At 46.5% G+C, this 501,924-nt stretch overlaps 12 protein-coding genes, 1 non-coding gene and 1 pseudogene across 18 annotated transcripts; 7 read left to right on the forward strand and 7 right to left on the reverse strand.

The window, feature by feature from the left end:
• Window positions 1-24,493: 24,493 nt before the first annotated feature.
• COL5A3 (collagen type V alpha 3 chain) lies at window positions 24,494-142,447 on the reverse strand. 2 transcript variants are annotated; one of them, XM_035101564.2, is made up of 67 exons: window positions 142,298-142,447; window positions 114,417-114,584; window positions 113,931-114,144; window positions 112,202-112,364; window positions 106,079-106,201; window positions 103,832-103,963; window positions 99,956-100,075; window positions 97,904-98,095; window positions 95,310-95,357; window positions 93,645-93,686; window positions 91,361-91,423; window positions 91,042-91,116; window positions 90,270-90,353; window positions 88,815-88,871; window positions 85,157-85,210; window positions 83,515-83,568; window positions 83,359-83,412; window positions 82,098-82,151; window positions 81,957-82,010; window positions 80,585-80,629; window positions 78,347-78,400; window positions 75,856-75,900; window positions 73,761-73,814; window positions 72,995-73,039; window positions 72,614-72,667; window positions 70,326-70,370; window positions 69,713-69,766; window positions 67,032-67,076; window positions 66,112-66,165; window positions 65,782-65,889; window positions 64,891-64,944; window positions 64,748-64,801; window positions 63,332-63,376; window positions 61,130-61,183; window positions 59,612-59,656; window positions 59,245-59,298; window positions 57,626-57,679; window positions 55,953-56,006; window positions 54,639-54,746; window positions 52,626-52,715; window positions 51,588-51,641; window positions 51,178-51,285; window positions 46,083-46,190; window positions 45,775-45,828; window positions 45,529-45,582; window positions 45,070-45,177; window positions 44,066-44,119; window positions 43,917-43,970; window positions 41,995-42,048; window positions 40,805-40,858; window positions 40,442-40,549; window positions 39,553-39,606; window positions 38,730-38,783; window positions 37,456-37,509; window positions 34,903-34,956; window positions 34,232-34,339; window positions 32,740-32,793; window positions 31,769-31,822; window positions 31,574-31,681; window positions 31,402-31,455; window positions 30,999-31,034; window positions 30,314-30,367; window positions 29,939-30,197; window positions 28,614-28,726; window positions 28,313-28,381; window positions 27,846-28,082; window positions 24,494-26,032 (listed from the first exon to the last, which is right to left on the reverse strand). In XM_035101564.2, exons 1-67 carry the CDS (start codon window positions 142,368-142,370, stop codon window positions 25,886-25,888), a joined length of 5,358 nt encoding a protein of 1,785 aa, XP_034957455.2. In that variant the 5' UTR covers window positions 142,371-142,447; the 3' UTR covers window positions 24,494-25,885. The 2 variants fall into 2 exon arrangements, with proteins under 2 accessions (XP_034957455.2, XP_034957474.2); XM_035101583.2 differs by lacking the exons at window positions 113,931-114,144; window positions 114,417-114,584; window positions 142,298-142,447 and having other exon boundaries at window positions 103,832-103,949; window positions 112,202-112,340.
• A 7,877-nt stretch (window positions 142,448-150,324) lies between these two features.
• RDH8 (retinol dehydrogenase 8) lies at window positions 150,325-164,348 on the forward strand. 2 transcript variants are annotated; one of them, XM_035101601.2, is made up of 6 exons: window positions 150,325-150,499; window positions 153,935-154,096; window positions 156,343-156,522; window positions 157,623-157,716; window positions 158,516-158,699; window positions 161,149-164,348. In XM_035101601.2, exons 1-6 carry the CDS (start codon window positions 150,394-150,396, stop codon window positions 161,167-161,169), a joined length of 747 nt encoding a protein of 248 aa, XP_034957492.1. In that variant the 5' UTR covers window positions 150,325-150,393; the 3' UTR covers window positions 161,170-164,348. The 2 variants fall into 2 exon arrangements, with proteins under 2 accessions (XP_034957492.1, XP_034957485.1); XM_035101594.2 differs by having other exon boundaries at window positions 161,001-164,344.
• A 3,064-nt stretch (window positions 164,349-167,412) lies between these two features.
• LOC118077822 (histone H4) lies at window positions 167,413-167,855 on the reverse strand. The gene has a single exon (XM_035101555.2). It carries the CDS (start codon window positions 167,785-167,787, stop codon window positions 167,476-167,478), a length of 312 nt encoding a protein of 103 aa, XP_034957446.1. The 5' UTR covers window positions 167,788-167,855; the 3' UTR covers window positions 167,413-167,475.
• Window positions 167,856-168,982: 1,127 nt separating this feature from the next.
• LOC118077816 (histone H2B 5) lies at window positions 168,983-170,643 on the reverse strand. The gene has a single exon (XM_035101544.2). The coding sequence runs from the start codon at window positions 170,531-170,533 to the stop codon at window positions 170,153-170,155; it is 381 nt and encodes a 126-aa protein (XP_034957435.1). The 5' UTR covers window positions 170,534-170,643; the 3' UTR covers window positions 168,983-170,152.
• A 285-nt stretch (window positions 170,644-170,928) lies between these two features.
• LOC118077794 (histone H2A type 2-C-like) lies at window positions 170,929-171,464 on the forward strand. The gene has a single exon (XM_035101522.2). The coding sequence runs from the start codon at window positions 170,992-170,994 to the stop codon at window positions 171,379-171,381; it is 390 nt and encodes a 129-aa protein (XP_034957413.1). The 5' UTR covers window positions 170,929-170,991; the 3' UTR covers window positions 171,382-171,464.
• Window positions 171,465-172,533: 1,069 nt separating this feature from the next.
• On the forward strand, window positions 172,534-181,541 carry LOC118077782 (uncharacterized). The gene is made up of 3 exons (XM_035101512.2): window positions 172,534-173,106; window positions 179,149-179,319; window positions 181,221-181,541. Exons 1-3 carry the CDS (start codon window positions 172,702-172,704, stop codon window positions 181,539-181,541), a joined length of 897 nt encoding a protein of 298 aa, XP_034957403.2. The 5' UTR covers window positions 172,534-172,701.
• LOC118077804 (histone H2A type 2-C-like) lies at window positions 179,025-179,537 on the reverse strand. The gene has a single exon (XM_035101533.2). The coding sequence runs from the start codon at window positions 179,491-179,493 to the stop codon at window positions 179,104-179,106; it is 390 nt and encodes a 129-aa protein (XP_034957424.1). The 5' UTR covers window positions 179,494-179,537; the 3' UTR covers window positions 179,025-179,103.
• On the reverse strand, window positions 181,422-182,342 carry LOC118077767 (histone H2A type 2-B). Its single transcript, XM_035101489.2, has one exon. The coding sequence runs from the start codon at window positions 182,270-182,272 to the stop codon at window positions 181,883-181,885; it is 390 nt and encodes a 129-aa protein (XP_034957380.1). The 5' UTR covers window positions 182,273-182,342; the 3' UTR covers window positions 181,422-181,882.
• Window positions 182,343-182,628: 286 nt separating this feature from the next.
• LOC118081443 (histone H2B 5-like) lies at window positions 182,629-183,197 on the forward strand. Its single transcript, XM_035107930.2, has one exon. It carries the CDS (start codon window positions 182,694-182,696, stop codon window positions 183,072-183,074), a length of 381 nt encoding a protein of 126 aa, XP_034963821.1. The 5' UTR covers window positions 182,629-182,693; the 3' UTR covers window positions 183,075-183,197.
• A 28,309-nt stretch (window positions 183,198-211,506) lies between these two features.
• HDAC7 (histone deacetylase 7) lies at window positions 211,507-405,543 on the forward strand. 4 transcript variants are annotated; one of them, XM_060272132.1, is made up of 27 exons: window positions 211,508-211,761; window positions 224,591-224,663; window positions 289,615-289,689; window positions 347,090-347,298; window positions 348,747-348,837; window positions 360,501-360,603; window positions 363,190-363,305; window positions 364,435-364,557; window positions 366,054-366,163; window positions 367,708-367,830; window positions 368,709-368,892; window positions 370,053-370,264; window positions 371,412-371,609; window positions 373,326-373,554; window positions 374,417-374,550; window positions 379,376-379,496; window positions 379,674-379,723; window positions 382,857-382,964; window positions 386,360-386,415; window positions 387,396-387,483; window positions 387,900-388,019; window positions 392,347-392,444; window positions 397,300-397,418; window positions 398,585-398,718; window positions 402,533-402,617; window positions 403,078-403,210; window positions 404,026-405,543. In XM_060272132.1, the coding sequence occupies exons 1-27, from the start codon at window positions 211,747-211,749 to the stop codon at window positions 404,066-404,068; spliced, it is 3,150 nt and encodes a 1,049-aa protein (XP_060128115.1). In that variant the 5' UTR covers window positions 211,508-211,746; the 3' UTR covers window positions 404,069-405,543. The 4 variants fall into 4 exon arrangements, with proteins under 4 accessions (XP_060128113.1, XP_060128114.1, XP_060128115.1 ...); XM_060272130.1 differs by lacking the exon at window positions 224,591-224,663 and having other exon boundaries at window positions 211,507-211,761; window positions 379,376-379,723; XM_060272131.1 differs by lacking the exons at window positions 224,591-224,663; window positions 289,615-289,689 and having other exon boundaries at window positions 211,507-211,761; window positions 379,376-379,723.
• LOC118081627 (U6 spliceosomal RNA) lies at window positions 346,273-346,341 on the forward strand (annotated as a pseudogene).
• A 5,579-nt stretch (window positions 405,544-411,122) lies between the features above and the next one.
• On the reverse strand, window positions 411,123-437,218 carry LOC118077718 (twist-related protein 2). The gene is made up of 2 exons (XM_035101435.2): window positions 436,498-437,218; window positions 411,123-414,029 (listed from the first exon to the last, which is right to left on the reverse strand). The coding sequence occupies exon 1, from the start codon at window positions 437,009-437,011 to the stop codon at window positions 436,511-436,513; it is 501 nt and encodes a 166-aa protein (XP_034957326.2). The 5' UTR covers window positions 437,012-437,218; the 3' UTR covers window positions 411,123-414,029; window positions 436,498-436,510.
• TRNAQ-CUG (transfer RNA glutamine (anticodon CUG)) lies at window positions 415,212-415,289 on the forward strand. Its single transcript has one exon. It is a non-coding gene; the product is annotated as a tRNA-Gln (tRNA).
• Window positions 437,219-460,694: 23,476 nt separating the features above from the next.
• Window positions 460,695-479,874, reverse strand: SLC48A1 (solute carrier family 48 member 1). The gene is made up of 3 exons (XM_035101425.2): window positions 479,612-479,874; window positions 465,698-465,865; window positions 460,695-464,413 (listed from the first exon to the last, which is right to left on the reverse strand). The coding sequence occupies exons 1-3, from the start codon at window positions 479,748-479,750 to the stop codon at window positions 464,277-464,279; spliced, it is 444 nt and encodes a 147-aa protein (XP_034957316.1). The 5' UTR covers window positions 479,751-479,874; the 3' UTR covers window positions 460,695-464,276.
• Window positions 479,875-501,924: the final 22,050 nt, after the last annotated feature.

Consider the following 501,924-nt stretch of genomic DNA (forward strand, 5'->3'; position numbering starts at 1 on the left):
TCTGGGCTGTGTTTCCCCTGCTGAATCATCTGCTCCATATTCTTCAGGTCGGGCGTTGTTTTCTTTCTTGGAGAAGACTGAGGCAAAGAAGGCATTGAGGAGTTCTGCCCTTTCTCTGTCCCCTGTTTGCATTTCACCATGTTCTCCTCTGAGTGACCCCACTGTTTCCTTGTTTTTCCTTTTGCTACGGACATACCCATAAAAGCCCTTTTTGTTGCTTTTAACCTCTCTGGCGAGCCTGAGTTCATTCTGTGCTTTAGCTTTTCTGACTTTGTTTCTACACGTGCTGGCTATATGTTTGAATTCCTCTCTGGAGATTTCCCCCCTTTTCCATTTTTTGTACATATCCCTTTTAAATCTTAACTCAGTCAAGAGTTCTTTAGATAGCCAGCCTGGCTTCTTTAGGCACCTTCCATGTTTCCGTCTCATTGGTATTGCCTGAAGTTGTGCTTTTAATATCTCCCTTTTAACAAACTCCCAACCATCATGAACTCCCTTCCCTTTTAGTATTACTGTCCATGGGATTTCACCCAGCGTTTCCCTAAGTTTTCTGAAGTCGGCTTTCTTAAAGTCTAGAATTTGGACCTTAGTATGCTTGGTTGCTCCTTTCCGCTGGATAATAAACTCCAGAAGAGCATGGTCACTCCCACCTAATGATCCTGCCACTTCTACCCCACCAACCAAGTCATCACTATTGGTTAGGACCAGATCTAAAATGGCTGATCCTCTTGTTGCTTCTCCCACTTTCTGGACAATGAAGTTGTCTGCAAGGCCAGTGAGGAATCTGTTCGACCTTATGCTCTTGGCTGAGTTTGACATCCAACAAATATCAGGATAGTTGAAATCCCCCATTACTACTATCTCACTTCCTTTGGAATGCTTGGCCATCTGTTCCAGGAAGGCATCATCTGTGTCCTCAGTTTGGCTTGGGGATCTATAGTAAACTCCCACAATGAGATCACTGTTGTTTTTCTCTCCCTTAATTTTGACCCAGATACTCTCAATTTGGCTTTGAAGTTTTAAATCCTGGATCTCTTCACAGGTATACATATCCCTAACATATAAAGCTACTCCTCCTCCTTTCCTGTTTGGTCTATTTCTCTTAAATAGATTGTATCCCTCTATTACTACATTCCAGTCATGAGACTCATCCCACCAGGTTTCAGTGATGCCTATTATGTCATATTTAGTTTGCTGTACCAAGAGCTCAAGTTCATCTTGTTTATTTCCCATGCTCTGTGCATTAGTATACAGACATTGAAGACCGTTGATCATTCCCCCATGTCTCTTATTTAAGGATATTTTCGTCCCACCACTAGGTCTGCATGCTGCTTGCTCCATTTGGTCCTTGACATTTGGATGATCATCTTCAGCATTTGATAGACTCCTACCTTCAGGACCACTGTCTCCCTCCCCCACATAAGTCAGTTTAAAGCCCTCCTGATGAGGTTTTTGAGTTTTGTGGCAAAAACATTCCTCCCAACTTTTGTGAGGTGCAGTCCATCACTTGCCAGAAGTCCATCTTCAAGAAACTGCAGACCGTGATCTAGGAATCCAAACCGTTCCTGTTTGCACCATTTGCGAAGCCAGTTGTTCACTTCCCCTATTTTTCTCTCTCTCCCTGGGCCATGTCGTTCAACTGGGAGGACAGAAGAGATGACAATTTGTGCATCTAATTGCTTCAACTTCCTGCCCAGAGCCTCATAATCATTTTTGATCTTCTGTAAGCTATGGCTTGCAGTGTCATTGGTTCCCACATGCACCAAAAGGAAGGGGTATTTGTCGGTGGGTTTTATGATTCCTTGCAGCCGTTCTGTTACATCTTTGATCTTGGCCCCAGGTAGACAGCACACCTCTCGAGACATCTTGTCAGGCCCACAGATCACTGCTTCTGTACCCCTCAGTAGGGAATCCCCAATCACCACTACACGCCTCTTCATGGGCTTGGTTGGGATTCTTCTATGTGCTGTCCCTTCCAAGGTTACCTGCATATTTCCAGAGGACTGACTTGGTTGCTCGTCTTCATATTCCTCATCAACTGTGATGAGGGAGAGATCCTCAGGTGGAGTCTGTTCCTCGTCTTCCATGAGCACTTCAAAACGGTTGTGTAATTCTAAGCACTCAGAGCGATCCCTGGGCCTTCTACTTCTATGAGTCACGTTCCTCCATACATCTGGCTGCTGTGTTGGGGAACTGTCCTCCTCCTCAGGGAGATCCCCTGTCTCCTCCTTGGTGCAGACAGTGTGCTCTGCTGCATCCAAGAAAAGCTCCAGCTCTTTAATTCTCTGGAGCGTAGATACACGCCCCTGAAGCTGCTGCACCTTCTCTTCCAGAAGGGCAACCTTGTTTTCTAGTAGGGCAACCAACTTGCAATTGTTGCAGGTGTAGCTACCCACATCCTTTGGCAAGAAAACAAACATTGCACAGGAATTGCAGGTGACAATGGTTGTTCCCTCCACCTCCATCTTGAAAACCTTGAGGTCAAGGGGGAAAGAGGAAGAGGCCTAGGTCCCCCCTAACAAACGTATGAGACTTGCTGCCCTAGGTCAAAAAGATGGGTCAAACTGCGCGCGCCGCTAGGCGCGCGCCGCTGCACTCCAAGCTCTGACTAGCTCCGCCCACAGCTAATCACCTGAACTTCCTGACTCACACTTCTAGGTGAAAGGTCACAGCCAGAAACAAACACCCACACAAGCCTGGACAGTCACCCAAATCCAAGAGGCAGCAGCCCTAGAAAACCAGCACAAGCACACAAACAAGTAAGAAAACAAATAAGCACACAAACTTACTCACACACAGCCCCAAAAGACAAAACCACAAAACCTACAGAGTGTCTCCCAAGCTCAGCTCACCTTCTGCTCCTTCCTCAGTCGCTGCACTCCAAGCTCTGACTAGCTCCGCCCACAGCTAATCACCTGAACTTCCTGACTCACACTTCTAGGTGAAAGGTCACAGCCAGAAACAAACACCCACACAAGCCTGGACAGTCACCCAAATCCAAGAGGCAGCAGCCCTAGAAAACCAGCACAAGCACACAAACAAGTAAGAAAACAAATAAGCACACAAACTTACTCACACACAGCCCCAAAAGACAAAACCACAAAACCTACAGAGTGTCTCCCAAGCTCAGCTCACCTTCTGCTCCTTCCTCAGTCGCTGCACTCCAAGCTCTGACTAGCTCCGCCCACAGCTAATCACCTGAACTTCCTGACTCACACTTCTAGGTGAAAGGTCACAGCCAGAAACAAACACCCACACAAGCCTGGACAGTCACCCAAATCCAAGAGGCAGCAGCCCTAGAAAACCAGCACAAGCACACAAACAAGTAAGAAAACAAATAAGCACACAAACTTACTCACACACAGCCCCAAAAGACAAAACCACAAAACCTACAGAGTGTCTCCCAAGCTCAGCTCACCTTCTGCTCCTTCCTCAGTCGCTGCACTCCAAGCTCTGCAGCTGGGCAGAACCGGATCGGCAGCTGGGCAGAACCGCTGCGGCCATTTTGGAACTGGGCAGAGCGACACCGGAAGTTGCTTCTACGCATGCTCTGCCCATTTCCAAAATGGCTGCAGTGCCAGAAATCGCTTCTGCACACGCCCAGAAACTCCAGACATGCGCAGAAGGAGCCTCCCCGGGCTGGGCCGGGGGATTTACGGGGTTTTTAAAAATCCGGGCTGCCAGCGGGAAACGGTTGGGAAAACGTGGGTTTCCCGGGGAATACGGGAGACTTGGCAGCTATGTTACAGATACATCTTCATATGCAAGTTTGTGCCAATAGACCCTGAGTCATTTTGGTACCCACCAACACTCATGCCATGAGGGCACAGGAGCAAGAACACAGACTGCACTAGCCTTAGAAGAGCAGGATCTTCTATGCCATCTCAAGCCACAAAACTGCACTCAAAGTCCCTTCTTCAGCCAACAGGCTCCTGCATCCCTATGATGGAATGCAACTTGCGCCCCATATCTTTGGAATAACCAGCTGCCAATTAATGACCTTTTTTGCCCCATCAACAAGAAGATTGGCTGTCCCAAACCTAGAGAGGGTCATCCATATCCATTTTGCACAAAGGAAGAGTGCCAGAGGCCACTTGGGTGAGAAAAAACATGGAGGATAACTAAATCCTGTATCTCACTTTGTCTTTACAGAATAGGATTAGTGCAGTCTCATAAGGATTTTAGCAGAAGCTGTAAGATCATCCCCCTTTAGCAGGAGATATCAGTGTGGAAGCATTAATATTTTGTTTTACACAAATCTAGAGGTGGCTGCGGAGTCTGGCTCACATTAACCATTTGCTAGCAAGCCTGTTCCCTGGCAGTCTAGGGGAGGGGTGGCAAACCTTGTGGTCTCCAGATGCAGAAGGGCTTCAGCTCTCATCATCCTGACCACTGTCCATGCTGCCAAAGATGGAGTTCAACAACATCTCGAGGACCACAGGTGCCCCATCCCTGGTCTGGAAGAACAGCTCATGATTAACACCCCCTTGTTCCAGACGCTTCCAAAAGAAGTTTACACAGGATAGAGGGAAGAGCTCCATATTACAGCAAATTTCTCAAATTGGATGAATGTCAACCTTAACCCATTTTTGGACATTCATGGTTACATATATATAGTTGGATTTTTAAGGGGAAACAGGACCCCCCCCCCAAAAAAAATCACCCCAGAAAACTCCCTGAAAATCTTCCAGATTTGCATTCACTGAAACCAAATGCCCCTCGATGAGATGAAAAACAGCACCTTAAAGGCTAACAGATTTATGATAGCATAAACTTTCATGGACTAGAATCCATCAGATTGAGTGGGCTCCAGTCCACAAAAAGCATATGCTATAATAAATCTGTCCATTCTGCTGTGACAGACTAAGGCTGCACTCCTAACCCCACACAGCTGAGAGTAAGCCCCACTGAATTCAATAAAACTAATTTCAGAGTAGACATGGTTACCGTAGGACTTCAGCCTAAGGCAGCTACTCCTCCAGAGGGTGTATTTTAAATTTATTACCAAATGTATCCACCCAGTTCCTGAGCGAGGAGGGTTTGCACCCAGATTTATTTTATTTGATATAGGGCTGGGGAAAGTCCACATTCTATTGTGGGCAAACTCTGGGGAGATTGGGAACAGGCAAGTGGCATGTGGGGCCAGAGCCAAAAGTGGGGAGAGCACAGATGTGTCTCTTGCCTTCATACAGGAAGCTACATTCTAGCTATGCAAAAGGCAGAGGCACACACAGAGAGGCAGTGGTTTGGGTATGTGCGTGAATGTCTTTCGTGTGTGTGTGTGCGCACACACACACAGAGTTTCCTTCCCTTTTTGTTTAATTCTGCAAAGAATCACACCATGGCCTTTTCCTTTTAGATTTTAATTGCCCAATGATTTCTCTATGTTCTTCCTACCGTAGGCTAGGACCAAGAACAGAGAGATTTGTTTTCTGGGCCCATAACCAGTGGGGCTGAATCTCCAGGACTCCAGCAGGGATAAAGACACCCCAAAGGACTATTATGATCATTCTGACTGAATAAAATACAGTATAACCTTGCACAGTTCAGATTTCATCCCAGGTGGATTTCATCCCAGTTGGAGTAGAACACGTCACTTGGGTACTTGATCTAAAATTAGACTCTGAGCAACAGGGAATCCTCATCTACCTTGTGAAGGACAGACATTGTTTAATGTTTCTTCCTGCTAGGAACTTGCTCATCTTCTCTTTGTGTTTTGGGTCTCTAATGTGAAAGGAGTCTCTGGGTCCCATGATGGATGTATTCAAGAAGGTCTGGTATTTTTGCTTTCCTTGTTCAAGGCTTTAATATCCCCAGACAAAAAGCTAGTGCCTGTTCCTTCCATGGACCACAGGAAGCTTAGAAGAGGAAGGGGCCCTTCTGCATGTTCATCAGGTCCCCAACAGTGGGTATGGGTCAGGGCTTGTTGGTCATCGTCATCAGATTTCCTCCTCTGCACCAGGCTTCAAAATTCAATTTCTGGGAACAAATCTCGTCTTTCAGATTTGGGCTAAGGTGGGTGGAACAAATTTTAGGCACTTGATTTATAAGAAAACACACATACGGAAAATGACCACCTGCAAGCCTTAGTGCAGGTTAGTCACGAGGCACACCTGTCTACCTTGATAGTGTCTTGTAGTCTTAGCTGAGCAAATTCTAGGCATTGTGCATGTGTGAGAGAGGGAGGGACGGAGAGGAGGGAACAATAATGCGTTTAGTTTTCACAAAATGCTTTTGGGATCCACTATGTACATAAAGGAATAGGTGCAGAACACCTGGACCCCTGATGGCCACAGCAGGGGAAGGAGAAGATCGCTCTGGAGAAACCTCCTCCTTTTTTTACTACTTCAATAGAAGTTTTATAGGGCACTTTTCAAAATCTGCACAAGCTAATTTATAAGTACCAATGCAAGTTTAGAACTGAAATGTCCCAGAAAGCAAGCTAACAAATTTCCCACCCAGATCAGCCCAGATAAATGCTTCCATTAGTTTGAATCGCACCGTAAGTCGCCCTGTGCCAACACTTTCTCTTCATTTTCCAATAGATCCTTTTTCAGATTACGTAATTGAAGTCTCTTTCAGTGATGACCATTCAACTACCCACTATACAACTCTAGATAAAAGTAATCTTAAATTAATTTATTTTCCCCAAATTAATACTCTTCCCAGTAACCCAGATCACCCACAAATTTAGTTTCTCCTTGAATTGATCAACCACCCAGCATTTCAGTTATTTCAAAAAGAATAACAATTGGGGACTAGACCACACAAGCCCATCCTTAGCCCATTCTTGTACTCCACATCCCACCCAATTCCTTGTACACTTTCAAGCATATCTTTATCGCCACAATAAGATCTGGTTTGGTCTACTTTTTGTTGCTTGTATTCTCCTGGGTCTATCTGCAACAGAGCAAAAGCATTCAGTCCAGAGGCCCAACGGCAGAGCAAGCGAGTGGGGTGGGGCAAACCGGGGCAAGACATTCCACGGGGCCTCTGAGGAGTCTGCCTGCCTCCTCCTACAGCTGGGGGAGAGGCAGCGGGCAGACCATTTGGGCAGCACAGAGCCTGTGGGCACCCAAGCCACCATGTGTGGTTCAGATGCTCTGCAGGCCCCGCAATGAGTGCCGCCCAACATTTTGTCACCCCTCAGTGGTGACACTCGGGGCGGCCTGCCCCCACCACACACACCCTCCTTAGCCCCTACAGGGGCCTATGCAGCATCTTCACTTGTTGAAAAAAAAGACTCTCTCTAATACTGCTCTTTATGGCCACAATTGGCCTGTCTTTAATTATGTCAAGAAAAGAGGCAATCCGGGCTCGAGAACCATAAAACAAGCCACTCTGAAAGTCTGAAACAATCAGATGCTGCAGGGTTGGTAGAGAAGGAGAATGAATTTGGGCTTGCTCTGGACTGATCCGGGTAAAATGTTTTCCTCTAAGCATGCTGCTAAACAATCCAGAAAGTTGCATCCATAAAACAAGAGTGCAAGGTGAATATTAAGTGAAATATTTTATTACTACAGGGGAGGAGAAAGAAAATGTAGTGTAACACTTAATAAAAAAGGGAGGGTAGTTTCAGCAGATTCATTTAATCACAGCTTGGTTTATGTAGAATTACCAAAGCAGGCCAACAAATGTATTGTTCCATGAGAACCTTTGTGCAAAGAGTTCCAGAGGGCACTGACTGCATATGATCAAGGCTTCCCAAGTCTTGGGCAGCCTGAGAAGCCCATGTGTTCCCCGTGTAAAGAATACCGGTAGTCTAATTCAGAGAGAGAGAGAGAGAGAGAAGGGTATAGCCAACAAAAGGTAAAGGTAAAGGGACCCCTGACCATTAGGTCCAGTCGTGACCGACTCTGGGGTTGCGCGCTCATCTCACATTATTGGCCGAGGGAGCCGGTGTATAGCTTCCAGGTCATGTGGCCAGCATGACAAAGCTGCTTCTGGCAAACCAGAGCAGCACATGGAAACGCCGTTTGCGGTTCGAGGACCCGCCCCCCGCAAGAAATAAAGACACAGTGACACGTGGTATTAAGGTTAATGGGTAGAATAAGGCCACAACTTTATTGGTTAAAGCAAGTGAGAGGTATTGGCTTAGGCATTGGACTCCCTAGCAAGCGTGACTCCACCCCGCTCAGCGGGGGGTCATATCAGGTTAACAACCCAAGGGCGGAGCCTGTTGATGCAAATACAACTGAAAGCTCCCCCTGGTGCCACCGGGGTCGTGCCATGGCCCTAGCCACCCGCAGGGCGTAGGACGGGATCCACGACCGCCGGATCCCTTAAGGGGATACCCCTATACGAGGAGGGTTGGATGATGGCCACAACCAGTCCTCGAACACACCAGACAACTCCATATTCCAATGCCTACCGCCACCCGAGCCCAAAAGGGGCTTGCCGCCAATACCCTCACCGCTGTAACCAAGCCCTAATGCTTTGTGTGATATCAGCAAGCCAGATGTCGTTTCCTTGATTTGAAAGATGCACACCATCATCACGGTAGAGAGCCGCCTCACTGAACTTGATTTCAGGGTGCTCCACAACATTGCCCTCCATGCTACGCAGTTTGCGTGCCAAAACACGATTTAGCAGTTTCCTGGATTTTTCCAAGGCCCGTGGGTTATGACTGTCGCGCCACACTCTCCTCTTGAGCAGTGTGGACCAAAACAAGGTAGTAGCCGGGAACAAGGCAGCAAGTCCATCAAAGTCCTTCTTTATATGAAGCAATAAGTCCACGCTCTTTCTGTATGCAAGGTCATTTTCCCCCAGCTGGATAATGAGGACATCAGGGGGACCGTAAGCAGCAGCTTGAGCCGTCACAGCAGGCATCAGCTCTTCCCAACGCATCCCACGCCTTGAGATCCAGGAAACGCACACGTCAGCTGGCAAACCCAGGTTGTTGCCAAGGCCCCGATCGCACACCCGCACTCGTGCCCAGTGCACGATGCTGTGCCCACAAATCCAGACTCGTACTGAAGGTGAAGCTGTGGAATGAAGGGAGGAGAGGGAGAGGTAAGTGGCTGCCAGCTAAAGATCCTTACGAATGTACCCCTTATAGGCGTTCGACTTCCAACGGCCCAATTCCTTGATCCTGTCTGTAGGGAGGCCTAAATGTGCTGCAGAGGTAGCAGCCCCTATCCTAAAAGAATGTGCGGCATATTCTTTTGCTGGAAAGCCGCATGCGTCGATTGCCATACGCAAGACCCGCGTGAATTGGTGCCTCATCAGCCGGGAACCGTCCTCATGAATAAATAGTGGGCCAGTGCCAGCAGGTCTCAGGCACAAATAACGCCTAGTGTCCTTCACAGGACATGGACCTTGATGTTCAGAAGCTGCTAACTTTAACCAGGCACCCTTGCCACGCTGATCAGTTTTCGAACTCCGGATATGTACTAACAGTTCTGTGCTGGATAACTGAATGTCATTCAAAAGAAAGCCACGATAGACATTGTCTGAGTGCTTTTCCACTACTATCTCTCCGACCCTGAGGGCCCCAAAGAAGGAGATGGCATAAGCTGCAGAGAATAAACGTGCCTCGTATCTAGACCAACAAATCGACCTTAGTTTTTGGCGAACCAAGCAGAGCAATTCGTAAGTTATTGGCCTACGCCCTTCGGGTTTTTGGGGCTGAAGCCTGCCCCAACCATCAATTGCCCTGTGGACGATGAAGTGCACAAGGGTCCAAGGAGAACAGAGATTTACTGAAGAAAGTAATTGCAGCTGTATGTATTTTTAAAGTTTTAGCTGCCCGCCCCAAAGTGTACTGATGCTCCAAATATTGTAAAACGTGATCTGTAGTCGGTGGGATATTGTGTGCAAGGGCTAGAACTTTGCACCGGTGATCCATAAAGTTACCCCAGATTTGATTGTAAGAACGGAGGGTAGAAGGGGCCATGGAGGCCAATACTCCCTTAATCATGTTGCGTTTCCAAGGCTCCAGAGGTGGTCCGGGAAGGGTTCTGGCCACTGCTGAGCCAGAGGTGCCAGTGACCGGAAGCGGTCCATCTGAAATCGAGATAAAGCATCCGCTATGTCATTCTTTATCCTTGGCACAAACTTGGCTGAAAACAGTATGTTACACTCTAGGCAGAGCATCACAAATGAGCGGAGTAAACTGGAAACCCTATCGGAACGTGAGGACTGCTTGGCCAATACGTTTACCACAGCTTGATTGTCGGTCCTGAAGCAAACCCGGCGGTTCCGGAATTCGGCCGTCCACAGGTGCACTGCAACCACTATTGGAAAAAACTCAAGAAAAGTGAGATCCCTAGTGATGGCTTTGCCTTGCCAGCTCTTGGGCCAACGCTGAGCGCACCAGCGCCCTCGGAAGTAGACACCGAACCCAAGGGACCCCGCCACATCAGATTGGACCTGAAAGTCTGCATATAACGTCAAGGTGTCCTGCCACAATGAGATACCATTATAATGCTCCAAGAATTTTAACCACATTTCCAAATCTGCTTTGACGGACTTTGGGAGGCAGACCCTGTGATGAGGCGACTTGAGGCCGGCGGACAATCTAGACAGCCGCGAGCAAAAAGGGCGGCCAGGGGTGACTACCCTACACGCGAAATTAAGATGGCCAAGGAGGGATTGGATCTGCCTAAGGGTAAGCTTTTTAAGTGGAAGGACCTCACGTATGGTATCGCTAAGGGCGCAAATTTTATCTCGGGGTAGGCGGGAAGACTGAGAAATGGTATCTAGCTCAATGCCAAGAGAGGTGAGGGAGTGCACTGGACCCTCCGTTTTATCGGCAGCCAGGGGAACGCCAAATTCACGAGCTAGGGACGCAAATGCATTTAAAAGAAAAGCACATTCAGCTGTGTCTGGTTTTCCCACGAGTAAAAAATCATCCAGATAATGACACACCCCTGACAGGCCGGTCTTAAAACGCAGGGCCCATTCCAGGAAGGTGCTGAAGGTCTCAACTGCAGCACAGGAAACCAAACAACCCATCGGCATGGCCTTGCCATAGTAAAAATTTCCTTGGAACTTGAAACCTAATAAATGAAAATCCCTAGGATGAACTCGCAAGAGCCGGAAGGCGGACTCAATGTCACACTTTGCCAGGAGGGCACCCGGCCCATGTCCCCTAACTAGCTTTACTGCCTGATCAAATGAGGCATATTTGACTGAACATAACTCTGGTGGTATCGCATCGTTAACAGAGCCCCCTTTTGGATAGGAAAGGTTGTGAATTAACCGATATTCTCCTGGGGACTTCTTGGGGACAATGCCTAATGGGGAGATGTGTAGGTTTTGAAGTGGGGGGGTCAGGGAAGGGGCCTGCCACCCTACCCGCTGCAATCTCTTTTCCATTTTTTCTGATGGCGACCTCGGGTATTTCCCTGACGGATTTCTGATTTGGGGAATCCTTGGCTGTAAGTGAACCCGCTACAGGAATCCTGAAACCCTGCGAAAAACCTAGCCAGAGATAATTAGCGGCTTTCCTGTTAGGATAAATATCTAGGAGGAGACGCAATGGGGCAAGCTTAATGGGGGAACACGCCAGCCCCGGTTCCCTGTTGGTTTCCTGCGGTCGCATGTCAATTGCGGTTCCCTGCTGCTGTATTGGTGGGGCCGGGGGCACCTCTAGGCCCTTGTTGGTAGTGTCCCCGGCCCCCACGAAAGGGCTGCCTACCCTTGTGGCATGACGTTGCTGGGTGAGATCCTGCGCACTTTTCGCATTCATGCGAGTACCTGCAGACAGATCTGTTACAAACTCCTTTATTGTACTCCCAACACAGCAGTTTTCGCCTTACCTCCTTCCTGGCATCCGAACGGCCCGAGCGGTAGGCCTCCTGCGGTTTCTTTTCCACATACGGGCCAACCACAACGTTCCAGATGCCACTCTCAATTTTGTCCCAGCGTGCATTAGGAATGCGAGAAGCCTTCCTGCGGAACTTCTCATCATATCTAATAGCAGCCGTTTCACCGGCTAGGGAAAAGGCTGTCCTAATATTGGTCAGATAGGCCACCAGATGCAGGGCCCGCCTGGGGTATGCGGCCACTACGGCCCCCATGAATGCCTGGTAGCCGTCCAGCCAATTCTCGAAGGTCCTAGGTACCCTCGGCTTTCCTCTACGCCTTGAGTAAGAAGGCTTTTTCTCTCCCTTACCCAGCTCCTCAGCAGGTGGGACCAAATCGAACATATCTACGTACTCCCCATTCAATACTTTCCCCCTCAGTTTAGGGGAAAGGTGGTCACCGGGAACTGTGTCCGATTCAGTGTGCGTGGAAGAAGTAACATCCGCTACTAGGGCCCCATCCTTCCATTCCAACGCACCCCCAAATTTTTTACGGTGGGAATTAGCCCTCCTACGCCAGGCCCAGTCCGGAAGGCCGGAAATCCCCTCAGCCTTCCCCCAGTAAGACTCCAGAGATGCATCGCTATCATAATCGGATGACGTACCTGATTCCGAACTGCGAGAACGCGACTTCCTGCAGGCATGTTTCTTCTTATGATGTCTCTTCCATGTTGGCTTGTCCTTGTGGTCCTCATCATCTCCAGAAGAGGCGTAGGAGTCCTGTACGTGCTTACCCCCGGAACTGCCTGTTCGCCTCGACTGGTGTTTTTTCCGGACCTGATGCTGCTCATCCTCCCCATCAGAAGAGGTGTGGGACTCCTGGATGTGTTTCGTCTTGGCACGCCGCTTCCCACCCGGCTGCTGGCTCCTCGGGGCATGAGGCTGTGCTTCCTCGCCTCCGGAAGAGAAATCGGCCTCAGGATGCTGGACGCTATGCCGCTGACCCTGTGGAATGCTGAGGGAAGACTGGGGCAAAGATGAGTCATGGAGGGGAGCCTGTACCGTTTGGCCCCTAGCCACAGATGCTGCAGATATTAAGGCAGTGACCGGGGACCTGTCAGGCACACCTGACCATGGACCATGAAACAAGGATGCGGACGTGCCCGGCCGATCCTCTCGCTGCGTATCAGGAATGACCTCAGGCGAAGGAGACCTAGAGGCCCTAGAGGAAGTGTCATCATAACTCAACACCAGAGATTTAAGTTCACTAAAGAATTTTGCCATTGACTTAGGAGTAGGACCCTTCTTACGTGGACCCCGCGGTTTGTGGGGTGCCTGTCCTTTTGCGTTAGAGGCAGTTTCACCTTGGGCGGGCATTTTCCCCGGCTCCACCTCCTTTGCAGGCTGCGCGTCCACGGCGACTTTGTTCCCTGCTTCCATGTGGAAACCAACCAACAAGGGTCAATAACAATAGTATGTGCTCAAAGTAGTTTTTTTTTATTAAAAATTTTTTATTTATTTATTTATTATTTATTTATGTGTTGATTAATTTTATTTTATTTTATTAATATTATTTATTTATGTATTCATTTATATTATTTATTTATTTATTTATAAATCTTTGTATTATTATTACTACTATATAATTACTATGATTATTTCGCGCTAAACTTCAATAATATATGTGAGCGCGCGTGCAACTGCACTAACAGGCCAGATAAATCTGTTTTAGAGCTTTTTAAAAGCAGACACCATCAAAGGCAAGCTAACACGTCACCCTGAATCAACAGGTAATGTAGAGAAGGGCCAGGTAAACCACACAAAGGAAACAATTACTTGTGCCAGAGAGCAATCAGGTTGCCTGGGGCACAGCTGCTAGAGCCAAGAGGGAACAATGACTTATACCGGAGTGCAATGCAATTAAGTGTCTATTGCTGTCAATGCAGCCCCCAAGGAAAGGCAAAGAAATGCCCAACTTAGTAAAAGATAAGGAAAAGCAAGGATTCCTGAATTAGTTCTTATATAAAGTTGCCTAGGCAACGCACTGCTGTATTATTTATTTATTTATTTGTTTATGTATTTCAGAGAAAGGAAAAACAAAACAAAAGACCAAGAGACACACTCAAAATGGCTGCCCGGGGCTGCACACGTGGGGACACTCAAAATGGCGCCGGGCGGGTTTGCAAAACAAAACACCAAGAGACACATTCAAAATGGCTGCCAGGGGCTGCACACGTGGCGACTCTCAAGATGGCGCCGGAGTAAAGGAGCCACTGATTCACAATAACCACACACAAGCTGGCGTCCACAACACACTCAAAATGGCTGCCAGGTGCTGCGCACGTGGACCTACTCAAGATGGCGCCGTACTTAAAGGGGCCACTGATTTAGAGCAAGGCCGCACAGGCTGGACAAAGCAACCACACACAAGATGGCGACCAAAACAAGTTCGGAAGGGCAAAACTGCGTTACAGGGATCCCCGGGAGTTCACAACCGCCACACTCAAGATGGCGCCTCGCACGTGTTCAGGTTAAAATGGCGTCCCCACGTAGCCTAGGTAACCAGAAGGGGACGACACGTGGTTCAAGCTAAGGAGTAGGAAGCATGCAAATCCCAGTACAGTAAATAATAAACGCTCACGATGGCACGGCACTTGGGGATGCCTCCAGGGATTGAACCAGGGACCCTCTGCACACCTGGCAGTAGCCCTGCCACTAGCCTATGGCCCTTGGCCTGAGGAACAGCTGTAGTGGAGGCCTAGTGGGGAGTTCAGAAGCCGGGGGGGGCAGGAGCTAGTGGCAGCAGTGGAGGCGTATTAAAGCGCCAAAAATTCCTTGGCAGCTGCAGGGAGCAGTAAGCAGGGGAAGCCAAACGGGATGCGCTGATCGCGGGTACTCACTGCGAGGTCCCAAGCACACAGGGCGCAACCACGGCACAGCGGGGAGAGGCGGGGTGAGCCACGCGGTCACTCCAAAGATCCGATCCAGTGACAAATAACTAGATGGCCCACAGCGTCCAGTAAGCGCTGCAATGAGCAGGGCAGAAGCACTACAGGGGAGGCAAGCCGCAGATCCTCAGCCGAGACAGCAAAGGCTGCTGTGTATCAGAAGCTGTCTGCTTTCCCGCTGATCAGCTGAGAGGTGGGAGCGTGGGGGCAGGCAGTACACGGAGGAGCGCGATCAGCAGCGCTCGAAGCAGCCACCCGGCCAGCTGGTCCGCTTGCGGTAGAGGGCTGAGCGCAGCACGTGGTCGCTCTGACGAAGATCCAACGACGATCCAACGACGATCCCACGACGATCCAGCGAAGATCCAGATCCGATGAGGTGCAGGGGCGAGAAGGGGCGATCTGGAGCCTGCCGCGCTATTTTAAAGACCTCTTAGCCCCGCCCCCCAGCTGGCCCTATTGGCCAGCCCTGAGCGCGGCAGGTAAAGGTGGAGCAGGGGGCGGACCCGCCCCCTGCTTGCTGCGTAGAGCGGGTCCCGCCCGCAAATTCCCCCCTCTCTGAAGAGGAGGGGTCTTACCTTCCCGCTGTAGCGGTTCCTATTTATCTACTTGCATTTTGACGTGCTTTCGAACTGCTAGGTTGGCAGGAGCTGGGACCAAGCAACGGGAGCTCACCCCGTCACGGGGATTCGAACCGCCGACCTTGTGGTCAGCAAGCCCTAGGCTCAGTGGTTTAACCACAGCGCCACCTGGGTCCCATATAGCCAACAAAGCTCTACTCAAAGAAGACCTGATGAAACAAATAGCAGTTCACAAATGACAGGGAGCACAAACCACAGGAGCCTTCTGGTCTTCTGCTGCTTAAGCCCCATTGGAAGTCATGGGAGCCCTGTGGTTTGTGCTCCCTGTCGTTTGTGAACTGCTTTTCATTTTCAAATCTTAACAGAGTTCCCAAGAAGCTATTATTATTGGTGTTTGGGTGCTGGGAAGTTGTGTGCTGCTGGCGATGCAGTACTAAGTTCCCACATGGACAGAAGGCTCAGAAATCATCAGCATGCAAGAATGTTACCTGCTGCCTCCATCCTGCTCAGGAATACAAATTTCACTCGGCCCTTGGCTTTGGTTTGCACATTAATAGCCATCCCCCCCCACACACACGCTTGCAGCTAGCAGAAGTTTTTGAATATTCAGTGCCTGCCAGGCTTTCCACTGCAAATGTTTGGGGAAGGTGATCGGCCTGTGAACTTGCACAGGTTTGGGAAAATGTGTTGAGCAAGCAACTTCTATTTTGGATGTGGGGGGAAAACCACCATGAAGAGTGCAGCTGAAAGATTTATGAAGGTCAGTCTTGATCTTTTCTTCCCCTGTAATACAGGAACCATTCTCTGCCAGGACTGAGAATGGGACACAGGTGTCCGGGTGGCTTCTCTGCTTGCTAGCCCAGGGAGAGTTTCAAAGTGATGTCAGAATTCAGCATCAACCAATCTGAGGGGGTGGGGAGGACTGTAGCATAGTGGCAGAGCACCTCTTTTGCATTCAATAGGTCCTGGTTTCAGTGCCTGTCTGCTTAGAAAAAACACACACATCCCAGCTGAATAAAGCTCTGGTAGCAAGTTCGAAAGCACATCAAAGTGCAAGTAGATAAACAGAGGGAAGGTAAACGGCGTTTCCATGCACTGCTCTGGTTCGCAAGAAGCGGCTTTGTCATGATGGCCACATGACCTGGAAGCTGTATGCCAGCTCCCTCAGCCAATAACGCGAGATGAGCTCTATAACCCCAGAGTCGTCTGCGACTGGACCTAATGGTCAGGGTTCCCTTTACCTTTACCTAGCAAGTGATGTAATAGAAGACCTTTCTGCACCTTAAGAGTGCCTGCAAGTTCCAGAAGGCAATACTGGGGACACATTCACACCATACACTTAAAGCATTATGATATTATTTTAAACAGTCATGGCTTCCTCCAAAGAATTCTAGGAACTGTAGTTTATTAAGGATGCTGAGAGTTGTTAGGAGATGCCTATTCCCCTCACTCAGCCCCAGTTCCCAGTGTGGCTGAACAATCAACAATCCCTCTTCCAAGGAGCTCTGGAAATTGTAGCTCTGTGAGCAGAATAGGGGCCTCCAAACATCCCTCAGCACCCATAACAAATTACAGCTCCCAGAATTACTTTTAAAAGAGGACTCAGTATTCTACTTATTATATTTGTATTTGTTGTAGCCACTATTTTATTGTATTAAGAAAAACTTAAATAAAATCTCATGGTAAATCCAGAATTCTTTGGGGAAACCATGGCTGTGTAAAGTAGTATCATAGAGCTCTAAATGAACGTGTGAATGAGGCCTGGGATAAAGAACTTGACCTGGTATAAGGCAACTTCTGTTGCTCACAGCATCATTTGTGGAAGTGTTAGAAGTGTCTCTGTGTAAATGCACAGAATTCCCATTGCCAAATATGGGTTCATTGGGTGGCATGTAACAGCATATCTATAACCTAACATTTAAAGCACTATTGCACCACTTTTGCAATCATGGCTTCCAAAAAGCACACCAACATAAGAACTGCAGTTTATTGTGGTTGCTGGGAATTGTAGCTCTGTGAGAGGGTGAGGGCAGTCTTAAGCGCCCCTGGCGCCGTGGAGCGACGGATCCCTCCGGCGCCCCCCCACCCCGTTTCCCAGTGCGGTGGGCGGGCGGGCGCAGCGCGGCTGCCACAGGCGCAGCTGCGCGTCGAACCGGCGGACTGGCCGGCCAGCGGGCGGGCGCAGCTCGTGGCGCCCTCCTGGCGGGCCGGCGCCGTGATGCCCTGCACCACTGGGGGTCTACCTAGAGCCAGCCCTGGAGAGGGTCTCCTAACAACTCTCAGCACCCTTAACTCAAGTTCCCAGGATTTTTTGTGGGAAACTGTTAAGTGGTATAAGAGTGCTTTAAATGCAGCTAGCTAACTCAAAAAGTACATGCATTGTTTGTGGCTGTGTGAGCTAACCATAGCCTCGGGGCACATCTATACATATGGTTAAGAATCATCTAAGGTTGCACCTTTGTAAAGCATCAGGGGTTCAAACTTGAATAAAATAGGGGTGGGGCAGCCCAGGTAATCACAAGACACATTGCACACACACCATTTGAATGCCAATGCCTGTCAACTGGTGGGGGGGCCCTCAAAAATTTTTATTGGGGGATGAAAGTACCTTGGCCCCTAGGAGTTGACTCCTATGTAAGGCTTTCACTCAATCCAACGAGGCTGGCTGGCTTCATCTGTATCCAGCCTCCGAATATATAAGTAAAGAGGCCTGAGGAAGCCACTTCTTTGTCAGTTCTCCCTCCCTCCCTCCCTATTTGGCTGGTGTGTGTTGCCATGATAAGACCTTGCTATGGACTCTGTCAGTCACCATATTAAGGATCAGGACTGACTTGGAATTTCCCCACTTGACAAATTGGCTTCAGCCCTGTGGCTTTTGCCATCATAGCAATCATCACAACTTTGGCTATTTAGGTACTGGATAGGCATACGGTAGTCTTGGATGGAGGGGAGGTTGCAGTCTCTGCCTGCTTCTCTGAAAAATGGGGTTTCCCATTAAAGGGATCAAGGGTTATGCTGCTGTCCAGATGTCCAGCCGGGGGCAAGAGCGACAGCACACCCCAGTTGCAATCCGGCAAGGGAGCCACTTCTCGATGTAGGTCAAGAACTCCCTCACTTCCGGTCATAGCTGCCAAGTTCTCCCTTTTTTTAAGGGAAATTCCCTTATGCTGAATAGGCTTCCTCGCGAGAAAAGGGAAAACTTGGCAGCTATGCTTCCGGTTGATCCCAAATAAATGTCCTTCCAGCAGGTCGGTCAGAAATGGTTGGTTCTACCCAGTGCCTGTAGCCAATAAAGTTGTGGTCTTATTTGACCCAAATACTAGTGACCCGGAAGCTGTACGGCGGCTCCCTTGGCCAGTAAAGCAAGATGAGTGCTGCAACCCAAGAGTCGTCCTCTACTGGACCTAATGGTCAGGGGTCCCTTTACCTTTTACTATGATGTCATGTTTCATTATTCGATGGTTTACAGGTGGTCTGTAGGACGGGGGGGGGCGGTGCCTGGGCATGCAAGGTGTCCCCCTAGAGAAGGAATGCTGCAAAACAGTAGCACTTGTTGCAGAAGCATAGGAGGTGTGGTCCTCTGGGGACAGGCTGTCATTGTACGCTCTAAAATCAAATCCAGTGAAGCACGTCTCATTTCAATACAGAAAAAAACCCCAACCATTGTGTCTCTGAACTAGCAGGAATTTGGGAAATGCTGCTTTAATTACTCTGTTGTACCCATAGCCAAGGGATGGCTCATGTAGGAATTCACTGAATTTTGGTATTTGGGTCAAAAGTAGCACTGCAGGGTAGAAATATTCCCCACCCCAACCTTCTTAATTTTTAAAGCATATTCACATTTTTCTGATTCTGATTGCTGCTCTCACATCTGTTATCTGGTCTGCCTTGGCACCATTCTCCTCCCACCCCACCCCTGCTTTCTCTTTACTGCTTCTTTATTCTTCTTGCATGAGTCCTGATCCCATCATGTGAATGGGAACATGTAGCAACAGACACATCTCATCAGATCTAGTTAGGAGACGACTTCACTGAGGTCAAATGAAGTCAGTTGAAGAGCTAGTAAGGACAATCTAGGTAAAGGTAAAGGGACCCCTGACCATTAGGTCCAGTCGTGACCGACTCTGGGGTTGCGCGCTCATCTCGCATTATTGGCCGAGGGAGGCGGCGTATAGCTTCCAGGTCATGTGGCCAGCATGACAAAGCCGCTTCTGGCAAACCAGAGCAGCACATGGAAATGCCGTTTACCTTCCCGCTGTAGCGGTTCCTATTTATCTACTTGCATTTTGAGGTGCTTTCGAACTGCTAGGTTGGCAGGAGCTGGGACCGAGCAACGGGAGCTCACCCCGTCACAGGGATTCGAATCGCCGACCTTCTGATCAGCAAGCCCTAGGCTCAGTGGTTTAACCACAGCGCCACCTGGGTCCCTAAGGACAATCTAAATGAAGGCAAATATTTTCTCCTGGGTGTGGGGGAGCAGTATCTGCTGCTGCTGGAAGTGTTAATGAAATGGAGCAAGCACTTCCAATTCAGATCTAGGAAGAATCCCATAGGTGAATTAGCTGCTTCAGTAGCTCCTTCAAACATTCCTGGTTATTGATAGCTGATAAAATTGTGACTCCTTCCCCTTCCGTTTCTGTGAATGCCCATGTGGAATCAATGTAGTACAGTGGATAGAGTGTTGCATTTGGGAGTGTTCAAATCCACTCCCAATCCTGATGCTCAACCTGTGTGAGCCTGAGTGAGTCATCTCTCAGATTAGCCTACTTTATATGATTGTTGCAGAGATGAATAGGGTGACCTCCACGTACACTTCTCCTGTGACAGAAGATAATAATGGGGGTAATTATGGAAAATAATTCATATTAATGAGTGTAGGGATAGAGCAGGCATCCCCAGACTTCGGCCCTCCAGATGTTTTGGACTACAATTCCCATCTTCCCCGACCACTGGTCCTGTTAGCTAGGGATCATGGGTGTTGTAGGCCAAAACATCTGGAGGGCCGCAGTTTGGGGATGCCTGGGCTAGAGCAACCTTCCCCCAAAGTAGTGCCCTCCAGAGGTTGATGGACTACAACACCCATCAATGCCAGCCAGCATAGCCAGCAGCCAGGGATGATGGGAACTGCAGTCCAACAATGCCTGAAAAGCCACAGGTTCTTTATCCCTGCACTAAGCCTTTGTAACTAAGATGAAAGCTCATACCAATGACAAACTTAGGTGCTACTGGAAGAATTTTTTTATTTTGTTTTGACTACGTCAGACCAACACGGCTACCTACCTGTAACTAGTACTATGGAAGGCACCACATTGAGCCGCGTGAAATGGAAGTCCAGGTATCTGAAGAAGTGTGCATGCACACGAAAGCTCATACCAATGACAAACTGAGTTGGTCTCTAAGGTGCTACTGGAAGGATTTTTTTATTTTGTTTTAACTAAGAGGAGTCCTTGTGTGAGTGGATCTGGAAGTCAGGTCATGTTGCAGTCAATATTTATTTAAAATTTGAAGGGGGAAAGTGTCATATTAGTTTCACAATGACAGTCCTCCGCTTTGGAAAGACTGATTTAAAACATCCTTGTTCTATGCATGACTGGAGTGATCAGACACACAATTTAAAATGCCCCTGGTGTGCTTTGGGTCAGGTGTCATTTTTTCAAGGGAAGCATGTCATTATAGGTCCGAATTTGAGAGCATAGAAAGAGTCTGGTTTTTAAAGGCTTTGCTTGAAAGGGAATCTCTCTCAGATATCCTTTGTCATACATGGCCAGGGTCACTTTAGATTGTGAATGACTGGAGTAATCAGGTATTCTGAATGAAAACACTGGATGTTTTACCAGTTTTTTTACCACTGATTTTCCCCTCCTCCCACCTGCATGTAAAGTTAAAGCTTAGAGTAAAATGAGGCTTTTTCTTAACTAGATGCTGTTATGGGTTATGTATTGATTGACTGGACTTATAACCCACACCATCTCCAAGCAGGTAAGTAGGCAGTGACCATTTTAGACTTACCCAATTGACATCTGATCACCTCTGCAGGGGTCCTTTTGGACCCAAAAGAGGGCGTAATGAGGCATAATGGGACACTCTTATGCACACTTTGCTGACATCCATGGGGACCAGGAACAGAAACCCTGTGTGAAATGGTCGCTGGCTGTAACAATGTGTGTGTGTGTGTGTGTGTGTGTGTGTGTGTGTGTGTATTGAATTCTATGCAATCCTTGGCCACTAAAACAAGTTAGGAAGAGCTTACAGTTTACAAAATGAGCAAATGGCCATTTCATCCACCTTATGTAACAAATAGCAATTTGAGGTTGTTCAACTGGCAAGAGGAACCTGGGAAGGTAGAAACTGGAAAGAGGAACGTTGAGATGTAGCTTGGAGGAAAAGATTGAACCCCCCTCCTGCAGACCTGATCCAAATTGGGTCACCCACGGATGCATCTGCCATTAACAAACACAAACGTGAGTCAAGAGTGTGATGCAGCAGCAAAAAAAGCTAATGCTATTCTAGGCTGCATCAACAGCAGTCTAGTGTCCAGATCAAGGGAAGTCATAGTCCCACTCTCTTCTGCCTTAGTCAGACCACATTTGGAATACTGTGTCCAATTCTGGGCACCACAATTTAAGATGGATGTTGACAAGCTGGAATATGTGCAGAATAGGAGCACTTGAAGGAGCTGGGTATGTTTAGCCTGGATAAGAGGGCTGTCACATGGAAGAGGGAGCAAGCTTGTTTTCTCCTGCTCTGGAGGGTAGGACTCGAACCAATGGCTTCAAGTTACAAGATAGGAAATTCTGACTAAACGTCAGGAAGAACTTTCTGACAGTAAGAGCTGTTTGACAGTGGAATGGCATCCCAGGAGGTTGTGGACTCTCCTTCTTTGGAGATTTTAAGCAGAGGTTGGATGGCCATCTGTCATGAATGCTTTAGTAAATTTTCCTGCATTGCAGGTGGTCGGACTAGATGACCCTTGGGGTACCTTCCAACTCTACCATTCTATGATTCTATGCCCATAAGCCTCACTCACAATTCCCCCACACACATTATCCACATACACACATTGTTCTGGTCAATCCCTGTGTTGAAAAGGGAAGATCTGCAAGTCCCTTCAACCCATGTTGCTTATATGCCAGAAGAACATTATGTTCAGTGAAGAATCCTGATTTTGTAAGTGTCCCAGATCACATGGAGATTTCTACCTGTGTTCAAGGAAATGCAAATACAGGGATGTTTGGGGATGCACAAGGGCACTGGAGGTGGGTGCACACCTCATCCGCAAATACAATGTTCATGTGCTCAGGCAGATGACTGAACCCAACTGCCTCTACCTCTGATTGGAAGCACTGCCATCTTCTCTCTCTTTTTAAAAAATTACACTTTGTAAGGTCATGTCCTGGTGTTAAAAAGAAAAATGAGCTCTTCTAAATCCTGATTGCAATTAAGCCCCAAGAACTGCCAAAAATGAATAAAATGAGCAAGTCCAGGAAAGTGTAGGAAGTGACAGAAAAGAAATATTAGAATTTAGGCCTCTATCTACTGAAATATTCATGGCATAGTTAACTGCTAAAACTAACATAGACAGCCAAGCTTTGAGAGATGGGTTTGTCCTACGCCTCATCTTGGTAAGACAGGCATTTTGCAGTGAATTTTGCCATGGGGTGGGTGGGAATGGGAGAGAATCCTAAGATTTAGCATGTTTGTTCATGCCTGCTCATAGCCACTGTTCCCCATATGCTGCTTCCTCCCACTGCTTTCGCTGCCAATAATAGGGATCATGCCACGAATATGACATTGACCTCACAGCGCTATTTAGCCAATCAGATCTGGCCATGGACTGAAACCACGGAGGGCATATAAAGACCTCCAATTTACCTCCCGCTGAATAGGAGAAGGAAAGACAGAATGTAACTCTATTCCCAGCAGTGCTCCCTGCTGTGACATTTGTCTACTGGCATTTCACTTCTGGCCAAATCCCTCTCTGGTTGTGCATAGTTACCCATGATGGGGGGGGGGGACTGAGAAGAGGAGCAGGTGCATTGTTTGTGTAAATAACTCTGGGGCAGACTTTGGTAATCTTTGGTAATATGGCACCCTGAGGGAGGCCAAAATTTGTACCCCCAAATGGATCTTTTCAATTGTGGATCTTCTCAATTTTGCACCCACCTGAGCTTAGTGCCCTGGGGAGTGGGAATGACCCACACCACCCTAAATCTTGCACTGCCCTGTTCTATTTTAGTTCCACACTTGTGCTCATCACCCAAGGAAGCTATTTTTGCCATGGGACTTAAACTTATCTGTCAAGTCCTGCCAAGTGGTGCTGGTGCAGCAAGTAGAGCCACCCGCTGAACTCTGGGAGGGAAAGGCACAGGGCTACGGGATCTTCGGTCCTCCAGGTAGGGTTGGACTTCACTCCCATCAGCCCTAGTCACTGTGGCCAATGAGCAAGGAGGATCAGAGTTGGAGTCTAGCAACATCTGGAGGAAAAAAGGTTCCCCATCCCTGACTCTTACCTTCCAAGTCCCGGACTGCAGAATCCGGGACCAGCAGCTGTGTGACACCGGAAGTTGCATCGACGTAACCTCTGGTGTCGCTTTGCCCTTCTATGGGCACCAAAAATGGCCAGCGCTGGCTTCAAAAGTAGCTTCTATGCATGACCGGAAGTGCGTCGACGCAACTTCCGGTGTCGCCCCGCCCATCTATGGGCACCAAAAATTCTGGCCACCGCCGCCACCGGAAGTCGCGTCTACACACTTCCGGTCATGCATAGAAGCTACTTTTGAAGCCAGCGGTGGCCATTTTTTGTGCCCATAGAAGGGCAAATCAGAAAGAAAAAAAATGGGCGCCGGCAGGAGAAAATAACGGAGAAAAACGGGAGACGAAGTGATACAGGGGACCATCAGGAAAAGGTAAGTAAAAACGGGGGTTTCCCGGGGAAAACGGGGTACTTGGCAGCTATGCCTGACTTGGAAAATAGCCCCTCCTCTTAAGGAAGGAAAACACACCTGCTTTAAATCAAACAGAATCCTTATTACCAAGCAAAAGAACAGGGAAGCCAAAAGGTCATCTGCGATGTTTTTGTCAATCCAGAAAGCCAACAGGCAAGGAAACCATCCCAGAAGCCTTTCTATCTAGCTTTGAGTTCTGTTTTCGCACCTAGGCAGTCTGGGCTTGGCTGGTCTCTCTCGAACAGCCAGCTGGCACAAAAACAGTGGGACAGTCACACGCTCTGAGGATTTTTAATACAGATTGTTAGATGATACAGTAACACACGCACACACACGCTCACAGATAAACAAACATACCCACTTGGCGCCACAGCCTGAGATACAAAGAAAAAGCATACAAATAAAGGCTTTTAGCACCAGAGTTTGAAGGGAGGTCAGTGCCAAGGGATGAGTGTGGGACAGCACAGAAAACAAACATTTCAGACTTTTGTCCTGCGTCCACTCTCAGGGGCTTTGGTCAACAGGAAGCTGGCAGACACTCAGGTCCTTTGATAGTTGGGAACTAACTAGCACCATATCATCACCCTTCCACAGAGGGACAGGAATGTCAGAATCGCTAGCCATATCTTAAGGCATCTGTCAAAAATGGGGAGAGGGCCTAGAGAACAGAGCCCAGAATTCTCCACTCTCTGCCCAGCATGGACGGAATGATAGACAAGGGTGATAAGGGGATGGAGAGCTTCCTTTTATTTCCTATTCCCAGCATGAAAGTTCACAGCTGGGATTATTAGAAGGACTAAAAGGGGGGAGGGAAGCATACTCAGCCCCCTCTCAGCTCTCAGGACTTTGTGTTGTGTGCTACATGGGTACTACCTGGCGCCAGAGCAGAAATAGACAAGAGTGAATAATGGTCAAAATGGGGCACAGACTCCAAGCATCTAGGCATTTCTTGGTTTTGGGGGGGGGCTCCCTGTCCCACTAGTCCCTAGAAGATCTTAAGAGGTTCTGTTGGGCCCAAATTATCCGATCTAAGTTGGATACCATTGCCATGCCCGGACACACATCTTTCAGTTAAACTGAGCTCAAAAGGGCGAGCATAGAAGCTCTGGATCACCCATGACCAGTCCTTAAGTCTTGGGTAAGATTTGAACCTGAATCCTGTTCAAGGAAGTCTTCCTTTCCCCCTATTCAGTCCGCACTGTGCCCATGTCCATTCACGGGAAGCTGTACAGATAAAATGGTCCTGAAGTCCCAGGTTACAAGATACTTTGGGCAAGGTCTTAATGTCCCTGGGAACTTTATTTGTGGGGGGGGGCAGGAGGTCAGCAGTGTGGGATGTGGTCTCCATTGCCCCCATCCCTGAAGTTGGCCAGTGCTGAGCAGTCAGTCCAGTGCTTCACTAAGGCGGCATAATAGCACCATTTGTTGGGGCTGCAGAAAGGGAGGGCCCTGGCTCAGTCTGGGCCCTGCTTTGCTCCCCAAGAGTCACAGCCCCAAGGGGACCTTGGCCGCATAAATAGGAGGCTGTCATCTGGTTAAATACAACGGCAGGTCTTTCCAGGGCTGGCTCATCTCCCACGCCCAGCTTCAGGGAGAATGGAGCATTTTAGCTCTCTCTTTCCCCAAGGGTGGTTCCACAGTCTAGAGGGAGCTGTCCATCTTCAGGCTCAGCCGCTGAAGCAGACAGGGCCAAGCTCAAAGCCAAACTTCTGGTTGGTGTCCCCAAAATCCTGAACAGCCACATCGGCCAATGGAAGCTGCTCCACACGTTGTGTCACAACCTGCAGAACTGTCCGCTCCTGGCCTTTGCGTACCTGGAGGAGTAGAGAAGAGAACGTCAGGAGCCAAATCTTGGGGGAGCCAGGGGGTGAGAAGCCTGTGTAGAAGCCCTGAGACAGGAGTAAGGAAATCACATGACAATGCTGGAAGAGCACATCAGTGGGAAAAGTAGCCACATTGTGGGCGCTTGCTGTAGGGAAGTTGATTGTGGGACAGACGACGTGGTTTCACTGGAGAAAGGCAAAATAATTCTCTTAGTCTTGGCCTTGAACCCACAAAGACAAGGAAGAAAGCTATCTAACTATGGAAATAACCTGTGCTAACACACTTCCTGTGCCAGGGTATGTATCTCTCACTGAGAAGGATCAATTGTAGAATTGTCGAGGGGGGATATGTGAGCCTTTTCCTGGGAGACAGAGCAGGCACATCCCATGAGGAACAACACTAACAAGCAACCTTTCCATACAAAGCGAAGGACAGTTATGTGACATCACCAGGGAGTCCACCAATCACCTCCTTCTGCTATATTTGCAGGCCCAGGAATTCCAGGCAACAACTGCCAGCTGGCAGAGGCTTCAGAATACAAAACAGCTCTGTTAAATCTCAGGCTGTCAGGAAGATTTAAAAAAAACACAGGACGCCTGCTAGATGAGGAGTTGACAAGCCTCTAGACAAAGCAGCAGCCAAGAGAAAAGAAAGGTGGGGCCTTTGCCTCGATTTTATCCCAGGTGAGATAAATCAACCTGCAGAGAAATTGAGGCTAGTTACAAAGGTGGTAACTGAACCCTGTGTCTTGACTGTACTGCTTCAGACTGCAAGAGAGGGTCATGTCTTCCTCTCTCTTTCCATCTATTTATCTTGCAGGGTTTCTCCAGAGGGGAGCTCTCTGACAAATGCTTTGAGTCTGCCACCAAGCAGAGCACAATAGAAGTCGCAGGCAGTTAGGTGGGTGGGTGGGCCACTTCCTGCTTACCTCAAGCAGCAAAGGTTGTTTGGCCAGACTGTAGTCTCACTTTGCCAGGGCCTTGAAACAATCCTTCGTTGTTCAAGGTGGGTGTGCAATTAAGAAAGAGACTGACTAGAGGCCTATTTATATGAATCCCAGGGTATTTCCAGCCACCACACTCTGCTAATTACCATGGGCCATTCACAGATCACTTTGTTGCTCTAGAGCAGGCATCCCCAAACTGCGGCCCTCCAGATGTTTTGGCCTACAACTCCCACGATCCCTAGCTAACAGGACCAGTAGTCAGGGAAGATGGGAATTGTAGTCCAAAACATCTGGAGGGCCGAAGTTTGGGGATGCCTGCTCTAGAGAACTGTGCACTTCACCCCCATCACCTAATGATGCTTAATGAGATGTTCTTCTAAGCCAGGATTGGTAACCTGTGGCTCTGCAGCTCTCATCAGCACCAACCAGCAGAGCCAATCTATCATACTGAAATACATTAATTTTCATGCAGATATTTATTATTACTGGGGAAGTGAGATGGAAGAGATCTAACGTAAACACATGAAAAGTGAGATAGGCCAGACAGTGAGCTGCCCATCCCTAACAGTGACCCACACTTTGCAAGTCATGGAGCTCCTCCCAAATCCTGGGGTGAACATCAGGATGCCCCGAGACCAGGCATCCCCAAACTGCGGCCCTCCAGATGTTTTGGCCTACAACTCCCATGATCCCTAGCTAACAGGACCAGTGGTCAGGGATGAAGGGAATTGTAGTCCAAAACATCTGGAGGGCCGAAGTCTGGGGATGCCTGCCCGAGACAATCTCCAGAGATATATAGGGAAAGGCAAGCCTGAAGTAAAGGCATGGTCACAATGGAGCAGAACCCAACAACTTACCTGGCAGCCATCATATGAGGCCCGTACAAGGGCTTCTGTGCTGTTGTGCATCAGCTCCACACCATTGTAGGCAAGAAAATGCAAAGCCCGAGTGTGGCTGTTGGTGTTGGCCTCATACCAGGCAGCCACATTTTGGCAGAGGAGGGTGAAGTTTTGGTGTGCAATGGCACTAAGCAGGCGCAGAAATGTGAGCTGGGTAACCTGCATGGGGTTGCCGTCTGCATCCACATAGGAGAACTGGTAACAGAAAGAAGGAGATATAGGGGTGGCCTGAGTAGGCCGAATGGTGGAAAGCCACTGTACACTCTTCCTGCCATGATTATGCCCCGCCCCCGCCCCCCCAAGCACACCTGGTGAGGATCCACTTGGGGATCGATCATGGGAAATCATGGGGAGAAGCACTGCATGCCCTTCTCAGACTGCTTCCGGGAGTCATCGGGGTGGCAAAATGGAAGAAAAAGCCCTACCTTCTTGCCCCTCTTGAATGTGCTGAACCAGCTTCCTGGTTGCTCCTTGCTCCAGGCAGCGAGTCGCACCTAGGGGCACAGATGGCATACTGGTTTCTCAATTTAGGACTTTGAATTCAGGTTCCTGAGCCGTGCAGGTATATAAAACCAATCCTTTGCATAGACCTTTCAATGAACAAAGTACTTTACAATCCTTATTATTATATTCATCTACTCCTCATTCTACTTGTTCACAACACACTACGAAAGCCTCTGTCTTTTCCCTCGGCCATCCCTATTGATACTGAGCACAACTACTTACTGCCTCAACTTTCTTGTCAGGAAACAAGCAAGTTTCCCCCCCAGCTGTGAAGTTGCAGAAAACTCTGAAGGCATCTCGGCTGCAGCCTTGGTTTGGGTCAATCCAATATTCACCTGAAGAACAACAAATGGACAGGTGTCAGTGCAGGAGAGGCCAGGGAACCCTTAGGGGATGATGATGGTCCCACTGCAACTAGAAGTCAGAGGCCTAAATGAATGCTAGGGGAGTATTTTAATCCCGGTGTTTGTTAAAAGAATCCATGACAGGTAGGTAAAAAGTTAATATCTGCTTTATCTCCTAGATGACAGTCTTCTAATTTTAAGGCTACAAGTGTGGACTACCACAAAATGCTGCGGTGCAGAGTGCTTCTCTCCCAGCCACTCAGTCATACCCTTTTCCAGAACACTCCATTCCATTTCCGTTACCCAGAGACCCCTTTTAAATAAATTTTCCAGTGCTGACTCACGGGAGGCAGTGGTGGGCTACCTCTTTCCTCCACCTCTAACCCCCCAGCACTCTGGTAAGTTGCCATGGCTCAAACTCTAGTGAGAGCTATAGCTGCCATATTTCTGCTCTCTGAGCCTTGCTGGGAGTGGGTAAACAGGGAGGCCAGCACAGCTTTTGCTTCAAGCCACCATAAGCTTGAATTTAAAATACTGGAGGGAATGCAAGGGCGGAAGATTGCTAAACCTCTTCCCTTGTAGGTAGCTGGATTTAAACAGTTTTTTTAAAAAAAAGTTTAAGGACATGCGACTACTGCTAAGGCAAGCACCATGCTCCCAAACCTGCTTGGAGTGGGGTGGGGATTGCACCCACTTGGAGAAATAAACCTTGAAGCTGGGCCAATGTTTCCTTGCCCAGATACCTTCCATAGCTCTGAGGCACCTCATTTTGCTGGCCGTCTAGCAATTTCTTGAAAATATCCAATAGACGTCAGTTGTTTAATATGTGAGCCTTTGGCAGGAGAAACCACCCACAGAGTTTTCAGAATCAGCCTTCTCTCTGATATGTTAGTTATGTAGGTGTAGGGATTTTTCTCCTGCCCCGCTCTCCCATGGGGATATTTTTCAATCAGGCAATTCCCCCCTGAGTCTGAAATGGGATTACTTATATAGCACAATCAAAGTGCACACTTTGCAGACTAATGAGAAGATGCTCCCTGCCCCCACGGCACTTGTAATCTAACATTCACCACGGGGGAGGCAAGATAAGAAGGCAAGAACAATTTCCTACTGCTTCCTGCCAGGCTGGAACTGCAACAGGTACAGACCCACTCCCTGCTCCCTGTTTAGCCCTGTTATGCCCCTGACGATTCTTCATCTCACCATCTGTGAGGTGGGGGTGGCAAAACTGAAGCTCCTTGCAAACCCGGGCTGGGCTCTCCTGAGTGCCTAGTGGACACCGCATTTGCTCCACTTCGTCACGCAAGGAGCTCAGGGCTGCTAGGACCTCTGCCATCCCATCAGCATCGGGGTCGCCATCCATCTCCCCGGGTGCATCTCCCTGATCCCCGAGCTCCCAGTCGCGGCGGCTCTTGCGGCCACTCTCCAAAGGCAGGGGCTCCCGCAGCTCAGCAGGTCGGCCCTAGGAGTGGGGGAGCAAGAAGCAAGGAAAGTGTGACATAAGGGACTGCAGGAGGGGAGGAAGCGGGTGGTGGTCCCAGGATAATCCCTTCCTCCTGATTCTCTACCGTCACTCACTGGTGGCCCTGGGGGTCCTGCAGATCCTGGATCACCTTTTGGTCCAATAGGCCCCTGCAGGACAACAGAACAGAGCCTGAGCACAAATTCAGAACCCCTTCATCTCAGTACACATAGGTAATGCCTAATGGAAATCATAGGGGGAGGACCACTAAGGCCCTGTTCCTGAACACTAAAAACCCCACTTGGCTCCCAAACTTTGGATTCTGTGCCTTTATGCTCATAAGGTGACAGACCTGCATCTGGGTTGTACTCATATGGCAATTCTAGCTATTCCCAGGACTGAATGCTCTTGCATACAATAGTATTATTTCCACAGAGAAACTGGAATCCTTCCACCCAATATCTAGTTTTCCTGGTGAAAGGTCTCAATTTATTTGCAATCATGGCAGCTTCAACCAGCAGTGATTAGTGAAAACTTGCCTTTAGAAGGGGGGGGGGACTAAGCAGCATTCCCATTAGTAAGGATTTCAGTGTCCCCACCCACTGTTCAGATTTTTAGTCCCTTCCTATGGCTAGTTGAAGCATAATAAATTATATACCAGCCAACACATGCAATGAGGGTACATTTATTACCATTATGTAGGCTGAAGAAGCCAGCTCTTTCTACTACTACATGCAGCCCTGGGCCAAGTTCCCACCTTCCTCTGGCCCCACAACACCTGTTGGGCCTGGAGCTACTCACCGGTGAGCCTTTGTTGCCTTTTTGTCCCAGAGGTCCCTGGGGAGATAGAAAAGGGGTGGATGAGTGAAAGGGAGCTTGCAGGCCACCTGTGTCTGGTGAGATGGCCCCAGAAGAGGGGTCAGAGGAAGGAAGCATGTTGGAATGTGGCGGCGGAGCAGAAATGTTGCAAGGGAAATGCCTCTGTATGAATGGAGAGGGACATTGGAACAAAAGAGAGGCTCCTGGGAACCCATAAGAATGTAAAGGCTGGCAGACTGGGGAAGAGGATCTGGGTACCAAACAGAGCCTCATTTTAGGCATCACTCTGGTGAGGTTCTCTTGAGAAACGTGCACAGAGATCTGAATTGTCACGCATTGGAAACTGACAAGAATCCAGGATGAAGTGGTTGGTGGTGGTACTTACTGAGAGGCCAGGAGATCCAGGTGGGCCTGGGGGCCCAAAGGGTCCAATGATTCCCTATTGAGGAGGAGACAGCATCAGCACCGAGTGTTGGGAGGGCTCTTCCCAGCCAGAGTCCCTTTTCCCAGCCTTGCTCCCAACCCCCTCCATCTGAACACAGCTCCCATCTACTCACGGGGTCGCCCTTGGGGCCTGGTGTTCCCTGGTTCCCTGGCAGCCCCTGGTCACCTTTCTCACCCATCTCACCTGGGGGGCCAATCAACCCAATGAGTCCTGCATGGCCCTAGAAGGAAAGAGGAGAGATTTAGGAAGTTAAGGGGAGGAGCCAGTTGCTTGTTCCCACCAGGAAGCAGGTGCTGCTCACACTCACCTTCTCTCCTTTGTAGCCGGGATCACCTTTAAGGCCTGGGAGCCCCATGGGACCCTGTGAACAGAAGAAGAGCTCCATCAAGAACTCATCTGAGCTTCCGGACTCAGTGCAGGCCACAATCCAGTCAGGAATCAGGAGTAGGGTTTCAGATAATTTTGCCTTTTTATCAAATTGATGTGACTGAAATTTGACTCACTTGCTTGACACGAATTTTCATCCATGATGGCTGCTTCACATGCACAAGTCATCAGCTCACAGCTGCCCATGGCTAGGGGAATTCAGCCCAACTCGGTCCTGTGGTGTAGCTTTAGTAACTGCTCAATCTGAATGAGCGGCTGCTTTCCTCCCTTGCTTTTTTTTCACCACAGATGCCCAATGCTCATAATATGCAAAGCAAACTTGGGAAACTTATTCCACTGCCAAACTGCTCTTTTTTTGTAGTTCCAGGAATATGCTTCTAGCACTGCTCTCTCTCTCCCCCCCCCCCAATAAATACCCGTGTAAGACCCTTTCTATGGTGGATGGGGCCTAGTAAAGGAGTAAAGGTAAAGGGACCCCTGACTGTCAGGTCCAGCCATGGACAACTCTGGGGTTGCGGTGCTTATCTCGCTTTACTAGCCGAGGGAGCCGGAGTTCAGCTTCCGGGTCATGTGGCCAGCATGACTAAGCCACTTTTGGAGAACCAGAGCAGCACACAGAAATGCTGTTTACCTTTCTGCCGGAGTGGTACCTATTTATCTACTTGCATTTGACATGCCTTTGAACTGCTAGGTTGGCAGGAGCAGGGACCAAGCAACGGGAGCTCACCCCATCTCAGGGATTCGAACTGCTGACCTTCTGATCGGCAAGCCCTAGGCTCTGTGGTTTAGACCACAGTGCCACAATCAATAGCTTCAATTTTAAGAGTTCCAGAAGAAGGGAAGCTGTTGTCTGATTGTCCTGCCTTGGACCCTCCATTTCCTGCCACTCACCACAGGCCCCGGTGGCCCTGCCTGGCCAGGCGCTCCCAGGAGACCTTGTTCACCCTAGGAGAGAAAGAAGTGCAAAGTGAGAGGAAGCTGAAGGTGGGGAGGGAGAGACTACAAAAAGAACGCGTATGAAGTCAAAGCAGATATAGTGGGGTTGACATGGGGATGGATGAATGGATGGAGGAGACTATTTCTAGTCTGTGCTATTTCTGCACATTAGTCTGCAATTCTTAAAAAAACCCCACCTCTATATACATTAAAATATGTATTTAAACACATAGTGTTAAACTCCCCCCCCTCAAAATATACATTTTGAACTGCATTTTTATATGTTTTAGAGCCAAGAACCAAGCTGGAACATTCAGGAAGTGTGAAAGCAGATGACTGCATTCTGATCCACATATTAGTCTGGCAGATGCAGATCAGGTCAATTTGTATCGGGATTTGCAAAGATTGTCAATTAAGGAAGCTTGAAGAATTGAAACACACACACGAAATATATCTCTAAATAGGTTGAAATCTAAAGAAGGTGTGTGTGTGTGTGTGTGTGTGTGTAAAGCAACTACATGCACAGCTGGAGCTTCCTTTGCCATTTTTTCACTGCTTCAGTTCCATCAAGCTGACAAAACGAACTGCTTTAAAAAGATAACACGGCTTCCTTATTCATGCATCAACATCTCTGTTGAAACAATGCCAGGCAGCTGAAAGGGATCTAACAGGTACCTACAGAACCGCCTCTCCTGGTATGCCCTGCAGCGGACCTTAAGGTCCACAAACAACAATATTCTGGAGATCCCGAGCCATAAGGTGGCTAGATTGGCCTCAACTAGGGCCAGGGCCTTTTCAGTATTGGCCCCAACTTGGTGGAACGCTCTCTCACAGGAGACCAGGGCCCTGCGGGATTTGTCATCTTTCCGCAGGGCCTGCAAGACAGAGCTGTTCCACCTGGCCTTTGGGTTGGATTCAGTCTGACCCCTGTGTTTTTCTTCCTCATGGTTTGGATTTATGGACTACTTAAAATGAGGCTGCATTTAAATTTTTAAAATTTAATATTTTATTTTAATCTGTATTTTAATTAATTGTTTTCTTTTCTTTTATGTCTTATTGTAATTTTATTGGTGTTAGCCGCCCTGAGCCCGGTTTTGACCGGGGAGGGCGGGGCATAAATAATTTATTATTATTATTATTAACAAACTACCTAGTCTGTTCTCTCCTGAAGACTGGGATTGTCCCAAAGTGAGGATTCTTTCTTCGACCCTCCCCCGGCATCTTGCTCATTGCCAAAGATCTCTTGGCATTAGAGAAATGCTGCTTTTTATTTTTTAAAAAAAAGAAGGTAACTTAACTTCACCTGCTGCCTGGATTTTAAATATAAATGCTTCTGTTGAAGAATAGTTGTCCATTCTCTTTGTTGAAAAAATGATTGGGGTCTGGTTTTCTAACTACCTTCATCCTTTACCCAGACATTTGTTATCAAGTGAAGGAAAATACTCACAGCAGGACCCGGAATTCCACGTAGACCTTCTGAGCCAGGTCGGCCTGGGGGTCCCTGCGGACCCACAGGCCCCATCCTCCCCAAGGGTCCATCTGTGCCAGGCTCCCCCTGTAGATGGACAGAAAGGGAAATATATCAGCACTGTTCTTCGTTCCGCCTGGTGCTGGATGCATGCAGGCAGCACTGTTTTCATTCCCCTGCAGTTTCTCTTCTGCCCAAAGCTGTTACTTGCCTCACTGTCTGTTGTGGCAAAGTTACATAACTGATGTAAATTAAATAATTGTTCCACTCCTTTCATGTCAGTGCAAATGGAGAAAAAATGAAAACGATTACATGTCACTTGCAGACTAAAGGCAACAACAGTGAATATCAATTGTATTCACTGGATTGATTTCCATTCCATGCAGTAAGCGGTCACCAGCAATTCCTACTCCCATTTCCAATTCTCCAACACCCCTAATAAAAACTTAGAGGAGGGTTGCTTAATTAATCCAAGGCTGATTCAGGTTTCCAGCAGATGCAAGATGCACCATACAGCAGCGGCTGGCTTTGCACTATTATTTGAATACTATAGTTATGCATCTTGAGTTGAGGGACTGAATTCCACAAAGGGAAACAGGGGAAGGAAAAAGCCCAGTGGGAAATAAACCCAGGACAGTGTTCTCTCTTACCTTGGCTCCTTTCTCACCCTGTCGACCTTCACGGCCAGCTGGCCCAAAAGGTCCCTGGAACAGAGAAAGAGAATCACTGCATAATATGGTTTGATGAGCAACTTTCCTCCCCTCCTTCTAGAGAAAGATTCAAGCCCTATTCATTCTCAAAGTCCTATTCAATCCAATTATGTTCTGAACATATGCTTTTTCAAAAATTAAAACATATTGCCAATTAGAAACCAACCAGCAGGTCAAATGGGGCGCCATCTAAACCTTAGTGGAAACACATAGCCCAGGGAATAGATACAGGAATACAAATAAGAAAAAACAATGATGGAATTATAATGATAGAAATATAATTAGTGATGGAATTATAGTGGACTGTCCGCACATCTATTTCTCTTGAATACATTTCCCAACTGAATTCCTGGGGTGTATGGGTTTCTAGAACCACTCGAGTGATACTAGTTCCCACCCTGCCCTTAGATCATTTGGGTTATGTTACTAGGTTCTTGAAGGGACCCAGGTGGCGCTATAGTTAAACCACTGAGCCTAGGGCTTGCTGATCAGAAGGTCGGCGGTTCGAATCCCTGTGACAGGGTGAGCTCCCGTTGCTCGGTCCCAGCTCCTGCCAACCTAGCAGTTCGAAAGCATGTCAAAATGCAAGTAGATAAATAGGAATCGCTACAGCGGGAAGGTAAACGGTGTTTCCATGTGCTGCTCTGGTTTGCCAGAAGCGGCTTTGTCATGCTGGCCACATGACCTGGAAGTTGTACGCCGGCTCCCTTGGCCAATAATGTGAGATGAGCGCGCAACCCCAGAGTCGGTCACGACTGGACCTAATGGTCAGGGGTCCCTTTACCTTTACCTTACTAGGTTCTAGTGCATGGGAAATCAGGATGGGTGATGAGCTAAAGTTGCCAAGCAGCAAGGGTGCCAACTTGAATAAAAAATATATTTTTTGGGGGGGGGCAGGTAAGCCTTGCCCCACACAATCAATCACATGACATGGTGCATGCACACCATTTGAATGGCAATGCCTATCAACTGGTCGGGGGCTGGCCCCCTCAAATATTTTATTGGCCGGCCAAAGGGATCTCAGCCCATAGGAGTTGGCTCCTATGCCAAGCAGGCACCTTTGAATTTGTCTGGCAGTCCCCCTACTCCTGGATAGATAACCAGAAATTTATGAGAGTCTTGCAAGCCCTGAATTAGGTGACAAAGAAGTAAGTAATGTCAAGCAGAGTGCAACACAATGGCAACCCCATTGCCAATTCAAGAAGGTTGGCACTATTTGGATTAGGAATCCTTAAATGCAGGTTGACCCTGAGGAGAAAGGTCAGCCTCAGTTATTCACATAAGGGCCAGTTAGCACCAGAGACAAGAAGGCTCCCAAGCAGTCTGGAAGATGCAAACAGCTGCATAAAAAGGTAAGTGATCTTTAACTGGACAAATGTAGCATTGAGGGCTTGGGACTTTAATCTTGACTACCCAGACCATCGAGCTCTAACAGCTGCTCTGGGCCAGCACCTCCTCCTTGCCTTTGCTGGATAACTAAGCATGGTCCTGAACCTACCAACTTCTAAATCAACACCACAGTCCTTGTCCAGGGTCCCTTGACCTGAGGTTTTACATCTATTCTGGAACCTACTGGTCTCAGTCTTACTTGGAGCATCAACTCCTCTCAGATGTATGAAATGCAAGGGATCAGGGCACAGATTGTGTGGAAGTATATGCCACAGGCTCCCCCTTTGTGGATGTGGCAGGAGAGGAAGAATGAGCACACAACGTCAGAGGCATGGCCAATAGCCCTGCTCCCTCTTCCCTGCATTAGTGGGCACTATGCATGGCAGGGAATAACTGAAGAGGGCTCTTGTTTTGAATATATGTAAGTATTAGTTAATCTACTCTCAAATTCTGCTTTAGCTGCCTTACAACAGACACCCAAAAGTAATTAAATGAAAATGCAAACCAATGTATCATCTGAACAGTCTTTTGGTAACAAACTTTAGAAAAAGACCAAATGTACAGAGACCTTAGCAAGGAACAAGGGCTCATTCCAAGGCTGGATCCATGACCTGTTTCAACAAGAAGCTCTGGAGCTCTGCACTAAACCTTTTGAGTTCTTGGACTTGAACACCTTTTTTTTTTGCAAAGTTTGTTCAATAACATGTATTTATTAGGCCAGGATTCTATTTTATGTTTAGTTTTTTTTTGTTATGGACAGGTCAAATTCCTTATGTGGGCATGCACCTGATGTGCAACAAAGTCACACATCTACACAAGACGAAATTGTCCATCATTGTGCAGGATTCCTCTAAAACCATGAGATGTAGGAGCATGCTGTTAAACCAAACAGAAAACTGACAACCCAAATCTCACGAGTGATTCCTTCAAAATCATGCTCCTGAGTTAAATAGAGCAGCCTCCCAAGTATTTATATGTGTAATTTCAACCAAAAATTTAAATCCTTTGGCATTTATTTAGAAGGCATAATCTATGTAAACAATGTAAATGAGAACGTGCAACTTCTTAGACTTCCCTCTCACTGGAAAGGCAGCCCGAACGTACCCTCTTTCCTGGTGATCCAGGAGGACCTGGCTCCCCAGAAGCTCCAGGGGGTCCCTGAAAATAAAACAGAGCAGATTATTCTTTCAACCACCACACCATTCAGGTGAGGGATTACTGGTGGGAGAGACAGAAAATCTCTTGTAAAATCAGCACAATCCTCTACATGTCGAGTCAGAAGTAAACTCTATTGACCTCAATGAGACTTACTCTCCAGCAAGTCCCATTGCCAGTGTCTACGGGAGTGCCACTGTGTGTAAGGATACCAGAATGTTGAACTCGGGCTTGGCAGAGCAGGGTTCAAATCTCCCCTCAGCCATGAAGCTCACAGGGTGACCTTGGGTCAGTCACCATCTCTTAGCTTAATCCTTTTTATACCTACTGCCCACTAATGCATCTTTCTTGATGGTAAAATTTCCCTACCACCCACCAGTGCTCAATCAAAGGAGGATTCAGCTTGTGCCGTAGAACCCCCTACCGTCCACCTAGAATCCTGAAATGCCCACTAGTGGGCGGTAGAGACCAGGTTGTCAACCCCTGGCTTAATCTACCTCACATGGGTGTCATGAAGATGAAATGAGGAGGAGGAGAACCATATACACCACCTTGAGATCCTTGGACAATTGAGGTGGTACATAAATGTAATAATAAAAAAATTAAAAAGATGACAGTCAGTTACCACATGAAATTATATTACTTGCCTTTATATTTGCACCAGCCCTAGGTAACAGTATCAAGCAGGTGTGGGAAAACTTTGGACCTCTAGATGTTGGGGAACTACAGTTCCCATCATCTCTAGCAAGCATAGCCAATGACCAGGGATGATGGGTATTGTAGTTCATCCACACCTGGAGAGCCAAAGTATCCCCACACCTGGTATAAAGTGAGAATAATTGCAAAGAGTGAAAGCTTCCTACATCACAGATGTTTAAACCAAGCATCCCCAAACTGCGGCCCTCCAGATGTTTTGGCCTACAACTCCCATGATCCCTAGCTAACAAGACCAGTGGTCGGGGAAGATGGGAATTGTAGTCCAAAACATCTGGAGGGCTGAAGTTTGGGGATGCCTGGTTTAAACTCTTTGATGAATGTCAACTTACCATGTTTCTTTGGGTAGAGTAACTACAAGGCAAAGCAGTTTAACTATGCATTGAAGCAATACCCAATGTATGCCACAAACTACAGACAGGTGCTGTTTGGCTACTGACCCCAGATATTTTTTAAGAAGCCGAACAACATAACCAATGCAATGATAAACTTATGCCTGCCATACTCACTGGAAGTCCAGGATCCCCTATATCACCTTTCTCACCAGAAACTCCATCCAGACCCTTGAGCAGAAGAAGACAGAAGCAAATCAGAACCTATCAATTCTCATCTGGGAACAAGTTGCTTTAAATACAGAGAACTGCAACAAAATGTTGCAGCATTGAGTGCTCTAGTTCAGGGTTCCAGCCAGAAGTTCAGCTAATCATGCCTTCTGTCAGAACGCGCCATTCCCTTATCCCTCAGTTTTCTATTTTTTTTTGTTTTTATAAGATATTTATTGATTTTATAGCAAACAAAAACATACAGAATATAAAATACAAAAACACACAAAAAAATTCCAACTTTCTATATCTTAATTCAAATCTAACACTGTTGACTTCCTTATTCCTCCTCCAACTGTGTTACATTGTAAATCATCTTTAGTAATTTCTACATCTTGTCCTTAAACTTATTTTCCATTTTAACTAAGCCTTTTTTCTATTATATTATTGTATCTTAACATATATTTCAAATCCTTTTCCAAACTTATAACTACATCTAAATATATTTACTCCTCTACATTTTATATTTCTACAGCCTCTTCCCTCAGTTTTCCATTTTTGGTTCCAACTAGTCAGCATTTTGTAGTCACCAAGCATGCTCAGGTCTCACTGGGCTGTTCTCCCCAAATGCCTCCCCCCCCAAATGATTTTGATATTTAAGTTTTCATCCGATGCTGGAAACTGAGAAGTAATGTCTTCAAGACTTTTCTCATACTCCAATAAACTGGTATCCATCATCCGAAGCCAGATATCAAACATGCAGAGGCTCCTTTCAAAATCAGATACTCACTGGAGGACCAGGATCTCCGGAAGGGCCTGGGTCACCTGGGAATCCTATCGGACCCTGCAATGAAGGGACAGGAGTGGTGAGCACCAGACTACAAAAAGCACAATTTCTCTAGAGAGGAAACCTAGAGAAGTCCGGGTGGCACACAGGGGTGAATCTACTATGAAACTAATGGAGCTTAAGCTTTAGGGCCCCTAATCTTGGAGGGCCCCCAGAAACAACTATAGTCTACATTGCTTAAAAAGTGTATCATGGATGTATATTATTCTGTGAACCACCCTGAGATCTTGTGATGAAGGGTGGTATATAAGTTTAGTAGGTAAATAAAAATAAAATACATAACATTTCCCCAATTTTCATCCCCTCCATAACTCAAAATTTATAACGCATAGAGATTTTTTATCCACATCAGTGACTTTGACATGTGAGGTAATCCAGTTCAGCAATTTTAATCAAAATCTGAAGCGTAATCGTTAATTTAAAAAAACACCCAAAATTTGTGGTGATCTGTTGTTGAACAACCTTGTTATTGGTTTCAAAGGAGCCCCCATAACAGTTCAAGTTTCAGGGCCCCCGAAATGTAGGTCCATTACTGATTGCACAGTTCACTTTGTGATGGATTCCTGCCTTGAGCCAGAGGTAGGAACAAACGGGGTTTTTTGTCTCTTCTAGTACTATTCCATGGCTCTTCTCTGAGTGTCTCTTTGAAGCTACAGTATAACTCTGCTCAATGGGACTCTGTGGTGCCAGTTTCATTGGAATCTGTTATGAACATAGGACTGGGTGATCAGTAGGGCCACAGAATTTCTTTGCAGCTCTTTGGCAGCTAAAGTGACACATCACTGAAGACAGTAGCCCTTGCCATTTTTTAATTCCAAAGCCAACGACTCACCAGGTTCCCCTTGGCTCCATCCTCTCCTGGGGGGCCCTTCTTGCCAGGGGGCCCTGCAGCTCCTGATTGGCCGGAATCTCCTTTTTCACCCGCATCACCCTTCACCCCCTGCAAATTCACACAGAGAGATGCCAATCAGATGGGGGTGGGATTTGGGATGGAAACAGACTTTGCAAAAGTAGCTTCTCATGCTGCTCTTTTAAACTTAGTAAAGAGGGTCGCGTCTCTGCTAAGTGACTCAGCTCCAGCGATTTATCCAGCCTTAACAGAAGTTGGGTTGGAACAGGCATACTCCAGGAGAGGTACGGGGTGGGGTGGGGTATTGCATTCCCCCCAGTTTCTCTCCCAAACTCAGCAACTCACTTGCCGGCCTGGCTCCCCTGGAGGTCCAGGGTCTCCTGCTTCCCCGTCTTCACCCTAGAAGAGGCGAAAGAAATGGAAATCTCAGTCCAGTCATGCTGCTCCCCAGTTCCAACCTGGAATGTCTTTTCAGAAAATGTGCACTGACATATTAAAATACCTCCATCAACACAATTTTTTAAAATGAAAAGACCCAAGGGCCTACTGACACCTTTTCTGGATGCTTCTTTTCCTATCTGATAGGGTTGTAAAGAAATATGGTCACAGAGCCAGCTATTCTATGAGCTGGTCTCTGCTAAGAGAAGGACGCATCTCTCAGGGCTCACCCATGGCTTATCTTGTCCTGCTAAAGCTGCTCCTTAGCACTCAATTGGAGCAAGCAGCAATTCGGATTTTCCCTGGATTGCCATTTGTTCTGATATTTCGCTAAAGAGCAGGTTTTTCCTTGGAAAGGAGCAGGGCAAGGGGGGAAACCATAGACCCATGCCTAGAAAGCGCGGGTCAAGCGGGAAACTGCTCAGTTCCCATTTGTAGCAAGAATGACATGGAGGGAGATGTGATTTCTCTGATCTGTTTCAGATGCATGGTCATTCTGGAAATGTTAATCAGGAGATTGCACTTGCATTCATGCAAAGTGTGCTTCTTGTGTGACTCTGCAAACACAGCCTTCTGTCTCCTGAGGCAAGTTTCAGCCCAAGCACCTCTCACTTTGTAAACTGAGCATGGCTCTTCTGAGGACGCTTTCCCTGTCTCCCAGTTTAATTGTGCACCTCATGACCCCCAATTTGCTCTATGATTTTCTCTCCACATGCCAGCATCTAATGCACACACATAAACAACACTTACAGCCCCTTTAACACCTCCAGCTTTCAAACAGCTCCCATTTTGTGCTTCCTAAAACATACTGCATTTTCTCTGTCCTACTTAACCCACAGTTCCCTGCACCTGGCAAAATACTCTGCTGCTGGAGAGAAGATCATGCTGCTGGTAAAGAATCCAGACATCTCCTTACATTACATATTGAAGGATGGGCTGTATATATAGTTGATGTTTTTCTTGTAGCCCACTATGCAAGCACCCTAGAGAAAAATCCCATGGCTCTTTCAATGCTCTGCATCCTGCTTCCAATCCCTGAACTCACCACGAAGTGCACAGAGCAGCTCTCATCCCCTAATATCTTGGCTTCGACTTACCTTTTCACCAACAGCACCTGGCTGTCCCAGCCCACCAGGTTGCCCCTGTGGGCCCTGGAACGAAAAGAGACACCTTAAGACAAAAGCATGCCCTAGACGACCACAGTGTCATCCCTTGTCAAATCTTACCACTTGTTTGAACAGTTCAGAACTTTTTCCACCCACCAATACTTAACCAAAAATCTTCTATCCTCCAACTTAACTCATTCACTGTTAGCTTCCCCCTCGGACTCAGAGAAAATAACCGACACTTATTATCTTTAGCCCTGTTTCAATGTGATGTTCAATATATGCAAAAGATTTCCTAACCCTGATACTCCTCCCTATGCATACAGGTTGTGGTATAGAAGCTGGAATCATTTCAATCTTTGCAGACACTTCTGAATCTGGGCACTTGCCTAAATGCTCTTGGAGGTCCTCATGAGGTTACTTTACATCAGGCATTCCCAAACTGCGGCCCTACAGATGTTTTGGCCTACAACTCCCATGATCCCTAGCTAACAGGACCAGTGGTCGGGGAAGATGGGAATTGTAGTCCAAAACATCTGGAGGGCCGAAGTTTGGGGATGCCTGCTTTACATGCTATTTTATCCTAAACAGCTGCTCCTCAATAGTTGCAGCTAATGAGATCTACTGGGTATACTCTTCTGGTGGTATCATCTGTCCATCAAATGAGTACAACACAGGCATGTGAAAAGACATTCTTGGTGGATTTTTATTTTTATTGATTAAATTTGCTTAGCAGTGCCATTGATCAAGGGGAAGGCTGATTTTTAAAATCATTAATTATTAATATTAATTCTTAATAATTATAACTATTACCTTGGCTATCATTTTAGTTATATGCTGGGTTTATTGGCAAACTTCACTAATCTGATTAAATTATTTATTTTCTACCTTTAGATCTAGAGAACCTCCAAGAACCCATGTTTTATGGTTCTGTTTATATTGCAGCTAGAGCTATTAGAACGATGGCATAAAAACCCAATCAATAAATACCATGATAACCACCCACCACTTGATAATGGTTTGAAGTTGTCATTATAACTTCATTTAATGGTCAATTACCACGCATCATTACCGTGTAGAGGATTACTCATGCTGTGATAAGTACATCATAACTATCATGTAAGCAGAACATGTGACCTCACCACAGGGAATCAATGCACTCAGAGCATAGGATCATAGAATTGTAGAGTTGGAAGGGGCCATTAGAGTCATCTAGTCCAACCCTTTGCAATGTAGGAATCTTTTGCCCAACGTAGGGCTCAATCCCACAACCCTGAGATTCAGAGACTCATGATCTCCCAACTGAGCTATCCACATCTCTGGCATGTGACACAACAGGGGTAGATTGAGGTGGATACACACTATGTTTTGGTTTGTTATCTGTCCTGCCATTTTATGCAATCTATGGGTGTGTGTTTTTAAAATAAAATCATACAATCAATTCATAGTATTCCAACCACAGTGGCATCAGAAATCCTCACATCCTTCGCATCAGCCTCTGGGCTCAGACTCTATATAAAATCAGAAACAACAGAGTTCCATCCATCCAGCAAATTCTGGTCCATATGCTGGTGCTCCTACCATTCCCCAGAGGAGGAACGAGTCCAGGAAGTGTCTATCCAGGGTGTTTTGACTGACGAAGAGGCCCTTTTCCATTCCAGCTGTCATTAAGAACTACAGTGTAACTTTAAGAATGCATGCCCGAGTTTCCTTGTTTTCCTCTGCTCTCTTCCTCTCCTTTTCCTTTTATGTTGGGTCTTTTAGATTGCAAGCCTGGGGAGCTAAGACTGTTATATTTTTAACTACTCTTATGCAAGCTGCTGTAGGAGTCTTATTGGCTAAAGAGTGGTGTCATAATGAATAAATAAATTCTGCCCCATCTTGCTTTATATAGTTGAAAAAATGTTACTCACATCGCCCCCACTGGGACCCTGGGGGCCTCGGGGCCCTGGAGCTCCTGGTGGGCCCTAAAGAGAGGCCAGAGAGAGGGGGGGATGAGATTCACAACAAGGCACAGGCAGATGACTCCAGAGCAGGTTTAGGTGAAGCAAAGGAATCTTACCATTGGGCCAACATCGCCACTCTCGCCCTTCTCCCCTGGGGGGCCTGGCATCCCCTGTGAAGAAAGCACACACACACACCAAACAAAGTAAGCAAGTGTAAAGCATTTCCACCATTCTGCTGATATTCCTCTAGTCTGGCTAGCACTGATGAGAGTTCAAAAGACATAATCTAAATATTCAGAATTCAAATGTGAATGCTTAGTCTTAAATTTCAGAATTTATATCAGGGTTCTTCAATCCGGGGAGAAATTTCAAATTTGGTGGAGAGATGTGTGTGCCTGTGAGTAGTTAAGGTCCCTGTGGTAAGATTCAACTGAGTGAAACACTTTTTTAAAATTTAGAAATTCAAATAAGAAATTTTGAATTTTTACTATTGCAAATATAATTTTTTCAGCAATCCACAGTTGTGAGACCATTTATTTAACCCTCAACACTTAGAAAAAAACAAAATATTTTGAATTTCATGGAATTTACAGAATTAAAAATTTCATACAGAAATTTGCCTTAGCTTTAGTCACAGTCCCAAGTTCCCTACAAACCATTTCTAGATAGCCTGAAACCTATTGAACAGTATGAGATACAGGACTCCTCTTGCAGAAATATGATTTATTAAATGTGCCAATACAAATGGAAGTCAAAAACTCTGTAGCTGCTTATAAATTAAGACTTCGGAAGCAGGATGAAATAAAATCCTCTCACCTTGAAATCTAGCACGCGGGAAGTCATACAAAATGTATAATTGGCTTTATAATTGCTATATATTTGAATCTGAATTGTAATTTGAGATTGATAAAATGTTGTTTATATTGGATTTTAGTAATAAAAAATTAATAAAAATTATTTACAAAAAGAGAGAAATAAATCTACTGAACAAAGCTGGGGAAATCACTGAATATTACTTTCATTCTCACTGCAAGAGCTCACTTAAGAAGAAGTCTAGTCATTCCAAGGTACCGCCAATGAAATAGTTTCATGTTGTCTAACCCCTGGCTCCGGCACTCACTTGTAAACCAGATGGGCCACTAACACCTGGGAATCCACGGGCTCCTTCATCTCCTTTCTGGCCAAACATGCCCTGCTGCCCTCGGCGCCCAGACTCTCCATCCGCTCCCTGTTAGCAAGACACCATGTCAAGATTCCCATGTCAATCAACATCCTCCATCTCTTTTTAGTAGAGCCAAAAAGTTGGGATTACAGAAGTGGAAGGCATCACACTCAGCCTAGTCTCTAGTATTTAAGCATATTGTGATGTCCACTAACATCAATCAGTGCTGCTTAGAGGTCCTCTGTTGAGTAAGAAGTATTTTCATTTTGTTAAAAAACAAAAACAGATGAAAGAAAATGGTGATATGGGAGGGTAGTTGAGCTGTGCCCAGAGGACTAAGAGAGGGGACAATTCTTTCTATAAAAGCTTTCTGAGTATATAGGCCAGTACAGATTTTGGCATGGAGTCAATACTTACTGCAGGGCCTGGATGTCCAATAGGACCCTGGATCCCAGTAGGTCCTGGGGGACCCTAAAAGAAGAGAAAGAACATGATACAGCAATGCTCTCCCTAGTTATTCTCTCTCCTTTCTTCTAGTTTCTTTCAAAAGATCTCCTTCGTCCAGTTAATAAAGAATCTATAAGCAATCATGGCAACACAGTTTAAGGGGTAGCAATGCCAGACAATACCCTGAAGTCTGCCAGCCACCTGCCTCAAACTCACCGCTTCTCCTTTGTCGCCCTTGCTTCCCTTTTGTCCTGGGCCACCCATCTCTCCCTGCAGAAAGAGGGAGAGCAGAATGAGAACATAGAGCATCACCATGGGAACCATTGCTGCAGAAACCATTGTCAAGCAAAACACCGAGTCCCACTGAGTCAAGTCTTGGCTGGAGAAACCAAGGCTGTGGAAATCATTGCTAGGGATAGCCAAGAATCTGTTCTCGGGAAACAAAAACTGGTCTTTGTAGCTGTATGAACCCTGAGCAAGTTTCCCCTCCTCCTCCAAATTCAGGCGGAGTGCAGGCTGCCTACCTTATCGCCATCTTCTCCAGCAAGTCCTGGTGGTCCAGCTGGGCCCGGAAGACCCAATGGGCCTGGGATTCCATCATGGCCAGATGGGCCCATTGGGCCTCGCTCACCCTGGGAAAGTGGAGATACGAATGAGGGCCGGGGGGGGGGGTAGGACAGAGAATGGCATCGGGGTAAGTACATGAACAGTCTTCTTCTTTTCTTCTTTGGTGATCACTCGTGGCCAAGTAAGATTGTCTTCCATGAACAATCTTAACAGTGAGTCTGTAAGTGACTGTGGAAGCCAATTCTGGATCCACACGTCCCTCCACCATGGGGACATAGGTTTCCGGGCAGGAGTTGATCACAATGAGGGTTTGCCTTTACCTTTATGAACAGTACCAGGAATATCACACAGAGGGCATGGAGACTAGTAGTTTGCAGGGACCTTAAAATGTCTTGGGCTATGTCTGCTTCATCTGACTTTTTCATTACTTGCTCTAGTGAGTGTAAGTATTTATGGCCTTAACGACCCATAAATGTAGGATCTCCCTCCTCCCAGCGTACAGATGTCACAGCAGAACTGTTTAACCCTTTAGCAGCTCTGATACTCCTCACAGTGAGTTCTATAGGTAGCTCATGTAATTCACAGGGAATTGTGTGTCCTGTCCTGATGAGCATTCCACTTTGACTTCTTTTTAAAAGTGCTGATGTTAGCAACCTATACAAGCAAATATTAACCTAAATGCACCTGTTTACCAATATACAGTGGTACCTCAGTTTACAAACACAATTGGTTCCGGAAGTCTGTACTTAACCTGAAGCGAACTTTCCCATTGAAAGTAATGGAAAGTGGATTAATCCATTCCAGACGGGTCCGCGGAGTACTCAACCTGAAGCGTACTTAACTCGAGGTATGAGTGTAATTGGTTCTGGAAGTCCGTACTTAACCTGAAGCGAACTTTCCCATTGAAAGTAATGGAAAGTGGATTAATCTGTTCCAGACGGGTCCGCGGAGTACTTAAACTGAAAATACTCAAACCGAGGCGTACTTAAACTGAGGTATGACTGTAATTGGCCATTTGGACAACTGTTTTACAACACCCTTCCCACTCACTGACTTTGGCACCCACCTTTGCCTATAACTCCTTTTCCTTTCTTATTAACATTTTCCATTGGTAGCAGTGTGACACATCAAATCTCCATCACTGAACCTTGTTTCCTGTTCTCTTCCCCTCTGACACAACACTCAGATACACACTGAAACATCTTAATGTTCTCTTGAACTTATTTCTTCCTTTCTCCTTTTTTCTGTTTTACACAGCTCAGTCAGATTTGGAGTGGCTATCAAAGAAGTTTGTGTGCACATCTGCTTTGCCTAAGAAACCCTAAAAGGGACGTGGGTGGTGCTGTGGGTTAAACCACAGAGCCTAGGGATTGCCGATCAGAGGGCTTCCGGTTGACCGCGCCATCTTGACCAGTCGGGGGTCCGTTCAGCGGAGCGGACCTCGGCGCTTCAGAGGTGGAGGGGATCGTTCCAGCGAAACGAACCCTCCTAAAAAGCCCCAAATCGAGCTTTTGGGGGACAGATTTTGCCTGGCGGCGCCATTTGCGGGGTCTCTCCTCCCTGGATCGGCTTTGTTTAAGCCCCCGAGAGCGAGGAGGTGATCCGCGGCGGACAGGCTAAGATTGCTACTCTGAGAGCGCGAAGCTGCGAGACTGGAAAGTGGAGGCGGCCAATTCTTCCAAGAAAATTCAGCAAAGTTTGGACCATGAGTAATTTGGTTCTTTTTTGGAATTTAAATTAGGAAAATTTGCTTAAAGAAGAGAGGTAAAAAAAAACACGGAAGTCGACCTCCTTCTAATGATGGCGGAAAGAAGCAGTTAAGAAAGAAAATACCCGATGCCAAGATAATTTTGGACTTGTTTTGTTTATGTATCTTCAAGAGCTAAATTGGAATCCCCTTCTGCGGCAGGGTTAAGGGGAGAACGTGTGAATTTTAAAAAAAGTAAAGTCTCTTATCTCCGCTGGGATCAGCAGCCCTGACGGACTCAGCAAGATCTGTGAGAGGAGGGAGAATTGAAATAATGTCGATACAATGAACTGTAAGAACTACCTTTGAAATTTCCCTCTGGACAGTTACAATTTGGAAAAAAGTAATAGATTCTTAATTTGTGGATATATGGTAACCAGTTGGGAAAAATGGCGATCGCATGAAGAAAAGTAACCACTTCCCGTGCACTGGAATGATACTGTGTCCTTGAGAGGAACACAAAAATGTCAACACACGACTATTCAGCCGGATTCAAAGAAAGAACTCTGAGACTCCTATGGGAACTTACAATTGGAACATATAAATATAATGTGCAATTAAGAGAAATGAACCAACTTCTTCAAGGGGACAAGGGACAAAAAATGTTGGATGAAGGGATCAAAGAAGAAATAGATGGATCTCAAGAATTATCTCAATTTTCGGATCAGGAGGAAGTTTGTAACGAGAAGAAAGAAGAAAAAGTTTTTGAGCATGCGAGCCGGAGAAAGGATGCCCCCCTGGAAGGGGGAACACAAACTATGTTTGGACTTCAGAACTCCCATGGGAAACAAAGACAGTTGAAGTGGATTAATTACATTGAGTGGAACATAAAAATAAGAAAAGGGCAACAGGGAGGGAATGGAAAATCTGGATATGTAAAATATTGCAGGAAGGGAGTGGGGTGAATGGAAAAAGGTTTTATGTTTTAAGGCTGGCTAAAATGGTTTTGAAACTGGTTTTTGGTATATGGATTGTGGAATTTGCTGAATCAAGAAGGGATGTGCCGTGAACAGGGGGGGAAGAGGCTAAGTTAGAAAGCAAGGATATAAAATGGAATAAGAAAATAAGATATAGAATTTATAAATTCATGAGAGCTCTTGCAGAAAATTTGGGCAAGGGAGGGAAAATAGATTAGTGAAGTGGTTTTTTTTTTCTTTTTAGATTAGAAATGAGATTATTAGTATAGCTGTAAAAAATGCATTGGAAGAAATAGCTGGGTGTTCCAAACTACCCCTGCGGGTCGTCTTTGTTCTGGGGTCCCTTGGTGGCAGGGGGGGACTACCGGAGTGGAGGGGGACAAGGGGAGGGGGAGATCCAGCTGAAAAAGAACCATTCCTCGCTCCTCTCTTGCACCCCGGAAGACCTCGGTGGCAGGGAGAGCTCTGGGGTGCGGGAGGAAGGGGGGAATGGAAGGAGATATATAATTAAAATAAAATTATAGATAATTGGAGTGAATGGCTAAATAGATAAGGATAAATTAAATAGGATTAAAAGGGTTGGTGAAAAATGAGAACTGTAAAAGTAGATATGGCAAATGAAAATCATTAAAGGGGGGGTTTGGGGGAAGCCCAAGAGACAATGTTTAAGAAGGAAGATAAGGTTTAAATTCGCTTTTTGCTTTTTTTTTCCTTTGCTTTTTGATGTTAATGTCTTGTTTTTTATTTTCTCTTTCTTGTTGTGTGTCCTTTTTTTCTTCTTTTTTGGATCTGTAAGTTTGGAAAGACAGTTGGGTGGATAACCGCCTACTCACCTTCTTGTCATCCTGGGGCCTCTTGGTGGCAGGGGGAGGCTCTGGGGGGGAGGGAGGGAGGGGGAAGGAGAAACCCAACTATAAAATGAACCACCTTCGATTGTCCACTTTCCGGGGGATTCTCTTGTGGGAGGAGGGGGCTCTTGGAGGGTGGGTAGGAGAAGGTGGAAAATATGTTATGTATGTTTATGTTTTTTTTATATGCAAAATCAATAAAAATCTATTTTTTAAAAAAAGGGATTGCCGATCAGAAGGTCGGCAGTTCGAATCCCCGTGATGGGGTGAGCTCCCATTGCTCGGTCCCAGCTCCTGCCAACCTAGCAGTTTGAAAGCACGTCAAAGTGCAAGTAGATAAATAGGTACCGCTCCAGCGGGAAGGTAAATGGCGTTTCCGTGCGCTGCTCTGGTTCGCCAGAAGCAGCTTTGTCATGCTGGCCACATGATCTGGAAGCTGTACGCCGGCTCCCTCGGCCAATAAGAGATGAGCACCGCAACCCCAGAGTTGGTCACGACTGGACCTAATGGTCAGGGGTCCCTTTACCTTTACCTTTTTAAGGAACCGTAAACTCCCCATCCAAAAATTCAAACAATAGCCTAGTCAGTGTGAGAGGAAGGAATGCTTTTATATTCAATCTTAGTCTTACTCAGACTGACTGAAACAACTTGAGTCCATTAATTTCAATGGCTCTATTCTGAGTAGGACTTAACTGGATATTAATTGATCACATGAAATGCTGCATATGACAAAAAGACGGGGGGATCTTTTTGAGAACTACCACAGGTGGCACTGGCTAGGAACGTTAAATATTTCAGATGGAAGAAGACCATGGTAGGGAAAAGGATTAGAGGAGGATGATCTGGCTGAAAGATTCATTTATGGTGCAAATAAAAAGCAGAGCTTAAGGTTCATCCCTGGAACCTGTGAAGCAGTAAGAAAGACATGTGTCTATACAGAATGGCTTTTCTCTACCAATGCATGACCAAAGACAACCTGAGATTGGGGGTGAGGGGTGACTAGGCTACTATATCATGGGGTCAGGTAGAGGTGGCAAGTTCCACCCAACATGGGGAGGGACTGTTGACATTGTGACATTGTGTGTTGTGACACACACAAGGCCTGGCGAGGCTTGTCGCTATTGCCACAAGGCCCAAGCCCTCAATATTGGGGAGGGCTCAGCCCCATCCCAACAGACTTTGGGGGCTGAATACACCTCAGACCTATCGAGTTGGCAGGGTCAGGGGTGTGGCCTCCTGAATGGGTTGAGGCATGGGCATAGCCAAGGGGGAGCAGGGAGGGGGAGCTACCCCCCTAAATCAATAAAAATATATACCTAACTGAGGTTCGCCCCCCCCCCCTCCAAAAAAAACCTGACTATGCCCAACTATGCCCATGGGTTGAGTCATGAACTTTTCTTTTTGAAAAAGTGTGCATGCACACGAAAGCTCATACCAATGACAAACTTAGTTGGTCTCTAAGTTGCTACTGGAAGGAATTTTTAAATTTTCTTTTTCAGTGACTGATCACTGATGGCATGGGAGTGCGACTGATACATACCGGTGCCCCTTTCTCCCCTGCTGGGCCAGGAGGTCCTTGGTTGCCCCCTCGCCCGGGCAGCCCAATACCCCCAGCTGCTCCCGAGGGGCCACGCTCACCAGGGGAACCCTGTTGGAAGAGAACAAATATATATACCCATCTCCTTCTTTGGAGTCCTCACTACTCTAGGTCTCTTTTTGGAGGCAACCATCATCATTACCAAACCAACGCAGGCTGCAATGTCACTTCCAAGCATTCCAGGTGTGCTGCAACAAATGTTTCCCTATCACAGCCCTCCCCAGCCTAGATGGCACTGTGTCAGGAAGGCTGCTCTACCTCACCAACCATTGACACTACTGTGCCCCACAGACCACATATTTGAGGACTCCTGTCTTCCTTGTAAGCCCCAAAGGAAATGCCAGCCTACTTACTGTGGGACCTTGAGGACCAGGAGGCCCTTCAGCCCCCTTCAACCCAGTTGGTCCCTGTGGAGAAAACAAAACAATCGATTAGGGAGGGTTCAGAATTGTCCATCTTTTTGAGACCTGAAGTGAATGGATGCAGCTTCAGTGGCAGAGCACATCCTTTGTACACAGAACGTCCCAGATTCCATCCCCGGCCATCTCCATTTAGGGCTGGGAACAATCAATATAAACAATACTTAGATGGGTCAATGACCTGAATCAGTCTAAAGTAGCTTCCTTTGTTTGGTTTCTTGCAAAAAGTGATTTAGGCTGAAAAGTCAGATTGGTTGCGGGAAATCTTGGGCAAGGGAGTTCCTCCTCTGGGGTCAGAAGGAAAGAATAGCTAACAGACCCAAGCCAAGGTTTAGCTAACTTCACCCTAATTGTGAGAGCAGGAATGTGCCTCTATCAGAGTAAAAACAAAAACAAGGCATTTGTATTTGTGCTTCTGCTTCATTTCTAGGTTCATACACTATGGCAGGTTTTCTCCAGATGTTGTTGAGACTCCAGCTTCCATCAGTTCCAGTCAGCATGGCCAAAGGTGAAGGGGGATGGGAGCTGTAGTCCAGCAACATCTGGAGGGCATTACAGTGGCTATTTCTGCACTACAGGGAGAGTCTCTCACCAGAGGGTGCAGTATGCCAAAAAGGGAGACTGAAGGGTGATGTGAAAATAGCTCTAAGATATAAAGGAAGTACATGGTGGGCTAAGTGCCACATCTTCCTCAAATGTGGGCATGATCTCTATGTGTGCAGATTGCTTGAGCTTGATTTAGGGAGAGGTGTGTAGGCAGCATTTAGAAGGGGAGAGGGCTGCATTGAAAACTTCATAATTTGAGGTTCTTGGTTTAAGGAGGAAGGTGATAAGGGAGACACACACATACTGGCTGTTTATAAACTTTTTGCAGGATATGCCAAAGCTGCAGCTTCTGCTCCATATCCAATGGAGTAACACCCCCACACACCCCCACACCAGTCCCTTCTCACCAGTGTGACAAACACTTACAGTCTCCCCAGCAGGACCTCGAGCCCCAGTGAAGCCTTTCATTCCAGGAGGGCCATTTTTGCCTGGGATGCCACTATGTCCAGGATCACCCTAGAGAAAATAAAACCTGGTTACTATGCAGGGAGAAGGAAAGAGGTACAAAATATTGGGAGAAAAATTATGCCCTCTTTGTCCATCGGCATGGGGAATACTTCTGTCCATATTAATATGGGCTGGTTTAATTTTCCCTCCTGTATAGACCATAAAGGATATCAGATGTCTTCATGCATGTGTACTTTGCACACAGTCTCATTGCACTGGATTTTGAGGATTTCAGGCTGCAGAAATAAATTGTTAGTTCCCATGTAGGCTATTACCGAAATGCTAAAACTATATATATATAAAAGCAGATGCAGCACTTTTGCAATATACATAAAATAGATCCATTGACATTAACATGGATGTCCATGTTGGGACTACAGTGGTACCTCGGTTTACAACCACAATTGGTTCCGGAAGTCTGTACTTAAACTGAAGCGTATTTAACCTGAAGCGAACTTTCCCATTGAAAGTAATGGAAAGTGGATTAATCTGTTCCAGATGGTCCGCGGAGTACGTAAACTGAAGCGTACTTAACCTGAAGTGAACTTTCCCATTGAAAGTAATGGAAAGTGGATTAATCCATTCCAGATGGGTCCACGGTGTTTGTAAACCAAGGCGGTTGTAAACCAAGGCGGTTGTAAACCGAGGTATGACTGTACATGCTTAAGAGATTTACAAAAATATAACAGTGGTGTGACACCTAAGGCTGCATTTGAATGACCTCTGTATAAAATAATAACAAAGAAATAAGGAAAATTGGTACGATACGTTGTAAGAATGTATTAGAAAAGATGAAAAGATGAAGGTAATAATCATATGTACATTGGATATTAGAAAATTTAAATCCCCAGGAGTTGATGGGAAGTCTATTACACATTAGTAAGAACATTTAACAAAAGAGACTGTTTAAGATTGAATCAATTTTTATTTGTATATTTACATAAGATTACTTACACAAGATCATTTTATGTTTATATAAGTTTGTTTTTGTTATGTATGGAACTTAATAAAGCATGGAAAACTTTTAAAAAAATAGGAAGAACTTTCCAACAGTTAGAGCTGTTCAACAGTGAAACAGTCTCCCTCAGAAGGTGGTAGACTCTCCTTCTTTGGAGGTTTTTAAGCGGAGGTTGGATGGCCATCTTCTACAGATGCTTTAGTCAAGAATCCTGCATTGCAGGGGGCTGGACTGGGTGACCCTTGGGGCCCCTTCCAACTCTACAATTTTATGATTCAATGAAATCTCAGCCTTCATAAATTAATTTAAATTAGCACTAGGCATTAAAAGATCAGTCTATTTCTTGTTTGTCAGCAATATCAAAAGCAACACAATGGCCAGAAACAATTACAATGTGAAAAACTATATGGAATGATTCAAAACATCAAAACTAACAAACTGAAGTCTCTCAAAGCCTCTGAAAGGCCTTAAATGAATCACGGTGCCAGACCTTACCAAGCGGAGAACAAGCTGTGAAGCTTCGTATAATCAGCAAATGTCCAATTCTGGTGTCCAACTCTGAACTCTGCTGAACAGTGTTTCCAGATAACAACTGTTTCATTGAATTCTTCATCAGCCAATTAGTTCAAAACTCATAAGTAGAAATATATGTAATTTCCTCATTAACCAATCTTTTTTCGAATAGATATAATATACATGTGAATGAAAAATACTCTGGAACAGTGCTCACGCAATTATGTAGTCACTGTATTTTTCATTCGAATTAGTGTTGAACTGTTTTGAATCATTCCATAAAGTTTTTCACATTGTAATTGTTTCTGGCCATCATGTTGCTTTTGATATTGCTGACTCATATTGTGCAGCACAGGGGTTTGTTTGCTTGCTGTTTCTGGTTTGTGTCAGATCTGATGTGTTAATTCACAAGTTTCTTACAGTTTGTTATTATGACACACATTTCCCAGGTGAGCACTCACCTTGGCACCTTCCCTTCCAGCAGCACCTGGCAAACCTTGTTCTCCAGGGGGACCGGGGGAGCCTGGGTGGCCTCTCTCCCCCACGGGACCAGTTTCTCCAGAGTTTCCCTGTGGTACAGAGAAGGTACACCACTTGAGAGCAGTTTGGGAGCAAAAACCAGCAGAGGCTGCCTGGAGGCACTGGGACAACTGGCGACGGATTTTGCTGGTTCCTAGTTTCTGGTAGGCCTCATCAGACACCACAGTGAGACTGTATGCAATGCAACAACAAACAGGGCTTGATAAAAGATTGCCCCCTCCCACCCACCCACCCACCTCTTTCCTGCACCCGTGATTATGACAGCTGTGCTTGGAGGGTTTTGCTGCTGCTGCTATTGTTAAAAATTATAATGGTTGGCAGCCTTTGATAATTCAGTTCCTACATGAATTCTCTTACCTGTCTCCCAGCCCAAGTCATGTACATTAGTTAACTATGAGCTGCCTGAATAAGTATTTCTGTTTCTTTATTCTAAACCTATTTCCAATCAATGACTATGAGTATTGATAGAGCAAGGGAGTATGCAATTTCTCTCTAATCACTATAAATCTTGATTGGGTCATTCCCATGTCTTTCTTCTGAACTAAAAAGGCATGACCCCTTAAAAGGAAAACAGGGAACAGATATTTCTACCACACTCTGTTTGCAAACCTCTTGTGGGGTATCTAACTATCCCCTGGTGGAGATTGATTGCTGAACTGGATAGATCTGCAGCCCACTTTATTCCAATCAAGCAAGAGCATTATATGCTCTTACAGTTGTGAGAATCTATAAGGCACTGGTGTGTATGTGTGTGTGAAACCAGAGTCTCCAACACCAGCCAGATTCCAGTTCCTCAGAAGACCAGGCCTTATGAATAAAGTTAGCTGACTTCGCAGCTTGAATATCATCAGGTGATCTAACAAGACTATTGGGACACACCGACTCCTGCAGCTAAACCAGTTGCTGAGTTTGAGCAACTTGTCCCTGAAGAGCCAGCAGACTCCTAGCCTCCTTAAACTGACAGCTGATATCTGATCCTTCCTGTAATGGATCAGCTTTCTAACATTCAGCCCTTTTTATCCTTATCTGTCTGTGCCTAAACTGGACCCAGCTGCAGCCTGACTCAGAGCAAGGCCAAGGCCTGACAGAATCCGCCCTGTGCACAGGATCACACAAAGGAGGTTCTAGACCCCACGGTGAAGTTCTGAACCCCTCATCTCCAGTCAAGCACCACCATCTATTTATCTTTTATTATTTTGACTGTGGTAATAAGAACTAAAGCTTTTCTTCCTTACCTGTGGTCCCACAACTCCAGTAGGTCCTGGTGGGCCAGTTTTGCCATGAAATCCCTAAAAATAAATAAATAAATAAATTTATATCCCACCCATCTGACTGTGTTTTCCCAGCCACTCTGGGCGGCTCCCAACAGAATATTAAAAACACAATAAAACATCAAACATACAAAACTTCCCTAAACAGGGCTGCCTTCAGATGTCTTCTAAAAGTCGGATAGTTGTTTATTTCCTTGACATCCAATGGTAGGGCGTTCCACAGGGTGGGTGCCACTACCAAGAAGGCCCTCTGCCTTGTTCCCTGTAACCTCACTTCTTGTAGTGAGGGAACCGCAAGAAGGCCCTCAGAGCTGGACCTCCATATGCGGGCTGAATGACGCTCCTTCAGGTATACTGGGCCAAGGCCATTTAGGGCTTTAAAGGTCAGCACCAACATGTTGAATTGTGCTCGGAAATGTACTGGGAGCCAATGTAGGTCTTTCAGGACCAGTGTGATATGGCCTTGGTGGCCACTCCCAGTCGCCAGTCAAACTGTCACATTCAAGATTAGTTGTAGTTTCTGGGTCACCTTCAAAGGTAGCCCCACATAGAGTGAATTGCAGTAGCCCTAGTGGAAGCGTATACCACTCTGACGAGACAGTCTGTGGGCAGGTACCCACAGCCTGCGTACCAGATGGAGGTGGTAGACAGCTGCCCTGGACACATGCCTCCATGGATAGCTGCGAGTCCAAAATGACTCCCAGGCTGCGTACCTGGTCCTCCATACCTGCCCGCCTCCTGTCCCCCCAAAACAGTACTTCTGTCTTGTCAGGATTCAACCTCAATCTGTTAGTTGCCATCCATCCTCCAACCATAGCTGCCAAGTTTTCCCTTTTCTCGCGAGGAAGCCTATTCAGCATAATGGAAAATCCCTTTAAAAAAGGGATAACTTGGCAGCTATGCCTCCAACTGTCTCCAGACACTCACATAGGACCTTCACTGCCTTCACTGGTTCTGATTTGAAAGAGAGGTAGAGCTGGGTATCATTCGCACACTGATGAACACCCAGCCCAAACCCCCTGATGATCTCTCCCAGCAGCTTCATATAGATGTTAAAAGAGCCCATCACCCAGACCTTCCTGGCTCACTTTTATGAGCCAGGGTGGGCAAGGATCAAGGAGACAGGTGGTCGGTTTCACTAGTCCAAGCAGCCTATCCACATCCTCGGAGGCGTTTTGGGGTACCCCAACTACTTTGCTGGTGTAAGAACAGATGTACGCCATTACTAGATTCTGATTCGGAATGAGAGGTCATGTTTTAAGCTGTCTCTGCACTGTAAATATCTTGCACAATAACAGTCTTTAAAGACCAATTGGACTCAAGCAGAGTTACTCTAGAGTAGCCACGATGACCCTCTGACAAGAGGTTTAGCTGTTGCCCGATCAGCCAGTTCTGTTCACTTGGAAACTGTATCTTGTTTTCCTTTGCTCTAGCAACAAAGTGGAAGGCACTGTGGAGAGCCAGCAGTGGCATGCAAAGCCCATTAAGAGAAAAGGGTGGAGGCTCCCGGGCTGGCATAGACAGGCCAAGAAGAGCATTTGAGGTTACAGGGAAGGAACACTTGGAAAGTCTGGCCTTTGCCTAGAGCCCCCAAATGACTAGAACCAACTTTGCACTGTGCTCAAAATGATACTCACCGGCTCACCACGCTGACCTGGATGTCCCGGTAAACCATCCTTCCCAGCAGGGCCCTACAAGTTAAAAGAAAACTTTCAGATGGCCAGGAGGGATCCTTTGCCCAAGAATCCCTCCTTAGACAGCTGCAGGCACACTCCAAACACACATCAGAGAGTTTGAATAAGTGTGCAAAAGGTTTGTGTCATAGGGCCTCAGTCTGGTCTACAACTGCCCTTCATGGTACTGTCTACAATATTTTTTGTCTTTTTGGTATGAGATCGTTGGCAGCCTGTACTGAGGCAGATTAATAAAACTAATGCAATAAAGTGATAAACACCTGTGAGAAAGATTAGCAGTTGGGAAACATTTCAAGTCTATGAAAACCAGCAGACAAAGATTGTGCTCTTTCGAGTGCTCTGATCAAGAACATGGGAGGAGAGGGGAAGGCAGTGAAATATGAAGACAACTCTGCTGGACAGCTCCCCAGTCTAAATGCCAGAGAGCAAAGATGGGAATAAGACAGCTCTGAGATCTAATATGATCAGCCACCTGGTACCCTCCAGGGATTTTCAAAATGAACATGTCAAGCTATTGCAATTTTGTGATAGAAACATGCCTCACAATTTATGCTGGTTCCCCCCCTTCCCCCATCTCTTTCATACAGTTGGAAGTTGCAGGTAAAATTCATTTTGCCAGAATGTATCGCCTGTGGCGACAACAAATGAGGGGGTGGTGAATTTCAATTTGAACAAATTTCTTTAGTTCACAACTGTTGAACAAAAATTCCCCTTCAAACAAATACTGACCAGAAATGAGAAGCTTAGATATCAAAAGGTAGCACTGCTGTGACCATGAACAGGCCAGATTTTATTTGGGGATGGAACATGAAGCAGCCCTATAATTTGAAAATAACAATATGGCTGCCAAGTCATTTATACTGTTTGTTGCCTCCAAACCACGCTCCCCTTGTACATTCCCTGCAAAAGAGTTGATGGATTGGACCTCCTCTCCATGCTGAACAAAAAGTCAAAATGGTGACGTATCCAGCCTTTAAAGTCTTGTACCCAGAGACTTTTATACTTTCCCTCACACACTGGTACAAATGCACTCACATTGGCAGCACATCCACCTATTCAGCATTTATGTCAGTTTAACCACATTTATGTTAGAAGCTTCTTTGGGATGCAGAAAATGCAATCAAATGCAGTAAGCATAGGGATTAATCTAGCCTCCATCATACCAGTGGCTTTAAAAGCATTTTTCCTATAGGAGAAGTGAGGCAGGGACTGGCTTCTTAAGACTCTTGAGGAGTGCCTCCAAGAAAGCATTAGTTCCCCCCTCCCAATACTACAGCCAAAACCTCAAAGGCAAAAGGGAGTCATTCTGCACGCCCCCTTGCCCTCACATACTTGGGTCCTATCATGTAAAGGACACAATATTATCTCAGGCTGTTTCCATAGCAGATGCTTAAACTGGGTTTTGCTTTCTTTGCAAGTGTTGGCCTAAAACAGCTAGACTGTACATTTTTCTTCCACAAGGCACTCTTGGGTTTGAATGCCTCATGGGACGACCGTCCCCTACCAACACCATGCTTCTAGACAAGTAGGAACTTGGGCCTGGGGGCCCGTGGGATACTTACAGGTGGGCCCTTGGGACCTGGGAATCCATTAGGGCCCTGTGGACCGGAGGGACCCTTAGGAAAGAGAAGGGGAAATGAGATTGTGAGAGGCTTTCTCCATCTTCCTTGCCTTGCCTTTGACCTCCTCCTGCCCATCTCAGTCACTTAACCTCTTAGACCTCATTGGTGGCACTTGTCTTCTTCAATTCAGCTTTTGTTCTTCCCACCCACTGCAGCATGGGTCTGTTACCTAGAGTAAAACCTCACCCTCCACAACTCTGGTGCCATTTAAGACATCATAGCTTCTTCGGTCAAAGCAGAAACTGGACTGCTGATATCACCCTCTCCAGGGTTCCTTCCCTTGCACTGACCTGATTCCTCAGCTTACCTTTTCCCCAACAATTCCTGGGGCTCCATCGTGGCCTGAATCACCCTGTGGGAAGAAAGCATTGTTGAAGGCTGGCAGAAAAAGATCCCAGCTTTTGATTGCAATAAATGTTGGGGACCATAGCTGTCAAGTTTTCCCTTTTCTCGCCTATAAGCCTATTCAGCATACGGGAATTTCCCTTAAAAAGGGGGAGAACTTGACAGCTATGTTGGGGACTAGCATGTAAAGCGGTCTTAGAGGAATAAGGTTGAAGACCCAGCAATAAGAAGCACTCATTCAGTAAGGTCCAGTTGTGACCGACTCTGGGGTTGCGGTGCTCATCTCGCTTTATTGGCCGAGGGAGCCGGCATACAGCTTCCGGGTCATGTGGCCAGTATGACTAAGCCGCTTCTGGCGAAACCAGAGCAGCACACGGAAACACTGTTTACCTTCCCACCAGAGCGGTACCTATTTATCTACTTGCACTTTGAGGTGCTTTTGAACTGCTAGGTTGGCAGGAGCAGAGACCAAGCAACGGGAGCTCACCCCGTCGCAGGGATTCGAACCGCCGACCTTCTGATCGGCAAGCCCTAGGCTCTGTGGTTTAACCCATAGCACCACCCGCATCCCTACTCATTCAGTAGGGGAGCTAGAAATAAGGACTAGAAATAAGGTAGAAATAAGCTAGAAATAAGGACTAGAAATTCATGTGAGTCAAATAATTCATTCAGATGGCTGACTTGGTGCAGAGTTCCTGCGACTATTCGATTTTGAATAGCATGATTGAATGCTCTTCCATAGCAAAATCTTACTCCCTGTGGGAAAAGCAGCATGTTGGGGAGAGGGTTGTGGTAACTGAGTGTATGGTCTAATATTCTTGTTTTCTTTGTTCATAAATAACCTATAGAATCCTAGAATTGTAGAGTTGGAAGGGGCCCCCAGGGTCATCTAGTCCAGCCCCCTGCAATGCAGGAATCTCAGCTAAAGCATCCAGGACAGATGGGCATCCAATCTCTGCTTTAAAAACCTCCAACGAAGGAGAGTCCACCACCCTCCATCCCATGGTCAAACAGCTCTTACTGTCAGAAAGTTCTTCATTTAAAGAAACATCATTTAAAAGGAAACTGCACTGTAAGCAAAAAAAACTGACACAGCAAAAAGAAGCAGGAATCATGGCTAAACCACCCAAAGGATGCACAAGTGATTTCAACAATAGCCTTGAGGGAAACAGTAGTCTCTAGTGAACAGCACTGCCTCTTAGTAGTAGTGAAATTACATAATTTAGAGATTGGCTGGGGGGGGGGGGGTCGGGGTGGAGGGGACAACAAAAGGTTTGAAGACAGGTTGGCCTCAGGGCTGTTCCTTAGAAAATATGCTACGCAGAGTCTAAAAAGGTCCTGCTATGAGATCAGTGGAAGCCAACCCATAAATTATGTAGATGAGAACAGGGTTGTGCTCCAATGGAGAGCACTGAGGGGAACAAACATCCTGCAGAGGTCACAGAGAAACGTACAAGACCACATGCACAGGCAGACATACCTTTGGTCCTGGTTTTCCTGTGGGTCCTGGCAAACCACGTTCACCTGGAAGACCCTAGAAAGGGAGAAAGGACACTAAATTTCATAGCCTGGTAAATGCCACATGGGGGCTGCGCCAGACTTTGGAGGTCCCACGTGATTTAGAGTGATGAAATTGAGCAACCAGACTGGGTAATTCCAGAAGACAATATCTCATTTCAGCACTTGCATGCTAAACTAAGAATGCAGGAGGGTAACTGAGTGAATTGCAACTTTTCGGGGGGGGGGAGGGTATGGCATGTCACATGATCATGACTTCATGCACTAGCCCCTGGAAGCTGTACGCCGGCTCCCTCAGCCAGTAAAGCGAGATGAGCGCCACAACCCCAGAGTCGTCTGCGACTGGACCTAACGGTCAGGGGGTCCCTTTACCCTTTACCTTTATGATATATGAAGGGTGGAAAGGGTGCTGAAGGCCTCAGAACTTGAAAGAGGCAGTGGGGCAGCTACTCCTAAAACAACCTCTGGATTCAGAGGTTTATTCCAGGCATCCCCAAACTGCGGCCCTCCAGATGTTTTGGCCTACAACTCCTATGATCCCTAGTTAACAGGCCAGTGGTCAGGGAAGATGGGAATTGTAGTCCAAATCATCTGGAGGGCCGAAGTTTGGGGATGCCTGGTTTATTCCATGTCCTGCCTGGTTGGCCACACTCCTTTTAGGGGCAAGGTGCTTGAGAAAAGTGCAGGCAGTCCAGCTGTAGGCCTTTTTTCAAGGAAACTGATGATCAGAACTCATTTCAATCTGGATTCAGGTCTGTTTTTCACCCTGATGGATGACCTCCAGGAAAGATGGCAGGGGCGTCCCTGCCAAACCTCCTAATCTCACAGCTGCTTTTGATACTGTTGGTAAGGTATTCTCCTGGATTGTATCCATGGGCTGTGATGGGGAAGCACTGTCTCCCATTGGCTTGACACTTGCTTGCCAGAGAAGCCAGGCAGTTCCAGAGTCACGTTCAGCGATGGTGCCTCAGTCCCTTGGAGGCTGAACTGCAAGGCGCTGTAAGGCACTATCTTATCCCGAAGGCTAAAACAGCTATATGGCCACTTGAGAAGATCACCCTGTTATCCTGTTCAGTTGCCTGCACTGTTTTAAATGAGGGGTTTTAATTGTATTTTTCTTACTCTATCTTTATTTGTAGCAGTACATTTATTGCATTTTGATTCTGTAATTTCTGTAATTTGCTGTGGGTTACACACGATATCCATTTTTTCTGAATAAATATCACAGACGATGGCAGTAACCATATCTGGCTCTGGTCCTTGCCATTACCCATCACATTTTTTAAAGTTCATTTTATTTTAATGATTTCTAGGCCACCCTCCTAGCAAAAGTCCTCTCATGGCAGCTTACATTAGTAGAATAAAACAAAAGATCAGTGCTATAGTATTAAAGTTAAAACATTTCATAAGACAGCTTTTATAAAATTAATTGAAAAAGGTAATAAGAACAATGTGAAACCAACAGTTTAAAACCAGCAGCAATATAAAACACTAATAAACACTAATTAAAAGCAGCTCAGAAGAAATGGCTTTTCAAGACCAATTTAAAAGCCAGCACTGAAGGGGCCCAACATATTTCTGTCCCACTTTTCTTAGCAGTATTTTCACATCATTGTAATTGGTTTTTTTCCGAGTAAGTAATTGTACCGTATGTTCAAGTGGCAGGTGCTTAAATACAGGAATACAGGTGCTTAAATACAGGAAATTGGCCAACTTGGATCCGTATCAGTGGATTGATAGATCAATAAATAGAGATAGAGATAGAGATAGGAAGCGCTCCAGTGGAGTAAAATGACAGGCCTTTGGAATGGTGTCCCTCCCTCGCACCCATTTGTGGAATGCTATCCCGGGGGAAACTTGCCTGGCACCACAAAATGTTTTTAGGCATTAGTCCAATACATTTTTATTTCCTCAGGCATTCAGTAGCTTAGTTGGGCTCTGCTGTGGTGCTCATCTTTTAGTGAGGTGGGGTAGGTCTTGTTCAATGCATTGTGTTATTGGATGAACATATTAGGATTTTTGAATTCCCTGGTTTAAAATCTATTTTTCTGTTTGTTTGTATTTTATCTTGTTATGCTGCTTTGAGACCTTTTTGTACAAAGCGACTAAAAGAGGTTAATAACAATAAAAATAAGCTGTGCTGTCACATTGGGTAAAAGCTCACCGGGGGACCCCGTTGTCCCGTCTGCCCAGCCTGGCCAGCTTTGCCCTGTGAAACATAAAGAGAAACGGAAGATGAGACAGAAAAGTAGGGCACCCATACATGCTCTCATTATGAGATGGCACCGTGCCTCAGCACTTTGGTCATCCAGAGGCCTCTGTCGCTCTAGGACGCTCTACTCACCAGAATTAATAAGGCAAAGAAGTCCTGTCTTGCCCAGAGATGCTGTCTTCCTTTCAGATCCAATTCATCTCTTGACTATGCAAACTAGAGATGGGGAACCTATTGCCTTGCAGATGTTGTCAGCCTACAACTCGCACCATCCCTCACCAATGTGAGGGATGATGGGAGGCCAAGTTTGGAAGGGGTGAGTTAGCTCAGATGCAGGCTTGCACCTGAAAATCATGCCTTCTGCCCCGGCAAGCCTTATCTTCAATCCTAGATGTGTAAGGACTGAGGGAAAGCACTCTGCACATGCTCAGATACACTTTTATCTTGGTTTCATAAATTTCAGAACTAAGCCCTTCACTTTGAAAACAGGTTTCAGGGTTGAACCCCAAATCAGATTAAGCCCTAGTACATTGCAAGGCATGGGGCAGAAAACCCTATTACAAAGTCTGAAGGCCTTGTTCTCTGACACCCATATTGCCACCAAGGATGGAGAGAGGCAAGAAAGTGCTCAAGGGGAGAAGGGCCCCCTGGTGTGAACCTCCTGTTTAGGGAAGTTTTTAATGTTTGATGTTGTTGCTTTTTTATTATTCTGTTGGGAGCCACCCATAGTGGCTGGGGAACCCAGCCAGATGAGTGGGGCATAAATAAAAAATTATGATGATGATGATGATGATGATGAACATGGGTTGGTGCCAATTACTTAAGGTTATGAAGGGAGACATAGCAATTCTAAAATATTAAAATTATAATTCCATAGCTTATACAGTGGTACCTCATGTTACAAACACTTTGGGTTACAGACTCCACTAACCTGGAAGTGGTACCTCGGGTTAAGAACTTTACCTCAGGATGAGAACAGAAATCATGCACCGGTAGCGTGGCGGCAGTGGGAGGCCCCATTAGCTAAAGTGGTACCTCAGGTTAAGAACGGTTTCAGGTTAAGAACAGACCTCCGGAATGAATTAAGTTTGTAACCTGAGGTACCACTGTACTGGCCTTTCCTCCAGCTGGCTGGCTCTGCCCTGCCACTCTCACAATCTCATTGGCTTCTGTCCTCTTTGCTATCTTTCAACTATCTCACAACTTCTCATGAGGCAAGTCAATCGAAAAATCAAGTTCCCCTTAAAAAAGCTCAGCAACTTACTTTTTGAAATATGGCAACCCTACCATACCTACAACCCCTGGATGTGCCTTCCATTCACATGGTGCTCTCCAGATGTGGCCCCTGTTTCCCATGGCTCCACTCACCCGTTTGCCTTTTTCTCCAATGAGGCCCAGAGGCCCTGGAAATCCAGTTGAGCCCTGCAGAAAAACCACACCGTCACGGTAAAGCAGATGATGACCGGGGACATGTCATCCTTCCTTTACCTCACAAATCTCCTCATACTCACCTTAGGTCCCTGGCGCCCAGGGTATCCTGGTAGGCCTGGCACCCCCAATTTGCCCTGCAAAAATAGAAGATCAAAGTCTTAAAGTGCCCCCAAAACAGTGGTGTAGCATGTGGGGGGGCACAGGGATGGTGACCTCCAGGCGCAAAATGAGAGGCTCCCTGCTGAACTCCTGCTGCCTTCTGGAGCCACACGGAAGCAAGCCATGCCTTCATCCTTTGGGGCTGGGGCAGTGCCTCCTTCTTGGACGCCTGTGTGTGCCCTGTCCCTGAACTGGCCAGAGGCGCTGACTCTCCTGGCCTGTGAGGTGGTGAGGCCCAGGGAATGCTGGGTGCCAGTGAGAGCAGTGGCCCAGGCCCAGGGTAGGGAGGAGGAGGCTGTGGTGGGGGATGAGCCACGGTAGCTGCGGAAGAAGGAGTGGCAGCTCCACTTGGCACTCCTGGCACTGGCCTCCCCAGCAGTGAGGGGTCATGGCCAGCAGGCAACAGTGGGGCATGCAAGGGCAGCCCAGAGCTCTCACAGCATGGATGCCCACCAATGTGCCCCCCAGCCCACCCCATGACTTGCCACTGCCACCCACATGCCACCCAACTGGCTCAAGGGGGGAGGGGGCCGTGGCCGACCACCCAGGAGGGAGGGAGGCAGGAAAGGGCCCAAGGGGCGAAGGGCCCCCTGGTGCGCACCTCCATCCCAGCTCCTCACCAGGAGGCTCAACACTTTCCCCGCCCCAGGCATCAGCAACCCATGCTACACCACTGCAAAAAAGGACTAGACAACTCCTTGAAAGTGGGTAGAGATGAGAACTGTGTGTAAAGTAGTGTGAACCTAGTGTAAAGTAGCTAGCTACCTGTTCCTAAAAATAGGCACAGGGAGGGTGATGGGTCAATGACTCACCTTCTCACCAGCTGGCCCAGAAGAACCAGCTTCCCCCACAGGTCCTGCCTGCCCTTTCAGCCCCTCAGGGCCATCCTCACCACGTACACCCAATGGGCCAGCATCACCCTGTCAGAAATAAAAACAAAAGGGTGGTTGTAGCAGAATCCGGGGGTAAAAATATTGGGAGGTCAGGGATTTACAGATTCCCCAGTACAAGAACTGGAGTCATTTAGGAAAATGACATGGGTAAGCATACATTAGTTTGCTTTATATTAAATTGTGTGATTAGCACACTCAAAGTTCTTAAATGTACAGAACCATTGGCATATGGGAAGGGGTATCGCTCACCCGGTCACCTTTTGGCCCCATGTCACCCTTGAAACCAGGAAATCCATCTTCTCCCTATAAAGAGACAACAGGTAGCCAGAGCAGTAGAAGTGCCTAGGTCTCTAAATTTGACACTGATGTGTGGCATCAAGAAGCATACATATCCACACTGCCGATGTCCCCAACTTCTCTGCTATACTAGCTGCCCAATTTGGGTGATGTTCAGAGGGCCTTCCCTTTCTCCTTTTACCAAAACCTCCCCTTACAATCCTTGCCAACACCACAAACCCTCCAAAGGACCCAAATGGAACTCCTTCAAGAGCAGAAGTGGAGGGCTGAGCCACACAACTGCTCCTGGAGGATGACTGGGAAGTGTTGGAATATTTCAGTTTTCTGAGAGGGTAAGGGGTCTCTCTCGGGATCTGAGTGGCCAGAGACTGGTACAAATTGCCCGTATTAGGACAATTAGCTAGCAAACCTGCTAGCAGAACTACTAACTCAAATTTACTTGCAAAATTTCGAATCTTCAGTTTTCCCAGTTACAAATAGTTGGCAATTATAATAATTTTATAAAACAAAGAAGATGTTAAATTTGGCAGGTAGATACTTAACACCATTTATAATTTATCAGGAAGAAATAAAAAATCTCAGCTTGTTTTAAAAAAAAATACTCCAGTGAGCAACCTGGCTGCTGAATTCTGCACTAACTGAAGTTTCCAAACCGTCTTCAGAGGCAGCCCTGCATAGAATACATTGCAGTAATGTAACCTTGAGGTTACCAGAGCATAGACAACCCAGATTATTCCCCAGATTAAATTTCCATAATTTGTTACATGGTGTACAACAAGTAGAGAAAGCAGGAACAGACAAGTCGTATCCGGAGATTAGAATAAATCCATGAGATCTGTTGTCTGAAATAGACCCCTGACCTGAAAACTCACCTTCTCACCTTTGCTACCTTTGAGGCCCCTCATGCCAAATGCTCCCTGCGGAAACATGGAAAGGTACAGCAGTGTTAGCCAAAAGAATTTAAAAAATAGCATCAAGCCTTTAAAAAACTCCCACTTTTATTATTTATTTATTTGACAATAGATGCATATTGTTAAAGAAAAAAACATTTGAATGATTCAACTCATTTGATTAAAAAATAGAAATAGAATAGAAATTCACTATCCTTAGTCCAAAAATCCACTAACCTTAGTCCAAAGATAAAGTATTCCTGACAAAACATGTAAATTAGATTTTCCATATATCTTACTACACCAGTACATGCTTTAACAACAAAAAATCCTTCAGCTAAAGAGTCATCAATCTGTCAACCCGCTCTGATCTGAAACAAAACAGTTAATTTAACCATACATACTGTGCTCCAGCCTTAGTGAACCAGTCCTGCACATTGGCGGGGCCGGGGAGGGGGGGGGATTCTATTCCAGTTGTAAGCAATAGTTATACAGGCTGCACTTACTAAACTGAGCACCATCTCTCTGACATCTGTAGGTATTGCATCCTTACAAGGTAAAAAAGGATGGTTAAGCCCAGTCAAAGGCGACTATGGGGTTGCGGCACTCATCTTGCTTTCAGGCCGAGGGAGCCAGCATTTGTCTTCAGACAGCTTTCCGGGTCATGTGGCCAGCATGACTAAACCGCTTCTGGTGCAACGGAATACCGTGACAGAAACCAGAGTGCACAGAAACTCCATTTACCTTCCTGCCACAGCAGTACCTATTTATCTACTCGCGCTGGTGTGCTTTCGAACTGCTAGGTTGGCAAAAGCTGGGACAGAGCAATGGGAGCTCACTGATTGGCAAGCCAAAGAGGATCAGTGGTTTAGACCACAGCACTACCCGTGTCCCTGCATCCTTATTACAACCAAGTAAGACCAGTGGGTCTATTGGCGGAATATATCCCATAATTGTTTCAATTTCTTTAACAATATCAATCCAGAAATTTGTTTTATTTTAAGACAGTGCCAGAAAATATTTAAGATATGTGTGTTAGGCATCTTAAATCTCCAACACGAGCTACTGACCATTTTATACATATGGTAAAGATGTTTTGATGTTAAATAACATCTAAAAATCATTTTATAGAATCTTCCTTCAAGATCCGTTCTGCCATACCCATCTCCACGTATTTGTCTTCCTAAAGAACCGAGTCTTCCTAGACAACCATACTCGGTAATTAAGGTGTGAATACGGTTTCTAAATTGCAAATATTGGGTTAGCAGTTTTTACAGCTTCAGAGATGCTAGAGATATTAAAACAGCCAATCAATTCTTAACAAAAAAAACACTATCATCTTATACAAATGTTTATTAGCAGCAAACCAGTTTGATACACAGCTATTAAAGGAGGAGTGGAATAAAGATTTGAGATTTTGGTCTCGACCAAGCAATGGGGAAATGTGTTAAGTTCTATAACAAGGGTGTCTCTGGACTTTAAACTAAGAGTCAAACAACAAACAATATTATTCAGAACTTACTGGACTCCATTATGTCTGGCAGAGGTAATAAAGAGATGATCAACAGAATAATCTTAAATTTGCAGAGGAAAATATCCTTTTGCGTTATATACCCAATTATTTACCCAGTACATGGAAGCAACAAAGGGGCAACTCTACATTCAATAGAGATTTTTGAGCTACTCTGGGTCTTTCACCAAAAACATCTACAAAAACCTTTTGTCAATTGTGGATGATTTAAGTGAATCCCCAAAGGTAAATTCGAAAATAAAAATTAATATTTTTGGCAACATCATCATTTTCAGACTGCTGTTTCCCCAACAATTTCCCCAACTATGAAGTAATTAATTGTGACCAATATGCAATTTCCCCCTTAAACCATTTGCTTATGTTCAAGGCTAGCTTTTCAGATTTTGTATGGTTGCTCTATTTGTTTACAAATAGTGTGACATCATCTGCATATAAGCTAATTTTAAATTCTTCTGACCAATTTTAGCTACATTATTTGTAGCATTTGATCTAATAATTTCCACTAAAGGTTCAATAAATAATGCAAATTAATAGTGGGGATTGTGGCTTGCATTAAACATGCAGTACCAATGGATGGCCTTGTACCTCTTTAAAAATAAAATAAGTCAAATGAGAGAGAGAGAGAGAGAGAGAGAGAGAGAGAGAGAGAGAGAGAGAGAGAGAGAGAGAGAGAGAGAGAAAGCGCTATGCTAGATCTGGGATAACATGAGCAGGTACTGAGTCTGGAAAAACAAGGCCAAGAAGTCAGGTATGAAGAAGTACCAAAGGCTTGAATATCTTGCACAGAAGAACCTTACATAACCTGAGTATGGTTGGATAGCACACTTGGTTAGAGCACTGTGCTGATAATGCTAAGGCTGCAGGTTCGATCCCCATATGGGCAGTTGCATATTCCTGCATTGCAGTGAGTTGGACTAGATGATCCACAGGGTCCCTTCCAACTCTCCAATTCTATGATTCTATGATGATTTAGTAGTTCTTGCTTGTAATGGCATTGGTTTTCATTAGGTTTACTTTCAAGACTACAGCTGTAAATTGAGGATCCAGTAGCACGTGACAGTGTGGTGGTGGGGGGGAGAAAACCCAGCCGTGATTCTCATTCTGGGTTAAAAAACTTGGTAAAAGGACCTACCTTGACACCACGGGGACCTGGGTAGCCTATTGGACCTGCTGCACCAGACAGACCCTGCAGGAAAAAAGTTGTTCTTTTTTTTCAATCAGTCTCTTTTATTGGCTTACAGAGGATACAAAAATTTATAAGTCAAAGTATTAAACTGAAGTCTATTCATAAAATAAGACATGCAATGGTTTTGACTTGTGTTGTACCACAAGGACAAGGACTTTCTGAATATGGAATTTTCGAGAATCTTCTCTGCAGGATTGCAGTTGGCATGACTTTACATGTTGCAAGGGAGAAAGCTCTATGTCGGTGGGGATCATACAGGTGATGTAAATATGGAGTGGCCTCAACAGAGAGCAAGATTTTTTGGCTGTACTACTGATATTTTGGAATTCAGTCTCTAGAAATCTGTGCTTAATTGTTTGAAATGCTTCTAACAGCGGGAGCATAAGCAATGAGATATATTTTTAAAAAGATGCATCCCCAAACATTTCTTGAAGACACGAATATTAACATGTCCTGGTTTATACTATGCCTGAGTTTTTAGCATGGTGGAAGAGGCCAAGGGACAATCTTCAGGTCCCTCCTTAGCATGTACACATGCCTGGGAGACTCAGGCTTTTACCTGTGCTCCTTTCTCCCCAGCTGGCCCTTCTCTTCCAGGATGACCCTGAAAAGCAACGTAGAAGACACCAATGAAAGATGCGGCTGCTTGAAGAGGTGATGCCTGATTAAAGATATTGCAGCCCTCAACAAAGAGCCATCGAACATGGAATATGCTTCACACACACACCCCCACAAAAATAGCTCTCCCTCCTGGCTGCTCCTGCTTTTGCTTATGAACACATGTGAGCATGGGGCAGGTGGGGTGGGGGTCAGCAATCATCTACTTTTAGTTGGCTAGTTTTTCCTCCATGGCCTGTTAAAGAAATACAGTGGACACTCGGGTTGCGAACGTGATCCGTGTGGGAGGCACGTTCGCAACCCATAGTGCTGCGTCTGCACATGCGTGGGTTGTGATTTGGCACTTCTGCGCATGTGCAAAGTGCAATTTAGCACTTCTACTACTCATGCGGAAGTGCCAAAATCCGGGAGTAACCTGTTCGGGTACTTCCGGGTTCGGCGCGGGACGCAACCTGAAAATACGCAACCTGAAGTGTCTATAACCGAAGGTATGACTGTACTGGGAAATGTGGAGAAAGAAATGGAATCTATTAATACTTAAGAAAATGTATAATACTTAAGAAAAACTACTTCTCTAAGGATGTGTGGGTGTGGTAAGAGCTTGAACCAGGTTCAATAAAAGGTAAAAAGGTAAAGGACCCCTGGATGGTTTAGCCAAAGGCGACTATGGAGTGCAGCGCTCATCTCGCTTTTGAGGCCGAGGGAGCTGGCGTTTGTCCACAGACAGTTTTCTGGGTCATGTGGCCAGCATGACTAATCCACTTCTGGTGCAACGAAACACCGTGATGGAAGCAAGAGCATATGAAAAATTTGTTTACCTTACTGCTGCAGTGGTACCTATTTATCTACTTACACTGGTATGCTTTCAAACTGCTAGGCTGGCAGAAGATGGTACAGAGCAACGGGAACTCACCCCATCGCTCAGATTCGAACCGCCGTCCTTCCGATTGGCAAGTCCAAGAGGCTGGGTGCAGTAATCCAATCAGGGGGAAAGGGGAAGCAAACTATGCTTAGGGCACCTTTTCTAGCCCCTCCCCCTTTTGGGGGTGAGCAGAGTGGATCCTAAGTAGGGTTGCTCAGTCATGGATACAGCTGCCAAGCTGCTCAACTGCCTCATTCCTTGAGTCAGAGCGAATGAATCTGTATCCACCGCCCAGGTGCCGGTTCATGACTAGGGGCTTCTAGATTTCACGGTCCTGCCCCTGTTAGCATTTGCCAATCACCATGGGCCTTTTTTGGGTTTGGGTTTGGGATGGGTTTTTAGAAGACACGTGTGTGTAAATTTGTTTTACATGTGTAGATCAGTGCACGCTGACCAACACAGTTTTGCAGTAAGGCTCTATTCCGATGACATGAGGATCACGACAACCAGTAGATTTTTATCTGCTGCAGCCTTCATCCACCTTCACAGCTGTTGTAACACACCACTTGTCATCATCTGTCTGTTCTGCTGTTGAGGACTTTTTGGATCATTCTTTGCCTAGCTCCTCCCTTTGACCTTACTGCCTTGGGTGACCCTGCTGAGAGTACGAGATTCCTGACGGCTTTGCTCACAAGGGTCATAGGAATGTGCAAGCCCACTCACCACGACAAGGTGATGATCCCGTGAGTGAGAATGCAGGTTGGTACATTAGGGTGAACTACCCTACCAAACTCAGCCTGCCCCCGCCTAGCCCCCACCTGCTTGCCTTCCTGTTTACAACTGGTCCAGAGTTTGACACTGCCTGCCAGCTCCTTAGTCTAAAGGCTCATCCACACTTCTGCTTGTTCCAAGCCTAGAAAGCACAAATCCAAGAGGTTTTCAGCCATCCTATGTTTTCTAGGCAGAAGTCCAAATGGTTTTCCATTTGCCCACCACTTTCCCCAGGAGGAAAACCTATTCTTTGCCACTGAATCAGAGCAAAGGTCAATCTGCAGAAAACCCGACTGACATTTGATCCGATTCAGTGGTAAAGAGAGGGTTTTCTTGGAGGAAAGCGGCATGGCGAACTGAAGTGTGGATGAGCCCAAGTGTTGCCCTTACAGAACTCAGCAGCAAGGAAGATGGGAGGGGGGCCACTATAATTAGTTGGCTCTGTCTGTCATGGGCTCTGGCTCAACCTCTGTTTGTGTCCCTAATGTCTACCCTGCCAGTCTCAATGGGCACCAGCCACCACTGATCCAGATGTTGCAGCAACTCAGAAGGAAACACCCATTGTCATGTACGGTTTGTGGATCCTTGGCACTTACTGGAGGTCCATCCACCCCAGGCATTCCTGGTATCCCTGGTTTTCCTTGTGGGCCCTGCAGGGAAGAAAAAGGATGGTCAGCAAGGCACTATTTGAATCCCGTCTTGCTCAAGGCAGAGCAGGAAAATAGGGACTGTGATGTAAATGTGTTCTTTTAAATGTGAATGGCAAAGGAGGTGTGAATCCTGACTGTAGCAAGAAATGCTTTGTGAACAGGGATTTTCTAGTACAGCTCAGAGATCTCCCAGACCGAAAAGCATGTATCTGGACACACTGCAACAGGCCAACCAGTACATTCCAAAGCAGGCCTCTAAAACATACCCACCCACCCCATAAGCAATATTTTCATGCCTTGGCTCAAAACATCCATGCTCCAACTCACCTTTTCACCTGGAAGCCCCACAGGACCCTGGGGACCAGGCAGACCCTATGAGAAAGAGTCAAATTAGAGGAGATGAGGCAAATATTAATTAAAAGAGAAGGCGGGGAACAGTCCTACATTCCTGATGCTTCTACAGGTGAAGACAGATTTCAGAGCACTTAGGCTGCTCTGTTCAATTCTAAACATACATTCTCCCCTCCAAAGTTAAGCTTGGGGCAGGGGCGTAGGTTTCAAGTAGATCAACTATGCACAGCACTGATTTGAAGACCCCTAAGATATCAGAAAGGTGTTCCCCCATGATGAGAATATTCAGGTAGTACTTTTAAAAATAAATAGTGCATCTGAAATGTGGGGTGGGGAGACTGATGGATGAACCAGCATTCAATTTTCTGGCATGCCTGCCTGTCTTTTCACCTGTATAGGAGGGAACAAACCAGGCTCTTATCACATCTTAAGAGTTCTTTAAGTTTCCATATGCTTTATGTTTCCCAGTCTTCACCCAATGAAGCCCAACCCTAATACCCACCCCTTGGTTATCACTCTCAGGACTGAAGTAGATACTAAGGGGACCTTCACTCCTGGGGCTAACAGCAGCTATGTGCAGAGACCATTTTTGGCCAGACCATAGTTGGGAGTAAAGGGTTAGCTGCCACAGTCCCTTCAAAATTACCCCCCCCCCAGTATCAATGGCTTGTTGTTGTTTTAAGAAAGGTTCAGTTTGTTTCTATCACATCTAATTTGCCCTCCCCACATCACATACACACACCTGAGATCCAGGGTTGCCCTGCTGTCCAGGGGGGCCTGGTTCACCTTGAATGCCCTGGGGACATAAAATCCTGCAGTCAATCAGTATTCTGTGCATATACAGCTACATAGGTAGCATAGAGCAAAAGAGACAACACACAAAGTGGTGCAAAATTGTGGCTAAATTTGCTGGAGGGATTTGAAAACTGAAAAGCCTGAAAACAGGAAGGTTTGCGTCTTTGACCATCTGGGATACTGGCATTATGATGCTGGGCTGCATTTAATTTACCACTTTTAAACCTTCCTCAGCAGTTATCTGATTGAGCTGGGGGCCAAATTCGTATAAAGGTAAGTAGAAGCACCTCAGTGTAGTTACAAAAATCTGCATAGCGATTAGGAACTGTCTCATCTAACCTCTCTGAGCTAACCTGAGCTAACCTATTTATTGCTCCAGTCCAAATAATTAAACTTCAAGATAGCCAAAGAACACGAGTGCTTATGTTCTATCAGATGGAAACAAATCAACAAAAGCACTGCTTTGTACAGTAATTACTATATGTTGCTTCTAGCCTATTCTGGACATTTAGGCCACAATCCAGCAATGGATTTAAATATGCTGGAGGAGCACACCTAATTCTGTGGTAAGATTGTAGCCTTCATCTTCAGAATGAGTGATCTTGTTTACAATGTCCTTCCAAGTGCACAGAAAGCAAAGCAAGACATCCATTATTTCACAATCGACTCTCTTGTCTCTAAGGAGACATAATTCTGCAGTGCAAAAGGATGTGGGCCACATGACTAAAGATTTTGGATTATGCTCCTCGGTAGCATAAAGGCTGCATTTAGTTGCAAATCAGCATGTGTTAATTGTTACAGCAGCAAGTTAGCATGTACTTTGTTCAGGAAATATATGAATTGCGAAATTGAGAGCTTGATTGAAAACTATGGGTTGGATCCAACAAAATTGTCCCAGTTATGCTAGGACTTTTTGTGCAACAGAACCTCTTCTTCCTCTTCTCCCTATGCGTTCTGGGGATTCCCCCAATGCACTGGAGCAGATTAGGGGGCAGGAAGAAGAGAGGGAGGGGAGGTTCTGATGCACAAGTGGAAGTCCTTACACAAATGGAATTACTTCATTGGATACTTCCTCTTTGTGTGATTTTAGTTACTGATTTAAATTGCCTTGTAATAAAAAAATAAAAAATACCACCCTGCAGAAATCTCACATTCATATGTGAATTTGCACTATAAATGCAGCAACCTCCCCATGACTTCACACATAATGAAAGCACATAAATACACTATTTCAGCTGGATCTTATGTTTTTCTGGATATGCATCCTTCAATTAAGCAACTAATTCAGAGGCTTAAAATCCCAATATGACAAGACTATAGCATTGCATTTATGTTCATTTTGTAGGTTGCATTACATGGAAGAAAGGATGTACCTCACCAGATTGTGAAGGGGTTTACAACCTTAGAAATACTTGTGGTATTCCTGGTAACAATCTTATGTTGGTATGTATTTATAATATTGAATAGATCATTTTGTTATATGAATGTATAAGAAGAGATTTTCATTTGCATCTTTTTATATCACTTAGGCCTCAAGCGGCTGAAGAAGGCAAAAGGTTGTTTTTATTCCAGAAAACCTTGTTCTGCTTGCATCTACTTATGGACTTCGCACTTCATGGGATCCACATATATTGGGTCCTTTTTGAACATTTGTTGTAATACGTTATTTGGATTTACATGACAGAGCGGTCGAGTGCCACTGCTATTTACTACATTGTTTACCCCTATGTGGAGATAAATTAGACACTGTATGTAATTTTCTCAGCAGGTTGCGTTTTTTGGGGGTTTATTATGGAAAAGAAGATGCAGCAAATTGAGGCCTGTCAATCCACATTTGGAGCTACTGGGCACAAGACAAGAAATTTCTTGATAGAACAGGGTGGACTGTCCTGGAACAGCAACACAGGCAGGGTCCGCCTAGGGAGGAGGAAGATTACCCATTGCAGAAGATGAACCCTTGGTTGGAGGAATGTGACACACAAAAGCAGGACTTTCCCTTTACCATAAACCAGGGAAATTCACAACTGCCTGTGCTCTCTTACCAAGTTGCCTTTGTGTCCAGGGGCTCCATCAATACCGCTAACACCCTATGGGATGGGAACACAGAACAGAGAACAAACTCAAAAGACGTGCCAAGAATGAAACTGCATCAGAATCTAGGGTTGCCATATGTCCAGAATTTCCTGGACATATCCGGAATACTGAAGTCAGAAGTAGTGTCCGGGTAGAAATTGCTAAACTTTGCCCCACCCCCAAAAGCTCAACAACTTCTCTGTCCGGATTTTCACTGTTTGAAATATGGCAACCCTATCAGAGTCTTATGAACCACTTATTGTTTTTCAGTTTCAAAACAAGTAGCTCCAAATTCTAACTTCAAGATTCTCAGATTTGGTCTCCATTTGGGCTTTTTGTTTCGTTTCGGGCTGCTGCTCTGAGAAGTCATTGGCATTTTGCCACTGAAATGTGAGTTCTGCCTTTCAGACCCAGTGCAGATGTAATATTCCCAATCTCCCGGTCACAGTTATAAAATTATGAGTTTGCTAGTCACTCACATGATTCTTCGCTCCTCCAATCTCCCATGTGAATGTCCCTCTTCCTTCCATTATCTAATTTAATTACAGAGTATTGCTGTGTCTGCCGTGAGGCTCATGCTCAAATTCTCTCTAAACCCGTTTTTCAAACCAGCTATTAGCACAATCCTGGCTCATGCTAACTATAGGCAATTCTGCACAGCAGTTTATTGTGGACTTTGTGCAGCTCATGCCTGGAAGCTTTTCACATCATCCACATGACGTTCTCCTCCTCAGAATGCCAGCCTGTACTTTTTCCTCCTTCAATCTGGAATTTCCTTACTGTAGAAAATCCAGTAATAACAAATATCCCATAATGCTCCTTGGTGCAGTGTGTGTGTGTGTGTGTGTGTGTGTGTGTGTGTGTGTGTTTGTGTCTCACGTCTCACCTTCATTGAGTGGTGTCTATTGCCATACCCTTACTTCTGTTTGCTCCTTGCATGAGCAGACTTGCACAAGTTCTCTAAGAATAAATGCTTCGGTCCAGTTAGTCCTCTGAATAGAGAGGGACAGCAAGCGTATGCCAGTCATTTTGAAAACTACGGTAATTCTTCTTTCCCAGCCATCTCCAACTGACCTTCACCTTAAAGCACCTTGGGAATAGTGTTGCTGAGAGGGGGGTGGAAGCCTCTTGCTGTTTTCTAAGAGCCTTTGTGGCTGTAGGAATAAGTTCTAGGGCAATGGATCCCAACTGGTGGTCCCACTCAGGGGGTCTGCGGCACCATTCACATAACAAAAACTACCACAGAGATTCCATACCCCTCAATTGTCCTGAAATCGGGACATCCCATTTTGGGGTGCCATACTCTGATGGCACCCCAAAACATGCATCCTGGTTTTTTACTGGGACATGTTGGAGGGTATGTAGAGATATGAAAATTTTCAAAAGTATGGGGGTTAAGGCTAAGCTTTTGAAAAACAGGGAGTCTGCAGTACTTAGCTAGTACTTAGCTAATTAGGAACATAGAACTGCCAGAGTTTGTTTTTTTAAGGAAACAGCTGGAAACGGCAAACATGAATGCCCCCAAACGTCTGTAATGCTGCAGGAGACTTTTGGAGAGGTTTGAGAAAACAGTGCAACTGATTCATCTCTCTCCCAGCAACATGATCAGATCTGGGGTGCTTTAAGTTGAAGTTGGAAGACAGTTGTAGAAGCCTGGGAGAGGAATTTTCTAAATTTACAGGAAGCTTGGCACATGCACACACCCACTCTAAGCACTAAAGCACTCCCTGTTTGTTTTTAATTATTACAGATCTTGCACAATCCTATTACATCAGAAGTGTACAAAAATACTTTCCTTAAAAAAAAGAAGTTCTGTAAACTAACTGGGGGAAGGGTGACTGAGGAGAGAGGCAAAACAACAACATACTCAGGATATTTTCTGCCAAGCTCCACAGAGCTGGGCTGGGGGGTGGCAAGCAGAGGAACAGCAATTAATATGAGTGGGGGAAAACATGGAAAATGACCCATTTACAAGATAATGCACCCATCTGGACACAGCCTATGACCAGCACTTGTGGAGAGTGATGCTAAACTGTGGTTAAAACAAACCATGAAAGGGTAGACAATGCTCATTTGGAAGAGGGAAGGGAGAAAGCATATCTACAGCACATGCCTAATCTCCTAAATGAGGACTGGGAGGTCAGAGACATTATATCTGCACTGGGCCTTAAATACATACATAAATACCACAACATCAAAAGCAAATCTCAAAACCGAACTCAAAATTCGAAAGTTAAACAGTGCCCCAAATTCAAATGGTAAATTCAAGTTTAGAGTTGCAAATAGCGGAGCAGGAATTCAGATGCGTTAAACGTTGCCTCTTAATGCAGTTCTTCCGATTCACTGAACCATGGAATAATTACAGAGTTGGAAGGACGAGGAAGCCTAGTCCAAGCCTCCCCTTGAACTCATTTCTGTTCTCTCCAAGCGCAGGAAGGGGAGAGGAAAAAGGATTCATACCATCTGGCCTGGGGGACCAGGAGCACCTCGTGAGCCAGCCAAACCACGGGTACCCTAGGAAAAAAGAGGGACATGTTAGTGAGGCCTAAATAATGTGCACTGCACATTCTTCTGAAGGCCTTTCTGCGTTCTCTGACAAGTGTGCCCCAACCGTTATTTGATTTTCAGTGGATCCTCCTTTTGTAAACCTTTATCCATCCCAGAAGTGCATGCTACAACACTTGCAGAAAGTTTAAATATTCATGTTTGTTTGTGTTTTAACTGGATGAGCACTTAGAACAGGCACCCCCAAACTGCGGCCCTCCAGATGTTTTGGCCTACAACTCCCATGATCCCTAGCTAACAGGACCAGTGGTCGGGGAAGATGGGAATTGTAGTCCAAAACATCTGGAGGGCTGAAGTTTGGGGATGCCTGACTTAGAACATGGGGGCTTCAAAAGGCCATGGATAAATCCATCTCTCTCTCTCTCTCTCTCTCACACACACACACACACACACACACACACACTAACCACCAGGTATGCATGACAGTCTAACAGCCACATTGAACATGTCAATTGCAACAGCAAAGACTATACTTGCAAGAAATGCACAGAATGAAATTTGTGGGAACTTGTGGTGTTCCTATAATAGAATGCAACGCCAAAGAGGTAGACATTACATTAAAGGTCCTCCCTTCTCTCCACTTCTGCAATGTCTGTCCTGCCTCACTTTGCATTATGTTGTCACAATGTTCTGTTCCCTGCCCTCTGCCAGCAGTTGCCAATAAGAAGTTACCACCACCTGAGCAGGTGCTTCATCCCACCTTAGTGTAAATTGCCTTAAAAATGCATCAGACAGATTCAGGAAGAATGCCTTTAGGGTAGCCAGGGCCGGATTTAGGTTTGATGAGGTCCTAACCTAAGCTATTAAAGGTAATGGGTCCATCATAGGAGCCAACACAACACAAAACACTTGCTGTATGTAGGTTTTATTTTATGGGGTTTTATCTTATATTTTGGAAAGGAATATCCAGTTGTTTTTTCCTTTATTTTGGGGGGCCCCCAAAAGAGTGGGGCCCTAAGCTACAGCTTGTTTAGCTTATACGTAAATCCAGCACTGAGGGCAGCCCAATATAATATCTCCATTTTGGGCAGAGCGGGGAGGAAAATCTTCTCCTGGACTGTACCACAATAGGCAGTAGGTGGCAATGTTGCACATTTGAATGCTTCCCCACCAAAATATTCCCTGCACATAAAAAAATGAACATGTTAAGGAGAAGGCTTCTTCTCAGGAAAAAACATACTGCAGCTTTTTCTTTTTTATGTGGGAGCAGTTGAACATCCAACTTCACTACGGCAGCCTAAAGTTCTTCAGTCCAGAAACAGTTTTACCACTCAGTTCTGCCAGTCATCCACACTTCCCTTTGTGCAGAGATTTCTTTTATATTGACCTGCCAGTTTCCCTGAGAAAACCCACAGTTTACTGTTGAGTTTGTTCTGATTGAGCAGTAAACCCCAGGTTTTCCCAGGGAAATTGGTGGGACAACAGAAAAACCTCTCAAACCCGTGCCTGGAAATCTCAGGACAAACTGAAGTGTGGATGAGTGCAGAGACAGAGTGCAGGATTAAGAGGGACATTTGATCTGGCCTGGCTTAGACATTCTTTTTATTTTAAAATGTAGTTTTAGATATAATATTTTTGCAACATTAACATGGAGATTAGAAAGCACCATTGCACTGATTCAATAAATTATAAAATTATTTTCCCCACAGCCATGGTATTTCAAAAAAGACAGAAAACAACGCATTAAAGCCTTGCATTATCTGGCTTCCCTATATCTTTCATTTTCCCAAATGAGACTTACAATGGTTATTACTTGAGCATAACAGCTAGTCATTACTTTAAGGTGATAAGGCATTAATAACAATATCTCGTTCGTTTTTCAGAAACAAATGCTTTAGAAAGACAGGAAAATTGTTGAAAGCATGCAGTTTGTGCCATCTCCTTGAAATACATTTTATTTTTAAAAAGAAAACGGAAAAAAATCAGGCAGCTTGGCAGTTGTTAGGCTGTTTATGATACCCCCACTTGTACCTGTCATTTCACATTCCAGGCTACAGCAAGACTGCATGTTTTCCTGAAGGTTTCTGGTTTCCATTGCTGCTCCACCCACCCCACGGAAGTGGCATAGGCCAACTTCATCCCAGAGCACCTAGGCATCCTGAACAGTCCTGCATCTGAGGGGCAGATACTCACAGCTTCCCCAGGCTGTCCTCTAGGGCCTTGCACACCCTCAGAGCCCTGTGAAAAGAAGGAGGTGGAATGAGAGCTCCACCCGGGTATTGAGTTGTGTCCACCCCAGCTGCTGGTTCCCCCAGCAGGAAACACACAATAACCACTTAATGCACACTCACCACCCCTACCCTCAATTTCTCCATATTTCTGACGGTGTGTTTTGCTCCTAAGGGCTCCTATGTATTAAGCAGCTCCCCCCCCCCCCCGCCAAATAGACCCCTTTCTATCTTCAGAGAATACTTTTGAAACTGACCTGTCTGCTGAGGATCGCCAGTCTCCTGTGGCATCCCACTGTGTGCAGGGGATTCTGGGACATGTTGTTCCAAGGCGCACCCAGTTCATGATGGGCACTAAACAGACTCTAATCAACCCCCCATAAGAGTCTAATAACCTCCCTACATTTGTACATTGCAAGAGAAGGCTGGCAGTGGTGGGAAAGCCATCTTTCATAAAAGCTGGTCTCATTGCAGAATCCCTGAGAAGCAATACCATGGAACACCCACAGAGAATGGGCAGTGTTATGGGGTGGCACTGGGAGCTAGAGCTCCAAATCTTTGCAGCAAGCCCAAGATTTCCTGCACCTACCCTTTCTTTGCATTTTATTTCATGCTATCATTTCACTCACACAGCAGCTAGGTGCACTGCAAAAAGCACAGTGCTAGTGACATCCATCGTACTAATTTCTCATAGAGTTCTATACATATAAATTAGCCAATTGGGTGCAAATTTGTATCACAGACCCGAACCCCGGTTGCATCGCAGTGGCTCTGCCACAAATAAAAATTGTGATAGTGTCTGCTTCAAGCGCACCAACTCCTAGGGGCCAAGGCAGTTTCAGGCCAACTGAAGAATTTTTGGAGGAGGCCAAGCCCCCTCAATATTCAGGGGGCGTTCAGCTCTGCCCCTGGCATTGCACATACAATGTCAGGGCATTGTGTGGCATCATGCAACGTTGCACACATGATGTCACGGCATCGCATGCACAGGCCCCGTTAATCTTCTCAAGAAAATGGCGCCTCTGGTCTGCTTTGAAACTGATCAAGTACCTCCTCTTTCCATAGATCTATGAGATGACCCCACATATTGATCCAATCCTTTCCCACCTTTTCCCTTGAGCTTTAATGCACTGGGCCACCCTAGTGGTGCTACAGCAGCCTTGATCTTGTAACCACACATTTCTCTGCTCATTGTCACAATAATTTGGGTCAATGCAATTCAATTTAGAGCAGTTGCAGTATTTTTCTAAAGAACAACACTCCTTGCATCTTCTAAAAGAAAACAGCACTTTCCAGCTATCAGTTTTCATCCCCATATGCCTTGGATCAATGCTTACCTTAGGACCATTCTCACCAGGAGCTCCAGGGGGACCTGGCTTGCCTACATCTCCCTGTAAAAAGTAAAGCAAGAATTAGAGATGATAAGATGATACCAAAGATAGGCAGCCCTGGTATCACAAATATTTGGAGATACTTACTTGGTTTCCCTTTTCTCCAGGAAGTCCTGGGAGCCCATCAAAGCCCCTGTCACCCTATAAGAAAGAAGCATTAGCACCACAAGGAGAGCCCAATATTTGGGCCAGTGAGCATGTCTGCCTATATTGAAAATGCTTCCTTTTTAAAAATTCCCCAAGATCTTTGTTTCTCATTCCTACAATCCTTTTAATTGTGAAAAAAGCTTTGTTGTAATGATCAAATCCATCCTGACAACCCAGGAAGGTCTGTGGGGGATATTCCATATATGTACAGTGGTACCTCTGGATACGAACAGGATCCATTCCAGAGCCCCATACACATCCAGAGCAGTACTTACTCTGAAGCGCCAAATTTGCGCATGCTCCCCACACGATTCAGTATTTCTGCGCACACGTGTGATGTCATTCGGTGTGCATGTGCGAATCGCTGAACTCAGAAGTAACCCGTTCCGTTACTTCCGGGTTCGGTGCGTATGTATCCTGTGTCGTACGTGACCCGAAGCATACGTAACTAGAGGTATGACTGTATTCCCAGTAGAGTGAAGTGTATGTATAATATCTATATCTGTCTGTCTGTCTGTCTGTCTAAACTGGTGTTTGGTTGGTTTTTTAAAATCTTTTTTGGCAGATGAATTCTGCAATATGCAATTACTGCAATAATGGTTCATTGGGGTGCATTTATACTAGCGTGCTGACACATCTTTCTGCTTTAGCGGGTGTTTTGCAATGCTTCCCCAATATTACCATGTGGCTGCTCTCTGGATGAGCACTCTTGCACTATAGTGCCCATCCCATTAACTCCTGCTAAAAAAATTAAACTTTCTAGGGTTTTGTTTTGGGGTTTTTTGTAGTCAGATGCTAAGGACAGGCAATGGGCTGTTTGTGGGCTGAGTGGAAGCTTCTGTCCAGCCAGTATTGGAAGCAGAAGGATAGGCCCTGGATCTGTTCCATCAGGAGGGCTCTTCTCATGTCCCTACACAACTTTTGTTTTGTTTCCAGTACTTGGACAAAATACAGAGGAAGCAGTTTTGATTTGAAGAAAGAAAGAAAGAAAGAAAGAAAGAAAGAAAGAAAGAAAGAAAGAAAGAAAGAAAGAAAGAGAATGATCCCATGTCAACATACCAATTGAAAACATGTCTTAGCTCTACTTACACCCTACTAGTTGTGCCAACTGCAGAAAATGCCAACCCACAGTGGGACTGGGCACCTCAGAATTCACTCCATCCCCTCCACCAATTTCACCCCTCAAGAAAGATCTAGAGACCTTAGGTCCAGTTTCTCCTGGAAGTCCTCTGGCACCATCTGCTCCTGAGCGACCCTTTATTTGAGAAAGGAAAGGAAAGGGTGAGAGAAAGGGGTGGCAGGATTATTACGCAATGTCACTCAGCCATGGATGGGATCCTGGGGCAAAGGTGCTTACCCGCTTGCCAATTTTCCCTGGGGGCCCTATTGATCCCTGTATCCCAGGTGAGCCCTGTAACAAGAAGGGAAACAGTTCAGATCAAGAGTGGCTTCACATGTCACCTCTCCTAACACCTCAAGATTTTCCTCCATGTTTGAAGAAGAATGGAGCCCTTTGTAATGATTGACAGGTGGAAGCTTTTGCTATCAATGGAAACTTATGATTTGACTAAGTTGCATTTCCCCAGATCTTGCAGGGGGTCCAGAATGCAATGGCAAGATTGCTTACTTGTGCCAGCTGTAGTGAACACATTGCATTGGCCAACAGAGAGATTATACAGGCCCAATTCAAAGTAGTGGTTTTAAACATTAAAACCCTTAACAGCCTTGGATATTTAGAGGAATACCTCTTCCCATATATTTCCAGATTCATAGGAGAGGATCTGCTTTGGGATCCCCTACCAGATTGAAGGCCTCCTCTAGTGCAGTCCCTGATTTTGGGATACCTTGCTGAGAGAAGCTAGGCTGGCAAATTCCCAACCTGCAATGAGAAGGGTCATAAGACGTTTCTTACTTAGGAAACAATCTTATTGTCTTCCTGGAGCTTTGCTTGTTTTATGTATTACTGCTTCAATGGTTTGAATGAATTCCATAATTGCTTTTACCATAAGCTGCTGTGAATGCTTTTATTTATTTATAATTTTTTGGCCTGGAAGCAGGATATAAATATAAGTAACTATTTTTTTTAAAAAGGGAAAAAAGGAAAAGGAAATTGTCAGTATGGGATGAGATTAGGCAAAGCACAAGGGAAAAAGCCAAAAGGGGAGAGATGTACATGATCCTGAGGGGGTGGGATCTTTTCACCCCTGCCTACTTGGGGGAAAGGAGAAGGAGAACAGACTGGAAAAAAAATGGGCTTCATAACTCATTTGCAAGTAATTCCAGAGCCCTGCAGTGTAAGGGCTGCCCCACCACAGCAGGAAATGCCTGCAAGTTTAAAACGCTCAGTCAGGGATGGGGACCTGTGGTCCTCTGGCTGTTGCTGGATTTCCACTCCCACCAGCCCCAGACAGCATGGTCAATAGCCAAGGATGCAGGGGAGCTGTAAGCAACCAACATCTGGAGGGCCTCCAGTCCCCCCTCCCTCGGCTATGGGAATCCCCCAAATCCAAGCACAAGGCCAGCAAGCAGGACACCCAGGGCCGTCTTAAGTGCCCCTGGTGCCGTGGAGCGATGGATCCCTCCGGCGCCCACCCGTCCCGTTCCCCCTCCAGCGCCCCCGCCCCATCTCCCCTCTGGCGCCCCCCGCCCCGTTTCCCAGCGTGGTGGGCGGGCGGGCGTGGCACGCAGCGCGGCTGCCACATGCGTGACTGCCACAGGCGCTGCTGCGTGGTGGGCGGACAGGCACAGCGCGGTTGCCGTGGGCGTAGCTGCGTGGCGGACCGGGCGGCCAGCGGGCGGGCGCAACTCGCGGCGCCCTCCTGGCGGGCCGGCGCCGTGGTGCCCTGCGCCACCCGGCCTGGCCGTAGGGCTGGCCCTGAGGACACCCTTGGAGAAGGTGCTGGGGAAAGAGCTTTCCTGTCTATTCAGCCTGGGTGGCATTTCTCTACTCCATCCAATAGCAATTAAAGACCCCTGCCTACTCATCTCCAGCAACCTACCTGTGGACCAGGATCACCTGTGTCTCCTTTCAGACCAGAATTCCCTGGAAGACCCTACCAAAACAAAAAATGTTATAAGCAGGTTTTGGGGTTTGGGGAAAATCATTTTTGTCACATTACAACTGGAATTAAAACCCTGGTAATGTTTCCATCTGCTTACAGTGGTCTCCTAAATAACTAAATAATTTCCCCCATTCTTTTATAAAGTTTTTGTCCTCTTGATTCATGAGTTTTCCAGTCAGTTTTGCCACCTCAGCATAGTCCATCAGCTTGGTTTGCCATTCTTCTCTGGTAAGGACTTTGCTTTTTTCAATCTCTGGGCTAGTAACATCCGAGCGGCGGTTGTCCCATAGGCCTACATAAAAAGTCTGCTCCTTTGGGATGTCGGTACCTATAATTCCTAATAAGAAAGCTTCTGGGTTTTTTAAAAAAAACAAAGTTATTTTAAACATTTTTTTATTGAAAAAAATTCATTATATATCATCTCCCAGAAAGCTTTTATTACCTTACAAGTCCACCACATATGATAAAAGGTACCTTCTTTTTCTTTACATTTCCAGCAGGTTTTTGTACTTGCCCTATACATTTTGCTAACTTACTAGGAGTCAGATACCACCGGTACATAATTTTCAAGTAATTTTCTTTCAGCGTACAACATGCCGTGAATTTCAAATCTGTTTTCCATAACCTTTCCCAATCTTCCATCTGAATATTGTGTCCCAAATCTTTTGCCCAGTGTATCATTACTGACTTGACCTGTTCATCTTTTGTATGCCATTCTAAGAGCAAACTGTACATTTTCGACAATAATTTGGTATTATTTTCAAATAGATCTTTTGAAACCTTTCTTTTTATCTGTCTTAAAAACTTCATTTAGTTGGTGAAACGGTAACCAATCTGTTAATAAATCCCTTATCTCCTCATAGTCTTTTAGTTTCACCTGGTGTTCTACGTTATACGTTGGTCAATTACTTCTCATATTCAGTTATTTCAGAGATATTGCTCCTCTGAAAGCCACCAAGGTGTTTTTTTTCTCTAATAAGTTTTTATATTTCCCCATACCATAAAAATGATTTTCTTATTAAATGATTCTAAAAACCTTTGTGTACCTTTGCTTTTTCATACCACAAATATGCATGCCATCCAAAACTATTATCATGCCCTTCTAAATCTAAAATATCTGAATTTTTCAATGTTATCCATTCCAGGATCCAGCATATGCAGGGCACCTCATAATATAATTTTAAATCTGGCAAGGCAAAGCCTCCTCTTTCTTTAGCATCCGTTAGCAATTTATATTTTATCCTTGGTATCTTCCCCTGCCAGATAAATCTAGACATATCTTTTTGCCATTCCTTGAAGTGTACTGCACTGAAATAAAAATTACATTATTGGCAATATGACAATACATTCATTTTTCTCACTGATACTCTTCCCCAAAAGTATAAATTCACCCTACCCCAAATCTCTAAATTTCTCTATTTCTTTCCAAGTATTTATGTAATTATCTTTAAATACAGTGGTACCTCGGTTTATGAACACAATTGGTTCCGGAAGTCTGTTCATAAACTGAAGCGTTCATAAACTGAAGTGAACTTTCCCATTGAAAGTAATGGAAAATGAATTAATCCATTCCAGATGGGTCCGCAGTGTTCATAAACTGAAGCGTTCATAAACTGAAGCGAACTTTCCCATTGAAAGTAATGGAAAGTGGATTAATCCGTTCCAGATGGGTCCGCGGAGTACTTAAACTGAAGCGTTCATAAACTGAAGCATGGGTGTAATTGGTTCCGGAAGTCTGTTCATAAACTGAAGCGTTCATAAACTGAAGCGAACTTTCCCATTGAAAGTAATGGAAAATGAATTAATCCGTTCCAGATGGGTCCGCGGTGTTCATAAACTGAAAATTCATAAACCGAGGTGTTCAGAAACCGAGGTTCCACTGTACATTTATATTCTTAGCTGTCAGCCATACCCCCGGGTATTTAACTTTTTTATGTATGCATAAATCTGTAACTTGTTGTAAGTCCTTTTTATAGTGCTCTGTCATGTTTTTCACCAAGATCTTATTTTTATTTTATTTAAAACCTGCTACCTGTCCAGATTCCTGGATCCTCTCTAAAACCTTTTGTAAACTACCGTATTCTTGGGATCTTCTACAGTAATCACAAGCAAAATAAAAAAAAATCCTTCAGTAGCACCTTAAAGACAAACTAAGTTTTTATTTTGGTATGAGCTTTCGTGTGCATGCACACTTCTTCAGATACACTTGAAACAGAAGTGTATCTGAAGAAGTGTGCATGCACACGAAAGCTCATACCAAAATAAAAACTTAGTTGGTCTTTAAGGTGCTACTGAAGGAATTTTTTTATTTTGCTTCGACTCAGACCAACACGGCTACCTACCTGTAACTAGTAATCACAAGGTCATCTGCAAAAGCTTTTAATTTATATGCTTTTCTTCCTACCGTTATTCCTATAATTGTCTCATCCACTTGTATCTTTCTTATCAGGGTCTCTAACACTAAAATAAATTATAATGGTGACAGGTGACTACCCCTACCTCGTCCCCATAATTATTTTACATTTTTCCGTAATCACATTGTTCACAATAGCCTGTTGGTCCAAGTATATTGCCTCAATACCTCTACTGAAAGCCTCCCCAAAACTCGTCAATTCTATTGTGCTCTTCATGAAGGCCCATGAAATATTATTGAAGGCCTTTTTCTGAATATATAAACATTAAAGCTGCTTGTTTCTCATCCCTGACCTCCAGATATTCTATAACATCAATTATATTTCTTATATTATCCTTCATCTGGTGGCCTGGTAAGAAAAAATGTTATAAGCAGTTTTGATCCCTTGATGTCTCTCCAAATACCAATGTAAGCCTGGGTGTAGCCAGGATTTTTGTTGGGAGGGGGCAGAACCTCAAATTTTTATTCATTTGTATTTATTTTTATTGATTTGCGGGAGAAAGCTGTCCCCACCCCACCCCTTGGCTATGGCCATGAATGCAAGTAGAGCTGGCAGCCCCATAAACAGGGGGGTGGAATCTCTTCTCCCTTATATCCTTTCTAAAAGCACCCCAAAGCAAAGCAGATGAAGCAGTAATAGATGCCCACCTGCCTCTGAAAACAGCAACCACATGGGTATCACCTGTCCCTTTGTAATTCTAGGAGAACTTTGCTTGTTTGACTAGGCAGCATATTGACCCACATACATTGCATGTTGCCAACAGCAGGAGGTGGAGGAGAGTGGAGCAATTGTGATGTCATGATATCAGTATTGTGGGGGGGGGCCAATGGCCCCAGGTGCAGGATCTTGAAGAGGCATGAACCAGGCACCTCCCGCATGCACCCGGCGCACGAGGCCCAGCCATCAGCTGACGGGCGCTGGGTGAGCATGTTCTTCACCTCCATGCCCCAATATTCTAATAGAGGTAGAAACACCTGGGTGCCTTGTTCCACCTTACTCCAGTGAAGCATTTTCCATGCAGAAATGCAAACTTCAAAATTTGGCCCCACCACCTCCTCTCACTCCAGCCCAGATGCACTTCTCAGCCAAGCCTCTTGCATGGTGTGAAGGAAAGGGCAAATGTCCAAACCTTCCCTCCACAAAAAAGACATTCCCTAAACTATACAATGTCAGCTACTCACCAGTGGGCCTGGCCGCCCTGTTAGTCCCATGGGGCCAGGGGGACCTTTCATGGATAGCTGGGGAGGAGATAAATACAACAATGAATCTCAGGGAGGCAATTTAAAACAGAACACAAGACAAACTGAGGCAAGGAGGTTTGTGGGAAGAAGCTGGACAGCAGAGCAGAACTGAAGTAGGGAAGAAAGAAGGGAATAAACATATTTCTGTAATTGTTGCTGCATTTTACCACAATTGTGGGTATGAGTGACCAAACTGGGATTGGGAGCTTGTGGGGGGGGGGGGTTGGGGGGGATAGGCTAATTTGTTTTAACCTCTAGTTTTATTGGTAATTTCTCTATATATATTGCCCATCTGACCAGGTTCCGGCAGCCACTCTGGGCAGATCCCAACAAATTAAAGCACTGTAAGACATCAAACAGGAAAGCAATACTGTTGCCAACCGAAAGTTTCAGAGGCTTGGATGATTAGGCAGTATATACAATCCTATTAAATCAAGAGGCTGGCATGGCAGGGTGCTATTAGGAGTGCCCCAGACTCTGAATCTCTTACACCTTCACCCTTTTAAACCTTTCTTAAAACTTTGCTTATGGTTCCTATTTCCACTTGGAATGTTGGCCCGAATTTGCAGCTACAGTATATATCAAAATTAGCAGGTGCAAACGGCATCTGTCTCCTGTGCACCGAATCTTTTAAGGAACTAGCAGCACCCCAGAGATTAGTCTTAACTAAGGAAATTCCCTCATCTGTTAAAAACAGGGATGATTCTAATCTACCTGATGAAATGGAAATTGCCTCCTCACTTAGACTTAAGGCAGCAGTAGTCAACCTTGTGCCCACCACCCACAATCCCTCTCCATTAGCTGCGCTACCCTTGACTTAGGAAACACCTGCAGCGTAAGCATCAAGCAAACCTTTGTATGGTGGACTCTTCTTCAGATGATCTCTTAGCCTAGTCATCAACCTTCTCTGTGATCAGTAAGAAACATTTTGCCCCAGATCAAGCTGGCTAGCAACCCTGTAGGGTGTGGGTCTTCTTCCTGGTTTCCTATATCATGTTGTCCCACTTGCCTGAGTGACTTGAACTTTTTTACAAACCTATTCCTTGAGCAAGGCTGCAACTTCCTGCCTGGGGCGCCTTTTCTCTTACTGTGGGAATCAGAACGGTGTGGGTTAATAAGAGCCATACCATGGCTTGAGAGGGACGTTCTTTCGCAATGTGCAGATGCAGTTTGATTATGTGGCAAATATTTTGTGATGAGCCACACTTGGAAGCTTGCAGTTTATTATCTGAACGAAGATGAAGGGGTGGGGAAGAGAATGTGTAACATGCCAAGTACCTAGACACATAGAAAAGAGCAAGGAAGCTATATTGACCGCATGACAAAAAGAAAAGGAGCCATTCAAAGAGTTTAAGCCCCACGACAAGAAGAGGACCAGGGGATACCCACACATACCTTGGCTTGCTGCAAAATAGCCTGCGCCTGGGCCTCTTGGAAGGACACAGAAGGACCTTTAGCTGAGTCACCACCAAACTGGAACTAGAAATGGGTCAATGAGACAAAGTCAGGGAAGGAAGTGATGGGATTGTGAGGTCATGGCTAGATTAACCAGAGCACATGTTAGAGTCACCAGGGAGATGCTGCCAAAAATGGCCTCTGTGGCAGGCAAGCCACCACCCTGCCCACTTTGGGCAGCATCCTCCTTGATGAAAGCACCATGTGACCAGGCTTCAAGCTGACTTTCTATTTTGGTTGCTGGAGCCCTATTTTATTGCCTGTCAAATTGGCAGGATGGGGGAATGAGACATGTAAATTGCAGAAAGGCTAATAGGTTTTCTTTAATCCATTTATTTGGTTGTTGCAAGGCTTTTTAATCCCAGTGTTCAGCAAGGCTACCACAGCAGTTTACAGATTGATAAAAAATAATGCAGCCCTTGCCCTCAGACATAGTCTGGGTATACAACTCCCGTTACTCTGCATCCAGTGGCCTCCTAATGCTGGTTTGGGAAGAGCTGTAGACTCAGTGTTAGTCACCTGTCACCTAAGGCTCCCATGCTCTAGAGTAGAGCTCAGATTTTGCATTAAATCCCAGCCTGCCAAAAAGATGGTGTTCCTCTGGAATCTGCTTCCCAAAGGGACTGGCTGTTAAAGCTTCCTCCTCCTAAAGATCTCCCCTGATCTCAGCTCCTCAAACCCACTTCGCCCATCCTCCTGCATCATCACCTACCGGTAACATAATCATTGTCCCAGGAGGCCCACGAATGCCATCAGCTCCTGGAAGGCCTGGGAGTCCTAGGGGTCCCTGTGCAGGAAAAAAAGCAAGAAAACACCCATCAATCATCCCCAGGAAGTGTTGAGCTAGAAGAAATCTGCATCAAGCTAGGACCTGTCTCCAAGCACTGAGGTACACTGAAAGGGGCGCATGCCGGCGATTCCTCAACTTCTCTTCCCCACCCCCACCAGCTTCTGAGAAGATTAAGAACCCCCAGGCTGGAGAAGGGGGAGGCTACCCTTCTGCCTCTTGAACTGCACGGAGGTTTCCTTACCCGCTCACCGGGATCTCCTGGAAATCCTGGTGGCCCTCCCTGTCCCATTGGACCCGTCTCACCCTGGGAAGAGACAAACAGAAAAGGAAGATAAGCATTTCACTGACCCAAATCCAACACCCAGTTCCCCTTTCAGACAAAAGCCCTGTGGCACCAGAAAACCCCGACAGCATTGCAACCACTGTGCCTTCAGTGCCAACATTGTACCTGACCCTGGTTCTAGTAGATTCTAGTACCAAAGATTTTAAGTACAGTGGTATCTTGGTTTGCAACTGCTTTGGATTACTACCACATAAAACCTGGAAATGCATGTCCCTTTTCTTGGATTACAACCCTTTTTCTTTTTAATTACAACCCTTTTTTTCTTTTTTCTTTGGATTACAACCAGTTTTTTTGGGGAGGCCAAACTGGCGAAAGCGCCTTTGGTTACAACCTGTTTTGGTTTACAACCGGACCTCTGGAACAGATTATGGTTGTAAACCAAGGAACTACTGTACTCAGGGTGTGAAGCATCAATGCTCTACAGAGCTCCTCATTCCTCCCCACAACTAGCCAGAACAGAAAATACTACTACTAGATACAAATATCCATCATTATTGGCTTATCCACACTTATCCTTTCTTCTGCTCTTTCCAGGTATGGTGTGCACTTTAAAGCTCCACGTCTAAGAACCTTTTTTATTTCCTTTTTCCTCTGAAGCTTTCCTCATGAAAACTCACCCTTTAATGCTCAGCCAGAGAAAATGACAATTTTCAGAAATCCCAAATTGACGTTCAGTCCAACTGAGTGCTAAAAAGTGGGTTTTCATGAAGAAATACAAATGCTTGGACACTGAGCTGTTAAGCATGACTTATTCAGCTTCTGCCGATGTGTTTAATTTATACAGGTTTCAGGATCTTTGGGGAAATTCTTTTGGCTAAAAATGGGAATAAGTTTTCCCATTGTTTCCCTCCCCTAGAAGTGCAAATTAGGTGCTACCAGGCAAGTGCTCATTGTGGGATCAGTGTTCCTCGTGCAAGCAAGTTTTTCACAGAACCCACATGACATCGTCGACAGCAAAATGCCAACCAATACCATTTCCCCTGTTGGATCTGGATGTACCCTTTGGGGGGAAATCGAATAAGAAAACAACAACACTGCTGCCAATGATGTGTTTGTAGTATCTCTACAACACATTTGCAAATTCTGGAAATACCCACAGTCCATGATATACCGGTACTTTTGTGTGTCACTTTTTGAGTGACAGAGGCTAACATAAATTTGTGGAGGGCAGAGGGAGAATGGAATTTGAACTCTGGTTCCCCACACCTAAGTTCAACTCTTTTGAAACTGGCACTCAGTTATAAGATGTCCATTGTTCTCACTTGGAGACAGGCTGGGGGCCTGCTATGGGAGAGGCAACTGGGGAGAAATGACTTACAACATCCTTGAAAGCCCCAGTGCACCTAAGCCAATTCCATGCTGAATCCCATCTCTCCAAAGAGAAGGCCATAAAAATCTCACAAACCATGCAGGTGGAACAATCACTCAGAAACCCATGCAATATTTTATTAGCAAGACTGACTAGCAGGATCTGAAACCAGGGAGAGTCAAGGTTCCAAAAGGACTGGAGTAAATTTGTGGACTATATGGAGAAGAACTGTAGAAGTTTAAAGACACTTGCAGGACTGAAATAAATTCTACGAATTGACTTTAAGTAGAAGGAATAAAGAAACTGCGAGATAGGAGTGGACAAGAAAACCGAATGGGGGGAAGGAGGGAAGTCAAAGCTCGGCAGAGCAAAGAAAATTGTAATAATTGACAAGATGTTAGAAGAAGAAAAATTGTGTTTATTATGTTTATTATGTGTTGTGTCTGTGGTTGTATTGTGGTTTGTTTGTGTTTAAATGTGCTTAATTGGAAAATTTAATAAATTGCTTTAAAAGAAGAAGAAGAAAGAAACCCATGCAATATTTTATGGGTACTGTTCAAAACATCAGTACAGAACATGCCAAACAAATACAGTCAGGGCACAAATACAGTCAGGGCACAAATACAGTCAGTTCCACAGAGGAACAAGTGAATTATGGGACCAGGTGACACAACCACTTTGGAATCCTCTGGTGCAGTCATAGGCAACCTTGGCTCTCCAGATGTTTTGGAGCTTCAACTCCCATGATCCCTAGCTAACAGGGCCAGTGGTCAGGGATCATGGGAGTTGTAGTTCCAAAACATCTGGAGAGCCAAGGTTGCCTATGCCTGCTTTGGTGTGTCAGACTAACACCCGCTCTCCTCCTTTCCTTACCTGTGGACCTGGGTAACCAGCTGGCCCCTCAAAACGCCTGCCCTGCAATTAAAAGAAAAAAGATTTAATACAGCTGTTAACACAGATGGCATGGACAAGGAATCAAATGTACTCAAAGTTACATTATAGTAGATTAGTTCACTCTTAAACACACTTAAAACCTCATTTTGGTACCCGTAAGGATACCAGAAATACCAGTGATTTTGCAGTTTCAAAGAAATAAACATATATGCACTTACTTTATTTATAAAAGTATTTATGGACTGCTTTTTCATTTAAAAAACATCAAAGAGGTTAACAACAAAAATGCACAAAACCATACAGTAAAAACGTTTAAAAATTAAAAATGGATATCAATTAACCATTGTGGAAAAATGTACAGTATTACTAGTTGCCTGCATAGGCCTGGCAGAATAGAAACGTCTTCTGCAGACATTTAAAAGGTAAAACAGAAAATGCCTGCTGAATCTTTATTGGCAAAGTATTCCACAATACCAGATCACTAATACCAGGACTGTACCAGGTGGCATTGTGGGTTAAACCACAGAGCCTAGGGCTTCCCGATCAGAAGGTCGGCGGTTTGAATCCCTGTGACAGGGTGAGCTCCTGTTGCTCAGTCCCAGCTCCTGCCAACCTAGCAGTTTGAAAGCACGCCAAAAAGTGCAAGTAGATAAATAGGTACCGGTACAGCGGGAAGGTAAACACCGTTTCCGTGTGCTGCTCTGGTTCGCCAGAAGCGGCTTTGTCATGCTGGCCACATGACCTAGAAGCTGTACGCCGTCTCCCTTGGCCAATAAAGCGAGATGAGCGCCACAACCCCAGAGTCGTCCATGACTGGACCTAATGGTCAGAGATCCCTTTACCTTTAAAGACTCTATGTTTTATTGTTATGAAGTTATGGATAGGTGTCTTGTGCAGACAATAAACTTGTGAATATTACTATTCAGTTGAAGAAGAGGGTTAATTGTCCCAGCTGTTGAACACTGAGGCCAACTGCATGTTTGATATGCAACAATGATACAAATCTACTAGGTGATGTCTACTAGGGCCTGTGCTTTTGAATGGCATCAACAATTGTGCATATGATGCAGACTTGTACAGCTGCAAGCACTTTTATTTGTAAAACATGATGCACAACTGTAGCATACACAAAATACACAACTGTGCTTCACATCTACACTGTGCAAAAAATAATATGCACACAATGCACAATGTTGCTTCAGATCTGTTCTGTGAAAAAGGCCTATCTACTTTTATTATGCTAGTGTGCAAGAAGATGGCAAAAAAATCCAAGAAAATAAAGGAAAAGGTTTTGCACGGCCACATTAGCAAGCAAACATTTTGCCAAAGGGAATTGCCAGCAAAATTGGGTCCTTGTTCAGGGCCTAACAACAGGGTTCAACTTCTGCCACATAGATTGCATCACTTCTACACTGTCTCCCATATTTAATACTGCACTGACAGCCTGCCACACACTCAAAAACCTTCCTATAATTTATTTCCAAACAGAATGTTTGGAAATCTCTAGGTTTGGAAATGTGCTTCCTTCCAATATTAAAATTGGGGTGACCAGAAGCCACCCTCCACCCCCTTCCACCCCTTTCAGCCCCTAGTCACACTGATGGAGGAGCACCAGTGCCACTACAGAACATGTACCATACTCACTGGCTCTATGATGGCCGGCTCCCCTTTCTCTCCCTTCAGATTCTTTTCCTAGTAAAGACACAAAGGAAACATATAATAACAGCAATGGCCAACCTGTATGGGTCACTCATACCATGGAGAAGCTGCCTTTCCCCTAAAGGTGGGTGGGGTGGGATCTCTCCCGGATGAACAGAAAGGAGTCAGGTAAAGGAGTCATGGAATCATGTATGGGCAAGGACCCTTTTATAGCCTGCTGTTCAGTTACATGGAATAGAAACAAACCATAGCAGCTTAAAAGGGGGTGGAGGCAGGGAGGTTCTCCAGCCGGAACCCACAGGAACTCCATTCCAGCACCTCTCAGGTGGGCACCATTGCCATTATAGGAGAACAAGGGGGGCATCCACTGTGAGTTCCGGCACCTCTTTTTCTAGAAAAATACCGTAGCACTGGGTGGAGGTCTATTAACATAAGAACATTCAAAGAACCTGATAGACCAGGCCAAAGGCCCTTCTAGCCCAGCATCCTGTTCTCACAGCGGCCAACTGGATGCTCCAATGGGGAAAACATCAAGCAGGATTCAAGTGCAAGAGCACTCTGCCCACCTGCAATTCCCAGCAACTGATCTACTGCCTCTGAGAGTGGAGGTGCAACATCGCCATCATGGCTAGTAATTGCTGATAGTCCTTTCCCCCGTGGATTTGTTTATTCCTCTTTCAAAGCCATCCAATTTGGTGTCATCACTGCCTCCTGTAGGAGTTGAGTTCTATAGTCTAACTACGGTATGAACTGCAAGAAGAACTACTTTCTTTTGTCTGCCCTTAATCTTCCAACATTCAGATCTACTGAATGCACATGAATTTTAGTGTTAGGACAATGAGAAAAACTTTTCTCTATCCACTTTCTCCATGGCATCCTAATTTTATAAACTTAGCTACCATGTCACCTCTTACCTCTCTAAACCTAAAACTATCAAATGCTGCAATCTTTCCTCGTAGGGGGATCCTTTGATTTGCCCTTTTTTGAACCTTTTCCAATGCTGCAATATCCTTTTTGAGGCAAGGCGATCAGAACTGTACACACTATTCCAAATGCAGCCATACCATAGATTTGTATGATGTCATTACAATATCAGAAGTTTTATTTTCAGTTCATTTCCTAATGGAAACACCCCTGAACTGTCACCACCAGTTTAGACCCCATGATCATATATTTTAAATTAAGATATATATATTTTGCCCTGACATGTATCCACACTCACTTATATTGACCTGCATTTGCCATTTTACAACCCATTCACTTGGTATGGAGGGGTCCTGGTTGGAGCTCACCTTCATCCTGAGCTCCTGAGCATGGCCTAATCAGGTACATGTTGCAGTTCTTCAAAAAGCTGCTTAAGCTTAGGTTTGGGCAGGTCCAGAGAATGCCAGTTTTAATGTCCTCTGTGTCAGAATCTAGACAGTTCTGCAAGTGACACAACTCCCGTAGCTTGGAACATTTGCTGCTGCTCCCTGATGTGCTGGTTTAAATGCCAACATTCCAGCACAGGCCTGTGGCCCTGGCCAGTTGACTAACTAATTGGTGAGGTGGGCGAGAGGGAGAGGGAAGAGCAACAAGCTGTTCTGCAGAAAAATATTTTAAGTAGACACCTGTCATTAACATTATAGCTGTCTACTTGCTCCTCAACTCTTCACCCTTCCCTCATAAAAAGAGGGGATTCTTGGCGATTCTCAGGGTGACGACAGATGCAATGGTCTAAGAAACAGCAGAGGTCGCTTCATAGCGCCTCTGCTCCACTGCAAACAGACATAACTCTTTCTTTCTGGAGGGAAGCTGTGGAGTTCAAAACAGCTGTTTTCAGAAGGGTTCCACTTGAGCAAGGAGGCGGAAGATAGTTACAGAGGTGGCTCTTGGCTAAAGCCCATGCCATCACCAGCACACATCCCTTTGCAGTTCCCAAAGGACTCAAACACATCTTTAAAGCACATTGCAATTTTTGTTTCCAATAAGGGAAGGGGCAGAACTAATGGGAGGGCCTCTTCTTTGCACAGAGAAGGTCCCAGGTTCAGTCCCTGACAACTTTAGGTAGGGTTGGGACTTGGGAGAGAGACCCGGGCCTGAAATCCTTGAGAGTCATTACTAGACAGTGTAAACAAAACAAGGGAGGGGCGGGAGGCAGGCCGCCCCCTAGCTCCAGTCTGGCGGGGGCAGCGCGGGGGCAATGCATGAGGGCAGTGCCGCCAAGCCCGCCACTGCGGATGGACTGTGCATGTGCGGACATATGCAGTCCATCCTGGTGTGTGCGTCGTGATGTCATGACGCATGCGTCAGGCCGCGTTGTGATGTCATGATGCACACGCCAGAGCAGACTGCGTATGTGCCACCCCGGGCAGCCAAGCAGCACCATTTGCCACTGTGTCATTGGACTACAACTCCCATCAGCACCAGCCGGTCTAGTCAGTGATCAGAGATGAAGAAAATTGTGGTCCAACATAAACAGATTCCCCAACTCTGCCATAATGAAGCACATGGCAGGTGGCCAAATGCTATGGTATGTTGGGGCTAAACCAGGGATGGGGAATTAGTAGACCTCAGAAGTGTGTCTCTGTGGTCATTACCGGGGGGAGCTGGAGAGTGTCTTCACTGCGCTCAGCCGGATCATACCGCTCTTCCTCATTCGCATCCCTTCGGTCATAGTAGTCCTCATATTCCCTGTCTCTGTAGTCAAGTCTCTCCTCGTATGCTCTGTAAGTGCCATTGACATCCAGGTCTGAGTCCTCACCAACCTCGTACTGTTCTCCAAAAAGGTCCTATCAGGATAGGATAAATTAAGCACAGCAGAGACTGCCTGTTTCCTGCAGCCACTTTGCTTCCTTTGCTAGACTACCTCCCCACCACCAAATGATTACATTCTATTGCCCTTTCAAAGAAAGTAAAGAGCATTTGTTCATCCATTCCGGGGAGGGCCAGCACAGACACTGTAAAGTTCTACATGATTCTACACATGAGTATCAGTCTCAATACTTCCTTTAAAAAGTTATTAAGGTATTTATATACCACCTATTACTCTACCAAATAACCTTGCTGCAGCATTCTGCATCAGCTCTGAACCAACCTCAAGGGAAGCCCCAGAAGAGCACATTACAGTGATCCAATCGAGAGCATCCAGTCACAGTGGCCTTTGGGGCTCCCCTCCTTTGTTTGGAATATTTAGCATGACCAAGGACTACAAGTATACATTTGCATGTGTACAGTCCCTAGTTCCATGGCTGTTGTGTGTGGGGTAGCACTTGAGCACAAGGCTTGCTCAAGCATTTTGGGTAGAATGACAGTGCCATGTGTGAAATAGCCTGGGGAACAAGAGAAGAGACCATGGCTTTTAATTACAGGAATGTAAATTGAGGTTAAATGTTAAGAGGGAAATGTCATGTTTTCAAACAGCAGGAGTTTACTCCCACATTAATTTCTACAGTAAGCAGTGGTTTACACTGCCAGTCTGCAAGGATTAAACTCCTGCTGTCCCTCTTTGTTTTACCCACATGCTGAGAAAGAAAATTAACAGCTCTCCTTTCCTTCTATTGAATAATGCTGCCCTTGAAAAGGACACAATATCCCATTATTTCTTCCCCAGACAGCAATAGTTATACCGTACTCTCTACCCTAGAACTGTCCACATCCTCTCTTTCAATTATCCCTGGGGAAACTGCAGTAAACTACAGCTGCATTTTCCCAGTAGATTTAATCACTCAACTATGACTGGCCATGTGCAAACCCTACTGTGATGGAGACACATCCAACTCAAGTTCCAGCAGTGGATTGGAACTCTAATCACCTGTCAGTGAAAGAACATTCCATAAGGCTCATTCAGGAATAGGATACGGATTGTTGTGGAATCTCCTTCTGAGGTTTCTCAAGGAAAGTTTAGGTATCTGCCATGGATGTTATTTATAGTATGAATGGAAAGCAGCAGGCTGCAGGGACTGCTGAGGTGGAGAAACTATGTTCAATTACTGCTCAGCATCATGGGGACTGTAGACAGCCTTTTTGACCTCTGTGATTCACAGAAGCTGATCTACATGTTAGGCAAAATCAAGGGGGACAGTGTCTGTGAAACTAGAGGACTTCATAACATAGGTAGGCAATTAAACATCTGAAAGTTCCACTAACATCAAAATATATTGGCATGTCAAAAACTAGACTGTCAAAAAGAATAGACCAAAAGATTCCTTCTCTCTAACATGTTATTCTCCATGTGCCTAGAGGTGTGGGTTAAAATAGTAATAGTAATAGTAATAGTAGTAGTAGTAGTAGTAGTAATAATAATAATAATAATAATAATAATAATAATAATAATACAACAATACAAAACAAAGGCAAGCCTTCAAATGTGTGGTGATCCATTTGTAATTTAACATGGTAAAGTCCCAGAGAGGCCGAACCACATGCTTTTTTTTTCTAAATGCATATATTAGACCAAAGTACTCCCTTTCTAAAATACTCATGAAAATTGGCTCTGACCTAGACTTGCTGTCTTTCTCTGTGCTTAAACCACAGCACCACATTCGCTTCCTATCTTTTGGGAATTCCAGGTCTCAGACTTTCTATGGCCACTGGGAAAGAGAGAACACTTCTCCCAAGATTGGCATAGTCCTTTCCCCAAGCCCTCTTACCTCATAGTTGTCTGTGAGGTTAAAGCCAACTGTGACAGTGGTTGCAGTAATAACTCCAGGACTCTCTTCCCAGGACTCAGTAGCTGCCTTTGTAGGTGTAGCTCGAGTTGGAATCTCATACTTGAGGGTGGCAGAAGGTAAATAAGATGTTAAATTCAGAATTTTTTGGGTGTTCTGTTATATATTTGTTACTCTATATCTAGCAGTGTGCGCATGGCAGTGTACAATTTGTCCAGGAGTTAGAAATATGCCATCAGCCAAAAGCCAACCAGGGCAGTCATGGTGAAAGGAAAACACCAGGGCTAATGGAGCCCAGCACGTTAAAGGTTACAGCAACTAGAGCCAGCCATGCTTCTGAGCCAATAGGGTTTGGTTGGGACGAAAATGTAAAATAATAAGCTACCATTCCCTAAAGCCTCCTATCATTAAGGTTTCCTGGGGGCTCAAGCACTGGCATTCCAGAGGGTGGAGCCTGAGAGCTAAAGGCTACTTGCTAGCAGATAAGGGAATAAAGTTTGGTAGGGCAGTTGCAGGTGCTACTAGCACCAGGTAACAGCAAGAACATGGCTTTGCATTATGTCTGCAGGGAAGAGCCCAGTGGGGTATGAACAGCACAAGCTCTCAAGCCAAGCACAAAATAGTCTGTCACTTTCAACACTGAGATTTGAAACCTCCCCTGGAGGCTGGTGAAATTCAAAGCCAAACCTCAAGACACAGCGGCCCTAACTGTTCTTGAGCTCAGGCATGTTCCATTATCAGCAAAACCTACATATCTGGAAATCTAAGCACAGCTGCGACATGAGGGGGAGGCAGAATCGCTTCTGTGCATCTGTTTCACATGCCAGCTATGGCTGCCCAACCTATGGATCACTGGTCACCCATAGTGTGATTTTTGCACGGGACTTAAGTGCATCAGCGAATGCTGGTTCACACCCAGCTGGCATTGCTCAATCAAATGAAGAAACATGGTCAATCCATTCTTACTCTTGCTGAGGCCCACTGCTATCAAGGAGTAAAAGAGGCTGCAGCAGAATGGAATAGCACATGCGATTTGTGGCGAATCTATCAGGCTAGGCTGAAGCAACGGAAGAGAAAGAAGCCAAGGCCATTCCATCAGCTCTGCTGAGAAATCCACTCATTTTGGTCCCTCTTCTCCTTAAACTGTTTCCATTCCAACTGGCCATTGTAATAACTACTTTGTAACTTTGAAAATTCTGGCCCAAATTTGCTTTCCTTGCTGTTTCCTCCCCATCCTTTTGTGTTGCACCTTTCAGGTTGTAAGTCTGCAAGCAGAGATTGTCTTGTTCACGATTGATTATATGTAAGCTGCTCTTGGAATCTTTTCAGCTGGGGAGCTGGATAAAAATGGTTTAATTAATTAATTCACCACCGTGTTTGGCCTGAGAAAGCAGGAGGAAAAGAAAGGAGACAGAACCCAAGAGCCCTACTTACAAAGTAGTGCATGGAGTCATGTATTTCATCTCCCATGTGTTTATTCCCCGGGAGTGTTTATATTTTGGGTCATTATGAGGCATAAGTAAATAATCGCAACAAATTCTTTTAAAATGCACTGCTGTTTTGCAGTTTAATCTCAGACAGATCCCAAATTTGGCCGGGGGAGGGAAGAGGGTAGAATTTCCCCTCCCAGCATCCTACATGCATTAGCTCCCCCCACAACACCTGATATTCAGACCTCCAAAACAGTACTGCCACCTCTCCAACTCCAAGTCACAGTATGTCTTTATAGGTTAACATGAGCAGTTTTTAATTTGAATGAGTTGATTTTGGAATGGCAAACAAGACTTGCAAGCCCTCTGGCAGGCTCAATGAACTTTGCCAAGATGTCTCAAGATGAAGCAGGGTGTTCCACAGCCTTTGTAAGACTAGGTGATCATGCCTAAATCCAAAGGATCCATTTTTGTTGACCACGCTAAAGGGGGGGGCAAAAGGTTGTGTAAAAGTATCCAATGCCTATTTGTGATAAACTGCCCAGCAGTCCTGGACTTTGCTCATAGACAAGCGTTTGGGGAATGGTTAAAGGGAGGGATAAGCCCACGTCAAGGCAAAAAGCAAGGGCAGGTGGGTGGCAGCTCTTTCCTGGGAAGAAGTTGGGAAAGGGAAGAGAGGGAAAGATGCTTTTTCTTTGCCAGTACTGAGCAGTCCAGCAGCTGGAGTTCTGATCCCAGAGGGAGGAACTCCGCCAACTGCTCCATTTGGCAGGAAAATGGTTCTTCCTCGCCAAGCCAACAGTGACTCACTGGCAGGATGAGCTCAGCAGCCCCCTGACCCATATTTCACAAGTTTCTGGATACTGCCCTGACATAAAAGGGCCAGTAATGGAAGGAAGGAAGGAGGGCAGCAAAATGCAGGAAGAGAATACAATGGGCACAGGAAGACATACCTATGTCATAAGGATTGGATAGAGGGGAGACATGATGCTCATTTCTCTCCCCTAAGCATGGGGGGGAATCAAAGCTTTGGGGGTCTAACTGACCTGAAACACTTCTGTAGGCTGTTTTACACATGACAGAGTTGCAAACTCAGGTTTTCCTCAGAAAACCTAGGAAGGAAACTGGAACTGCAGTGAATTCCATGAGGAGTGTCCTTGTTGTTGGACTCCAAAACTCCCATCAGCCCCAGCCAACATGACCAATGACTAAGGCTGGTGGGAGTTACATCTGCAACAACATCTGCAGGGCCACAGGATCCCCACCCCAAATATTGCAAATGAAAAGCTGGTCTAAGTTCAAGGGCGGACCAATAATTGATGGTGTCATTCTTTGATTGGTATTCATTAAAACATCACCAGTATCTCTTCTGACATTGTTATATTATGCAGCCTTGATTTTTTTAAAAAAATATATACATTTCTGAACATTTTTATTTTTGCGATGAAGTACAAAGGATATGGAGGAAGCACTATAAAGAAAGGGACACAAAGAATATCAACACCATGTTCTGAATTAAGCTGATGTTCTATACCAGGCATCCCCAAACTTCGGCCCTCCAGATGTTTTGGACTACAAGTCCCATCATCCCTGACCACTGATCATGGGAGTTATAGGCCAAAACATCTGGAGGGCCGCAGTTTGGGGATGCCTATTACTGTATGTCCCTTTCCTTTCTGCACTTTTTTCTATATTGTGTTGTATAAGTAAACCTTTAGGAAATATACTTTAAAAAAAATCTAGGCTGCCTTACAGGACAGTGTCTTAAGAGATACTGATTACCGATTCAAAATATCAAGGTCCAAAGCAATCCATTTTCTTGAGTCTACATTTCTTTATTTACATTTCAACATGCCTGCCTTCTTAAAGGCCAGTATCATCAGACCATGATGAAGCCAGCCATATATCTATGTGAACACTCTCTCTGATTTACCAAGAGGCTACTGCAGCTTCCCATCCACGCAAATGAATGAAAATGACTGATGGTTGAACATCAGGAGAAGACCCATAGGAGACATGACCTGGCACACAGGTGAGGAGAACGTGTCCTCGGGCATGTAAACTCACCTGCATGTCTGTAGAAAAAGGAGCTTTGTGGCCAACTGGCACCAGTGGAATCAGAAGCATGGAGGTGAGCCCAGAACTCCCAGCTCTCCTAGAATTCATGACCCCCGAGGCCAGCGGCTGCTAAACATGGTTTTCATGGTTGCCCCTGGAGGGGCAGCAACAGCAAACTGGCAGCCATGTGGACAGGGGAGGCAAGCACTGAGCAGGCAGTTCTGCCTCAAGAACCGCATGGGACAAAGCAGGAGAGAAGCTGCGAGTTAGGCAGGTTAGGCAGGACAGCTCAGTTAGGTGGGCAGAGGGTTAGGCCAGGAGAGGCTGTTTGTTATTAGGCCAGCAGAGGGCAGTTAGTTGCACTCTCTACCTGGCCAGGGGCCGGAGTGAGCGAGGACGTCTCCGGCGACTCCTTGTTCCTCTTCTTCTTGCCTCTCCCTTTCCTCTTGCCCTTGCCCTTTCTCTTGCCCTTGCCCTTCTTGCCCTTCCTGCGGGGAATGTTCTGCACAGGATTGGGGGGAGGGAGAAGACAGAAGAAGGGGAGGAAACAATGAAGGATGGGGGGAGGGAAAGAGAGAGAAAGCAGACACTTGAGAAAGAAGAGAGGCACTCCACTATTCCCACGGAACACCAAGAGATGCCACCCTCCCACCCCCAGGAACCCATTCCCAAGAGACAGGTAGGCAGAGGGGAACATGGCACCAGCCCCCTATGGGAAATGCGCACAGAAGAGAGACCCTTCACCCAGCAGTCTAACCCTTTCTTGCTTTGGGGCCAAGATGCCTTTGGGGGGAAGACTGGCTCGATCCAGTAACCAGTGCCCCTTCTGCCCACATACTCACGTTCCGCCTCCATTCCATCATGCCCAGGACTCTGCTGTATGCCTTTGGGGTCAACCCCATTTTGCCCACTGCATCCCACAGGCTGCAGAAGCAATCTCCATCAACTCTCAAGTGAACGATCCAGGCTCATGGCTGGCCCTATTAGCTGTGGGCTTACCAAATGGAACTAAAAGCAGTTTCTGCAAGGGGTGTGTGTGTTCCACACAGAGTTCTTTTCCAACACAGGATCCAGGCAGAGCAGGGCACTGATTCCACAGGCAGCTCCAGAGTGACGGATGCCATTCTGATCATGATGGGAAGGGTGTAGCCTGGTTCTGGAGATCCACTTTCCCCAGACGACAGATTAATAACTCAGAATAGCTCAGCTGGTTTGAGCATGAGACTCTTAATCTTGTGGGTTTGGGCCTCGCTTTGGACAAAAGATTCATGCATTGCAGGGGTTGTACTAGATGACCCTCGGGTGTCCCTTCCAACTCTACAGGTCTATGAGTCTATTATCTCTCCCACATCCCTGAAGTCAGCAGGCTCTGCTCCATGTTTTGACTGACATTTCTAAGCATGCTGCCATAACTCCCTCCAATCAATTCCCCCCGCCCTGCCCCCATGAGCCCTCTTGAAAGGTCAGGCTGCATGAATCCTTCAGTCCATTTACAGATGCTTATATATGCTCATGCTTTGAAGCTGAGAGCCTGGGGATTTCCTTAGTTGATCACACAAAAATATGTGGCTGTATATTTCCTGACCAAGCCCCCATCACATACTGCTTCCACCCCACCCCCCACAACCCTTGCCAGTGTGTGATAAATGCAAAAGACAAGCAATATCTGGGGAACACATCAGTGGCCAGGTCCAGGTTTCAGCAAGGCATGATGATGTACCCCCCCCCCCAAAAAAAAGCCAGTCTCCACATCTCTACCACAGGCTGAATATGCCTTTGCTGTAGCATTCCCAAGTCCTGGCCACGGGCTTCTCCTAGCAGGACTCATTGGATGAATCCAGCTCTGTATGTGTATGAAGGCTTTCTGAATCAGCCTAGCATCTCTGGAATTCTGCCACCTCAAGTACCAATATTGCCCCTATGGAACCAGCAGTGCTGGCCCTACCATTTGCCAGAGTGGGGCAACTGCCTCAGAAAGCAGGTGCTGATGGAGGAGAGGAGTCAGTTAGACAGTAACTTAAGGGTTGGGAGAAAATCCTGGCTTTTAAGAATGGGGGAGGGGAAACTTCCATGGTACTAAGCAAGCCTAATAAGTCACATAGTAATTCCATGGTCAGAGAAGCCTTTATTCACTGTCTAGGCCAGGGAGCATCGGCAGATGGGTGAAAGGGCCGATTTAAATTTCTCCCTGTTTCTTGCTTTTCAGATCTTAAGTTCAGTTCTCCACATTTCCATATCAGTTTGAGAATTATTCTCAAAAAAAGTTCATGGAAATTTAGCAGCATTTAAGTGCAGATTTTTCCTACTACACACACTTTTGCATACAATTTCCCCTAACATAAAGCATTTTGCATGCTACATTCATCAATATAGTCTATATGCACACTTTACCTTAGTATATGCATTTCTGTACATTGCAAAATTCAGAGGCGGAGGCTGTTTTTCAGTCCATGTATTGTTCTAGAAAGTGTTAATTAAGTACTGTAGGCTTGCCTTTAAATGCTGACTTAATCAAACATCTCCCCCAGCCCTAGTTCCTATATAGGCCTCCAAATTTGGCTCAGCTCTGGGGGTAATAGTCACGAAAACAGGAAACCCCTGTACTTTGCTCTCCTACCTCTTCAGGATCCTGGGCATGCAACACGTAGGTGAGCTCTCTGTCGCAATCAGGCATGTAATGCTGACAATAGTGGGCTGCAGCTGCTGGATCCGGCACAATCAGCAGCTGCTGGAGATCACCCTGAAAGGAAGACAGGAGTGGGAGAAGGGAACACAGCATGTCAGAATCTTGTTGCAAACATGTGCCCATGTGTACAAACACACACACACACACACACACACTGAAAGGACAGGCAGTCATTGTCAAGGTGTATACATTTGCATGTACCATCTGCCACATTTCTGCATGTTTCTACCGCAGTGAGAAGAGAATGTGGTAAGACCGTGGAGACAATTAAATGAGGCAAATGTGTATATTCTCTTGGACTGTCTCCTCTTACAACAACTAGTAACTGTGTTATATTATATAACTTGCCCTAAATGCTCAAAGGCATTCAGTAATCTTTACAACAACCTTCAAGATCAGAATAACAATCCCTCTGTTACAAAATTGGGAGAGGGGAGCCTGAAGCCTTATTATTTACAAAAGTATCTGAAGAAGTGTGCATGCACACGAAAGCTCATACCAAGGACTTAGTTGGTCTCTAAGGTGCTACTGGAAGGATTTTTATTATTTTGTTTCGATTACGTCAGACCAACACGGCTACCTAACTGGAACTATTTACAAAAGGTCACCCTGTGAGTTGGAACTTGGTGAGGTGTGAGAACCATTCATGCTCTTAACCACAATACCACATCATCTCTTAGGAGGAGGTTGCACTCTCTCTGCCATGCAAGGATAAGAACTCATAACATTTCTCCAAAGAACTACGCTGTTTTAGGTACCGCACCTCACAGAACTCTAACCCAGATCCTCCCATTCCAGAAGCCACAGCCTCAGCCAGTTAGCCAGCCTAAAGGATTGTCAAACGTTGACCTTCTCTATTGTTTGCTGCCCATGCAGGCACTCCCAGGCCCTGTCTGGTCCTCAGCCCAACCTTCAAATTGGCTAGAAGCCCTGTCCTGTCTCCATCTGTCCACATCAATTCAACCTTGGTCTTGGATATTTTCTTAGCAGGCCTCCTTGCCAGTGTTCATACAGAATTGGCTTCATGAATATCAGACTCTTCTGATCAGCCCAACTAATCTCCTGTCCACTCTTGGATTCACTATCTTTGGACCATGCTCCAGGCAGCAAACATTTAGGCAACACAGAACTTTGCACCCAGCCAATGATGGAGCCTGGCAAAGAGCTCTGTATAGCCTGAAAGTCTGCATATATGCCAATGGAACTTAAGGTAAAGGGACCCCTGACCATTAGGTTCAGTCATGACCGACTCTGGGGTTGCGATGCTCATCTCGCTTTATTGGCCGAGGGAGCCGGCGTACAGCTTCCAGGTCATGCGGCCAGCATGACTAAGCCGCTTCTGGCGAACCAGAGCAGCACATGGAAACACTCTTATTATTAATGTATTAATGGAATTTAGAGTGCACTAAAAGAAGTTAAATCGTCCTTTTTTCCTTCTTTCTTTTTCTCTCTCTTGCCTGGGACTGCAATGCCAACAGCAGAGTATGCCAAATTGTTATGACTGTGCATGTACACAAACATGCTTTGTGTTGCAGCTGGACATGCCCCCCTCTCCCTCCGCTGGGCCTGTGTGATCCCAGCCAGCCCTGGTGCATAAGCAACATATGCTCCCAATAAATCATCTCATAAAGTATGTCCATTGGGCCTGTTTCCAGCACAGCCCCCAGAACCGCCTGCTCCCACCTGCTCAGCTGGGACCCACAATTACTGTGCTCCCAACATTCATTTGGAGGAAAGGAAGAGAAATCGAGCAGCAAGATGGAGAGCACAGGGGAAGGGAGTGAGTCATGGCCCAAGGGTCAGGTAGGGACAGAGAGGGCTAGATCAAGCAAAGGAAGCCCCTCGGTCAAAAAGTCACAGGGAGGGAGGAGCTGCCAGGACTGGGAAAGTGTCCAGATTCCCAGACACATAAACAAATAGAATCACATATGCACACATACACACACAGAGAGAACATCTGCCTACCCAGCTCTGTGAAAATATACACTGAAGACCCTGTGAATGGACAATTACTAAGGCATACTTCTAAAATACCTCCTAGCATTCTGTTCCCATTCACTGATGTCACGGCTCATTCAGTCTACTTGCAGCCAAACTGCAGAGTATCCTTTCACATTTTCATATGCTACTGTCTAGCGAAAAGCATGCTGTGAACCCTCTGTGCATAACCCCCTCCCAGATTTATTCTGTGGGGAGAATAGCCAATTAGGGTGGCCTTGGGGATAGGGAGGGTTACAGAGATAGCCAAGAATTTTAATCACCAAAATTGCATCACCAAAAGTCGAACAAGGAGACCCTACTCTCTCACACATTCAGGCTGGCTGCTTACAGAAAGGTGGTTAATATTGCAAATGGGTCATTCAGATATTACAAGCAGGTCTTTAGCAACAGAGGCTTTTAAAAAAACCATTTTTTCCTTAGAAAGTATAAATTCTGATTAAGCATTCCGAAACAGGCAGTGAACACATGCTGAGGAGCCTCGATTGGCCAAGGATCTCTGGCCCTCATCCACCACACATCCAGGAATGTGTACCTGCCCTTCATACTTTCTGTTTACTATGGAAAAATGCCATTTTTTTAAAAAAAAATATTTTATTAATTTTCCAATTAAAGCCAATTATATCACATTCATTATTTATATCAATCAAACCGAATGTTATGCCAAATCGTCTAAAGAATTTTTTATTTGGGTTCCCATGCTTCAAGAAATTGGGGATTCCTCGCAACCGTCCACTGCCGTCTTTTTTCTAAAGTTCAAATCGTCCTCCAAGTTCATAATAATCCAGATCTTCCCCTTACAGTCACATAGATGTTTTCCACTTTCAACCGATTGTTTCCCAGCTGCTGAGATAAATATCAAACAAGGTTTCACAAATGTTCTTTCTCCTGTGTGGGTTAATCAGTCCAGCCTCCCCATAAATCTTCTTAGTCTGGAGCTCCCTGTTGCGTCGAAGCAGCGCCATCTTAAAAAGCTCAAATCACTTTCGTTTTCTCTCATAGCCATGAAGATTAACGATCTTTATAAAATTTACAGCTTTTCCAGGCAGAAGACCCAAACATCAAACCATAAACTCTTGGTAAATTAATGGATCTCCTTGCCCTATAGCTGAACTTAGCTTCAGGTCGCTGCTCCAATTCAAAGTGCGTCACAGCTCATAAATCCTCCGAACGCGTCCAGGACTCCTTCCGTCCGACTAGGGGGGGGGCTTTTCTCATCGGCAACTCCACATCTTTAAAAAATATGCTCAGTAACAACAGTTTATAAAGTTCAACTCACACAGTCTTTTGCTTCTCTTTCACTCCAAACAAGCCAGGACATCGCGTCTGGGAAGGTACGAAGTAACTCATATGAAGAAAAATAAAACTCCATTCCCTTATCGCTCCGTCCCCATCAATCCTTCTTCCAGATGATATACAGCCTTTAACTCCTCTCCCTCAGCAGCATAGATTTCTCAGCAGTAAACAGCGCTTCTTCCCCTCCTTCTGAAGTATGTCCATAGATTTAAGCCTAATTATCTTCTTTAACCATGGAAATCCCCGCCATGCAGATTAGCGTCCGGGAGTCCTGGCCCTCGTAAGTGCTTTTCAGCCCAAGCTCCCCCCACTCCATAAACAGTCGGAGTGGGTCTGGGGGCATCGCGGGCCAGCGGCCCCTCTCCGTAACCCCCGGAGAGGGTAGGGGGTTGCCATTTACTCCCCTAGCAACCGCCAAATTCCTTACGAAGGTCAGAGGGATGGAAAACAGGTCCGCCATTCCTGCCGGCGGAAACCGGAACCCTACTATGGAAAAATGCCATTGTTGCAGCCATGAGCATGATTGCTGTGTGGAGTGGTTTTAACTGCAGGGCTGGAGCAAGGAACGAGAGCCCCAGAGTGCCCTTTCACTTAACTAGAATGGAATTTGACAGGAGGCAGAATAGTGACTGCTCGTGAAACTATAGTCCCTGCGCTTCTTGCCCTGCTGTTCGTCTCAAGCCCACCCTTCGCTTCAGTGCTTTTGCCTGGAGCACTCTGATCTGCTTCAGGAAGATTAGCTGCATTCCTTGCTGGAGGTAGGAGAGAGGATTATGTGAGAAGTGTGACAGAACATGCATACAATGTAGCTTTGGAACATTCCTCCTGGTTCCTTACACACACACACACACACACACACACACACACACAGAGAGAGAGAGAGAGAGAGAGAGAGAGAGAGAGTTTCAGTGAGCCCTCCCACCACATCGCTACCCAACAGACAGTTCCCCACAGTCCAAAATGGCCACATCAAAACCTTCCAGGCACTCCATCGCTGCCACCCAACTCCCCAGAGGCTAATGGCTCTAGGCCAAGGTTTCCTGAGAGCCACTACAAGAAGTGCTTGTTCTTGGCCACCCCCAGGACCCGGCCCAGATGCCTTCAAAGACCTTCTGCCCTCTGACATTTTGTGCCTGGGGGAAGAATGTAGGAGGCGGCTGGGGTTTTTCTCTGCTTCTGGAGACCATTAGAAAAGGGCCAGCGTTGTCCCGTCCAGATTCGGGAATCCCTAGGGCGAGGTTGGGGATGTTCTCTTCAGATGAAAAACATCTGGAGCACTTGAATAATAATAATTATTATTATTATTCCCCACCCATCTGGCTGGGTTTCCCCCGTCAGTCTGGGCAGCTTACAGCATATCTAAAAACATAATTTTTAAAAAATCAAACATTAAAAACTTCCCAATACCGGGCTGCCTTCACATGTATTCTAAATGTTGTGTAATTCTTTATGTCCTTGACATCTGACAGGAGGGCATTCCACAAGGAGGGCATCGCTAACAAGAAGGCCCTCTGCCTTTGTGGTTTTCCTTTTAAAACTTTATTTCCACTTCTTTTTTTTGGAAAAGGTAAAATACATGGGCATGCATTCCACAAAAGTGCAGAATCTCCTCTCAGCCGATAGATACCGCCTCCTCTTCTCTGCCTTCTCCTCATGCCTTCTTCCCCTACCCTTTTTAGGTTCCTGCTTCTGCCTATCCATAGTGGCTCACTTTGTTGAATGGAAGCACATTAATGGCCTCCCAGCAGAAGTGTTGCTGCTATTTACTGGGAGGAGGACGGGTGAAGCAACAGCCAGGTTGGGAATATGCAGTCACATCAGTAGAGTCAACCCAGCGCTCCCACCTGTTTGCCCACACAGCCCTGATCTTGTTGCTGCCTTACTCCTCCTCCCAGTAAGCAGCCATGACATGCCCAGAGGCTTTTGCTGCAGTTCTGCCCTAACAGACAAGCCATTTTTGCTGCCTATTGTGCACCCTTCCATCACTTACATTGTCTTTGGGCTCCCTGTCCGTTAGCTTCACTACCTCTTGGGACCTCTTTCCAGTCATAAGGCCTACGTGAGGTTTTAATCCCAGCCAGACTGACAACTGTCCCCTTTCTTCATTTGATCCTGACAGCAAACATTCCTGAGTAGCTGAAATGTTTGCAGACAATATTCTGTGTCATCTCATGAGCTCAGGCAATCCATACCAGAAGTTTCCCTGCCACAGTCGCAATAGGACCATGGTACGATGATCTAACTTTCTCATTGTGACCCCAATAAAGTGAAGCTCCATAAGAAAGATTGTAACATAAATCCGGCAGCCAGTACAGGCATACAAAGGCAGGCTCTGCTGAACTCCCTCAACCATACAGTCATTGCTTTTCCATGCTCCAACATCAATTTACATTTCAGAGGGTGCCAAGGTGGCTGTTAGGGCAGAAAATGTCATCTGGATTCTATAAGATTTGTGGCACTATAAATATCTGGCCCTGTGATTTTCCAAGCCCAAAGTCCAGCCAGCCTCCTGCCAGACCCACGGAAGAAGGTGGCATGACTAGAATTGGGTCCAGAGAGTTCTGGATTCAGTAACTCCCATAAGAAACAAAGCTGGCACATACATAAGGCCAGATGTTTGGTGGGTCATGCATCCTGACTAGAGTTTTGTTTGCGAAGACATCTGTAGGCAAATAGCCTATCTAACTGACTGATATACTCTTGAGAGGTGCATGAAATGATCAAAGAAAGCACTTGAGACTTCTGAATGATCTTTCCTACCTCAAAAACATCTTCATCCGGCCGGCGAGCCGCAAGCAAAGTGGCACCATCAACACTGACAATTGGCTGCATGCCTCGCTTTAGGGGAAGTATTGCAGGGTCTTCACAGTCAATACTCAAAGATACATTCCCACCTTCCACACTCAGAGCAATGCGATGCCACCTGCCAAGGAATGGTACAGGTCAGAAAGGTGGGTATTAAGTGGGATAAATAAGGTGCCTGGAAACAGGGCACTAGGGACCTAGATCATACTCTCATCTGACAGTAGAGTGGACTGACTTTCACCTGACTGGAAGGTGCGGGGCTGACATCACCATGTATAGTTCAAGTGGATGTGAAACAGACCCAGAGGCGCCAAGAGAATGAGACTGGAAACAGTGTTATTTGCTGTTGGCATAAAAGAAGCTGTGGGAATATGATCCAGGAGGAGAAAAGAGGCATCATTGAATTTTCACATTAATAAGGGTTGTTTCTCACATCTTAAAATTCATTTTATTTGTATCCCACCCTCTTCCCAAGGAACTCAGGAAAGCACATGTGCGGTTATCCATTTTATCCTATAAAGTAGACTAGGGTGAGAGATAGTGACTTGCCCAAGACCACACGGCGAGTTTATTTTTTAATGTACAAGTGGGAATTTGAACCCAGCTCTTCACAGTCCAAAATCTATCCAATACACCACCCCTTTGATATATGGATTTGAACTAGTCGGCTAAATCTTGGACTGAAGATCTCCACTGATAATCGCTTCCATGTCATTTAAAAGTTCACATCTCATTTATCTCCACAACATCCCCAAGAGGTAGGCTGGGTGGACAGAGTATGTGATAAAGAACTGGCTAAGACTATCCAGTAAAATTAATGGCCCTGGAATAAGGTGAACAAATGTCTGGAATGACCAAACCCAATACTTTATGCACTACTTCACACATACCAAAAGGAATGGTGTAATTGGAGAAGAAGACCACAGGAACAGATATGGGATACGAGAATCATGGGATGGAGATGAGCAGAAATGTCTCACCAATGGCATTTAACAAGGAATTATCAAAGCAAAGAGTTAAAGAGGATGTGGGGAACTTGTGAACCTCCAGATGTTGCTGGATGACAACTCCCATCAGCTGTGACCATCAGCCATACTGACTCCAGCTGATGGAAGCTGAAGACCAGCAACAGCTAGAGGACCACAGGTTCCCCATCCTTAGAAAGTGGTATATTAAGGGCTTAGGGAAAATCTGTGTATGTGTGTGCCTGGGGTGTGTCCACAGAGGTGGGGTGTGTCCACTCATTCTTCTTATCTCTGTTCAAGGATTTTTAAAATGTTTTGATAAGTGGCAAAACCTGTTTGACCCGAGAGGCCAATGGGAATGTGTGCACAAGGGAATATGATAGAAGCATACAAAGCTGCCTTTACTGAGTCAGACCACTAGTCCATCTAGCTCAGTATTGTCTGCATGGACTGGTAGTGGCTCTCCATGTTTCAAACTGGAGATATTCCTAGCCCTGGAGATGCTGGAGGTTGAAGCAAGAGCTTTCTTTGTGCAAGGCAGATGCTCTACCCACTGAGCTGTGGCCCTTCCCCATGAGACTTTCATTGTACAACCATCAGCTCTTGGGAAATATATAAGACACTGTAGACCTAAACTGGTCTTTCAGTTGTGTGCAGGTGAGCCCAAATCAGATAACCACTTTCAGTGGTTTCTTCCCACCCCACTGATCCCAACTCACTTGCCATCAGCCAAGTTGACTCGGCGAAAGTGAGGATAGTCCTCAGGCACTGGGTGGCCAAGCTGGTCTTCATAGAGGAAGACCGGAGACCGTCCAATCTCGACACCAAGTTGCTGTACTCCCCGCTCATCATATACAGAGAGCAAGAACGACTGGCTTCCTTTGACAGCTCTCAGAGTAGCCAGTATTGAGAAGTCCACTGGGAAAGAGCCATCTGCAAGGGAGGAAAGCAATGCATCATGAAAGTGAGAAGGTGGGAAGGAATTAGAGAAAGCAGTATTGAAGTGATGGTATAAGAAATAGAAGGTATTGCGCAGCAGATGGGGAGAAAATGGGGTGGGAAGAGGGAAAAATACAAATTCATGTACTGAAATATATGTTAAACTTTTGAAAATTTAATTAATTTTTTTACAAAAAAGGCTCAGAGCCTGCCCATCAGCTTTGATGCAATACACAATCCAATGAGTTTTCGTGCACCACCATTACCAGGAAAGAGCTGCTTGGTTGGGGCGCTGAAATATGTCTGGTTCTCTAGGCGGAAGGCAAGGTCACTTTCATCAGAGCCATTTCTCTGGGTGCAGATACCAGCAGCGATAGAGACCCCATTTTTGCCCTCTCGCACACCAAATGCCTGGAGCACATCCACAAGGCCATCTGGAAGGGAAGAACAGGACACAGTTACCACTTGCCCACAATACAAAGTCATATCTGGGGGGAAAGTAAGGGCAGTCACCAGCTTTGTGCCCAGACAGGTCACCTTTCTTCTATGTAACAAGAGAGCCTTGCCACACACCATAAAGATGATGTGTTTGTTGAAAACAATAGCACCTGGTTAGCGAGAGGTAGGTGTGGGATAAAAAAAAAGTGTTTGGACACCATGGGAACTGAAACTCTTTTCATACCTCTCTTACATTTTATACTTCTCCCATCATCCTTGACCACTGACCATGCTGTCCGGAGCTAAAGGGAGCTAAACTCCAAAAACTTCTGAGTGCACCGGAAACATTTTGGGCTTTTGATTTGGTGCTGGAAAAACAGGAGATTCCTCCCCACCACCTTTAGAGTCCTCTGTATGGGGAGCACCCATACTAACTTTGTAAAAACACATATTGTCTTCCTAATAATTTGCATTTATTTACTATTACACATAGCCATTTAGAGATACAGAAGCAAACACACAAGCAGACAGTATTTGTCCCAAAGCAGCACCAGCATTTTAGGTATCTCTTGAAGTTTCATCCAAAGTCATGATGGCCACCAAGCTGAGTGGCTTTAAAAAAGAATTAGACAAAATCATGAAAGATCAGTGGCAGAAGATCTTCTTGGTGGCTGCTCCCAGATTTTGGAATTTCCTTCCTAGAGAAGTTACACTGGTTCCCTCTTTGCTGTCCTTCCGCCAGTGGGTAAAAACCTTTCTATTCCAACAGGCCTTTGGGAACGGACTATTTTTGAGGAAAGGGCTGGTGCGGTGATGTGTGTGTTTTATTATTGTTATTGTCTGTGGATTTTAATGGCACTTTTTATAATATTTTGTCCAATCCCAAAGAAGGGCAGTGCCAAAGATTGCTCCAATTGCGCTCATTTCACATGCTAGCAACGTTATGATTAAAATTCTACAAGGCAGGCTTAAGCAGTATGTGGACTGAGAACTCCCAGAAGTGCAAGCTGGATTTCAAAGGGGCAGAGGAACCAGAGACCAAATTGCAAACATGCGCTGGATTATGGAAAAAGCAAGAGAGTTCCAGAAAAACATATATTTCTGCTTCATTGGCTACGCAAAAGCATTTGACTGTGTCAACCACAGCAAACTATGGCAAGTTCTTAAAGAAATGGGAGTGCCTGATCATCTCACTTGTCTCCTGAGAAATCTCTATGTGGGACAAGAAGCTACAGTTAGAACTGGATATGGAATAACAAATTGGTTCAAAATTGGGAAAGGAGTACAACAAGGCTGTATATTGTCTCCCTGCTTATTTAACTTATATGCAGAATTCATCATGCGAAAGGCTGGAATGGATGAATCCCAAATTGGAAATAAGATTGCCGGAAGAAATATCAACAACCTCAGATATGCTGATGACACAACCTTGATGGCAGAAAGTGAGGAGGAATTAAAGAACCTTTTAATGAGGGTGAAAAGAGGAGAGCGCAAAATATGGTCTGAAGCTCAACATCAAAAAACCTAAGATCATGGCCACTGGTCCCATCACCTCCTGGCAAATAGAAGGGGAAGAAATGGAGGCAGTGAGAGATTTTACTTTCTTGGGTTCCATGATCACCGCAGATGGTGACAGCAGTCACGAAATTAAAAGACACCTGCTTCTTGGGAGAAAAGCAATGACAAACCTAGACAGCATCTTTAAAAAAAAAAGCAGAGACATCACCTTGCCAGAAAGGTCCATATAGTTAAAGCTATGGTTTTCCCAGTAGTGATGTATGGAAGTGAGAGCTGGACCATAAAGAAGGCTGATCATCGAAGAATTGATGCTTTTGAATTATGGTGCTGGGGGAGACTCTTGGGAGTCCCATGGACTGCAAGAAGATCAAACCTATCCATTCTGAAGGAAATCAGCCCTGAGTGCTCACTGGAAAGACAGATCGTGAAGCTGAGGCCACCTCATGAGAAGAGAAGACTCCCTGGAAAAGACCGATGTTGGGAAAGATTGAGGGCACAAGGAGAAGGGGACGACAGAGGACAGTGTTCTCGAAGCCACCAACATGAGTCTGACCAAACTGTGGGAGGCAGTGGAAGACAGGAGTGCCTGGTGTTCTCTGGTCCATGGGGTCATGAAGAGTCGGACACAACTAAACAACAAACAACATAGTATTTTAATTCTATTAGCATTTAATTACATTTTTATGATGGTCTTTTCTGTCTTTTTATCTTGTTCTATTTTATCTGTGTAAGCTTCCTTAAGTTTCAGACTGGGGAAGGGGCGGGATATAAATTAATATCATCATCATCATCATCATCATCATCTACCTCCCCTGTCAAAAGCAGTATGCCTCTGAAGACACTGGGAATCATGAACCAGGAGAGTGCTGTTGCACAGAGGTCCTGCATCTCAGCTTCCGAAAAACCTCTGATGGGTCATTGAGAAGAAATGGATGGTGAACTAGATTGGCCTTTGCCCTGATCCAGGAGGGCTCTTCTTTTGTTCTTAAGATGACCTTATTCCACATTAGAGACCATCATTCCCCAACAACAACAAAGCCATGCCAAGTCTAGCAGAACAGCATGGCTCAGAGCACCATCGCCTTGCCATGCCAGCTCTTCCATCATCTCCGTCTGCTGTGCAGATGGGCTGATGGCTTGCATGCACTCAGCTCATGGCAGATGTGACTTGCGGGGGCTGGGTGAATGGGGAGAAATGCATCTTATTCCTAAAATATGCCATGTGGCAACATGCCTTCAAATTCCAATAAACTGAGGAATCTAAACAGAATGTCATACTTTTAATATGGATAACTTGCAGACCATGTCAGCCCAGCAACGGTAGTGTTGATGGCCTATTAGCTGCCACATTGAAGGCTTGCATGTCCATTATCTGTTATTCTCAACAGCAGTGGCAGTAGCAGAGCTTCTGCAAATGGCAGCACCGACTGTGTGGGCAGCATTTTGCATTCACCACAATGTCCCAGACCTACTATCACTCTGGGGCATGGCTTGGAGGCTGGCAGCCAGTACAGTGGTGCCTCGCTTAACGAATGCCCTGCTTAACAAAATTTCCGCTTAACGAAAGGATTTTTCGAGCGGAGGTTGCCTCGCTAGACGAATTCGTTTTATGAAAAATTTGTCTAGCGAATCGTGGTTTCCCATAGGAATGCATTGAAATTCAATTAATGCATTCCTATGGGTAAAAAAAAATCCAAAAAAATTCAATGCATTCCTATGGGATTCGCTAGACGAATTTTTCGTTATAAGAAAAGACCCGTGGAACGAATTAAATTTGTCTAGCGAGGCACCACTGTACAGTACAGTACAGTGGAACCTCGGTTTATGAACACCTCGGTTTACGAATTTTCGGTTTACGAACGCCGCGGACCCATCTGGAACGCATTAATTCACTTTCCATTACTTTCAATGGGAAAGTTTGCTTCAGTTTATGAACGCTTCAGTTTATGAACAGACTTCGGGAACCAATTACACCCATGCTTCAGGTTAAGTACGCTTCAGGTTGAGTACTCCACGGACCCATCTGGAACGGATTAATCCACTTTCCATTACTTTCAATAGGAAAGTTCGCTTCAGTTTAAGTACTCCGCGGACCGTCTGGAACAGATTAATCCACTTTCCATTACTTTCAATGGGAAAGTTTGCTTCAGTTTATGAACGCTTCAGTTTATGAACAGGCTTCCAGAACCAATTGTGTTCATAAACCGAGGTACCACTGTATAGGGAAGGTTTTTAATGTTTGATGTTTTAGTATGTTTTTATATGTGTTGGAAGCCGCCCAGAGCAGCTGGGGTATAAATAATAAAATTATAATCTTTGAATGGGATGTCCCTATTTTCATCGGAGAAATGTTGGAGGGTATGGAAGTGAAGGATTTGAGAGCTCATAGTTCATGCTCTTAACCACTACCCTCCTCTGGGGGCCTGTATAGAGAAGGATGAGTGTTATATTGCCCACACAACCAAAGGAAAGCAGAGCACAAGTGCATCAGGTCCATCTAAGTCTGGGAAAGCAGGAAGGTGCCCTGTGAGGAGGCCTGGGCATTTATTACAGAAGCAAATTCTGCATGTGTTTCACGCATGCATACTTCTAGGCTAGCCTATGTGCGTACATTGGTCCAGGGGCAAAAGAGAGCAAGGCTGTCTCCCAGGGTTACAGAGCCATTTTTAAAAGAGGAAGAGGGGGAGGCAAAGGAGGGGTCGTGTCCATTCTCTTCCCCTCCTTTGCAAAGAAGCCAGGACTGAGCCAGGAAAAAGCCAAGCTACATTAAAGGAAGGAATGCATTTGAGCATATGCGGAGTGCACTGGCAATCTATGCACAGCTTCCATCCATCAGTAAAGGGCCTGGCAGAGAACCACATCCTAGCTGGCAGACTTCAGCTCGGGCACCTCTCATGGCTCTGGAACTGAATACCACAAAGAGCCTTGTGGCTCCTTAAAAGCTAATAAATTGGTTATGGAAATTAAACACCTCCCCTCAATCACTCAGTGTGGTAATAAAAAGCCGTCTGGGGCAGTTTGTCAAGGAGGGAAGGTCCTACCATTTCTTTCCCCCCCCCCCCCCCTTCAAAATTAAGTCTGGTACAATTGTGTGCTTTGCATACTGACAAGAAGGTCTGTTTCACTTGAAGAATCTCATGCAAGCATTTTTTAATGTTTGTCTTTTTTAAGGGACCTTGTAGCAAGTGAACTGGAGGTTTCGCATGCACCACCCCCACTTCTGAGAATACCTTCCACAATGTTTGGGATGGGTGAGGAGGCTGCAGAAAGATTTCCTTGGAGGTTGAAAAATGGTTTCTCTCCCTGAACAAATTTTCTAACCTTTGCTGGGAACTGTGTGGGGAATTCTAGTACGCCATAGTTTGTCCATTCCGTCCTTTTCCACCAAATTCTTTTTGCCTCCTGCATTGGGATGGGAACACATGGAATCTCTGACCCTAGAGAAGCCACAACTCTGTCCCATCTCCCATGCTCCTTTGACCTAGTTCTAAGATCCCGCTTCCGGCTGACAATGCTCCCAATGGACTTATTGTCTCCGCTCTGCTGTTCTCTTCCCACCCCCCACCCCGTTCCCATTCCCTGTCCAAGCAAAGCATTCAATGGGATTTCCACATTACCTTCCCACATTAGCAGCCACATGCTGGGATGGCAACTGGGCATGATGGGGAGGTGCGGGGGAGGCTTGTTTTCCTGCCATCCCATTTGCACACAGAAATTCAGTGATGGAAAATGTGACCTTGGGAGCCGAGCATCTGTAAGCAATCTCTTGTCCCTCTCTAAATGTCACCAGCAACCCACTGCCAACAAAGACTAGTTTCAGGGAGCACCAAGACAGAATGTAGGAGTTTGGGAATCCTCACACAGCATGCCTACATTGCAGTTAGATGTGCAAAATCAAAGTAGAATCCCACCTATAGAGTGAAATTCTATTGACACATGCAACAGAATGAGGCCTGCATGTACAGTTCCATTTTATATGAAACAGATTTCAAATGAGTTAGAATTGTAGAGTTGGAAGGGACCCCGAGGGTCATCTACTATTTTCAATGCCCCTCCCTGTTTCTTTTTAAATTCCTTACACAGAGAAAGGTAGCCTAGACTGCTGCTGAGCAAATTTTCTACTTGCGGGGATGTTCTTTTTTTTAAAGCCACACAAAACAGCATAGGAAACATTCAAAAATGTTATTTCCTCACCACCAGTCTGAAGTTGTACAACTGAGTACAACACAGGCTACTCCCTGTTTTGGATGCAGGCTTAGCCTGAACCCAGTGGGAGCTGATTGGCCAGAGTGGAACTAAGACCACAGCCAGCCAGCACAAGTACTTCAACAGCAACTTAATGCATCTGTAGTTCTGTAGTTATGTTGGGATGAGGACAAGAAGGAAACTGGGGGAAGATGAAGACCTTTCCCTGCTCCTGCAGTATAACACACTCCTTTCCTAGGGATCTGCTGCCTACCATAGAAAGAACAGCTTCATAGCTAGCATGCAGAACAAGAAACAACTCTGCAGTGCCCACCAACAGTCTACTTTGAGGTGGAAAAAAGTAAGGAATGGATTTCTGCACAAAACCAATAACTTTGTACAGGCATCTACTCCAGAATAATTGATTTGCTGCTCTTCTCCTCCATCCTTTAACAACCACCATGCATTAACTGGCAGCTGCAGCTGTTACATCTCCTGACTTCTTCCATGAATGAAGCTCATTCTTTTCCCCATCTCTTGTGACCAGCAGGACTTTTAAGTTTGTCCCACAGTTGGCAGTGGAGGAAGGTAATCCAGCAGAGGAACAGGGACAAAACAGGGGTGGAATTTGCCTACCAGGTTATTTTAAAGAGTGGGGCCAGCCTACCTAGCAATTTTTATTTGGGGGTCTCAGAGAGGACTTCAACATCACGCTAAACCTATTGCTCCATCAGTGCAAGGATTTCTGCTTGCCTGATGGAACAATCTGCCCTGTTGTTTCATGTGTGCTATTCCAGGGGTTACCCTGAACCTCTGCAGAGCCAATTTGGGAGGGCACAGGGCAAGGAGAGGAGGAAGTCTTGTTGCACTAACAGAAGTCTTTGCATAGGCTTCTGCTGGCAGAGCTCGTGAGTTGAATCCCACCCATATTTTCCACTCCTGGAGCAGAAAGAGTTCTGGCTGGCGCCTCATCACATACAATGGCAGGTATAGGAACTGCCCGTTAATGAGAGGCTGCCCCACCCCGGCCTTGAGACTACAAAACCCATGATTCAGTGCAACTGTGTGTGATGCACATGTGCACAAAAACAATGAGGGTGTTTCAACAGAAACAAGTAATTGATAATATTGAAAGAATGACAGAGTGCTTACACGGCTAACTAAAATTTGAACAAGCAGATAGATTTCCCATGGAAATCCGTTTCTTAGAACCAGCAAAGGGGGATTGAAAATGGAATTCTGCCCATAAAGTTTCACACATGCCTTCCAAATTAATCTCTTAATGTGGTTTGCCTTTGTTCATGTTAAAGTAAGCTGAGATGGATACATACTGTGTGCCAGTGTTCCAAACACAAAGAGATGTGAACACGATTTTTTGTTTCCATCTAATAAACAAGAGTTGTACAAAATCTCACATCAGAAGCCAAAGGGGAGAAAAAAACTGAGGGCTAGTTCAGCAGCTCAGGAGTGCGTGCTCATGTGAGCAAGCATGCAATATAAGCCAAGAGTTCATGGATCTTGGCTGCAAGAGAACATCTGCAATCTGGAAAGCACATTTTTCAAAAGTTCTCAGATTGGAGAAGTTGCCATGGTTAAGATGTATGAGCTCCTGACTCACATGACACAGTTTCTCATGCAAGTACACACCCAGAGACAGTGAGAAGGGCTCACACAAGTGTGCAGGAAAAATATCACCCAACCCGACTATGTGTCTGAGGCCACAAGAGAAATGGCATTGTGGTTCAGAGCAACCTGCCATTTAGATCAGTAATATTCTACGAAGATTGGTGAGAAATCAAAACCAGAGATACCAGCCAGGCTCCATTCTGAGTTGGCAGCAAATGTCATTGACTGTCTCTGCTGAGAGCATCTGAAATATTGAACTAAAAAGGGCTCCAATTTTTAAATAAACCAAACCTGTAATGAAATATATTTTTAAAATCTGAAATAAAACATTTTGTTGCAGATCTCACTGCTATAGCCCAAATAAACAGCCCAAACCTGAGCCTCCATGTCTATGCTACTCCTCTGACTACCAGGTGCTGAGTTTCATGCTGTTAGCTTCTAGCTAACAGATGCCGATATGCTTACGGGTAGCATAACTTTGAATGGCATCTGCACTTTCCAAATGGAGTTCCAGCAAACACAGGTGCTCCACGGAAGCTGATCGGGGGTCCCATAGCAAGATGATCTTTAAAAGAGGTCCAACCTTCTCCTGAAATTCAGTGGCAGGGAAACACAGAGTATGCTTGCACAGGGTCACTAGCCACTTAGTCTTCAACTACTTCCACCCAAATCTCCTGCAATTGCATGTGCAAAGAGTCCTTGGCTGGCAAATCGAGGAAATGTTTCCCAGTGGGTAGGGAGCTAAGTGGACCCAGCATTGCTTATTCTATGTCTTTATCATCCCCCCACAATGTTTTTGGATAACATCAGGCAGCAAAAAGCTCTGAATTGGATTTGAATGCAAAAGTACATGTGACATGGGAGATCCATAACTGGATTTCCAGACATCTTTTTAAGCTGAAAAGAAGGCACAGGAGAATGCAAAAACCAGATCTGGACCATCACACTGAGGAAAGGTGGCTTAACCCTTCCTCCAGTGCCACTTCCCTGATCAAAATTGTCCCCCAAACTTACTTCTAGTCCCAGTAGGAACACAAGTACCTACACTGTGCCCATTGCTTTCCCCTCCTGGGGCTAACAGCAGTTCAGGAAGGGGAATTTCAATCAGGAAAATGGCAAGGGGGGCAGGATTTAATTCCCTCTCCTCGTGGCTGCGTTTTTACCTTTTAAAAAAAGATGTTGGGAGGCCAAATAAGGGATCTCCCTCTTCATCTGCAATTTGGCCTGGTGTGCATCAAAAATGTGGAGAAGGGACAGGGGCTAGGGTCAGGATGGAATGAAGGATATTAGGAAAGCTTGGGTGGGGAGGAGGAGGGTTATTCACAGAGCTGCAGCCTGGGAGCTGAGGAGGAAATGATGAACCGCAAGTGGCTTGGAAAAAATGCACTGTGGGTGGTCTCTGGCTACTTGTAGGCTCCAGCCCTGACCTGTTCTGCCCCAAACTTAGCTGATCCCAAGCCCCGCCTCATGTAGTCAGGATCTGATCCCAAGGAACATAATGTGCTGGTACCAAAGAGAGAAAACCCCACCAGGCTCCAAGTCTGAGGCCTAGCTCTCAGGGAGATAATAAACTTGTGTCATCTGGGTTGGGCTGCTTCACAGTGCAGATATGGGAGGAGACTAATATATTTCTCCTCCATACAGAAGCAGGGAACATGGGAGAGAAAAGTTATTGCTTAGTTTTCTCACCAATGGTTTGGGGTTCTTGCTCTTCTGCAGGGAATTTTTGCTAGTACGGAAGACCAGATAATCAATGAGGTTCCCCCCTCACCTGCAGGTTGAAGGGGCTCAGAGCAAACTAGGCTTGAATGGAAGTGACGGGTGATAAATTTATATTCCCAGTAGACTAACTGTGAAGAAGGGGTGTGTGCTAAGCATGCAAATAAGTCAGTACTGACCACAGGAGAAAATACCATCACTATGCTGAAGAAAGATCAGTTTTAGGTGGGAAAAGCCACACCTCCCCACAACTCTATCTGAACAAGATAGCTATAACACATTGTTTGTCTCTTAGCCCTGCTATTTGAACAACCATCACAATAGGCCAAAGCAGGGCAGTGGAACAGTATCTTCTAAACTTTCTCCCATTCAGAGTATCTGGCTTCTCCATGGACAATACAAAATGGCTGGCTGACCAGTGGAAATGGGTTTTCCTCTGCTAAGCTGCATGTAGCCCTAACTTGCTTCTCCTCATTACCCTAGGAATTTCAGCACCACTATTTCCACCCCCCATCACCTCTTGTACCCAAGATCCATTTGAAGCTACGGAGCAGAGTATGCAGAGACGTGGGTCCAATTCAGGTATCACTAGTAGTTAGCCCTTCCCTATAGCTATATCCTATAATGTGCTGATAGAATCACTCGGGATATAGGTGTAGAGAGTAGGAGGAAGAAGCTGTTAGATCAGCTGGTTGCTCAGAAGAAAGCTGTTCAGCCAGGTAAGGAAGGGCAGGGCTGGAGAGATGCTACAAGGTTCCAGACCCTCCTAGTGGCTTATAAGCCTCAGAGGGAGCCACATGAAAGGAGAGAGGGAAAAGCTCCCCTGTGTGTCTGGCTACTTTCATTACTGAGTAAAGGAGCAGGATTGCCTGTTGATGGGCCCTGTAGAAGTCAGGAGCTATAGATTCCTGTGACCACAGAAATTGTGCTACTGCAGACCCCCTTAGGTAGAGGAGTGCCAATGAGGATGATTCTATTATCCAAGCATTCCTAGTGTGTTGAAAAATCCAGCGACAGGAAAGATGCAAATACATAAACATCTTTGGGGGAGGCATGCAACAGACATAAAATGGTGCTAATTTTCAGCACACAGAAGCTTTTCAGCACTGATTCAATGAAAGAGGCGTAGGGACCATCCCTGCCCCCAGGTAATGACTGTCCCTGGCTCAACTTCAGGGACTGCTAGATACACTGACAAGTTACCAGCCTTTCCAGGCAGCAACAGCTCCGCTGGAGGAAAAAATATGGGAAAGGAAACAGGCCAGCCAAGTCTTCCTCCGCTGGATACATGGGCCATGGGGCTCCAGCCAGAGCCTTTGCCTGCCAGATGTTCACAGCTGGGCGTATGTCCCCCTTGGCTCATCTACACAACCTGCCAAAATCTGGATTTTCCATTCCCAGCAGTAAAAGAAGATAAATTCCAGGGCAACCCCCGAGCCAATGATGTCAAACCTGGAAGCACCACCTACTGCTGCTGCATGTTATTGAATCTTCTTCCCTGAGAACAGGTGGCCTCCCTGGTGACCTGTCCATGGTGCTGAACAATAAGTGGCACAGCCCATGGGAACCGTCCTAATATTAGAAGCAGGTGGAAAGCTGACTCAAAACCAGCAAGAAGCCAATTTGTCTGCAGTGGCTGCCTGGAACAACTGCACAAACAGGCACCCCAATGCAGAGAGATGTGCAAAACACAACACAGAGTCTCACCAAACACAGAATCATTCACCTCATTCCAGAGCTAGGAAATATTCCAGTTTCCTCAGAAGCCAAATACAAAAAAAACATGAACTTATCCATACTGTCTAAACAGATCAAACACTCCAGTATTAAGCAATGTTAATAAACTGTTCTGGGAGAATATGAAGGGAAAAGCTGGTGACATTTCGATTAGAGAATCAACCACCACTGGAGAGAAAATGAACATTGTCATGGTGAGTACAAAGGTATGAGTGGAAAGTCAAGGTCCAAGTCAGCAGTAGGAGGTCCATCTTGCCATCTGTTCTAAGCAGTAGCAAGTGCCATCATCAGGAACCTGAACAGGTATTTTCCCACCATGTTATTATCTATATATATATAAATGTAAACTGGCCATGTCTGTTAGTATCCATATTTCACCAAAACCGCTTGACCGATTGCGTTCAAATTTTGACACAATGACGCATGTGAATATGAGAGCAAGCCCATACTGTTTTAAAAGACAGGTGCCATGTAAAACCCCTAAAACCCCGTGTTTCAAAACACACCATTCAGACGAAAATGCATTCTGGGAAAAGAACCAGGTTGCAAGCCAGCGCCCTCTAGCTGCGGCTACACTGGTACTACACCTATAAAAACCTTCCCTCTCAACAGCACCTTGGCTCCCGTTTACATACTAGGCCGAAGCCTTTACAAACTAGGCCGAATGGAGGTACTGACTTGCCTGGGTGGGGGTGGGGGGTGGAGGGGATGGAATGGGTCAGGACACAGTGGGACCAGTCACAGGGATGAGCTGGGGGTGGGGGGAGAAGGGGACATGATACTGTGGCGATCACACGGGGTCCCCGGACCTTTCACGGTCTATTGATCCCTGTGCCACCACTTTATTTCCCGCTGCCACCAACTAGGCTCTACCTGGTAAAATACTGAGTCCAGTCAGGGTTAAATTGGAACACAAAACTTCTGTTTATTTATTGCAGTTTAACAAGCATGTGGTTTTATAAACGGTCTTCAGTCAATTATAAACACTTGGTGCCTATACCGGCCTATACCTTCCTATACCTGCTCACACTCCCTAAACCAACCTCCTTCCTGCATCCAGTTTCACCCTTGAGTTATCTACTGAACTTCCTAGCAACTACTGTAACTGTTAAGGACTCAGCTTATTTTCTGCTACACTAACTCAACCTATCCACAGACTCCCCCGCAATTCAACTCCCACTCCAATCCCAACTGAACTACGAACTCAATTGAACTAACTCAACTCCCCTTCAGGGCTGGTTTTATAGTCCCTCTGACTCCACCCCCCTTGGGTTCTTATTGGTTAACCTGTTTAACTATTTCACCTCCAGCACTATCATAGGTCAATGTCACAGATACGTCATGGGTCGGGACAGAGAGGGGGGTATCACAAGGATAAGCTAAGGGTGGGGGGGAGGAGGGGACGGGATACGTCATGGATCGGCACAGGGTGGGGCAGTCACAGGAATTAGCCACAGCAACGTGTGGCAGGGCCAGCTAGTTAATAATAAAAATGGAATGGATTGGGCAGGAAGCCATGTGCAAGGACTTCTTCTTATGCAATGGGGCTTTCCCCACTCTCCTTCCCCCATGAGCCCCAATGCCCCATGAAATTGGCTCAGTGGGGCATAGAAGAACCCCCAGAGCAGGAGGGGTAGCATTTTATCTGACAAGCAGAAATGCTTGCACTAACAGAATGTTTGATATACCACAACACTGAACATTTCCCAGAATTAAATGCATTTCAGCAAGTAGTATAAGCTAGTCTTGGTTATTATTTTACCATTCTGCTAAATTTTATTTTGTTTCTCTTGCTGCTTCTGCTATTTCATTTCCATGGTGCTCTGTATGTCTACTGGTTTTTATTATATGTTGCCCTGAGGGTTTTTACTGAAGGGCAGCACAGACATTTTCAAAATAAAGAAACTGCATGGTGGTGATGATAGTTAATAACAACAGCAGCAGCAGCAGCAAATTATATCCATCATGAACTTCCAATATACATAACAACTGAGGGTTTCAGAAGCTAAAACAGATAGGCCTCCATCCCCAAGGAGCTTACAATCTACATTTCAATAGTGAGGAAGCATCAGTAGGGGAGAAGAAGAGACAAAAGCCACAAGGAAACACATACCTCTTGATATTTTACAACTTGCCTTTTGAAACATGCCTTTTCAGTCATAGCGCTGCAATGGAAAGCTATAGGCACACTTCACCCCAGCCACATGAGCATATTGATGCACTGAGTTGCACTTAGAAAAGGCAAATGAAGCAGTGAAGTTTTTGTTTGGAAGCCTCTCAAGCTTATCCCCCATGTGTTTGTTATATAGCCAGAAAATGCAACACTTTGCCCAGTGCAAGAAAAGCAGAATATTCAGGTGACAACAGTTTAAGAAGCACTGTTCCATATAAACACATGTCTAGCCATGCCTTTCTCTCCCCCACACAATAGAGGTTAGAAGAGCCCTGTGAGGCCAGCTAGCTAATAATTTTCTAGATCGCATTTCTATCCTTTCATCCATCTCTGTGATCCTTTGGCCCTGTGACTGCCAAGAAGGCTACTCCTAATGCAGTCTTACTTATTTATATGGCAAATCTGCTCCACCACCCGGTGGGGAGGAGTTGTGGTGGACCACGTGACACCCACTCTCCTCTTGGGGGGGGGTGTTGTTCCACGCCACCCGGGAGATCCTGGCCATGTCATCCATCGGCCAGCCAATCAGCTGGCTGGGGGGCGTGGCCAGGACCAGTCTAAACAGCAGCGCAAGCCGAGAGACTTCCTCTTGGCTCGCGTTCTCGATCTCTCACTCTCCCTCCCTATTGGGAGGTTTAGTCTTTAATGGCCTTGCTATGGACCTCGGTTGGTCGCCGTTAAGGGGCCTGGTGGGAATTTTTCCACTTGGCAAATTGGCTCAGGCCATTTGGTTTTTGCCTACCTTGTAGCAATTGTCACAACTTTGTAAGGTTTTGCGGTTAGGCATTGGGTGACCTTCTGATGGGGGAGGGGAGTCCTGGCCATCGCCTGCCCCTCCATGCATAGTTGTATTCCGTTAAAGGAATCCGGGGGTGTGGATCTTGTCCAAAGCCCGGGGCAGGGCTAGGGCCATGCCATGACCCTTCCGGGAACCCAGGGGGGAGCTCAAGTTGGTTTGCATCGACGGGGCTCCCCCTACCGGTGGTTTACCCTACCAGACTTCCTGCGCAGTGGGCAGGAGTCAGATATAGCCTGGTCTACTGAATGCCTAAGCCAATACCGCTCACATTCTGTCACCAATAAAGTTGTGGCCTAAATTTGCCCAATAACATTAACCTTATATCCTGTGTCCTTTTATTCCTCCTTGAGGGGGTGGTTACGGGGTCTCAACATGCAATTGAAATCCACTGCCAAGAGTGGCTACCAACAATTAACGTTTATCTGGTGTTTGGCGCGCTTGGTTGCCTTTCTAGTTGCCAGTGCCAGAAATACATAGAGATACTGGGGTACGGAGCAAGACCGCTGCCTTAGTTCTTGACATTCCTCTTAGTGCTGACTTCAGTTTCATATTGCAAGCCCAGGCTGCATGTCATTCTCTTAGTTCTATGATTATGATTGTGGGGGATTCATAGAGCTATGGGGCTGGGGGTGGAGCACCTGCTTTGCATGCAGAAGGTCCCAGATTGAAACATCACCAGGTATGGGGCTGGGAAAGACTCCCGACTGAAAACTCAGGAGAGAAACTACTAGACAGCCTAGACAATTTTGAACAAGATGGGCCAGCAGTTTGACTAAGGTAGAAGATAGCTTCCTACATTCAGCTGAGATGGCCTAGTTTTGGCAGACCTTAGTACTGGCATTTGCAGCCACCAATGTCACCTTAAGTCTTGCCATACTGGGACATATCTGGCAGGCAGCAGTACTTGCAGTACTGTGTGGCATGGAAGTGCAGGCTACATTATATGACCTGATGTCCTGTTGACCCCCTTTCAGAGAAAGTTGTGGTTGAAACTGCATACTTCTGAGTATTAGCTGTCCAGGAATGAGGCCAAAGAACAGAATGTAAGCAGCTGTGTACATTCTTGATGCCAAGGTATTTGCCCCAGCCCTTGTTCTCAACCATAACTTTGTATACAATGAATCAAAACAAACAAAGATTTAAAAAAACAAAAAAAACAAAATGAAATTCTGCAACAAGACCTATGCTGGGTGATTTGAAATAAATTATGCAGCGTGCTTCCGGATAGATAGATAAGACTGTAGTCATTACTAATCCTACTCAGAGTAAACTCACTGAAATTAATTAACATGACTAATTTAGGCCCATTAATTTCAGTGAGGACTCTGAGTAGGACTAGCATTGGATACAGCCTATAGAGGTATATGTATGTGGGTGTGTCTCTGTGTACACACAGAGAGGGGGGGAGGGAGAGAGAGGGGGGGAGAGAGAGAGAGAGAGGGAGAGAGAGAAAGAGAGTTATATGCTTTGGGATAGCAATACAGAAATCATTTAGGCTTCCTTTGCATTTCAAAAACTGTAGAATTTGTGGAAAGAAATGAGGCAAATGTAGAGTGGAGAGTTATGAAAATGGGGAGAGGTGAACTCTAGGACCACTAAAACACCACCACCAAGGAAGAACCAAGAGATGTTTGATAATAATAATAATATTGTGATGTGGGGTTCGTGACTTCAGTAAGTCTTAGAGCTCTCTGACAGCATGCTGGAGACAGTTTCTCTAGTGACTCTTCCTTAATAAGGCAAAGAAGACTGAAACCTGAGGAGAGGGAAGCTACATTTATAGGGACGGGAAACTTGCTTAAAAGGGATACATTTTGGAGGGAACAATCTCAAGCAATCACAGTGCTGCCTTTTGGTGGAAACCAGTAAGACTATGTGGACCAAGAACTCCCAGAAGTCCAAGCTGGATTTCGAAGGGGCAGAGGAACTAGAGACCAAATTGCAAACATGCGCTGGATTATGGAGAAAGCTAGAGAGTTCCAGAAAAACATCTACTTCTGCTTCATTGACTACGCATGTCAACCACAGCAAACTATGGCAAGTTCTTAAAGAAATGGGTGTGCCTGATCATCTCACCTGTCTCCTGAGAAATCTCTATGTAGAACAAGAAGCTACAGTTAGAACTGGATATGGAACAACTGATTGGTTCATAATTGGAAAAGGAGTATGACAAGGCTGTATATTGTCTCCCTGCTTATTTAACATATGCAGAATTCATCATGCAAAAGGCTGGACTGGATGAATCCCAAGCCAGAATTAAGATTGCCAGAAGAAATATCAACAACCTCAGATATGCAGATGAGACAACCTTGATGGCAGAAAGTGAGGAGGAATTAAAGAACCTTTTAATGAGGGTGAAAGAGGAGAATGCAAAATATGGTCTGAAGCTCAACATCAAAAAAACCAAGATCATGGCCACTGGTCCCATCACCTCCTGGCAAATAGAAGGGGAAGAAATGGAGGCAGTGAGAGATTTTACTTTCTTGGGTTCCATGATCACTGCAGATGGTGACAGCAGTCACGAAATTAAAAGACGTCTGCTTCTTGGGAGAAAAGCAATGACAAACCTAGACAGCATCTTAAAAAGCAGAGACATCACCTTGCCAACAAAGGTCCGTATAGTTAAAGCTATGGTTTTCCCAGTAATGATGTATGGAAGTGAGAGCTGGACCATAAAGAAGGCTGATTGCTGAAGAATTGATGCTTTTGAATTATGGTGCTGGAGGAGACTCTTGAGAGTCCCATGGACTGCTAGAAGATCAAACCTATCCATTCTGAAGGAAATCAGCCCTGAGTGCTCACTGGAAGGACAGATCGTGAAGCTGGGGCTCCAATACCTTGGCCACCTCATGAGAAGAGAAGACTCCCTGGAAAAGACCCTGAGGTTGGGAAAGATGGAGGGCACAAGGAGAAGGGGGGTGACAGAGGACGAGATGGTTGGACAGTGTTCTTGAAGCTACCAACATGAGTATGACCAAACTGCGGGAGGCAGTGCAAGACAGGAGTGCCTGGCGTGCTCTGGTCCATGGGGTCACAGGAGTCGGACATGACTAAACGAGTAAACAACAACAACAACAAGTAAGACTGAGGATCCAAATACAGCAGCTTAAATGAACCAACAGTAGCTGTTCCTTCTGGAACCGAAAGGCAGTTACTTTACCCTAATGCTAATACAGACAATAGTAATATAATATCCTTCGAATCAATACACAAATAATAATAATAATAATAATAATAATAATTTATTTGTACCCCACCCATCCGGCTGGGTTTCCCCAGCCACTCTGGGCGGCTTCCAACAAAGATTAAAATACATTAAAATGTCACACATTTAAAACTTCCCCAAAAAGGGCTGCCTTCCGATGTTTTCTAATGTCAGGTAGTTATTCATCTCTTTGTCATATGATGGGAGGGCATTCCACAGGGCAGGTGCCAATACCGAGAAGGCCCTCTGCCTGGTTCCTTGTAGCTTTGCTTCTCGCAGTGAGGGAACCACCAGAAGGCCCTCAGAGCTGGACCTCAGTGTCCGGGCAGAAGGATGAGGGTGGAGACGCTCCTTCAGGTATACTGGGCTGAGGCCATTTAGGGCTTTAAAGGTCAGCACCAACACTTTGAATTGTGCTCAGAAATGTACTGGGAGCCAATGTAGGTCTTTCAGGACCGGTGTTATGTGGTCTCAGCAGCCGCTCCCAGTCACCAGTCTAGCTGTCGCATTCTGGATTAGTTGTAGTTTCCAGGTCACCTTCAAAGGTAGCCCCACGTAGAGCGCATTGCAGTAGTCCAAGTGAGAGATAACCAGAGCATGCACCACTCTGGCAAGACAGTCCACAGGCAGGTAGGGTCTCAGCCTGCGTACCAGCTGGAGCTGGTAAACAGCGGCCCTGGATACAGAACTGACCTGTGCCTCCATGGACAGCTGTGAGTCCAAAATGACTCCCAAAATGACTCCCAACCAAACAAGTCCATGGCAGACAAAAAATGTGAACAGGGTCTTCCTGTTTTACAGCTCAGTCTTTTAGCCATTATGCGCCACTTTCTCTCACTAAAAGCCCTTCCCGGTTTCCTCCACCTGCACTTCTTGACTGCCTATTTATTTTCATGTTCTTCTCTGTAATCACAAGAGCTAGAAACTTATGCTTTCTAAAACTCAAAACCAAACATTCCCAGGATGCTGTATCCTACGTCAATTTCCATTTCTAATCATAGAATCATAGAGTTGGAAGAGACCACAAGGGTCATCCAGTCCAACCCCCTGCCAAGCAGGTAACACCATCAAAGCATTCTTGACATATGCCTGTCAAGCCTCTGCTTAAAGACCTCCAAAGAAGGAGACTCCACCACACTCCTTGGTAGCAAGGATTCATTAGAGGGCTTCCATATGATTTATTCCCATGAGTCACTATGGCATGAGTGCTGAAGTGAAACAAACATTGCTTTTCCAGTTCCAATTTGTGTGTGCAGATCTTTGCTTTTTACCTTTGCTTTTTAAATAAAAGTGCTCAACAAACACACAAGACGTAACCGGCTGAGCTCTTACATAAATAAAATATATTATTCACTATGTCATATCAAATAACTTACAGAGTTCAATGGAAATAACTCATAGTTCAACGGAGAAAGCAGAAGACCCAGTAGATCAGTTCAGTCACAGATCAGTTCATTCACGAGGTCCATACATGTACTAGTGTCTATTCCACCTGTGTCTTTTCATAAAGTCCAAACAATCCACATGGGAGCTTGTTACAGTTCCACAGAATCCTTTCACGGAGTCTAGACAAGGATTTCCAGAATATTGGCCTTGTTTCGCCGTCTTGGGCTTCATCAGTTGTACAAGTTCATATGTGATGTAATAAGATTGTGGATCTTGTCTAGACTCTGTGAAAGGATTCTGTGGAACTGTAACAAGCTCCCATGTGGATTGTTTGGACTTCATGAAGTTACCACTATGGAGAATCAGCAGCAAAATGCATCTTCAAAACACATCTTCTCCCAAACTCTTAGCTAATAGTCATTCAGGAAATCTGCACATAACCTACTTGCCCAGGTTACAGTCTGGAAAGGAGACCCTAGGCTGGGGAACATGTTGCTCATCCTATTCTTCGAAACAAAAGAGAAAGGCTAATTGATCACTTCCCTACATTGTAACATTACCCCATCAAACGGACACTGTGGCGGTGTGGGGGGGGGTCAGCATTTTGCTATTGCACCAAAGCAACTGGGATGGTGACAGAGGTTGTGGGGGATGTGAACTATATATGGAGAGCAAGTCACCTGTGTGGAGCAAGGGACGGTTGTGCATGGGGAACATCGGTTGTTGGGGGGGGCAGCAACACACAGACACGAGGAGGGAAAACTGGACTGAAGGGTTTCAGCTGCTCCCAGCCTTTGGTGATAGGAGCAATGATAGTGGGAAACAAAATGCATTGCCATAGAAGTGCTCCCTGTTATTGGGGCTACTATTTTGAACTATGATAGACTTTTAGGTGATAGCCCTCCCTTTCTCCCACCCTCACATACTTGCACTGCTGCCCCGCAGAACAAGGATAACCCCCCTCCCCTGCCTGAACACGTGGTTTGTGAGTGACACGTGCACAATGAGCAAGAGGTTGGGTGAGAAAAGACAGGGAAGGGGAGCCTGTGGGCCTTCCAGATGTTGCTGGACTACAACTCACATCCCTCTGACCATTGCAGGTTGGAGTGGATGGGAGTTGCAATCCAGCAACATCTGGAAGGCACCACACAGTGTACCCTGAACAAGATGATCTCAAGGTCCCTTCCTGCTGTATCATTCTTTGATTGAAAGTCCTGGCAGCACGGCCAGTGCTCTGCAAAATGTTCCTATATATAGCATTTGAGACAGTGGAAGTAAGGAGGAGGTGGAATAAGCAGCATCAGTCCTCAATGATTATATGTTTGGTGGAAATCAAATGGTGATTGACAAAAAGAGAGACATTCATCCAAATTGCACAGAGACCAGGCACATGTGACTATCTATCTCTGCTCTTGACCACTATTTGATGCCCTCAAGCTTGTTGCTACATGCATGCAGACAAAGCACATCTCCTGGCAACTGTCATCTAGAGCCGTCCCACAATCCCTGTGGCATTTCAGGTGCAGACGCTGAGCTCATCTGCCTGAAAGGCCTCTCATTTTTTTTCTCCATCATGTCCAAACAAGTCTCTGGCAAGCTTGGAATGAAGCTGTAGATGTTTCTTGGGATCAAATGTCTTGGGCCTTTCTGCTGTTGATGCCCTCATTCAGCTCTGGTTAAAGAACAGAGCTGTTTTGTCCAGCTCTGGGTCCAGCTGCCAAGCCATTATAAAACATCAAGATCTCATACTATCAGTCTTCTCTCCCCCTGCTGTAGTTGTCCTAGACCCATGTCAGAACTTGCTCGAGGGGCCAGGAGTATCTTGCATTCCCCTAGCAAATGTTTGACATGATGATGTTAACACTACCGAGCATCAACGATGGCCATGAGGGGGATCAAACGCATTTCCCGGCTCATTGCTGCATTTCCAGACAACTGTGACATGAATGAGAGACTGTCTTTGATTAATACTCGCTGCACAGACAGACATCTGATGTCACATACATCAGTGCCTAAGTGGCGGGGGATGCAAGTCAATATGTGCATGCTCTGAACAGTGGCGCGGGTAGCGCTGTGGTCTAAACCACTGAGCCTCTTGGGCTTGCCGATTGGAAGGTTGGCAGTTCAAATCCCCACAATGGGGTGAGCTCCCGTTGCTCTGTCCCAGCTCCTGCCAACCTAGCAGTTTGAAAGCATGCTAGTGCAAGTAGACAAATAGGTACCGCTGCGGCGGAAAGGTAAATGGCATTTCTGTGCACTCTGGCACTCGGCACTGTCCTCTGTGTGCCAGTAGCGGTTTAGTCCTGCTGGCCTCATGACCCACAAAACTGTCTGTTCTGTGGACAAACACCAACTCCCTCGGCCTGAAAACGAGATGAGCGCTGCAACTCCATAGTTGCCTTTGACTGGACTTAACCATCCAGAGGTCCTTTACCCTTACTTTTTTTATATGTATATGCACTCCCTTGTTGGAGAGAGAGAGAGAGAGAGAGAGAGAGAGAGAGAGAGAGAGAGAGAGAGAGTTATTGGGTCACAGTGAAGTGATTTGGGGGGGGGGGCACTGAAACAGTTCCTTGCCAAGGCCACAAAAGGACTCTAGTTACACCTCTGTGTAAGCATCAATTTCTCTATAGCACCACAAACTATTATCTTGGCAGTTTGCATGGACAGGGCAGAAACTTGTGCCATGTGCTGCACCCCACATGGAGTGATTATTATGCTTAGAATTTTACTGCTGGTGCAGTAAAAATCCAGCCCCATCCTAAAAGCAGTAAAAGATCATCATTTGGTGGATCCCTACTATGCTGCCTTCTCTGAGCATGCTCAGTTACGCTCACCAGACACAGGTAGGTAGCCATGTTGGTCTGAGTCGAAGCAAAATAAAAAAATTCCTTCAGTAGCACCTTAAAGACCAACTAAGTTTTTATTTTGGTATGATACACTTGAAACAGAAGCACCCAGACCCGTATATATATTCAGAGGGTGGGGGGGGGTGATGGGAATGGGTGATGGGCTGTAAGAGTGGTAAACCTGTTGATGGCTGTTAACGACTGCTGATTATTTGTTTTCACCACTCACTATCAAGGAAGGCAAGTGTAGAACCAACAAGGTCTTTTCTTCAGGCAGATCAAGATAACCAGGTGACAGCAAAAACTGCAAAATTTTTAGCAGGGGCAATTAGAATATGATATATTACTATTATTGATGAAAACCTCTAAAACAGGCATCCCCAAACTGCGGCCCTCCAGATGTTTTGGCCTACAACTCCCATGATCCCTAGCTAACAGGACCAGTGGTCAGGGAAGATGGGAATTGTAGTCCAAAACATCTGGAGGGCCGAAGTTTGGGGATGCCTGCTCTAGAATGTTCAGTGGTACCTTAGTTTGCGAACACAATCCGTTCTGTGGAGGCGTTCGCTCGCCGAGGCATTCGCTCACCGAAGGAGCACTTCTGCGCACGCATGAACTGCGCAGATCGCATCTGCACATCCAACGCTGCGGAACCCGGATGTAAACACTTCCGGGTCCGCGGCGTTTGTAAACGGAGGTTTTCGTAAACGGAGGTAGTCGTAAACCAAGGTTCCACTGTATTTTGTATAGCTAAGCATTTATCTGTATCTTCGGTACACTGTATTTTATTTTATTGCTATGGCTAGTGGCTGATGCAAATAAAGATTCTTCCGATCTGATCTGAACCGACAGGGACTCAGTGTGTGTGAAACACACCATCCCTTCCAGAACAAGCCACACAGAAGTGGCCTGAAACATGTTCCTGCATCCATGTGTGGGTAAAAAGAACTTTTTTTGTATTTGCCACGCACTTTGGCGCAAGGGTAGAATAAGCTTCTGAGCTGCACAAGCCACCTTTACTCATTCAAGATCTTGCTCAAAAGCTTGCATGCACTTCCAGTCACAGAAGGCTGTTATGTAAAAAAAAAACCATCACCTTGCCCTTGCCCAAGATTTCCTTCTTTTTTCTATTGCATTGCTTAGTGTTTGTATACCTGGAGGTATCTTGCAATTTACAAGATTGCACAGATCCCCATGCTGATCCCTGCAGGTGTCATATCAAGCCTTGTGCAAAATCAGCAGCAAACCTGCTTTATAGATGGTACTACTGCTATTTGTTTCAAGTCAGGAATTAGCATTTGTACAAAGCCTCTGCTTTCAAAGTGTTTTACATTTACTACCTGAATGAATATTACAAAAGTTCAGAATACAGATCCTAGACTGCTTACAGGGAAAGGGGCATGACAAGCACATTGTGGGGGTGCTTTTTCAGTTGCACTAGCTTCTGCTGCATTTCTGAGCCCAGTTTAAAGGGCTGCTCCTAACTTTCAAAGCTCTTTAAGGGGTCACAGTATGTGAAAGTGGCCAAACTCCACCAGTGTCTGTCCATATTGAGGTAGTGGGTGGCTACCAGGAAAAGGGCCTTTTCAGTGGTGACAATACCCCCCCCCCCCCAGTTTTGGAATGTTCTCCACAGCAAGGCTGCCAGGGAACAATATTCTTCACCCCAAACAGGTTTTTAAAGTTTTGTTTATCTGTTTTATATGGATACTGTCTTTATAGGATAGCTAGGTTACTTTCTGGGCTGACCCTGCGGCCAGGCCGGGTGGCACCAGGGTGCCGGGCCGCCAGGGGGGCACCACACAGCTGCACCCGCCTGCCGCCCGCCGTGCTGGGAAACGGGGCAGGGGGGCACCGGAGGGATCCGTCGCACCAGGGCACCAGGGCGCCAGATACACTTAAGACGGCCCTGGTTACTTTATACTTAAGGCATAATCACAATGGTGTATCTAAAGGGCAGAGTATAAATTTAAACAAGAGGTAGAGAACCTCCAGTCCATGGGACAATTTGGGACACCAGAGGGTCCAAGTTGGTCCACAAGGCCATTTCCCCCAAACCACAGGGTGCAATCAGCTGATGGGTGAGGGACAGGGTTCAATCCTGTTGGGTGCCACTTTGCCAGAGTGTTCCCTGTGGGGAACACACTGGTGAAGTAGATCCCTCCCCCCACAAGTTAACTTTGACAGATGAGTTGGCCCACAAGAGTTGGTGGGGAGATAAAGATCAGGCCAACAAGGTACTCTACCCCTGATCTAAACAAACTAACAAGCACAGTTTGTAAGGTACCGTAGGCCTCGCTAGATAGCTACTTACACTGGAGTAAGCAGAGGCCAGAAAACTCCTTTTCTAGGAGAAACTGGTGCAAAAACAATGTGATCGTAGCATTGCTTGTCACTCTGAGGTTTCGTTGGGTTGTTTTAAGGAGAAAAGTAGTTGCTCTAAATAAGCAATGAAAATAAGTAAGTCAATAAATATCAAGAAAAGTGCACTTGAATATTTGTGTGTGCATGTGTGAGAGAGAGATACAGAGAGAACATTATTCAAATGTGTTCATTTCCTATCTGTATTTGCCCATCTCTTTGTGTCTGAGGGTTGCCTTCTACGCAGGTTAGATACAAGAGTGTGTACTTTGCTGCACAGTGTTTATCTAAGCCCCTCGCTGTGGGTGCCTGTCTGCATTATTCATCTTCATGGGTGGCTGTGAGAAAGGCAAACTGCACAGCTTGCCCCCCCCACACACACACACATCCAATCTCCCTTGCAGGCCTTCTTCCACCAGCCCATCTATAAGTAAGATCTTAGGAACTCTGGTGGTTCTGTGGTTCATAGATTCCTGCTTATTAATTTATTTCATTTCATTAAAAACACTTCTCACCCCTCGCCTTTTCAACACAGCAATCATCATGGCAGCTGACATAATAATTAAGAAATGCAATTTGAAAAACAGATATAAAACATTTTTATAAACATACTGTCAGGGGACCTCCATACAGGGAGCCTCCCCCCATCTTGCTGACCAGCACTTTGCCCAGTGAGAGCAGCAGCAGCAGCGGGTCAGAGGGGAGGAGTGAGGAAGTTAGTGGGATGGAGGAGTCAGGGCTCGGCAATGTTAGAGAGCCCTTGCAACGCCCTGACCAACAGGTGTGGGGGAACAGGCAGCCCCTTCCGGCGTCCGAATTAACGTAAGGTCGGGAGGAGGCATTTCGGGGTGCCCAAACTCTTATGCTGGACACGCAATGGGAAACGTCCACTCCTGGATTCTACGACTGAGAGGTCATGTTTTCTGCTATCTCTGCACTGTAAATACTATGCACAATAAAATTGTTAAAGACAGAGCGGAATTGGGCATCTTTACTCAAGAGTAGCCAAAACAGTACCATTACACATACACATTTTGTTGTTTAGTCGTTTAGTCGTGTCAGACTCTTCGTGACCCCATAGACCAGAGCACGCCAGGCACTCCTGCCTCCCGCAGTTTGGTCAAACTCATGTTGGTCGCTTCGAGAACACTTTTTTCTTATAGCAAAATTCCAGCTTAAACTGAAGAAAGTAGGAAAAACCACTGGGCCAGTAAGATACAATCTAAATCAAATCCCTTATGAATACACAGTGGAAGTGAGGAACATACACATAAGGCTGGCCTTAAATAACAACTATATATATACACTGATAAAGTGGGAGCAGAACTATGCAGCAGATAGAAATAATAGGGCAGGGACACAATTTCTATGCAATCAATCACCCACCAAACACTCATGCAATCAAAATATATTTTAAGTTGGTGCTAAAAGAAAGAGGAGTAAGCAACCAGCCTAATACTTCCAAGGAAGGCATTCCACAAGAGAAAATATCCTGCAGTTGGTAACCACCTGCCTCACTCCCCAAGGCAGGGGTACGCAGGGAGCAGGGTCTCAGATGGTGAACAGAGCAAACAGGCTGGTTCATACAGGAGAACAACCTCAGTCCTTGGATGTGTGGGTCTTTACAGATCAACACCAGTAATTTACATGGAACCAACCAACAAACTGGAGGCAATTGAAGATCAGGGCAGGACTTGGTTGGGGGCAGAAGTCCAGGGCCCAACTCAGCAAAATGAGCAGGAGGGCCTCACCCCACCCCCAAACACAGCAGGGCTGACTTACTGCATCATCTAAAATGGAATCCCACCCACTCACCCACCCCACACACATAGCCCACAGAAAACCATTAAGTCCAGAATCTAAAACTACCAAACTTACATGAGTGGTGAAGATATTTTTAAGATATTTAACATGATATTTTAAGATATTTAACAAGTCTCGTTTTATAACCTGCCCACTGCATTCTGAGCAACTTTAAATTTATGGAGCTTGCTATATCCAATACAATCCTGCAGCCATTTGCATGATGGCTGCAAAAGTTCCCCATGGCATGCATGTGTACCAACATATATTTTAAAGTATGACTTCTAGGTGCTACAAGTCATATTTTAAGCATGAATTGCATATGCTTAAATGTAGCCTAACACAATGTAGCCTTACACAATGAAGCTTAAGGTGTGGCCTTGGGAAAGTGATCCGATTTATATGGAAATGGCTGGAATGGTGACCACGAGCACTCCACAACTGCAACAGTTTGTTGCAGGCACCATTTGTATGTACTAATAACAATGTGTTCACAATGTGCTGGTCCTTCTGTAGCCACACCAGTGGCATCCATGCACAAGCAGAAAATATTTTGAGGGATGCTGTTCTTTGGGGCGGAGGATGGAGCATGCTTAGGGTTGCCAGACTCAATAGTGGACAGGACTTCTGTGCCTTTAATTGCCCTGCTCACTTTTGAGTCTGGAAACCTTAAAGAGAAACCAGCAGACCCTTTGCTTGGAAATTAAACAAAGGGTCTGCTGGTTTCTCTTTAAGGTTTCCAGACTCAAGAGAGCAGGGCAATTAAAGGCACAGAAGTCCTGTCCACTATTGAGTCTGGCAACCCTAAACATGCTCTATAGGCTCAGAATGCTAAATGAATGTTTGGGATCAAGGTATTTTAAGCATGTGTTACCACCGAGAAGGTCTGGAGGTCCACATTGATGGGATAACATTAGCACTGCAACTCTATTAAATACATTTTAATCCATCAATAGTATGCATTATGTTAAATTAAGGTCGATTAATCCATCAATTATATTTGTATGTATTAACATGTGGATAGTTTCTGAAGCAAGAACCACACTTTCTTTGTATTTAGACACAAATGCATATGCCAGCATCAGGCAGCATCTTAGAAGAGGCATTATCGTCTATGAAGGGGAGGGCATTCATAAGCACTTGTACTAAAAATGATAATGTGTTCATTAAAAACCCACTGTCCCTATTAATTGTGGCACCTTTAAAGTCAAATTGTATTTTATTTTTTAAGCAACTAAATGTTCTCGCTGAATACTTTGAACACTAAAAATTGATATATAAATATTTACCATCATCATACTGTGGGGAAGCACCCTGGGTAAAGGGGTTTATTTACATTGACCCTTGGAAAGGGACACACACACTGAGGTAGGAATTGGATCCATACTGACAGGTGTGGTGCCTCCCTCTTTTGCACCAGCCAAAACAGGACGGAGTTAAACATCCCTCAATGAGGACCCCCCCCCTAATGCATATTGGATGTGCGCGGGATAAATGGCCCTCCTTGCAGTCCCTCCATCATCTCGGTGGGGCTTGGGAGGGGGTGCTTCTGCTTTACTCTCCGAGACCGTTCCCCCCCCCATGGATTTTCGGAGAGAGGTGTCCTGGGTCTCCTCACACCATAGCTGCCAAGTTTTCGCTTTTCTCGCGAGGAAGCCTATTCAGCATAAGGGGAAATCCCTGTAAAAAAGGGATAACTTGACAGCTATGCCTCACACGCCTGTGGGAACCCCTCAAACGGTGCAGGGCTCTCCGCTCCCTCACCTGTGGAACAGGTGGCTGGTGATGGGGTGGAAGGAGGAGCCATGGAATATGGAGATAAAGAATCATAGGATCGTGGACTTGGAAGGGAGGGACCACGAGGGTTATCTAGTCCACCCCTTGCAATGCAGGAATGCAATGTGGGGCTCGAACCAAGGCCCTGAATGAAGTGTCTCCTGCTCTCAGCTTGAGTTATCAGACTCAGTGTGACAAACGCACTGGCACAGGTAGCCCTCAAAAACCTGGGGTGCCCCAAGGTGTTGCTAGAAGTCATTCTTTTAAATGGCATCTCCACTCTTCAAACTGAAGGAAGGGGCTCCGTGGATGAGCGCCTGTTTTCCACGCAGGACGTGCCGCGTTCAATGCCCGGCTTCTCCGCATCGGGCTGGGAACGTCCCTTGCCTGAAACCCCGGAGAGAGCTGCTGGCTGCCTGTGTGGACAATACGGAGCCGGAGGGGACACTTCCGTCCGGCTCGTTTACATCGCGTTGTCCGACGCGCGCTCGGCGCTGCACGTAAGAGGCGCCCGGACCGCAACCCAGACGGCCTCCCGCGAAGCCTCCCGCTAAGTGCCCGGCGCCCCTTACCTGCCCCCGTCCGGGGAAGTCCGCGCCACAGGAGGGCCAGCAAGCAGATCAGGCGCCTCGCCGGCTGTGCCATCTTCGCTCAGCGCCGGGATCGCACAGGGCGCTTCCCTGCTCCGCTCGCAGACTCCGCGGGGAGGCGCGCAGGCAGCGCTGCGTCCAGAGAGGGGAGGGAGAGACGCGCCGGCCCCGCCCCGCGCCGGCCCCGGATCGCGCCCGCTAGGCGCCCAGGCAGTCCCGGCGGGAGGAGACGCGAAGGGGCTTCCCAGAGCCGGACGCAGCGCGCTCCGCTGGGGGCTAAGAGGAGAGGAGCAGCTGCCCCAGAGTGGGGAAGGGAGCGTGCCCTGACTTTCCTCAGGATACTCAACAGGAACAGCACGTTAACTCTCTCTCTCTCTCTCTCTCTCTCTCTCTCTCTCTCTCTCTCTCTCTCTCTCTCTCTCTCTCTCTCTCTCTCTCTCTCTCTCTCTCACACACACACACACACACACAAATGCCCCTTCACTCAGCAAACACACCTGAGAATTCTCACTTTATTATTAGTATCATTTATTGGATTTATATACTGCAGCTGGGTGGTGTTCAGATTGAGGCAAGCTATGTATTTATTGATAGAGGTCAGGCTGGCTCTAGACCAGGCATGTCCAACAGGTAGATCATGATCTACCAGTAGATCACTGGATGTCTGCAGTAGATCACTGGTAGATCACTGTCTTCCCCCAAAGAAGCTGAACAACTGTGGCGCCCGTAAAAAAAGCTCAACATTTTACCTCCTCCCTGAAAAAACTCAACAAGTTTGACCCGAACCCCCTCAAAATGGGCCTTCCACCTTCCTTAAAAAACTCAACAACTTCGACCTGAACTCCAAAAAAGGGGGTGGATCACTGCCAGTTTTTTAACTCAGTGAGTAGATCGCAGTCTCTTGGGAGTTGGCCACCCCTGCTCTAGACTAAAGGGTGTCAGGTTGGGCATTTGCTAGGACTGGAGGCTAGCAAAGGGCACGCCACTCCCCGAGCAGTGCTTGCATTCCCACTTAATAGCTGTCAACTTTCGGATATGAAAATAAGAGATCAGCAGCCTCACCTGTCCCGGGGACAGTCTACGTATATCTAACAATCCAGGATAGCAGCGGGAAACGGCGCTGGAATAAAGGAATTTCCAGCACAAAAAAGGGGGAAGGTTGACAGCTGTGGCTTGGAATAAGAGAGTTTCCCACAAAAAAGGGAGGGTTGACAGAAACAGGAACATTCGCTGTGTGTGTGCGCGCGCGTGCGCGCCTGCTTCTTCCAGGTCAGGGTGGTGGTGGTGGTGGTGGTAAAGTTGAATGCCTTTATTGGGGGTGGGATACTGCAGATGGAGAAGGCTAGAAAAGCTCCTGGGAGCCCAGACATGTTAGGACGCAGGGCTAGGAAAGCTGGGGAATGAGAGCTATGCAATGCAGCCCTCTCCTCCTTATTCTGTTCCCTCAGGATGGGGCACCCAAAGGGAGATGCCAGCAAGAGGATTTGCAGCGTCAGGCAGTTTTCTAGTCAGGAAGCCTGTGCTGAGTTATGGGGCCTGAGCTCAGAAGCCATAGGGACCTCCTCTCCCTCCACCTACCCCACCTCTCAATCAACAACTCACAATGCTTCTTGGCTCCCTTCTATCCATCACAACTCCTAATATCGCGGTGTTGATGAATATGTTATCAAGTGATTTCATGCCATATCATTTCAGCTGCAGTAGCTCAGGGCAGTTGCAGCTCAGCCCTGCTCATATATCTTCGGCTCTGCTCATAATTCCTTTAAGGCAAACAAACATGGCACATAATCACACACAATCACTCTTGCATTGGCCTTAGTCCCAGCAGCGTCAGGGCAGAAGAAGAGTCCTGCTGGATCAGACCAACATTCAGTGCAGCATGCTCTTCAGGTGGCTTTAGAGAAACTCACAAGCAGGACGTGAGTGCACAAGGCATTGCATCACTGCTGCATTTGCCACAGGGTGAATGCGTCACCAATGCCCAATAAAACAGGGGCCCCTGTGGGAATAAGATTGTGAGATTAGAAGACCCCAGTAGGATTCCCACCACAGGCAGACCCTGCTCCTGTGTTTTTAAGCAGCAGTCTCCTAAAATAGAAATTTTGTACAGAAAGCTTTTCCCGCCAATTATTCCAGTTTCAGGTTTGCTTGATATCTACCGATCAGGCTACTCTTCGAGGCACAGGATCAGAGGGACATAGTGTCCCTTGAAGCCAAAGGGCTATCCTGCCCAATGTCCCTGTTGCCATACGGCCCAATCACAAATTGCCTCTCTTCTGACCAGCGAGGGAGAGCATGTGCCCTAGATGGAGGGTTGCAACCAATCCCAGTTACTTCTGCTCTGATTTCCTGAGTGCATTTTCAGAATCCAGCAATGCGAGCAGCCCTGCAGGAGTCACTAAATATTTATTATTTAATTTTTATACCACTTAATATATTAAAAAGATATCTAAGGGGTGTACAGAAAACAGAAGCAACAACAGACAACTTAAGCAATATATTACAAAAAATACATTGTTACATATAAAAATGTTACATTAATACAAAGTTACTAATTCATATAAATCAGGGGTGGCCAACTTCCAAGAGACTGCAATCTACTCACAGAGTTTAAAAAGTTAAAAAACCCTTTTTGGGGTTCAGGTCAAAGTTGTGGAGTTTTTTTAGGAAGGAAAGCCCTGTTTGGGGGGGGGGTTCACATAAAATTTGTAAAAGAGCTTATCTAGGGAAGAAAGCGACGCTGAGCTTTTTTTAAGGAAGGAAAGCCCTGTTTTTTGTGGTTCAGGTCATTTTAGGGGTGCAGGGCAAAGATGTTGAGCTTTTTTAGGGCAGCCACAGTTGTTCAGCTTCTTTGGGGGGAGCAAGTGATCTACCAGTGATCTACTGCAGATGTCCAGGGATCTACTGGTAGATCACGATCTACCTGTTGGACATGCCTGATATAAATCAATAACAATTCATTTTCCTTCTGACATACTCTCCCCTCAGCCTCTGGGTTCTCACCCAGAGTCCAGTCCAAACCAACTCGGCTCACCCACAGAAAGCTCACAATGAGAAGAGTTCCTAGACACAGTGGACATCACCCAAGTCTCTCACTCTAGACTTTTATGGGCAGGCCCAAGGTGGGTGGCCCTTCCTCAGGCTGCCCACAGCTGCATTATCCACACACAGGTCTAGGTACAGCAGTTTGTTTTCAAGAGGGTTCAAAGGATGGGGAAAGGGCTGCCCTTCACTCACAGCTCTCTCTTCACCCTCTGTCCTCTCTTCCTCCTCCTCCTTCTCCAGCTCCAAAGATAGCCCAGGTAGTCTTTGCTGCTGCCGCTGCCAATTCTGCCAATGGTAGTTCATGTCAGGCAGCAGCTGTGGAAGCTGAGGCTCCGTTACTTGGGTCTCACCAAGGGGAAAGGCCTGCAAGGCAGGAAGCGGGTCTTCCAGGATTCACAGCCAAGATGGTATCTGCCATTGACAATAGAAATGCTGTGTTAAGTTCCCTGGCACGCTCTCTTAGTCTTTAGTCCAGTTTACCCTGTTGTCATTACATGTCGTGTTTTCCCAGCAGCAGGTGTACTGGGAGTAAGCAGGTACATGCTCCCTCGCCTTTCTCAGCCTGGGCAAAAAATGTCATATGGCTCCTTTATTTTTTTATTTTGTGCCGCCTACCCTGATCAATACATCACAGCTGCCTGTTCGCTGCTTTCAGTCCTGTGATGAAACATGGACACACAAGCTTGACAAAGCTGCTTTCCTTCCCAGACAGAGGCCCCACTAAGCTCTTGCATGCAGAGGCAGCCATAAAGGCAGGGCCAGCAGGAAGACTGGGCTGGTTCCAACCTGGGGGCTGTGGGATGTTACTCCAGATACAGCTGTAAATATTTGCTGGGAACTTAACAATCTGGGTCAACAATTTCAGAGCTGAGCCAGTGATTTCATACCATGAGGCAACAGGATGACTCAGTCTCATTCTCCCACCCCCAAGGACTTGGGGGGGGGGGTTTGAGAAGGAAGGATGTATGCAAAGGAACAGCCACAACAAACCCTAGAGATAGGGCAAATCCACTTGCCCCCTCATCCCCTTCCCTCACGGTAAACTTATAGTCAAGTAGTCCCTTCTCAAAAATATGTGGGACTCTACATCTCTGTAGGATGCATAGCTGCCAAGTTTTCCCTTTTCTCGCGAGGAAGCCTATTCAGCATAAGGGAAAATCCCTTTAAAAAAGGGATAACTTGGCAGCTATGGTAGGATGGGAGGAAGGTCATCAATGGAAAACAGGTTGCCTGGTGAAAGTGCTGGGGAAAATGTGGAGAGGCAACCCTAACATGGAAAGATGAGGTGGCCAGCTCAGACAGTGGATTTTGAGCAGCAGGCTATGCAGACTGAGAGGTCTGGCTGACTGGACACAGTCTGGGGTAGGATGAGACCTCCTGGTGTAGGGCAGTATATAAATTCAAAGGATGACGATGGTGGTGATGATGTTTCCCCGCCAAAATGAGTGGAAAAGATGCAAAAGCAATGGGAAGAATTTCCCATGGGATTGTATACTATGCTGATTAGTGGGAGATTGATGCCATACGGATTTTCTGCCCCAAACCCCAAAATATCTTCATTTGCAATCCCATTTTTCATAGTGAAAGACTATACCACCCATGATAATGAAAGTTGGCAGTCTAATTATTAATTATTGAAGACTGTTTAGGGAAGTTTTTAATGTTTGATGCTGTACTGTTTTTAATATTCAGTTGGAAGCCGCCCAGAGTGGCTGGGGAAACCCAGACAGATGGACGGGGTATAAATAAATAAATTATTATTATTATTATTATTATTATTATTATTATTATTATTTCTCAACGGAACAAATGTTACAAGTGGATTTGTGCAACCAACAGAAGGTACATAGTGGCCCTGGAAACATCAGCCCTTGGCACACAGCTAGGACCTGCTTCTTTAATGAGATACAGTCAAAATGTGCCTTCATTTGGTTGGCCAAGGCCAAAGGAAGATACGGTAGCACCACCCACCTACAGAACACACTCCCCAGGGACTTTGTCATCCTTTTGGCACCAGGCAAAGACATTTCTGAATTCCTGGGAGTCTGAGCAGCACCAATGCTAGATGCTTTCATATTGATTATGTTTTTATTATGTTTATGAATCTTCTATTGTACCACTGTGTTTTTTTCTGCTCTGGAGTGTCTGTTTGGGGAAGCAACACATAAATTCAAGAAACCAAACTCACTAGCCCTGCTGCATACAAATGCCAGGCAGTCTGGCAATTAGATCTTCCAGGTGATTGGACACCATCGCACATGGCTAGCTGAAGCGCAAACCATGTGAGAAGTCGCTTGGAGATCTGTAAAGTTATGTCCCAACATTGATGGTTATTATTAACTTTAAAGGAGGCTTAAGTTCATTTAAAGAGAAGGAAGAAGAGAAAGAGAGGAAAAAGGAAATGAATGGGTGGGTGGGTGTGAAGGGGGGCTGGGAGTGGGCATCATACTACAGGCTGGTAGTGAGTTAAAGTAGGGGTGGCGGCGGCAGCAAAAGGTCCTGTAACACCTTAGAAATTAACCCATTTACCATAGCATGTGCATCATAGCTGTCAAGTTCTCCCTTTTTTAAAGGGAAATTCCCTTATGCTGAATAGGCTTCCTTGCGAGAAAAGGGAAAACTCGACAGCTACGGTATGATGAGCATATCTTTAACATGGCCTTTGGTACCTGAGATTTGTATTTTAGGACACATCCTATTTTTGTGATTGTAATTTGTTTTAAACAGTTCTTCATGTTGTGTTTTAAATCATTGTGCCCTGGTAAACTAGACTGGTTTTTCAAACAGTTTGTGCCGTGATTAATTTATTCATCTTTTCAGATGCCACAAGATTCACTGTTGTTTTCTGGCAGGTGGGTAATCCTTCCTAAGAAGCAGCAGTCAGTGTTCTCATGATTTCTTTTTCGGCTTTCTTTGTCAGCCTGGAGTGGATGGAATGAACTGCAGTGGCACTTGGGGACTGCAGCAATCCTGTACTCATTTACGCAGGAGCGAATCTCACTGAACTCCATGGGAATGGCTTCTGAGTATATATGCAAGATTGCACAGTAAGGTGAATCTAATTAGGTCAGACATATCAAATACTGCAGAAGCAGTAAAAGTAATCAGAAGGTTCCCCCCTTAAAAAACCCAGTATTTGTATTGTTAATCGGGGGGGGGGGGAGAGAGAGAGAGAGAGAGAGTAAGTTTGCATTTGGATTATGAAATAAAGGGCAGATTTAAACTGTTAGGGAATTTTCTGTTTTATTTTTTAAAACCACATCCTTTCAATTCCCTAATTGATTCAGCTGGGCCTGTTTGGTCCCAGCACAGCCTAGAGAGGGGTGAGGCAACCTCTGGCCAACGCCTGAGCCATTATTGGGGTATATCGCCATCTAGTGACAGAGATCAGAAACACAAAACTGCAGAAACACAACACTGCAAATGTGAGGCCGAAAGGATCTTGTTGTTTAGTCATTGAGTGTCCCCATGGACCAGAGCACACCAGGCACTCTTGTCTTCCATTGCCTCCCGCAGTTTGGTCAGACTCATGTTCGTAGCTTCGAGGACACTGTCCAACCATCTCGTACTCTGTCGTCCCCTTCTTGTGCCATCCATCTTTCCCAACATCAGGGTCTTTTCCAGGGAGTCTTCTCTTCTCATGAGGTGGCCAAAGTATTGGAGCCTCAGCTTCAGGATCTGTCCTTCTAGTGAGTACTCAGGGCTGATTTCCTTCAGAATGGATAGGTTTGATCTTCTTGCAGTCCATGGGACTCTCAAGAGTCTCCTCCAGCACCATAATTCAAAAGCATCGATTCTTCAGCAATCAGCCTTCTTTATGGTCCAGCTCTCACTTCCATACATCACTACTGAGAAAACCATAGCTTGAACTATACGGACCTTTGTCGGCAAGGTGATGTATCTGCTTTTTAAGATGCTGTCTAGGTTTGTCAATGCTTTTCTCCCAAGAAGCAGGCATCTTTTAATTTCGTGACTGCTGTTACCATCTGCGGTTATCATGAAACCCAAGAAAGTAAAATCTCTCACTGCCTCCATTTCTTCCCCTTCTATTTGCCAGGAGGTGATGTGACCAGTGGTCATGACCTCCTGGCAAATAGAAGGGGAAGAAATGGATCTAGACCCCTATATTATACAAGCATGTGACATAAAGCATCACTTCACATTCCTGTCCCTCACTTGGATCCCGATTCTCCCAGACTTGCATTACGTATTGTCACACCCTTGTTTTCTGCATTAATTCACCTGCTTTAATTAATACCATTCCCCTGGTTTTGGTTTAAAATTGGTAACGTTACTGAATTCCCCCATGTCATTTGCAGCATGCACTGGAAAACTGGAGGAAACTGGAGAAAGGCATCTCTTTAAAAACAACAACTATATACAGTAGATGCAAATCATAACTGTTGTCTTCTGAGTGTTCTAAAGGCTTTACATGCATTATCTCGTCAATGACTCCGTAAGGCAAATCTTAATTATTACCCACCATATTGCAGTTGGAGGGCAAAAGACTGAGCTTGCCCAAGGCTACTCAATCAAAAACTAAACTAGGGACTTCCTGGCTAATAGAGCACTCTTTTAGCTGTATGTTAACAATATCAGTCGTCATTCTGATTATTGTTTAATTTTAACTACCCAATTATAAATACACATTCATGTTGGGTGTGCACTAACATGCCTGCCTGCATATATATAGGGTTTCTAGTTTTTATGTTTTCCTAAGGTGCCTAGGATCTGACAACTATTCATCCACCAGACCAGCCTGTGTTTGTCATGACCCACCAGAGTACATAACAGGGCAAAATGCTGGGCATGTCTGTGAAAACTCCATAGACACAGCTGATGAAGCCCTGGGAAATGCAGTTACAGGTTTCTGAGGGGTGGCCATCTGCCCTGAAGGAGCTAGGAGCTTCCCCCGCCCAGCCCAGCCCTGTCACCAGCTCAAGCCTCCAGCTGATCACTGGGTCACATGCTAGAGGAGCTCTGTCATTCTCTCAACCCTGATCCCTTCGGGCACCACTCACTGCAGCTCAGCCATGGCCAAGGCACCTCCGCGCACTGTGCTTATCACCGGCTGCTCCTCAGGCATCGGGCTGCGCATGGCTGTGCAACTGGCGCAGGACCCAAGCAAGCGATTTCACGGTGAGACTGGGGTATCCGCTAAGGGAACTTGCTTGGGGGAGGACTGTGTGCTCTTTTTGGAATTCTGAAACTCTGGTGTGGGACCTCTTGCAGAGGAGCAAACCCACATGGAGGAAATGGGTACCCACAAAGTTCTGCACTGTTCAGCCCTGCAACTTGCAGGAAGGGACTGTGGAACCAGGGAGGGTGATAACCAGAGAATTAAAAGAATGCAGCATGCTCTGGTTTTCTCTCTTGAACCAGCCATTATTCTCAGGGCTGTGTTATGGTCTGGCAGCTAGAGCATGCTGTCACACCCACCCTGGCATCTTTATGCCCAGGGAATGTGCCTGCCTGTTCTGCCCACCCAATCTGGCACCCCCTCGGTATTGCAGGAACTTTGCTATATTCTCTGTCTGTTTCCCAGGATCCCCTCAGCCCCTGGGCAAGCTACACTTCCAGCCACCAACTCCTTTGCCCACTTCTCACCTCCAGCTCCAGATCTTGAAATCTCCCCAACCCACTGCTGCCCCATTTTCCACAGGCTAAGCAGAAACAAGCCATTCCTCTTTGCCCAGCAGTTTGGCTGGACCCAGACACTGTCCAAAGGCCACTTGCATAACCAACTACACATGGCATGGGGGTAAGAATGTTTCCAAAGCCCAGCTCTTCTCTGCCCCCCACCCCTCTCCATTCCAGTCCCACCTACTTTGCTCTTTGCTTGCCATGGGAGGCAGAATCCTAATGAGAAGCCTCGTGCTGCTCAGACAGTCCAGAGTTAAGTAACTAGAGCAGGAAGGTGCTAAGTCCAAAGGGCATTAGGTAGAGAGTGATCTGTTAGGTAAGGCACCGTGGACTGACATACATTTGTATGTGCACAAACACCAGGTATGTCCAGCAATGAAACACTTGTGTGTTCAACAGCAGAAACTAACATTGTTTGCCCAGTATCCACACACAGCTTTCCAAAACCACACGGCTCTCTCTCTCTCTCTCTCTCTCTCTCTCTCTCTCTCTCTCACACACACACACACACACACACACACACACACTGCATGCACCACATTTGTGCATCTACAACATGTCCCACTGGCAAAAATGTAACAAGGGAGACTAGATCAGGCTAAAACATTAATCTACTCCAGCATACTGTTTATAGAAGCAGCCAGTCTGGTGTTTCAATAAAAGGGGCAGGGCAGAGATGATCATCCTTTTCTTGTCTGTACTGTATTTTAAAGTCCACTGTTCCTATACATGTAGGTTCCATTTTGATATCATGGGCAATAGACATTAACAGATCTATTCCCACCTCCCCGTGAGTTTGAACAAGCCTTTATTAAGGCCATCTAAACTGATGACAGTCACCTCATACAATCATGCACAACAAGAAAAGTATCACATGTGGTCGCAGTGAGTCAACACAGCCTGCAATCACACTGCACATACCAATATATAAACACACTGTGGCGCTTGCTCCCCAGACTGAAAAACTTTATGAAACACTCACACTTCCGACTGCAAATACAGTCACAAATACCATTACCAAAAGAGTCTAGAGTTCTGTGCTAATTCCCTTTCACACCTTACATTCTGTGACAACAACAGAAAAATGCACTATTGTATTAAATTACATGTGTGGAGGATATTAGCTCCCCTCAGCCCGGTCTCTCTTAGCTATTGGAATACAGGAGGGAGAAGAGTGGGATTTTAAAGGATATTAGTAGGAGACAGGTTGGGGCAGGGGATTGGAGTCTTTGAAAAGGGAAGAGGGAGGTGGGCAAGGTAGATTAAGAAAGCTTCATCTGGATAGCCTGATTACAACATTTAAAGCTGTTTGTCTACAATTGTGGGGTATAGAAACCTGATTTAAATAAATAAATAAAACCAATCCACCTGAATTGAGCCCTGTAGGGCTCTGCTATGCAGGATGCTGCTTGAAACCAAACAAGAAGCTTTAGCTTTTTGCAATTTGAGGCCAGACTGAGAGAGAGCACAAAGAATCCTCGCCTGCCAGCATAAAGCAAAGCTATGAATCAGGATGCCAGCTTTGCAGCTAGCTTCCACATGAACTTAAGCAAACAACCCTCTCCCTTGACCTCACTTGCCTTACAATGTGGAACAGGATCAACCCTCACGCCAGGTCAGGCTATTTCTTCATCTAACACAGTATTCTCTCTGCTCTTACTGGCAGCAGGTTTCCAGAGTCACATGGAGACATTTTGCATCCTTCACATCTGTTTACCTGGTCCTTTAAAAACAAAACAAAAACTAGAGATGCCAGGGACTGAAATGGAGAACTTCTGAGTCCAAAGCATTGCTCTGTCCCAGGGCTATCAGCCCTCCCCAAAGGGGTATTAGCCAAGGGCAAGGCCCAGTATGTCCTTGACCACCAAGCTGCCAAACCTTGGGTGGTGGGTAATAACACTAACCTGCCTTGCAAGTTTGACGTCAGGATTACTGTAACTGGGCTGATGCCTGCAAGTGTTTTGAACCCCCTGGGTGTGTTATCTAAATGCTAAGTATACAGTTGTGTGCTGCAGCATATTTAGACCAGGGTTTGGGGGCCTGTGGGCTCTCAAGGAGTTATTCGACACCCAAGAGCATTGGGGCAGATGGGAGTTGGAGTCCCACACATCTGGAGGGTTCTCTGCCCCTTTATATATGCTAAGAGCTCTTGTTACGTAACTCCCCATCCATAGTGTGTCTGTGTGTTTTGTGGTTGATATTCATTATGCTCATCATTATTTCTCAAAGAGAGGCACACGCAAAACCACATATATAAAATCCAAGCATGTGCTACACATAGAAAAGCCTAAGTGCACACACATACTTGGCAACAAAGTATTACTTCTCCCCCCCCCCACCTTCCCTTCACAGACTTCACAGAGGGGATTACCTACAGAGGGATTTGGCATCATGACCCCAAAGCGGCTTACAATGCGTGAATCCTCAATTGCCCTCCTGACCCCTAGCAAAAAAGCTCACATTCCCTACCTCTGAGCCAGGCAATCGGCTCCCTGGGCCACACGGGTGTCAGGCTATGTAACAGCAATCTGACTTGGGGGGGGGGAGCCTGTCTATGAGCTACTGGAACCCCCCCTTTCCCCCTCCAGGGTTCTCAAGATGTTCAGCTTTCATTAAAATGCATTCAAGTCTCTAGTCCTTGTAGGGATCTAATTAAATGCATACAGGTTTTTTTCCACAGTAAAAAGCAAACATGCTGCTGATTTTCAGTGCTCTGTCCAATGAGTGCAAAGCTCTTGGATACACACACACACACACACACACACACACACACACACACGAAAATACTAATTTAAACCTGTGGGGTTAGATGTATATTACTATGCACACTTTGGCAGTTTTTCATGGACATGATGCCCCTCCAATCCACTCTTAATGCGTCTCAGCACCACAGAACATTGGCTATGCTCCTGTGCACTGTCTCCCTTCCAGTCATTGCCACCATGCGCGACCTGCGCAAGAAGGACAAGCTGGAGGCAGCTGCTGGGGACACACTCAACAAGACCCTCAGCATCCAGCGCCTTGATGTCTGCAGTGATGAGTCTGTGGCTGAGTGCATCAACAGCCTTCCTGAGAAACGACTGGATGTGCTGGGTAAGGGGCAGCCAGGAGGAACTCCTTTATCCTATGGCGTCATGCTACAGCTGTGGTGAGGAAAGGGAGGTGCTAAAGGGAATTCAGCAGAGGGGGGTTTCTACTCTATTAAGTGCAGCAGCATGGCCCACTACATCTTCTCTCTTGAAGCTTAATTACTCATGCAGGTTTAATAAGCAGGCTTTATTCAGCTCTTGAGAGGGCAGGCATTTTCTCTGCCCAAGAGAAAGGCAGGAAAAGCCTGCATGGTAGGCAGGAATTGCCTTCTTCGCAGCCTTTATCCTCAAGTGCACTGCTGCTCATGGGGGCGATTGTCTTCCATACACTTATAAAGAAGAAAGCAAAGGGGCATGCTGTGGGGAGGAGGCTAAATATGTCCCCTGCCCTTGGTGCCCCCCCCTCCTACCAACTACCGAGAATCCAGCCTGCTCCTTTCTGCACATGCCCCCTCCCTCTTGGTCACTCTAGAGCAGGCATGGCCAACAGGTAGATCGGGATCTACCGGTAGATCCCCAGGATGTTTCTGGTAGATCCCGGGTAGATTGTGGGTTCCTTAGTGATTGCCAGCCTAAAAGAAAAGAAAGAGCTCTCCCCCGTAAGAAAAGTATTTGGGCAGTGCTCCCCCCAAAAAGGTTACCAAATCTGGTCACCCCCCCTTTCCTTCTCCCTAAAAAAAGCTCAACAACTTTGAGCCGAACCCCAAAAAATGGGGGTAGATCACCGCCAGATTTTAATTCTGAAAGTAGATCACAGTATCTTGGGAGTTGGCCACCCCTGCTCTAGAGCAGGGGCTGGGGGAGCTTTTTCAGCCTGAGGGCCACATTCCCTTGGAGAGAACCTTCTGAGGGGCATATGAATGTGGTCGGTGGAGCCAGAGGCAAAAAATGGGCAGAGCAAGGAACATGATCCTTATCTTTGTACCTTAGGCTACATTCAAGACACATGAAAACCCAAGCCACATGCACACACAGCTCCATCCTTCTCCCAGGGAGCAATAGCAAACTATATTATCACAGCTCAGGGACGCATTCCAACTAAGCAATAAAAGCATAAATTAACTGCAGTTGATCCAGTTTGTAGATCAGGGTGCTCAATCCACTATCCTACTAAAATAGCTTATTGTTTTTTGTCTCTGTTTCCCATTTTTACATGTTGGTTTGTCTTTTCAGTTCAGTGTGGTCAGGACCTTTCTCAGATCCTTAAATGTGTATGTTTCACAAGCATGAGTAGATAAGGGTGCACATAGCCTTGCTCCTAAGGAGAGTCCAAAATCCAGGGAGCTGTGCTATTCATTAGATAAACAGGCAGGCATGCGCGGGCACATGCACATGGCATAATATGGCACCCAGTTTATGAGAATGTACTAAAATAAGCTGACAGCCATAGTGTAGGACTTCCTCTGTGCGAATCTGTCACAAACCATGGTAAAACCTGAGAGCCCTGTTATCACTGCGTTCAACTACCAGAATAAGAAGGGTCTATCTATTATCCTGGTGCTGTGGTAAATGGTGTCATTGCCCTCAATGACATCCCCCTCTCTTACACTATAGGCAGAAAAGCTGCAAAGGAAGTTTGAGAGGTTCCTACCGGGATGTGATATATCAGCAGCAAATTCACATACACTGTCCAAAATGTGCCCTCTGTCATCAGTCATGGCCTAGTCCCTTTTGTCATGTCTGAGAAGAGTGGGGTGCATTGTATTTGGAGTTGCTAGGCACAGCTATGATGAGGAGATGCTCTGGTTGCCTAGCAACCACAATGTTTCCCATGGGGAGAGGCCATTTTGTATACCAACTGCATGCTTGGTATACTAATTGTCCCAGGCTCTAAGCCCTGTCCTCAGGCCTAACAAAGTGTCCACAACACACACACTCACACATCTACCTCTAACATCCCTTCCCCAACCTGATGCCCTCCACATATTGTTAAATGGCACTTGTCATTATCTCTGACTGCTGGCCATGCTGGCAGGGACTCATGGAAGTTGTAGTCCAAAACAGTTCGAGGACATAATGTTGGGCTAATCTGCAGGAAGAAATGACAGCCATTGATTGAGCATTCCAGGGAGGTAGAAGAAGAGCTCCTTTTAGGAGGAGAATATGGAGAGGCATGATGAAACCAGGGGTGGAAATAAAACGGGGACTTCCATTCCTGTCCAGACAACACTCTGGCAGTATGGGAAGCTATGCTGGCCGGAGATTAATGGAACATAGATATTTCTTAATGTCATAATTTATGTTCCCCAGTGAACAATGCCGGTGTGGGGCTCGTTGGGCCTGTAGAGTCCATTTCTATCGATGACATGAAGCGCGTCTTTGAGACCAACTTCTTTGGTGCCATCCGCATGATCAAAGCTGTTCTCCCTGAAATGAAGCGAAGACAGAGAGGACACATTGTAGTTATCAGCAGCGTCATGGGATTGCAAGGTATGGACGGAATAGGGAGGGCAGGAGGAAGCAGAGCAGAGATATCCAAACTGAAACGACCTCAAAGCCTTCGCTCTGTAACTCTATAACCAAAGAGACCTCAGGGCCCCACAGATCAGTTCTCTGCCAGCAGTAGTGAAACTCCCACAAATGATAGGGAGCATGCAGGATCTTTCATCTGAGATAGGAATGAGTTGGAGTGAGTTTTGGAACATCAAGTTCTACCTCAAAAATTTAGAAAAGAAATCTGGACTTTTTTTCAGATAAAACACTGGGTCTCATTTTCCTGGATCTATGACTATCTTGTGACAAACTTTCAGCATTAAGGATCTGACTTTTTTTTTTTAAGTAAGTCACAAAACTCTAATCTTCAATTCTGGAAATTGCATTATTCTGGCAAATGTGGATTCTAGGGTACACACATTTTCCAAGATAATATGCAATCCTGCTTTGATTGTTAGTCTGTATTTATCCCTTGGTGCAACACATCCAAGTGCCACAACCATCAATATGCCCCCTCTCTTTTCCTCAGGCCCTTAAGTACCATCCCAGTTAAGCTGATCCTCTGTGTTACTTAAGCCTGGATTGAATGCAGGAGTGGGTGGGGGATAGGAGGAGCACATCCCTCAGGTAACAGGTGGAAGGGGTGCCAAACAGCACCCTTTTGTGGAAGAGCAAGGAGAGAGGAGGTGTGCCATGGCTGTGCACACACTTAGTGAATCCTTACATTCCGACCAGGGTCCACTTATTGGAAGAGGTGGGTAGACGTAGAAAAGTCTTCCTCCTTGCAATCTCCAGGAAGAGGAAGGCAAGAAGCTGCAGTGGCTGTAAGAGGATGACAACCATAACAACGAGAAAGAGTTTCTCCCCATAGTCCCCAATCCCTCCTCCACCACTGCCAGCCATCTCCACCACAGCTGCTCATCTTCCCCTTCCTGGGGTGAGCAAGTAGGTGGGCTGGTCAAGTTGAAGGCTAGGGCAAAATTTGTATAGCTGGCACTGGCCTTACCATTTCTGTTTTCTCAAGAATGTAAACAACCTGTGGAGCAGTGTGCGTTGATGGGTATGCTCACTTCAAATCCCTTCTGCTTTCCAACCAGGTGTCCCCTTCAATGACGTGTATGCTGCCTCCAAGTTTGCCATGGAAGGTTTCTGTGAAAGCCTAGCTGTGCAACTCCTCAAATTCAACATTTTGTGAGTTGAGTGAGCGACATGGGGGCAGATCTCAAAGAGCTTAAATTCTTCTACCCAGTTTAGTGAAACTGGAAGGGATTTGCACAAGCAACGTCCTTCCCCGAAACATCAGGGAAAGGTACACTCAGATAGAAACAGAGATGGGCCCAGTTCACACACCATATTAAATCACAGTTTAAAACAAAGATGGTACCTCCTGGATCAGGCCGATAGCCCATCTAGTCCAGCATCCTGTTGAGTGTTACACTGAGGTCTGTCTGTTTTTGCTATTTTGTGCTTTTCTTTTTGCGGCTCTTTTTGTGTGTGACTATGTGGAACCCAGTTCAGCTACTGATTGATTGTGTGACTGCAGTACATTGTTTATTGCTTTCATTTTATGGATCAATGGTATTGTTAGATAGTAAAATTGCTGTTTTAGGGACTGTTTTTAAAAGTCTGGAATGGATTGATCCATTTTGCATTACTTTCTATGGGAAAGCGCACCTTGGTTTTGGAATGCTTTGGTTTTGGAACGGACTTCCAGAACAGATTAATTTTGAGAACCAAAGTACCACTGTATATATAAATAATAGATCTCATGTTGATCGCAATGGCAGAGCTAAGTCCCATTTGCGGAGGCCTTTATATATAATCTAAAATGAACATTAATTCAAATAAGCTTCCCTGGGGCAATTAAGCAGGGAAGGGCACAGAGGCCCTGGCCGTTTCCTTCCAACTTTAGGCATCTGATGTGATGATCCCAGGCCCAAATGCTGCCTCATTTTCTCTCTCTCTCTCTTTCACTCTCCCTCCTACACAGCATCTCTCTGGTAGAGCCCGGTCCAGTCAACACAGAATTTGAGATGAAGCTGATGGAGGAAGTGGCCCGCTCCGAGTTCCCGGGAGCCGATGCTGCCACTGTGCGATACTTCAAGGAGATCTATCTTCCGGCCTCCCATGAGATATTCACCACCATGGGCCAGACCCCTGAGTATGTGGCTAAGGTAGGGGTCACCCTCATGAGTGACACAGGAAAGCAGGGGCGTACCCAGGATCAAAACTGGGGACGACGACAAGCCATGGTCGTTCAGGGGTGGGGCCAAGGCATGGGAGGGGAGGGGACACAAAGTGGGAAACGTGGACGGGGCTACGGAGCCCAGGTGAAACTGACTCCGGGAAGAAGTTTCATCCTGGGCGCCGCGCTGGGGGAGAGCGCGCGCGTGTGCAGCCAGGGGCATCGCAATAGGGGGCGGGGGGGGCCCTGGGCTGCACTTTGTGGGGGGCAGCGCGGCGCCCCCTCGCCACCTCCACCAGGAGGAGGAGAGGGAGGGAGGGCTGGCCGAACAGCTGCACACTCGAGTTGCCTCCGATCCCACAGACCCGGCAGGGGCACAAGCTGAGGTCCGCTCTCCTTTCCCTCCCCGGGGGCAAGGCCTGGCTCTGCGGCTTAGAGCCCCTCCACCTTCTCCGCCTCTTGCTGCAAAGCCCCCTCCCCTTTCCGCAGCTCCTGCTGCCGCTGCAGCTCAAACAGAAGCGGTGGCGGCGTCCGCTGCGCGCTCCGAGGGCGCGCCGACCCGGGAGCTGCTGAGGCACTGTGCCTCCGTGGGCTATTGTTGCAGCTGCCAGGAGCGGCCCATGTGCAGCCCCCGGAGTCGGGGCCAGCGGGGTTGGGCACACTGTCGGGCCGCGGCCGGCAGGATCAGTAAGTGGCGGTGGCGCTGCCGCCGGGGCTGGGCTGGGCTGGTTATGTACGCAGCTCCCGCACTGCCCTCATGCTGGAGCTCGAGGAGGGGAGGGAGAAACGGAGAGGAGGAGGAAGCCGCTTCCCTGTCCATTGCTCCTCCTTTCCCTTTGCGCGGGTCCCTTCCTCCCAGTGGCGTTACTAGCCTTTATGCGCGACTGACGCCACACACCCTGGGCAGCTAGAAGGCTAGCAACGCCGCTGCACCTTGCTGAGCCACTTCAGGCTCTTCTTGCGGGACCGCGACGCATCTCCAGCTCAGCTGCAGCCACCGTGAAGCAGGACGATTTTTATTTTTTTTTGCTTCAGGGGGGCAGCTGCCCCCCCCCCGCCCCATGCTGGATATGCCCTTGCAGTAAAGCTTTAAAGCCAGTAGTTCTTCTACAGCCTCACTGACAATTTTCACCTTGCCGGACTGGACTGAGTTGTTTGCATAAGACAAAGCAGGAACTGGCCTCTTCCATTGTTCCACACTGGCATCCATTGCTCCCTCCTTCTCTAGCCTGCTGTCCTGTAATGCATACGCAGACCCAGGGCCTGCTCTACCATTTGACAGAGTGAGGCAGCTGCCTCAGGTGGCAAATGCTGAATGGTGGGAGGTGATGGCAAGGTGTTGGGAAGACAGAGCTGTGCACATGGCCTTCCCTGTCCCACTCAGTTCCCCTGTTCCCGTCAGGTGCAGTTGCCCACCAGTCCACCTGTCTTCTGTACATGGAACTGGGAGAAGCATCTTCTTCTTCTTCTTCACCTCAGATAGCAAAATGCCTTGATCCAGCTCAGGCTACTATTTGTTTCTTTTAAGCTTTATTTCTCACATTTCACCATGTAGGTCTCAAAGTGACATACTACAATAAAATACACAGCATACAGGATTTAAAACATGAATTAAGCTTCCAAAAATTTAAACCTCATAATTTAAAATATTTTTAATAAGTTTTGTGGTTTTTTTAAAATCATCCAAGAAGCATTCAAAGTGCAAAGGCATCCTGAAATAAACTGGTTTTGACCAAGCATCTGAAACTCAGTAGGGACGGTGCCTGTTTAACTTCTTGTGGGAGAAAGTTGCAATCAAACAGGTCAGCTTGGGACATCAAGGCCTCCATGACAACCCTGGGGCAGCCTCAGTATATCAGCCACACCCTGGACCTCATCTTTGCCACAGAGCAGACCTTGATGGCTGGGGCAGGGTGGGAAGCTGCTTGCTTTGAATCAGTTGTCATGGCCACACAATTCCTGGTAAGGTTTGGGCTGCATGCTCCCCTGTTCAAGGGTGATGGAACCACTAAGATGGTCCACCCTGAGACTGATGGAACCTGATGGATCCTTGCATGCCCTGGCTGACATGGCCAGTGCTCCTGTTCATGCTCTTGCCTCACTGTGGAACACTGATGTGTCAAAGGCAGTATCCTTCTGACTACCACCTGCTAGGGATCAGGGGAGGGGGTATTGCGCTCATGCACTGCTTGTGAGCTAGCCACCATGAGAGCAAAATGCTGGACTCAATATGCCAAGATGTGAAGGAGTTGTATCAAAATACCAACCTCTTTCCACCTCCCACCTTCAGGCTGTTGTGAACGTCATCACCAAGGAGCGTCCTCCTTTCCGGACACAGACAAACGCCCTATACACACCACTGGTGGCCCTGAAGTACGCGGATACCTCAGGGGATCTGTCCGTTGGCACCTACTACAACCTGCTTTTTCGCTTCACAGGCATCTTCCACCTCAGCATGAGCTTCCTCAAATGCATCACATGCAGCTGTTTCCGGCGCCGGGTCACACCTGCTTGAGGTCAGGGTGGGCGAGGCACTGATGGTAGCAGAGCCTCACCTCTTCCCACTGCCCTACTAAGGCTATGTCGGATGACCAGATTGAACTAGAGAAGTACATGAGACATTCTGCAACAGATAGTCCACTCCCATGTTTTAAAGCTACCAGATTCTGGTGAATTTACAGATAAGGAATGTGTATTGGGGAGGAATTAAAGTCAACAGGTCCTTTGGGATGTGAGTAGGAATGTCAGGTCTTTCCAACAGAAAAAGGAGCAGGACTTGCCAATGTTTGTTTACTTGTCCCATGTTTGAACAGAAATCAACCCAGCGAATGCCATCGGGATTTGCTGTTGTTATTGCTTTCAGTCCGCAAATGATACATAATTGATTACATTCCCCTCTATTTGCATTGAAATGAACAGGGTGGAATAATGTAACAGCAACATAAAAGGTAAAGGTACCCTTGACCATTAGGTCCAGTCGCGGACGACTCTGGGGTTGCGTGTTCATCTTGCTCTATAGGCCAAGGGAGCCAGCGTTCGTCCGCAGACAGTTTTTCTGGATCATGTGGCCAGCATGACTAAGCCGCTTCTGGCAAAACCAGAGCATCGCACAGAAATGTTGTTTACCTTCCCACTGTACCTATTTATCTACTTGCAGTACCTATTTATCTACTTGCACTTTGACGTTGCAAGCAACGTCACTTGCACAGCAACATACTTTATGTAATTATGTGCATAAATTATGTGAGTCGCATAATTTCACCACAGCAGACAGCAAGACCAATAGCACAGTTTGCGGCAGAAGGTAAGCTGCAACAGAATGCAACCATGCTGCATGCGACAAACACAGGGTGGAATGTTGCCTCCGGTGAAGTTTGAAATAAATCCAGGGACAAAAACTAGGCAGAAGTGTGAGGGGAAATTGAAAGGATATTGGTATATTTCAGTGAACTTTCTCAGACTCTAAATAACCTCAACAGAACTGTGCAATTCTGTATAAAGCAGCCCCATGGGACCTGGCAAAAAACTCCTATAAGGTCTTAAGGTCCTGCTCATACAGCGTTCTTGTTCCCATAAAGCTGAATAGTGGAGCATTCAGGACAGACCAAAAGAAGCACTTCTTCACACAGTGCATATTTATAGCTATGGGCTTTGCTGCCAGAAGATGTAATGATGGCTACTAGCTTAGATAGCTTTCAAAGAGGGTTTAGACAAATTCATGGAGGGTAAGGCTACCAATGGCTCTCAGCCATGATGGCACTACCCACCTGAGTGAGAAGCTGAGACCAGCTGCTGAGGAGCATCAGTGGAGAGAAGGTGCTGTTGCCCTCAGGTCCAGCTTGTGGGTTTCCCCTAGGCATCTGCTTGGCCAATTTGAAGGAGATGCACCTGATCCAGCAGGGCTCTTTCATTATGTCATTAATATGGTCATCAGTAAGAATTTATATGGCATTTGTATATCCACAGAGAATTGTTTGCGAATTCTAATCTCCCAAAAGGAGTGCCAGTGCTGAGTAGTGGTTGGTGAGCTTCATCCTCACCAAGTAGGGTAGAGGCTTGCCATGTAACCTATAAGGAAAATCATTATTATGCCTATAAGGAAAATCATGAATGATGTTCTTGAGGTGGGCCTGGGAAAGTCAGCCTGTGAATGAGACTGTTTTTTCCTGGAAATGAATGGTTTGTCAAGGAGGATACAATGAGCAGTGCATGTGCCATGCAACTAGTGACATTGCCCATTAAGGCCAAATGGGCAGTTCGCCATTCCAAGCTTTTGTATAGATAATGTGCAGGAGAGATATTTCAGTAGCAGAATAGTTAGAGTAAGATTGCACATTTGATCAATCACTTTGATTAACCAGTTTACATAAAACATTTGGTCAATTAAAAGGCCACCTTCACGTAATTGGGCACCGTATTTTCTTTAGTGTGTTATTTTAAATATATGTTTGCAAAGCACCGATAGAAGGTGCTTCAAAGTGGCACTTCCCCTCCCCCCCCCCCCTGGAAGGAATGCTAAGACACACCAACTGCACCACATATGGGCTTCATTTCAGGGCTGGCTCCAGGTTTTTGGGCTGTGGGCAAGAGACCTAAAGCTTGTGTTCTGCATGGCAGCCCCGTTGTGCACACTCACCCATGCATATAGATACTTGTTTTGGGGCAGCGAAGGGGAGAACTCCAGAAGTCAGTGCTGTAGCTCCCTTGCTCTGGGCCACCAGAGAGCAGTTCCCTCCTCACCACTGCCAGTGCAGCAGTGAGTCCAGACAGAGAGGGTTCTGCAACTACCTGGTTGCTGTTCCTCACATTGCCATCACTGGTGAGAAGCTGCCAAAGCTCTCTGCCTTCAGGGGATGCTATTCTTGCTCCTCCTCGTTGTCGCTGAGAGAGGGGGGCGTTCTGGTGGGCTTCTCTTCCTCTGCTGCCAGAGGAGGAACCTAGGTGGCCTCCTACACATGGTGGAGCATATGCACACAAGGCTAAACAAAATGGTGTCATCCAGTCACAGCTCCAGACAATGTAGATAGCAGTGAACCTCCTCAAGGTGCCTGGCAATGCTGACTTCTGGCCCAACATTAAAACATACAACCTTTTTCTTCAGAATGTTTTTATTCTTTTGCACAGAACAATCCTATGCCTGTTTACTCAGAAGTTAGTACTATTAAGTTCCATTTTGCTTGAGTCAAACCTCATGGAAGGACAAGGTTCAGGGTCCTTCCACACTAGGCGTGCAGTGTAGTTATAGAGAAGCTATTCTGAATGGATAAAGATGTTTCAAATGTTTGCTGGAAGTCCCAAGAACATGAAGGGACTTTTAATCATTTAAAAAGGCTTAAAAATGGATACAATTACTGTGCATACGATACAGCAGATTTTAAAGGTTGAATATTAATAATCTGAATATTAACCTTGGGGGCTAATGGACACATAATTAGAAAAGGACTATGGAAGATTATTCCAATATATGACTACAGTTTATTTTGTTTTTAGATATGCTGTAACCTACCCAGAGTGGCTGGGGAAACCCAGCCAGATGGGTGGGATATAAATAATAAAATTGTTGTTGTTGTTGTTGTTGTTGTTGTTCATTCACTTTGTAAGGGGCTTCCACCTGACACAATTGTTTGTGAAAGACAAAGTGTAGCACTATAGCACCTGAAAGCTATCGTGATGTTTGTAATGAAATGAAAACCCTTGCAAGTTGTCATCATCACCACCATTAACCATGTTGCTTAAAAGGTGGGGGCTAGAAAAGGGGTGGCTTTTGTAAAGCATTATTTTAAGAATAATCTTATACAGCACTAGCTGGCCCTGCCACACGTTGCTGTGGGTTATTTGTGTGATTTCCCTTACCCTGTGCCGATCCATGACATATCCCTGTGATTCCACCATTTCTCCCCTCACCCCCCCAGCTGATCCCTGTGATTCCCCCTCACCCCCTCCCTCATCCCTGTGAATCCCCCAACTCTGTCCTGATCCATGACCTATTATGCCCCCTCTTCCCCCACCCCCAGCTTATCCTTGTGATTTTCCTCCTCTCCTCCCCCTAACCCCCCACCTACCCCTGTGACCCGTTCATTTTGCACACAATCATTCCACCAATGCACATGTTCTGTAAAATTTTGCCCTGTCCCAACCCTGACTCCCCTACCCACGTGTGTTATGTGAAATAACATTTATTCTACCCAAAGGCACGGTCCTGGAAAAGGCCCATATTCAGTTGATTCTATGCTGCGGCCTATTCAGCCCCCCCATTCCCCACCCCCCACCCAGGCAGGCCCCTAAATCCACTCAGCCTAGTCTGCTAAGCCGAGGTGAGATACTGTGGAGAGGGCAGGTTTCATCCCTGTGTCTCCCCCTACCCTGTTCTGATCCATTACCTATCCCTGCCCCTATTCAGTCCCCCATCCCCCCCAGGCAGGCCCCTACCTCCACTTAGCAATGTTGGGCCTTGTTGCTGCAAAAGGCCTGTTTTCAGTTGGTTGCTGTGGAATTCTGTGGTGCCATCTGGTGGCGCGGCTTTCGAGGCAGCAGTGGGCGATCTACCTTTCTATTGGATGCTGCTGGAGTCTTCAGAGCTTCTGCTGGTGATGTCTAATTTGGGCACCACTTTTTTGTGTTTAATCATTATTTTAAGTATGAAAGGTTTGCTTTTTTGGGAAAAAAATTATGCCAGATCCCTCACTGATGGGCATGGAACATTGTGGCCAAATTTGTTACATTACGGTTCAGCGGTTACAGAGAAAGGCTGTTACATCTGTGCGCTCAATGCCTACATTTTTATATACAGTGGGACCTCGACTTACGAATTCAATCCGTTCCGAATGCACACTCGTAGGTCGAAAACTTCGTAAGTCGAGTTTCCCATAGGAAAAGCGGTTTCCCATAGGAATGCATTGGAAACGGGAAAATTCATAAGTCGAGGAAACCGCATCTAAAAACTCGTAAGTCAAAGAAACTGCACCTAGCCGCAAACGGGTTTTCCATTCGGATGTCGGGGAAATCGTAAGCGCGCGGCCACTTTTTCCGCTCATAAGTCGAAAACGTCAGATGTTGAGCTCGTAAGTTCCAGACGGGTCCGTGGAGTACTCAACCTGAAGCGTACTTAACCTGAGGTATGAGTGTAATTGGTTCCGGAAGTCCGTACTTAACCTGAAGCGTACTTAACCTGAAGCGAACTTTCCCATTGAAAGTAATGGAAAGTGGATCAATCCATTCCAGACAGGTCCGAGGAGTACTTAAACTGAAAATACTCAAACCAAGGCGTACTTAAACAGAGGTATGACTGTACAGCCATTAGAATTAATGAACCTAAGTAGGTGTACTGGAAGTAAAAGTTAGTTGAATAGAACCCATTATTTAATTGCTGGTAAGATATTGCTGGTTATGGGGGAGGGAGCAGGGAGAGAAATTTACTTCAAGCTCTCCTCCCCTCTTGTTTCTCACTGGCCCTGCCTTGGCTGTGATCCTGTTTGCACTCACCAGCACTACACTTAGAAGGGAGGCATTTCAACTGACAAATCTCAAGATAATTACTAACATGGTCAGCTAGTACCTCCTGCCTAGAAGGCTCCACAGCACAAGCACAGATAGCTTACTTTGTCTTGCAGCCAAGGCATGCAGAGAGGGGCAGCGAGGGCTGCCGCAAAGCCAGAATATTATCCTCCTGGCCAAAGACCAGAGCTAGAGAATGCAAATCAAGAAAAAAGAAATGCAGCCAGGACAGCCATTCTGTCAGCACATGCCAGAGCTGGCTTAGCGCTTAGTGCCCAATAGCCTGACAAGAGCGCAGCCCCTCAGATTTCTATTTATTTTGATTGATTGGGGGGGACAACCCCCCCCTTGGCTGCGCCCGTGCGAGGCGGAAGGAAGCACAGCATTTCTGACAACTTTGGACAAGCCAGTGGGAAAAATCCGAAATAAGAAACGCGGGCAGAAAAATCGTATGTCTGAGAGAAAGGAATCCAGCTCCTGTCATAGTCCCTTTTTTCACAGCGAGGGAGAAGGCGCAGCCCGGATCTGAATCCTGACACACCACCACGCTTTCCCACTCTGCCGCGAGCGGGCGCCTACGGACCGCCTCGGAACTACTTATCCCAGAGTGCTTGGCGACGGCATGACGCAACAGGTTCTCATTGGCCAGACAGCACAAGGTCACAAGGAGTCGAACAAAGAAATTGGCACAAAGGCTGCTGGGAAATGAGGCATCGCGGTCTCCTGCACGGAGACCCAGGCTTTTGTTCGCCTGCCTGCCCGTCCACCTTCCCCCACCCACGCTTATCACCGAGGCCCAAAGCAAAAGCCCATGTTTGAATGCGTCGGGAATCCTCCTGCGGCTACTAACCCAGTTTGGGAGCCTTACTCCCTAGTGGGGTGACAATGAAGGAGGAGCAGAGTTATGCGCAAAAAGCCCCTTAGAGCCGTAATGAAAGGCTGCCTTCCCTAGAAATTTCACTGAAGAACCAGTAAGGTGTTTTTAACTCAAAAAAACTGTCAGAAGCGGGAGACACACACACACAAATTCAAGACTATTTCTAATACTATTTAAAAAGAGAACATAACTGTCAAAGGCCACCGCACATACCAAATTTGATTTACGAACGTAACATGTCGGACCAATTGTAAAGCAAGCAACCACTGCTTTTTCACAAGCTTCTATCCCTACCTTGTTAACGTTAGTAAATGTGGGAAATTCAGCTTTTTATGAATGAGTAGGTGGCCCTTAAAAGGGCCTTTGGGTATTTTGTCGTTCGCTGCAGGAATATTTAGCCGCCGAATCCGTACAGCGTGCGGCCCTGGCGCTTCAAGGCATAGACCACATCCATCGCCGTCACAGTCTTCCTCTTAGCGTGCTCCGTGTAAGTCACGGCATCGCGGATGACATTCTCCAGGAAAACCTTCAGCACGCCCCGGGTCTCCTCATAGATCAGCCCAGAGATGCGCTTGACTCCTCCACGACGAGCCAAGCGGCGAATAGCAGGCTTCGTGATGCCCTGGATGTTATCGCGCAGCACCTTGCGGTGGCGCTTGGCGCCCCCTTTCCCAAGACCCTTCCCGCCTTTGCCGCGACCCGACATCCTAGAGCTTCAAATACCTTGTAAACAAACGCACAAGGAAGGAGAGAATCGGCTAATGCAAGAGCAAGAAGAACTCGGGTGCATTATATACTCTGTAAGCCGACCAGAATGAAGTCTGGCAGTCCCAGGGAGGCGGTGCTACCTAACTGCGCCTCTCTCGCTATAGGACACTGCTCATCAAATGAGCAGCGGGAGATTTTCAAAATGCCCAATCTCAAATTGCCGCTTCAAACTGAATAATTTGGCGCCGTTCCTTTGCTTTTGAGTCTGCGGAGAAGATAACGCTCTCAGGTTGCCCCAAAGGAGGCAAGAGAGCAGACTGAAACAAGCAAAAAATGGATACAAAACTGCCCAACGGAACTCATTGGTCCCTCCCCTGCTTATTTGCGCTACTTTGTTAACAGAGAGCAAATTGTGAAACTGTTGCAAGATAATAACGATTGATAATACCTTCGATGAAAAAGTCGGTCCTCTTTCTTTGACGCTGTAAATGAAGTTTAGGAATGAGAGCAGCCTGCGACCATGTGCATTTGTGATAAATTATTTTAACACTTGCATACAATTAATAAACTACGGAGACGCCAAAGACACCTTAATGTAAGCCGTGCTATCACCTATTGAGGGGGGGGGGATGTGTTTTCTTGCAGGAGTCCTGTGGAGAACACCATGTTTTCAGTGGAAACTGGTGCATATGTAATTTGTGTTAAAAACTGTCTCTGCTTTGATTGCAATGAGATTAAATTCAAACGTGTTTTGGAACATGGATGGAGGGGATAAGCCCAATACAAAAAAAAAATCTGGTCCTAATTCCTACTTGGTGTGCTTAAGTATTTGATTTCTTCTCTCTCTCTCTCTCTCTCTCTCTCTCTCTACACACACACACACACACACACACACAGGACTTTGGAGAGACAAGTGTAGTGTAATAAAATATGAATTATGGCACCAGGAGTTGCCTATTCAGATCCCTGATCAAACTTGAAACTAACTGGACTACCTTGGCAAGATTTTCTTTTCAGTAGTAGTTTACCACCTACACCAAATCTACCTTCTTGGACTGTTATAATAAAGTGCTTCCCTGTGAGCCTCAGAGAAGCAGGATAAAGTTGTGGTAAATGCAAAAAAGTGCCCCCCCTTACATGCCATCACTAGGGGTGATGTATAAGAACAATGAAGATTAACTTAATTTGGACAATTCAATTCCAGAACATGAAAGTTCTGCTGCATCCTCGTTTTTAATACAGACATATCATTAGCAAAACCCATAGGCTACATCCAAATCAGGGCTTCTATATTAAATACCCTGTAATTTAAAACTTGCGAACCTTATTCATAATTTAGTATCAACTCCTTCAGTAGCTCCTCATTGTGACCTTAGGGAGGAAGAATGTCTGTCATAGGTTGCAAAACAAATGTCAGATATACCTTTATTTGCCTCCCAATTAAGGATTGCACTTCATGTATGATCTAGTTCAGGCATCCCCAAACTGCGGCCCTCCATGTTTTGGCCTACAACTCCCATGATCCCTAGCTAACAGGACCAGTGGTCGGGGAAGATGGGAATTGTAGTCCAAAACATCTGGAGGGCCGAAGTTTGGGGATGCCTGATCTAGTTGAGATTCTTGAATCACAGAGGGTTGGACTAGATGACCATCAACAACCAGACCCACTTTACAATTCTGTGTGTGTATCTTGAAGAATGTGGAGTGTGATACACAAAAACCTAACACCATAATAGGCCTGAGGCTCTAAGATACCAGGGGACATTGTTGCTAAAAACTACCCTTTGGGAAATTTGTTACAGACGAACAGTAATTAAAAATGTCACATTTAGCTACTCACAAAAATTATGTAGAAGCTTGCCCAAAAATTAGTAGTCTCTATTGTAAGTGCCAGGCCTAGCTATCCTGTAGCAAAGTTTATGATTCCATCATCCAAAGCACATTCTTAGCATATTCTTGATTCACCAAACTCAACCAAGTTGATGGTATGAAGCTTTTTAGTTTTTGAAAATACTATGCATAGCTTTGTGAAGCACACCTGCTCAAGGCGTATTTGAGCTATGCTACCACTCTAACCTGCAAGTGGTTTTTTTCCATAAACTGCCCCACCTAACTTGGTTTCATGCAATATGGGAAACAATCACAGAAATCAAATTATAACATAATGAAATGCCTTATATGGAGAGTGTCTTTAGAGCACCATCACAAATGTTTTCACTTAATAGTTAATAAAAATTGATGTGCATTGTCAGCATTTATTGGAACTCCGGATGAAAAATGACTCAAGCTCTTTTGTGAGAAAGTGGGTGGCTCTTAAAAGAGCCTTTGGGTTATTGAGTTCTTTGCTAAGCAGCACAATCTGCTTACTTGGAGCTGGTGTACTTGGTGACAGCCTTGGTGCCCTCCGAAACCGCGTGCTTTGCCAACTCCCCAGGCAGCAAGAGGCGCACGGCCGTCTGGATCTCCCGAGAGGTGATGGTGGAGCGCTTGTTGTAATGAGCCAAGCGAGAAGCCTCTCCGGCAATGCGCTCAAAGATGTCGTTCACAAAGGAATTCATGATGCCCATCGCCTTGGAGGAGATGCCGGTGTCGGGGTGAACCTGCTTGAGCACCTTGTAGACGTAGATGGAGTAGCTCTCCTTGCGGCTCTTGCGACGCTTCTTGTCGCCCTTCTTCTGCGTCTTGGTCACCGCCTTCTTAGAGCCCTTCTTGGGAGCGGGAGCTGACTTGGCTGGTTCAGGCATTCTAGCAAAAAAAAGTCTTCGCTCTGTAGAAAATAAAAAGCACTCGAAAACCACCTTCCTCTAGTCACAGCGGACTGCAAACAGAAATGCGGCGCTGCCAATGTCAGACCGTCCTCTATTTAAAGGCCCTTTATGCAAATGAAGGTTGCTGGGCTAACATATTTCTATTGGCTGCCGCGCCTCCTGATATCATCTGCGCTGCGCGCGCACATGCAAATTATAGGACTGTGATATTCCCGTTCCTATTGGAAGAGTACCGTTTCCACTTCTGTGGTTGGTCAGGTCGAGAAATGTGCTTCCTCATTGGCTTGTGGCTGCAGGACGCCCGATGAACCAATAAGAAATGGTACCTGCAAGCACTAGGAAGGCATAAAAGGCCCCCTCCTCGGTTCTCACTCGTTAGTGCTGCTTTTTGTACTGTGTGTGCTGTGTGTGTTGCCCAAGTCAGTGACGACAGCATGTCTGGCCGTGGCAAGCAGGGAGGCAAGGCAAGGGCCAAGGCGAAGTCGCGCTCGTCGCGGGCCGGCCTGCAGTTCCCCGTGGGCCGCGTGCACCGTCTGCTGCGCAAGGGCAACTACGCCGAGCGGGTGGGCGCCGGCGCGCCCGTCTACTTGGCGGCCGTGCTCGAGTACCTGACGGCCGAAATCCTCGAGCTGGCCGGCAACGCTGCTCGCGACAACAAGAAGACCCGGATCATTCCCCGACACCTGCAGCTGGCCATCCGCAACGACGAAGAGCTCAACAAGCTGCTGGGCAAAGTCACCATCGCCCAGGGCGGCGTCCTGCCCAATATCCAAGCCGTCCTCTTGCCCAAGAAGACCGAGAGCCACAAGGCCAAAGGGAAGTAAACCTTGACTACCCCCCAGAAGGGGGGAAAAAACCCTCGCTGAACGCCGAACCCAAAGGCTCTTTTCAGAGCCACCCACATTTTCCAGAAAAGAGCCGAGTCCAAGCTGTTGGTGACTTTGGAAAACAAGTTGTGTTCTTGTATTTAGAACGGGATTCAAAATATTCCTAGCTCTTAAGGTTAAATTGTATTAACCCGCGAGCAACAATTGACATTCCACCAAGTTAGGTGAAGCTGAGCCCTTGTTTTCGTTGTACTTTCCGTGGTTGAGAAAAGTATTGGCTGTTCGGGGTATCAATACCCTTTGTTAAGGGATGATGTCCGACGTGGATCATGCAGTCGTTACCCGTCCCCATTTTATATCTAAAATACACCTTGGTACTCCAACAAATAAATATTAGAAAACGAATTGGCATGCCAAGGTAATACCTCGCTCCGAGGCAATCTGGCTTTGATGCAGCCTGAGAAAGAATTGTGTGTAACGAAAGAATACTGACACATAGTATTAAAAATACTCTTTGACCCTGGTATTTTTACTGACTCCCCGTAAAATAAAAGGATTTGTCGGTAGCGGGTACGATTCTGAACCAATCATTGCGTAGCGCGGTTGTTTTTTTTTTTTAGCCCTATAACTCCGCCTCTGCCTGTTAAGTTCAAAGAAGCCTATTCAGCTGCACATCACAAAAGATGCTGTTGCTCTTTGACCCAAAAACGGTTGTCACACTATAGGAAAGGTGGGGGTTTGAATGCCCTGTGGTCGCAGGAATCTGGCTCGTCAGCCTTTTCAGCTTTTTAACGGCAGCATCTTTCAGATACGCGCTATTTATCGCGCCTGCGAGGTTTGACTACAAATACATAAGTGTTTTTTAAAGAATGAGTCTTTGTTACGAGTCCAACGTTAAGCGTTTCCCTCTCCTGACTGAAACCAAGAACATCTCCCATATATTTCTGGGTCGCTAAACACTGTTTCACTCCACACGCATGTTATGTGTTGTTGTTTTTTTACTTTCACAACAACCCTGTGAGGTAGGATAGGCCGGGAATCTACCCCCCCCCCAACCAAAAGATAATTTATAGGTCACGTGCTTAGGATCCATGATATAACTGGAGCACCTTCCAGGCAGAAGGTCTCGGAGGAGACGGAGATCGCCAAGGTGGCCTACAAGCCCGGGAAATTCAAACCCCTGAGCCGATACGCTCGCGTTCTCGGCCAATCAGGGAAGGAGGGTTTCCCTATAAATTCTCGGCTCCCAGGTTTTCTCCCCCGATTTGCATCCGTCCTCTCGGAGAGTGCTGCTGTCTGGCTGCTTGAGGAAGAGCGATGGCGCGGACCAAGCAGACTGCCCGCAAGTCCACCGGAGGAAAAGCCCCCCGCAAGCAGCTGGCCACTAAGGCTGCTCGGAAAAGCGCCCCGGCCACGGGTGGGGTGAAGAAGCCCCATCGCTATCGCCCGGGCACCGTAGCCCTGCGGGAGATCCGCCGCTATCAGAAATCGACAGAGCTCCTGATCCGCAAACTGCCTTTTCAGCGCCTGGTAAGAGAAATCGCCCAGGACTTCAAGACGGACCTGCGCTTCCAGAGCTCTGCCGTCATGGCCTTGCAGGAGGCTAGCGAAGCTTACCTGGTGGGTCTCTTCGAAGATACCAACCTGTGTGCCATCCACGCCAAGAGGGTCACCATTATGCCGAAAGATATTCAGCTGGCACGCCGTATCCGTGGGGAGAGGGCTTGAGCTGCTTCCCGGTCGCTACAGCACAGCTGGAAATAACCCAAAGGCTCTTTTAAGGGCCACCCACATAACACAAAAGGGAGCTGTCTTTATTTCCTACCCAGTACGTTTGCATTGCGCAATCCAGGTGCACGGAGGCTCTTCGCGTCAGGTCGGCAAGCGTTTGGGCACCGGGCATATATGACATTCAGTCTGATCGTGTGCATGTTCACACGGAAGTCTTACTGAGACTTCTGGGTAAGTGGCTATAGGCTTTCCAGCCTTAGTGGAAATTTTGAGCTGGAAATCCCCTCCTTTCAATAGGAATGGGTGTGCATTGGTTGCCACCGGTCAGGATTTCTAGAGAAATAAAATTGATTGACTTCATTTTAAGATCCTGATTTAATTCAGTGACATATTTTCTATCCGTTAAAAGCACACAGAAGCTGGCATTTCAAAGCCAAGCAAAGAGAGGAGTCTTTTTGTCTGCCTCTGTAGGTCTCTTGCACTGTTTGAGCCCAACGCCGCGCATCCATTGATTTCAATGGGCTTCAGCATTTTTTTATTGGCCTGATCCATTCCAGGTCAGGAAATCCAGGTGCAGATTGGCACTTGCTACACTGTTCAAGGAGGGGGAGGGAAATGTATATAACACATTTGCTCCACTCTAGGAACATGGGCACCATTGTCTGTTTTGTTTTAAATATTTTGCATGCCTCAAATGCTTCAGTTAGGGACATAAATACTCTTAATTTCTTACAAAGAGCATGTTGATGTTTATAAAAATTGTAGATGGCAAGCACACTGTTCCTCAGAGGAGCAATGCCTCATTGAGATGTGACCTGGTATGGTCCATGGGTAAAGGTAAAGGGACCCCTGACAGTTAGGTCCAGTCGCAGACGACTCGGGTTGTGGCGCTCATCTCGCGTTATTGGCCGAGGGAGCCGGCGTACAGCTTCCGGGTCATGTCAGCATGACTAAGCTGCTTCTGGCAAACCAGTGCAGTGCACGGAAACGCCGTTTACCTTCCTGCTGGAGCGGTACGTATTTATCTACTTGCACTTTGACGTGCTTTCGAACTGCTAGGTTGGCAGGAGCTGGGACTGAGCAATGGGAGCTCACCTCGTCGCAGGGATTCGAACTGCTGACCTTCCAATCGGCAAGCGCCACCCTGTCCACTCCTAAATGTAGTGCTTCTTTCTTATTGTTTCATTATAACTATGAGTAGGCTGAGGGAGACATGTACCTATAATTCTGATACTGTATTTCATTACCTGCTGAAAATGTTCATTTCACCAGGTGCTTTCAGAAAACACATTTGTTTGCAGAGCATGGGATTGTAGAGTTGGAGGGAAGGAACCCTGAGGGTCATCTAGTCCAACCCCCGGCAATGCAGGAATCTCAACACACATGCCCGAGATGCTTACTGTATTCTCAGGGTCATGGGTTCAAGACCCACATTGAGGGAAAGTGTCCAGCATTGCACTGGTTGGACTAGATGACCCTTGTGGTGCCAACTCTACAATTCTATGTTTCTGTGGTAATCATTTTTTTCTATATTTTATAGTTTTATGATCCTTCAATGCTTTCATTGTACCCCACCGTCACATTTTTTAATGAGCTGGCAGTTTAGAAATATTCTTATAAATAGATGAGAAAAGAAATTCCATTTGAAGATATATTTTTTTAGTCGTTTAGTCGTGTCCGACTCTTCGTGACCCCATGGACCAGAGCACGCCAGGCACTCCTGTCTTCCACTGCCTCCCGCAGTTTGGTCAAACGCATGTTCGTAGCTTCGAGAACACTGTCCAACCATCTTGTCCTCTGTCGTCCCCTTCTCCTTGTGCCCTCCATCTTCCCCAACATCAGGGTCTTTTCCAAGGATTCTTCTCTTCTCATGAGGTGGCCAAAGTATTGGAGCCTCAGCTTCAGGATCTGTCCTTCCAGTGAGCACTCAGGGCTGATTTCCTTAAGAATGGATAGGTTTGATCTTCTTGCAGTCCATGGGACTCTCAAGAGTCTCCTCCAGCACCATAATTCAAAAGCATCAATTCTTCGACGATCAGCCTTCTTTATGGTCCAGCTCTCACTTCCATACATCACTACTGGGAAAACCATAGCTTTAACTATACGGATTACAGGGGAGAATAAAAAATGGATGAAATTTTAAAGGGTGGGGTGCAGAGCTTGCTACATGCCTACCTTGTTACTTCTGAAATGACCAAGTCATGCTTTGGGTGTCTTGATGAGCCAGCCAGCTCATTAGCAGTCTGCCCTTTGCAGCATTCCCAATGCCCACATTGCCATTAAAACTCAAGGAAGGCAGCATCGGGGTAGCTCCTCTGATAGGGATTTTTTTTCAGATCTGGAGCTTGCAGCAATGTTTGATGGAAAGAAAAGCACAGACACCACCCTTGACTGAAGCAGCAAAATGGAAGCCTCTTTGGCAAGTGAAGAAAACTTGTGAAATGGGGGAAGAGATTGTGGCAGAACAATACGTCAAGGCTAAAAGGTAGTGGGAGACAAATCTTTAAAAGGTAGAAATAAAAGAATAGCCCAAGGGTCTAGTGACACTGGTCTATATAGTGCGGCCCTCCAGATGTTTTGGCCTGCAACTCCCATGATCCCTAGCTAACAGGACCAGTGGTCAGGGAAGATGGGAACTGTAGTCCAAAACATCTGGAGGGAGGGCTGAAGTTTGGGGATGTCTGGTCTATATACTAAGATGCCTTTGAAGTGGCTCATCCACTTCTTGGTCAGGGCTGTACTTTTCTACATATTTAGTAACTTTCTGCTGCTGGTGCTGCCTTGAGAATAGAATAGCAAGCCCTTTTGCTTCTTGAAGACAAACCACTGCTTCAGTGTGTGATGTGGGCAACCAAGGCCTTGGAAATCTGGAGGCTGCTCTGGCAACTAGAAGACCCAGAGGGCCACTTCAGTCTACTTTTTTGTTCACTAAATTTCCACTTAGGCCAAGGCTTGCTTGCTTGGTAGCTTGAGAAAGGAACTGCTCTTTAATCCAGAGAATTTGCAACAGCATCTTTCCTTGCTCTTTGCCACTCTTGTGAGCTTTGCATTTCTTGTGTTTGAAGAACCAGAAAACAAGATCAAAAACATCCCATTAGAGACATCCTGTGTTAAATGGAGAAGCACATGGGACTGAATAATTGTCGGCTAGGATATAATTACTGTTTTGAAACCAAATAAGATGGTGGAAGCTGGCTGAATACATGTCATTGCATAAACACCCTAAGATATCAATTCAGTACTTTCCTAACTACTCTCATTTCCTATCTCACTCTATCTGGATAAATATAAAAAAATTGTGCAGTAGCACCTTAGAGAGATTGCTTTTGCTGTTAATGTTGTGCAAATGCAGTACAGAGCTTCATGTTTCAGCCTCCTGTTCCAGGTCTCTTTGGATTCTTAGGCCAGTAGTACACAACTAGGAGCTCACTTTAAGACTGATCTTGCATTGTTAACTGGGCCTCTACCTTCTGATGCACACCTGAAATAAACTCTCCAGAGGGTGCAGTAGATCATGTTCAAATATGTGATGAGACAAATTATAAAACATCATTTAAAAAAACCAAACCATTTAGTTCAATTTACAAAAGTTAGTTTCTCCATGTCAGTACAATGGTTTTGTCACTGCTTGAGTTCACCTTATGTGCAGACCAGACAGCTGCAGGTAACAGGAGCTGCCATCCAGAATGTCCAGAGGGCATGAGGTTGGGGAAAGCTAGATTAGTTATTGAAACAAAATTTACATACCACTTATTTGAACAAAATACATTTGAAATTCTTCATTAAAATATTGTTAAAATCATTAGAAACAAGTTACATTAAAAATTAAAACCAGTAACTGCACAACTCTTATACTTTAAACTAGATCACATGCTAAAATTACATGGCTAGGTAGTCGCAGAAACTGAAAGGTTCTTAGCAGGCGCTGAAAACAATACAAAGGCAGCATCTGCCTAATATCAATGGGCAGTGAGTTCCAGAGTATAGGAGCTGCCACACTAAGTAACTGGTTTCCTGCAAGTGCAGAGGAAACGCTTTACAAGTGCCAGTTTTGCAAATCTAAATGGTATGTATTCTCTACTGATGGCAGGGTGTACTTTGGCTGAATTGGCAAATTGGTAAAACTCTACAGATACATGGGGGGGGGGGGTTTCTCCATTCATTCACTTTCCATTAGTGCCTCTGTTCATCTGCAGATGCTATATATCTGGGGTCTAGTGCGAGGGCTTAAAGGCATCCATGGCAGCAGAGAAGCAGAGTGTGGTGACCAAAGTTGATGGACAAAATAGTTGTCAAGGAGAGGGGCAGTTTTTTAATAGTGCAGCTTCTTCCACCCCTGCACCTCTTCTACCATACCCATTTGGACAGGGCAAGAGCCTTTGGCTTCCTCTTGCATCTGTTACCCATACCACTAAAAGTAAAACAACAACAAGAAGAAGCATTATTTGCACAATTGCTGACTTTATGCTGTGTGTGTGTTTTCTCAATTTTCCATCCTGTGTTTTGAAAAGCAGCTCTGATTTTTAAAATGGATTCTTTTGCTTGACAAATTATTGTTTGTGCTTCTTTTCCCACAATTCCCATCTTGCCAGTCCCCACAACAAAGCAGTAAACTAAGTCTGGTAGAAGTTTGATATGTCCGAAAGGCTCAAACAGGTCACCTGGTGGAATACCATTACTGCACTTCCTCCCAAATCTATTGGCCATATCCACAGCTGAATTTTAGACTCAACTTAGATACAGTATGTTGTAAACAGCACCTTCCCTTCCCTGACACAAGGTGAAATAGTACAGTACTGTATTCTGCTTTTTCGTGCTATACTCATTTCCCCAAGGCCCTCTGCCATGTATTTGGTTATTGGGGGGGGGTCCTCTAAATTATTTGCCTTTCCAGCTTATTAAAATTCATGACTCAAAGCCGAAGCATAGGATATAATTGGTGTAAATACATCATCCATGTGATGATCTTGCAGCAGTATAATTTGTATGTTAAGAGAAGAGCACTCAAAGGGTGCACTCAAACTAGATCCTTCAAAGGAATGGGGATCTGCCAAAATATGCATATATTCAACAAAGTGCTTCAACAGCTACCGGTAGTTGAAAACATTATATGGAGGCAGGAACCAGACCATGCTCCAGGACATTGGGGGAGGGGGGCGCAGACACACAGGATTCCTGCCAACACACCAGGTGGCTGCAGCCCAAACATGCTTTTTCATCTTCCATTTCACTTTCCCCAAATCATTCTCCAGCTAGAAAATGGGCAAAAGGTCCCCTAATGACAGGAAAGTAAAAACACCTGTGCTAGGGGAAGGATTGCTCACCAAATCTTTATACTGTAGTGCTTTAGAGACCAACTACCGGTAAGTTTGTTCTGGGTATAAGCTTCCATGTGTATGCACACAAAAACTTATACCCGGAACAAACTTACCGTAGTTGGTCTCCAAGTTGCTACTGGACCATTTTTTTATTTTATTTTTGTACTGCAGTAAGACCAACACAGCTACCTACCTGAATCTAGATTTATAGTGCTTATTATCATTCTTTTTACACTTTGAGACAGGTTGGCAGCCAAGTGTTTGGGTGCTTCATGTGCTGAAGTTGACAACAAGTAATGTCCAAACTGACAACCTATCACATTCCCAGCACCACATATGTTTTGTTAGGCTCAGGAGCTTATCCAGAGGACCATGACAATACAGCTGCAATTAAAACTTAAGAGTGCAGTAGATCAAAGACATCACTTTATAGAAAGTTGTCATCTTTGATAACCATGAATATCAGCAGCAAAAACAAATGAAAAATGATTTGAAAGCACACATGCCATATGACCTCAATTTCTACAAACTGTAGGAAAGGGGAAAGCAAGGATTGTTGAGGCAACAGCAATCAGCCGATTGCCAGCTCTTTTCTGGAAGGTGTGGGTGGCTCTGAAAAGAGCCTTTGGTTCAGTTTCAACGAGAACTGCGTGGCCCAGAAAGAGCAGCTTCACTTGCCTTTGGCCTTGTGGCTCTCGGTCTTCTTGGGCAAGAGGACGGCTTGGATATTGGGCAGGACGCCGCCCTGGGCGATGGTGACTTTGCCCAGCAGCTTGTTGAGCTCTTCGTCGTTGCGGATGGCCAGCTGCAGGTGTCGGGGAATGATCCGGGTCTTCTTGTTGTCGCGAGCAGCGTTGCCGGCCAGCTCGAGGATTTCGGCCGTCAGGTACTCGAGCACGGCCGCCAAGTAGACGGGCGCGCCGGCGCCCACCCGCTCGGCGTAGTTGCCCTTGCGCAGCAGACGGTGCACGCGGCCCACGGGGAACTGCAGGCCGGCCCGCGACGAGCGCGACTTCGCCTTGGCCCTCGCCTTGCCTCCCTGCTTACCACGGCCAGACATGCTGTCGTCGCTAAATCCGCACAATTTTTCTCTCTCAAGCAATCGAGCCAGCTACGGAAAGCAAAGCCGGAGAGGGGCTTTTATACCTTCCGAGAGGCTCGAAAATGACGCTTCTGATTGGCTGGATCTAGAGTAAAATATAAATAAACCAATTGGGAAAAAGATTTCTAAGTCAGCACCAACCTGAGGGGGTGGGACGACGCGTTCATTCAATTGGAAGTGGGAAATCGCAGGCTACTCATTTGCATGTGCGCGCACAAGTGGGGATGAGCTTAATAGCCCTCTCAGCCAATAGAAAAGTTGGGGCGTAACAGCTCCCTGCTCCGATCTTCCGCGGCTTGTGCTTCAGTCGTCTGACAGAAGGGGTGGGAGTGTTTCTAATGCGTGAGGTGTGCTTTGATGAATAAAATACAGTACAGTAGTTTAAGTTATGCCGCGAATACTTGTTTCTGTCGTGTGCGCGCTAAATTTCGCCCTAGAGTTAATGTGTCAGCTTTGGTCTCGTGAGCAGCTGGTCAATTATAGATGTATCCTTTTAATTATTATCATAATCATTGTTAATTTTATTACTCGCCCTTAACACGCAGGTCCCAGAGATGTGCGTAATAGAGGTGCGTAATGAAGCTCCGCTCCACGCTGGTGGAGCTTAGTTTAGAGGGGACAAAGGTCTGCCTTGTGTCCAAGCAGATCCACCTTGTAGAACCTGATTGAGAGTGTATGTGTCCTGGGAAATAGGGGGTCACATTCAAACAAGATCGCCAACCATGATTCTAGATTCAGGTAGGTAGCCGTGCTGGTCTGACGCAGTCGAAATAAATAAAATAGGTGCTACTGGACAATTTTTTAATTATTTATTTAGATCGCCAACATTACTCTGTATGAGGAGACAGAACTCAGTCCATGTTGACGATTAAGTTCCATCAGTAGAAGTTGAATTTTACTAGATTCTAGAACTTGGGTGGAAGAGCATGCTTTACCTTGGCTTTAACGGAACTACTGAATTGGGGGGGGGGATGTTTATTGCAGGAAATACACGTTATACTGGAAATGTCCTAGTTCTAACTACTAGGACTACTAGTTCTAACTACTAGTACCTCAGTTCGGGAATGCAGCAAGCCATACTTGCTGTCACATCTCTGCAGGAAAAACACAAAAATTTCCTCCTACTACTAACGTGAGGATGAAGAAGAAAGGAATTAGGTAATGAGGGAACCAACTCTAAGAGTATCCCTCAAACCTGAAGAAAGGCTGTTAAAGGAGGGACTAGACTAGAGCTGCCCTCTCATGTAGGTACATCAACCTTCAGCGTAAGCTGGGTTGTATTCCGACACTTGATGGGATGACATTACAAAGCAGCTTTCATATGCTTAGATTGTACCATTATCCTAGTAGTGGTCAGAGTTTTCAGGGACCCTACAAAGAAATGAAGGGGGAGAAAGTGAATTGCACGTCATAAAAATACCTTTCTACGCCTGCTCAAAAGCAGAGAAGGCGCCAAGTACGCCTCAGTTAAATTGTTGCAGCTAATTTATTACTGGCTGTTTTGAAATACTGTTGCGTTTTATTGGAGAAGCTTCCTTAGCATTGCCCTATAGCGTTGTTGTAACTGTATACGCTCATGTGTTCACTCCCCGCTCGTCCCTCCCCTCACAGTTTTCCTTCAGGTCGGCTTACAGACTATATAAACTGAAACTGCTCTCTGTCGCTTTCATTTATAAGGTGTTTGAAACTTTAGGATGTCGGGACGCGGCAAAGGCGGGAAGGGTCTTGGGAAAGGGGGTGCCAAGCGCCACCGCAAGGTGTTGCGCGATAACATCCAGGGCATTACGAAGCCTGCTATTCGCCGCTTGGCTCGTCGTGGAGGAGTCAAGCGCATCTCTGGTCTGATCTATGAGGAGACCCGGGGCGTGCTGAAGGTTTTCCTGGAGAATGTCATCCGCGATGCCGTGACTTACACGGAGCACGCTAAGAGGAAGACCGTGACGGCGATGGATGTGGTCTATGCCTTGAAGCGCCAGGGCCGCACGCTGTACGGATTCGGCGGCTAAAATTAGGCAATGCCGTAGTAGCATTAGCAGTTACCCCCCACAAAAAACAAAAGGCCCTTTTAAGGGCCATCCACGTTTTCATCAAAAGAGTTGTGCTGCCGCTTATGTTTATACTACCATTTCTAAATCCTATTGCAGATCATGTGCAGCGAAGCAAAAATGTTACTCCCCTTGAAATAAGTCAAAAGCTCCTTGCGCGGGGTGGGGGTAAAGGTACTTAATTACGAACGCATTTCACTACGGTAGTGATTTTTTCCAGCCTTTTACGGTATTTGTGGGTGGCTCTTAAAAGAGCCTTTTTTATGCAGATGTACGTTTTGTTGGGTGAAGAGCCCGCTTCCTCATTTGCCTTTGGGCTTGTGGCTCTCTGTCTTCTTGGGAAGCAGAACAGCCTGGATATTGGGCAAGACTCCACCCTGGGCAATAGTGACTCCTCCCAGCAGCTTGTTCAATTCTTCGTCGTTGCGAACCGCCAGCTGCAGATGACGGGGAATGATCCTAGTTTTCTTGTTGTCCCTGGCAGCGTTGCCAGCCAGCTCCAGTATTTCAGCTGTGAGATACTCCAGCACTGCGGCCAGGTAAACGGGGGCTCCCGCGCCGACCCGCTCCGCATAGTTCCCTTTCCGGAGCAGGCGGTGTACGCGGCCGACGGGGAACTGGAGGCCAGCGCGGGAGGATCGCGATTTCGCCTTGGCTCTCGCCTTCCCACCTTGCTTGCCGCGGCCAGACATGGCGACACCGACTCAGGTCTGCTCAGAGGCGAAGCAAAAAATAAAACTGCAATTAGGAAGAAAAGAACCCCCGGCGCCTTTTATGCCCTCCTCGCATAGGGAAGCGCAATTACGGATTGGTCAGATCTGTCACCAGCATTGCAGAGCCAATAAGAAGACAATTTCTAAAGGCGGCCAATCGAGAGCGGAGAGGCAGCTGCCGCCCAATGAAAACCCGGCGCTTGCAGTACACTAATTTGCATGTGCGTGCTCAGTGGCGGCGCTACAAAATGCTGTCCTCAGCCAATGGAAACGTTCGGCGTTGGAAGCCTTCATTTGCATAGGGAGACTATAAATACATGGGTGGGATGATTTCGCCTTTTTCACACTTCGCTTTCCCCCCCTTTTTGGTGGTAAGTAAAGTAGGGGGCCTTCCATCACAATGCCCGAGCCAGCTAAGTCTGCTCCCGCTCCCAAGAAGGGCTCCAAGAAGGCGGTGACTAAGACGCAGAAAAAGGGCGACAAGAAGCGTCGCAAGAGCCGCAAGGAGAGCTACTCCATCTATGTCTACAAGGTGCTCAAGCAGGTTCACCCCGACACCGGCATCTCCTCCAAGGCGATGAGCATCATGAATTCCTTTGTGAACGACATCTTTGAGCGCATTGCCGGAGAGGCTTCTCGCTTGGCTCATTACAACAAGCGCTCCACCATCACCTCTCGGGAGATACAGACGGCCGTGCGCCTCTTGCTGCCTGGGGAGTTGGCCAAGCACGCGGTTTCGGAGGGCACCAAGGCTGTCACCAAGTACACCAGCTCCAAGTAAGCAGATTGTGCTGCTGAGTAAGGCCACCCAGAACCCAAAGGCTCTTTTAAGAGCCACCCACTTTTCTTATAAGAGAGCGAGTCGCTTGTCTCCAAACTGCAGTATGTTTACCTGGCACGTTGGCGTCCTTTCCCCCCTCCCTTCTTGCAATAAAAGGCAATGACTTACATTTCCCCAGAAATACTTACTGCGGCAACCTATCAAACAAGTGCAACGTTTCCCTCTTTCCGCCCATCCTCCGTTACATCATTTCGTAGATTGTTTTGCAGCCACACTGTTCTGGATTTTGCTTTTGGCACAGGAATTTCAGATTAGTACTGCCTTAATATCTTTTTTAAAATGCTACAATTTTGAAAAAAAAAGCCCTAATCTCCATAAACTGAATCTAGGTATATAGCTTGCAGTAGGTTACGTTCTGCGAAGATTGTCCCGCTAGTTAGAACACCTTAGCACCTCGTCCGTTTTAGGGGCAGAGAAACTGACTTGAATGCTCCGTCCTTCGACCTGTATGCAATTCATCAATACCTGGGCAAGTAGGATCGATCTAGTCATGGGGAGGGTCCTGTTCGCTCGCTGCTCCCGATTCACTCCCCCAAAGAATCGGCTCAGCGGGAGCCTTTATTTAAGTCTTGAGACAACAGTCACTTTGCATATGGATTGTTGGTGTCCTGCTGGGCACTTTTCTAAGCTTCAGAGATCCTGGTTGCGTGGGGCGCGGGTGGGGACACTGGAGGCATAGCATCCTCAACAGGCTTCCTAGGAAAATGATATGGCGCGGAGCGGGGGGAGCCCTATGTAACAAGTGCAAGCGGCTTCCGTATTAGGAAGAATATGATCGCTACAGAATAAACAGTGCGATCCCTGTTCCCTTGGTGTTTTTACAGCCCTCTTCTATGACGTTCTCTATACTGCCACCTAATGGGCATATGCAGAGTTGATCGAAATATGGTCTGCAGAGGGGCCAGCTGGATTCTACCTCAATGTTGTTGTTGTTTAGTCGTTTAGTCGTGTCAGACTCTTTGTGACCCCATGGACCAGAGCACGCCGGGGACTCCTGTCTTCCACTGCCTCCCGCAGTTTGGTCAGACTCATGTTCCTGGCTTCGAGAACACTGTCCAATCATCTCATCCTCTGTCATCCCCTTCTCCTTGTGCCCTCCATCTTTCCCAACATCAGGGTCTTTTCCAGGGAGTCTTCTCTTCTCATGAGGTGGCCAAAGTATTGGAGCCTCAGCTTCACAATCTGTCCTTCTAGTGAGCACTCAGGGCTGATTTCCTTCAGAATGGATAGGTTTGATCTTCTTGCAGTCCATGGGACTCTCAAGAGTCTCCTCCAGCACCATAATTCAAAAGCATCAATTCTTCGGTGATCAGCCTTCTTTATGGTCCAGCTCTCACTTCCATACATCGCTACTGGGAAAACCATAGCTTTAACTATACAGACCTTTGTCGGCAAGGTGATGTCTCTGCTTTTTAAGATGCTGTCTAGGTTTGTCATTCCTTTTCTCCCAAAAAACAGGCGTCTTTTAATTTCATGACTGCTGTCACCATCTGCAGTGATCATGGAACCCAAGAAAGTAAAATCTCTCACTGCCTCCATTTCTTCCCCTTCTATTTCCCAGGAGGTGATGGGACCAGTGGCCATGATCCATATCCAGTTCTAACTGTAGCTTCTTGTCCCACATAGAGATTTCTCAGGAGACAGATGAGGTGATCAGGCACTCCCATTTCTTTAAGAACTTGACATAGTTTACTGTGGTCTACACAGTCAAATGCTTTTGCGTAGTCAATGAAGGAGAAGTAGATGTTTTTCTGGAACTCTCTAGCTTTCTCCATAATCCAGCGCATGTTTGCAATTGGGTCTCTGGTTCCTCTGCCCCTTTGAAATCCACCTTGTACTTCTGGGAGTTCTCTGCTTAAGCCTGCCTTGTAGAATTTTAAGCATAACCTTGCTAGCGTGTGTATTCTTGCCACCTCTTCTTGATGTCTTCTGCTTCTGTTAGGTCCTTACCACTTTTGTCCTTTATTATGGTAATATTTGTACGAAATGTTCCTTTCATATCTCCAATTTTCTTGAACAGATCTCTGGTTTTTCCCATTCTGTGGTTACCCTCTATTTCTTTGCATTGCTCATTTAAGAAGGGCCTCTTGTCTCTCCTTGCTATTTTTTGGAAGTCTGCATCCAATTTCCTGTATCTTTCACAATCTCCCTCACATTTTGCTTGCCTCCCCCCCCCCCACCGCTATTTGTAAGGCCTCATTGGACAGCCACTTTGCTTTCTTGCATTTCCTTTTCCTTGGGATGGTTTTCTTGCTGCCTCCTGTATAATGTTACGAGCCTCTATCCATAGCTCTTCAGGCACTCTGTCCACCAAATCTAAATCCTTAAACCTGTTCCTCACTTCCACTGTGTAATCATAAGGGATTTGATTTAGATTGTGTTTTACTGGCCCAGTGGTTTTTCCTACTTTCTTCAGTTTAAGCTGGAATTTTGCTATAAGAAGCTGATGATCTGAGCCACAATCTGCTCCAGGTCTTGTTTTTGCTGACTGTACAGTATAGAGCTTCTCCATCTTTGGCTGCAGAGAATATAATCAATCTGATTTTGATGTTGCCCATCTGGTGATGTCCATGTGTAGAGTCGTCTCTTGTGTTGTTGGAAAAGAGTGTTTGTGATGACCAGCTTTTTCTCTTGACAGAACTCTATTAGCCTTTGTCCTGCTTCATTTTGAACTCCAAGGCCAAACTTGCCGGTTGTTCCTTTTATCTCTTGATCCCCTACTTTAGCATTCCAATCCCCTATAATGAGAAGAACACCCTTCTTTGGTGTCATTTCTAGAAGGTGTTGGAAGTCTTCATAGAACTGGTCAATTTCACTTTTTGCAGCACTGGTAGTTGGTGCATAAACTTGGATTACTGTGATGTTAAAAGGTCTGCCTTGGATTTGTATCGAGATCATTCTATCATTTTTGATATTGCATCGCAGTACAGCTTTCACCACTCTTTTGTTGACTATGAGGGCAACTCCATTTCTTCTACGGGATTCTTGCCCACAGTAGTAGATATGATGGTCATCCGAACTGAATTCGCCCATTCCCTTTCGGCTTTGGCCCAGCTGCTTCATCAGCTCTGAATCTACTTGTACTTGTCCTCCGCTCTTCCTCAGTAGCATGTTGGACGCCTTCCGACCTGAGGGGCTCATCTTCCAGCGTCATAACTTTTATATGCCTGTTGTCTTTGTCCATGGAGTTTCCTTGGCAGGGATACTGGAGTGGCTTGCCAGTTCATTCTCCAGGTGGATCACATTTAGTCAAAACTCTCCACTATGACCTGTCCATCTTGGGTGGCCCTGCATGGCATAGCTCATAGCTTCTCTGAGTTGTTCAAGCCCCTTCGCCATGACAAGGCAGTGATCCTTTACCTTTACCTGCTATTTAGTGCTGAGTGCATTGGAGTAGGACCTCGGAGACTGGGGTTCAAATCTGATATCACACGAAGCATTAGGGCTTGGTTACAGCGGTGAGGGTATTGGCGGCGAGCCCTTTTGGCTCGGGTGGCGGTAGGCATTGGAATATGGTGTTGTCTGGCGTGTTCGAGGACTGGTTGTGGCCATCATCCAACCCTCCTCTTATAGGGGTATCCCCTTAAGGGATCCGGCGGTCGTGGATCCCGTCCGACGCCCTGCTGGTGGCTAGGGCCATGGCACGACCCCGGTGGCACCAGGGTGAGCTTTCAGTTGTATTTGCATCAACAGGCTCCTCCCTTGGGGTGTTAACCTGATATGACCCCCCCGCCAAGCGGGGTGGAGTCACGCTTGCTAGCGAGTCCAATGCCTAAGCCAATACCTCTCACTTGCTTTAACCAATAAAGTGGTGGCCTTATTCTACCCATTAACCCCAATACCATGTGTCACTGTGTCTTTATTTATTGCGGGGGGCGGGTCCTCGAACCGCAAGATCCCTCCTCTTCAGAGAGGGGGGAATTTGCGGGCGGGACCCGCTCTACGCAGTGAGCAGGGGGCGGGTCCCGCCCCCCTGCTCCACCTTTACCTGCCGCGCTCAGGGCTGGCCAATAGGGCCAGCTGGGGGGCGGGGCTAACAGGTCTTTAAAATAGCGCGGCAGGCTCCAGATCGCCCCTTCTCGCCCCTGCACCCCATCGGATCTCATCGGATATATACCACCTACCTACTCTAACGATTCACAAAAGTGCTAGCCATTCCCACATTTGAGGAGATGTACAAAATTCAGATGAGTCGAAGGCTGCTGCCCTAAGGACAAAACACAAAACAGATACATCAATCATTTCCACCCAGAAAATATTTCTGCTACACTAATCTAGACTCTGGCAGCCAATGACAGGGATTCCTATGCCATGGATAAAGTCATTCAAATTAAGCAGATGAGCATATTTTATTGTTATCATTTTATATAGTCCTCATTCTGTTTCACTGTTTCTTGCAGCTTCTTCTGGTTTCTGTTAAGACATAAGCAATGTGCTTGCTCCTTGCTACCAAGGAGTGTGGTGGCGTCTCCTTCTTTGGAGGTCTTTAAGCAGAGGCTTGACAGGCATATGTCAAGAATGCTTTGATGGTGTTTCCTGCTTGGCAGGGGGTTGGACTGGATGGCCCTTGTGGTCTCTTCCAACTCTATGATTCTATGTGCAGTGAGTGCTGAGGCCAACCCCATAATAGCAACTGGAAAACTTAGCAATCATTGTGACTTTTAAGACTAGAGTAGATATTGCCCACACAGGGGCCTCATCTCTTTCTCCTAAGGCCACCCTGGCCCTTTCCTCCTGGGAGGACTAAGCACCCCCGTTGCCTCATGTGTTGTAGAGGACACTCTCCCAAACTGTCACCAGTGTGGAACTAACATTCAGGTGCCAGTCCATTCGGCTTCTGTAGATGGAATGGGAGGGGGCACATCTTGTCCTTTGCCTCCCAGGAAGGAAAACGTCTGGCCAGAGAGAGAGAGAGAGAGCTACATGTTCTTGTTTTGTTCAATTCAGCTGTCTGGCCACTGGAGGGCAGTGTACCACTTCCAAAACCATCAAAACTCTAATTGAGGAGTGAATTTTCTTATCCTCCAAGGCAAAAAGCTCAACGAACTCCAGTGGCCCATCATGTTTCAGTAAATGCTGCTCAAGCTAATCCTCCCCAAGGATGGGTACAGGCAGAGCTGTACATGCATTTAAAACACGTCACCCAAAGCCACTCAAATGACATGCCCAGAAGGATGCGACCTGCACAAGTCATGCAAATTTGCACCATTTGTTCTGGGTTTTTTTCAGATATAGCGAGAAGACAACTTCTATACAGAGCACTTAAGCCTTCCTACTTCTCTTCTCCCTATGAAATTTTACATGCAGCCATGAGGTCTAGAAACTTGTTTTTTTTTTTACAAACAACAACACAACCTTAGCATGCCCTCCAAGTGTCCTGATTTTCCAGGGACAGTCTCAAAATTACAGAAGATGTCCCAGTTTCTGATTTGATCCCAGAATGTCCCGGTTTTCTTTTTTCCTCCCCTCCGCATCTCAGAGAACAATTAAAAGTGGGGTGGGTGGGTGGGTGGGTGTGCCGGTGCAAAAACAGAGTCCTGATTATCCTGAAAATAAAATCCCTGCACCCAGTGAAGGAAATGGTAAAGCTGGCATATGAAGCCCTTCTTATAATTTTGAAGGAAAAGGTCACCAATACACTTTAAATCCAATATAAAAAAAAATTCCTTCAGTAGCACCTTAAAGACCAACTAAGTTTTTATTTTGGCATGAGCTTTCGTGTGCATGCACACTTCATCAGATACACTGAAACAGAAGTAACCAGACCCTTATGTATATTCAGAGGGTGGGGGTGGGGGTGATGGGAATGGGTGATGGGCTGATAGGAGTGGTAAACCTGTTGATGACTGTTAACGACTGTTAATGACTGCAATTGGTCTTGCAGGGGGGAGCAAGGGCTGAGGTGCTAAAGAAAGCTTGATCATGTATAATGAGATAAGAATCCTATGTCTCTGTTCATTCCAGGTGGCTCCATGGTTTTAAGCTTGCTAATGAGTTGCAACTGGCTCAAGATCTCCTGCCCCTTTCTCTCCCATTTTAATTTCTCTCGCTCTCTTTAAATTTGCTTACAGGAGAGCTGGGCACTGGGCACATCTCTGTTGCCTCTTGATCCCTCATGATGCAAAGTAGCGAGCAGGCAGTGCTGGGAGTCCTCAGCCACCTGCCCTCTATTTTTGCCCAGAGACATCCTTAAATTAGCATATGCAAAATGGATGTAAATTTGTGCCACAGGGCTGCACCCCTGGGTCCTTTTTTTAGTACCTAGCAACGCCCCTGGTTTTCTGATGAGTCTTTAATTAGAAAATGGGAAGTGGAAGCCACTGATATCGTAACAACAGCTCTGTGTGGCGCTGCCTCTTTCCCAAGCGTTGGCAGTGGAAGGGGGAGAGGCCTTCTCAGGGTTCGTTTCCTTCTGAAGTCTGGAGTCTCATGGCAGTTTTGTTTTACGGTACTTTACCATTATTATTTTATTTGGGCTTCAGTAAAGATCTCTTTTCCCCTCCCTTATTTCTTATGGGGGCAGTGTTACTGTTGGTGGAACAATTCACAGCCAAGACAGAGGAAAGGAAGAGACTGAAGATTTAATGTAGACGGTCTGCAAAGTGTCTGACTCAGTGCATCCTTTGTAACCTTTGAACAACAAACCTGAAAAATCCTTCCACTCCAGGTCAGATTTATTCCCCGTTTAAGAATATGTGCAGTCCTTAGATTATTGGGGGGGGGGATTATTAACTGAATCCCGCACCTCTCAACTCCCTCTATTTTTGCCAAAACAACTCCCCTCATAGCTTTGTAAAAAACAGCAGCTTTCTAAACTTGCCAGCCCACTCTGCCCCTCCTTAAAATTTGAGGGCTGAATACGTAAAACAATTAAAACCACAGGGCTGAGTTTGTGTCACAATTCTGTGCAAGCGGAGAAAAGGTGCAGCAACAGAATCCAGCCTCCTGGCGCATCACCTTTCATGCACAGGTGTGGGTGGATTTTTTAAAAAAAAATGGGGAAAGTTTCTAGTCCTTATGATTTCACTGATATGCTTGAGAGCACATGATAGGCTTTTGAATCCTATTTGCTGTTCAGAAAAAGGAGTGCCACAGAAACTATTGGTGTCCATGGATGACATGCTATAGAGGAAGTGCAAGGGGGTTCCTTCCCTCACTTTTCAATGTGATTGTCCTGCTGTCATCTTCTTCCACAGCCACTATTGAGCTAGATCAGGATCCCCAAACTACGGCCTGCAGGCCAGATGAAGCCCAATTGGCCTCCCAATCTGGCCCGCGACGACCCCCACCGCCCACTGCCGCCACCCGCTCTTATGGCGCACAGCGCGGCTGCGCACTTCCAGATCAGAAAAAAGCACCGAAAATCGTTTGTGCACATGCGTATGGGCCTCTCCCGACCCAGAAGATGTCATTTCTGGTGCTCTTCCGGGTCGGGGGGAGGCCCATACGCATGCGCACAAACGATTTTCGGTGATTTTTCTGACCTGGAAGCGCGCCACAGCGCCAGTAGGTGTGTGTGTGCATGCGCACGGGCACATACTCCCCTGCCCTCCGGCCCACCGCGCGATCGGCGCGGCGGGCACCGGCCCAAAGCCGGGTAAGTCTGGGGACCTCTGAGCTAGATGGACCAATGGTCTGATGTGGGAGAAGATAGCTCCCATGAACAGAGAGGTAGTTGGGGAGACAGAGAGCTGGGAAAGGAGCTGAGGGCATTGAAGCTGACCAGGTCAGATGAGAGAGGCTGTCCAAGAACTTTCTGTGCATTGCCTGCAAGTTCACTGTTACTGGTGGGAGTGGAGCAGGGGCACCTTCATGAAACCAATGGTGCATAAGAAGACAAGAAAACCCCTGCTGGATTAGTCCAGCATGTTTCTGAATGTGGCCAGCCAGATCCCTACAGGAAGCCTCAAAGCAGGACCTGAAAGCAACGGCCACTCTCCCCTCCTGCAGTTTCCAGCAACTGCCCTTCAGAAGCACACAGCAGAGCCATCAAGATTCAGGTGGTCTTTCCCTCCTTATCCTCCATGATGGGATAGGAAGGGTGGGGTTAGGGACACGCCTTTATAGTGCCATGGCCATTGCATTGGCTTGCCAACGTTCTGCCCCAGGCCTGTTCAGGTGAGCAGCTCCTCTACTCCCCCCCTGCTAGTTAGAGCCAAGCCGCACCATGTTTGAGGGGGACAGGGAAGGATGCAAAGGTCTGGAGCCTGAATCTCAGTCTCTTCAACAAAATGGTTCAACCGGCACCATCAACAGAGGTCTGCGGTCCCAGAACAAGCAGGAGGGGCCTCAAATGCAGCAAAACTGACTTCCCACATATTGGAGGAAGTGAAGTAATACACATTACCACCTATAGAGCACCCACCCACCAGGGTAAGCCCATTCTGCCCAGTCTAAAATTATTGAACTATGCCACTGTGAAGACTCCTTACAAGTGGTCAACCTGAAGATGGGTTTGCACACTTCTTTCCTCTCTCCCTCCCTTTCCACCTCTTCTCCCAGCTGCTTCTTGGAGGGCTCATCACCCACACTGCTGCTTATCCAGTGCAAAGAAAGCGCAGGTCCCAGTCAGAAGTGGCATGGAGCTTCTGCCCTTGGAAAACCCATGTTTTACTACTGAATCGGAGCAAACGGTAATATGCGAAAAACCAGATTCAGCAGTAAAATGTGGGGTTTCTTGGAGAAAGCGCTAGAATACCCACACCCACACACCGAGACAGACAGACAGACAGACAGACAGACAGACAGACAGACTGACTGACTGCCAGCACATGGAGCTTTAAAAGCTGGACTTGCACCTAGAAATGTGGCACAAAAAGGAAGTCTAGATGAGTCCTTAGTCCCGTTTCTGGCTTGAGACAGATTAACCTCCTCGATCTTCCTAGGGCACTGACGTTGATGAGTTATAGTCCGCTTGGGAAAGGGATCTTAGCACTGTGGGTGATCACAAGCTCTCCAGTCCTTGCCGAAGAGCCCGGCTTCAGTCCCTGCTATTCCGAGGTGTGTGTTTCCAAAAGGGTCTCAGGTAGATGGTGATGTGAACAACCTCTGCTTAAGACCCTCGTGGAGAGCCTCTGCAAGACAGAATAGACAAGATGGGTTGAATGGACTAATAGTCTGATAAAGTATAAATTGTTAGGGCCCTGTGCCAGAGGACTCTGGAACATATTTTACTCCAGTACAGCAGGTGCGGGGAACTTGTGGCCCTCTAGATGTGGCTAAGCTAAAACTCCCAGCACCCATTGGGCCATGCTGGCTGGGGCTGATGGGAGTTGGAGTACACCATCTGGGAGACCCACAGGTCATGTGTGTCGTCTCCCCCGATCCTTGCTTCAGGTCACAGCTTCTCAAATGCTGTGGTACTGAGCCTTCCAAAACCTTAGGGAATTGACTTTTGACCCTCAGCTTCCTTACGTGCACTAGCTACAGTACAGAGGTGTCCGTGAGGGCTTAGCACACATTCCCAGGTAGCTATTTTGAGATGTTCTTTCTTCAGCCAAGGCTTGCCTGTGGTGTATCTCTACTTTAACCACAAAGAGCTCTTCTCCACCAAGCTCGTAAGGTAAACATGAGGAGGAATCAGCTGATAAGACTACCCCCACCCCCGCTAAAAAAATGGAACAAATACAGAAACAAAGATAACGGCTGAGAGACTCAGTAAATTGACCTCAAAAACACAGCTCCTGGATATCTGCTTGTGTCCGCCGTCTGCCAGGCGCACAGCCTCCCCCATCTTGCATGTCCACATGCAGATTTTGAAGAGATCCCAAAGGGTCCTGGCTCCTTATCTGCAGAAGCAAAGCTTTCCTCACCCTCTGTAATTAAGGAGACATTCAACTGTCTTCCAACCGCTGTGATAAAAAGAAGGTGGAGTGTTGGTGGGTGGGGTGAAGCAAGCAGGCAGAGAGCATGGCTTGGCAGAAATAAATCCCCCCTTGCCTTTTTAGATATGATGGATCAGCAAGGATGGGCGAAGTGTTCCCATCAGAGGGTGAGTTTGCATGTTGCCTGCTTTCATCCCTCAATGACCATGAGAGTTTTGTCAATTAAAAAGCCTTCAATTGATTCATCAATCAGTTGACTCTTGCTGATTTGAAAGAGTAGGTCTGCAAAAGAGGGATCCATTCCTGGCACACCGGGAAGGAGGCTCCACAGCTGTGGCAGCAGATCTGATAGGTCATGTGTCTCTTGTGTCTGCCTGGCGTTGTATGTCACTTTCCATAACACGTTGTTCACTGGGCATAAAACAGAAGAGGTATCTGCACCCTACTAGATGCTGCTCAACTACGACTCCCATCATGATCTGTAGACCTGCTGGTCAGGGACTGATGGGAGCTGAGGCTGCCATAGTTATATTTATGAAGTGCTTCACAGCCTGAAGCCATTAAAGCAGGGACCAACACGATAAAAATGAAATACAGCCGTACCTCGGTTGTCAAATGCATTGGTGCTCAGACAATTTGGCTCCCGAATGCTGCAAACCCAGAAGTGAGTGTTTCGGTTTGCAAACTTTTTTGGAAGCCAAACGTCTGATGTGGCTTCCATGGCTTCCGATTGAATGCAGGAAGCTCCTGCAGCCAATCGGAAGACACACCTTGGTTTTCGAACCATTCCGGGAGTCGAATAGACTGACAGAACAGTTTAAGTTTGACAACCAAGGTACAACTGTACATAAACTACAAGTCCTTAAAAAAAATCCCAACAAACTCTAAACACAATAAAGCCATCCATATGAAGTCTAAAAACAAGGAAACTATTTCTATAGGTGTAAAATCAATATCCCATAAATAAATGGGCCACATGTCATGAAAAGATTTCTAAAAAAAGGTCTTCAAGGAAATGCCTAAACATCCTGATGCAAGGCGCCTGTCTAATTGCAGCTGTTAATTGTTTCCGGACTTGGAGACCAGCAACATCTGGAGGGCCACAGGTCCTCCCCTCCTGGCATAAAGACTTCCACAACTATTACAGTTTAGCTCTCAAGTGCTACATGCCTGTCACTCATCCCAGGGCCTTTTCACTCAGTAGCCAGAGCCCTGGAGTCCTGGAAGGCGGGAGTAAGTTTCCTTCTTAATGGACAAGAGGGTCAAATGGAGCTTGCAGAGTCAGTCTCACCAGGCAGCTGCCACAGTCCATCGCTTTGGAAGGGGCACCTGCTGCTGACTGCTTGGATCCTGTAACTCCTGTCCTTGCTCCTCCTGCCACTTGCTCACCCGCTCTGAGCGCCAGAAAGCCATGGGCATGACCAGAAGGATCAGCAGCTGCTCCTGCAAGCTTGCTCATCTGCCTTTTCCCTAGGGGCGGTTGGTGGCAGACTTTGGGCTCTCAGATTTCCGTGGCACCTTGTGCGATGCTAAAATTCGGAGCCCTCCTCCACTCACACTCCATTCTACAGCACTGCAGCCAGAGCAGCCACAGTGGTTGTGCTACCCTAAAACTGCCTCTGGGCTCATTGGTGGGGCTTAGGACCAGAGGGAGATTGCAATAAGCCTGAGGGAGCCAGCCTTCCCTCTGGGCTTGGTTACATGCAAAAATGGTTCTTACTGACGATCTGGTTTATAACAACAGAGGCCAGGGAGGAGCTGCAGCTTACTGGTGGAGTATGTGCGTTCCCCGGTCAGAGCCGAGCTGAGCAGTTCTAGCTGAAGTAATGGCACCCAATCCTCATGCATTCAAAAAGATGACTTTCTCAGATGTGTGCATTGGGATGTCCCACCGTTTCACCCTGAGGTTCCCAGTGGCATAGCTGCCAAGTTATCCCTTTTTTAAAGGGATTTTCCCTTATGCTGAATAGGCTTCCTCGCGAGAAAAGGGACAGGACTTTGGAGCAGAGATCTGGGGGACCCCTGAATAGAATGAGCAATAGGACCCTGGAAAACACCATTTAACATGCCCCCTTCATAAGGCCAGGAAGTCCAGAGACTAAAATCATGTACATACCCCATTCCTAAGGCGGGACCTGGAAACTAGCTTATTCCAAATCAGACAGTTGGTCCACCTAGCTCAGTATTGTCTACACTGACTGGCAGCTGCTCTCCAGAGTTTCAGGCAGGAAGACTCTCACAGCCCTACCTGGAGATGCCGGGGATTGAACCTGGGACATTCAGCACGCAAAGCTGATGCTCTACCACTGAGCTACTGCCCTTGCCCAAGGAACCTCTGCTTCATGTCAGGCTTCATTTGCAGCTCGGGCTGGTTTATGGTGCATTCCCCCCACCCCCTCCACCTTTACTTCTGGAAAGAAGAGGGAGTGATGCTGCAGATTATGAAGCAGAGCTGGGATGAGCCCCAAGATCTGACCGTGGGAAAGTGCACGGGGATTTGCAATGTTTGCGATTAACTAATCCAACTCAGAGCATGACTAGAAACCAGATCCTCTGGGCCTTGTGGGCAATTGGGTATCATCCCGGCCTTGCAAAGTGAGCTGCAGACCACAGACGGCTGTAAGCCATTAACACACCCAGACAGCTATGCAGGACAGCATGAGCCAAGATAGAAATATGTGCGCACACAAACACACGCATTTCAAGAGGACTGTGTCAGTGAACACACAAACTTGAGCGTGTGATATGACCACACACACAATGCACTTCCACTTACTTTATGTATTTATTGTACTTACATCTTGCCTTTCCTCTAAGGGAGAGGAATGTTGATGGATTACAACTTCCACCATCCAACAACATCTGGGGGGCATCAAGCTTCCTCATCCTGGCATACATGACTCTCCTCCCCTATTTTATCATCACAGCAGCAGCCCTGTGAGATAGGTTAGACTAACCCAAGGCCCAAGGTCACCCAATGAGCTTCATGATGGAGTGAGGATTTGAATCTGGGTCTCCTCATCTTCAGAGGATCGCACGTAGCTGTGCTGGCAAAGGTTGGTAATCCAGGACAGATTAGTGGGGGGGGGGGTTAGACTTTGATCTGGGAGACTGTGGTTCAAGCCTCCCCACTCACACATGAATTTCACTGGGTCAGTGGTTGTTAGGAGGAGCTTCTGGGAGGCTATCACATGGGATACCGGTGAAATAATAAAAAGATCAGACTGGCAAACCCCTTTCACTGGTGTTGCCCAAAGTCTTTTAATCAGGCTCACTTTGGAGTAAGGGAGCAGAGACAGCTGCCCCCTGATTTCCACCCCCACCAATTCCCAGGTTCTGAATGTGTCTTTTTCCTTTTGTCTGCAGAAGGATCAGAACAGCTCTAATGATATATATAAAAAGATGCCTTCTCCAGCGGAAATTAGCATGTAGTTTGGAAAAGACTTGCCATGCTTTGAGGAAGCCTTTCCTTTCCTTTTCACCATGTACAAACATTTATTTTGTTCCACAGGCTTTAGAGCAGCCCAGGAGACAGAGTCTGTGACCCTGAAGGTGTTCTTGGGCTCCGACTCCCATCAGCCCCAGCCAGCCTGGCCAATGGTCAGGAATATGGGAGCTTTAGTCCAACAAACGCCAGCGGTCCCACATCCCAGCCAGTAGGGCCAGAGGTGAGCCTCAGATGAGCGTAAGCCAGACTTCTTTCAAACTGCCTTCATTCCTTTCAGTTGTTCAGTCGGAACAACTATGGGCAAAGAAGACATTGCAGAGAGAGAGAGGGAGGGAGGGAGCTCACAGTGGCTCTTTCAGTGGAGTGACCTTTAGCTTTGGCAATTGAAATGTTTGTTGTTTTAAGAAAGAAAGGTAGGATAAAACTGATCAGGCTCTACCTAGAGTCCAGCCCTGGGAAACCCTAGCTCAGATTACATCCCTGTTGGAAATTTAAGAAGCTGCTTTATGCCATCTGTCTGTCTAGCCCTGTGTTGTCCTACTCTGACTGGCAGCTGCTCTCCAGGGTATTGTGCTGACAGGGAGGTTTCCCTCATCACCCGCTACCTGATCCTTCTTGCTGGAGATGCCAGGGGCTGAGTCTGGGACCTACTCCATGATAATTCAGCTATGGCCCCTGACCCAAATGGCAAACCATCAGAACATCTCTGAGCAGCTGAACAGATGAACAGGGCAAAGGATTCTGTGTAGAGATAATTCTCTCCAAATCAGACTTCCCAGTTTGTCTGTGATCAGCATCTACACTTGGTCACGACAAAAGCCTTTGAGCGAGACTTCCTGCTGGGGGGAAAGAGTTTTTTGTTTTGTTTGGCCAAAGTCCTATCCAGAAAAGGGAAATGCTCTCTGTGTCAATGGTTTATCTGAGATTCCTGTCTTTGTGGCCCAAGATCTCAACAATCACTGGCTTTGCTAAGTCCCATTTCTTTTTCTGGATTCACTTATACTGTACACACAAACGGAATAATCATCATCATCATCCTCATCATACCACAAAGCAACTATGCAAAGCCTGAGGAAGGGCTGCTGCAATCCTCCTGTGTCCTTGTGCCAAATCCCCAAACCCAGGAATGGAAATTCACTTAAGGCTCCAGCATTCCCCGCGAAACGAGCCTGCCAAATAAATTGTGATCCTCCTTGCCAGCTCATACGTTCCCCTATAATCCCACATACATTAGCTGCTACTTTTATCATCACAAACCACACCACAGTTATTTGCTCTGATCAGGCCTCTAAATCAGAGAGTCTGAGTTCAACCGAAAGAGCTTCCCAGAGTCGAGAGAACTGTTCTGCTGAAGCTGCCCAAGGCCTGGGGCATCCGAGGCAGAAAACCTCACAGGCAACTGTCCCAGGGAGTAAAAGGAGTAAAAGGGAGTAAATTAAATAAATAATGAACTACAGTGGTATCTTGGTTTATGAACACAATTGGTTCCGGAAGTCTGTTCATAAACTGAAGCGTTCATAAACTGAAGCGAACTTTCCCATTGAAAGTAATGGAAAGTGGATTAATCTGTTCCAGACGGTCCACAAAGTACTTAAACTGAAGCGTTCATAAACTGAAGCAAACTTTCCCATTGAAAGTAATGGAAAATGGATTAATCCGTTCCAGACAGGTCCACGGAGTACTCAACCTGAAGCATACTTAACCCGAAGCATGGGTGTAATTGGTTCTGGAAGTCTGTTCATTAACTGAAGCGTTCATAAACTGAAGTGAACTTTCCCATTGAAAGTAATGGAAAGTGAATTAATCCGTTCCAGATGGGTCCGCGGTGTTTGTAAACCGAAAATTCGTAAACCGAGGTGTTCATAAACCAAGGTTCCACTGTATTTGCTACCATTTCTCCATACTCAAAATCACAAGGAATGACAGAGGGATTTGTGGAGCATAGGAATTCATTCATTCCCCCCCCCCAATATAGTCCAGCCCACCACATGGTCTGAGGGACGGTGGACCAGCCCACGGCTGAAAAATGTTGCTGACCCACCCCCCTGTGATAGACCATCTGCTCAGCCCCGTCCTGGAGAGCATTGCAAGCTAACCAGGAAAACAAAACCATTCTGGCTAGGTTCTCTGCCCCCACCCCCACCCTGCTGCCTCCACTTTGGGGGGGGGGTCAGTTTCCCCTTACACTTTTGAATAGGCAGCTTGTGAACTAGGTTCCTCCCTCAAGCTCACCCCCAATCATCTCCCACAAGGAGTTCAAGGCAGTATACTTAGCTCCCTCCTCCCCCATTTTATTGCTGCAACAGCAACCCTGTGAGGTAGGTTGGTCTCAGAAGGAGCAAGCGGCTCAGTGAGCTTCATAGCTAAGTGGGAATTTGAGCCCTGTCCAATGCTCTGGCCACTCTGCCCCAGACTTGCAAAAAAAACACACCGAACACATGATTAGGGCTCTTTGGCCTTTGCCCACAGACCCTCCCAGCAGCCACAAGTCCCTCTCCTTAGCTATTTTTTATTTATTTTAAGAGTTAGCAACCCCAATTCTAGAGCTCGGCTCACTGGCATAGCCATTGGGGATGGGGATTCTGTGGCTCTCTAGATGTCTTTGGATTACTAGTTCGATCATTCATACCACTGGCAGCCTGGCTGTGGCCAAGGTCTCACCCTGGCTTCTGACACGAGAGAGAGAGAGAGAGAGAGAGAGAGAGAGAGAGAGAGAGAGAGAGAGAGAGAGAGAGAGAGAGAGAGAGAGAGAGAGAGAGAGAGGAGGGAGGGAGGGAGGGAGGGAGGGAGATTTTAGGATGCTTTCTATGACTGTAAGTTGTTTTCAACTGTTCTCATCATTGTGCTTTAAAACATCTGTAGGGCCACCCTCTGATTCAAGGCATTTCTTACTTGAAATTAAAGAGCTCAACGTTTGTTTGCTTCCCTCTCCCTCCTCCTCCCTCCCCAACCCCACCGCCGCTGCCACCTTCAACCTGGCCCTTTCTTCTCTGGTTGCCTCCAAAACGAGATGTTAAACGGACAAGCAGGAGCGGACTTCAGGTGTCAAAAGCCTAGAGAGAAAGAAGGCGCCAGCAGGCAGGCGCTGCACCTGCGAGTGACATGGGAAACGTGGTTTGCCTTTTGATCTGATAAGCACCCGCACTGCAGGTGCAGAGTGGGAAAAGTGAGAGGCAGGCTTGGGGTTTTTGCATCTTCTCCTCCATTTAACTACTTCCTGCGTCAGTGCTTTCCTTTAACCCTCACAGCACCAAGCAGGTAAGGGATGTAGGCTGTACACTGCAGGGACTACAGGTCGGGGTAAAAAAAATGCAAGAACAAAGCTGTTGGATCAGTTGTAGGGCCATCTAGTCCAGAAGCCTCTTCCCAATCTTGGCTGACCAGATAAAGCCCACAGACAGGGCACAAAGGCAAACAGCCCTTCCCTATGCTTTGTCCTCAGCATTCGGTATCAGGTACAGGGGTCCCTTCACCTTTTTATACTACCTTTGAGCAAGGAAGATCCATTTGGAATAGAATTATCGTCCAGCATTTTGTCCAATTTTTGTTTTATTTTGTTAAAGCCGTCTGGGCTAGAGGTGATCAAGAAATCTTGTGGCAGAAAATTCCACTAGCTAATTATTTATTTAGTTATTTTATTTCTTAAATTTGTATCCCGCCTTTCATCCAATGATCTCAGGTCAGGGCAGTTCACAGCATAAAAACACAAGATAAAATGCAAAGTGCAAATAAGTACTTGTTTGTTTCTTCTTCTGAATCAGCTGCATCTTTTGCCAACCTGGTGCCCTCTAGATCTTCTGGACTACAACTCTCATCAACTCCAGCCAGCACAGCTGGGGCTGTTTTGCAGGGGGTTGGAAGATGACCCTCTGGGTCCCTTCCGGCTCCACAGTTTCATGACTGGTGAAGCCTGATCTCCTGCCTATGAAGTCCTGCTGTCAGTGCCAGCACTGGGGGGTTGGGGGTTGGAGGCTTTAGGCAAGACACTCTCAACAGGTCCCGTCCATCAGCCTATTCCCTTCTTGGCATTGTGGCTAGCTGTTGCTGCTCCTCTCCCCCACCAGTTCTTGCCAGGTGCAGCCACTGAGCAAGCAGGTCCAGTGGTTAGCTCCTCCCCCAAGCTGTTGTTTGTTTGCAAGAGTGAGAGACAAGTGAACAAGAGGTTGCAATGGAGAAGGCAAAGCCCAGTGGGCTGAGTCTTCTCAATGGTGCCACCTTGGCAGGTGCCCAACCAGACCAACCTTTGATGTTGGCCCTGCCTGTTGTTTGCAATGAGAAACATTCCTCTCTGTTGACTTTCTCTCCACCATTCATGATTTTGGAGATCTGTATCACCTCTACCCACTGGCCGCCTTCTTCTTTTCTTCCCAGATTGGGAGATTTGCCAGGGGTGCTGTGAGGCAGAAGGGCCTGGCAACGCAATCCTAGGCATGTTTGCTTAGAAGTATGTCCCATTAACGTCAGGGAAATTTGCCCCTCAGCAGGTGGGTTCAGGATTGCAGCCTTCCTATGTCTAGGACCACTGTTTGAGCTTCCGGAATTGGTCAAGTGGTCATCCTAGCCGGAAGCCTTCAGATTCTTTCACCTCTTTTTGTGTGGGTGAGCAAGAATTGCCACTATTTTCCTGGTCCTGTTCCAAAACTTTTAATGGCAGCTGAGACATAGAAATGTAGGAAGTGTGAGAAGCATTTTCCACAACATAATGGGGTGGCCAGGTTGGTTTCTAGGGCCCACTTTGTGTATTGTTTCACCGGCCTTAGCCACAACCTGGTGTCATCTGCACCAGCTTCTAATCTAACTCATTTCCAAACACAGTTCAAAGTGCTGGTTCTGACCTTAAAAGCACCAAATGATTTCAGAGACGAGGATGTTTGAAGGAGTCCCTCTTCCCATTGAATCCTGTCCACCCATTGTACTCAACATCAGAGGCTCTGCTATGCATCCCACCACCTTCAGAGGTATGATGGGCTGGCACCCGAGATAGATTTTTTATTTTGTGGAACCAAGATTACAGAACTTCCTCCACACAGAGGCTTGGTTGGCTTCCTCTTAAGCTGTAGGTGAGTTGTGAAGGCTGAACAACTTCTAGTGGTTTCGTGTAGATGTTAAACAATATGAAGATTGGGGAAGAGCCCAGAATTTGTGGCCCTCCAGATATATATATATATTTTTGGGGGGGCTCCAACTCATGTCAGCCCCACCCAGCATGGCTAATGGTCAGGGAAGATTGGAGTTGTAGTCCAACAACATCTGGAGGCCTCCAGATTCCCCATCCCAGCCATTGGACAGTGGGGGGGGGTGTCGTCTCCTGGTGCCTGTGGCTCTGCAGTAACCACCCAACTAATTCCCCAGGTTTCCCTCTCCATCTGCACACAGACGCGGTCACCTTGCACAGGTCAGTGCACAACTCAGAAGATTTTGTGGGTTCTTTTATTTGTTGGTGGGAGGGCAGTCAAAAAGGCAGCAGCACAGGGAAGGCAGAAGCTGAATAAGAGAGAAAGGAACGTCATTTAGAAGAAACACACTCAAAATACGCTGGGTACTTTTGAAATGGTGGGGTAGAAAAGATACAGATGAGAAGCACTGGGCAAAATAGAGGTGCCAACTAATTGGTGGCGGCGGTGGGGAGGCACTGAACCAACCCGGCTTGTTCCTGTACCTTTAAACAGCCACCTAAAATGGGATTGCACATTTCCCCCTGCTGATATCTGCTTGCTTAGCTGTGGCTAAATGCCCAGCTGCAGCAACAGGTAGAAAAGTTGGCAACCCTAACCCGAAACTAATGCTTCACAATATGCCATGGGTAATACTAGCTGTGTGGTACTATTCACCAGTAGAAATCCAATGAGGGAGATCTAGTGCTCTGCCCTGGCCCATTTCCTAAGGCATACTTAAAAGAAAAAGAAAATTTCTAGAACTCTGTTATGGCCTTTATGAAACACACCCAAGCTCACACTGGGAAACCATTTTTTCCTTTGGGGGCTGTGGGGTGGGGGTGAGTATGGTTGTAATGCAGGGGTGGGGAGAATGGAGCCATCAGATCGAAGCTGCCTCTCCCTGCTGAGTCTCTGTTTAGTTTGCAAAAGTCCGTCCATTTCCAGCTTAGTGTGATTTCAAGGAATGACAGAACTGTAGTGTTGGAAGCCCCCCTTTTAGCACCAGGGTGTGGAGGCTCTGGCTAGCTCTCCCCTAAATCCCTAGGTGGAATCCTAATAAAGTCTTTTTTAAAAATTTATTTTTAAGCATCTGTGGACCGTTGTCTATTTCCTGAAGTCGGCTGGGCTTTCCCTATAGGGTGCATTTCTTTCCTCCCCTTTAGCAGCTGTTCCTCATTCAACCCCCCCTTCCTGTTTTGTTGGAATATTTGAATCTCCCCTCCAGGGGCTGCGACAGGAAAGGGGAGCAAACAGCTGCACATGTTCTTCGCAGCCTCCTTCTCATGCCCCTCTTTTTTTTTCCTATTTGGAGCAGCTATAAATAGCTCCAGGCAGACTGAAAGAATCATGGATTGTAACTGGGGTTACTAGTCATAAAATGGAGATCAGCTGTCGCTGCCACACATTACAGCTGCTTCTGAGCCAAGCTGTGCTTTGGCAGAGGGTGGCGAGAGGTGCCAGGCAAATGCATTCTGTGTGCCCCATCTCCATAGAGCACATCGTTACAGGAAATAGGAGGGAGGAAAGTGACCAGGGGCAATAACATCAGCTGCAAACTTCTCAGATATTAAACAAGGCAGTTTACTTCGGTGTAAGCCACCCACACTGAAATCAGCAGGCTATGTTTTATTTATTTGATTTCTGTACCACTGCTTATCATCTGTGATCCCAGGGTGGTTTACAAATACAGTTGCTTATTTAATTAACAGATTAAAGCCAAACAACAGAGGAGCATTCATCAATTGCAACTGGCCAGAGCAAATCAGCCACACCAAAAACAGGCACACAGTAACAGGCTGTGCCACTGCAGGCGGGGGGGGGGGAGGCAGATGGGATTGTGGCCCCGGGTGCAAAATTCTGAAGGGGTACAACCAGGTGCACCCACAAAGGCATTGGCTTCCACGGGAATCCACGTCCTTCCCCAGGGAAGGTGGCAGAGCAGCCCGTTGGGTAGCTGTCACTGCTGCCCAAGCATGTCCTGGCAGGCCTTGTCCCTGGTTCCCTGTTTTCCACTGTCTGCTGCCTGCCTGCTATCTGGGGTTCCAGGTCAGTGTTTGCTCACGCCGTGCTTGGCACACCATGCTCTCCGGATGGCAGCAGGAGCAGCCCAGGCCCACAGTGAGCAGGCACAGATGGAGGGAGGCGGGCAAGGGGTGACCCCAGTCCTCTCCACAGATGTCAGGGGGTTCATTCGCCAAGGGCTGCATAGGCTGGCTGGGCTCCCCACGGTGCGGGTGGGCAGGCGGCACAGCATGTCCCTCCTTGGCTCTGGGCGGAGGGTGGTCCAGTGGCAGCAGCTTGCCTGCCCCAGGTGCCTGCAACCCATGCCATGCCACTGTGCCAGTCAGGGGTGTCGCAACGGGGTGGGGGACAGGCCGCCCCTAGCTCCACTCTGTGGGGGGCAGCGAACTCTGTGGGGGACAGCACCCCCACCGCACCTCCACCGACGCGACCACAGCCATCGAGGAGAGGCCCTGATGTTGCTGGCTGCCACTCTGTTGAGTGGCATGCGAGCAGCCAACGAGCCCCTCGCCTCGCCCCTCCCAGGATCGCTCCTCCCAGGATCTGCTGTGGGGGCATCCACAGCACGCATAGAAAGAAAGCGGCAGGGAGGAGGGAGGCACACAGCAGCCTCATGCATCCCTTCTCCCTGCACAGAAATGTTTGTCACAGGGGTGTCCGTAGCGCATGTGAGTTACAGACGCCCCACCCCCCAGCGGGCTGCCTTCGGGTTTGCCGCCTCGGGTGGCCAGGAGGCTAGCTACGCCGCTGGTGCCAGTGTCATAGCAGGAAGAAAAGTGCATCTCATGAAGTGGACTCGAGTCCATGAGAGCTTATGCTGCAATAACATGTTCTATTCTTTAAGTTGATGTTCATGCATGCAAGTTTTTTTTGCAACATCCACAAAATGCCAACTGACAATTCCTCATTTAACCCTGAAAATCCTAATCACCATCATTATCATTTGTATTTATGTAATACAATGTAATTGTATTTGTATTTGAACTTCACACAGGCTTCGCGCTGCCCAAATGGTCCACCCGCTGTTTCCCTGCTGTAGGGCGGTGGAGTGGGAGGAGGCAGGCAGACTCTGGAGGCCCCACAGTGTGCCCCGCCCCTATGGGCGGCTCTCCCCACCCTCAAGGGTGGCTCGCACCGCCCCTGGGCACGCCGCCCCAGGCGCCCAAGCAGCTTCCTCCGCCATTGTATGGCAGTCAGCAGGTGGGATTTCAGATCTTGGCAAACCCTTTTAGTCTTTCCCTTGTCTAGCATTGGTTTCTCTGGCTCCACTGACCCCTAGCATGTGGCCCACAGAAGGCTGCCCAGAAGGGAAAGTGGCCCTCAGTCTGAAAAATGCTCCCCCCCCCACCGTCCTTGATGAATTAGCGAGTCCTGATTTTGACCAGAGAGGGGCAAGGAGTTTAAATGGCACAAATGCTTATTTCTGAAGCCATTTTGCTTCTGGTGAGTTACTGTAGAAGGAAATGAAAAAAAGAAGATATTAAAGATGGTCCTTTCTGCCAATGGCAGCTAGTTTTGCTTTATGGTGGTTTCTTTTGTTGTCTGTTACACATCCCTTACCTTTTGCCCAGGATAGTACTCAAAGTACCATACAGAGAATTCCTGACCCATCCTCACTGACCAGATGCAGCCCTGCTAAGCTTCAGCAAAGGGGCTGCTTAATATATCTTCATACCAGCCCCTGGGACCTATTAGAACTTAACCTGTTGTGTCACAATGCTCTAGTTCTGCATCAACCACCACGTCCACCGCTTCACCTTGGCTGCTTCTTTCAGTTACCATAGTGTGTCCAGATGATGTCGCTGCCAAGCCATTGTATTCCAGTGTTTTCCCCATTACCCTTCCAGCTTTATTTATTTAAAGGCCTAGTTTGTGGTGATTGTTCTAGCTTCGAGTGCACTTGCAATGCCAGCCTTCCACATGTGAGCTGGTAAAGAGCGATTGCCCTTAGCTGATCACTGCGAGAACAAAGTGTGAATTTGTAGTTACAGGTAGGTAGCCGTGTTGGTCTGACGTAGTCAAAACAAAATAAAAAAATTCCTTCCAGCAGCACCTTAAAGACCAACTAAGTTTTTATTTTGGTATGAGCTTTCGTGTGCATGCGTCTGAAGAAGTGTGCATGCACACAAAAGTTCATACCAAAATAAAAACTTAGTTAGTCTTTAAGGTGCTGCTGGAAGGAATTTTTTTATTTTGTGAATTTGTAGACAGGACAAGGCCTTTTGGGGTGTAGACTGGTGGCTCCTGTTGCAGCTGAGAACATGACCGGTGATATTTGCTCTGCACCTATAGATCTATCTCCTTATGAATCTGCCTATTTTTTTTTCTCTTAAGTCATCTAGGCTAGTGACCTTTCTCACATCTTTTGGTAGAAGAATGATAACGTACTGCTTATTGGGGTGCAGGGAGGGAAAGTGCATCCTATTGTCTGTCCTGAACCAAACAAAACGTAGTGGCTCTTGATAAGGGAATCTCCCTGGGGTGGAAAGCGATATGCAGCTTCTTCCATGCTGTATTCATGGGGGATGCTCAAAGCTTCATTCATCAGCACAAAGTAGTCTGTGCTGGGGGACGGAGTGGAAAGGCGGAGGTGGGGAGGGGATTGTAGGCTCCATATTTAGCACTGCAGCTTCTGTTCTGTGCCTGATTGAATAGGCTTTTCTCCAATGCCCTTTTCCCATGAGAAGATCCAATGACCTGTCTGGGGTGGGGGAAGGGAATGCCCAAGACCTTGTGCTCTGTGCTACCAGGCCTCTTCACAAGAGTGGCACCAGGAGTCACAATGGCTTCTACAGCCAATAGAGACGACTGATAAAAGCAACTCTGTTTGCTCAGAGGTGGGATGCCACTTACCTGCCAAACCAGGCATAAGCGAGGACCTTGGCCTTCAAACTGTGCTTGTGGCCGCCTTGGATGCATCAGGGACACCTTCAGGTTTGAGGAAGCCCTTGGCAACACACCATCATGTGGACCCTCCCTGACATTAGCGGCAGTACCTGGCAGTGGCAAGATTGGACCTAGTTTTAGCTGGCTCCCTTGAACAGATGTCAGGACCTCAACACCATGTAGGGCCCATTAGCACCTCCCCTGTGCCTGGTGATGGCAAAAGCAAGTGGCCATTTTAACTTCCCAGAATTCCTTGGAGCACCTGATTTAGTGTAGCTCTGGGGAAGTTTGGGGGGACCTAAAATGGCGATCTGAATAGTCTGGGTTGGTGTCAACATCTGTGACATCCCAGGACAGCTGCCAGTGCTTCAGAAGAGCCTGCTAACGCGGACACCAGCCATGCCCCCCCCTTGCCATTCAATGCACCACAGCGAGCTGCCATTTTACATTTCCCACCATGTTCCAGAGTGCCTGGCACAGCATCCCTTTGGGGCATCATAGGGAATTTAAAATGGTGTTTGTCTGGACACTGCATGGAGGGCACAGCACCCACCTGATGGGTAGCAGTCCCTTATGGTTAAGTCTACTGCAAGAGGGACCCACAGGAAGGGGCTTCCACGGAGGAAGCTATGGGCAAAGGCCTTTTGGGTGGTGATTCCCCATTGGTGGAACTCTCTTCCTAAAGAGGCTTGCCTGGTGCTTAGCCTCCTGTCTCCTCAGCAACAGGTACGGTAAATATGTTTTTATTTGCCCTGCCCTTTTAACATTTTAATTTCAAATCTGATATTGGATTCTACTGACTCCTTTCATACCAATTGCCAAGAGTAGAGTTTTAGCTATCTTTGTAATCTGTCCTGGCAGTAGGGTAGGTGGCCAGAGTGGGCGGGCAGGGGGACAGTCTGTTGGGCGCCACAGGAGTCTGTAGGGTGGCACGGTAGTCCCTAATGCGGCAACTTTGATTTCCTAAAAGAAAAAGCTCAAAAACTTTTATTTCCTAAGAAAAGCTCAACAACTTTGGTCCCTGCCCCTCTGCAGCTATGCTGCTGTGTCCTGGGAGATTTATTGTAAATTAGAAGGCAGTATACTAAATATTTCTCACTCACAAATGATAGATTAACAAATTACAGTGGTGCCTCGCAAGACAAATTTAATTTGTTCCACGAGTCAATTCGTTTCGTGAAAAATTCGTCTTGCGAATTGCGGTTTCCCATAGGAATGCATTGAAATTTTTTTTTTGCCCATAAAGGTAAAGGTAAAGGGACCCCTGACCATTAGGTCCAGTCGTGACTGACTCTGGGGTTGCGCGCTCATCTCGCATTATTGGCCGAGGGAGCCGACGTATAGCTTCCAGGTCATGTGGCCAGCATGACAAAGCCGCTTCTGGCAAACCAGAGCAGCACAAGGAAATGCCGTTTACCTTCCCGCTGTAGCTTCCTATTTATCTATTTGCATTTTGACGTGCTTTCGAACTGCTAGGTTGGCAGGAGCTGGGACCAAGCAACAGGAGCTCACCCCGTCACAGGGATTTGAACCGCCGACCTTCTAATCAGCAAGCCCTAGGCTCAGTGGTTTAACCACAGCACCACCTGGGTCCCTTTTTTGCCCATAGGAACGCATTAATTTAATTTCGATGCATTCCTATGGGAAACCGTGATTCACAAGACGAATTTTTCACAAAATGAATTCGTCTTGCGAGTCACCATCAGATCACCATCAGATCGCAAAACGCATTCGTCTTGCGAAAAATTAGTCTTGCAGGGCATTCGTCTCGCGAGGTACCACTGTCACTAATTGCAATACTCGTTCTAGTTTCATTTCCTGTATGATGTGATATAATGCTGGGTCCTGCAAATGCTTTAAAGCCAGATTGGGGAACCTCCAGACATTTAGATGTTGCTTGATGCTCACCTTTGTTGCCATCCATTTGTCTCAGGAGACTATGGAGGAGTGTGCCATTGGGGGTGAAGCCAAGCTGTTGAGACCAATACAGGAGAAGCATATTTTAGTGCAGCTGATGTGGATGAAGGCATCCAGTTTTGCTGCTGCAGATGCACCATGGCCTTTCTTCTCTGTACTCATCCTCTGGTCACTGCTATGGATGCACAACCTGACTGCCTGTCTCCAGGCACTGTGGCCCTCTGCAATATATTTGTATCATTATTTGTTATAAAATTCAATAAATATTCAAAAAAGAAAAAAGGGGGTGGGAGAACATGTCCTTTGGGGTCCTGTCATCTTCCATCCTGTGGACATGACCAAGCCAGTGTAGACGTCGCAGAGTCTGAACATGCTGGGATCACCTGCTGACCATTAGCCATGCTGGCTTGGGCTGGTGGGAGTTGGAATCCAACAACATCTGGGAGACCCAGTTTCTCCATCCTTACTTTAAAACCTTTATCTCCCTCTCCCTCCCTCTCACACACATACACATCATATACTTTTTCTGATTATTTGTAGCTGGTGCTGATTTCAGTAAGTATAATCCTAGAGACAAGGCAGCCATCTGGTCTAGATAGTTCCACTAACAGATGTCATATAAGTGAATATAATGCCAGCTATATTCTGGCTTAAACTGGAATTTATTTTTGTTATTCAGAAGGCAGTAACATCATGTTTTCCTCATCAATTAAATCCAGTAATACACGTATTCTAGCTCAAATATTCGGAAACAAATGTGCAAAAGGACCAAATGTTTGCATTGCATGATGAGATCTGCCAATCTTGTCTGGCTGCAGAGATTGTACATGGTAAACTGTCGTCGTTGCTGTGTTTCCAGATACCACTGCTGACAATTCCATTAAACTATTTGTGTATGACATTTCTAACTGAATCCATCCTAGAGCCCCAAATTATGTCGTTCTAACAGAGAAAAACTGTAGATCTTTAAAAACACTTGCAGGATTGAAATAAATCCTACGAATTAACTAAAAAAGTCAAAAAGGAACTGCAAAAACCGGAGTTAACAAGATACCCGCATGAAGGGAGGGGGGGGAAGTCACAGCTCGGCAGAGCAAGATATAAGAGGAAAACATAAGATGTTTTGTATAAAAGAATGTTTTTTTTATTTTAATTTGTTAAATTGGAAAATTGAATAAAATTTATATGAAAAAAAAATTATGTTGTTCTAACAGAGGCTTCCCCAACCTGGTGCCTCCAGATCTAGTTGGGATACAACTCATACCTTCCCTGGCCACTGGCCATATTTGCCAAGGCTGATGGGAGCTGAGGTCCAGCCATTGCTGCAGGGCTCCAGGCTGGAGATGGCTTCTTCAATGGTCACATCTGCACCATACATATGACACACTCAGTGCGCATTTAAAGCACGTGAATCCCAGAAACTATAACTTGCCCCTCACAGAGATACAAATGCCACCAGCCTTAACAAACTATAGTTCCCAGGATTATTTGGGGGAAGCCACCGTGTGCTTTCAATGGGCATTGAATGTGCTTTAAGTGGCTGTGTACTAGGCTCAGTGATAAGAAATACCAACCCATAGACACATAAATTAGGAAGCCCTTTGGGGTTGGTCGCTGTAGCAGAGAGAGTAGTATCAGATCTTCTTCAGTCACTTCCTAGACATGTCCTCAAATCTCTTTACAAAAATCCTGGGGAATTGTATTTTCGCGAGGGTGGGTGCTGAAAATTCTCTGTTATTGATGTCTCACAAAACAGCGGCTCCCAGAATTATCTGGGAAATGAGATTGGCTGAAGCAGTTCAAGTCTGTTATGTGTAGAGAAGCCAAAGAACACAACAGTAGTTTGTTTTTGTAGAGGCAAAAAGAATTCCATAATATCACCTCTGTGCATAGCTGCCAAGTTATCCCTTTTTTAAAGGGATTTTCCCTTATGCTGAATAGGCTTCCTCGCGAGAAAAGGGAAAACTTGGCAGCTCTGCCTCTGTGTTTTTACTAAACTTTATTCTGTAAGAATGTAGGATGTGAAGAGTGTTGTCCTCTACCAATCTTAAAAGATGTGTGTGAACAACACAGTTGTGAAAATGCCACTTCACAGCCAGGCTTAGTTAAGATATTATTATTTCAACTGGAAGTCACAGGAACTCTGTTCTGGCCCCTCTCAGGTGGACGCCATTGCCATTATAAGAGAGCAAGGGTTCATGCTGAGTTCTGACACCATTTCCCCCCTAGAAAAATAGCACTGATTATTGTTATTATTATTTATTATTATTATTACTAATAATAACTTGGCACTTGTTATCCAAAGATCTCCAAGTGAAAGCACATTTAAAACAAAACATACATTATGCCACTAGAAAGAATACAAAACACCCCACAAATACACAGACACACAAAATAATCATTTATACTCTGCACCTAAATTCAGAAGAGTCACCCAGGGACAGAGAAGCTGTTGACAAAATCGCTTTGAGATACATTCTGAAGTACATTTTGGTGGCGGGGACCTGCCTGGACCACAAACTTGTCATTTGCACAAGTTCTTTACTTTGGACTGGGGAGGGGTATGTCTTGATGGGTTGTGCCACTTGGGGATCCTTTTTTCTCTCTCCTTCAACATATGTGTATGTGTTTTATTATTAACTATAAACTCTCTCGGATTCTACGTACCACATTGGTAACATTACGGTAACTCATTGCTAACATTTGACTCACAAAATCTTGGAAGGATGGAATGGAGATGAGGAGAGAGAGAGAGAGAGGAGGAGGGTGTGTCTGAAAAATGCCGTTCAGATTCTAATGCTCTCTTTCTCATTCCCCACGTCATGGTTTTTAAAGAAACTATACCTTATTTTATTATTGTCACATTAATTTTTTTAGAAAGTGGAGTGGATTGTTGCAGATGTTCTCTGCCTTGTGTGTGACATGGTGCTTTTGAAAGGACATCTGCTGCCAAGGGAGGGGACCAAAGCAGCAGATTGGCTAACTTTTTTCTCTTCTGCAGGATCTCTCTCTCTCTCTCTCTCTCTCTCTCTCTCTCTCTCTCTCTCTCTCTCTCTCCGCCCCTTGTTCCCAGGGTAGAGTTGGCTGGCTGGTCTTTCTAAGTCTGATAAAGCATTTCCTTCCATTGTCATTCTATACGGCCGCTGGGCCTTTCTTTTCCCCAGCCCCTCCCCTTCTGCCTGCCTGCCCCTCTCTCTGCCTCTTTCTCTCTCATTCTCTGTGAACCTCGGTAAATCTTGTGGTTTAAGAAAACTGCCTCCTTCTTAAAAAGGAAGAGAGAGAGAGAAAGAAAGGGGGGCAGAGAAGTTCGAATGATGAGACGTTGCCTTCGAGGATTTTACTGAAAGCTCCCTGGATGCATGGACTTCACAGGGGTGAGTCGTTGTCGCTCACACAGGTTGCTTTATTTGCCTAAGAGAAGAAAATGGGAACAGGCAGCCTTGGGGGTAGCTGGCTGCTCTTGATGTTTACTGTGCGTCTTGTCTTGTGACTTCCTACTTTCTCACATTCGGGCAGACAGATGCACTCGAAGGGTTGGTGGTGGAAACTACTAGCTGGTAAGCATGGCCTGACAACACTATGCTGCCCCTTGAACGTGGTGGGAGAGAAAGAACTCTGTGGCCTGGCTCCTGTGACAGGCCTGGTGATGCCATAGCTGCCTTCTGAAGCATGCCTCTGCAGCCAAACTCTGGATTATGTACATTCTTAAAACAAGTCAGCAGCAATTTCAGCCCCCAGAATGGATAAAATGGGCAAGGCACAGAACTATCTAAGCTGTATTAGCTGTTTGTTCAGCTGGCTTTTCTAGTCAGCATTGTCTGTTGTGGTGAATTGGCAGAGTTCTGAGTTACACAGAATGCTACTTACCTGTATTGGGAAGCATGGAAATAGAGCTAAATGATCGGTTTTGTAACCATTCCTTGAAGCACTGAATGCATTGCCCATTCTACCTGACTGAAAAGAAAGAGTTGCATGTGAAAGGGTCCACTCCTTTAGGGTGAGTCTGGCAAACCTGTGGCCCTCCAGATGTTGCTGGACTACAACTCCCATAATCATTGCCCATTGCCCCGCTGGCTGGGACTGATGGGAGTTGAAATCCAACAACAGCTGGAGGACCATATGCTCTCCACCTCTGCTTTAGTGAGCCAGTGTCTTTTGTGATTTAACCCTCTTTCAGCGGTACCCCAGCCTGCACAGGCAATGTGTTGTTGTTTTCCTCCTGGCCTTCTCTTCCTGCCCATCCTGAGTATGAGCTGGAACGCTGTTGCAATGAGGATATCCTTCTGGAGACAAGGTGCAATCCTATCTAGAATTTTAAAGGGGATGATAACAGAGAAGGGAACTTTCAGAAGAGAGCTTCAGGCAGGTGGATGGAGGCAGCGGGTGAGGAACCTGTTGGAGGCAGGCTCCGTTTACCCTCCGCATGGGCTCCACACCTGCCCCTGGCACACGTTCCCATCCCAGCTGCCTAGTATTGGGGGGCCGCAATACTTGCCCCACCCCAGGCACTAGCAACCTATGCTACGCCACTGGCAGTAAGTCCAGCTAGGGTTGCAATCTGTCCATTGAGTTCAAGGAGGCTTACTCACAAGAAACTGGGTGTACAACTGCCCCCTCATAGATCCAGAGCAGATCACTTTTTCCTCAGTGATGTGCTGTTTGCTCACTTTTGTTACCAGCTTCCTTCAAGAGCTTCTCATAGTTATTTGTTGCAATTGGCATGCATTGGGTTCAGGGTGTGATGTTTGGTTCAAGGGTTTCAGACTGAGGCAAAAGCAGCAAAGTAGGGAGACTGAGGAAGCACAATGAGTTTCATGAGTGGAATGAATTCTTAGGTTGCTTAGAAGCATGACTGTGTAAAAAAAAAGAGAGGAAAGCCACACATATTTACATTTATGAGAGCGAGAGAGGAAGCATGGTTTGATGAGAACAATAAAGTTGGATCTGCACTGGCCAATTTAGCCAGTTCTGCTCTGGACTTGGCATTTTGTGAGTTGTATGAGAATAGACACACAGGTTAGGCCCCCGCAGAATGAAGGCGGGCAAATGTTGTCCCCATCTTCAAAAAGTCGGGGGGAGAAGACCCAGGGAACTACTGACCGGTGAGCTTAACATCAATAACAGGGAAGAACAGAGGGGGCTCTGAATTTGAATTCCATTTTTGAACATTTGAAAATGTTGTTTAAAAATGGGTTTTTAATTTTTTTATAAATCAAATATTGTTGGTTAATAAAAAATTCAACAACACTTTAGAAATCCAGTACTTTATATCTTTTACTTTTGAAAGTGTACACTTTTTGTGTTTTTTTAAAAAAACATTTGAGTATTTTACATATATTTTTAAAAAATAAAATATTGTTGATTAACATAGAAAATCTATTATATATTCAATTGAAAAACTCTCAATGATCACAGCAGCATGAATGTTCAAAAGTACTAGGATGGAAATGAGAATTAGGTGAACATAAATTGTTGTTTAAAGTAAAGGTAAAGGGACCCCTGACCATTAGGCCCAGTCGTGACCGACTCTGGGGTTGCGCGCTCATCTCGCATTATTGGCCGAGGGAGCTGGCGTATAGCTTCCAGGTCATGTGGCCAGCATGACAAAGCCGCTTCTGGCAACCCAGAGCAGCACATGGAAACGCCGTTTACCTTCCCGCTGTAGCGGTTCCTATTTATCTACTTGCACTTTGACGTGCTTTCGAACTGCTAGGTTGGCAGGAGCTGGGACCAAGCAACGGGAGCTCACCCCGTCACAGGGATTCGAACCGCCGACCTTCTGATCAGCAAGCCCTAGGCTCAGTGGTTTAACCACAGCGCCACCTTGTTTATTTGTTCCTAAAACTGACTGAAGTGTTGCTTGAGAATCCCCCCCCCCCCGATTTATTCCAGTCCTCCTAAATGTGCAAGCCCAGCACTGGGTGAATGCAGCAGAGTTTGTAGCAAGTTGCAATTTACTGCTGCGTGCATGCAGCCACTCAGGGCCTCTCCCTTTTTGATGCAGTCATTATGATTTGGGCTCACAATAATACCAGGGCAGTTATTCATGATCCCACTTTCAATACTGTTTGTGCACATGTTCCATAGCTTCCTGCTGAAATCCTGCCTCTCTTTTATATCTCAAATGTTCCAAGTTTATTTTTCTGCCCCACTTTTGTTGTGCTATAGCACAAGAGTGTCCCTCTAGGTGACAATAATGCCGCAACATTGGGAAAGCATCGCTGAGCAACTAATAAAGCAGAACAGTGTGTCCAATACGGATCCTCTGCCAATGCAGTGTGATTGCATCAGTGGCGTGTTGTAGCAAAAACACCAGTCTGGAGAGGCACGCCTGCTCGGAGTGGGCAGAGCAGCAATGGTAAATGTTACCTTTTTGTCGTTCCTACACACATTCACACATCCCTTTCTGACGTGTCCAGGCAAGCAGGATATTATTATTGGAGATCAATGACACATTCCAACCAGGCAAAAACATTCTACGATGGTGCGAGGCAGGGCTAGGAGCAGTTGGAGCTGGAAAGACGGTGTGGTCTTGAGAGAGTCCTGAGGGCCAGATAGAGGGACTTGGAGGGGTGCATTATCCCTGTCCTACTGCATGGAATATGTTTTCTTGCAGCTTGACTTTTTTTAGAAATGTTATTTGATGCTCAGTCCTATTTATATGTTCTCAGAAGCCGCACTCTGCAGTGCAGTCCTGCACAACTCACTCAGAAGCGGATCCCATTGCATTCAATAGGACTTGCTTCCAAGTAAACCTTAAGTTGCAGGGGACCTTTGACTAGAATCACACTGCTAACCTCATCAAACTGTACATGGGACTGTGACCTAAATCACAGCTCACTCTTCAGCTCACTCTGACCGAACCCAAAGGGTGCTCATCAATGGCTCCTCCTCATCCTAGAGAGTAGTGACTAGTGGGGTGCCACAGGGTTCTGTCTTGGGCCCAGTCTTATTCAACATCTTTATCAATGACTTGGATGATGGGCTTGAGGGCATCCTGAGCAAGTTTGCAGACGACACCAAATTGGGAGGGGTGGCTAATACCCCAGAGGACAGGATCACACTTCAAAATGACCTTAACAGAATAGACAACTGGGCCAAAGCAAACAAGATGAATTTTAACAAGGAGAAATGTAAAGTACTACACTTGGGCAAAAAAAAATGAAAGGCACAAATACAGGATGGGTGACACCTGGCTTGAGAGCAGTACATGTGAAAAGGATCTAGGAGTCTTGGTAGACCACAAAAATGATATGAGTCAACAGTGTGATGCAGCAGCTAAAAAAGCCAATGCAATTCTGGGCTGCATCAATAGGAGTATAGCATCCAGATCAAGGGAAGTAATAGTACCACTGTATTCTGCTCTGGTCAGACCTCACCTGGAATACTGTGTCCAGTTCTGGGCACCACAGTTCAAGAAGGATACTGACAAGCTGGAACGTGTCCAGAGGAGGGCAACCAAAATGGTCAAAGGCCTGGAAACGATGCCTTATGAGGAACGGCTTAGGGAGCTGGGTATGTTTAGCCTGGAGAAGGTTAAGGGGTGATATGAAAGCCATGTTCAAATATATAAAAGGATGTCATATGGAGGAGGGAGAAAAATTGTTTTCTGCTCCTCCAGAGAAGCGGACACAGAGTAATGGATTCAAACTACAAGAAAGAAGATTCCACCTAAACATTAGGAAGAACTTCCTGACAGTAAGAGCTGTTCAGCAGTGGAATTTGCTACCAAGGAGTGTGGTGGAGTCTCCTTCTTTGGAGGTCTTTAAGCAGAGGCTTGACAGGCATATGTCAAGAATGCTTTGATGGTGTTTCCTGCTTGGCAGGGGGTTGGACTGGATGGCCCTTGTGGTCTCTTCCAACTCTATGATTCTATGATTCATATTGCTTCATTGTGGCAACCAATCACTTTCCCTGTTAATGGAAAGGCCAGAGCTCAGTGGTAGAGCAAGCTCATTTTCTCCTGCTCTGGAGGGTAGGACTCAAACCAATGGCTTCAAGTAACAAGAAAGGAGATTCCAACTAACCACCAGGAATAACTTTCTGACAGTAAGAGCTGTTTGACAGTGGAATGGACTCCCTCAAGAGGTGGTGTACTCTCTTTCCTTGGAGATTCTTAAGCAGATGTTGGATGGCCATCTGTAATGGATGATGTAGTTGAGATTGCTGCTTGCAGGGGGTTGGACTAGATGACCCTGCCAGCTCCACAGTCCCATGATTCTATGATTCTCTCTGCTTTGCATGCAGGAACAGCCAAGTTCAGTCTCTGGCATCTCCAGGTAGGGCTGGGATTGCCCCTTGTCTGAAACCCTGGAGAGCCTCTGCCACTTGGTGAAGACACTATAATGGCAGCTTCCTGTGTCCCGTAGGCGTCAACTGTAGCCTGGGTGTTTTTGTTTTTGCTGGGCCAAGAACCTGAGCAGCTTTTCCTGCAGTCCTGGCAAATTCTTTGGCGATTGACATCTTAGAAAGGAAACTGGACAAAGGGAGGAGGATGTTTACTTCTTTCTTTGTGGCGTGTTTCCTGGTGGGCTCCCTGGCTTGATCTTGTTTTGTCCTTGAAGGAGGAGATCTGAGGCCCAGTTAAGAGGAAAGCAGCCCTTAGCAGGAGAAAGAAAGCCACAGACAGAAGGCTACACATGAGACAGCGGAGGGGGGGGCAGGGGGAGTCCATTCATATATAACCTGTCGTAGTAGTGAATGGCTAGCTGAGAGGCAAATGCTGAGCTCATTGTTCAGGTCTGTATGCTCATAACAAAGGAATAGATCAGGGTTGGGGAACCTACAAGTGTCCCTCTGGAGCTCTTTATCTGGCCCTGGGCACTCTCCTTAGGCTACACACCCTCCTCAGCCACTTACCCTCACCAGCCTTTCTTCACACCCTCATTGAGTGCTGCTGCCTGCCTGGATTGTGTCCTTGTACTCCATACCTGTCAAGTGTCCCTATTTTCCCCGAGACATTCATGGGATTACAGAAGCCATCCTAGCTTCTGATTTCATCCGGGAATGTCATGTTTTACCCGCTTCAGCACTGCTGCTGCAAAGCATAGGAGGAGGAGGAGGAGCCGGCTTAGCAGAGGAGCCTTTGTAAAGGAGAACCCTTGTGTGTAGGGTGAGATGGGGCATCTTCCCACCACAGCGGACGTGTGTGACACTCATGCCGGCCCCTCTCTGCCATTGCCAAAGCCACTGCTGCTGCCGTGGTGGTTTGAGGTGCCGTGCAAGCGGAGGAAGCAAGCAAGAAGGGAAGAGAATGAGAAGCTGTCAGGTAGGGGCTGCAGCAGGGTAGGCAGCCAGCTGACCCGGGCGTCTTTGGGTGTCGTGCTCCTGCCCAAGCCAGCCAGCCCACCAGCTGACACTCGTCCCATTTTCTGCTGGAAAACGTTGGGGGGTATGGGACTCTGATAATGTCTCTTGCTTGCCTGTCTGGGGGATAAAGAGGGGTGTGTGAGTTTGTGTGGCTCTACTGCAGATACTACGGGACACAGGTGGTGCTGTGGGTTAGACCACAGAGCCTAGGGCTTGCTGATCAGAAGTTCAGCGGTTTGAATCCCTGCGACAGGGTGAGCTCCCGTTGCTCGGTCCCAGCTCCTGCCAACCTAGCAGTTTGAAAGCACGTCAAAGTGCAAGTAGATAAATAGGTACCGCTACAGCGGGAAGATAAACAGCGTTTCCGTGTGCTGCTCTGGTTCGCCAGAAGTGGCTTTGTCATGCTGGCCACATGACCTGGAAACTATACGCCGGCTCCCTCGGCCAGTAACGCGAGATGAGCGCCACAACCCCAGAGTTGGTCACGACTGGACCTAATGGTCAGGGGTCCATTTACCTTTACCTTACTGTAGATACTGCAGGCTATGGGCAGGTCTGCATCATACATGTAAAGTGCATGACTTTACCCCAAGGAATCTTGGGAAGTGTAGTTCCCGCCTCAGAGCTGCAATTTCCAGCACCCTTGGCGAAGTACAGCTCCCATAATCCTCTGGGGAAAACCATGCACTTTAAATTTGTGTGGAATGTGCTTTCGATATATGTGTTGTTAATGTGCTTTCGATATATGTGTTGTTCTGTCCTCCAACTCCTATCATCCCTGACCTGGCTGGAGGCTGATGGAAATTGGAGTCCCTCAACATCTGGAGGGCTACAGCTGCAGGGCCACAGCCCCCCCTTAAAGCCTTTCCATGATTGCACTGAGAAGAACGATGGCAACATGAGATGCCACTGTGTTGATGCATTGCTTTATTTTATTTTATTAAGAAGATTTATAAACATCTTGCTCAGAAATATCTTCAAGTGGCCGACAGATTTAATTATATATAAAGCAGGAGTAAAATAGACACAAACCAATTAAAAACAAATGTACATAAAATCATAAGTTAAAGAAAAAGGTGAAGTCAATAAATACAGTATCTAAAACAGATGTCTCAGGTGGATAGCTTTCAGCTATATCTTGATCACCCTACTGTTTTCTGTATACTGTACTTCCTGTGTTTTGCTGACTAGGAAAACCTGTGGGTTCTCCAGATATTGTTGGAATACAATTCCCACCATGCCTGACCATTGGTCATGCTGTAAAACATCCGGAGGGCATCAGGTTGGTGAAGGCTGTGTTAATTTTTTGAGGTTTTCTTTTCAGTTTAGTAGGGCTGCCATACATCCAGATTTTCCTGGACATTACCAGGATTTCAAATGATGCCTGGGGGTGGGGGTGGGGGTGGGAATTTCTGAAATGTGACACTTTATCCTGGATCTTAGGCAAGTCAATCGGATAATCATGTTGGTGTTTTGGCATTTTTGTAAAGAAAAGCTCAACAACTTCAGGGTGTCCTGGTTTTTTTAGACATGTTTTTAACCAACTACAAATTCTGACTTTCAAACAAATTTGGCAGTTAGGCCATAGGCACAAGGACTCAGCTGAGTTGGGTTTGTTTTCTGGTCAGGTGATGATCCTAGCTGAGAAGCGGACTGCAAACATGCAAAATAAATTAGATTAAAAAGGGAGAAGAGGAGGAGGAGGAGTTGTTGTTAAACTGAATTTACAGTAAAAAAATTCCTTCAGTAGCACCTTAAAGACCAACTAAGTTTTTATTTTGGTATGAGCTTTCGTGTGCATGCACACTTCTTCAGATACAGTGAAATAGGAATCCCCAGGCGCTTATGTGGAGAAGGGATGGGGAGGGGGTATCACTCAGAAGGGTGGTGGAAGTGGGTGATTGACTGACTGATAGCTGTTGGTGACTGAAAACGACTGCAATTGGTCTTGCAGGGGGGAGCAAGGGTTGAGATGGCTGAAGATCGCTTTATCATGTATAATGAGATAAGAATCCTATGTCTCTGTTCAAACCAGGTCCCTCCATGGTTTTGAGCTTGATGATAAGTTGTAATTCAGCAACTTCTCTTTCCAGTCTATTTCTGAAATTCTTTTGTAGTAATACAGCTACTTTGAGATCTTGTATAGAATGTCCTGGGAGATTGAAGTGTTCTCCTACTGGTTTCTCTGTCTTCTGGTTGACCCTTCTGAGTGATACCCCCTCCCCTCCCCACCCCTTCTCCACATAAGCGCCTGGGGACTCCTATTTCACTGTATCTGAAGAAGTGTGCATGCACACGAAAGCTCATACCAAAATAAAAACTTAGTTGGTCTTTAAGGTGCTACTGAAGGAATTTTTTAATTTTACTTCGACCCAGACCAACACGGCTATCTACCTGTAACCTGAATTTACAGTTTTCACAATCATGGCCCCAAACTTGTGTGAAGAAATGTGTCGCATGTCCAAGGGATCGCACAGAATTTCCCAAGACTTCTAGGTAAAAACTCACTCATTCTCACTCGTGGTTCTTTGGAGCACCCCCTTGAAGCAAAAACAAGGAAGAGTCATGACACCTTCCAGACTGCCAGATTTATCATGGTGTAGTAAACTTCCCTGGACTTAATGCACCAGTGGAGTCCAGTCCACAAAAACAATTTATGCCACAATAAATCTGTCTTAAAGTCTTAAAGGTGCCACAAGACTCCTGGTCACTTTTACAGCAACAGGATAACAAGGCTGCCCCTCTGGAAGTGGTTACCCCTTGGAAGTATCCTGCTCTTTAATCTTCTCTCCTATCTCAGCTCCTGCAGCTGCTTGATTGTTTCTGTTTCTCCTCTCTGAACTTCTGCCAGTTTATTTGCCTCTTGATAAAACTGCCCAGAGCCAAATATTTATTGCAACCATGCTCTGTGCTTAGGACAGAAGCCTGTCCTGCAGGAAACACTGACATAGAGCAATTCCCCCCCCTCCTCTCTGATTACTTGGAATAAAAATGGAGTCCTTTGAGAACCTTGTGAAGTGGGGAGCATCACAATACAGTATCTGACGTTTAAAATGGAAGCAGAGACATAACTCCCTCTGATTTCAGCAAGAGTGATTCTTCATTGAAAAGTAAGTGTAGAAAAACAGTAATTGGGTTCTGCAGAACCTGGGGGTCACATCTGGCAGCACAACTTGAGCAAGAGCCATCTTGAACCGGAGTGTGTGTGGTAGGGATGGTCTGAGCTTCTTTAGGTAAGAATTGTTACGAATTTAATCCGTTCCGAAGGCACCTTCGTAAGTCGAAAAATTCGTAAGTTGAAAAACGCCATTGGAAACGCGATTTCCCATAGGAATACACTGAAAACGGAAAAATTCTAAATTATAGCCAAGGAGAGCAAAGCTCTTAAATGGGCTAATGAATATCTGTGGATTGTTTTCTGTTACTCTAAAACTGTTGTAACCTTAGATCATGTGATGAAGGTATTAAGTTGCAAGTCTCTATTTTGAAGGGAATTGCCTTTGAGTCTTTATCTCCCAAACTCCATGGAGTGAGGATGTAAATGAAGGGAGAGGAAATAGTCTAAGGCAATGAAAGCTGGAATGCAGATTGTGGAGAGAGGGGGACCTTTGTATATAGGGCTGTTTGGATTATTTCATATATTCTAAGATACTGAGTCTGTGCACAAGATAATGTATGGATAATTTTGGATGTATCATTTGATGTTCCTGTTTAATTTTGAAGAGTTCTGCTAGTAAAATTTGAGTAATATTTTCATGGGTCTCTAGACAATGCTTGTCAGTTGTTGTTGTTTTTTAAAAATATATTTTTCCAAAGTTTTACTACATACAAATTTTAATTACCTTCATCTACCGGTATCTGGTGCATCTGTACTCCACCCCCCATCTACTCCTTGTTCTGGACAATTCCTCCTTGTCCTGCTGAATATCATTCTTTGCCACCCTCTTTCACTCAGCTTAGTACTGTATCCTAATTGTTTATTACTGCTGCTAACAGTTCAGGTCCTACTGGTAAATTTATCTGACTTACACTTCTTCGAATACTCTACAAAGGGTTTCCATTCCTCCCTTAACAGTGCCTCCTCTTGGTCCCTGCTTGTAATTCATGCACTAGTAACAGGGTCTTCTTATTTTAAAGTCAACAAATGAAAAGTAGTCTCACGTGAACCTGAGTATTTTGTTATCCCTGGCCATAACCTGCCTCCTTGCCTCAGGTCCCTCTCTATTGCCTGCTACAGAAAGAGTTGTGACAATGTGCAGTGGCAGCAAGGCATTTGGGAAGACCATACCCCACTCCCTTTTCAGAGTGGCCCTCAGGCAAAACTAGTTGCTGACCAAGGTGCTGGTTATTTGCATAGCTCAAAGAGAAAATTATTTTGTGATGTGGGTGTAAACCTATATACACACTTACCTGGGGCTTACTTCTGAGTTGGCGTGTATGTTGATCTCTTAGTGTGTTGTTTGCTTAGCAGTGCAACTTTGCTATGTTAACAAAGAAGGGTAATGTCCAGATCTGGAAACATAATCATGGGATTGGAAGGCACCCCAAGGGTCATCTAGTCCAACCCCCTGCAATGCAAGAATCACAGCTAAAGAACCCCTTGGCTGATTAGCATTCTATGTCCTTTTAAATGTGTTTGGGGAGGGGGGGTTATGGGTCTGTTTTGTTTTTTCTTGTTTTTATTATACATTTTGTGTTTTTACTTTGTATTTTGATTCTGTGAATCACCCTGAGATTTTCAGATGAAGGGCAGTAGACAAATTTAATTAAAAAATAAAATAAAATAAATTGATCGATGGCCACCCAACCTTTGTTTGAAAACCACCAATGAATCATAGAATTATATAATGTTTTAGTTTCTTTTAAAGCTCAGAAAATAACTCTGAATTCCAGATAGTTCCCTCTTTCCCCCAGGCTGGCTGGTTGGACTACATCTTCAGCCACTGACTGTAGTATGTACCATGGATCACAACAATGGTGTTCAGTTTTTGCATGGGCAAATTTGGAAGCCCACTTGACCCAATTTGTGGACATTTTGAGTGAGTTCATGCAGAGGGCAGAGAGTCCAAGGGTTGCTTCGTAGATGTTTAGCTATTAGTTGCCACAGTTTCCCAAGTATGAAGTAACTATACATCTAGTGGAAAGAGCTGAGAAAGATCAGATTCACTAATGACTTTGTAAAGTGTTTCCAAAGCAGTTTTGAAAATACCAGCAAAGAAAACACAATATTGCCTAGCAATTAGAACCTTGGTTTAGCGTCATGATAAGATGTTTCAGTGATATGTTTTCAGAAAATCAAGTTAATACAGACAGGTAGATCTTCAGTGGATGACAGATATTAGCATTTCCGTCCCTCTTATTTTTTGCATGCATGATCTCCAGTTTAACCTAAGAATGGGAATCTCTTGTTTCATACAATCATAATAGGATTGTGTAGCTAATATGATATGTATTGATTGATAAAACTGCATTGACATAAAAGTGTTAAAGCCTTTGGCCTCATCTTTGCATATAGCAGAATGAGATGGAAGAATCTTGAGGGGGCCAAGTGGACTGTACCACTTCAGACTTCAGGAGAGGGATTACCATTTTGGAATGCTCCTTCACATTAATAAGAAAATATCCCTGCATGTTTTTTAAAAACAAAAAACCAAGAACTATAACTTTGGAGAGAGGTGCTCTAGCTGAGCTTGCTACGTTAGTTTTCTACTTGCAGGGAGACCGCGCCCCCCCTCCTAATTTGAAAGCAGTAGTCTGAAAGTATTACATTCCGTCATCCACCTCACTCATCTGCCTTGTTATTAGCACTTTTTCTGCTCCAAATATAGCTTAAAGGTACAGGTACCCCTGATCATTAGGTCTAGTCGCGGAGAACTCTGGGGTTGCGGCGCTCATCTTGCTTTACTGGCCGAGGGAGCTGGCGTACAGCTTCTGGGTCATGTGGCCAGCATGACTAAGCTGCTTCTGGCGAACCAGAGCAGTGCATGGAAACACCGTTTACCTTCCCGCTGGAGCAGTACCTATTTATCTACTTGCACTTGATGTGCTTTCAAACTGCTAGGTTGGCAGGAGCTGGGACCAAGCAACAGGAGCTCACCCTGTCGCGGGGATTGAAACTGCCAACCTTCTGATCGGCAAGTTCAAGGCTCTGTGGTTTAGACCACAGCGCCACCTGCGTCCCCTTAAATATAGCTTAGACCAGTGCTTTTTTCTGGGGGGACACAGGGGGACGCATACCCCTAAACATTTTGTGAATCTAAGTTTGGCCTCATTGAGAGGCAGTATTTCAATATGGGTAGGAAAATGAGAGTACCCCTAAACATTTTTTAAAGAAAAAAGCACTGGCTTAGACTAATTCGTTTTTCCCATCTGGAAAACAGCAAGTAGTTTCTCTGGGACAGCAGGGTTTGGGGCGGTTTTTGGTTCAAATGAATAGGGTTTGGCTGACCTATTGACTGGCACAAGGAATTAATGCTGTCCCCTTCTAGGATATAGCAGCCTCCCCCTCCCTTTCGATCCTTTGAACTAGGAATTCTGCTGCAGGCCTGGGTTAGGAGATCTGCCAGTAGGTTGTAAAGAGCCTTGCAAACAAACCAGTTGTGTCACCTAAAACTTGTGTGGAGCTTGAATTCAGAACGTAAGCTTCATCAGATGACACAACAGAATGCATGAACCAACCATAGGCTTAGCTAATTCCATGGACCATTCTTGGGAAGACCCTTGCCAAGCTTTATAAGAGCTTTGGGGGAGTGAAAGCAAACACCTCAATAGTTTTTCTGAATGTCACGAATCTTCTGCCAGTAAGAAAACAGCTATGTTGACGTTCCTGGTACAGCACTTGACTTTTTTTTTTGTTAATTACAATGAAGTCCTTCTGTATTCTATATTCAAAAGACAAGCAGCTGCATCTGTAACCACAAGAAGGCCAGGAGGTTAAGTGTCCAAATTCAGCTTCTCTATACGGAAGGTATGTGTCTCAACTCATTTTTTGCTTTCCAAAAATATTAAGTTGATAGCTCAACTTTGGTGTTGCGCAATGAGCTATTTATAAATGTATACATTTCTTGTGTACATGCAGAATTGGTACTGTGTTGGAGGCAGCTGAGGCTGACTGGTGTGGCAGTGAGAGCTGTGCCTGAAGTGGTGTACAGTAGTGGTAAAAACTGTGCTGAAGACTCCAGCCTGAGGTTGACCATAGGAAGCCCTAGAGCAGGCATAGGCAAACTCGGCCCTCCAGATGTTTTGGGGCTACAACTCCCACCATCCCCAGCTAGCACAGCCAATGATCAGGAATAATGGGAGTTGTAGTTCAACAACATTGTTGGCTATCCCTCTCCCAGAGAGACTCAGAAGTGGTTTTTTTAAAACTAGAAGTGCCAAGGATTGGTCTTTGGACCTTCTCCTGGCAAAGCATGTGCCCTGCCACTGAGCCCTCTCACTTCTCAAGTCTTTCTTTAAGAGCTACTTCTGCATAAGTAGAACCAGGTTATGGTGGGAAACCATATGAAGCCACCACCTTGCTGAAGCTAAGCAGATCTGGGTCTGGTCAGTGACTGAATGGGTGGCCTCCTGGGAACCGCAGGTTGGCTGATGGAAGAAAGGTGTGCAAATAAACATGTGCAAATAACTAACTGATCAACCCTGCACTGGCTTTGGTCTACTAGGTTGACACCTTCCTAGTCAATAGACTTTCCTCCCCCCATTCATTTCGTAATCTTGTCCACTCCTCACAACCCCATCTTGCTTGTCTAGCATGTGTAATAGCATTTTTCTGAGAAAAGCCCATAACTTAAGAGTCTTCTGTACAACAACTGCTCAAAGCCAGCATTAAAAATACAGTAAATGCAAGCTAATAATAGCATTGACAATTTATGCAAATGATCGCTTGCAAACGAGGAGGTGGCTGCAGTTTGCTGGCACAATCTTAAAATATACGCACTCACATTGTTCTAAGCTCTGTACAAAAAAAGCAGGGGGAAGTGCCATTAATAAAAGTATTGAATGAGAGTACCAGGAGGGCTGTTGTACCCCACCCTGTCTTAGCAGCAAAAATCAAACAAACAAAAACTCTACACATTACAGTCAAAAGAGGAAAAAAACAAGTCATCCCAGGATTCCAGTAGGCTTGAAGCATGCAGAATGTTGTGTCCATGCAAGATCTCTAGTAGTGGAGCAAATGCCTTGCATGCAGAATGTAGCCTTGTACTGAATTGGGCTGCTGGTCCATCTAGCTCAGAATTGACTACATTGACTGGCATGTACTGCTAGTAAGCCAGGTATCCCCATCTTACATTTGTGCTGCTTCTTCTCCTTGCTGCTCCTTCTTGTCCCTGTTGAAATTAATTTTGTTTGCACCCATTTTTCCAATCTGCTATATTCATATTGAATCTGGATTCTGTCATCGGTAGTGTTAGCTATCCCTCCCAGTTTGGTACCATCAGGGGGTTGGACTAGAGAATCCTCAGGGTCCCTTCCAACTCTACAATTCTATGACTCCATAATTCTGTATTCTGCACATTTGATGAGTATCCCTTCAATTCCTTCATCCAAGTCACATAGAATAGAATAGAATAGAATAGAATAGAATAGAATAGAATAGTTTATTGGCCGAGTATCAACCATACTTGGAATTTTGCTTTGACTACATTGCAATGCAAAGAAAAACTATTCACCTCACAATACAACAGCACAGCGGGGGGAAACCTCATACCACCAGCTGACCTCCCTTTCACCCACAACTACAGATTCAGCAATTTGATGGCACAAGGAAAAAAGCTATTCCTCTGCCTAGACGTTTTTGTATACAGAGTCCTGTACTGACGTGCAGGTGGGAGTAAATCAAACAGGTGATGACCAGGATGCGGTCTACAGCAATTCTCTCTGCTCTCTTCCTGACTCGAGCGGCATAAAGTATCTCTATTTATAAAGATGATGAACAACAACGGGCCCAGGACAGAACACTGCGGCATCCCACTTGTCACTTTTTTCCAGGATGACGAGGAACCATTAATGAGTACTCTTTGGGTTCGGTCAGTAAAGCAGTTACAAATCCACCTAACAGTTACCTTGTTCAACCCACATTTTACTAGTTTGTCTACAAGAATATCATGGGGGATTTTGTCAAAAGCCTCTCTGAAAGCAAGATACACAAGCATCCCCCTGATCCACCAAGCTTGTACAGTAACTCTATAAAAAGGAAAAGAAATGAGATTTGTCCGGCATGACATGTTGTTAAGAAATGTATGCTGGGTTTTAGTAATCACATCATCCTTTTCTAATTGCTCACAGACAAACCAGCTATCTGTTCTAGTGACTTTCCCTGGTATCAGTATCAAGCTTACCAGTTGGTAGGTTACTTGGGTCTTCTTTTTTCTCTTTTTTGAAGTTGGAGTCAACATTTGCCTGCTTTCAGTCTGCAGGGACCTCACTTATTCTCCAGGAATTCTCAAAGATCATAGACAAAGACTTTGAGATTACACCTGCAAAATCTTTTAGTCCCCTTGGGTGCAGCTCATAAAGCCCTGGGAATTTGAATCTTCCGTAGAAAGGGTCCCAAGTCAGCACATTTTTTTGGGGGGGGGAATGTAACTTAGCAATAGAGCATGGAACCAGGAAAAAAAGTTGTGTGTGTGCTTTAAATTGCATCAATAGTTGTTGTTGGTTTTTTAAATGGAACCTTTGACCCTCCAGGTGTTACTGAACTACAGCTCCCATTAGCCTTAGCAAGTGTGGCCAGGGTTGATGGGAGTTGAACCGTTGAATGTGTGTGTGTGTGTGTGTGTGTGTGCGTGGAGAGAAAGAGAAACTTTAAGAAGCTAGAAAAGAAAAGCAAGGAGGAAGCGATCAGGAGGGAAGGAACTCTGATAGGATGGGAAGCATGGCAGAGCTTCAGGGGGGGGTATTGAATGATAGTACCCACTTGATCTTCACATGCTGATCTGGGGTTGAGCGCCTGTATGACCACCAAGGCTGCCCTGGTGGTTTTGGTGCTGCGAGTCACCCTTTGCCAACCTTGCACCCTTAGATATTTTGCTGGTGGGAGTTGTAATCCCAAACATCTGGAGGGGGCTGGGTTGGCGAAGGGTGCTGTAGGATGAAGCAGCAGCAAAGAAAACAAACATGAAGGACTGTTCTCCTAACAGCACTACAAGCCTCCCTCCCTCCCTCCCTCCCTCATTTCCCCAACAGTTGTGTTGACCTGGGCAGCAAGTGAGTGCTGGAGAGACTTTTGTGGCCCTTTTTGTTTGTTTAATCAAAGCTATGCTTGTTTTATGATTGGAGGCGTCAGATAGGGCTCTGCTTTCTACAAGCAGGAAACAGGGACTTCCTGTTCACTCTCCTCATCGCAGGAAGTAGGGGCTGTGCTGCGTGTTCATTTTTCAAACAAGCCCTCCCTTCCCTCTCCCCATTATTGTTATTATTTGGAGGGAAAGTTTTCTATGTTTATGTGAGCGTGTGTTGTTTTTATTTTCTCTTTCATCCACCGTGAACACGGTTTTGCATTATCAGGCTCCCCAAGGGAATGATAACTGATGACGACAACCAAATAAGCATTTGCGAGTCTTGGAGGGGTCATAGCAACTATCCCCAAATATTTACCGTCCCTCTGGAAACCTCTGGTTGAGATTTATGCCTCCAGTAGACAAGAAAGGCAAGAGGTCTGGAGTTTGCAGAGGTCTCTCTCTCTCTCCATCACCTCCAGGCTTCTGCATATGCCGAAGAAAAAGACAAACACACACTGGAAGTAAGCAACAGTATCTTTAATTTGACCCACTAAGAGGAAGTTGTCAAGATTCTCCAGGGATTCTTATCACCTCCAACAGGGTTGGGGAACCTGTGACCCTCCAGATGTTCCTGGTGGACTGCAGCTCTCATCATCCTTGACCGTTGGCCAAATTGGCTGGTGAGCGCTGATGGGAGTTGGGAGCCCAGGAGCACCTGCAGGGCCACGGGATCCCCCTCCCTGACCTACAAAGTGCAGTCAAAACCGCAAATGAGGCTTGTGGTACCTTAATGACTAAGAAACATATTATGGCATGAGCTTTCGTGGATCACAGTCCACTTCATCAGGTGCAGGAAGAAGTGGACTCTGTTCCATGAAAGCTTACCAGTATATGCCACAATCGATGTGTTAATCTTTAATGGTCTCTTTGCTGAAGCAGACTAGCATCTTCCCTCTGGGGAAAAAAACTTTCAGTTAAGGGGATGTGTAGATGCTGAATGTAGAATTCAGCTTTATGTACAGTGGTGCCTCGCTAGACTAATTTAATTATTTCCACAGGTCTTTTCTTATAACAAAAAATTAATCTAGCGAATCCCATAGGAATGCATTCAATTGTTTTTGATTTTTTTTTGCCCATAGGAACGCATTTCAATGCATTCCTATGGGAAACTGCGATTCGCTAGACAAATTTTTCATAAAACGAATTTGTCTAGCGAGGCAACCTCCGCTCGAGAAATCCTTTTGTTAAGCAGAAATTTCGTTAAGCAGGGCATTCGTTAAGCGAGGCAACACTGTAAATCTCAGGTTACAGACTCCGCTAACCCAGAAATAGCACCTCAGGTTAAGAACTTTGCTTCAGGATGAGAACAGAAATTGTGCTCTGGTGGTGCGGCAGCAGCAGGAGGCCCCATTAGCGAAAGTGGTGCTTCAGGTTAAAAAATAGTTTCAGGTTAAGAACAGACATCCAGAACGAATTAAGTTCTTAGCCAGAGGTACCACTGTAGAACCTCCATGTTTAGGGGTGTACCTAGGGTAAGGTTACCAGATTTTTTTCAATGAATCCGGGGACACTTTTCAACTTCAGTGGATTTTGTATGGGGACTGATTTGTAAATCTGTGGACTGTCCCAGTCAAATGGGGACATCTGGTAACCTTAACCTAGGGGTTGCCTGGGTTGGCCCCTGTCAAAGGCACAAGCCCAGGGGGGGTGGAAAAATCTTGCCTCTGACTGGGAGTGGCTGGGAGCCCACAAAGGCCACAAAAAGCAAACTTTTTGAGTTTCTTGTCCATGGTCCCTCCTGGCTTTGGAGGCACCGATACAGCTCCTTGCCAAGGGTGCAAGGGAGCCTAGGTATGATTTTTTGGGGGGTGGGGCTGTGTTCTTCAAAATATCACATGGACAGAGAAAACAGGAGAGGATTGTTGTTGCTTTCAAGTAAGCTTTTCAGAAGCATCTGGCATACCCTCCAACGTGCCCCAGAAGAAAATCAGGACACTCATTCTCGGGGCTGTGCTCCCATATCAGTCATGTGACTCTTGCGAGAGCATGCCCCCCAATGGGATGTCCTGCTTAAATCAGGACAGTTGAGGTTGGTCAGTACTGGGAACAGAATGCTGGGCTAGATGGCTCTTAGTTCTGATCCAGCAATCCTTGGACCAGGGGTAAGGAGTCAGTTTGGGTCAATAATGTTTCCTAGTGAGTGGAGCCAGGGTTTGATTGCCCTCCACAGATTCTTGCCCATCCCCACATGCAATAAAACCAGGACAAATTGTGCAAAACTGTAATGGTGCTGGTTGCTTCCTCACGAATAAGCAGCTCCAAACCCCATGCTTGGTTTTTGCAGGGTTTTAGGTGGCGCTGTGGGTTAAACTACAGAGTCTAGGGCTTGCTGATCAGAAGGTCGGCGGTTCGAATCCCTGCAACGGGGTGAGCTCCCATTGTTCGATCCCAGCTCCTGCCAACCTAGCAGTTCGAAAGCACATCAAAGTGCAAGTAGATAAATAGGGACCGCTCCGGCGGGAAGGTAAACGGCGTTTCCATGCGCTGCTCTGGTTCTCCAGAAGCAGCTTTGTCATGCTGGCCACATGACCCAGAAGCTGTACGCCGGCTCCCTTGGCCTATAGAGCGAGATGAGCGTCGCAACCCCAGAGTCGGACACGACTGGACCTGATGGTCAGGGGCCCCTTTACCTTTATTATATACATATGTACCGTACAAGACAGAGCATCAAAAAGCATGACTGTACTATTCTGATTCAGAATCCGGAAGCACCTCCCGTTGTGACTTCCGCCAACACAGCCCCCTGGGCACCCTAAACCTCCTCTGTTGCTCCCTCCTCTTCCCCCCCCTTCTCTGTTGGGGTGAGGGCACTGGTGGAGCGCCCTCTCCGCTACAGCTGCGGGACCAGTGCTGTATCTTCTGGAGCCTCCCCCTCGAGAGTGCCTTGGTCCACCCCCTGCAGCCCTCTCTCTGGAAACCTAGCCCTCTCAGCATCCCCAAGGGTCTTCACCTCCTGCTGCGCCCCAGTACCACCTTCCAGAGGAAGTTGCCAGATGCTAGACTCTGGGGCTCTGGCTTCATCTGAGATCTCCTGGGCTCTCCGCTGACCCCTGGTGGTCCCCCTGACAAAAACACAAAATATTGCACAATAAATCACACAAAATGAATGAAATTGTGCAAGTCTGCTTGCTTTGCTTGGTTTGTGCAGGCCACAAAATTCAGATTTTCTTGCCTTTGGTGCCCTGGGTGCACAGTTGTTGTTGTTATCACTGCAGATTTCACAAAGATTTCAGAATATAGTGTAAAATAGAGTCAATATGCAACTGTAGCAATCAGTGCCAGGGAGAGTCAAGTCCAGGAGATATGAGAGAGTATTTCTAAGCATGTACAGAGTGCTTCCACTGAGTCACTAATTAATTGTAATTTAATTGTGGATATTGTGAGACTTTTGTATAACAATTGACATTTGCCTCTCGCATTGCCCAAATGTAGGGATGGTCACACTGGCGGAGGAAGAGAAGTGCGGGGGGAGCGCACCGCCCCCGGCAGCATGATGCTGGCATGATGCCATCACGGCTGCCCCCCCCCCGGCTGCGCTGGGTGCCCCGCCCCTGCAGGCAGCACGCCTTGCCCCCAGGGTGCGCACCAGCCCCGCCCCTGCCTGCTCTCCGCCCCCCCCCCCCCCCGTGCCGGAGCATGAAGCTCTGCCATTGGATGGTCATACTGTGTTTGAGCTCACTCAGAAACCTCCATCTGTGCTGTGCTGCGATGACTTCTTTGATCCTGCAAGTCATTACTTAGTGTTGCAGTCATCATGTGTGAATGGCACTTGTCCTTCAGAGGTATCACCAGCAAATTTATGGTGGAAAGGTACCATGGGTTCTGTTTGCATAAAAATGAAACCATACATTTGTGGTACCTGTACATCAAAGTACAACTGCTTAATACCGTCCACAACAATGCTCGCCCACAAAAAAATGTTTGCGGGTCTGGCTGCCCCTTGAATCCCCACATGAGTCATTTGTGATCTAAAAAAGTGGCGGTGGAGGGAGGGGGACACACACATCCATTTTTAATATGTTTCCTTTCTGGTCGCTTCTAGGTAAATTTTACTCACTACAGGCAATGAGGTGAATGGTTACTTAAAAGTCTAAGCTGCCATATGTTTCTTCTTAAACCAGCAAGCAGGACTATCAGTTGTAGTTCAGTAAGGCTTCACACACCTGGTTTAACACTTCCAAGGGGCACTCTTCTGCTTTCCAACCTTTGGTGGTGGTCAGCCCAGCAGTGGAGCTTGAAGCTGGTGGCGTATTTACTCTCATATCTGTGCTGTCCAAATGGGGAGGGCTTTCTCCCCCCCCCCTTCTGTGTGGGCAGAGTTGGGACTAGGGAATTCCCTGCCAAACTACTGGGGATTGAAGCCCCGAGATCCAACCCAAGATCTTTTTGTTTCCCCCCTTCGGCCTGAAGAGGGTGACCCTGGGGAAAGATGCACCAGAGCCAAACTTGGGTTTCTAAAGCAGATTCCGCTGACTCGCTGTAATCACCATGAGTCATGAAACTTGAGACCCTTTTGCGTCACCCCTGCTCTGAATTGTTTAAACCTGCCGGAGTGATGGTTTTTTGCCTGAGCAGGTTACGCAGCTGGGGCTCCCTCGCCTCCAGGCTGTCCAAAGAAAATATCTACTGGGTTGCGTTTAGGCTGACCACATTCTTGCCTCCACCTCTCTCGCTTCTGAAGTGACTCCCACTCCTAGGCACCAGTTCTCTCTGGTGGCTGCCTTTTGGCAACATCACTAATGGTTGCTATGGGGAGCCATGACGGTTCAGAAACATGACCCGACCTATGGTTTCATTCCACAAACGTGCATAAAGGTGGGGGTAGGGGATGGTTTTCATAGTACATTTTGTGATGGAGCAGCATAGCTAAGCTGGGGCACACTGGGGTTTAGCCCAGGAATGCAGTTAAAGAACCAGGACTCACCCATGGACTCTGTGAAGCAATTATTCCCAGAAATCCTCTGAGCATGCAAAGTGTGCTTTCCTCTTAGTGCTGAGTACATACAACAAGAGAGGGGTGGACTTCCTTTTGCTTAATTTGAATTCAACTAAGAATACTAAAGTATTCCCCCTTTTTTTAAAAAAGGAAAACAACTTCTCCGTCCACCCCTGTCACCCCCACTGCCTGAACCCATTCTTAAAATATACGGTATTGGAAAATGTATCGTAGGTACAAGAGAGGTTTGAGTGGGTAGGAGTTTAGGAAACGTTGTTCTAAATCTGCCATGAAGATGTTGGCATACTGTGGGGCCATGCGGGTGCCCATGGCTGTGCAGAGAAACCAGTAGGAGAACACTTCAATCTCCCAGGACATTCTATACAAGATCTCAAAGCAGCTGTTTTATTACAGAAAAATTTCAGAAACAGACTGGAAAGAGAAGTTGCTGAATTGCAACTCATTAGCAAGCTTAAAACCATGGAGCCACCTGGAATGAACAAAGACATAGGATTCTTATCTCATTATACATGATCAAGCTTTCCTTAGCACCTCAGCCCTTGCTTCCCCCCCCCAGGACCAATTGCAGTCATTAACAGTCGTTAACAGCCATCAACAGGTTTACCACTCCTATCAGCCCATCACCCATTCCCATCACCCCCACCCTCTGAATATACATAAGGGTCTGGTGGCTTCTGTCTCAGCGTATCTGATGGAAGTGTGCATGCACACGAAAGCTCATACCAAAATAAAAACTTAGTTGGTCTTTAAGGTGCTACTGAAGGAATTTTTTTTATTTTGTTAAAATATACGGTAGATGCTATTGTACTTGGTGATACAAACGAGAGCACAAGAAGGCTTGAATGACTCCTGCTGCCCACATTTGATGCCCACCAGTGTTATAGGCACAATGAACTTGGGTCATGGAGTTTCCAGGGGAAGGACAATGATGTTAAGAACTCAGGTGCCCTGGGAAATGTCAGGTGCCCTGGGAAATGCTGTGGGGCCCTGGTGTCGCAGCATTCAGCCACATGGAAGGAGGTGCTCAGTTTAAATCCTGGGTTGGGTAAGAGAGGATTAATGAGAAATGGTGCTTGTGCTGACAGCAATTGATTTGAACATCTGGAATTTGGGAATGGGTTTCCAGGCCGGAGTGTGTCTGATAGTTACATGCAAGGAGTGTTGTGCCTTTAGAGTGCTTGCCATTGCTTGCATCTGTGTACGTCTTTATTTTCCTGATTTCATTTGTACCCTGCCTTTCCCTGAGATACACAACACTGCTTAGCCTTTCGGCACCCCTCTGAAAGATATGATAGGTTTTTTAATTTCTGTAGTGTTATTTCTGTAATGACCCGTTTATACATGCAAGTCTTCCCTTAATGTTAGAGGGATGAGCGTGCTTGTGTGAACAGGACCTAAGTATTCATTTGCCCAGAGACTAGCCAGAGAGAAGGGGAGAGGGAGCGTGAAGAGCTGACCCAATATGTTTTGCTGCTTGAAGCAAAGGAGATGATGCTGTCTCCTGTTCCCCATTCCCATAACATCTGGAGGGCCACAGCTTCCCCACCACTGGCATGTAGCACCTAAGCTAGTGCATCTTGCAGGGCATCTGCATGACTTTGCAAACTCCCAAAGTGCTCCAGGGGAGTGGGTTGTTCAGGGCTGGTGGTATGTTAGCAGGGGGCTCTTATTGCAAAACCAACTTGTAGATTGAAGGTCATGGTAACAGCCCAGCTGCTCAGAATGGGCTTTGGCTGTCGAATGCCTCCCTCATGGGATGGGTGGAAACTTTCTTTCTCAGCTTGTTTGGGCCTAGGTTGGACAGAGTTTAGGAAACAAGCAGTCAGGAACAACCCTCTTCTTCTTCTCCTTCTGCTTAGAGGCTCGTGAAAGTGCTCCCCTCTTGCACAACAAATCTGAAAAGCTGCTAACTTGTGTGGCCTGTCCCATCTGGAAACTGGGCTGCTATCTCTCTTTCAGACCTTGTATCAAGAGTGGGAACAGTTTTTTCCCAAAAGGTGGCAAGCTGATCTCAAAAGGTCCAGTCAAATAACAATAAACTGGAAGAAGTGGACTCTCCCTCCTTGGAGGTTTTAAAGCAGAGGCTGAATGGCCATCTGTCCTGGATGCTTCAGCTGAGATTCCTGCATTGCAGGGGGTTGGACTAAATGACCCTTTGATCCCTTCCAACTCTATGGTTCTACAAAACAGCCAATGCACACAATAGTGGCCCAACCCCTCTCACTTCGTTGTGCTTCCTGCATTCATGTGCAAGATCAGTGCAAACCACAGTCCAGTGCAGGCTTGCTTGAGAGTAAGTCTCACTGAAAGCAGTGGCACATCTGGGTAAACGTACAGGGGACCCCCTTGCAAGTTACCTGCATTAGGATCCAGAATACAGTCGTTTTGACGCATTTCAGTGGCCATTTGGAAAGAGATGTGCCTTTGGTACAAAAAAGGCGGGACAGGGCACAGAATCACAACCCATTTCTAATGCATGCTGTCAGGGGACCTTCCTACAGGGAACCTCCCCCCCCCTCTTGCTGACCAGCACTTCGCCCAGTGAGAGCAGCAGCTGTGGGTCAGGTGAGGGGAATCAGGAAGTTAGCTGGACGGAGATGTCAGGGCTCAGTGATGTTGGAGAGCCCTTGCACGGCCTTGACCAAGAGGTGGAGGGGAACAGGCAGGGCCGGTGCGTCCATTTAGGCGGACCATGCCATTGCCTAGGGCGCGAAAATGGAGGGGGCGCTGCCGAGCCTGCCCCACAATACCCCCGCGCCGCCACCACTCGCCAAGGAGCCCCCAGCGTCCCCTCCACAGGCAGGAGGAGCATTAGCCAAAAGGAGAGCTCAGTACCCTCCCGCCCATGGAGGGGACGCTGTGAGCTCCCCAGCGGCTGCAGCAAGCAAGCGGCGGCAGCGCCCGCAGCTGAAGCCTTCAGCTATGGGCGCTGCTGCTGCCGCCGCCCACTCACTGCAGCCGCCGCCACTGAGGAGCTCAAAGCCGATCTCCCCCCTTGGCCCGCACTCCTCCCGCCAATGGAGGGGACACAGGACCCGAGGGGGCGCCAGGTGGTGTTTTTGTCTAGGGCGCAAAAAGCCCTAGCACCGCTCCTGGGAACAGGCAGCCCCTTCCGGCGCCCGAATTAAGGCACGCCACTAAACATAAGGTTGGGAGGAGGCGTTTCAGGGTGCCCAAACTCTTATGCTGGTCACGCAACAGGAAACGTCCACTCCCAGATTCTGTGAGTGACTGAGAGGTAATGTTTTCTGCTATCTCTGCACTGTAAATACTATGCACAATAAAACTCTCAAAGACAGAGCAGACTTGGGCGTCTTTACTCAAGAGTAGCCGCAACAGCAGCATTACACATGCCAATGGTTATTTGGAAATACACAGCATTCTTAACGTTGTTTCGGAAGGACTTGATGCATTCCTATGGCTGTTCTCTGTCATGTGTTTTAGATGCATTCCTCCCCCCCCCCTTCCCAGCATAAGATGCTAAATTGAAGGTTTATTTCAGCGACAAGCTCATAATTGAATGAGCTGCATATGACCTACAGATTGCAACATCATAAAACAAATAATAACTGGCTTATTTTATAGCATGTTTTCATTCATTCTCAGGTTAAAATAAGCCAGGGTTTTAAAAATAAATTACGCAGCATTCTTGAAAGTTTATTGCAAACACACACAAACACAAACCACCATCCCACATGCTCAGTTCCTTAGCATCCCTTCCCTCCCCACTCCCAACCTACCTTAAGCCGAATATCTCTGGTTGTAGGATACTAGCTTAAAGAAAGATTAAAAAGGGTAGAATAAAGAGTTGATAACTGACAAGGATGCCATGATAGGGAGGGTGGGTGACTTCTTGCAGTTCTTATCATGTCTCCGCTACATTTTGTGCCTGTAGAGCAAATGTGGAGAACCTCAGAGCCCAAATGTGGCCTCCCAGTAGCTGGAAATAGCAGGCAAGCTGTTTGGGGTTAAACGTTAGGAGAATGGTAAGAGTTGCTTGATGGTGAAACAATCTTGAGATGTGGTGGAATCCCCATTGCCATTTAAGCAACAGGTTGTACTAGATGCCCCCCTTCCCCAAGTCTCTTCCAGCTCTATTCTGTAATTCTCTTTTTAAAAAACCAATCTAAAGAAGAGGGTGCCTATTGGCTCTCTGCATGAGTTACTGTACTGTGTGGATCTCCTTTCAATCTGGCAGTATAGCCGGAACAGTGACTCATGCAGAAAGTGGGTTCCTGTGAGGGCAGGTAAAGACTATAAAGGAAATCCTTTCCAGTGGAATTTATAAATCCTTTTTTTTAAAAAAGAGGGATGTATTTTGGGTATCAAAAGTCTGAGAAGTGCTGAGATATGGCACATGCAATATATCATCAACAACAACAACTGCCCTTCACCAGCAGGTCCCAGGGGTGGGTTGCAACAATTTGTATGGATATGCCAAGTGCATAGATTTTGGAGGCAGCAGCCACCCCACCACTACTCCCCATCTGATCTACTGCAGTGCTGCTCTACTTGTTATTTGCCCTTGTAAGCAGAAACCGTTGCCAGCCATAGCTGAGAAACTGGCAAACTCCCAACAGAGAAGAGAGAAGAGCAGTCTGCTTGTACTCTCTAGCACAAGGCGCACCATGGCGTGGGCGTTCGAGGGTTAAAAATAGACACCAGATTTTTTTTCAGTTAGCAAATGTGGAGGAGGGAAAACAGAGTGCTCTTTATCAGACCCAGTGCTTCCCCTGAGAGATTCCTAATTAGTCAGATCAGAGGAGTGCTGGACAAAAATTTCAGGGGCAGGCAGCAGAACTTCACTGGGGTGGTGAGTGGAAATAAGTTCACCCCATTTCAAAATCCAGCACATCTTATAAAACATTCTCCACCCCTATTCTTACCATCCACATTCAGAGAAAGAATACAGTGCGAAGTGTTTCAATGGCTAAAGGCAACTCATGCTGTTTGTGTACAATCCTAACATTAGCAGAAGGGTGCCAGGGAGATGTGGCTTTTTAATGTAGGAATGTGGATGGGTCAAGGCAGGATGTTGCAGAAGAAGAAAGTTGATGCGGCTTATGAACTTCTCGGAGATATCCAGCAATGGACGGAGCCATCTCTTTCTCGCACATGTCAGTTTTGTATCTGCCCATCCCATCCCAGTTCCACATTAACCTATTAAAAGCAGTAAGAACATCTGTGTTTTCTCTCAAAATGCCAATTAAATAGATATATTATCTCAATGTATGCACTTTTTATTCTAATTTGCTTTTTCAAAAAATATTTTTTTAAAGCTGAAAACCATATCACAAAATCTGGGGAATTGCATCTGAAGGATGCTGAATATCATACCAGCTGCCAGTGCTTTAAACTAGAATGGACCCTTGGTCTGAACTACCATAGGCAGGTGTTGTTGTTGTTCTGTTTAATTATGAATCACCTTTCATACAAATGTCAAAGTCATGGAAGTCATAGAATTGTGGAGCTGGAAGACACACAATTCCCCATCCAATTGGGAAAGTGATTTACAACCACCAAATAAAAACAACTACCGTAATAACTAGTTTCAAAACAATTTTTAAAAATTAGGTTCAGGACATTACAAATAAACTCCAAGGCAGATATCTATAAATGGAACAGGGGTGGGTGGGAAAACATGGTCTTAAGAATGCATAGCTGTGGTACCCTCATGGGAGCTATAATCGTGTTTCCATATGTGAAGCCAAAATGGTTTTTAAATAAATGGTCAGATCAGTATATCCAGATTGGTGCTGAAGCATTTAGCTCCAAATTCCAGATGTATCTGCTGGCAAACCATCTGACAGTATTCACCCTCCGGCCTGTCAAAAACCCTGAGCTGCAACCGTTGCCTGGACTTGCTCTTTGCTTACTCTTACTCTCTCTCTCTCTCTGCTGCTGCTGCAAGAGGCTTCCTGATTGACTCAACATGCCCCACCGAAACGACTCAGCTCTGTGTTTGTTCGCAACAACTGAATGGGGCTGTTAGTAATTAAAGCATATGGGCTTCCCAGAAAGTGGCTTAGACCGGATATCCTTCATCAAAATACCCTAGGCATCACTACCTAAAAATAACTCCAGCAGAACAGAAACTAAATAAACAAGAATGAGAAGAGAAGAGGCCGGGAGCCAAGCAGCAAGAACTGGCTTCCTGGGACAGGGTGCGGCTCACAGGGTGCCGCTGCTGACCTGAAGAGAAGAGGGTTAAAATGGGGAGCAGAAAGGCTTTGAAATGTTGGTTCTAGGATGGCAGCATCATCTCTTGGGCAGGCGCTGTTTTGAGGAAGTCTTGCAGTGTTTCCAAGGACCCCCCAAGGTTCCCTTAAACTGGGGTGGGGAACCTGGTGCCCTCCAGATGTTGTTGGACTCCAGTTCCCATCAGCCCCCTAGACAAAATGGCCAGTGTTCTGGGATGATGGGAGCTGGAGTCATAGAATCATAGAGTTGGACAAGGCCATGAGGCTCATCTAGTCCAACCCCCTGCAATGCAGGAATCTTTGGCGAGTATGATTCCTCCCCCACCCCCAGTATTTATAAAACTTTATAAAAATTGTTTTGAAAACCAGTATAATGAAATGTAATGCTGCTCTTTGAAGTGAGGGTGGGGAGCTTGTGGTCCTCCAGTGGGGAGCTTTGCTGGACTCCAGCTCCCATCAGGCCCAACCAACACGGGAAATGGCCAGGCACTATGGGCGTTGCAGTCCAGCAACCTCTGGAGGGCCAAGGTTCCCTATCCTTGCAGCACATGGAAAACTTTTGATGGCTCGGCTTACACCTTCAGGAGTGAGGTGAGCAGCACAACTTCTTGCTTCCATACAAGTAGAGCTATGGAAGGTCCAGGTGATGTCCTCAAGCTTGGCCATCTCAGATACCTTTTGGTCATTTTGTTAATTTGGCTTATGCCTCTGTGTGCTTCAATAGTTTACCAGTTTAGGTTGCAGCACATGACTACAGGAAAGCTGTTGTTCTATTTTATTTACTCCACTTGGTGCAGAATGTCTGAGCATGTGCAGGACACCTGATAGTACTGAGACACCCAAGCCTTCCGTGGTGCCATCAGCTTAATTAACCTACGAGCAGGCAAGATAGAGACTGGCCTGAGCATGCTTTGTGGACCCGTCTTAAGAGATCAGTCATGGATGCTACAATAGGTAAGAGACCTGTAGGGAAAGAGAGAGGTTGAAATGGAAGGGGCCAGTGCTTTCCCCCCCTATAAATATGTTTAGAGGTACTCTCATTTTCCTACTCATATTGAAATACTGCCCCTCAATGAGGCCAAACTTAGATTCACAAAATGTTTAGATGTATGTGCCCCCCAGAAAATAAAGCTCTGGAGGGGGCCATGAGATTAACAGGCTGGAGGAGATTTGGGGAAAGAATGCACAGTCCTCAGGTTATTTTCCCCTTCTTTCTGCAGAACATAGGAATATAGTCAGGAGTGATTCATACTTTTGTTTTTTGCTCCCTGTCCTTTACTTGGGCTATGGTGTATGTGAGAGAAGGGTGAGTGAAAGGACCCCTCTGCTTGAGCTTTAGAAGACTGCGGTGTTCTAGGCGGAATTATTATTTTAGGCAATAAAAATAAAAATAATCAGCCATACTGAAATGTTGTAAATCTTCCATATTAAAGTATGGAAGATAAATGTGTTGGCAGCTCTCTCTCTCTCTCTTAATTGTCTTTGCCTTGATATTTCCCTTTGTGCACATTACATTTGTGAGGTGTATACATAAAGCTTTTAAAAATAACGCTAGCAGACCACTTAAGATGTAAGGCGTAGGAGAATAAGCAGTGCAGGTTCATCCATCAGAGAAGGGAGTAGCCGTGGCTCCCCAGTGAGTACAGTCAGGGCAAACCAGTGTGTCTGGTGTGCTGTCATGTGGAAACAGCCTGTGCCATGCAGCAGTTTAGCCAGCAACATTATCCAGATTTTGCCGAGTTTGGGGAAGCCTGGAGTAAACTCCCCTTTGAGGAAAAGCTACATTTGCGGGTTTTTTAGTTTATAGAAAAGGAGAGAGAGGCGACATGGTAGAAATGTCGGAAGAGCATAAAATTATGTGTATAATGGAGAAAGTAGGTAGAGATAAAGTCCCCCTAAAACTCATGCTCATCCACTAAAACTAAATGTTGGAAGATGCAGGAAGACAAAAAATATAATAATTATTCACACTGAACATAGTTAAATTGTGGAATTTGCTCCCACAAGAGGCAGAGATGGCCACCAGCTTGGATGGTTTTAAAAGAAGATTAGACAAATTCCCGGAGGATAAGGCTATTGAGGGTTACTCTACTGCTGGAGCCCGTCGTTTGTTGACATCTGCTTATCTTGGAAACGCATGGAGGAGTGCACCTTTAGGGTTGATGTCAAACTCAAACTGTTGGAAGGCTGCAGAGACCGATATGGGAGAGACATGTTTTGTTGCAGCTGAGGCAGATGAAGGCGTCTGGCTATGCTGCTGCAGATGCACCATGGTGTTTCTTCTCCCAGCGGTCATTCCTCCTGTGGTCACTGCTGCGGATGTACAACCTGACTGTCTGTCTCCAGGCACTGTGTGGATTCCTGCACGCAGGGTTGATGTTGCCAGTCTTCATGCCACATTTTCAGACACCTTTGTAACACAGAGTTGGTCTGCCAACAAGCCTGATGCCTAAAGCCGACACCCTTGAGGATCTAGCCACCTTCCATTCTGTGGACATAGCCACATAGATGTTGCTGACACAGGAGTGCAAATGCCTCTGAATAACAGTTGTTGGAAACTGTAGTTGGGGGAGTGCTGTTGTGGTCAGGTCCTGTTTGTGGTCTTCCCATAATGGGCATGGTTGGCCATGGTGAGAGCAGGATGCTGGACTAAGTTCTTCTTATGTTCTGTTGTCCTTATGTGCAGAGCCACTGACAGGTAGAATGGGGACAGATTTTTTGTGGTGGGCAGACAAATTCCAAGTTCCTACACACTCTAGTTCAAAAGCTATAAGGCAAAAGGTGCCCCCACCAAATTTCTATGCAATAAACTAGGCTGACTGCTGGTCCTTGCCTTGCAAGGTTTTAGTGGCCTGTCAGAGGAGCTGTGATTGGAAAGTGAAGGACACAAGCTTTAAACAAACAGACAAACAGGCTATTGACAGGTAATCCAGAGGAAAAACAAGGAGGCTGTCAGCAGTAGGGCTGGGTGCTGCTGTCATTCTGAAACCAGCCTTGGAAATTATAGTGGCTCTCATACAATGCAGAATGCAGACCACATGAGAGAACGAGATGAGATATAGACAGGGAGGGAAGCCCCCCCCCCTGGATGGAGAGATATACAGAATGCAGAGCAGACATTTGAAACATCCTATGCTGCTGACACGCACATGGGCACCAGCCACAGAAATAGCACTAGGTTTCTGTTTCTTGGTTCTCCTGAATTGCTCCTTAACCAGTGCTGTCAGGCTTGACATTTTGGCTGGAGAGTTATCAACCAGTTTTCCTGTTACTATCCTATGCTCCAGTGTCTACCAAGAACACTCAACATTTCAAGCATTTGTCCCCTGGTCCCTGCTTCTTGTGAGAAAAGCAATGATAAACCTAGACAGCATCTCAAAAAGCAGATACAGTATATTACCTTGTCAACAAAGATCTGTATAGATAAAGCTATGGTTTTCCCATTATTGATGTATGGACCACAAAGAAGGCTGATCGCCGAAGAATTGATGCTTTTGAATTAAGGTGCTGGAGGAGACTCTTGAGAGTCCCATGGACTGCAAAAAGATCAAATCTATCCATTCTGAAGGAAAGCAACCCTGAGTGCTCAATGGAAGGACAGATCCTGAAGCTGAGGCTCCAATACTTTGGCCACCTCATGAGAAGAGAAGAATCCTTGGAAAAGACCCTGATGTTGGGAAAGATTGAGGGCACTAGGAGAAGGGGACAACAGAGGACGAGATGGTTGGACAGTGTTCTCGAAGCTACGAACATGAGTTTGACCAAACTGCGGGAGGCAGTGCAAGACAGGAGTGGTGTCCATGGGGTCACGAAGAGTCGGGCATGACTAAACGACTAAACAACAACAACAACATAATATAAATAATTCATTATTTATACTCTTCCCATCTGGCTGGGTTTCCCAGATAGATGCTCTGAATGTCTTGTTGAGGCATATGATGTGGGCTTGTTCAGTGATACTTTCCTTATGTCCTGAAGTTGTAACTCACGTCAGTTTTCTACTGATGAAGTTAGGTTCCAAGGCCAGGGCATATGCGTGACTTCATGATGCCACACACACTGGGCACCCATAAACTGGGGCCCAAGTCAGCACCCCTGCCTCCCACCCTGCTGCTTCAGCTTCAGCTTCTGCCTCTGATTCTGGACTTCTCTCTGCCACAGATTCTCCTAGCTCATGAAGCCCTGTTAACTCCTTGGCATCTGACACTCCCTTTTCCCAGTCTTCACCCTCTGACCACTCATTGTTATCCCACCACCACTTCCCGGCTTCTGAGCCTTCTACCCTTGGGGGTTCCCCAGATGGTTCCTTCCACAATTCCTCTGTGTCCAACTAGTCCATGACCTAGTTTCTACACCCAATAAATCACACCTCTCTATCTTCTATTCAGATAAGCAAAAGTCATTATCAAAATTCAGGGACACATTCTGGCCAGGCAGAAACATCCAGGGAGGGTGTGAAGCAAGTCTCATCTGGGATGTGGCTTTGGAAGAGGTTGTGTGGCTGTGGAGGGTATATAGCATGGGGAGAGCACCCAGGGCCACATTTGGCCCCTAAGCCTGAGGTTCCCCACCCCTGGAATACAGGATGGAGAAGGCCAAGTCAGGTCTTGTTTATGGCAGTCCTAAGCTAGGCACATGCAGCCCATGTGCAACGCAGTTTAGCCGAACGTGGCAGTGAGCAAGACTGGAACAAACCTGAGCTGCTGCCGCTGCCACTGCTTGCTGGAATTTTTGCTACCTCTCCTTTTTTGTTATTTTATCGCCTGTCAATCTGGTTGCCAGACAAAACTGGCCTCTCAACATGTTTGGCAGCTACATGCCTCACAACCAATGAAATAATCCGCATCTCTCAGAAAGTGGACTTGTGTCAGTCCCACCCTCTGCCTGAGACAGCTGCCTGTACCGCTCTGATAGCGTTTCATTCGGCAGGGTTTTGATTGATCTGCTTTTCCTTGTCAGAAAGGTGGGAGGATGGAATGGGGCTGTTGAGACAGGCTGGAAATGTGGACAGGTGTCTGCCTTTCCAAAAGCTGAACCAGGGGGGCCTCAGGATCAGCTTGCATGAGCTACAAGAGACATTTCCATCTGTGGTGTCTTGAGTACAAAATAGTACTCTGGAAACACTGGAGGACAAGATGGGTGGTAGACACAGACCTGGGAATCCAAGTCTCGGCTGATCAACAGTAAAACAGTGAAGGGAGAGGGTGGTGTGACTTGCAGTGGGGGTGGGTGGGGGGTCCCAATTTTTCCTGCTTGTACATTGAAGCCCTCACCATCCCTTGCTACCTTCCCCTTGAAAGTGACAACCATTCCAAGAGAGAAGTGGCTGGGAGGGAGGGCTTGATGGGAGGAGGTGGGAATGTATGTAGGGGGAGGATTAAGTGCAAACACACACCCTGCCAGGAACTTCTCACTCCCCTCACTGCTTTGCACCCATTTGTCCTGAGCCAAGTGTACTGTATTTCCACTTCCATCAGGAGGTGCTCTCCCTCCATAATTGGCACCACACAAAGCCAGCATGGTGGGAATTGTTTTATAGAATTGTAGAGTTGGAAGGGGTCCCAAGGGCCATCTAGTCCAACCCCTGTGATGCAGGCATCTCAACACATGGTTCCCCATCCAATTTGAAACCATACCTAGCCCTACTTGTTGTTGTTGTTTAGTCGTTTAGTCGTGTCCGACTCTTCGTGACCCCATGGACCAGAGCACGCCAGGCACTCCTGTCTTGCACTGCCTCCCGCAGTTTGGTCAAACTCATGTTCGTAGCTTCGAGAACACTGTCCAACCATCTCGTCCTCTGTCGTCCCCTTCTCCTAGTGCCCTCAATCTTTCCCAACATCAGGGTCTTTTCCAAGGATTCTTCTCTTCTCATGAGGTGGCCAAAGTATTGGAGCCTCAGCTTCACGATATGTCCTTCCAGTGAGCACTCAGGGCTGATTTCCTTCAGAATGGGTAGGTTTGATCTTCTTGCAGTCCATGGAACTCTCAAGAGTCTCCTCCAGCATCATAATTCAAAAGCATCAATTCTTTGGCGATCAGCCTTCTTTATGGTCCAGCTCTCACTTCCATACATCACTACCGGGAAAACCATAGCTTTAACTATACGGACCTTTGTTGGCAAGGTGATGTCTCTGCTTTTTAAGATGCTGTCTAGGTTTGTCATTGCTTTTCTCCCAAGAAGCAGGTGTCTTTTAATTTCGTGACTGCTGTCCCCATCTGCAGTGATCAAGGAGCCCAAGAAAGTAAAATCTCTCACTGCCTCCATTTCTTCCCCTTCTATTTGCCAGGAGGTGATGGGACCAGTGGCCATGATCTTGGTTTTTTTGATGTTGAGCTTCACTTTGCAAATTTGCTAGCAGTTTTCTTGCTATGCCACTGATGAGACTGTTGTCTAAAATTGGTGGCTGGTGGGGGGGGGGGGTGGAGGCTGCCATGAATGCATTTTACGCTGAGATCTCATAAAGAATCTCAACAGTGCCTGTCTTATCCATGGTGAAACAGCTTGAACTCAGCACTTCAGATTCCAAAAGTGGATAGTGCTTTCTTATTGCCAATACCTCTTGTGTCATTTCTAAAGAAAGGTGCTTTAATCTGGAGCAAGAGGGTGGGGTGGGGGAGCATCTTTTTAACTTTGGGCTACTGTGCTGTCCCAGACTCTCAAGCTCCGATCTCAGTTCTTGAAGGCATTTCTCCATCTCCTCTATGCCATCTCAGCCACAGGGAAGTTCAGTATCAGAAGATTGGACGTGAAATGGTGCTCACTCCCCCATCTGCAAAGGGAGATAGACACCATGCAGCTGGCAGGGGTGGGAATTGTTGTAAGCAACACAAGAGGCAATAATGTGTGTGTGTGTGTGTGTGTGTGTGTGTGTGTGTGTGAACTTGAAGCGGGGGCATGTCTAGCAACTGCAATATGCTACTTCTATTTATGAGATGCTTCGTAAAAAATAAATCCCCTGGGCAGTGTACAAATAAAAAGAGAACAAACATGGAACCATAATGCAGTGAAACCACAGTAAGGCTAAGAGACAACCAGCATAAAAACCCAAGCACCATAAAACACTATATACAGCCCAGAACTAAACCGGGAGTAGGTGGTGGACCAGCTATGTCAGCCGCAACAGCTGCTTGGCTCAGCGGGGAGATCATCTGCTTTGCATGCAGAAGGTCCCAGGTTCAATCCCCAGCATCTTCAGGTTGGGCTGGGAATGCCCTCATTCTGAAACCCTGGAAAGCCGCTGCCAGTCAGTGTAGACAATACTGAGCTAGAGGGTCCTACTTGGCACAAGGATCTGGGAACTCCACCTGACCTGATGTGGACGGGTCTTGAGTCAAATCAAGTAATTAATTAAGACGAAGGGCTTGTGGCATTCCCAAGGATTCTTCGCTGCCTATGGCCTGTTGCAGATGTTGAGCTAGTGGCTTGCTCAGCACCCGAGTCCCCTTTTATGGGCATATTTACCCTTTTAAAGCCTACCAGTTTTATATTGGTGTCACTGTCATGGCTTCCCACTACAGAATCCTGGGAAGTGCAGTTTTCTGGGGGCGGGCAGGTCGTAGCTCAGTGGTAGAGCAGCTGCCTTGCATGCAGATGGTCCCATGTTCTATGCCTGCCGTCTCAAGGTGGGACTGGGAGAGAAACCGGCCTGAATTTCCAGAGAGCCTTGGCTAGTCCATGTAGATAGTAGATGGGTTGGTGGCCTTCCTATATTCCGAAATCCACTCAAATCACACCATGCAGAAGCTGTGGAAGCTCAGGATCAATGACCTGGGTCTGCACTAAGAAACAGCCAAGATGGTCTCTGGCCTCTGCAGCAGCCTCAGCCTTTGTAGCTGGAGTCAGTCAGAGCCCCTCCCTCCCAGGGAAAGGCTCATTGGGGGTCAGGAGAACCCCTATGGAGGGAGGGAGGGGATCATTCATGCACCATAGTGTGATGTTGAATTCCACTCACTGAATCTTTTCCCCACACCTGCTACACGATCTTTTTATCCAAAGACTAGGTGGCCCGGCCACGTGTTGCTGTGGCTCATCCCTGTGACTGCCCCCACCCTGTTCCGACCCATGACCTATTCTGTGCCCTCCTCCCCCCACCACCCGTCTCATCCCTGTGACTCTCCCCACCCTGTCCCCACCCATGCCCCATGACCTATTTTGTTCCATCCTCCCCTCCCCCGGCACATCCCTGTGATTCCCCCCCCCCCACACACTCTGTCCTGACCTATGATTTATCCCGCCCCCTCGGCCCAGTCTGTGGAGAGGAAAGCTTTCCTAGGTGCAGTACCAGTGTAGCCATCGATAGAGGGCGCTGTTTTGCAACCTCTCCCCTGCTCCCAGCATCCCCGGCTGTCTGAGTTTTGTGTTTGGGAACAGTAGGTTTTACCTGCTTTACCTGCCATAGGTGTGACATCTATCTATGCAAATGGTATGCAAACCCTCACATATCCGCATGTGACGTTGTGTCCAAATTTGAACACAATCGGTCAAACAGTTTCAGTTAAAAGTGGAGACCAACAAACATGTCCCTTTTACAGAGAGAGAGAGAGAATGAGAGATGTCAAGGATTGTACTTGAGAGCTCTGGTCTCTTCAACTTTGCGTACAAGCCAAGTGTTGAATAAATGCTATAACATCTTTTAATCTTTCATAACTTAGCCGTCCAAGTGGGTGGATTTATTGATTTATTTTCTTGCGGCCCATGGAATAAGCCTTGACTTTTCACATTGTACCCAGTCGATCACTGCTTCGTGGCAAAGATTGTGCAATTCCACATAGTCCTTTAAATTCCTTTCTGTGATATTTCCAATGTTACCTCAGTGAAACATTATGTGAAAGTGCAAGATCAGTTTATATAAAGCGAGCACAAACATTGGCGAGAAGTGACTACTCAGGAGCTGGTGCTCCTCGTCAGTTCTTGGAAGAAATCTTTTGGAGGAGACTGAAGTGTTGGTAGTTGCTTTGGCTCCTCCAAATGAAAGATACAGACCAGATTAAATATCCACATATTTATTGGATGAAGTGTTTGCTTCCAAGGGCAATGGACATGTTGAGCTGTTCTTCTGCAGTTCTTGAGCTGTTTAACTCACTTTGTACAGCTGAATAATAATAATAATAATAATAATAATAATAATAATAATAATAATAATAATAATTTATTATTTATACCCCGCCCATCTGGCTGGGTTTCCCCAGCCACTCTGGGCGGCTTCCAACAGAAAAATAAAACACAGTAATCTATTAAACATTAAAAGCCTCCCTTCAGATGTCTTCTAAAAGTCTGGTAGTTGTTTTCCTCTTTGACATCTGTTGGGGGGGCGTTCCACAGGGCAGGCGCCACCACCGAGAAGGCCCTCTGCCTAGTTCCCTGCAACTTGGCTTCTCGCAACGAGGGAACCGCCAGAAGGCCCTCGGTGCTGGACCTCAGTGTCCGGGCACTCATACAGAGCTGTGGGAGATAGAAAGGATGGAAGAGCTCTGGTGGGCTTATAGGTTGGGATGCAGCCAACCTGTCAGGGTTTGTCTCAGGGCCAGCCCTACTATTAGACAGAGTGAGATGACTGCAACAGACAGCTGATTTTGGGTGCCAAGAAAGGGCAGCAAGCTGTTATTTGTTTATCATCACCTTCACCTTCACCTTCACCTTCATCATCCCAATATTATTTTTTCCAATGTGTGAGATGGATGTTGTTGTTTAACACAACTTGGGCATGACAGTGCTGGTTTACACCTGTTGTGTGTCCTCAGTATCTGGTAGTCGGGTATACAAACTTTGGATGTGGAAATTCCACTTGGCTCTCATAGCTGATAGTTATTGATAGACCTCCCCTCCTCCACAGATTTGTGAAATAAAACTTTTTAAAGATAACTATGCCATTTCTCAAAAGTGAGTGGAATGGGTCTTACTCTTAGGTAATTCTGTGGGATTACAACCTTATCCAGTGGTTATCTCCAGATCTTGTGGCAGTGAGTTCCATATGTTAAGTATGTGTTTGTATGTGTGTGCTTGTGAAAAAATACTTCCTCCTGTCAAATTTCATTGGATGGGCCTAAAGAGAACCAGCATGCTATACTGCTAAGAGTGTCATTTTGCCTGGGGAGATCCAGGTTCAAATCCCTGTTCAGCGGTGAAGGTCGGTCAACATCACTAAGTCAGCCATAGCATTGCTGTGCAGAGGAAATGGGAGAGAAGGACTGCCTTGAGCTCCTCAGAGGAAAAGACACAGGTGCAATGAAATGAAATTAATATACTGGGGTGGGTGTGCCTGCCTCTCCTTATACCATTCATAATTTTATAAATCCCTATCACGTACTGCCCTTAGGCTTCAATTCTGTGCACACTAACCTGAGAAAAGTCCCATTGAACTCAATGGGTCTTACCTCTGAGTAGAACGACCACCTATCAGGGATGTGGTAGCAGCAGATTCCCTGTATTGACTGAATGTTGGACTGAATGAACTTTCAGATCTTCTCTAACTCAGTGATTGTATTATTTCTCCCTTAAACAAAGGAACCCCACATGCCTTCGCTTTTCTTTATTTGACAGCTAGTCCAAGACCTTGAAGCCAGGGGTATCCCTTCTATAGCAGGGGCCCCCAAACTAAGGCCCGGGGGCCGGATACAGCCCAATCACCTTCTAAATCCGGCCCGCGGATGGTCCGGGAATCAGCATGTTTTTACATGAGTAGAATGTGTCCTTTTTATTTAAAATGCATCTCTGGGTTATTTGTGGGGCATAGGAATTTGTTCATCCCCCCCCCAAATATATATATAGTCTGGCCCCCCACAAGGTCTGATGGACAGTGGTCCGGCCCCCTGCTGAAAAAGTTTGCTGACCCCTGTCCTATAGCATCTGATTAAAGTTTCAGGCTCGTTCACATATAGAGCCGCCATGTGAAAGGGTGACTTTCAAGTGTGAATGAGCCATTGCAGGTGGAAAACCACAGAGGCATCGTTGGCATTACCCTATGTCAACCTCAAACAAACCCTTTTTCAGCTCAATGGCTTTACACCTTCAGCTGTCAGTCATAATCAAGGATTGAGTAATCAGGCGACTGTGAAGCAGCTCCCTGTTTCATTTCTCGCTCTCCCTGCTGCCCCCAGAAGGTGGATAACCCCCTAATAGGGTTTAGTTTCCTTATGCACAAATAGTGCTGAAAACATACTGAAATTATTTGTCATATCTGTTCATTTACTTTTTACTTTTTTATTTACTTAGAAATATTCAAGCAGAGAAGCAGGCAGCAGGCAGGCACTGTCAATCTTTGATGTATTTATGCAATTATTTATTTCATAAAACATATATACCACTTGATCATAGAAGACCTCAAAGCAGTTTACAAACAGAATAAAGCAGCAAGATTATTAGCAAAAAATAAATAAAAATAAACTTTTGGGGGGGGGGGGGTAGGGGGTGGAATGAGGATCCAACAATAAACAAAAACCACATCAGCATTCTAAATATCTGGGTAGGCTTGGTGAAACAAAAATGCTTTTAGTAAAGGCTGCAAAGAGTACAGTGTGCAAAGAGTCCACCTGATGTCAATACTGCCAGTTCCCCTTGAAACCCTCTTCCTCTGGTCTCCTTTCTTGCCAGCCAGGCACACATCTCTGTCTCTTAAAAACTGTCCCCTGTCCCCTTCAGCTCAGCCCCCAAGCAGTTGTGTGTGTGTGTGTGTGGAGCAGTCTCCAGCAGCCACCAGGGCCCAGGCATCAATGGTAACTGACAAAGCACATGTGGGACCTGCAACAAAATGTTGCAGCATGGGGTGCTTCTATTCATTGTTCCAGCCAGCCAGCCAACTCCATTCCTCCCCCCACCCTATTCTTTATTTCCACACATGCAAACCCCAATATCACCCAGCACTGCCTGACCTCACTGGGCTGTTGGGGATGTGTGTGTTCCTCTCTGCAGTTCTATCCCTCAAAATATATATTTTTTTCTACTTAGGACTCCTGCAAACTTGGGCGTAGCCAGGAATTTTGTTAGGGAGGCAGAACCTCAGCTAGCTATGTCTTTTTACTGATTTTGGGGTGGGGACTACATCCATGCCGGCAAGTCTGCTGATGCTTGGGGGGGGTGCCTGAGCAAGCGGCAGCTTTCAGCATACCCTTCTCTACCCTTTTATAGATGAATTTGCTTGAAATGTGGAGGGATAGAGGAGCCCTGTGGGGGATAATATAAGTCCCCCCCTTCCCCACAACTACTTATTTTTAGACACCCAGATTTATGGATAACCATTTCAGACCAACTATATTATTGATTTTGAAACAACAACAATAATATGGTTCTCTCTCTCTCTCTCCAGTCGTGACCAACTTTGGGGTTGCGGCGCTCATCTCGCATTATTGGCCGAGGGAGCCGGCGTACGGCTTCCGGGTCATGTGGCCAGCATGACTAAGTCGATTCTGGCGAACCAGAGCAGCACACAGAAACACCGTTTACCTTCCCGCTGGAGCAGTACCTATTTATCTACTTGCACTTTGACATGCTTTCAAACTGCTAAGTTGGCAGGAGCTGGGACCGAGCAACAGGAGCTCACCCTGTCGCGGGGATTCGAACCGCCGACCTTCTGATCGGCAAGCCCTAGGCTCTGTGGTGTAACCCACAGCACCACCCTATATATGGTTGCATCCTGCCTTGTTATTTTCAAAGGAAATACATAATTTCCAGTTGACACCTGCAAACTCATCTGATTCAGCACAGAGCCTTCTGCTGAGTCACTGGGCATTCTGCAAAGGAAGCAGCGCCCAGTGGGTCAATGGCAGAAACATGGCAGAAACATGACCGAGGGGGCACAAAGCAAGTCGGTTTTCTCCCCTTACGTAGAGGAAACAAGAATGCTTTCTGTCTCAGAAACCATTGAAGAAAACCACTGAATATTTTTTTATAACTACAAGCTTGAATCTGTGGTTAATAGAATTCATTTTTATTCATAAGTTATTAGGTTGTCTTTTCCTACTTTGAAATGTATTTTGAAGTCTTCTGCACCATTCAGAAGATGCCATTGACGTAGTATTACTATTCCCATTCTCTTTTTTTCATTATTACTTTAAATAGCAGTAAATGTGCTAGAGCTCCACCCTTTATGTATCTCATTTCAGTAGTAAATAAATAGTTTCATGTGAACTACATTGTAGAGAAACCATTGGAAATCCAGCTAGCCAACCTTTATCTCAAGGTTTTTATTCTGCAAGGTTTGAAATTGTCAAGTGTTATCTTGCAGTGCTATGTTTCGGGGATGAGGGGCCTGTGACCTTCTAGATTTTTCTGGACTAGAACTCGTGCCATGCTGGGTGATGATGGTCAGGGCAGACAGGAATCCAATGACTGGACGGCCACAGAAGAGGGCAACGGAAATGGTCAAAGGCCTGGAAATGATGCCTTAGGGGGAACGGCTTAGGGAGCTGGGTATGTTTAGCCTGGAGAAGAGAAGGTTAAGGGGTGATATGATAGCCATGTTCAAATATATAAAAGGATGTCATATAGAGGAGGGAGAAAGGTTGTTTTCTGCTGCTCCAGAGATGCGGACACAGAGCAATGGATTCAAACTACAAGAAAGAAGATTCCACCTAAACATTAGGAAGAACTTCCTGACAGTGAGAGCTGTTCGGCAGTGGAATTTGCTACCAAGGAGTGTGGTGGAGTCTCCTTCTTTGGAGGTCTTTAAGCAGAGCTTGACAGGCATATGTCAAGAATGCTTTGATGGTGTTTCCTGCTCGGCAGGGGGTTGGACTGGATGGCCCTTGTGGTCTCTTCCAACTCTACGACTCTATGATTCTATGATTCTCTCCCTGCTCTTTTGGAACAGAGTTAGCATTACTGTAAAGTGGTGCTTCCATGCTGCCCTTATCATTCAAACAGGAGAAAGGGTTCTCTCTCAGGCAATATTTGCTGTTTGTTGATGATAGCAAATGGAAACCATTGTCCAGTAAGGTCCAGTGCTTTATTTTTCTTCAGAAAATAATAATAATCTGTTTTGTAAGTTCATTACCGTAGTAGCACTGAATCAATGCCAACTGCAAATGTAACCAGGCAAGCTTGATGCCACTGGCGGTTGTTAGGCAAGTTTTTGGCTTTGCTTTCTACATGTGAGTAAAATAGTCAGCTAAAGCAGATCACTCTCTAAGGCAGGTATCCAGAACCTGAAGCCTGTTTGGGTCTACAACATCCCATCCTGACCATTGGCCAGGGCTGACAGGAGTTGGAGCACAGCAACCTTTATTTATAAATTCAATAAATAATAATACTATGCACTTTTATAAAAAAATTTGGGGGGGGGCTATTGGGTTGTTGTTTTTATTTGTATTCTGTATTTTGTGGTTTTATATCTTGATTTTATTCTGTTAACCGCCCTGAGACCACTGGGTATAGGGCGGGATATAAATTCAATAAATAATAAAACATAATAATAACCTCTGGAGCCAGAGGCTCCCCATCCTTGCAGTAGGGCACCATGAAATTTTCCAGAGCAAATTACCTTATCTCTAATTTGCACAGGAAACTTTTCTCCAATTCAGAATTTTCAGTGTCAGTGGTTTGTCTTGCCTAAAACTATATTGGAAGGCACTTTGATTCAAAGTCTAGTTTTATCAGTCTGTCAAAGTTGCTGAAAGATTCCTGGTGAGAGAGGACTATCTTTTTCTTTTGCATTGTGGGTGAAAGAGGTTGCTTTAGAGCAGGGGTAGGCAACCTAATGCCCAGGGGCCAGATCCGGCCCAATTGCCTTCTAAATCCGGCCCGCACATGGTCCGGGAATCAGCGTGTTTTTACATGAGTAGAATGTGTGCTTTTATTTAAAATGCATCTCTGGGTTGTTTGTGGGGCATAGGAATTCGTTAACCCCCCCCCCCAAATAGTCTGGCCCACCACATGGACTGTGAGGCCCACGGCTGAAAAGCTTGTTGTCCCCTGCTTTAGGGCTAGACTTTCCTGCCACTGTGTGCTTGCCTCCATTCCCCTGCAGTCCTTTCTCAGGATGTTATTGTTGTTGGCATACATTTGTATTGAGAGACAATGGAGTGCGTCTCCAGAGGCGAAGTGAAACCTCTGTGTTAGCAGCACCTACATAAGTGACCTCCTTGGGGGCACAAGCTCAGGCAGTGCGTATGGAGGTCCTGAGCTGCTCAGATGACAAGACCCCCCTCTCGGCCTTGTTGATGTGGTCCAAAGGAAAGCAGAGCAATACGTTTGGCACCAGCTTGGCTACAGGAGTTGCCAGGAGGAGGTATACAAGGCACCATCAAACCACCTTAGGAACGCCACTCCAGATTTGTGAAGGGTTTACTCCTTAGCCTTTTCTTTTCCCAAATAGGGTTGGGTGACATCTGGTTTTCAACATTGCAATATATCACCAGCTAAACACCACAATACAGGTGCCTCGCTAGACGAATTCAATTCGTTCCACGGTTCTTTTCTTATAACGAAAAATTCGTCTAGCGAATCCCATAGGAATGCATTGAATTTTATTTATTTATTTATTGCCCATAGGAACGCATTAATTGAATTTCAATGCATTCCTATGGGAAACCACGATTCGCTAGACGAATTTTTCATAAAACGAATTCGTCTAGCGAGGCAACCTCCGCTCGAAAAAATCTTTCGTTAAGCGGAAATTTCGTTAAGCAGGGCATTCGTTAAGCGAGGCACCACTGTATACTGATATATCACAATGTCTGAAATAAGGATGGAGCTATGTAGAGGGATTGGCTGGCTTCATGGTTCCCCCCCCCCCCATATTGTGATTTTTGCATTGCATATCTGTGGCGCACGCGCGCGCGCACACACACACACACACACACACACACAATTCATGATATATTGCCAGGCCAAAAATTATGAACCTGATATTACCATAGCTGCCAAGTTTTCCCTTTTCTCGCGAGGAAGCCTATTCAGCATAAGGGAATTTCCGTTTAAAAAAAGGGAGAACTTGGCAGCTATGGATATTACGATATGGACTTCAAACCAATTTAGGATGATATATCAATATATCACCCAGCCCTACTGCCAAAGATATTCTGCAAGGAAGCTTAGGAGGTTTAGGTTCAGAGTTTTCCTTCTCTTAGATCAGGCATCCCCAAACTTCAGCCCTCCAGATGTTTTGGACTACAATTCCCATCTTCCCCAACCACTGGTCCTGTTAGCTAGGGATCATGGGAGTTGTAGGCCAAAACATCTGGAGGGCCGCATTTTGGGGATGCCTTTCTTAGATGGACAAGCCCCACCTGCCCCTCACTTCCCTCTTCAGCACTTGCAAACTGCCTTCTTGACCATTAGACCCACTCTTGGTTCTGTCCACTCAATTCTTCACATGAGGGGAAGCCCCTAATGCACCAAGGGTTTGAAATCCATCAGCTACCCTAACCTGATTTAGCTGGCCAGTTGAAGGCTCTAACTGGGGTGTGGCCTGGCAGCTTCTAGGAGTCAAACAGGTGAGAGCTGAGTGCAGGGTGGGGACCAAAGGTGGACAAACTACCTCAGAAGAGCACATAGAGGCTAGTGGCACGGAGAACCATGGCGCTGGAGGGCGCTGGAAGGGCGCCAAGTGAGCGCAGGGTTCCGGCGATCTGGCCAGGACTGTGCTTCACTAGCTGAGAGGCTGCGCCACGTCTCTCTCCTTCTCCGAGGACTCCACGCTGCGCCTCCTCGTTTCCCCAGTGCTGGGTTCTGCTCAGTCGAGCTTTGCCACCAGCGCGCGCACAGCGCCCAAGCAGCTCTTGCTGGTCCCGCGGTGCGCGCGCTGGTGGCGAAGCTTGACTGAGCGGAACCCAGCACTGGGGAAACGAGAAGGAGGCGCAGCGCGGAGTCCTCCGAGGTGGCCTCCCGCTGCTGCCGCGGTCCACTTGGCACTCCTGGGCCATTGGAGAGGCTCTGGAGGGACCTAGCACCAGGGTGCTGGATGGGCTTAAGACGGCCCTGGTCCCCTACCAGAAGTACTATCCCCTCAGCACCTCATGTACTTTTATAAATAAATCAGAGGTTGCAAAATGCAGCCTCTTCCAAAATATCCCCTATAAATGACCTTCCCTTTGCTGGAAGAAGAATGAACATTAAAGAGGACATAATGGTTACCTCTGATCCTAGAGTGAGCGAGTGAGCGAGCGAGCAACTATTTAATAGGTACGGTATCTATTTTCTCACTGTATGTCTGAAGAGCAGTTTTCTATTCTTCTCAATTTGGCACGCCAGGATGAGCATGGAAAGCATCTTTAAATATGCAAGGTGTCTTTTTCAGTGTTGGCACATGCAGCTTAAATTTGCCCACAGAGATTGGGCGTCTGGGATTGCCTTGCAGCCTGGCCCCAAGTGGTGCAAAAAGTTTTCTGTGTCGGATCCACTTCCCTCCTGAAAGAGTTGCATGGATTCTCATTGGAAGTTCCATTTACTGGCTTCTGACTAATCAAGATCCATTTTGAGATTATCTGCCAGCCTGGCTCTCTGAGTGACTCCCATGACTTTACTAATCCTTTATCTTCATGCACTCATAACTTTACTGTGTTTTGAAATTCTGGAAAACTTGAGCCTTTTGAGGGAGGAATGGTATGGTGTAACATTCAGGATGCACATATCTGAGAATCTAGAGAGGGGAGGAGAATTGGCTTCCTGAGCTGCTATGGAGTGCCTGGAAGTAGTTCTCACAGTTGGATTGCTATCGTACAATGAAACCTTTCCCCACTTCTCATAGAAGTAGCGCAGTTGGTGTAGCAGAGTGGCTAAGAGACCGAGTTACAAAGTCGGATTTCCCCAGGCTGAATCTCCCAACTCACAAGGTGGACCTGGGCAAGTTCCTCTCTCTCTCTCTCTCTCTCTCTCTCTCTCTCTCTCTCTCTCTCTCTCTCTCTCTCTCTCTCTCTCTCTCTCTCTCCTCACCCCATATTCACAATGTGAGGACTTTTCATCCTTGCAAGACTATTGTAAGGACTACAGCAAGACAATGGGCGTGAAGCATCACTTTCAGGGCTGACACAAAATGTTGACAATTGAGACAATGGCACCACCAACAGCCCCACTCTTTCATGTTCCAAAGCCAACTGAACCAGCAGTTGCCTCTGACCTGAACACTGCTTGTGCCCTCCATTGTGCTGCTGAAGGTAGTGGGCAAATTTACGGGTGGATGGCAAGCTGTGGGACACTCCTCACCTTCCAGCATCTCCCAACTGAGGAAGCTGCCTCCATTTGCCTAACAGTAAGGCTGACCATTACCACTTTGGCTCAAATGCTCATTCAGGGCTAAGCATTATTATTTGGCTTCCTCTGTTGAAAAGCAGAGGGATATTTAGCTGATCTTTCATGATGGTCAGGAGCAACTGGTGTGGTGAGGCAGTGCCATGGCGTTTACCAGGATGGTGGGGTGAGGGGCAAGGCTGTTGATCAGCAGAGCCAACCTGATGCTACGCAGTCCTGACCTTGCCACTGTCCTGCTATGTCCCCACCCTTTTCTGGTAAGTGTTAACAACACCAATGCTGGAAGGGCGGCTCTGTGGCACCGCCTCACTGAATCTCTGAATCGGCCTCTTCTGTCATGGGTGTAGCCAGGGGGGCAGGGGGCAGTTGCCCCCCATCAAGTAAAACAATAGAAATACAATCACATCGGTTCTGCCTCCCCCACAACAAAAGTCCTGGTTACACCCATGCTCTCCTGCACAGATTTCAGTGTTTGCTTCATACTTGTATAATTTTTGTTCTGTTCTGAACCAAAATATTATCACTAAGGTGCACAATGACCTATGGCCAACTCCCAAGAAACTGTGATCTACTCACAGAGTTAAAAACTGGCAGTGATCTACCCCCCTTTTGGGGGTTCAGGTCAAAGTTGTTGAGTTTTTTTTCAGGGAGGTGGTAAAATGTTGAGTTTTTCTTAGGGGAGCCACAGTTGTTCAGCTTCTTGGGGGGGGGGAGCCAATGATCTATCAGTGATCTACTGCAGACATCCAGTGATCTACCTGTTGGACATGCCTGACCTATGGGATATGTGAAGTTGAACAGAGGTCCATGGTGTTCAGATGACTGGGATCTGCTCTTGCACAGAGCAACTCAGTTGGGAGATGGTGTGACTATCACACTCAGCTCTAGATAGGAAAGCTCATACAGCAAGCTGAAAAATCTTATTTTATTTTTCTAATATCATTATTTTGTTTCATTTTGTTAAACTCATTTTGGGGAAAAAGTAAGCAAAGCTCAACAAAACAAAACATTAAAAAAGTTTTCCAACCCTTACTTTTGTGAGCTCACCTACCTAGAACCAAGTTTATTAATCCCATCAGTATTTACCTATTTTTATTCTGCTCTGTATTCAAAAAAGGCTTTCAGTACAGCTTACAAGTGTCGCTAGGAAGAGAGTCCCTGCCCTCAAGCCTACAATCTAAAATATATGATACAGAAGGAAAAGGGATAAGGAGGGAGGAGAAAACTCCCAGCACTCTTTCTGAGGACACGTTCAGACTTCCTTTTGTGCCACATTTCTAGACACAGGGCCGGGTTTTAAAGCTTTGTGTCCAGGACATGTTTTTGTTTTTGTTCTGTCCTGCTGCTTTCCCTAGGAAAACCCACGTTTTACTGTAGATTTGGAACAAACGGCAAGCTCCAATTCAGCAAGAAAACACAGGTCTTTTGAGGGACTCAAAAAAGGAGCTTTAAAGCATGGACATGTGCCTGGAAAGCATGAAACAAAAGGAAGTCTGGATGATACCTTAGTTATCAAATTCTCATAATGACTATCTTGAGTGGAAAAAAATCACAGAGAAGAGAAGCTCCATTCACCCTCCGCATCCCCCCCCCCCGGCGCTCTGCACCTAGGGAGTGCACCTGTCTCAGGCGCCAGCCACACATGCTATGCCGCTGCCCGGCTGAAAGTTTGCCCTTCAGTTTCCATCCCACCAATTAATTAGAGTGGGGATCGTAAGGGCTAGTGAATTAATCTACAAATGAACGTTATTGTGTTGCCTTCTTGAAAACACAGAATTGAAGAGTTGGAAGGGACCATGAGGGTTGTCTCGTCCAACCCCCTGCAAGGCAGGGATCTCAGCTAGATCATAGGTAAAGGTAAAGGGACACCTGACCATCAGGTCCAGTCGTGTCCGACTCTGGGGTTGTGCGCTCATCTCGCATTATTGGCCGAGGGAGCCGGCGTATAGCTTTCAGGTCATGTGGCCAGCACGACAAAGCCACTTCTGGCAAACCAGAGCAGCACATGGAAACACCGTTTACCTTCCCGTTGTAGCGGTTCCTATTTATCTACTTGCACTTTGAGGTGCTTTCGAACTGCTAGGTTGGCAGGAGCTGGGACCAAGCAACGGGAGCTCACCCCGTCACAGGGATTCGAACCGCCGACCTTCTGATCAGCAAGCCCTAGGCTCAGTGGTTTAACCACAGCGCCACCTGGGTCCCATTACAGAATCATACATAGATACATAGATACATAGATACATACATAGATACAGCTAGATCATACGTTACCTTAAATTCAAAGCATGGTTGATACCAACCCACATCTCTTGTTTGTATATTGTGGCAGTGTCCAGTTCAGGGGTAGGGAGCCTGTGTCCCTCCAAATGCCATTGTCATTGGAGGGAGGAGGAGCATGCATTTTTTGGGGGGATTGCTCAGAGTTGTTGAGCATTTTTGGGGGGACGATTGCACAGAGTTTTTTAGCTCCCCCCGGTAACTTTTTGTACACAATAAGGATCTTGCAATCTACCAGGATCAGCCAGGGATCTACTGGTAGTACGCAGTACGCAGAATTCACTTGGCTTTTCCCCTCTCTGTGCCCGAAAATGGCAGCCCGTGAAGCAGGAGAGGACTGCAATGACACCACATTGCACAGCTGCTGCACTGACGTGTTTTTGGGGGCAACAGAGTTTGCTTGTGCTGTGTCAGAGTCATGACAAAGGCAGCACATAGTTTGGCCTTTAGTTTTGGCAAGTAAAGCTAAGAAATGGTTAAAGGGGTAGAAAATGTTTAGATATTGAGCAGAGCTTACAAGAATGCAAATAACAGCTTAAAGGATTTTGTATGAATGTTTTTGATAGCTACATTTTTACAGCTTGTGTATTTTCATTTATCTGTTTTGGTTATTTTTAAGTATCTGGCAAGAGGAAGAGGGAGCCCATAAAGTGTAGCGAATAATCCGTTGCTGGACCGGTGCCAAGGAAGCTGGTGAGCCTCGCAGACTCAAAACTCACAGCTTAATTGGCAGGCAAATTTTAAGCTGCAATTAAAGCTTTAGCTGATTCATCTACCAATTAAACGGATCCAAAGTTTGTAACACTAGAAAAACAGATGGATGTTTAGCCAAAGATTACATGCTTAAAGTAGGGCAATAGGGATCATAGCCAAGTCTTGGCTTTCCCCCCAGATTACAAATATTATAAATTCATAAACGAGGCTCATAAATTGGAATGTTTTCTCCATGACCATCTAACACATCATCCTGAAATTTCAGAAAATGTTGTCTCAATATCTAACTTGCTATTCGTTGTTCTAAGGTGCCAACAAGCCAGTGCTGATGGGCTCCTGGATTCCAGGCTTCAGAATGTTTCTGTCATTTTTACTTTATTGTTACATTGCTCTGTTTATTCAGTTCCTGGGAGACAGGCGCTGTCAAGCCCTCTTGGCAGAGGCTGGAGAAACAAATGATTTGAGAGATGTAAAATGCCACTTGCACAGCTGTGATAAATATGCTACCTATAGGGCAGGGGTTGCCAATGTGGTTTCTCTCCAGGTGTTGGTGGAGTCCAACTCTCCTTACCCCTCACCGTTGGCCATGCTGGTTGAGGCTGATGGGAGGGGTAGCCTGGCAGCATCTGGAGACCCACGGTTGGAAAAGGCAGCTATAGAGTATACGGTATCACCATGCCAAAATAGAATGCTAGGGTTTCCTGCTTTTGCAGATTTAAGCTGTGTATCTATTATTATTATTATTATTATTATTATTATTATTATTATTATTATTGGAATGGCTAGTGGTCAAACAATATAATTATCATTAGAATCTAGTGGGGCAGTGAGGAAGTTGCATAGCAGCCTCCTTCAGAGACATTCCTGCATCTGCCTTGAAAGAGGCTGGTAAATGGATGCATTCTTCACAATGCCAGTCATAGGTAGGACCATGTCAAGAGCAAGCCAGCAGTAAATCACACCCTGCAAGTTAGAGTTAACTCCTTAATAGAAAAAACACGATCAAGAGAGGAGTGCCACAGGCCTAATGAGCACAGCAACTCATCTCCGGTAGGTCTTGCCCCCATGAGGCAGTTGCAGAGACTCCCCTCAGCTGTCTTCATCAGCCAGAATCACCTCTGCCTCTTGTCCTCCCTCCTCTCCTCCTCCAGCTTCTGCCTCTGATTCTGGGCTTCTCTCTGCCACAGACTCTCTCAGCTCACTAAGCCCTGTTACCTCTTCAGCTTCTGGCACCTCCTCACTGGTCTCTGAGTCTTTTTCCCTTGGTTGTTCCCCAGCTGCTTCCTCCCACCATTTCTCTGCATCCAACCAGTCCTTACATCCTATCCATTTGAAGAGATTCCCCCAGATCATGGCAGAAGCAATTTGTATCCTTAAGCCTGCTCTGAAAGTTAAGCCCTTGGGGGGGGGGCAGTGAGAAAAGTACCATAGCTGTAACCATATCTATATCTTCACCAACAATGCCAAGTGGCCTTTTTCTCCAAGCGTATTTGCTGCTGTTTGTTTCCCCTCTTTTCCGTGGCCGCAGCATCTTTGTTGCTGTTTTTCTTGTAAGGGCTTGTTCCTACTTTGCATAAAGAACCTATCATAAGAAAATACAAATAGATACACTGCACAGCAAAGGCAGAAAGGGGACTGATCCTGGCCACAGAAGATCATGTAAGCAACCGCTGCATCACATAGCAACCATTATGATGTCACAGCCACCTGCTCTTAAGGCATCTAGCATACAACTGAGGAGCCCAATTTAAAGCAAACAGCCCATATATTTCCTGGTAAGTTGCTGTTTTTTGTGTAACCAATCAGATTTGGTTTGTCAGGGATGGGGGACCTTATTCAGTCTGGGGGCCGCATTGCCTTGTGGACAACCTTGCATGGGCTGCATGTCAGTGAAAGACGAAGCTAGAGGCAAAAATGGGTGGAGCAACAGGTGTGACTCCAAACTTTGCACCATAAGCTACATTCCACCCACGCAAAAGCTGGATGTTTCTATGCACAACTCTTTCCATCCAGGCAAGCAAGAGGCATCAAGAGGATTGCCTCCTGCACTCGTCACCTCACTGTGTGGGGCAGATACTTTCATCCTCTTTTGATGCAGCAGCTAAATCAAAGAAACAATCCAAAATCACCAATGGGAGGGTGCAAGAGGGTGCTTTTCAGTGCTGCTGAAAATGGTCAATGAAGCATGCACACCGTGCGCCCATCTGGGCTTTGGTCTCATCTGACCCCAGAGACAGGGCTGGCTGAGGAGGTTTTTCAGCTTCAGGCAAAACTGAAAATGCCTCCTCCCCAAGAGCCCGCTGTTGCCACCTTCTCCTCCACAGCCCTCCTCTGCCGCTGCTGCTGCCTGACACAACTGAAGGTGGCCAGGGAATAAACAGAGGCCAGAGAAGAGAGGATGGTGTTGTGTGGCAGGCAGCGGCAGCAGCAGAGAAGGAGGCCAACAAGCATTGGGGGGAGGGAGCGGGACGGATCTGCCACCCCTCCCAGCTGTCCAGACTTTGCCGTCTGAGGCAACCGCCTCACCATGCTTCATGGTTGGGCCATCCCTGCCCAGAGTTAACCTACTAATGAAACAATCGTTGGCATTTTCATGGGTGTGGCCACCACAGGTTTTGTTGGCTCTGGTTCAGCTCGCTGGCCCTGACAGGGAGTGTGGCTGAAATAGAGGTGAGTGTCCCAGTCCAAGGGCCTGGGAGCTCCTGGGGTGGGAATGCATTGAAGGCACCGAGAGTTCGGATGAGAGAGATGGGGTTAGGTTGCTCCGCATCTCTTCCAGTTATTGGGAGTGTTTTTCACTTAATTTGGCGGCTCCACCTGCAGCTCTCCTTGGCTCTGAACCTTATACTACAATGGTACCTCGGTTTATGAACACCTCGGTTTATGAATTTTCGGTTTATGAATGCCGCGGACCCATCTGGAACGGATTAATTCACTTTCCATTACTTTCAATGGGAAAGTTCGCTTCAGTTTATGAACGCTTCAGTTTATGAACAGACTTCCGGAACCAATTACACCCATGCTTCGGGTTAAGTACGCTTCAGGTTGAGTACTCCGCGGACCCGTCTGGTACGGATTAATCCACTTTCCATTACTTTCAATGGGAAAGTTCGCTTCAGTTTATGAATGCTTCAGTTTAAGTACTCCGCGGACCGTCTGGAACAGATTAATCCACTTTCTATTACTTTCAATGGGAAAGTTCGCTTCAGTTTATGAACGCTTCAGTGTATGAACAGACTTCCGGAACCAATTGTGTTCATAAACTGAGGTACCACTGTATACAGCATGTGTGTGTTTTCTACTGGGAGAGGTCCACAGCCATACAGCCCATCACAATCCCTGAGAAGCAGAGGATGTGTTGGAGATCCAGCATTTGCTTTGCATGCCTTTCCACCAACATTTCACACCATACATGTCACGACTCGTCAAGGTGCTCCTGGATGAACCTCTATTTAAATTTCCCATGACCAGGAAGTGGGACAAATGCATCTGAGAAAGCAGAGGAGGCATTGGAAAGCCAATCCACCTCTCCTCTCCTCACCCTTTCTTACCACCCTTCCTTTTGGCTCTGCCAGTTTATGCCTGAGAAATTATTTATCACATTCCCCGCCCCCGATTTTCCTCCAAGGAGTTTCAGGGATGGAATAAAATTTTAAGCTGTTTTATTCTCACAAAAACCCTATGAGACAAGAGGCTGAGGGCCCATCCAGTCACTCATGCGTTACCTCAAAGTCCCCCTTACCCCAAGTTCCTGTACAAGTTTTGAGGGGGAAGAAGAAGAAGAGGAGGAGGAGGAAACCAATTGCAGAATTTTATCTGCAAATGTGGGTAGTCTGTGCTTTAATTTGCGCCTCCATTATGCCTCTACAGTCTTGTTGTTGTTGTTTAGTCGTTTAGTCGTGTCCGACTCTCCGTGACCCCATGGACCATAGCACACCAGGCACTCCTGTCTTGCACTGCCTCCCACAGTTTGGTCAAACTCATGTTCGTAGCTTCGAGAACACTGTCCAACCATCTCGTCCTCTGTCACCCCCTTCTCCTAGTGCCCTCAATCTTTCCCAACATCAGGGTCTTTTCCAGGGAGTCTTCTCTTCTCATGAGGTGGCCAAAGTATTGGAGCCTCAGCTTCAGGATCTGTCCTTCAATGCCTTGTCGTGGCGAAGGGGCTTGAATAACTCAGAGAAGCTGTGAGCTATGCCATGCAGGGCCACCCAAGATGGACAGGTCATAGTGGAGAGTTTTGACTAAACGTGATCCACCTGGAGAAGGAACTGGCAAGCCACTCCAGTATTCCTGCAAAGAAAACTCCATGGACAAAGACAACAGGTCTCTACAGTCTACAGCATGCTAAATAACCCAACAGTACATGGTTTGGCCTTCACTATGAGTATGGGTTAATTTTAGATTTCAGGACATGAAGGGTCTGTGATTACTCTTATTTTTGTCATTTTCTAGATTCGCTCGTCAAGTTAAGCACGGTTAGCAGCACTTGGAAGAAGGCTGTTATGTTGCCTAGGTCCATGCTTCAGTAAACCAGTTAGCCTAGAAGGACTCAGGAAGCTGGTCAATGGTCAAGGCAGTTGCGGACCCCTCAGCAGCAGCCAGTTTGTTTCACTTGTATGCTACCATTTCCCATCTGGCTCACGGTGGCAGTCCAATTGCTCATTCTCAGACTGGTTTAGACGCAAGTGATTTTTCTCATCCTGCTTCTGCTCTGTTGCTGTTTGCCAGGATTTGTGGTTTTATAATCACATTTTCCTATTTTCAGGGGGGGAAGCGGGGGGAAAGAGAACCTTTTTAAACTGCTTCCTGTTGCTGTGGGAAGGAGCTGCTTGAGTACCAGGGGAAAAGGTGACAGCAACAGACGTGTCTGGATGCTGGTGCCAAAAGCATTAGCGCCAAAGGCCAAAAAATAAACCTGATGTCCTTTCCTTGCCTTCTCTCTTTGGCATGGGCACAAAGTGCCCACTTGGAACAACAGCTTTTAAAGCAAGCATTTACACTGGCCTTCTCCAGTCTGGTGCCATGCAGATGTCGCTGGACTACAACTCCCATCATCCCTAACTGGCTGGAACTGGTGGGAGTTGTAGTGCAACATCCAGAGCAGGAGGAGCTGATGTGGGGCTCATCTCTGCAGAGATGTCAGCTCCAGCCAGCATGGCCAGTGGCAAGAGATGGTGTCATCCAGCAAAATCTGGGGGTTGATTTATAGAGGGATGGAGACAGCCAGACCCTCCCCCTTTCTATACCCCCTGCCCTACTCTCTCCATAATGGGATTGGAGTACAGCCTGTCTGGTTGCGACCCATGGCCAAGGGCCATGAGGGAACTGGGCGGGCAGCACCAGGCATTGTATCTCCAGTTCCATCATGCTTCAGCTCAGCTGTGACAGGAAAGGCTTGTTAGCCTTCTAACAAGCAATCTTCATTGTGTCTTGCCTCACAGCAAATCCTGTGAGGTAGAACACTATTTTTCCTTTAAAAAATAATGGCATAATGAATAAGACACAATGGCTTACTCAAGTAAATCTGCCGGCGGTAGATTTGTGATCTTGGACCTCCCGTATCATTGCCGTATCATTGCCCAGTGCTCTGTTGAATGCATTCACACTGCCCCCAACTACACTGGATAAATGCATCTCCTTTGCCACCAATGTGCTGAGATATAAGCCGGTTTTTATCATTAGAGCTACATTGAATTTTTGTGAGGTTTGATTTTCCCTTTGGGAAATGATGCTTTGGAACACGGGGAGTTTTGTTCTAAACACCAGGACCCACCAGCAGCAGGGAGTGGAATCTCCTTTTCCTGTGAAATGGTGATTCCTCCCTTGCCAAGAAAGTGGGAGAATTGGGCTGCACATAGCACTAGTGACGGCCTCCTTTAAAGCATCTTCTGTTGCTTTCTAGAAGTCCAATCTACAGCAATACTAGAGCGTGGCAGGATCAGCTACACATACTGCTGCTGCAGTCTCCTTTAAATGAGACACACCCCTTGTTCTTGTGCTCATCTGAAAGGTGACAAATATGGGGAGGGGGTCCCCTGCCTGGATGCAAACTGGAGACCTCCTTACACAAACACATTTCAGATCAGTGGTGCTTATGGAGTGGGAACAAATATTCCATTCCACTCACAGAAGGAGAATTCCACTCTCAGAATTCCATTGACAAAAGGAGAATTCTGCTCGCAGGAGAATTCCACTCCTCCTGTTCACAGATTGGATGGAACCTTTGGATCCCAACTGGCTGCTGAAACCTCCATTTGCCTCCTGATCTAGTCCGTACCTTACTGATGTCAGCAAAATATTTCTGGGAATCTGGCTGAGTCTTCATGCTACACATCCAGAACAAAGTCTGTTCACAGATGGGTTTTGTGTTGCAAATCAAGTGCGCTGAAAAGTCCCAGGCTCCGTGTGCGTGTGAACCCTGTGGCTGCCAAACACACCCAGCCCTGCCCTGCCCTGCGTCCCTGCTCAGCAGAAGCGTGGCTTTCCCAGCTTCGCTGGTGCAGTCTTGTGCAAGGCAGGGCATGAAACCACTGGTCTGATTCCTCTCCCGAACCATGCATCAGCAGATAATAATAATTAAGAAGAGAGAGGAAGATAGAGAACACCAGCTGTCCCTAACCATCCCAGCACTCGAGTCAGCTCACCTTCTTTTCCTGAGCCGGGTGAGGAAAACAACCCCATGCTGGGGAATGGTGAAAATCTGTGCTGGAATAATAGAACAGGTGGAGAAACTGCTGGCAAGGAGTGTTGAACAAATATGCTTATGGTAATTCCTCACCTCTTTGCAGGAATGCCCCTGATTCCTAGCTTTTCAAAGTCCTTGAGCCATGAAGCTCACTCGCCAGTTGCAAGCTCCATAGCCTACCTTGCAGGTTTGTTGTGAAGATACCATGGAAACACCCTTGTGGGCACTGCCCTTAGTTCAGGCATCCCCAAACTTCAGCCCTCCAGATTTTTGGACTACAATTCCCATCTTCCCCAACCACTGGTCCTGTTAGCTAGGGATCATGGGAGTTGTAGGCCAAAACGTCTGGAGGGCCGCAGTTTGGGGATGCCTGCCTTAGTTCCTTGGAGGAAGGGCAAGATGCAAGTGTGATTAATAAGTAAGGGGGGGGAACACATGCAATTTCATAAATAAATGTGCTGTTGAAGATGGTTCGGAAGAGGACTTGAAGATGACTTGGAATCGCTCAGTTGGTAGAGCATGAGACTCTTAATCTCAGGGCTGTGGGTTTGAGTCCTACATGAGGCAAAAGATTCCTTCATTGCAGGGAGTGGGACTAGATGACAGTTGTGGTGGCCTCTTCCAACTCTACAGTTCTGTGATTCTATGATTCTGGTGTGAAGTGAGACTTGCCTGTCTCCTGGTGCCTGGGAAATGAATATGCACAGCCTACATTGTTATATTGATTGCTGTAGTTGCCAGTATGCTTCCGGGCCCACATCTGTTGTTACTAAAAGTTCTTCATACCACAGATCCTGCATATTTCACACTGTAATCTTATGAATGTCTATTCAAAAGTAATGTATACCCGGAGTGTGTGTATACAATTGCAGCCTTAGATGCTACTTCTCCCACTAGCAATTATGGCCGGTCATTTATTCAGGCCCTGCTTCAAGGCCCAGCTTCAAGGCCCAGCAAACTATCGTGGCCACAAGAAGGCTTTTTACACCTGTGCTGTATAGTGATTAAGGGACGCGGGTGGAGCTGTGGGTTAAACCACAGAGCCTAGGGCTTGCCTATCAGAAGGTTGGCGGTTCGAATCCCCACGATGGGGTGAGCTCCCATTGCTCGGTCCCTGCTCCTGCCAACCTATCAGTTCAAAAGCACCTCAAAGTGCAAGTAGATAAATAGGTACCGCTCTGGCGGGAAGGTAAACGGCATTTCCGTGTGCTGCTCTGGTTCACCAGAAGCGGCTTAGTCATGTTGGCCACATGACCCGGAAGCTGTACGCCGGCTCCCTCAGCCGGTAAAGCGAGATGAGCGCCTCAACCCCAGAGTTGTGCACGACTGGACCTAATGGTCAAGGGTCCTGTGTAGTGGTTAGAGGGCTGGACTAGGGTTGGAGAATCCTGGGTTCAAATCCTCACTCAGTCATGAAGCTTACTCTCAGCCTAACATACCCTCACAGGGTTGTTGTGAAGATAAAATGGTGCCTGTGCGGAACCGTGTCTGAATATTTGGAAGATAAGTGAAGGGTGTGGATTTAATAAGGAAGAAATAAATACGTCGGTTGCCCCCCAGGATATGGAATGTCTGTGCCCCAGAAGTTAAAGTTCCTCCTGCTTCTTTGGCTTGTAAGCAGAGTTTGTAAGGCACATCTTTTCCATCCTGCCTTCAGTCCTGCTGGCTGCTCTTTGAAGATTTTTCAGAGTTATTTCTCTTGGATTTTATCGTTTGTTTAAATGTGCCTTAACATTTATTTCTTGTAAGCTGCCTTGAGCCTTGGAAAGGTGGCATAGAAATATTGTAAATATATATACATATAAATATTATTTTTTCCCTGGGTTACTCTTGGAAAGTCCCTGGTTCTCAACACATGCTGGGGCTGTGTCTAATGATAAACTTCTGGAGACTTTTGTGGTGTCTGCAGGGCACTGATCCAGCAGCAGCATCCTGGGATTCTGGTTCAGCCCCCTCACAAAAACTGGATTTCTGAAGGCTCCTTGCAGGAAAGCTTTGTTTGTTAACTTAAAACCAGTTCAAACTTTGAAACTCTACACACTACCGTAAGCACACCCCCCCCCCAGGAATTCTGGGGACTGTAGTTGGTTGGGTGCTGTGAATTGTAGCTCTGTGAGGAGGTAAACTACAGTTCCCATAATTCCTTGGGGGGGGGTGGCGGCAGGGCTGTGATTTAAAGTTATGCTATGTACACAAATGAAATAATCAGTCCTGTAACCTTGCTTCTTCCAAGATTGTAGCAAGCAGTACGTGGGGAATGTGGTTGGTCAATGCATGAGAATGGGTCACTGCCCGAGATTAGGGACAGCCAACATGGTCTCCTCCTCTGGATCTCGTTGGCCTGCCTAAGGATGCCAGCTGCATGGATGAGGGAAAGTCGTGGGAGGCATCTCTTACTATGACGATTTTTGCTGACCTATATCTTTCTCTAGCTACCCCCACAAACTCTTTTATCTGGCAATCTTCCCAATGCTTTAATCACATCAACCACGAACTGTATTCCTTCATAAGTGGAGGTGCAAAATGGCAGAGCTGAGGGGTGTATCTTCACAGGTTTACTAGCCCTGCAAAGATGGCTCAGATCAGCCAAGCTGAGTACTATTTATAGCCTGACTAATACCCTGGTAAATACTCCAAAGTAAATTTGTACTTGTGTGTGAAGATCATCCTGTGGCTTCAGTGATGGATCTGGTGATTGGCTCTGCTCCCTGACCCACCATCTTTTTTGCATCTGGCTGCTTCCACAAGCCATTATTTTGAACTGTGGTTTTCCTCTAGCTCAGTGGTTCTTAACCTTTTTGAGGGTCACACAGACCCCTTTCAGAATCTGATTAGGGGTATGCACCCCTCCACAGAAAAATGCCCATAAACACATTTTAGCATCCATCTGTCTTGACAATGGAAGGCTGTGCCATTGGGGGTAAAGTAATTGTAATTGTTGGAGAGTTAAAAGAGACTGATAGAGGAGAAACATGTTTTATTGCAGCTGGAGCAGATGAAGGCATCCGGTTTCAGATGCACCATGGTGTTTCTTCTCTCTGTGCTCCTCCTAGTGGTCTTTTGTCTTCTGGTCACTGCTGTGAATGTAGGACCTGTCTGTCTTCAGGCACTGTGGTCATCTGCAAGGGATTCCCACATGGTGGGGTTGATGTTGCCAGCCTTTGTGTCACATTTTCAGACATCCTTGTAACACAGAGTTGGTCTGCCAATGGGCCTGGTGCCTGAGGCCAGGTCCCCATCAAGCATATCCTTGGAGATCCTGCCATCTTCCATTCTGTATACATGACCAAGACAGTGTAGATGTTGCAGAGACAGAAGTGCAAACATGTGGGCTTGGGAGAGCACATCTTTGTTTGAGACTCTATCCTGCAATGTGATGCCCTAAATCTCCCTGACACAGTGCATATGAAAGGCATTGAGACATTGCTCCTGAGGAGGTGTAAACAAATACACAAACGCTTTTGTATGAGGTTTTTTGTTTTTGTTTCCTCCTGAAGCAAACCATGGACCCCTGCATCTAGTCGGTGGACCTTTGAATCCTAGTAAAATCAATGAATCAATCAAAGTAGATCCTGCAAGCCTGAAATCTGTCCACAGCTGCCTTACTACCATACCTCATTAGGTCCAGTTCTTCAAGGCTTTGCTGACTGAAGAGCCAATCTGTGGATCCATTCTACTTCACCATTGACTGACACCATAGCCTGGTTGCAGCAGCACCTACAGTATTATTTATTATTATTATTATTATTAAAAATTATATGCCACCCTATACCTGGGGTGCTACACTCAGTCTGGAAAACTCAGCAGTGGGCAGGGGATTGGAGGAGATCAGTCTACATCCCAATCCCAAGGAAGGGCAGTGCCAAAGAATGCTCCAACTACTGCACAATTGCACTCATTTCACACGCTAACAAGGTTATGCTTAAAATTCTACACGGCAGGCTTAAGCAGTATGTGGACCGAGAACTCCCAGAAGTGCAAGCTGGATTTCAAAGAGGCAGAGGAACCAGAGACCCAATTGCAAACATGTGCTAGATTATGGAGAAAGCTAGAGAGTTCCAGAAAAACATCTACTTCTGCTTCATTGACTACGCAAAAGCATTTGACTGTGTAGACCATAGCAAACTATGGCAAGTTCTTAAAGAAATGGGAGTGCCTGATCATCTCATCTGTCTCCTGAGAAATTTCTATGTGGGACAAGAAGCTATAGTTAGAACTGGACATGGAATGATTGATTGGTTCAAAATTGGGAAAGGGGCACGACAAGGCTGTATATTGTCTCCCTGCTTATTTAACTTATATGCAGAATTCATCATGTGAAAGGCTGGACTGGATGAATCCCAAATTGGAATTAAGATTGCCAGAAGAAATATCAACAACCTCAGATATGCTGATGACACAACCTTGATGGCAGAAAGTGAGGAGGAATTAAAGAACCTTTTAATGAGGGTGAAAAGAGGAGAGCGCAAAATATGGTCTGAAGCTCAACATAAAAAAAACTAAGATCATGGCCACTGGTCCCATCACCTCCTGGCAAATAGAAGGGGAAGAAATGGAGGCAGTGAGAGATTTTACTTTCTTGGGTTCCATGATCATTGCAGATGGTGACAGCAGTCACGAAATTAAAAGACGCCTGCTTCTTGGGAGAAAAGCAATGATAAACCTAGATAGCATCTTAAAAAGCAGAGACATCACCTCGACAAAGGTCCGTATAGTTAAAGCTATGGTTTTCCCAGTAGTGATGTATGGAAGAGAGAGCTGGACTATAAAAAAGGCTGTTTGCCGAAGAATTGATGCTTTTGAATTATGGTGCTGGAGGAGACTCTTGAGAGTCCCATGGACTGCAAGAAGATCAAACCTATCCATTCTGAAGGAAATCAGCCCTGAGTGCTCACTGGAAGGACAGATTCTGAAGCTGAGGCTCCAATACTTTGGCCACTTCATGAGACGAGAAGACTCCCTGGAAAAGACCCTGATGTTGGGAAAGATGGAGGGCACAAGGAGAAGGGGACAACAGAGGACGAGATGGTTGGACAGTGTTCTCGAAGCCAACAACATGAGTCTGACCAAACTGTGGGAGGCAGTGGAAGACAGGAGTGCCTGGCGTGCACTGGTCCATGGGGTCACGAAGAGTTGGACACGACTGAGCGACTAAACAACAACATCAATACCTGAGATATCAGGGCAGTTCACAGAATAGAAACACTCATTGCCCATTCATCCTCTTCCTGACTGAAGGAGGGCACGCTCCCCAGGCCTGCCCCCTACTTTGGTCTTAATCCAAGGGCAGAACCTGGTGCCAGCAAGCACAGATTTCCCAACTGGACCGCGTCTTCTTTTCTCTTCATTTGCATCCCTCCTGTGAGTTGCAGCCTGGAGATTGCGCAATGCACTGGAGTGAATCACATTCTATTTTCCGGAAGCTTTCTTTTGCAATCGCACTGTGAGCAAGGAAGGACTCGGATGTCAGCTCTTCCCCCAGCAGCGTCTTCCTTCCCCAGCTGGTTTTCTAAAAATGGCTTCCCCAAGCAGCCTTCCTTTGAGGTGTGGCGAGAAACCCACTTCTCGTGCCTTTCGAGGAGAGAAGAGGAACTCCATGCTTTGGAAACCTCTCACCAGAATAAACTGGTTTGGGATCCAAATATAGCTTGTGGTGGTGCCCTGACAATGCATAGGGTGGAGAGTGGTTTTGTGGAGCAACGTCCTTCCTTCTTCACGAAGGGTTTAGATGCCAAAGTCACAGCAGTGAGCAATTGTGCTGCTCATGGGCTCAAGAATGCTATTTTGTTTGTTCGTAATTTATATACTGCCCTTCATTCGCAAATCACAACATATGGTTCACAACATAAAAAACACAAAATATGTAATAAAACAAAACAAAGCAATAACCCCAAATCCCTCAGACACATTGAGAATGTTAATCAGTCAAACACCTGGTTGAAGAGAAATGTTTTTGCCTGATGCCCAAAGATTTATAATGAAGGCACCCAATGAGCCTCCCTGGGGAAGAACATTCCACAAATGGGAAGCTACCACAGAAAAGGCCTGTTCTTGTGTTTCTGCCCTCTGGACCTCTCATGGAGGAGGCACATGAAGAAAGGCCTCAGTGAATGATCATGGCATCTGGGTAGGTGCATAAGGGGATAGGTTTGAGGTATTGTGGTCCTGAACCATTTAAGGCCTTGTAGGTCAAAACCAGCACTTTGTATTGGGTCCAGAAACTAATTGGCTGGCAGTGCAGTTGGGCCACAATCTGTTATATGCTTAAACTGTCTTGAGCATATAGCTGAAGTTTCCAAACCCTCTTCAGAAGCAGCTGTCTGTTTAATGTGTTACAGGAATCTAAACTAAAGGTTGCCAGAGCACAGAAGCTGTAAGTTAGGCCACCCCTGTCCAGATAGGGGTGCAGCTGAGTCCTGCCAAGGATTACTGGTACATGTTCTGCGACCTCATTTCCTGGGAATATTCCTGTGCCAGAAACCACAGGGAGGCACTTAACCAGCCAGGTTTTCCCTTGCATTAAGTTACAGCAAGCCCAAGTTAGTTATTTTGTTAACTGTCTATCCTGCCCATCCAAGAGTTCAGCACAATGGTGGCTGGTGCCCATTGACACAGCTTTGGTGGAAGTTATTGAGCCAGCAGGAGGCCAGAGCCAGTGACAGGAAAAGAGCCACCTAAGGCTCCATTTACACTATACATTTACACCACTGCAAACAATCATGGCTTCTCCCAAAGAATCCTGGCAACTGTGATCTGTTTAGGGTGCTGAGAGTTGTTAAGAGAGCCCTTTTCCTCTCACAGAGCTGCAGTTCCCAGAGTTTGCTGGGAAGAGGGAACGACCATGCTGGGAATTGTAGCTTTGTGGGGGAAATAAGGGTCTGGGGCAGGGGGAAAGCCATGACTGTTACAGTGGTACAGTACTGCTTTAAAAGTGTGGTACAGATGTGGCCTAGTTTTGTCCCCATCCTCTTCATGCTGAGTTCTACAAGGGGCAATGGCAAGTCTGAGGCTGCAGCAGAGGAAACTTGACAGGCTGTGCCATTCCCAGAACTGGTCGTAAGAGAGGAGACAGACAGATGGGTGGTGGTGGTGGTGGCTGAGGGCATGTTGAGGTTGGTGGGGCAGTGTCCTACTTGTTCTGATGGACCAGCCTCAGGGGTGGATTAGGGGAGTACAACTGGTTGGCCCACTCTGAGCACTGAGCTGAGAGTGTACAGCAGTTGGTGCAGCAACAGTGACTTAGAATGGAGTGCGAGAGGCGTGGGGAGCATAGCTGCCAAGTACCCCGTTTTCCCCGGGAAACCCCCGTTTTTACTTACCTTTTCCCGGTGGTCCCCCATATCACTTCGTCTCCCGTTTTTCTCTGTTATTTTCTCCTGCCGGCGGCCATTTTTTTCCTTTCTGATTTGCCCTTCTATGGGCACCAAAAATGGCCACCGCCGGCTTCAAAAGTCGCATCTACGCATGTCCGGAAGTGCATAGACGCGACTTCCGGTGTTGGCGGCGGCCATTTTTGGTGCCCATAGAAGGGCAAAACGACACCGGAAGTTACGTCAACACAACATTCGGTGTCACACGGCTGCCGGTCCCGGATTCTGCAGTCCGGGACTTGGAATGTAAGGGCACACCTGAAATTTGAAAGCCCAAAGTACGTCACTAGCAGCTCCCCAGGCTCAGTGTGAAGAACATGGTCCATCACTCCCACCACCACTGCTTTCCACTTTACCCTCTTCATTGGCTCTGCTGCCACACGCTGTGCCAGCCAAGCCCCAAAGGCCTTCCAAAGGTCTCATGCCAGGGGCGAGTAGTGCCAGGGTCACAGGAGCATGCAAGTGGGCACAGTTCAAAGATGGATTTAACTGCAAAAACACAACCTCCACAGACTTGGTTGAGTGTCAGGCCTAATGAGCAGAGCACCTCATTCCCAGTGGTCTTCCGCCATTAAAATCAGTTGCCAAGACTGAAAATCCCTGCCTCCTCACAACAGTCTATGTCTTCTCCTCTCCAGGGCTTTCCCCAAGCAATTGGAGATTGTGCCTGCCTGCAACCAACGTCTCCTCCGCCCTTTTCACACCGCTTCTGGTTCTGGGAGACAAGCGGAGAGGGGAGGTTGTTGCAGCAGGAGGGGGAAACACCTGTGACTCTTCACCAGCCTGACTCCTCTGCCTCTTGGCCTCCCTCATCCCATTCTCCTGCTTGAGCTTCTGCCTCTAATTCTGGACTTCTGTCTGCCACAGACTCTCCCAGCTCACTAAGTCCCATTACCTCTTCAGCTTCTGCTGCCGCCTCCTTCCAGTCTTCTCCCTCTTCTGCCTCTGACCACTCATTTTCATCCGACCATCACTCCCCAGCCTCTGAGCCTTCTTCCCTTGGGGGTTCCCCAGCTGGTTCCTCCTACTATTCCTCTACGTCCAACCAGTCCATGACGTCCAGAGACAAAGATAGGTGGAGCAGCTAATGCAAATTTTACTTGTGTACAGTAAGCCAGTTCCTACACATGCTCACACCCTCTTTATCTTCCGCCAAGGCAAGCAAGAGGCACTATCAGGATTCAGGAACACATTCCAGCTGCAAAAACTTGGAGAGGTGAAGCAAGGGGAGGGAAGGGGAGAGTTCTAAGAGCCAGCTACAGAGGCCAGGGGGAGGGGTCTGCATTCAGACCTTGGGCCTGAGGTTCCCCACCCCTACAACATGCAGGCTTTCACCACACGTGATCTGAAGTCACAAGATGATGCAGCAACTGTGATGAAGCTCAACTGGTCCAGATCTGGCCCATATGGGGATGGGAGATTGCATGGGAACCCCCTGTCCATTGCCCTGCCTGGAGTTCCACAGAGGAAAGATGAGATAGAGAGATGTACTCAATAAATAATTATGGGGAAGCTTCTCCTGTTAAGTTTTTGTATGTCACACCACTGTGCAATCCTGTTAGGAGGAGGATAAAAAGTTGACAGTCCTGGTCAAGGGACCCTGGGCAGAGATGAGAAACAAACATATAACAAGGAAACGGGAGCAACAGGGGCTTCAGTGTGTAGGCACAGCTGCAACCAGAGCTTCGGTCTTGGTGCAAAAATAGTTTTTTTGAGGTGCAAACTCAGGGGCTGGAGCCATTTACCAGCGAAGACCCATCAGGCATAGGCTGGGATGAGCTGCCTGTGCATTTTGTGCAAGTACAAGTCACATCCACACCATACATTCAAAACACATTTAAAGTGCATTTGGCCTTCCAGAATCCTGAGAACTTTAGTTTGCTCAGGGTGTTGGGAATTGAAGGAGTAAACTATAGTTCCCAGAATTCCTTAGGAGAAGCCATGTGCTGTCAATGCATGGGGTAGGTGTGGCAGTAACTACTGGTCAGGGATTCTAAATTTTAAGGGAAGAAATCTAGGGTACAAATGGAATGATAAATACAATTCAGATGCTTAAAGTGCTTTACAGGCATTACCTAATTGGAGTATTTGCTCAGTTAGGAAACCAGTGTGGTGGTATTGTTAAAGAGTGTCCGATGAAGACTTGGGAGGCCAGGATTCAAATCCTCCCACTGGGCCACGAAACTCACCTGGTGACCTTGGGTGAGGTCACTCCCTCTTGGCCTAACCTACTTCACAGGTACAGGTAGGTAGCCGTGTTGGTCTGAGTCGAAGCAAAATAAAAAAATTCCTTCAGTAGCACTTAGTTGCTCTTTAAGGTGCTACTGAAGGAATTTTTTTATTTTGCTACTTCACAGGGTTGTTGTGAGGATAAAATGGGGAGGAAGACAACTACAACATACACCTTGGAGCAGGGGTCAGCAAACTTTTTCAGCAGGGGGCTGGTCCACTGTCCCTCAGACCTTGTGGGGGGCTGGACTATATTGGGGGGGGGAATGAACGAATCCCTGTGCCCCACAAATAACCCAGAGATGCATTTTAAATAAAAAGACACATTCTACTCATGTAAAAACATGCTGATTCCGGGACTGTCCGCAGGCCAGATTTACAAGCCGATTGGGCCGCATCCGGCCCCTGGGCCTTAGTTTGGGGAACCTGCCTTGGAGGAACGGAAAGAAGAAGAATGATCCCCCATACTGCAGGTGGAGGGGCGGGGGGGAGGTAAGTGAGTGAGAGCGATAGACTTCACAAAGGCCATCTAGTGAGTTCCTAGCACTTTTGAACTGGGGACGCCCTGATCTGCAGCTCCATCTCTTAGGCATTATGCTCCGCACAGCTCTGTGATGTTTGTGGCAAAACTATAATTGGCACTGGGAGTGTCTTGCTGCTGAAAGCAAGGGTGAGGCTAGCCATGTTTAAATGCTAATTGTGGCGGTTAAGGTCATTTGTTAATGGTACACAAATGTCGCTTGAAGGAGGAAGGGCCGAGTGGGACTTGTGCCTCTCCCTCTCCCTCTCTCTGTGTTGACTTTTCTGAGAAAGATCCATTGGCCATAAAATAAAAAAGTTGCCATGCCATGGTTTATATTGTTTGGGGCATGGGGAGTATGTTAACATTTCCGTCAGTAAATGATGTAGAAAGTAGGTCAGAGAGGCCCCTAACTATAACCAGACTCTGTCAGAGGAACTGCACTGCTGCTGCACCCAGCTGGTTCTTTCACTTTAATTTCCAACATAGCATTTCTGTCTCTCCTGTTGGAGGAAGGAGACAATCCTTTTTAGAAAGAAAAGAAAAAGAGTCAAAGGCAGCATGGTGGAAAATGGTGCTTCCCATGGTGCTCGTTTCTTTACTGCCATCTTTAGCTGAAACAGTTTTGCAGGGGGGGTTGCTTTTTTTTAAAGCACTGTGAAAATCTGAGAACAGAGACAGACAACTGTTTTTAAGAATGCAGAGAAAGTGGTTGGCAGAAGGCTCCGCTTCCGTATTTTTGTTTGCCTCCTGGTCAGACAGGTTCTGTAGGTTTTGAAACAACAAAAACCTGCAAAGCCTGTTTTCCAGAGATAAAACTGTAAGGGTACTATGTACATTAGGAGCACTGACCCCTTCTTCCAAGCTACCTTCAAACCTCGTGGGGAGAAAAAACACCCTGCCATCTGTTTCCAAACATAGTGGGAAACTGGTTTTGATGGACTACAAATAGGTTTCTGGGTTGAGGAAAGGGAGTCTTTTAGGAGTCTCCTGAAGAGGGAAACTTTACCTGGTGTATCCCTTAGAAAGGCAGACCCTGTATTTGCAGCCAGCATTCTCTTTTATGGACCCAGTTGCTTCTCATCTGCTGCCTTGAGCCAGGACGATCTCTTCCAGTCAATGGGGATGTTGAAGGAGACATTGATGAGAAAAGCCCATGCACATCCTTGCAGAGGGAGTCAATGAGTTTCTTTCTGTGCTGTTCCTTCTTTGGAAAAGGCATCAAGGAGTCTGTCATATCACCTTCACCCCTATGAAAAAGCACCCAGCCCTTCACTTCTTCAGAGTTCCCAGAATTATAGTAAATACTAGTCCTCTGTGATGTGACCATGTCTCCAGGCTGTCCATTTGTACTGGACTTTTCAAGTGTGTTTAAATCAGGCACGTCCAACAGGTAGATCGTGATCTACCAGTAGATCACTGGACTTCTGTGGTAGATCACTGGCTCCCCCCAAAGAAGCTCAACAAGTTTGGCTCCCCTAAAAGAAGCTCATCATTTTTGCCCTGCACCCCTAAAAACTGTGGCTTTCCCCCTCCCTAAAAAGTTCAACAACTTTGACCTGAACCCCTTAAAAGGGGGTAGATCACTGCCAGTTTTTAGCTCTGTGAGTATATCGCAGTCTCTTTGGAGTTGGTCACCCCTGGTTTAAATCAATGTAAAGTCATTTAAAGCAAACTTCTCTCTTGTACCACTAGGAGACAGAGCCATAGGATTGGGGCTGGGAAGGGGTCTCTCCATTCCCCTTAAACAGAAGATGACCCAAACTGTAACTCTCCTGAAAGAAGTAGAAAGAGGTGCATTTTGATCCGTTTCAGCAGAGCAGTTGCTCACAGTCTTGTTTATTTGGAATCAAATGTAGGACACACATGCACTGCAGGCAACCTTTGCTTCTTTCTGGTTTTGATTTAGTTTGGGCGGATCCAGTTGCTTAGGTGCTGCTTTCACTGCAGAGCTGCCTTCCTGAAAGAGGAACCCTGTGTTTCCCCAGCATTTCTTTTATAGTTACCCCAGAACTTTCAAGCATTTAACCTGGGCACATTCAGCTTTATGTGTGCGGCAACAAAACAAAACAGGGGAGGGGTTCCAGGGGAAATTACAGTTGGCAGTCCCACCTGCCACTGAACCCATACACACAATTTTGGCTTTAGGCACGATCTGTGGAACATGACCCCCACCCAAATTTCTGGCTTACAGAGCCATCCCTCTGTGGTTCTGCATGAGTCACCAGTCACTTCCAGGCAACCTGTTTACTGAGCATTCATTCTGCTTACATTTACACATAACATAGCTTGTGGGGAGGTTTGACGCTATCAGCCATTTATTGTGCATTTATTCTCATTTGTTTGCAGGGAGGTTAAACAATGTTGACTCAAGTACCCCACATTTTCAGGTGCATTCACTGTCACTTTCTTTAGCCAAAAAAAAAGTCCAATGGGGTTGGAGCAGGTTTGTTTTGTCCCACTGAGAGCTGTGTGTGCAAAGCAACAGGCAGGGCAGGAATGACATTGGGGAAGCAGTGTCTCTGTTGCATCCCACTTTGATGTGTGACTTCAGTCTCCAGGACAGATTGTGATGGATACTTCCTGCCCATTTGGGGTGACAATGCTGCCTCCCTTACCTGCCTCCTGGTGTACATGCCGTAGGTTCTGTATGTGGCCAAGAGAAGGGAGGGGAACATACTAAGGGCAAACCTTTATTGCACCTCTAAGGAAACAGGTGCTTTTCTTCTTGAACTTCCATGCAGATTCTTGAACATCCTCAAGGACCACATACAGTCCCTAAGCCACAGTTTGGTTCTTCCATTAGACCAGCCTTGTTGCCCTTCAGATGTTGCTGGGCTGCAGCTCATTTCATCCCTGAGCATTGGCCATGCTGACCAGGGCAGATGGGAGCTGTACTCCAAAACATCTGGGAGGTACCATGTTGGGGAAGGCTGAAGTAGACTATGCAGGCAGAGGCCTACAAATAGGTTTCTGGGTTGAGGAAAGGGAGTCTTTTAGGAGTCTGCTGAAGAGGGAAACATTACCTGGTGTATCCCTTAGAAAGGCAGACCCTGTATTTGCAGCCAGCATTCTCTTTTATGGACCCAGTTGCTTCTCGTCTGCTGGCTTGAGCCAGGACGATCTCTTCCAGTCAATGGGGATGTTGAAGGAGACATCGAAGAGAAAAGCCCATGCACATCCTTGCAGAGGGAGTCAATGAGTTTCTTTCTGTGCTGTTCCTTGTTTGGAAAAGGGAAGTGCAATTCAGTGGCCAGGGAAACCTCATGCAATTCTGTTTGTTAGAAATGCAGTTCCTGGTCTTTCAGATGAAGCTGAGTTGAAGCTGGTCTGTGTGTCACATCCCTCCTGAGCAAGAAGTTGGGAATTGCCTTTGCCTGATGGCTTCTCCACTTTGTCACCATAAAGGCTTGGTGGATCATCACATGGTTCTTTGGTGTCTCAAGTATGGGAAACCCCCACATCAGGCCGTAGAGCCGCAAGAAAGACCACAATTCAGTGGTAGAGCTTATGAGGGCGAATGAGTGTCCATATTTTAGCAAGCGCTACTCTGGAACTGACTGGGACACGGGTGGCGCTGTGGGTTAAACCACAGAGTCTAGGGCTTGCCGATCAGAAGGTCAGTGGTTCGAGACTCCCGGTGTGCTGCCATCGCTGGTGAGAGAATCCCGGGCTCTGGGATTCCCTAGCGTTGCGAGGGAGGGGGGAGCTGTGAGAGTGACGCGGACCCCCCAAAAGCCCCAGATCGAGCGTTCTGGGGACGTGGGGACTCAGCTGCACCATTTTTTTGTTTCCTCCGCCCCCCGGTAGCCCTAATAATGGTGCTGAGAGCGAGCAGAGTGGAGACAGGGTGCTTGAGTTAAACTGCTACCCTTGCAACGCAAAGCTCCGTGCCAGCAGCCTGGAGCAGTGGATCCTTCCAAATTAGTTGGATTTGAAAACATTGGACACCGTAAGTAAAGAAAAAGACTTTGAAATAATTTTTCATTGGATATGGGAGGAGATTTAAACAGGAAGTCGATCCCTCCCATTGAGTGAATAGAGACACAGTTAATTTACCCGAAGCCAGAAAGACTGACAGGAATCACTCGATTATCAAAAATTGGAGCTAAAACCTTCCACCTAAGGTAGGGTAAAGGGGAGAAGGATTCAACTTAGCAAAACCCCTTTAAAGATATTTATTCTGGACCAGGGAAAGTCCCCCTGAAAGCTGGAGTCGGGTCCTTGGAGGGATCAGCGAGCCGCCATTGTGACATCAGAATAGAAAGGAATTTGCTTGCCTCTTTGAGGCTGGAAACTGTCAGCAGTGAAGAGAGCACAAAACATAAGGCTGTGTAGATGAAGTTGGACAATGCTCTTTTCATAAATGGACACAAGATTTTTAAGATATGAAGAAGAATTAAAAATAAGAGTTTGTAACCAGATCGGACATAACTTTTGTTTCTGAACTTTGGAAATAAGAACTACGCAATTTCCTGTCTAGTAATCTCTGCTTTCCCAGGAAATTTGAGACGAGCAGGATGTCAGTAGACACAACATCATCTGACTTGGACCTTCAAAAACAACTTCTGGAACTTATTGAAGATTTAAGATGTGACGTGTATCAGAACACAATACAGATTGCAAAAATGAAAAATAATAATTCAAAACTGTGTGGAAAATGAAGGATTATTCCCAACTGAGAATTTAGACAAGAAAGACGACAATGCAGAATTAAAAGAAGAAAAGGAAGTCGAAGGGAACATTGTTTCCCCAGTGGGGGGGGGGGACAAGATTCCTGTTTGACTCCAAGAGTTTTGAAAGAAGAACCAGTATGGAATAATGCCCTCCCAGTGAGAGAGGGAGGGCGGAATCCATACTGGGGCCAGAGTTTAAGGGAAAGAAAAATTGTGAAAGGGCTAAAAAGTGGGAAAGCAGTTGGATAGTGTTTTGTAACATTTAAAGAATTGGGGAGGCAGCAGAGGATGACCAAGGAAGAAGGGTGGATAGGAAGGGACAGGGTGGGAGTGGGGTGAGGAGCAATAAGGGATGTTATTTTTTGATTGCTTTAGATGTCTGAAACTGGAATGACCTATGGAACTCGCTGAATCATCTGGGAGACCTTGAATCCAGGGGAAGGGGGGCTGATTTAGTTTTAAGTGATTAAATGATATTATGTTAGAAAAAATAATATTTGAATTCATGAAAAGTTTTTGGTAATAAATTTTAGGCTAAGGGGAGAAATAAAAGATAGAGGACAGGAAAATAATTTTTGATTTGGATTAATTGATTAATTATTGGTGGAGGATAATGGATGTTTTTCAGAATAGAATAGTTGAGAGATAATGATAAAATGTGTTAGAATGATTTAAGATACAAAATGAAAATTGCTTAATTGAGATTTTAAAATGGACCCAGTGGGGGGGGGGGGTGGAATTGAGGAAGTCAACAATGTTAAGTCTTCTATACCATGTTCACTCTGAGTGACCTTGCTGCACTTGCTAGGACCTTAGCATCTCCAGACTTCTTTTTTAGTTTCACATGAATGAATTCTCTTGATTTGTATAACACATTTCCCCCACTTCCATGATAGTCATGCTCCCTGGTATATATTTTCCTGTAATGATAATCCAATTAAGCTCCTTTTTGTGCCTTGTTTTTGTCTTGTGGGTATAAATAGCTGCATGAGAGCGGCTTGTGCTAATTTTATGCCTTCCCCCTTGCTGACATAGTTTTTGGTTTTGGTTTTGATGAGCTGGGTCATATCAAATGTCAGAGAGGTGGCCACTTGAAAGGAAGTGTAGCTCGTAACTGAGTCCCCTGGAGACCACGCACAGGAAATGACAGCAGTGAAATGAAACACCTCCAGCCTCACTCTCATCTGGATATATGACAGCCTTGTAAATAAGCCCAACAAAGGTACCAGCCAGCCTACAAACAAACAAACAAACAAACAAATGGGGAACTGCGGGGGGGGGGGCTGGCAGAGAAATATGTTGTTCCTGCAGGCAGTTCACTGCATTTCTATGCTGGATATAGAAGAGGGGGTTGACCTCTTCCAGCATCCTGATTAGTTTCTGTGTGGAGTGCAGGGGAGGTAAGGAGTCATCTGTTTCTGCTCCTCCAGTCCTCCCACTAACCTGCATGGAATTTCTGCTTGCTTACCACTTCCAGGCTAGGGCTTAAATGCAAGGTTGGCAGTGATCCAGCAGGACTCTTCTCACGTACTTAGATTTTGAAAGTTTCCTCTGACTACAATAGTTTCCTTTTGCTGATGTTTGCTCTCTAGCAACCAGAGTCTGGGGAACAGGAGATAAAATCTGGCTATACCTGACCCTGAAGAGAAACTCTTCGCCTAAAAATCTTACCTAAAAATGAAACATTTTAACTGGGGTAATAACCATTAAATTGCCAGTACAATGGTACCTCTGGTTAAGAACTTAATTCATTCTGGAGGTCCGTTCTTAACCTGAAACTGTTCTTAGCCTGAAGCACCACTTTAGCTAATGGGGCCTCCTGCTGCTGCTGTGCTGCCGAAGCACAATTTCTGTTCTCATCCTGAAGCAAAGTTCTTAACCTGAGGTACTATTTATGGGTTAGCGGAGTCTGTAACCTGAAGCGTTTGTAACCCAAGGTACCACTGTAGGGTGGGCAGATGCAGATGGGGATTTAATAGCTGACAAACTACATCTGCTAAAAATCCCTTCTCTTATGCCACTCTTACAAGCACGTGAGTCCTCTCCTCTTTTGTATCTTTGCACCCAGATTTGGCCATTGAGGTTCATTATTTTGAGTAGGTAGGGTTGCCAGAGAAACTACACTGGGGTCTTTTCCATGATTCTGTGATATACTAAATGTGGACACTAATTCCCATCATGGTCTGGGATAATGGGACTTGTAAGACCAGCAACATCTGGAGGACACCACATGAACTTTCGCTGGCATATACCTTTGAAAGAGCAGATGAAATGGAAGATAACACACCCAGTTTCTTCATCCACCCCCTGTCCTGCCCCATCCTCTGTACATTTATTTTGCCAATAGGGAAGGAGCAATACAAAAGCTCTAGTAGAGGAACACGGCTGGAGAAGCTATTGCTTCAACATGTCTCACTTCCAGAAGAATTTTGCAAAACTGTTTTGCAAGGTGTCTGTGTTGAGCTGGCAGTTCTATGAGTGCTGAGATGTTCATATTTGAACAATGATCCAGCTCTATTGATAACCCTTTTCGGTAAGGGAGTTGACCTTTCACCTGCTAAGATGGGGATCTAGCCCTCAAGGGGCTCTTTATGTATCTCTTGCCTAGACATAACCTTCTGCATCACCCTGATGCTGGGTTTGATTCAAATACCTGGAATAACACACATGCATAGACATACACACAGCCTCTGTGTTTGAATAGCAGTCCCAGATCTAGCTGAACTAAAACAATTTTGTCTGCCAATGAATTGGCAAACTCATCACATAAGGCAGGCAGTGACTCAACCACTGGGTAAAGGCTGGCCGGTTCCTTTCTTGAGATGCCAGGTGATGACTCAGCTGCTGGGTAAATTCACTTCTTGGGACTGCTTTACTTTATCACACTTTGTAAATGCAGTGGCATTAAAGAGAACCCATAAGAAAATGCAATTAATGGAGAGTGTGCTGAAAGAATAGTCCCTTTCACTTTATCTAGAGAGCACCAAAGTTTTGTAACAGAATGCACATACTTTCCCTAGGGCTCCATGAAGTGGAACTGGTGCCTTTTCTCATTTTTTTACAGCAGAAGTGAGCAACCTGTGCCCCACCCCCAGCCACTGCTGCAGAACTCCAATTCCCATCATTAAGCATCGCCAATAGTTAAGGGCAACGGGAGTTGTTGTTGTAGTCAGCATTGTTTTGGTAAAGGAGGGTTGTTGTTCCTAAGAAAAACAGATATGCATCATATACACACCTACCTGAGAGTCAGCCTCACTCAACATGATGAGCTTCTGAGCAGATGTGTATCAGACTGCCATCTTGGAGGCTTGCATTGGGCAGGCAGAGTGGTTCTGCAGCAGTCTCTTATTAGCCCTCTGCCTGCATCCTAAAACAGCAAAGGCCTGTTCCTTGCTGTTTGGTGAGGAAGGAGAAGATTGATGATCACCTGACAGCCACCAGCTTTATTTACCCGGTATTTATTTTCCACAACATTTCCTCAATAGAGGCAGTTCCTGGAGCAGGAAGAACTTGGGATTTCAGAAGTGCACCTTTAAAAGTTCATAGCCAGACTTAAAGGGCCCTCCACTGCTGGTCCCTTGGTTGTGGGTGGACATATTTTGGGATGCTTGGACAGGTGTAAAAAAATGCTAGTTATGGCACTGGTAGTAACAGAGAGAAGTTGAGGTCAAGGGTGTGGCTTGCAGCATGCAAAATATTGGGCAGGGTAGGAGATGGAGAAGAGGGACTGCCTAGCTAAACACCTTCTTCCAGTGATACCAAACGTGTGAAACTTTCAAGTTTTCACTCTGCCAACCATGAGGGCTGTAAACTTGCTGAAAGAAGGAAAGAGATTTTATCAAGAATCTGGGACCCGTAAAAATGTATATACATTGTTACCTTGTGGCAACCAAAGTCAACATTTCTGGCTCACCAGCCCACAGTTCCCCTCACCCTGTTTAAGAATGGGAGTGAGTAAAGTCACAGCTGTAGTTCCTCCATTCTCCAATAAACAGGATTTTTTATATATATAAAAAAATGGTGTAGGGGCATTATGGAATAGAGAATAACATTTATTGTGTTCGTCCATCAACTATAGTAGAAGTTTGCTCAGGGAGCTCCTGATGAATTGCTACCATTCCACCCATAAAACTGTCCATTCCACCACAGTCTCTGTGTCACAAGGCACCACAAATTGATTTCTTTCTCTCTCTCTCTCTCTCTCTAATCTATTTATTTGAGTTATATACTGCCCTTTGCAAAAGATCTTAGGGCAGTTCACAAAATAAAAACATGAGATAAAAGCACAAATATTTAAAACAGAAACAACAAAAGAATACCCCTAAACTTATTAAAATACTGTAGAATATTAATCAGCCAAAGTACTCTTTCCCCTTCCTGGGTACATAACACGGTAATCTCTTTTTCTTAATGCTCAAAATCATACTTTGATTAAGCATAGATTGATCTCTCACAAAGATAAAGGTAAAGGGACCCCTGACCATTAGGTCCAGTCGTGACCGACTCTGGGGTTGCGCGCTCATCTCGCATTATTGGCCGAGGGAGCCGGCGTATAGCTTCCAGGTCATGTGGCCAGCATGACAAAGCCGCTTCTGGTAAACCAGAGCAGCACATGGAAACGCCGTTTACCTTCCCGCTGTAGCGGTTCCTATTTATCTACTTGCATTTTGACGCGCTTTCGAACTGCTAGGTTGGCAGGAGCTGGGACCAAGCAACGGGAGCTCACCCCATCACAGGGATTCGAACCGCCGACTCAGTGGTTTAACCACAGCGCCACCTATCTTGAGCCAATTAGGTGTTGAAGTTTTTTTTTAAAAAAAGAACAACAACTTGGGATATTATCCTTTTGGTAATAAAGGAATGAGAAATGTGCATTAACAATAGGATACTAAGGAAACAGCCCTTCTTCCCCCCCCCCCAAACGCTGTGCTAGTGCTCATCTCTTCAAGGCTGCCTTCCTAAGCATAAAGTGGAAGTAAATGCCATTAAAAACAAGTTTAGATTCAGTTTACGCAGTTTACGCATAGTTACCTGTTACTAAGCCCCATGGAATTTAGCAGGACTTACTTCTGAATAAGTATACACAAGTGTGCTATCAGTCACATTTAATTTACATTGAAAACAATGGGATTTAAATCATTATTGTCAGTGGATAGTTGCGGCTACTCCCGAGTAAACACGCCCAAGTCCATTCTGTCTTTAACGGTTTTATTGTGCATAGTATTTACAGTGCAGAGATAGCGGAAAACATGACCTCCTAGTCACTCACAGAATCCGGCAATGGCGCCCTTCTGCTCCGGGGCCAGCAAAATAGCTTGGGGACCCCGAAACGCCACCCTCTAACCTTGCGTGCGCCTCAATGCGGGTGCTGGAAGTGGCTGTGCTCCCTCTCCTACTTGTTGGCTGGAGTTTTGCTGGAGTTTTGCTGAGCCATGCCTCCTCCACTCCGCTCCCATCCTCATTTCCTCCCCCTGACCCGCTGCTGCTGCTCTCACTGGGCAAAGTGCTGGTCAGGATGGTGGGGGGAGGCTCCCTGTAGGGAGGTCCCCTGACAATTATTAACCATGTGACTGGGACCCATGTCTGCCGCTCGAGTTAAGTGGGGCACCTCATTGGGTCTCCCCCTCCCCAGGTAAGCAGAGTGTGGCTCAGACTTGCATGTTTCCTTTCCTTGGAATGTGTGGGGAAAGGTAAATGACTTCTACCAGTCTTGACCCTCCAGATGTTTCAACTGTAACTCACATTAACCCCAGCCAGCAGTCCAAAACATCTGGAGAGCACCAGTTTGGGGAAGGTTGCCTCACCTGTATACTCTGTTAAAGCAATGCCCGTTTTGTGTTTGTTTGTTTTTTAATTTATTTATTTTAAACAAGAGAATAGAAACCACACAGGTATTGTAAAAAGTTTATGACATTTTTTGGGGGGGGGGGAGCCTAAATGCAGACTTACATAAACAAAGAAATAACTTTAATTTTACTTGAGGGAGAAAGATGGGGGGGGGTTAACAAGGTATTAACATGCCACACACAAAATGAAGGCTAAAGCAAGTCTGTGAGGGCACCGAGTTGGGAGTTTGTTGTTGTTGTTGTTGTTGTTGTTGTTGTTGTTGTTGTTGTTGTTGTTGTTCTGCCCTATACTCGCAGGTCTCAGGGAGATTCACAGAATAAAATCAGAATATAAAACCACAAAATACATGATCAAAATAAAAACAACCCAACTATAACCCAATATTCTCCACCCACCCCTCATTCCCTGGCAGGGAGGGGCATTATTTTGTCATTCACATCAGGTAACCAAATGTCTTGGGCTGGCTTGGGTTGCCATGTGTTCTCTTTTTCCAAGACATCTCCATTTCGTGGATAGAGTTGTCATAGGAGTTGTCGTAGTTAAAGGTAGAAGTCAGCAAATGTGCCCTCTTTTTTGCCCTTCAAAATATGGCAACCCTAAATTAAACAAAATTAAATTCAGTTTGAGGCGGGTGTGGGAATCAGTGTGCACTTTGGGTAGTATGGTATCGAGTCATATCATATAGTATCAAAATAAATTTTGGGATATACAACCAGATACAATCCATGCCTCTCATTTGAAGCATCGGCTAGTCTTCTACAGTTCTCCTTGATGTAATGTTGTGAACAGGGAACAAATATGAAAGTTCAGAGAGGCTTCTTTATGTTGATGAGTGTTTGTCTCAAATGAAACCTAATATACATGAAACAAAAACAAAAAATTAAAAAAATCCTTCCAGTAGCACCTTAGAGACCAACTAAGTTTGTCATTGGTATGAGCTTGCATGCACGAAAGCTCATACCAATGACAAACTTAGTTGGTCTCTAAGGTGCTACTGGAAGGAATTTTTATATTTTGTTTCGACTACGCCAGACCAACACGGTTATCTACCTGTAACTAATATACATGAGATTACCCTGATGAAGGCAAGTTCACAGCTCTCATTGGGATTGTACATACTTATGGTGCACATGTAAGAGACTCATATATAATAATATTTTGGGAATGATTCGTGTCCTTATGTAGCTGCTTTGTTTCATACTTTCTGGATGTCCCATGATCGTATTATAAAGTAGTTGGGTTATCAAGGAATCAAGTTGCTTCCCCCCCCCCCTGTATTTCTTATCAATAAATAATTCGGTGTGGCTCCAGCAAATTTTCATTCTGAAAGTCCGGCCCAGGACAAAAAAAAAAAAAGCTTTAGAGCCCCGCGCCAGAGATCCCGGCACCAGATGGAGCGCTTGAACAGTAAACTTTCCGTGAGCCCGCCTATTGGCTGCGGTTGCGCCAATCGCGAGCGCCCGTGGCGAACAATGCCGCTCTCCCCCGCCCCCTCCCGTGTGGGTTTATTTCTTTCTGTTGCCCCCCCCCCGCTTCCCTCCTGCTGTTGTTCCTCGTTTGCCGGCTCCTCCCCCGCCGCCTTCGCTGCGCTCGCCTGCCATCGAGGGGGTGTGAAGAGAGCCCGAGCAGGCGAGCGGGCGGGGAGAATCGGGGCCGGGCGCAGGTGGATCCGCCCGCGGCTGCCGAGGGATGGAGCGGGCCGGTATCGCCGAGCCCCGCCGCTGATCTCGACTTTCTTTCCTCCGCGAAGGACAAAAGCGTCGCGGGCTTGGTGGCCACGGGAGCAACCGGATCGCTGGTCCGCGCGGAGCCGTGGATGTGAGCTCCGCAGGCGGGCTCGACGGGTCTCCCGGTGCGCTCCCTGCCCGAGGGAGGCAGCCGGCGGAAGGAGAGCCCACCCATGCCCGGACTGCACCCTGCGCTGGGCAGCAGCAGCAGCGCCACTCACGACGCCGATTCTCTTTTCTCCTCCGCAGATGGAATTAAAGGGCGAGCGGCAGACAACGAGAAGGGCGTGAGCGCCGACGGCGACCGCGGCGCCTCCAGCCAAGGTAAGAAGTGAGCAGCGGCGCGCCGAGGGCGACTCTCCGGCCAGGGCAGATCGGCCGGTTGCGCACTGCAGGGCGCAGGGGTGGCGGCTGCCCGCGCGGCCGAGCTTACGAAGGGCGCAAAGGGAGACGGCGGTTTGCCGGGGATGCGCAGCAGAAAGGGAATCGAAGGAGAAGGCGAGGCCCGCAGAAGCTATTTTTTGCATCTCTCTACTTGCGTGACTCAGCCTGTGTGTGTGTGTGTGTGTGTGTGAGAGAGAGAGAGAGAGAGAGAGAGAGAGAGAGAGAGAGAGAGAGAGAGAGAGAGAGACAAGGCGAGGGACTTGGCCGGACCGCCCGCGAGAAAGAGAAAGGGGAGGCGGAGGCTTGGCTTTCCTTTCTCTTTTTCCGCAAACGGGAGGCGGAGAGGCCGCGAGCTGCTCTGAGGGCAAGGATCGAGGGACCGGGATTGAGATCTGGCGGCGCCTGGCGCTGGGGGCGGTTGAGGAAGCTTTGTTGAGAGCCTGGGGCTGCAGTCCCAATGACCCGTGAACTTCGAAGGAAGTCTCTCACAAGTTACTGGGGCTTCCAATGAACGCCAGGTCAGACTGCCCGTGTTCTCGTGGCTTCCTGGTGGTTCACCTCTTCCCCCATCCTCCGCCCCCCCTTTAAGGCGCGCGATATTGCCTGGAGTGTCATTGTGCCCCAACTGCATGTTCTTTGGGTGCATGGCTTTGACGTTGTTCATGCTGGCTTGGCTCACTGGCGTGAGTCCTCTAGATCCCTTTGCTTCCCCCCAATCCTCATTCCCCAGTAATTTGGTATATAGAATCACAGAGCTGTAGAGTTGGAAAGGACCACGAGGGTTTATCTAGTCCAACCTCCTGCGATGCAGGAATCTTTGGTTCATTGTGGGGCTGGAGCCCTTGACCCTGAGATTAAGCGTCTCATACGGCCGATGGTATTTTTAAAAGTGTGTGTAGTGTTTTCAAAACGCTTTATATATATTACTTGATTGCAAATCTCTCTCCCCGCCCCACTGCAATCATCTACCTGTGGACACAGACTAGTTTTGCTTAAGTTGTTCTCAGCATCCTGCTTTTCAATTTATATGAAATCTGCAGCTTAAACTGGGATATGGTGCAGCCTTTACACCCAGGAAAGGGTTGTATAGCTCAGTGGTGGAGTATCTGCTTTGTGTGCAGGCTCAGTCCTTGGGGTCTCCAGGTAGGGCTAGGAATGTCCCCTGCCTGAAACCCTGCAGAGCTGCTGTTGTTCAGCATGGACAATATTAGTTAGATGGACCAATGATCTGACTTGGTATGAGGCAGTTTCCTAGGTTCTTGGGGCCTTGGGGGCTTTTAAAGGGCCAGGCCCCAGGTCTGCATGAAGACCTGGTGATCTATTCCTGGTTTCCACGAGGGAGCAGTGCTGCTTTGGCTGAAGCAATCGGTGGCACTAGTTGGCCTTTGGATCAGTTCCAGCTTGCTAGACACATTTAATAAAGTGTAGCTTTAAAGCCTTCTGCACACCCACACATAGCCCAAGTTAGAAATGTCTGTGAGAAGCTCTGGATGTAAAGAGATGGTTCGTGATCCTCATTCACCATCCTTTGGAGGTAAGAATCACTTGGGGACTTTCCATTGTGCTCACAACAAGTCAAAGCAGCACAACTTAGCTGTCTTTGTAGTCTTGAGGTGTCTGTCTGTCTGATTGTGTCTCAGGCCTTATCCACAGTTAACCTTTGCCACACACTTTCTGGGCACAGGTCCGTGGTTTCCCAGTCCATACTGGAGCACTCTTTTTTTCACCCCAGAGCTTTTGCCATGATTACTCACTCTTTAAAGCTGAAGGGCAACAAACAGCAATTCGGATTTTCTGTGGATTGCTATTTGGTGCGATTCAGTGGTGAAGAGTGGATCTTTGCGGGGGAAGCTTCTGAGCCAAAATAGAGCACTCGGACCCAGAACTTGAAAGTGCAGGCTGTGTCTGGAAAGCGCAGAGGCAAAATATAAGTGTTGATAAGCTCACGGTTTTGTCCCTATACTTGATATTATGACTTGGTGCAGAAGAAAAGTCAACATACTTCAGGCTTTGGTAGTTAGTATGCACCCACCTCTGAATGTGATGCTTTGTTAGGTTGTTGTCATGAGCACTTGAGTGCAATCTATTTGAAGTTTGTGAAATGGTCAGGAACAAGAGTCCTCAAATTGTGAGGAGGACCTCTCTTTCGGGATGTTAACAATTTGAGGGAGTGTGGTTGAGCAATGGACCTGGCCATGTTCAATGGGCATGAGAACCTTTTTCTCATGTTATTTGCATTGAAGGGCAGGAATGAAGGAAACTTTGACCCTCCAGATTCTAGTAGATTCCAGCTCCCATCATCCACAATCATTGGCTGCGGCTGAGAGGTATTGGGGATCCAGCAACACCTGGAGGCCTGCAGGTTCTCCCTCTGTGCTGTGGGGTTGAGTGTAACTGCACAATTGGTCCTGTCTCTTGACATTTATACATTCAATATGGACAAAAGAGGTGGACAGTTGTGAGCAGTGGCTCATAGGAAACTACTATATCATGAGGCATCTAGCAACTGTATTGTCTACCTTCCCTGATGGGCAGGTACTTGGAGATGCCAGAGTCTGAACCTGGGCTTTTCTGCATGCAAAGCAGATGCTCCACCGTAGAGCTGTGGTTCCATGTTAAGAACATGGCTACCTTTGTGTAGGTGGTCCATGCAATCGTGACCTCGGAATGAGAGGGGTCTCCAGTTATTTGCAGCATCCGTAGATGAGCAGCTGCTCATGCATAGCCATCCTTTTGCTGAATGTGCAGCCCTCATAGGAACATAAGAAAAGCGCTGCTCCGTCAAGCCAATGGTCCATCTAGTCCAGCATCCTCTTCTCACAGCGGCCAACCAGATGCCATTAGGAAACTCGTAAGCAGCACCGAGTGCAAGAGCAACTCTCCCCTCCGGAGGTTTCCAGCAACTGGTATTGAGAAGCATTGCTGCCTCCTATGTGCACAGTCCCATTCCACTTTCTGCATGTGATCAAGGGCTTAAGGGACTTTGCTTTCTCTCCTTCCAGAGTCAGGATACACACCATGCATTTAAAGCTGGTGGTCTCCAAAGGGGCACCCATGGGCACACAAGCTCCCACAGAGGTCTTCCTTGATGCCCGCAGGATTCACTCCCCTGCATCTCCCCCCTCCTCTTGAAAGCAGCTTGAAAGAAGACATTGTGTGGGAACCAGTAGAGTAAGTTGTGGTGTGCACTTGGTTGCAGGGTGTGTGCAGTGCACATGGGTTCAGGGGCCCAAAAGGTTGGCAGCCCTGGTTCTAAGCTATCTACTCTGGAAACGGGGTAGAAGATTTCAAGCACTTTCTGGCTGAGGTTGTACCATTCTGGTACTTTTAGTGTTTCCATATGACATGTAGAAGAAAAAACCCAGAAAACGAGAGAGGTTGGAAACCCGCTATTTTCCTCTTACATTATCAGACATATTTAGGATTTTAGTCCCACCAGACAGGTTTATCCCGGGTATAAGTGTTGCTGACCTCTGTATTGCTCTGACTTGTATCTCTTAAGACAGGCACCCCCCAAACTTCAGGCCTCCAGATGTTTTGGACTACAATTCCCATCTTCCCCGATCACTGGTCCTGTTAACTAGGGATCATGGGAGTTGTAGGCCAAAAATCTGGAGAGCCACAGTTTGGGAATGCCTGTTTTAAAAACTCAAGGCTGTAATTTTATACTGAACACTTAACCTGGGAGTAAGCCCCACTGAACATGTTAAGATTTTGCCTTTAATTTTGGAACGGAGTCAAATTCTAGAGTATGCACTTGTGATTTTCGGAGAAGAAAGAATTCCACCAGGTGAGTTTCTTCCATCTCAGCAGCAATTGGGTGGGACAAGCCCCACCTAGTGATATTCTCATCTCTCCCCCCCCCAGCCTTGATATGCGATTCCTAAAGGTGCAGGATGAGCCCTCTTCCATCTTTCTCACCAAATAAGATTTATGGCTCCTCTCGTTTGAGGCCTTGCTCATCTTTGCCTGTTATCTCATCCTGATCTATACCATCCATATTTTGATTCAGGTTACTGGATCCATGTTTTCTAGAGTCAAATGAGGGTCCAGGGACAGACCCATACAGCAGCCTCCTGATGCATGCCACCCAGGAGGGTGAAGAAAGACTAAGGAAGGGAAATTGTAGTCCAGCAGAACTTGGAGGGCCATAAGGCCCCATGCCTGCTCTAACAGGTGTGGGTATCTTAACAGGCTTTTGACGAGCAGCATTGGACGAATCCATCTTTCCCCCAGAGCTTTTTAAACCCTCCTCATGAGTGGTGGTTGAGCTGGCTAGATGCGAAAAGGGGAAAGGAGGCTCCTGTATTTTTAATAGTTATTTAGTAGAGGGGATTTTGGCATGCAACAGTTAAAGGTGCTCCCTGTCCTCTCTTTGAACCATGGCAGGTTTTTTTTCTTCTTCAAAGGTCTAGGATGTGGAGGGGGGAAATGGCTGTGCAATTAAAGTCTTAAGCACCCCAGTTCTTTCTCAGCCCTGATTTGCATAGGTGAAGCAGCCTTTAGGTTGAGTTCCAACCTGTAGCTCCGTCCCAAGTGTTCAAAGGGTTTTGTGGGTTTTGTTGTTGTTGTTGTACAAATCTGTTTGTCAACACATACCTTAGTCCTGATCAGCTCATGCAGAGGAGAGGGCAGCCGGGTACACTTGGGCCTCGGTGTGCCATGCTGACCAGGCAGTCCAACCAGGAGCTGGCTGCTTTTTTGTTTGAGTTTATAACTTTATTCTAGCAAAAGAATCCTTGCTAGACAAGATCTGTGTGCACTTGGTCCTCAGTGTATGGTGGTCCCAACCTCATTTCAGACTTGGGGTGTGTACGTGAGTGGTGCAGAAGCTCAGAAATCGCTGCTGTTTAATTTAATGTGTCAAAGCGATGGTTGGAGGGCACATGATGTAGCAGTCTTACTGAAGCTAGCCAGATCTGTGTCTGGTCTGTTGGCCATCCTAGCTGGGACTGATTAGAGTTGGAGTCCAACATTTGGAGGACCTGGTCTAATTTGCTACGGAAACTACTGACTTTGGGGGTGAGGCTGGTACTTGTTAAGGTCCCTTGTGGAAAAAGGCAACTAGATTTGGGCCTAGGAGCCCTGCCCCATGCATTGTACTATTCCATGTGCTACTGCGGGTGGTGTTTTAGTGTCAGAGTTCCAATGGGGAATTCCATTGCCATGGTGATTCCGTAAGGGAAATGCGTCAGAAGTGTTGTGTCTGGTGTCTGCCTTGTGGGAGATGCACTACAAGAAGCTCTGAGTCCTGCCTTTGCACATCATTGAGCACATCATTGGTTCGGAAAGGACCTCCAGCATGTACACAAGTGACGGGACGATGGCAACCTAAATCTGCTGAATTCTGCAAAAGAGGTGCCGAAAATGGATGAAATGGTGGAAAACACTGCTCAACTTTCCTCTCTGTCATCATTTTATTTTGTGCTTGTATTAATAGCCAGACATGTGAAATTCATGTACTGTTTGGGTGGGTGGGGCAGGGGGGAACTTTGCTTCTGAGCAGCCTCTGCTTTCATCATGGGTACGTTTACGTTCTTTGGAAAATGTTCAAGCGGCGTTTGCTGAAGTCTCAAGTGAGAGGAGGGTCAAAGTTTCTGGCATTCAGAGATTAGTCTCCTCTTTTCACACTGGGGAGATAACTTACTATTTATCTGCTTGTATGCCAGAGGAGATCTGCCTTGTTTCACAGGGAACTGCAGCTAATCCGTGCTTCTTGCTCTGGGTCTACCACCCATCCACACGCCTTCCTCTTCAAATGTACAAATGTGCAGCTCAGGTGGTACAGCTGCTCCTGGATTGTACCATTTCAAACTGCTTGTTACCTTTCGGTGGGGTGGGAGAGACTATTAAATTCTTCCCTGTATTCAAAAAGCAAACATCAAAAACTAGATGGCCTTGATATACTCATTTGCTTTCCTTACATAGGTTTCCCTTTCCTCTCCACTGCCCCATGGCAAAGTGTTCAAGTATGTGATTTCCCCACCTGCAGTCAAAAGTGGTTCACTTCCTTCTTCTGCCTCAGTCAGTGTTAGAAGCTCAGATATACAAGCCAGGTACCCTGTGGCTCCTTAAACCAAGGTTACACTTGCCAAAACAGAATGCCTAGTTGCCATTTTGGGGCAAGATGGCTCTAAAGTTTTATTTTTCAAATGATGGACTGACTGTGATAGATTCTCAGTGAAACATCTGCCTAGTTCAGATGACAACCTTGAGCCAGGTTAAAAACTTTGAGAACTTAAGAAGAAAAGTCACTGATCCAGGGATGGTCCACATATCCTTTTCTTACTGGTGTCTGCTCCTGTTCTGGCTGCACAGAACAAGCATTTTGGTTCCTGAAAGTCATTCCAATTGTGCAGATAAAATATAACTGATGGAATTCTACATGATGGGGTATTAGTGTTTAAAAACAGTCAAGATCCAATGATCCCCCAGGTATGCACTTTCAGATGGTGGAGATGTCGGGCACCATCCTGGTGCCCAGGCATCTTCACTAAGTCACAAGTGGTTGGTAAAGGTAAAGGGACCCCTGACCATTAGGTCCAGTTGCGGACGACTCTAGGGTTGCAGCGCTCATCTTGCTTTACTGACCGAGGGAGCCGGCGTACAGCTTCTGGGTCATGTGGCCAGCATGACTAAGCCGCTTCTGGTGAACCAGAGCAGCACACGGAAACGCCGTTTACCTTCCCGCCGGAGTGGTACGTATTTATCTACTTGCACTTTGAGGTGCTTTTGAACTGCTAGGTTGGCAGGAGCAGGAACCGAGCAATGGGAGCTCACCCCATCGCGGGTATTTGAACCGCCAACCTTTTGATAGGCAAGCCCTAGGCTCTGTGGTTTAGACCACAGCACCACCCGCTAAGTGGTCGATAGGCAGGTGCAAAATATTCCTGGCTAATTTCGAACACTGACCTCAGTTGCAGTTTGTATCAATTTCACCCTATATTTCCTGTTTCTTCTTTCTTGTTCTCATAATTTGTGAACCTTTGAGCAACCTCAAACAACAGCCCTTTAAAGTAAGTCAGAATTATTATCCCTGTCCTGCCTTTTCCAGATGTAGGGCTGAGACTTAAGAAAGAATGGCTGACCTAAAGCCACCCAGTGTTTTCATGGCAAGAGGCGAGATTTAAACTAGGTACTATCCTGATCTGTAGCTCAGGCTGTGTATACACTATACATTTAAAGCATGAGGCTTTCCTGTAGTTTATTCCACCCTCACCAACAGAGCTACAATTCCCAGCATCCATAACAAACTCCAATTCCCAGAATTCTTAGGGGGAACTCATGTTCTTTAAATATGTGCTACACCAGCACTGATTCTTTCCTTTAAGCTGTACACTCAGTTCACTTGGGCCAGTGAGGAGATCCAGCTGTCTTGGCCAGTGCTTTGAGTGAAACCAAGTATGTGCCCTAAAATGTGGTCCCAACATCCTGTGCAATGTCTTCAGCAGGCAGCCTATGTTTAAAGTGTTCCTTGTTTGTAGAATATTTGGAAAAACATTGCTGACTATAACCCCTGGCCTTTTCATTCCCTTAATCCTTGAACGTGCCATGCTCTGTCAGGCATGAGATCTCCCAACATTGGCAGTCTTTGCCCCAAAGAGTCTACAGTGCATACAAAACAGAGGGAAAGGATGTACAATTCACCCTCTTCTCTCCCCTGCCCCCTGCAAAAACATGATCTGGTTTCAGAACTGGGGTTCAGTTGAAAAGGCTGTTCGCTAGTTGAAATAATATTTAAAACAAAAACAACAACAAACAAACACTGTAGCCCCAGTGTAGAATCAGAGCTGAAATCATTGCTAGCTGTTTTCTTGTACTTTCACCATTCTTGTCTCTGCTTCACTGCCAAACTGTTCAGTGGCAAAGATTATTTCCTAGCGACCTATTTCCAAAAGTTTTCTGCTTTCAAGCCTTGGTCTGCTAAGGGTTAAGGTGCTATTGGTCTGCTCCCACCCCTTTAAGGTGTGCTTGAGAATTTTCCAAGAACCATTAGAAGTCGGGCATCTGGGTTCCAGCAGCTATTTATAGCCTGGATAATAGATCAGAAAGCCACCTGAGCCTGCCAGCTGCCTTTTTGCTGGGTTTTATTTGAATGCTCTTCAGAGGCAACAGAGTGCATAACAAACAGTCACTCCAAAAAAACTCCTGTAGGCAGTTCCTGGTAGACCAAGTGACCAGGCCTGGCAAATGGACACTGTAAACTGGGGAAGTAGCTTTGAGAGGCAGCTGGAGATCTACTTTCACAGGGCATCTAAAGGTAAAGGTAAAGGGACCCCTGAACATTAGGTCCAGTCGTGACCGACTCTGGGGTTGCGCGCTCATCTCGCATTATTGGCCGAGGGAGCCGGCGTATAGCTTCCAGGTCATGTGGCCAGCATGACAAAGCCACTTCTGGCGAACCAGAGCAGCACACGGAAACGCCGTTTACCTTCCCGCTGTAGCGGTTCCTATTTATCTACTTGCATTTTGACGTGCTTTTGAACTGCTAGGTTGGCAGGAGCTGGGACCGAGCAACGGGAGTTCACCCCGTCACAGGGATTAGAACCACTGACCTTCTGATCAGCAAGCCCTAGGCTCAGTGGTTTAACCCATACATAATTCCAGATATGGATATTTGGGGGACGGCGAAGGGGACACACATACATCCAAATATTGGGCATAAATTGAAATATTTGCAGCTTGACACTATAGGCCAGGCTTCTGGGCAAAGAGTCAAAGCTGCCTTTTCACGTACCCAAATGTTGTGCTTCATCAGCCTTTTGATTCCAAACAGGGAAAAAATGTGCATTTCTGGAAATTATAGACGCATGGTGATGTTTTAAAACTGGGCTGCTGTCTTAGTCGCAACCCTCCACTGTGTAGACCACCCTGACCGGCCCCCATTCTCCAGGTGGAGTCCCAGCCTCACCAGGGCTGAAAGCTGGAGGACATGCAGATACCCCTTAAACCAGGGGTCAGCAACCTTTTTCAGCCGTGGGCCGGTCCACCGTCCCTCAGACCAGGTGGTGGGCCGGACTATATTTTTTTTGGGGGGGGAATGAACAAATTCCTATGCCCCACAAATAACCCAGAGATGCATTTTAAATAAAAGCACACATTCTACTTATGTAAAAACACCAGGCAGGCCCCACAAATAATCCAGAGATGCATTTTAAATAAAAGGACACATTCTACTCATGTAAAAACATGCTGATTCCCGGACCGTCCACGGGCCAGATTGAGAAGGCAACTGGGCCGCATCTGGGGCCTTAGGTTGCCTACCCCTGCTTTAAACCTTCTGTGGCAAGGGGTAAAGTCTGCCTGGAGGCTCCTGCCTACACCCTCTCACCCCCCCCCCCTCTTCCTTGTGGGCCGTAAGTCAGGCTTGAGGAACCTTAGGCCTGGGAGCTGAATGTGGCCCTACAGGCCTCTCTGTCCGGATCTTATAACTCTTCCCAGGTCACACCCTCACAGAGAAGCTAGCCAATTATACAATGGTAAAAATTCATGTTAGTGGCTTAGCCTACATCTGCCCCCTGCCCACCCCCTAGTGTGTGACTCTTGGGAGGAGTTGGGCTTAGAAAGGTTGGCCATCTCATTTGGAGCAGCTAGAAAACACAGAGGAAAACATCCGTCCCTTTATTGGACTGCTAGTGGGAGGCAACTGATTGCTTCTAGTAGTTGGGCCATGCGGCTTCTGGTCCGAGGTTTCTGCGTGTCCCGTGTGCTGGTTCACTGTGCCCCTTCTGATCATGCAGGTCCATCCACTTCAAGCTGATGGGCTTGTGAAATCAGGCCCCAGTCATTGGTGGTGGTTTTCACCTTTTAGGATTCCTGAAGTCTTGCTGCATGAGATGTGGGATTTGAAATGGTGCATTGAATACTATATCCTGAGCATTCCAGCTTTCAAAGAAGAGCAGTTTTCTCTCTCTTTCTTAGCTGAAGAATTGCAAATTGTTGTACTTTCCACACATACAATCTTCACAGACTGTGTGTGCCTCAAAGAGTGTCTATTCTGTGAAGGCCCTTCTTGAGCCTCTGAGATGCATGTTGCACATGGCCTCCGCCCCACATCCTGTTTCGGCATTCCTCTTTGACGCTCCAAGCATGCCAGTCCTGGATACATGAAATTTCATGGATGGCATCTATTCTTAGCCCACCAGCTAGTTGAGCAAGTCACGTTGTTGCCCAGCAGCAGTCATGAGTTCAAGACTTTTGAGGGCGGGGAAGGGAAGGGAGATAAGAATAACAGCTGTAAACATAGAGAAGGGGGAGAGGAACATGACTGATTCCAGCCCAGATGTTTTAAATTCATGATCATCTAGCTCATTTGATGGGAGAGCCATAAATTACGGGGTGGTGTCTGTATTAATGGAGTCTGTTTGAGAGAGGAATTCTGTAGAGTTTTCTATCTTCTATAGCTGCAACAAGAGATACTTTAATGCTGGATGCTCTCCCCTCCAGACTCCAAGCAAAGCCTGTTCCCACTTCTGCTCTGGCCTTTATTTCTGGCCATTCTGACAGCGTTAAGCAACAAAGAGCATGTCTTTTGTAATAGCCATTGTGACCTAGTGGTTCAATAGGGATGGGGAAACCTGTGTCGTCGTCCCCCTGATATTGTTGAGACTGTTGACACAGACCAGCATGGACAGTGGTCAAAGATGATGGGAGGTGCAGTCCAGAACAATCAGGGTTAGTGTCATGTGGAGGCCTGGGTTCAACTTCCTTCCTTGGTGGCCTTGGGCCACTCATGTGCTCTCAGCCTAACCAACCTCTTAGGGTTGTTGTGAGGATCAGAAGAGAGCCTTGTATGCTACTCTGAACAACTTGCAGGAAGGCTGGGATAGAAATGCAGCCTGTGTACCCAGATCAATATAGGTGAATGCATGGACCATGCTTGCTTACCCCTTACTGCCATCATCTATACTGTGCCCTAAAAGGTGGGCTGAGCTGCCCCTCTGTTTTCTGCCCCCTTAAACACACAACATACATAATTCTAGACAGAGCCTCTGTTGCAATCTGAACCTAGAGCTGCTGCTGGGAAACTGTTCCCCTCCTCCTCCGCTGCCCCCCTTCTTCTGCCCAAAGGCACAAGCTGCTGATTGCCCCTACCAGCTCCTCGTGACTCTAAATGGGAGGAAAGTGCCTATTACTCTGCAAATGTCTCATCTGTGATTTGGAAAGAGAGGGATGGAAAAGTGCCAGACCTGCAGTTTAAAGTAGTGAAGCTTTACTGAGGACTTGGAGCAAAAGCCCTAGCTCTGTGCAGTGACGAAGCTGCATGGTCCGGCACTGGGGGCGGAGAGAAGGCGGAGGCGTGGCTGGCACACATCCCGGGGCATGGCACCTCGCCCGCAGGGGCGTGGTGGGCACCCTGGGGCATGCCGCGCCGCCTGCAGGGGTGTGGCATGGGTCCTGGGGGTGTGGCGTGCCACCCGGCACGATGGGGGGTGCATGGCGTGTGTCCGGGGGGTGGCCATGATGGTACCCCCTCCCTGATGGTGCCGGGGGCGATGGGCTCCCCCGCCCCCCCATTCCTCCACCAGTGGCTCTGTGGGGATGGTGTGAGCCAGACTGTCTTTCACCCTCAATTCCTCAGTGTGCAAAATTGGCACATGGCAGAGTGCTTTCTCCAGATATCATGGACTCCTGTCAACCCAACGTAGTCAGAGAGCAGGTGATGGGAGCTGTAGTCCCAGGTTAGGGAACAATGTTGGATGTGGAGCCAGGCAGTGCAGGCTCAAGTCCTCTTTCCAGCATGGAATGATGTGGAAGCCTTGTTAACCATTGTTGATCTTCCAAACCTCCTAATAATCCTCCAAACAACTCCTGGGCTGCATGTGGCAGAGTTTGCTGTGTGATTTTTTTTATTAGCTGACCCAGAATGTGAAGCTGGTTGATTTTGTTTTTTTGTTTTTTGCTGTGTGGTTTCTCTAAGGTGAAACTGGTCCTCAGTAACGGTCCTTGAGACAGTTAGGGCTTGCATAACGAGTGCACACCTCTTAGCTTGCTCCCAGTGTCAGCACACCTGATGTACTGTATATGCAAAGGTGAGCATGAGTGACAGGGCTCCAGCCCAGCCTTTGTGCCTTTCTGTAGAGCGAGTGGCTTCTGTCCCAACTGTGTGGGTGATGCAAATCTCTCCTTTGCTGCAATCAGATGAGGCGAGTGATAATGGCTTGGTGTGTGGAATAAGGAGGGCAGGTTCCGGGGTGGAACCTGGGGTGGAACCTGGGGGATGCTATCTCCCTGCCCACGTCAAGACATTTGCCACCTGTGCTGATCTCCTCCCATAGCTGTGACTGGTCCACGGTCTGTGGGAACTTCTTTTTTAAGGTCTTTTGCTATTTGCCTGTTGTTTTGCCGCCTGCCAGGGCAACCTTCCCCACCCCCACCTTCTCCTTATGCACCCAAAGAGTGCCTGAGAGCAAAGCAAGGCTAGAGGGAAGAGGACAAATTCTGTGCATAGTTGCCAGGAGTGTGTTGCAATCTCAGGTCACATATGTATAAATGTCAGGGACTCTTACTACCTTCTTATTTCTGATTGGATATAAGGCCCTAGCACTGGGCACGATCCAGACAAAAGTTAAGAACTGAAGTCCACTTGCAGATGAGTCTGCGTTATACTTGCCTACTGTTATCACTGATTAGCAACAGCTCTCTGGGATTTTAGAGAAGAGGTCTTTCTTTCCCATCATTTTTTTTTACCAGATCTTTCCAACTAGAGAGGCTCAGGATTCAACCTGCTTTGCTGCTCTGCTTTTGTCCCTGATATTCAGCAAGTGCTTCCCTATGGAAATCAATAGCACTTTTTAAAAGGGGCCATGTTTGGGCTAGACTGCTGCCACTGTTAGCAATTCCTGTTTTCTCCTTGTGTTACAGTGTTGTTGTTGTTTTAATCTCAGGTGTAGGAGGCTTGTGAGGGAAGCAAATAACCAGGCAATAGGTTTTTTTCTTCTGTTGATCACACTCTGCCCAGCTGTAGCAATGCCAGCTCCTGAATGAGATTGTGAGAGGCTCATTTCCTGGTGGGAACTCCATGCGTGTGATTTTACAGTTCTGCAACCACCACATCACAGTCTTTTTCTGAATGCCAACTCCCATGCCACAGGTTCTATCTTTTGTGCCTTCTAGCTGTGCTGGCACATGTGTAGAGAGCAAGAGAGCCTTTGGTTATCTCCAGGGATAGGATGCCTAAAGATTTCTTTCTTGTATCTAGCACAGAGCTTTCCAAACTGTGTGTCGCGACACGTTCGTGTGTCGGCTGCAGTGTGTAGGTGTGTTGCACAAACGCTCCCCACGCTCCTCCCAGGGCTGGAAAGGGGTTACTTTAGCCTCCAGTTTGCTTGTAAAACTGAATTACTGTGTTGCGAAATGATGCATGTCTCAAAAGTGTGTCACCAACATGAAAAGTTTGGAAAGCTCTGATCTAGCGGTTACATTTGGGGTCCCTGCTGGTTGACTCACTGTGTATAGTCGTGGACTTCAACATTTTCAGACCTGGGACCCACCTTTTAACCCCAATGTACATTTGGGGACCCATTTATTTTTACCATATAGTGGTTACTTTTTGTTGTGACCCACCTTAGATCAGGCTGGGAACCATCAGTGTAGGGATGAGGAAATGGTGGCTCTTCGGGTGTTGATGGGGCTACAAGTCCCATCATTCCTGGCCATTGGTCATGCTAGCTAGGGCTGATGGGAGCTGTAGTCCAATAGCACCTGGAGAGCCACAGGTTCTGCCCATCCCTTTAGTAGTGGGCTCTGACCCATCAGTTGAAGACCAGTGCTGCCTAAGTATCACAGGTGGGGTGTCAGCTGCAGTTTCTGCAAGTGCAGGATTTGGTTCTGGATGCAGGAGAGGGCAGGAAGATGGTGAGTGGTTTGGAGAAGAAGTTCTGTGATGAATAGTTGAAGAAGGGGAGACTTGTGATGTGATAGCATTTTTCAGATAAAGGAGTTGTTTTCTGCTTCCTTGGAGGCAGAAGTAGATTTGTTATTTTATCATTGCCTATTACAGTGGTACCTCCATTTTCGAACGGCTTAGTTCCCAAACAACAACGCTGCAAACCCAGAAGTAGGTGTTCAAACTTTGCCTCGGAAGCCAAATGTGCTCCTGGGCTTCCATTTTCACTGTTGCACAGCTCATTTCAGTCCCGTTTTACCCTTGCATGGCAAATTTAAGTCCTCCCCCCCAATTGTAATAAAGGTTTTTTTCATCTCATTTTACCCTTGCACAGCTAATCCATCGTAATTGAAGCCTTCTGTTTCTGATTGGAGGGTTCTGAGGTGATATTCGGTGCTTTTGGTTTTGCTATTTTTTGTGGTTGTGTGTGGCTTTTTCATTTTTTGTGACCATGGCTTGTTTTTCGTTTTATGATTGATTGATTGATTGATTGTGTGACTGTGGAAATAGATAAAAGCCCCCTATCCAAACAATAACTATCATCAGTGCAGGTAAGAAAATAATAATAATTTTAATTTTTATAACCTACAATACTGTCTTATTTATTTTATAGCACAGAACATTGATTATTGCTTTCATTTTATGGATCAATGATCTTGTTAGATAGTAAAATTCATGTGAAATTGCTGTTTTAGGGTTTGTTTTTAAAAGTCACCTTTGCATCACTTTCTATGGGAAAGTGCGCTTTGGTTTTGGAACAGACTTCCAGAACCGATTAAGTTTGAGAACCAAGGTACCACTGTATTACATTCCTACCACATCTTTTCCTCCAAGGACCTGAAGGTGGCAGACATAGTCTCTCCTCTCACTCCATTTTATCTGTACAACAACCCTGTGAGATAAGATTACGTGGGACTGCCTCTGAAAATGATTTGGAAATTTCAGCTGGTGGAGAATTTGGTGGGTAGGTTGCTCACTGTGGCAAGATGGTTTGAGCATACTACACCAATCCTGACCCAACTGCACTGGCTTCTAGTTACAGTGGTACATCGCAAGACGAAATTAATTCGTTCCACGAGTCGTTTCGTGTTGCGATAATTTCGTCTTGCGGAGCGCGGTTTCCCATAGGAATGCACTGAAATTTAATTCATGCGTTCCTATGGGGAAAAAAGAAGCGCAAAAAAGGGTGCCAACTCACCTGCCACGGCCAGAAGTCTTCAAGGCTCTGGGGAGGGGGAAGCAGGAGTAGGGCCAGGGGTCTCCTCCCGCTGCAGCCTCTGCTCCTTCAGGCGCCGCTGCTGTTCCTGCCAAGGGCCGCCTGGCGAGCCCCGCTGCTGCTCCTGCCGGATCCCACCAGCCCCCTGGGGAGGAGCCGCGGAGGCTGCCATGAGTGCCGCGCCGCCGCAGGAGGCAGAAGCGGCAGCCGTGGACGTCACCGGCGGAGTCCTAAAGGTAAGTGGCGGCGGCTTCCCTTCCCATCGCGAGGCTGCTTTGTCTTGCGAAGCACGGCCATAGACGGCTTCGTTTTGCGAGTCATCCAAAAAATCACAAAACTCTTTTGTTTTGCGAATTTTTTTTGTTGCACGAGGCGTTCGTCTTGCAGGGTACCATTGTAGTTCATGGGCTCAATTCAAAGTGCTGGTATTGACCTATAAAGCCTTAAATTGCTCAGGACTGCAGTACCTCAAGGACTGCCTTTCCCTGTATGAACCGACGCAGACCCTGTGATCATCCTATGAGGCCCAGGAGGTCGGGGGGGGGGGGGCAACAATATAATGGGTGTTTCTGCAGTGGATCCCCACCTGTGAATTGCTGTCCCCAGGGAGGTTCAGCTAGTGCCTTTGTTACATGTCTTTAGGCGCCAGGCAAAACCATTCTTCTCCCAGGCCTTAGGCTAATTAAACAATATATGGCCTTTAAAACTGTGTTGGGGTTATTGTTTTTGTTTGTTATTATAGTATTATTTTTGTGCTTTTATATTGTAAGCTGCCCTGTGATCCTTGGATGGAAGACAGTAAAATAAATAAATAAGATTGATACACAGTGACTAGCCCAAGGTCACCCGGTGAGCTTCATGTGCTGGTTGGGTGGGGTGAGGAATTGAATTGTGGTCTTCCAGCTCCTAGGCCCCACCTTCACTATGCAATTACAATGGTTTTATACCACTTTAAACAGTCATGGTTTCCCCAAAGGACCCTCCTTGTGATTAGCTGTGCTAGAATAAGTTCTGTAAAACAATTTCATTAAAAAATGGAATGAATTCATTGTGCTGCATTAGAGAAAAACAAAGTTTTGCATAATTTCTGCTTGTCTAGAATCCAGCTTTTCCTTGGCACAGAATAGTTAGTTGATTGATTTTAGAACAAAGTTTTCATGGTCCAGGCAAGGAGGGTGGCTGTAATCAGTTTGTAGTTTCAGTCTTCAACCTTCAGAAGATTGATTGGGTGTAACCAATAAACCAAAGCTTTGATTAAAGTTTAAAATTTGATCTTGATTGATTGGCATTTATAGTGCAAGAGAGAACTGTGAAATTTATTATTCCTGAAGGACTTTTTTCTGCCTTGCAGAGCACACCTTGAGCCAGATTTTATGAAAAGGAATCATTTAGATTGCTTTTCTTTCTGCTTTGGTCCAAAACCAGCAGGTGTGTATGCCTTTTGCTGATAGTACTTTGAATTATCATCATCATCATCATCACCTTCTGCACAATGTATTATAAAGATATCAGAGAACAATAGAAATATTTAAAACAGAAAACATGCAAAATAGACACAGGGCTGGGGAGCCTTTAGCCTTCAAAATGTTGTTAGACTGCAGCTTCCATTGGCGCCAGCCAACATGGTCAGTAGCCTGGAATGGTGTAGTTCAGCTGCATCTGGAGGGCCACAGATTCTTCATTTCTACAATACACAGTGTTAGAAACTCATACATAAGCTAAGTGCCAAATGGCTCCTAAACCAAGGTTACAGTCACCGGAACAGAATGTCTAGTTGCCATTTTTGAGCACGACAGCTCTAAAAACTTGTGTGTCCCCCCCCCCCCAAGGATTGACTGACTGTGATTGATTCTCAGTTAAGCATCTGGCTAGTTCAGAGGACAATCTTGAGCCAGGATAAGAGCCCTGAGAACTTAAAGAAGAAAAGTCACTTGATCCAGGGGCCATCCACATACATATATTATTCTCTTCCTTCCTCTTTTTCTTAATGTTGACACAGACCATTTATAACATAGGAATATTATTCACAACTGTGAACAGGGCAGTAAATAAGTAAAGACAAGCTCCAACAATTAACTATAGTGTTCACTGCTCCTGCTTGAATCATGTCCTTCTAGCTCCAAGGGGGTACTTTTTGCTGAACATGAGAAGAACTCTCTTGTTGATAAGGGCAATTCAGCAATGGAATCAGGGATAGGGAACCTTTGACCCTCAGGTGCTTATGCACTCCAACTCCCATCATCCTGGATCTGGGGCTGATAGGAGCTGGAGTGCAACACTAATGGGGGGGCAGTGCTGCAGGCCTTTTAAACAAAGGTTGGACACCCCTCTAGAGGAGATGCTCCCAGTCTCTGGATTTCTTGCATCCAATGGAAGTGAGTTTGATGGTATACAAGCCGCCCCCCCCCCAAAAAAAGTGATTTGATGCCTCTTCCCCCGGGATTAATTGCTTTGATGCTGGATCAGTAATTGATCAAAATGCAAAGATTTCACCTGTGAACTGCCCTAACCACTAGTCAGGAGTGCTGGGAGCAGCGGGGAGAACACCAGCTTTTGTAGACGTGAAAAATGAGCTGCTAGTTAGGTATAATGATATGAACTGATCCAACATCTGCATAGCATGTACCTGACCTCATGCAAAGTGTTTTGCCTAATAAGAAGAGGGGTGATGTTATCGCTGTGTGCAGCATTGGTAAATCATGGTTGGAATACTTTTGTTGAGTAAAATTATGATGTTGACAAGTTGAAAAGGATTACGAGGAAAGCTATGAGGAAGATCAAGTATCCTGAAGAGGAAAAGCCAAAAGCAGCGGATATGCTTGTTCTGGAGAGATAAGATTAAGGAGAGAGATGTTGAATTGCTGTTGTTTAAAAAAAACAAAAAACAAAACTCAAGTATTTAAAGAAGAATGTCAGAAAGGGGGAAAATAGGAGAATAGGAAGATAAAGGGTTTAGATTATTGGATGGGTGAAAGCAGATTTAGAGTAAACATAAAGAGATTTGGGCAGGTGGGCGGGGAAGAGGAGGAGAGAGAAATCATGACTATATAAGAGCAATTCAATGAGTTGTGGAATCTCCTTCCTTGCAAATGTTCAAAGAGAAGTTAAGACAGATGTCTATTAAGGATGTGTTGTAGGTGTAGGCCGGCCTGTCTTTCTGGCATAGCTTTAACCAGAACGGGTTGTGATAGCCCAGCGGGTGATGCTTCAAGCATAGAATGACAGGCGGTCTCAAGTAAAAGGTCTGGGGCAGACTTGGTATCTATGTTTGAGGACATTGCTGCTTTGGGGACTAGATGGGTCATTGATTTAACTAGATGGACCCCTCATCTTGCCCAGTGGAAGGCAATGCCTTGATATGTGTCCTTTGCCCAGACAAGCTGTTCGCCAAATCCTCCACTGCTTATTTCAAGCTGCAGTAGAGGGCCCAGCGAGCAGCCCTTATTATTCAATGTAGCATCAAGCAGTTCTGGGTTTTGCTTTTGTTTTTTGGCTTGCTTGAGGTCAGGACCCCTTTGTCCTTGGCAGCTCCTCTCGTCATTATCTCAGTTCTGGTCCTGAAAGAAGCAGCATTAACTTCCCTCTCCCTATTCCCCGGCCAGTGGACAGGGGCCCCAGTGCTGGCAGGACAGTGGGTTCGTTCCGAAGTGGGAGATGTCCAAGAACATATCTGCATGCTTGGCTCCTGCCAGGGCATCTGCAAGGGGACCCCAGGCATCGATTTGCCGCCTTGTCTGCTGTGTCCTTTTGTGATCTCCATGTGGCATGAGAGGTGAAGCCTTCTTTGCAACCCAGTACTGGTTTCCTATCCTGTCCCTTCTTCCAAGTCACATCATGGCAGAGGTTTCAGGAAAGGCCCTGAAGTGCATTTGAAGCATTTCCGTGTGTGTGTGTGTGTGTGTGTGTGTGTGTGTGTGTGTTCACATCAGTATTTCCCAGCCATGTTTGGAATGGAACCTGGGATCTTTTGTCTGCAAAGTGTGTTCTGCTGCTGAGCTACGGTGGTTTCCCTTTCCCTGGCAATCAGGATCACAAGAGGTACGGCATCCATACAGGAGCCTGCATGATCAGCAGCAAAGCTCTTCTTCACCATGGAGCTTCAGTTCAACACTTGCTAAACTGGTGCACTTAAGCAGTAGGCGCAGTTTAAACAGCTAGACAGTGAATATGATGATACTCCTATATTTATTTATTTAAAGCTTTTATAGCTCGTGTTTTAGCTAAAAAGGCTCTCAGAGCAGCTTACAAAAGTCAGTGCTAAGACAGTGCCTGCCTTCATGCTCATGATTTAAAAAGACATGGCAGTTAAGGAAAAAGGGCTAGGAGGGAGGAGGGAAAAGTAAACTCGAGCACATGCTCTTAAAGTTGCAGTGTATAAATCTTTGAAAAAAGAGACATGTGCATCACAGTTGGGAGAGCTGACATGTTTTGGGGGCATATGCCATAAGAATAATCTCCAAATTTCTCTTTTAAAGGCTTTTATTTGTTTATATTTTTTAATAATGTGTTTCTGCCAAAATCTCAGAAACCATCTTGAGGTAGCCTAGACCCAAGTTCACCACACTTCCCAGGTCAGTGTCCGCACTAGCTATCCTAACTTAGAACTCTTAAACTATATATTTTTTTAATCAATGGAGTCTTTCAAACATTGTCGGAATCCACTTCCAACTTAGTTTACCCCCCACTAGCTCCTCAGCTTGTGTTTGCTGTGTTAGTGGAATGAAATTGATACCCATTGTAATATTTCAACAGTGTTGCACAAATGAATTCCTCTTGTGTTTGTTTGTTTGTTTGTTTGTTTGTTTGGTTGGTTTTAAAGAGTATCTAACTCTCTGTAACTCCTAAATTGTGTGCTCCTTAATGAAAAATGAAATATCCATAGGTCCCTGTGACTCTGAAATACCCACACAGAGAGGAGGTTGCCCAATGCATCTCTGCAAAAGATTTGGTCTCTCCTCGTCCCAATCAGCCTTGGGCTAGAATAAATCATCTATTTCTGCCACATCTATTCTTATATTGTAGCATTCAGTTTCTCTTGAGACAAAAACAGCAGAATCATTGGCTCTCTGAAGACGCTGCTTGTGTCCTTGCCATGCGTTGAGGCATTGGGTTTCCCCTCTTCCGGTCAGGAAGGGCACTGTGGGGTCCTCTGAGGTGGGGTGCAGAGGTGGTGCTAATTCTCACCCTTACACTCTTGCAAGGCAGAGAAAACTGGCCCTCCGGTCTTGCTGGATTTCAGCTCCCATCAGCACCAGCCTGCATGGCCAATGGTCAGGGTTGGTGGGAGTTGTAGTCCAACAACCTCTGGAGGGCACCAGGTTAGAAAGGCCAACCTGCTGCAATCTTGAGTGGGAGGGGGCCGAGAAGGGTTTTCCATGATGGGAGGATAGGTGCCATTGTTTTGCATGTCTCTATGAGTAAGAGAAGCGGAATGAAAGATGCAAAGTGGCAAGTATATGGAAATTGGCGTGGGTTATGCAATGTAGAACAATTGCAGAGTTGTAACTTTCCTGGCAACAGATTAGGATGGCCTCTGTGACCTCAGATGATTCTTCTTCTTTGCCTTAAAATTCAAGGTTTATATGTGAGTTTTCAGTATTCCCACATACAAATCCTATTCTAAGAGGCAAACCTCAGGTAATAAACTTATGGCATGAAGGACATAGTTGGATCAGGCCCAAGGCCCATCCAGTCCAGTGTCCTGTTCTTACAATGGCCAACTGGGTGCCTAAGGAAGCCTTCAAGCAGGACCAGCACTCTTTGGAGGTGGGCTGCCTGTGACAGTGGAGGGAGAACACCATGGCTTGTAGCCATTGATAGCCTTATCCTCTTTCAGCCTATGATGCTCTAGAGCTTGTTGGACTCCAACTCCCATGGCCAATTGTAGTCCAGCAACATCTGGAGGGCCACAGGTTCCCCATCCTGATCTGTATATGGAGACTTGTATCCAAACTCTTTCTCTTGGATTGCTGAGGCTCAAGATCCAGCTTCTTTCACCTTCAGTGTAGTCTCCGTGTTAACTCAAAAGCAAGAATGTAGGCCAGGTGAGGATGGTACCTGGAGGAAGCAGGCTTCATTTCTCCTGTGCCAACCCATCATCTGCACTGGGCCATTGGCTGAGCCTGCAGCAAGCCACTAATTTATGTGGTGTGGACATGGAAGTGTGGCTGGACTGAGGAAGAACTGGGATAGTCCTGGTGGCTTTGGGTGTTCAGAAATCTAACTCTGTTGCATAGGATTATGGGGTTTCAGGGCTTGTTTGTTTTTTGGAAGGCTTAATATAGTTAATATGTATTTCATAATTTCATAGACCACGAATATATATATATATATACAAGTTGTGTAGAGCATATTTAAAAACAGTACCAAGTATGGAATAACTAAGATAAAAGCCACCAATTTGAAGGACCTATAATGAAAGACAGCATTGCTATAAAATAAAAGGGATCAGAACCAGCAAGTAGTTATTGTTGTTGATGATAATAACAAGTCAGCAAATCTGGAAGAGTAAATCACAAAATGACACACATCATTGAAGCAGGGGTGGGGGGGTGCTCTCCAGATGTTGTAGGACCACAACTCCCTCATTTTTTGGTCTTGATGTTTTATCATTGTGAACCACCCTGGTTGGTACAGAAATGTTTGAAAACAAAATAAAAATCGTAGAGAGGGAGCACAAGTTTCTTGAAATGTGCTGCTTTTTTGCAGCTGAACATTGAATGTATCCAAAGCCAGCTTTGCAACTTGTTGAGACTGTCCCACTTCCCACTTCTGCTGGAATTTCTTTCCCCCTTCCTTTCTTATATAAAGGAGAGGAAGAGGAGACTATATATTGCAAGCTGTGTAAGAGTACTTAGGCAGTCATTGGCAATTGTTATAAATAGACCAAATGGATTTTTGTCAATGGTGGGTTTAATTCACCCTGAGTGGCTGAGCGGATCGGCTCTTGGAGGCTCCTCCAGGATTGCAGTGTTCTTCCAGTTGTGCATCCTCAGAAGGGGCTGCTGCTTCCTCTGCCCACAATAGCTGGAAGTGAGAGGATCCTGGGTAAACTGGGGGGGGGGGGAGAGAGAAGCACCCAAACCACTTCCTGCCAGACTCCCCAAAGAGACATTCATTTCCCTGCTTAGTTTAGACAAGTTCAGAAACAAATGTGTGTTGGCGGGGGGGGGGGGAGCTGCTTGGGGTGAGAGAAGGAATGATTTTGCCAGATGGGCTGAGGACAGCAGCCTTGCCGGGAGCTGGTGGTCTGAGCATCTGAGCCTCGTTGGCTGCTTTGCCTAGGCAGTAGAGCTTCGGGAGCCAGCTTAGGCTTTGGAGGTATGCAGATTTTTGCCAGCTGCAGACTATGGGAGACGGCGTAGCAGCAGCATGTGCTGGGAATTTGGTGCAATACCAATTTTGGCTCATGGCATGGGGGCTGAGAATCTGGAGATGGGAGTGTGAAATGCGGCATTTAGCACACCAGCCCATTGTTTGAGTGGTGCTCCTTTACCCACCTGCCTGCCCCCATAATTTAGCATAGTGTTTCTAGTCCTCGTATCTTTTTAAATAATTATGATTAGTATTAATTGCCAACAGAAGGTGTAGGGGAAGGCTGCAGTAATCTGCAAGTGGGATTTGGTAACAGCCTAGATCTGATTTCTTCCAAATACACGCTGTTCTTTTTCCTTATTCACAGCTGCCCATTCCAACCCAAAGCTTCCAGCTGTGCTTAAAAGGGGAGGGAATCCTGGCTGCTTAGATTTGGATTGCAGTCTCAAACAAACTGGACTGGGGAAGCCAGTCCCTGCCCCACCAACACAATGCAGCAACTGCTTGCAGATTCTTTACTTGGCCTGCTTACTTGGAAATAAGTTCCACTTTGTTCAGTGGGGTTCAGGGCTGTCTTAAGCATATGTGGCGCTGGGGTGCAAAGATCCGCCCGGTGCCCCCCCCCCCCCCGGTTGCCCAGTCCCAGGCATGCAGGAGGGTGAAGCTGGCCGGCCGCCTCAGTGCCTCGCTGGCTTGGTCGCCCTCCAACTCGCGGTGCAGAGCCGCCCGCAGCAGAAGAGCCTGCCATGGCTCTCCAACCAACGGGTAGGCTCTTCCCCGGACTCAACTCTCGGGGCCTGGACTCTCAGCCTGGCGCCCCTGAGAGCCCAGCACCCAGGTGCCCCGCACCCCTAGCACCTATGAGTAAGACGGCCCTGGTGGGGTTTCTTCCCAACTAAATGTGCATAGGATTACTGTTCTAGATAGGCCCAGCTCATGCTAAGCGCCTTTCAGTTAAGTTATATACAAGCATTCTACCCATAGCATTACGCTTGGACTAGTGCTCTTCCGGGTCATGGGATGGGAAGATTAAACTCTGCTTTTGTTTGCAGTGGGAGACACACTGATTAGGGCAGGATGAATGAGGTTTGTGCAGGGGATGGAGCACATAGCCAGTAAGATCTCTCTCACACACACTCCATTTAAATCAAGACATTTCTTAAAATGGGGACTGTTTAGGTCAGCACCAGGGGAGGAGGCTGGATTAGATCAGCCTTGGCTAACCTGGCATGCTCCAGATATCTCTTGACTACAGCTCCTATCATCCCTGACTGCTTCCTGTTTTGGCTGGGCTTGGTGGGATTTGGAGTCCAAACCCAAAACCCTGGAAAGCAGTAGTTTGGAGGAAAGCAGGGTTAGATGGTGGCTGGTGTGAAAAGTGTGAGGGGTGAATTTTGGATGGTTGCAAGTTATGCTCCTGCAATTATGGAGATTAATATGTGTAATGGGAGAGAAAATAATCACAGAGGTGCGTGTTTTAATGACACAAGCATGGTGGGTGGGTGGGAAGCTGCCACTATTTGTTTATTTGCATCCACATATGCCTAATCACTTGCTCAACCACATTCCATTCAGGACTTCCAACAAACAAGGGCCCCGCTAGCTGAGAGAAGAATTGCATTTTCCCAGTGACAAAATACCAGGATCTGAATGCTGGAGAAAGGGTCCCCCGCCCCAAATGGGGACTGTGGATTCTTTTGGTATTGCTTGTTGCACAAAAACACCATGGAGATGCCCCTGAACCCCATTCAGTCTCATTCCATGCAGGAATTGCAGTAGCTTTGAACAGCCAGCCAGTAGTTGCATTTTCCCAGATACAGAATACGGCACTTCTGAGGAGCTAGCAAATGTGGTGGTTTGAATCGGTTGTCTTTGGATCTCATTGAAACCAGTGTGAAAAGTTAGCTAGTTAGGTTGGTATCCAATTCTGAATCCCTGCACAGGGAAGAATAGTCTCATGAGATTGTGGAATTGGCACTATTACAGGTGCCACAGAATATCCGTTCTGCCTTTGTAAGAGGCAGTAAACAACTCAATTGTTTAATGTGCAGGACTTGCACTTTGAAACTCCCTGCCTATTGAGATCAAGCAGGCGCCTTCTCTGTATTCTTTTCAGCAGCTAGTAAAAACGTTCTAGTTCAGACAAGCCTGCCTGCCCAGATGTTTAGGAGTTGATGTGAGTTTTAATTTGTTTTTGTCTGTTTTTTTGTATGCTCTAATCATCGCTGTAATTTTTTTAAGTGAAAAATTTGTTTTATCTTTTTGTAAACAACTTTGAGGTTTTTTCTCAATTAAGCAGTTGATAAATTTTATGAAATAAATTCTTGGGAAGCTGGGATGACTGTGCAACTTTGAAGCACAGAAGTCTGTTGGTCCATAAGCTGATCATCCTCAGTGGTTCTTACTCCTAGGTAGTGGTACATGTGGTTATAGCCAGTGTGTTTTTTCTTTAAAAAAATGTTTAGGGGCACTTTCATTTTCCTACTCATATTTAAATAGTGCCCCTAAATGAAGCTAAACTTAGAGTCACAAAATGTTTAGGGGTATGCGTGCCCCTGCATACACCCCAGAAAAAAGGACTGGTTATAGCAGGGGAGGGGAACTTCTGGCCCTCCAGATGTTGTTGAGCTACAGCTGACCATTGGCCGTGTTGCTTGAAGCTCATGGGGCTGGATTCCCCATCCCTGGATTGCAGCCTTAGTACTCAGCCAGGCTGCAGAGAGATTGCCTTTATTTTTTCCTTTAGCTTGGTGCACTTTGAATAAGGTTGCCTATGAGTAAGTTCCCAATATGATGTTGGGAGGTGGTGGAAGGGGGCTTGCACCAAAATGGCCATTGTCAGCCGCATCTCTCCCTTGCATTTCCCAGAAAAGCACCTAGAGTTAATCATTCAGATCCTCAGGGGATTGAGGGGAGGAGGCAGGAAAGATATGCAACGAACAAGCAGCAGACACAGTAAAAAAAAATTAGCGTGGGTTGCTGGGAAGGGAGTATGTACACACAGCCGCAAAAGCAGTGGTGGTGGAGAGGAGGAGGAGGACACAGCGAACGTGGTCCTCCACTGAAGAATGGGGCAAGCATTCAGGCGGCCAAGTGTTCTGCTTTGCAATGAACAGTCCTCTGTTTGAAGGTGTTGGACAGTGCCTTTGATGGGCAGCTTCTGGTCCACATCTGGTTTGAGGATCGATCAGGAGCCATAAAAAGGCCCAGCAGGAGCCTTGAAGTTGCCCATCGCCCCTTGGCAATGCATTGCATTTCTGCTTAATTTACAGTGATGATTTCCAAATGCGCACCAAACCATATAAATTCGGCTGTGCAAAGCAATGCAAATGGGTGTCTTCTTTTATCCTGTGTGTGTATGTGAGGCATTTCCTTGTGTAAGTTGGCCACCTTTGCAGACATGCTTCCTGCAGGTAAAGATTTGGAGAGTTCCTTTGTCAAACTCAGTTTTCCTGGTCTTTCCTCACCTGCCCACCCCACATCCTGTATAGGCCCCCTCCTCTCTCTGTCTGCCTTCTTGGCCTACTTTCCCCATTGGATTTTCAAACTCCTGAGCTCCTGCCCTGTGGGGACTCTTGCTTTTCAGTCAGCCATGTTGGTCTCCCATTTAGAACGAATCAAATAGGTTTGGCATTGGGACCAGCTTTGGATTTCGCTAACATTGGGGCCTCCTTTGGGGCCCAGGAGTTTCTCTGTCAGGAGAAAGTTTCCAGGGAATCTCACCTCCCTTCCTTTAAAAAGCAACAAGTTTTTATCCCTGACAGTTGTGAAGATGTGCTTGAAAAAGACTCTGGGTTATGCCCAATGATTTTTTTTTTAAACTGACCATGTTGTCATCAGCATGAGTTATACAGGTCATAAATTTAGTTGTTATAAGATTTGAGCATCTGTGGAATTCACTATTTCTTTTTAAACACTGCACTCCCTCTCTCCAGATCACGCTGTGATACCATTTCCCACAATTCTCTATGCGCATGAAGAATGTTTGACAGACCTACAGATATGTAGGGGGTGGGGTGAGATTTGGGTTAGAGAGACATTGCCCAGAGGTGGTGGCGGTGGTGGGAAATTACTGTTATAAACACGGCAGGTTATATCTTGGAATCCTACCACTTAAGACCAGCTCCTGTTGCAAAATTCATACAAGGAAGGTTGCAGTCCCTGTGTAGGTCATGAGATGCTCAGACACACACAGGTACTGGCACACACACACACCCCATTTTGCACATGGGTTATGTCCTGGGTCATTGTCCACATGGGCGGAGTGGTCCAAAGATGGCCCTTCTGTGTATGTTCACACATTCTTTGAACACATGCAAAACGGGAGTGGACACCACTGATCTACATGGATTAGTTGCCCACCTGCCCATCTATCCCAGTGTAAGGCATTGTGCACACCACACATATATAGCACATGGCTTTCCCCAAAGAATCCTGGGGACTCTAGGTTACCCCCTTGCAGAGTTGCAATTCCCAGCACTCTGAACAAACTATAGTTCCCAAGAGTGTTTGCGGGAAGCCATCTGCTTTAAATGTGTCGTGTGGATGCAGCCCAGGACGCTGATGGCCTTATTCTCTCTTGAAAAGGTGGGCAAGGGTAGAGAAGCAGCTCTCATGTACCGGTAATTTGCCAATTCTTCTCTAGCTGTTCACCTTAGTGGCAATGGTTACTCACCACAGAAGAGTAGGCGAGTAGCTATTTACAAGCTTGCCTGAATGGGGAGTCTGACATTGCTCTCAAGAACTGAAGAGAACTGAAACTTTCCAATGAGTTTAAAGCCAGAAGTGGAAATTCCATGATGTTAGCTGAGCCTAGAGGTGTTCTTTTGATGAAAATCTCAATAGTCAAATGGTAAAGGGAAGCTGGTTAGTGCTGAGGTCACTGCACTTGAGAAAGTTACGGCCCTAGGCAGGGCTCTTAGCCTACTTTTTCACCTCAGTTCATTGTACAGCATTTACACCAGCCACGTGCCTCAAAATCTTAATTTGAACAATTCATTCCCATCTCCTTGGATTGGAATAGTTGCACAAATATATGTTTGTTTGTTTTTAAAATTAGTTCCTGGACCATAAACACATGGCAGGTGGTTAATGGCAGAACTGGAACTTGCCTGAACTTGGGAGATGACTGAGATCATTCATAGCTTGGAAGAAAGGCAATTTCTGTGGAATAGTCATCTGGATAGCAGCCACACACGAGGGGAGGATGCTAACTGTGCTGTCGATTAAGGCTGTGTCTATTTCCTGCATCAGGGACGGGAAAAGTAAGACCCTCCAGCTTCCATCCACCCCAGTCAGCATGCCAGGTGATCAAGGATGGCAGGTGTGCTGTCCAGCAGCATCTGAACACTTCCCCTGTACTGAGACCGAGAGCCTGGTTCAATTTAAGGGAGCTTTCTGTGTTCCCAAGAGGCACTGCTGGACATCACAGGAATGTAAGAAGCTGCCTTGCATCAAATCAGCCAGTTGAGCTCACTGTTGTATGTGCTCCCCAGCAGCACTTCTCCATGGTTTAAGACAGGAGTCATTTCCCTGAAGACACTGGGACCTTCTGCATGCAAAGTCAGTGCTCCTCTATTGAGCCATGGCCTTTCTTCCCTGTACCTCACAATGCTTGTGTATATAACAGCGGCATCAAGAGTTTTTGCAGGCGACGTGTTGGCAGTTCCCAGAGCAGCCTACAAGTCTAATAATAATAATAATAATAATAATAATAATAATAATTTTTTAATTAATTCACTGCCCATCTGGCTAGGTTTCCCCAGCCACTCTGGGCAGCTTCCAACAAAATATTAAAAATACAATAAAGCATCAGACGTTAAAAAACTTCCCTAAACAGGGCTGCCTTCAAATGTCTTCTAAAAGTCAGATACTGTAGTTGTTTATTCCCTTGACATCTGATGGGAGGGTGTTCCACAGGGCGGGTGCCACTACCAAGAAGGCCCTCTGCCTGGTTCCCTGTAACCTCACTTCTCACGATGAGGGAACCGCCAGAAGGCCCTCGGAGCTGCACCTCAGGGTCCGGGCTGAACGATGGGGGTGAAGATGCTACTTCAGGTATACTGGGCCAAGGCCGTTTAGGGCTTTAAAGGTCAGCACCAATTGTGCTCTGAAATGTACTGGGAGCCAATGTAGGTCTTTCAAGACCAGTGTTATGTAGCCTTGCCGGCCGCTCCCAGTCACCAGTCTAGCTGCCACATTCTGGATTAGTTGTAGTTTCCGGGTCACCTTCAAAGGTAGCCCCATGTAGAGCGCATTGCAGTAGTCCAAGCAGGAGACCAGAGCATGCACCACTCTTGCGAGATAGTCTGCGGGCAGGTACCCACACAGTCTGTGTACCAGATGGAGCTCGTAGACACAGAATTGACCTGTGCCTCCATGGACAGCTGTGAGTCCAGAATGACTCCCAGGCTGCACACCTGGTCCTTCAGGGGCACAGTTGCCCCATTCAGGACCAGAGCCCTCCACCCCCACCCACCCCCTGTCCCCCCAAAACAGTACTTCTGTCTTGTCAGGATTCAACCTCAATCTGTTAGCTGCCATCCATCCTCCAACCGCCTCCAGACACTCACACAGGACCTTCACCATCTTCACTGATTCCGGTTTAAAAGAGAGGTAGATGTACATACTGATGAACACCCAGCCCAAACCCCCTGATGATCTCTCCCAGCGGCTTCATATAGATGTTAAAAAGCATGAGGGAGAGGACAGAACGCTGAGGCACCCCACAAGAGAGAGCCCAGGGGTCTGAACACTCATCCCCCACCACCACTTTCTGGACACCGCCCAGGAGGAAGGAGTGGAACCATTGTATCCCGGGGAGGCGGGATACACTCTCTCTCTCTCTCTCTCTCTCTCTCTCTCTCTCTCTCTATATATATATATATATATATATAGTTTATTTATTATAACAGTGCCCCCAGCTCCTCTAGATGACATCGTTCCCTAGAAGGATGTTATGGCCGATGGTATCAAAGGCCACTAAGAGATCCAGCAGAACTAGGAAACAGCTTTCACCTTTGTCCCTAGCCCACCAGAGATCACTGACCAGTGCGACCAAAGCAGTTTCAGTCCCATGGTGAGGCCTGAATCCCGACTGGAAGGGATCGAAATGGTCTGCATCTTCCAAGTGTGCCTGGAGTTGTTCAGCAACCACCTGCTCAATCACCTTGCCCAAGAATGGAAGATTTGATACTGGTCGATAGTTGGCCATATTGGCCAGGTCCAAAGATGATTTTTTAAAAGAAGTGGTTTAATAACCACCTCTTTCAGCAGGTCTGGGAAGGCTCCCTCACAGAGGAAAGCATTCACCACCCCACAGAGCCCATTGCCCAGCCCTGCCCTGCCCACTTTTTTAAGCCAGGATGGGCAAGGATTCAGGAGACAGGTGGTCAGTTTCACTTGTCCAAGCAGCCTGTCCACATCCTCTGAGGTAACAGATAGGAATTGATTCCATGCAACTCGAATAGACAAGACTCTAGCACTCTCCCGCCGCGGCCCTGCTCCCCTAGCATCCCTAGGATTGCTTGATTTAAAATGTCTTTAAAAATGTTGAAGCTTGAAAAGGAGCCCCTCATGTTCCAAGGAGCTGCTGTTTATGGGGTAGAACCCAATGGATACTTAGAGTAGTGCCAATGAAGTCAATGGACACCAGGCTCGACTCTGCATATGACTAATGCTGGATGTTGCCCATTGTTATTATTTTATTTTGTTCTTCCTTATTGACTTTGTAAATGCGATGTTGACCTTCGTGCTCAAATTAAGTCATGGCAAAATCTCTTTCCCGGCTCTTCTAACCAGCCGCTGGCTGTGAAAGGAGGGATCTCTGAAGCAGCCACTACCACCTCTGTGTGGCCTTCTCTCTGACGCAAGCAGCAGGTCTGCTGGGCGCAGCTGCAGTGTCCGGAGCCTGGGCTGCGAGGTCCCTGTGGTGCTGTTTGCTGCCTTCACGTTGGGAGGGAGGATGAGCTAATTCAGCAAAAATGTGCCCCCTTCCATTTGGGGAACTGCTTCCAGCACAAAGAATGAATACATTTGTTCCTGAAAGCAGAGTCATCCATGTGCGATTGCGACACCCTGTGTTCCCAATTAATGCACTCGATCTGTCCTGGGTGCTTCTAAAAGAGGGGGATGAGGTGGGGGGGGGTTAGGCCTTGTAGCACGGAGATAATGCTGGCAAAGGATCCACTTTGGAAAGCACACAGGGCTGGCAGGAGTGGGATGGAGCAGCCTCAACATGTTGGATCCACACAGCCTTGTAACGTTTTGTGCGGGATGTGCGTCACTGCAGTGCCCTTTGGCGAGGGGCATGGCAGGGTGGGCGGTGCACATGCTGCGTGTGCCAACAGTGGGCCTGGCACTATCCTGCCTGCCTGCCATGGGAAATGTTGGGACCCTGGGCTTTTTATTTCACCATGCTCCTTGGGGTGGGGAAAATGTGAGCAAGTTTTATTTTTTCCCTCTTTTTTTCTTTCCCCCCTTGGAAATAATATGCAGTTGCTGAATTTGGCCAAACTTCCTTAGAGCTGCAATGTGGCTTTCCTCCCCATCATACTCTTCAGTGTTGGCAGGGGTCCAAAGACCTGTGTCTTAATATCTGGATGTTCCAAAAACGGCAGACTCGTTTTGAGGAAGCCTTCCTAACTCGTGTGTGTGTGTGTGTGTGTGTGTGTGTGTGTGTGTGTGTGTAAACATCCTGATGTCATTATCCTGTTACATCACCCCCTTCCAGTACCAGCAGCATCCGATTGCATGGAAGAAGGGTGGAGAAGCACTTGGTGGCGTCAAGGACACTGTGAAAGTAAGGGCCTGGGGCTTCCTGGAATTTCTGTAGTTGCACTCATTGACCTAATATCCCCCCCCCCTCATCCAAAGTCCGCAGAACGATTCACAAAATAAAAATACAAAATCATTCAATTATAGAGCCATCATCTACTCGGTCGGTTTATATGGAGAGAGGCGATCCTTGAGGTACTGCAGTCCTGAGCCGTTTAAGACTTTATAGGCCAAAACCTGCACTTTCATTGGGGCCTGGAGTGCCCACCCACCAAAGTTTTAGGTTTCCCCTACCGCTGACCCCCTATTTTCTTCCATCCCCAGTTTATTTTGCTAGTGCAGTGGTAGCAAAGCTCTGGAAAAGCTCTTCTTTCTGTGCAATGGAAGCTCTGCATGAGGACTAGGGCATTGTGGCCTGGACACCAACTCCCATCAGCCTCATGGGAGGCAATGGCCAGGGATGATGGAAGTTGTGGTCCAGAAGCATCTGGAGAACTGCAGCTTCACCACTCCCCTTCTCTCCCCCCCCCATTTTGGGCTAAGGATTGACAGTATACAAAGAATGTACTAAATGCTTTGGTACAGAAGTTCCTCCTGGCTGGCTGGCTGTGCGCATGAGCCAGGGACCTGGTCAGCAGGGCGAGGCTGTGTGTGACTGAGCCAAATAAACAAAAGCCTCTGCTGTGCATGTGTGTGTGTTTGTGTGTCTCTGTGTGTACGGACACACATACCCCACTCTGCATTGCAGCTGGTCTGACTCTTGCAGGTCCATCTGCCAAGAAACAGCCGCCGCCGCTGCCAATTATGATTTTGCCTTTTGTGGAAAGCGAGGGTGGGGCTTTCCTTACCCCGTTTGGTGAATAAATATCCAACGTATAGCAAAGTTTTTAAGAGCTAAGTGGAAGGGCAGGTCAGGCTGAATCCCCATGAGCCAAGCACATTCTCTCGCTGAATGGCTGTGGAAGTCCCTCCCCCTTGGGGTTGGAGATTGTGCAAGGCAGCTCCTCGGCTTAAATTTGGACATTCCTTTTGTGTCCTGTGTTGTTTTCTGTGCAAGCAAACATTGAAATTGGATCCGGAATGGAGCTGGGGAGCGTCCCTGCTGGGTGGAGAGAGTTTGCCGCAGCGCCAGAGCCAATTCAAACGTTCTCATGGAAAGTGATGTCAGCAGCTGTCACTACTCCTGTGCAAAGTCCAGACCTCACCCTTGTCCCAAATCTTTTTTAGGGGTTGGGGGAGATGAAGGGGGTGCTGGCTGGGTTAGGAGTGCTGCAGAAGGTTAGAACAGCTCCAGAAGGCATGTCAGCCAAGCTACCTTCTTCCAATTTGATAAAATCCAAGGTGGCCTCCGGTGAAATATCTCCATTTCACCTCTGCCAGGAAGAAGAACCCCCAAATCTGAAAAGCTGTCACCTGCAAGGCAGCTCACATGTGCCGTGGGGTTCAGTGTGGAGAGTCCCTGGAGGAAATAGGATTGAGTGGGCCACAGCCTTCTGCAGGGGGGGGGGTGTATATTGAAATGCATGTCTGCGTGGTGCTATGTTTCTCTGAGCAGAATGCTGATGGGCTCACCCCAGCCCCCATCACAAAGGTGCCCCCCAGCCCAAATTTCAGAGCGCAAGTGTAAAATGAAAGCAGGGGAAATGCTGAACAAATATTTGAGCATATAAACATGTACTCCTTCCTAAGCATGGGAGTCGGCAGAAGATCGTAAGGCTGTACGCAGTGCTTTTTTCCCCAGCCAGAGCGCAGTTCTGGCACCTCTCAGGTGGGAGCCATTGTGGGCTGGCACTCCCCCCGCCCGCTTCTTGCCTTTACATACTTCTGAGAAGCCAAAAACAAACACTTCAAGTCAAAAGGGAAGCTGGCCAGTGTGTGCGAGTCTACCCTTTTTTTAGATCTATGTTTTTTGTTGGGCAGTTATGACCCTCATCCCCCAGCAACTGTTAAATTTTTAACTCAAGCAGTAATCAAGCTTTTGGCTTTTCAACCAGTGGAGAATAGACACTTGGAGAGTAAATGACTACAAGAACGGTGGGGAAGAGTCTTCAGGAATGTGCAACAGTGATTGAATCTGAATTTGGAGTAATTAATTTTTGTCGTCTCCCCCCCCCCCTTTTGAGCCAAGAACTTTGTAAAAGTTTCCAGAACTCACCTTGAAGTTGTTACAGTAAGTCGCTAGGGCAGTATATGCTCCGTTTCACTACAAAAAAAAAAGGAGACTGGATGAGATCTTCAAGCGTCCATAGACTGGGGTTCAAAAAGCAATTCTTGGTTATGAGAATGTAGTGTTCCTATAAGCATCTTTCTGTTTGGCAGAGAGTTAAAGTAGCAGCATTAAAAGAACCCTCACGTTGGATGGTTGGTTGATTGGTTGATTTCATCAATGTACAGTGGAACCTCGGTTTATGAACACCTCGGTTTACGAATTTTCAGTTTACGAACGCCGCGGACCCATCTAGAACGGATTAATTCACTTTCCATTACTTTCAATAGGAAAGTTCGCTTCAGTTTATGAACGCTTCAGTTTATGAACAGACTTCCGGAACCAATTACACCCATGCTTTGGGTTAAGTACGCTTCAGGTTGAGTACTCCACGGACCCGTCTGGAACGGATTAATCCACTTTCCATTACTTTCAATGGGAAAGTTCGCTTCAGTTTATGAACGCTTCAGTTTATGAACAGACTTCCGGAACCAATTGTGTTCATAAACCGAGGTACCACTGTATAGGCTGCTCAACATGCTGGTTTCCAAACAGTGTACAATGAAGGTTTAGAAGAGAAACAATAGAGAAAATCAGTTAAAATAAACCATAGAATGAGAAACTGTAAGCACACTGGACCTAAGAGTTTTTAATGTTGTTCTTCATGCTACAACCCACCCTGGGACCTTATAGTGAAGGGTGGGTGATAAATAAATAAAAATAAAAATCGATAATTAATAAAAAGGGTCAAGTTAGCATTGAAGTACACAATCATAGAGTCGAGGGGAACCTCCAAAGTACATCTAGACCAGCCCCCTACTGATTCATGAATTCCATCCTTGATTCAGCATCCTTGACAGTTGAATGAAAGCTATTAGAGGACTTTTTTGTACATATTTGATCCTGGACAAGTAACTTCACAACACCATTTGTAGCTGGGTAGCTTTTTGTATCCCTGGGTCTCGCTGTATCTGGATCCCTCTTCCCTCTTAAGACAGACACCAAGCTTTCAGGGTCTACCTTGGAGGTCCAGCCAACAAAGGAGAGCTGAGTTGCAAAACACTGCCTGGGGGGGGGCACAGAGCCCATGGTTGATTGCACCCCATCACGAGCCACCCAGTGGGATGACCTATATGCACAAGTCCCAATCTGCTGATCAGAGATTACAACACAGCCTTGTTTGAGTGTGGATGCAACCCCTGTGACTGAGAAGCAATTGGCAATTGCCCGAACTATTGCAAACCACACTGCTATCCCAACAGATCCTGATCTGCCTCCTGTCTTGAGAGTTTTCAGTTATTATTATTTTTCTAATTTTCATTGCCGCCTGGTTCATTTCATCTAATCCTGCCTGTCTTTATTCCTGGTGCATCTGGTGTCATTCCACAGGGCTCTCCCTCTCTCCTAAGAATGAGCAGGCAAGGCACATCACGAGACAAAAGCATTTCTCTTCCCTCTCCCTCCCTGCTCCTGCATTGACGTTGGTGAAAACTGCCTCTGCCGTCACTAGCTCTGTCCTGGAATGGCATCTCCACTTCCCTCCCCCCCCCAGGAGGCCTCCTGCCAAGGATTTCGAGAAAGCAGAGAAAGCCATTAAGGAAGCCCCCTGGAGCTTCGAAAGAGGAAATGGTAGAAGCAGAGGGTGGGGGAATGAATCTGGAGGGGCTGCCTTTTCTGATCTGCCCAGAGATCAGTGTTCATTAACACATCTGTGCATTTGCCTAAACAACTCTTATGGTAGCAAAGGGAAGTGGCTATTAATACTTTCAAGACTGCAGGGCCTTCAACTCTGCTTCTCTTACACTTTTGCAAGTCTGGCTGTTTTCTAACTGGGGTTCCTAAAAAAACACGTTTCTAACCCAGATGCCTTAAAAACAAGGCCCGACTATTCTTATTGTTACTTATTAAATTTGTATACCACCCTTCATCTGTAGATCTCAGTGTGATTTGCAACATTTAATTACAATATAAAAACAACAAACTACCTAATAAAAATAAGAACTACAACGAAGTAACAAACAACTGGATGAGATGAGAGCCAACAAACGGAAGCTCTATCTGATGAGATTGAGGCCTTGTGACTGGGCTGTTCCCTAGACCAGCTAGATGGGAGGCTGCCTGCTCTTGATGGGGTTCCAGTCCCTCTGAAGAAGCTGGTACACAGCTTGGGGGTCCTTCTGGATCCGTTACTGTTGCTTGAGGCTCGGGTGACCTCAAAGGCATGGAGTGCCTTCTATCGGCTTGGTGGCCCAGCTGTGCCCTTATCTGCACAGATTATTTCAGATCATCTGTTGCAGGGGTGTTACACACATACACACACAGTTATAGGCCAAAAGAACAACCGATAAAGTCTTGCTTGTTTGCTGTTCTTTAGATTCCTGATTTATATAATGAGCCAGCAAAAGACAGCTTACGCTCTGGCACATGCTGTCTTGCCGGCAGAGTTTGCTAGATCTCAGTTCTGCTGCTTTACTCTTGAAAGAATCACTCAATGTGCCTCACTGGAATCTGCCATGTACTGCTCCAGGCCAACAACCCATCTAGTTCATTGTAATGACTGACAGTGGCTCTGCAGGGTTTCACGAAGGAGTCTTTCCCTAGAATCATGGAATCATAGAGTTGGAAGAGACCACAAGGGCCATCCAGTCCAACCCCCTGCCAAGCAGGAAACTCCATCAAAGCATTCCTGACATATGGCCATCAAGCCTCCACTTAAAGACCTCCAAAGAAGGAGACTCCACCACACTCCTTGGCAGCAAATTCCACTGCCAAACAGCTCTTACTGTCAGGAAGTTCTTCCTAATGTTGGTGGAATCTTCTTTCTTGTAGTTTGAATCCATTGCTCCGTGTGCGCTTCTCTGGAGCAGCAGAAAACAACCTTTCACCCTCCTCTATATGACATCCTTTTATATATTTGAACATGGCTATCATATCACCCCTTAACCTTCTCTTCTCCAGGCTAAACATACCCAGCTCCATGTCAGGGACGGAACCTGGGACTTGGTGCAGGCAAAGCAGATGTTCTGCCACTGAGCTACAGCCCTTAAAGAAATGGCCAGGCAGAAGGAAATGGCCACTGTGCAGGGGAGAGAAGCTTTTTGCCTACAGAGCTGCAAAAGAGGCTCTCAGTTCTCTTCCAAGGAGTAGCCAGCTCTGCTCCACTGAAGTTCCTCCTCAAGCTGGGAACTCCCTAAGGGCCTCCTTCCTTCCACACGCAATAAATCAGGAATCTGTGGAGTTGCCAAGCACTGGCATTTCATGCTGTTTTCTGCTCTAGGTTTCTACTATCTGTTAGCCCTGGGCTAAGTGGACCAGAAGATAGTCCTAGTGTGGGACTGACAAAGATGTGAGGTGGGCTGTAGGATGCCGTAGCTCAGTATGGAGGGCAAGCGAGCCACTACCAGCCAGTGTAGAGCAGCAGTGGGGAGGGAACCTGAGGCTCTCGGACTCCCATCTTCCTCAGCCATTGGCCATGTTGGCTTGGGCTGGTGGGAGTTGGAGTCCAACAACACTTGGGGAACTAATGAAGGCTGCCCAGGTCTAGGCAGGAGTCTCTCAGCCCTTCCTGGAGATGCCAAGGATCAAAAACCCAGGACCTTTGGCATGCAAAGATTGTGCACTGCCACTGGCCTATGGTGTCATGTAGTCCATCTCAAAAGTTCATGCCATGGTTGTGTCATCACACAAGGATGATTTGCTAGTCTCTCCTGAGCAGACAGGACAGAGGGATTTGCAGACCTGTGTCACACACTGTTCTGCTGCCATAGGTGGAAATGATTTTTTGTGTGCTTCCAATAGCCCCAGAACTAGTAGTTGTTGCATTTCATCTTTAAAAGTTTTGATTATTTTGATTTACAAGGCAAAATCCAGCTTTTCCATCTGAAGACACACAAGGCTGGCTTATAGAAGTGGAAGTACAATAAAACCACTAGAGCAGCTGAACTCAGTTGCCGTGCGGTAACATCCTATGTTAGCCATGCTTAGCAGACCCATTGAAATACAGTGGGTTTATTATTATATTTTGCATTTACTGTATATGGCACCTTTTCTCTGTAAGGAGCTCAAGGTGGGGTGCACGTTCTCCCCCCCCCCCCATTTCATCCCCACAACAACCCTGTGAGGTAGGTTAAGGTGAGGGGCAGTGACTGGCCCAAGGTCACCCAGGAAGCTTCATTACCAGGTGGGGATTCAAACCCTGGTCCCCCAGGTCCCAATCTGACACTCCACCCACTGTGCCACGCTAGCTGCTGACTTGCATTACTCAAGTCCATTGACTTGAATAGGTTTGTTCTGATTGTGACTTACTATAGCTGCATATCATCACCCATAACAAGCAAACCATTAAAAAATAGCAGTGGCTAAAACCAGAATCTTAAACAGCAGGTTAAAAGGCAATCACAGCACAGCATAATGTCTCAGGGAATGGGGGAACCCTCACAGATTAAAGGTACACCAAGGTAAATTGGCCAATTTCAGCAGTTGGGCTCCACAGTAGGAGGAGTTATGTGGATTGCAACCTCAGCAATCCACATTGCTCAGCAAAATAGGGGTGTGTGTGCCTTTTAATTATTTACTTTGATGATTTGGAGCGATGAGAGTTAATAATACAATTCTCACAGCTTGGAAATCAAGAGCACCCCAGGCAGAAGCCACAGCAGTTGTTGGAGATGTCGCAATAGTAGTTTGGGGCAAAAGTTGCAGCACATTCACCCAAACTTCACTTTTTTGCAAGGTGCAGAAAAAGTGGCCATTCACATGGATGCTCAGATGGGTACCCAAGGCCAGCTGGCAGACCCCATCTGGAACTTTGAGTGGGGGATTTATTTATTTCGATTTTATAAAAGAAATATACAGAAAGATGTGGCACCCAAGTGATTTAACAAGAGTTGTTTCCTAGGTGTTTGAAGGTAAGCCGTGCACCAGTGGCATACACTGGTTGATGCATGCAACCCCCTGCAATGGGAAGGATGCCTTTACTGGTACCCTAGTCCTGCACTCTAACCACTGCACCATGCTTTGGGTGGTGCCCTTTGTCCTGAGGTCACACAGCGAGGTATTCTTTGGGATTGTTCCCTTCCTTTGCAACTCCCTAGCAAAGCTTGGAGCTTCATAATTTCATAACAATGTGAGATCCTTTATTTTATAGGTTTGTGTGTGTGTTTTGTGGTTGCAGACTACAGTATTAGAATGTTATTTTGCTAGTATGGTTGTTGGTCGAAGCTGTGTTTTGACTACTCATTAAATTAAATGGTGGCTTTGGTGGAGTTTCCTGCTTGGCAGGGGGTTGGACTGGATGGCCCTTGTGATCTCTTCCAACTCTATGAAATGTTGGGTCTCTCATTTAGCAGGGTGGGCCAAATGCTAAAATAAAAATGTAAGTATCCTTGCACCGTTGGAAGAGGTTGCCTTTTTCTCTTCGGCATTTCTTATTCTCTGCAGCTGATCATGTCAGCAGCTGTCTATGCAAATAGTTCCCAAGCAGGGCTGTAACTGGTACCGTACCTCTAAGGGAAGCTCATGCTATGTTTTTGAGAAATGCTGGTACATGCATTATAGCTGCCCTGTCCAGGCCCTTTTATGAAAGCAAGGGGATATAGTCAAAGTCTAAAAAACCAAATGCTCAGAAGCGGGGAGAAGAAACATCACCCTGTGAGGCCACAGGGAAGGACCTTCAGAAAGCAAAGCAAAACAAAACAAAGCAAATATTTTGTAAAAATAAAGTGCTTTAACACAGTCTTTCCCCAACCTGTGGCCTTCCAGGTGTTACTGGGCTCCAAGTCCCATCAGGCCAGCCAGCATGGCCTGATGTTGTAGTCCCCCACATGGAGGATGCTGGGGCTGCTTCCAGACCACCTGTTTATTGAGCATATACAGTGGCAACTCTACTTATGAATTTAATGCGTTCCAAATGCACATTTGTAAGTAGAAAAAATTTGTAAGTCGAATCCCATAGGAATGCATTGGGAGAAAACATTCGTAAGTAGAAAAAATCCTATCTAAAAATTCGTTAAGTAGAAAAAATCCTATCTAAACCACATCCAAGATGGCGGACAGAGCTCCATTCGTAAGTAGAAACATTCGTAAGTAGAGTTTTTCGTAAGTAGAGGTACCACTGTATCCTGATACGTCTGCAGAGGGATTGGAGGTTGGCAGTTGGCTATTTAGTGAGCATTCATTTCAGTTTGTTTTTAGGTAGGTTAGATGACGTTGTGTGAAAGCAAGTGCATCACTTTCTTGATCACAAAAAGCCTGGCTGATTGGTTATGGTGCACCTGATTTAGTTGCACAAGAGCTCCAAATGAACCCTAAGTGAATGGGCCAGTATGTGACTGAATCCCATGCAAACACAGTGGCAGTCCAGAAGTGCCCTCAGCTATTGGATGGACAGCCTGTGACACATTAGGACAAGAGCAGTGTGGATGTTACAGCGCCTCCTACTGGCCCACCTGGTGCTGCAGTGTTGCCTGCCACTGGTTCAGCAGGCTGTAGTCAAAGCACTAAGACACAAAGGGGAAGGGGAAGGTGGTGCATATGTATCGCAGCACACTCTATTTAAGTCTTTTAAACATTTATTTCTTTTAAATATTTCACATTCCCCCATATGATCCAGTGGCTAGGATTCTTGGTTTTCACCCAGGCAGCCTGAGCCCGATTCCCAGTACAATTGTACCTAGGAAGTCGAACGGAATCCATTCTGGAAGTCCGTTCGACTTCCAAAACATTCGGTTTGGTTCAGAAACCAAAGCGCGGCTTCTGATTTTAGGAAGCTCCTGCAGCCAATCGGAAGCCACAGAAGCCCCATTGGACGTTCAGCTTCCAAAAATAGTTCACAAACCAGAACAGTCACTTCCGGGTTTGCGACGTTCGGAAGCCAAGACGTTTGAGAACCAAGCTGTTTGAAAACCAAGGTACAACTGTATAGGAAAAGTTGAATTTTGGAGGGAGTCACAGCCCAGTGGTAGAATATCGTCTTCTAGTTCGGCCCTCAGCATCTCCAGGTAGGGCTGGGAATGACACCCTAGAGAGTGGCTGCCTTTCCATGTTGACCAGCCTTTCTTAATCTTGGGTCCCCAGATGTTGCTGGACTACAACTCCCATCATCCCTAGCTAGCAGGAACTGAGATTAGAAGTTCAGCAACATCTCAGGACCCAAGGTTGAGAAAGGCTGGTCTAGACAAAACTGAACTAAATGGACAAAAGGCCTGTTTATCCATTATTCTATTACTATTTTTGAAAAGTTGTATTCTGATACATGCCATGGAAGTGCTCTCAGGGCAGGTAAATACCATGTTTTAAAAAACAGTTTTACACAGAACCTCCCCACCCCAATTAAAACATAATTGTGTTTGTGTTCTGTTTAATCTTACAATTTTACAAACCTCTGCAACCTCCCTGCACAAATGCAAATGTTAGCCAGAATAAAACAGGGAGTGAGCTATCCAATCAGGCATCTTAAGGGAGGGGAGATTTCATAAGGTCCATGTTGAGAATAGGCAGGCTGGAAGAATCCCATTTTTGCATATTTCTATATGAAATAACCTTATCTGCAGCTTTAAACTTAAGTCATCCAGCAGATTTCATACTTCTGCAAATGTTTTGATGCGGCTCTTGGCAGTTTAAATGTGCTGAAGCAAGGATTTAAATAGTTATTGTGTCAGAAGAAATGTGGAAAGGACAGGAAGTCATAGGTTGATGAAGAAAATTTAATGTCAGACAGTTTGTAGCTTTTTTTTGTTGGTGTTGTGATGTTTGACAATTTTGATTTATGGATAATAATTGTCAGAGGTTGTTATGGCTACTCTTGAGTAACGCCTTTCCACATACTTGTCTTTAAAAGAGTCTTTATTGGTGCACGTTATTTACAGTGTGGTGAGCTGTCGGTTTCATGTCCGCTTACTCCGTCTCAGAATCCGGCACTGCCCCTTTTCGCGACTTGGACCAACCAAGCAGTCTCGGGACAGCAAATCTCCTCCCCTTTCTCCTTCTCCTTAATTCCGGTGCCGGGGGAAAGGGTCTGCGCTCCGTCTTTTCCCTCCCCCCCCTTTCCGTCTCTCTCCTTTCCCGCCTGTGGAGCAGGGGCTCTCCCATGCTGCCAGAGACCAGGCTCTCTCTCTCCGCTTCCTGACTAGCCCCTTCAGACCCCACGCTTTCATGGCTGCTTGGGGACGAACTGCTTCTGATGAGAGGGGGAGGTACTCTGTAATCTCTCCCCCTTACAATAATGAATGAATGTTTATGTTTTACAGATGTGTTGACAAACAATAAAGTAGAAAAGAAACAGCACAAAAAGAAAAAAAAAATTTACATACTATTAATGTGCAAATAGAACAGAACTGAATCACGAGTAAAAACATGCAGAAGTGATGTAGAACACAAATAGACAGATTTATCTATCACTGCTTGTGACAGCTTCGCTCGCTGCTTCTGCCAATGTAACTTCAGTCCAGGTTGGGACTCAGAGCAAAACCTCCTTCAAAGAACCGAAAGCACCACATGAGCTGGTTTCTGATGGGAGGAGGAGTGCCCTGACTTACACTGGATGAAGCCTTTTTAGGGGTTTAGAATTCAAACCAGGAGTACCTCACCCCCGGGACAGTCCCATGTGACAGCACCAGTTTCCCCAGTACCGCTTCTGTAGTCAGGCTTGACAGACAGGAGTCAAAGGCACTGCAGAAGGTCCCATTATCTCCAGGTGAGGTAGGGACTTTCCCATCTGAAACCCCAGAGAGCTGTTGCCAGTCAGTGTAAACAAGGCATGGGGAACCTTTGGCCTTCCAGATGTTGCTGAACTACAGCTCCCATAATCCTTAGTCTTGCTGATTGGGGCTGATGGGAGTTGTCATTCAACAACATCTGGAGGACCAAAGGTTCCCCACACCTGGCATGGGCAGTCCTAAACTAGGTGGCCTAATGGTACAGTAAGGGAGCTTTTTACTTTCCTGGGTAATGGCACCCCCAACACCCAATCTAACCAGAGATCCTAGAGGGAGACTGCATTCAGTGGCATCAAAAGCAGCCCAGAGGACCTGGAAAGATCAACAGGGCAATGTTCTCCCTATCTGTCTTTCATCCGCCAGGGTAGCCAAGGCAGCTTCAGTACCAAAACTGGGCCTGAAGCCAAACTGATAACAATCTGAACAACTCGTTTCATTCAGACATGTCTGGAGCTGTACTTGCCACCACATAATCGAATCACCTGCCCAGAATTGTTACATTAGAGATTGCTCAGTAATTGTTCAGATCCAGGGAGCCCAATAATTGCTTTGGATGGATGGATGAATGAATGACTACTGAAGATCTCACAAATTTCTCCTTCAAATGGGAAGGAATTAGCTGCTGCTGCCTGCCCTTGCCCCTGCTCCCCAAATGAAGCAAGGCATGGATCATCCTGGATCACCCCAGCCAACCAATTCTAACTAGCAAAGACCAGCAGCCAGGAGGAACCTGGGTCAGGTTCTTGAGGGGTTGGCTGAAACATTCCAGGGGCCCTGCTCACATCCCTGCTCACTTGAAAGTGCCCACATGCCTTTGCAGTTCCTATGCATGCTCTGAAAAAAAAAACACCCCCAAAGATATTATTATTGGGCCACGCAGTGGGTGGCTATTGGCTGATTTTGACTTGGTGGATCCACAAGCTGTACAAGCCCAGATTACCGTAATCTAAAACTATTGTAAAGATTGCCAGCCGTCCTGGCCTCTTCCTGTGTCTTTAGAAACAGCACCTTGATGTTCAGAATTTGGCTAGCGAAGCTTTTCATCACATGGGATGGAAGGGTGGAGGAATGTGTGTCTGGTGAGCAGTTCTTTCCTCCTGTAGTTTTCAGGCCAGCCTGTGGTTAAAGACACAGGAGCAGAGTACAGTACAGGAGCTGACAACCATAAACTCATTGGGCCCTGCAGAGATCTCCAGTTGGGCAGGATTCACCGCCCACCCACTTACCCTGCCTTACTCCGGTCATAAATTCCTGCCCACCTGTTCTGCCCAAGCAGATCACCTTACGCTTCTGGCCTCAGGATGCTGGCAGTTTCCCCTCAACTTTGCCAGTTAGACTGGAAAGGTTGGAATAGGCTGAAAAGTGGGAGCACTTTGCTGGGTGCGATTAAAATCAGCTGGCTGCCTTGCCAGCCCTCAGGTAGGCAGGCTATAAGGAAGCTGAAGCAGGGAACTTGGCTGGCATCCTTTCCCTTTTCATAAAGGATAATGCCTTTGATCCTTTACCATTAAAACTTAGCCAACCAGTTTTGTTGCTTCTGTCTTTGTTCCTTGCAAGTTCTGCTGCCAACTGGCCGGGGCAGGGGGGTGGGGCGAGGCTTGGCTTGTTCCTGTATCTTTTGCAGGAGCTCAACATAGAGATAATAGCAGGAGGATATTTTCACATAATAGAGATAAACATGATCACCTTCTAACATTTGCTTGTTGAGCTTTTGTTAAAGGCTCAGGAATATGTGCCAGTAAAATAGGGGGAGGGGGAGCTGGCAACCTTACATACAAGGAATTGTCAATTTGCCTAGAGCAGCCACCACCAACCTGGTGCCCTCCAGATGTTTTAGACCGCAACTGGCATCAGCCCCAGCCAGCATGGTCATTTTGTGGGTGACCAGGACTTGGCTGCAGCATGAAGCAGAGATGTTGCAGGAAGGTAGCGAAAGGGACAGCACACATCCGGACTGTGGCTGATTTTTTATTTGGAGCTGCTGCACAGCAAACCCACCCACCACCCCTGAACGTTTTGCAGTAGGCAGGAAAAATGCACTGGAAAGTGTGAGATAATGTTTGCTAGATGCAACATCATCTAACCGCCCTGCAAGCATATAAGAGTGAATGCTCAGCAAATAGCTGATAATCATCTAATCAGGTTGGGAGCTCAAAGTCAGGGTGGATAAAAACCGATGATTGATCTTTTTTATAAAAATAATAATCGGATTTTTAATATTTAAATTGGATTTAGTTGATTTAAATTGGATTTTTTAAAAATAAAATGCTTTTGGAGGAAAAATCTTTCTAAAGACAGTTTTCTATTTTTACATTATAGTGCAAAGGCTATTCATCAGGAAATAAGGATTTTTTAAAAAATTATGTAGCATGAGGCTTTATATGCAATGTTTTGTTTTTGGTTTTTTGGTAAATGAATTTCATTAATCCATTCACAATGTCATGCTCTTCCAGAGGTTTCTGTAAGATTATTTGGGCAGTTTTTGTAATGAGAAGATATTATCACAGGTGCTTGTTTTTTGCAGTTCTCAAAAGTGTAAATTTGTGTCTGCAGAGATAACATACGGTACCTTTTCTTCACAGCGGGAAAAATGTTATAAAGTAAGCATACAGAGTTGAGGAAAAAACCTTACTCCCATTGTCCCTTTGCAAATTTACATACATAGAATCAACCCCTTAAATGCTAAGTTCCAAGAGGTGCAATGAATAGATTGTTTGGAGTGGAATAGATCTGCACAAGTAGCTAAGTGTGAGGCAGTTAAAATGAAAGTGCAAACCTTGTGAGCAGAATACTCCACAGGTCTTAGGATCTTTGTGGAACGATTGTGCAAGTCAGTTGCATGTCTGTGCAACTCGGACTTGAGGCAAGTGCTGAAGGCACTTCAGGGCTGGCAACCTCTTCCCAATCCCACTGGGTCCCAACAACTGCACTCACACTTACCTGTACAGAACAGGCACCTGAATGTAGAAGCAAAACTACTCTGAAAATTTATTATTCCTAAAATGAAACCTTTATCTGGTTGTAAATATTAAAATTATACTCGCAACAATTTGTGTAAAAAAAAAATTAAATCAAGTCTTACTGACTAGTGATTTAAATCGTGATTTAAATCAAATCTACTCTGCTCAAAGCACAGGTTGTCTCGCAGTGACCATGGAGAGTGAAAGGCACGCAGAGCTGTCAAATGCTACAGCCAGGTATCTCCACTATCCTTGGTGGAGGGTGTTTCACCTGGGTTTAGCTCACATGCATTTGTGTACATACAGAGAGAGAGAGAGAGAGAGAGAGAGAGGGAGGCTGGGAGCCTCAATGGCACCCCTCTGGAGGCTTCCCCCAGGGCAAAAAACCCAGCTCTCGCTCTCTCTCTCTCTCCCCCCCCCCCCCCAGCTACAGCTCTGCTTTATGCCTGCAATATTTTGGAGGGGTTTTTTTTTTTGAAAGACTGCCTACAACCTTATGAGCCTACTAGGCCTTGAGCTCATCTTCAGAGTCCATCTTCTCAAGCCTGCCATCCAGAACAGTTGGGGTTCAGAAGCAGCAGGGATAGGACTTTCTTGATGGTGACCCCTCATCTCCCTGGTTCCTTCTCTCAAGAAACCCCAGCACTTCAGAGTCTTTGGTCACGCGACAAAATCGCAAAAAGAGTCCGGCACAGCAGAACATAAGACACAGAATCAGAGAACTGTAGGTTCTCTGAAGATGATCTAGTTATGATGCCCTGCAAGAATATGCAGCTGTGCCACACCAGGATCAACCCTGCAACCTTGGCATTATCAGCACCATGCTCTACGCAAGGAAGCTACCTCTGGTTGGCTCTTGTGAGAGCACGTTGCTGGGCTAGAAGGGCTATTGGCCTGACCCAACAGAGCTCTTCTTGCATCCTTGCAAGCTGGATTTCTGTGTGGTTCTGTTCCTAGGTTTTATTTGTTTTGTGTGCTGGTGTGCATTTTAATTGTATTTAATGACTATATTCCCCAGAAAGAGAGCTTCCCCAGAAAGGCAGTTGTTGTATAAGTAAATAAATGCTGGGGTGGGGTTATGGCACACACACTGCCCTGGTCCAAACCATTCCATATCTTTTCTGTTAACTTATGGATTTAGAAGCTGCTCTCAATTAAATAAATACAAAGGCAGTGTGCAACAAGCAATAAAAATCAGCCGAAACCTTTATAAACGTTAAGATGACAAAGCAGAAAAGGGTGACAATAAACAAAAAGCAATTAAAAGTATAGTAAGATTGTTTGAGTTTAGCCAGGCCATTTTGCTTAAACTCTTAAAGAGAGCCCGTAGAACATGAATATAGAAGCTCTAACCCTTAAAGGCTCTGAAAAGACTTGGTAGCACAACAAATGACTGACACAGCCCTCTCCCCCACAGTGATGGCTTAGCATTGGGTGCCATAAGTCTCTGATGTGAGCATATGATGGCACATTGATGGTGCACATGTGTGTAGCCTTTGCCCCTCCAGGTATTGCTGAACTCACATCAGCCCCTGCAGAAGCCAGGGGTGGTGGGAGTTGTAGTTTGGCCAGAGGTTCCCCACACCTGGTGCAGAGCAAGGGGCACATTCTCTCTCTCTCACACACACAGATGTGTTCTTGCAATGGGGCTGGTGCGCCTTTTGAACAAGCTGCCTCGCTGCATCCAGCCCGGAGTGAACTTCCAGCCCAACCTGTTGGGAGATCCACCCCTGCTTATGCAAATGGCCGTTAATAGGACAGAGGCACCTGTTTTGCGTTTGATCTTTGTTCTGCTTCCCTTGGCACTGCTGCAGCATCCTCCCTGTGCTGATGTAATCAGCCTGCAGTCAGAACCCATTGCATCCTCCAGGGGGAAGCGCCGTCTCCCTTTCCCTTTCCCAAGGTGCTTGGCTCTTCTCTCCCCGACTAGGCAAGCTAGCGCTCTAGGCAGAAGCCTCCCTTGCCAAGGCTTTGGGCTTGGCCCTTTTTGACAGTATCTGCCCTGCTGCCAAAGCCACAGCCCCACAACTTGGGGGCCAGGCCTTTTTCCGTGTGCAGGGAAACACATGCTGCTTTCTCCAATGGCCGCTGGGAGCTGTGCGAAAGGAAACCACCTTCCCCAACGCACCTACCCAGCCATGGCAGCAGCCTTGCCATGACAGTAGTGGAATGCCTGCTCCCCTGGCAGGTGTGTTCATGATGCATGTGGGGTATGTGCGCATAGAACGGCTCTCCCCAACCTGGCACCTCCAGGATGACAGCCCCCACCTGCTGTGCTGACTGGGGCAGGTGGGAGTTGTGCTTCAAAACATCGGGAAGACACTGGCTGCCAAAAGGCTGGGAGAATAGGATCTGAATATTGGGGGTTGCGGAAGGGAGGGTGCTTCTTCTTGGCGATCGCTGCAGCCCTAGGAGAGTTAGTGGAGAGATCTCACATCTGAGTTAGCCAAGCAGAGCAAAACCCACTTGGCATATGGAAGAGTGTGCCTGTCGCCATCCGTTGGGTGGGGAGCAAAACCAGCTCCTGCTCCTGATGATCCCAAAGCCTGAAGGGAAGGTCAGAGTTATGGCTGTTTTGCACTTACCCCACAAAACAGATAGCGGTCCTTTGGAAAACAGAGCCACCCTGGATTGCTTGGGAACCCTTTGTGGTTGAGCTCCACTATCCCTCAAGTAATCTGCCAGGGTGTATTGGTGAACAGGGATGGACTTTTGGATTTCAGGTTTCAGCGGCGCCCTTTGAGAGGGCAAAAATCTGGCCAACCCCCCCCCCCCCCCGGCCTCTTGCCTTCCATTCTGCTCAGTTCACTGCATCATAGTTGTGGCACCCTGTGACACCCCCTCGGCCCAAGCTCCAGTACAGGGGAACTGGTCATGCAGCCCTATATCTGGTTCTATTTGAATCCCAGTGGGTGGAGCCCGTGGTGGACAGGGGCTAGAGATAGGTGGGTCCAGGGTCAAAAGGGGGAGGGACCAGAGGGGGGAAAGGTGGAGCTTCACCATCTTCTCTCTCTCTGTGTGTGCCACCCCTTTGCTGTTGCATCACCCGTGCACCCCAATCCGCATGAAATCAGCCAAGGTTGCCCATGCCCAAGCACTGGATTTTATCATAACGGCCCACTCCAGAAATGAGAGCTACCTGGATGGTGGAAGCAGAACCAAGCGGAACTCTTGGGTAGCCACATATTTCATTTGAGATGACCTGTGACTGTCCAGGTGTTATTGGACTCCCAACTTGCACCATCCCCAGCAGCCAGCATGGCCAATCACCAGGGATGATGGGAACTGTAGTCTTTCAGCATCCAGAGGACATCAGCTCTGGATTAGAAAAATTCATGCTAAAGCAGAACATCCGTGTTTGGGGGTAGTATACCTCTGAATTCCAGGTGTCAGGAGAAAATGCATAAGGCAGTTCTTCTGTTCCACAGAAGTAAGGCACACCTTCCTGAAAAACTCCTACAGAAGGACCATTCATAGCCAGGGAAACAGGTGTGGAGATGAATTTGGGTCACCAAAGCCCCCCACACCTGCAGGCAGCCTGGTGTGCTTTATGAGTCTTTTCCCAGGCACTGCAGACATTTTCTCATACTCTTTCCTAGGGCCTTAGGGCCTTAGAAACTTAGTTTTTTAGAAAGGAAGAAAGAAAGAAAGATCACACAGAATACACATGCAGGGGAAGTGGGAACAGGAGAACTAGCTCCATCTTTGCTGCTGCTGCCGCCGCCGCCACATGTCATCATGCCCCGAGAAAAGATGGTAGGGAAGTAAAACGGACTTCCAGAAATCTGACTTGCTTCCAGAGATTATGTATACTCGGCTGCCCGGCCCTGGCCTTGGGGCAGCAGCTGTTGTTGGGAGAATCTGTGGGAGGGCATTAATGCCTCATTAAACCACCCACGGCAGCATCCATCTCAGCAAAATAGAAGCACATACCTGACGAAAGAAGTCATCTGCATAGCAGTTGTTGGGAAAGATTGGGAGATGAAAGAGGTAGACATTTGTGTTCCTGTGCTTCTCTTAGTTCCCAAAAAAATGACGGTGGCTTTTTTGCCCATGGGGTGAGCCCAGGACAAATGTTTAACAAATGGCAAAGCCTTTCCTGTACAGTGCTATTTCAGGCAAACGTGTGCCTTTATGGAAAAGGGATGTTCTCACATAGAAAACTTGTCAGGGAGAACTAGCAGAAGAACTCTTCTTGTTGACTTGCTAGTTTCTCTGGCTGGTGAGAAGGATGCTAGCACCTGAACCCAAACCCTGTTGCTATGCCAGATCACCGGCAGGGCAACCATATGCCTTGTCTTCTCAGAAGTTGGTCCCGCTGGAAAAAAAGGGGTGGGTGGGAAGTACGGTAGATCCCATTGACTTCAGTGGCACTTGCAACTAAGAAAGTGTGCCTAGGACTGCTTCCTTGTCGACTTGTCTGTGCTCTTGAAGACCCTGTGAGGTTTTGATCCTGTGGCATTATGATGTGCTGGCAATGATTTAAAGGCAGCAACTCTCCTGAGGCACAAACGTTTGGCCGCGTTTTTTATCAGTGCTTAGAAAACATCCGTCCGCAGGCTCAATGGGCATCGGGGTGGCAATGGAAGCTGCTAATAGCAGCTGGCAGAGGGCACCATTAATTTGAGAATGTCACAGCACTCTCAGCAGGGTCTGGTTAATGAGATCCTGGCAGAGCATTAAAAGTAAATAAACTAGCAAGCAAGAAGTGGTTTGGGCCAAGCCGAATTCAGGGCTGAAATAATAAGCAAATGTGACCTTCCCCAGGGACTTGACCTCCGGAGGCTGCCTAGATTGGCCTTTGGAAGAAGAGGCCACAGTTGCAGCCCATCTGGAGGCAGTATCTCTTGCTTCCCGCTACCAGGATCCTGACCCAGTGTTCTCCTCTGCTGCTTTGTGGATGCGTATGAAGCTGCCTGTTGGACTTACTTAAGTGAGCCTATTCTTCCATCTGCAAACTAAGGCCCAGGGGCCAGATCCGGCCCAATTGCCTTCTTAATCCGGCCCGCAGACGGTCCGGGAATCAGTGTGTTTTTACATGAGTAGAATGTGTGCTTTTATTTAAAATGCATCTCTGGGTTATTTGTGGGGCATAGGAATTCATACTCCCCCCCCTTCAAAATATAGTCCAGCCCCCCACAAGGTCTGAGGGACAGTGGACCAGCCCCCTGCTGCTGAAAAAGTTTGCTGACCCCTGCCTCATCTGGCCCCAGAACTCCTGCTATCTGAGATGGTTTTAGAAACTCTACAGATTCTGCTACTGATCTCCACAAAGGAAGATCTGTGGCTCAAGAGCAGAGTGTGTGCATTGCATGCAGAAGGTCCCAGATTCCATCCCCAGTTAAGGCCAGGAGAGAGGGCCTGCCTGGAGGCCTGGAGCACCTGGGTCAGGCTGTGTGGACAACACTGAGGGCAAGATGAGCCAGTGGTGTGATTTGGCAGAAGGCAGCGAGGCAGAGGATGAATGGCAGAGGAGCGAAGGCAAAGGCATATTTCTCTACAGATTAACCACGGTGTGGAACCATCAGAAAACAGGCAAGCAAAGTAGATGGCCATCCGCACTGCAGAGGGTAGGACTAGATGACCCTCAGGGTCCCTTCAACTCTACAATTCTATGATATGTGAGCTAGTGTTTTGTTTTCCCTCATACAAATTCAGGGGAGAAAATCAAACTCTGGGATACTGATTTTGGGGTGGGGAACTAAGCCTGTCCTCTGCCCTAGAACAAGATTCAAGAAGGATACTGACAAGCTGGAATGTGTCCAGAGGAGGGCAACCAAAATGGTCAAAGGCCTAAAAACGATGCCTTATGAGGAACGGATTAGGGAGCCAGGTATGTTTAGCCTGGAGAAGAGAAGGTTGAGGGGTGATATGATAGCCATGTTCAAATATATCAAAGGATGTCATATAGAGGAGGGAGAAAGGTTGTTTTGTGCTGCTCCAGAGAAGCGGACACGGAGCAATGGATTCAAATTACAAGAAAGAAGATTCCACCTAAACATTAGGAAGAACTTCCTGACAGTAAGAGCTGTTCAGCAGTGGAATTTGCTGCCAAGGAGTGTGGTGGAGTCTCCTTCTTTGGAGGTCTTTAAGCGGAGGCTTGATGGCCGTATGTTGGGGGTTGGACTGGATGGCCCTTGTGGTCTCTTCCAACTCTATGATTCTATGAGATGTAGGATTTGTCTCCTGCCCAGTTGCTTCTCAGAGTTGCAGCTTGTTGTGTTTCTTCATGAGTCACGGTTGGGAACCTTCCTCCTCTGGATTGGAAATACCATAGGCTGTGCTGGATCAGTGAGTCGTGCAGAGATGCAGCAGGCAACCCACTTTGTGGATGGCTGGTTTCATGGAAGCCTTTCCTTAATTCATTTCCCGTGTTCCACTTTTCTAAACCTATTTATCCTGTTGGCCTGACACGCGGAAGGAAGTTTGGAATAAGTTAACAAAGACAACAGCCTCCAGCCAGCCTTGCTTCTTGGGCAGGGCAGGGCTGGGGTTGTTCCCGCTTCCCTTCCTGCAAGTGCCCTATTGCTTGCTTCTCCTATTCTGATCCAACTGGTGTGTGTGTGTGTGTGTGTGTGTGTGTGTGTGTGTGTGTGTGTGTTCGTGTTCATATTGGCTCTCCTCCCAAGGATCAGTTTAACACCAAAAAATGTCAGATCATGTTAGATGCTGCAAAAGCAAGCCATTCGCTAGCTGTCAGGGTGGTTTTGGTGGGCTTGTTCGTAAGTGTCTGGAGGGAGAGGATGCGATTAGTGGTTTTGTTTTTCTGGGGTGGAATCTTAAGCTGGCTTCCTTTTGAGGCTGCTTGATAGCTAGTTGGGAGTTTCTATAAGGAAGCGCAGCATAACCAGGGCTAAGTGCACTCTGCCATCTCTTCACTGCCACCCACAATCCACAGTCTGTGCCAAACCAACCCAGATTCTGCCCCCGGAAAATGCCTGTTCATGCCAAAAGGAAACTAATATGCAGATAACCTGGGAGGGGACAGGGAATGATATATTTCACTCACTCCCGTCCAGCTAGCTGCTGAATTGGAAGTTAGCACCCGTCAAGGTGTGCAGCAGTTCCTGAACGATCTCCAAACCTGTGAAGGCTAGATTTTAAAATGAAAGCAGAGGCTTCCAGGATGCTGTCTTCTGCGCCAAATATTGAATATTCTGTGGCATGGTACATTCAATCGTGCACAGAACGCACTTGACTCTAAATGCAGCCAACTGCCCTAGTGTTTTTTGTTTTGTTTTTTTAAAAGGAGGTTTAAAATGAATGAGACAAGTTTCTTGGCCAAACCAAGACTCTTGCTCATTTCATTGGGATTTGAGCACATCTGGTTTTCCTTGGATCAGCACCACTAGAATGGCTTTGGGATCTTGATAACATTGAATTTTGCAGGGAAACGGAATTGCAGCATGGATTATTCTGTTACTTGGAGTTAACTGAAGCAGAAACTATGCGCAATGATTCTAGTCCTCAGTGCGGCTGCTTTGACTGACTGGCTAGCTGTCAGATAGATTCCGAAGTCTCCTTTCAGCTGGTGCTTCCAAGCTGGCCAGAGGCAGTTTTGTTTGGGAAAGGCAGCGTCTGCCACGGGGTCTGGTCTTTCTGGCACCAGATATTCTTCTGTGGCCAGGAGGGCTCTTTGCTCTCCCTTGCAGGCTCCTGGTCATGCTTCCCTACCCACCTGCATCTCCTCTCTGCCAGTTACGCATCTCTTTGCCTCTTTGCATCTCATGTCTCTTCCACAGCATGAACAAACCTGCCCCTTCATTGTGGACATCAGATGAGGCCCTGCTCTGGGTGCCGCCACCTTTGGAAGTTAGGTGGGAGCTACTGAAGAAATGGCCTCCTGTGGCAGTGACCTGATTATGGAATAGAGCAGGGGTCCACAGACTTACCCAGCTTTGGGCCGGTGCCTGCCGTGCCGATCACATGGCGGGCTGGAGGGTAGGGGAGTGCGCGCGCAGCGGGCCGGAGGGCAGGGGAGTGTGCGCCCGTGCGCATGCGCACACACACTTACTGGCGCGGTGGCGCGCTTCCAAGTCGGAAAAATCGCCGAAAAATGTTTGTGCGCATGCGTATGGGCCTCCCCTGACCTGGAAGTGCACCGGAAATGACCTCTTCTGGGTTGGGAGAGGCCCATACGCATGCACACAAATGATTTTCGGCGCTTTTTTCTGATCTGGAAGTGCGCCGGCGCGCAGCGCGCCGTAAGAGCGGGCAGTGTGCGGCGGGGGTCATCACGGGCCGGATTGGGAGGCCAATTGGGCCGCATCTGGCCCACGGGCCGTAGTTTGGGGACCCCTGAAATAGAGTACTGTCTCCAGAGATATTCATTTGGCAACTACATTACTATCCTTTAGACACCCAGTGAATACCATTTTGTTCCCAGGGGCTTTTGGAGAATAATAATGCCATCTCTCTGGCATTACAGTTTTGCTGGTGGTGGGTCTATTGCTGGAGGGATTTATGTGGAGACTGGACATCCATCTGTTAGAGATGGTCCAGCTCTCAATTTCCTTCATCAAGGAGGGGGCAGGACTAGTTTAGGGGAAGGGAACCCTTCTGGAGGGAGCGCTGAGGGCCACATTCCCCCAGTGGAAAGCTGGCATTAGTGGGGGGGGGACCAGCAATGTGGGGGGGGGACTAGACACACCCAGACACTCAGTCAAACATGAAAAGCTATTTTTCATGGAAACAGAGACATATATTTAATTCTTGGGAACTCTGCTCAGGTTTTACCTTTCATTTTCTCCATATGCTTAAAAAAATGGGGGGGGGGGTAAGTTAAAGCTCATGAGCACCATTTTCTGGTTCAAAAAGCAGAAACACTGGACAAATGCAAATAACATCAAGGCCTTATAGCTATTCAAACTTTGAAACGCAATTGCAACCATTGTACTTTCATGTTTGTACATGGACAGTTTTTGCATGTTGGCAAACCTAGCTCTCTGTTAAGACATTTCCACCTCTGCTTTGATCACCTTCTGGCAGATCTTCTTGCAAACGAAGGAGCTGCCACTGGGCACTTTGCACGTTCTCCAAGTCCCTTAATGCCCTAGCTCAGGAGTGGGGAGCCTGTGGCCCTCCAGATGAAGCTGCTCTACAACTCTTATCAGCCCTAGCAAACATGGCCAGTGGCCCAGGGTGATGGGAGTTGTAGCTCAGCAGCATCTGAAGGGCCAAATGCTCTCTGGTGAACTGTTGATAAGAGAGATGCTCCGCCCATCGACTAGATGGCCTGCCAGATGTGTTAATGCAGACATGTCCAACCGGTGGATCGCAGGTGCGATCCTGGTCAATCATGGGATTAGATAAAGTGGGCAAGGAATATTGCCGCCCCCCAGCGCTGGGTTCCTCCATTGCTGCAGCAGGGAAGGCCAGGGTGGGCGGCAAGCACAAGGAATGTCACCCAGCCCAGTCTTCACTGGGGTGCTGGGTCCCTTTGACAATGGGAGGGAAAAGAGGGAGGGGCAGGTGCAATCGGGATCCGCATCAGCTGCACAGCTCCCTTTGTTTTGTTTTTTTTTAAATATATTTATTAGAGATTTTTTACAGGAATACAAGACACACAAAAAAACAACAAAAAAATAATACAAAAATACACAAAAATACACAAAAAGCAAGGAAAAAAAAAACTTCCCGACTTCCCCGCCCTCCCCTTCCCGAATCTACTCTACACCCCATTCAGACAGCTTTCATAATATGCAAAAAAACAAAACAAAATCTTACATATCCATATCTTAAGTTCCATAATACTTATTACTAGAGAAATAAAAATCATACATACACATATCTGTCTCTAATTAAACCCCTTTTAGCCTCTAAATTCCCCCCATAAGTACCCCACAATTTCCGATTCTAATACTCTAGAAAAAAAAAGTTAAAATAAACCAAATCCCATCTAGACCCCCCCTCCCTTCCCCGGAAAACATTTCCCTAGGAGTCCCGACCAGTCCCTTACACCAATCCAGATCAGACCTTTTTAATCCGTCCATCAATTAGAATCCCTAAGTCTTTCAACCTACACCAACTCTTGTCCACTCCATTCCCTGCTGTTCTCCCACCCTCCCATTCTGTTTCTGCTGCACACAGTCTTTTACACTTTCCCCATGCCAATTTTCATTTTTTACATTTTCAAATCCCACCATTTGCCCACTGTATGGATGGTGCTCCCCTTCTCTCACTAGGGAAGCACTTCTCCATACCCCTTCCCGGTCTTTAGCCCAAGCAACATAGTCTCTGTTTGGGGCAGGTTCTCCTTCTCTCACTAGGAGGACCTGTTCCCAAATCTCCTCTTCCAGAGCTTGTTGTTTGAAGTCTGTGTCCTGTGTTCCCTCTCTCACCGGTTGCCACAGGTCCCGATTCTTTCGCTCCTCCTGAATTTGTCCCGTGTCTTTTGCTTGTGGCTTTGAAGTTTCCTCTAGTGGTGGGGCATCTTTCTCTAAGTCCGGTTCTTTATCCTTGCGAAGGTCACGTAGTATTTCTTGAGCCAATTCCAGCAGCTGCTGTATGTAGTTCTTTTCCATTATCTGTCTCTATATTTTGTCTGGCTGAGTCCTTTGCCGTGTCGTATTACAAGCCCGGCATGGGATCTTTTTCTCAAGATGGTGTTGTTTCCTGTTTTCATTTCTATGCAAAGTCTAACATAAAGTCTGCGCTGTTCTTTGTCATTGTTTTAAAGATTAATCCAATTGTTCATATTGATTCCTCCAGATCTTTCCAAATTTTCAATTAATCCACGTTCAGATCGAGGGTATAGAAAGTTCAAATAAACAAGAGTATTCTTCCTGCTGCCACTTTGTTACAACGTAATGGCGGCTGGTCGCGGCTTCCTGAGAGCCATTCCCGGGATACCGGGAGGTTTTTCCTTCTCTTTTCGTTATTTGCAGAATCACAGTATCTATTCAGATCTCTTTCCCTTGGTTCTGCTGCCAAGGGTAGAGGTTTAAGGTCCACTTAAAGGAGATTTCGTTGTTTTACAATGGCTTTGCGCTAAAGGCAATGTAGCTGTTTCCCAGTTCTTTCGTTACAGGGGGGGAGCGACCTCCGTTCCCAATTTTTAACTCCCCTTTCCTGGCCAAATCAATCTTTGCCAAAATCCAGAATTTTACTCACGGCCAATTCAGAAGATTTCTTTTTCTTTTTTTCTTTTGGAGGTATCCACCGCTCTCCGCTCGCGGCTCAGGGCTTCACTCAGAGAGGGTAAAAATGGCGCTCGATGGCCCGCGATCCCCACTCACTCCGGAGCTCCCGACAGGGCTCCCGGGGAGTAAAGGGGTCGCTTTTTGGGCTCTGCCGAGTAGCTTCGTCTTCAGACAGCCCAGTCTGAAGCTCTTTTGGGGGGTCGCAGTGCCCTCGCGACTCTCCCCTCCCCCTCTCTGAGCCGTTCCCTCGGAGCTCGAGGAGAACGTGCCGCACAGCGCTGGTGGTGGACCGGAAGTGTCGGCAGCACAGTGCTCGCTTCGGCAGCACATATACTAAAATTGGAACGATACAGAGAAGATTAGCATGGCCCCTGCACAGCTCCCTTGGGGGGGGGGCGGAGAGAGAGAGAAAGACCTGGCTTGGGGGAAAGAGTAGATTGCAGTCTCCTGGAAGTTGGACATGTCTGTGTTAGTGTATTTGATAGTACACTATCAAATTGTATCTGGCAATTGCTTTATTTTGCATTGTTATTCACCTTGAATACCTTGCAGTGGAAAGATGGGGAATAAAAGTGTTCAGTACATATAAGTCCCCTGGCACGCCGGAAGGTGTTGAACTGCAACTCCCATCATTCCTGACTATTTGCCGCCCTGGGTGGGGCTGATGGGACTTGTAATCTGAAAACATCTGGAGGATGCCAGGTTGGAGAAGTCTGCTCCAGAATGCTAACCGCTATTTTGTGGTGGGCATTGAAAGTGATTACTGGTAGATGTGAGCCAGCTGTTTTTTGGAGAAGCCTGTTCAACATTCCTGAACTTTTCACTGAGGAAGCTTTGCTAGGCTTCCTAGAAATGCCACCATTCCTTGGAACTCCGATTGCAAGCCACTGCTTTGAAACAGCGTACTTCAACCTTGGGGCTGGAGGTGGTGTTGGACTGCAACTTCCTGGCTGGGGATGATGGGAGTTGTAGTCCAACCACATCTGAATGGCACCAGGCTGGGGAAAAGTTTATCTAAGGCACTTTGCTTAGTTGAGTAAAAGCTCAAAGTGGCACAAAGGGCAAAACCTAATAGAATCTGTGATGGGCACCTTCTGATCCGTGCATTTTCCTGTCATTTCCACAGCCGCCGTGAAGCTCTGCGTCTCCTTGCGGGTCCCCCAGACCATCCCCATGGACCTGCGGATTGGACAGCGTCTCGCCAAACCTGGCCCTGACACTGCCTTGCTGGCCTTGAAGCAGACGCAGCAGCTCCAACACCAGCTCTTCCTGGCTAGTTTGCACCCCCGACTGGAGTACCAGCAAGTGGAGCAACTCACCCACCAGCACCTGCGGGTCAGTATCCTGCACTTTCTCAGGGTTGGGCGAGGGAAGCAGGTGATGCATATATATACTTCCCCAAAGAGCAGTTAGTCTCCAGTCAGCTTTGCCTCGATTGCCTTCCTGATGCTTCTCATGGGGCTTCTTTGGCAGAAGTACTCCTTTTGCGCTTCTATAGCATCATTAGGAAACATTGTTTCATGCGTATGGACTTCTCCCCTGCAGCAGTGTTATTGAGCCATGCCTCCTACATGACGGGGTTGGACTGGATGACCCTTGAGGGTCCCTTCCAGCTCTACAATTCTATGATTCTATGAAAGAACTGTGGTGCTATAGGGGACTCTCCATAAGCCCCAGGAGGTGCTGCTGCTGCTGCTGCTGCTCTGCAGTCTGATCAAGGGGCCACCAAGTTCTTTAGCCTGCCTCATCTGCTCACTTGGTTCCACAGACAGGACATGCAGTTTCCTCAGGTTATATATGCCCAAAGCAAATGTTGTACCATCGTACGTTGGCAACTGAAGCCCTGTCATATGATGGCTGCCTGTGATCTTCCTTCCCCAAATGATGCACAGTGTTCTTGGGCATTTTTGCCATGGATGGAGAAGGTGCCAGCAGTAGCATGTTGGCAAAGCTCCGCTTCTGTGAGGAATGTCAGGTGGGAGACAGTCACCCCAGACAGGGTGTGAGGATAGGAAGAGAAGGGGTTAACAAGGCAATGACAGGTGAGTGGGATGACCTAATTGCATATCGGAACTGGATGGGAGGGGAGCAATGAAAGGGGGTAGTAGATTGAGAGACCTGAGGAACCTGAAGGGAGTATGGGTCCAGTCACCAGGGGCAGAGTGCATGCTTCAACTGCAAAACCAGGATCAGTCCCTGGTATTCCAGTTAAAGAAACAGTTAAAGAAACAAGTAGAAGGAGATCCTGAAGAGCAGGTGCCATTTAGGGTAGAAAGATCCAGACTCAATGGACACATAGACCTGTAGGTTGGGTCTGCCTTGGACGCAGCTCCCGAAAGTGAGCCGGGTTGGTAGAGGGAAGGAGTTTGGACGCTTCATGCTCCTTTGGAGCCCTGGAGTGTTTTGAGTCACAACTAATGCCAGAAATCATGCTCACAGCGGGGGACCATCTTGCCTCCTCAGCAATCTCCTGCCGTGGGTGTGCCATGGATCCCTGGTGCTGGGAACCGAGGTATCTCAGACTCAGGTCTCAGACTCCAGGTGGGTCATTTCATACAAAGCTTTATTAATTCATACGAGCATAGGAGGCTGCCTTCTGCCGAGCCAGGAAATTGGTCCATTGGGCTCAGGGTTGCCTCCACTGGCTAGCAGTGCCTCTCTACCTGGTGATGCTGACGATTGAACCAGGGACCTTCTGCATGCAAAGCACATGCTCTTCCTCTGGTCCCCTTGGACTCCATCCTTGATATGCTCATCAAACCTCGTCTTCTCTGCATTTGCAGGTGTCGATGGAGTCACCGCCTCAAGATCCCGTGCCTGGGAAGCAGGAACAGGAGCTGCGGCTGCTCTTGAATAAAGACAAAAGCAAACGCAGTAAGAGCCACTCACCTTCTCCTTCCCCCATGTCCCCCTGACTGACTGGTTCCTTCCTTCCTTGCTGTTCCATAATCTTGTGTCACCTACTATTTTCTACCTGCTATGTGACATGATGTATCTAGCAATGGCAACTGGCACCCATTGGACTGGTCGGGCGAGAGGCCAGTAGCCAGGGACAGGGTGGATCCAGAGCCAGTGACAAGCAGAGCCAGAGCCAATCACAGGCAGAGCCGACTGATTCTAGGTTTGTCCTCCCGGCTCAGTTCCACAAGGGGCAAATCAGAGACCAAGGAGGAAGCTGGCTGAGGGCAAAATGAGGCTTTTTGCTGCTGTTACATTTTTTAACCTGCTCTTCACCAGCTGGTCCCAGGGTAGGTTGCAACAGTTGAGAAAGTTTAAATGGTTTACAGTCACAGGAACAGGGTGAGCCCTGAAGACACACATCTCAGGTCTCGAAAGGGTGGGGTGAAGAGGTCTGCAGCATTCACTGAATAAGCCAGACGTACCTGTGTGGGGAGGGAATTCCACAGCTTAGGGGCTACCACAAAAACATGCCCTCTCCCAAACTTCTTTGCGAGGTGCAGCTACCAAGCGGGTCTTCTCTGGTGAACTTAACCCCCGGAGGGCCTGTAGGAAAGGAGGCAGCCATTCAGATATTTGGGGCTGAAGTCACTTTGGACTTTAAACACCATTGTGAGCACCTTGAATTGGGTATGGAAACAAACTGTCAGCCCGTACATTTTTTTAAAGAATGGGTTATATGAATTCTGAAGGCAATCCCAGCCAAGAAACTGGCCATTGGTGGCGCAGTGCCCCGTTTGGCCTAATTGACTATCCTCCTTTGGTACCCAAGGTGGGAATCTGGTCCCACATTTACAGTGCAATCCTGTACATGTCTACTGTAAAATAAACTATACTAAGGGCTCGTCCACACCTCTGTTTGCCGTGCTGCTTTCCCGCAGAAAAAAACACTCTTTACTGCTGAATTGGAACAAATGGCAATTTTCTGCAGATTGCCGTTTGTTCCACTTCAGCAGTAAAGAGCATGTTTTTCAGGGGAATGCTGTGGGGCAAATGCAAAACCACTTGGACCCATGCTTAGAAACTGGGACACTCAGAAAACCACTGGGACCCATTGCTTTCAAGGCAAGGAGCAAGCGGAAGTGTGGAGGAGCCCTGAGTTCAGTAAGACTTAATTCCCTAGTAAGGGTGTATAGGAGTGTCGGTTTAGAGATATAAACATTCTGGATTTATTGCAGACACAAAGGGGAAAGGGTTTAACTTTGTAAACAAAAATTCATGTCTTGAGAATTGTTTGCAGTATTTGACTCTTAAGTAACCTTGGGAATAATATATAGAGATGCTTTCAATAGCTTTCATTTATTAAATTATTATTTCTGCTGTGAAAAGTTCATATTCCCTGATGTGTATAACTGTAGATATGGCAGTATGTTTAGAAATAATATTATTGAATGTCTGTGTGAAGAAATGGATGCATCAGACAGGGAACAGTTAAGTCATTTGCAAATAATAATGCACAATGCATGCATAACCCTGATTGATTTCTTCATAGAGAGACGTCTGATATGCTTTTGAATGAAAACTTAACACACTGTTAATTCAGTAGCAGGTACAATTATAAACACAGGATGCATAACAATAGCATGGATCCAGTTTGCCCATCCTCTGCAAAAAATAAACAAATCAAATCAAATCAAATCAACATTCTCTTTTGCAGATAAATGTCCCAAACAAAAAATACCAGTAAGTAGTAAGGTGTAAATACCCACAGAAGTAAAAGGAGAGCTTTCACAAATCCTTAACCATATGTGAAAGATGTTATTGTGCTGACAACAAAATATAAATTCAGTATCTACTGAAACTATAAAGACTCAACAGATTTAAAGCATGTGTATTACGTTTGCTCTCAGTTGTATCTCATGCCTATGAGGTAAAAAATGGTAAAGGACCCCTGGAGGGTTAAGTCCAGTCAAACTTGACTATGGGGTTGCGGTACTCATCCCGCTTTCAGGCTGAGGGAGCTGGCGTTTGTCTGCAGACATCTTTTCAGGTCATGTGGCCAGCATGACTAAACCGCTTCTGGATACCGTGACGGAAACCAGAGCACATGGAAATGCCATTTACCTTCCTGCCACAGCGGTACCTATTTATCTACTTGCACTGGCATGCTTTTGAACTGCTGGATTGGCAGAAACTGGGACAGAGCAACAGGAGCTCACTCCGTCTTGGGGATTCGAACCGCTGACCTTCTGATTGGCAAGCCCAAGCGGCTCAGTGGTTTAAACCACAGCGCCACCTGCGTCCCTATGAAAACTAATGGTGCAATCAGGGTTGGATCCTGATGGTGTTAGTTGCGCTTTCCATTGAAACCAATGATCATTCAGACATGACCAACTTTTCACATTGACCTCAGTGAGACCCGAATGTAACTAACTTTGTTTGGATGCAGCTACTGTTTCTTTAATTTACCACAATACTCCTTGTTGTTTTCATTGCAACATACCATAAATTGTCAAAAAGAATCACAAGGCAATTTGGAAGGCAACATAAAAAATAATTGACCAGCTAACACCTCCTGCTTTAACATAATGCTATGTGAGAAGGGGGGGGGACGGGTCATTGAGACCCTCAGCACAATGGATGTTGGTTTCCACCCCCCTCCTCATTTACTTGTGTTGGGATCTAACTGACCCCATTTCCCTTTTCATTAACCCCTTAAATGTAAGCATACATGATACACATCCAAAGCAGGGAGAAGTAAAACACCTCAATAATTAACCCCCTTAAAAATAGAGAGAACTAATGAAATATTAAGTTCCTACAGGTGGGTGGGAATTTTAGATCTTTTGTACTGTATAATCCTTGGGGTTAAGCTGCAACTACAAATGCAGAGGAAGGTTAAACCAGGAAACGGGGAAATGAAAAATAAGCAAACCGCCCTCCTTTTCCTCCAGTGTTGTTTTTCTCAGACCCTCCTATCACTAATTCCATCTCTTCCTGTCTGCCTGGCATGCAGGAGTCATGATAAGGCTGCCTGAACATTGCGCTAGATGTCTGCTGCTTCCCCCCACCTTTTTTTTAACGTATGGATATTGTAACAGAGCAAAAATCCCACAAGTGTTGAGAAACTTGCCTGCTTTGGCAATAGTCGTTTGCTGCCTGCAGTGATGATGTGAGGCAGATATAGCTCCCATCTGTGCTGTGTTACTCCAGCATCGCAGAGCTTGCCTAGGAACAGGTGTGGGTGTGTCAGTGCAGTACGAAATTGGAAGAGGCTTCGCAGCATGCAAAAATGTTTGGTGGCTGAGTGCCCCCCCCCACCCCTTTGGCCACTAATGGATGCAGGTTTGTAAGATGCAGGACATTTCCATGTAACCAGCATGTTCCATTGGACGCATTCATCAGGGATGCAGATGGATCAGTCAAACCTAAGCTTCTTCAGCAAGGTGATAAGGGAGCTGAAAGGGTGAACTTGCTTCCCCGAAATCATCAGTCAGAAAACACCAGATCTCATTGTGTTTCGAACCAAGTTGCTTCTCGACAGCGGGTACAGTGGTACCTCAGGTTAAGAACTTAATTCGTTCCGGAGGTCCGTTCTTAACCTGAAACTGTTCTTAACCTGAGGTACCACTTTAGCTAATGGGGCCTCCCGCTGCCGCCACGCGGCCATGTTATTTCTGTTCTCATCCTGAAGCAAAGTTCTTAACCCAAGGTATTATTTCTGGGTTAGCAGAGTCTGTAACCTGAAGCGTCTGTAACCTGAAGCGTCTGTAACCTGAAGCGTCTGTAACCCGAAGCGTCTGTAACCCGAGGTACCACTGTATTAAAAATAGTGGTAGTGGTAAGAGTGGTCTCTTCAGCAGTCCCCCTTAAGCAACCATTAAGCACAGAATTCAGAGGCTCCATAGATCCCAGAACACATGAATTCTCATGCTCCTGGGAAGGGCCATAGCTTAGTGGCAGACTCCATGCTTTGTGTGCAGAAGATCCCAGATTCAACCCCAAACACCTCCAGGTGGGGGGGTGGGGGTGGGGGAGACAGGCAGTATACTGACTTTGTGAGACCTTTGCTGAGCTCCTGGAGGATTATTCTAAGGGCATTAAATGTGTCACTGGCAGTCAGGACAGTGCTATTTGTTTGTTTCTTTTTAAAAAAGATATATCTTATTGTTTAAAAACTTATAAAATGAAATACATACATATATAATTCACACCTACAAACATAAACTTCACATCACTATACCGCATAACAAAAGACGAACATAAAGAGAAGTTTTCTGTAATTTTCACACTTGTACTCTATTTATCAGATCTTAAGAATGACGTCCAATTAAACTTGCTGTATTTTAATTATTAACTTAATATTTTCGCACAGTTTGTATATACATTCCATATTTCCATCACTTAATCATCTATTTAACAATTTGTTTAACAAGGTTCAGTCTAGTTCTTTTATGTTATTATTTTTCAGATATTCTTTGAAAGCTCCCCAATCCTTATTGACTACTTATTTCATATGTCCTCTTATTCTACCTGTTGTTTTGCCAATTGCATATATTCTACCATTAAAGACTGCCAGTCTATTATATTGGGTACTGTTTTGTTTTTTCCAATTTCTCGCTATGACTGGCAGTCAGGGCAGTGCTATTTGTTTATTTCATAGCAAGAACAGGAGTAGTGATTTTCTCAGGGACCATGGCATGGGGAAAGGGGAGATTTAACCCTTTCCTCCACAACTTCAATCGCAATGGCAACCCCCCTGTGTACTGCAATTAGTGATAGGGGGAAAGCTTCCATTGGTCCTAAAGGGACCTCTTCCCATCACTACTTGCAGTGCATGGAGGGAGAGTGTGTCATTGGGACCATGGCTGTGGAGGAAAGGGTTAAACCTCCCCCTCCCCCGTGCTGTGGTCCTGATGGGGAAACAGCAACAATCAAAGAACTGAAGTTTGGGAAGGGACCACAAGGATCATCTAGTCCAACTCCCTACAATGCTGGGATTTGCAGCTGGCCCCTACAGAGATCGAACCCACAATCTTAGTGTTATCAGCACCATGCTGTTGCCAACTGAGCTAACTTGGTTGGAAGCATGTGCAGTTAGGAACTCTGTGTACATGGCACTGCAAACTAAAAAAAAACTTTCCAATACCCACTTACTGAGTTTTTTTGTCACCTCCGGGAACCCAGATTAAGCACCAAGAAAAGCTGAATTGAATGACTCGTATAAATTTGCATTAATTTAGCAGATCTTGGCCCGACTGCACTGGCTGCCAATTAGTTTCTGGGTCCCATTCAAAGTGTTGCTTTTGACCTATAAAGCCTTAAGTGGCACAGGATTGCAGTACCTGAAGGACTGCCTCTCCCCGTATAAACTGTCCTGGACTCTGCTTTCATCGTCTGAGGCCTTCTCTGTGTGCCTCCTCCAAGACAGGTCCAGAGGGTGGCAACACGAGAACGGGGCCTTCTTTAAAGTGGCTCCCAGCTTGTGGAATGCTCTCCCCAGGGAGGTTTGCCTGGCGCCTTCATTATATATATAATAAGTGCCAGGCAAAAACGTTGCTCTTCAACCAGGCCTTTGGCTGATTGATGTTCTATAGCCTTATAAATGTGTCTGTGGGAAGGCGGGGGGTTGTTTCGCTGTTTACTTATTTTCATGGTTTTTAATCCTGTATTTTACTGTGAACCACCCCAAGATCTTATGATGGAGGGTGGTATATAAATCTAATACATTGTTGTTGTTGTTTAGTCGTGTCCGACTCTTTGTGACCCCATGGACCATAGCACGCCAGGCACTCCTGTCTTGATCTAATACATAAATAAAAATAAAATAAAATTTGCAAATATCAGCTGATTTGGCATACAGTACTTCTGTTTCTGCCAAAGAAAACAGCAGAACCGTTCAGGTCACAAATACAAACAGCTAGATTTATTTAAATTTAAATTTCGGTGCTTTTAAGTACAGCTCACATTCTCATGATGCTGAATGCTGACCCCATTTGGTGATTTCTGCCTTCACAGTGTGATTAAATGAAACCTAAGGGTCTCAGCACACATTGCATTTTTTAGGCACACACCTACCTATTTGATATACACTTAAAAAGGCATAAAGGTAAAGGGACCCCTGGCCATTAGGTCCAGTCGTGACCGACTCTGGAGTTGCGGCTCTCATCTTCTCAGTTTACAGCCACAGTCTTGATACAAGAGCACAGTGCACATGAAGGTGCCCAGCCTTCCCCATCCTGGTCCCCGCCAGCTCTGTCAGACTACATCATCCCTGATCATTGACCATGCTGGCTACTGCTGATGGGTGTCATAATCCAAAACATCCGAAGAGCACCAGGCTGCGGAGACCTGGCATAGCCTATGACAAACGTTAAATTCGGGAGCACAGGAGAAATGTGAGAAACCAGAGCTCAGCATCCTGCTAGGCACCTGCTGTTCTTAGCTCAGCCAGAGCCTTCCTGGAGCACTTTGTGTTCATGCCTGCACTTCCCTCTTGGCATATAGTGGTCCAGGAGATACAAGCAATCATGTGGCAGGCTGATGCTCGGTGAAATAGGGTGTGTCAGGGTGTGTACTTGAGCAGTGTTGCAGCCCTCCATGAAGCATAGCAGTGCAAGGGAATAAATAAGCTGTGTAACTCGCCCTTGTTGCCCCGAGACAGGATATCCTGTGTCTCAAGCATTCCTGGCAGATGCCTACCCAACTGTGCCATGAAACTGCCCAGCAAAGAGATTCTGTATAGCTTCCCCTATTTGGTGACTTACTCCATTGCTGGACTACTTTAGCCCACAGCTGGTGTGTTCCTGGAATGCCACGATGGCCACTTCCCATGGCTTCCTCCTGTGATGTTCCAGTGAAGAAGGAATCCTGGAATCATGGGATGAGGTAGATTGTGGCTCTCGGGTTTGGGGGTTGGGAGCTGCTGCCATTTTTAGTACCCATGTGCTGCACCCATCCCACATGATCCCCAGCTACCCAAACTTTGTAGACTTAAGACCCAAGAAGAAGCAACCACAGCACTCCAGAAATGTGTGGACCAGGCTGAAGAGCAGCCTAGTAGCAGATAAAACTGCATGGGTTCTGGAATCTCCTTGCTAGGCAAGTTTGGGAGCCTGCCTGCGGGAATGCTTTCGCAGAGAACATGTGGCACTCCAAATGCTGCTGGACTAGAACTCCCATCGTCCTTGACCATGCTTGCTGGGGCTGATGGGAAATGGAGTTGAACAAAATCTGGAGGGCCATGGATCTACAGTCCCTGCTTTTGATACAGAAGATCAGAGTTAACTGGGACAAACCATTTGATGAGGTGCCACAGTTGTGCTGCTGGCAAGGTAGGGAGTTAGTGGCATTTCTTAATCTTTAGCCTGCTTTATCTTCCTGTAAGACTGACTCCAGCTTCTTTACATCCCCAGTGGGTGGATGAACAATTCGTCCCATGCGCTTTCTGGGTTTCTTCAAAGGATTGGCCCGTGATTCTCTTTTGAGGGCTGCATTCTCCAGGGGTCAGGGCTGATCTGTCAGGGGCTGCATGCTGGCACTTTCTGCCACCCCTCCACTGCTCCTTGCCATTCACATGAAATTTCATCCAACGGCCACATGAAGCCCACCCCCTGCTGTAATTCAGTGAAGTTAGTGCAACACCTGGATGCAGTGCGTTGGCCAGTAGTGCGGAAAAGGCCATGAGGGCAGCACTCCAGTATTTATTCTGTATTTTATTCCGTGAACCGCCTGGAGATCTTATGATGAAGGGTGGTATATAAATCAAATAAATCAATAAAAAATAAGCTGAAGTGAGTGTATGGATGGGGCCCGTGAGTTGACCAGCAGGACTATTCAGAAGCTGATGGATGAGTTTGGTGGTTGATCAGGAAAGGAAACTGGTGGATGGCCCTGCCTCAGTAGCCAGCTAATTTAGGTCTCTTGCATTTCTACGATATTTAGGTGGTTCATGTCAGTATCAACCAGGGGCACCCAATTTCTCATACTGCTGATGGCATCGGTCCTCATATGTTAACCCTTCCTGCCATCTAGCGTCCAGCTCTAGAGCTGCACCTTCCCTCTTTCACTGGCTTCTGTTTTCCCTTCCTTCAAATCACCTGTTGTCTGAAGCTTCTTCTCCCTCAGCCTCAGCCCATGTGATGAACTGCTTAATGGTCCAAGTGAGCTGCATTGCTCTTGCACTGTAAGTGTGTTCAACCCCACAGATTCTAAAATGGAGAGTAGCTGCATCTCCCACCATTTCCCAGAATACGTCTTCATACACATTGTGGTAGCCAAGTATTACCAGGAGAGAAAGCTTGTGAGGTCTGGAGCCTGCACCACTTGAACATTATAATCTCAAATGTTTTTCAGACCAAGGAATCACTTACAAAGTTACACACAACTGTTTTTGTTTTCAGATAATAACACTCAAAGCAGCCCTGCAGATCATAGGATCTGCATAAGATCCTGAGATTTTCAAAATTAGAACAATGGGCTGGCTTGCGCCCGTCTCTTCCTGGATAGATACAATTCTCCTATTTTATTTAAATTTTATTTATTGAATTGATATACCTGGGGGTCTGGTGTTTGTGTGTGTGCATCATACCATCATGTCATATAAGTTTGACCCTAAGAAGCAACACAGCATAAGTTACAGAAAAGAAAGAAAAATGCAGATTGTAGAGTCCAATCCGATATGTTGCTGCTCAGAAAGAAGTCCCATTGAGTGCAAGTTGGCATAGGGCTGCAGCCAGGATGACTCTTCCTGAGCTTTAGAAATCAGAAAGTCTATGTCTCCCTCTACAAACAGTTGCAGAAGGTTTGGGAAACTGTAGCATTGGCAAAAGAAAAAACAACTATCCATATTGTATCAAACCAAGTGAAGGGATATTTTAAGAAGAGGTTCTTTGTTCCTGGTTGAATGCCTTTTATTTATCACCAGATATTTGGTGCAAATTAAAGTTTTAACAGTCTTGTTGTAAGTCATAACAGTTTTTTGTTGAGAAACTAAACATTGTTGTATTAAAATTTTTCTTTGTCATGTGTACATCTCTTTGTTTTAATAAAAAGCATTTGGTAGTGACAGTATAGGATACATGAAAGGATACGTATTAATCTGAAATCCCTCTCTTTAGCTGAGGATGGCAGACTCTAGGGCTGTAATGTTCTTGCATTGATTATTTTTTAAAAAATCAAAAATGTAACTGTCAGAGGGTCGTCATGGGTACTCTAGGGTAACTCCGCCTGAGTCCAGTTTTTCTTCAAAGAAGTTTATTGTGCTATTTATTTACAGTGTAGAGACAGCTTAAAACATGACCTCTCATCCCGAATCAGAATCCGGCAATGGCGTACGTCTGTTCCTATGCCAGCAAAGTAGTCTGGGCACCCCAAAACACTGCCCCCTTGACCTGCGTTGTGGCGCTCTCCTTACTTCTGGCGCCGGAAGGAGTGATGCTCTTTCAGCTTCCTCCCTCAGCAGTCGGTACCCTGGCTCTGCAGCATCCCTAAGCGTATGCCTGCATCCCTCCGCCACCCCCTGAGCTTTCCCATTGTTCCTCCCTCTGATTTCTCTCCGCCTCCGAGTCTCCCCCTCCCCCTCTGGCTGCTTCAGAACCACTGGTGCTCTCTGTACTTGACGAGGTGGACGTCAGGATGATGGGGGCTGGCTCCCTGTAGGGAGTCACCCTTACAGTAACTTTAACAAATCCATACATGCCACTCATTTCACAACCACCATTGTGAGCTGGGCCAGTAATGCACCTGTTTTACACATAGGGAACTGAGGCTGAGACGGTGACCTAGGCTAGGAGGAATGTGACCTTCAGCCCCTTGGCCCAAGGCCCATGCAGTCATCCATAGCACTCTGCTGGGATGGTTTTATAGTGATTGGAAGCAGCCTACTTTCTGGCTTGCACTCACACCTCTTTGGGCACTAGAAAAGGATATTTCAAAGATCTGCTGAGAGACACCCCTGGGAATTCCTCCCAGTCACTTCCCATGCTGTGACATCAGCACCTTGAAGGTGGTGTTGTGCTAGCAGAATGGCACAGCACAGTTCCGATAGTGGAAACAGCAAGCTGGTTCTTGGGAAGGCACAGGAAGGGTGACCTCATCCAAGTTCTGAGCCTGTTTTCCCTTAAAGCAGTGTTTCTCAAACTTAGGTCCCCAGCTGTTGTTGGACCACAATTCCCATCATCTCTGACCACTGGTCCTGCTAGCCAGTGCTCCCCCCGAGTACTCAAGGGTACGCTGTGCCGGCACCTCATTTTTGTTGTGTGTGTGTTTTTGTGGCACTTACTGTAACATCTTCATGATGAGTACCAGCACCTATTTTTCTAGGGGGGGGGGGAGCACTAGGGATGATGGGAGGTGTAGTCAGCTGGGACCCAAGTTTGGGAAACATTGCCTTAAGATTCTAAGAACATAAAGAAAAGTCCGACCCTTCTAGTCCAACATTTCATTCTCACAGTAGCCAACCAGATGCCTGTAGGAAACCTGCAAGCAATACTACATAACATAAAAGTGCTCTAAGGTGTATGTAAGAGTGTGTGCTTTCATCCTGCTCCCTGATCTCTCATAGGTGTTCATAGAGAATCAGCACAGCCCTTGCTGTGCCTCCCACAAATTTGCCCTTCTTTGAACAGCGATGATCAAAGCAGGGTAGCTCCTGCACACAGCTGGCAACTCTTCTCTCTGATCATTATGATGTGCGAAGTAGGCATCTCTGCAGCTCTAGGTCAGAGTGCCCCCCCTTCTGCCCCCAATGCCACACCACCTGGAGCCATGTCATGAACAGTTGAGGGCTGTGGGGAGCTTGACCCTTATTCTGCTGGGCCCCACAGCCAATCGGGGAGCAGGATGGCTTTGCATTTGAGAAAAGGCCAAAGCATTTGGAGCTTCTTACTTTGGGGGGGGGGTGTTTTCATGGGAGACACGGTGAAAAGTTTTGTGAATGGTGAGGATACGGGGGGTGGGATTGTGGTACAAGTTGGACAAAGCTGCTGCTGAGTGGTATAGCCATGCTGTGCAAGCAGAAGGTCTCATGTTCAGTCAATGGCATCTCCAGGTAGAACCAGAGCAGGGTGGTTCACCTTTGGCTGCCCAGATGTGGCTGGACTACAAACTCTCCCTGACCATTGGCCATGCTGACTGGGGCTGATGGGAGTTGGAGTCTAACAACATCCAGAGGTTCACAGGTTCCCCATCCTTGGTATATATACAATACAGTGGTAGGTGGGCCCATTGGTCTGAGTTGAATTAAGATGAATTCCTATGCCAAAGAGAGAAAAACTTTGTGTGTTGCTAACTTTTGCAACTTACTATCACCACATTATGAGGATTAAAGGGGGGGACATTTGCCTTCATGTCCTACCAAATGTCTCCTTTGACAAGTGAGAATGGCAAACTACTTCTTTTAAAGCACACGCTCTTCTTAAGTGAATCCATTCTTTAATTACTTATTGAAAAGCCGTAGCGTGCATTTTGAGTTTAATTGAATTCCCAATGATTTGCTGACAGCAGGTTGATACAGCCTCAGGGGTTGTGGCTTTTGCTGAAAGGAGCTGAAGTCTAATTCCAATGGGTGGCAGGTGCTAAAGATGGCGCTGAGCTGTGTCTTGGTGGCATCATCTCATGATGGTTTTTTTGCTCAACAGGTGCTGTAGCGAGTATGGTTGTGAAGCAGAAGCTGGCAGAGGTCATCCTGAAGAAACAGCAGGCCGCTCTGGAAAGGACCAATGCACCAGTCATTACATACAGGTGATCTGGTTATAGATGCATATGGGTTAATACATACATGTCTGCTGGCTGTGTCCTATGCCAGGTCTCAGTTCTTGTTAAAGCCCAAACCCCAAAGAATGTAAAACTTGGCTATTGATCTCTAGCTGGTTGAGTTGATTTTATTCCCTGGGTTTCACCCTGATTCATCCAGATGTGAGAGCCCTTGATTTACACCATTTTCACCCACAGCGTATTCTCATATCATTTTCTTCACCCATACTATGGACATTAAACCTCCATTGGCTAAAATGGACGTTCTGGATGAAGAAGAGAACCCTGCATGCTCCTGGTCCTTGGGCAAGGCCCACTGCACAAAAACCGCATTCAGGCTCTGTTCTGTGTTTAAGCAACTTGTGGACAGTGTGTGTTCCACTCCCTTCTTTAGCTGCTCCACCCTGACCTTCCCACAGTTGGGAACCCTGAATTATCAGAGTTCCCAATCGTGAGGAATAATCTAAAAAAAACCTTTCAGAGCTCCGTGCCCAAGCAGGAAAGTCAGAGGGTAGAAGGTGGGGCTGGTGCACATGCCATATGTTGCCCCCCAGCACAAGTTGCTTAAATATAGTGGTTGTAATGCCTGAATAGGGCTGTATTTCCAGGTAAACATGCATAGGATCATGCTTCATATCTTGGTTCCATGTTATTTTCTATGCACTTTGTTTTACATCTCTATAATCCTCCACCTGCTTTCTGTAGGTGTTTGGCGTGCTGGCAAAACTGAGCCAGTTCACACACCCCTGGGATCATGATTAGCCTGTCTGGCATTATACCTCCCACCTCCTGTGCTCTGGCTCTTGGCACACCATTGCCTTGCCTGGGCACATCTCCAGTGACCTGCTTTCACTTCTATTCTTACACCCTGTAATAGAGTACAGTAGTTGGCCCATTTATATTACCAGCATTCAGGGTGATGTCACAAAAGAAGCACCAGCCATATACATACCCTGTGAGTGCCTGTCATTTCTCATGGTCCTGGTTAGGAAGGTTCACGTGGAAAAAGGACTTCTGCTCCTTCTGATCTGATCTTGCCCATGGACACCATCAGAAACCTCCATCCTATTCCACTCATCCCAAATATTTCCTTTTAAAAATGTTTTATAGGTGTAGTAGCCCGTCAACCTGATGTCCTCCAGATGTTTTGGATTACAACACCATCAATTCCAGCCAGCATCACCAGTGGTCACAGATGATGGGAGTTGTAGTCCAGCAACGCCTAGAAGCCACCAGGTTGCAGAAGGCTGCTCTGCCAGTGGGTGGGTGGCAGGACTCAGGGGGCAGGCGTACTTAAGTTTTATGCATGCTAGTGCAGGAGTAATCCTCTTGAACTCAGTGGGCTTTGATCCTGAGTCCAGCTGCAGAGGTCCCTGTAGTGCTTTTTCTAAGTGCATAAACTCAGCCTTAGCAACAGTTCTGTAAGGCAGACCAGTATTCTCATCTCCTTGTTGAAAGTGGTGTGACAGAGGTACCGTTGCTGATGTCGTCCACACAAATCTCTTTTGCCCACTTCCTTCTCCAGTCAAACATGTTTGACAGGTTTTCAGAATGCACTGCCCAAGCCTACAAGACCTGTTTACCCTCCAAACCGATAAAGTCATGTCAGCCCAGTTTTTCACAAGCGCATGATGTCATAACCAGAAAGAATGCTGAAAAATTCTGCATCATTTAATTTGGTCTTCCATCCTTTTAAGTCAGAGAGAATGTGTTGAATGTTTTGGTTTGGGATGACAGAAGTATGAGAATTGAGTCAAAGGTTGTTGACCTATATCCCAAGTAGGTCTAATAAATCTGAGGCACTGATCACATGGAGAGCCCTAAAGCACCCAGCTTTCACATCTCAAATAGAATGTCAATAGTCACCCCATTATGATGTCCGAATGGGAGAATTTATGGGAAGTAAATATGAATTTCACCGTGAATTACAACATTAAGGAAAATCTGATGAAATTACAACATCAATGGTATTTAGCCCCCACCAGATTGTCAAAGATCTATAAAAATTTATCGAATGTATGTTGGAGGTGTGGGGGGGAGTAACGCTGATTTATATCATATGTGGTGGACTTTCGGGAAGATTAAAGCATTTTGGGGCCTAATATATGATGAATTGAAGAAAATGTTGGGTATCACATTTCTTAAAAGACCAGAGGCTTTCTTGTTAAGTATGGTAGGAAAGGACATTCCAAGCTCAGCGAAGGAAATTTTTCTTTATGCAACAGCGGCGGCCAGATCATTGGTGGCTAAGAGATGGAAGGAACAGGAGGTTCCCACAGTAATCGACTGGCAGGGTAAAATGCAGGAATTAGTAGAAATGGCATACTTAACAAATTGCTTGAGAGGCAAGTCTACGGAGAAATTTACGAAAAAATGGGATAGGTGCAAATCATACGTACAAAGGTATAGCAAAGGTTCATTGTCTATTGAAGCTTTTGATTGACCTTGGAGAATGGACGAGCTGAGGTGAGATTTGAAGTGCAAACTTCCTTCCTGGCTCCTCATTCCCTTAACCACAATGTGGCTCAGGTCAAGCCGAGTCAGCAGCAAAGCTCTCGCTTCTCCTCCATGCAGATCTTTGGAACCGATGGAACATGAAGGCCCATCCAACCCTGCCCTCCCCAGTTTCTTTCCTCCTGTCTCCAACAGCTCCGGAGACTCCCCAGAGCACTTTCCACTGAGGAAAACAGGTGAGGGCGGAGAGCAGTGTCAGAGAGCATTTTTGTGGGGTTTGCCAGGTGAACCAGGGAAGGGCAAGGAGGGCAGGCCTGCCAACCTTGGTCTGATCTGCAGAAACCTGGTTTTCCTGGCCTGGAAAGGAATGTGATCAACTGCTTATCTGTGAGACACATAGCTGCTGGGTTAATCATTCACTCATTCATATTTTTGTCTGCTGCTTTTCCACACACAGAGATTATGCTCAAAGTGGCTTACAAAGAAGAAAACGGGGCTGTACAAAAACAATGTCATAATTAGGGAGACTCAAGGGTAACAGGCAGGAAGCATTAGAGAAATTCCAGCTGCACTGGAAGTTTAGAACAATCGGGTGAAAGCCTGGAAGTCTCTTAAGGCAGTGTTTCTCAACCAGTGTGCCTCCAGATGTTTTGGGACTACAACTCCCATCATCCCTAGCTAGCACGACCAGTGGTCAGGAATGATGGGAGTTGTAGTCTCAAAACATCTGGAGGCACACTGGTTGAGAAACACTGTCTTAAGGTGTGTGCACCAGCAAATTTTCATGCAGTCTCATGCAGGCTAGCTTCAGAGGGGGAGATGAGAAGCAGGGTCTCCCCACCACCTCTGCTGAGAGGGTAGATCCTTTGGCCTCCTCACCCCTTCAGCCTAGTAATAATGATAAGGGTGATGACAGTAAGAATCACAGAGTCAAATAATTGTAGAGTTAGAAGGGACCCCAAGAGTCACCTAGTTCAGCCCCTGCAATGCAGGAATCTTAGCTAAAGCATCCATGACAGATGACCATTCAATGTGAAAAGAGATGAGATGATATGAGAAATGGGATTGTGCTGTTGTGCTGTGTGCAGATGTTGCCTATCATCATTCATTCATTCATTCATTCATTCCACCTTATGGCATACATTTGGACGCTCTGCCTCAGAGACTAGCAGAGGTCCTGAGATTTGGGCTGACCTTGGTTCCCCCAGCCCTGCATCTTCACCATTGTGGAGTTGGGGAGGTTCTCATCCCCAACCCTTGTGCTGAGCCTGCCTTGCCAGAGCAAAGGCTCACTGGCCAGTGCACTTCCTGACCTCCAGCTGCCAAACATGGTGGTTCTCACCTTCTTTCCTGAATTTGCTTCAGCATCTGAACCCAACCTGAAGTTGCGCTACAAGACCAAGAAGGCTGGCGAGCGGCGCAAAAACCCACTGATGCGCAAGGAGAGTGCACCCCCTTCCTTGAAGAGGCGCCCGGCAGAAGCCATTGGTAAGATGGGAACCTGGAAAGGGTTTGATGGGTGTGATCTTGCTTTGGAGCATCCATTGCCATGAGGATGCTCCGGTGTTCCACGGATTTCCTGGTTCAGAGGATTAACTGCCATTGTTGGGAATGCAGCGGGACCATAGTTTGTGACGCAGCTGAGCGAAGAACGAGCTTATTTGTGAGGAAGCCCACATTCAGTCAGCTGAGATGAGCCCATTTGAAACAGAGGTCTGGGGAGCTTGCTCACCCCAAGCTTAGCTTCCCCCTTCATTTCAGTGCCAGTGAATATGGGAGCTCCTGATACTTTGTGTAGCTGACAGGTCACAAGCTGTGCAGGCTTGCCTTACAACAGTCCAGTGTGGTTGTGGTCAGAGTTAACCAGGATGCACAAATAATGAGTGTGGATCCTGGTGTCGCCCATAAGGGAGAAGTATCAAATTTATTATTATTATTTATTAAATTTAATTATTATTTATTTGAGTTATTCAATGCCCCTTTCGTCCAAGGATCACAGGGTGGTTTATGATAGGACAACACAAAAGTATACAACATAGTTACAAGCAAAAACAATAACCCGCACAACACAGTTATTTTTATTTATTAAATGAAAAGCTCAGCGGAATCCAAAATATTCCAATCAGAAAAGAATCCTGTAAGGCGAGAGGGAACCTTAAAAGAAAGAAACACCCCAAGGAGGACTGAGCTATGGAATACTGTTGGGATTTGGCTGCAAACTTGGGAATCTGGGACAGAATGAAGTATTCTGGGGAAAGAAATGGCTTATAAGATGGAAAGGTTGTATACTCCATGCAGCTGGCTATAGGTATCACATATCATGTGCATCTGTTTGCACAGGGGAATGACACTTTCTGAATGTGTTCTGTCCTGGTTGAAACCATTTTACTTGTTTGATCATTGTAACTCTTCCACGTTTTTATAATTGCATACCATATTGTCATAACCCACCCTGGGACAGTATGATAAAAGGTGAGTAAGAAATCTGAAAAATAAACAAAATAGAACCTGCTTAAGATCATGGTGAACCTGCATGATTGGTTCACCATACCTGTGTGGCATGAACCAAGGATGAGAAATCTGTCCCCCTCTAAGTACCACTCCCATCATCGGTGACCATTGGGCATGCTGGCTGGGGCTGATGGGAGCTGAGAGTCATGCAACGACTGGTGGACCACAGGTTCCCCATACCTGATCATGACCGCATCCAAGACTTACGGCAGGCATCCCCAAACTGTGGCCCTCCAGATGTTTTGGACTACAATTCCCATCTTCCCCCACCACTGGTCCTGTTAGCTAGGGATCATGGGAGTCGTAGGCCAAAACATCTGGAGGCCCGCCGTTTGGGGGTGCCTGACTTACGGCATTCCTCCAGTAATCTGCAAGTCTCCCATGACTGTGTACCTGAGCATTCTCTTTCCCCTTCCTTTGCTTGTCCTGGTCTTGTTGTAGCCAAAGCTGTGCATGTTCTTTCTCACCTGCAGATTCATCTCCCAGCAGCAGCAGCACCCCAGTGTCTGGGTGCAGTTCACCCAATGACAGCCTGGTGCCAGAGCACGGAGCCCTGCCAGCCGCGCCAGGGGCTGCACAAGAGGTATGGACCCTGTAGGACTGGAGACTTGAGTCTGTGATTGGTCCTGTGGGATCAGTAAGCCAAGAAAACCGGCAGGAAGAGCAGGTTTCTTAGGCCCTGCTCTGCACCCACCTATCCAACCAGGATCACACAAAAAGGCAGTTGTGTCTTGTAACACACAAACACCTTTCCAGCTGCCTTTTGATCATTTTAATTCTAGTAAGAATGGCTCCATTTCACTCCCTCTTCAGCCCCTTCTCCCCACACAAAAGCTTCCAATCTTCTCTAAGCTTTACAACATTCACCCTATAATTGAGGGTTATTTGCACTACGATTTGGCAAATTTTGAGTCCATTGCAAAAAATGTCCTTTTCACCACTGTGCCGCTTCCAGCAGGCCCATTTGCTAAGCTGTTTTTTCTGTTTGGTTTTATCTACTGCTTTTTTTCTTTCTTTTTAAAGGAATCATTATTTATTTATTTATTTATTTATTTATTTACTTATTTTTGAAGAAGGGCCATAACACAGTTGCTGAGCATATACAGTGGTGCCTCGCTAGACGAATTTATAACGAAAAATTTGTCTAGTGAATCCCATAGGAATGCATTGGTGTTTTTTTTAATTCTTTTTGCCCATAGGAACGCATTAATTGAATTTCAATGCATTCCTATGGGAAACCGCAATTCACTAGACGAATTTTTCATAAAACGAATTTGTCTAGCGAGGCAACCTCCGCTCGAAAAATCATTTCGTTAAGCGGAAATTTCGTTAAGCAGGGCATTTGTTAAGTGAGGCACCACTGTATTTAAAAGCAGACGGTCTCAGATTCAGTCCCCTGTATCTTCAGATCGGGTGGGGCAAAGTGTCCCTGCCTGGAACCAGCAAAGCCCCTGCCTTTCAACTGTAGAATTGTAGACAATACTGAGTTACATAGACCAACCTGTGGTGCGACTCCACTTAAGGCAGTTTCCTATGTTAATAAGTTATTGCCAGTGGCTTTTTTTGTGGTTGTAGAGCCCCTTTATTAGAAAATTGGGGCAGAAAGGCATAAATAAGGCAACTTTCTTCTGCTTTTGCGACACCAAAGTGGTTGAAAAATGGAGCGTTGGAAAGTGCGTAAATGTGTTGCTCTTCTACATACGGTTGGATGCACATTCCCATACGGAAACATGTCATTGTGCAGATCCATTTTCTTTTGCTGGTCCTACTTTGTAATATGTGGCAGAATCAGGGTGGACGGGCATCAATGGGTGGAACCTGAGATTCAAACAAGATCAAAGCCAGGTTCCACCAGCAATGTCTGCTGAGGATCTCCTGCAGACGGAGGATTCTGGGAAGTGTTCTCACAAGCACACATGATTCATGCAGATGGGAAGGACCAGCCTGTCTGTCAGAGGGCCTACATAACCTGAGCAGATCTCCCAGAATCCTCTCCGCCATGCAGTGGTTCTATGGCAGAAGAGCAACAATGGAGTTGCTTGGCGACAGCTCATGCGTCCCCTTGAGCCCAGAAGCTTGAAAGCCGCTGGAGTGGATTGATTTTCCCACCCACTGTCTTTAATGCAGACACCCCTTGCTCAGCGCCTGAGAATGCAGGAGAGCTCATTGGCTCAGTTTGGTCTTCAGACCACTGGCTCCCTCCCAGCGCTCACCCTTGGACTTCCGACCACTTCTGCAGCGTCTGCCAGGGTATGTCTAGAGGGGCTGTGGCGAGGGGACAAGCATGATAGAAGCTTCTGGAGTCACCTGGGTTGGTTGCGGTGGGAAACAGAAAGCTGAGCTAGATGGTCTGTAGTTCAGCGGTAGAGCATCTGCTTTGCATGCAGAAGGTTCAGTCCCTGGCATCTCCAGGCTGGGGGAGGGGGGAACCCTTCCTCAATTTGTGGTGAGCTGCTGCTGGTCAGTGTAGACAAGGCTGAGCTACATGGACCAATGGTTAAAGCAGCTTCCTGTTTTCCTCTAGGCCAGGCTTCCTCAAACTCGGCCCTCCAGATGTTTTGAGACTACAATTCCCATAATCCCTGACCACTGGTCCTGCTAGCTAGGGATCATGGGAGTTGTAGGCTAAAAACAGCTGGAGGGCCGAGTTTGAGGAAGCCTGCTCTAGGCCTTGGCCTGATCCAGCAGAGCTTTTCTTCTGTGTACCTGGGACCGTTTCTACAGTACCAGGCACTTTCAAGGAGCAAGTGATCTGGGGGTGGTATTCTGCAGTGGTTTACTCAGAGTAGACTCACTGAATGAGTAAGTTAGGCATGAGTAAGTTAGGCCCATTGATTTCAGCTGAGGGCTGGTCAGAATGTCCCTCGGGCTCCCTTCCAACTCTACAGTTCACTGAGTAGCAAACTCAGATTCTCTCCTGAAGAAAAGCTTCAGTGACAGTATTTTTATGGGGCAGAATCTCCTTGCTTCCCTCTGCAATCTCCTTTCTGCCCACCCCCTGATCTGATCTAATCCCTCGTACCTCACCTGTTTTGCACCCACCTCATCGCTTTGAGAACTTTGTGGCCAGGTAGTTCAGGGCTCAGGGAAGTGCTCTTGATCCACCGTCTCCAATTCTCTCTCTGTAGGGCGATGGAGATCACCGGACACACCCAGGCCTTGCACACAAGGTGCCTGTCCTGACTAGCACTCATGCTCCCGTTTTCCTGCCAACCAGCTTGGAACAACATGAGCCTGGGAACCCACTGTCCACTCGGCTGCAGCCTGTTATAATCTTGGAGCCCTCTCTCCCCCATTCTCCTCTTGTGACAGGTGCGTACCAGCCCCTCACATTGGGGCAATAGGGCAGGGAAAGGTCTTGCTTAATAAGATGCTGGTGTGTGTTTGCATAGACAAAAGAGTGTTCAGTATTCCTCAAAGGGTAATTGAAGATGAGAAAGATGCGAGGGACGGGGAAAAAGAACACAGCATGATGGGTTTTGTAGTGTTTATAGCAGATTCTGTAGCAGCAGAGGGGCTCTAGGCTACTCTGATAGCGTTCACACTGAACAAGCAGGTTATATAGATGTTTTTGCCCTTGTCAGTTCCTCATTTTGCTGCTTTGATCATCACCACAAATACCACAATAACCATCATGCTATGTCCTTCATTGTCCCCCTTACATCTTGGCCTCCGGAAAAGATTGCACCACAAAACCCTACGTAATTAAATGCCATGCAGAGAGGCAGCTCACTCTGCATTACTGCAAGAACATTTGTTTTGATTGCCCCACACGACATCGTAGGGGAAGGAGGAAGAAGAAGAAGAACTGTGGTTCCCCCTTAAGTGTTCTCTCATGCAGCTCCTTCCCTCTGCCCCAGACATAGAATGGGGGGGGGAAACATCATGGACAAGTTTTCCAGACTAACTTTGCAGCAACTGAATTCTGCCTCCCCAGCTAGCCACCTGTGCTACTGCCAGCTATGAATGTGCCTCACCAATCACTGCTCCTCTAGATTTTTAAAGAAGATAGAAGCAGATTTCTGGCATTAAAGAAAAACACCTAAAGATTTTGCTGCTTCCCAGTTTGGTGTAGGTTATCAGAACAGAATTCAGGAATTTGTTCTTGTTTTTTCTTCCATTCTTTTTATTTTTTTATTGCAGCCTGTGATGAGTGAGGCAGACAAAAGCCCCTTCCAGGTCACTTTGACATTTCTAAGGATTCAGCAGAAACTGTTTGCCTGTTTTCTTGCTGTTGTTGTTTTAATCTTGTGGGATGGAAACGTGAAAATGGAGGAACTATCACAAAGTGACGCTTAACTCGCTTTGCTGAATTTCCTTCCCACTTGTGCTGTGAACGCAGAGCCTGCTTTAGCTGGAAATGTACACTGGGTTTTTAACATTGCTCTCTCCCACTTTCCCACCTATTGGAACAATACTGAAAAGCAATGCATTCCAGATTATATTCTTAGCTTCTCTTCTTTCCTTTGCAGTTCCAGGACTGGGGACGGTCCCTTTCCACTTCAGCCGCTCCCAGCTGCTTCCTCCAGAGCGATTGTCGATGGCTGCACCCCACAAGCCCTTGGGAAGGACACGCTCGGAACCTCTGCCGTCCAGCCCCAGAGCTGTCCAGCAACAGCTGGCCTACCAGCAGCACCACGCGTTCTTCCTGGAGAGGCTGAAGCAGCAGACCCAGCTGGGCAAGGCAGGCTCTTCTCTGGTCTCCTCCAGATGGGGAAGGGCCAGGTTCAGTCGTGAAGTAGGGCTGAGAATGTGCCCTGCCAGAAACCTGGGAGAATCGCTGCCGGTCATGCATATAGACATGCACGGATTTGTATGCTGCCTTTCCACAGTTACAACCATGCTCAAGGTGCCTAGCATAATTACAAATGTAACAGAAGTACCATCCTAACCAATAAAAGACATCAAAAAGTACACAATTTCCACATAAATCATAACATCTAAAATAAAGTTACAAACAAAATTAATGCCAATAACCCCCTAAACAATCCTCCAGCCCAAGACCTGTTCAGCAGGCTCAGCTTCTGCAGCTGGAGTCAGTCCGGGTCCTACCCTCCCATGCCAGGTGGGAAAAGGCCTGCAAGCAGATCTTCCAGGACTCACAGCCAAGATCAGTGTGGACAATGCTGAGCTAGGTGGAGTGCTGGTCCCACTTCGTATAAAGCAGCTCTCTGTGTCCCTGTGTCCCTGGCATAAACAACCTCTAGGCAGCATTCCTTGTGTGTTGATGTGGTAATGCAATGCAGGGGGCATGCTGTAACCCCAACGTTGAAGGTTCTCTTTTCATCTTGGCTGGGAGTCCTGGAGGACCTGCTTCCTGCCTTGTAGGCTTTCCCCCATCTGACCTGGGAGGAAATGGCCCTGACTGACTCCAGCTACAAAAGCTAAGACTGTGGAACAAACTCTTGGGATGGGGGGTTGCTTAGGGCGTTTATTGTGGGGAGGGGGTGGTTGCTGTTGATTTTTGTATCTTTACTTTGGATTTTTATGATGTATGTGGAAATTGTTCTGTTTGGTTGTGTGCCTGTTGACGTTTTGTTTATGAGTACTTTTGCTATGTAATTTTTATAAATATTATAAGCCACCTTGAGCATTGTTTTAACTTTGGAAAGGCAGCATACAAATAAAATGATTACTTCACTCATCTAACACGCTATTGAGGAATGGTGCCTGGCCATTAATCGGTATGCAATGCATTTCAGATACAGGATGCAGAATAGGAAAACATAGCCAAATTGCCTATGTTTGCAGAACCAGTGAAGTTTGTGGGGTTGGTTATTTTGAGCCTGCGCAGCCCAGATTTACTCGGTCTTCTCTCCCTCCCACCCCAGCGCATGGCCAAGTCCAGCGAGAAACCTCGGCTGCAGCAGATCCCCTCTTCAGAAGACATGGAGGCAGAGGCAGGAGAAGATCTGAGTGACCCACCCCAGGCCCAGACGGAGCCTTTGCCAGCAGGGGGAAGCAGCAACAAAGAGACAGAAAATCGCTCCCGGTTGGGTCAGCCTCAGGAGGAGCATGTCCTTCAGCAGGTATTGGAAGAGAGCAAAAGGGACACACGGATAGGGACACACACACACGTGTGCGCGCGCACACACACACACACAATGCTTTCTGCATTTCAAAATGCCATGTCAGCAAAGATAATCCTCAGGTTTGGGACGATCCATAGCTCCTTGGTTGAGCATCAGGTTTGCAAGCAGAAGGTCCCCCCAGCTCCTCAATCCCCAACACCTCCAGGCAAGGCTGGGAGAGAACCCTGTCTGAAAGAGATGATGTTGAGCCACTGCCAACCCATGTAAATGGTACTGAGCTGGATGGACCAATGGTCCGACTCAGCATAAGTCAGCTCCCAGCACCCTACAGTTTAGTTGAGATTGCTGCATTGCAGGGAGTTGGACTAGATGACCCTCAGAGTCCCTTCCAGCTCTACAATTCTGCGATTCTATAACACTGGTCCTTTTTAAATGTTCCTGATTTCGCTATGCAAGTCCACACATACAGGAAACAGCAGTGATCTTTGGCTAATAGTAAAATATTTAGTGACCTCTCTTTAAGCTTCCTGACTCCAAGGGGTCAGAAATTACCCCTTTTTCCCCAGGGGTAATTTTCTGCTTACACCTTTTTCCTTCCAAATGTTTTCTCAAAGCGCCTAAGGCCTGTCTCAAAACCCAGATTCTTTAGCCCAGTTTGCCAAATGAGATACACCAAAATGGGATAGTATGCAACTGCAAAGTAAAAACTCCTAATTAAAAATGTGAACACGCACATGCTATCTATGCATATGTATATTGAAAAACACTCTCCAGGGAGGCTCGCCTGGTGCCGTCATTATATATCTTGCGGCTCCAGGCAAAAGCTTTCTTCTAAAACCAGGCCCCTGGCCTTAAACTATCTGTGGACTTTTAGAGGTGTGTGGGGTGTTTTTAATGTATTTCTTTTTCCTCTTGGTTTAAATGTATCTCTGTAGGGTTTTTCATTTGTGTGGTTGGTTAACTCGTTGTAAACTGGGTTTCCTTGGGCAAGTTAAAGTGACTAACAAATAAATTATATATAATTTCCCAAGGGGAAAAATTACCACTTGAATAAAGAAAACATTGCCATACCCTGAACAAGGGCAAATGCAACAAGTCGTTGGAGACCTCCACAAATCCACATTCCCAAGAGGAAAAAATAGAAAACAAATTTCTAAAAGCACACTATGGTTCTTTAAAAATAAGAGAGAAAACACTTCCGCAACACTCACAAACCAGCAAAATAGGGTGATGTCGTTTCTGTGCTCCATCAGCATAACTAGACCCCACCACCCCAGAAACACTTTCCTTGGTCAGCCTTGGTCAGAAGATTCCACCTAAGCATTAGAAAGAACTTCCTGACAGTAAGATCTGTTCGGCAGTGGAATTTGCTACCAAGGAGTGTGGTGGAGTCTCCTTCTTTGGAGGTCTTTAAGCAGAGGCTTGACAGGCATATGCCAAGAATGCTTTGATGGTGTTTCCTGCTCGGCAGGGTGTTGGACTGGATGGCCCTTGTGGTCTCTTCCAATTCTATGATTCTATGATTCTGCTTTTGGTGAACCAAAGGGATTCTGCCTATGCAGGGCAAAGGCACTAGAGGGCAGCAGCTACCCAGGTGCGAACTCCACTTCGCTCTGATGGCAGGCATCCCCACAGCTGGGCTACAAGAGGAGTAGCAGGGGACACGAGGGGGTTCCCCGTTTGACATGGTGCCTCTCTTAATTTGGTCAACAGGCCCAGTACGTCTGGGAGCAGCAACAGCGCATGCAGCAGCAGCAGCAGCTCCTGCGGAGGCAGCCGGACTCACTGCTTGTCTCGGCTAGCCGCGGCTCCCACCGGCCACTCTCCAGAGCTCATTCGTCACCTGCCCCTGCCACTGTGTCCCACCTGAGCCAGGACACATCTGCCAAGGCAATGCCCTTGCCGGTGCAAGAGCAGTCGGCCAAGTCACGCTTCACCACAGGTAACGCAACCGCTTTCACACACAAGCCAAGGACTCCCTACAACAGGAGTGGGAACCTATGGTCCTCCACATGCTTCTGGACTCCAGCTCCCATCAGCCCCAGCCCCAGCCAATGGTCAGGGGAGAGGGGATGTTTAGTCCAGCAACATCCCAAGGGCTCCATGTTGCCCTATTCCTGCACCAGCTTCTTGCTCTCTGCTTGATGTTCCTGATCTGCATTAGTCTTATTCCCCTGAATACTACTCATTCAGTAGTAATAATATTGTTGTTGCTGGCATCTGTCTGTCTCAAGAGACAATGGTGTGTGGCTCAGGGAGTGAAGCCAAACCGCTGGAGAATCGCAGTGCCTGCTGTGGCTGCAGAGACTGGTAACTTGTAACCACTGCTTCTGGGTTGTTGTTTTTCTGCATTAGCAGCACAGAAGTGACCTCTCTGGGGCGCAAGCCTGGGTGGTGTATATGGCAGACCTGTGCTGCCCAGGTGACAAGACCACAGGGGAAGTCCCCAACTCACTGAGGGCTTGAGACCCATTGGCTCCCCTCACCTGGTTTACCTGGCCAGTTGAAGCCATTCCCGGGATTGTTACCACTGCCTCGTGCTGACAGCTTCTAGGAGCCACAGGTGGGAGCTGAGTGCAGGGTGGGAAGCAAAGGTGGACAGAAGAAGCAGGACATGTTCCCCACCAGAGAGTTTATTTACATGAGTAAATATTGTAGTTCCTAATTCCATACCTGCAGTCCATACTGCATTCTGGAAGGGCTGTACCACATGGTTTCTTTATGCTCGGATTGGTTTTACAGTGCTCACCAAGTCCAGAAAGAGTTGCAGGTCTGTGAGTGACCTGGGTGCTGGTTCATTGCAGGCATCGTGTATGACTCAGTCATGTTGAAACATCAGTGCTCGTGTGGGGACAACAGCAACCACCCTGAACATGCTGGCCGCATCCAGAGCATCTGGTCTCGCCTGCAAGAACGTGGCCTACGCAGTCAGTGTGAGGTAGGAAGCAGTGCAGGTCCAGGGTAATGTTGGGAGGGTTTTCTTCAGAGACTGTTTTGATGCAGCTTCGGAAGCCTGAGATGGGAAATTTGCATGAAATCTGTACACATGCACACCCTCCGATTTCTATGTTCTGAACACTTTTTTTTCAAACAAAGCATCCAGAGATATACCGTATTTGTTGCTCCATAAGATGCACTTTTTTCCTCCTAAAAAGTAAGAGGAAATGTCTGTGCGTCTTATGGAGTGAATGTGTGGTCCCTGGAGCCCAATTGCCCAGGGGTGAAAAGCAGATCGTGCTTTTTTTTTTTTTTAAGAAAGAGCTAAAGGCTAACAAGAGGGAAAGAGGGTGATGAAAGGAAGCCGCTCAGCAGCTGATTGCAAGAGATCAGGGAGGGAGATAAGGGACGCTAGCTCCCTTCCCGGCCCCTTGCCCAGGCCTCCATCGTTGAATGTTCTGCAGACGGAGGCTGTTTGTTTCCCCAGTGACATATGACTGGCTGATTAGATTATCTGTCTGGAAACTGTAGAAATGGCTCCCTTTCCTTTCCTAAAGAAGCTGCAGAACTGTGAGTTGAACCCCATAAAAACAGAATTTTTTCCCTTTGCAAAGTAAGCTCAACAACTTTGAGCTGATCCTCAAAAATGGAGCTTTCCCCCTTTGCAAAAGAAGCTGCACAACTGAGCTGATCCCAAAAAGCGGGGCTTTTCCCATTTGCAAAAAAGCTGCACAACTTTGAGCTGATCCTCAAAAAAAATGGAGCTTTCCTCCTTTGCAAAAGAAGCTGCACAACTGTGAGCTGATCCCCCAAAAAATATGGCTTTCCCCCTTTCCTCCTCTAAAAATTAGGTGTATCTTATGGTCAGGTGCATCTTATGGCACGGAAAATACGGTATTTCATAATATACTAGCTGGCCCTGCCACGCGTTGCCATGGCTAATCCCTGTGACTGCCACCACCTTGTGTCGATCCATGATGTATCCCGCCCCCTCCTCCCCCCCAGCTTATCTCTGTGATTCCCCCTCCTTCCCCCTCCCCCAGCTTATCCTTGTGATTCCCCCCTCCCTGTCCCGACCCATGACGTATCACGTCCCCTTCTCCCACCCACCCCAGCACAACCCTGTGACTGGTCCCACTGTGTCCTGACCTATCACGTCCCCTCCTCCCCCCAACCCCCACCCAGGCGAGTCAGTACCTCCATTCAGCCTAGTATGTAAACGGCAGCTGAGGTGCTGTTGAGAGGTAAGGTTCTATAGGTGTAATATGAGTGTAGCGGCCGCTAGAGGGCGCTGGTTTGCAACCTGGTTCTTTTCCCAGCATGCACTTTTGGCTGAGTGGTGTGTTCTGGACAGCCCCGTCTTTCCTATTGGGGCTACTGGCACATTGCGCCAGGGTGCTTTGCCAGTGGCCTCCCCATTCCCTGCACACCGGCTCACGAACTGGTGGTGACGGTAGAGCTGCCCTGCCTCAGCCTGAGGTCCACAGGCAGGAGCTGCACCGGCGCCCCGCCACCTGCAGCCTGTGCCTGCCGCTGCCCTATGGTGTGGAGGAGGCTGCCACCTTCACAAAAGCCAAAAGGCACCCGGAGAGGCTGCCCCGTGCCCGCCAGGGTGTTGCCGCCTGCCTGCCTGCCTCCCTGGCTGCCTGTGAGTTCGATGGGCAGCGCCTGGTGCCTCCGTCTGCAGCGCCCACGTCACGACTGCTCTATGGCACTCCAGGCGTGCAGGAGGACCTCGCTGGACCTCGCCGCCTCCGCTGAACCGGCTGCTCTCCAGAGCCAAGGAGCTTCCTCCGCCTGCCCACTTCCCCGAGCCAAGCGAGCAAGCGCCGCCGCCAGTCCCCCAGAGCCAAAGTGCAGCAGGTGCTGCTTGCAAATGCGGAGGAAGGGAGCGCACGGCCATGCACACCACCTAGCCAGTGGGGGGCCAGGCCAGGTGGCAGGGAGGGGACGTAAAGTTTGCCCTCCAGCCCCGCTGGCAGCGCAGCCCTTACCCGCCTCCACCATGCCGCACCGTGCAGTGCCCGGAGCCTCTGTCCTGCCCGCCCTCCAGCTGCTGCCTGCCCAGAGGGAAACATGGGGTGGGGGGCACCGGAGGGATCTGTGCACCACAGCGCCAGATAAGCTTAAGACGCCCCTGGTTCTGGAACATGTTGTTTTCGGGGTTTTACATGGCGTAGGTGTGGCATCTGTCTTAGGTAACTTTCTAAGGTCCTTCGGACATTTGCTTTGGACGTTGTGTTCAAATTTGAACGCAATCAGTGAAGCAGTTTCGGAGAAAAGTGGATAATAACCCACATGCCCAGTTTACATTTAGATAGATAGATAGATAGATAGATAGATAGATAGATAGATAGATAGAGATAGATTCTGCTTCCTTTTCATACCTTATCTATGCAAGGAAGGAGGTGGCAGAGAGGAGTAGAAGGGAATTTTCTGCAACCACAAGTACTAGAGTTGAAGCATATAATTTGTCACAGTGCCTATTCACTCCTCTTATGACCAGTATTTTTACTTTTGGTACATCTGGGAGCAGGGCTTTTCTCTTCTCTTTGGATGAAGGAGAGGCCCTTGTGTTCCAAGCAGTTAGAAAATTTAGAGTAACTTTTTCTTGAAACTATAGCCAGGAAACACCACTGCTGCACTTTCAGATGCTCATAGACGATCACGGTGAAAGTAATAAGAGGAAGATAATGAAGAGCGATGTGTGTGTGTGTGTGTGTGTGCGCGCGCGCTTTCAAGTTTCTATTGTATGCTGAAGAAGTAACCCACTTTCCAGTTTAAATTGAAAGAGAGAAAGAGACTTCCACCTTCGCCCATGCATGTGGCTGCAGTAGAAACCTGAAAGAAACGCTGGGCGTGTGCTCAGCTCTCCCCACTAATGTGGCTTTATTAGCTCATGGTCCCAACGAAGAAATGCACCTGTTGAGTTTAATTTGGGAGCTGCTTGATCATGCTTTCGTATGGTGGCTGAGAAGTCTGAAAATACTGGTAGGACAGAGCACAGAGAACCAGCAAATCCAAATTGCGATTGTCGTCTCAACAAGGTGCATTTCTAAACTATAAACATATATGCATTTTATATCAATTCAGCAAGGATTGCCATTTTTTTGCCAGCTTTCGTAGCTCTCCATTTAACAGCCGCTTAATCAGCATACCTTTACAGGGAATCTCTCCACACTGTGAAAAGCTTCTTCACCTTCTGCTTTCTGCATATCTAGCCACTGTGAAAGACACAGGAGAAGGCTCAGCCACTTCTTTTCCTGATCATTTGCCTACCCTCCAGTTTTTAACTATAATGTCCCCCCCCCCCAAAAAAAATAACCTCAGGAATTGTAGTTTGGTGAGAGTGGTGAGAATTCTCCAGTAGAGATCAGTGGCCTCCCATACAGAACTACATTTCCCAATGTGGTGTAGTGCTTAGAGTGTCGGACTACCTAGGACCTGGCAGACCAGGGTTCAAATCTCCACTCAGTCATGCAGCTCACTGGGTGACCTTGGGCTAACCACCGTCTCTTAGCCTAACCTACCCCAAAGGGTCGTTGTGAGGATAAAATGGAGAGGGGGGGGCTATGTATGTCACCACCTTGAGCTCCTTGGAGAAAGGGGGGGGCAACTACTAAATAAAATCTATAGCGACCTGGCATGATTAGTGTTTTTTAAAGTGAGCTTTTACTGGTATGAGTTTAAACTTTTATAGAATGGGCCAAAAAAACAAGCTGCAAAATAAAAAAGTATGTCTTTTCCTGAATCTACCCTATTCCTCACCAACTCCCCAACAAGCCTGTGTTGGGGTGTGTGTGTGAGTGAGTGTGTGTGTGAGAGAGAGAGGGGGGGGAGAAAGAGAGAGAGAGAACTATAAGAGGAGAGGAGGAAAGTTTTTGAGGCCATCAACCCAAAATGAAAGGCAGAAAAACCTGCTCTTCACAGAAAGACAATCATAGGACAACAAGGACCCTGGATCCCTAGAGCTGCCCTTGTTCCCTTCCTCCCCCACCCCTGCTAGCTGACAGCCCTTATTCTAACCAGTGACTAAGATGCCCTTCAGAAAAGAAAGCAGTAAAACAATGCATATTTCACAGTTAAATGTTTGTTCCCCAACGTGCACGTAAAATAATTATGAGTGTTGCAGGATGGCCTTGTTAATTCAAAAGTTGTTGACTTACTGAGCGGCAAAGCATTCTCAGGCTCTGTAAATCCTATCCTGCAAGTGCCATATTTTCTGAGGACGCCCACTTTGCAGATGCTGGGCAGATGTGTGTTTCACCAAAGCGTTCACACATTTTTGGGAAATTTATGAGCAGCCATTTTTCTTTTAGAAGAATTGGATTCCCTGTGTAGATCCTTTTCCTTTGCTCCCCTCTTTACCTGGCAGCTGCAAGGTAGGCTTTAGAATGGTCCAGGTGCCAAACATACCTCCCACTTAAGAATCAAACATGGCTGGCTCAGTCACTCTGAGGTTGCTAGGCGATGGCAGTTTACCTTTTCCATGCCAATGAACCAGGGGGGGAACATCCAGCCGAGGTGGCATATTGGCAGGTGAAGTGGCAGCAGAAGAGGAGGACTTAAGAACTCATTGAGTATGGGGAGGCAGCCGGGGGGAGCCTGAGATGAAGAGCAAGGCCAGCCAAGACATTTTTTGGCACACTGCTCATTTGAACAGCGCTTCAGTGTGGAAAAATTCCCCTCCATAGATTGCGCCCCTTGCATCAGAAGTACCTAGACTTCTGCTCTGATCGGCACTCCAGATCTTCTGCCTTGGGGGACCTCTTTGCCTGCCGCTGGCCCTTGAACTCTCTTGACTTAATCCCTTGTTTCTCTGCCAGTGTCTGCGGGGGCGCAAGGCCACCCTGGAGGAGCTTCAGTCTGTCCACACGGAGCGCCATGTGCTGCTGTATGGCACCAACCCCCTCAGCCGCCTGAAGCTGGACAACGGGAAGCTAGCTGGTAGGAGCCAAGGCATGCCACCCCTCGCCCCCAACCCAAGGCTGAGAGGAAACAAAGAGGCCTGTAGTCAGAAGTTGTGCTCTAAATCGATGTTTGACGATGCAAAAAAAATGCACATAAAATGCCGATCTACACCCTCAGTCACTTTCTTCTTCTCCTCCTCTCTTTCTCTCACAGGAATCCTTTCCCAGCGGATGTTTGTCATGCTGCCCTGCGGTGGGGTTGGGGTAAGCTTCTTCCCTGTCAAACTAGATTCTTCTCACCAAACATGCCCTCCCAAACCTTGCCTCCCCCAGTGAGGGGCTCTCCCTTCTGAAGTCCGCTTGTGTGCTAGGCTGGCACAAAATGGAGGAGGAATTCAACTGGGATACATGGGTGTGTGTGTGTGTCGGGGGACAGCTTGAAAGTTTAAGCCACAGTGGCCTGCAGCCTAGCTACCCCTCCCTGGGATAAGCAGTGATGTAAGCAAGAGTGGCCAGCGGGGAATGGAAGGGGGGTGACAGCGGGGGGGGGGACCCATGTTGCACTAATGCACTGGGCTCCTCATTGCAGCCACATGGCTCCATCCTCCCCGCCAGCTGTTCCTTGATGCAACATCGGCACAGGCAAGCGGAGGAAATGACTAAGGGGGTGATGCAAGCCTTGGGCTCCGTCAAAGGAATGGGGGATATATATTCCTGTCCTGTTCTTTCTCATTCTGCCTGTCCCTGTCTCTGACCTCAAAGGCTCAAGAGTCCTTCCCCAGCCCTTGTTATGTGGCTGCCCACCACACCCAGCCGCCCTTGCTCACCAGCAAGCCTTTCCTTCACCAAAAAGCTCTTGAGGAGGCCTCTCTCTGGCTCGAGGGAACAGGCCAGTGGAGAGAGCCCCCTTCCCTTGGGCTTCTCTTTGTGCCCAGCCACTTACCTCCTTCTTCCTGCACCTGCTGTGGACCTCTTTCCAACATGCTGGCTGGGGTGGGAGGTGGGGGCTTTAGTAAAGTGGAGGTGCCCCATAAACCATCCCACAGAGAGTCAAATGGCCTCCACCCCAACCGGAATCTCCCCTGGTGTGTTCTGGCTCCAGCACTGTGCCTTGGCAGCATCTTGCCATCAGATAATGTAGGTTCCAGTAAAGCCTGCTGGCTGTGCTGGACTTTGCTACACACAGACAGGCTTCTCCAGAACATTGTGAGGTCACAATGACCTTGTTGGCGACACCAGATCCCACAAGAGCTGCCTCTGGACATTTGCAACGGGGCCTGGTAATCACCCCGTAATCCATTTGCAGAGCCTGAAGATATCCAGAACATCAACCAGAACTTTTGGTGGGATCTGGGTGGATGTCCTTTAAAATCTGATTCAGCCAAAACATTTCTGAAGCCCATCCTAGACAAATGCTCCCTTCTTCCCTATGCTCTCCCCATCGCCACCTCGCTGCCGCCACCGGTAGGGTGACTGAGTGCAGAAAAGGACAGGCTCCCCAGACCTTTGTGCAGAAGAGGGCATTTCTCCGGATATCATTTGCCTGACATGCTACTCCTGGTGAAGCTCTGGCTTCTACACAGCAATTGTCCAATTTTTCAGCTGGCCACCCTACTCCAAAGGCCTGCTTCTCACTGAAGTCTTAAGCTGGTGCTGCCCCACTTCAGACTGCAGATGTGGTGGGAAGGGGGGGGGAAGCTCACATAGCAGGATGCTCCTCCATACGTTTGTCGGCATAGAAAACTAGATGCCAAGACGAGGCTGTTCCATGACATCTAGTGTACTACATAGGACAGGTTTGCATTATTTTTATTTGATTTTTTTTTTGTATGGGGGGGATTTTTACCAGGTAAGCCTCCTCTGAAATGGTACAGCCTGTGCATGTGCTTACCATCTCTGTTAGAACTAGGCCTTACGCTTGCAACTTCCAGAAATCAATAACTATAAGGGGGTGCTTTATGTGATCATCTACACATCGCCTACATCTTCAAATGCACATATATTTCCATTGTGGCTGCCTCTTCAGCGTTGGAGCTCAGACACAGCTCCCCCCACCCACAGAAATTGCTGAGGGTTTTGACAGACTTAATGGTCCTGTTGTGCCTGCTTTAGCAATGTGCTAGATACTGTATGATTTTTATTTCCTTTCCATTGCTTCTTTTATTCCTTACATTGTTTTTACTGCATTACAAAATGAGTCCCTTGAAATACAATATGAGAAATAAAAGAAGCGATGAAAAGACAATTAAAAAATTAACATGAGTATTAAATGTGGACACACTGTGGGCCGCCTGAGTGAAGCTCGCAGACTGCGGATGGCCCCCTGGTCAGAGTTTGGGAGCCCCCACATTGCCTCTGGGGTGGGAATAGGGTTAGTTTGGGGGGGATCTTCCCCATCCCTCCTTCTATCTGTCTCTTGTGTCCCCCCTCCCTCTGGGCGCTCTGCCACGCTCACTTTTGTTCATGGCCTTCTTTGCGTGCCTCTTCTGTTTTCTGTTTTTGTTTTTTTCTTGCTCTCTTTTCCAGGATGCTGCCTCCCAGCCCAGCCCTGTTCTCCTTCTCTTTAACCTCTTGCGTGCTCTTTCTCTTGGGCCTCTCTGTACCTTCATCCCTCTTCCTTCCCCTTGTCCTTACGGATGGGCCTTGGCTCCTCTCCCCCCCCCCCCCCGCACCCGGAGAGAAAGAGAGGGAGAGCGAGAGAAGCGCGCCCGGAGCAGTCAGGCAGAAGGGGGGTTCTGCTCACACATGGAGTTGATCAGAAGAGAATCTCTGAGGTTTTCCGGCTCTTACTTTGCCGATGACGTGATCCTGATCAAACCAAGATGTTTGTTTTTGAAAAAAAAAATCAAATAGAATCAAGAAGGTAAAAAGAATGGATTCTTCCTGCCCCTACTTTGTTGCCTAGAGGGGGTTGTACTGGGCAAGTCGAGCCCCACTGGAATGCAGCCTTGGGGGGAGGATGGTATTAAGTCTGTGGGAGCCCCACAAAAACTTTGATTTGTTGGGGGCCACATTTCCATGGTTAATCATGAATGAGCACTTGTTGCATGCAGAGTGCGGAGTGATTCTTATTTGCCCTCACAACAGCCCTGTGAGGCAGATTCCTTGAGAATGCCTATTTTAGAGGCAGGGAACTGAGTTTGAAAGGTGGCTTATCCTAGGCCGTCCAGTGAGCTCTGAGCTGAGTTGGTGTTTGTATTCAGACCTCCTTGGTCCAAAGTTAAAGGTCTGCTATGGGGGTCTTTCTAGTGCTTTTATAGCCCTCTGCCCCAGCTACTGGGCTGTAAGTGTGCTCCTATCCTGCCATTGTGTGTATTCTAAGATTAGATGGGCATAGATGGGGGCCCTTCGCCGAGGCACTGTGGGCTAACCTCTCTTCATTTCCTGCTGTGTCCAGGTGGACAGCGACACCATCTGGAACGAGCTGCACTCCAGCAATGCAGCACGCTGGGCAGCTGGCAGTGTCACCGAACTGGCCTTCAAAGTGGCCAGCAGGCAGCTCAAGGTAAGAGGGTGGCAGGGAAGCAGGGCAGCTCTCCTTCCAGGAAAGAGCACGTGTCTGTGCAGATTCTGCGGGCAGAATCTCTCAGCAGAATTGCACAGAATTTCAACAAACCTCTCCACCTCACCACAGCGCCGTGTCTGCTTTTATCCTTTTCTTTCTTTTTGCTGCCACCACCTAAATTTTTGGGGTGTTAAGAGGGGGAGAAAAATTTGCTTGCATGTGCTGGATGAGGCCCCCCCCCAAACCAGCCACCACCCCTGGTGTATAGGGCTGCGGTCTCTACAGTTTGTAGGCTCTGAGTTCATAGCAGAGAAATACACTTCTGGACTTGGCTTCGAAAAGACAAAGGCATGGAGATGATTCCTGCAAATGCATAGGCAGGCTATTTATATTATTTGTCCTCAGCATCTCATATTTCTTTGGGTGATATCAACCATTAGTCATATGCAGAGCAGACCCATTGGAACCTGTTGACTTTAGGTCCACTGATTAGAGTGGATCGACTCTGGTTATGACCCATGTTGGCTTATAACCTTTTCTTTCTTTCTTTCTTTCTTTCTTTCTTTCTTTCTTTCTTTCTGTCGTCATTGTTGCATGAGGTGGAGCGTGGATCGAGGAATGCCTTTCTATATCTAGTCCTTCGTCCATTCTGTCTCCAGTTTCACTGTCAGATATTCCAAGCCATTTAATAAACCGGGAATCTGAAAAGCTGATGCAAAACTCGGCAGATGTGTGGAAATAGATGTGATTTGCGATCTGATGAGGCTGATTAGAGTTTCTCAAAAGTTTTGATTTGTTATGGTGCAGAATACACACGCGCATCTGAAGAGAGGGGAGGCTGTTCCAGTAGACTTACTGTGAGAAATTGCTGCTATTAGGAACTTACAGTAAGGTCTTGCTCAAAAATCACATGCTGCAGTGAAGTCACAATGGCAGCTGGGAGGAGGAGAGCCTTTTCTGTAGTGGCCCCAAGGCTTTGGCATAAACTTCAGAGGAGATGTAGCAATGTTTCCTTTTGCTGGGTTTTCAGTGTGTGTGTGCCCATTTCTATTCACAGGCATTTGGCAATTGAACCACGGACGTTTCAATTAAGGCTAATCTGAATGTTTACCTATTTCCATTTTCAGGCTAAATTTCTCTCTCTCTTGATGAGGGAAAATACTCCCCCCCCCCCAAAAAAAAACAACCACAAAATACCCCACCCCTTAATGGTCATCTTTTTGAAGCCTATTCACTGCTGCTCATTCCCTTCTCATTGCATACTTTTGGCACACACACACACACACACACACCAGTAGAGTGAACCCAGTCACTCAGGGCATACATAATGGGTGTGGTGGTGTCACATTTAAGTATTGATGACATCACCAAGGCCAAACAAAATCAGCTGAGAGTGAGGGCAAACGTTTAAATGTTTAGCTTTAATCCTCAATGTGGTACAGTATATTCCTCTCAGTATCAAATTGTGTTTACATGAGTTTGCTGTTATTTTCTTTAGAAGTATAGTTTGATGGAGTGAGCAGTGTTGCAATTGATTTTATAAAGCCACCCCAAACTGCAAGAGAGGCAAATAAATCAGAAACAGCATTTGTTTTAAATGAATTATGCCCAACAGGTTTTATAATATATTATCAAACCAGAGCTACACATTTCTTAGATAACATTATTTCTGTTCTAAGGGTGTTTAAGAGATCACGTTATACAAAACACCTTTCTCAAAATGCCATTTCTCAAAAATGCCTTCTCAAAATTTTCATCGGCACATTTTGTTTAATAGGTTGGATCCAGAGCAAGCAAAGTGCACTTGTGTCCCATTGGAAATCAGTGGGACTCATCTTAGTCACGACTCAGTTTTCACATGGATTTAAATGGGAACTGAGTTAAGTGCTTCTGTGTCTAACCATTTCAGTGGAATAGTTAAGCACATGTTTAAGTCTTTCCCACCAAATCAGCCAGATCGTACCCAAAGGAACAGCCTTCTTAGTATGTTGCTTCAGAAAACCAATGAAGAGTGATATGGCATCTTTAAGGCCAACTCATTTATTAGTGGGGGGGGGGGGGTTCTAACAGACAAACAAACACACCGACCCTCATTTATTGTGTTTGGGGGCCAAAGCCCATCTTGTCAGATGCTAGAAATAGTCACCTAAGTCTGACTATAGAGAGAAGAAGTGCTTCGCTTTGGTTGTGATGTGCCTATGAAATCCAATGAATACAATAAGTGCAGTAACAATATCTAAAGCAGGGGTAGGCAACCTAAGGCCCATGGGCCACAAGTGGCCCACGGGGGCCGTTTAACCGGCCCACAAGCTGCCCCCAAACCGACCCGACCATTTGGCGAGTCCCTGTGCGTTTTGCTAAACCAGCGCAGCGTGGCGCAGGGACTTGCTTCCACGGTGCCAAAAATCGTGTCTGCACAGATGTAGACACCGAAAATCACGTCTGTGCAGGCGCAGATGCTGGAAATCGTGTCTGCACAGACGCCGGAAATCGCAGGCACACACGCTCACGTGTGTGTGCAATCCAGCCCACAGAGGAATCTCTCCTGGAGTGAACTGGCCCAGGCGAGGTAAACCTTGCCAACCCCTGATCTAAAGAATAATAAGACCAAGGCAAAAGAAAAAGAAAGAAAACAGAAGAGTGTCCAGGTTACAGGTAGGTAGCCGTGTTGGTCTGGATCGAAGTAAAATAAAAAAATTCCTTCAGTAGCACCTTAAAGACCAACTAAGTTTTTATTTTGGTATGAGCTTTCGTGTGCATGCACACTTCTTCAGATACCAAGAGTGTCCAGTTATTTAACTTACAGCCACATATATTCAGACATGATTTAAAACAAGTAGAAGTCAAAAACCACTTCACTTATGATTAAAGGTAAAGGGAACCCTGACCATTAGGTCCAGTCATGTCCGACTCTGGGGTTGCAGCGCTCATCTCGCATTATTGGCTGAGGGAGCTGGTGTACAGCTTCCAGGTCATGTGGCCAGCATGACAAAGCTGCTTCTGGCGAACCAGAGCAGCACATGGAAACCCCATTTACCTTCCCGCTGTAACGGTACCTATTTATCTACTTGCACTTTGATGTGCTTTCGAACTGCTAGGTTGGCAGGAGCTGGGACCGAGCAACACCCCGTCACAGGGATTCGAACCGCCGACCTTCTGATCAGCAAGCCCTAGGCTCAGTGGTTTAACCCACAGCGCCATCTGGGTCACTTATGAATACTCATCCAATAACTAAGATTTGATACTGGGACCTTTAAAATATCCTTGAAGCACTTGTTTTATTTTAAGCAATGTAGATATTAGTAATGACAGCAACAGTAATAGCAATGATGTCACAATGCTGTTTATCAAACTAGTCACCCAGTTTTTGTTTTATATAATTTTTTTTTTTGCAGAATGGCTTTGCTGTTGTACGACCTCCTGGACACCATGCAGACCCCTCGACTGCAATGTAAGGATTGCACCTCTCTTGGGGAGGAATTCACTGTTGTGCTGCTATGATAGTTCCATCTGCGCAAGCATTTCTGCTTGCCAGACAGAACAACCACCACTCTCCTCCCCCACATGCTCTTCAAGGGTTTCTCCCGACCATCCAGAACCACATTGTGCCAACTGGAGGTTTTGTGCAGCTTGCATAGCTTGCCCTTTGTCCAGTCTGGCCCTTTGTCCTCTCCTTCCTGCATCACAGCTTTTCATCCTAATGGGATGAAATGAGCCCATCATCCCAGTGCTCCAGACTTTGCACCATTTCCCAGTGGCAATTCTGGCACCATTTGAGATGCTAGTCTTAACCTATAGAAAGTGCTAAAAGTCTTGGCCTGTACAAGAAACAATGGCACTTGAAGGATTCACCCTGGTGCAGACATGTGAGTTGCATCACTTCAGTGCACAGCACCAGTTGGCTCTCAGCTTAGCGCATGAAATGATTCCAGTAAAAAGCATAGTGTCTGGAGCAATGTGAAAGGTTTGCATGTGGTGTCTGACCCCTGGTTGCTCATTCACACATGCATGTCACCACCTGATGCTGCAGCTGTGAAGCAATGAGCATGATGTCGGAGCCAGAAGAATTTTGAGGTCAGGCTTTGGCAAGTCTCCAGGAGAAGACAGTATTCCTTAGGCAGGGGTGGGTGGGTCAAAAATGTGTCCTTGTGATGCACTTTTGTGGAGTCCAAAAGCAGTGCATGAATGGAATAGTGCAACAAATTTCATTACATTTGCTGCCTGTGATCTGGTCCTCTTGAGGAATGTCAAAATTCGGTCCATATTATATAAGACTTGCCTTTGACAGGGGCCAGGGAGTAGTCCATTCCATGGAGGCAACCATGCACAAGGGAGGGACTTGGGTGCCCCAAGTGTGGGGGGTGGGGGGAGTACCCCAGGGCACTGCCTGTCTTGGATGCTGACCTTCTTGCTTTCCTCCTTCCTTGCCAGGGGCTTCTGCTTCTTCAATTCAGTGGCGATTGCAGCCAGGCAGCTTCAGCAGAAAGGGAAAATCAGCAAGATTCTTATCGTAGACTGGGTGAGTCTCCATCCACCAAGCTGGTCTTTCTCCCTCTTCTCAGACTGCAGATTGGTTTCCCAAGCTTAGGGTTCAGCAAGCAGGCAAGGCAGTGAGAGTAGATGGCCAGCGGCTTCCCGCTCCCACCCCTACAGAACGAGGTACACCCAGCACCCTCTTTCTGTACTTTCCGTTGGATGCTGAAGATGCATCTCTTTACACACCTGGCCTTTAACCCCTGAGATATTTATTTTAGGGCACCACCCTGGTCCCTGGATTGTAATCTGTTTAAACTGTTTTTAATATTGCATTTTTAAATTGTTGTAACCCATCCCGGGACTTTTTAGTGGAGAGCGGATCAGAAATCTAATCAGTAATAAGAATAATGACAACAGCATTCTCTCACGTTGTCTTGCCCTCTTCCTGCTCCTCCTCAGGATGTTCACCATGGCAATGGGACTCAGCAAGTGTTCTACAGGGACCCAAATGTCCTCTACATGTCTTTGCATCGCCATGATGATGGCAACTTCTTCCCCGGAAGCGGAGCAGCCGAGGAGGTGAGCTAGGGGAAAGTGGGTAGGTGATAGGACAGGTTGGGGGGACCTGTGGCCCTCCAGATGTTGTTGGATTGCAGCTCCTATCATCCCTGACTATTCACCATGTGAGCCGGGGCTGATGAGTGTTGGGAGTCCAGCAAGATCTGCAGGGACACAAGTTCTGCATCCCTGAGGCAGGAGGCGCCTCAGAATTGAGGGATGCAAGCAACATTGTTTTATAGCCAATAGTGATTTTTTGCTTCTGGAGACCTGACTTCAAATCCTGACTTAGCAGCTTTGGGTAGAATCCAGTGTAAGGCTAAAGTGAATGCCCTGTGGGACATATTTGGGAGAAGAAAAGGCTAAAGAGTAAACCCTACACAAGTCCAGAGTGGAGTTCCTAAGATGGTTGGATGGTGCCTTGTACGCCTCCTTCCTGTAACTCCTGCAGCCAAAGTGGTGACAAACGTCTTGCTCTGCTTTGCTGTGGACCACATCACTGAGGCTTAGAGGGGGGGCTTGTCACCCGGGCAGCCCAGGACCTCTAGACATACTGCCCAGGCTTGCATCCCAGAGAGGTCACTTTGGTGCTGCTAATGCAGTGAAAACAATGCAGGAAGTAGCAGTTATGAGTTGCTAGTCTCAGCAGCCACAGCAGGAGCTGTGATTCTCTAGTGGACTTCACCCCTGGAGGCACACACCATTGTCTCTTGAGACAGACGGATGCCAACAGCAAAGCTTAAGCAAACATTTCATTGGTGCAAGGATTTCTACTTGTGCAAAGGAATGTTCTCCTTCTCTCCTCCCGCTGCCCACATGCCCTCTAAAAATCTGTTCAAGTAAGCAGATTTGGGGAGAGAGTGGGCTATGGAGAGGAGAGAGGCGAAGCCCCATTTCACAAGTGTTGACAGGTCTCATCAGTAGAACAGTGCCACATGCACTCACCATGTGACCTTGAAGGGATTGCTGCATCACAAGGCCCAGGAATGATAGGTGTTTGGGTGCCTCCACCAAGAAAAAGAAAGAAAAGAGTATGGGTGATGCAAATGTATCTTTTTGTTTGTCCACAAAAGACAGCAAGTTTGCATCATCCACCAGATCCCTGAAATAAAACTAGCCCAAGAATTGACTGATCCATTCAAACTGATAAACAGAATCCAACACTCTCTCTCACTGCTTCTTTACGATTGCCCAGTCACAATATTGCAGAAATGTTCCCTTCCGCTGGAGTCAAACAACATTTGGAGGCCCTCCAGTCCCCATCCCTCTCATAAAAGCACAGGACCCTCCCAGAGGCAAGGCCTACCAACCTCATGCTCTCTTATCTCCATGGCCCACAGCCCTCAAGTCTCTATTCTACCTGCCCTTTCTTCAAGTTTCTCTATTTCTCCCCTTTTCTTTCAGCCACCCTTCCTCTGAGCACTCTGACCTATAATTTCTCTACCTTCTAAGGTCTCTTCCCAACCAGCTTCTTACTCAGGTAGTTCAGCTTTCCCAGAGTTTTCATCCTGGCCGACCACTGTCTGTTTCCAAAGAAGCTGGACTGCGAACATGTGCCAGCAACTTTGTTCCCTGAGCAACTGGAGCATTGGTGGACACATCAGCTCCAAGCAGTCAGGAGGTTACACTGTCTGAAGTGCAATGCAGTATGAAAAAGCCCTTGGAAACCTACCAGGATTTAAGCAGTGGCTGCTTCCAGTATTTACATACCACATTCGCCCATATTGACAAGGTTTTAAAGGACAAAAATTCCCAGTTAGGAGCAGAAGAACCCTCTCTGAAGGGCTGGGGGAAGCATTCTCAGGGGAGAACTCCTTATGGCAACACTGGAGAGCTCTAGCAGGAGATGGTGGGGATTCCTGCAAGGCAAGGGTTGGGGAGAGTAGGCCCAGCTCCCTTTGTCATTTCAAATCCATCATGTTTTACAACCTGCTTTCAAAGGAGCTTAGCGCGGAGAGTGGCCAGAACTATAGTTGGCTCCCATCTGGTTCTCATCTTTCCCTGTGAGCAGGAGATATCAAAGGGGCTGAGGGATTGTTTACGATGCTGTGCGAATCCCTGTGAGACTGTGGCATATCACCCGAGGCTCCCCTCCCTGCGCTTTATGAGCTGTTTCCCCTTCCTTCATCTGCCCCACTGTCTATTTTGATGTTGCTGCTATGGAGCAGAATTCTCAGGGCCTCTGGTATGGGTCCCTCCCTCCCTCCCAACTAGCATACAAGTTAAGATATAGATGTGCAGAACTACAGTACAGGCAACAACCGTTTTGTGTGTGTGGTGGGGTGTTTCTGACCCTAATGTGCGTCAATGCCCCCACCCCTGTTATGCCCCTTTTTTCTGGCCACTTCTGGGTTGTGGTGATGCACAGTGTTAATTGGACATGCATAAATTTGTCGTTGCCTGTACACCAAATATTATCTCCTCCCTCCCTCCCACCCACCCACTGCCCCAATCACCCATTCCCGTTTGATTTTGTTTGATTACCCTTGCTACCATGGAAAAAGGCCGCTGCTCTGGCCCCTCCTGCAAAATTCCTGTCCTCTCCTGTCACCTGGGCTTTTGCTCACAGAGCCAGCCAAGTCCTGGATGCATCCCAAAGATGAAAGCTATGGAGCAAGGGTCTGTTCACTTGCTCCAACAGCTGGCGTGCAACTCAAAGTTCTACAAAGACCACTGAATTACATGTAATAAAAATTAGTATATGCCAGTCCTGTTGTAGGCTATGTTTGCTCTCTGTTTACAGCAATAAAAAGCCATATTGGGGACCTAAGTTACCTCCAGAGTCAGCAGGCGTCTGCCCCTGAATACCAGTTGCTAGGGATCACAAGCAGGAGAATGGTGTTGCCTTCATGTCCTGCTTGTGGTCTTCCCATGGGGACATCTGGTTGGCCAGGGTGGAAAACAGAGTCCTGCATGAGCCTTTGGTTGGATCCAGCAGGGGCTGCTCTTACATTCTTTTGACATGCTTTGGACTTGCATTTTCATTTGGCATTATGGTGTGTGATGCAAGCACATGCACACAGACAAGCCCCCAACTCTCTGTGGTATCACCAACGCCAGATCAGCTGCAGCTTGGAAGAAGGAGCTAATCCTCTGCTCACATTCTTAATGTATCACATCACGTGAGCATATTTCAGAAAGGAACAGCAGCCCATGCTATGCGTCAAAAACTTCTGTTGCTTTTCTGAAACACTTTTGTGCGTGAATTTGGAATCACAGCCATGAGCTGTTCCCCTTACAAATCTTTTCAGGCTCCAAAATTCTTTGGGAGACGCCTTACTCTGGGTCTCATGTGCAGTGCCGAAAGGGCAGGGTCTTCTTAGAGGTGACACTGCAGTCCTCGACAAAGATCCATCAAGCCACATTGTAATTACTGCTTTAGCAGCAATGTGGAAACCTTTCATTGTTGTGATAGGCTCCTGGATCCCCTGCCATTACTTACAAGTACTCAATTGTTTAAGTTTTGATTTCTTACAATCTGGGGGTTTTTTATTTTAAAAAACTTCTTTTGTGCATTGCATTCAGTACATGTTTAGAAAGACACATTAATACATTTAAGAAATGGGCATATATTGTCATCAACATGAGGCTGTTTTCTCTAGTGAGTCTTAAAATACCTTTGTGTCCCCATTCATCAAGCAGCACAGAAAAGAGCCAATTTTAATTTGAAGTAGGAAAATGCTACAAAAACATCTTGCTTATCCGCAATATTTTTCCTCTAGACATTGCTGGACTACAGTTCCCATCACCCCTGACCATTGACTGTGCTAGCTGGGGGCTGATGGGAGTTGGAAGTCCAACAACTTATAAAGACACCCTCGCCCCAGATTGGAGAAGCTGTCTGTGGTTCGTCATCAGTCCCTTTCCTTCCCAAAGGAAAACACAGCACCTGGGTTCTCCTGTCCTGAGAAGTTGTGGATTTGCTTTGTACTTTAATGAACATTTTTAAAAGTTTACATTTGGACCTCCATCTTGCAAGCCACTGTGATATGATCACACAGAAGCAAAGTATATTTAAAAACTGATTTAAGGACACATCTCCAAGTTACATCGTTTGTGCTGCTGTTTTTCCTGCTATTGTAAGCATTCCATAGATACCCAGTGTTGATGAGAGTGTATCTTCTGGGCATGTTATCTAGTACATCAAGAAACCCAGTGTGGCCACCATGGAGCATTCAATTTCTCATGCTTCTCTCATCACAGCTGAATGCAGGGGGGTCGGAGGGGGGGGAGGTTGAAGTCTGACTCCTCCCTGATTCTATTTTATATAAAAGCTCCCTTTGTATGGCTGAGGGTGGGCCAGAAGAACACACTGCCTAAGGAGCCTCTGTGTTGTTTTCTCTTTTAGGTGGGCTCTGGTCCTGGAGAGGGCTTCACCGTCAACGTTGCCTGGACAGGTGGCCTCGACCCACCCATGGGGGACCCCGAGTACTTAGCTGCTTTCCGGTAGGCCTCCCCTTCATGCCACACTTCCTGTTTAGCTTGTGGGCCCCCACAGCTTTAATGCCAGTAGAGTCTTCTTGTATTAACCTTCCAGTTGCATTCAGAACAAGTGGAGGATTCAGGGTCCCTCCAGACATCCTTTTTTATTGTGCATATATGATGATTTGTGTTCATGATATTATCAGGGTGGTTATATGTGATCACACTTCAATAACGCTTGTGCCTACAAAAGCTTTGGGGTGGACATACTGTTTCATTTCCTATCTGTGCATGCCCGTTAGCTTTCTGCTGAAATCCTGTAACTTTTTATACCATTTATGTTTGAGTTTACAGTATTTGTTTATTCACTACTGGTGGCTTAATGAAACATTGTTCTTCATTTATTTAAAATATTTGTTCCCCACCCTTCATCACAAAGAGAGATATTAACCAATGCACACATACGAGTGTTGCTGTACAACATAGCTGCCAAGTCTCCTGCTGAAAAATGCGGGATCAGCAGCGGCGCAGCACCGGAAGTCACTTCTACACATGTCTGGACATGTGTAGAAGCAACTTCTGGTGCCGGCGCCGCCCGATTTCCGGTGCCCATACATGGGTAGCACGGCACCGGAAGTCACTTCTACACATGTCCAGACATACGTAGAAGCAACTTCCAGTGCCACTCTACCCGATTTCCGGTGCCCAGGCATGGGCGGAGCAGCACCGGAAGTCGCTTCTACGCATGTCCGGACATGCGTAGAAGCGACTTCCGGTGCCGCGCTACCCATGTATGGGCACCGGAAATCAGGCGGCGCCAGGACCCAAAATGGAGCCTCCCTGGCAAGTAGGAAATCTGGGGAATTTACGGGATTTTTTCCAATCTGGGCTGCCAGTGGGAAACCGTTTAAAATACGGGGGTTTCCCGCAAAAAACGGGAGACTTGGCAGCTATGCTCTACAACTAGGATACTAAAGCATAATGACAACAGATTCAGGCCACTTCTAGGTTGTCACTATTTTGCAAGTGGGATTCAGTTGCGTACTGGCAAATTCAGGCTGCACATTTGAAGTGGATTTGGCAATCAAACCCACTACCAACCCCCAAATGGACCTTTTTTGGTAAGGAATGTGATTGCGGGGGAAACACTGGAAAGTGCAGGATAACTATTGTTCGACAAAGCACCATATAACCTCCCTGCAAACAAGTCAGGATGAATGCTCTACAGATAGGTTGTCTGGAAGTGACCTCAGGCATTAGTACCCATTAAATGCCTGATCGGAAACATATGTCTTTACCTGGCATCCAAAACTGATCAGGGTTGCCAGAGGCCCTATTTCAGAAGGTTGGGAATTCCATATTTGAGGTGCCACTGCCAAGAAGACCCTCCTTTGGATTGCCACATGGTGAGTCTCCGAAGGTAGACTTCTGTTCCGAGCTTACAATCTAAGTGGGGTGGGAGAAACAGAAGAATGAGGGAACAGGCACAAGAGAGTAGCACATTCTAAATTACTGGGTAAAAGCACTCTGCAGAGCCTGAGCTGATCCTTGCAAAACCTCAGCTCAGCTGTTAAAAATCTTCAGTTTAAGATTCTGCACAGTCTCAGCTTCTTCGCTACCTAGCTAAGAAAGAGATACCTCAATCTTACCTGAGAAACTTAGTAGAATGAAAGCTTCAGTCTGCCCTTTTGACTTTACAACATGGCAAGATGAACTGTTTGAATATGGTTACTGGTTTTATATTATCTGAAGGAATGCAGAGTTGCCTGGTTTTATTTTTATTTTCATCATGAGGGGTGGGAGTTGGGGTTGGTGGGCGGGGAGAACTTCAGAGTCAGGAAAGGAAGCCTTAAGGCTGCAGTATTTGAGTGTACATACTTGGAAGCGACTCTCATGGAATCCAGTGGGACTTACTTCCAAGCAAACATGATTAAACCTAGGACCAGGCTGTAAATTTCTCGTTCCTGGATTGTCAAAAGTTGCACGCACACCTCTGCCGACAGCTCCAGCACTTCCCCCAACACACACTCCTCAGGCCCTGGCCCCCATCCTTGGCTGCCCCCTAGCAAACCATCTGGAATCCTTAAGCCAAGACCCAAAGTTATCACATTTGCTCTGTGGCATTTGCTTTGCTGCAGCTGATGCTAGCCTGTGGCTCTCCAGATGTTGCTGGACTACAACTCCCATCATCCCATGTCAAAAACATTCACCCAATTGTGTGATTAATGTCACGTGTGGTTTTGCCTTTAGCTGCTACTCTCCACTAGCTGTCAGTTAGGACCCAGGTGGCACTGTGGGTTAAACCACAGAATCTAGGGCTTGCTGATCAGAAGGTCGGCGGTTCGAATCCCTGCAACAGGGTGAGCTCCCGTTGCTCGGTTCCAGCTCCTGCCCACCTAGCAGTTCAAAAGCACATCAAAAGTGCAAGTAGATAAATAGGGACCACTCCGGCGGGAAGGTAAACGGCGTTTCCGTGAGCTGCTCTGGTTCGCCAGAAGCAGCTTTGTCATGCTGGCCACATGACCCGGAAGCTGTCTGCAGACAAACAGCGGCTCCCTCGGCCTATAGAGCGAGATGAGCGCCGCAACCCCAGAGTCGGACACGACTGGACCTGATGGTCAGGGGCCCCTTTACCTTTACCTTCTCAGGGTGAGAAGGAGTTGCTCCCCAGTGGCTACACACAGAGAGAGGGACAAGGGGTCCTCAAGCCTCTTCTTATCCACATGGACAGAGCCTGCACTCCCAGGACTCCGTCCCCATGAATGAGGCTGAAATTGCTTGGCACAACCCCAGTTTGGAATCACAAACCCAATACGTGCCAAGCTTGGGCTTTGGAAAAAGGCCGCCCTCCCACAGCTGCCCAGCATATGTGCTTTGATTGCACTTAAAAGGGCTCTATAAATAGTTTCCCCCCACCCTCCCTGTATACAGAAATGCAGCTCCCAGGCCCTATGGATATCGTGCCTCTTTTGAGTTGCTTGGCAAGCATGACCCAGCTGATGGATGGGCCTTTGGAGAAGGCTGGGATTTCATCCCAGTGGGCAAGATTGCAGGCCTGCTGAACTTTCTGTATGAGAGCTGGGAAAAGCTTGCACCACAGAGCATCTAAAAAGGAACTCAAGCCTGAGCCAACTTACCCTTGGCGTTGCTGGGAACGGGTCCAAGCCCATGAGCTCTCGTCTTTTCACAGGCAGCACTACAGAACAGCCTCCTGATGCAAACAAGGGCTCTGGGTTGCTTTCATCCCGAGGCAACTGGCAAGGGTTTAGAAGTGGTCCCAGAAAACAAGTCTGGCAACACAGGGCTGAGAAACAGCTCGCCTCTAGCAGAGTGTCAAGGCGAAGGGTGGGAGGCTGAGCTCAAAACATTTGAGAAGCACTGAAAGAGAAGAGGAGCAGGGAGAAAGAAGCCATAGGCCACCAGGACCATGTCATACCACAGAAACTCACAAAAGGTAGCAAAAAGTAGGAGACAGAACTGGGCACAGCTGGAGAAAGAGAAGTTCTAGCCCTTAAGTTGCTAAAGTGAGCTTTGGAAAATGCACAAACAATGGCTGCCAATGCCTCTGATGCAAGAGAGGGTGCTGAACATTGGCCAAGCCATCCATGTTGCTGAACCACATTCAGAAAATAAAAATCCTCAAGAGTCCTGTTCATTTATTCAGTTTTGGTGGGTGTTCTGGTTTGGGGTGAGTGCTTTGGACTGCTTGCTTGTTTAGGAGATGCAGCTACAGTCTCCTTTGAAAGACCTATGCTAGGTCAGAGAGTGTATCTCAACCTCTCCCCTCCAGACATTTTTCTGCCTAAATGTTCCTGCCCTCTCCTGCTTTAAGGAAAGAAAGAGGGGGGGAAAGGTTGATTAGCCATGGAAGAAATGCTTCAGGAAAAGATTTAGGACAGAAATGCACATTTATTTGTGTCAGATTTTCAAGGGCCTTCCTGGAGGTGCTCTGTCAATATTTGGTCAGCTTTTTCTTGTCCATCATAGTCAGCAGTGCAGTATACTGTATTACGTTTAACGGTTATATGGTGAAAACACCTCAATACATGTCCCCTTTTCCTGTTTCAACTTTCCCTTTTATTTTTGGTTTGTCTGGTACTTCAACTGTATTGCTCAAATTCTGAAAGAAAAACAAAACCCTCCTGTTTCATTTTGTCTAAAAAGAAGCAGGCATTCTGTTACTGAGCTATGACCCTTCCACATAGCTGCCAAGTTATCCCTTTTTTTAAGGGATTTTCCCTTATGCTGAATAGGCTTCCTCGCAAGAAAAGGGAAAACTTGGCAGCTATGGACCCTTCCATAATTACTTTATAAAGCAGCACCTTGGGGTAAAAATTCTATATGGCCCATTGTCTTCTGTTGATTGGTCTTAAGATTTCATAGAAGGTTGTGTGTCTGTGCCTTGTGTTCTATGGTTTGCTGTATTTATAGTCCACTTTCCATCCATAATAGGATTGAGGATTGCATTCATGGGGTTCCCAGGTGATTCCCCACTTAGTCAGGGCCCAGACCCAGACCCTCTTAACTTCAGCAAGGTGGCTGAATGATCAGGTGCCTTCAGGCCATGCCATGTGTAGGTTCTTATTCTTCCACGTGACTTGCAAAAATCAGAATGAATTATTGCAGAGAGAAAGAAAGAAAGAAAGCAATATGGATTGTCTGGAAGCAGAAGTATAGTGCATCTTAAAAGTGCACACAGTTCTGTGCCTTACACACTGAAAGCAGGCCATGAATTTCCATTGCAGAATTTTTGGTAGGGGTTTGATGCAGAATTCTGCATCATCCTTACAGCTAGAGTGTGCTGGGAGCATTGAGTGTGCTAGCCCAGTGACAGTGATGCTAGCCAACCTAGACTGTTGTTGTTTTCCCTCCTCTGCAGGACCGTTGTGATGCCGATAGCCCATGAGTTCTCTCCGGATGTGGTGCTGGTGTCTGCAGGCTTTGATGCAGCTGACGGCCATCCGCCCCCACTGGGAGGCTACAAGGTCTCAGCCAAATGTAAGGCATGCTGACAGACTGAAAAACTCAGCCTTCTTTCCAGATAATTAGAAATCTGCCTCCATCACCTAAGTCTGATTGGGGGTCCAGGTTTGGTCACAAATGATGGCATCCTCACCTAGCCCATGGTAATGATGTCACAATCAAAGACCAGGGCCTCAAAGCCCACTATGGCCTTCACACCATGAACAGGGTGTTGTCCTCACCAGCCCTTGGTAGCTAAGCAGGGTAGCTAAGCAGGAAAAGCACTATTTACAGGATCAGGACCTCAGGGTCTGTAATGGAATCTGGGTTCCCAACCAGTTTGTCCTGAATATGGCCAGAAAATGAATCCATTGATTCAGTTATATCCAGTGTTTAGAGGTGGGGGCATCAATGTCTGGTTAGCACTCCACTCAAAAACTTCAATAAGATTACTTGCTGGCAGGGTGCCACATACAGATTTAGTACGTCTTCCAAAGCAACTACTCAATTCCGAACTTAAAAATGGAAAACGTAATGCTGGTGGTCAACAAAAGAGGTTTAAAGACTGTCTCAAGGCAAATCTAAAAAAATGTAGTATAAACACTGACAACTGGGAAACACTGGCCTGCGAGCGCTCCAGTTGGAGAACAGCCTTTACCAAAGGTATCATGGGCTTTGAAGACACTTGAACTCAGGACACAAGGGAGAAACGTGCTAGGAGGAAGGCACACTTAGAAAATCCACACCGTGATCAACTCCCGCCCAGAAACCAATGTCCCCACTGGGGAAGGACAGGTGGATCCAGAATTGGCCTCCACAGTCAATTACGGACCCATTGTTAAAACCGTGTTTATGGAAGACAATCTTACTCAGCTACGAGTGATTGCCAAAGAAGACAGATTTAGTGCACTCAGGTGACCCATTGATCATTATGCCCACGTCAGCCTGGTCTGACTACAGATGTCACTCCTGCTTAGGGAAGGAGGCATTGCAGAGCTTGCCTTATGAATCAGCCACATCCACTTTATAACTGGGAAGGAAGTTCTGAGAAAGTGGGGTGCCGGAGGGGGGGCAGAAAGGGAGAGAGAGGTGTGGAATGTCTGGGTGTGTTCAAGAGGACAGCGTGGGATATATTCCATGCACAGGGAGGGTGCTCTGTCTGCGAGGGCCATAAAGTCTTATTTCCTTTGGCTTCCCTCCAGGTTTTGGCTACATGACCCGGCAGCTGATGAGTGTGGCTGGAGGTGCTCTTGTTCTGGCCCTGGAAGGGGGCCATGATCTGACTGCCATCTGCGATGCCTCAGAGGCCTGTGTGTCTGTCCTGCTGGGCAATGAGGTGAGTGGAGCCTACCCTTAGCAGAATCAAGGACAGCTTCCGGGGATTAGAATGATATATTTAGGTAACTGTCGGTGCTTACTGGGGATACTCAAAGGTATGCAAGACCAGCACCATTTTTCCCCCAAATGCTAAAAGTGTGGCACTTATTATAACATCTTCATGGTGAGTACCAGCACCTCCCCCCCCCCACACACACAGCACTGGTAACTGCCATCTATGTACAGGCTACAACTGATTATTGCCATGATGTGTGCGTACACAGCACCAAACCCAGAATAGACCCAAATTGTCACTCAACACCTCATGAAATGGGCAGTACAGGGGTGAAGCAGGACATGCACAGGGGCCAGGAATGAACCCCCATGCAAAATTGCCGTTGACTGTGCATAAAAGGTAAAGGGACCCCTGACCGTTAAGTCCAGTCATGGACGACTCTGGGGTTGCGGTGCTCATCTCGCTTTACTGGCCAAGGGAGCCAGCATACAGCTTCCGGGTCATGTGGCCAGCATGACTAAGCCACTTCTTATGAACCAGAGCAACGCACGAAAATGCAATTCACTTTCCCGCCAGAGCGGTACCTATTTATCTACTTGCACTTTGATGTGCTTTCAAACTGCTAGGTTGGCAGGAGCAGGGACGGAGCAACGGGAGCTCACCCCATCGCAGGGATTCGAACAGCCGACCTTCTGATCGGCAAGCCCTAGGCTCTGTGGTTTAACCCACAGCTCCACCCACATCCACGACTGTATTGCACTTTACAAAAAAACCCAGGTGTAATAGAATGCAATCTCACGAGGCTCACAATCTAAAATAGATACATCAAAACTGGCAGTGCCAGGGATCAAACCTGAGACCTTCTGTAAGCCAAACAGGTGATATCACCACTCAGATGTGGTCACTCCACAAATTTATTTCTTCCAGCCAGGGCCGGCCCAAGACATTTTGGCACCTGAGGCAAACCACAGAATGTTGCAGGACCAAATCAAATTTTATTAAACGGTCACAGACCAAATCGACTCATACAACTATTCAACAAAGGATAACACAGAAATAAACAGAGGACAATTTCAATACAAATTAGGCCTTAACAACAGTTTAAAGTTAAAGGACATAAATAAAATTAAATATTCACATTCGCCAGCGTATTGACATTGGAAAGCTCTTGTTTCCTGCGTCTAATACACAGAATTTGGCAACATTGATCGTAATTTCAGGGACCTTGTCTTCTACCATGGCTCTCAGACGTTGGGATTCTGGTTCATTTTTAAGCTTTTGTAAGGCTGGGGTGATAAAGGTCAGGCGTAGATCCTCGTAGAAACTGCAGTGCAGCAATACATGCAAATTTGTTTCCACTTCCGATGAGCCACATGGGCAAACACGTGACTCATATGGTTTACCCTCATCCCTGCCTAGCAACAGGGTGGAGGGCAACACATTAAATCTGGCCAAGGTAAAGGAATGTCTATACTTGGGTATTTGCAGTTTTGCCAGGTAATTTGTGGGTGAGAACCCTCTCCCCAAATCTCTTATTGTGGCATGTTTGTCCATTTTGCCCATATGACACTGCAGCTCCACGTCCCTAATACGTTGGAGCATTTGACTTCTGGCTCTCTCATATCCTGCCGCTATCAAGATCTGCGGAGAAAATCCTAAGCTTCTTATCTTTTTGAACAGGGAAACTTTCCAGTTAGAATGATAGGTGTCTAACAATGTTAAAGGTGCCAACCCAGCCGGGAAAAAGATAAGTTTTAACCAGTAGTGTATCTTTAAAATCCACAGCCGCGCGTTAACGGGTAGTTGTCCAACTTCTAAGCGGACGGCTATATTAGATATACAGGGGGGGGGATCCCCAATAGACAGCGGTAGAATTTGGTTTGAAATGCCTCCACCGGCGCGAAATTTTTAAAACGGCAGACCTGGGATCCATAAGTGAGTTGCGGGAGTATTTTTGTAGCAGAAACTTGGGAGGCTGCTGGAACATATTGACCCCCTTTCCCATAAAAAAATCTTGTAAGGGCTTTAGTAGTCCTTCCTGCGTTGGCAATGGCGTTTTTCATCTGATGATGCCATGAGCCCCTTTCCTGAAAAAATATTCCCAGATATTTAAAGGTTGCTACCTGATCAATAGGTTGACTATCAATTCTTCATTTGTGTTTTCTTTTCTTTTTTTGAAAACACCATAAAATGTTGCAGGACCAATGGTCAAGGACTATAGGAGTTATAGTCCAGCAACAGCTGGGGACCCAAGACTGGGAAACACTGCCTTATAATGTATCAGGGATAGGAAACCACAGGCTCTTGCCTTTGGTACTCCCCCCAGCCCTCAGAGGAGCTGATCTGTACTTGCTTGGGTGGTTTTGCCCAACTGGATGGGTCCATGCACCAAGACAGCTCTGAGGAACTCTGTTGCCCGATTGCCCTGGTCTTTACTGCAGCCTGCCCTGCCCTGGAGTCTTCCTCTGACTTTGCTACCAGGCACCAGAGGGCCACATTTCAACTGCCTCTTTGCTCTCCCTCAGGGCTGCAGACAGGTCCTCCCTTTGTCTCTTCAGCCTGAGGCAAGTGATCTGGTCACCCAAGAAAGTCTTGCCACCAAGCCTTCCTCTCAAGTCTAGCATAGACCAACATGGACCCAGCCTTCAACCCACAGAAATGGATTGGCCCCAACTCAATAGCACCTGGCCATTTATACCCTTCTTGTGGTCCCTCTAGCCCAGCACCAGCCAATCACAAAGTCCAAATGAAAATTCTAAGCCTGTAGCCACCAACCAGAACACCCCTCTTTTGCTACTGAGATATGCACCTCCACCCCTTCCGACTTCCACCTGACCAGACAGAACCATAGAATTGTAGAGTGTGAAGGGTCATCTAGTCCAACCCTCTGCAATGCAGGAATCTCGGCTAAAGCATCCATGACAGGTGGCTGTCCAATCTCTGCTTAAAAACCTCCAAGGGAGGAGAGCCAACCACCTCCCAAAGGAGTCAGTTCCACTGTCAAACAGCTTTTACCATCACAAAGTTCTTCCTGATGTTTAGTCGGAATCTCCTTTCTTGTAACTTGAATCCATTGAATCCATTGAATCCTCTGGAACAGCAGAAAACAAGTTTACTCCATCTTCCATGTGACAGCCCTTGAGTTATTAAAAGAGGGCTATCATACCACCTCTCAATCTCTCCTTTTCCAGGCTAAACAGCTCCTTCAACCATTCCTCATAAGGCTTGGTTTCCAGACCCTTGGTCATCTTGGCCCTCCTGAGCACGTCCCAACTTCCCCCATCAAACACTTTACAATACAAATGGCAGACCACCTTGTACCATACTCATTAAAACACAGTTTGAACAAGCAGGATTATTTTCTACACCTTCTACGGGGGAATGTTGCCTTCAGGCTGAAACCCCCTTTGCTCTGTATGGCTAAAACAATTTTGGTAAAACAGTTGCCTGCAAGCATCCTTTTTTTTCTTCTCTGAGGGTTCCTCCACACTTTCAATTGTCCCACATTTCCTAGGCACGGGTCCAAGCGATTTTGCCTTTGCCCATCTGCTTTCCCCCCAGAAAACCCCTCTTTAGTGCTAAATTGGAATGATTGGCACTCCACAGAAAACCCAATTGTCATGTCTTCTGATTCATCACTAGACTGTGAGTTTTCCCAGGGGGAAATGGTGGGGCAAATAGAGTTGTGGATAAGCCCCAAGTCAATCTCCATGCAGTTGGGCATGTGGATAAAGCTCACTGTGAGGTCCTGCTTATGTGCAAACCATAGCTCAGTCTGAGAATGACAGTCACATCCCATCCTGTTTTGTTCCCACAGCTGGAGCCTCTCCCCGAGGAAACCCTGCAGCAGAAGCCCAGCGGCAACGCGGTGCGCTCCCTGGAGGCTGTGATCCGGGTACAAAGTAAGTAGGGTGAAGGCCCTTCCTTCCAGCACAGCAGGCTGGCAGGTATGCGGGAAGGATGGACAGCAGCTAGTTCTGTCATTCGCCTTTTCCTTGGTATCTCAGAGCTCAATAGGAAAGGCTTTGTTTTCCTTTTCCTCAAGACCACAACAGGAGAGGGTAAAGGTTTAATTCCCTTTCCACACCTGTTCTGGTGCCATTGCAACACACCAACGGATGCAGCTTGTTGTTTAAAAACCTGCACATGAAATGCAAAGGTGTATTTACCGTTACGTCTCGTTTTGCCCTGAGTTACCATAGGCTGCCATTACAACTCAGCTGGGAGCAGCATCCTGAGGTTGTGGAGTTGGGTTAACAGGTTCTGACCCTCAAAGAAGCTCCTGTGCACCATTTTCGGTGCCTAACTGAGTACTGGCCCCTGGGGACAAGCCAGGCACTGATCCTGCCTCTTCTGTTTCAGGCCAGTACTGGAGCTCTGTGCGGCGCTTTGCCCCCACTGTGGCCTATTCATTCCTGGAAGCGCAACACCACGACACAGAAGAGGTGGAGACGGTGACAGCACTGGCCTCACTTTCAGTAATGGCAGAGAAAAGGTGAGTGCAATGCCTCCTTGGACTATGAAAGCGGTTTCATGGGTGAAAGTCAGTTTTGCAAGCAAACTGTGCACACGCACAGCTATAAATATGGCCGCTACAACATTTATTTCAAAAGATAAGCACTTGAAAGAAGGGAAAAGGAAAATTTCCCAGATGCAAATCCTACTGGAGCTCATGTCCCCTTCTGGGGCACACTGGGAATTCCATTTTTTTTATTTTTTATTTAGGAACAGCTGAAATGCATCTGCTTGCAGGAGGAAACATTTCAAAACGGCCATCCAGTGAGGATTGCAGCATCTGTTTCAGTGGAGGCTCACACTTTGAAGAGACAGCCACCACTTTTAGAAAGAGCCAGGGTGGTATATTAGATGAGAACATTTGATTTAAATCTGGGAAACTTGGGTTCATGTGCACACTTCTCCATGAACCCACTGGGTGGCCTCACATCCAGTGAATAACCCAAGTTCATGGTAACTTTATTCCATACCTCCAACAAGAAACAGACAAGGATATGCTTATCTTTTGACACTCCATATTTGGGGCTGGACTTGAATTTACTCCTAGTTCAGGTTGTGCGTTGACCATCAGGTGTTCACAAATTATGCAGCACAGATGATATATGCTTTCCCACCCCAACCAGGAGGTCTGGTTTTGCTGCATTCTGCACCTTCTAAACAGTCTTCAAGAACTGTCCCATAAAGTGTGTGTTGCGGCAGTCAATCCTTGAGGTTACAAAGGCGCATATGATGGTTGCCAGGTGACCTGCACAATCTCAATGAAGTATTATCCTAACAGATTTCCTTTGCTTTTAGACGGCAGGATGAGCCAATGGAAGAAGAGCCCATGAACCAGTGAAGAAGACATGCTTCATCCTCCTACAGGAACACAGCTTCCTTCGTGGCTTCTTACTCCTATCACAGCCCAGGCTCCTGCCTGCCATGCAGCCAACGTTCCCCTGGAAAACAGACTAAAAGTTCAGGCAGTGGCTCTGTAGAAAGGGCCTGTGGCAGGTCGCCAGGATTAATTGGTGACTCTGGGAGCTGCCTCATGTGGAACTCCCCAATCCTGAAGTCCTCTTTGGAATCGTCTTGGGTTGAAAATCTGACACCACAAAGGGTTCCCAGTGGGACACAGGGGGCTAGATGCAGAACTTGAGAGTTTGCTCTGACGTTGGGGTGGTGCCTTTTCCCCTCCAGAACCAAAGACTCAACCCCTCCCCCCCCGGCTCACCACCGCTTGGAAAGAGCCTGCTGAGACGGAGTCAAGATGCTACTTCCCTTTCTTTTACTAAGCAAGACTTTGTTGCTTTATGCCAGGATGCCCCATCGTCACGGGAGCTGGGTTTTGCAAGGGGAGAATTTTCAGAAGACATTTGGATGTCAAACAGCTCCTGCTAACCACTCTCCCAAACCTACCCTTTTTGTCTAGGACCTCCCTAAGTTGCACTATATACAGATCATGCAGACACACACTTTGTCTACCTTCCATAGAACTTTGTGGGGAGCAATTGCACCTCCTTGTGGACTCAAAGCCCTTCTTGGTCCACTGTTTCACGATCATCAAGGCGCTATGTAAATACACAACCCTACTATGGTGCTTGCAGCTGGTTGGTTTTTCCCTGATCCGTGAAAACAAGCAGCCTTATTCCAAAAAGCAAACTTGGGGTGGGGGTGGAATGGAAAACGTGAGTGAGGAATTTGTCCTCTGTTATCCCAACCAATATGCAGACTTTGGATTCTTGTAAATCTAATTTGTTTGGGTTTTTTTTTCCATGTTCCTTTTGTTTGTTTGAAAGACACAAGCTTCTAGTCGTTATGTTTTAAAATGTGCAGATGCTCCATTATTCAGATGAGCAGCGTTTCTGTCCCACATAGCTGGTTTATGGTTTTATGGCATGGTAGATAATTCTCACCTGTAAAGGGCTGCTACTGACACAGCAAACTTTCTACGAAAACAAAAGCACTTGTATGCAGAGAAAAGGCATGTAGTTTTCATGCAGATTGACACGTGACTATTCTGCACACGTCTGTTTTGCTGTGTGTATAAGCAGTCTACGTATATTGGAAAGCTGCAGTCAGTAGGTGTTGGGCGCCCATGGCAATGATCCCAATGCCCTTTTTTTCCTACGCTGAGGAATTTCCCTGTCCTGGAAAATTGCCATGTTCAATGGGGCCGTAACTCATTGTCAGTGGCCAGATTTGAGAGGTGGGTGGTTGCAACACTGCAGGGCGGTCTGGCTAAGGAATGGGGGTGGGGGGAGGATGCAGTGTACAGACCATGTATCGAAACCACTGGATCTCAACCAACCAGTAAATTGAGCCTTTGCTGCAGCCCACACATGTTGCTTCTTGTAGCCCAAAGCTGGACCGTTCTTCCATGTGTTTGAGCTCTGCTTTCATTTCTCAAACAACAGCACAACTAGAACCAGCCCTGCCAGAACAAAGGGCAAAGCGACCTGCTTTAGGCAACACCATGAGAAGTGGGTCCTGGGTGAGTGAAAGCAGGAATTGGTGTCCAGACCTTCTACTGAATCAGACCCTAGGTTCATCCAGCTCAGTGGTGTCTAGCATTTCAGGCAGGGTTCTCTCCCAGCCCCACTTGGAGATGTTGAGGATGGAGCTTAACACCTTGGGCCTGCAGATCAGATGCTCTGCCACTGCTGAGCTATGTATGGCCCTTCCACTGGTGCGGAGGGGGGAAGTATTATTGAGGAGATGCTATTGAGCTCTGTTTCAGGCAGCACTGAACACAATACACTAGCCTTATCCAAGATTGGTACTGGCACGGAGTCACTTCCTGCAGTCATGGCTGTAATGACAACCTGCTGGTCTAAACAAGTTTTCTCTACCTCCTTCCTCCACGCTGAACTGAGACAGCCTGCATCGTTCAGAAGCACAGGACGCTACAAAAACCGCAGTCTTGTGCCACCTTAAAGCAGGGTCTGGGAGCATATTTCAATCTGAGGGCTGCATTCACTCATAGGAAATCTGCCAGGGAGGCAAAAGCAGGCCAAGCAAATGGATATGATTCTTTCCTTAGTATGAGATATTACCATAGTTCATAGATGCATCCCAACCCAGGGGGAAAGCACTTGATGGAGGGCATGGAGCATTCTGGGGAGGGGTGTGGTCTGAGGAGGAGGTGTGGCCTGTGGATCTGCATTTGGCCCCCAAACGAAGTTCTGCACAGCTGCAAATGAAGTTTGTTGTGGTTTCTACTTCTCTGGCTTCAGCCTCCTCCATCAAATGCATGAAGGGTAATTCTCAGTTGGCATGTATGTACTGTATATAGATACACGTGTGAAGCAGGGGGGGGGTGAACCCCTTTTTGGACAGGGCTGCCTTCAACCTTTTCCAACCCTCCAAGGGCAGCATACCAGTAGTGGGTGTGGGTAAATGTCGCTGCACACAAAGGTTCCCCTCCTTGACTGATCCAATGTGTTTTGGAGCTCCGGAAAATCGAGGATCCAAAACACGCAAAGCCTCCATGAGTACAGAAGGCTTCCCTGCTGCAGACAGTTCAGGGGAAGATGCAGAGGGCGATGGAGACAAGGATGAGGAGGGAAGCTAGGACACTTGTGCATGCTCCCCCATCACCACACATTGACAAGTCCTCCTCAAAATGCATGAAGAGGGCTGGTAGCTCCTCCACAACCTGCAGGAGGGTGACTAGGTGAAAAAAAAGACCCAGGGCTCCTGCATATAGAGGTATAGAAAAGGAGATTTTGGCAGGCATACCCTTGTACAACATTTTTATTTAATTTTAAGTATTTATAGCTGCCCGGACCAGCCCCAACAGCCATCAGGGAGCTTGCTGATAAACGGCTGTTTGTTGAAGCAGATCTGCAGCGTAGGAAGTATGAGAAATGGGCTCAGTGCTCCATCCCAGGTGTGGTGGTGGTGACAGTAGCAGGGCTGGCGCTGATGCTGAGGGTGGTGGCTTCTGGAGCTCTGCCCCAAAAGTGGGTAGATTTTCTTATTGAGGCTCTGAAATGCTGCTCTTTTCCAGCAGCAGGTATTGATCAGTGGTGCCTATGGGAGTCAGCACACCTTGCTAAAAAAAGAAGGGTGCTGGGCATGGGCGTAACCAGGATTTATGTTGGGGAGGAGGTTTTGGGGGGATGGGGCAGAACCAAGTAATCTGCAATGCAATTGGTTAGTTAAGTAATTTTTTTTATTTACTTGATTTAGAGGGGCAGCTCCCCCCCCCCGCATCCTCCTAGCTATGCTCAAGGTGCTGAGTCCTCCATTGTGAAGTCTTCTTGTGCTGACCTACCTCACCTCAGGTCATAGCAGGGGCCACCACAAAGAAAGCCTTGCTGCACTGCCTAGTTTCGTGGTACAATGAGATGGTTTCTTTCTTCCTTCCAGGGACTGAACTTGCTTGATCGATGCAAGACTGGGAAAGTGAGCTTCCTGGCTAGTGGAATTGGCAAGGGTGATTGGGTCTCCTGGGACTTTCTAGGGCCAGAGCATGCATGTGCAAATGTGCTAAACCGTTGACTCACTGATTACCAGTCCTGAATCAGACTTTTCTACACAGGGAGAGGTCGCAAGGTTTAGGTGTGTGTTTTGTTTGGGGTGGGTTGAGGTATGCCAGACCTTATTAAAGAGTCCTGCTGTTGGCTAAGTGGGAAAAGGAGAGGCTGCTTCAGCCTTTTGGAGGAAGGGACAAGAGGGCTGCAACAGGAAGTCAGATGACAAGAGTGCGGAGACATTTAATTACTTCCAGACGTGGCGGTAATGTTGTTACACATATTAGGATGCAGGATTGACTCACACTCGCAGGGGTCTCAGGATCGTTCGGGTGCTGGCTGCAACATGAGCCAGAAAGCCAGAATGTTAAGCACGAAAATTCCCCGATTACTAAGAAAGTCTGAGAAATGGGGCATTTTTGACACCCAGAGGTCAAACTCTCTACATCATCATAGAAGGCGCTCCAACACAAAGCCGCTTGCAGGAGGAAATGCTGCTTTATGGGAGTTCCAGGGCCCCTTTCACACACTTCACGTTCCTGCAAGCCTTGGAAAGTGGGGGATCTTTTTCTCATTGCAGCATTATGAGATTCCAGGGCGCTGGGAATTGTAGCTTTGTGAGAGGCAAGCTATGGTTCCCATGATTCTTTGGGGAAGTCATGTCTTTGAGTATGAACCTGTGGGTGAAAGGAAGGTGCAAAGAGTTGATCTCTATTAACGATTGTGACTGTGGACCCAGGGTGCTATTATTTATTCTTATTTATTGAGTTCTGCCCTATACACATGCAGGTCTCTGGGTGGTTCGCACTGAGGGTGGCTACTCTTGATTAATGCCTGATATGTTCAGCTCTCTTCACACTCATAGGTGAACAAAAACCCTTTAAAAGACCACACACACACACACCTCCCCCTGTGAAATCCAGAAGCTGGCACTCTGAAAATACACAGCAACTCCTGACGCCCAGGATTGCAGGTTTTGCTATTTATTAACATTATGTTGTGATCCTTGAAAATCCCACACGTACCATCAGCAGTACAAATGGACAAATAACCTCCCTAGTTTATTCATGGTCTAGTAATCCCACCCATTTCTCCATAACCACAATTGCTCAGCCCAGAGGTTTTAGCCAGCCATTTTAGAAAGGTAAAGGGACCCCTGAGCATTAGGTCCAGTCGTGACCGACTCTGGGGTTGCGGTGCTCATCTTGTGTTATTGGCCGAGGGAGGTACAGCTTCCAGGTCATGTGGCCAGCATGTCAAAGCCACTTCTGGCAAACCAGAGCAGCACACGGAAATGACGTTTACCTTCCCGCTGTAGCGGTACCTATTTATCTACTTGCACTTTGACGTGCTTTCGAACTGCTAGGTTGGCAGGAGCTGGGACCAAGCAACGGGAGCTCACCCCGTCGTGGGGATTCGAACCGCCGACCTTCTGATCAGCAAGCCCTAGGCTCTGTGGTTTAACCCACAGCACCACTTGCCATTTTAGTAGGCATCCTTTAACTGGAGATTTTGGGCATTTAACCTGCAACCTTATTTGCCAAGCATATGCTCTGTAACTCTTGAATGATGGCTTCTCCCAACTGAGGGGTGTATGTTTGTTATGCTTTTAGGGGAGCAGTGAGATGGTTCCATGTCATCAGGGGTTCTCCATTTGTGGAGGTGGACTTCCCCAGGGAGGTTTCTTTATAACTCTTCCGAGTTAGCATCTTCTCTGGGGAGAAAGATAAATGTCAGCTAGGGTTGCCACCTTTGTATCTAAGATCAGATCTGAACTTTTTTCTGCACAATAAGAAGACATTCTATAGGTGCAGTATGACAAAGTTGGACCTCAGTTTTCAAGCTACCTGCTCTGTCACGCCCATTGAATGCGGCTACACTCTTTCCCTCAACTCCTGTCTTCCCCCCCAGGCTTCACAACATCCCTTCTTTCCAGATACCATCCCATTCTGTTGATAAAAATCACCCTTGGCATTGGGCTGTTTAGTTTTCCAGGAACCTCATCAGCCTAGCTTCCTAGGGGAAAACAATATCTGATGGATTTCTGCTTATGCAGCTATGGACATCCTACAGCTTGTGTGTGCTGCTGCATGTGGGCAGCAGGGGGCTGCTCTGAGTCCAGCAGCACCTGGGGGCTGTTCCACATACTACCTGAATCTGTCCCCCTCCCAGATGCTTAGCATCTCTTGTGCCTGCTTTTTGGCCACAAGAGACTAACACAGCAACCCTTCTGGGAACTGATCGCATGTTACCATTCATTCATTCATTCTTTCCTTTTCACATATACCACCCTCTCTCCCCAACCGCAACTCTTTCTAGGTACATTTGTGCAAGCCCTGATCTTAAGCCACGAGCCCATTTTTCCATCTCAAAAGGTAGCCTTTGCAGCAAGATGTAGCTACAGCCCACTTAGTGGTGGATGGGGCTCAAAAGTTAAGTGAGATGTGTTTGATTGGTGCAATCTACTCTGAGGTCACAATGGCCTCAATGCATGGAGTGAACTGCCAGGGAAGAATGCTGTGCTCTTGCCCAGGCTTAGTAGAGGAGATGGGAAGAGACAGTAGGAAGCAGCCTTCTCTTGAGAGCTCTTCTACGGTAGGAAAAATGGACTTGGGGAAATGGAGGCAGCAAGTCCCTCAATTTTGCAGCATCCTGCTGAATGATGAAAAGCTGCTCAAGGAAGGTGAGTGTCAAGACTGACTTTTGTGGAATATTGGGGCTGTGTTTTAGATTCCAAAAGATGTTAGAATCAGGTTGCTCATATACAGTACAATAATATACAAAACAATGCAATAAGAGGTGATGCCAGGCTAGGTTCACATCCACACTGCACATCTAAAGCCTGGAATTGTATATCTAGTAAAATTTGTGACCTGATTACCCAAAGGGTTCCCAGCGTTTTTATTGGCAGTTCCTGTACCTTAAGCAGCAACTCATCATGCAGATATTTAGCACTTTGTTTTAACGGCAGGAGCAGCTCCCCTTGCTTTCCCTCTATGTTCCAGGCTCCTGCTGAACTTTTTAAAATGTTTGGTTAACTTCAACAGTTAAAGGCAGATGAGCAGGAGCAGTTCAGAAAGCTGACAGCCTTGTTGGTAAGGCTTTCTAAAAAAACATTCTTACTACAAGAAGAGAAGAATCCTTGGAAAAGACCCTGATGTTGGGAAAGATTGAGGGCACTACCGGTAGGAGAAGGGGACGACAGAGGATGAGATGGTTGGACAGTGTTCTCGAAGCTACGAACATGAGTTTGACCAAACTGCGGGAGGCAGTGCAAGACAGGAGTGCCTGGTGTGCTCTGGTCCATGGGGTCATGAAGAGTCGGACACAACTAAACGACTAAACACACACACACTACAAAATCACATGTTATATTGGGTGGAGGATGTTGGCTTGTTTTTGAATCCTGGAAAATATATTAGTCTTATCTGCAAACAAGGACACCATCATAGCTTTTATTGTGTTTTGAAGTGCTTGAGATTTAGCAAGATCCAAAAGCCCTGAATTATTATTTTTTTGGGGGGGGGGGGAATTAAACAATTGCAAAACAACTTTTTTTAAAAAAAAGTCTCCGTTTCTCCATATGTATGTTTATACCTCTATAGCATTATCAGAGCAGAATAATTACAAAGTACTTCATTCCTGCCATTTGCAAAGGGATTTATGCCCATAACAATAGTCATTTGTCTTGTAGAATCAGGGGACTGTTCAAAGATACAGGTGCTTTGTGTTCTTTGAAACAGGAGGCTAGGGTTGCCAGCTGTTTTAACACCCTCTTCAGCGGTGCCTGTATAGCAGTTGGATCTGCAGGCTTGAGCCAGGAACGATCCAGCTGGCAGTGAAAAGCTTCCCATTCTGGTTTTTGCAGATAATCAAGCTACGTACTTCTAAAGGCACAGAGCAGGTGACCCCCTTCCCTTCTCCTCCTATCTGGGAATGGGAACTGTCTGTCTGCTTCCCACACCTCTCTAAATCAGGAGTGGAGAACCTTTGGCCCTCCAGAGGTTGCTGAACTACAACTCCCACCAGCTCCAGTAAGCATGGTCAGTAGCCAGGGCTGTTCCCCACCCCTGCTTTCTATGGTATATGCTCCAGTGGTTACCTCTCTGGCCTCATGCCTTTTGCAACCCCCCAGTTTATGTACCATAATTCAGTAGGTAGCTTACAAGCAAGGGCTCGGCAGTTATTCTGCCCTCTATAAAGGTAAAGGTAAAGGGACCCCTGACCATTAGGTCCAGTCGTGACCGACTCTGGGGTTGCGCGCTCATATCGCATTATTGGCCGAGGGAGCCAGCGTACAGCTTCCAGGTCATGTGGCCAGCATGACAAAGCCGCTTCTGGCAAACAAGAGCAGCACATGGAAACGCCGTTTACCTTCCCGCTGTAGCGGTTCCTATTTATCTACTTGCATTTTGACATGCTTTCGAACTGCTAGGTTGGCAGGAGCTGGGACCAAGCAACGGGAGCTCACCCCGTCACAGGGATTCGAACCGCCGACTTTCTGATCAGCAAGCCCTAGGCTCAGTGGTTTAACCACAGCGCCACCTGGGTCCCCGCCCTCTATAAAGCAACTCAAAGAATGTGTCAGTTACATTTAGTGAGGAAATGTCATTTTCCAGCCTTAAGCCCCCCAACAAGGGGGATGATGGGATATTAGCACAGTCACCTGGCAAAGTTAGAGAATGCAGAAAGCTGCCTTGGATCAGTCAAGCCATTTTACAAGGACTATCAACTCTGCAGGATCTTGGTGGAGAGGGGTTCCTCCCCCCACCATCAGGTTCCTGATCCTTCTACCTGGAGATGCCAGAGATTGAGTCTTTGACCAGAGCTGGCCTAAGACGTTTTGGCACCTGAGGCGTACCACAAAATGCCGCCCACCTCCTTGTCAGGAGTGAGTGGAGATCTACATCAGGAACAAGGGTGGCAAGGAGGCCAGCAGCAACTCCTCTTTGCCCAGAGGCCACTGTAGATGCAACATGGGGAGGACTGTCAAGGAGGCAGCAGATCTGGCCTTGAAAGAGTGTGCCACATCTGTCGCTGTCACATGGCAGCAGGCAAGGCATTCCTTGGAGGCCGGATCTGCTACCCCTGTGTATCCTGCCTTCTGAGGCAATCACCTCAACTTGCCTCCTAGGTGGGCCAGCCCTCTCTGGGACACTGCAAAGCATTATCATCATCATCATCATCATCATCATCATCATCAGGACTTATATACCACCCTTCATCATAAGATGTCAGGGCAATTCACATCATGTGCTCCACCACTGAGTTGCAGTCTCTCAATGATGGCCTTGCATCCTTTGCAATCCACTGCGTTCAGAAAAAAAATGAGTATGTCTCAAGTATAAATGTGGGTTTGTTTTATAGGCTGCTTTAAGATTAATGGCTCACCCAGTCCCACGGTTCCTGGGAATTGTAGTTTGGTGAGGTTACTCAGAATTCTCACAGAACTACATTCTATGAGTCCCTCAGTTCCCAGGGTTCCCTGGGGAGACGGAATGACCATTGCACCACTTACTAGGCCTGTGGTGCTTATAGATACATACCCACCCACCCCAGAAGCATTTGGTTTCTCTCATTTCCCACCACCATATGGTGACCATTTAGCAGTGGTGAGTAGCTGTGTTAGGCAATAGCCAGGTGTGCTTATCCCAGTGAGACTTGGGCCAGAATGGGCCATTGTGGGATCATTAGAAGGGGCAAGCTGACCTCAATGGAGGAAGCTGGGTCTCACCAGGCCAGGGCAAAACCTGCTTTTTAGGAGCAGGATTTAGCCTTGAACCATAAACTAGCACCACCAAAGGTGTAGTGCTCCTGAGCACGTACAGAATATGTTTATAACCATAACCCCATTGGGAGTGGAGGGAGTGAGGCTTTTAGAGCTGAAGTCCTTGTTGAAGGAGGGTGACAGGAGATCACCTCAAGAGGATTGAAGACATTCCTGTTAAACCTCCTGGGAAGCAGAAAGCTATTGAAAATAAAATAATTATTCTTAAAACCTTCAAATTCAAAAATAAATTAGCTCATTGAAAGAGTTCTAGATATACATTTTGAGATCGGCTTGTTACAAGCAAAAGCAGTCTGGGTCTGCTTTGAGTCGCTGCCTCACTTATGTCTGCAGTTCTCCCCAGAGTAATGGTGGAAAGTCTGGATTCTCCATCCTAGATCTCAGCTGGGCTCTCTTCTCCCCAAGAGGAAGGTGATCACGTTTGGTCTCCTTTTTGAGCTGGTGATGGAGAATCATACAGAGCATATGCCCTGAGTTTCTCTGGAGAGGAATTCCTCTGTTGCTCTTGGGTGAGGCAGAAACATGTTACCTGCTGGCCACCTTCCTGAATGGACCTGGAGAAACAAAAACCCACAAAAAGAAATCAGTGGCAAACTCAGACTGACAACTTACAGGGGGTATTTGTATGGGAGATGAAGAAGCAGCCTGGCCTACAGATTTCTCTGTGCATGGAGGCATTTAAAAAGTTCATTTGTGCCCTGGTTCATTTTTTTAAATGCCATTATTGTTGGTTGGTATGCTATATATTGCTTTGAATACCGTTTGGGCAGGGAGCTGCATTAAGAAATACAATGTATAATAATAAAATTCCCTGTCTCCAGTCTGAAGTGATAACAATCAGCTGAACAGGTTAAACTATCAGCTGTTTGTTTAGAGTAGTTTCAGGAGGTTAGGCCCAAACCTTCAAGAATATTGACATATGGAAGACACTGGCCTGGCCTGAAGGTCTTTCTCCCTTTTGCTTCTGTTGGAAACCTTTCAGGTCTAAAAGTTGCACCTTCTGATTGGCTGGGCTGGCTCATATTTAGTGCCTCTCTTTCCCCCAGTCCTCTCCAGGGCCTGTTCTCCAAAGGAAATTAAATGCATAAAACCCCTTTGAGATGAGAGAGCTGATTCTTTTGAACTGCATTTCCTTATTATTTAAATGAAAGCAGCTGAAAACCATCATCCTTCCAGGGATCACAAACCAGATGAGGATTATATATATATATATTGATCAGCAAGTCTTTGTAACTCTATCTTGCTTTTAAGATTTATCTGCTCCTAACGAGTGCTAAGTACCTACAGTCCAGCTCTTTATGTTACAGGAATATTCCACTCTCCACTTACGTTAAGTGAAAGAGGCAAAGCTCAGAAGTCGTCCTTGCTTGCCTCCTTTTGAGATCCTCTTAGGAACCAACATCCTCATGGATGATATACCATTAGGCAAAGTGAGGAGGCAGGTGGGGAGAAGGCACACAGTGGGAAGAACCGTGTTTCTCAAAAAAATAATTTAAAAAATGGGTCTCTGGCTATTGCTGGACTACAACTCCCATCAGCCCTGAGCACTGCTCCTGCTAGCCAAGGGTGCTGAGGGTTGGAGTCCAGCAACAGCCGGGGGCTCAAGTTTGAGAAACACAGGGATAGAGCACCCAATTTCCGTGCAGAAGGTCCCCAGGTATCACCAGAGAGGGCTGGGGAAAGACAGGCTGTCTAAAATGCTGCCACTCAGTGCAGACAATACAGATGGACCAATGGTCTGGGGGAGATAGCTCAGTTGGTAGAGCATGAGGTTCTGAATCTCAGGGTTGTGGGTTCGAGCCCCACGCTGGGCAATGACTCCTGCATTGCAGGGGGTTGGACTAGATGACCCCTGGGGTCCCTTCCAACTCTACAATTCAATGATTCTAAGGCAGCCTCCCTGTGTTCCTAAGGTCCCTGAGGATAGAACTCTGTGTGCCCAGCAGCGACCTGCCCTTTCTTTGCCCTCTAAGCTGGTCTGCTGCCCTGGAGGGGGGGGGGTTGATGGAAGATGCTGTCCCTCATCAGCTTTGAAGTAAGAGTCAACCTATAGTTGACCTATAGCTAGACTATAGTTGGAGCAGGGAGCACTAGCTTGTCCTTTACCTCACAAAATCTTGCTTGATCAATAGAACAGTGTTCACTCTTGAGCAGATGTGGGGAATTTGGCCCCCTGCGATGAGGGGAGTTAGAGTCCAGCAACATCTGGAGGGCCCACGGTTCCCTGCACCTGCTCTTGTCTCACACATAGCCAGGCCAAGGGGTGGGGCGGTGGGTGGTTTTTTTTGCTGCCTTATCTAATGTAAAAATGTTGTGCACACATAGACCTCTTTGCTTGTGATTCTCTCTGCCCAGTGCTTCCCAAAGTGGCTAATACTAGAGACACAATGAAATACTACAAAGTGTGTTGAAAACAGCTGTAAGAGACAGGTAAAACATCAGTAAAATAAGGTTACCGGACATCTCCGTTTCCCATGGACAGTCCCCAGATTTAAAAATAAATCCCCTGACAAAATCCATCTATTCATTGAAAAAAAAATCTGGTAACCTTACAGCAAAAGCATCCTGTTTGTTTGTTTGTTGCATGTTGGCTAATGGGCCAAAAGTAGAGGAAAGAGAGGACAAGACATTCTGAACCTTTTGGGAGTTGCATGGGAGAAAGGATTTCAGCAGCTGTGCCTGCCAGGCCTGCCTGAGGGTCCTTCCACCGGGCACTTCATTGTGGACAACTTTCGTGCAGCATCTACACAACACCCTCATCGAAATGCCACCCTCTTTTATTTTCCAATTTAATCTTGGTTAACTGTTTCCACCGAAAATCTGAAAATTCTTGCTGGCTGAAGGTAACTAGAAGTGGGGCTAGCCAGATCTCTCTTGGCACGGACTTGTGGAGCTGGGATTGTAGCCACAGAGAAGGCCCCCGGTCCCATAAATCACCAGCACCTTAAATTACTTGGGCTAAATCATCAGCATAGCCACATCACATTAGATTCCTTGGATTTTCTTTTCACACTTTCAATGCCTGCTCCTCCCCATTTTTCCCTCTTGTGTCCCTCCTGGAATGCAAGGAAGGAGGAGAAATGGACCAGCTGATGAGCTGCTTAAGGCGGCCAACTTTCAAGCATGCCAGTTGGGGCTGAACTACACATGACAGCCTTGGCTGGGTCTGCAATCCATAACTGACACCCTAAAAGCACAGTTGAGGGTTTCTCCTGCCATTGGTGTGAAAGGCAACAATGCATTTTTAAATGTTCTTATACTGTCATCATGCATCTTGTGAGTGGAAGTAACTGAAGCACAATACAGTGGAACCTCGGTTTATGAACACCTCAGTTTACGAATTTTCGGTTTACGAACGCCGCGGACCCATCTGGAACGGATTAATTCACTTTCCATTACTTTCAATGGGACAGTTCGCTTCAGTTTATGAACAGACTTCCGGAACCAATTACACCCATGCTTTGGGTTAAGTACGCTTCAGGTTGAGTACTCTGCGGACCCGTCTGGAACGGATTAATCCACTTTCCATTACTTTCAATGGGAAAGTTCGCTTCAGTTTATGAACGCTTCAGTTTAAGTACTCTGCGGACCGTCTGGAACAGATTAATCCACTTTCCATTACTTTCAATGGGAAAGTTCACTTCAGTTTATGAACATTTCAGTTTATGAACAGACTTCCGGAACCAATTGTGTTCATAAACCGAGGTACCACTGTACTGCTTCTCACCATTGCGTCAAAGCAAGCATTGCTTCACACTTGCCAGGGCATTTCCGCCCTTCAATTTCCTTACCACAAAACTCCCATTTTAGTGGAAGTGGGTTTGTTGAGCAAGACCTCCCAATAAACTATAACTGTGTAACCTGAATTTGCTGGTGTGTGATTGGATCCCATCTGAAAAGAGTGACAGTGCCCCCCCACCCCAATTTTTCTCTCTTTTTCGTCTTTTCCTCCCCCAACAAACTATGTAGGAAAACCTTGTCAGTTTTCACCAGTTTCTCCATCTACACTTTTTCTGCTTTCTACTGAAACTACTGATGCCATTTCCCCTCCAAGTCTTCCTCTCTGCTTTCTCATGAAATTGATCAGACTTTCCTCCGTCTTGTCAGTTTGTCAGAGGTGTGTGTGTGTGTGTGTGTGTGTGTGTGTGTGTGTGTGTGAATGAAAGTGTTGGAGCAGGCTAGGAGGATAGCTTTTGGGGTTGTATCCAAGCTTAGATGCAGACATAGGAACCAACTCCTAGGGGCTGAGGGGGCTGGGCCCCCACAAAGTTTATGGGCATTTCCATTGAAATCATGTGTGTGCACTGCATCATGTGATTGATTATGCAGGGCGGGGCTTACTTGAGCCCCCACAATATTTTATTCAAGTTGGCACCCCTGGATGCAGGACAGTGTGAGTTGGGTCAAGTTCCCACCCAGGGAAAGGGAATGAGATGACACCTGAAGGCGGGAACAGCCTCTGGATGGGGCCATGCACATTATCTGATGCAGGGGGGTATTCCAAAGTGTTTTAAATGCACTTGTGGCTTTTGGCTGAAGCTGCCTCTGTGGGCTTTTTCCAAAACTACAAAGCAGTGGCTTTTTTCTCCCTGACAGCTGAATTCAGGCACACTTAAAAGTCTTCCTAGCAGCTGTTTCCTGTGATGTACCGGAAACTACTTTTGAAATTCCAGATTCAAACCCAACTTTGGGCATCACAGCTGCTGATGGTGTGTATGTTTAAAATCCATGTTGTGTATGCAAAGTACCCTGCTCCTCCCTCTAGATCACTACTTAAGCCACATCGGCCTAGCCAGCATGGGCAATGGTCAGGGGTGATGGGACTGGAGGACCACAAGGTCCCCACCCCTGACCCAAGTCTTGCTGGCTAATATCTTCCCTTGCAGATATTTATTTGCCAAATTCATGCTCGCCTCCTTTGAAGGGTGTGTGCACACACACAACACAAAGGCTTTGTGGACTGCCTTGGGTGCCTATTCGCTTCAGGACACAATTTTTCACAAGGAGGAGGAGAGTTTGGATTTGATATCCCGCTTTATCACTACCCTTAGGAGTCTCAAAGCGGCTAACATTCTCCTTTCCCTTCCTCCCCCACAACAAACACTCTGTGAGGTGAGTGAGCCTGAGAGACTTCAGAGAAGTGTGACTAGCCCAAGGTCACCCAGCAGCTGCATGTGGAGGAGCGGGGAAGTGAACCCGGTTCACCAGATTACGAGTCCACCGCTCTTAACCACTACACCACACTGGCTTTCATGGCTTCAATCAGGTCTACCTTAGGGAGCATCTTCTCTAGACTGAATCCTCTTGCCATCACCTAGATCTAGGCCTTGAGCTGGATTTGTTGGTTCTCTTAGGGCACAGGACCAGGGCTTTCTTGGGGATGCCCCCAGAGTTTGGAGTTTCGGAGGTTGGTTTTAAAGTTCCCTCAAGTTTTGGGGAGGTGTTTTTGAGCAAGACATGTGGGAACTGGACAGGAGTGGGCTGATGGTCCCAGAAGTGGTTGCTGGAAGACTGCCTTATTTTCTGGCAAAACTACCAAGCATCTCCTTTGTTTGGGAAAGTACAGGTAAACGGCCCTCACTAATTGACTCACTGGGAAGTAGTTGGAGACTCATCTGGAAAGGGAGAGCCATCTCCTTTGCTAAGGACGATGATGATTTGCTTTTAGGGTCTGTCTCCGAAGACAGAAGGCAGTGAGGCAAAGAAAGGCACAGATGCAGAGAACTACGGTAGCTGGGCAGCAGTGAGAGGTGACAGAGTGGGGTGACAGTCACACCAACTGGGGCAGAAGCTGAGGGCAGGCAAAACATGGTTTTCTGCTGGCATAGGGATTGGCACCTGATTCCCCTGCACCGCCACCACTTCTAGGGTTTTCCACAGTCTACGTCCTGTGGGAATCCTGCACCAGCCGTACTTCTGCCTGCCCACACTTTCAGCCAGCGGAATGGGCAGTTCAGTGCTGGCCTCACTCTTTGGGTGGAGGCTGAAGGAGCCTGGGTGGAAGGCGAGCCAGTGTGGTTTAGCAGCTAAAAGTAGAACCTGGGGAGCCAGGGTTTGAAACCCCATTTGGCCATGAAGCCAAATTGCCTCTCAGCCTCGCCTACACCACAGGCTTGTTATGGAGATAAAAGGAGGAGGGGTAGAACCACACATGCCACCAGGAGCCCCTTGGAGGAAAAGGTGGGATACCTTTTCAATGCAAGAAAGAAAGAAAATAAATAAGGAGGCCTCTGCCCCAGCATGGCGGATGAGGAGCTTGGGTTGCAGTTTAAGGGGATCAGCTGATGTGAGAAGAGCAGGCTTGGGCTGCCTGCGTCATTTCAAAATGTGCTTCTTCCCACACTCGACCTGTATGCATGGAATTCTATGCAGCACTAAGTGGAATGTTTATGGGGGAACAAGGTCTGCCCATGCAGTGTGACTCCCCTCCATATACCCCAAGCCTGTTCTAGGGACTCCCCTAAGGTGGTGCAATGGGTCGGTGTATCTGACAGTTAACAAGAAGGTTGGTGGTTCAAGCCCACCCAGGGACAGCTGTGGGCAGGAGGCTGGACTAGATGACCCTATGAGTCCCTTCCAACTTATAATTCTGAGATGCCACAATTCAGATCCTATTTAGGGGACATTTGGGGGGTGGAGAAGGGGGAAAGCCCTGTTGCACAAGCGGACCTCATTCTGTTGAACCCTGCACCGTGTTTGTAAATAAGTGCAACATTGCAAAGTGCCAATAAGCCACCAGTGGCAGCACCATATGTGAAGCAGCATCTGCTTTAACCTTTAGAAGATCTAAAATTGCAGGCAGAGGAGATCCACATGTGTTTCTTCTCTCTTCTCCCCTCTCCCTCCACCACATTTTCCAGTTCCAAAATGTCAAACTGCTCTTGTTTGGAAGAATGCCCTTAAAAGCTGGTAGGGTGGTCATCCAAATCCTAAAATTCTGCATTCAGCTGGGATGTGTATGTTCCTACTCCTAGTTACAGATAGGTGACAGGGTCTTCAGCTCTTGGGGTTGGGAACTGTGATAGGAGAGGTATCACTGTGGAAGGATTTTTTAATTTTTATTTTGACTGCGTCAGACCAACACAGCTACCTACCTGTAACTTTTTGAAATGGCAATCCTGCTGCTCATCGCTTCAGTGGTCACCGTGGGTGGGTGGTGTCCCATCAGAGCAGCGAACTTGGGCAAGGTTGTTGCTCCAATATTAAGCTGCTTGCCCAAGTAATCCATTCATGTCAGCAGGGGATTTTGAGCAAGCGGGGTGCGGGCAGAACGTTGGGATGGATTCACTGCTTAAATGTTTTGCAGAGTTTTCTCAAATCTCTTTGAGCTGAGACATGGGATGAAATAACTGAGTGTGCACACCATATGATGCCTCTGGTCATGGGATGCTTGCACATCCCTGAATCTAAGGCTGTTGGAATTAGGAAGCAGTTGGGCAGATATCCTTCTTTTGTTGTTTCCCCAGCTAACTATGTCGTGCTAGCAGATTTTTAAAAGTTGGCACAGAAGGTGCCCACTGGATCTCAGTTGGCAGGGGATTCCATAGTGCTGGGCCACCAACTCAGGGAATGTCCAATGATCCTCCTCAAGATGATCTTAGTAATTGAGCTGGGGTACAGGGTTCAGGTGATCCCTAAGCTACACTGGACCTAAGTCGTTTGGGGCTTTGTAAATTAAAACAAGTAGCTTGAACCTGGCTCAATAGTAAAAAGGGGCAGCGAGCACACTTGCCACTTGTTCATAGCTGTCAAGTTTTCCCTTTTCTCGCAAGGAAGCCTATTCAGCATAAGGGAATTTCCCTTTAAAAAGGGGGGGGGGAGAACTTGACAGCTATGCACTTTTTTCAGAATGAAAGGAAACCGAACCAAAAGAGCCCTGTGCAGTTAAAAAAAAAATGCTTCTAGCTCCAAAACACTGGATCAAATCACATATAAATTCAAGTACAATTATAGTTGATTGGAGCTGTTGCACAACAAACCAATTTCCCCAAAGATGGGATATTGGTGAGGAAATACACAGGGTCACACTTGCTTTGCTGTAAATGCCACCTAACTTCCCTGAAAAGAAATGCAAAGGAATGCTCATTAAATAGCCAATACTGTGTAACCCCCCTGCAAACAAATCAAGACTAAAGCTCAATAAACGGGTTGTCTGTAAGCACCTGGCTCTTTAAAGATGATTCTGAGTTGGCAGAACCTGCTTGCATTGTCTGTCTACAGTTTGTTGGGTTTTTATTTTTTTCTGATTGCTGTTGTTTTACTGAGATCCCACTATTATATCCTGCTCCTGTGTATTTTATTTTATTTTTGGACTTTTACTATCTTGTTTTGTTGAAATCTTTTGCATTTCATATTTTAGTATTTTATTATTGTTTGCCACTTTAGGTTAAAGTGCAATATGCGAAGAAAAAAAATATTAAAAGCATGTTTCCCCACCAACACCCTCAGATCTTTTGAATAATTGTTTTGGGGTGGGGGATAAAACCCATTAAGGTTAAAGTGCAATATGCGAAGAAAAAAAATATTAAAAGCATGTTTCCCCACCAACACCCTCAGATCTTTTGAATAATTGTTTTGGGGTGGGGGATAAAACCCATTAAGAGTTTTCTTAATGGGAGGCACATTTTCCCCCACCCTCCTCCTTTACAAATGATATATTGATTTATTTATTTTAATACACATTCTTGCTCTGTTCAACTTGTACCGAGTGAGGGAAAGGAGCTGCAGTTAACAAAGCTGGCGGGGGGGGGGGGGGGGAGGTTGGATGGAAGTTTTTTTTGGGGGGGGTGCTGTGGTTTTCCTTTTGGCCTGGGAGCCTCTGCAATGCTGGTGCCCTGGACCAGCTCACCTCAGAGATGATTTTTCAGAGATGAAAAATCTGAACAGAGCCTTTGTCCTTGATGGGCAGTTCTTGCAAAGAGGAACAAATGTGTCTCATTGACATTAAGGCTGGGGGAAATTAAGGATCCAGGGGAAAATGCTTGGGGGGGGGGAATTGGCAGAGGGAAACATTTAAAAATGTTCAATAGTAACGTCCCTTCTGCAAATACCAACTTTCAGGGAAGGGGTTGTTGGGGTGGTAGCACCGGGGGGGGGGGGGGGGTTACACACCCACACCATTTGCCAAGAGCCTGATCACAGATGCCATTAAACAAATAATAATAATGTACGGTAGACAAGTGAAAATCAATCATACATTGGAACACATTGAATAGTTTGGCCTTATGTGTAGCAATAACTCACACCTTCCTGCTTTCAAAAGCGAAATGCTAGTTGGGATGAGAAAACGATGCGCCAGCCAAGATTTTTGAAAAGCTCATCCTGGAAACCCCTCTCCCTTCTAATCGCTTTGCAAGATTTAACAAGGCCTAAAGTCCCATTCGCCCCCCCCCCCCCCGCAAAGAAACCCAAGCCAGCATTTACTGAAAACAGGCCTGGCTCTTCCCCTCTCAGTCGGCCACATCACACTCTTTCTCCATCAGCCCTGACATGTTTGGGGGGTTTTGGAGATAAGTCCCAAGAGGGACAGGGCTGCAGTGCAGCTCTCTATCCTTTGCTGGTACGGTGGTCACTTAATGCACCACCCCAAAATGACCCTACGGTCGCTGTCTTCCAGTGCCATAGCTCTGATTCAAATCTCTTTGCACCCTCAAAGATCATGTAGACCATGCCTGCTTTTCATAAGAATAAAATTGGATGGGTATTCTTTCCACTCATGGAGCTCAACCCATAATGCAGTTGCTGAACAAGCAATTCTAACAGTGCATGGATTCTTGGGACTCTCCAAATAAAATCTAGTCTTGTGGCCCTGAAGGTTGATCAATTAACAAGGAAGTTCTTGGTTTAAATTGTCTCTTCCATAAACTTACTGGGTTCTCCTAAGCAGTTTGTTTGTTTTTTTATAATAATTTTTATTGTTTTTTCCAAATATTTTCCATCATAACATCAATCTTATAAATAAAATAAAAAAGCATTTGGCTATATAAGCCTAGAACTTCCCTCCTCCTCAACTAATGGTTTTCCAACTTAATCTCTAATATGCATTTTATTCTTATTAACTAGATCTATTAGATCCTAATCTTAAAGAAACAATTTGTAAATTATATTTAGTAATAAATGATAATTTAAGCCTACAAAGCTTCTTGTAACCCTATTAGTGATGTCAGTTGTTTACAGTTGTTTCAAATACAACATAAATTTGTTCCGGTCTTTCAAGAAATTCTGGTCCTGTGGTTCCGAATTTTCCCATTCAATTTCGCCAATTCGGCACAGTCCATTAATTTCATCTGTCACTCTTCTTTTGATGGTATCTCTTCCTGTTTCCATCATTGGGCTAATAATATTCTCGCTGCAGATGTAGCATATAAGAATAATGTTTTATTCTGTGTATTTCTCTACCTACAATTCTCTACCTACAATTCTCTACCTAATAGGAAGGCTTCTGGTTCTCCTAAGCAGTGATCATACTGGTCAACCTTACATGGTTGTTAGTAAGCATCTAATGCATCTGTGCGGGACCGACTCTGGGGTTGCGCGCTCATCTCACATTATTGGCCAAGGGAGCCGGCGTATAGCTTCCAGGTCATGTGGCCAGCATGGCAAAGCCGCTTCTGGCAAACCAGAGCAGCACATGAAAACGCCGTTTACCTTCCCGCTGTAGCGGTTCCTATTTATCTACTTGCATTTTGACGTGCTTTCAAACTGCTAGGTTGGCAGGAGCTGGGACCAAGCAACGGGAGCTCACCCCGTCACTCTAAAAAGCCTTGGTCTTTCTGGCTGGGGCTGATGGGAGGTGGAGTCCTACAACATCTGGAGGGCAAGATGTTCCCCATCCCTGATGTAGATGGACCATATTAAGCCCTCTGGGCACAGACTTCACATGTTCTATGCTCTGCACTGTGGCTCCTTCCTGCCTGTTCCTTCCATGGCCCTTTTGCTTGCCCCTTCTTGCCTGCCACGAAGGGTGGGGGGGGCAGGTGCCTGAGGGAGGGAGATGCTGGGTACACAGACCATGGGAATGTATCCTAGTTGTGTTTTGCTGGTTGAGTCTGGCTAGCTGTATCAGGAGGCAAGGAGACCTGCTGTGTCACCAAGGCCACATCCCTCCAGAATTAGCAGGCTAGGTGTTATGTACTGAGCTGAATCCTAGAACAATAGGATTCAGAATCAGCGGGAGCTACCCAATCCAACTCCAGGTGGAAGTGAATCCGCAACCTGATTGGCCTGCTGGAGCAGCCAATCAGGCGGCTGGCAGAAGTGAATCTGCTACCTGATTGGCCTGTAGGAGCAGCCAATCAGGCTGCAGGCAGAAGTCAATCCATAATATAATTGGCCCACAGGTGTAGCCCTGAAGTAGCCAATCACGCAAGGCCCATTGTGTAAATAATGTATATAAGCAGATGGTTTGGGGAAAAGAGCATTCGTCTTCTCTTCTCCTCCTTGATGACTATGAGCTGAATAAAGAGCATGAAATTCACTCTTGACTCCGAGTATATTTCACTAGGGCTGCTTGTATCTCGAGTCTAAACTTGCACAATGCATTGGCCGGGGGGGGGGGGGGGAGAGAGAGAGAGAGAGAGAGAGAGAGAGAGAGAGAGAGAGAGAGAGAGAGAGAGAGAGAGAGAGAGAGAGAGAGAGAGAGAGAGAGAGAGAGAGAGAGAGAGAGAGAGACTGGTTTAGAATACAGTATCCCTGTGGCTTGCCTGCCTGAAGATAAGTGATATGTGAATCAGGCCAGATTCTGGTCCCACTGTAAATACTTCAATTGAGCTATATAGTGGTACCTCGGGTTATGAACTTAATTCGTTCCGGAGACCTGTTCTTAACCTGGGGCGCGCTTTTGCTAATGGGGCCTCCACTGCTGCTGCGCCGCTGGCACACGATTTCTGTTCTCATCCTGGGGCAAAGTTTGTAACCTAAGGTACTACATCCAGGTTAGCGGAGTTTGTAACCTGAAGCGTTTGTAACCCAAGGTACCGCTGGAACATTACCGGTATCTGTAAAACTTGTTTTGAATGCCTGGGGACAACCTGGGCATTTATTAAGCATACAGTCATACCTCGGTTTAAGTACGCTTCGGTTTGAGTACTTTCAGTTTAAGCACTCCGCGGACCCGTCTGGAACGGATTAATCCACTTTCCATTACAACAACAACAATCTTTATTACGGTCCATAGACCCATCAATTCGTTACCAAGCGATACACAGCTGGGACACCCCGCCCTCAAACCACTCAGACATCTTACTCAAATTCGGAATAGGAAACATTAGTTCTTGTGACCACCGATAAAAACTTTGCCACTGCTAGTGTTCTGGCATTTGACCATTACAGTACACTTTGCCACTGCTAGTGTTCTGGCATTTGACCATTAGTGTTCTGGCATTTTCCATTACAGTACTTTCAATGGGAAAGTTCGCTTCAGGCTAAGTATGCTTCGGGTTAAGTACAGACTTCCAGAACCAATTGTGTACTTAAACTGAAGTACCACTGTAATGACAAAACTTTCTGCCGCCTGTGCACCTGGTGCCTTTATTTCATTAACTGCAGCCTGCCCCACAGACATAGGAATCTGCCTTGTATCACATCAGACCCATTGGTCCATTTATTTCAGTGCTGTCCACACAGACTGGCAGGGGCTTTCCAGGGTTCCAGCCAAGGGATGGCTGGAATTTCACTTCAGAAGAAATGGGGGTTTGCTTTCAATCAAATGTGAACCCTGGAAAGGAGCCAGTGGTCACTTCCAGACAAAGCGAACGTTGAGTAATCTCTCCGATTTGCTTTCACGGAATTTGTGCAGACGTTATACAACATCACCGCTGAGTGGTTTTTATCTTACCGCACAAAGTCCTACTTATTTCTTTACTGGAAATGGATCAGTTATGCAATAGCGCTGTTTAGCCATTGTTATTTATTGCAACGTAGCCTTTTTCTTTTATGGTGAGTTATAAAGATCCATTCTTATTGTGCAAAGGGCATTATCGGCCTCTACTTGAATATTTGTGTGATCCTGGCAGAAAGTGTTACAGTCCAGAAGCACCCACTATCCTAGGTTTAACAACAGCAGCAGCAGCAGCAGCAGCAACAACAGCAGCAGCAGCAGCAGCAGCAGCAACAACAGCAGCAGCAGCAGCAGCAGCAGCAACAACAACAGCAGCAGCAGCAGCAGCAGCAGCAGCAGCAGCAACAACACAACCCCCTGAGAACCAAACCCAGATCAGAGAGGCTTTGGCTTCATCACAGAGGGACAAGCCTATACTTCTCTAGGGTCTGATTTATCTGAGCACCCTCTCAAATACAGGCTAATTCCTTCTGAGAACTTAAATGGGGCATTGGCAGTGGCCGCCCTTTATTTTCACGAAACTCTTGCTTTTTAAAACATTTTTGGTAGCTTTGGGTGGCATGGGTGATATTAAGGACTGACAAATATGTCAATTTTGCTTTGCCTCAGTTTCTCATCTTTGCAACCTTAAATTCAGCTTTCCACATACCGGCAGCTGTTTGGGTTGTTTTTTTTTTTAAATAAAACAACATGAAAACTTTGTCAGCATTTTTGTGTGAAGTTCTCCTGATATTATTGCAAGCAATTTCACCTAATGCAATGCATTTTTTTTGCATGGTGTTTTCACAAATGTATGCATTTTATGCACATTTCCCCTGAATATATAAATTTTGTACCCATAATTAGGTTGGGGAACTGCATTGCAAAATTCAGAAAAGTCCAAATTTCTTGTGTTTGGGTTCGAGGAGTTATTAAAATGCAAACAATATTGAATTTCTCCCACATCCCTAGTGGTATTAATATCTCATGGAATGCCTTACGCCATGTGCTTCTGTCCAGTCACTGTGTTTGTCAGAAGAAGCCTTTTGAGCAGAGCCCTGTGCTCTTGATGTCCACTCCAAGATAATCGGGAGCCAGGTGTTGCAGCACCTACCTAATGAAACACCTTCCCTACTTATATTAGGCAAGCACCAGCCGTGTTAAGCTTCAGACTCTTGCTTTGATCTTTTTCTCCCCCCCCCAAATGTGCTTTCCCCCTGAAATGTGACCTCAGAGCTACGTACTGTGATTCATTTTATTCTGAATTTCATGATAGGTGTTATGCAGCTAAATTTTGCTCAGGGTAGATCTACTGGAATTAAATGACCTTAAGTTGGTTATGCTCATCAATTTCAAGGGGGTCTACTCTAAGTGACACTTGGTTGAATAGCACCCATTGTTGATAAGGGGTGTGGTATTCTCTTATTCAGCATCACTTTGATATATAAACTAGGGTAATAATTAAAGCATGGGAACAGTGAGCATGTGTTTGTTCATGTGCTGGGAGCATGCAGCGGGGGGGGGGGGAGAATGTTGCAGGAAAACATTTAACTCAAAGTGATGTTTGCCAGCCACAAACTGATATTTGCTTCCTTCATGCTTCAATGAAGCATTGGCACCATATGTGATCATGAAGGCTGGGAGCTGACTTCCACCTAATCTGTGCCACCTTACAATTTGCTTCCCTTAAGCAAGCAGGCTAAAAGTGGGGATGGAACTGGCATTTGGGAGATGCATGCTGTAACCGGGCATGCATCTTCTGAGACACTTTCCACACACGCATTCCAAATATCCTTGGGATTGTAGTCCAGTTCACAGTTTGGGGTTAAGATCCTGTGCACACTTTATTGACATTAAGTTCCATTGAACACAATGGGACTTAACTTCTGAGTGAGCATGCATACAATTGATTGCACCATAAATAACTAAAGGAGAAGGAAAATCACCCTGTTGGTACACTACATCCTATTTGAGGACAATTTCTCCAAATTCCACCCCTTGATGATACAACATACATCCAGTGAATCCCACCCCCTATGGACCCCAACTTGTATTTGTAAGGTTTGTGCATTTTGGTTTTGGTTTTAAATCCAGTAGCAACAAACACCATGGTTAATCAAATTAGTATCTATTACAGCTGTAGTTCATTTCAAATCTGTTCTAGGGAAGGACCATCATTTGTTGGAAGAGCCCCAGCTTTGCCAGCAGAAGATCTCTGGTTCAGTCTCTGCCATCTCCATGTAGGGATGGAAAAAACCCTCACCTGAGAATCTGCCACAGGGGTGGTGAACCCACAGTCTGCATCTGGCACAGGTATATATAAAGGCTGCAAAGCTACTTCTGGTGGCTTAGCAGCCCCTTCCCAAAATCAGGCACCTCCTCCTCTTCCCCCCAATGTTCCTGCAAAGGTGCATCACCTCCCTCTGGCACGGCACCCTTGCCAGAAGATCTTAACACACATGAAACAGGAAGGAGCAAAAATCTTCTAGCAGCGGTGATGTGCAAGAGGGCAATTTCCTCCCTGTTGCAGTGCTAAGCTAGGAGGAGAGGTTCCTCTCCTAGCCCAGCCCAGCCCAGTGCAGTGATGAGGAGGACAGACAAGGTCTCTTGCTCTGTAGGGACTATTGTCTGAAGATCAAGAGACAGGGTTTCTCCTCCCTTGAGCTTCAGGGAACAGTGTGAGCTGCTAGAGGCAGTATGAGCTAGATGCCAGAGTTTGGTCTAAAGGTACATGAGGCAAACACCTGGCAGCAACTAGGCAGGTCTAGGTCTGTTTTGTACCTGAATGGGTACTAGACCTGGGACCTGGGAGTCCAATGCATGACACCTTGAGTTCCATGATGGAAAGAGGCTGGGGTATAAATGCAGTAAATTGTAATAGATGGCCCAGTGCTTTGACTTGGTATAAAGTAGCTTTCAATGTTCTGCATTGCTGGACTTCTCTAATCTTGTTCTGAAACATTCTCCCAACAGTGACTTGATGGAATGCAAGCCTTGCTACATTTTGGAGGCGGCAGGGAAATGCTTTGCTTTCTCTTTCATTTTAATAGTGAGCATGGATGGGTTTAGATGGCTCTGAATTCAGCTCACCATGTATTGGCTTTGCCATTTTTCTTGCAATTCAGCTTCTTCATCTTTTGTTTTTTAAAACCAAAGTCGTTCTGCTCCTTGTGTGCTCACTGCCATGAGTTGTTTGATTGGCAGGTTTAAAAATGGCAACAGTCCAGAGGAAAATAAATTAAGTGGGAAAATAAATAAGCAAAATGCCACTTAAACCAAAGCACCCAGGTGATTAAATGGGAACCAGGTGGCACACGGTTCCACCAACATTCCTCCTGAAAACACCTGAAACTCAAATGTAGTGTAGTGAATCTGGGGTGAGCCCAAGACCACAAGAAGCTGCTTTCTACAAAGTCATACCGTTGGTCCATCTAGCTCAGTATTGTCTACACTAATTGGTAGCAGCTCTCCAGGATTTTGGATTGAAGTTTCTCCCAGCCGTACCAGGAGATGCCAGAAACGGAACATGGGACCTTTGGCGTGCAAAGCAGATGCTCCGTCTCTGAGCTACGGCTCTTCTGCTGCATGTGGCGCAATGAAGGAGCCACAGGACAAGTGGAGAAGGGGATGCTGGGCATGCACTAATTTGGCAGCACAGCCAAGAAGTCCTAACGCACGACCTTCACAAGTCCCATTGAAGTGAATGGGTGCTTCAGTTGGGGGGATCAGGCCCGTGGCATAACTGCAGCTACTAACACAGAAGTCTCCCATGGGTTGTGCAGCTCCAGCCTTTGACAAGAGCAGAAAGAACTTATTTGCAGCATCCAGGAGCACAAAGTGCTCCAAGATTTCCTTGCCTAAAGTCTGATTAGGGGACTTCTCTCCCTCCCCCCCCCCCATGTGCTTTGGATATGTGAGAGTTGCTTGCACTGCAAAAAGGGAAAAAAAGAGGAAATGTGTAGGGTAGCAATGCCTCTGGTGTTTGTCCCAATCAGATGCTGCTTACTTGGGTAGCAATACAGATGGATCTGAGCAGGACTGAGGATTGTTCCTTATGCACTCACAGCCTACTCAATTTACAGGTAGGTAGCCGTGTTGGTCTGAGTGGAAGCAAAATAAAAAAATTCCTTCAGTAGCACCTTAAAGACCAACTAAGTTTTTATTTTGGTATGAGCTTTCGTTTGCATGCACACTTCTTCAGATCTGAAGAGCACACGAAAGCTCATACCAAAATAAAAACTTAGTTGGTCTTTAAGGTGCTACTGAAGGAATTTTTTTTTTTGGAGCCTACTCAATGTTAGCTGCTACTACCATTATTCTAATGGAAGGACTGAGCACATGGACCATGGGACTTACAGGCTACAAAAATTCAGTACATGCTAGATATATTTGGAACTTACTGTGAGCACTTTGCACTGGCTTGCAAGGTGCCCATGATCATTGTCAAGGTACGAAGTGAGAACCAACCTAGAGAAAACGGAAACCTCCATAGGTCATCAGTCTCAGGCTTGCATCAGTTAAAAAGAGCAACTAACTGTAGCCCAGCTGAGGGGTGTTGTCCTCCTGCCTGAACGACCCTGGAGCTAATGTTACCCAGGCTCCTCCTGAAGGTTGAGGGGCCAAGGGGAAAGAGACTCAGGTCGGTTAGATTCCCCCCCCCCCCAATGCTTCATCTCTCCTTCCTCTGGCAGCAAACAATATTTTTCCAACATGTGGCAGCAAACAAAACTGAAGTCACTGTTGTATAGTAAAAGGAGGCTGAGTCGAAGAGGCTTTTGAGGTTATTGCCCTGTGGGAGAGAGTAGCCACAGGGTCAGAGATCAGGCTGGGTCTGATATACTTTCCTCTTTCCGGGTGATACTCTGCCTGCAGCAATCTCAAAGAGCAATCACCGTTTTCTTCAGCATTAATTGCCCTGTTTTGTTTTCATCCCATCCCAGGGGCTTAACCAAGAAGATTGTTCCAGCATGTGCAGAGCTGATCCTGGAGTGTGTGCTTTTGAATGTACACTTTTGCGGGTGATGTCCGAGGTAAGATTTGGCATTTCCAGGGTTGCACCTACATGTTTCTGAAATTCCTTTGCGGGGTGTTGGCAGGGTGATGCATCAAATTTGTTCCATTGACCCCGTTAGGAGGACAGGGCTAACTACTTAATTCAATTGTTTCTCATTATTTTGGTCAGGTTTTCAGGCTGCGGGTTGTGCAAAGAATTGATGCCATTTCCTGTTTTTACAAGTATTGATTTTGATTTTTAAAAAATTGCTTGCTAGTTTTCAATTTGAAATAAAATGTTACCATTTTTATAAAGGTGTTGGTCAACTACTTTGGGGAGCAGCTGGTCCAGAAATGCAGGCTATATACTGAAGAAGTCAACAGAATGATCGGAGGTGGATGGGGTTGTCTCTTAAAATGTCAAGCAGGATTCTGCATAAACCTCTCTTCACGGGGGCCGGGGGGGGGGGAGCCCAGACCTGCAAAATTGGAATATTGACTGTGGAATTTGTAGCACAATTCTGTGCAGCTTCACTTGGAAGTAAGTCCCAATGAATTCCATGAGACTTAACTAACCATCTAAATGTGTATACGATTGCAGCCTTCATTTTTGAAAGCTTCAATCCTTTGCACGCTTACTTGGAGTTTCGGTAGCCCTAAAGTTCAGTGGAGCTTAACTTTTGAGCAGGGGAGTATTTAGGAGGTGGCCTAGAGGGCCCATGTCTCGGGTCTTTTGCAGCGGACCTCCGATCTCCTGCCTCCCCTTTTTAAAAAGAAATATATATTTACTTTCCCTATTTCATCCTGGTGAGACCACTGCTCCCCAACTGCCACTGCAATTTATCAGAGAGGCATCTATCCATAGAAATCAGCATATGCAAATATTATGCAGAGTTGTGCCATGGGCCTCCACCCCAAGTCTTTAAGCACTAGAAAGCAGAGTTGTAAGGTAAATATTCATAGGACTGGACCACATGAATTTTGCTTGCTTTCTTTTTTCATAAGGCATAGGAAGCTGCTCCTGCAGAGAGAGACGCCTGGTCCACCCAGCTCAGTACTCTTGGCACAGATTGTCAGTGGCTCTCCAGGGTTTCTGACAGAATTATTTCCCAGCACTATCTGGAGATGCCAGGAGTTGTTCCTTGGGACCACCTGCATGCAAAGCAGATCTACCACTACTAAGTTATATCTCTTCCCCTAAGCTTTCTAGTCCTTATGGTTGCAAGACTACCGGTATGCTTGCTGAACAAGAGTTCTGGCAACCAGAAGACTGGGCTCTGCTCTGTCACATAGTTATTTACATCACTTCATGATGTTTAGTAGGTGTGGGGAAACGTATGCAAAGGAAGAATAAAATGCCGGATAAATGATGCAAAAGAAGAGAGGTTATGAAATTCTGCCCATACCTTATATGGGTCACAGAATTATGCTTTCCTTGTTGCAGAATTTTGGGGTACCTTAGTGCAAGTTTCCTTTTTTTTGTCTTGGCATCGGATACCTGTTTGATATGAATAAGTAACCTCGTAACATTATTTAACTCCCTGGGCAACCTTAGTGGCATCCAGGACCAGATTCTTCTTCAGTTTCTAAATACAGTGGTACCTCGGTTTAAGTACACAATTGATTCCGGAATTCTGTACTTAACCTGAAGCGTACTTAACCTGAAGTGAACTTTCCCACTGAAAGTAATGGAAAGTGGATTAATCCGTTCCGGACAGGTCCGCGGAGTACTTAAACTGAAAGTACAGTACTCAAACCGAAGCGTACTTAAGCCGAGGTATGACTGTATGCTTAATAAATGCCCAGGTTGTCCCCAGGCATTCAAAACAAGTTTTACAGATACCGGTAATGTTCCAGCAAACTACAGTGGTACCTTGGGTTACAAACGCTTTGGTTTACAAACTCCGCTAACCTGGACATACTCCCTCAGGTATTTGGGATGATACATGGATTTTGTACTGTAATGGTATAGTTGTATGTTGTATGTTTGTATGTATGTATGTATGTATGTATGTATGTATGTATGTATGTATGTTAATACGTTAGTATGTATGTATGTACTTTCGTTGTGACTTATGTATGTATTTTTGTTGTGATTTCTGTATGTTGGTGGTTATAATAAAATAATGTTTTTTTTAAAAAAAGGAAAGTGGATTAATCCGTTCCAGACGGTCCACGGAATACTTAAACTAAGCGTACTTAACTTGAAGTGAACTTTCCCATTGAAAGTAATGGAATGTGGATTAATCCGTTCCAGACGGGTCTGCAGAGTACTTAAACTGAAAGTTCTCAAATTGAAGCGTACTTAAACCGAGGTATGACTGTAAGAGAAATCCAGGTTGTGGAGGGCAGTGGAAAGGATCACAGCTAGTGAAATTCTTCCTTCATGGAAACTCTTAAAGTCACAGCAGCCTTGTCAAGGTGTCAAGCAATGTAGGCAACTAGGGGTGTCTAAAACCTGACTCAGTATTTCTTCCTCCCCACATGCTGTCTTACAATTACTGTATTCTGTTTTGCAATGCAGATCCGAATCATTGTTCTGCAGTGTTCATGCACAGATATGCCTGCCTATTAACCGAGGCAGGCATATCTGTGCATCATGTTTCCTGTCCAGGAGCATAGAAGCCTTTCTCTCTCTGATTTGAATCATTGCTATACATCCGATGTCCATTTAGCTTGTTTGTGCAACACCCTGCAAAAATGTTGGCTGGCTGTGTGCGGATCTGATGGTGAGAATCACAAACTGGCTCCCTGACTATTCAGGCTATGAATTTACAGCAGGAAATGCGCAGTTTAATGCACCAAAACTGAGCCAATCATACCATGTAGCAAAGTGATGCAAGCTGCTTCAAACAGCTGAATTTTGGGTGCTTTTCAAAAGCAGCATTTACCCAAGCCTGCCATGATTTTTTAAACCATGTCTGAAGGAAATATCTGCCCTCTGCAAGAAAAGAATAGATGAAGGCAAGAATTTATGTCCAAATGGTTCAGTGAGACTTTTTTTAAAAAATATTGACCCTAACTACAGAGGCAAGTGGGGTAGCATTTAAGGTCTACCTGAGGCAGCAATGAGCACATAAATTGTGTGCTCCCAACTTAAAACCATATCTGCAGTGGTGCAGTTTTAATCCATGTTTGTGATTACACATATGGAAGCAGGAGATGCTAGCTGTTTCCATAATGCCAAAAGTGTGGTTTTATTCTAAGGGAAGTATACATCATTTTCACACACAGAAATAATAATCAGGTGCCATTGTTATCCAAGGCAGGCACATGAACAGGAATCCGGGCGATCAAGTGCCTTTGCTTGACCAGCAAATTGGCTCTTTTTATCAACCTTCATTTCCATGTCTGTGAAGTGGGAACAGCAGAGCTGGCTTCTCTTGCAGGAACATGAAAAGACAGGTGGTTTGTGCATAATATACAAAAATCAGGATGTCTTTGAAAGTCATGTTATGAAGTGTGTTTGGGGACTTGTCTCATTATGAATTTGTTTAATGTGGAGGAGAATTGTGGGAGATTGAATGTACATTTCAGTGAGTGTAGGTTTTATATTTCTATTAGAAATGGATGAATGAAATGTGTCCCTGGTGAAAAAATTGTTGGCCTGCTTATAAAGGCGATATGGAATGGGTCGGCCTTCCAAACACAAAATAAAGATAAAGCATTGTATACAACATTAATCATACTCCGAACTGACATTAAAATCAGAAGGCATACCGGTAACTTAGTCCTCTCGATTCATTTCAGTGGCTCTACTCTAAATATAACTGACGTTGGATTACAATCTACAGCCAAAACAGAAAGCAATTTGTACTTAATTCCCTATAATCCAGCTCTTCATTTAAAAGGATAAAGGCAACTTCTGGGCCTGACCATCTCTGAATTTATCTGGATTTGTGGGCAAGCCATTGGCAGGAATTGGTATCTGAATGGTGAAGTGAGGCTTTACAAAAATGTTGGTCTCAGTGGGCTCTGCTTAGGCACCAAAAGAGAGAGAGAGAGAGAACACGCGTCTTGGGCTGGCACTGCATCAGGCGCAGAAAATGATGCATATTTGTGGCATTTCTGCTTACATAAATACCATTTATAGAAATAAATGGTTCATGAAATTTGAATGCACATGAACATATAGGCTGAGCTTAATCAAACACATAAAAATGTCCAACTGATTTCTCAAGCATGTCGGTTTCAGCTGAGATCCAGCACCTGCTTGGCATATCCAGCAGTTTGTGGTGGATTTTGCTACTGAAATCAAGGAACTGCTCAATTTAGGAGGGACCAAAAAAAACCCCAAGCCTATTTCTAACAAAAAAACAACAACCCAAGTTGCTGACCCAAGTTTACCTTTTCCCCCCAGTCCCATGCAAAGTCCTGCACAGCCATAAGCACCGTCTTTTGAATGCAAGTCCTACCAAATGCAGATGGGCTTACTTCCAAAGAAGTCTGCTTAGGATTGCGTTCTTGTATCCCTGCTCGATGTCTTTATGAAATGCCATGGGATGTTTTTTACAGTGGACAAATGACAGTGTGCACATTGTTTTATGCTGGTGTCTTAGAGAGAGGAGTCATTTGCCTGTAGTGTGGTTATTCCTTATGCGCTATCTTCTCCTGGCAAGCAGGTCTGGGAACCAAAGGCATACGTCCATCAGTTGCAGGAATGTGCCACTTTCAACTTCCACATTGTCTCTGTGTGGTCTAAAACTGCTCAAATCTAAAGACTGTCAGGGTACCATGTTTTTTCACCCTTCTGACCAGAAAGCCCTTATGCCTAGTTGCACACACCTAGCAGCTGGTTACAGGTAGGTAGCCGTGTTGGTCTGGATCAAAGTAAAATAAAAAAATTCCTTCAGTAGCACCTTAAAGACCAACTAAGTTTTTATTTTGGTATGAGCTTTCGTGTGCATGCACACTTGTGCATGGTATCTGAAGAAGTGTGCATGCACACGAAAGCTCATACCAAAATAAAAACTTAGTTGGTCTTTAAGGTGCTACTGAAGGAATTTTTTTATTTTACCTAGCAGCTGGTTATGGTTCTTCACTGGTGATTGGAAAGATATTTTGCACATGCCCAAAGTTGTGCTTTTTTTGTATGTACACTATAACTTTTTACAGTTAAAGAGCAGTCTGCAGCTAACCATGCCCTGGTCTTGGAACTCAGCCTAGAGAAGAAGTGCAAGGTAGGAAGGAGAAGAGCATGGAGCAGGACGTACCTTCCGGTGGGTCTCAGTGGGATGCTGACATGGACCAGGCCCCTTCCATCCTCCAGACGGAGAAGGCATAGCTGAGCCTCTCGTGGGCCAGGTAGTTGCAGCTGGAGATCTTGTGGTCGAGCTCATCGCTCTGCAGAACCTGGTAGAGGAAGTCGATGTACCGCGCCGCCAGCTTGAGTGTCTGGATCTTGCTGAGCTTGTCGGAAGGCAGCGTGGGGATGATTTTGCGCAGTTCAGCGAAGGCATCGTTCAGTGACTGGGTGCGCTGGCGCTCCCGCACATTGGCAATCACCCGCTGCGTGTGCATGTCCTCGAAGGTCTGTGGCACGGGGCTGCGCTTGCTGCGCTTGCCCTGGGGCGAGGGGGCACTGCACTCCTGCAGGGGAGCCGAGGCCAAGGGCTTGCCCAGTTGGGTCCTCTTGCGCAGGCCTTTTTTGGGGACCCTCTCACTCTCCTCCTCGCTGGTCACCAGGCTATCCTCTGGTGAATCTGGGCACATGCTTTCCTCTTTCATCCTTTGTGAATCTTCTTCCCTTCCCTCTCAGAAGACGTGGCAAGGACCTGGATCTAGCAGGCCGTGGTGCATCCAAGCCAAGGCGACCGGAGGTTCAAATGTGGCAACCTTAAGGGTGGGACCCTTCCAAAAAAAAGCCCCACAGCTTCCAGAGCGGCAGAGGCTTTCTGAGTTGCTCCAACCTTCAAGGATCTGCTTGTTCACCCTCCTTTCCCTCCACCCTTCCTAAAGGGCTAAAGAGAGGAGGGACGTTATGAAAATGTTGTTAATGCCCTTCACGGATAGGGTAAGGCGTTCCAGGGGAGGGGCCGTGCACAGACCAATGCAGTCCTTCACGATAATGCAAACATCAAGAGAGCTTATGGGTTCCAGATTGCCTTCCTTTCCTCTTCTCTTCTCCCCCAACATCCTCCCCCCCCCCCCAGCCCTTAGGCACAGATGCTCTAGCCAGCCGCTTGGATGCCAGAGGATGTTTCCCTCACCCACTGTAATTGACAAGGGTCTGCCGGGGCTGACCCCTGCCCACAACCTTGTCGATGAAGATTGCAAAGCAGTTGTTGCATTGGGTTGGTGCCTTCGCTACTGATCAAAAGCATTTGCTGCTGCTGCTGGGTGGACTTTTTGGGGCTACTTATTGCAGTGCCGCAAGCTTATAACTATAGCATGCAGGCTATTGTCAGGAGGAACAAATCAATATAGATATATTTGAGAGAGATGGGGTGTTTGCCATCTTGGTCAAAGAGGATTAATAGTAGGTAAGGTGGTCCCTTCCCTGTGTCAACTTCTATTTACACAGGAACATACTAGTTTTAGAGTTAAGCCAAATGCTTTGGCAAAGAAAAAGACTGAAAAGGTAGTTTTTCCATTAGAGACACAAGTTTTCTGACCCAACCCTATGCTTTTTTTTCTCATAAATGTCCCAAGGTTCTCTCCGGGACTTGTAAATAGACTTACGGTACTCTTTACCAACTGCAGGTTTGCAGTCCCCATTTTGTTGAGATATCCCCACGTAAGCGAGCACAGGATTGCAGCCTTGCAGAGCAATTGTAAGGAGAGGTGGAGCCACTGCTGGATTTCCAAAACCCGGCCAGCTTGTGTCAACCAGGGCAGAAGGAGCAGAGACAGTTTTGATTGTTTGTCACCCACCCCCCACAGCTGAGGGACCCAGGTTTGGGCCACCAGCCCCATTCCCTTAGCCTCAAGTGCCTGCCTGGGGACTTTCCACCGGCAACTGGTGGTGGGTAGAGCCAGAGGTGGATCCTCTCCAACAGACAGCAATTCTCTCCGCTGTGCATCCTAATGAACCAACCACCCCATCAACAGTGAAGGTGGCACATAAGTGGAGCCTTTCTTATCTACACCTTTTTGTGCACTTTTGCTTAAAACTACATTTTATATTACTTCCAGCAAGATGTGCATTTTAAAACACACTTTCCCCAAGTGTACACAATTTTGTTTGCAGTTTTTCGGCTGGAGAAATACATTGCAAAATTCGGAAAAGCGTGAATTCTGAAGGATGGCTCTGCTCAGAGTATTGTTTTGGGATGTAAGTTATATTCAAATAAGAACCAAATCCTCCCTCCCCATTCAACTATTCATTCCAAATATATCTTTTTAAAAGCGGCTTTGCCCATATGATTGTTTGAAGCAATGTTAATGGTATCTCGGCAGTTTAAATTGTTAAAATATGTAGACCTTTTCCAGTCTTAAGAGGTGCCATGTATGGAAGTTGCATTTTCCTGCCTGAGGTTAGTGAATGATTTATATTATTTCCGGGACCTTTAAGTTGGGAGGAAGTGCCTTTCGATGGCTGGTATTGCAATACCTTCAAAGGAAGTGATTGGTCCTGTCAAAGCTGGGGAAGCCCGAGGGACTTGATTTTTTGGGAATTCCAGTATGAACTGACCTCCCATAGTAATGTGGGATTAGTATGCCTCCCATACTAATATGGATAATTTAATGTTTTAATTGTGGTTTCATGCACTGCATGAAACCTGTCCCTGAAACCTTTTGATGAAAGGAGGGTAAGAGATATATTATTAATTATTATTATTATTATTATTATTATGGTTGTTATTCTTAATACTGTGGATCAGAATGCAGTTATCCTTCAGATTTTGCACATCTCCAAATTGTGCAGTGCAGTTCTCAGATTAAAAAATACATCAAAACACATTTAGGAATGCATTCAATAAACTGAAATTCACTTATTTAAGTGTGTTTTTTTCATGGTTTTTTAAAAAAAACAAAAAACAAAACACAGATCAATGTGGAAATGATATATGGAATGAATACATGGGGCTGTGTCTAACATTATTCCTACTCAGAGTAGACTCCTGGAAATTAATGAACATGACAAATTTTTGATCCATTAATTTCAATGCAGCCTATGGGCTCTGGGTTGCTTGCATGTGCTCTGTCGGTAGCAGTGGCCTGCTTTGACATGTTTGATTTTGGCTGGATTTGTACATCCAAATTTTGCAACAATAATATTTGGACGGTTGGGGGGGGGCAGCAGAGTCCATCAAAGATATTTTATGCATATTGATCTCTATTCAGCTCTGGGCATATGTTGTACACTCAGGAAATTGCCTCAGAGAGGATGCAGGCATAAAAATCCCATATCTATGCATAAAATCCCATATCTATGCATAAAATCCCAATCTATCAAGTTCAATGGGACCCAAATGAGTGTCTGGGTGCAAATACAGTGCATAGCCACATCTGCCATAACGGCATTCCAATTTACTTATTGCAGGGTTGGGGAATCTCAGGCTTGGGAGCCAATTTTGGCTCTCCAGACCTCTCTTTTCAGTCCTGTGGGCTCTGTCTAAGCTCCAACTCTCTCTTGCCCTGCTCCACATCTTCTTTGAGTGCTTTAGCCTGGTTGGAATGCATCCCTGACCTGTGATGATGCCCCTTGCTTCCTTGGATGGAGAGATATGTTGTGCAGAAACCAAACCTCTAGCTTCACGTGGATCTGAAATGTACCAAACTGTCGCAACCTAATTGTGCTCCACCCATTTTTTTGCAGCTAGCCCTGCCTACCACTGGCATGGCCAATGATGGTTAACCTGGGAGGGTATGTGCTTCAGAGACTGCTTTGCCAAACTGTTCTCTGAAGTGCCTCCTTTAAACAGCTTGCCTGGGCTGCCTGCCACCTACACTGCTTGTTGGTTCTCCTGCCTGCTGTTTTCATATCATTCTGGAATTACATTGGCCACCTATTGATGGCCATGCAAACTACAATGTGGTGACAAGCTTACAATTCTATTACATAGTAAGATACATGTCTTTAATGGCTTTTTGATGGTTGTTGGCTATTAGTTAGCTAGTAATGTGCACAACCTTAGTGGGAGGTGGAGAGAAACAGCTTGGAAGATATTTGAGGTTTGCAGCTGACGAGGTTTTGTGAGGAACTGATGTTGATTCTATACTATAACTGTTGGCCTGGGTGCTTTATTTTTCCTGTATTATCAGTGTTCTGCTCATGCAGAACGTACTGCATTTTTAAAGGAGATGACAAAACCCCACCATTACTTTCCAATGTGCTCTCCTTGCAAGAAAACTCTTGATCCTATTGCATTTGCCTCTGGAGCTTCCTCAGTGAACTGAGGCTCCATGAAAAATGCCACTTCTTAATTTTCTTTTGACAAATAATTTTTTTATAAATGCCCCCCCCCCCTTTTTAACAAAAATACTTTTGGATAGCTTTGGGGTTTTGTTTTGTTTTTTTACTCAGCATTCATACAAATTTAGCTAGATTACAAATCAGAAAAACATGTCAGTTTTCAACAGAAGACAGGAAAAATGGATTATGATTTCAAAACACTTCAGACAGATGGATGAGCATTGGACAACAGGAATTTTGTGAGCCAGACACCTTCCCCTTAAATAGCTTTATTCATCATCATCATAGACTTTTATTGCGCTAGTCATAGGCTATGGCATCATTCAGAAAAATAACAAAAGGAAAAACAGCAATAACCATAAAATTTATCAGGCACCACACATACAATATAAACCACGGTCACAACTACTAAGATTGTTTGTTGCATAAAATAGAATAACAGAAGATTCTCTAGTAAAATGTGCCAAATTAAATATCCCCTTTGCAGTTGACCACTATTTTATCTAGTTCTTTCCTCCTGATCTTCTTAGCTGCCAACACATAGAGTGCTACAGTGGTACCTTGGGTTAAGAACTTAATTTGTTCTGGAGGTCCCTTCTTAACCTGAAACTGTTCTTAACCTGAGGTACCACTTTAGCTAATGGGGCATCCTGCTGCTGCCACACCTCCGCCGCATGATTTCTGTTCTCACCCTGAAGCAAAGTTCTTAATCTGAGGTACTATTTCTGTGTTAGTGGAGTCTGTAACCTGAAGCATCTGTAACCCGAGGTACCACTGTACTTTATAAGTTACAAAGTCATCAGTATCGCTCAGCAGCCATATCACCCTTTCAACCCTATTCAAGTGAGTTCCATTTGGAAACGGGTTTTATGAATCGAATAGCTTTATTGCAACAGTGAGGAAGGTGACAGAGAGATAAATAATCTCTCAAGGGCTGAATGCAGAATAAGCTTTGAGAACTAGAAAGGAATTTAGAGGGGGAAATGAAGACTTTCTAATGGGTTCCTATTTTTGGTGTAATGATGAGTTAAACTTGGAATTTGCTCCCACCAACTTGGATAGCTTTTAAAAAAGAGTTGGCAAATTCATGGAGGATGAGACAAACAATGGCTTCTAGTAGGGCTGGTGATAATAGCAATATATCATCCAAAACCAATTTGAAGTCCATATCATGATATCAGTTTCATACTTTTTGACCTGGCAATGTATTGTGAATTGTGGGAAAAATCATGACAGACACTGTGATATATCAGTATATTGCAGGTGTGTACCTGGCTGCTGACTCAGTCCTGAGTCAGTGCTACCCTAGGTAGCTTTTGGAACCAGAGCCTATGCAACCCCTCACTTGATTTGTAATCAATAAAGTAGTAGCCTATATTCTGCCAAAAACCAAACCAAAAATATGAGTCATGTCTGAATTTATTTCTAGGCCTGGGGTAGAGGGTCTTCACACGCAACCCTGGGCTTTCTCAGATGCCCATAAGGGGGCTTTTGAATGAAAAGACCACTAATGGTGGAGAAGCTTCCCTGAAATGCATATGGGGGTCTGCTTGAGAGTCAAGCACAGGACTTGTCTCTCTGTTACTATTGTGTTGCCTTCCAGAGTTTGTTGGACTCCAGATCCCATCAGCCCCAGTCAGCATGGTCAACAGTCAGGGATGATGGGAGTTGTAGTCCATCAACATTGGGAGGGAACCATGTTTGCTACTCCTGGGGCAGAGAAGGGTGAGCTAGGTGGCCCAATGATTCTACTTGGTATGGAGCGGCTTTGCATCTTTAAACTCCCCCCCCCCTGCCACCTGCACAAAAAAAAATGTCCAGCCATCACCCTTCTAAAGACATCCAAATCCATACCTTATGAGTGGCAGGCTATTTCTTTTACCAGAAAGCAGTTCAGAATACAAGAGTGATTTTTAATCAAGAAAATCAGGACATCCAGCAGTACCTGGCAGAGTGTCAGAAAATTATCTCTTAAGTGAACAAAACTGGCTAAATGCCTTGCACCAAGAAATTAAAGAAGACATAAATAGCCACTGCCTGGTGGGTGTGATTGTGTGTGTGTGTGTCCCTGTGTTTGTGCGTGCATACATACTGGGGGAGGGGTTGTGGGCAGCAGATTTGAGTTTGCAGGTTTTTCTTATTATTCCTGCTGAAGAGTGGAAACATGTGTGGTGTGAATAAAAATGCAAAGCATCCGCTGAGCATGCTGTTGCTCCGGTAACCCCAGGGAACATGGGCATGCAGGATCCCGGGGACGCTAGCTGTAAACGGGAACTTGAGCACTCGGTGTCCCTTTGATCCTGGCGCCTGCAGCCCTGATCGATGACGGCCTCTCCATTCTTTTCCTTGTCACTGTGACATCTCCTCTATGGAACTCCCTCACCTGCTGATTCTCCTTCTTCTTCTTTTTTGGAAATGGATGGAAACCTAAAAGATGCTGGCTAAAGCCGTGGTCCTTCCCCCCACCCCACCATGAGGAAAGAGCAGAGGAAGCTATGAGAGCTTAACCAGTAGGCAGGGCAGGGGGAACCTGTGACTCTCCCAGATGTTGCTGCACTCCAACCACCATCATACCAGACCATTGGCTATGCAAGCTGGGGCTGATGGGAGTTGGAGTCCAGCAATGTACTGTAATGAAGGGGCCTGGTTCCCCATCCCTGGTTCAGAACAGAGGAAGGAGGGGCCCAGGCCTCTGGTGTTCCCTTACCCATCTAGCTGTGGTCACTGGTCCATAGCTCCTATGGGGCTGAGGAGAGCTGGAATCCAACAATATTGGAAAGTCTGAAGGTTTCCCAGCCTTGCTGCTCTCCATGAGGACAGTGTCTAGGGTGGTCTCACCTAGGTGGAAAAGCCATCACTTTCGACAAGGATAATAATTTTCAAGTAGGCAGTGACACCTGGAATTTCCAGGATTTTCAGTATGACTAGCATGGGCAGAATAAATTAAGGAAGATAAATATGAGTAATTTGCACTGTGTTGCAATTCCAACTTTTCCTGGTGCAGAATTTTTAATTTATTTAGGTAAGTAGGGGAAAGATGAGCGATCTGAGCAACGAGTATTCCTTTATATATTGATTAGCATTGTGCATTAGTTTCAAAAACAAATGTAAAAATCAGCCAGAGGGTAGCTGGTGTCGTAACTTCCAGATGCTTTGTTGTTTGTTTGTTTTTGCTTTTTATGCTTTTATTATATAGTTATAGTTATTTTATTGAATGGTTTTATCTTATTTTGGTGATATAGTGGTATATAAATATTTTTTATAAATAAATAGCAACCTGGCTCCTTTCACTGGGATAAGGTGATGGAGAAACCAGTCCTAAAAGCGTGAGCAGGAGATGCGTGCAACACCATATGCGTCCAAGGTGCAAATGTGCTCTTCCTCCTTATGAGCATGTAAGGCAGATTTCCTGCCTTGGCTTTTTTCTGGGCTGCCTTCACTTTTTAAAAAGCCACTGAAAACATCTCCAGAGCAACGTTCCAGATGCACTGTTTTTCTTCCTTGCCTTCTGAAGCATCCCCCCCCCAACGCTTTCTCGCCCTGCCGTTCCCCCCCCCCTTCTCCTTCAACATCAAACAGAGTGAAAGTGGATGTTAATTTCCCTCTGGTAAAATCAGTAAAATCCGTTGCTCCTACAGCAAGGCAGCAGTGGTTCTGACTCCGAGACTCCAAGCAGTTTTTGGAAACCTCTTTGGGTTCTGCAAGAGATGGAGGTACGGCAAATCTTTTTAAAATGTGTACGTATGCATTCATTCCCTGCAACTTCTAAACAAAACAAAGCATGTCTGAGAGAAAAGGTCTTGACCAACCTTGCGCTAGAATTGTACTTGTTTCCTACATCAGAAAATGTGAGCCCTGCCCTGCGGCAAAATCTTGCCATCCCATGTTGTGGCTGCTACTACTGAGGCATTTCTGCTTCTCCCAGCTGCTGTTCTCATTTCTCCATGAGGGGCTGGCCCTCAGGGCCAAGCTGGGTGTGGCGTGCAAACTCTTGTTCTCAAACTTGACCACTACTTTGTTTATAGAAAACAGTTTTCAGGAGGAGCTGGTTAACAGCAGAGAAGTAGCAGAGATAGGTCATCTTCATTTACCTCCTCTTGTAAGAATTGCCTCTTTCTTGGTTTTAAAACCTATATGTTTCTCCTCTTAATCTGGGGCTTTGGAATGGAATAGAAAATGTGTCTTACCGGTATTTGGCTTGGTTTGCACAATATAGCAAGCCCAAAGGCAGCTTCTTGGGGCCACACAAATCTACAGGCTCCCAGAGAGTTGCTCTTCACTGCTTTTCTCCTCCCTGGTCCTTTTTCCTGCCATCCTAAGTGATAGAGACCCATCGTCACTACACATTTAAAGCAATATCAGACCACTTTAAGCAGCCATGTCTTCCCCTAAAAGAATAGATCACGATTCCCCTCACAGAACTACAGAGTTCCTTGGGAAGAGGGATTGACCATTAAGCCACTCTGAGAATTTTAGCCTAACAATTTAGTGCCCATAACAAGCTCCACTTGCGGGGATTCTTTTAGGGAAGCCAAGGCTGTGCAAAGGGCTTTGATGCTGCTTTAAATGTACAGTGCAATCGGGGTTTAAGTCAAGGTTCGGCTCAGCGTGCAACCCAAACCGGGATTCATGGTGAACAAATACAGGTAAGAGTGAGGAGGAGATTTGGTTCAGTTCACATTTAAAGGTGAACTAATTTGCTTAATCCACATCGGCTGAAACTGTTAGGGAAAATTCCAGGTGAGAATGTACAACCTGAAACACAGCCATCCTTCATAATTTCCACTTATCTGAATGTTGCAGTGCAATGCTCCTGCTGAGTAATATGTGGAAAGGAAGAGATACTCCAGTTAAGTGGTGAAAATAAGGTTTAAAAATGCATTATATTAGGGGAAATGGCTTTGCAAAAATGAGTATGATATATTGGGCAAACTTGCATACACAAATGTGCGTATTAGGAGAAAACAGCACTAAAATGTTGGTGGATTTTCATTTCATCTCAAGAATGTGAAACTGATGCACAAATGCAGAGGACAGAACTTAAGCTTGGGGAAAAATGAGGAACCGAAATTGACATATTCACCCATCCCTAGGTACAGCTTGTGGTGTGCAAAGAGAAAGCTTAACTGTGAGTCCCAGTTGAGGGTCGGCCATATTCTTTCGGGTGTGATGTGTTTTTAACTGCTTTAATGATTTATTTTACATTGTTGTAACCTGCCCTCTTGGTGAAGGGCAGGTGAGAAATGTAAATAATAAGCATCCGTATTATTCTCTTAAAACGTCAAATAACAACCCCCCTTCCTCAGCACTGTGGTTCTAATGAGAATCAAGCACCATCTCACTGCCAACACACCCACCCAAAGGGCAAACATGCACAGCTGCTATTGACACTTAAAAAATAAAACCTGGAGATCCAGTTCATGGATCTTCCGTGATACATCTAGTTGCCCTTCTGCAGGGAAGCATGAACGCGCCCCGTGAATTGTTCCACTGTTCATAGGAGGAGAATCTGCCAAACAGCCACAAGGACTCTACCAAGTAGAGGATGGGCAGTCCGGGAGTGTTGCCTGGATCCCATGGGGGCCTGCAGCTGTTGCCATGACCTCCCCTTTCACCCTCACAGTAACATATATGCAAGGAGCTACCTTGGGTCACTACTGGCCACTGCTGGGCTAGCACTGGCCCATAGAAAAGCAAACAGCTCTGATGTTTGCACAGCTGAAATTGGTGCAAAGGCAACCTCAGAGAAGGCCCTGGAGTGCCAACCCAGCACTACCTTTTGTTCTCTGGTTTGCAGCCCTGGGCAGGAGGGCAGGATGATGGAGGAGGAGGAGACTGGAAGTTGTGGGGGTGGGAAAGCTGCCTAGGCAGGCTTGTGGGCCACCCCCTCTATTATCTTTCTCCAGCAGCAGGAGAGAAGGACCAAGGCTGGTTCTAAAGACTAACCCACACATTCAGGGGAAACGCATGGCACATGCAGTCTGATTCTAAGACTGAGCCACTTCAGAAAACCCTCCCAGGGAAAGCTTGTGTGAGAGGGCAAAATAGTCCAGTCTAGCCTCCGGGGTGGGTGTGGTTTTTTTTAAAAAAATGTCCATTAATTCAGTAGGGAAGAAACACCAAGTGGGAAAATAGACCATTTATCATTAGACTAGATTTTAGGGGGTGGGGTCCCTGATTGTTTGGACTGTGCTTAATCTGTTCATTTGCCAATCTTCTGTTTTGAACTAGCAGATGTTGCATGTGTGAGCAGGCGTGAGGAACTTTTGGGCCTCCTAATGTTGCTGAACTATAATTCCCGTCAACCCTGGCAAACATGGCAAACATTAGGGATGATGGGACTTGTAGTTCAGCACCAAAGTTTCCCCACATCAGATCTAAAGCAAGGGTGGGGAACCCCGGGCCAGGCAACCTAAAGTGATCCTCCAGCCCTCTCTTTCTGTCCCTCGGGACTCTCCCCGACTATTCCCCCTCCCCGGGCCACACCCCTTGCTTGCCTTGCTCTGCACGTATCAGAGCTCAATAGTGCTTTCTAGCTGGGCAAAAGCACTTTGGGGGAGCCAATCAGGGACAGTGAGAGGACAGACAGGGGTGCGTGTGGCCTAATGAGAGTTTCCAAGTGCCACACAGAGAGGGCTGGAGGGCCACATTGGTTTAGTTGAAATTTCATACTATTTCACTTCAAGCTTTGCTGAGGTAGCCTTGCTCTGCTGGCCCTCCCATGCCAAGTCCCATGCCTGGGCATCTGCCCCCAAGCCCCTGCAGGGCTGGTTGCTCAGAAAGTCCTTCCATGCAAGGCATTTCCTTGCTAGAAGAGATTCCGCCCCAGGAGGAAAGAAGCCAGGCCTGCTGCTCTGGCCGCTCTCCTTGCTTTCCTTCTCTCTCCCCCCCCCCCCACCAGGTTGGCCCCTGTTGGCATGTGGGCTGTGGCGGGTGGAGGGGGAGGGAGAAGCAAAGAGCGTCAGCGCCTGGGGCTGCAGGGGGGCGATTCCCCTTTGTCTGACAGAGAAAATAAGGTTCCATTTATTATGTGCGAGAGAGAAAGAGGGAGAGAAACATCAAAGGGAGACACTTCAAAGGCAACGTCTCCTTCCCTATTAACGCGTTCCACATTGCGCTGTTGTAAGGGATCCAGACGCACGACGCCTCGGGGAGGACAGCCGGCCACAGTGCCCCCTCCCGGAGCCTCAGGCATGCACTGAGACACAGGCAGGAATGGCCAGGCTTTCCAGTGGATGGACTGTCATGGATGGATACCTGCCATTTTCAAAAGGTTAATTCTTACTACATTGAACAGGTTATTAACCACCAAATTTATTTAGGCTTTTTAAAAGAACTTCAGATTTCTACTTTTTTAAATAAATAAAAGTGAGGTAAAGAAAATGCTTTGTTTTTGTAACCGGACTGTCGGACAACTTCGAAATGGAGTGTACGCCGCTGTGAGTGACAAAACCAGAATTGACCATGACAACGTCTTCAGCATTTAGCCTGCCAAGGCAGTAAAGTCACTTCCAGAAGGGCTGTTTTTAATGAGCGTTCAGATGGATTTGTGGGTGGAGAGGTGACACCACATCAGCTCTCTGATGAGCATTTCACCCAGTTCCTTTGTGGGGTGCTTACCTTCCAAGTCCCGGACTGCAGAATCCGGGACCGGCAGCCGTGTGACACCGGAAGTTGCATCGATGTAACTTCCAGTGTCGCTTTGCCCTTCTATGGGCACCAAAAATGGCCGCCGCCAGCTTCAAAAGTAGCTTCTACACAAGACCAGAAGTGCGTCGATGCAACTTCCGGTGTCGCCCCGCCCATCTATGGGCACCAAATGGCCGCCGCCGACACCGGAAGTCGCGTCTACGCACTTCCGGTCATGCGTAGATGTGACTTTTGAAGGTGGCGGCGGCCATTTTTGGTGCCCATAGAAGGGCAAATCAGGGGGGAAATGGCCGTCGGCAGGAGAAAATAACGGAGAAAAATGGGAGACGAAGTGATACGGGGGACCACCGGGAAAATGTAAGTAAAAACAGGGGTTTCCCGGGGAAAACGGGATACTTGGCAGCTATGGTGGGGTGAAGAGTCAGCCCCCTGAGTCCAAAGCAAGTGTAATCTCCACACTCCCCAGTGAGTGCATTTCCCCAGGCACTTTCCTCATCACAAAAGCTTCACAATATTTTGGGGTGAGTGAGTTTGTTTCAGAAGAACTCCAGATCAGCCATCTCATTTTTCTGGGATGGGATTGAATCCCACCCAAAAATACTGAGAATCTGGAAGTGCCGCAAGTGATATTTGTACTAAGGTGTTGCAGAATGGAATCCTCCTGCTCAACATTCTTTGCAGTGCTGTTTTTCTAGAAAAAGAGGTGCGAGAACTCACCATGAACACCTCCCTTGTTCTCTTAGAAGGACAACCGCACCCACCTGAGAGGTGCCGGAACTGAGTTCCACCAAGTTCCAGCTGGAAAAAAGCCCAGCTTGCCAGCCATGCCCTCTTTTGAGACATACCATTCCATTCTTCCCTCCCCTTCAGTTTTCTCTCCCCACCCGCAACACTCACCAGCATTCTAGGTCTACTAAGCACCTTTGGCCAGGAGGTGGGGGGAGATTGTTCACTTAATAAACACCCTATATATTTTGAGTATTTCTGCAAATCTTGTGGTTCCCTTTGACTACATAAGGTTTAACACTCCAAGAATGAGTTTGCTACATGTATATAGGACATATGAGAGAGAATCTTTTTCTCTAATCTTGGTGATAACCAGCAAAGCTGCTGAATTCACAAAAGCATAAAACTGCCTACCAAAACAAGTCCATTAGCCAGTCCACCATATGAATCTAGCCTGTTTGTAACTCCTGTGTGTATACTGTGCCCTGACTGATGAGCCAAAATTGTGCTTTGTTCATATTTTAAAAAGAAACAAACATATTTATTACGAATTAATCTTCTATTTTGCAGCTCTGCTTCCTGCACAACTAGTATGGAAAAGCAGGAACAGTTGGTGGCATTCACCATATTTCCGCATCTGTGGTCACTTACTTTAACCCTTCAATTTCTCCATGTCTATCTAGGGGTCTGTAAACCAGGCACAAGCAAGTAAGAAGCTGGTCTGTTGTGCAATGTGGTGCTGTACCACCAAATGGGCGGAAAAGTAATATTGATGCTCAAAGTGCTGTGTTCTGAAGGAACGCTTTGATAATGCGCATGCATGAGAAATTCAGCAACAATTCAAATGCTTGGGAAATCAAGGAGTTTTGCACCTGGTGCTGGTAAGTCACATCTGGTTCTGAATTTCAACAGGGTTGCTTGGTTCACCTGCCCACCAAAACAAGTCAAACAAGACACCAGCATACTTGCTGTAGCATTATAAAGCTAAGTACAAAATAAAGATAGAACGTAATGAGTGCCGCAACCCCAGAGTCGTCCATGACTGGACCTAACGGTCAGGGGTACCTTTACCCTTTACCTTCATGCATGTACAAACCAAATACTCCTGTTCCTGGTCTTCTGAGAGGACAATGTATGGAGGAAAAGAATTTATACAGAGCTAGCAAGGGACCCAGGTGGCACTGTGGTTAAACCACTGAGCCTAGGGCTTGCTGATCAGAAGGTCGGCGGTTCGAATCCCTGTGACGGGGTGAGCTCCCGTTGCTTGGTCCCAGCTCCTGCCAACCTAGCAGTTCGAAAGCACATCAAAATGCAAGTAGATAAATAGGAACCGCTACAGCGGGAAGGTAAACGGTGTTTCCATGTGCTGCTCTGGTTTGCCAGAAGTGGCTTTGTCATGCTGGCCACATGACCTGGAAGCTATACGCCGGCTCCCTCGGCCAATAATGCGAGATGAGCGCGCAACCCCAGAGTCGGTCACGACTGGACCTAATGGTCAGGGGTCCCTTTACCCTTTACCTTTAGCAAGGGGGGTAGAGGGACCCAGGTGGCGCTGTGGGTTAAACCACAGAGCCTAGGGCTTGCTGATCAGAAGGTCAGCGGTTCAAATCCCTGCAACGGGGTGAGCTCCCGTTGCTTGGTCCCAGCTCCTGCCCACCTAGCAGTTCGAAAGCACATCAAAGTGCAAGTAGATAAATAGGAACCGCTCCGGCGGGAAGGTAAACAGCCTTTCCGTGCGCTGCTCTGGTTCGCCAGAAGCAGCTTTGTCATGCTGGCCGCATGACCCGGAAGCTGTCTGCGGACAAACGCTGGCTCCCTCGGCCTATAGAGCGAGATGAGCGCCATAACCCTAGAGTCGGACACGACTGGACCTGATGGTCAGGGCCCCCTTTACCTTTAGCAAGGGGGGTGGGGTTGATGGGGAATCATTCTGACCCAGTTCCCAGACACTGACACTACAGTCTTGATACATCATCCTTGGAAGAAAGTACTGTTGAAATCAATAGTCCTTACATCCAGGTTTGAACTCTGATGGTACATTCCATGGGAGTGTCTCAAACTCTATTGCTTTTTTGCCCGTTTGTATTGCCTTTCAAGTGTTGGGATTACATCATAAAGGCCAGGAAAGGTTACAGCTGTGGGGTATGGCAGGTATGATTATCCTCACTGGGAGGCTGTTTCAGGCCACGCAGTAGAATGGCCACTTACACAATGCCCAAGAGAGGACACAGATTTGTACAGAGTTTGCATGTGCTACTTGGTAGGTATAGATAGATGGGCATTCAGAGGTAACAGAAATACAATGCACCTCACTGCAGAGGGGAAGACTGTGGCCTGGATGTGGCTGCCTGCTCAATCTGCTGTTCAGGAGTTGCTAATGGTTGATGGGCAACTTCAAGGTCCCTCCCATCTTAAGATTCTTTACCTTTAGATCAGATTTGGGCTGGAAAGCTCTTCAGGGGTCTATGCTCTGTACAGTAGCACACAGGGGCACCCTACAACCCAGCAAGTTCATAGCCAAGTAGAAATTTTAATCCAGGACTTTCCAGCTCACAGTTGTAGCCACTTGTTGGCATCTGTCTCGAGAAACCATGGAGGGTGAAGTCAATGAATTGCATTAGCAGCCCTGAAGTGACCTCCCTGAGGCACAAGCTTGGACAGGGTGTATGGAGGTCCTGGGCTGCCCAGATGTCAAGACCCCCCTCTCGACCTTGCTGATGTGGTCCAAGGGAAAGCAGAGCAAGATGTTTCTCACCAGCCGGGCTGCCGCAGTTGCTGGCAGGAGACTTACAAGGTGCCATCTGACCACCTTAGTGAGTCCACTCCAGATTTGTGTAGGGTTTACTCCTGAGCCTTTTCTTTTCCCGAAAATTTCCTGCAAGGCAGCAGAGGTTTGGGATCAGAGTTTTCCTTCTAGATGGGCTTCCTTCCATGGGCGTACCCAGTGAGGGGTAGGGGGGGCAACTGCCACCCCAGAAGCAAAAAAATAAAAATTAAATGGTTATAAAGTGATGAAACGAAACAAAATTAGGTAGGGTGATGGCGAATAATCAGTTGTTTACCACACTGAAATGGTGTAAAAACCGAGACGTATCTAGAGCCACCTAGCGACTGGTAGATGAATCTATGTCAGCCAGCCATTGGGATTCAAGGGAGGGAGAGGTCTCTAGCAGGCTCTAGAAGAGGGAATATTCTAGAGGGGTCTAGTGAGTTCCGCGTCACTAAACTGAGCCGCCCGCCGCTAAACTGAGCTGCCCGCTATTAGTTTACCTTCTTATTTGCATTTAGAAGATATCGAGGCTGCCTACATGGATATAAGAAACTGGTTCCAAAAAGGTAAGTTAAGTAATTTCTGTAGAAAATTAAATTTTAAAGGGCAAAGACCTGGCTCAGAAGTACAATGGGAGACGACAGACTGACTGGGTTGTGTTTGATGAGTATCCATCGGAAATTCTTCAAGGAAAATCAGGACTGGGTTGAAACGAAAGTATTGAATTAGTTTTCTTCAAACCCAAGAAAAATGATATTAGTTTAAGACATGCAACTAGAATAAAAATGTAGTAAAAAAAATTCAAATAATTGTAATAACTACCGTAATAAAGCACTGCTATAATTATATATAATTTTCTTAAAATTTTGGTTTCATTCGCATTTTCTGTGCTGAAATGTCACTACCTGACTGACCATGCCTTGCTGCCCCCCTCCCAGTTTTGATCCTGGGTATGCCCCTGCTCCCTTCCCAGGTAGATGAGCCTCATCTGCCCCTCCCTTCCCTCTGCAGCAGGTGCAAAAATCTTTTTGACCATTGGACCCACTCATGGTCTCATCTGCTCAATCCTCCAGAACCTGTTTTTGCATGCAAGACAAGTTCCTAGCTCACTGAGGGTTTGAGTCCCATTGGCTCCCCTCACCTGGTTTAGCCAGCCAGTTGAAGGCGTTCCTGGGGTGTGGCCACTACACTGCAGCTATTACACTTCACTACAGCTATTCTCCATAACAAAGAACAGTGGCACTTAGCATTTGCTTTGGGCACCTCCAGACTCAGTATTCTGTGGGGAGGATTCAAGCACATACCAGGAAATTTAGGTTTATGCCATTAAAGTGGATGCTTTGCCACCCTAGCGTGGCAAATCAGCTTTAAAGGTAGCATACTTTATGCAGTCAGGAAAGAGACAGGAAAACGCATTGGCAAGGATGGAGTGAATGGAGGCTGTTCATTGTTGTACAACTGCCCCCACAAACACCTTGGGCACCGGATTATTGTGGAGCTGGGAGAAGGGGCTTGAGGACAGGACATCCCATTGGCTGATGGAAAAGCAGCTCCTGAGATCAGCAAATGGATTAACAGCACAACCCTTGTGTGGTGAACAAACAAGCTGCCGCTATAGGCTGGTAAGTGCAAGATCCCCCCCCCATCCAAAAATATCTGTAGGTTATGGACACTGTCCTGGCAAAGGTAAACACTTTAAAAAGGTGACTGTAGACTATATCCTTTTTTGCAGGAAGGCATCAAGTACGTACCAGGAAAGTTAGGTTTGCTGAATTAAAGTGGGTCAAACACCTTATTGCTCTATCTATGGCAATAAATCCACTAAAGAAAAGAAAAGAGACTTTTTGCCTTTGGAAAAGAGATGGAGAAATGTGCAGAAAAGGGCAGAATGAACAAATAACAAACACCCCACAAAAAATAAGCAGAAAAAGACTGTAATAGTGCGACCATCATGTAAAGCTTTCTGCCAGCAAATCAAGATATACTGAATAAACAGGTTGTAGATTCCATTAATATACCAGGAGAGTGCTTTGCAGATGCTTAGCGATCCCTTCAAACTCTTAAATTCTTACCTTTTATTTCATTTATTTACCACGTACACAAACAAACACATATTGCCTCTTCATTACAGTTTTAAAACTGATTCACAAACTAAACAAAAACAATAATCCAGATGGACTGGATTAAGCTCTGTGTTTTCGGCCTGTATCTGTATCCGATCTGCATAAAATGCAACCTTAAGGAAGCAATCCTCTGCAAGACTTTCCTGGAAGTAAACCACATTGAACATATTAGCATATCTTTCTGAGAAAAGCTGCATAGGACTGCCTGGTAAGAGTGGAAATCCTATGTGTGTTTACTAAGAAGCAACTCCGATCTCCAACTTTGTTTACTCTTAGGTAAGTGTGCATAGGATATCAACCTTAGGCTTTTAAGACATCATTTAAAATATATGCATGAAGCAGGTATAAGCCTCACGAGATTCCTGATGGGTGAAGTAAAATATGCTGTAGTGTGAAATTCTATTGGAAAAAGTATTTCCCCCTTGCAAAAACTGCAATTAGTTGGAGCGCCAATGGAGACAGTTCCTCTGTTTAGATCTTGTGGCGCCTGCCCTCTTCTGGCTGTCTATGCATCGTCTGCCTTTTAAAAATAAATACAACCCCTATCTTCAAATCTTGCAAGGCCTTATGTGGAAGAGATTCAATAGAGTCAAAGGGGTAAAGAGTGTGCACAAATACACTTCTTTTGTTTCTCAGACTGTTGTTTTGGTCAGGCAGGTTGTGCAGGTTTTTGAAGTCAAATGCTGTAAAACCTGTTAACAAGGACAATCACAGGCCACTTTCACACCATGCAGGGAGGGAGCCTTGAACTTGCCCATCAGCACTTAGGGTAGCAGCACCTGCACAGCAGGCTGAAGAAGCACACACAGGCCACCAGGTCTTAGCCTTGCCCAGCATGGTAAGATGCAGTGCATTCCAGTATAAATTATAGTCAACTAAATTTACACACACTTATGCAAAGTTTATGCAAATCTCCTTATTTGCCCCTTTTTGAGCAATGTGTAAGAGTTTTGTGCTCCTCATTTTCCTAAGGAGTGAGAAGTTCCAGGGATAGTGCTTGCTTTTGGAGCAGAGGGCACTGGAGACATGCTGGATTTTTTGTTGTTGTTGTTGCAAGGATTGGTTTAATTTACCAAGCAGAGCATAGGTGGAAGCAAGCAGCTGTCATGTTCCTAGATGAGCCACATGTATGTTACCTTCACAACAGATCTCCAGAGAGAAGTACCTGCACCCCAAGATGCCTTCAGCCTTTTACAGCAGGAGTGAGGAACCTGTGACCTTCCTAGGTGTTGCTGGACCACATCCACTGGCCATGCTGACTGGCCTGATGGCGTCCAACCACATCTGGAATGTGGCACGTTGCACAGCCAGCTAGACCTTAGCTCTCTTCTAAAATGACTTCTATTGCTACCTGGGCTCTACCATAACCAGCCACTTTTCCATTGACACTGAGCTGGATAAGCGTATTGGCAAGGCAGTGACAGCAATGGCTCACCTCTTCGACAGGGTCTGGGAGAATATGATGCTCGCATCCAATACCAAGAGAAAGGTCTACCTGATTGCATGTTGAGCACACTGTTTTATGGAAGTGAGCCATGGGCAACTTGTACCCACCAGGAGCAACACCCCAAATGCCTTCCACATGTGCTGTGTCAGGAAGATTTTGGGCATCACGTGGCAGAACAGAGTCTCAAATAAATATGTGCTCTTCCAAGCCTACATTCTGAGCAAGTTCACATTTATGTCTCAGCGACATCAGTGCTGGCTTGGTCATGTACACAGAATGGAAGATGGCAGGATGTGCTTTATGGGGAACTGGCCTCCAGGCACCAGGCCTGCTGGCAGGCTACCCCTGCATTACAAAGATGTCTGCAAATGCGACACAAAGGTTGGCAACATCAACCCTGCCCTGTGGTGGCAAACAGGTTGTGCATCCATAGCAGTGACCAGAGGAGGAATGACCACTGGGAGGAGCACAGAGAGAAGAAATGCCATGGTGCATCTGCAGCAGCAAAACTGGATGCCTTCATCCACCTCAGCTGCAATAAAACATGTCTCTCTCATCTTGGTCTTTACAGCCATAGCAGGTGCTATAACTGTGCAATTCTTTGTCTTTATCCCTGATGGAGCACTCTTCCATTGTCTCTCGAGACAGACAGATTGCAACAATAAGTTACCTAGAGCACAAATTTCTTAGCTCAGTCCCTGCACCCATCCCAGGCGGGCAGGCAATGAGGGACGAGTCACTTCCCCAGTTCCAGTGGCTTCTCCTACTCAAAACATTCAAGGAATATCTTTTTCAGCAGGGGGCGAGTCCACTGTCCCTCAGACCTTGTGGGGGGCCAGACTATATTTTGGAAAAAAATATGAACAAATTCCCATGCCCCACAAATAACCCAGAGATGCATTTTAAATAAAAGAGCACTTTCTACTCATGTAAAAACACCAGGCAGGTCCCACAAATAACCCAGAGATGCATTTTAAATAAAAGGACACATTCTACTCATGTAAAAACATGCTGATTCCCAGACTGTCCACGGGCTGGATTTAGAAGGCGATTGGGCCACATCCGGCCCCCAGGCCTTAGTTTGGAGACCCTGTCATTGCAGTTCTATTAAAGAACCTTCAACCACCCACCCATTCCAAGACAGTAACATTCCTTTGCCAATCCCCCCAAAACTATGATCCAGCATCACCTCAAAGTGAATCCACAACAGTAGAAATATTGGGTCTTTTTGAGTGAGTAGTACTGTAAGGCATCTCTCTCTCTGCATGTGTGCCTGTGCATTTATGTGTTCTTGCGTTCCCAAACCTACATTTGCCAAATTAGACTTGGTGGGAAGGTATAAAAAATAAAAGACTAATGGGAGGAGGATTTGCAATGGACATTGAATGATTTAAACCTTTTAAATGATTTAAACCATTTAAATGATTTAAACCTTTGCACTGTGTTTCCCCATGTGAGTGCCTTTCTCATTCACTTTCCAATTAAATAACATTGAGCATTGTATTTAATGGCAAGCAATTTCAGACTGTTGCAATGAATGACCCCTGCTGGCCAATGCATTACATTGCACATTTATAAAGATGGAGAAAGATGGAGGGCCCAAGGAGAAGGGGACAATAGAGGACGAGATGGTTGGACAGTGTTCTCGAAGCAGAACATGAGTCTGACCAAACTGCAGGAGGCAGTGGAGGACAGGAGTACCTGGTGTGCTCTGGTCCATAGGGTCACGAAGAGTCAGACATGACTAAACGACTAAACAACAACAAAGCAGTATGTTTTGGTAGCTGCTGGGACATTAAGAGTACCAAACTAACATAAAAGGAATCTGGGTTCACATTCCCATAATGTTCACCTTAAGCAAATCCTCTTTTCCCATCAGTCTAATACACTATTAATAAGTAACCTTGGAAACTGAAAATTGTGGCGTTTAAATGTTTCATAATGGTATATAATTGTGAGGGTGAAGGGTGGGTTAAGGGGTTCAAATAGTGATAAGATTTGGGAAGAAAGAAAACAATATACGAAGTTCAAATAGGATCTCTATTGTATATAAACCAGTGGTCCAAGTGAGGATGGTGACAAATATGGCTGCTTGTCCTTCAGCACCACGGTCTGTTCTAATTTTATTTTGTTTTCATCTTGAATAGTGTTAAAGCTTTAAATTTAGTTGACTCAGCAGTTTATGCCAATTGTTACATGGAGGCAAGGAGCATATCTGTTTTACTTCTATGTGGGCTGAAAAGCCATATATTTCAATTGAAGGGGTATGGGAGATACTCTGCAGTTTGGAGTTTTTAACATGGTTATTATGCGAGCACAGATCCATAGTGCTTCAGTTAAAGCATCCAGAACTCCAGTGCCAAATTTAGTCCATAAATCTTTGCTTGACTATTGTGCCTCTGTTGAATCCACCCATTTCTGCTCTCCATGCATTGAGGCCTCTTGGCAGGCAATAGTCAGCCACAATGATGGGTGGATGATTCTTTTCCTCCAAGAAAGCCCAGATGTTCAAAAGCAGAGTGAACTGGGTGGGGGGTGGGAGAGAGAGAGAGAGAGAATTCAGCTGAGCTCTTCCAAACTCACTCCAGTTGTAATTGGCTCCAGACTTCAGCTGGCTGCTGCAGAATTGCAGGGCCAGGGTGTTTAACCGCAGGGCTACAGAGCCTTGGCACATGTCCTGCTCCAGGAACTCTATCAAAGCCGAGAGGCCGTCCCAGCCCTTTGGATCCAAATTCATCCCAAATGTTCCAATTACCGAGGCCTCCCACCAGCATCTCTTGGCTTCTTGGCTCCGTGACAAAAATCCACAGATGAGGAGAAGCGAACATCCACGCCTCATCCTGTCAACGCGCCAAGACAGAGGCTGAGGCCTTGGAAGCTTGACTTGAAACAGGGTCTGGCAGCATCTTCTAAACAAATGTTTCTCCCCACCAACAACACCGCTTCCCAAGTATGGTGAAGTTGGACATCAAGGTACGCAAGCAGGTGTGCCAAAGTTGCCTTTTTCTTGACCCTAGCCATGGAGTTGCGTGGTGTGCCGTGTTCAGACAGTTTGTATTAACTATACCCCAAATTCCTGACTCTTGCCTCCCTCTCTGTATTCTTCTAGGAGCCTAGGAGAAACTGCTGCAAGCCTGCATGAAGGACCTTGTCAGGGGACAAAACGTAAACCTTTTGTGCTACTAGAAGTCAGAATGGGTTGATATGAGTTGAAATGCCAACGCAGCCCCCCCCCCCCCATTTTGTGGCAATTGAGATTGGCAGCACAACCTTGGTGGGGGGTGGGAAGGTTTCACCTTTTCCCCTGCACCATTTTCTAATGAAAATAGCCCCCCCCCTCTGTCAGCAGCTAAGCTGTGGCTGCTCAAACGTTGCTGGACTCCAACTCCCATCAGCCGCAGGAAGCATGGCCCGGGATGAGGGATGATGGGAATTGTAGTGGGGCAGCATCTGGCAAGGGGGACAAGCTTCCACGTCCCTTAGGGAAAGCTTTGGGGTACAGAAAAGGGAAATGGTGCAGGAGGAAAGAACTAGCTAGCACAGACACACCATGAATCACACAAACACCCCTACCTCACTGGTGCTTTTCCAAAAAATTAAGGGATGCGGGTGGCACTGTGAGTTAAACCACAGAGCCTAGGGCTTGCCAATCAGAAGGTTGGCAGTTCAAAACCCTGTGACTGGGCGAGTTTGGTCCCTGCTCTTGCCAACCTAGCGGTTCGAAAGCATGTCAAAGTTTAAGTAGATAAATAGGTACCGCTCCAGTGGGAAGGTAAGCGGCGTTTGTGTGTGCTGCTCTGGTTCACCAGAAGCGGCTTTGTCATGCTGGCCACATGACCTGGAAGCTGTACGCCAGCTCCCTTGGCCAATAGAGCGAGATGAGCGCTGCAACCCCAGAGTCGGTCATGACTGGACCTAATGCTCAGGGGTCCCTTTACCTTTTACCATGTGATTATGGATCTCTATTATCTGATTCGGTTTAGCCCTTCACTTTAGCAATAATGCTATGCTACACTCCTTCTGATCATGCCATTTTATTGCTATAATGCTTTTTTGTAAGACAGAAGGAGAGTGTTTTCGGTCAGGGTTATGGTTGCCAGCTGCATTGTGGAGAAAAGCGGGCTGAGAAAGAAATGGAAAGACCTCCTCATGTATCTTTGTGGGACTGCAGAAGAGACCCACTGGCAGATGATCTGTGTCTCTTTCCTTAGCAAAAGAGAACATCTGCAAATACGTTACAACTCTCTAGAGCCTCCTTGCTTCAGGGGCCCATGCTCCTGGTTTAAACTAGGCTGCAAGGTTTCATTTGGAATAGATAACTCTTGCAGGCCAAAAGGCCAGGCAAACCACAGACACCTACCTGCCCTCCCCACAATCCTTCTGTGCCCACTGCCGACCCACATGGTGATCTGGTTTCCAATATCCGCCCTCAGTTAAATGGGCAGAAGCTCCTGCCAATGTTACTGGACTCCAACTCCCATCATCCCTGAGTCCCTGACCATCGGGCATGCTGGCTGGGGCTGGTGGGAGCTGGGAGTTCAACAGCCTCTGGAGGGCCATATGTTTCTAACCCTGAGCCAGTCTGACATGGGGAGTACAGCAATTTGGTACAATAGTAACAGGTGCCTGGCTGTGCTTTTCAGTGCACAATTGTGGGCGGTGAGAAGCATGAGCAGGATTTGCTTTGCACAAGTCACACATCAGCTTTGGAAAAGAACTTATAATGCCACCACATTACAAGGCTATGTGCAAAGCAGCAAACTTTCCCCATCTTCTCTGCAAGTCTCTCGCAACATTTGCCCTGCATCTAGTTACTGCCAACTGCAACTGAACACTGAAGGCCAGGTTCTTGCAACCTTACTAATGTATGCTTGCAGCTAACCATGGGGAGAAACCAGACCAGCCTGCCCCAGCCCTGTGCCCCCCACCTGGCTGTAGGGCATCAGGCTGAGGATGACAGAACTAAAGAACTGGAAGCCTCTCCCCCCCCCTGCACACCTTCCCCCCCCCAGGCTGCCCCTTGTGTCATATCTGAGATTCTAAGCTCTTCAAAGGCAGGGATCTCAGCTCTATTTGAAGTTGTTCTGCTCCAATAAGAAAAAGGAATTTGTGTGAATTTACTGATGCCACGAGTTCCCTGCAGCCAAATCCACTGACAGCTTCAGACAGGTAACCAAGACCATGTGTGTACTAGACCAGTTCTTACCAGGGGGGCAAAAACACACACTTCCTTGGCTCAGGAGCCCACCAGCCACAGGGGTTTCTCTCTCCCTCTCCCTCCCTCCCTGTCTCACACCCACCCTGGCTTCCCTCTGCAAGAAATACAGCCAGACACCTTGTACTGTTCCCCCCCCCTTTATTTATAACAAAAGTGGCATGTGGACAGCCTTCTCCCAGGCAAGCCGTTTGTGCACTGACTCCCCAATATCGCGCGCACACACACACAGAGGGGAGAACAAAACACACGCTGGTAAAAGTTATTTTCAAGGGCTGAAGCAGGGGAACAGAAAGCAGCCTATACATTGTACTGCAAAAGCAGAGCAACATCTCAAGGTCCCATTCCCTACTGAGCTGAGGGCCAAAGTTTCCAGGGAGAGCAAAGGATAGAAGGTAGGGATGGCCAACTTCAAGCCCTCCAGATGCTGTTGGACTCCAGTTCCCATCATGCCTGGCCAGTGCCCATGCTGGCTGCAGCTGATGTGAGCTGGAGTCCAGCATCTGGAGAACGCCCTGTTGCCTGCCTACACCTGTATGCACTACAGATGGACCACTGACTTCCCCTGCTGGAGTAGCAGATTGTTTTTCACCATAGTGGCCAAGTCCTCTTTAGCTAGTCACCCGCGCTCTCGTCTTCCCTGCTTGCCCCTCATCCCATTAAATGGGCCATGAGGCAACAGGAACTGCGCTTTGGCCTCTCCTGCTTTGCAAATAGATAACAATAGGCAGTCCTTCCCACATGAAAGCCACAAAGTTTCTTCTGTGCTTCTCAAAGTTTCTTGTTTTCAGGAACAATCAGTGGACATCACCACGTGCTCTACATGGGGCTGCCATTGGAGATGGTTCAGCAACGTAAAGCTGGCAAAGAATGCCACTCACCAGCTCCTGGTTGTGGGCAGGAAGTTGGACCATCACACTTCTACTTGCTAGCTGCACCGCTTGCTTCTAGGCCCAATTCAAATTGATGGGGATGAGTTCTAAGGTCCTAAATGGTTTGGGTCTGTGTTGTTGTTTAGTCATGTCCGACTCTTCGTGACCCCATGGAGAGTCGAACACGACTAAACGACTAAACAACAACACAGACCCAAACCATTTAGGACTTTAGAACTCATCCCCATCAATTTGAATTGATGGTTTGGGTCTGAGTTACCTTTAAAAATAGCTGTGCCTGCATTAACCTGCCAATCTCTTAAGATCTACTTCTGAGGCTGTTGAGACACCCATTTCCAAAACAATGAAGCTATTACAAAGTGCAGGAGGGCGCATGAAGAATCCAGAATTCACTGAAAGGTGGGAAGAGTTGCTGCATCTGTCTTCCTTGGGTCTCCAGGCATGTCTCATGGGAATTGCTTAGCATTCTTTCATAGGCCCAGATTTAGAGCTGCGATAACCTCACATTCAGTGGGTGAACAACTCTTGCATCTCCAAAGGGGACACACGGTTCTCATCAAGTTGCTTCCAGGCAAACTGAGAAACGAGGGCCAGCCACCACTTAGATACCTGGGGACCACCAAGTGTGCAGGGTCCACACACTCAGGGTATAAGGATGTAAAAAGTTTATAAAGAGTGGATCCATCCCTTAGCCACATTGTCAAGTTCAAGGTTATGTTAAGAAATCTGGGCAGTGCGCCCATCAGCCCAAGTTTGGATGAGACCCAGGTTACCAGATACAAGCCGAGGGTTACAGCTCTCTGTTTGAGAAGAGATGGGAAGCACTCAGCAAGCCCTCTGTGCCCAACAGAGAGATCAGCAATGCAAAGGGAAAAGGTGTGAGCCGGTGGGTGGAGAAGAGAAATGGCGCCACAGAATCCAGTAGTAGCAAACAGCTCTAGGTTAAGAGTGCAGTGGCAAACCCTCACAAGTGTTCAGATGCAAAGATTCAGATCCAAGTGACGCAGAGAGATTCCGAGAACCCATTCCTTCTTACAAGATCACACCCATTGCATAGAGCCAGCTCTGCTCCCGGCCAGGCTTGATCTTAAAAGGTTAAGTGTTACAATGATAAAATGCAGATGTGATGCTATTTAATGCCACCAGTGGCTATCTTGGAATTCCTTAGCTGAAGTCCATTTTCAATTGATGGAGGGGAAGGTTTCAATGGCCCCCCAGTCACCGCTAGACTCCAACTCCCATCATTCCTGACCCCATGCTGGCTGGGGCCGATGGGAGCTGGAGTCCAAGAGCTTTTTGGGGCGAAGGGGCACAGGGGTACCCCAGCCACCCCCAATCCTCAGGCATGAAACCTCTTCTTCCACTGACCCATCCACTCACCCCCACGTGCAGGAACCCAGTGGCTAATTACATATTTTGGTTCAAACACGTGTGAGACAGATGGCACACTCAGAGCTGACTGGAGCATTAGTGTCTAAATAAATGCTCTGTTTCTGCTTTATAATGCAACAGTTTTAGACAGTGGATACAAGGAAGACATTAGCAGCTGACCCTTAAAGCTGTGGGATTTGAAGGGTGTTTTATGTCCCTTCCGAATTCCATAGGGCTAACCCTCAACAGCAGGGACAGTGTCAGCACAGGCACATAGCTTCACCTGAACCAGGTATGGGGAATTGTTGCTGGACTACAACTCCCATTAGCAGGAAAGACAGTCATGGCAACATACGTAAATAGAAGCCAAATGTAACAGAAACAAATATACCGTGAAATTCCCTGAAACGAGCGGCAATCGGATAAAATAAAAATATTTAAGGAGCTAAGGATATCAGAAAACTAATAAGGCTTTGATTATTTTCTTTAGTTATTTCTATATCAGTCGTTACTATTAGTTTTCTGATATCCTTAGCTCCTTAAATATTTTTATTTTATCCAATTACCTCTCGTTTCAGGGAATTTCACGGTCTATTTGTTTCTGTTACTTTTGGCTTCTGGACTACAACTCCCAGCATCCCTGCCCATTGGCCATGCTGGCTGAGGCAGTTGGGAGTTGGAGCTGAAGCACCCATCCCTATTTCCCATCCCTGGTCTAAATCTCACTCTGAGACATCAAACCCAACAATTTAAAAGGAGCCAGGAGAAGAACTGGGGTAGGGGGACTATTTTGGGCACAAAACTCCCCACGTTCTGTCTGCCTCCAAAGCCATGAGCAATGGCAAGACGACAATGGGGTCAGGGCTTCTGTTCAAAATAGTTTTCATTTAAAATGGATTTGTGCCTTGCGCTTATGAAAATACATCTCTCTGTGAAAGGAGTCCAAGCCGGCCCTTGCTTTCTTCACCTCCTTGGGCCTTCATCACACACCCAGCAGGCGGCAACAAGACAATGGCTACGGGTGGCGATGGTGGCTCTGCCAATATCTTCAGCCTTCATGTTGTTCCCCACCACTCCAAAGTACAAGAGGGAAATGTATTGGGCCCAGGAGGACTGGGACCAGAACCTTGGGTGTTGCTGTGGACCTTGAACCATCCCTCCAAGCTGAGACGAAAAGCTGGTGAAAGTTAAAAACACACACATACGCACGAGACTGATGGAGCAAGCCAGAGCGACAGGCTAAACGGAATAAGGGAGAGTGCCTACGGAAGCCAGCAGAGGGAGGGAAAGCAGAGGTGGACGCAGGCTCCTGCTCTTGGCCTCCTAGGGGTCGTTCCTCCTTGCCAGCACCTTCCTCCAAGGGTCTGTCCAGAGGGGGCAACCTCCCATCCTTCCATGTGCCTCCTCTCCTTGCTGGAGTTTAAAAGTCCAGGTCTTTATTAGAAGTCACTGAGAATGCTGATGTCTGCAAACTCATTCCTGTACCGGTGAGAGTACAAGCTGAGGAGGAAGGCCCACTTCCAGGAGATGAAGCTCCAGACACAGGACAGGTAGTAGCTCTTTGGGTCTTTCAGGGCTAAACAGAAGAACAAGCACCATAAATAATGTTAAACAAAAGAGAGATAGAGAGAGAGAGAACTACCCCCCCCCCCCGGCTCATTACTGAAGACTCCCCTGGACGAGTTGCCACAACCAAAGGAAGCCAGTGGAATAAATGCCTCCAGGCAGGATGGACTTCAGCAGGGGTGGGGAAGTTGCAGTAGCAGGAGGGTGCGCAGGATCCCTTTCCCTGCATTTTGGAAGGCCAGCACCTAAAACTTCAGAAGCAAAAGCAAAGCTCCCCTTGGCTCCAAGTTGAAGCTAAAGTGGATCAAAGCGAAGTGCCTCCCCCCTTCAAGGCAGGTTCCCTAACAAATTCCCCTCCCCAGCACATATGGAAACACCAAGTAATGTGAATGGGAATATATGACCTTTCCTTATGCTCAGTTGGACTACTGCTAGTCCACCTCTCCCAGTATTGTCTATTCCTAACAGTAGCATCCCTGTAAACCAGGCTGGCCCAATGAACAGCCCAAGGGCCACATGTAGCCTTCAACGCATTTTCTGGCGGCCCTCGGCATGCCGCCTTCCAAAAGGTGGGCAAGTGCGGCGCTGGGCTTTGGGAAGGAGGCACAAGGCTTTGACAGAGTCCTCCCTCCACCTTCCCAAAGCCCAGTTAGTGCTTTCCCAGCTTTGGAAATGAGGAGGGAGGGCTCTAGGACCCTGCCAGAGCCTCGTGCCTCCTTTCCCAAAGCCCAGAGCCTCATTTATCCACCTCTGGGAAGGTAGCATGGGGGTGCATGTCAAATTTTGGCCTTGCTCTCCCCACCTACACAACCAGGCAGTGTGTGGCCTGTGGATTCTGGGTCAAAATACTCTTGCAGCCCGCTTGATATGAAAAGTTGGGCCATCCTTCTGTAAATTCTTAGCCACAGAGACATTTTGGAGCTCTGCTCCCTAAGATTCTTCTGGCAGGAGATACTCAGCACAGAACCTGAGACATTCTGCATACAAAGCAGTCGCTGTGGCTCCTCCCTCTCGCTTTTGCACATGCCAGTCTACTGACCCATCAAGCTCAGTGCAGCTTGCTCTTTCCAACAGTGAGTCTCCAATGCCTCAGGCAAAAGGTCCATTCCACACACACACACACCCCACTGCTCCTGGGTGATCCTTTTAACTGGAGATGCCAGGGACTGACCCAAGGACTTTCTGTGAGCAAAGCAAGTGTTTTCGGGGAGCAAAATTTTGATCTTGCTTGTTTTGTTTTGGGGGCCACACAGAACCTACTCAGCTCTTGCTGAAGCCGAACCCCCCAACTTACACTGATGCTGTGAGATGGCCAAGGCCAGGAATGTGCAGAAGCCCACCAGAGAGATGATACCAAAGAGAATGCCGACAAAGAGGAAGAACCTCAAGCCTTTCAGCCACGTCCTCCAGTAATCCTGCACGTACATCACATGTGTGATCAGGGTCCAGAGCGCCAGCACCCCTGGGGGAACAGAAGAAGGAGAAGAATCAAGAGCAATGGCAACACAAACTGCAGGGCAGATCATCAATCTCCACACAGGACTTCGGCCAGGAGTGGGGAAGCCGTGGCTGCTGCTGGACTTCAAATACCATCAGCCCTTGCCCATTGGCTGAGCTGAGGGTGATGGGAGTTGGAGTCAAGAAACATCTGGAGGGCACTACACTGCCATTAAACAGAACAGAAAAGTCTGAGCAGGAATATATATATATATTTAAAAAACTCACCAAACACCTATTGCGGTTCTCTTCCACAATAGGAAGAAAGAAAGAAAGAAAGAAAGAAAGAAAGAAAGAAAGAAAGAAAGAAAGAAAGAAAGAAAGAAAGAAAGAAGGAAGGAAGGAAGGAAGGAAGGAAGGAAAGGAAGGAAGGAAGGAAGGAAGGAAGGAAGGAAGGAAGGAAGGAAGGAAGGAAGGAAGGAAGGAAGGAAGGAAGGAAGGAAGGAAGGAAGGAGAAGGAGAAGGAGAAGGAGAAGGAGAAGAAGAAGAAGAAGAAGAAGAAGAAGAAGAAGAAGAAGAAGAAGAAGAAGAAGAAGAAGAATTGTATTATTTCCCTAGCCACTCTGGGCAGCTTACAGCATAAATAAAAACATAGTAAAACATGAAACATTTAAAAACTTCCCGATGGAGGGCTGCCTTCAGATGTCTTCTAAAATCTGTATAATTCTTCATCTCCTTGACATCTGACGGTAGGGCCTCCCACAGGGTGGGCGCCGCTACTGAGAAGGCCCTCTGCCTGGTTCCCTGTAGCTTTGCTTCTCACAGTGAGGGAACGAGCAGAAGACCTTTGGAGGAGGACCTCAGTGTCCAGGCTAAACAATGGGGATGGAGATGCTCCTTCAGGTATACTGAGCTGAGACTGTTTAGGGCTTTAAAAATCAGCACCAACACTGAATTGTGCTCGGAAACATAATGGGAGCCAGTGAAGATCCTTTAGGACCAATGTTATTTGGTGCTGGCAGCCACTCCTAGTCACCAGTCTAGCTGCCACATTCTGGATTAGTGCACACCTTTAGATATCACCACTTCAAATAAAATCAGGGAGAGGACACAGTGGAAGGAATGCCCTCCTGTGGTGAAAAACAGTGCTACAGGCAGCACAGTGCAAGATCTGCAGCTATCTCAGGGATGTACTGAGGGATCAAACACAGGTTTGAAGACACACCTATGTAAAAGTGCCTGAGCTTTGAGAAGCAGCATGGAGGTGATCACTGTTCCTAGAACCAATTGTTTTTATCCTTCCAAGAGGGGAAACTGAGGGGGGGCAGTCCACTTTTACCAGTTCAGCCAGCCAAAAGAGGTTACGCTGTCTGAAGGGCTTGTATTATGTTCACTGAAGTGATCTTGGCATTGCATCCTTCGTGTTCAGACCAGGTGTGTTCAGAGATAAAAGGAACAATTGGCAAGTTTGGCCTTGGAGTTCAAAATGAAGCAGGGCAAAGGCTAATAGAGTTCTGTCAAGAGAACAAGCTGGTCATCACAAACACTCTTTTCCAACAACACAAGAGACAACTCTACACATGGATATCACCAAATGGGCAGCATCGAAATCAGATTGATAATATTCTCTGCAGCCAAAGATGGAGAAGCTCTATACAGTGGTACCTCGGTTTACAAACACAATTGGTTCCGGAAGTCTGTACTTAACCTGAAGCGTACTTAATCTGAAGCGAACTTTCCCATTGAAAGTAATGGAAAGTGGATTAATCTGTTCCAGATGGGTCCGTGGAGTACTCAACCTGAAGCGTACTTAACCCGAAGTATGAGTGTAATTGGCTCTGGAAGTCCGTACTTAACCTGAAGCGTACTTAACCTGAAGCGAACTTTCCCATTGAAAGTAATGGAAAGTGGATTAATCCATTCCAGACAGGTCCGCGGAGTACTTAAACTGAAAATACTCAAACCGAGGCATACTTAAACTGAGGTATGACTGTACCGTCAGCAAAAACAAGACCTGGAGCCGACTGTGGCTCAGATCACCAGCTTCTTATAGCAAAATTCCAGCTTAAACTGAAGAAAGTAGGAAAAACCACTGGGCCAGTAAGATACAATCTAAATCAAATCCCTTATGAATACACAGTGGAAGTGAGGAACAGGTTTAAGGATTTAGATTTGGTGGACAGAGTGCCTGAAGAATATGGATGGAGGCTCGTAACATTATACAGGAGGCAAGAACGAAAACCATCCCAATGAAAAGGAAATGCAAGAAAGCAAAGTGGCTGTCCAATGAGGCCTTACAAATAGCGGGGAAGAGAAGGCAAGCAAAATGTGAGGGAGATAATGAAAGATACAGGAAATTGAATGCAGAGCAGACTTCCAAAAAATAGCAAGGAGAGACAAGAGGCCCTTCTTAAAGGAGCAATGCAAATAAATAGAGGAAAACAACAGAATGGGAAAAACCAGAGATCTGTTCGAGAAAATTGGAGACATGAAAGGATCATTTCGTACAAAGATTACCATAATAAAGGACAAAAGTGGAAAGGACCTAACAGAAGCAGAAGACATCAAGAAGAGGTGGCAAGAATACACAGAGGAATTATACCAGAAAGATATGGAGGTCTCGTACACCCCAGGTAGTGTGGTTGCTGACCTTGAGCCAGGCATCCTGGAGAGTGAAGTCAAATGGGCCTTAGAAAGCACTACTAATAACAAGGCGGGGAAGTGATGATATTCCAGCTGAACTATTTAAAATTTTAAAAGATGATGCTGTTAAGGTGCTACACTCTATATGCCAGCAAGTTTGGAAAACTCAGCAGTGGCCAGAGGATTGGAGAAGATCAGTCTACATCCCAATCCCAAAGAAGGGCAGTGCCAAAGAATGCTCCAACTACTGCACAATTGCGTTCATTTTACATGCTAGCAAGGTTATGCTTAAAATTCTACAAGGCAGGCTTAAGCAGTATGTGGACCGAGAACTCCCAGAAGTGCAAGCTGGATTTCGAAGGGGCAGAGGAACCAGAGACCAAATTGCAAACATGCGCTGGATTATGGAGAAAGCTAGAGAGTTCCAGAAAAACATCTACTTCTGCTTCATTGACTATGCAAAAGCATTTGACTTAAAGAAATGGGAGTGCCTGATCACCTCATCTGTCTCCTGAGAAATCTTTATGTGGGACAGGAAGCTACAGTTAGAACTGGACATGGAATAACTGATTGGTTCAAAATTGGGAAAGGAGTACGACAAGGCTGTATATTGTCTCCCTGCTTGTTTAACTTGTATGCAGAATTCATCATGCGAAAGGCTGGAGTGGATGAATCCCAAATTGGAAATAAGATTGCCAGAATAAATATCAACAACCTCAGATATGCTGATGACACAACCTTGATGGCAGAAAGTGAGGAGGAATTAAATAACCTTTTAATGAGGGTGAAAGAGGAGAGCGCAAAATATGGTCTGAAGCTCAACATCAAAAAGCTAAGATCATGGCCACTGGTCCCATCACCTCCTGGCAAATAGAAGGGGAAGAAATGGAGGCAGTGAGAGATTTTACTTTTTGGGCTCCATGATCACTGCAGATGGTGACAGCAGTCACGAAATTAAAAGACGCCTGCTTCTTGGGAGAAAAGCAATGACAAACCTAGACAGCATCGTAAAAAGCAGAGACATCACCTTGCCAACAAAGGTCCGTATAGTTAAAGCTATGGTTCTCCCAGTAGTGATGTATGGAAGTGAGAGCTGAACCATAAAGAAGGCTGATCATCGAAGAATTGAGGCTTTTGAATTATGGTGCTGGAGGAGACTCTTGAGAGTCCCATGAACTGCAAGAAGATCAAACCTATCCATTCTTAAGGAAATCAGCCCTGAGTGCTCACTGGAAGGACAGATCGTGAAGCTGGGGCTCCAATACTTTGGCCACCTCGTGAGAAGAGAAGACTCCCTGGAAAAGACCCTGATGTTGGGAAAGATTGAGGGCACAAGGAGAAAGGGGCGACAGAGGACGAGATGGCTGGACAGTGTTCTTGAAGCTACCAACATGAGTTTGACCAAACTGCGGGAGACAGGACTGCCTGGCGTGCTCTGGTCCATGGGGTCACAAAGAGTCGGACACAACTAAACAACAACAACAACAACAAGCCCTATAAGGGTTCTGGATAGCATCGTCTGTATAAAGCAGAGCCGTGATGTGCCGGTTTGCTACGTTTGGAGGGTGGAAGTCGAGGTTATGGACAGTGGTTACCAGGTTGTTTAAATAAAAATAAAATAATAAAGGGGCCAAAAGGCATCCTTGCCTAACACCCTTAAATGTTTTATGGGATCTGTTAAGTGCCCTAGCCGGCTGCACCTGACTCTGGGGGCCGTGTTTGAATATACTACCTGAATTAAATATAGTAGCCTTCTATCGATGGTAGTGGCCCAAAGCTTGTCCCAGAGTCTGGTTCTGAGGACTGAGTCAAAGGCTGCTTTTAGATCAACAAAGGCTGCATATAGTGAGACCTGCCCTCCTTAGTTATATTTTTCTATAAGGTGTTGTAGCGTTAGGCAGGGCTCTAACGTGGACCTGCCGGGTCTAAATCCCACTTGTTCTGCCGCCATAATGTCTTTATCCTCTAGCCACTCTGTGAATTTTTCCAGCAGGTGCTTTGTGTAAAGTTTGCTAATTACACTTAATAAGCTGATAGGCCTGTAGTTTGATGGATCCCCTCTGTTGCCTTTTTTTAATGGAATGGAACAACTAAGGTTGTGCCCCAGTCCCTTGGGATGTGGCTGGTATTGTCTATATGAGTGAAAAGAGTGGCTAGAAAGGGGGCCCCCAGTCCGCCTGTGATTTTAGCATTTCTGGAGGGATGCCATCAGGTCCAGGAGCTTTAGCCATTTTCAGTTGGTTTATATGCGATTTCACTTCTGTTTCTGAGACTGCCGGCCATTTAGCCAGCTGCTCCATCCCTCCAGGTAATGTTGGACTGGCCAAAACATGAAGGCAGCTGTAGTCCAGCAACAGAGACAGGGATCCCCCAGCCCTGGCATAATTGTTACACCCACCCCAAGCAGGAAGTCTAGTGTGGAATGCTCCCCTGCTGGACTCCAAATCCCATCAGTCCTGCCCAGTGGCTGTGCTGGCTGGGGATGATGGCAATTGTAGTCCAAAGGAACTGGAGAGCAGAAGATTGGCAAGGGCTGTTCTGGAAGAACCATGGATGTGCAATAGGCAGGATTCCTGCAAGTTTTAAGGGATGGGGAAACAGGAAGTTCAGCAGTGCTTTGCTAGCTCTGAAGAAGGGGAACTTCCCAGATTGCAGATGCCGATTTCCACAGAGAGGCTACAGAAACACAGGCTTCTGGTCTACATTTAAAATAATAATGTTTTTTTTTAAAAAAGCAGGGTCATTCCAGAGGCTGCTTCTCTCAGCAGGAAGTGTGTGTGGTCAGAGGTTCCCCCTCACATGTCAGAAACTGATTCAGCACCCAAGGCTGCCTCCTCTTGTTAGGGGACACCTGACGCTGCACTTCCAAAAAACCATGACTTTGCAAAGGGATCTTTGGAAGGGAAGTCTTCAGAGTGACTTGGCAGAAAATGCTGGGCAAAATGAGAACTCTGCACAGCAGCCTCCAAAACTGAATTAACCCTGACAAACTAGGCACGTGGTTGAAGGCACTGCTAGTAACAGCATTAAAGACCTTTCCAATTATCCAACACTCAGATAAACAGGGTTTAGATTGGGGTTTAGGGTCTTTGTTACCTAAGCTGTCCTATCACCCCACTAGGGCAGAGTGGTGGCAACCCTTCCCCTGCAAAATATCTGGGGTGTACAAATGCCTCCTCTGTGGCTTCCTGCTACCTGACCCCTGGGGGACAACAAGCAATTGTGAGAAGGCTGTTCAGCTGAGCATGATCTACTACTTGGTCCAGACCCAGGACAAACAAACCCTTGGCAGGCTCAACTGGGCAGATGTTCTGAACCTTTTTTTTCCCTTTTCGGCATGCTGGAATGAGATAAGTGACATCAGCAACTGCCTGGCTGGAAAGAAGGAGGAAGACATTCAAGGGAGGAACCATTCTGCAACCCAGCGCTGCCCCCTATCCCTAAAGACAGTGATCCTTTTGACCCACACCCACGCAGCCTTGCACCCGGATTCATTTCTTGGTAAAGTCTTGGCCTGCATTCCTGAAACAGAACGGAACAAGAAACGTTTGAGATCATTGCTCAAGACAGAAGCAGCCTTGCCTCGTTCACATTTTCATGCACCCTGCCAAAAAAAACCTTCAAGATCATGACTCCTGGTAAATCTTTGCCCCCTCTAGAAGCTCCAGCTGTCAGAGACACCACCAATTTGAGCATCAACACTCCAGCAATAGCCTAATTTGAGCCCCGGGACTCCTGCAATGCCCCCAAATCTCACCATGTGTTCCTTACGGCAAATGCGGCTGTTAGAAATCATCCAAGCAGCCAGCTGGATTAACAGCTTTGACTGCTTGAAGGCACCCTTTGGCACAGCAGCGGCTAAGAAGTTAGCAGGAAGGCAAAACTGAAAGGAGATTTCACACAGAACCTTAACCAATGTGGCATCAGGTTTGACGTGTAAGTCCTGAGAGTGATGAGATGCACACAGCCTAATGGTGAAGTACCATCAGGGAAGCCTCTTCTCCCACACAGGGAGCATTTCTTTGTAGAGAATTTAACATACGAGCATATAAAGGAACCTTCTACTGGAGACAGTACTGTCTACTTCAGGTGTGGGCAAATTGTGACCCTTCACCCCTATACTGCAACACCCGCTGCCCTGAACATTGGCCACGCTACCTGGGGGTTGTTGGCAATTGGAGTCCAACTGCATCTACAGGTTCCCCATTCAGTCTACGTTGACTGCTAACAACTCTGCAAGGCCGCATTCCAGGTATTCCACAATGCCAAACTTTTCTACAGTTGCACATGCTTGTTATACATTGAGGTGCCAAGTAGACAGTATTTTCTGGTTTTACAGAATGCTTCCATCCACCTAACCAGGTGCTGTTGGGCTCCAGATCTCCTCTATCCCAGCCAGCCTGGGCTAGTTGCCATCTCTTAGCCTAACCTACCTCACAGAGTTGTTGTAAGGATGAAGTAGAGAGGAGGAACCATGTACACCTTGAGCTCCTTGGAAGACAAAGGTGGTACATAAATGTAATAATTAATAAAAAACATTTGGAGGGCCACAGGATGCCCATCCCTGACCCAATCCCTTGAATAACAGGAACCATCTTGCTACAAAACTAGCAGTGCTCAGGGTACGGGTCAGCTTGAAAGGAGTGTGCTCTGTACACGATGCAATCCCCCACTTTTGCACAGCACACGCCATTGTTTGCATCTCCCGTCTTTCACATCCACATTGAACTTTTTATCCACTTGTCTGGCAACGATCTTAATCCAAAGCCTTGCTTTATCCAATCGACTGAACTACATGCCTGACTTAAATATAGCAAAGAAGCTTCTTAAGAATGAATGCCATCATCCTGCAGGTTCATTCCAAGAATTAGGAGAGCGGCTTCCGCATTCCAGAGCTCCACTCCCCAGTTCAGTGGGGCACTTCCTTGAGATCTGTGGGGAGCTCCCATTGCATAAAGCAGGCAGGAGGAAACTGTGGCCTTTCCAGAGGAGAGTGGACTCCTAATCCCTAGCCATTATGGAGCTATTCACACCACATACCGTAGTTCTCAAAGCAGTGTACAATAATTTAAAAAAACCACATACAATATACAACATTTAAGACCTCAAGAATATAAAACCTCACAAACTTCACAAAATAAAACAAAATGTAAAGCATTTGAGGTGCATTCAGGGCACAAAGACCTCATGAAATAAGAGTTTTGATCAGAGTCTGAAACTGGGTGGGGGCAGCACCTAGTTAGGTAGGATAATGTAAGTTGGCACACTTTGATAATACATGAGGCCAAGAGGAGCCACCTTGGTTCTCATAGGGCTGTATTGCACTGCTTCAGGCTGCAGGAAAGGGCTCTGGTGCTCCTTTACAAAATACACTCCTACCCAAAAGTCGTTTTCTATGTGGAAGGAATTTGCTTTGTATGGATCAGCATTCAGTCATGTGAGCTGCCATCAGCTATCTGAAGGAGCACAGCTCATGGATTTCTCCCTTCAGCTACTTATTTGATTTCAAAGCAACTAAATTGCTTAATATTCTAAAATTGCTGAACAGTAGGAAAAACAAAGTGCAACCGTTTCATTAAAACAAGATTCAACATATCTGTAAACTACTGCAAAAGCTGAGCTGTAGAGAACACATATGAAAATAAGAAGAGCCTGCTGGATCAGGCCAATCCTGTTCTCACTGTTGCCAAGCTGTAGGAAACCAGCAAGCAGGATCTGAGCGCAAGAGCCCTCTTCCCTCCTGTGGTTTCCAGCAGCTGGGATTCAGAAGCCTTGCTGCCTCCAACTGTGGAGGCAGAGAGCAAAGAGGTTTATTACAGCACAACCTTATTATGAGGCATCCTGTCTTTGCTGGCTCTGGGAATGGATAATATTGAGAAAGGCAGATATAATAGATTTGGAAGGACATGACAACAGATTTGGATGGCATGCATACTTATGGTATGAGGAAGCTATCTAATATCTGAATCATCTAATAAGAAAATCAATCTTTCTGGTATGGGAAAAAGAGCAAAACACACTTTGGTGGCTTTCCCCTTTAGAAGTATTATCTTTGAAAAAAGTGAATATGAGAATTAATTGGCCGACATGTAGAGAGCTAGTGAAACTAAAAGATTATGATGAGAAAAGGGATTTAATAATGGACTGGTTACAGTTCCACCAATTAAATGATATATTTAAGATTGATAAAAAGAAAGGTTTTAGTTGTGAATTATCAAGATTTCAAAAAGATTTGTTAGAAAAATAATGTTAAATCATTATCTAAAATGTATAGCTTGCTTTTAGAATGGCACACAAAAGATGAACAGGTCAAGTCAGCAAAGGATTTGGGACATAATATTCAGATGGCAGATTGGGAAAGGTTATGGAAATCAGATTTGAAATTTATAGCATGTTGTACACTGAAAGAAAATTATATGAAAATGATGTACCAGTGGTATTTGACTCCTACTAATTTAGCAAAAATGTATAGGACAAGTTCAAATATCTGCTGGAAATGTAAAGAAAAAGAAGGTACCTTTTATCATATGTGGTGGACTTGTAAGGCAATAAAAGCTTTCTGGGAGATGATATATAATGAAATGAAAAAAATTGCTTAAAATAACTTTTGTTAAGAAACCAGAAGCTTTTTCATTAGGAATTACAGGTACTGACATGCCAAAGGAGCCGAAAAGACTCTTTATATATGGAACAATGGCCACCCAGATGTTATTATCCCAGAACTGGAAAGAAGACAAAGTCCCAACAGAGAAGAATGGCAAACCAAGCTGATGGACTATGCTGAGATGACAAAGCTGACTGGAAAACTCAGAAATCAGGAGGATAAAAACTTTATAAAAGAATGGGGGGAAAATATAAGTTATTTAGGAGACCACTGTAAGCAGATGGAAACAAGAGCAAGATTCGATTCACTTGTAGTGTAAAAATTATTATGGACAATATGGTTTGATATGGATGAATATGCAGTTGTAGATGTTTAAAATGAGACCCCATGGAGGGGATGGGGGGAAGTCTTGATATTTTGAGAATCTCTTTATATATATATGTTTTTCCTAGTTTGTGTTCATTTATAGTTTGTATTTGTAAAACCAATAAAAATGATTTCATTAAAAAAAATGTTTTAACTGGCATGCGTCTGCACTCCCAAAAAAACCCAAGCTCTGATACAGGGTATAAGATTCCCCATCTGGGCATAGCTCCCAGCTAAGACACTCCACAGCCCAGAGGTTCAGCAGGAAGCTTTCACTTACAACTCACAGCACCTTAAGGCGGAAGACTACAACCTAGCAAAATTTACTTCCAACTGTCAGCATGCTAGACATGGCAGATAAGGGAAAGCTCATTAATGGGTGGGTTCTCCTGCATTCTCTATGGATTTTGCACAAAGTCACATTCATGTCATACATTTAAAGCACCGTGATACCACCTTCCCCTCCCAAAAGAGTCTGGGAGCTGTGGTTTTTAAAGGGTGCTGAGAGGAGTTAGGAGAGCCTAGCTGCAATGGTGCAATAAAGTCAAAGTCCATAGAGGCTTCCTAACTCACATTTTGATTAAACCAATATTTGGAGTTTGGGAGAGGTATAAGAACTTGTTAGAGAAAAGAACACCCTTATGGATATCACCCACAGAAGCTCTAACAGTAAGGAAAGTAAATATGGATAATGAGTTAACGTACGAAGAGATAATAGCAAAAACAGATAAAGCTTGGGAGATCAAGCCATATGAAGAGCTGTATAAAAAGATGACAAGTTGGTTACAATATTACCAAATTAGAGACCTATTTAAGGCGGATAAAAAAGAAAGTGGTTTTGAGGGGGAGAAATCCAGATTTCAGACTGAAATAATAGAGGGAGATAATAGATTGCTATTCAAAATGTATGAGCTTATACTGGAGTGGAATACTAAAGACGAGGAAACGAATGAGGTTATGATCAAGTGGGCTATGGACTTTGGACATAACATTGAAATAGACTTGTGGACGAAATTATGGAACCAATATGTTAAGTTTACTGCGTGCACAGTATTAAAGGAGAACATAATGAAAATGATGTAACGGTGGCACTTGACCAAAATTTATAAGAAAAAAGACAAAAGATGCTGGAAATGTATGGTGGAAGAAGGGGATACCTACCATATGTGGTGGCAGTGTAAAATAGTAAAACCATTCTGGGAACAAATATACAACGAATTAAAAAGGTTGCTAAAAAATACGTTCCCTAAAAAACCAGTTATTTTTACTGGGTTTGATGGGGAATGAAATTAAAAAGGAGGATCACAGAATATTTATGTACGCAACCACAGCGGCCAGAATACTGCTGGCACAGAAATGGAAAACACCAGACATTCCAACTGTGAACGAGTGGAGGGTAAAAATGGTAGAGTATATAGAACTGGCCATGATGACTGGAAGAGTGAGAGAACAAAAAGACCAGAAATCTCAAAAAGAATGGAATAAATTTAGGGAATATCTGAAAGTATACTACAGTATAAGCCAACAGTAACACTAATTGGCTTGACATAATACCTACGATTGGTTAAATTAAAGGGGTACAACCGAGATAAAGACAAAAGAGAAAACTTATAGAAATAATGAAATGAGCAGAAAAGTGAGGAGATGAAAACAAAAAACCAGATGTGAAAGGAGGAGGAAGCTAAGTTCGGCAGAACTGATAAAATAAGAAGTGGAAAAAGAAGTTGATATTGAAGGGTGTGGGGTAGGGGAAGCGGTGGTAGCAGTTGTATTTTTACTATATCTTGATGTATTGTATATAACGATTAATTGTACATAATTGTATAAGAAATGTTTAACTGTTTATGTTTGGAAACTTAATAAAAATCATATGGGAGGAGAGCCCAGCTGCCCTCTCAGAACTACGATTTCCAGAGTGACTTACCAAACAAGTAATAATGATCAGGTACTGAAAAACATTTCTAGGCTCCTAAGGCGGCACCTGAGTCATCCCCATCCCTTCCAGGACTGGTTATTCTGGTTCCCATTTTACAGACAGGATAGCCAAGGCCAAGGGATTAGTGTCACCAATGTCACCCCACAAAGTCAGAGAAGCTGAGATTTGAACCTGTGCTCCTTCAAGTCCCAAATCTCTCTGGTTTAAACCGGTTCATCATCAATGCTTTCAGAACCATGTTCAGAAATTCACTGGGGATAAAAGAAAGAATATGATTCTCATGAAGGTGATAATGAGAGGGTGACAGTTGCCCTGACAACTACTACAGAAGTACAAAAAGAAAGTAGACCAAATCCCAGCGTGGTGTAGTGGTTAAGAGCGGTAGACTCATAATCTGGTGAACCGGGTTCGATTCCCCGCTCCTCCACATACAGCTGCTGGGTGACCTTGGGCTAGTCACACTTCTTTGAAGTCTCTCAGCCCCACTCACCTCACAGAGTGTTTGTTGTGGGGGAGGAAGGGAAAGGAGAATGTTAGCCACTTTGAGACTCCTTAGGGTAGTGATAAAGCAGGATATCAAATCCAAACTCCTCTTCTTCTTCTTCTTCTTCTTCATCACGCCATGCTGTACCCTGACATGACCTGACAATTATACGAGACACATGGTTTTCTCCATGCTGCCTGCTTACAAGAGACAATTGTGATGCTGGGCAAAGGGGAAGAATGTATTCAAAAAGGCATCAGGAAAATATATGCATTGCAAATCACAAACAGGCTGCATGCAACTGCATTTCTGCTACATGCAGGGAGAAGAAGTCATGCTTAGACTGGCCTTGAGTTCAACAGGTGCAAAGTGCTGAAATTCCTTTCTTTTAAGTCCTGTCTTAAAACTGCTACTTGGTTGTACAAAGCTGCTAACAATTTAATGCTGGTACCAAGCTATTTTTAAACATCAACATATCAATATTTTTGTAGAAGGTTGGATCCTAAATATTAGGTGCCCTGGTGGCTCCTTAGCCTAACAGCCAGTGAGATGCAGCAGTCTGAGTGTCAAACCAGGACCTGGCAGACTAGGGTTCAAATCCCCATTCTGCCCAAAGGGTGATCTTGTGCCAGCCAGCGTCTCCCAACCAGACCTACATCACAGGGTTGTTGCAAGGACAAAATGAGGAGAGGGAGACTCACACACAGCACCTATAGCTTCTTGGAGGAAAGACGCAATATAAATGCAGTAATAAACAAAATAATTGTCTCCCCCTTCCCCCACCACCAATTATTGTACTGCCTTTAGTCTGAAGTATATGTTAGAGTGCTGTTAATGGTTACAGGGATAGGCTAGGAGCTCTTTGGGCATCAATGGGCCAGTAGCTATCTCTTAGCCTACCTCACGGGGTTGCAAAAAATTAAAATCTCACTCTGACCTATTGGGGTGGTGGGTAAGGTGGATAAATCTAACTAAGGACTGCAATATCCCAAGAACCGCCTCTCTCGGTATGAATAGACCCTGCGATCAGCATCTGAGTCCCCTCTTCGAATAATAATAATAATAATAATAATTAAAAAAAAAACACCACAGATTAGCTACAACATGTCACATTTATATTCACAACAAGGGCAACTGGTAAGTATTACAACTAGAAAAAGCACTTCAAAGAATTCAAGTGGCCTTTAGCACCCAGGGAAAGAACTGTAGGGACGCTGGGTTGTTGTTTTTAAGGCTCTCAGGTTGGGGCAGGGAGGGGGAAATAAATCCAATGTGGATTGTCCCGCGAGGCCAGTTTGTAAACAACCCTCCTCTGGCTGCTCAGAAAGCTTAGGTGGCAGAGTCCCCCAGGCCACCTTCAAGCACAAAAGCGAACTCAAAGGCAGCGTGTTGAAAACACGCCGCGGACTAGGAACTTGCTCCAGCGTTCTTCTCCGCCAGGCTGCCTTGCGACGAATCCCCGGCGGGAAGGTGAAAGGGGGAGGAAGAGGAGAGAGATAGAGAGAGAGGGGCTCCCTGTCCTGACCGGACCCTTTCCGAGGCGTTCTTCTCCGTACCACCTCCTGCCTGCCCACGGGGACATCTCCGATCTCCTCCTACGGGCCAGGGGGGGGGCATCGCCTGCCTGCTTCCTTCGAGGGTGTGCGGGGAGAGAGATGATGGGAGGGGGGGGACACGGGTTCGCACGACCACCGGCGCCCGCGTGCAGAGCGCGTTCCCCGACCGTCCCGGGTCTTACCGGAGAGCCCTCCGGCGGCGGCGGTGTAAGTCTGCCGCAGGCTCGGCGCCAGGTTCCACACCAGGAAGACCGACAGCCCCGACACACTCCCGGCCGCCGAGTAGGCCAGGCGGATCCCCAGCTTCCGCGTCACCGCCATCACCGAGCCAGCTGCGCCCGCCGCGCCAGGGAAGGACCGAGAGTGGCGCGCTCCGCCGGCGCCCGTCCGAGGGAGGCCGCCTGCCTGCCTGCCTGCTGCGCTGCCTTCCCCGGCTCCGCCTGCCTCGCCTCCCCGAGCGGAAACGCCCCGTTCGGCAGCGGCTCCCAGCGGCCGGGGGGAAGCTCGGCTTCGCGGCGAAACGCGCGTCGAACTGCTGCACGTGTGCAGCGGTGCCCTGGGAGTCCGGGTCTTGGGGGGGGGGGGGCGGAGGCCCAGCGAAACGCAGCGGGGCTGGCTGGCAGGAAACACAACATTACTGTGTTGGAACCGACTCCCTTGAAAGGTGGTCTCTCCTTCCTTGGAGGTTTTTAAGCAGAGGCTGGATGCTTTAACTGAGATTCTTGCATTGCAGGGGGTTGGACTGGATGACCCTCGGGATCCCCTCCAACTCTAGAATTCTACGAAGTGACTGGCTCAAGGTGAACCAGTCCAGAGTGTGAATTGGAACCCAGATCTCTCCCCAATCCTATTATGAAATTCTTAACTGCCTAGCTAGGCTATGCTTAGCAATCGTAAGTGGTGGTGGTTGTTTTTTTAATTTCCGCCCTGTACTGTATCAAAAAAAAAAAAATTGCGGTCCAAAGACCCACCAAACAATTTCAAAACTAGATACAGTTTAACTGTACTGTATCTGTATCATTTTAACGGTATCTAGTTTTTTATTTAAAGTTGTTACTTTTAATCCCATCATTTCTGCTAAAGAATGGAACGTAGGCCAGTTTACATATAAAATTAAAACAAAAAACAAAATCAAGGGGTCACCTTCAAACGAACTACAAAATTAAAGACAAAAACCAACATCAGAGTTTGTTACAGGTAGGTAGCTGTGTTGATCTGGTGTAGTTGAAACAAAATTTAATTTTTTTTAAAAAAAAAAATTCTTCCGGAAACACTTTAGAGATCAGCTAAGTTTGTCATTGGTATGAGCTTTCGTGTGCATGCACACTTCTTCAGATACACTGAAACAGAAGTCACCAGACCCTTATATATAGTGGGAGGGGGGCACCACTCAAAAGGGTGGTGGGAAACTGGACTGTTTATGACCACATTTGGTCTTACAGGAAGAATTTACGACTGGATTGAGAAGGCAATTGGGCCGCATCCGGCCCCCAGGCCTTTGGTTGCCTACCCATGATCTAAACGATGCAGTGTAGTCTGACAATCTGGAAATGATTACTTCTCTCTTAATGGTAGAAGGAATGGTGATGGATCAAAAGTAAGAAAAATAAATCCATCTGGAATAGTTCCTCAGGGTGTAGGACATAGCTTCTATGTTTAAGCTACCTTTGTGTGTATTAGAGAAGATAAACTGGTAGTTTATTTTGGAAAGGAATTAGATTTATTTCTTAATGGAAAATACAAGACAATGTGCAACCAATACACCTTGTTAATAGCATGTAATTGCTGCAATTATATGATTTAGTTTCATGATTATGCAGTATTTAAAAAATATGTATCAAAGAATTAATGGCTAATTTTAAACATTAGAAATCAGTTGTTTCTAGGCTCCTTCTTTGTGGTTTTAGTTTTAAATTGTTGTCTTTTGAACCTTAGCATATGGCGTCAAAAATATTCATAGGTTATTAATAGTATACCAACATATTGAAAGAGAGAACCATTGGTGTGATGCATATATCTTGCCTTTCAAATTAGATTTATGAGTATTTGTTTTATAAACAGTTTAATTTAAAAAATCACCAAGCAATGTACACAACACATTAAAAAGGGGTTTTAATCCACATTTCTCTTGTCTTGTTGCCTCCCCCCCCCTCCAAAAAACCCCACCATTTAGCACTCAATTGAAGCAAACGGTCATTGGAATTTTCCTTGGATTGATACTTGTTCTATTGCTAAAGAGTGTTTATTTCCTAGGAGAGGAGTGGGGAAGACTGTGTGGACTGGGGCAACCCAGTCAGATAGGCAGGGTACAAATAATAAACCATTATTATTATTAGAAAGCACAGGTCAAGCAGAAAACCTCTTGGGCTTTCTAAGCACGGCACAAGGGGAAGTGTGGGGGATCCCATAATTCTCCATAATATGCAGATTAAAAGCAGCAGATTTTAAAAACAAGTATACATAACTACATTATATGTCAAGAAAGAAAAGTTGCTGAACTAAAGTAGCATTTCCTTATCATCAAACACATATCCTGCCTTCTAATTTCAGTTGTGCAGGATTTGCTTGTGTTTAGGGAAAGGGACGTGGGTGGCGCTGTGGGTTAAACCACAGAGCCTAGGGCTTGCCGATCAGAAGGCCGGCGGTTTGAATCCCCGCAACGGGGTGAGCTCCTGTTGCTTGGTCCCTGCTCCTGCCAACCTAGCAGTTCGAAAGCACCTCAAAGTGCAAGTAGATAAATAGGTACCGCTACAGCGGGAAGGTAAACGGCATTTCTGTGCACTGCTCTGGTTCGCCAGAAGCGGCTTTGTCATGCTGGCCACATGACCTGGAAGCTGTACGCCAGCTCCCTCAGCCAGTAAAGCAAGATGAGTGCCGCAACCCCAGAGTCATCTGCGACTGGACCTAATGGTCAGGGGTCCCTTTACCTTTACTTTGTACATTCTCAGAGATACTTTTCTTCAGTGTATTTGTCTTTCAGCCTGCTCCTGGTCTGGGCACTGACTCAAATGATACCACTGAGCTTGGAAAACAGGTTTTTATTGCTTCCTCCGAACTCCTCAGCACATTGCAGCATTGACTGTCGGGTATGTGCAACAAACTTAAACTTACCACATATTGGGTTACACAACTAACTGGGTGTTGCCTGAGCACCAGGAGTTTGTGGGTGCCAGCAGGTTGTAGTGTGTGGGGTGCCTGAGGGACCGTGGCCCTGGGCATGGATTTTTGAGAGGGCATGAAGGAGGCACCCCCAGCATGGTATTGGAAAATAATATATATATGATAAGAATAATATTGGAGAAAACTGGATATTGAAACCTGCTTAACCTAAACCATATATCCCAGTTTTACCGTGGCCCTTTAAAGTACGCTTCACGCAGAGTATACGCAGTCAGAAGTTGACCTGGCTAAGAAAAACACCACCAAGAGCGTAGGGAATTATCTCCCTTATATGAAACCCCCTTACTAGCTGCACACTTGTAAAAGTATGCAGATAAAAATATAAACGGTTGGGTTTCTTTAACTGAAATACAAACTGACTCTAAAGAGACTTTAAACTAAAGATAAAGTCTTTCTCTCTTAGCAACATTCAAACCTTCAACCCATTCCAAACCTCCCACAAACTCCCACATAACTCCCATTAAACTACCCAAGAATTAACAGCAAACTAGCTTTATAACTAAGCAACTCTCATACTAAGATTCAACTGGGAATCTCTTAAACTGAGAACAACTGAGAGAGTGATCTACTTAGAGATGAATCAAACTGAAAGATCTAACTAAGAGATACAGAAGGCTTTCTGGCAGAGCCTTATATACAAGAAGCAGAGCCCACGCCTGTGGGCAATTAACAGAAACACTGGCACCTGTTTCTCTTAAACAGACAGTATTTACATTAGACTGGCTCTAAAGTAACTTGACTATTCAAAAAATCCAACACATGGCCCAGCGCTCCTCTCCTGGCATTGGAGGATCCAGTGGTCACGGAGAGCAGGGGTCCGCAACCTTTTTCAGCCGTGGACTGGTCCACCGTCCCTCAGACTATGTGGTGGGCCGGACTATATATTTGGGGGGGGGGGGGAATGAATGAATTCCTATGCCCCACAAATAACCCAGAGATGCATTTTAAATAAAATGGCACATTCTACTCATGTAAAAACACGCTGATTCCCGGACCGTCCGCAGACCAGAATGAGAAGGTGATTGGGCTGCATCCAGCCCTCGGGCCTTAGGTTGACTATCCCTGACGTAGAGGATCAATTGAACATGCCCAAGTGTTGGCACCTGACCTGAAACTTTGAAGAGATTTAAATTTTAACACCACAATTCACAAGATTATTCAAAATTATTTGTGTGCTGAAGCATTTTCCTTTGTATTTGAGAAAGATAATCAAAGATTGTTGCATTACTTATTCTTGCAATTTAACTAAATTTAGCAGTTTCAGGTTTTGTGCTTTTCATTTTTTCTATATCCATTTTAACCTTGCCTGGGGTGCAAACTAGTCTGGCACAGGCACTGCACCCCACACTATTGTTATGTCTCTCCCAACACTTCTTAGGCTTTGGAAGTGCAGACGTGGCAATCCTAGTATGGGATTGGCATAAGAATCACGTACCTCATACACACTTTGACAAAGTCTGAGAATCTGCAGCCTAAAGACACCTCTCTATTCCGCTCCCACCCCTTCTCCAGGAGACAGAGATCTGGCACAGTTCCATCTTGAGAAAAAATGTGTCCCCTTGGTATTGACCACTGAGAAGAGTACCAATGGCTCTCATGAGAAAGCTGGGCCCAGGGCTATGAAAATAATCTGTTTTGACATATAGTGAACATCAAAAATGTGAATTCACCGTTTTTCCCACGGTAGCTGGGGTTGACCTATGTTGTTCCTAGTCAATTATTTTACGTTGACATTGATTTATGAAAGTGCCCATGAGAAAACGAAAGCTGGTTATTGAAATAAAAAGAAAAAAGTAGGGGTGGTGAGGAGAGTGACAGAAATTAAGAGATTTTGAAGCCAGGTTGACAATTCAGTTATGCCAAAAAACTTGACAATGGCTGGGTTCACAGATAATGCTAAGCCATGGTTAACATGAGCAGTGCCAGATTTAAGGTGGTGTGGGCCCCCCTGCACAAGGCTCGGAGCTGAGGGGATTGAGAAGATCCATGATTGAGGAGATCCATTTTGGGGAGTCAAATTTTGGGCTCATACAGGCGAAATATTATGAACGATTACCCCTGACATAAACCCAGGTTTGCATTATAAACTGGCAACAAACCTTGACTTATGAGCATGGTCTGTTCATAGCCAATAAACCATGGGTAAAATGCTGGACTAGGGACCCAGGTGGCACTGTGGGTTAAACCACTGAGCCTAGGGTTTGCTGATCAGAAGGTCAGCGGTTTGAATCCCTGTGACGGGGTGAGCTCTCGTTGCTCGGTCCCTGCTCCTGCCAACCTAGCAGTTCGGAAGTATGTCAAAATGCAAGTAGATAAATAGGAACCGCTATAGCGGGAAGGTAAATGGTGTTTCCATGTGCTGCTCTGGTTTTCCAGAAGCGGCTTTGTCATGCTGCCCACATGACCTGGAAGCTATACGCCGGCTCCCTCAGCTAATAATGCGAGATGAGCGCGCACAACCGGAGTCGGTCACGACTGGACCTAATGGTCAGGGGTCCCTTTACCTTTACCTAAAATGCTGGACTAGGTACAGATGATCGGATGAAACCATGATCCATAGTTTAGCATTATGTGTGAATGAGGCCACTGCGGGGCCGGCTCTAGGGGTAGACTGGCATAGCTGCCAAGTTATCCCTTTTTTACAGGGATTTTCCCTTATGCTGAATAGGTTTCCTCGCGAGAAAAGTGAAAACTTGGCAGCTATGGACTGGGTGACGCGGGGCGCCAGGGTGCCGGGCCAGCCGCGGCAAGAAACGGGGCCGGAGCGATCTCCGCACCACGGCGCCAGGGCGCCCGACATGCTTGAGACGGCCCTGGGCCACTGAGTTAGTTTTGTCTTGTTCAACTGAAAATGACTAAATTATTACAGTTTAGTATGAGCAGGGCTCCTAAATAGGTTTGGATTTGAAAGTGTTTTTACACATGAAACTGTGTGTATACTTGTTTGTGTATATTGAATTTTGTTACATATAGAATTATTTTTTATTGTTTTTATAGTTCCTTTTACTGTGAGATTGCTTCAAGATATTTTATGTGAAGCAATTCATAAATGGAACCTAATAAATTAACTAATAAGCCTTCAAGAGATGACACAGTTATGCAAGACAAGTTGTGTAGGATTGCCCTTGGCAAATCTTGAAATAATGCTTCCCTTCCCCATTCCAATTAGTTAGGATCTTACTGGTGTCCAGATCACACAGCAGCCTGCTTGCAAGTAGCAGGGAAAGCAGCCTGCCTGATGATGTCCCCTTTGCACAATTCACGTGTGAGAAGGATGTTCTGGCAAAACATCAACTTTCATGTTTGGATAGCGGAACCTTTTCCAAATGTTGAGTTTGAAATTCTGTTTAAAAATGCCCAAGTCTTCTTCATGATTTTTAAGGGTTTGAATGTTATATAGCAGTTTGCAAATGCAATAATTCCACCCCACTCCCTTTAAAAACAAACCATTCTATGTCCTACACACCAGCCTGTTGCACACACCCTAATTTCCTAGCAGTGAGAGATTTCAGGTTTGCAATACAGTGGTGCCTCGCTAGACGAATTTAATTCGTTCCACAGGTCTTTTCTTATAACGAAAAATCCGTCTAGCGAATCCCATAGGAATGTATTGAATTTTTTTTGAATTTCTTTTTGCCCATAGGAACGCATTAATTGAATTTCAATGCATTCCTATGGGAAACCGTGATTCGCTAGACGAATTTTTTGTAAAACGCATTCGTCTAGCGAGGCAACCTCCGCTAGAAAAAACCTTTCGTTAAGCGGAAATTTTGTTAAGCAGGGCATTCGTTAAGCGAGGCACCACTGTACATTGGTTTCCTTGAAATGAAGATTAACAGAGCTGGTGGTATGACGTCTTTGTGATATATGCTTGTGATACATACATACAGACTGAGTACAACAGCGTTTCTCAACCGCTGTTCCGCGGCACAGTATTGTACCGCGAGGCGGGGGCTGGTGTGCCGCGGCGTGTGGCGACGAGAAGGGCGATTTGCTGCCCTGTCACGTGCCTGGTGGCCGCCATTAAGACACACTAACCCACCGGAAAGGAAGCCGGAAAGGGAGGGCGCGCTCCGACGTTCGCACTCGCTTCCAGTCTAGTCCCGCGAGTGGCGAGCGCAGCACAGCGCTCCTTGGCCGGCCAGGCTAGAGCGCGAGAAGGCGGAGAGCAGGCCCGTTCCTCCCTGCGCACCCCAACCACCGCCAGAGTTGGAAGGGACCATGCAGTAAGTGAGGCGGGCAGGAGAGGCGGCCCGGGATCAGGCCGAGCGGGCGCGGAGCGGAGGCGGCGTTGGCCATGGCCCTCCGGCGGCGGTTGGGGTGCGCAGGGAGGAACGGGCCTTCGCTGCGCCCGAAAAGTGGTGCCTCTGAGGGGAGGGAGGGAGGGAGGTCTGGCGGGGGGAGAGAAACACCCGGGACGCGCCTCTTTCCTCTCGAGGGGAGGGTCTCCTGTGAGCCCCGCGTGGCACCCTCGTTCCCTCTTGGGTCGCGGAGTCGGGGGCCCTGCGAAGCTCCCCTCGACCCGAGGGCTTTTCATTCTGCCTTTTAGCAGCGCTGTAAGTGGCCCTGAGGCCTTTGGGCCTAATGCCGGAGTCTCCTTCCCCCCATTTCCCCCCTAACGCCTGAGAATGTTTGTACTGTGTGGCAAGGAAAAAAAATTAAAAAGAGCCACCCAGGCTTAAAGTCAACAAAGGGCATTAACAAATGGCCTATATATAAAGAGAATTACTTTATATATAGTCAATATAGGCACAGAGTTAAATTTTTTAACTTTTTTAATGGTGGTGTGCCTCGTGTTTTTTTTCAGGGAACAAGTGTGCCGTGGCCCAAAAAAGGTTGAGAAACACTGGAGTACAAGATGGGAGGGCTCACAGCACTAACATTCCAACAGATCTTGCTCCCCCATTCAGTTTCTATCCCCCCCCCCCGTCCACCCTCCAAGCTGTGTTTGTTCCCAGCCAAGCCAAGACTGGACACTCATCCCCCAACACCACTTTCTGGACACGGCCCAGGAGGAAGGAGCGGAACCATTGTATAACAGTGCCCCCAGCTCCCAGCCCTTCTAGATGGTCCAGAAGGATGTTATGGTTGATGGTATCAAAGGCCGCTGAGAGATCCAGCAGAACTAGGAAACAGTTCTCACTTTTGTCCCTAGCCTGCCGAAGATCATCGACCAGCGCGGCCAAGGCAGTTTCAGTCCCATGGTGAGGCCTGAATCCCGATTGGATGGGATCCAAATGGTCCGCATCCTCCAGGCGTGCTTGGAGTTCTTCACCAACCACCCGCTCAATCACCTTGCCCAAGAATAGTTGGCCATATTGGCCAGGGCTAAATATGTTTTATTAAGAAGCGGTTTAATGACCGCCTCTTTCAGCAGGTCTGGGAAGGCTCCCTAACAGAGGAAAGCATTCACCACCCCACAGAGCCCATCGTCCAGCCCTTCCTGGCTCACTTTTATTAGCCAGGATTGGCAAGGATCAAGGAGACAGGTGGTCGGTTTCACTCGTCCAAGCAGCCTGTCCACATCCTCGGAGGTAACAGATTGGAATCGATCCCAAAACATGACTAGACAGGACTCCAGCACTCTCCTGCCCTGGCCCTGCTCCCACGGTGAAGTCTACCTCCTTCTGAATCTGAGCGACTTTATCTGCAAAAAACTTTGCAAAAGCATTGCAGGAGATCTTGGGGTCCCTACCAGTCCCCGGTGATGAAGGTGGTTCCGATAGATTGTGAACCACCTGAAAGAGTCTCCTGCTGCTGTTTTCTGCAGTTGCAATAGAGGCGTTGAAGAAGGTCCTCTTCGCCATCGCCGTCGCCACTTGGTAGGCTCGACATTGAGCCTACCAAGCTCGACGTGGTCTGTGTCCGGTCCGATTCAGAATGAGTTTTCCGCCAATGGCGCTCTAGCCGTCTCAACAATTGTTTCATCACCCTCAGCTCTGGGGAAAACCATGGGGCTGTCTGGACTCCATGCTATCGGAGAGGGTGCTTCGGAACCAGACAGTCAGTAGCCCTGGTTAACTCCACATTCCAATGGGTCACCAGGGAATCAGCTGAAAGGCCATCAACATTGGATAAAACATCCCCTACCACTCTCTGGAAGCCATTTGGATCCATTAAGTGGTGGGGGCGGACCATCCAAATCAGTCCCACCTCCCTGCAGAGGGGAATGGTTGAACAGAAGTCCAGTTGCACCAGGAAGTGATCTGATTATGGCACTTCTTTTGTTTTGCTTTTACTTAGTGTCAGATCACCAACATCCCTAGAGGTGAACACCAGGTCTAAGGCATGTCCATGGCTATGAGTTGAGCCAGACTTATTCAGGGACAGCCCCATGGAGACCATGGTTTCCATGAAGTCCTGAGCAGCCCCTTGTAAGGTCGTGTTGGCATGGATGTTAAAATCTCCTAGTACAGGGATGTCCAACCCCCAAGAGACTGTGAATTACTCCCAGAAAGAAAGGAAAAACTGGCAGTGATCTACCCATGGGGGGCAGGTCAAAGTTTTTGAGCTTTTTTTTAGGGAAGCAGTTCAAAGTCATGAGCTTTTTTTAGGGGGGCAGGTCAAAGCCGTGGACGACAGGGGTCTTATTCATCATTGACCTGGCATTGCACAGCAGCACCCTCAGGTCATGTGGGTTTCTTTTGCTGATTCCAGTATCCTTCCAGTCAGGACCAAATCCGGAGGAAGGGATAGTCCTCAAACAATGACTAAGCCTGCCTCCTCAGCATGGTCTGGTCTTAGCATAACTCCTTCTCCTGCCCATGATCAGTGAGATCGGGTGTCCCAGTGCTTCCGCCCTGTGGAACATGCCCCAGCCATTCTGTTGGCTGAGGCCCACTCCCAGGCAGCCCTGACCCTCTCCCCTTAAAAAGCCAAATACAAACTATAAAAGCAAAGCAAAGGAAAAAAAACATATACAGCCCCCACCCCCCAACAAAACAAAACACCCTCAGAAACTGGGGAAACACCCTCAGAAACAGTCTTCTTAACTCTAATTAATAAAAACATAAAAGTTGATTCAAAAATTCCAAATGTTGACATTTAAATTGTCAATATGAAATTTCAATTTTCTGTTCAATTATCTAACAGATTCAGATACTGGCCTTCTCCTTGAGATGTACACACTATTCATTTATTTTTTCCTCTTTTTTTCCTTTTTAAAAATCATTTTCAATTTTATAAGATTTGCACATTGACATTTACCAAAATACAAACCGTATCTTTAAAGCACATTTAGAGCATATTGATATGTTGGGTAGCTCAATTGGTAGATAGAGCATGGGACTCTTAATCTCAGCGTTGTGGGTTCAAGCCCACATAGGGCAAAATATCCCTGCATTGCAAAGGGTTGGATTATATGACCCTCATGGTCCCTTCCAACTTCAATTCCATGATATTATTTCCTCCAAAGAATCCTGGGAACTCTCAGTTACTACAACCCCCAGCACCTTTTAGAACCTACAGGTTCCAGGATTATATGGGGAAAATAATGTACACAAACAGCATTAAAACTCTTTCCCTTGGAGACACTGAGATAGAGGCTACCTATCACTCCCCCCTAACCCCGCCCCATTAGCAACCCAGATGAGGCCATTACTGTACTTGGGACAGTCAATTAATCGAGTGGATTGTCCAAAAAATATTGGCAAAGACTGCTAATTCCACAATGTTTCCACAAGGGGTCCTCATTCACTGGCTGTTAACATCCTCCTACAATTCCTTCTTGCCTTTGTTCTGCCAGGATGAGTTTCATGGTCTGCCCAGTCCTGAGAGAGGGAGACTCCTTTCTTTCACTCCACACCTCAACACTCATCAGAAACTCTACCACATCCTTCCTTAATTATATTCTGGATTTCCCCCTAAAACAAAAGCAGCTCAAAGCCCCAGGCCGCTCTTTTCTTACAGAGAAGGAGCCCTGTCTTCTTCACCTGCCCTTGCCTGCACCTCTTCCAGCCCTAGTGTCTCCTTTTATTGAGATGGGAAATACTGGACCTCTGCACTTTATTCCAGATGTATCCAGCATAAGGGAATTTCCCTTAAAAAAAAAAAGGGAGAACTTGACAGCTATACTTCTCTTCCCCCTCCCCTCCCCTCCATTCTAGGGGTTTCTCCCACCCTCCAGAGCAGAATAGGAATGGGTACAAGGGAAGGGGGGGTTGCTGAAATCCCATTGTGTAAACAATAATTGTACTAATGGGACCAGTTACTTGAAGACTGCCTGTTAGATCTCCCCCTTTTTCAATTGTTTCATATACTGAATTAATGTTTTCCATGAACTGTTCATTGTGATTTCATATATACACACCCTGGTTAGTCACAGCCTGTTCAGACCCATCAGTGTGCATGTGAAGTTAGGAACTTCTATGTCAATGGGCATCACTGGCCACTCACTTTCTCCACATCAGGGAGGTGGGGAACCATTTACAAACTTCTGGGGGCCGCATGCCTGCGGTGAGCAGGGCCAGAGGCAAGGCTGGAGCAATGAATGTGAAGTTTGCTCTAGTAGGATAGTTTCTACACACATTCGCTCATCCCTTTTTGTCCTTCATCCAGGCGAGCAAGAGGCATTCTCACAGTTCAGGGACACATTCCAGCTGGGCCAAAAGCCTGGGGGAGGGTGTGGAACTGGGCCGGGGGAGGGTGTGATGGAGGAGGGTGAGTGGCCTTCGGAGGATCCGAGGATCCAAAACAGAGCCTTGGAAGGGTACATTTGGCTCCTGGGCCTGAGTATGGTTGCCAGACTCAATAGTGGACAGGACTTCTGTGCCTTTAATTGCCCTGCTCTCTTTTGAGTCTGGAAACCTTAAAGAGAAACCAGCAGACCCTTCGCTTGGAAATTAAACAAAGGGTCTGCTGGTTTCTCTTTAAGGTTTCCAGACTCAAAAGAGAGCAGGGCAATTAAAGGCACAGAAGTCCTGTCCTCTATTGAGTCTGGCAACCCTAGGCCTGAGATTCCTTTCCACGTAGACACCATGGAGTCCAATATACCCCAAACAACTATTTTGACGGGATCAGTAGCTAACTAAACATTGCATTAGATTCTAAAGCACATTAGTTCCATACAGCCCAGTCAAAGTCCCTGTTCCATCTTATTTCTTGAGATCCTGAACATCCACTTCAAAACATCCCCACAAACCTTTATAAACAGCAATTGCAGGTTTCTATAGGAATTTGATTCTTCCCTTCAACCATACGGGCAATGCCAAGACACTCAGAGCTGACAGTCCAGAAATAGCCATTCGGTTGTAACTGAAGATATTTCCAATCAGGTCTTCCAGGTAGGTAGTAAACTGCAGTATTGAAAATGACATTTCTCCCCATCCAATCCTATTAACTAATTTTAGCAAATAAATCACACCACCAACCCATTTCTTTCACAAAAAGGATTGCTTCTTTGTCATCCAATCTAGGTTACCCCATAGAGTTAATTTCACAGGAGAGTAGGGTCCAAATGTAACTGATGAGACATTGTTTGCCCTGCCTTGCTGGTCACTTAAACTGCAGGTGGAAGTAATTCTTTTTATTGCCATCCACCCATAAAGGGATGCCAAGTACGTCATCTCTAACTTTGCACGTATATTTGCACGAAAGGGAACTTGCCAACCATTTCTATGAGCTAAAGATATGCCTTATGATTTCAACTTAAGATTTGGAAAATTGAATCCTGTTTCCAAATGTGTAAGAATGATCATATAAAATAGAACCAAGGCTGTAGTAGTGTTTATGACTACAAAAAATTCAGCCAGAGACATTGATTAAAAAATATTCTAAACCATCCTTCCAGCTCCCAGGGCAATGTGCAAAGTACATGGCTGACTACACCAAAATAATATACAGAGACCTAAGCCCTCCCTCCCTCATCCCACTATAAAATAAAGTAAAGAAAGAAATCCCACATTCTGTAAGTTCAAAACAGTGGTAAGAAGTGCACGGTCCAGTGTGTTTTCAGTGAACTCAGATGGCGAGTGCTGATAGAAATGGGGCAAAAATTGATCTAAGGAAGGGGGGAAAAGGTTGGTATCAGCATACTTAGAAAGGCTTGCAAAATGGGGAGGGGGGGGGACCTTTCCAGCAATCCCAGTACACCAAACCAACAAATCCAGTAAGTTCTTGTCTTCAGTAACAGTTGGAAAATAAAAATAGTAAATTATGGGGCTGGAGGGACAGAATGCAGTATTCCTGGAGGAAAGTGTTGCTGGCCAATTGGAACTTAAGAGAAACTCCTTTAAATTCTTGACTAATGACCCATCCTTATTTGGAAAGCACCCAAGGAATGATATTGGATACCCCTAATGCCATTCATTTCCTAACCTCTCTCCCTATTCTCTGTTTTGAATCCTTGTTGAGATGCCTACATTGCAGGGGGTTGGACTAGATGACCCTCAGTATCCCTTTCAGCTCTACAGTTTCTATAATACGATTCTAGATCTCACTTCTAAATTCATAATCAAGAGGCTAGCCCAATGTTTTGGAATCGTCTTAGTCATGAGATCTTGCCAGAGATCATTCCAAATGCAATTTTGTGACCACCAGTGCTATATTTCACTGTGAATTATTGAGGAACAATGTTTGTGTGTGTGTGTGTGTGTGTGTTTGGGGGGGAGGGAGAGAGAGAGAGGGGGAGGGAGAAATTTGCGAGGACCACAAAATTGCACAAGGCTGGTCAAAACTACCAAGCACATTCTTCACAAGCCAGAACAGTGGATTGGACTGTGTGTTTCGGTGTGTTATACACCGCGTTTTAAAATCAATAATAATAATAAATAAATAATCCCTAAAGTGGGATTTGAGCCCTGGTCTCTCGGGGACATGCTCGGTGTATTGTTAGTCCCCACACTGGCTCTCACACTCTCTGTGTTGCGTTTAGGTTTCATATGCTCTGCTCTTAGTTGGATATATTATTGAATTTTTGACATTGTTGACTTGTCTCTGTAGTTTCATAATAATTTGAAAACTAATAAATATATATATATATATATTTTAAAGAAAAGAGTACTTTAAACTTCTTAGAGGTCTTTTGTTCTAGTAACCAAAATATGAAAATAAATAAATGTGAATTAAAATCAGTTCCAGGGCTGATGATTATTCTCACTTATAAAGTGTCCATGGTGAGAGCAAGTGTGCTGCAGTAGAAAGAGAGTACTGTACTCTCTTGTGAACATGAACCAGACCTGGGTTCAAATCCTTGTTAACCCATAAAGACAGGTGACCAGTCATAATCACTCATTCTAAGCCTACCTCACAAGATAGTTGTGAAGGTCTGGGGAGGAGAAGCACACCACCCTAAATTCCTTAGAGAGAGATGAGTCAAAATGTGATGAATGAGTAATTAACCCTGCTCCTGGCTGTTCCTACTGCCCATTCCAGTGTTGTCTGCATCCATACATCCATTGACCAACTTTGGGTGTTTCTACACCATTTGGAAAAATGGAGGACACAAGAAAAAGGGGACGACAGAGGACAAGATGGTTGGACAGTGTTCTCGAAGCCACCAACATGAGTCTGTCCAAACTGCGGGAGGCAGTGGAAGACAGGAGTGCCTGGCGTGCTCTGGTCCATGGGGTCACAAAGAGTCGGACACGACTAAATGACTAAACAACAACAACAACACCATTTGTTCCTACCAAGGATTGTGTCGACTGCCTGGTATGAAGTGTTGGTGCAGAAAAGACCCTCTCAGTGTCAGATTGTGTGATCCTTTCCGGAGTTTCCTGCACTTCCCCATCACAGTCCTGAAATCCTCTGCCTCCCGCTTCTCAGGTCTGCGTCACAGTCCTTATCTCCCACATCTACTCTAAGGTCAGGAAGCATGGAAAGCAGAACAGGTCACGCCTGTCCCAAGGGAATGAAACCAAGCCAGATTTATTTCTTGTTGGTGGCGTTGGGGTAGGGGAAATAGGGTTTTTCCAGTTGAAAGGAAATAGCTGCAGATATTTTCCTTAGGCAATGGCATTGGCTAGGCTGAGGTGTCTTGTTGTTGTTTAGTCGTTTAGTCATGTCCGACTCTTTTTTTCCAGTGGCATCCCTGATTTAGAGAAGCCGTCCTGGTTTCTGATTGCTAGAATGTACCACTTTTCCTTAGGATGTCCCTGTTTTCACCAGAGAAATGTTGGAGGGTGTGCCATTGCCCATCCACTTTTGCCTTGGGCTGCCCCACAGCATGCCCTTTCTTCAGAAAGCTGTCTGTGAGGGAATGTCGAAATAAATTTTAAACATGTCCAGTAGCACCTTAGAGACCAACTAAGTTTGTTCTGGGTATAAGCCTTCGTGTGCATGCCCATCCCCACACACTGCTGTGGATGGGTGGATGGATGGACCGCGAGTGACTTAGAAACATATCTGACCGTGCTGATGTCCACATTGCTGTGAAAATGTGATTTGTAATGCAATGGGAAGGAAATGATCTTGTTGCATTTTAAGCTGGTAATATGTATACAGCCAAAATCATGGAAGCCTTTGGGAACAGCTGCTGCTGCTACAATGGGAAATAAGGTGGCCAGCTGACCAGAAGAAGAACCTGGCTGGACTTGCTCTTGGCCTTTGATGTCTAGAAATCAGCAGTTAAAACTGCCCATGGCACAGGATCACTTGCTGATTTATGCTGGTCCAAGCTGCACTGTATTCGCAGGGGCTTGAAGGAAGGTTGGCAACCCAAAGGCATGCTTTGCGATAAAAGTTCTGTTAGCTCAGTTTGCAAAGGGGTGTTTTTGAAAGCTCAGTTTCCTTCTTGAGTTCTGCTATTTGCCCAGGACACACACAGACACACACACAAAAAAATCACTCACACGTCAACACATACATGTGATGTTAGCAGCAAGCCTGCCTGGGCCTGTTGCGGCTCTTTAAAAAGATTAATGATTACTCAGATGCAGGTAGCAAACGCCAATTAAAATAACCTGATAAGTGTGAGATAGAGCAGAGCTCAGGTACATACCTGCACCTGACATGGTGGAAAGAGCTCTGTTTAATGGGGCAATTACAGGAAATCAACCGGGGCTGCTGTTCACATCCCTTCCACCTCCACCCCAAACCCAGCAGCTTTTATTTATTGCTGGATTAGATGTTTGCAATTGGTATAAAAGATGCAGGGTGGATATAGCCGTCAGGACCTAACAGCATAAGAGAAAAAAATTATATATAGATATAGATATCCCTTGCATTTCAGCTGTAGACATCAGCAGGTAAAGCTTTTTCTTGCAGCCTAGATAGAAACATTATTGCCACCTAACGCCTGCAGATCAAGGAGCAAAGAAAGGCACAGTTACAAGCCCAGCTGAAAATTTGGCACTCCTGTATTGAACAATTTCATACCAACCCTGTAGGTATTGCGTGCAGGGGATTTAGAAGCAGTGTGTGGTCCCTGAACAGAAGTCTTATTATCTTCATTAGATGAGTCTAGACAAGTGCATGGAAATGAGAAGGTTTGTCAAAAAGTGTCAGGGAAAAGATGGGGAATTCCAGGTGGAATTGGAGTTGTAAGCTGAAGCTAAGGTGGCACACGAAAGACTTTCCTGAAGACACTGGTCTTAAAGAATTGCTTGTAGGAAGAGCAGGGGAGGAGAGCACCTTGGTCAGGTGCAAAAAGAGGGTGTGGCTCCTGTACCTTTAGAAGAGGACATTTCAGAAAATGTACGCCGGGGTAGGCAACCTAAGGCCCGGGGGCTGGATGCAGCCCAATCACCTTCTCAATCGGGCCCACGGACGGTCCAGGAATCAGCATGTTTTCACATGAGTAGAATGTGTCCTTTTGTTTAAAATGCATCTCTGGGTTATTTATAGGCCATAGGAATTTGTTCATTCCCCCCCCCAAAAAAAGTATAGTCTGGCCCCCCACATGGTCTGAGGGACAGTGGACTGGCTCATGGCTGAAATAGGTTGCTGACCCCTGATGTAGGCACCACACCTGCTGAAATCCCCTTTTCTACACAACTACCGTATTTATGTGAATCTAATGTGCCAGCAAATCTCATGCGCACCTCAATTTTCAAAACCTTGAAACCAAAAAAGTATTTGCTGGTGGATTTAAATTCCTGGGAGTTTACCTTAGTGAGGACCTCATTTGGAAAATCAACATAACTCAGGTGTCAGAAAGGCCCAACAGAGACTCCATTTCCTCAGGGTCTTGCGAAAGAATAATGTCAAACAACAACTGATGAACTCCTTTTAGTTAGAAAGTGTCCTTTCATATTGTGTCACAGGGTGGTATGCTGGCCTGACAGCCATGGACAGAAAGTCTCTACAGAGGGTGGTGAATACAGCACATAATATCATGGGCTGTCCCTTGAGTCCGCTAGATGACATCGCAAGGGATCGTTGCCTTAGGAGAGCGAGAAAAATTCTCAGGGATGACTCACACCCTGGCCACCACCTCTTTTATCTTCTACCTTTGGGCAGGAGATACTGTATAGAACAGCCGTACCAACAGGCTAAAAAATAGCTTTTATCCGTGGGCTGTTAGGCTGTTGAGTGGAAAATAACATAGTGAAATTGATTTGTGAGGTGGTGTGTTGTTTGATAAGAGTTCGAGTGTTTGGGGGGGGAGGGAGGCTCATTTAATTTCATTGTACATAGGTTGTACAATGACAATAAAAGTATTATTATTATTAATGTAAATGCACCATCAAATCTAAATGCGCACCCTAATTTTCACGACGTAATTTGGCCAAAAAAAGTGTGCATTACATTTGAGTGCTCTTTTTGCATCTGGCAACCCTATGGCTAGCTGTGAAGAACACTAGAGTTAAAGGTAGAGCTTTGCAAACTTTGCCTTTTGACTATCTGAAGAACTTTGATGGGTCAGCAGAACATCCCTCTGGAGCAGCATCCTCTTCAAAAGAGGGACCATCCAGATGCTTGTGGGAAGCCCACCAGGAGGAGGGTCTGCTGTGTGCCATCCTCCCTCCCAAGCGTCTGATGTATGGAAGGTTTTATAATGAACTCTCTTGTTATGGAACATTAGTGCATTTAGTTTTGTTGCAAACTCACTTTGAATGCAAAAACCTCAGGACAGGGGTATATAAATAAGCATGGCAGTTCCATTTGGTAATGAATTCTGCCAAGAAACCTCTTTTGTTCCCATGGCACCATTTGGGGGGTCTGGCTCAGGGCTAGATTACAAAATAGGCAGACCAAGAACATGCTGAAGGCACCAGCCAAGCAGGAGGACACACACACACACACAAAAGATATATATTTTTTGGAAAGAATTTGACATTTGATTTTTTTTAAAAGCATTGGAGTAGTTTTGTTAGACTTCACTGGACACTCTTCTCCCATTTTTATTTTCTTTTTCCTACTTATTTATTTTGAATTACATGAGGAGGCACCTTAATTTTTGTCCAGTGCTTAAGTTCTCTAAAGGTCCCTGCTTAGGGCAGGGGGCTTTGACTCTCTTGGGCCAGCATTGTGGGAAGGGAGGGAGGGAGGGAGGGGAGGACGGTCTCTTAACTTAGTTATTTGACTCACTGGGCACTGACTAACAAGCCAAACTAAGTTGTTAAGTCAATCTCTGAGCACAGCCTCCAGCTTGGCTGCCCTGTGGAATTATGTACTGATCCAGTTTACAATCTGATTAACTATGTGATGCTGACAAATTTCAGCCAATGACAGAGTTTGCAGGTCACCTTAAACCACAGTTACGATTAACTACGCTTTACTATGCAAGTACCATCAGGCCTAAAAACAAATGAAAGGTGAGGCCCTACAAAAAGCAACTGTCAGCTGCTTTACCTGAGACCAAAGCTTGAATCTGTATTCAAGTGCCAGAGACTGGCCAGGGAAAGGGTACAATACAGTGGTGTGCAGTCAAGTGGACTGGGGGACCAGGCTAGTCCCCTAAATGTCCCCCTGGTGCCTCCTTCCCAAAGCCTGGGAAGCTCTGAGGGAGGCATGATGCTCCAATGGGTCCATGAGCCCTCCAACCACCTTTCTAAAGCCTGTGCAGCTTTGGGAAAGAAGCAGCAAGGCTCCAGCATCCTGCCACAGGCCTGGTGCCTCCTTTCCAAAGCCTGGGAAGCTTCTGGCCAGCTTAGGGAGGGAGGCACAATGCTCATCCATCACAGGACATCTGGAGGTCAGGCTCACTCCCCCTCCCCCTGCAATCACCCTCACAAGCTGGCACCTCTAGCCCTAACTGTTCCCCTATGAAAAGTTTCACCGCACGCCACTGCAATCACAATAAAGGCATGCGTCTGCTGAACTGGGCCATGGCCTACAAAAACATACAATATGTTTGTACGGTATTCAGGGTGGATTTAAGGGGCAGTTTGGGTTTCATTCTCATGTGTTAAATTAGCATGTAATAGCTTGAAAGCTGATGTCTTCAGTGGCTGCTGCTATGAAATTAGTCACTCTGTTCTCATCTTGTACAGTATATATTTGAGCCTGACAAAAAAGTGGCACAGACTTGCATTGTTACCTCTGTTCTAGGGAGGGGTGACTCTTTCTGTTATACAGTGAAGTCTACCCAAGTCTTCTTTGCTGTTAGGCTCTAAGGCAGGCATCCCCAAACTGCGGCCCTCCAGATGTTTTGGCCTACAACTCCCATGATCCCTAGCTAACAGGACCGGTGGTCAGGGATGATGGGAATTGTAGTCCAAAACATCTGGAGGGTCGAAGTTTGGGGATGCCTGCTCTAAGGTGTCATGAGACATTTAGATTTTGCTGGAGCAAATTAGCAGTGCAATCTGGTGTGTGTTTCCTTCAAAACAGATTTCACTGTCTTCAGTGGGGCTCCCATCATCCCTGACTGTTGATGATGCTTGTCGGGGCTGATGGGAATTGAAGTTTTCAAGGAGCAGGGATTAGTGTCATAGCACCATTTCCTGTGGATCAGCAAGGATATCCTTTCCTGGTTGGGTTGCTTTACAAAATAGACAGTTCTGATGGAATCTCAGCCTGCTTCCCCCAATTTGGATTTTTTCCTACAGCAATAGTACATTTGGAGATAGAACAGAATGCTGCGTCTGACAGCCCCCAAGTGTATTCGAGACAAGTATTTTAGAACCTTCCCAAACCTATTCTGTCTTTATTGCCTTTTTATTTCTTCCTCAGCCAGTTGGCTGACACAAGCAAAGGTCCAGTGAGAAAAGGGCTCTTGTGCTCAGGTCACAGTTGCATACCTGCCAAGTTGCTGTCAGAGAAATAAGGGACCAGGCGGAAATAGCAGACCGGAAGTAGCGCTGCCGCCATTTTGGAACTGGGCGGAGCATGCTCAGAAGTGACTTTTGATGCTGCTTTGCCCAGTTCCAAAATGGCCGCCGCGCCAGAAGTCGCACTGCAGCCATTTTGGAACTGGGCAAAGCAGCGTCAAAAGTCACTTCTGAGCATGCTCCGCCCAGTTCCAAAATGGCCACCGCGCCAGAATAAACCGGGGGGAAACAAAAAAAATCCATTTTTTCAGCTAGGAACAGCTGGGGAAACGGGGATTTCCCGGGGATAACGGGAAACTTGGCAGCTATGCAGTTGCTGGGTTTCTGCAGGCATCTGTTTGGCTGCTGTGAGATCTGAATTCAGTGGCCCTTGGTCTGATCCAGCAGGGCTCTTCTTATGATAAGTTCTATCATGCCGCTGTCATTCTCCTCCCTGGCCCTGATTTGCACCCTACCCTGCTTTTTGCCTGGCTGGAATGTGTCCCTGAACTCTCACGATGGCTCTTTCGTGCCTGGGGGGAGGAGAAAGAGAAAGGGGGGGTGAGTCTGTGAAGGAACTAGCCTACTGGACAAAGGGAGAATCCACTTGTGTTGCTCTACCCAATTTTGCCTCTGCATACATGACTGCCATGGACCTCGGGTTTCTGGAATTTGTGGTGGGTGAGAGTGTTGTAATTGTGGGATGAGGACATCAGCACAAAGAGAAAATATAATCATCCCATCTAGCACAGCCCACGAAAGGAAACACTAAGATAGATTGGAGAGGCTTAAAACTGAAATGCACATGTGCGGACGAAGATGCATCAATGCACTTATGGAAACAGTGATCCATGATACTAGGATAGCCTAGTGTGGACACAGCCAAAATCAAAGGCACAAGCCAAGGGCCCAAACATGCAGCATTTCGAAGGCAGCATCTGTATATCTTTCTCTTCACATGCTCCTTCCTTGAAGTCTTTAAGTAGGCTTCCAAGATTTTACTGGCTATTAGAGACAGCACTATTATAACTGTCTAATCTCCAAAATCAATCTCCGACTAGTTCTCATTTATGCCAGTAAAAACTGCCATAAGCCAGACCGAATGGAAGCTCTCCCTATCCCTTAGGAAACCTGGCGCTTATGTGTGAAATTGATCAATTTAATATTTCATACAGACCAGCTCATCAAATCTGGTGGCTGACGGGTTGGTGTCACAAGGTGCAGGGGGTGCTATTTTACTGGGTGATTGACCTGTGATGCAGGTGAATATTGGACTAAGACTGGTTCAGTTGAGCAACTGTTTTATAAACCCATATGACTCTCATTTCAACGTGGTTAACAACTGAATTAATCAGTGAGGTAAGGTTGTGGCTTGTTTTTTGAATATTGTTGATCTGAATCTGATGACTGATTAATTGTTGCAGCCCTTTGAATTTGATTCAAGATATATCTGGTGTGTTTCGTCTATGTTAAGTAAATAAGGCCCCATAAAGGACTGGGTGTTTCTGAGACAAGGGCTTTAGAGCAGAATAGTTAGTATTAACTAAGTGGCTTAGGATATTGGGGACATTCTTCTACCAAATAAAATCTAGCCCATTCAAAGTTGTACCATCAACTGTGATGCCACGCTGAGTTTTCACTGTCTGAGTTTTCACTATAGTTAAATCAATTTGGGGATAATTGAATTTCTCACCTTAACCAAACAATTCTGCATTTTTCAAGATGCAGAATTGTTTGGTTAAGGTGAGAAATTCAATTATCCCCAAATTGATTTAACTATAAATTATATTTCTTATTCTCCCCACTACATCTTCAGTCCATGTCTTTGGGAATTAATTCTGTAATTCTGATCAGATTGGTCCACTGAATGAGGTAACACCATTATACTTATGTATAATGTGTTGCATTATGTGATGGGACTTCAGTGGATGAAATCATGTATTCAACACCATGTCAGATGTCATTATTCTTGCCCCTAGATGTGGCAAGGAGGGACCATAGCTCAGCGGTGAAGTGCATGATTTGCATGCAAAAGCTCCCAAGTTCAACCCTTGGCATTTCTAGATACGCCTGGGAAAGATGACGGCCTTATATCCTGACTGGCTCACTGTAGACAACGCTAAGCTGGATGGATCTGCAGCCTGCCTGACTTAATACATTTGCTTTTGCTGCACATGTGTATC

The sequence above is a fragment of the Zootoca vivipara genome, chromosome 2 (assembly GCF_963506605.1).
Source record: "Zootoca vivipara chromosome 2, rZooViv1.1, whole genome shotgun sequence".
NCBI classification, from domain to species: Eukaryota; Metazoa; Chordata; class Lepidosauria; order Squamata; family Lacertidae; genus Zootoca; species Zootoca vivipara.

Excerpts from the sequence above, each read along its gene's own strand:
- COL5A3 (XM_035101564.2), bottom strand. The coding sequence starts at position 142,370 with ATGGCACAGCCGGCGAGGCGCCTGATCTGCTTGCTGGCCCTCCTGTGG. Across the intron at positions 66,166-67,031 it reads AAGGTAGCAAAGGTGAGAAG|GGAGAAGATGGATTTCCTGG; the intron begins GTGAGTTTTCAG and ends GTCTCTTTATAG. Across the intron at positions 32,794-34,231 it reads GTGGAATTCCGGGTCCTGCT|GGTGAACAAGGTCTCCTGGG; the intron begins GTGAGTATTTTC and ends TTTCTCTCCTAG.
- RDH8 (XM_035101594.2), top strand. The coding sequence starts at position 150,394 with ATGGCCAAGGCACCTCCGCGCACTGTGCTTATCACCGGCTGCTCCTCA. Across the intron at positions 150,500-153,934 it reads CCCAAGCAAGCGATTTCACG|TCATTGCCACCATGCGCGAC; the intron begins GTGAGACTGGGG and ends TCTCCCTTCCAG. Across the intron at positions 156,523-157,622 it reads CAGCGTCATGGGATTGCAAG|GTGTCCCCTTCAATGACGTG; the intron begins GTATGGACGGAA and ends CTTTCCAACCAG.
- LOC118077822 (XM_035101555.2), bottom strand. The coding sequence starts at position 167,787 with ATGTCGGGTCGCGGCAAAGGCGGGAAGGGTCTTGGGAAAGGGGGCGCC.
- LOC118077816 (XM_035101544.2), bottom strand. The coding sequence starts at position 170,533 with ATGCCTGAACCAGCCAAGTCAGCTCCCGCTCCCAAGAAGGGCTCTAAG.
- LOC118077794 (XM_035101522.2), top strand. The coding sequence starts at position 170,992 with ATGTCTGGCCGTGGCAAGCAGGGAGGCAAGGCAAGGGCCAAGGCGAAG.
- LOC118077782 (XM_035101512.2), top strand. The coding sequence starts at position 172,702 with ATGGCGCGGACCAAGCAGACTGCCCGCAAGTCCACCGGAGGAAAAGCC. Across the intron at positions 173,107-179,148 it reads GCCGTATCCGTGGGGAGAGG|GACGGCTTGGATATTGGGCA; the intron begins GCTTGAGCTGCT and ends CTTGGGCAAGAG. Across the intron at positions 179,320-181,220 it reads TCGAGGATTTCGGCCGTCAG|AACTTTAGGATGTCGGGACG; the intron begins GTACTCGAGCAC and ends TAAGGTGTTTGA.
- LOC118077804 (XM_035101533.2), bottom strand. The coding sequence starts at position 179,493 with ATGTCTGGCCGTGGTAAGCAGGGAGGCAAGGCGAGGGCCAAGGCGAAG.
- LOC118077767 (XM_035101489.2), bottom strand. The coding sequence starts at position 182,272 with ATGTCTGGCCGCGGCAAGCAAGGTGGGAAGGCGAGAGCCAAGGCGAAA.
- LOC118081443 (XM_035107930.2), top strand. The coding sequence starts at position 182,694 with ATGCCCGAGCCAGCTAAGTCTGCTCCCGCTCCCAAGAAGGGCTCCAAG.
- HDAC7 (XM_060272130.1), top strand. Across the intron at positions 374,551-379,375 it reads GCCTACGCAGTCAGTGTGAG|TGTCTGCGGGGGCGCAAGGC; the intron begins GTAGGAAGCAGT and ends TTTCTCTGCCAG. Across the intron at positions 392,445-397,299 it reads GAGTACTTAGCTGCTTTCCG|GACCGTTGTGATGCCGATAG; the intron begins GTAGGCCTCCCC and ends CCTCCTCTGCAG.
- LOC118077718 (XM_035101435.2), bottom strand. The coding sequence starts at position 437,011 with ATGAAAGAGGAAAGCATGTGCCCAGATTCACCAGAGGATAGCCTGGTG.
- SLC48A1 (XM_035101425.2), bottom strand. The coding sequence starts at position 479,750 with ATGGCGGTGACGCGGAAGCTGGGGATCCGCCTGGCCTACTCGGCGGCC. Across the intron at positions 465,866-479,611 it reads CGCCGCCGGAGGGCTCTCCG|GGGTGCTGGCGCTCTGGACC; the intron begins GTAAGACCCGGG and ends CTGTTCCCCCAG. Across the intron at positions 464,414-465,697 it reads GGCCATCTCACAGCATCAGT|CCCTGAAAGACCCAAAGAGC; the intron begins GTAAGTTGGGGG and ends TCTTCTGTTTAG.